The sequence below is a fragment of the Agelaius phoeniceus genome, chromosome 3 (genome assembly GCF_051311805.1).
Source record: "Agelaius phoeniceus isolate bAgePho1 chromosome 3, bAgePho1.hap1, whole genome shotgun sequence".
NCBI lineage: Eukaryota > Metazoa > Chordata > Aves > Passeriformes > Icteridae > Agelaius > Agelaius phoeniceus.
Window position 1 is genome coordinate 109325475 of NC_135267.1, and position 518956 is coordinate 109844430.

A 518956-nucleotide genomic window follows, 5' to 3' on the forward strand; every position below is an offset into this window, starting at 1 on the left:
AGTTTACCAGCCTGGGAACATGGTGGAGTCCAGAGGTAAGCTTTCTTACCACAAGGGACTGAAAACAAATCAAACAATGAAGCTTTCAAAGAGTTTTAAGAGCCAATTTTCCAAGTCTGCTTCACATAATGATTTTCAGATTCCTCCCATTGGATTTGCAGAAATTGAACTTCCTTGAGAACATTGTTTTCCTGTAGTCTGCCTTAGAAGTTTTCCAACAGATCTGGTCAAAATGATCAAGCATTTCAAATTAATTCTCAGGTCATCTATATCTCTGCTTAAATTGCAGTAATTATTTCTGGGTTTGCTGTCACAAGGTAAAATATTCCTTGCTCTGTTTCATAATCAAAGCAGAGAAAAGGGACTAAGCACCCAAGTTTTGCTCAATGAGAAATAGACTCTAAATTCCTTCTTGTACCTTTGAAAAATCTTCTCCACATGTGTGATTTGTCAAAAGATGCTGAATTCTGCACTGGCAACTGCTAAAGCTAAGAGCCATGCTGCACAGATAAAATAAATTTTAGTCACCATATCTTTAGTTATTCAGCCTGGAAAGCTGACAGATGCCAGCTTCAAATGCATGGCATTTCCTCCAGAATCACATGTCAAAGCCAAAATTAAGGTTCAGAAATGCATTTGGTTGCCCTGTGGAAATGTTGGCCATTCCTGGATAAATGGTTTTGAATAAGCAAATGGTAAGGTAAGAAAAGGAAAAAAAAAGAAAAAACTCAAACAACTGAAGCTTGTGTTTCACGCTTCAAGTGACCTGACCAAGTGTGGCTAAATTCCCTTTTAAAATCAAATGACCATGATGCATCTCCCATGGTGCTGCAGTATGAATGCTAAAAGGATTAAAACTGGTCAGGTCACAGAGCTTTATTTTTTACTCTTTTAAGGGCCATGTTATATCCGAAGCCTTATATGTCTTCTTTACATAGATATGAGTGCATGGCAGGAAATTACATAATTTCCTGTGCCATGTTCTGTTTTGGAGTCAAATACACAAAAACCCAGTCATTTTTTCAGTTCTTTTCTTGTGAATTCTTTTAAATTAAATCGTAATAACATTCAAAAATGCTAGAAATCAATACCATGACAATATAAATATTTAAGTGAAAACAGCTTTGTAGTAACTTCTTGACTAGGAGCAGTGTATCCACACACCCTTCTTTTTGAACATTGTAGCATTATTTGAAAACAAAAAAAAATTAGGGGGCTACTTTGGTATTTGTTACTGTGCAATTCTCAAAGGTGTAACAAGCTACTCAATCTAGACAGAAGGGGAATGGAATGAAGAGGATGAATAATAAATCACCACTAACAGTAACCAGCTCAATAGATTTTTAAAAATGAGTTAATGATTTGAAATTTTATTAACAGATCTAAAATCTTTTAAAATGCAGATCTAAATCATTTCAAATAATCTACAAGCCTTTAAGACCATTCTCTGAACATTCTCTGCATCAGCACTCTGAAGACTCTGAATAAAAGCTTCCTGCAAAATTTCAGTGCCATGCTTACAGCCTCTTTCTGTTTCAAAAGAATGAACATCAAGCATCAGGATGAGGGAGCATAGTCTGATCCAGATCATCATTTTCAAGATGGTTTTGTACCTCTTGAAACTTCCAGCTTCCAGACATGTTCTCCCTGTATGAGCCCAGCTCACCCAAAACCCAGACAAGCAGGCCTGGAGCTGTTGCTGGGCCCATTCAGAATTCTACCTCACCATCCTTTTGATCACAGCCCCAGTGTGCTCTTAACATCAGGGACAAAAGCCATGTGCAGGTAATTATTTTTGAAACTGAGTACATCAATCAGTACAATCTAGGTCCCATGGTGTAAAACCCACTGACATGCAATAGCCCCAGAGTCACTTCAGCAGCAGATGTTACAGATGGAAAACAACCAGGTGAGTAGTAGTTCAGCTCATTTTCCTGTTGTTGCAGGTATCTTTTTGCCAATCAGCAGATTTGTTTAGGCACTGCCCAAGCTAATTTTGAATAGCTCAGTGAGGACTAGCAGAAGCCTTTGGGCAGCTGCTCCTCCCTCTGATGTACCAGATCAGAGAAGTCTAAACTGTCAATTCTGTCTTGTCATCTGTGTGTGTGTGTGTTAACACTTAATTTTGCCTTCTACAACATTTCATTGGGGTTTGTAATTTTCTGTGCAAGTAACAGGCATTTTTAGAGTTTTCTTGCACTCCACTAAAAAATTACTGTTTTGCACAACAGCTCAGAAGTTGCTTTTTAGGTCTCGGTCATCTTGTCCTTTCATCTTTAGTTTTGGCCTGCAGAAAAAAAAAATATTTTCCAGCAAAGTCAGTAATGCAAATTATTCAACTTGCATTAACACATACTTCATAATCTTTCTGTCTTTACAACTTCTCCTGGCAATAGAAATAAATTACAGCTGCTAGAATATATTGTTCTTTCTCTATCTGAGTTGGGGAAAAGTGATTCATTTTCTCTCTTTCTTAGCAAAAGAGGACACTCTGTTCAGTGAAGCAAAACTTATTAGAGCTAAAATTAACTGGAGGAAATACAATCCATGATTAAGCCAGGTTACTTAGTGCCACAGATGCAGTATAAAGAGTATTCCAACAGTATTAGCATGACAGGAAAATGGGGACATCACAGGTTTTGGAATGCCAATTGCCACAAAAACTTGGCATAGAACCAGTAAAGGCTATGGGACAATGAATCTGCACAATAAGGCAGAAGAAACTTTAAAAAAAAAGCTGATCAACTTCTACACTATAAATACAGTTGTAAGGGAAAAGCAGCATTTTAACTAGGCTGATAAAGGGGCTCTGATTAGAAATTAAGTGATGCTCCTACAGAATTCAACCATTTCTCAGTAATTAGGGCATTCCTTAATGAAGTGGACTGTGGTGTAAAGCAAGCAATTCAGGGCTGTATGCTTATTTATCTGATTCAAGTGCATTAACTAAATGTCAGCGTTTTTGCCAGCAGCCTATGCTGCAGCCATCAGAGCCGTGACGAGTCCTGCTTCCCCAGCTAACAAACAAGGAACAGACTGGGGCAGTGGGGAGGAGACTGCTGAAGGCATAGAAAATGCTGTATTTAAACAGTTGTGTTTGCTTTTCTGTTAAAAAAAAAAAAATCTTGAAGATCTCCTTTCTGCCAGAACACAGGCACTTTGCAAACACTGCCAACACAAACCCCTGCGAGCCAGCCAGCTGACATCAGCTGACCAAGGACATGGGGGGACTTTGGACATTTTATCCATTCCTCCTCCTCAGACAGACTGCCTTTTGTCCTGGCTATCTGACCAAAACAAGCTCATGAGTAAAAGCAGAAGCTGCCTATGGAAGATGTGCTTATGTCAGTGCAATCAGGGATACACAGCACCAGGAGGGAAGGACCCAACAGGATGTGATGTCTCAGATATTTCCTTTGGAGATGGCCAGTTCAGTCTGGCCTGTACTGCTGATGAGGAAAAACAGTCTCATGTCCTTGCCTAGATTAAAGGAGCTGGATAATTTCTGTATAGCTCAAGCAGGTGATAGTTTGGAGCACAAAAGTTGCTACTGCAACTGGCTCCTTGGCAGGAGAGTGAACACTAAGGACTGAGGCTGAGGTTGCAGCATCTTTGGAATGAGATCTGTGCACTCAGAGCAACCACAATTCATCTCAGACATGGGACAGGAAGCTCTATTTCCCAGAGTCAGGTTAGCCAGAGCTCACAACACTGATCCAAAGTCCCTTTTATGACTTTGCACCCACTGGAAGGAGAAGGGAATGCATGAGAGGCAGGTAAGTCAGGTAATACCTGATTGAGCACAAAGCCTTTTGGCACAAAAATAACAAGGCAACAAATCCCAGCCATCAGAAAGATCAACACAGCTGCATTGAGTGGCTCTGCTGTTTTCAGTCTAGCCCTGGGAGACACCCAGATGTCTTGTGTTATCAGGCCTTACCTTCTGGAAAATTTTCCATGCCAGATACTTGCAGAGCAAGCTCAGGGCATAGGGAGCAAACTCCAGGGAGCTGTACTGGCCCACAGAAGTTGCCTTTCACATCACTCAAGCAAGGGCTGTTTTAATATGGGCCCAGCTGTAATACAAAAGGGTTATGTCCATGGCAATTGAAATCTGCAAAAGTTTAATATTCGGACCCTCAATACTTCAAGTACATTTCAAACATTCTTGTTTCCCAGGATAATAGCTACATAATTAGGGCAAGCCTTTCACACTTTCTCTTTGATCCCACTGGATTTATTTACCAAAAGTCATTGCACGGATGTGCCCAGCAAATGTCTTAGAGAAGTGCTTGCAACAAAATTAAAAGCTTAAATATAGAGATTCTCTCTCCACTAAGTACTGGCTTTTATTAGAACTGGGAGTTGCTCATACTTCACCCCTTGCAGCCTCTTTGAATCCTCTGTTTGACATTTCAAAAGTGCCATGCAGGCTCTAATACACATTACACAGAAGGAGCTATTATAAAATTCCTGACTTTTTCTTGTTTGCACGACAAAGGGGGAATGGCAAATCCTCCAATTGGACCAGATAATCACTCTCCTGTGAAAAGCCTCCAATATACATCCTCTGTTTTCTTCTTAGCTGAGCTTCAAGTGTGTTTGGTCAATAATTTTATTTTGGGTGTGAAGCCCATAAATCACCTTCCAATACACATTGGACAGTGGAGAGTCCTGGTGGATTTGGCATCAGCCACAGGAGAAATCACATCCTGATACAGGAAAGTTGGGTGCTGCTGGAGCAATCAGACATTTTCATTTCATGTTGTCATGGTCTTTTGAAGAACACTCACTGCAGAGTAGGACCACTCTCTGGGGCAAAGACTAATTGGATGGATAAATAATTATGGGATTGTGTCTTCTGACACGAGAGAGAGACCATTACAAATCCTTGGGCTGCAGTTTTATCCAGGTAACCATATAAACCTAACAAATTCCCTGCTGGAACTGAGCTGGCCAACATTTAGAGAGCCCATGTGCAGAAAGCTTTGTCAGCCATCTGAACATTGCCCAGGTGGTTTCCAGGCCTCTGACACAGCCCATTGTGTGACCAGCTCTCTTGCCCCAGCCTCTAGGAATCAGTAATGTGCCATTTGGCTGGAGAGACAGTCCTGAGGGAGGAGCTGGGTATATGGAGCTTTCCTAGAGGGATGAGGGAAATCACAAAGATTTCAGGAAAAACCTTCCCTTTTATTCGCAGGAGTGTTTGACATGAGCTGAACCTGAAGCAGACAAATGAAGTGGATATTTTTCACTGCTGTTTGTGTCTTGGGAATGGATGTATTTTGAAGTAATATACAAATGCATGTCTAAAATTCATCTCCGGAGAAAGATGCTACACAAAGTGCAGGATTAAAGAATGCACTGCCTTGGGCCATGCACAGGCTGTTACTTTGTAGTCTGTTCCATTTTCCTCTTAAAACTCAATTTAGCTAAATAAGGTGCCCTTTTAACATCTAACAGAGGCTTTATCATGCTTAAGAAGACAAGTTTCTTAAAAGGTTGTAAAGACAGAGTGAGCAGTAACAGAAGTGTTGAGTGGGGCTCTTTCAGACGGCTTTATTGCCTTCCCCCGAGTACAAAACAGGCAGCCTCCCTCAGCTGACACTTGTTTTAATGAGGCATGAGCCACAAAGGGGTGATTTTGTACAAGTTCATTACATCCATCCTCCAGCCAGACTGTCCTCAGGGCACACCATTCAGCCTGGGCACTGGGTGAAACTGGACCAATTTAAAATCATTTACAGAGGCATATAAAATCCAAAGGGCCTTTGATGCTGAAGACATTTGTCAGTAGGCTCAGGTATGTGGCTGCTGGAGAGGATGAGAGTCTGCCCCAGGTGCCATGCTCCTTCATGCTTTTATCAATCACATTTTATTTCTCCAATTCTATTCTCATCGGATTGGTGCCAAAAATAGATTTCCACACCTTATGCCAGCAAAGGCTAGGGAAGAAAAGAGTTTCCAGTTTAAATGTTACAAGGTAAACATCCAACCTCCTCACCCCAGCCTTCAGATCAGCTTCACTCTCCAGAGCCAGTGCTCTATGGTGGCTGTTAACAGCATTCAAAATACTGATATTCTTCATCCATGCTGGGGAACAGTGCAGTGGTTTCTCATGTTCACTGAGAAGTGATTTGCCTTTACATAAAGCCCTCTTCTTCTAGGCATGAGTATTATGAAACCCCCAGGAACCCATAAAGAGTGATGGGGAGTTTTTCTAACATGTCACACCCGTATATCTTCCACCTTCTGTGATTCAGAAGCAGCATAAAACCCATAAATCATTCAACTGCTGTGACTCACTGCCCTGATTCATACACTTGATACAAATATTCAGAGATCAAAGTGGAACCTAACCCCCCCCACCCCAAAGATTAAAATGATTTTTCAATGCTTGCCATAAAAATGGACTTCCAGCTGAAGCTAAAGCTTCTCCTGGTTGTTATTGGCAAGTTCTCTGCAGTAAAGATTGATGCTGCCTCCAGGAATCATATGGTGTAGCACATAAAGCAATGCATTCTGCAGTTGGGCTTTCTCCCCAGCAGGGCTGAGCAGGGGACACCCATTGCTCAGGGGGCTTCTGGGCAAATATTTACAGGGAATTAAAAAAGAAAAAAGGAAATTTCTTCCCCGTGATGGAATCTAGGAGCCCCCTAAACCCTCCTGTATTAACTTTGCAGTGGATGAAGGTGTTAAACTGGCATGTGTCTACCAACAGGGGAGTGATCCTTTTAAGTCCTTCGCTTCGTCCCCACTTGTGAAATTTGTTGTGCCAGTGGGACGAGGCTGGCTATAAAACCCCAGCACCGGGGACCTCCACCCAGCTCGGGCAGGCTGCCAGCACATCTCTGCCGAGAGCAGCCCCGGGGAGATCCCCCCCTTCATCTCTGCCGGGCGGGGAGCTGCTTCTCTGGGGGAGGAGGATGGACCTGAGGTGTGCCTGGATGCTCTGCGTGCTCTGCCTCGCCCTCACCGCCCGAGCCTTTACCCAGCAACGCTTCAAGGAGGCGGTGCTGAAGCAGCTGGGGCTGTCCGAGGTCCCTAAACTTCATTCGAGAGACTTGGCGGATGTGGTTATCCCAGAGCACGTCAAGAACAAGTACATGTCCATGCTGAAGCGGCAGAGGGTGAAGCGCCGAGCCCTGCCGAGCCTGGCTGGCATCCTCAGGGGCATCCCGGGACACACAGGTAAGGTTTCTGCTGCTGGCAACATCCCAAGCATCCCAAGCATCCTGCTGCTGCCAGGGGAATCTGCCAGGGCTGGCAGCAGCATGGGCAGAGGCAAATCCCCGAGGGGAAAGGGGAATGAGGGTCGGGTTTGGCTCCGGAGCTCAGCTGGGCAGAGGAGGAGCGTGCGACAGCATCGAAAAGATTAACAAAGCACCCTCTGCACCTGGAGAGGGAGTCCCGCAGTCCTTCCAAAGGACAGGATGCTGCTGGAGCTTGATAGAAGCCTTGGTACCCTGGGAACAGTCTGGGCAGGCAGGGGGGAGTAAAAAAGTGCAAGCCACGGGTTTGGGTGAAATCTACAGCAAGTCCTCTAATAGGAATCACACCTCCTGGAGAATGTTTCACTTCTGCTCATCTCTTTTTTGTTTAGGTTTTTTTTTTCAGGAAAAATTACCAAGGAGGAAAAATAGCCATACAGATACAATAATGGCTGTACAAGGGCACTTAGAGCTTATTGTGCTTTCAAACGACATACACAGCACCCTGGGCAGCAAATGAAAATACTTTTTCATTCCAAGTGGTGCAGTTTCCTGCTTTCATGCCCAGCACTGGCACAGAGGTGCACACTTTTTGAGGTCTGCTCAATTTGGGGTCATGTTATGCCAGAGATTTAGTTCTTCCAAGCTGCCGAGGCTCAGACATAGGAGAATAATTAGGGCATTTGCAAGACATTGATTCAAGTATGCATTAGAAAAGGTGTGTTTAGGGGCTGTCTCTGCAGACTGGGAGCATGGAAGGAGTGTTTGTGATGATAATTGTGCATGAAATTGTGCATGATGATAATTGTCACCCCCAGCAGGGTGACAGTGACAGGCCATCCTTCTTGTCCCCAACTGCACAGGTATGACAGGGGAAGTCCTCCACTCGGACACAACCACGCGCCAGAAGCTGATGTTCGACATGGAGGGCAGAATACCCCAAAACAGCGAAGTCACGATGGCTGAGCTGAAACTCTTCAAAAAGCCCGTGGACAGAGCCAGCCTGCCTGCCAGGCAGTCCCACAGGCCCGTCTCCAACGCCAGAGTCAGCGTGTACTGGGTGCAGCAGCAGCACGATGGCACCAACAGCACCTCCCTGATAGATTCCAGGTGAGAAAGGGGCCTCTGCTGGAGTTACAGAGTTTGGGTCCTCTGCGGTGCATTTGGGTATTGTGTGGTTGTGCCTCAGCTCAGTCTGATGGGGTCTACATCTGTACAACCATGTTACATGGCCTCTAAACCCACAATGAGCTTTTAAGAGCAGATATCATGCTGAGATGGCAATATATGATGATTCTTTGAAATAATCTATGAAATGATGTAATTTGCTGCCACATCTTTCTCTCTAAAATCCCCCACCTAGTTCAATTCTGTGCCACTAATTCAAGTGGGTTACTGGCTGCTGGTCTTCTTTCCACTGGCCATTTTATTAGCTGGCTTAAACAAGTAAATGATGCAAAAATCATCTGACTCTGTAGTGGTGAGCTCTGTGGAAGTTTTGTAACCCTTGAAGGCAGAACTAGACTGGACTGGAAACTTATGGCCCTAGTGCAGCTCAGACAGGAGCAGGTGGGAGCCTGGTGTTCACCAAGTGTTGTCACCAATACTGAGGCTCCACATGACCCTGCACCACCTAAATTTTTGTATGAGCATGTAGAGAGGGGTTTTTTTCCTGACCCTTCAGTGTCTGTTAGATCTGCATTTGTCTTTTTGAGGTGACAATTAACTGCTGTGGGTGCTTGCCCAGAGCAAAAATGATCGTGTACTTAAGGCATGTGACAACCTACGGGAAGTGAATTATCCTGCTGCAATAACAGCGCTGCGAGCCCGGGATTTATCTGATGGACTTTTCTAATGCCAAGCCCTTGTCATGCAGGCTGGTTCCTATTCGTGAGTCGGGCTGGAAGAGCTTTGATGTGACCCAGGCCGTGCATTACTGGCTGCGAAGCAAGGGGCGGGAGCCGATGCTCCTGGAGGTGCGGGTGGAAGGGGAGAGGCTGGGCAGCCACGCCTCGGAAATGGCCAAAGCCGTGCGCTTCACCTCGCAGGACCCCAGGGACAAAGCCCTGGGCAAGCCCGAGCTGGTGCTCTACACCCTCAACTTGGATGACTACGGGTATGTAGGAAACCTAAAGCTGTAGTGCCTGTGAAAAACGCCAATCACTTGGTTTTAAAATTTTTAAAGTTTAATAGTATTAAAATGGTTATAAAAAATAGTAATACAATTAGAGTAATAATAATTTGGACAAATTGAATTAGGACAATATGAGACAATAAAGACAAAGAGTTAGGGACAGTCCGGGTACCTCTTTCTGGGCAAAATAAACCCGAAAAAGGACCCATGTTAACAGAGGATTAACCCTTAAAAGCAACAACCTGTTGCATATTCACACACTTCATACATGATGCATAAATTCCATTCAAACACAGGATTCTGTCTGGTCAGTGTCAACTTCTTCCTCCAAATCCTAACAGCACCTTCGAGGTGAGAAGAAGTTGGTTTCTTCTGATAAGAGAGCAATAAATTCTCTTTCTCTGAAAGATTGAGGTGTCCTGAGGCTGCTATCTTGCTGCAAGTTCTTTCTTTAAAAAAAAAGTATCTTACATAGCATTGTTTCTATTTTAACATTTTTATAACGTAAAAGTATATTTAACAACTACTTAAGAGAATTAATACAGCATTACTTTCTAACACAACACATACAATATTCATTTTAATATTTGCGAAAAGCAAATCCTAAAATATGCATTTTTTCACACTGCCTCTGGTGTAATTTTGTCCTTGAATTATTGGGGGGGGGAGAGGGCAAACCCCAAATTACTGGGGCGGGGGGGAGGGTAGGCAGCTCTTACCCGTACCAGTGTCCACCAGCTGTGAATGGAGTAGTTAGAAAGCTGCTGCTGAATCTCACCTCTCCTCTTCCCCTATCTGCTGTCTGAATACTCAAACCAACCCTGAGCAGGTTCCATGTCTCAGAGCCCACCTATGCTGCCAGCAGCAAGGATGATTTCTCCCACTCCCCAGTTTCCAGCTGCAGCACCCATTCCTGTTTCTTCTTTGGTATCCAGGAGCTCCGGGGACTGCAGGGAGGAGGCGGTGCTGGGGAAATCCACCTGCTGCCGGCAGAAGCACTACATCAGCCTGCGGGATCTGCCCTGGGTGCTGGAGCCGGCGGGCTTCCAGGCGTTCCGCTGCTCCGGGGGCTGCCTGCAGCCGCCGCGCCGCCCCGGCTCCGGGCAGCGCTCCTGCGCCGTGGCCGCCAGCTCGGCGCTGCCCATCATCTACCTCGTCAAGAGGGGCAACCACACCGAGGTCGAGGCGGCCGAGTTCCCCAACATGATCGTGGAGAGGTGCAGCTGTGTGGCGGACGGTGTGGCGCTGGTGTGAGGAGTGACGGCGTGGCTTGGGGTGTCATCCATTGCCTGCAGCCACGCCAAGAGCCACCCCGGCCCCGAGCCGCCGATGGAGGTCCTGGGGGGTTCCTGCCTGCACTGGGGCTCTGGTTTCCTGCAGAGAGAGTGCACTTGTCAGTGTAGATAGGCTCAGAGGAGTGTGCATTTCACATATGTGAGGGATACCTTAGGAGCCTAGTGCTTCTCAGGGCCTCCTTGGTGCCAGCTAAACTTCACTGAATTTATTTCAGACCGCAAAAGAACAAAATTCCATTCCTTCACCATCACCAGGTGAAGAACAAATTCGTGGGCTCAGCTTTTCATTCTTAGGCTGCTGGGTTTGGTCCTTGTCTGCCCAAGCTGTGTTTTTGGTGAGCTGGGGAGCAGAAGCACTTACATGTATATAAACTGTACACACACATGCACACATGTACAGAGTGTATGAATAAATGTGTGTATTGTCTACATACTGGATAGCTACATATTGATTACTTACATATATCTATATGTACATAAAATATTGCCTAGAGCTCAAAGGAGCATATTTATGTGCATATGTATTGCATGTACATATACATACCTACATGTACATAAAATATTATCTGAAACTCAAAGGCTTATATTTTTGGTCCCTGTACCACGGGCTTCACACAGTTTTAGGCAGAATTTAGAGTCCTGGAATCAACAGGAACATTAGGACTTGCTTGTGTGAGTAACAGTTTGTTTTTCTGATTCTGTATTACAGTTATTTCAATTTAGGGATATTTTTCAAGTTGTGTGTGCTTTCAAAATCAAGGAAACAATAAAATACAAGCATTAAAGTCACCATGTGTGTGCTTATATTTATTCTTAGATCTAAAATGGAGGGGGAAAGGTCTATCATGTTTCTGTGAGTATCCAGCGCCCAGCTCCCATAAAGATGCCTACAGGAACAGCTCTTCTCAGCTACCTGTGTGATTTTATCTGCTCCCCCAGGGGCTGGGCTGAATCGGCAGGCAGAGCAGAGCAGAGCCTTACACTGCCAGCGCTTCATCCTGAGCTGCTGCGCAGTTTAAGCCAACACTTTCCTAAAGAGAAAACCCTGAATCTTTTCTGCCAGCAGGAGGGGATGCTCCCCTCGGGAGCCGCAGCGGTGACAGAACCTGCAGGGCTCAGCTGGAGCTGCAGTGCAGGGAGGGATGAGCTGCGTCCCATCCCCTTCCTGCCCGTGAGAAGCATTTTAACCCTGACCCTTCCTCTTGGATATACCCTGGAGAAACGCTATGATCGTTATGGTTTAATCCCTTTATGAACTGTTCTGAGCTGCTGGCCACGGTGTCACCCATGCTAATTATTTCCACCTTTGTGTCAGACTTCTCTCCTCGGTTCATAACCCACTGAGATGGCTCTGGGGATGAAGCATTTGCTGCTGACCATCTCTGTTGGATGGTGGGGTGTGGTCCCCGAGGCTCTGGTTGAACCTGCTGCTGGTGCAAGGACTCTGAAATGCGTTTGTCTGGCTAGACAGGGTGACCATGGATGAGGGGAAAAGAGGGACCTGTTTGACTCTGCAGTGGCTATGTGCAATCCATCAGGAAATGTGAGTGTTCCTGTTGCTCTGCAGGACTCCAGCTCTGAGGTCACCCAGGCATCTCTGCCATCACCTCATGGGCAGGCTGGCACCTCTCACTTGTGTAAACATCTGTGGCAAAAGAGCTTTAAGGGGAGGAACAAGGGCAAAAGCACAGACTCACCGTTCACCAGCGCTGGCCTACAGCACCATGAGGCACTGGAGTCAGAACTGGAAGAGCCAAGAACGATCTCTGGCATTCCCTTCTCATGACTATGTATCTACCTAATGGCATCGGCATTCAGCCCCAGCTCCTCTCCACCCAGCTGGGGCAGGGCGCAGCCTGAAGGGCAGGAGCTCGGCCATCACCAGGAGGAGCAGAGCCGATGCTCCAGCCACACAAAGTGTTGGAGCTGGGGAACAAAGTGTTCGAGCTGGTTGCTGCCTGAGAATGAAGAGCATTAACCCTGGCTTCCCTCCAACCTCCAGCACTTGGACTCCAGCCATCATTCATCCTCCATCCCAGGGGAAATTCCGTGCAGTGCAGTCTGGGCAGGCTGTTCAGGGAAATGGGGAGCAGAGCATCCCAGGAGCAGCGGCGTGGGCGAGGCTCCTCCCTCCCCCAGGATCCTGCGCTGTGTCCGGCGCCCCTTGCTTTGAGTCTGGCTGCTTTTGCTGGGTGTCCTGCGGACAGGAGGGACACAGAAGCGAGCGGTGGGTCTGTGAGAATGTCTGTGACACCTGGAGGGCGGGGAAGGGGAGGTGGTGGCCAAGGAGACCTGGTCTTACTGTGGGGAGTGTTAAAAATAGGTTAGAAACTGCTGTAAAATAGTTGCTAGATTGTTAAGCATGTACTGTTAGATTGGTTATTGTGTGAAAAATGTGTATTTTATAATTGGCTTTTCGCAAATATTAAAATGAGTATTGTATGTGTTATGTTAGAAAGTTATGCTGTGTTAATTTTCTTAAGTAGTGTGTTAAATATAGTTTTAGGTTAAAACAAAATGTTAAAATAGAAACTATGCTATGTAAGATACTTTTTTAAAAAAGGACTTGCACAGAGATAGCAGCCACAGGACACCTAAATCTTTCAGAAAAAAAGAATTTATTGCTCTCTTAGCGAGTTCTTCCTGCCTCGCTCAGCCCTGAAGACACAGTCAGGATTCAGAGGAAGAAGTTGACACTGACCAAACAGAATCCTGTGTTTGAATGGAATTTATGCATCATGGATGAGGTGTATGAATATGCAACAGGCTGCTGCTTTTAAGGGTTAATCCTCTGTTAACGTGGGTCCTTTTTCGGGCTTATTTTGCCCAGAAAGAGGTACCTGGACTGTCCATAACTCTTGTGATTGGTGTTTTTCATAGTGATTATTTTGTAAAAGGGGTTAAAAGGGTAGTTGTAAGAAATAGGGTACTCAACAGTACCGTAACACACCTCAGAAAAGTGCACCACCCCCTTAGTGAAACCAGCCAGCCTGCACAGAACTGCAATGGGCCAATCAAGCGCCTTAAACCTTCATGCAAATGAAGGATCCAAAAAGAAACCAATCCAAAGGGACAAAAAACAGGATAAAAAGGGGCTTCTGACCCACTGAATTGTGCTGCTCCATCTGGGCCATCGGGGCCATCGCTGCTGAGAAGCCCCAGTGCCGGTGCTGCAGCATCCTCGATGGCAGCGCTCCAGCTCGGCCCTCGGCCCCCTTGCTTTAGGCCTTTCTTTTCTTATAATAAATGCTGAAATCACTTTAGTACTGGCAGCCTGCTCTCGTTTTTACCAGGGAGAGCTGTGGGTATTGCAGGGTGCATATCCTTGAGAGATAGAGCCCTGCCTGCCCCGCTGCCTGCATGGACGCTTGGATTTACCGCTGGGGCAGCTGCACGGATGTCACAGCATCTCTGCTGGGGCTGCTTTAGAACTTACACTGGGATTGAACCTCCCCACTTTTGGGGAGACAGGACACTGAGGAAAACGAGAGCAGGCTCCTGGTATTAAAGTGATTTCAGCATTTATTATAAGAAAAAGAAAGGACTAAAGCAAGGGGGCTGAGGGCCAAGCTGGAGTGCTCCCATCGAGGATGCTGCAGCACCGGCACTGGGGCTGCTCAGCAGCGATGGCCCCGATGTCCCAGATGGAGTGGCACAATTCAGTGGGTCAGAAGCCCCTTTTTATCCTGTTTTTTGTCCCTTTGGATTTGTTTCTTTTTGGATCCTTCATTTGCATGAAGGTTTAAGGTGCTATGGTACTGTTGAGTACTGTATTTCTTACAACTACCCTTTTAACCCCATTTACAAAATAATAACCAAACTAACAGTACATGCTTAATGATCTAACAATTATTTTACAACAGTTTCCAACCTATTTTTAACAACACTACTCCTCTAAACTCCAGATGGCTTTGCCATGAAAATGTTGCAGACTTGGAGGCTGGGCTGATGTGGAGAAGGCTCCAGAGACTTCTACACTGCGAACTCCTGGGTAGAAGGCTGTGGATGAAATATTGCCACACCTGGGACTTCTTCAGACATCAGCCCATGCTACAGGTAATTGTCTCCCAGCCTGTCATCCTCAATCCAGGCTGCATTTGCTGTGACACCTTCTGTGTGCTACTTGCATGGGTACAACTTGTAATGCACACGAAGGCTGCCAAGCTGTCATGTTCTCCTTTCCATCTGAGCAGCAGCACAGTCTCTGAGGAGAGGCAGAACATCTCACATACCTGGCAGCAGCGTGCTTCAGCACTGCCATTGATGCTGTGCTGTAATACAACAAAAAGGAAGGGCAGTGCAGGGGAGTAATGAGCCCCATATAGCCAGAAATTATTTCAAAAAATTGAAAGGTTTTTGTAAGGCAAAGCCACTGTTAAACCATCAGGCATCCTTTGTGAAAAATGCCAATCACTTGGTTTTAAAATTTTAAAAGTTTAATAGTAGTAAAATGGTTATAAAAATAGTACTATAATTACAGTAATAAATATTTGGACAATTAGGATTGGGACAATACGAGATAATAGAAACAAAGAGTTATGGACAGTCTGGGTACCTCTTTCTGGGCAAAATAAGCCTGAAAAAGGACCCACAAAAAAGGACCCATGTTAACAGAGGATTAATCCTTAAAAGCAACAGCCTGTTGCATATTCATACACCTCATCCATGATGCATAAATTCCATTCAAACACAGGATTCTGTCTAGTCAGTGTCAGCTTCTTCCTCTGAATCTTGACTGCATCCTCAGGGCTGAGCGAGGTGGGAAGAACTCAATAAGAGAGCAATAAATTCTCTTTCTCTGAAAGGTTGAGGTGTTCTATGGCTGCTATCTCAGTGGCAGTACCTCATTCCTCTCTTTTAAAAAAGTATCTTACATACATAGCTTCTATTTTAACATTATGTTATAACCGAAACTATATTTAACGCATTACTTAAGAAACTTAACACAGCATAACTTTCTAACACAACACATACAATATTCATTGTAATATTTGCAAAAAGCCAATCATAAAATAGGCATTTTTCACACTCCTGCACTGCTGAAAGCACAGAGCACCCAGGTGCTGCTCAGGGAACAGGAGGTGTGTGCTCTTCACCTGGAGGACTTCAAGAGCCCTGTCAGTCCCACTCCAGGTTAGGCTCTTGTGTGAGTGTTCGTGTGGCAGCTAAATCTTATCAGAAGCACGAGCTTATCATGAGTGCCTGCTCTGGGTGGCCCTCGTGGCAGTGCTCACAGGGTGACCTTAAGGGCCTGCAGTGGTTAATGGAGCTGGACATGGGGTCTGGAGCTGGTCCTGTCAGTCTCAGGAAAGCTTTCCTTTAGAGAGAGGCTTGCCCATGCCAGCAGCACTTTCCCTCTCCCTTATCTCTACCCATTATCTCCATTCCAGGAGAGAGAACAAAAGTTTCAAGCCACATTAAATGCCACTGCTGGCTGGACTACATTGCCCTGTGTGATCTTTCCATGGTTCCATTTAAATCAAAGCTGCTTTCCCATTTCCTTTCAAAATCTGTGAGAAGTTGCAGCTTTTCCCAGCTGGTGAGGCCTTATTTCCTCTCTCTCTCTCTTGTTTTTTCCCTTTTGCACTTCACAGACTCCTACCAAGGGTGTCTGACACTTTGCCTTTCAGGGCAGCCTCCTAATTGCCTGTGTAAGCAGCAAGGGGTGCCCAATCCACATCCCAGCAAAGGTGATAATCAGGGAGCTCCTCTGGCTTTGGCTGGCAGCTGCTGGAGTCTGGGAAAGGGGAACCGAGGGCAAACAGGGCTGGGGAGGTGATGGGAGTGGCAGGGAGTACGGCAGAGATCCTGCAGGGCTTTGATGTTTTTAGAGGATTTGGGCTCCTCTGTCCGCTCATGGAGCAGGTGTAGGAGAGCAGCATGAGCAAGCAGCACATTTCAGAATAAAACAGAATAAAGAGCTCATCAGGACTGCTGCCTCTGGCCTCTGGACATGCTCAGGCACTCCAGAACTGCTGGGGTGCCTTGGTTTCCTGTGGTAAAACCAGCAGGTGCAGAATGGCCAAGAAAGAGTTTTTAAGCTTGGCAGGAGATAACAGGTTATCAGGAGATGTTGGGCACTGGAAAGTCGTGTAAACCACCCACAGCTCTCAGTATTCTATTTTTGATAATTGTTGAATCAGGGTGGGGTTTTGTTTGTTTGTTTGGGTCTTTTTCCAAGCTATTTATTAGTTTTGTTTTAAAGCTTATCCTAAAGTTTATTTACGGGTTTTCTGTTTACATTTTCCCCTCTGATTTTAGCTATTAAAAAAATCTGCCTCTTTGGAAGCCTGGGATGCCTGTACTCCCTTTGAAGGTCTGTTTTCTGTTCTGCTGAAAATGAATGCAACCAGTTCATGATCATTACTTCCCAGGTGACTGCCAACTTCCAGCCCAGGGGTCAGTGGCCCTGTCACCCCTGGGAGGTGCCAGGTACCTGCTGGATGCTGGGTACAGCATCACACTGGCCATAATGTGCCATCTGTAACCACCAGACCTCAGAGAACTGTTTAGGTTGGAAAAAACCTCCAGGGGGATCATAGAGTCCATTAACCCAACACTGCCAAGCCCACCACTAAACCATGGCCCACAGGTATCCACAGGGATGGTGACTCACTCACCTCCCTGGGCAGCCTGCTTGTGTTCTCACTGAGGTGTGTAATGCTCCCAGCAGATGTTTCACAAGCTGGCTGGCTCCTTATAAACACTCCTCTTCTCTCCATAGAGCCCAGACAGGTCTTTCAAGAGCTCCTTGCTCCTTTCTGCCCTGCAAGTTTTGTGCAAATTCCTGATTCCCTGTGCCAGGTTAGAGAAGCAGGCCAGGCAGCTCCTGCATTCAGGCCACTGGGACAATTTCCAAGTGTGAAAAATGCCAATCACTTGTTCTTTAAAATTTTAAAAGTCTAATGATAATAAAATGGTTATAAAAACAGTAATATAATTAGAGTAATAATAATTTGGACAATTTGGATTAGAACAGTACCAGACAATAAAAATAAGGAGTTATGGACAGTCAGGGTACCTCTTTCTGGGCAAAATAAGCCCAAAAAAGGACCCACGTTAACAGAGGATTAATCCTTAAAAACAACACCCTGTTGAATATTCATACATCTCACACATGATGCATAAATTCCATTCAAACACAGGATTCTGTCTGGTCAGTGCCAGCTTCTTCCTCTGAATCCTGACTGCATCTTCAGGGCTGAGTGAGGTGGGAAGAAGTTCTGTTCTCCTGATAATAGAGCAATAAATTCTCTTTCTCTGAAAGATTGAGGTGTCCTGTGGCTGCTATCTGGGTGCAAGTACCCCATTCCTTTCTTAAAAAAAATATCTCATACACATAGTTTCTATTTTAACATTTTGTTATAACCTAAACTATATTTAACACACTACTTAAAAAAATTAACACAGCATAACTTTCTAACATAACACATATAATATTCATTTCAATATTTGCAAAAGGCCAATATAAAATACACATTTCTCACACAAGCATGCACAGCTGCTGGCTCTAAACCCGGACTAACTATCCTGGTTTAGCCCAGCCTTTAGCAGAGCTGGAAAGCTGTGGTGCCTGTCCAGCCCCTCCTCTACAGCCGGGTGAGCTCAGAGTTGTCACCTCCCTCCCTTCAGGTGTCATTAGGCACGTTAATCTGCAAAGCCACCCTAAGTGCTCCGCTATAACAAAACCCAAACCAGCCGAGGTGGCGGTGCTAACAGGGGTGCAGGCATTACCATTTCCAGATAGATGTTTTGGAGAAAGCTTTAGGGTTTAAAAACAGCACCTGCCCGAGAACAGGCATCGCTATAAACCAACCTTTCAAATGCCAGCATTGTCCAGAAAGCAAAATGTTGGACAAGAATGAGCTGCAGGGGGATCAGAGGGATTGATTGTGGCTGTTTCAGGAACAGGCAGAATGGCGTAAAGGTGGGGAAAAATGTGTATTTTATGATTGGCTTTTTGCAAATATTAAAATGAATATTGTATGTGTTATGTTAGAAAGTTATGCTGTATTAATTTTTTTAAGTAGTGTGTTAAATATAGTTTAGGTTATAACATAATGTTAAAATAGAAACGATGCCATGTAAGATACTTTTTTTAAAGAAAGGACTCGCACTGAGATAGTAGCCACTGGACACCTCAATCTTTCAGAGAAAGAGAATTTATTGCTCCATTATCAGGAGACATGAACTTCTTCCCGCCTCACTCAGCTCTGAAGACGCCGTTAGGATTCAGAGGAAGAAGTTGACACTGACCAGACAGAATCCTGTGTTTGAATGGAATTTATGCATCATGGATGAGGTGTATGAATATGCAACAGGCTGTTGCTTTTAAGGGTTAATCCTCTGTTAACGTGGGTCCTTTTTTGGGCTTATTTTGCCCAGAAAGAGGTACCCAGACTGTCCATAACTCTTTGTTTTTATTGTCTCATATTGTCCTAATCCTAATTGTCCAAATATTTATTATTCTAATTATATTACTATTTTTATAACCATTTTACTACTATTAAACTTTTTAAATTTTAAACCCAAGTGACTGGCGTTTTTCACAAAGGTGTGACCCATGTCCCTGCTCCTCAGCAGCCCCCCCTCAGGTGCCCTGTGCGGAGGGACGGGGCTTTGGCAGCGCTGCTGGGATCGGACCCATCCTCCGTGTCAGCCCAGTGCCACCTACAGCAGCCAGAGCAGAAGCTGCAGCCCCGGCAAACCGATGGAAATAATTCCAGCACCTCCAGCAAAAGGCGTGTTCACATCACTGAGTGCCCTTTGAGGAACCAGAGCAGAAGCTGCAGCCCCGGCAAACCGATGGAGGCAATTCCAGCACCTCCAGCAAAAGGCGTGTTCACATTGATAGTAAAAGATTTTAAAATCATAGAAAATTCAGGGAGTTAGAGAGAAAGTTAGGCTTAGTAGGCACTGGGAATATGCTAGGCCTTGTATTTGCTAGATCATGTGAAACTGCACCTGTGTAGTCAGTATATGATAAATAATTGTTAGATGTGATTAGATGTAATTATTGTTTAAAGAATCATGAGAAACTCTAACACACTTTAACACGCTACTTAAGAAAATTAATACAGCATAACTTTCTAACATAACACATATAATATTCATTTTAATATTTGCAAAAAGCCACTCATAAAATACACATTTTTCACACAAGCACACATATTTGCTAGATCATGCGAAACTGCGCCTGTGTAGTCAGTATATGATAAAGGATGTAATTGTTAGATGGGATTAGATATAATTATTGTTTAAAAAATCATGAGAAATTATGTTAGGGGTTTGAGGGGGATCACGAGAAATCCATGCTTGGATGAATACAATAGAACAATGTGAGTTTATTAATTAATATGTAAGTTATATAATGAGAGAATATGAAACATGTTCAGCTCAAAACCACGTCAGGTCAGGTTTGGGTCTGTGCACGCCTGACACCCAGAGCTCTTCAATAAAAGCACCTGCATATAATCATTCTGTGATTATGAGTTCCTGAACACTAACAACATCACTGAGTGGCCTTTGAGGAACTTGTTAGCACCGTGCAGGTGAGGGCAATGGAATGGAACCTTTTAGCAGCTGTTATTGTGTCTGCTGGTGGTGGTATTGCTAAACCTCCAGTGGTTCCTTCCCTCTATGACCTGTCCTGTTCCCTGCTGTTTTGTGTATTAGATGCACTCATCTTTCTTTCCAGAGAAGAGATGGATCCCTGTGAAGTGAGGAAAAGCCCTCTCTCAGGCTTGTGCCAGTGTTTTCACTCATTACTTTTTTTCAGTCAGTAACTCTGAAATGCCAGTGAAACACGAGGCAGTGCTTAGGTCCTTGAAATAAATGCATTTAAAATGACACTTCAGAAGTGTGACATCTGTAAGTCACACCACTTGCTTTTTGGGGAAGTGATTCCATAGGAGAATTACTATTTTTTCTGGGAAGATATTCACAGTTTTGGTGCATTTACAACCAGAAACATCTTTGAAATCTAAAGTTACATAAATACTCAGGAAAAGACAGACACAGGCTGCAAACTGCATTATCCTCTTGCCCTGGACTAGAAAGATCACCTCTGTTCTGATGCCCTTCTCCTACAGAAATTGCCCATATAACACTGGAACTGGTTCAGTTTATTTTTTTTTCCAGCTGTTGACTTTCCTGTTCTTGTCCAAATTCTTAAAAAGCTTCAAGCCCTTCACCTACTTGTTTCTCTTCTGTTGAAAGATCAGTCTAAGTCCTGTTGTTACCCAGCTGTTTTCAAAAGGATGCCCTTTGAGCATGTGAAAGTCCTGAATTGCCAGTGGGCACCCCTCTGGCTCTGCAGACACAATAATGCTCTAGGCTAATCCTCTATGTGGGAAGATCCTAGAGCAAATGCTTGTTCCTTTTTTAACTCAGCAGGAGCTAAACAATTTCAAAATAAAATTGCCAAAGTGTGGAGCTGGTTCAAGGTACAGCTGTTGCCCTCTAAAATAGATGTAGGGCATTTCTTTTAATTCTGGCACTACTGAAGATGCAGTTGGTCAATAGTGGTTGGTGCTACTGGTGCTTTAAAATATCCTAACCAGTGTTTTTATGTAATCCTTCTGTTGTGCTGGCACAAATTTGCTAGAGCCACATCAGGGAACTCATTTGGTTTAATAAGGAACACACAACACTAAAGGCAAGTGTGTGACACACAGGGTAGGCTTGGAAGTGGCTGCATCAGTACAAACTGAAGCAAGAGAGAACTGCAGTGAGGGGAAATAACTTGGGTAGAGTTGCTGCCAAAACACACCACTAAAATGGTCAATTCACTTTTGTCTCACATTCCCCTTCCCATACTAAAAAGGAGCTCGAGTGTGCTCAAAGAGCTGGAGGCTCTTTTGTCCCACACATTGTCACTGCCTTTCAGAGAGCTGGTGACATCAAAGCTTTGCCACCTGGGCAGGGACTGCCAGATTTAACATCCCCACCCTCTGGATTTACACCAGCAAAACTTCAACAGGCCAAGGTGACCTCCCAAGCACCCTGCATCCCAGTTTCCTAATGAAACAGTCAGTAAACACACCCATTTCCCTTCCACACAGAGTCCACTTGTCCTGTCACAACCTCCATGAGATGTGATTTGCAGAGCCTCAGTGTTTCTCTTCTCCCTCCAATACCCTGTGGAACAGATTCCCAAGCACTGTGTCTATGATGATATCCTTCCCACCTGCCCATCCTTTCCAAAACTCCTTGGGAAGCTTGTGGATGTGAGTTCAGAAGCTGGGGATACTCAGTTGAAAGGATACCAAGAGCTTTTATTTAATGACATCAAATACACATGCAAAAAAAGGTAAATATTCCCAAATCTAACCAGAGGTTTTCCCTTTAGGGGGCTTTGCAAATAAGGATGGCTTGATCTGGTCTCTAGACAGACCTCTCACTGAAAAAAGCCTTGCTGCTCTTTCCTTCAAAGTGCCTCCACATTTCAGTCCCAAAGACATCAATCCCATCTTCAGTTTCTCCAAACCCAGGGCTTCCAGTTCAGCAGCAGAGTTGAAGGCCAGCAGATCTATTGGTTCTATCTCCTGAAAAGAGAAAAACAATTGAGAAAAACATTCAAGAAAAACAGGAGTTCAAGAAGACAATGGAGTTCATTTGGACAATGCTTTCAGGCACATGGTGTGATTCTTGGGGCTGTCCTGTGCAGGCCCAGGAGCTGGACTTTTGACTCTTGTGGGTCCCTTAGACCTCAGAAGATTCTATGATTATCCCAGGAAAGTTCAATACTCCCAAGAAAACTGAATGAAAAACATCAGTTTGCCATCTTGCCCAGCAGTTCAGTAGCTTAACCTTGGCTTCCAAAGGCACAGCAAAGCTGACAGCCCCTTTTTAGCCTGATGCAGAATATAACCAATACACCTCCAGCAGGAGCAGGAAGGAGGATTAAAGTTATTTCTAATGCAGTTATGCTGTAATTAAAGAAATTTATTAAGAAGCATCTCTTTTTAGTAAGATTAACCCCAAAAAAACAAGTTGTGAAGTTCACATCTCATCCTGCCACTAAAAGAAAATGTGGATTAAAATTTCATTTTCACAAGGAAATTGGTATATTTGCAAACTGACTGAAGGTAAAAAGGACCCCTACAGATAGTCTAGTCCAATCCAGAGCCTTGTCTACAAAAGACCATGGAATAGATGGGATAATTCAAATGCTGGAATTTACTAACACACTATAAAGGACACCAAAATCTAAGCCCATTTTGTTCAAAATTTAAATGGACATACTGCTCTTATAGTCTGTACCCAGAGCAAGGAATAACAGCAGTGGGAATGAGAGAACTCCCCTTATGCACTTGGCAAAAACAATTCTTGCCAGTAAAATCAGAACCTTTGTCCTGCTAAGCATACACAACCCCAACTGGTTACCTCATTATTCTCACCCTACTTCTAAAAAAAAAAAAAAAGGAAAATTCATCAAGGACTACTATAAAAATATTTCCACCTGCAATAACAATCTGCCACAGCATTGGTGGAGTTTCCTGTTCTAGGAATAGAAAGTCTCACAAATACTGAGCAAAAGGTAAACAGTGAAGAATGGTAAACATCCTGTTTAAAACTTGCCAGCTCTAATAGTACAGTAGATGACAAAGTCCTAATTGATCAGATTACATCCTTGGTCTTTTCCCCACTGACCTGTAATGAACTTTCACACATCAGAGTTCATTTGTGCTAGTGGCAGACTTTACACCCAAGGTGAAAAAAGGCAGAAAATCCCAGTAATAACTCCCTAGCCTGAAAAAAGGAGCTACACTTTTTTTTTTTATTGCTAGAGTAAGGCCAGATTCATTATCCCCACAAATCTTTAACAGTAATATTTTGGAAGGACCCATAAAGCAGAAGTATTGGAACCTTTTGCTGCCCAACATCAGTTGGGCTTTCATCAATCCAGTGGGAAAAGCCACATTGCTGGAGCTTTTTTGCTTCTTCAGCTCATTTTGTCCTACTTACTGTGCTCTGGGACTGGTTTGTTTCCTGTGCCTTAGCAGGAACATTTTCTTGTTCTTCTTTCTGAGCTTGAGTCACTCCATTCCTTCCTTGGGTGTCTTCCTTTGGGGCCTCTGTCATTTTGCTGTTTTCTCCAGACAGAATTTCAGCCTGCCCACCTGTGCACACCTCTCCTTGCAGATCTCCTCCAGGAGCTTCTGGCTGCTCCAGTGGTTTCTCACTTGCACTGGTAGATGGACTGTCCTCTGCTGAAGCCACAGAGCTGCTTGAACACTCAGCTGGATTTCCAACACTTCCATTAGCACTGCTGCCTGATGGACAACTTCTGTCAGATGTACAAGGGGAGTCATCCTTATTGTCATCCTCACAGCCTGAGCCTGTGGCCTCATCCAACCCTGGCCTGGCACAGGGAATATGTTACAAATTAACATGCATCTATCTTAACTTTTTGTCTTTTAAATATATTCTTTTAAATTGCCAGATTTCTCTTTCCAAAACCATCCTCAGAGAGATATAAGGAGCTACTCCAACAGCTATTTAGGTTAGTTTAGTTAATGGAAGAGCTATCAATATTGAAAAGGAGCTTCAAATGCCCAAAACAGGTATTACAGCATTCCCAATACAGAAATGACTGGAATTTTTGACTTCTCTTCCATGTTACATTAGATGAAAGATGCCAGGGGAGAAAACCAATCTTTTTAAGTTAATTGTAAATTATAATTAATTTATGAAGAAAAGGATAATAGGAAGTAGTAGAATATAATCACTTAGAAGGGGTGGGGGAAAAAAAGTGTCTATTTTTGCAAATGAAGTTTTTCTGCTCCATCTGGGACAGAATTATAGGAATGCAGAAATTTTTACTTTCAGTTCTTCGATTTAATCAGTTCAGTTTTCTTATTTCAAGTCTACATCTCAGACTAGACTCTGCTTACTTGCATGTATCTAACTTTACATCCTCTTTAAGGCTTAAGGCTGCAGTATAAAAACAAGGTATAACTCTTACCAAGGACATTTTCTTTTTTCAGGTTTTGTTTCGCTCTTCCCAGGCTCACCCGGGCGTTTCCGACTCTTGCCACTTTCTGATGACATTGCTTTGCTGGCAATAACCTGCAAGCCTTCAAAAGAAATTTGAAAGTGAACTTCATCAGGACACAACTAATGTTTGCTGTAAATGCTACTTGTCTTTTCACTTCAGATGCAATTTAAAACACTAGTGGAAAGAATCACTATTGGTGATATAGACTCAAAGCTTGAACATAAACTGAGTAGCAGCAAAACCTTTCCTACATGGATTTACTAAGAGTCAATTAAAATTGGATTCCTGAACTGAACTATCAGGTTCTTCATCCCATTCAGCCTCAAGTTTCACTATCTAGCTGACAGCAAGAGAACAATATAGGGATAAACAAAGTAACTACAAAGACCAGGAAGTGAAACAAGGTATTCTGCAGCTGGATCCAATATCTAGTTTTTAATGTACAACCCAAACCCTTTATAGTTTCACTGGGTAATTCTTACTCACAGAATCTGGCTCTTAATCCCAAAATTAATCTCAATCTTAAACTCAGAATCTGGCTAGGTGACCTAGCTAAGCAAGGTGAAGCATCACTTGTATAATGTCACACAGTTCAGTGTGTGAAAAATGCCTGCCAAATATTTCAATATTTGCAAAAATGGCTTTTTGCAAATATTGAAATTAATATTAATGTGTTATGTTAGAAAGTTATGCTGTATTAATTCTCTTAAGTAGTGTGTTAAATACAGTTTTAGGTTATAACATAATGTTAAAATAGAAACTATGCTATGTAAGATACTTTTTTTCTAAAGAGAGGACTGGCACTGAGATAGCAGCCACAGGACACCTCAATCTTTCAGAGAAAGGGAATTTATTGCTCCATTATCAGGAGAAATGAACTTCTTCCCACCTCACTCAGGTTTGAAGATGCAGTCAGGATTCAGAGGAAGAAGCTGACACTGACCAGACAGAATCCTGTGTTTGAATGGAATTTATGCATCATGTATGAGGTGTATGAATATGCAACAGGTTATTGTTTTTAAGGGTTAATCCTCTGTTAACGTGGGTCCTTTTTTGGGCTTATTTTGCCCAGAAAGAGGTACCTGGACTGTCCATAACTCTTTGTATTTATTGTCTCATATTGTCCTAATTCAAATTGTCCAAATTATTATTACTGTAATTTCATTACTATTTTATAACCATTTTATTCCTATTAAACTTTTAAAATTTTAAAGAACAAGTGATTGACGTTTTTCACAAGTGGAATTTAACAGACACTGCAGACAAAGAGGAAAAATTAAACAAATTTCAGCAAATTTCTCTGAAATTTAAGATCTCATTTAACTGAAAAAAAACGACCAATTCTTTTTTAAATTTTCCTACTGGGGTGAGGCTAGAGAGGCTCTCAGCGTGCAGTGTGCTGCCGTACCGATGCGCAGCGACTCCTCCTGGCGCTCGGCCATCTCTCGGTACTGCCGCTCGTACTCGGGGTCGGTGAACGTGTGCCGCGGCTCCGCCAGCTTCCGCTGCAGCCTCTCCAGCCGCCGCTGCTCCTTCTCCGCCTCCCGCTCCGCCTGCTTCTTCACCCACTCCGCCATCCTGCGGCGACACCAGCCCACATCAGCGCTCACAGCGGCAACAGCAGCTCCCTGCCCGGCACCGCAGAACGCTCCCACCCCGGCTAGGCTGGGAGGCAATGGGAAATGACAACACCACCCAGCAGAATGACTGAGGAAACCGACAGGGACTCTGCTACAGAGAGGAGAGCAGGGTTTATTCTGAAAGCCAGAAACAGCAGTTCACACATCCCCAAGACTGTGGTCCTGCAGCTTCAGAGAGAACTGTGAGAATTGCACATGAGGAATTGTGAATTGTGCACCAAGAGGTGCAGAACAGTCTCTCAGACTCAGGCTGCAGTAAAATCACATCTGTTTTTGCAATAACAGAATTACAGTCAGGAAAGCCCTGCTGGCTTCCAGTCCACCTGCACTTAAGATTTCACTTCTGCTCTTTTTAGTACTCAAAACACCATTTCATTGCTACAACAGGCAACCATTTGACCTCTTTTGTAAACTACAGGATGAGGTTGTTTTATAATTTCAGCCTCTGAGGAAATGCCTTACGCTTTCTCATGATTGACATCCCTCAGTCTCCTCCCACTGAGATCCCGACACGCCTCTCTGTTTGTGGTCTTCTCAATCTGAGCACCCAGGGCTCGCAGCATCGACCCAAACCCTTCCAGAGGAAAAAAGTGAACAGGAATTAGCTACACAGGAACATCTTGTCAATGTAAGGAGCCCAGCTTAGGTTGAATTCTGAGATCTTGGCATTTATATATATTTTTTTAAATAATAGAACATAAAGTCACTACTGAGATCTTGGCATTTATATTATGTTTTTTAAATAATAGAACATAAAGTCACTACTGAGATCTTGGCATTTATATATATACACATATTTAAATAATAGAAGATAAAGTCAACTAGGTCACATAACACACTCAAATCACAGACTATTTGTACCTGAAATATTTGTCCTAAGTGACCACTGAATGAAACTTGGCAGCCTAAGGTGACAGGTCCTTTTCAACACAATTTCAACTCTGAAGTCACTTTGGTGCATGCTACAGACTTCTACCAACAGAGATAAGCTGAAAAGGGATCTGAGGAAGATCTGGACTTCTTCAGCTTCCCTGGTCAATCCTCAGCTTTGCACAAACACTTGGGTTTTAGCTCAGAGACTTTGTATCAGTCATACACACAACAAGAGGTCTGCCAGTATCTGAGGACTCCTGCTATCAGTACAGACTATGGAACAGCAGCAGTTTTTTAACCTAAGAATCTAATCACTAAGAAGCAGAATCAACAACAAACCTCCTTTTCCAGCACAGAGCCTCGGCTCCAGGCTATAAACAACTCCACTCTGCAACTCATCTTCATCGCTGACCAGTCGCCCATTACACTTCACATACAAGCTTTCTTCTGGGATGTTCTAAAAACACAGCAAAATTGAGTCAGATCATTGAGCCAGAAAAAATGAAACATTCTGACAAAGAAAACCATTAAGCAGTTGTGTTTTCTTCCTTCCAGAGAGGAGCAAAAAAAATGAGACAATCTGAAAAGCACGAACACTCTCTAATGGTGCTTGTTTTAATTTCTGGTTACCAAAGGACTGAATACAGTCTAAATCAGCTTGCAAACATGAATGGGGAAAAACTGTACAATGGGAAAAATTCAGAAACAACCTGTGATGATCTGACCATAACCTTCATTCCCTGTCCTCCAGTGCCACTAGTGGGAAGGAGATAAGGGGAGAGAAAGAAAGAGTGAGGGGAGGAGGGAAGGCGTTTTTAGGATTTCTTTTACCTCTCATAATCCTACCCTGATTTTGACTGGTAACAAATGAAGTTCATTTCCCTAAGTCAAGTCTGTTTTGCCTGTGATGCTGACAGCTGAGAGATCACCCTGTCCTTATCTCGACCTTTGACCCCTTTTGTTACATTTTTCTCTCTCCTGTCCAGCTGAGAAGAGAAAGGAGAAAGCACCTGGAGTCCTGCCAGGGTCAACCCAACTGTTTATATATAAACACACACACATATGCATATACATATATGTGTATATATATATATGTACATATATACACATATATGTTTATATGTACACATATATATACACATATATATACATATATATAGATATATATATACACATATATATATACACACATATACACACACACACATATATATATATATATATAAAACACGCTGATAAGAGGCTACAGGACTCTCTTACAGCAAACCCTGCTGCTCAGCTAAGCGACAGCACCGACAGCAAGGTGCGCACAGATGCGGATCGCGACTGCCCTTCCGCGGGTGCGGGCGGGAGAGGCCGCGGGCGGCCTGCGCAGCGCCGCCGGCACCGGAAGCGCAGCGCCTCCCGAGGCCGGAGGGCCCCACACCGCTCCCCGCTGCCCCGGCACTCACCAGCTCCCGGGCGCGGTGGCGGCGGAGGCAGAGCACGGAGCCGCCCCCGGGGGGCAGCGGCAGCGGCCGCACCCGCGGCCCCAGCGGGTCCCGCACCCACAGCGAGCCCGGCCCCAGCGCCGCCATCGCTGCGGCCCCAGCGGTCACGTGACGCGGAGGTGGGCGGGGCGATGGGGCCGCGGCCGCTCCCCCTCAGCCCCGCCCGGCGCCTCCCGGCCCGTTTTTATCGCGTTTTATAATTCGCGGTTCCTTATGCGAACGGTTCAAGGCGAATCCGAGGAGCCTTGATCCCGTTCTAATCCGCGGGATTCCTGCAGCCCGGCGGGTTGTGCGGCCTTTCCCGAGCCCGTCACGGGCGGAGCCGCGCCGTGGCTCCCGCTGGCGGCGGCGGCGGCGGAGGGAGAGCGGGGAGGGAGCGCTCGCGCCCCCTCAGGGCCGGGCCCGGGGCGCCGCGGGGGCACCGCCAAGCACCGCCAGTGTCGCAAGTGTAGGAAATGCAGCCGAGACGGGCAACCCTGCATTGTCCGGGCAAATACGGTGCAAATTTCACGCGAGCATTTGCAGCGCGTCCCTGTGGATCCTTCGCCTTGTTTACTCCCACACGCGGTTTCGCGTAGGGATGGGAACAGGCCCAGAACTCCGGTATATGGGGGAGATGAGTCTGGATCGCATAACACACTCAAATCACAGGCTATTTGTACCTGAAATATTTGTCCTAAGTGACCACTGAATGAAACTTGGCAGCCTGAAGTGACAGGTCCTTTTCAACACAATTTCAACACTGAAGTCACTTTGGTGCGTGCTATAGACTCCAGGTGACTCCTGGGTGATCCCAGACATGAGGACAGACTGGGAGATAAATTCATTGGGAACTGCCCTGCAGAGAAGAATTGAGGATTCTTTTGGGTGAAAATCTGCACAGGAGCCAGCAGGGAGTAGTTCCAGTCCAGAAACCCAAACACATCCAGGGCTGCATCCAAAGAAGGACAGCTGGCATGTCAGGGGAGGCATTTTGCCCCCTTTCCCCTTGTGAGAGACAACTGCTCACTTTGAAAATTTAAAAAGGTTTATTAAACTGTACCAAAAGTACAACAATGGATTACATAAGGAAAAAGTTGCAGCGCTGGGAACTGCCCCTGGAAAAGCCTGGTGCTTAGGCAATCTGCATTCAAATATCCTCTGTGTGGATGGTTATGTTGAAGACATGGAGGAGATCTGAAACCACCAAAGAGCACAATGGTTGCAGTGCCTGGATCACCGTCACACCTCTGTACACATCCTTTCCTGAACAGGTAGAGGTGGGATTTTCTGGAAAGGATGTGTACAGAGGTTGCTCCCAGATGTCTCTGGTGGGAATTGTTTCAAACACCAGCTAAGATGTGGTTGGACCGCCCTGAGACCTGCAGTGTCATACACCTGTCACTTTATCTCCAAATAACAGCATTTCCTGCAGTGCCTTTTTGTTTCATAGCAGCATGGGCAAGGACTGTTGCTCACAGTGTCATCTGCCCACTTCAGGTGTGTCCCCAGCCGAGGTGGGAGCTTCCCTGCCAGGGTGACACCTGGAAAATCCCTGTTAGCAAGTGAGCTAGGCTCCTGTGCTGCAGCCTGCAGCTGAATCCAGCTCTTAAGTGTGGTGCTGGTTTAGAAAGATGGGGGTTGTGTCTGAGCTGCTGGGCTGTTCCCAAAAGTTAGGTGATATGGCTGTCCCACTTCATAATTGAATGATTTTTCTTTAAAGTTCACTCTCTAAAAACAAACAAGGCTCATTTTTCATGTATTGAACCTTTTTAATTTTTAAATTTGTTTTATTTTCTTTGCTTTTTTTTAAATTTTATTTTATTTGTTTCTTCAGCCTGCTGAAGAGCCCTGCTGCCTGGCCAGGCCTGTGCCAGCATGGGTAAGTGGTTCTCATGCCAGGCTGTCTTAAGCTGATGTGATAAAGAAGGAGGAAGCTGGGAAACAAAGAGGCAGAGGGATGACTTGAAGTGGAGACTTCAAAATGTAAACAAAGGAGTAATAACTTAATTAAGGGCAATCTCCCGATGGGTTTGTCTTGGCCAACTCACAAATCAAACATCACCCACCATTTCTTGCACTATAATTTTAGCTAAAATATTTTTGTAAAAGATTCTGACCCAGACAATCCCTACTGTCTCTATTTGCTACAACAGGTTGATATTTCTGAATGATGTGTCACATTGACACATTGGAGCCATTCAAACCCTATGTGTCTGTAGCCTGCAAAAGCTATGGTTATTTTTTGCTGCATCAGGCCCAAATCCAGTTGACATTGTATTTTAAGTCATGTGGTAGTGCTTGTTTCATGCCATGTGTGTGGCATGCCACCTGATGTTAAATTCCACCAAATTTGGGGTATTTTTATTTATTTGTGGTATCTAATTGAAATGTAATAGGTGAATCTGAGGTATGCATGTATACTTATGCATATGAATAAGTATTTTCTTCTGATCTGTGGGATTTCACTTGCATTCTGAGGGCATGAATCATTTCCTCCTCTGAAACTCCTGTTCTTGGCATGGAGGGTGTGGAGCTTGCCAGTACAGGCCAAAGAGGTGGAGTTGTACAGGAAAGGGTTGTGCCACAGAGCTGCCCTGTGGATGTTCTGGATCAGTGTAACCCACAGGTTGTTGGAGCTGTGTCTTCTCTGAATGTTTCAGTCTACTCTTTTATCTCTGGGGTTTTGTATCACCTCAGTGAAAAGTGGACCTAAGAAGAGGGTCCTGAGACCCCATCCTGAGAGATGTCCATCCATGACAGCAGCATGACAGCATCCTGACTGTGACACCCAGGTTCTGCCTGCAGGTTGGAGCTGGGATACCCTGAGAGCAGGAGAGCTGACAGCAGTGGGGGGGTGCTGACACAGATCAGGCCCTTTGCAGCTCCTACAGCACCCCCTTACAGCTGGTTTTGGGCTCCTCATGCCATTCCCTGTCCAGTGCTGGGCTTTGTGGTTGGCTGATTGTATCTGTGAGACCTGCCCAGATCCCTGCACACAGTCAGACTGCAAGCAAGCAGCATTTAACAAGCAGAGGAGTGGTTTTCTCCCAGCTCAGCCCTACAGCAGACCCTGCTCTCAGGATTTATGCAACACCATTTAGCTGGTTCATGTCAGTGGGCGAGTGTTCCTGTGTCTCTTGTTCTTCATTATGCTTCTATTCCTAGAACTCATCAAAAGTCTATTGCCTTGCTCCTCACAGAAAAGTCTAAATAAGTCAAAAGGGCTGTTATTATAATTTCTCATTTGAAATGTATTTTATGAGAAGTGTTATTCTCTTGGTAAAACAATGAACACTCTCTGATTCTGCAGTGGTGCTTTGGACTTAGTTAATAAATCATGCTTGCCACTTTTCATTTAGAAAGGATTTCACAGACATAATTAATTAAACCTGACAGTATCCTTGTGGGATAAGTAAGTACTCTGACTATTTCAGTGGTGACACTCAGGCAGACTGGTTATTCTGCCTTATCAAATCAGTCAAAGGATCAAGTCTAGAATTTAAAACTTTCTGCTATCTTGACATAATTTAGGAGATGAGACCACTCATCCTTTTTGTATTTCATCCTGATATCCATATGTGATGGAGATAGTGGGTGGGGTTCTGTGGCCTGGCTGTGATCTGCTTCAAATCCATTCCTTGATCTGACATGGAACACAGATTTTTCAGTCTGTCTGGAACCATCAGATGTGTTACTGTCATAACACTGCAATTCATTCACTTGTTCATTCATTCACCCTCATTGTTTCCTCCAGTGTGTTCCATGTCAATGGTGCTATCAATGCTTTCCTGTGTTTTTTAATGGTTTGTCAAGACCAGGATCACAGTATGGTACTTGCTGGCCCTTGTCTTCTCATCTGCACCTGAAAGATGCTTGTGGGAGTGAAGAACACAAAACCAGTTCTTCACTAGGGGCCCAGACCAGCAAGGATGGGTCAAGAGTTGTTCTGGTAAAAATTCAGTGTTCTTCACTTCTAAAAGTGCTCCTAGACACAGGTAAGAGAAAGGATGGAAGACTTCACTAAAAGTATGAAACAGATGTGTGTGTGTTCCTTTTAGAATATTCTAAGTGTGCAAAGGTGAATTTTGTCCACTGAGGTCACTTCCAAAATTTGAAAAGCTGTCCTTTAAAAGTGGGGGGTTTTGTCTGCTAGGAAGTCAGTCATGTACTATCATAAAGATATTGAACTGGATCATCTGGATATATTTTCTTTTACATTTTAATGGTATCCCAAAGGGTAAATTCCACATAATGTATTTGCAATTAAATGTGTTGCATGCTTTCATATTATTTTTAAATGGAGGATAAGGGATGAAAAGAAACATGTGTGTGTTCTTAGGACAATAACTGAGAGGCTGTATGACATGAGGGAACACTTTTTACTTCAGACAATATGATACTGTTTGACATATCATCCTGTTTGAGAAAAATGTAATTAACTGTAATGAGTCTAAGCTGATATTTGCAAGAGCAGTTTCCTGCCAAATGTCAATAGTCAGTTGCTTCAGTTTCTGTGTGGTCGGTGCAATGGGGAGAGACAGGGAGTCAAGATACCTGATCCTGGGATGGGAGCAGGTGGGGGAGAAATAGAAATGTTACTTATACACTGTATAAATGCAATAGCTAATGTTTAATATTCTTATTGTCTCACAGGGAATGCCTGCATTTCAATCTCTGTACAAATCTGGGGCCAGTAGCTGGATTTTTTTATTCTTACAGCCCATAGTCGTTACTAGTGCAGATACTTAGAGATAATCAAGATTTTAAGGCAACTCTAAACCCAGTTTTACCCTCACATTGTGCTTAACACCTTTGTCTCTATTCTGTGCAGGGATATGTAAACTTTGAGTTCTTTCAGGGGAGGAACATGCACTGCTCTACACCTACATATGTGAAGAACCTGAGAAACCAAGGTCCATCTTTCTTTGGCCATAAATATCATCAGCACAGTCAGCCTTGTTGGTGTTATTAATAGCAATTTGAAATTTGGCAGCAATAGTTTGAAATGAATTGATTAATTAGACACCCAGCTAACACTGTAGAAGGTAACACTTCAGGTTCTAAGAATTCCTTAACCTTGTGTTTTCTCTGCTTTGCAGGTCTGAATGCCTAGATTTGGTCTGTTGTGGTTAATTTTAACCAAATACAGCTGGAGAGTGCTGAATGGGTCACTTGTAGTGAACAGTGTATTTTATAGGAAAATAATACCAAAACCAGGTCTCTGCCTCTTTACTTTTGCTCTCCCTCTAATGAAGCTTTTAATTACAGCTTGCAGACACACTGCAGAGACACTGCTTAATTACTAAATCTCTGTGCAGGGACTGGATTCTGGTTTCCTAATTATCACCTGTGTGTTTGACAACTTCATAAAAATCCAAAGCTAAGAGTGAGCATAAGGTATGAAATGCGTATATTATATGCAAGGTGCATCTCTATTTTCTGTCAGACCCTTATACCTTAAAGTTTTTAAGAAACAGGAGAGAGAGAGTGAACATTTTATGGCTTTGCAATGTGGACTTTTCATCCCATCATGACACTGTCTGCAATAATTAGACCAAAGTTATACTCTTCTTGAAATGATCAGCTGAAGGGGAAAAAAAAATCAGATCAGGTATCCTCATTTGTTTTTCAACTGAGATGAAAATTGATTTGGAAATGTTCCCTGCTAGAACTGAAGTTGCATTTCCAGTAATTGGGAGGAGCTCCCAAATTATACTGCCCCACCCACGTCTGCTTTCAGTTTACCTGAAGAGACTACAAAGAAACAGAAAGAGGAAAAGAGGACAGCAACAAAAGGGAGAGCACACAGGACAGGTGTGCTCTGAAAAGACAGAAATTTCAAGCAGAGTGGCTAAGCCCTCATTTTGGGTTATGTTCAGCAGAGATAGCACGTGCTCAGCAGTCTGTGGCATGGTGATGTTCATAAATCCTGTTTAAAGCAGATGGTGACACTGATCATTTGACCTTTGATCAAGTGTTATGAGTCAGATCCTCAGCTAGTGTAAATTCTCAAAGGTCCTCTGGCTTGAGGGGGAGATGCCCCAAGTTCAGGATCCAGTCTGTAGTGGAGAGAGGCCTCATTCTTTGGGTGCTGAGTTTGACATGGCTGCCTATTGACTGGATCATACAAGCCCCACTTATACTCAGACAACATTCTTGTGGGAGTAGTATTTATCTTCTTGTGTAGAGAATGTTCTGCCAGCTTGCTGAGGACCTACAAATTAATAATAACACATTCATATTTGTTTCTCTTAGAAAAAAACATACAAATGTTGATTTAGTTTTTTTGTTGTTGTTCTATACCATAAGTTTGAGTTGGAGAATACTGACATTATAAGATTACAGATATGTGTAGCTTCTTGTTGATTTGATACTGGAATAATTTGCCATTTTGTTTACTTTTTGCACCCATGCAACTGAAATTAAATTGTTAGTGTGATGTTCAGGGAGTACCACTGGTTGGATTCCTCTCCAGTGTTTCTTCTAATCCTTTCCAAAACAGAGGTAATTATATGTCATCTATGAGGAATTTGTAATACAGCTCACTATGCCCCTTGAGGATCTTTCTTAAGTCATATGTATGTGAGGCCTGGAAAAATCATGTCCTCACATGGTTATATTTCAATATTAGAAACATGATGATGGTACAGTTGTGCCTTTGTTCCTTCGTGCTCCTGTCTGACTTGGGCTCTGGCCTAGAAGTGATGTTGGTGTCAGAGTATGCCAGATTGGTTGTTTCTCAGAGCAGGGCTATGAAGAAGTTCTTGCCAGTGTGTGAAAGTCACAGCTGGAAAATCTTGTTGATGATGGTTGTTTTGTTGTGGGTTTTTTTTTTTTCTCCCTCATGTTCTTTTGTATCAGGAAGTTACAGGAACAGTTTGTCAGGAGAAGACTTCATGCCAGTTGTACCCCCACATCTGCAGACTGGGCATGGCTCTGACCTGTGTTCACTCCTGCTTTGTGCAGGTGTCCCCTTGCCTGTGAAGGTTCTATGGGTGACCTTGTGCTTCTCAGAACCAAGAACCTGAAATATTGCAGATGTGGCAGGAGCAATCTTCTGGGCCCTCTGAGCCACATCCCGAAATTCAGGACTGCAGGCAGCCAGCTTGTGCTTCAGTGCACCACAGGAGACGGGTGCTGTGTGCTGTTAGCAGGGGGAAGTGACAGTGACTCCAGGAATGCTGGCTCTCCATTGGCCTGGGGAATATTGGTCAGGGCTAGGCCAAAGGGCATAACTTCAAGCTGGAATGAAGTGTGTAATGTCAACTTCAGTAGCATCTGATAAATGACTCCCTCTCACACTGGGGGTTTATCCTGCAGAAGCACAGCCCCTCTGCTGAATGCAGGACACAGTGCCAGCATGGAAAGTGTGCCTGGAAGCCTTGTAGCCCAAGGGAAGCAGGCTGGCAGCCATTCCTGTAGTTCTTTGCTGCTGAGGTTTCAAGTGGTGCTGCTTCTCTGTCTCTGCCCTGAGATTTGTGCCCTGCAGTCCATGTTTAATCCAACTGATGTTCTCCACTTTAGTTGCCCAGGCTGTATTTTAGCATCACTTGTACACTGTCAGTGGTAGTGCCAAGACTTAGCATGCAGGAATTGTAGTGAGTCCCCACAGAACGTCAGATTTGCCAGAATCATGCAATGTTAGCACATGCTAAATTTGTACATTCTCATTTACCTTCTGGTGCTTGTTTGTTTTGATGAGTTTGGAGATTTTAGAGGATCAAGCTTGTGCCTGCAAATACTACTGTCTGACACTTTCTTTAGATTTCAAAAACAAAAGATGAGATTTTTATGTTATCACCTGTCTGGCTTTTGGTAAAACTCCCCAGTCTCATTGCAAAACTTAAGAGGGAATTTTGTCAGAAACTGACTAAGACATACAAATCAAATATAATGAACTGGTGCTGCCTGACAAATCCTTCTCATCACCAGTGATCTCTGGACTCCTTTAGGGCAGCTGGGCCCCATGACAGCAGCTTTGTGGCACTCACAGAGCGAGTGAGGTTTGTCAGGCACTGTTTGATCAGAAGGAACCACTGTTGCCACATGGTTCCTGTGCACCCTCGCTTCCGGCCCCTTCTCTGACACAAGACATGTGCTCAGAGCCTGTTTGGGAGACAGGAACTTCTAATTCTGGCTCTGGCACTTTCTCCCTTGTGATGTGAAAGCAGCTCTATAGGCACTTTAAAGGAGTTTTTAAAAAATAGCTCTAATTAGGGTGCCCACACCTGGGTCTGTAGTCAGAGGCACACTAGGTCTCATTTTCAGAAGTGAATATCTGTGAATCCTCTTATTCTCAGCTGCAGTTGTGGATACTGGACATTGAGTAGTCAGGGCAAATTGTTCTTCAGTAGGTTTGTACATGAACTGTGTTGCAGAAGTTTCTGAGCATTAGGAAACTAATGAGAAGTGCTACTATAAAGTGCTACTCTCAACAGCAACTGCAGTTTCCATACTGTGATGCCTTGTGAGATGTGAATTTGAGAAGATGAGGAGGAGAAATGAAGAAAAATTACCTAAAAATATGGTACAGAAAAGTAGAGTCTGCAGAGTGTGTAACTTACAAAGAATGTTGGGAAAATAGGAAGCTTTCATTTCTTTAAAAACCCCCAAAGCTCTGTAGTCTCATAAGACTGAAAATAACTTCATGTTCTTTGCTGATGCTTTAAAATATAATGTCTGCTACTCCATCTTCCCTCTCCCTTTTCTGCTCTCAGGAGACCACTTTCTCCAGAAGTGGGTTTTGAGATTTGGGAATACTTGCTCAGAAAGATGGGACGTGTCAGAACACTTCTCAGCTGTCTTAGAGCCAGACCTCAGAACATTATTTTCATTTTTGAGACCCGTCCTCAGCTGAGGCTTGAGGAAGCATCACAAATGAGGCTTATGAAGCATCAATGCCATTTCAAGACAGTCTTATGTTTTTACAAGAAACAAGCAGATTTATTTTGAAAGCAACCAGCCTACAGAATATTGTTCCAAATAAATGAAGATATAGGGTGTCATAGCTGGTATTTTGGTCTACTGTTTGCTGTTGGAGCCTGAGTACTTTGGTCTGTGCTGTCTGAATTGTACTAAAGAGTAGCTGAGTTTCATTCTGCCTGCTATCCCCAGGGCCCTCATGAAGAAGAGATTCATATCTCATGAGATTACCCTACTGAGCAATGAAATGAAATAAATAATATTATCTTTGAGTTCTGTCAAGTATAGTAGCTCTCAGAGCCTTTCAAGGCAGTGTTAGCAGGGGCTGGAGCCTGCATCAGTGTGTGAAAAGGCATCCTTTACAAGAGCAATGCTGCAGAATGGAGCCAATGGGAGCCTAATGGGTGGTGGGAAAGAGTGATCCTTCTTTTCCCCTCCCTAATGCAAGCCTGCAGGGGTTTGTTTTCCAGCAGGTGAGAGCCTTGGGGCAAATCAGCCAGCTGGAATTCTCCTATAACAGGAGCTCCTAGGATATCAGTGTACTTGTAGTAGGGATCTTACTTGGGAACCAATTAGGGCTCGTGTTGGTTGTTTCTCCTTGGCAGTTTTAATGAACTCATCACACAGAAGTACTGGAAATAAAAGATTTTGCAGCAGTTTCTGTTAGAAAACCATGGGCTGCCCAATTCCTTCCACAGTAGAATACAATGCTTCAAAAGACAGCAAAGGTTGTTATCATAACTTAGTCATGTGTGAAGAGCCAGGAGAGCTAAAATCAGTTAAATAATTTTATTCTGCTGTAATGTTGGGAAGAAATACTCCCCAGAACAATTGTTCTTCCCTGTTCTGCAAAAAAATTCTGCAAAAACCCACTTGAAATGTGTCTGTCAATGCAAACTAACTCAGGCAGTTACAGTAAATTTCAGATTCTTGCATTATCATTACAGAGGAAAAACTCCCTTTTCTTTTTACTTGTCCACCAGTCCTTTCACTCAATGCCTTTAACATATTTCTATAATTAAATTTCACATCATATCTCTGAAATATGTTATCACATTTGATCATACTTCATCTGAAAAAATCACAGATACTCCTTGTCATACCATCCAATTTCCAGGCTTTGGCAGGGCTGTACAATAACCTCACCATTATCTGTCCTGCCCTATTCCCTATCGGGTGCTAGGACTTGGTTTCTGTTTCAGTTAACCCTTTAGTGCACTCCAAACTGGCAGTATCCAAGAATAAATCACAATACTGTCCTGAGAAATGGAGGAAGATTGGGCATAAGCTTAGAGAAGTCAATAAGAAACTGAAGTTCTACTGACAGGGGGTTTCTGTTTAGGATTTTTTATAGTGCCAGTGTAATAGGAATACAGCTTTTTTGGGCATGATATTGCAAGTCCTGTTTCCACCTTAAGGTACTGAACTGTTGCATGCCAGTCCTTCAGAGCTGATAAGAAGAAATGAAGACTGTGGTTACAGTTACAGTGCATTGTATGTACCTGGAACTCTTCTTAGCTCTGGATCAGGCAATTAAAGATATTTTTAACTTCCAGTCTTCAAAAGGTAATGGAGATTTTTTTTACTTTCTATTAGAAAGTGTACTAAAATATTAAGCATATGTAAAAGGCTTATTATGGACAAACAAATAAGCAAACTAGATAGGAATAGGAATGGAGTTTCAGGATGTCATTATAGGGTGCTCATACAGGATTTTTGTGACTCTTTCCACCAGAAGAAACTCACTAGACCACAGAAAACAAAGAATTAGCAGCATTCTATAGCAATGTTATTTTCTCTTTCGTGTTCTGGGGGACCTCATTAGAAGGATGAGTTCCAGCAGTGCATGTGTGTTAATAATGGGCCATACAAATGAGATTATAATAAGAAAATATTATGATCATACATAAGGAATTAGAGCCAGGAGTCCCTCTATAAAAGCAGGCATATACTCAGTGAAACTTGAGGAGCTTGGTAAGTCTTTATAGGAGAGGATCCTACAAGTCAAACTCACCAAGCCTCCTAAAAATTAATGGTAATCCAAAAAGAGAAGCAAAATCCAGAAATCCTGAATCTTATTCTCTGAACTATTGTAGGCTTATTTTCATTCTTTTAGAACTTTGTCCTTGAAATACCTTTTGGGAAAAACTTTTCATTGAAATAGTGTTAATTACCAAAAAAGGTTTGGAGAAAAAACCAGATTTACTGCTTTTGGGTTATGAGACATTAGAAAAATGTACTTTATCTCCAAAGTCAGTTGTCCTGAATCCCCTGGCCATATGTGATGCTCAAAGTGTGAAAAGAAGTACCTTTGGACTTTGGATGTCAGGACTGATGATTTTGCATTTTAAGGTAGCTGTTTCTTTTAAGCTTTCCTGAAGAACCCAGGAATCCCAATAAATTTTTTGTGTGGCACATGTATACTTGCATTGTTATTTAAACAGGGAGACTTTCCTTCAGGCTCAGTTTTCAGGGATCCACTTTTTTTCCAGGCATAAATTAAAAATTTTGTATCCTCCCCAGGAACCTGTGGAGCTTGAGAGTTGCTTAAAAGTAAACACTTGTGGAAGAGTTTTCTTTGAACAGAGGGGCCATAATGTCTGATATATGTGAAACATTTCAGAGAGCTGCAAAAGGCAAAAGACACTATTAAAAGACACGATAAAAGTGAGGAAAATGCTGTGTCTACTACTCCTGCTACTCCACAACCACTTCTTATCTGTGTTTCCAGTAGGTGCCAATCTCTAAAGATAGGTGTACTACACAGCTGCTAGTTCTGGCCAGTGTACTTTTGGTGTCTGTACTGGCAGAGAATATAAATATTCCAAAGGATAGGAAGGTGTCCTGTGTGATGGGCAACCCAGCATATCAAACAGCTCTGCAGTGCAATGGCTGCTGTTACTGTGCTGTGATTCTGTGCTCTACAAACCCATGACATAGAAACCTTCAAAACAAATCCTAATAGAAAGCTATTTACACAGAGGCAAGATGATTGTAACTCATTTTGAGGTTTTTAGGTGACTTGTACTTTCCTTAACAAGTGCCAATGATTGCCACCCCTAGTAACTTCCCAGGAAAAAACAGCAAATGTGTATTTTTGTCTTTTATGTAGATGATTATTTAGGAATATGTTTAAATCTGCACAAAATGTACTGTTAATGCAAAGTTAAGGCTACAAATATTTTAATTCTGTCAAAATGCATTTTAAGAGGAAGATAGTTTTAAAGCTTGTGAGCATTTTGTACTGACACTTAACTTTAATTTCCAGGAGAAATTGTAAGTGCATAGCAGGCCTGCCAGGACTGGAGTGAGGATGAAAAAACACAGTCCAGTGTTTTTTAAGGATGGGATTGAAATTGGCTAGGAAAGGCTGTCCAGCCTGGGAGCTGCAGAAGGGAACACAGCAGGTATGGCACTGGGGCTGGCTGAAAAACTAGGGGAAGGTAGGAATTGTTTGGCATCAGAATCAAGAGGATGAAAGACAGAGATAGAAAAAAAAAAACAAGCAGAAAGAAGAGAAAAATGCAACTGTCTGAGCAAATACATTGAGTCAAAGAGGTGTGTAGTGAGTATGAAATAAGGAAATGGGCACCAGGCTGGGAGCTGGAGCAGGAAATAGGGGAGAACTTGCAGATCTGGAGTGCAAAGGTTGGTTGGAGGTTCAATGAGTTAAAGAAGGGAGACTGAGAACAGGAAGGGAGAATTGGGTCTGGGAGGAGGTGAAAGAAAGTAGGAGTCAGGTGAAGGCTGTCGATAAATAAAGGTATTCTTTTATACTCCTTCCATCACCAAAATGTCTGAGTAGCTTTTAGATAAATATAATAACAACCCCAGTTTTCCCTGGGTGATAGTGAGGACCTTTATCTGTTGAGCTGGAACTAGACTAAGTCATTTGGATGTTTAGTTTGTGCTTTTGGGGGGATAGGAAAGAAATATTTCTTCTTTGATCAGAGACCCTTTGGAGTTTGGTGACAAACTGTGAATGTCTTTTGTAGTGGGAAGCCTTTCTCAAATGATTCTGAAAGATTACCTGCAGTGTTGCTTGAAAACAACCATACTCTGATCATACTCTGGACTCCCTTTTTTATTTTTTAGTCCAGTTAACCTCAAAAAAGGCAAACTTCATCTGCTCTGCTGTGTTTTGTTTGGCTTGTACTCTGTGCTTTTGCAAAGGGAAGCAGCTGCTGCAGTTTGTAGATGTTCCTGCAGTCTGTGATGCCACTGGAGTTGATCTGGTAGCTCTTCCTCCAACTGGTCCAGTGCATTGCACTGGAAGCTGACTAGGAGCTATTTGGAAAGGTCCAAAGCAACAATGTGTTAGTTTTGCTTGTTTTGTGTTTCATTTTGTTTGGTCTGGGTTTGGTTTTTTTTTTCCTAGTAACATTTTGAAACAGTGTTTTTAGCTTGATATAAAGGTTACAATTAATGCATCCTGATGGGAAAGGTGACTGCCTTTGCTCAGTCTCCCAGGCAAGAGGAGAGTTTCCCAACAAGGGAAAAGTGGAAGAGATTATTTTGAAAAACGTCTGCCACTTGGACAGCCCAAAGGAGTACAAGCAGTGGAAATCCACCTCTTTTTAGCTGAATGAGGGCTGTCTACTTTCTATGAAAGATGCTGAAAACAACTTCTGATTTGAGTGCTCCTCTTTTCTATTCATGATATTTGAATCTTCTTTGGCTCCAAGCTGCACCAGCTGTTTTCCACCCTAATCTTCTTTCGCGTAGCAATCTGGCCGCGTTTGCAGCAGCGGTGGTTCCGCCGGGTGAGGATGAAGTACTGCAGTTGTCCTTGGCGTGTTCTTGCCGGCTAAACCAGTGGAATCTCATTAGGGTAGATTCCTTCATGGCCGCTTATGGATGCCTTAGGGTGGAAGATGCCTGTGGTCTGCAGAGATAAAGGCCTTCGGAAAGGAGGAGCAGAGGCTTATCGGTGCTGCCAGTGAAAGATGAGCATCTGGAGTCTTTTTAGAGTTGGGCCGGCTCTTTCTGTGCTGTTCTGTAGGCACTCAAATAGCATTTGTGGCAAAGCTCAAAGGGCCGTACCTGTTCCTGCAGCTCTGGAAAAGCACGGCTTTAATGGCATTAATGGCATTAATCAGCGAAGGTGCAAAACCTGGTAATACTGGAATAGTTTTTCCTTCTCCGGGCAGACAATACGCTGTAGTGCTGCCTGCGGTGCTCCTCACGCATTTGAAACCAGCCGGAGCTGCCAGCGGCAGGGCGGGAGCAGCGCTGCGGCCCTCCGGGACACACGAGAGCTCCCGGAGGAAAACACGGGCTCGCCGGGGCCGGGACAGCCGCGCACCCCGCCCCGCCCCGCCTGGCGTCATGGAATTCCAGGGCGCTCCCGCCAATGGCGGCGGGGGCACGTCCGGTAGCACGGGGGGGGACCGGCCCCGCCGCTGACCTCGGGGCTCGGGCACGCCCGGCCAGGCAGGGCCGCAGCCGGGAGCGCGGAGGAGCAGCTCCGCCTGCGGGAGAAGGGAGCGGGAACCGCCGGACGGAGAGCCCTTCCTCCGCACCCCCGGGAGCGGGCAGAGCTAAAGCTGACAGGGACGGGCTATGGATTGTTAACCTCCGGGCAGCTTCCTGCGGCTGGGAACCGGGGCTGCCCCCTTCTAACTTTTCCATCATGGGATATGTGTGTTGTGTGGGGAATTGATGCCAATTTCGGTGCCTGGCTTTTAGAGTTTACTGAGCATTTGCAAATAGTCTGATTGTATAATACTGAACAGCTCAGAGTTCACTTTGGACTGTCCGGTAAGGTGCTGTTCTCTCATAAAATGCTATGAATAGATAAATCAATCCACCAGTACTTCTGTAAGTATAAATAAAGTCCTTTGTGGTTTCTCTTTCCTGACAGCCACCTCTCATAAACTCACCGTAGGGTCAGAGGTGTGTGTGTGTGTGTGTGTGGCATATCTGGTCATGTCTGTGTAGTGCAGCCCGTTGTTTTTATCTGAGCACTAATGCAGACTATCTCTATTTTAGCAGGGTGTTCTGCCCACGATAACACTCTCTTTCTTGTCAGGTTTGATTAGCCCCAAGTGAATGCTCACATGGCTAAACCACTTCTGCTGCTGGAGGTAGTTTGGATGTCTCCACGCAGAGCTGCATTACATCATCATCCGTAATAAAGATTTTGCAAATCAAATATGGCTCCTTCTAATGCCTAAATGACAGAGAAGATGGTGGCACCAGTTGTGTGAGCAGAGGCTCTGACTCTGTAGTTGAGATGCACTTACAGCAATTGCTAGTGGCTGTTCAGTTGTATTAGAGTGCAGGTTACTTTCCCCCAGGGCCTTTTGATCCTGACATTAATAGAAAATAAAGAGCAAATTTTCCCACTAAACATCATGGCAGCTGATACAACTGGTTGGGGTCTGCTGGTGGTGACAATGCTAAACTTACAGTTGCTTTTGCAATAGCTGCACCTCAAACCCCAAACCGTGGCCCAGCACTGATGCAGGAAATGAGGTTCCTCTTCCTTCCCCAACAGCAGATTTTCCTTGTGAACCATCGTGCCTGCAGTGTGTTTCTGAGACAGAAGTACCCCAGCAGCTCCCTTCTGACACTCAGGTCTCATTTTACACACCAAGCATGGCCCTCCCACAGCAGATCCTTGCTGGGTGGGCTCTTACAGGGAGAAATTTTGTTTTGCTTCTGTGTAAAGAAAAAAAGCCACAGAATCACAGAATCAATTATGTTGGAAAAGACCTCTAAGGTCATTGAGTCCAGCCTTTGTCCGAACACCACTTCCCAACTAGACCATGGCACTAAGTTCCATGTCCAGTGTTTCCTCAAACACATCCAGGGGACAGTAACTCCACCACCTCCCAGGGCATCCTGTTCCAATGTCCAGTCAGCCTTCCAGTGAAGAAATTCCTCCTAATGTCCAAGCCAAACCTCCCCTGGTGCAATTAGAGGCCATTTCGTCTCATCCTGTCACTGGTTGCCAGGGAGAAGAGCCCAATCCCCACCTAGCTACAACCTCTTTTCAGGGGCTTAAGGTCACTCCTGAGCCTCCTTTTCTCCCGGATAAACACCCCAGCTCCCTCAACAGTTCGTCGGAAGATGAATGCTCCAGACCCTTCCCCAGCTCCGTTGCCTTTCTCTGGACAAGCTCCACGTCCTTCCTGTAGTGAGGGGCCCAGAACTGGACGCATCACTCCATGTGTGACCCGGGGGGAAATTCACTCCCCTAGTCCTGCTGGCCACGGGGTGACCCCCAAACCCAAAGAACCCAGCCGGACGGGCAGCGGCGGCCGCGGCTGTGCCCGTCGGCGGGGCGGGGGTGGCGGCCGGGCCGTGAGGGGGACGCGGGGACAGGGAATCCCCGGGCGCGCGCGGCGTGCCTTTTGTGTTTGTACACACGGCCCGGGGGCGGGGCCGGGGGCGGGGCCGCGCCTTCCCTCCATTGTGCGCCATTGGCGGCCGCGCGGGGCCGGGGCGGGGCCGGCGCGCGGGAGGCGGGGCCGGCGCGCGGGGCCGGCCCTCGCCCGTCAGCCATCTTTCAATTGTGCTCCGAGCCGCCGCCAGCGCCAGCCGCAGCAGCTCCGGCTCCTCCTGCGCCCGCCCGCCTGCCCGCCCTCCATCCCTCCCTCCCGCACGGCAGCCGCGCTCGCCCAGCGGACGGGGTAAGTCTGGCGCCGCGCCCGCCGCCCCCCGCGCCCCGACACCCACCGCCGCTGCCCCCCGAGCCTCCCCACAAACTTTTGGGGCGCTCGGGAGGCGGCGGCGCCTCGCGTTCCCCTCGGCCGCGCCGCCTTCCCGGCGCAGCCGGAGCGGCTCCCTCCGCCGGCACCCCCGGCCCCGCTTGGCGCGGTCGTTGCCCCCCTCTGCTCCCCTCGCCCCCGCTCCAGACCCCCACCAGCGGCCTCCCCAGCCCCTCAGCTGCCTCCTCAGCCCGACATCCCCCGGATCGGGGCCGGGAAGCGGTCGCAAAGGGGAGCCGCTCGCCAGCCCAGGGTAACTCTCCTGCCTTCCTTCCCCTGCTCCCCACAGTTGTTGCTCAGCTTCACCATCTTGTCTCTTTTCTCTGGTCACCGACCATATTTTTTTTCCTATTGCATAAAAAACAATAAAAAGGGAAAGAAATTCGCCGAAGGAACGACCCAAACGCGACGCAATTTTTCGGTTTTCGAGTGCAAACTTTTCCGCTGCCTCCCCCTGCATCTGCACCCGCACGGTTTGGAGTTCCTGGCGATATTTTTGGCGTTATTTTTCGCAATTTATTTTTTCCTCCTTTGCAAAAGGACTAGGGCTGCGTTTCGTGATTGTTTCCATTTTGTTCTGGCTCTGGGAGCTGAGTTTGCCTGTGAGAGGCGCTTGGGAGCGAGGCAGCTCTTGGGGAAGCAGTTGCACAGAAAGAGAAAGACGGCACCCAAAAAACAACCCCCCGAAAACAAAGTTTGTTGCTTTCTCGCACTTTATCCGGCCCCTTTCCTTTTCGCACGATAAACGCCGGGCTGCCTGCGGTTGCCGGCGGCTCGGGGAGCGCGGGCGCCGGGCAGCCCGGGGAGGGCCGGCGGGGGCTGCCGCTCCTCCGGCCCCCGCTCCGCAGTTTCGGAGGAGGTTTTCCGGCGGGTGGGAGCGGCGGGTCGGTGCCAGCCCCCCGATGTTTGCCGGGCGGTATTTGCAAACACTTGGCAGGTGACGGGCGGCCGGCGGGGGGGAGGCGACAGCCGCCTCTCCGCGCCTGCTGCCGTGCGGCTCGCTCGGCTTCAGCCGCCGCCGCTTTGATATTGAATTCGTGGGCAAAAAAAAAGCTGTATTTTAATATTCCGCGATCGGCCGGCGTTTAATTTCTAATTTAATTTTTTCCTTTTTTGGTGTGGGTTTTTTTTTTTTTTTTTTTTAACTGGCCGTCGGAGGCGTTCGGCCGCCGCGGGCTCGGCGCTTGGGGCTGGCGGGGCAGGGACGCGTTGCGCGGGACGGGGGCCGCGCTGCCGCCCGCCCCGGGGGCAGGTGCCGCGGGGGGGCTCACGCCGAGCGGGGCGACCACCTTCCCCCTGCCCCGCCTGCCCACCTTCCTCCTGGCAGGTGTAAGGCAGCGACGTCGGCAGGAGCATGGCCCGTACCAAGCAGACCGCCCGCAAGTCCACCGGTGGCAAGGCGCCCCGCAAGCAGCTGGCCACCAAAGCCGCCCGCAAGAGCGCGCCCTCCACTGGCGGGGTGAAGAAGCCGCACCGCTACAGGTAACGCAGCGCCGCGCACAGGCGGCCGCGGGGCGCGACCGGGCAACCTCCCCCCCCGCCCCCCCCCAAAAAAATCCCTCCTTCTCCCCCCACCCCGCGGGACCGATAGGGCGGGGGGCGCTTCTCCCCGCCTCCTCCGCGCTCCGCTCTCCGAGCAGAATAACAAAAAAAAAAAATTAAGAAAAAAGAATAAAACCACCAAAAAGAAAACAAGCGCGAGTCCCCGCCAGCCGCAAAAATAGAAATTCCCAGGGCGGCACCGACCCCCGGCGTTTGTCATCAGCTCCTTTCCGGGCGTTCCGGTGCTGGTGACTAAAAATCGACACCCCGCCCCCCCGCGGCGGACGCGGCTCGGCGATTCTTTTAAATTTTTATAATTCTGTGCTCGCGGTTATCTGGAGGCCGCAGCAGGGCTGCGCCGCCGCCAAGTTTATTGTTACCGGCGCGGTCCGCGCTCCGCTCGCGGGGCCGGAGCCGGCGGCGGCGGCGCTGGGCGGGCGCGGGGCCCTGCAGGGCGCGGAGCCGCCGCCAGAGGGAGCCGCGCACCCGCGGATGCGGCGGGGATCCCGCAACCCCCGCGCCCGTCCCGGATCCCGGCCCTGGGATAGCGGAGCGGAACCGGCGACAGGGCTGTCACAGCCCCCCCGGTCCTGAGCTTCTCCAGGCCTGGCTCTGGGCAGAGCGGCAGCAGTCGTGGCTCAGCTTGCGGGATGGTTTTGGGCTAGGTGTAGGTGTTCCTTGGGGAAAATATGGATGGGGAAGAAGTGGGTTTTGAATAGGGGACTTAATGTAAAAGTCCAAGAGGGGATTTATTAATGCATCGAGGTGTCTGAAGAAGATGGAGCTGGGCTCTTCTCAGTGGTGCCAAGCAACAGGACAAGAGGCAATGGGCAGAAATGCACAGGAAATTCCACCTGAACATGAGGAAGAACTTTACTGTGAAGGTGACTGAGCATTGCAACAGATTGCCCAGAGTGGTTGTGGAGTTGTCTTCCTTGGAGATATCCAAAAGCCATCTGGACACAATCCTGAGAAACAATCTCTGGGATGATCCTGTTTGAGCAGGGAGGTTGGGCCAGGTGACCCACTGTGGTCCCTTCAAACCTGACCCACTCTGTGATTCTTGCTCTAGGTGTGAGGCAGAATTCATCAATTGGGAGAAAAGTAATAAAGCTGGATCAGGAAAAGACAAAGCTTCCACAGAAATAAATGTGGTATTGATTTCACAGATGGACATCATGTTTGCAAACATATGTTGCTATTCTGAATTTGTCATTCTGACACCAAAACTAACGTGGGGAAATACACTGGATAATTTTGACTGTCAATATAACAGAGAATATACATTTTGTTGGTTCTGTGAACGTTGACAGTGGAGAAGAAGAAGCAATTTCCCTTAAAGTCAGGGTTCCTGTCAGGCCCCTTGGGGGGTACCTTTGGCACAGCTGAACTCACGGCAGCTCTGTGGTTTGCCACATCTGCACTGAGCTGTGCTGCTGGTCACTTGGACAGCACATGTTGGCCAACTGTTCCCTTGGTGAAGTCAGTCCTTGGGAGTGTGCCTGGCCTGAGGGATCCCTGCTGAAGCCAGTGGGAGTTGGCAGAGATTGGTGGTGAGGATACAGGGACCCTTTGCCAGCAGAACTGATTCTGTGTTGTAAACGCTGGGACTCTCCTCGGGAAAACAGAAGTGTATAGTGCTTGGCTTAGTCTGGAGGGTGGACTCCTCTTTTTAAGGCAATGCAGAATATATTTTCAATACTAATTATCTTTATTTCCACTGTGTTTTAATTCTAACAGGCCGGGTACCGTGGCTCTGCGTGAAATCAGGCGCTATCAAAAGTCCACCGAACTTTTGATCCGCAAACTCCCCTTCCAGCGTCTGGTGCGTGAAATTGCTCAGGACTTCAAGACAGATCTGCGCTTCCAGAGCGCTGCCATCGGTGCTTTGCAGGTGAGCTTTGGGAGAGCCCCGGTCGGTCGGGATCCCCCCGGAGCCCCGCCCCACTCCCCCATTGGCCAGGCTGTTTCCAGGCTTCCTCTGAGTGCCCTCTGATTGGTGGGGCTGCTGTGGTGGGCGTGGCCCGCACAGCTGGGAGGGATGCTCACCTCAGCCTTGCCTTGCCCTGGGAGTGCCTGTGGGCACCATAGGATAAAACAGCACAGGGGCAGCTCAGCAGCTCCTTACAGAGCCTAAAAGTCTGGTTTTATAGGTGGTGCTTTGGGGTTTTTTTAAATAGCCCCTGGATTTGTTAGAGTAGTGCTTAAGATGCTCAAGGAAAACACATTTCCTCCACCTTTGAGCTCTGCAGTTGGAGAGGGAACAGTGTGTGAAGCAGATTCAAGGGTTTCCAAGTGGGGACGTCTTGGTGTCCTCAAATGCCCTCTAAAGAAAAACAGCCCAATAAGCCACATCTAAACACAGTTAGGGAAACAGCTGCTTTCCTAGGGTGTATTTGATGCACATTTAAAAATATATTAGTTATGTAATTTATTTAGATTATACAGAGAGAAAAATATTAATTACTCTTTCTGGCCCAAATTTTTGAACCTAAGTTAGGACCCCCCACAAGACTGAGTTCTTATCATGGGGACATCTCCCTCTTGTGATAATAGACACTCCTGATTGAAGATAGTTGTTGAAAGATTGTTCCAGAACATATCTGTAGTTGATGTCTGACATGCAGGCAAAATGGTCTCTTTCTAGTTAATGACTTCCACTTGATAAGGGGCCAAGACATTTGCCATGAGAGCCCATAAACTTGGGCATGTGTTCAGCTTCAAAAGGTGCCTGTGTGTGTTTGCAGAGTTGCTGCTTTTGCTTTTAGTTATGTGTGGTAGTTCTTAAATCTTGAGGTTTATCTGTGTGTCTCTTTATCTAGATCTGCCCATTAAAATTTAGTAGCTGTTACACTTTCAGAAAGCTCCTGGTTTGAATGTTCCTGGTTTTGCATTAAGGAGTTGTTGGTATGCAACCTGGTCACATACAATTCCTAGTGGGTTCTGCTTGCATATTTGAAAAAACAAGCAAACTCAAAAAAGTATTTTTTTAAATTAACCCCTTGGGTACCATGGTGTTTGTGCCAGCAAGGATATTTGGTGAAGTGTCTTAACTTTTCATGTAGTGATTTGACAAAACTGCATTAGGGATTCTCATATCCTCCTGCAAATTAAATGACTTAGTAATACCACAGTCCTCATGTGCTGTAGTAAATATTGGGTTTATTTCATATTGGATAATCTTATGTTTTTAAACAGCATCTTTGAACCTAATAAGTTGATTCCTGGAGTTCCTGGCAAGGAACTGGTTCACACAAGTTGTTCTCTTGTGTGTATTGTAGAAAGAGTGACCTCACCCTCCTTCTTATGATTGAGCCCCATCATTCCCCCCTTCTCAGCCCAGGTGTGGCTGTGTCCAGTACTGGCACACTAAGATGCTTCCTAGGAGATTGATAGGGTTAGAATTCCATGTGTTCCAAAAGTGTTTGAACAATTACCACTGCTGTGCTGGGCTTAGCAGCAGCTAACTTCAGGTGAGTCAGGGAAATATTTGGGTGCAGCTGAGCATCTGTGTAGCTCAGAGTCCTGCCTGCAGCTGTCCAGTGACAGGGAGAACCACTGTGCTCAGCTTTGTTCTTGTGCTGCCCCTGGCTCTCTCGGGTGTGAGCTGAGAGCTGTCTGTGGTGGTGGGGGCCAGTGCTGTGTCCCCAGATGGGCAGGAAGGAAGTACAGGAACAGGACAGTGTCTGATGGTAATTCCCTGACTGATGCCTGGTTTTGATGGTTCAGGGAGCTCCTGAACCTAAAGGAGTTCTCTCATTTCTGATAGTTCTCAGTAGATTTTTTTCCTGCTATTTTTTGACTTAAGCCACCTCTTCAGTGTCTGTGGAAGGAGCTGTATGCCTGAACTGTGTGTTGGGAAGGAATACATGTTCTTCTTTTCCCTGGCACCTGCCAGTTTCACCTGATGCTCAGTGACTCTTAACTCTGGAAGAGGCAACAAACAAGTCCCTCAAACAGTGTAACCCAGCCTTTGAAAAGAGAATTTCCTAAACAAACTAACCTGCTGATAATGTAACCCCTTCCTGTCTCATGAGAGTCCCATGGGAGTATTAGTTCCGCTGTGCTCTGGAGGATGTCCTTACCAAGTAGCAGTACACTACTTTAGACATGAAATATTATAAGAAGGTGGAGGTTTTTCATTTCTGAAAATCTAAAACTTTTGATATTTGTGAGTAATAAAGATCAAAACCTCAACTTAATGCCACGTTACCCTGTATTTTAATCCTCAACTACGAATCTTTCTTTTTCCTGATGCTCAGAGATTGAAAATGCTCTTCCCTCTTTTCTTCCACACTAGGAGGCAAGTGAAGCCTACTTGGTTGGGCTGTTTGAAGACACCAACCTGTGTGCTATCCATGCCAAACGTGTCACAATCATGCCAAAAGATATCCAGCTAGCACGCCGCATACGTGGGGAGCGTGCCTAAAGCCTCGCCACCATGGGTCTGTCATCCTCCAAGCAAAATCTTCTTCCTGTTATTGGTAGTAATGAACGTTAGATATTTTTTCCATGGGGTTAAAAGGTACCTTAAGTATATGGTTGCAAGTGGAAAAATAGGGGACAGAATTGGGTATTGGCAAGTTTTCTTTCCATTTTCATTTGTGTGTGGATTTTTAATATAAACAAGGGGGACATAAAAACAAACAATGCGGTCAAAAAAAATAAAAAATAAAAAATGTGAATCGTTGAAACTTGTTCACCAAAACAACTTTATAAAAAAAAAATTATAAATAAACATGTCAAATTTTTCTGGACAATGCCAGCATTTGGATTTTTTTAAACAAGTAAATTTCTTATCAATGGCAACTAAATGGTGTTTGTAGCATTTTTATCATACAGTAGATTCCATCCATTCACTATACTTTTCTAACTGAGTTGTCCTACATGCAAGTACATGTTTTTAATGTTGTCTGTCTTCTGTGCTGTTCCTGTAAGTTTGCTATTAAAATACATTAAATGATGCCTGGTTTTAGTCTTGATTTTTAAATATTACACATGGGTTATATTGATTCAAAAGTGATCAGCCTTTCCTCCCCTTTTGCTCTTCAATGCATGGCCTAATTCCTTGGGGCAGATCTAGGAAATACTGGGGGTGCTGCCTTGGCTGAAGTAGTTTATATATGAGGATCTTTTAAGAGTGAAAATTGGTCTGCTCCACATAAAAGTGAGTTTAGTGAGTATAGTACCAGGTGGAGTCTGGAACTGAGCTGAGCTCTCTAAGCTACAGTGCTGAGAAGCAGCAATTTGTTATTTAGATTCCTTTCTTACTTGATTTTGTGCTGAATTTGGAAGCATTTCTGATTTCATGTTTTTTTAGTATGGTGTAAGTGGTGGAATGTAGTGGTTTGGGTTTTTCTGTTTTAGGGTTTTATTTTTCTTGGGTGTTTTTTGTTTTGGTTTTTTTTTACCCTTTTTTCACTCCATTGGTTTCCTGGTTTGTAGGTGTTCCCTTTTTGGTTGACTACCTTTCTGTTTCCATCACACCCTCTGGCATTTTTGAGAGCTTAGTCCACATGTGATTAGTTTCAGCTTGTACACGCCAATCTAAAAGACACTTTTGTACCGTTTTTGTTACAATTCTTCACAGAAGCAGTACCTGGACAGGATCACACATTTCAAACCTACTGGGTTTTTAATTCTCCTACAATTGCTGATGGAAGTTCACATGAAGAAATTTACTGCTGAAATCCCATCCTGTGGAAACCTGGTTTTCATTTTTCCCCTTGAAATTTGCTGAAGGGTTCTGGCAGACCAGTCTGGAAACGAGTTATATGCTGTAGTTCTTGATAGCTCTTGCAGATAATGAAATGAGCTCCACAGAAAAAAAAACCGTGGGTGGTGAACAGATTTCACCTCCATGCTAAGGCTCCTGCAGAGCTTATTTGCTGCTAACTTCTTTTGAGAGGTTTTGAGTGAGCTCTAAACACAAGTGAATTTGTCTGAAGATTTCCAAAGAGGATTAATAGAGATATATTATCTGCTTTGGTATCTTGAACGGAGAGCCAAAAATTACAGAATAAATCACATTATTCATAACTTGCTCGGCTTTGGTAATGAATGCTATCTGCCAGGGTTGTGCAAAGTAAAGTCTATTTAATAAATGGAGTGGCTTGTCACAGGCAAGACTAATGCTAGACAAAATGTGATCACATCCTTTTGATGCCATGCAGTTCATAGCTATCAACTAAAAATTAAGGAAGACTTGTCTTGGAGCACCCAGAACAACAGAAATATTAAAGGTGAGCAATTGAGATTGAACTGATTTAAGGTGTCACTTCTGTCTATTGATAGCAAGCCTGTTAAACTTGCTATCAATGCATTTCAATATCATTAACTACTTGTTTTGTCCTGTACTTCAGAATTCTGTTTCACCTATCAGTCAGCAGTGCTGCAAGCACTTACACAAACAGGTAATTAGGCTGAGAGTTTTTTAGTAATTAATCTGGGACTGAAGTTAGATAAGGAATTTAGGGGTTTTTTCTTTCTTAGGAATGTTAGGAAACCAAATCTCAAAATTTTGGTACTCAAATGACATACTGAGTTCTCTCTCTTTGAGAGAATTGGGGTGAGGAATATCCCAGTTTAACTGACAGTGCAGTTAAATAGTTCAAGGCAGAGGAAATCCTAATAGAAGATGAGGGGATCAGGAATCTGAGCAGATAACATTTTACTGTTCAGTGCTTTGCCTCCAGCTTAGGGATAAACTTTGCCTTTTTGAAAGTTGTGGTCCTAGATGCAGGGGTATCCTTTTAGTGATTAGCTGTCTGTGCCTGAAGCAATGCCAAGAAACTTCAGTTTCCAAAATAGTTTAAGTCTTCCTCTCCTTCCCCTCCAATACCAATTTTTTTGTTTCCTGGGCAGTACAGCTACAGCTGAGATTTTGAACAGCAGAAACAAGTTCTGGTCCTGTGGATGTGCTTCTGTGGAGCAGTTTAACTGTTCTGAGTGGAGGGATGGGTGTGAAGTGGCTCCTTGTTAGTATCAGTCATATCCAGAAGTTGAACATCTCTTTAAGATGTTGTTTGATGTATGTCCAGTGCCCAATTTCTGAATTATTTTGGTGAAGTCCTTTATGATGTGTTTGTGATAAGTAGGGTTTTAGGTCTCTGTTTTACATTTGTATTTTAGCAGCTGTATTTGCTTGCTGTTTCCTCCAGAGCAAATACAAAACCTCATTTTAAGTTGGTTGCTTTGTATCAGCAACACAAAAAGTCAACTTGCTTACTAGAGCCAAAAGTTAACATAGTGGGAAATAATTTCAGACACAAGATCAATTTCAGACACAAGATCAGTCTCTCTTATGTGGCTTTATCAAATTCAATGAGCAGTTCTTGAGAGCTTGACTAAGAGGGAGCTTAAGCCCAGCATTTCAGATTTTATTTAGGAAAGTAACTTGCTGACTCTAAATTAACTAATATTGGTGTACCTATGTTTTAGTGTTGCCTCTCTGGGCTGTGTTCCTCCAGCCCTTTATCCCACCTGGCAGTAGCTGTTGGGTGATCCTAATCCAGGCACCAGATTCCACTTTTTTTTTAAGTGGAAGAAGTGTATCTCACATCCATACTCCCTGTGCCACCATTTTTGGTCTCTGCATATCCACTTGCTCTGAAGATCTGGAGCTTAACTTTAAGATTTAAGGTTTAATAAAGTACAGACAATGTTCTGGTCAAATATTTTGTTCACTGTGATTTTATTTCTTGCTCTGGCAAAAAAAAAAACCACATGACTTTTCTTGGCCTTCATAGGAGTAAGAACTTAATAACACTTTTCATAGAACTTGGTTTCAAAGGCTGTGGAATTAAGAGGAGGAATTCTAGTGTCAGGATAGTTGTTGGGTTCTTTTTTGCCCCTGGTCCAGATCAGGAGGATATTGAGGAGCTGTTTGCTCAGCTTTTACTTTGTGTAATGACTCATCCTCAGTGATGAGATGTTTTTGCACTAAGTGGATGTTGCAGACCTGTTTGTGACAGGTTGGCCTCTAAATATTTTGTTGAACAGAAAGCCACTGTTTGTGTATTCCTTTTTTTTTTAATCTGTGAGGAGGCTTAGATCTTTAGACCTTGGTAATACAATGTCAAAAAGATAGCTGGATGTGTAAAAAGCTTTACATCTGTAAATAATAGTGTTAAAAAGGGATTGTTAGGATTGCATGGGCTTACAGGATCTTAATGTAAGCTACCTTTTTGATTGCCTTCCTGGGAATATTACCTGTTACATGATCAAAACTAAATAAATATACAAGAAATTACTTATTTTAAACAAAGACACTTGCCTAATTTTGAGAAATGGCTGCAAAATGCTGAGGCTCAGGAATGCTCTCAACTGCAGCACATCTAGGCTGAAGCTTTCTGCTTTTTCCCTGGTGGTGATCCTTACTGTCCCTCTGCAGCAGAAACACCATGGAGCAGGACATGGGGGTAAAATCCCACAAAAAACAAGGTTGGGGTCAAAGGCAGGGGGCGTGTGCTCTCCAAGTCATCATAGTTGCTCTTCAGTGGGAAATAAGCCTGGATTTTCTGTCCATCTCTCTTGAGAACACATTTGTAGGCTTCTATGTGATTTGAGACGTGCTCTGCTGTTGTGTCCCCTGCCAGCAGCATCCCCCTCATCTCCTTCTGCAGGCAGGCTATTACACACAGCAGGGTCTCTAGCAGCAGGGGGGCTTTATCTTACTGAAAGCTCCTGTGATGTCAGAAAGATTTAAGATAAAAAAAAAAAAAATCCTGGAAATGAAAAAAAAAATCCCTACAGCTCTGGCAACCACTTGTGCCTCCCGATGGTGGCAGGGCTGAGGGTTCTCACCCTGCTCCCTTGAGAGGAGCTGCCTTCACCTCTTTGGGATCATGTGTGTGCTGTTCCATGGAGGCATCCCAAGCAAAACCCAGCTGGAAAATATCTGTGGAAAATGCCTCTAGACCCCAGAGTGAGTGAGAGCTTCTGTGATAAATGCTGACCCTTGGGTTTGCTCCTGAGCAGTTGCTCTCCCTTCCTGCCAACCTAGATTTGCAAGAAATTGTGTGATTGAGGAAAACTTCAGTTGATTTGGCGAGGGGTAAATTCTCCCTTCTGCCTTCATCTTGTGCCTGCTTTGAGGAGAGGCTGAGACAGCACCTCAGTCAGCAGCAGGTGAGGGATCTGAGACAGCACCTCAGTCAGCAGCAGGTGAAGGATGTTCCTTTATTTTCCTGGGACTGGAGGAGCAGGAGGCCTGGAGGAGCTGCCCAGCCTCCCTCTCCCAGAGCATCAGTGCCTGGCAGCTGAGCCCTGTCAGGAGGCCAGGCTGGGAGCGCTGCCAGGAGAACACATGGCCATGATGCTGCCTGAGGAGCCGGCCCTGGCAGGATGGGCACCGGCTCCCGCTGAGGGGCTGCGTGTCCTGGAGCCTGGAGCCGCTCCCAACCGCCCCAGAGCCGGCTCAGGAGGGGCTCGGGAGGGCTGCCAGGCTCGGGTCTGCACATCCAGGGACCTCGGGCTTGGGATCGGCCGGGGAGCAGGGAGGGACCGGCACAAGAGCCGTGTGCTGCTGTGCTGGATGGATGGATGGATGGATGGATACATGGATGGATGGATGGATGGATGATGGATGGATGGATGGATGGATGGATGGATGGATGGATGGATGGATGATGGATGGATGGATGGATGGATGGATGGATGGATGCGTGGATGGATGGATGGATGGATGAATGGATGGATGCATGGATGGATGGATGGATGGATGCATGGATGGATGAGTGGGTGGATGGATGGATGGATGGATGGATGGATGGATGGATGGATGGATGCATGGATGGATGCATGGATGGATGAGTGGGTGGATGGATGGATGGATGCATGGATGGATGGATGGATGGATGGATGGATGGATGGGTGGATGCATGGATGTTGGCTTTTCCTTTGTGCCTCCTGCCATCTCCGGCCCGCTGGGCTGAGGGTGGGGAAGGTGCTCAGAGGAGGGGAGGCTTCTCCAGCAGATCCTGGGGGTGTGGGTGGCATTTGGAGCATGGGTATGGAGGGGCTTGACAGCTGGCCTGCAAGCAAAGCTGAGGTAATAGAAGAAATAACAATTGATGATTTTCCAGTGTATCCATAGCAAAGAAGAAGACAAGACTGTCAGCATAGAAACAGACAGAAAATTTTTGTAAGCTACACTATGTGCATAAGTAGATGCGTATCCATGCCTTATTAAATTTCTGTAAAACTTTTGCCAATTATATTGACGTTAAATTGCTTTGCACCAATGAATATAACAAGTTATTGTGATGTAGTTAATGACCTAAGATCACGCTTTGTTAAGAATATACAAGCTAAAGACCACGCAGAATAAAAAACTTTTTTCTTCTTGGACCCTGATCACGTGTGTGTGTCACATCCAACCCAACAGTGACACAGGGGGGGCAGGCTGAGGGCAGCACTGCTCTGCCTGGGGGGCAGGGTGGGAGCTGGGCCTTCAGCAGGCAGATGTGAGCAGCAGGAGCAGCCCCAGGGGCTGGTTTGGGGGATCCTGCTGTGCATGGATGCACTGTTTTCCTGTTTTCCTTTTTTTTAAGCAGTCCCTTATGATGACTCTTAATGCTGATTTCTAATTCACAAAAGGGAGACCCTGTTTGCTGACACAGAAATTACATCTCTCAATTTAAGGACACAGTTTAGGTCAGAAAACCTCTCAGAATGGATCCTCCTCTTTCTCATTATACTGATTTAGCTAAATGGCAGTTTTGGAAATAGAGAGTGCCATGGCAGTAGTTTGCAGCGCTGGCTCTTGGAGCAGCCACAGGGGTGACACCAGGGAGCTGTGACTTGCTCCTGTCTGGGCTGGAACTGAGCTGGGTGGGGAGCTCAGGTGTTTCCTGAGAGAACACAGCACCAGCAAAGGGAAGAGTTACACAATCTGGGGACTTGCAGTAGCTGTGGGCTCCCTCCAGCCCCCTCCTTGGGTCTGTGTGTGCCAAAAATGAGCAGAAGCTTTTTCTTTGCATCGTTGAGGAAGAGGGACTCATTTAGTGCATCAGGGTTAGGGGCTTTTGTGGTGATGCCATCCCCACCCCCCCCAGGAGAAAGAAATCCTTCCTCCTTCCCCTTCCCTGGGACATGAAATGCTTTAACATTATGGTATTTGCCCTTGTTTTGAAGGGTGGAACTGGCTCTTTGATAAAAGCTCCAGCTCTGCTGTGCAGCTCACACACAGTGGAGTTGAGAGATGTTTTCTGCCTGGTGTCACCGTGGAGCCTCGCAGACACTGAATCCCTCTAGAGGAGGGCACATCTGCTCAGGAATCTGATCTCATTTCTGCCTTATAGGCTCTCCAGCTAAATGGACCATTTGCTCTCATGAAAGTAATTGCTTTGAATGCTGTGGAGAAGAGAAGCCAAAGCCTCAGACAGCATCTAACCTCGCTGGTGTTTATTCAATGAATTAATAAACACTAAGAGGGCAGTTCACAACAGCACACAGCCCGTTTTTAAGCCATCCTGGACACTGCTAGGAGAGCACAGAGTGCAGCAGCCCCTGCTCTGCCTTCCTGAGCCTCAGGAGATGCTGTGAAACGCTCCAGTGCCAACACTGAAGCAGCCCTGGCCCTCCTGCTGCCCAGGGAATGTGCTCCCAGCAGCAGGGACGGAACACAGCGAGCCTGGGAAGCCTGGGTCACCCAAACTCCGTGTCAGGGTGACTTGTGTGCTCTCCCTGCATGCCAGAGAGGCATAATTCCCTTCCTGCCATCAATCTTCTTCCTCTCTGCCCGGCCCCTCTCTGCACATCCACAGCTCTGCTCCCTGGAGCACAGGAGTGCCACAGCATCCCCCGTCTGAAAGGAGCAGAGGGTCCTGCCCTGCACAGGCTCCCTCTCCTGCCACTGCACCCACCCACAATGAAAACAGTGCTATATATACATAAATTTATTGTAAATATACTGTATGTAATTATATATGTGCATACTAAATATAGTAATAATATGTTATTATTAAAGTTATTAAAATAAAGTAAAATAAAATAAAATAAAATAAAAAATCTAAAATAAAATATATTATTATAAAAATAAAAACAGTGCTATATATACATAAATTTATTGTAAATATAGTGTATGTAATTATGTATGTGCATACTAAATATATAATAATAATATGTTATTATTAAAGTTAATAAAATAAAATAAAATAAAATTAAATTAAAAAAATAAAGAAAATAAAATATGTTATAAAAATAAAAACAGTGCCATATATACATATATTTATTGTAAATATATTGTATGTAATTATATATGTGCATACTAAATATATGATATTATGTTATTATTAAAGTTATTATAATAAAATAAAATAAAAATAAAATAAAATATATAAAATAAAATATATAAAATATGTTCTTATAAAAATAAAAACAGTGCTATATATACATATATTTATTGTAAATATATTGTATGTAATTATATATGTGCCTACTAAATATATAATAATAATATGTTATTATTAAAGTTATTATAATAAAATAAAATAAAATAAAAATAAAATATATAAAATATATAAAATAAAATATGTTGTTATGAAAATAAAAACAGTGCTATATGTACATAAATTTATTGTAAATATAGTGTATGTAGTTATATATGTGCATACTAAATATATCATAATAATATGTTATTCTTAAAGTTATTATAATAAAATAAAATAAAATAAAATAAAAAATATAAAATATGTTATTATAAAAATAAAAACAGTGCTTTATAAAGATATATTTATTGTAAATTTAGTGTATGTAATTATATATGTGCCTACTAAATATATATATTTTATATATATTTATATATATAATATAGATATAATATAGATAATATATATATTTATATATATTTTATATATATGTATTTATATATATTTTTATATATTTTATTTTATTTTATTTTATTTCATTTTATTATAATAACTTTAATAATAACATATTATTATTAAAGTTATTATAATAAAATAAAATAAAATATATAAAATAAAATATGTTCTTATAAAAATAAAAACAGTGCTATATATACATAAATTTATTGTAAATATAGTGTATGTAATTATACATGTACATACTAAATATATAATAATATGTTTTTAATAAAGTTATTATGTTAAAATAAAATAAAATAAAATATATAAAATAAAATATGTTCTTATAAAAATAAAAACAGTGCTATATATACATAAATTTATTGTAAAAATAGTGTATGTAATTATATATGTACATACTAAATATATAATAATAATATGTTTTTATTAAAGTTATTATATTAAAATAAAATAAAATAAAATAAATAAAATATATAAAATGAAATATGTTATTATAAAAATAAAAACAGTGTTATATATACATATATTTATTGTAAATATATTGTATGTAATTATATATGTGCATACTAAACATATAATAATAATATGTCATTATTAAAGCATGTGAGGTTAGACAGATGTTTTTTTAATGTTCAAATTATAATATATTTATGATAATTATATATTTAGGCATATTAAAAAATATTTCCTCAATCTCATTCCGATGTCACAATGGGAGAGGAATGGAATGTTATGATGGAAGGCTGCTGCTAGCTTTATATATATATATATATATATAAAACCTCTATACTTTTATTTTTCTATAGGGCTATTTTATTTCTCCATAGGGTTAAAGGTAGGTTGCCCTAGGTTTACTTGGTAATATTGCCTTCTCTGTATTTTTTTTTAAGTGGCAAAAATGATTGTGGATTCTTCAGAAAGAAGAAACATTTTTACTGATGTACAGTGTTTAAATGGCACCAACCAGAGTGTGGAGCTCACGTTCATCACCCAGGCCACAGCCACCAGGGGCCAGCCCAGGCTCTTTCTGTAGAGGCTGTGAAGGGCTGTGAAGGGGTTTGTGTCCCTCCTGCTCTGCCCTGCCCTCTCCTCCCCTCCTCTGAGAGCCGCCTTCACAGCCCTGAGACAGACCCAGCACATTTCTAATGATCTTTTCTTTCCTGGGTTTCTTTTACCAGATATAAGAAAATTAATTTTGTTTCTCCAGCAGTCTTCCATCCTGGTGGGATTCCATCAGGTGCTCTGCAGAGCAGCTCAGGCTCAGGGGGGTGTTTGCCTTTGCAGAGATGACCTGACTGGCACCACATGGAACTGCTTTTCTTCATTTATTTTATTTCTTTTATTATGCTGCTGCTGCTGTCCTCAGGATCACTCCTTCAGCTGGCCTAATCGTGGCGTGTTTGTTGGTGCTGATTTTGTCCCAGCACTGTGGGCATTCACAGAGCACCCATTGCCCCATCCCATGGGTGCAGGGAGCTGCTGGACCTGGGAGCCAAACCTCAGCCCCTGGGTGAAACCCGTGAGGAGCTGAGCTGTAGCTTTGGGGTGAAGGCAGCCAAAATAAAATTAACCCAGAAAATACCCACAGGTGTTTGTACAACGGCACAGCTGTGGCCAGGGCTCCACAAGCTGAGGAAGAGCACACTGGAAGTGTTTCCATATCAAATAAACTCGGGACCAAGCACAACAAACCACAGGGTGGAGCAAAAGTGTGCTGGAGACTCAAAGGAACAAAAAATGGGGACTGTGGGTGCAGTCAGCACTGGGAATAGACACCCAGCCCTCTCTGTGAGCCCAGGAGCAGGATTTCCCTTCCAGCCTTGCCCCAAGAATCACTCTCTCAACTCTTTTGGGCAAGTTACATCACTTGTGATTTTTTATTTTCTCTCCTAAACATGAGGTTGCTGCTTTTATGCCTTGGCAGCGTGGCTGGGACAATTTTAATTGTTGGCAACATGCTCCAAAGAGCCACCAGGTGAGATTTACCCAGGAGAGGAGGGATTCAGCTCCCAAAATGCACCCTCCTCCCATTACAGATCCTCTGGAAGCTGGAATTGATGCTCCAGTGTTGGCAGAGCAGGAATTCAGGCGGGACCTTAGAGGTCTCTCCTGGGGAGCTGGGAGAGGAGAGCATTCCTGCTGATGGAAATCAGCTTTCAGCAACGTTGCTGAGCTCCCTGCTGCTCAAAATGCTTGCCTAGATGTTAATAATGATGTTGTTCCATAGCTGAACAGATTCAAACAGTGGGAAATACACCCACCTTATTTAGAGGTGGCTAAATAAGCATATTTTATTTAATAAAATGTCTTAACACTCTTTTGGCATTAGGCCTGTTCTTGGTGTCCCCTGTGCTGGTTCCTGTGTCTCTGTTGGGTACAGGGCTGCCTGGTGCTGATATTGGCAGCCAAATAATTTTTTTTAATGAGGAACCAACATTTTTGACTGAGGATTTTGGCTCCACTTTGTGACTGCGATCAGCCAGTGACAGTTGAAGACTGTGACATTAAAAATATATTTTTTAACTACAGTTAATTGATCCTCATGGGAAATTAGCATGCAGTGGGCTGTTTGCTCTCTATTTATCACTCTGCTGTGCTGAGTGAGCTTGGCTGTGCTGTCTGCTCCTGTATTTCCACTGCCATCCATGAATCCCCCCGTGCCTTGGTGATGCCAGGCTTGGATTTCAGAAGGCAGAGCCTTAGCCCCAAGCTGGGACAGGCAGCACTCAGGTGCCCCTGGAGGATTGCTGGATGGTTTCAGACATTCTGTGGGTGCTCTGCTCCAGTTTCCATCCCCATTTTTTCCTTTCTGCTGCTTTCCTTCCCCTGCCCTGCCGTGGCTCCAGCTGGGAAGCCAGGGCCATGTGTGTGTCTCCAGGCTACACATGGAAACTCGGCTTTCTGGGGCTGACTGTGCCTCTGCCACAAACCAGGGGAGCCTGGCCCTGCCTGGCTGGCACATTCAGCAGAAGTTCAGTCTCCAGACCTCATTTCAGGCAGACAGAAATGAGAAGGGAGGGGATGATTTTCTCTCCTCCCCGAGAGCCAGGGATGCTCCCGCATTCGCAAAGCTGCAGCCCCGGTGCGGGCAGCTGTGCTGGACTGCAGGGATGCTCCCTCCCGGGATATCTGAGGCTGGCTCCAGCTGCAGAGATGCTGGAAGGATGCTTTAGAGGCACTGAAGAAATGCTGAGAGAATCTGCTGGAAGCTTGGGGGTAGTGGGGCTGTGCCACAGCCGAGCTGACCGCTTCAGCTCTCCTTCGAGCCACTCTATTTATTTCTTCCCAAAGCAGCTCAATTTTTCATAACTGCCCTGTGTGAAAGGCTTATTATTTTCTGCTGCTGTTGTTATTCTCCAAGGTTACACAGCAACTCTGAGGCAGAAATGCAGCCCTAGGAAGGAGCTGAGCCATCTTGGCTCCATTTTCCCACCCGTGCAGACACCTTTGCCCTCGGCAGTGATGGGGAGATGTCCCGTTGACAGAGGGATGTAATCAGGATTAGAAATGGAATAACTGGGCACAAAGAGCTAATTAATGTGTAGATGTGCTCTAGTTAATTGGGGAGACCATAAGCACCACTCTACACAGTTAAGGGGAGGTGGTTTGCTCCTTTCCATCTGACACATGAAGGGGAGAGCGGGAAGTTCGCAGCCTTGTGCTCCAGATAAGAGGTTCAGCTTTCCCATTTCCAGGTTAGCCACACTCTCCAACCCCCAGCTGTGCAACTGTTGTTAAAATGACTCCTTGTGTTCCCATTTAAGTTGGTTTAACTGCACAAATGACTTCTGTAGGTCAAAATTGTAGGATTCTGCTCCTCTGCTCTGGAGAGACCCCACCTGCAGGGCTGCATCCAGCCCTGGGAACACCAGAGCAGGAAGGACCTGGACTTGCTGCAGTGAGGAGAGCTGGTTGTCCAGCCTGGAGAAGAAAAGGTTCTGGGGAGACTTTGCAGCACCTTCCAGTACCTAAAGGAGACCTAAAAAAAAAACTGGAGAGGGTTTTGGTTTTTGCAAGAGCCTGTAGTGAAAGGACAGAGGGTGATGGCATTAGACTGACAGAGTTTTGGTTTTGGTTTTGGTTAGATATTGGGAAGAAATTCTTACTGTAAGGGTGGTGAGGCACTGGCACAGGTTGCCCAGAGAAGTTCTGGATGCCCCATCCCTGGAAGTGCTCAAAGTTACATTGGATGGGGCTTTGAGCAACCTTTTCTATTGGAAGGTGTCCCTGCCCATGGCAGGGGGGTTGGAACTGGATGAACTTTAGGGTCCCTTCCAACCCAAACCATTCTGTGATGATTCTGTGACAGATTACTTGTCTAAAGTAACTGAAAACTGCCCCTGCTCTTATGCACATATTCAGGGAGCAGTGGCTCTGAAGAATTCCTGGAGAATTCCTGGAGAGGGGTTGTTTGGTGTGCACGGGGACAGTTTGGGCAGTTTTCTTCCAGCAACAAGGCAAAAAGAAATGAGGGTTAAAGATTCACATGGAACAAAGTCTGCCTGGGGCTCAGAGTCAATTCAGAGATATCTTAGAGTGCAGGAAAAAAAGTGATTTAACAGAGCACAGGGCTCCACTCCCAACAGTGTGGGACACCTGGAGCCTAAGGAAAGGTTTTCCCAGGAACTTCTGTCTTTGGCAGGGCCTCCAGGGCAGAGGCCATCATCACCTGGCTGGGTGACACCAAAGGTCCCTGCAGCTCCCCCAGGGCACCAGCAATGGAGAAAACTGGGGCTGGAAAGGAGGAGGTGACAGGGCTGGGAGGTGGTTTTGGGTAGCAAGGGGGACAAACTGAGGGTGTTTGCTCAGCAGATGTGCAGAGGCTGCCTGGCACAGAGAAAGATGGATCCCTGCCTGCCTCTGAGCTGGCCTTATCACATCAAAACAAGGGCCCAGAGAATGAGCTTTATGGCTGGTGTGTCTGAAACAAATCAAAGGAAAGAATATTTGTCTTGCCTGAGCGTGGCAGGGAAGATGCCAAATATTTCACATGGGAGCCCAGGGGTCAGGGTGCTGCTGTGCTCTGTGTTGGAGTGGCACATCCTGGTGGGCAGGGACTGATGGCAACAGCAAGGAATGGGCCTAAAGTCACAGACAATGGACCAGAATTGAAATAAAAACTCCACAATTTATTGTACAGCTCAGAATTTGGAACAAAAATCTGGATGTCACCCCAGGGGACTGCAGCCTGCTTTAGGGACATCCAGCTGCACTGCACTGCTGATATCCTGCCTTCCCAGTCCCTTCCCAGTCCCTTTCCTGTCCCTTCCCTGTCCCCTCCCCACCCCACCTCCCTTCTGCAGCTGATGTTGGCTGTAGAAAAGGTCAGGATTTCAGAAACAAGACAAATAAAATGCTCCTTCATTTCCATCCACCTGTGTTTGCTCCCTCACTTGTCTCTCTGACTTCCTGAGCCAGAATTTAGCACTTCTCGCCTCCCCTTCCCACCCCTCCCGTAATTTTTGTGATTTGGGTTTTCCCTGGGCATTTCTCTACTCATTGGGATGCAAAATTTCCAGCTAGGGGCATCCTTTGAATATATACACATATATATATATATACATATGCATACATACATATATATAATATAATATAAAGGCTGACAGAGGGAGATGAGAGGCATGGAAGCCGTGTGAGGGCTTTGGTGTCTGTATAAGCCTTCCAGAAATGGCAGATCACTGACCTGGGGGTGGCAGGGGTGGCTCTGCAGCCTGAGCCCCCCTCACTGGGCCAGCTTTGGGATGGAGGTGCTGGAGGGAATCCCCTCTGCTTGGGCAAGGTGCTGGAGGAGCAGCAGAAACTCCTGGGCGAGCTGAGCCAGACAGGAAGAAACATGGTCGTGGCTATTTTAGGATTTTTATGCTGCTGCTCCTCAGCACCCTGTCCAAACCCCTCCCTTTAATGGATGCTGCCCCAGAGGAAGCACATGCATCCTCCTGGGAGAGGGTGCTGAGCCCAGAAGCTTTCCCCCAGCCTATAAATTGGTCCTATAAAAGATGTTACTCCTCCCTGCCTCTCCTCAGTAACCCTGTGCCATGGCCAGAGCAGCTTTGCTGCCAGCAAATTTGTCACCAGTCCCCCTCTCTCTGTTCCTCCTGGCTCCTGAGCAGCTCCCAGCAAAACCAGGCAGTTCAGCATCCCAGAGGGGGCTGGGGGATGCTCTGGGAGCTGGGGGGACACTGGGTGCTGGCAATGGGGCCATGGGGGAGTTTGGGAGCTGGCTGGGTGCACAGAGTGGGGTCCCTGCAGCTCTGCAGCCACCAGGGTAAATCCTCTGCTCTTCCAGGCTCAGCCTCCTGGGATGCTCCCTCTGAGGATCTCAGTGCCCTGTGGGGAGCCCAGCCCTGCAGTGGGGGCTGTGGGCTCAGCATTCCTGGCTGTGTGAGGAGCATCCCTGCTGCTCCCACCCGGGCTGATGGGTTGTGCTGCCCAGTCAGTGCCCAGCAGCACCAGGGTGGGGGTGAGATGGAGCAGGGAGGGTTCCCAGCTGGCTGCCCCATCCCCTGCCCATCCCTCAGCACAGTGCTGGGATCCCCAGGTGCCCCAGGTTGCAATGCAAGTTGTTCTCCATTCCCATCTGTAGGCAGATTACCTTTGTCAAGCGGGCAGCTTGCCTTATCTCTGCCTTTGAGTGCCCACATTCACTCCTCCCTGGGGAGGGGACATTGCTGATAACAGCTATGGGATGTCACTGCATGGCTGATAAGAGCTGTAACATCCCACTGGGAGATGCTCTGCCCAGGGGGAGGAGCCAAGCATTCCTACCTGGATATAATCCAGAGGTTTTGGAGACACCAGCACGGCTTCTCCATGGGATTCCCCAGAGGAACAGCAGCTGCCTCTCCTTCCCCTGGATCCTCAGAGGAAGACTCCACCCTTCTCTACAGGATCCCTGCTCCAGCAGAACCACACCTGACACTGCAGGAGGGCTGCAGCCACAATTCCAATGGCACTGCCACCAACACCCTGACCCACAGGGTGTCAGGTTGTGTTCTGACTCTGTCAGTGTTGTTTTGGTTTACTGCATTGTTTATTTTATCCTTTTATTTTCTTCCCTATTAAAGAACTGTTATTTCCTGCTCCCATATTTTTTGCCTGAGAGCCCCTTAATTTAAAATTTACAGCAATTTGGAGGGGTGGGGAGGGTTTCTATTTCCCATTTCAGGGGAGGCTCCTGCCTTCCTTAGCAGCCTCCTGTCTTTCCAAACTGAGACACCAGGGAGCACCAGAGACCCCCTCCCCCCGACCCTCCCACCTCTCAGAGGGGGAGACTTCCAGCTTTATTTAAAAACAGAAAATTCCCAATTCCCTTTACAAGTGACCAAGTGGGGAAGAGCCCATCTGCACCCAGTGCCACTGGGACCAGTAGCAAAGTCAGGTCCTGTCTGCATGCCTGGCACCCAAGTTTTGGCTGGTGGTGCCTTTTTGGGGCTGCTCCTCTTCCTTGCATGCTTGGGGAGTGTAGCAGAGTTAGTTTGTGTCTGGAAGTTCGTGTTTCTTTTCCCTGAGGATGTCAGAGCCCTTCACTGAACACCAAAAAGGTGATGTGGTGTCCTTCAAAAATAAATTCATTCCTTGGGTGCTCAGGGTGTAGCAGGGCGGCTGCTGGAAATCTGCACAAGCCCAGCATCAGGGAATTGTGTATTGAGACAATAAAGGTTTAAAATAAACCCTCTGAGGGTCCTCTGACAGCTGAAGCTTGTGGGAATCCCTGGGTCACTGGGTGAGGCCCTGGGGCAGCTCCAGGGTGGGGTTCCTGTGTCACTTTGTGTGCAGGGCTGGGTGCTGCAGGCATCCCCACGCCTGGGAGTCCCCACAGCTGCATCCTTCTGCACAGAAATGGGATTGAAGCAGGCTGGTCCTCCCTGCTGCTCACTGGGGGAAGGAGAAGGGAGCATCTCAGAGCCACCAGACCCTGCCCATCACATCTGGCACCTCCTGCCCAGCAGGCTGGGTGGCACCACGCAGCTGCCATGCCTTCTCTCTCACTTGTGCCCAGATTTTTTAAAAAAGAAGATCCCTTCCCTTGGCTCTTCATCCCCTCTCAGCTGGGCTGTGACTCTCCTGCTGCAAGTTTTTGCCAGGAGCAGCCCCCTTTGCTTTCTGCTCTCCCAACAAAGCATGGCCAAGTATGTGCACGAGGGCAGCTTTAATGAGCTGCTTTCCTGACAATGTAAATAATCTTGTCATCTTCCTGACAAATTAATGCTTAACCCCCCTCCCCCACCTCCTTCTAACTGGCTAAAGGGTTCCCCATTATTGCTTTGGGGCTTATTAATATTTTGGAGTACAGCAGTGACGCTGGGAGGATGCCAGGAGGTTGTGGTTGTATGAATTAATGCTCCTTTGCCTGTCAGGGTGTCTAAGCCTCAGGTTTGGGATGTGGGTGATTTAAATAATTCCCATGGATTCCTCAGCTCCCCTTGTCACATGCATGGGGACAGGAGAAATCACACGTACAGGCATGATTAACTAATGAGCTGTCTAATGAAGTGCCTCTGACTGCAGGCATTAACCAGCCACTGCCAAACAGATCAGGGAGGGGAAAAAAGGGGGAAAAAAAAAGCATAATCCCATGTCAGGGCTCCCTAATGTGTCACCCTGCCCGTGGTGACAGAGGCTGCTCCCACCCCACGTGTGAGGGATGCTCCCTTCTGATAGGGACAGGTTTCTTTAACCAGCCCCAATTAAATCCTCTCATTAAGCAGCCTTGAGCTGGGGGCTGCCAGCTACAAAACCCAGCAGGAACCCGAAATGAATAGCCCACAAAATGAGGAGAAATTTAATGAAAGCAAAAAAACCCCAGAATTTTTCATGTCTGATGTGTATAAAACACAGATTATCACACAGGTGCTCTGACCACACACCTTTCCAACAGGCAAAAGTCACTCCCTGCCTCTGGAGCTGGATTTGCCTGGGGCTGTAGGGCCAGGAAACAAATGCAGCTCTGCTTCCTAATGCAGCTAAATCCAAAACTTTCCATGGGAGCAGGAAAAGCCGTGTCTGCAGCTGGCTGAAAAGCGGTGCAGGGTCAGCAGTGCCTCTGGGGGATGGGGAATGTCACCTCTGGGATGCAGGGAACTGCACCAGGCTCCTCTCAGATTACTCCAAGGAATTAGAAGCCTCTCCTGGGGCTCCAGCCTTCCTGCCCCTTGGGTTGGGACTGGGTTTTTTATCCCAACATGGCATTGCTCAATCCCCAAGGAACCAGCCTGCCTCCCTGTTTTTCTCCTGGAGAAAAGGGTTGAAACAAGGGTGTCCCTCAGGCACACAGAGGATCAGAGGCACTGCTGGTGGTTTGCTGCTCCCTGGGCTGCTGGGAGGGGTTTTGTGCTGGGCTGGGATGTGGATGTGGATCCTGGAGTGTCGGAACTCAGCACATCCCTCCGGGTGTCCAGAGTCACCAAGGACCCTGCCGGGGGGCTCAGAGACCCTGTGGGTGTGACTGTGACCCCTGGAGCAAGATACCAGCTTTGTGTGAGGACCTGAAAGTCACACAAGTTTAAATAGTATAATAATAAAATGATCACAGGGTGAAAATGTAGATTTTAGGATTTTTGGTACGGGGGTTATGGGGACAAGATGGAGGAATCAGGGCGTGTCTAGTCCTTCTTCTTTCTTCTTCTTCTTCTTGTTCTCCATTTTCTGCAGCAATGTTGGCACTTTGGGATTGGTTTAGAGTAGAAGTGCACTGTCTAACACAGGTGATAGGTATCAGGAATTAAGGGTAAATATGATACACGTAGTTTGTAGTATAAAAGGACAACACCGCCTCGGGGGCGGTCACAGTGCCTGTGGCTGCCCTGCTGAGCAGATCTCCGCTGGGCAGAAAGAAAATTTTATAGATAAGAATTAATAAACCACCTCAAGACCGAAAAGTGAAGAGCTCTGACTCTTCCTTCAGATCTGGGCCGAAGCAGAGACACCCTGCACATCTCAGGGCAGCAATTTGGAACCATCTGCCCCAGCCTGGGCAGTTTGGCACACCTGTGCTCTGGGGTGAAGCACCATTCCCAAAGCCATGAGACATCCAAGGGGATTTTTGCTGTGGGTTCTTGGGGTCTCTCACTGCTCAGAGTGACTCTGAGAAATGTTAGAAAGTCTCTTTTCCCAGCCTGGTGCTTGAGGAAGGAGTCAGAGCTCTTCAGTTCTTGGTCTCAAGGTTGTTTATTGTTCCTTATCTATAAAATTCTTTCTCCTGTCCAGCTGAGATCTGCTCAGCAAGACAGTCTGGGGCACTCTGCCTGCTCTCGGGGTGGTGTTATCTTTTTATACTAAAAACCACATGGACAGTATTTACAATTGCTTTCCAATACCTATCACCTATGTTAGACAGTGAGCTTCTCCTCTAAACCAATCTAAAAGTGCCAACATCCCAGCAGAAGATGGAGGCCAAGAAGAAGAAGAAGGAGAAAGGCTGGACATGCCCAGATTCCTCCATCTTGCCCCCTGAACCCCCATTCTAAAAACTTCAAAAATCTATTTTTCACCCTGTGATAAATTCACTACTATTCTACTTAAACTGTTGTGGTTTGTAATTCTTCATATAAAGGTTGGTAATTGTTTTTTCCAAGGGCTAAATGAAAGGCACAGGTGTCCTGGGCTCTGAGCCAAGGTCTCTGAGCCCCTGGGCAGGGTCTGGAGCCCTCCAGGGCAGCCAGAGGAGTTTCCTGGGTTCTGGCAGTGGCTGTGGGCTGTGAGTTCCCCCCCATTCCCTGTGTTTAGCCCCTCTCCCCAGGGGCTGTGTGGGGCCCTGCTCAGCCTGGGCTGGGATCTCTCCGTGAGCGTTTCCTCAGGAAGCGCTTTTGGAGGGATGGTGCGGAAATTCTTTGTCTCCACTTCCTCCTTCCTTTCCTGCTCACCCCCCTCCTGCAGCCACGTGTGCTGCCTGCTGCAGCAGCCTTGGCCTTCCATGTCTGCTATTTAGTGCTGTCTAAAGGATGGCAAGGGCTGGAATTTGGTTACCACTTGGTTTGGTGTGGCTGTCCTGGTGCAGCACAGGGGCTTCTCCAGGCCGATCCATCCTTCCCAAAGGCTGGGGTGGCCCTTGCCCTGCTGAATGTCCTCCCAGTTCAGGTGCTGGGAGAGCAGAATGGGTTTGTGTGCAGCCTGAGAGCATCCCTCCTTCTTCTCATCCTGGATAAATGGCTTTATTCCCTCAAATAAACAGGATGTGGGAGCTGCCAAAAATCCCAGTGTTTTCTGGCAGCATTGTCAGCAGCTGTTCCTGGGTGCTCCTGTCCATGAAGGGACAGCAATTTGCCTGCTGGAAAGTGAATTTGTGCTACACAGAACGTGCCTGTGCAGGGAGGAGGCCAATGGTCATGCCTGCAGTTTGGATTTGTGGTCCTTGATCCAGAAGTTCCCACTGTGGCAGCAGAGATGCTGATGCTGCTGGGACGAGGGCCAGCCCAGCTCCTCTGCCTGAAACCTCCTCCAGCACCCCAGAGGCTCCTGAGCTTGCAAAAGGGATGGGTGGGATGGGATGGGATGGGATGGGGTGGGATGGGATGGGATGGGATGGGATGGGATGGGATGGGATGGGATGGGATGGCCCCATGGCGAAGAGGCCTCACTGTGGCTTGGAAAACCCTGGGCAAGCTCTGCCCCCTGTTCCATGGATGCGCTGGTTCCCCCAGGGATTGCTCAGCTTGGTGTTATTTTGGAGCTTCAAAGTCTTCAGCTGGATTATTTTTTTCCCCCCTAAGCATTTTTCCAGCACCTGCAGCCTCGACAATTCCGTGGTTTAGGCCAGGAGCTGCTGAGACTCTTTCTGGCAGCCAAAAGAGCCCATGGGCAGATTAGCACTGCCTTGGCCAGGTGTTCCTGTGATCCAGGATCATTTCCCATCTCTGTGATCTGTGTGCCACACCAGGGAAAACCAAGGGATGTTACAGGCTGTGAAAAACGCCAGGCACTTGGTTTTAAAATTTTAAAAGTTTAATAGTAATAAAATGGTTATAAAAATAGTAATATAATTAGAGTAATAATAATTTGGACAATTAGGATTTAGAATAATACGAGACAATAAAGACAAAGAGTTATGGACAGTCTGGGTACCTCTTTCTGGGCAGCAGGAGCCCGAGAAAGGACCCACGTTAACAGAGGATTAACCCTTAAAAGCAGCAGCCTGTTGCATATTCATACACCTCATCCATAATGCATAAATTCCATTCAAACACAGGATTCTGTCTGGTCAGTGTCAGCTTCTTCCTCTGAATCCTAACGGCGTCTTCATGGCTCAGTGAGGCAGGAAGAAGTTGATTTCTCCTGATAATGGAGCAATAAATTCCCTTTCTCTGAAAGATTGAGGTGTCCTGGGGCTGCTATCTGGTGTGAGTACCTCATTCCTTTCTTAAAAAAATATCTCACATACATGGTTTCTATTTTCACATTATGTTATAACCCTGAACTATATTTAACACACTACTTAAGAAAATTAACACAGCATAACTTTCTAACACAACACATACAATATTCATTTCAATATTTGCGAAAAGCCAATCATAAAACACGCATTTTTCACACAGGGGAACGGGGGTGGATAAGCTGCAATGCCAGGAGTGGGAATCCGCGGACTTCTCCCACCTGCAGCCCCCGTGGTGCTCCCATCCCTCTGCCATCCCACAGGTGCCCATCCCCTGGCTCAGAGCACGGCAGGGATGCTCAGGATTTCCTGCTGACCCCGGGCAGCTCCTGCTGGGAGTCTGAAACCCAAATCCCAATTCTGTAACCACAGCCCCATCTAATGGCCCAATCCCAGCAGCTCCCGGAGCATCCCAGAGTTTGGGGGATGCAAACCCCGCTCAGGAGCTGGGGGCAGGAGTGACCAGGGACACACAGAGCAGCGGCTGCCACCGCCCTGGGGACAGCACCGGCCCTGGCTGTGCCTGAACGGGGACGGTTCCACCCCTTTTTAATGTGTAAACAAAGCTTTGAGGAGCTGTGGGGCTCTGCAGCCAGGCCGGGCAGCATTCCCTGTCTGGGGAGCCCTGCAGGAGCAGCCATGGACAGACAGAGCAGCCATGGACAGACAGCCATGGACAGACAGAGCAGCCCAAGGAAGGACAGACAGAGCAGCCATGGAGAGACAGAGCAGCCAAGGACAGACAGACAGCCATGGACAGACAGAGCAGCCATGGACAGACAGAGCAGCCATGGACAGACAGACAACCATGGACAGACAGACAGCCAAGGACAGACAGAGCAGCCCAAGGACAGATAGACAGCCAAGGACAGACAGAGCAGCCCAAGGACAGACAGAGCAGCCCAAGGAAGGACAGACAGAGCAGCCCAAGGACAGACAGATAGCCCAAGGACAGACAGACAGCCATGGACAGACAGACAGCCATGGACAGACAGAGCAGCCAAAGGAAGGACAGACAGAGCAGCCATGGACAGAGAGACAGAGCAGCCCAAGGACAGACAGAGCAGCCCAAGGACAGACAGACAGCCAAGGACAGACAGAGCAGGCCAAGGAAGAACAGACAGACAGCCCAAGGACAGACAGACAGCCAAGGACAGACAGACAGCCAAGGACAGACAGAGCAGCCCAAGGACAGACAGAGCAGCCATGGACAGACAGACAGAGCAGCCCATGGACAGAGCAGCAGCCATGGACAGACAGACAGCCAAGGACAGACAGAGCCACCCCAGCCTGGCCACCTCTCTGGCTGCTGCAGGGGCTGGGGCACCCATGGAGTCCCAGGCTCAGCTGCCTCCCTGCCCTTTCCAGGCAGGAAAATGGGGACATTCCCAGCACACCCAGGGCTGGGCCAGGCACCCTCTGCTCCGGTGGAACCCGGCTCTGACACCCCAGTGGGCACAGAAAGGTGCCCTGGTGGTGGCTCCAGCTGGATTCCAGTGCTGTCAGAGGCTGGGATAGGAAAAGCCATGAGGAATCAGCCATGAGGAATCAGCCATGAGGAATCTGCAGCTGCTCCAGGGTGCTTTGGTTCTGGGTTTCTTTTCTAACAGCATTTCCACACACCTTCAAACATTGCTGCTGATTCCAACCCAACCCCCAGTGCCAGATGTGGCTGATCCTGTCCTCTGGAGCCAAACTGTGGTGTTGGGATGATCCAGCAGCAGGCTGGAGCTCCTGGATGCTCTGCTGTGTGCAGTGAGGGGGGCAAGCCCTCTGTGCTGCCCTGGGCAGGTTCCAGCCCCATGACCCACGTGTGCCAAGGTGGGACTTGGTGCTGCCAACAGCAGGGAAATGAGGAGGATGGAGGCTCAGCAGGAACCAGGCTGCAGCTCCTCACCTTGAAAACAACTTGGGGTTGAAGCCTGGACCAGGATTTTTCCAACCTGGCTGAGAAAAATGCTCCTGTGGCTGGACAAAGAAGCTCCTCTGTACATCCTGCACCCCTTCCAGTGCTGTAGGCATTTCCCTTCACCTCCCCATTCCTCCATGCTGGAGGCTGTGCCCTGGCCTCCCTGTGCCCTGGCCTCTCTGTGCCCTGGTCCTGAGAGCCTCCTGCTGGATGAGTCTGAGTGGGGATGGTGATTTGGGGCTTTTTGGGAGCCCTTGGGGACAGGAGGGCATTGACAACAAGGTGGCATCATCAGGAATTGTCCCTTTGGCTCTGGAGCAGGACCATGGTGGGAGCAAGCCCCAGCTCTCCCACAGCAACACTATCCCATGAAAGCCCAGAAATGCAGGAATCCAACAGCTGGAGCCTCAGGATATTTTTTTTCCCACTGTGTTCAGTCTTTGCCCTTCCCTTGGCACCAGGGCAGGGGATCCTCCAGCATGGCTGGGACTGGCCAGGCTGGCACCACCACTGGCCCTGCCAGTGCCTCCCTGCTCCTCCAGGGTTTTCCTTGGCTTTGTGGCCTCTGCAGGTCCCACCAGCCAGGCTGGAAGGGAAACCTGGCCCATCTCCCCCTGGGCTGGCTCCAGGGGAGCAGAAAGTGCCTCTTTGAGGGGTCCCTTTGGCTGGGAGAGGGAGCTCCCCCCCAGCCTCTGTTTATCCAGTACCCAAAGCCTACCTGTAAAAATTAATTTTGGCACAAGAACCCCAGGGAGGGCGTTTGCCAGGGAGAAATATTTTCAGCAGGCTTTAGGAAAGCAGGATTTACTCACCCAGGGGAAAATCACCCAGCCAGGCTGAGCTACCTGCTCAGACCTACTCAGCACAGCTTCGTCTGCAGTTCTATCTCAGATCCAGCTCTATCTCTATCATCTCTATCTCTATCTCTATCATCTCTATCTCTATCTATCTCTATCATCTCTATCTCTATCTCTATCTCTATCATCTCTATCTCTATCTCTATCTCTATCTCTATCTCTATCATCTCTATCTCTGTCTCTATCTCTATCTCTATCATCTCTATCTCTCTCTATCTCTATCTCTATCTCTATATCTCTATCTCTCTCTCTATCTCTATATCTCTATCTCTATCTATCTCTATCTCATCTCCATCTCTAACATCTCTATCTCCAGTTCTATCTCAGATCCAGCTCTATCTCATCTCCGTCTCTATCATCTCTATCTCTATCTCTATCATCTCTATCTCTATCTATCTCTATCTCTATCTCTATCTCTAATCTCCATCTCTATCATCTCTATCTCTATCTCCAGATTTATCTCAGATCTATCTCTATCTCACTCCATCACAGCTTTATCTGCAGAAGGTGCCTGCACAAGGATTGTGCTTCTCCTCAGTGCTGCCCCACCTGGGGTCACCCAGTTCACCCCACACTGGGTTCCTGCAGGCTTTTGGGTCCCCTCTGAGGGACACATCAGGACAAAGGGGACATTTGTGGGGTGTGGTGGTTGTTGTGCTGGGATGCTCCTGGGGCTCAGCCCTGGGGCACTGCCTGGGGGCAGCTGGTTCTGCCTCCTGCCTGGTTCTTCCCATCACCAGGCCTGCATGAAGCCACTTCCCCCTGGGCACGGAGCAATCCAAGCTTTAGTGTCACTTTCTTTTCTTTTAAACACCAAAAACCTCTGTTCTCATCAAGCCAGAGCCAAACTCAACAAGGATCAAGCAGAGCTCTGCCAGGTACTCTGAGCTCACTCTGTGACCCTGTTTGGCTGCCCTGACACGGGTTGCAAACAACTTCCCAAAGTTTTACACAGCTGAGAGATGGGATTTGAGAACTCTGGGGAGCAGTGCCCATCACCCAGCAGCTGCTTCCTTGAAACAAATCTGCACAAAAGCTGCACTCCAGCACTGGGGAAAACACCAAACTCCAGAGAAGTGGAGGCTGAAATGAGGAATTATTCCTCCAAATCTGAGCACCAGCAAGGCACTTGGCCCCCTGAACAAAAGGAGCAGGTTTCTCACCAGCTTCCTGATGGAGATGGCACAAGATACAAATAACAAGGGCTGGGAGAAGAAATTATTATAGAGAACCACTGTTGCCTTGTTTTTCCTCATTCCTTACAAGCTTCTTATTTTTTGGATACCAGATGATAACTTTTTATCTATATTGCATGGCCATATCTGTATCTCTACTAGTCCAAGCAGTTCAATGTGTTTCTTCAAGCCAGTCTGATGTTTCAGTAAAACTTCTGATGTCCAAGGGGCAGGCCTCAGAGGAGCAGTATTTGGGGACAGATTTGGGATGCCATTTCATGCCTTGCTTAATCCTCCAGCACATGGTGGTGGCTGTAGCTGTGGTGTGAGTCTCCAGGTTTTCTTTTTGAAAGCAATGGGCCCAAAAGCAGGCACAGCTGGCATTGGTGACCTGCCCTGTGAACCCAGCTGTGGATCACAGCAGAGCCCAAGGCAGGGGTGCTGCTGTCCCAGTGTTAGCACAGGGACTTGCACATCTCTGTGCCAAATAAAGCAGTGACCCAGCCCTTAAATTTGTCCCTTTGACAGCAGACCCATGACTTTGCTGACCCTGCCCACCACAGTGACCCCAAAGGCTGCATCCATCTGCTCCAAACCACAGCCTCTCATCTGTGACTGACACAGCACAAGGCAGAAAGTGCCCAAAGCCAAGGGGTGGGCAGGACAGCAAAGGGGACAAGCAAGGACAATGGCACAGGGCAGACAAGTGGCTTCATTAGGAAGTTGTTTTGAGCTCACTGCTTCTCCTTCTGGGAGAGCAGAGCCAAGGAAGACCCTGCCTTGCTGGCTCTTACCAAAGTGCCTCCAAGAACCTGTTCTAACACTGTTTTCTGCCTGGGATTAGCTTTTCTCAAAGGACCAGTGTATTCAGAGCTGAGCTGTGTCAAGCTGGTGATGCTGTGGCACCTGGTGCCACTGCCAGTGACTCTGCTCATCACACAAAGTGTTTGCAGAAACTCCTGTGCAAGGGAGCTGCCCAAAGAGAGCTGTGAGGAGCACAGTGCTTCCCTTCCAACTGGGGAAAGGGGAATTTATACATGCAGGACAGGTAAAATAGGCTCAGCTGGGGCAGGCTTGCTGCTGTAATTGCTTTGGTTTTCAACACGCTTGCACATTTTGTGTGAAATTAGCGTGCAGCATACCCAGACTGTGGCACACTGAACTTCTCAGCATCTTGCTTCTCATAGCACAGCACTTGCTTTGCTCTCTCTCTGAAGAGAATTCTGCTCCCCAGGTGAACAGGGACCAAATTAGGGCACATCCTGGCCTCAGCTCCAGGATAAGCTGCTCACCAGCAGCAGCAGCTAAGCAGTAAAAAGTGACTGACACAAACCTCAGCATAACTTGCCTTTTTGCCTCTAGCTCCTTGCTTTTCTTCTTGTTCACTCTAAACTGTGCATGGTCCTGTCCTGCCCTCCAGCTGAGGGACTGCAGGACTCTTTTGGAGGAGAGAGCTTACAGGTTTCAGCTGCCCACATCCAACCCCTTCTGCTACCCCTGAAAACCCAAAGAGACCCTGCAGCTCAGGCTGGGCTCTCCCAGTACTGACAGAGGGCCCCATGCAGGGAGCCAGAGACATTCCTGGGCAGAGCCTCTGACCACAGGGTGAGCAGGGTGCTGCACCTCTGGACATGGGAGAGATGATGACAAGCTTCTCTCAGCTCCAGAGCCATCCACAGCAATTCCAAGGTTTGCAAATTAATAAAAAGCCAACAGCATTACAGATAAATGTCTTTTAATTAGGATTAAATACTATCTCAAGGTATCTTGAAATCGCACTTGTACTGTACTATCAACAGCCAGAGGCAATAAAAAAAAAGTCTGAAAATGTAGAAGTTCTAGCATCCAACACATGACAGTAAGTGCTGCCATTTAAAGCAACAAACACCGCTCCCAAGAACAGATATTCTTAAAGGAAGAAGTTGTAACATTTTTGTATGGACAAAAAAAAAAAAAAAAAACAAAAAAAAAGTAATTTGAAGACCAGAAGAAATATATTAGTGCCTGCCTTTTTAAAAGGTTTTTTTTTTGTTGTTGTTTTTTTCTTTTTTTTTTTTTTTTACATTAAATACAGTTTTCTTTAAAAGCAAGGTACTTTCTAAATTCATGGTTTATATACTGTATGTACACAAGAGCAGAACATTGTACAGTGTTTTTGGATAAAGCAGCACTAACTAGCTGTAAGCTGGTAAGGTGTTGCTGACCCAAAAAGCAAGATGACAAGTGAAGCACTCTAGGAGAAGTCTCTCCGTGGTTGGTATGAGCAAAGGAAAGTATCATGTATGTACAAAGTGACCGTTCACACAAACCCTGCCAGCCCAGCATCATTTGCCATGGAACTGCTCATGCTGCAGCTGATCAGTGGGAGCCTGACTGCAAGAGCTGGTCTGAGACCCAAAGCAACCATTTCCCTCCAGTAACAAAGTGCATCACCCATGCAGAGAGCACTTGCACAAATTATTATTGCAACAGGCACCCCTGGGCTCTGGGGAGAGGATTCTTACTGCAGCCTCAAGCCAAGGGATACCTGCACTGCTTTTTCACTTTAGGAAATACCAAATGCCCCAACCAAACCAAGTGAAACTGAGGTTAAAGCTACCTTAAGGATCTGTATGTGCACCTGGCCTTTCTGCCCACAGCTACCAATTAAAGCAGAAAGTTTGCACCCCACTATCAGCAGTTCAGACGAAAAAGGAGTGGCAGTGATTTCCATCATTAGTGCAACGTTTACTCCTATACTCTGTCAAAGTGACTGACTGCTTTCCAGGTGCACAACATGTATTTTGTATTACAAAACTGCTTTCAAGTTGGTAGCCTTGTAGTTTTTTTAGTCTACCCCATTAAAAACCCCATTAAACTCAGGAGCAGTCTGTGTCCTGTTCAAAGTTAACTGCCTCAAAATATGACTTTTATTCTAGGGTTATCAGTGGGGCAGAGATGAAGGTTCTTCTTGTTACACATACTTTTGAACATCATTCAGCTTATGCCTTCAGAAGAGGTTGTTTGCTGTACTTTCAGGACGTTGTTCATCCTTGCCTTACACGCTACACTGCTTTAAGGAACTGAATGTTGCTTCTTTGATGAGGACAGAAGTGAGACAACTTGTTTCTAAACTGCATAAACTCAAAGTTTCAAGTTTTAATGGTGTAAAAAATCTGACATTCAATTACAGTTAAGAGAAACTTGCTACACAGCAAACTGCATCCAAATCTACCAGTTACTGATGGGACCTTTAAATTAACCATCAACGAGTTATTCAAGGCATCCAGACCTGGAAACATCAGATCACCCAGCCAGTGAGCCAGCACCTCCCTCCCCCTTTTTCATGAGGCTTTAACAAGTGCAATGGATGTGACCTCAGCACTGGAGCCAACGGCTCCAATCCCCAAAAAGGTTAGGGAGATCCTGTGTTAAGCCCAATGCAATATGCATTAGTGTCATGGAGCAGGAAGATCCCAGTGTCTACTTGTTAAAAGTTCACACAAACCATACAGATACAGACAGGATGAAACACAGACTCAAAAGGATCCATTATGCTTGAAGAAAATTCCAAATAAAATGACATCTTCTGCACAGCCCAGCCTCAGACACAGCCACACCTTTATCTAGTATAATAAACTCTGTAGTAAACTGTTTTTGACCTCCATAGAGAGTAGGAGTTGTCAAATTTAAGAAGATAAACTCCTCTCCCTGGGTACTGGTGGCTGCCAGCATACACTTCTTCGTGACAGTCTCGTCTGTACACAGGCACTATTTCATCTAGCTGAGGCTTGTTGGCATTCTTTTTGGCTTTTTCTTCACTGCTGGTATTTTCTGCAAGGGAAAAAAAAAAAGAGGTGTCAGTGAACATGGGTGGATGCTTTATGAAGGCAAGTCAGCCTAATCTCTAGGGGACAGAGCCCTCTTTGTCAGTTCAGGAATGAGAGGAGTCACAGGGATTCATACCAGGGCTGGGGCTGAAGCACCCAGAAGCAGGAGGAACAACAAGCATGGTCACTTTATCATGATTTTAGCAATTTGATATTAAAACTCCCCACACCCATCTCCCCAGCCCAGCCAGGTCAGTTTGTGGAGATGCCAAACTCCAGTTTTCAGTACCATAATCACCCCACCACTGATGTGCCATTACTTGGTAGTGACTCCCAAAAAGCCACTGCTTCCTAGGTCAGGGCAGCTCCTTCCAAGCAATCACATGCTCATTTCAAAACATTTTTGTGATGGTATGCTGGACTCCTCCACAGGCAAAGGCTGTGACCTGTGTCTCAGCCACTGGCAGGAGGCTGTTTTGCTGTTTTTCCTCAAGGAAACTTCCTCCCTAGAAACACCTCTTGAACAGCAGGACAGGATTGTTCCCAAGGTTTCAGAGTGCAGATCCACTGAGCTCTGTCACACCATGGCTTTCAGTTTACTGAGGAGCTGACTCAGGAAAAGGATTTCCCCAGCCTCAGCTGCTTTGGGTCTGTGACCCAAGGAGGGGACTGAAGTTACTGCAGAACTGCAGCTGCTGTTTAAAATTGAAATCATGACTGCAGCCAGATGGAAGCCAGGGAAAGCAGGAGATTCCACAAGACCATCACTGGGGGTTTCCCTCACAGCAAAGCCCGACAGTTTACAGACATTAGCACGCTTACCTTCCTCTTCCTCCTCATCATCACTGGACTCGCTGACATGCACACTGACTGCAGTATTAGGGGAGTCTGTCCATTCAAAATACACCCCAAAACCAATGTCATAATTGTCTGTAGCAAACTCCCAAAAGAGGTAGGACCCCTCCTCATGAGTTGGGACTCTGACTGTGACCACTTCTCCTCGGCCCACTGTGATCACAGAGTCTGCATCCTGACGGATTTTCTCCTTGAAGTCTTTGATCTGGGGTCGTGTCCACATGGATGGGGCAGCAATCACTGGGACAGAGTCTGGAGACAGGGCAGGAAATACTCCAGTTAGGCTTTGTTGCAGTTATTTATGCTGCATCCTTAAGTGTGTGCCTTGTTAGCACTTGAGGGCCCCAAGCATTAAAGTTGCTTCCAGGAGATTTTTTTCCAACAGAAGAAGGTAAGTTTCAGCTCTGAAAGGATGCATGAACCAGTGCAAACTAAATGCTACCAATTCACCCATCCAGCACATTTAAAGCCTATGCACAAAAGCCTCAGAAGGTAAAAGTACTGCTACAGGTGACAGGTTATACTGCACAGAATCCTTTACTAGAAGATCTTTAAACAGCTCTGACCCACTTCAAATGAAACAGCATATTTCTGCCCAGAACAGCTTTGTGCTAGAACTTTTATGCCCCTTTCCTTCAAGTCTAGAGTGACAGGAGGTTCTGGATCCCATCAACTTTGCTGAAATGCTTTTGCTGCCTCCTCTTTCCCACCCCTCCCAAAGCTGAGCTCTGCCTATGCAATATTATCCTCCCATCAGAGACAGCAGCCCCAGGAATCAAACCCAGCTTTTCCACAGGCAAATGAAGCCAAACAAAGAACCACAGTAACCCTACTTAAGACACCTGAACCCTAAGAAAGGCTTTTGCTATTTATTTTTAAGTAAGAAATTCAGCTAGTCCCACCTTTTGGTCCATTCTCCAGTGCTTCTTCCAAAACCTCTGGATCCAACTCCTTTTCAGGGCTGTCTGCATGTGCACTGGCCTGCCCATTGATGGATGGGGTGTCCCCTGGGGCAGGGCTGTTCACCTTTGATGCAGTAGTCAGGGGTGTCCCTGTTGCTGCCACCACTGCATCCTGCTGCTTCTGTAAAGCTGCCTAAAACAACAGGAATTTAAGTCAAGTACAACCAAACCCTCCCAAGATGCCAGTTTTATACCTTCCAGCAGAAGGTATAAAGACAATTTAACCCTTTGACCCAAAAGCAGCACACATTAACCAGTTACATCTGCTCAGTCCCAAGGGATGGGAAGTCACTTGGTTCTAGGCTGGTGGATACAACCTGAACAAAACAAAATTCAACTTTCAAATGAATTATGGTACACACAAACTCTTGCACTTAACTATGGATGTTTTTCACTTAACTATGGAAGCTTTTCATTGCTGTAACATTTCTATCAAAGTTGGAAGTGTGACTTGTTTGCTGGTTTTTTTGGTGTTTTTTTTTTTTGTTTTTTTTTTTTGTTTTGTTTTGTTTTGTTTTTTTTTTTTTGTTTTTTTTTTTTTGTTTTTGTTTTTGTTTTTTGTTGTTTGGTTTGGTTTTTTGCTGGCTGGAAGGGTTCCATCCAGCCTGAGCTCATCCAGGTCTAAAAAGAGATGACTATTGAAGGTCTATTAGCTACTTGCCAATTTATGAATCAAACAGAGAACTCTATTTGAGCAACTTCCCTGTCCCTTGTTACCTGCTCAGAGAGACAACACAGGCTTATTTTTTTTGGGACAGGGAAAAGATATAAGTGACCGTGCCACTTTAAAGGATAACCTAATCATGACAAGATTTTGATGAGCAAATGGAATATAGGTATCCTGCAGGAATATGAAGACAATATAGAAAAAATATCAGTTAAGATTTCAAATTTAAGCAATTGCACAGATGCTGTCCAGATTTCACTGTCTAGTACAGCAGTTTTGTGCACTGAGAGAAAGGTGGTGTGAACTTTTCTACATTGCTATTGCAGAGAGCCTTTCCAAGATTATTGCATCAGAAGCTGATGTGTAAGCAGAACAGCACTTCCTAACTGCACTAACAGATCCCAGTGCACCTGACTCACAGGCATCCAAATAAAGTATTCCTCAGAAGTGTTACAGAAGCTACATGAGGGAAGCCCAAAGAGTAATTATAACAGGGCAGAAAGTCTCTGACTGTCCTACACCACCTCAGCTCCATCCAGTCGTGGTTTGGCTTAGAAGGGAGTTATAAAGATCACCCAGTTCCACACCCCTGCCATGGGAATGGACACCTTCCACTAGCCCAGGATGCTCAAAGCTCCATCAGACCTGGCCATGAACCCTTCCTGGGATGAGGGGCATTGCTGAACTTCATGAGCTTCACACAGCTCCCTGCCATGGACATGTCTTTACTGAGAGCATCAGCCTCCACAAAATACAAACTACCTAAATCACTTACTGAACTGTAGGTCTTTAGCTCAAGTACAGAGCTCAGGCTGGCAGCTACAGCCTGTCCTCCCACCCAAATCATCAGCAGCTTTTTGCAGGCAAGCAACTTCAGCAGGAATTAGTGTGTGATGAAGTCAGGCAGGAGGAGCAGTAGGAGAGAGAAGTCAGCCGTGCTCAGGCTGGCAGGGAGAAGCAACCTCCAAGCCAGCAGTGATGCTACAGTGCTGCATAAGCACTGATCTTCAGGAGAGTCACCTGAAGAGGGCTGTTTGTGGTATTTATATTTTTTAAAAACTAATTTTTTGTTTAGGATTTTTCTCTTGGGAAGCTGAGAAGCTTTAGAGGAAAAAAACCCCAACAATTATTATCTCATTTGCTTCTTTTGTGTTGTGTTCATGTGTAAAATGTGTTTAGAAATTGTTTGTTTACAGGTAATTGTTTAATTAGTTGTAAGTGTGAGTTGTTTTAACTCATTAACTAAGTTATTAGTACTGTAAGTATTAACTGTAAGTTATTAGTTATTATTAGTTATTAACTGTTAGTAATTAGTACTAAGCTGTGTTAGGATTCTAAAAAGAGTTACAAGTTTTTATTATCTTTTTAGCATTCAGTAAGTATTTTTTTGTATTCTTTAGTATAGTATAGTATTCCTTTATAAAATATAGTATTATAAAGTAATAAATTAACTTCCTAAATACACAGAGTCAAATGCATCATTCCTGCCTTTGTTGGGGCATTCCTTGCAAATACAATATCTGTTCATGCTCAGAGGCACTGGTGTGTCATTAAATTACACACACACATCACCAACAGTGCAGCAGAGCAGCTCACATTTCATCTCTAATAATTATATTGAACCAAGTCATTAGTGAAGAATGCTTAGTGTTCTCTTAATTAACAGCTGCTTCAGAAAACTGCTCCAAAAGATGAAACAAATAAAGGGGCTTTGGTGTTTGACTCTGAAGCAGCATTAGTCACTAGCAGGGTAGCTCTCCCTGTGGCAATTATCTTTCCAAGGAGATAACAGCAGACAAGTTAATGTATCCCAGTGACAGCCTGGGACACAGAGCCCACAATTCCCAGTGACACAAAGCCCAGGTTCCCCAGTGACAGCCTGGGACACAGAGCCCAGATTCCCCAGTGACAGCCTGGGACACAGAGCCCACATTCCCCAGTGACACAGAGCCCAGGCTCTCCAGTGAAACAAAGCCCAGGTTCCCCAGTGACAGCCTGGGACACAGAGCCCAGGCTCCCCAGTGACAGAGCCCACCTTCCCCAGTGACACAGAGCCCAGATTTCCCAGTGACAGCCTGGGACACAGAGCCCACCTTCCCCAGTGACACAGAGCCCAGGTTCCCCAGTGACAGCCTGGGTGACAGAGCCCAGGTTCCCTTCCCCAGTGACACAAAGCCCAGATTCTCAGTGACAGCCTGGGAGACACAGAGCCCACGTTCCCCAGGGACACAGAGCCCAGGTTCCCAGGACACAGAGCCCACGCTCCCCAGGGACACAGAGCCCACACTCCCCAGGGACACAGAGCCCACGCTCCCCAGGGACACAGAGCCCACGCTCCCCAGGGACACATTTCCCAGGCTGCCCAGCCATACCTGCTGCTGTGCCAGCTGCACCTGGTAGAGCTGCTGCATGTACTGCTGGTAGTGCTGCTCCTGGAGCTGGCGGATGAGGAGCTGCTGCTGCTCGAAGTTGCCGGGGTACTGCTGTGCCGCGTACTGCTGGAACTGCACGGCCGTCTGCGAGTTCAGCGCTGCCATGATCTGCTGCCTGCACAGCACACACAGCACACACCTCAGCCACAGCCCAGGCACTGGGAAAGCCCTGCATGAGCTGCCTCTGAGGCCACTTACAGCTCTTCATGCCATCCTGCAAAACCCAATTAAAATGAATCTGCGTAATGGACCGGAACCCAGAGCGCTAAGGCAGACGTGTGAGCTTTGCCTAAAAATACACTGAGAACATTAAGAAGGAAGCAACGTTGTTTACCCATTGTTTGGAAACATCCAATGTTAAAACAACCATAATTTCAATCTGCAGTCTGATAAAGAGGTAGTGCTACACAAAAGCCTCATGACTAAATTTATCTAACAAGCCAGTTGGAAAAATCCACATATGCTTTTTGCAGAAACCATCCTTCCAGCAGACCTCCTAAAAATATTGGTAGGAACAAACCTGCTTCACCAATGCTTTTTGGTGAATCTAAGAAAAACACACCACATTGCTATCTTAGTTTTCCTGGTCAGTATGCAAACAAACACAAAAAACATGACTGACAGTGGATTAATTCAGGAAGAACATCAAAAAATGCTGCCAGATGGGGCATCTGCATCTCCAATAAACTCAACTGCTGAAACTTCAGGAGGAACACATGGGCTACATATACACAGGCTGGTTTTCTCCTCTCTCCAAAGAACTAACAGAAATCCTATGGCAAAATGACAAGACAGGTCAAAGGCCTGTCTGATGTTACATCCATCAGTGACCAGCTATCAGTGTTTCAGAGGAAGGAAGAAGCATCACACACCTGCAAGAAAAATTCTTTCCTTCTCACTCTTCTTCCATCCCCAAAAACCATGTTCTAAAGCACCAGTATTAGACTGGTCTAATATCCCAAGGAGCAGGATTTACTGCTTTTCAGCAAACTATGACCAGTTTAGATACACTTGGTACACACATTCATTTTCTGTCTAAACTCTTTATCTCTGTAACCTGCTATGACCACTTAATACACAACTCCCATTCATGTGAAAAACCCTCTCAACTTCAAGGCATACCACACTTGTTACTTAGCACTGTGCAACACTTTCTATTGTATATATAAATTTATGTCTGTCTCTTACACTCCTCTGGCTCTCACCACGTTAAACAAGCAGCAAAACTTGTGGTTGAATTATTTGCTCCCTTCTCAAACCCACTACACAGTGAGCATTGGATCTACTTCAGAGACACCCCCTGCAAAGACATTTTTATGGTGGAAAATAATTGCTGACTGATGTGGAACAGCTTTACCATTCTCTTAAATATTACATGTGCAAAGCCAGATCTGTGTTTCCAGCATCTGGATGTGATGGGAACAATGAAACATAATTAGAACTGTATATTCCAATTGTCTCAAATGCAAGGCAGCTATTTTCTTTTAAGTGTTGTTTGCAGTACTCACTTCTGCTGCTCCATCCGAAGCCGTTCCTCCTCTATTCTCCTCCTCTCCTCCTCTTCCCTCCTCAGTCTCTCCTCCTCTTCCCTCCTCCGTTTTTCTTCCTCCTTTTGTAACCGCTCCCGCTCCTCCTCCTCACGCCGCCTCCGCTCTTCCTCTTCTCTCCTGCAACAGCCACACTCAATGAGCCATTCCAGCACTCCCACAATCCTAGGATGAGTTATTTTCAACATGCTGTAACCTTCTGCCTGCCCACTTGAGGCTTTTTGTCTGGTACCATCTCCTCATACTTAAACTGGCCTGGAGAAGTGTCTTATTGGACACACACACACAAAAAATCAGATTATTGCAGTTTTATTGCTCTCAGCAGCATGACAAAGGTAAATCCTGTGCTACAATTTGATATTCATGCTAACCTGTTACTATGCCACCTGTATGGCAGAAAAAATTGCCTGGAAGCTTTAAACACATTTTTCAAGCATTCACACATGTTCAATAATTATGTGGATACTATGGTTTAATAGTAGCAATAATAAGGCAGCCTTTATCAAGCTGCTAACCCATATTAGAAGAGAAGTTTAAAACTGACAATTTAATATTCTCTGTATATTTAGTCCACAGACATATTGGGACATTTTGTGAAGCATTTCTTCTTAAGCAGATGACAGTATAAACAAAATTCTTAAAACTCCCAAAAAAAACACCCATTACTGGCAAAGTAAAAAGGCTTAAAGAGATCAAATGGTACCACAGCCACCTACATTTCAAGCATTTCCCTTCCCAAGACAACTCCAACCTCAGCTAGCTGTGATACTGTCTGCAGGCCAAGAGTTACACACTGCATAGCTGCCAATTCCAAAAGCACCCAAATGTTACCTTTTCTTTTCTTGCTCTTCTTTCTCTATCTTGTGGGAAGTGACATACGTTGAGAACAAGTGGCAGCACCTATGTAGGAGCTTGACAAATTCTGTCATAGCTTTTTGCTTTGACATGTTTCCAAGGGCAGCCCATTCCTTCCTGAGAGAGAGAATTCAGCTGAAATAACAGACTCAACTCTTTTTAAGCCAGTAGTGAGCACTGACAACCCAGCAAATAAAAAAAGTTGGAAGACCAGGAACCAAACATTATCATTTGCAATTTCAGAGAACCAACAACTTCTTCCCAAAGACAGTAAACTGTTCTCTTCTCCCTGCACAATGTTCTCTTTTCTTCTGTCTTTCAAATAGACATAACTCAGCTCTTACATGAAATTTCATACATCCCATCAACCCTACTTGAAATTCTGAGCTATGTCCAAAAACTTCCCAGCTACAAGTGAACCTGAAGTAGTTTTTCAATCTCCTTCCATTCTAGTTTGTAGAAAAAAAAAGTATGCATTTTCCTGAATGAACAAAGATGGTAACAACTATTGATTACAGCACTTCAGATAGTTGAAAGAAACAGCCTTGTTCTTTCCAAGAAAAGCTGCATCCTTTTGTGCAAAAGCAGTGCACTGGATCCACCTCAGAGAAGCCACTGCTGTCTTGCACATTGCCTCCACTCTAGAACACTCAAAAGAGCAACAATGAACACGAGCAGTGCAGCCTGAGCTGCAAGCAACACCAGACACACACCTGAGACTCCCCAGGTCTCATAAAAGATTTACTCAGGGTTTGAATGCACCAGGTTTTAATTTTCTGACGACAGAAATTAGCTTTGGTGTTAGGACAAGCTGTGATGAATGCTTCTACCGTTGGCAAAAGCCTTGGCATGCTGTAGCCACGGTGTGGAGTTTGGATGAAACATGGGCCTGCACATTAATGCATTATGAGAAACTGGAGTGTCAGCACAGCAGCTTCTAGTGTGGTTGGAAAAAAAAAAAATCCCAATAATCTTCTGTTAGTTCCTGTACTGAACTGTGACTCACACTTCTTACATGTATTTGAAGAGGCCACTTTCACTTTCCACTTGAGATAACATAACCCACATACTTGTAGAAATTGGATGATCTCCTCACAGGAAAAGCAGAGTTAAGACCAACAAAAGCACCAGCCCTTTTACCTTCTATCATTCCCCAGCACATCAAAGAATCCAACTTCAGGGCAAGTGTCAGGGTTGTAAGGTCCCAGCAGAACCTGCTTGTGCAGTGCCACCAGTTTGAGCTTTTCTTCATATGTTGGATGAAAGGCTTTGCCATCTTTTTCTGCAGGGAAAAAAAATAAAGAAATGTTCACTGCTGTGATTAATTAAACACAGAATATGAATGAATATGTTGCATAACCATTACCATGATTTCCATCATAAAAAAAGAGAAAAAAAAGTCGAGTCACAAAAGGGTAGGCAAATTAAGTCAGTTCTATTTAAAATATAGATCTGTCCAGAAGGAAACACATCTACTTCAGCTAATGAAAACTTCAGTGTGGAGTGCTTTGCATCCCACTATCTACAGTCAGTCATCACATAGATATTTACATTAATTTGTTGAACATCACACCATATGGATCTAGATCTCCAAAATATTTAAAAACCTCAACTGAATTCAAACGTGTCTGCCAAGTCTACTCTGGTGTGCATAGGAAGGATTTCCACAAAGAAAGACGTGATGTTAGCTTTATAAACTGCTCTCCTTTCATGCTCCTCACATTGATGAAAGCAGAACCACCAAGGCTGAAGGCAAGGAGAGCTGCAGAGAGGAAAAATTAAGAGTCAAGGAGAGTTTTCCTTGGCCAAGGCAGCTGGAACAGCCCCTCACAATGAAAAGCCTTGCAGCTGACTCCATCAGCTCCAACACATACAGTGAACTCTGACAATAAGAAGGCAACATAAGCCTGAAAATGTTCCAGTGGCACCACAGGAACATCCTCTGAAGCATTCCCAGTTGGATCCCACCATGCTTTTACTGGTAAGAAGATAGTTGCATTGATTTAAAATTATATGTGAATTAGTCAGCTAGGACTTACCTCAACACATTGAAATTGTCAAAACAAATCAAAGAAACAGGCATTGCTGTGTGTAACTACACTGCTCATTAAGAAAAAGACATTTTTCTCAAACAGGAAAACAAATAAATAAGCACCATCTCCTTTTGGAAGGAGCAATGAGGAAGCTGCTACCAGAGGTAAAAGACAGTCACTTCCCATGGCTGCACTGCTCTCCATGTAACTGGGGGCTGGGGACAAAGCTGCCACTCATTCCCAGCTCTCCTTCAGAGCAAGCCCCAAACTGAACAGTCCACACCTAAATTTCAGGCTGACACATACTGCAAAATTGCTTGGCTGGCACTTGTGAACAGTTATTAACAGGAAAAGAAGTGAATCTTAAGACTAGAGAGGAAGGAAAATACCCCTACTACAGCATTGAAAAACTCAGAGCAAACACTTCTGGAAATCAGAAACAATCCCAGTGGGAAAGTGCCTGCAGGTCACAGCAAGACATTCTATTTTTGACAGACAAAGTTCAGTACATTGCTGGACTCACTCAGCTGAAACATCAAAAGGAACTACTACATGCATGCCATTTATTTTGAAGCCACAATCAAATGATTAGGAAGGCAAATATTTAATTACTTATTATCCATTCCTAGAAGTCCACATCACTGTTGCAGAATTTCAAGTATTTGCTCTTGTCCCAGTGTCACACAGCCTTGCAGCAAATGTAACTGCCAGTTTCAGAAACAGAAGCATTTCTCCCCAGAAATATCTACTTCCAAAAATATCTGGTGGGGTAGAAAAGAGGGGGGGATGTAAAAACTGAAGCAGAGTTTAATCAGTGTATAAAATGAAAGGACAAGAGGCAAACTGAAGTATAAGAAATGCCACTTAAGCATTTTTATGGGGTTTTGTTTTGCTTGTTTGCTTGAAGTTGTTGGGGTTTCTTTAATGCTGTTGTTTTTTGTTTTTTAAACTGAAGAGTGCTCGAGCACTGGAACTGATGGCCTTGAGAAGTTTTTAAGCCTCCATGATTGAAGATGTTCAAAACTCAAGTGTCATGAAGCCTGAACTGAAAAGGAGGGCTAAATCTGACAATCCCCAGCAGTCCCTTCCCACCCCAAGTCTGTGATCCTTCAGGGATTCAAATCACCACATTCTGGTGAGCTTTCAACTCCTGCTCTCAGGCCTACCAAAGAGCCCTTTGGCTTTTCCTCAACTCTTCACACTTTACACTCAACTCAGAATTTGCTTATTAGGCAACCAGCACAACCATTAGCCCAAATAAACAGCACTACTTTGAAATAATACTTAATATCCTGGGGCATCCTGCTACAAAGCAAGTCAGTTGACAAAGGTACTGCACTGAAATTCTGCCAGGCTTCTGAGCAAAGCATGATTCTCAAGGGGGACCCTACAGCACAGTTCACTTTTCACAACCTGTGTGCCTACATCTGTCTGGCAAAACACACAGCTGTTTGCTGTACTAAACTGCTACCTAAGCCAGTTAACATCATCAGTATTTGAACTCACTCCTGAGGAGAGTTAGAGTGAAAAAACCTTCATTTCCCATGCAATGCACAGCACATCTGCATTTTCACAGAACAGAGAAGTCAGACCTCATGCCCTAATTACTGTGAGAAGACAAAATCCACATTTACAAAGAATGGTGACCCAAGGGAAGAACAACAAACAAGCTAAATAAGAGAGGGGGAAAAGACAGAGGAGAAAAATACAAGACAAGCTTTCAGTGACTTGTAGATAATGTACTCAGAAGCAAATTATCAGAAAAACACTTGCAGCCAGTCAGACAGTGAAGTTAAGTTTCATACTAACTATTTTGCAGTTGAACTCTACAGCACAAACCACACTGTATAACCACCCCAAAGATCAGGAATTGCTGGTGTTTAACTGAACCAGAGGACCTGAATTCATCTGCAGAGTCAAATATGCCAAAAAGAGCATTAGTGTGTCTAGACAAGCAGAAGTGCCAAATGTATCCAAGCATCCGTGAAGGCGCCATTAGAGCAGGCATTACCCACACACCTCACACAGCTGGGGGAAGTGGAAGAACATCAAAGAGCTCCAGGGAACACACTGAAAATTCCAAATGCACAGCAGTGATACAGCAGCTGCACACCCTTGCCTATGCCACTGGGATCCCTGACCCAGCAAGGCCAGGAAGATGCTCAGTGTTCAAGCACAACAGCAAGATGAAGCTGTTAATAGTAATGTGAGGGGTTTATGACACTGTGTGGCACTGTATTATTGACATGGATTGATAAAAGCCCACAAATTTAGACACAAAGGAGTTTAAGAAATATGCTTAAGAGATTGCATTGTGAAAGATACTGTTACTGCTCTGGAAGTTCAGATTTTTTTTTTCTGCATTAGAAACATGGCACACCATGCAGCACCTTCCACTCCACCTTCACCCACTCTAAATGCCTAATTCCACTGGGATAGCATTGAGTCATCCAGAAGCAGCTAGAAAACAATTTGTCAAGAGTGATTTTTCACCTCCCAGCTTTTAAAAGCAGAAGTTCCGTATGTTAATTCTATTCATTTGCAACGTTTTAATGAGCTAAGAGCAAAACTGAGAAGTGTGAGGACTGAACTGCTGCCTGCAGAGCCCAGTTCACTCTTACACTCCTAATCCTCCCCTCCTGAAAGTGTGTCCTGCCTCAACAGAAGAATTACTGACTGGCCCTTCCAATTAAACATGATCAAAGCACAACTTCACCAATGTAGATACATTATAGAGCTTTTCATATTCTTGACAACAAGGGCCTACTTAACTTACGAATTACAATCATACCATCAAATTAGTGCTCAAAAAAAAAGAGGTCAAACAATTAATTGAGAAAGATGTTCTGCTGAGGTTGAAGATGCATTCTTGTTAGGATAAGAGGAAATAACTTAGAGCAGTCAAAGAAAATTAGAGTACTTAACATTCCAGGAGAGCTTTTAGATACCAAAATGATATGGTTTGTGTACTGTCTGCTCAGATGTGCTGCACTGCAAATCACTTTAGACAGTGCATGAACACTTCAGGGACTGCCATATATTGAAGGTTGGGTGCAGTGGTATTTCAATGACAGGATGTGGAAAACAACAAAGCCAGGCTGATCCTGGGAGAGATTTGCTGGCAGAGCTATGCAAGCCAGCCTCTCCTGCTTCAGGAGAGAGCTTGAACAGGTTACCTTCACTGGCATAACTCGTACCAGCCCAGCAAGCAGAGGAAGCCATCAGAGACACTTCTGCTGTGCCAGATGCCCCAGGGCTCACAATTACAGGCAGTCCTAGGGACAAAGAAATGCACAATGACTGTAACAGGACTGTTCTCCACTGTACACTGGATCCAGCACAGTGGAGCTGCTTCTTAATGGCAGCCAAAATGCTGCTTGACCTGCACTAGGCTTAACAGAGCAGGAAGGGAAAGAAGGCTCTTGTTTCCCACAGAAAAATGGACTGGAACGCTGTTACCATCTATTTTCTCTGCCTCTGTTATTCTGAAAAGCTCTCTTCACAAGCCATTATGAATCTTAAAAAAAAAAAAAAAAAGAAAAAAGATAGTGCACATCTCCTGCACAGCCTAAGGCCTGACAGCTGAAGTGACCCAGGGTCAAGCATTTTAGATCTGCTTTAGATTTGTCTTTATCAGAGACAGAATAAAGTAGCTTTTGAGCCTCTTTAATATCCTAGCCTAGTTTCTGTTGTGTTCTGCTCATTGTTTATACACACTCTCACCCTGCCTTGTCTCAGCAACTCTGTTACCTGCAGTACGCCACCACTGGCAGTCACTGTAATAAGCAGTCACTGTAAAAAGCAAACTCAAAGTATTTTGATCAGATTCAACTTCTCTTGGACAAGGGTACCCCAAGAGTTACAGACAACTCAGGCTGAACACTGAAGCAGAAAAAAAAGCTGCTTAACAACCAGCATAGTTTTTATAAGAATGGTCAGGAACAAGATCTCAGCACTGACCTATTGAGATGGGCCACCCTTCAGACAGATCTGTTTTCTCTTGAAGCACAGGAGGAATCCCTGTTTGCTCCTTGGCATGCACAGGGCTGCTAACCAAGCGTGCCCACTCCCACAGTTGTTCTGAGAGCATGAAAATAATTTGGAAACGAGACCACTTATTTTTGGAGCTGTGCAGATATAGAACAAGCTGGCAGAATCAGTAACCCAAGTATTGCAAGCTCCTGTAGCTCCCCATCAGATCTATAAATAAAAATCTTTGTGTTATGTCACTTTAAGGAAAAAAAAAATCTACAGATGAAACGATGGGCAATGACTTTGTGTGAGTTACTCCAGCCACAAGAATAGAGAAACAAGATTTTCACTGGAAAGAATGACAACACAATTGAATGGGGAAAATTATCATCTCATGAGCACAACCATGAGTTACAAGAAATTGCAGAAGGTTAAAAAAGGAGCGAGAGTAAGCTGAAATAAGTTGGTATTAAGTTTTGATTAAAAAGAACAGCAACAACAACAAAAAAAATCATTGCTAAGAGAGCACAAGGGAAGGAACTGGAACCTACATACAAGTAACACCCCACAGACTTCATCATCAGAGAGGAGATAAAGCCAGAACATAAATTCTGTTAAAACGTGATATAATAGATAGAGGTTATTGCTACATAGCAACAATATAGATAAAGTCACTCACAACATGTAACTTTTGCACTGTAAACACAAGCTCACACTGTAAAAACAGGTTCCCATTGAATATTCAACCCAAGATAGAAAAAGACCACGGCTGACCAAGACAAGGAATTTGGTGCTGCAGAGACATTTCTTTCTGCATCATTAAACACAACCAGAACTCTTTTAAGCAACTTCTTTTACAGAAAGAAGACATTGAGTACAATGCTTCCACAACCTGATAAGCTCTGATACAGGAGGGAAAAAAAATATAAGATCTTATGATCCCTCATGTTTTTTTACAGCTTAAAAAAATAACACCCCTGTATATTAGCATGCTAACAAAATAACTACTTTGTGGAAGGGCATCAGAACAGAGTCAAAGGACCAGGGCTTAAGAAAACTGCTTAGAGCTTTACATGCTCCTAACAACTACCAGGTGCAGGATGTGCCAGTGTGAAGAAAGAGAGCTTTGTCCTTCCAGCAGTGTTTCCACCTGCCAGCAAGTGTTTGCCCTTAGAAGAGGCAGCTTCCCTGGGAGGTCATCTCACAACTGACTGCCACAAGACTGACCTTTCCAAGTGCACAGCTTGGCTTCCCTAGTGCAGGCGTGAGGCTGCACTCCCTGCTCCACCTGAAGCAGTGTCTGCCTGGAAGCCACAGGAGTGACACAGTGCTGAAATGTGCTCAGTGTAGTGAGCACAGCTCTTCCCCCAAAATGTGCTCAGTGTAGTGAGCACAGCTCTTCCCCCAAAATGTGCTCAGCGTAGTGAGCACAGCTCTTCCCCCAAAATGTGCTCAGCGTAGTGAGCACAGCTCTTCCCCCAAAATGTGCTCAGTGTAGTGAGCACAGCTCTTCCCTCAAAACCCCACAGTCCACCTGTCCCTCCACAGTAAAGGAGTGTGGCAAGGTAAGTCCATCTTCTCACAGAAGCAAACCTGGCTACAGGGGATCCCAGCAAAAGCACTCCAGGTCTACACCCTGGGTATTTCATAGCTGCCTGCTGGGCTCATGGTGGCACATAGAATCATAGAATCACTTAGGCTGGAAAAGACCTGTGGCACCATCGAGTCCAACTTCTGACTCGAACACCACTGTGCCAATCAGACCATGGCACTGAGTGCCACATCCACTCTTTCCTTAAACACCTCCACGGACGGTGACTCCACCACCTCCTGGGCAGCGCATTCCAATGTCCAATCGCCCTTTTTGAGCAGAAATTCTTCGTGGTATCCAACCTGAACCTCCCGTGGCACAGCTCAAGGCTGTGTCCTCTGGTCCTGGAGCAGCACAGCCAGCCCTGGAGCTGGCACGCTGAGGAGAGGGCACAGCACCTCCGGCCACGATCCGGGCAGGCAGCGGGCACGTCACCGCTCACGGAGAGCGCTCCTCGCCCACCTCCAAGAGCTTTCCCTTGCCGTGGCACCGGCCCGGAGCTCCATCGCTCCGGTTTCAGGCGGGCTGCCGCACACCCACCTCCGGCCGTGCCACACCGCGGCCCGGGGCAGCCTCTGCTCCCGCCCCGGCTCACGGCCGGAATCCGGCAGGGACACGCTGCTCGCCCCGGCACACCGAGCCCTCCTGCGGAGCCCCCCGCGGCTCTCGGGGCACCCGGGGCTCGGCCTGACCCCGCAGGGCGATGCCGCCCGGGACTCCCCGGTGCCGGTAGCTGCCCCGGTTCCGGGGGGGGGGGGCGGTGCGGGCCGGGCTCACCTTTGAAGAAGCGCAGCGCCAGCCCGTAGAGCTCCTCCAGCGCGAAGCCCCAGCGCCGCTCCAGGCTCAGCGCCGCCTCCTCCGCCGCCTCGCCGCCGGCCTCCGCCGCGCCCGTGGAGCCGGGGCCCGCTCGGCCCCGCCCCGCCGCCGGCTCGCCCGGCGCCGGCCGCGCTTCGCAGGGCGGCACCTCGGCGTTGGGGCTCAGCGTCAGCCCGTCCACCGAGACCTCGAGCCGGTCCGAGCTCAGCACCGCCGCCATCCTCCTCCGCCGCCGGCGCCTCCCACCCGCCCTCCGCCTCCTGCTCCGCTGCGGCGGCCACGTCCCGACTTCCCGTCCCCTCCGACCCGGATCTTCCGGGCCCGCCCGCGGCCCCGCCCCGGCCCGCCCCGCGGCAGCCGGGCCGCGGCAGGCACCGGGCTGGGGACGGGGCTGGCTCGTCCCCTTCCCTTCCCTTCCCTCCGCTCCCCTCAGGGGCACTGCCCGCTCCGGGGCTGGGCTGCCGCACCCCGGCAATCCCGGGGCCGTGAGTGTCTGGGGGAGCCGCCGCTGGGCGCCCTGTCCGCGCTCCTGGGATTGCGCTGCGTGTTTGATGATGGTTTGTCCACAGCCGTAGCTCCCTCCTGAGGAGAGGCTGCGGGAGATGGGCCTGCTGAGTCTGGAGGAGGCAAGACTGAGAGGGAATGTCATTAATGCATAAAAATATCTGAAAGCGCCGAGATTTTCGGTGGTGCCCGTGACAGGATGTGGAGCAATCGCTGTAAATTGTAACACAAGAAGTTCCATCTCAACCTTTTGCACTGAGGCTGGCAGAGCACTGGAACAGCTGCCCAGGGAGGTGATGGAGTCTCCCTCTCTGGAGACATTCAAACCCCACCTGCTCCAGGTGCTTTGGCAGGATGTTGGGCTGGTGATCTCCAAAGGTCCCTTCCGACCTTGACAATTCTATGATTCTGTAGAAGCCTTTTGGTCCAGCTGGAAGGTGCTGCAGGGTCTGCCGCTGACCTCTTGTCCTCCTCTCAGAAATCATGCTTCAGGCCTCACTCACCCAGGAGAGGAAAGAAATGAGCCAGAGAAGGGGAAAAAGAGCACAAGGCAATTACTTCTCCAAGAGCTGTGTCTGCAATTAGCTCACTCCCTTGTGACCGTGAAACACTGCTTACAATAATGCTATTATCCTGTTCTGTGCAAGGGTTGAGAGTCACTGCCATGCACGGCTGCAGAGGTTTATTCCCTGCTCACACAATCTTGCTTGCAGGATTTTGAGAGAGACTGTGTTAGCATGGAGTGCTTTTGGTCACATTTCTCAGCCAAAGCACGATTCAGGCTGCACGCCTGGGAAGTGGCACAGCCCTGCCTGGTGGTTCATGAAGGCAATGCTAAAGAAGACAACTGCACACCTCCTGAAACTCAGGGGGGTGGGAGTCTCACCCATCTCCCCAAAGCCTGTGCCCCCTTCTAGGGTTATCCCCTGAAGGTAGTCACACTGCCTAGTTTATCTGCTGTTCAAAGTGCCTTTGGATCCATCTGTTGATCTCTCAGGAATGTTGAAGAAATACTGTTTTCACACTTAGAAAGTGCTTAGAAGCCTCTGGGTGAAAGGGACAATGAAATACATTTCTTTACAAGAAATGTAAAGCTTTAAATTAAATTATTTCCTTTCCAGTTAGTATTTCTTGGGAGACAATGCCACTCAAGGCACTGTTTACTACACATGGGGCAGAATTTGGTTTGGATGATGAGTCACCTAAGGTTCAAAATAAATTTTACAACTAACTGGAAGTCCTTTGAAGGCTCTTCACTAGCATTTTGGTTTATTGAGGATCAAATGTAACACGGTGTAGTTTGTTTTTTCCTGCCAAAGGCTGCAAAATGAGGCTGCACCATCCCCTTTTGTGGGCTGGAGCTCTCCAGAGCACACAGTTCTCTGTACTGACTATTTGTTGCTACCTCACAGACCAGTCTAACAACAGAACAGATTATTTTATCTCCTCATACAAGCCTGCATCCTGCCTTACAGGTCTGTCACTTAAGCATCATAGCCAACTTCACTTTAACATTTAATAGTTAATTTATAAGTAATTTCTATTGAAATTTCCATTTTCAAAGTTTTGGTCTGACACGTTTCCTTCTTGGCTTGAGGGATATGCACTTCATAAATATCTTCTTCTGGGATCAATTCTGCACTTTAATCCATAGTTCCTGCTTTAAGAAACGGAATTCTTTACCCTTAAAATGCATCCTCAGAGTAAGAGAAGCTGAAGTTCTACTGGCACCAGCAGAGCAGCTTCCTCCACTCCACGAAGGGCACCATAAACTCCTGGAGAGGTCCCAGCTGCAGAGTCAGAGCAAGGTGTCTCTGATAGAGCTGTGTCTGACCCAAGTTCCACCAGGGGTAGGAAGGGGAGCAGCTGTGAGGTGGTATTTTAGGAAAAAATGGAACTTTAAATCTTGGGAGGAGTCAGGAAGTTCTGGTCTGGGATCACATAATGACAAATTATGAAAAACAGCTTTTTTTCTAGAAGAAAATTTTGAATTTGCAGCGATGGTTATTTGAGCTGACTGTTCCCTGGCATGCAAGCAGTGTGACTTGCAACACCCTCAGTGAATTGCTCATCAATCCTGTAAATGGAGACATATTTCCCACATGATTATGACAAAGAGTTCCCAATAATTTATGTGTTGGAGAAAACCCTTAGCTTAATTCACAGATAAGATGAAAATGCTAAGTTCAGCCAGTAAATTGTTCATTCATTTCTTGGAACAGCAGCTCCTGCATGGGAAAAGAAACACAAAAGAAATGCAAGTAATGCAAGTCCCAGAGAGGGAGTCTGGTCCTTTAAGTACAGTGCTCTCCAGTAAGGAATGTAAACCTAGAAATTTTATAGAGAATAAATCAATTATTTAATTCAAGCTGCTGAATGTTTGACAGTTAAAACTACCAACCTACTCACTGAAATTGTACAGTAAAGAATCAAAACACTCACAGGGCACTGGCCTCATGTAAACAAAGAGCTCTTCCACTCTTCCTGGTACCAGAGCACCAGCCCTTCTTTCCAGAGAGCCCTGGATGAAACCCATGTGCTTCCTGTGGCTTTGGCTGTCCTTTGGAGGAGCCCCACTCCTGTGGGGGTGTCTGACAGAGGAAGAGCCCCACTTTGAGAGATGTGGCCTAATGAGGTGTTTGCTGCAGCAGCAGCAGCTGCTAAATATTTGATTATCTCAAAGGAACATCTCTGAGCAGTTGGGTCTGGCACTGTGCTATGGGCTCAGAAATGCAAATCTCTCACTCAGGGAATATTTTATCAGTTTCTCAGGAATGGCTACATTCAATAAACTGGGTGGCACCATCACTCCCAGCCCTAGTGCTATGGTGGCAGCCCAGGGCTTCCATAGCTGGTAAGGAGTGCAGTCAGTGCCTGGTAGGTAAGGCTACGTGTATCTCTGGGAGGAAAAACAGATTAATAGATTAACTAAATTCCTCAAAGTTTGGAAATTGGGTTGCTTTTGTGAGTATTAACAGGATTGACCTTTTTCCATAATATGATAGTCCTATTCCTCTTCTTACCATCTTTGTTTTCTATTCATGCGAGTTGTACTGGATGAATAGAACCAGGACCAGAGGGAAGAAAGTGTTCAAGCTCTTTTGGTTTAATTAAAGGTTTTCTCTTTGTCTGCCTGCCTTTCCTTATAGGACAGAGATCAGCTGTTTGGTTAGGAGCTGGTCTGACACTTTCCACCCAGGGAGGCACTGTTACAGTGTAGTGGACTCCCAACTCTGCTAGAAACATGAAGAAAACCAAATTGTATTTGTGCTTTTGTCTGATACAATCCAGACTAAGAGTATATTTTTGTTTTCCCCTTATAGTTCTCTTGATCACTGTCATTTCATAGAAACTGACTTTGAAGGTTGGAAAACATCTTTTTCCAGGACTTAGAATGAATCATAGAGTCATCATTATCATCTGCCATTGTTGCCCATTTTGGTGACCACTCAACCTCATTTACCACCAAACTGCTCTTTTTTTGTCTACTTGTTGCTTTTCCTAAAGTTTAGGAGCTCATGGTGACCCTACTGTACGTGTGACAGACAGCAGATGTTCTCAGTAACTCTTTAGATGTTCAGGACATGTTGAACTCAAGGATCACACTCCAATGCCTTGCATTTCTGTGGTAATTTATGGTGACATTCACACCAGTTTCTCTAACCTACTGTATGAGGTGCAGAACAAGTTAATTAGATGTAGGATCTTGGCAGTGCCTTTTTAGCCATGTCAGCAAATCCTGCTGAAATCAGGTTTATTGGCAGCATGCTCGAGCAGCTCCTGAGGAAACATACATGTGCTAAGGTCCCTCTTCACTAAATATTCCCATTCTGAGAGACAACAAACATCCCATAGCATGGAGGCAGCTGTCCCAGCTCCAGTGACCATAAAGGGAGCAGTTCAGCCTCATAAATGAAGCGATACCGGTTCCATTATCTCATGCTGATATGATTGCATCTGCTGTGGTGTGGCTGTGTAAACAGGCACGCCCTGCACAGGCACAGGACCCAGGAGAAGCAGCACTGCACTTCTATCTATCTACAAGTCTTTGCCAAATGAGATATGGCCAGGAATTGGAGCACTTCCTGAATTTAACCAACTCCTCTAATGAAGTGATTTTACAGAAGAGAGAACAGGGAAATTGATGCAATTAGCAACTGCAATTTTGGCTATGTGCCCAGAAAAAACTGTGAACCAACAGCCAGATGAATAATTTCTATCCATGTAAATTCAGAACACCTATGGTTGCTCTTTTCAAACATGTCCAGAAAGTGAGTTGTACCTCTGTGGCAGGGTATGACCTCAACTAGTGTTCCCAAAGAGGACAGAGGTGGCACACAGCTGACCCTGAGCTCTGAAGCTCCAGACACATCCTTTTCTGTGCTGTGCTACATGCCAGCTTCTTCCCTCCTGTGTCCTTTTCCTTTTTGGCTTTATTTTCAAATTAACTGTAGCTACCTTTGAGACTCCAAGCTATCCAGTGGCACAGGAAATGCCAGGCAGAGAGGAGACTTCTCCACAGCTGCTTCCCCTGCTGCCTCTCTCTTGTGTGTGCAACACGTGGCACTATCCACGTCACTCCTATTCAGCAAACAGAAGGATAACACACCTTCCAAAAGCATGCAGTAAGCCTGTCCCCCTTCCTCTGATTATCAGATGCACTCTTTAGTGGAGAGCATGTGGCTGGTTCTCAGCTGCTCAGCTCTGGCTCATGTTTTTATGTTGTTGTTTGGCGTTATTTTTCCTGCTTTGAATTAAACTGAGAATGAGGTTTGATGAGATGTCTGCAGCCCTGGCCTGCTCCCAGCCCTACACCACACACTCCCATCAACATCCTGGTTGCCAGCTCTTAAGCTAGTTGGGCCTCTCAGCAATCCTCTTCACCTTTTTAAGCAGCTGGGTTAGTTCTCTACTGGCTTGGAGGGCAGGCCTGGTTCACCAAGGGGTTGGGAAACCACTGGCAGCAGCAAGAGCGTGCTGCCAGGAGCAGGGAAGTGAGGATGGGAGAGCTTTGGGCACAGCAGGTACAGCCATGAGCTAATGCCAAATAACAGTGGTTGCACTGCACTGCTGCTCCCAGCTGTGTTTCCTGCCCTTTCCCTTGCACTGGATCTACCAGTGGAGCAGCTTCAGGGCGAGTTGATCCAGCTGGCTGATATGGCTGAAAACTCCTCATTTTTATGGTGTGGTTGGTTTGCTCCTGTTGTCAGCCAGATGAACAGATTCTCCCTGTAGTTGCACAGCCACTAAATGCAACATAAGGAAAGCAGTGCAAGTGGGAAACAGAGGCAGAAACCAGCTTGTACATAGCCCAGCTGCAATACCAAACTGCAGCCTAAAGAGCAGCCACGCCTATCCAGCCATCCTGCTGCTCTGCCAGAGTCAGATCACTCGACAGTTTGCTTCCCTACCTGTGCTCTTCTGCTCTAATGAACATCTTTTCAGTACAGGAAGTGTATTTTTATCTCCCTCGTTCAGTATGAGTAGTACTGCACTCCAGCAGGCAATTCCAACCTCGGCTGATTTGTGGACTGCTAGTGGAGAGGCTGGCAGGACTAAATCTATTGACTTCCATTCCTTTGTGGCTTTTGTGGGCCTCGAAGTTACTCACAGTGGTAATAACTATAGAGTGAAATGTACAGCACAGCAGAACTGCTGAGAATCACACAGGACTCACCAGACTGGCAATAGTCTTTTCACACCTTTTTTCTCCTCTCATTTCTTTTTATTTCCTATTGAGAATAATAAAATCAGAGCAGATTATGGAGAGTGAGGCTAGTGAACAAAAATGGAAACTTTGAGCTAAAACCTTTTCAGTTCAGTTTCCTAATGGACAGCACAGAACAAACTACTGAGCCAGGACTTCCCATTCTCCCTGTGAGCAGGCTGTCTTTTTGGGAGATAAGCAGTACCATCCTTTCCCAGTAGTGCAAGAATCACAAAGCTAAGTTTGTGTAAGGGCTGCACTGGTTAACCATGCCTTCTCTTGGCTTACAGATGCTCCTTTTGGAAAAGCTGTGGCTCCTGTCCTCATCATTGCAGAAGGCTGTAGTTTGGTACAAGGGGGTTTCAGTGGCAATACTGGCTTGCAGTGAAATGCAGCTCCTTCCTTTTATACCTCTTCTCCCTCTCTCTCTCCTGGCTTTATTCCCAGATCTGATTCACAGCCCAGCCCCGTAAACTGAGTCAGTACAATTGTCAGGGTGAAAGGCTGCAAGGAGAGGAGTGGGAATGAGGGAGATGGCAAAGGAAACCGCAGGAAGGATCTGCTTAAGCTGCCAAGCCCTTACTTTTCACCATCCCAGACTTCAACACTGTCATGTTTGGTACATCCATAGTCTGGCCCAGCCCCTTCAGCTAAAATTGTCTGTAGTTTATTTGCACACCTTCTGGTCTCTATCTTGCTGATGACTGAGAGGAATTGCTGCTGAAGACATCACACATTTTTCTCTTAAGAACAGAGATACATGAATCATTTTCCTTTCACATGCTTTGCTAAAATATAATGAAACCTTTGAATGAAGAGGGGAACAACATATTAACATATAATTTAAAGTAATCATGAAGTCATTCACTGGGGACCTCATAATGTACCTTGTTAAGTGAGGTCTGGGATGGCTGGCATGTGTGGGAAAAACAGGGCAATAGTTCTCAAAGGAAAAGCTTAACCAAGGTCAGTCCATGTCACCAGCTAGATTCCTGAACAACATTCCCAGGGGAGAAGTACTTGAATGCCTGATTCAGGGGTGATGTGCTCCTACACACCAGTCCTAAAGCAGCAGAGGTTAACAACACTGAGAATGTCAGCACTGGCCCCTGAGATAAAACACTGTCATGATGAAAGGAGCAATTCTCTGGCGTCCTTCTGCCTGCAGAATCTATATGAGCTGGGCTGCACTCAAGGAGCCTTAGTGCAATCATGTGAGTTAAGAACTGGGTCTTTTGCTGATAAAAGCCCTCATTTAGGTGTAGCTACACACACATAGGCATGAGGAGTGTGTCTTTAACACCACTGAGATACAGCAAAAAAAACATATCTCTGGTATAGACAAGCCTTTAGGATCAAAATACATGAATATGTCATGGTGTTGATTTTATTACAGGCCTCCACAGAGTGCCCATCACTGCAATTCTTCACAAGCCTTTAAACAACAACAAAACAATGGTATTTTCCAGATAAAGAACAGGCTCTAATATTCAGAGCATCAACTGACATTTCTTTCTAGATCAAAACCTGGGGAAGGAAATTCCTTGCTGGATGGAGTTCCAGGCATCATTGGTAGTGTGCCCATGACAGACAGCTGGTTCTTGCTAATCCTCTCTGTCCAAAAAGAGGGCAGTAGCAATCTTTGAGGGTTGAACCTTATCACTGTGGTGTGAAATGCCACTTGCAGGTCAGTGACTACTTGTTCCAACTCACCTCATTACATTTTGGGTGCAAAAACGTAATTATCTCACTGTTGATTACTTTAAGAGAATAGTCCAGTTCCTTGGCTTAAGTGGTCATGTCAGGAAGGGGCTGATCCTGGTTAGGACTCCCAAATCCCACAGAAATAAGTAACAGTATCCAATATTATCTGATTTGATGAGAATAATGCTTACTTAGAGGCAAGTAATCCAATGCACAACAAAATATCTAACAATTTTCATCTTTCTAACTGTCATCTAAGAGACAGGAGAAAAATCCTTCAGAAGAGCTGGAAAGTCATGAAGATCCAAAGAAGAAAAATTGTTATAACCACATGTGAAAGAAACAAGATGTTAGCTTTGGGATCACATTCACTGCAAAGGGGTCCAAATTTTCACTTAATTTTATTTTTTGAAAGGACTTCTTTTCCTCAACTTGTAAAATATATTACAGGGAAAAAACATGTGTTTTGAAAGGAAGTAGGTTTTTTTTAATTCCCCAGTGATACAGCACAAGATGTTCCCTTCTAATGTGTTGCAGGAGTTGGTTTAATGATTCCTCCTGACACCTCAAAGATCCAAGACTACAAAGAAGAAGTGAAAGGATTAAATAAATCACTTGGTCACCGTGGAAAATCATAGCCAGGGAGTCAGAGCACCAGAAGCCCAAGGTTTCCATGGCTGTTGTATGAGACAGACAGTTTCATCTTGTCACCCATCTAGGATTGCAGGACTGGTTTTTCTCTTCTTTAATCAAATGGGCTCATGGACAACAATTCACCAGTCTCACTTCTAGAAGTGTGGAAGCCACTTGGTTGTCACAAATCCTCAGACAAAGATAAAGAAAAGCTTTGTGAAAAGTTTCAGCTGTCCCTATTTAGAATGGAGGCTGCCCAACATCTGAAGAACTGAGCTCTTAGTTGTCAAGGGATATAGTAAAATCTTAAATAATCTGCAGACTGTTAGAGGCACTGGCTGGGAAGTTATTCAATGTTCAAGGATTTCCAGTACCCTGTTTCCTAGGTGCTGTTAAAGAAAACACAACCTTTAATTCCACAGCAACTCCTCTCCCCCTGTGATGCCATTATGTGTACATGGCTGGACACGAAAAATGTGCCAGCTCTTACCTGACACCATATTGCTACACACTGTAGCATGTAAATGAGTCTCTGTGTGTTGGCACAAGTCACCTTTCTTCAGCATCACTTTATTTAAACAAGCATACTCTGTGTGTTTGCATGTTTATCTGTGGGTAGAAGAAACCACCTCCCCAGCCAGGTCCTTTTCCTGCTCACACCATGAACAGCCAGGAGCCCTGGCAAGGTGGGGAGCCCAAGGGGGTTTCCAGAGAGCTGTCAGGGAAGGATAGGCACTGGGGCTGCTCCCTGGCTCCCTCCCAAGCTTTCTGTCTGCCTGGAGACTGCTTGCTTTCATTTCTGGGTGCCTCTGATTCCCTCATGGATCAAACATCCCATCCTGGGAGCTGGCTGCAGCCAGTGCTCAGAGACCTGCCAAGCCCATCCCATGGTGTGCATGTTTCTATCCCAATGGCTTTGGCTGGTGCCAGACCATTGCTCACATTGCCTGACTGTCCTGTCACCTCTGGGAACAGCCTCCTGTCACCTCTGGGAACAGCCATGTCTGGCAGCCAAACATTTCCTCACACACTGGTGAGCTCAGGGCTGCTCCCAACCCCTGTCAGAGGAGCTGGCACATCCCTTGGAACAGCCTGCTGCCCACCCACATTACAAAGGCCTATCTGCACTACAAACCAAACCACCCTGCCTGCAACATTGCAGCCACTTTGCACTGTTTAGTCCTGTCAAGGATGCAGAGAGGAGCTGGAGGCTCTGCAAGGCAGGAGGGCGCTGTCCCCACTACGGGCCCTGCCAAGCCACAGCTCAGCCCGGCAGGACTTCAAGCAACCACTACAGCAAAATGGGCACTCAGGAGATTTTCTTCTGAAACTTTCCTTCTTTTTTATGTAGCTGTTGCTTCCTGGACTCATATTGTTTGAGCTGTCTCAATTGGTTTCAGACAATGGAATTGGATGTGCCACTGGTAATGTCAGCTCACCAGATGGCAGGCCAGCAGCTGGGGAAGGGGGAAAGCACAGCCAGGCTCACCTTTTTGCTCTGCCACTCACTGACTTGCACATCATTCTGGGCAGCTTGCTCAGCCCTTCCCATTTTCTAGTAAAGCAGACATATGCCTGGAAGACTTTTCAAAGTCCTCAACAGAAGCAAGTCCACAGAGTGAAATGCAGGGATCACTCCTGAATGTTTATTGCTCAGATTTAAAAACAAAGCCAAACCAAACCCAAAACACTTTACTACAACATCCAGCATTTCAAGGCTGTCCTTAACAGAGACCCAGCTAAAACCACCTCTCCAGTACTGTGAGGGTGTGCAGTGCTAGCATAATTCCACAGTCATTCACTTTTGTCTGTTCATCTAGATTAATAAAAAACATTTTGTTCAACTGTTTCCTTTCCTGCTTTTATGGGAAACTTTGGCCTGATCATATCTGTTTTTCTAAATATACATGACTAAATGCAGTTAAGGATGAAAATGCTCAGTTTGTATGTGTGAACAGCACCCAGCAGAGCTGTCCAAAGGAAGGTTTGCTGCTCTGTTGTCACTGTGTAAGGATCATTGACAGCACATAGTAAAGGGGAGGTAAAAGTCAATTTTGCAAATTCCCTTTCTGTTAACAAACTGTGCAAAATTACTCAGTTTGTCTAACCTTGAATTCCTCCTGGTTTCTGGGGAGATTATGTCCCAGATTCCTTGAACTATTTAATGATTGCTATTGTATTTTATTTTGGTTGTGTGAACATGAAGTAGGGCGGACTTGTAATACACCAGGGACTGTGTAGAGCAGCAGCTGTTACACTTTCAAAGAGCATTACTGAGCTTTTTATAGTTGGCTGCAGTTGACATCACGGCTAAATAGAGTCTTGTTCTAAAATATATTCCACCCAGCCTATGCAACCTGAAATCTAGGCATTGCTGGGAGGAGAGAGGGTCACAGGAAGCAATGCAATACCAGCACAGAAGTAAAAGCCTGGGGATGTGTTTGCTTGTTTTTTCTACATCCATTAGAAATGCCCTTGAATATTTTTTTTCCAGGAGGAGCAGAAACCTCTGGAGAAGAATGACAGAGTGAAACCTCTCCTCTCAGCATCAAATCTGGCCCAGGTCAGCAGTGACCAACAGCTGTAATAGCTCACTGTAGGTAGCTGTCTTAGTGCCTCATGGATGAGTGTCCAAACCAAAAGAGGCCAAATGCTTTTACACTGTTATCACTGGTGCCACCAGGATGCTGCTGGAACCTGGCTAAAAGCTACTGTGCAGTAAAAATCATTGGAGAAGAGCATCACACACCCAGCCACCTTTCTGAACTACACCAGCAGCTTCCAGAGCTTTTGGGAGAGAGCTCTGCACTGTACTCACTGTCAAGAAAATAAGAAAGCTGAGTTAGTTGAAACAAAGCTGAAGCTTGTCCAGGACTCAAGTCTAGCCCCCAAAATGGCTAAATCCATGCTGTCCCTGTGTGTGTCTGATTATCTCTACTAGTCTGTAGCTGGACACACTCCATGTGAATGGCCTGGGTTTCCTGGGGTACTTTCACAGCTTTATACACACTGCACCTCCTCTCTGAGTCTGTGACTGAGGACTCTTTGGTTTTCAGGTATGGTTTTTTCTGGGATCCTACATGACCTCATGGGCAAATGTCAATATCTTACTCTTTTTGCTTGACTTCTGTTTCATCTTACAGGGACCCATTGTCCTGGCCAGAAGTCCCTCTAAGGGGCCAAGCCAGGGATATCCAGCCTACCTTCACCAGCAAAGAGTGCAAAATATGAGGAGATGGTGCATCACCAGTCTGTGAGCCTTCCCTGGGTGTTGGTTAGATGGCCTGCCAAAAACATCACAGGTGAGATTTATTGATACAAGTCCTTTCACAGCTTGGCACTGTTTGCTGTTTGTGGGGTGTGATGGCACAATTCCTCCTGAGAACTGCACAGACACAAGCCTCCTCTCTGCTGCAAAATGCATTATCCTCAGAGCCATTGAATCAGCAGGTAACCCAGCACAGCAGCCAGGACTGACCAGCACTGCCTTCCCCTTCCAAAATGTCAAACAAATTTCTGCTTCAGCATAAGACACCAGCAGCCACACAAGTCTCCCAGCCAGCCTCAGGGTTGTTGCTGTCCTCTTTATGTTATGCTCCCCTTCCTGATCATATCAACATTCAACAATCAACTTCCCAAATGGCTTAAACTCTACCCAGAGAAAGAAAAATTTCCATTATCTAAACTATGGCTATTTTGCAAGTGCTCCAAAGAGCACTTCATCACTCCTTTTTTCACAATTCATGATTTTTACCTGCCTACATGGAGAAAACCAGCAACCTGGACCCACAGATCTGGAGAGGATTTCACAGGAGTGGCTCTCCTTTTGTTGTGGGGAAAAAAAAAAAGTGAATACGTCTTTACTTTTGTGTGATGTGGTCGATGGTTTCTCCAGCTGCTGAAAACATGGGCCAGAGTTTGAGAAGTGGCCCTGGGAAGTGTGGACAGGGAAAGAATTCACTCAGACCTGGAATGAATGATCTGGTCTTTTGCAGCTCTTTGTGCTGTGCACATTTTACATAGTCCTAAGTAAGATTCCCCCCTGAAAACAGCTTTTGCACGTTGGTTAGACAAAGGAACCTGGTGGAGCTTTTGCACTTTGATTAGACCAAGGAACCTGCACTGCTTCAAGATTACATAAAGGCCTGGAGAGCAGGAAGCAGGCACCAATCCAGCTCTGGAACAGGCACCTTCAAGGAACAGCCCTGTGTGTCTTGGCCAGTGTGCCACACACCTGCTCTTCAGCAATGGGGTCACAGGCAGTGACAGTGGCATTTGATGGGTGTGTTTGGACAGCCCAGACTTGGTCATACACTGTTAATGGCAGCTTGCTGCTGTGGAAATCTGAAATGCAAAAACTTGTTTGGAATAAAGGAGGTGAGGTCGCGTAGATGAGGAAAGAGTGCAACATGCAGGGGGGGGTTTGCTTGGTTGGACACTTGTGTGGCTCTTAGGAATTATCCTGGTCCCTAAAGCAGGAGTCTGCTCCATGCAGCCAGAGGGAAGATCACCATCTGGCTGAAGAGATGCAAAATCAAGCTCTGTGAGCAGGTAGGATCAGTCCTTGGTCTGTTAGGATTTTTAGTGGCAGCAGGTTCCCTGTTTATCCTGAACTGCTTTGTTTATGCCAGGACTCTTGCTGCAGTAGTTGGTAAAAATACAAAGCACAGAGGAAGGAGAGCTTAACCAAACGAGATTAATCAAAGAAAATTCATTATCTTCTCACTTCTGCCCTTATCCTGGCAAAATTTGAGAGAAACAAAGTGTTTTTGAAATGCCAGAAAACCATGAACACTGCTATGCTGGCACTGACCAGGACACACACGATGTAAAACACCCAGGTGATGCTGTGATAGATGTGATATCCTGCCCAGCTTTGCAATCTCCAGCCACTGTCATAAACATTTTATCTACAGCCACATTTCAGGCATTGTCAGTGAGTGACAAAAGAGGCCAGCAGCAGTGGAACTGCAAATAGAAACCTACACTGTGACACTGCTGCACCCTTTTTTGATCACTCAGACCTGCAGCAAACCCTCAGCATTCCTTTAAACCTTCTCTTACCTCAAAATACCTTAGGTAAGAGGTATCCCAGCTGCAAAGATGTGACTGCAAAAGAGGAAAAGCGTGGTCTTGTAAAGATGTGGGGCATGGCTAAGATGGCAGTAGAGATCTGCTGAGATCACCCCAGCCTGGAGTCACTCTCCACCTTGGATTGCAGTTGTCCCATCTGCAGCAATAAATGCATTTGCTCTTTGCCACGTGTCCAGCAGCACAGAGAGCCTTCCAGGGGCAGGGAAGAAAAGCTGTCAAGGAGAAAAGTCTTAAATCCTCCAAGTAACATGTAAAACAAGCTGGGTCATATGCAAAAGAGAGGGGTAAGAATCAAGGCGACTAAAAGATAATGGAGAAAGAGATAAAAGTACCAATAAAAGGAAGGAGAGAAAGACCTTTAGTCAACAAAGGAGGGGATCAGAATAAGGAGGTGACAAGGGTGTGGCCTTGGCAAACAGAGCCAGACTCAAATAGAAAAATAGCCCTGCCAGAAATAAAAGCAGAGGAGTTGAGCTTGAATAAAAGGGGAAAAACCAGCTGTCATGTAAAATGGGAGTGAGGGAATGAGCAGGGCAGCCCAGGGGGGCAGTGGTGCAGGCTGGAGGCAGGGACATGAGAGCGCCTTTGCCAGAGGAGTGATCCAACACACAGGACTCTGTTGGACAAATTATCTGGGATGGCTGAGGCAGGGGGACAGGATAGTGGGGGAGGAGGATGGAGATACTGATCTGTGCAAATTCATGGAGCTTCTCTGTGAGTCAGGCAGCAGAAAACTGCTGTGGGCTCACAAAAGTCAGGATAACCCACAGAAATAATGCCTACCAAGTGTGTTGTGTGGCACTTCTCTTTAATCTGACTCTAAATAGCAAAGAAATATGAATCAATTCATGCACTGAAGAGAATGACTTTATCAAATGGCATAGTAACCACTGCACTCCCCAGCTATGATCATGTGGTACTGCTGATTTCATGATCAACTGCAAAACCCCAGCTCAGGTGAAACTTCCCACGTTCCATCCACATGTTAAACCTGAAAATCTTCCAAACTTTACAGAGGCTTGAAAACCTTTGAAATTAAAGGGGCCAGGAAAAAATGCAAGAGCAAAACCAAAATGGTTTTGTTGTAAGTGTTATGATATGTGAGACTAAAAGTCCCCCATCTCCAAAACTGCTCAGAAAAGAGGGTGGAAAACATTTAGAATGAATGATTAGACTGAAGCCAGAGCACTGACCTTGGCACATGCCTGAGAAGCAGCAGGGAAGCACAGGGAAGCCAGATGAAGGATTTCACCAGGCAGTCCTACTCAGAGAGGGAAAACTTGGTTGATTTTAATAGCACCAGGGCAGCCAAGGGCAGAGAAAGACCATGGGTTTGTGTTCATATTGTAACAAGCATCCAACCATACCAGTTCTGGTTCTGTGCATCGTCTTCTGGTTTTGAACCATTGGAGCAAAACTTGCTTCACATTTGGATCCTTTTCTCAATAACCATGAGACACAAGCTGTAACAAACAAACAAACAAACAAACAAACATTTACATAAAAATCCATCCATTTCAGCAGCTGATGCTTTCAGATACCAAACATTGCAAGACAGAAACAGAGACTCTTGTGACTCATTTGTTAAGTTGGAGTAGAAGAACTTACCACATGCAGGGGATGATGATAAGGGTTTAAGAGCCTGCCAAGAAAAGGTAGAAAACAATGCCCTAACACTGCTTGCTAAGGCTAAGGAGCCTGAAAAGGGAAGAGAGGGGACTGTTTGGAGTTTTTCATGCTGTTATCCAGTGCTGTTGTGGAGAATGTGGCCTCTTTGCTATCCATCACCCTGCCTGCCCTACTCTGTGTGTATATTCTGGCTGCACCCTGGCAGGCTGCCTCTCCTAAGTAGGTGCTGAATAAAAAGGAGGAAAACATGGTCCTGTCTTTTTCCTTAGCTCTTCTGTTCTTATCTTCTTCCTTTTATTTTTTTTTTTTTTGTTCATCTGCAAATATACTCCTTTGCTTTCACAGTAAATTAATTAAACATTCTTGGGAGTTTGGATAATGCTGTTATTTTGTATACACAACCACCTGGACCAACAGTTCTCAGCAAATCTTCATTAAGGAAAATATCTCTAGAAGTTGGGAATGACCTTGTTCAGAGCATATGAGTAAGCAAAGCAATACAGTAAATTCTATTAAAGAGAAGCTTTAGGTTCTCTCACAATTTAAACATACATGTAAAATCAGAGAAGGCACACAGAAATTGCAACAAGGATTTATTTATGCCTAGGGTTTGCTGCCACAGCAAACTTGGTGGGACTGTCCCCTCACAGCAGAAGCATCAGTGAGGGTCAGGTACATGCACCCTGCCACTCTCAGGGTATCTCAAAGCCTAAAGTTAAGCTGAGGTTTAAGTATATTTAAATTCAACACTAAACGTCCCATGCTCTTTCAGCCAGGCCCTCCTATCTCCAGGTAGCTTCCACCCTATTGCCCTTTCCCTCTTCCCACCCCCACCATTTGCTCTTATCTCCCTTCCACTCCTAAATCCTGAATCTTCCTCTCACTCTGACGGTAGGGAGCCAGCTGCCAGCCATCAGACATACTCTGCTTTTGCCCTGTTGCTGTGTCTGGGTCCTCTCTGAACCTGGGCACCTTGCCCCAGATCTGTGGCTGCTGGGATTTAGCAAATACAGCCCCTTGATCTTTTCATATGCATTCTCTGGGTTTTTGCGCCTCCCCACCTCCACCAGCGCTTCCTCCAAGGCTCTCAGTGTGTCTGAGGCTCTTATCAACTCCTCGGAGCACAATACACGAACGGCACCAGCAGGTCTTGAAGTCATGTCTCACACCTCTCAGGAAATGGCTCACCCCACCAAGTCACATCCCCCTCCTAAGCACAGGGCTAAAGTCACAACACACTATTAGTTCCTCATGGCCAAAGCCAAGGGGACACAGCTGAATTTTCAAAGGAAAATAGATTGTCTATCTATTGGCATCTATTGGCTCAGGTCTGAGCCAAGCAAGGCAGGCATCTTTCAGAGAGAACATAACCTCTTGTCACATTGCATTTATTTTAACCCTCTGTCTGTGCACAGAGCTGCTGGGCAAGCCTGGTGATCTGAAATAACCTGTGCTGGGGATTGCTATCACCAGGCTCTGACATTGTTCTGGTTCTCCATCACACTGGGGATGTGCCCAATGTACCTTTTGTACCAGGACAGAAGTGCTGAACGGGGTTCAGCCCAGCCCCTTGGTCAAGGACACGCTCAGGACACGGACAGCATCACCTCCCTTTCACTCCCCAGTGCTCAGGCACCTGGACACCCACTGGGACAGCCTGGAGCATGGCCAAGCCCCATTTCTGACCTGGCTGTGTCCCCCTCACTGTGTCCCAGCTGGAGCTGAACACCCTCCCTGGGCTGAGCAGCAAGGCAAGCCCCCTCTTCCCTGCACAGGACTCTGGCAGGGACACAGCTGAATATCCACAATGGACAGGCAGCTTAGGCCTTCCAAGAATTTATTTCAAGGCATCTGCAAACCACACCAGAGTGAGGATTATACACAGCCCACCCTGCTCAAGCTCTTCCTCATTAAAGCTGTGAGGACTAGAAAAATGACAACTCTAAATTAAAAACATGACATCATTGTAAGATCTCAGAACTCTACCTAAAAGCTGGGATGGGCTTCAATATATAGATCTTGTGTCTGCACATTGGGAAGACCTGATAAACCCCTAAAAGCATTTTGAGGTTGTAAAGAGCTTTGTCACAATGACTAGAAGCAATCAAAGGGAAATTAAGTATTCATATAAAGATTTCCTCTTAGGCAGAATGAAAAAAACCTCAAAACCTAAGCCTAGCATGCATTAACAATTTTTGCTATCAGGGCCCTGCTAGAGAAGCTGGAAATTATATGGTATTTTCCTGCCAGCAGAAACTCTGGAGCAAATGTAGTTATATATGCAACCATAAAAATGTGTCTGGACTACAATTAATTTAATTTGTAGGATAATTATCCAGGGATTGCTTCTTCAGAGACAAGCTATCCAGGGATAGTTAACCTTAAGTCTTAGCAGCAAAAACATGGTTTTATTTTTTCTTAAAATTTCTCTAAATTAATGAAATCAGGTTTGTGTGACCACTGTCCTTATTTTTTGGTCAGTGTCCTAATACATGGAGAGGGACTTTTTGCAAGGGCATGTCATAACAGGAGAAGGGTGAATGGCTTCAAACTGAGATTTGAGGTTTAGATTAAGTATTAGGAAAAAATTCTTCACTGTGAGGGTGGTGAGGCCCTGGCACAGGTTGCCAAGAGAAGCTGTGGATGCCCCATCCTGGAAGTGCTCAAGGCCAGGTTGGATGGGGCTCTGATCAACCTGGTCTGGTGGAAGGTGTCCCTGCTCATGGGTGTGGCATTGGAACTAGATGATTTTTTAAGGTCCTTTCCAACCCAAACCTTTCTATGATTCTGTGATGAGATTTGAACTTTTTGGCCAATTTCAATTAAAACTGATGTAGAAATTAAGATCTCCAGGATACCAAATCTTTGCAAATTTACTCAGGTTGACAAGAGACTGCTAAATCTCCACTTCTAAAAACTTCAGTCTCAGGTTTAGTGACCAGAGAATTCATGCTGAAGACAGGCACCAAAAAGAAAAAAACAATAAACCTTGCTGGAATGACAAAAGACTGTGCACAAACTGTGTCCCTGCAGAGTCCCAGAAGGAATAAGGTGATGTGACATCTGACAAGCCAGAGGAGTTTGAACAGAGCCAAGGCTGCACAGCTGGTTACAAATCACTGCATGGCAAAACCCCAGGTGTCCCATTCCCTCCAGGACTGAGCAGCAGAACTGCTCACATGTTGGTTATTTCAAGGGGTGTGTTTGTCTTGTCAGCAAAGCCATGACTGCATGTCACACTGCATTCTGGGGTGCTTCCCAAGCTCCAGTTCCTCAAGCCACATACAGCAGCATCTTCAACTGCACATTTAAAAGATGACTTTGTAGCACCAAGAGCCTGAGAGAACATCCCCAGCCTGACATGCAAAAGGCTGAAGAGCAGCTAGCTGGAAAACTCACCACAGGGCCCATCTCCCCCTGCTGCTCCACAACCTTGAAGTTTCACAATCTGTCTTACCCTTGCTGGATGCTCAGAGCTGGCAGCAGTGATGTGAGACCATGTTCTCCAGCTGAAGCTTAGAACTGTTTTATTGCAGGCAGAGGCACATTTTGTGTTGTGAGTCCTCTTGGCACAGATGCCTCAGTGCTGGGACACTCCCAGCACAGACAAAAGCACCAGAAGTTTCTCTCCTGACAAACAGAGTGAAGATCAATGTAAACAGCTTCTGAAGCAGCCTGTAATTTTTCATATCAACACAAGGCAGTCTGCTTTTCCCTTAGAGATAGCTCTCTCAGTTTTTGCCATCTTAATTTCAAAAAGCAAGCCACTTCTGGACTTCTGTCACATCCTCTGCTTCTTGAGGGAAGACATAAAATCCTTCTTTTTACCTTGGTGGGACACAAATAAAAGCAAGTCTGAAAACAGGAAAGGACAAAACTGAATGTCTTCTAAATGCTTCCAGCCCTTACCTGGGTTTGACTCCCATGCTGATGTTGGCACCTACAAGGCATCAGAAACTTCTTTGTCAGCCTACAAGGGGCACAGCAGGATGGAAAACTACTTGTCAGAGAAGGGAAACTCCACTGAATCCAGACACAGCACATTTTCCTTGCTGCAGGAGGCACACTGCACTACCCCACAGCTTTTGGGACATCATGGGATGATTGTCTGTGGGAGCTGTGGAGAAGTATGCCAGCATTGGGAGGGGAGAGAACTGCCAGAAGGAAGCAAGGAGCTGTCTTTCATGTCATCCTGTTTGCCTGGGAGGAGGCAGAAGCCTCCTGTTCTGCTGTCCACCTAACAGCACACTCCTTTACAATCAGTACTACCCCCTTGCTTTTATTCAATCTTAGACCTGTTTCAAACCATGCCAATACAGAAGGGTGGCCACAAGGATTCCACTGACAAAAATTAGTGTGTGATGCTCTGAGCAGTAATATAATTCCTGGGCTCTGGTTTTGCTCCAGAATTGCTCTGCTTTTCCAAAAGCACATACCACTGGTAAGCAGAAAGGAACTCATCACCAAGATACAGGTGATATATTACATATACATTACATATATTACATGCTGGTAATAGCCAGCCAGCCCAGACAGGGAAACTGAGGCAGACTAGAAGTAAACAGAAGTCAGCACCTGCAGACAGGCAGCAGAGCCTGACCTGCTCAGAGCAGTCTCATCCACTCACAGGCACATCTGCTAGAAAATACAACTGTCTGCAGCCAGGTAATGAAGAGTCTGAGTGGGAACCCCACAGCCTGGGGCCTGTGTGTGCAATCCTGGGCTGCACCAAGGGTTTTGCCCACAATTCACTCACACAGAGGTTCCTATTCCACAGGGCCAGAGCCACGGGTCACACTGCATCCACGGACAACGTGGAATGCCACAAAATGTAGGGTGTGGAAGTTATTTTACTTTCATTGTAACAATGTAGACTTTTTTTAAAAGTCTATAATTGTTACATCTGCATCTCCCAATGAAAGTTTTCAGGCCTGGGAAGCCTTGCTGTTCTTTTCCTCACCAAGGGAAGTGTGTCAGCTGCTGTCACAAGACAGCTGTTGGAACACCTCTGGAACCATAAAGGGCAAGGCAACCGAGGAGGCTTTTGGTCTGAAGGATGTCACAGCAGCCAGAGATCAAAGAGTCAGCCCATTTCCAGATTATGAGTTGGGAACAGGTCTATTAGCTCCCAGTACTCACTCTTTCCTGAGTATCTGTTCAATATACATTGACAGTTGTCTCAGTGGGAAGTCTGACACTGAAAACCACCATGCTCCTGGGCAGTCTGTGTCAGTTTTGTTCTCTGCTAGCTCAGAATCAGATCCAGGTAGAAGCACCCCAGATGGGATCCCCTCATTTCCCTCCTGCTCCATCTAGCACTGTTCTCTCACTTGTACAGCCATCCTGGGGGCACTGGTAACTCAAAGGCAGGAATCCCAGATCTGGATTGAAAAACCCCAACTAACCAACCCCAGCTGTTGTTACTGTGCAGTTAATTTAACTTGGGTTAATTCCCTGAGCACACTGTGTGGACTGACACATGCTCAGCTAAAGGGAAGGCATCAGGACAGGAGTGAGCAGTGGGGGGCCTGTGGTGCCAGCAGCTCCTTAAGCCCTGGCTGCTGCTGAAAGAAAAACACATGTATGTGTGTGAAAAAACACATTCCCCCAAAAACCTGCTCTTTCTATCTGGCAGCCTTAATCAACCTTAACCAAATCATAGAAACTATATTCTTATAATGGTATAATTCCAAGCAGGATTAAATCCTTCAGAAAATAAACCTCTGCTATGTTTTACACATTATTTGATGTAAAATACAATAAAACATTAATCATGTAAATATAGCCTGGAATAATTCTCTTTTGCTGCCACCTGTGGCATCTTCTAAATCTGCAAGCAATCTGCAGAGTGATTCAATGAGTTTTTCACTAAAAACCTTAAATAATGCTGTCTGTGCTTTCTGGAGCCCCACTCACCTGTGCCCTTTCTCACCACTGTGCCCTCTCGTTACACTGCTAACTGAGAACATTGTTGAAGTCTCATGGGTCTGACTCCTGTCTGCAGGCTACAGCCCACGATTTTGGGAACAACCTAGAAACTTCAGTCATGAAAGCATCTGGACTGCTGCACACATAAAAGCACAAAGGTACAAATGTTTTAGGAACAAAACTTCCAAAAACAGCTTTTAACAATTTTAACATGATTTTCTGTACAAAGTAGTTTTTCTTGGGAGACAGTTGTAAAAAGTAATATAAGAACAAACCATTTTAAGTGCCTTGGTGTTGTTGGGGTGTGCAGGCAGCGTTCCAGCACAAGACCTCTCGTCTGGGAATCAGTTTTGGCAGAAGCACACGGGATGTGCCAGTGTGATGTGTAAAGGCATTAGCAAGTGGTGGAAAAGGTGATGACACCGATGTCTGCCTCTGCTATAGCTCTCCAGGTGCATTTAACTTGCATCTGAAAAAGAAGGAGATGTTTTTGCAGCAGCAGGAATCTGTACGCCACCCGCACAGCTGGCAGTGAAGCACTGCAAGCGGAGCAGTCGTGACCACGGGGAAGAGATAACTCCTGTTTGCTTTATGTCTCACACCCTGCACGATCCATTACTTGCCAAAGCAGTCAGCTGCTCGAGAGAACTACCTCCATAAGCGAATGAACTCTATAACCCGACCAGCCCAGACATTGTATTAGAAACAACCCAGCCGCTGTTCTGGTCCTCTCCGGGGTGCCAATCTCCCAACACCCAGCTGTTTTGCGTGCGGATGCAAAGCCCGCTCCCTTCTCCCTCCTGCTGTCTATGGTTCGGGCGGGGAGCCGAGGGCTGCCAGCCATCACCCACCCCCGTCAGGCACGCTTAGGGCATCACTGACTCCTCCGGGCTGGGCAAGGCAGGGGCCGCCCCAGCCGGGCACCCCACCGGCACCCTGGGGCACGGGGCCGGCGGGGAGCCCGGCGCTCACCTTCCCGCGGGGCCGGGCCGCCCCCTCGAACCCCCGCCCCTGCCGAGCCCCCTCCCCGGCTATAAAGCTCGGCCGGCCGTCCGGCGGCCTCCTCGCCGCTGCCATGGCCGCGCTGCGCTTCGGGGAGCCCCCGGCGGAGCCGCCCGCCTTCCCCGCGGGCAGGTGGGCGGGGGGCGGCGGGCCCGGCCCGGCCTCGCCCGCCCTCAGGGCGCTTCCCCCGGCCGAGCCGTCCGAGGGGGCGCCGGCGGCCTCGCAGCGTCGGAAGCGGACGAGCTTCACGGCGGCGCAGCTGGAGACGCTGGAGCTGGTTTTCCAGGACACCATGTACCCCGACATCTACCTGCGGGAGAAACTGGCCGACGCCACGCAGATCCCCGAGTCCCGCATCCAGGTGAGGGGCGCCGGCCGTGCCGCGCCCGATGCCGCCGGGGCCGCCCCGCCGCGCTCACCGCCGCCCTCTCTCCCCAGGTGTGGTTCCAGAACCGCCGCGCCAAGTCCCGCCGCCAGCGGGGCCCTCCCCGCCCCGGCCCCGCCGCGCCGCCGGGCTGCCCGCGGCCGCCCCGCTTCGCTGCCCTGCGCGCCCCGCAGCGGCCCCGCTGCGCCCTCTCCGCGGCCGCCCGCACGGAGGACGGCTCGGCCCCCTACGCGTGGCCGCCCGCCGCCGGCTTCCCCCCCGGCCCCGGCTTCGAGGGCTTCCCGCCCGGTGGGGCCGAGCCCGGCCCGTTCGCGGGGAGCGCCGCCGGCCCCTTCCCGCCGGCCCGCGCCTTCTGCGGGCAGTACTCGCCCGTGTCGGACGCCGAGGACACCAGCGGATACTCGGAGTCGGGCTCGGAGTGGGAGGAGAACGCGCTCGGCGCTTTCCGCGCCCTGTGAGCGCCGCCGCGGCGGGACCGGCCCCGAAGGGGGTAACCGGGCGGGTTGAGCCCTCCCGCCGGAGCCCGTCCCGCTGCTCGGGCGGGGAGCAGTCACACACCGCGCTACCTCACTGCTGCTCTGCCACTGTTGCACTTTATCTGCTAGTAACTGATTGTACCTATTTATTTAAGAATGATACGGGTCGGCTCCATCAGCTGAGGGCATCTTTTTACACTGTATTTAAAGCTTTCTTGTATCATGTTTAGTGTATCTATTTAACCGTCTTTTAACCAAAAAGCTAACCCAAATCCACTGTGTTTTGGGGATGGGGGCTTGTCGTAAAAAAATGTGGTCTGTCGGGGTTTTTTGACCAAGGAAAAGAAAATAAAGGTTTACATTTTTGATCTGCTTGTGTGTGTACCCGGTGCAGGGGCAAGGTTTCTTACCTTGGCTGATGGTGGGGGGTAGAGGAGTGGTAGAGATCCCAGCTGCAGGTTCTCCTCCCAGGTCCTGGAGAGCTACAGCTGCAGTTCAGATGTTGATAACAGACCTAAGGGGCCCAAAGGACAGGTTACAGAAACTGCCTTAAACTTTCTCTGTCAGTATTTGTCTTAAATCTGCCCTAAACAAACACCCCCATCCCTAAATGAAAATGGGAATGTCTGGCTTAAGTAATACAAAGCCCCAGATCTCAAGTGCTCAGACAAAAGCCTCCAGTCTGCCACTTAAGGCAAGGATAATGTTAAATTAAGAGAAATGGCAGTATTGTGTGGACACTGTATGCGTGCTTTAGCAGTAGGCAGGGACTACTCAGAAGCTGTTCACATGATCACTCATGGGCTGAATGGCTCTGCACTGAGAACAGCAAAAGCAGTAACAACAGAATCTCTCCTCTAATTCAATTTATTGAGAAAGGATACATTACTCTGTACGTATTTTGAACATAAGACAAATTCTTCCTGCTTACAAAACAGTACTTCAGAGCCTAGCAGAGTGAGTTATAAATTATGGAAAAGCACCCAAATTCCAGAAGCACAGGAAAAATGAAATACCCTGTACCAGGAATCATGCCCCACAGAATAAGGTTACCAGTGCACAAAATCCCTCAGTGCCACCCTGTAACATACCTGTGCTGTGAGATCTGGGACAGCTGAACGCTGCTTGGACTGCAAGGTGAAGTGGCATGGCAGGGTTGTTGATTAGTACTCTCCATCAAAAAAACCCCAGAGCTATCCTTGAAAAAAAACATGCACCAAAAACCAACCAACCTACCTGAGAGGCACCATCTGTCCCACATGGACTTGGGTGCTATGCTGGGGATCAGGCAAGCCCCAGGAGTGAAGCACTTGCAGGAAGAGACAGAAAATGAGCCCCCCATGGTTTCCTGGGGGCTCAGGGTAAATTCAAGTTTACTGATTATAATAAATCAAAGTAACTTGCTCTGCAGACTTCATGTATGGTTAGTTGCAGTGAGCTCTTGAGACTCCTGCTATGCTTGGGGCAGACTCAGTAAAAGCAGTTGGATTTGTTACTGTCACCAAGATTCAACATTAACTCTGACCCTACACATCAGTAAGCAAGGAGAAATGCAGCCTCTCAAAGAAAAGAAAAGATGTGTATATTCACATTGCCTACATGAGTGGGGTAAATGACATGTGAAGGTAAATGGCTAATCACAAATGACAGATCTTTCTATGATATACTACCCTCCAATAAATAAAAAACCTACAACAACAGAGAACATGCTGGAGAGCACATTTAAGTGTCCACATGTAAAAACCATCATACCCAAGGAATCAGAGATTGCAGTGTGGAGGTTATTCTGTGTCCAGTAGGATAAAGGTTTGCCATGAAAAGCAGGTTCCTAAATCCTCTGGTAGCTACAACTTGTCTCCCCCTCATTTGGGATGTTTGCCATCAACAGGGCCCAGGGACCCTCCTGGTGTTTCCTACTGGAAGTCCTGCTCCTCACAAGCAGCCAGTGCACATGCTGAGCTTGAGTCCCAACAGCAGGACAGGATCAGAGCAGAGGGAGCAGCAGACACCTGAGTTTAGGGGGGCCAGGGGATGGTTCCTTCTTCCTGAGTTAGCTGTAGAGCAGATTCCTTCCTGCCTGACTAAACTTATGGACCTTAAATTAGGCTTTGGCACCTTTCTCTGTTTACATGAAAAGGGTGGTGGCAGAGGACTCCTTTCTGTCTTCTTTATCAAACAGATGGTAACACCACAAAATAATGAGTGATATAATTACAAAAGCAACTGCAGGGACCACTGTGATGTTCTATTGCATTATGAGAGGTAGGTTTTCCTGGGTAACTCAGCTAAATTAGTGTTTATCATTATTTTATAGTATCCCTTGTAAATTTTTAAAATACCTTTTAAAACAGCTACTCACCACATCCTCATAATATTTCATTTTCAGCAATTAGCTTCTCTTAAAAAATGACCTGAGACCATCTGCAAAAAATTTTGCATTTTTGTGAAATATATCAACTCTCATAGGTCAATTTATTCAGTTACAAATTTCATTGAGAATAAAAGATTTATGCATTTCTCTTAATTAACAGAACAAATTTAGCTAAATATAAACTCTGCACTAAAGTTTTGCAGTGGCACAATACCAACACAGAATACAGAAGCGTCTTTAAACTATACAAAATTTTAAAATTGAAAATAATCCTGTTTACATATTCTTTATACATTAACATATAAAAGACCTTATTTAATGAGGCATCTAAAAGAATCAAAAACATCTCTACAGCTATCTCTGAAAATCCATATCTGGAAACAATTCATTACACAGAAGCTTTACAAGACTATTTAAACAAACCAATACACACTTTTTACAAGATTAACATTCCAAAAGGTATAGGCAGGCTATCACTTCTTATTTTTGCAGTTTACCTCACTGGTTATCTGTAATTATAAAAATCTTCATATTTATATATGGTGGGTATTGTTGAATAACCAGTAATCTAATTTAAAACTTGTGCAAAACAAACAAGAATTTGGAAAAACAGTAAGTTTAACCAGTCACTTATATAAAATACCACCTAAAACACTTCTTTTGTCCCGTGTGCAGGCAAAAAGCCATAACCAATCTCTTTCTGGAAAGTTAACAGTTCCATTTTTATATTCCTTCATTAGACTCCTTCTATAAGTTATGATAAATTAAGAGTTCCAACAAGACATTGACTGATCGACAGACCTGCCCAACATCCTCCAGTTTACAGCTTATGTTTGCTGGCTGTATCCTGCTGCTGCTTCCTTAGGCCAGGGCTTCCCAAGGGCTGAGCTGGCAGCTCTGAAGAGCTACACAGAGGTGGAGCTTTACACAACAAAGACCTGCCATGTGCCTACTAACTCCAGCCATTTCCTCTTCAGCACTTCTAACATACCAGGAGATCCAACAGCAAGAGGTGTGCAGAATTCATCTGAACTTTTAAAAACCAAGTTCAAATTATATGAAAGTATGCTTTCAAGTTTACTATAATCAATGCAATTACTAAGAGATTACCAGTTAGCAAAACTACTGCATGTGAATAACAAATGGAGAAATCTAATGTAACGCTGGTTTCCTTAAGAAGCAGATATAATATATTTAAAAGGGTCCTTTCTGAGAGGTTTTCTCTTCCCTTGTCTTCTGGCAGTTAGGGTATTTGGTGAAGCCTATAGAAAGGAAGAAGATTTTCCAGAACTACTTGCTGTACACTTGAAAGGAAGTTTTCAGTCTCTGTTGGTGTTATTGGCTGCAAAAGCATGTAAGTTTCCCATCTGGCTCAGACCACTCTGAATATGTGCAACGTGGATCTCAACGTTATTCTGAAAACAACTATGGGAAGAGAAAAAGAACAAAAGTAAGAAATGTTGAACCCCATATGTAGGAGTTATGTCTGAATATCTCTACAGTGAAAAATCAAGATGTGAGCCTAGCCACATCTAGGTGAATCAGAGAGCAGTACAGACAAATGCAACTTGACAGAGAAGTATGGGAAAACACAACTTGCACAAACAGCTGCCAGAAATCAAGAGTCACTGACTTAAACACTTAAAGTAAGGTTCTAGTATGACCAGAGTTAGTGAAATTAAAATATTATGAAGAGATGCTAAAATGGCCAAAATAAGTGAAATGGAACACATGTTCCCATGAAATGGAAACACCATCACTTTCTTTGCTGGGTACATCAACCTTTACTTGAATCAATTCCAATATGCAATTTGCAGGGTTGATTATAAAGAAGTTTCACTAATGTCTGAGGTTTGGTTTTGTTTTTCCTAATGAAAATTGCTATAAAACAGTAGTTCTCAATAACTATATTGAAATCATCCTACTATGTTTGGGAAAAAAATTTAAAAATTCATATGTACAGCCTCCCATTATTATGTAGCAATACAAGTAGTGAGGATATTAAAAAAAAACCCACTTAGCATTTAGATTTATTTTCTAAATGACATAATTTAACAGCATATAATGCTTGTCACAAATTGCTGGAGGCTGCAGGGTACTCCAGACAAGTATCACTACTCTCTTGCTACCACATTCTTGCTATTTTTATGATGCCTCCTCAGGCAGCTGCCTGTGACAACTGTTGAAAAATGGCCCATCTAGACTAGACTAGCCTTTGATCTGGCACAATATGGCTGCTCTTCTGTTTCTTAGCTTAAAATCTTGCCAATGGAAGCTGCTCAGAACCTCTAATTGTCTCATATGCCACCTTTTGATATTTACAGACAAGAGGTTGAGTATGCTAAAAAAATACTGAAATTGTACTGTTCTCTGGTTTAAAATACTTGTAGTACTAGTGAGATTTCAAAATCTGACAATGTTCTAAAATAAGTTTTTAGTTGTCATAAATGACTAAAGAACAAGAAAGTCTAGTTGTTGCTGCATCCATTTAGCCCTTTTTAACTTTTAACATGATAGGTTTTTTTTTACTTCACTGATAGGTTCAAACAGAAAACTGCTCATTTCACAATCACTTTAAGAAGCCCCCCTTTTAGATGGGACCCCTCCTATAACTAGAAGTTACCAGATTAAACCCCTTAATTATAATCAATGTTCACCTCTAAAATACAGTCAGAACTATCACAAAGCATGTAATTAAGAATTAAATATTCAAAAAGTAATACCTGATATTTGAGGAGTCTATTGAATTCTTAATGTCATTTAATGAATCTGTTAGTGATTTAAATTCAAAGGAATTCAGATCACCTCCTTCTGCTAGACACTGTAGAAGAAGAAAACAAAAATGTTCTCACAGTTCGGCACATAAGTATTGTACAGGAGAAGCTATTTTGTGCAAACTTTTTACCTTAATTTGCAGTAATATTGCTGTAAGTCTGGAGATAAGATCAGTTAAATTTTCACTCTCCACACAGAGCTGTCCTGTTGACAAGGTATTGGCTTGTCTGACGACCTCCTGAGCTTCCTCCTCACACCTGCGCCTCAGATCCGTGGGCTGGTCAGCCGGCTGGAGACCCTGGTCAGGAGCAAGCTGCAGATATGAAGGGGAGAAATTAACAATGAAGGTGTCCTTTGCATTTGGTGGATGTGTGAAATGAGATGATTTCAAAGACAGTTTGTGTGTGTACAGTACACAGTGTTGTTTTTTCTTTATGTACGTCTGTTGCCCTGAATCACATCGGGGTCACCAATTTTGTCATCTCATTGCAGGGGTTCCATACTGCTGCCTTCTGATCACAAAAGTTCCAGACCTCCTTGGTGTTTCTCGTGGGCAGCTCCTCAGAGCACTGACTCTTTCTTCTCACAAAGCAGCCAACTGACTCCAGTGCCCTTCTCACCCAGCCACCCCTCTCTTTTATAGCATCTTCTTCTCACTGCTTACAGCTGTGGCCTGGTAAAGTCAGGCCTGCTCCCAATCTTTGATCATTGGCCCAGCTGCAACTCCTTAGGGCTGAGATTACTTTCTACTCTATCTTTATTTTCTTCTATTCTATCCCCCTACATATGTCTACTTAAGAGCAGGCCACTGGTATCAGGAGAAGTGTTGCTCAAAGGCAGCTCAAATTCCAGAGAAGGAATCCAACACAGCTACCAAGAGTTTCATTTCAGTGTGACCCCCACCCACCTCCTATTCCCAGAAAATTCAGTTTTCTAATTAGGTTGAGCAAAACCACCAATTACACAGAGATTCCAGCAAAGTCTTACCTCATAGCAATACTGTTGAACTTTATGCAAAACTTTATTTAAGTCTTTGTTTAATTGTTCTAGATCCAGAACAATAGTTGCATATCTCCTCTGAAACTCAATGCCAATTGGCATGGAATAGGATTTCTGTGGAAAACACAAAGCATATCAAAGTTAATGCAATACTAGATTTTGAACTCATCAAAAGGAGCTTTTATTTGAAAATAATACTGAGATATTTGAAATCCTGGTGTGAAACAGAAAAATGTTAACATAGAAAATATTAAAATGCAGTATGACTATTTATAACTCCAGATGAAACTGTGTAGGTAACAACCATGCTTTTATTCCCTTCTGCAATAATCTATGGTGGTAAATGCTACAGAAGATGACTGTGGTCTGACCTGCTTATTCCTCCAGTAGCTGGGCATGGCTTCTCCCTGCTGGCTGAGCAGAAAACTATCCTGGCAGCAGAGGAACAGCACAGGACAATATGGCCTCAACCACCTCTGCTGCTGCAGGATGGGAGGCACATTTGGCTAGTAACTTATTGGTCACCTGAGGATGACTCAGTGCTACACACCTGCTGTTACAGCTAACAGTCCTGCCAAAAAAGAAAGTTACTAGAGCTTATATTTGGTAACAGTATTTTGTAAGCATGATTTTCCACAAAAAGAATAAATACCAAAATACAGTACCTTTTTTCTTATATTTTTTTTCAGAATACAGCTTGACATTGTCACCAATATATTGGGTGATATTTACAAAATTGAAACAAAACATACAATATATTATAAATTTTCCTCCCCAAATTGCCTCTTGCAAGAGATGCTAGAGGTAGTTCCAGCCATAGGACTGAGATACAGGTACCTCCTACAAGCAAAATTTGTAGCTATAGATTTCACACACAAGATAAAGCAAATTGCAAAGTCAAGAGCCTCCATAAGGATAATCCTGGTCAAAAACTCAAAAGGTTTCAATTATGAGTTCAGTTCCAAGTTCCCCATTAAACCTAATCACTGAGATGCTCTCCAGGGATTTACAAATCTGAATATCAACTTAACAGGGCTTTAAACTAACACCATAATTTCAGGATTCACTGGAAAGTGGCATAAATTTGGCATACTTTCTGCAGCTGTGGAACATAAAAAATCAAATCTTTCAGACCTTATCCAGTGACCAGTTCTCTTAGAGCAAACTGAACAGCTTCAGCTTAGCTGTGAAAGCTGCAGACAATTATGAATTCCTTATTGGAGAGGTAAGGCTAAGGGCATTCTGTGCTAGTGATGACAAAAGAAATATTTCTCAGCAGCAGCACTACTTCTGACCTGGGCACAGCCCAGGACCTGGAAACACTGATGAACAGCTACACTGACAAGAGATTGATGGCTTTCAGTAGAGGGAAGCAGGTAACACCTCTGTCACCAAGGATCCGGATGCTTCTCTGAGACAACCAGCATTACCTTCACCTTGTTTTTATTGCATCTCCTTTCAATTTATATTTGTTTATCCAAATGTTTGCTGGTTTATGTACACAGTAATTTGTTTATAGCCTGCAACCCACACTAGTACAGTGATGTCAAGAAAAATGAGACAAAAAATGTACAGTTGTATACATTAATAGCTCCTCTGAAGGCATCCCCTGACTTGTGTAAATTTATTATTATTGCCAGATAATAATGGTCCACATTCAGTACCATTTCTGATTTTGGTCAGTTCCATTTATTTCTATATTGAATCAGAGATTGAACAGAAGTATTCATAAAAGGATTACTTTAAACCAAACAGCAGTGGTACTCTAACAATTATCAAACAACAAATGTATGAATTATTACCAAAGTCTGACAATTAAGGTACACCTGAATGAACTCAAAGGATTCAATTTTATTCAAGTCCGGGTATGTTATTGATGTTAAAGTGAACTGGGGTCAGAAAAAGATTCTTGTTCAAAGAAAATATATTTTAAAGGAGAAGCAACACATACTCAGTGGCACAAACACAGATGGGATTGTCAAGGGACAAAGAGGATTAGAAGATGGGTTAAGAATATGGCCCAATAGGAAGGTATCACATCCTCTATTTTTATCAGGACAGTCTTGAGCAGTAATGGCAGTTGCTTTATGATTGCTGGTTTTCAAAGGAAAAAGAACAGGGAAGAATGTCAAAGTATCTCAAAGTCCTTAGCCAGGTTACAAGTGAGCTAAAATGTAGCAAATTTAGCATCTATTTCTATATTTCCTTCCCAGCTGCTTTTTTGCCCTTTCAATTCTGTGGGAAAAGGAGACCAAGAAAAGTAACAATACAAGTAATTTATGACTTATTAGCTGAGCTAACATTCAGGTACTTGGCTAGAGGAAGGATACTGTCATTCCTATGGATCTCCTTATCTATGCAAAAGTATGATAACGAATAATTACCAACTCTTCTTAAATTAATTTTTTTTCTGAGGTATTCAGAGTTGCAGGTTGCTTTAATCTTGTTTCTCTTTGCATCTAGTTTAGTAACTAACACACAAAATACAGGAAAAATAATGTAGTAACTGAAATGATAACAAGGTTTTGAAGAACACCACCATGGCACAGAAGAAGAAAATTACAGAGACACAGAGATGGGGCAGTAGGAAGCAGAGTAACAGAATGCAAACATGCACATGATCATTAAAGACACAAAGAGAAATCTCACCACAATAAATCACATCCTTCAACATTCAAATATTTTACATGGAAAAAAACCCCAACTGTTTTGTTTCAAGAAATAAAGCAATTGTTTTCCCTTGTTCTCCACAAACCTTTAGCCTTCTGTACACTGCAGAGACAACAGCCTGGATGGATGCTGGCACAAGGCTGAGACTGAGAGCTTTCTCAAGTTATTTTCTAGCCATGGGTGGTAGAAGAGTCACTCTTATAATTTTGATTTACTGACTTGCTGATTAGATAAAGCTAGCAAGAAAAACTATGCTGCTGCTGCTGCTAATTACTCTGTAGCTGCTGTGGTACTGTAACTTTAAAGGCCAGTCTAGGGCACTCAGAGCTTTACACAAAAATCTCTGAAATTAGTAATTGCTTTAACCATCTACCACCTGCAGAACAGTTTTTAGCATAAATGTCTTACCATATAAACATGTACTCCAAATTGTCAAGGTACACGGTATTTCCTTACTTTATGTGTTAACTGACATGTGCTATCCTGATGTTCACATTAATCAGTTTCCAAAGCACACTACTTTCAAGGGAGAATCATATTTGAAACAACTGATCTCTCTGACTTGTCTTTAAAAATAATAAAGACATTTCATGTCATAGAAAGAAACAAAATACAGATTTTATTTAGACTACACTCCTAATTCATTTTATTTAGAGTACACTCCTTATTTGCATTAGCTGTTAAAGCATATCCTGTTTTAATAACCAAAAAGAGAACATTCTCACCAGCTTTTCTGCTTCTGTGTTCATCTCTCTCAATTGTTTGATGTGTTCCTTCTTGATCATAAGGATTTTCGATAACCTGGTCTAAAACAAAGGAACTATTTTTAGAAAGAATAGGTCCTTAAGCACTTTTGAAATGCCATAGAAATTCAAGATAAAAAACCATACCTGTTTCCTTCATAATTTAAAATGTATTTCTCAGTTGCTGATCAAGTTAAAATTCAGAAATAAAAATTAATTAAAATTAAATGATGGAATTTCCTGAGATTTTTAAAGTGATTCCAAGGACCCTAAATTGATGAATGCTAAAATCCATTAGCTGAAATTCCCTATAGGAAGACTAACATGATTTATGGTCAGCTAGAGGCTGAAGAACCTTCATTTTTATAGGCTGAAGGAGAGTGAAGGGTGTTATGGTCATGATACTACAATTAGTATCACTCACCTTACTGCACCTTTTTTCCCCCCACAGTTCTCAGCTGTGCCCTCCACTGAGCACCAGCCCTTTGTGCAAACTCCTGCAGTAAACCCTGGTATAGAGACTGGATCTATTTCATACAGAACAACTCTTGGCTTTCCATTTCCCTCTTGTAATGGGAATACACTGTGTCTCCTGCCCTGGGGACCTAGCAGGCTGAAGTGGAAACCACTGGGAGCACCTTCAACATACTCATCACTCCCAAAACTATTCATACTCCAGGGCCCTGAGAGAAATTCTAGCTTCACTACAACTAGCAACACTTTTATTACTGGAGTAAACAGAGCAAAAATTTCAGGTTTTATAAATTCCAGAGGGGTTAACTGCATCCTAGCAGTGAAACATGTGACTGGGAGAAATAGGAACTCCTAGTTCAACACACATCTGATTTATATATAATCACTTTTGTGATTTTTAAGTTCAGTCTTAATGCAGCCAGGTTGCTTGCCCCCACAAATTGTAATTAGAAAATTGTTTCAGGATCTCTTGCAGCTAATAAGGAAGTCTGTGAATTTCCATGCTAAATGCATTCTTTTTCACTTCATAGCAATTTGTTTGAAATTGCCAAAGAGCCAAAGCTGGTTTTCAGCTAAATGTAGTGTTCCCTCCTTGTATTTATCCCTGTTTATTCAGAGACAATAAAAGCATCTCTTCTCCACTGTTCTTCCACCAGACTAAGCACAACCCAAGCCTTTTCAGACTCCACTCCCTTAAAGGGCTCTTCATCCCTTAAACTTTTGTGACCCTTTTTTTATCTTTTTCCATTCACTTCCATCTTTCCTGTGTGTGAGCACAGGTAGCTTGTAACAGTATTCTGAATGACACACCAGGAAACTAAACCTGTAAAATGGCATCAGTACTTCTCTCTTTCTACTGCAAATATTTTGCCAGATGCATCTTATGAATGGATGGTGAGCCATGGCCAGAGGCACAGAGGCAGCACTGCATGGGTTATCAGCCTCCCAATTCCAGCTGCTCATTTCTGTCCCTGTGCTGTCCCCCAGTGACAGCACTTGCATTTCTTTCTGCTCTTTGCATTTTGCATGGAGAACTCGATCACAGAAGAGATAATGACAAAAAAACAAATTCAGAAGGGGCAAGAAAGAAAAGGTTTAAAATTGTTACTTGTGAGCTGGACTGCCTCTCTGATCTAGTTTCTACCACACCACACAAGTGTTCATGCTGCCAATAAAACACCTGTGAGGAAGAAAAGCACTGTACACCATCTGCCACTGCTGCCAAAAAGTTCCTTTTCAAGCTCTGCTGTCATCACCATCCAGCAACTGCCTAACACATTCCTCTCCTTCATGAAATTGATGAGTCCTCAAATTAATGCAGAATATATAATTTGCTCCCCAAATTTGCAAGGCATTTGATTCTTAACTTCTACTTTGATGTGCAGACACATGTGAGGATGCACAGCACTAGTTCTCCATTGGATGAGCTTGGATTTTCTATTATATTCATCCTACTCCAAGATATATTCCAGTAATCAGGATAATCTGATTCTAAGGATTTTCACTGTATCTATCATGTCCACCAACTTTCTCTCATGGATGCATTTTATTACATAGACCTCCATTTTCATCTGCCAGTGAATGCTATAATTCAGTCTAGCCCTATTTGTCTTGAGAAATTCTTGCTTAACAACTCTATTTTCAGCATAACTCATCCTGTTTACTGTTGCAATTTATACTTCTCAATAAACTGGAAACAAGTTTTTAGTACAATGCTTTTCCACATTAAAATTAAGGAAGGTACAACCCAACCAGAATGTTTAGATTTTCACTTCTGATTTTGTTTGTTAGTCATAAAATATGAGTATTTCAAAATGCAGCGTGTGATAACTTACTATGCAATATTTTCAAAATTTTCCTAAGGAGAAAACAGCCAAAAATCGAGTGCCCATTTTCAGATTGTTCCTCGTGCATTTAATTTGGGAAGATCCCTCCTTTCCCCACCTGCAGGCCCCAGGTCACTGCAGTGCCCGTGCTGCATCACCACACTCCCTCTACCGGGCATGCACCGACCCTGCCAACACCTGCTTTGTCCTACACTGCTGCCTTCCAATGGAATTCTTTACCCCAAAACAAAAAGGGAAGCAGGGAGGAAGGAAAATTTAAAAAAAAGCTGTAGCTGAATACTTGGAAAAACATCCTCCAAATTTAAATAGTGTCTAGGAATGTACAAGTTCAATCTATCAATTCTGACCTGCCATACAGCATATGAAATATTTAAGGATACATCACATAATTAATAAAGCATGAAAGATTTAAAAAATACATTACTCATTTATTGCTGACTTTATTCTTAATATAATGTTAATTTTTGAGCCAGTCTTCTAATGCATCAGTCCACAGTCTCAGATGTCAAACTGTGACATGTAGTAATATGAAGATTTAGAAAAACTAAGACAGCATAGAACAATGATTAAAATAGTTGTTAAAAGTCCCAATGTTTGCTTACAACTTCAAGTTATAGGTAAAGAGAATATCCCTAACATTTATTTGTCATTGTATGCATGTGATTTTGGATTCACTTCCTCTTCTTCCAAATTAATTTCAGGTAAGGGAAATAAAGGGCTGCGTTGAAACCTTATGTGCTCTGTATTTTCTGTTTTGTCCAAAATTCTTCCCATAAAATTGTTTCTTTGTGGTCTTATTAATAACAGCCTGGCAATAGCTTTTGAGAAAGTTTTCTTGGAATCAAATTGGATTTGACCATTTACTTCCTGAATCAACATTTAATGAGAAGAAGGGATTTGACTTTTTTTAAGTACTGGTCTATCATAAAGGCTAAAAAACCATCCTGAGCAGCAACCCTTAACATAAAAATACATCTGGACTGGTGAATACAGCACAATCAATAATCAGCATTCACCAGTCTTATGTATTGCACAACATCAAATTTCAGTACCTCCTACAACTTCTAATTAAAAATTGATTCTTACAAACAATGCTTCAAGTCCTTCAATAAATGTTTAAGCCCTGTGATTCTTTTTGTTCAAAGCATTTTGAAAATCTTCAAGCAAAAATACATATTAACGTGGTATCTTTGTAAAATGCCACCATTTGCAAGAGGCCTATACTTGTAAAGCTCAGATTTCCTTATACTGAGTAGTAACATACAGCCACACGTGACTGACAAATCACACATTTTCATATTTCAAATGCAGAAACAATATCATAAACAGATCAATTTGATGTTCTAAGTAGATGTAAAGCTCAATACATCTTAGTTACCAAGTCTCACTGATCATACTCAGTGACTCAAACAGCTGCAGATAAAGTTTAGCTGCATAAAGACTGTATCTTTTGTGTATTTCAATTTTTCCATAATTAATCTTATGGAAAACTACATCTATTTTAAATTTTCTTAGCTAAGCTAGATGCCGTGCCACCTTTTTCAAAATCAGCTTCATACAAGTTTCCTCTAAAAAAGCTGAATAGATGATACTGTCAAACAAAATTCACTATGTTGAATGGCCCAAATGTTAGTGTGTCATGTGAGCTTCTGACACAAATTTATTCTTTTGACCAATTACACAGACTTTAAAATCTGAGAGGCATTTTATTTCTCAGTTCTTAGTATTTTAAACATGAATTATTCTAATCTCCTTTGGCATGTTCAAAACTGCTTTCCTTGTTAAAGACTTCAATCACTGATCTTAAGCTTAAGCCAACATGAGCAATTACATTCCTCCATCATCCTGGAAAATGCTTCAATGTGTTTTAATACTCAGTGAACCTCAGCTTCCTAACATTACTTGTCTGTGCTCCTCTGAACTAGTACACAAAAACCTGAGAAATTATTTCATAAAGGTGAAGAAAAAAGGATTTTCTATGTAGTGTTATCTATAAAATGAATGTTTGCTTGAATGGAAATGAGTGTTGTTTTTCTTCTCCAAGAGAGTAGAATATTATATAACATAAAATATATATGATAATGCATATAGGCAAATGTTCTTTCCACAATGTAACTATATTTTAAATAAAGAAGTCTTAAAGTTTGCACGTACAAATACTTTAAAAAAAAATAAAATGGTAGATCTGAGAAAATAAGACACTTTTGAGGACCTCTGTGGTCTGAAAAGCAGCATATTTCAAAGGTTATAAACAAGTGAGAAAATTAAGAAAAAACAAAATAAAAACAAATAACAAAAATGAACATCTCTTCAAAAGTTAATTTGACTATTACCATACTTGTCATAAATTAACAGAAGGTCATTGAACTGCAGAAGAATTGGAAGAATAAACACAAAAGGACAATAAACAACAAAATTAAGAGCTGCAGTTAATACTTACCACTTGAATGAGGAATTCTACTGGAAAGCCTCCTAGTGTTTCACTATCTGTGCCTGAAATTTTGTTTTTCCATGAAGACTGTCCTAATAAAGGATCACTGTCCTATAAAGGATAAAAATCTAAATGAATACCTTCTTTTCACAGGGTTTTGCTAAAATTTTGATCATACTAAATAACGTCAGAAAACTAATCTCAAAAACTTTTGAAGGTAACAGCTTCAAGTATCCAAAAACCACTTTGGTGATGAACAGCACTTGAAGACAGTAACTCACAGTGATTGGAGACTGGAGTGAAGGAGTGTAGGGCAATCGGGGAGGAGTCATGAAGAAGCGCGAAGGCCGCTGTTTCTGTCCGAAGGCAGCGATTGGCATGGTTTCATGGGGCTCATTGCTCTGCCACACAGGGACAGGGACAGGGAAAGGGAGGATATACTTCAGTGTCTGATTAATTTTTACCCTTTTGGAACATTAATATATTTCTGGGATCTGGACTAGCCATGCCTATCCACACCCCAACCCAACGGCAGGAAAAGATGAATGTTTTGCTGTTGGTCTAGGAGTTTTCAAAGTTTTATCACATCAAATAAAAGCTGCATGAACATTTCCAAAAATGCCATTGGCAGGCAAATCACAACAGGAACTCAGCAGAGGATCCAAACTCAGACCATGACAGCATCTCCCTGATTTTTTAAGATTTTTTAAGATTTTCTAAGCCTTCTGATGTTTACATTCTTGTAACAAACTTTCTCACACACTTTCTGTAAATAACTTATTGTTTTGCATTCCTTTATGGAGGAGGAGAAATTTGATGGACTGTTGGTTTGTCCAGTGTCATTGGAGAGGTGGCATTTTCATCCTCCAATCCACTGTCATTTTTGGAAATCTATAAATGTTGGAGTCAGAAAAGAAACTTCCCTTTTTTTGCCTTGAAATCAGCAGTGTGTGCGTGTCGTGTTATTTTGTGTCCTATAGTGACAATGACAGAGATTAGAAGAATTATGTAGACCAAACACCACAGTGAGGTCCTCCAGAAATCTTGCAGCCTAGGCTGGACTGCCTGGCAGGAACAAAGCCTAGGAGCTGGGAGATAATCTCCAATTGTTTGACCAAAATAACATCCTCCCAGGTAGCTTCATTAGCACAAGAAATTCCAAAATCAAGTTCAATCAACTCAAAATACTTGTTTGCAACTCCCACAGGCCTTTCCTGACTTCGGCAAATCACAAAGGCCCAGAGTTTTCTTGAACATTTTCTGCAAATCCTGGCAGGATCTCATTGCAGAATTCTCTTTGGGATCTTATACCACTCATTTCATTTCTTCATATTGAACTCAGGCTATTGTAACAGCCTAAAATAGCTGGTCTAGTAAATTATTCCACCCTGAGCCATTTTGCTTTAGTCACAGAGGGTTATCCTGTTCTGTAAAACCATAAACAGTAAAATTGTATTATCCTGGAATTTCCCATGCATCTGTTATGCCTGTTTCTACTTTATGACAATACCACCTGGGTGTAATTTCTTATTTTTGATTAAAGCATATCATCGTAGATTTTTAAAATTTCATTTTCTTATTACAGCTACTTTTAGAATGCATCATGAATACTTACAAGAACTTCATAATCTGGGACTGTGTGTGTTCCAAGACCTGCCCTGTCAAAAGTCACTCTGTAGGTGGCATTAAGAGTGTCTACAGCATCTATTTGTCCAGTGAACAGACCATCGTGGACACCTCGCAAACGGGCTGAAAAAAACAACAGGAGCACCAAGAAACCAAACATTACAATGCTATGATACAAATAACAAAACCAGATTTATTACATCTTTTGCAAGTAATTCTTTATATGTATACTTTAAGGCCATATATTAAATGGAAAAAAAAAACAACCCAGCAAACCCAGAAAAAAAGTATGTAATAGAAATATTACCAAATTTGTGAGAAAATTTAAGTTTGAAGGTTAAATATTTCCCAAATCTAATCCTTAGCACTACACTTATGTCTAAGAAACTCCCACTGTTTCATACCCTGTACCTTCTGACAGACAGATTTTGCAGGCAAAAGTCAATTTCCAGATGATTTTGCACAGCACTTCTCTCTGAATCCCTCCTCTGATGACTGCATATTTAGCAAAATAAAGTGTGGAAGGCAGGTCCTTCCACAGTGGAAGGATACAGGTCTAGGAGAGTGAGGACAGGCAGTGTGGTGCACATCTGCTCTTCAGAAAGAGCTAAAGGCAGTGGTGCTCAACACAAAAAATGCAATGAACAGTCATGGCTTGAATAGGAGATGCTGAAGTGAAAAGCACCTGGACCAAAATCAGACAGGAGGGAGGAATTCAAATTTTCATAAAACTAGGAAAAACCTGTGGAATGTTTTCAATAATATTCCTTCCTCAGTTATGTGGAAGGTTTTTTAGCAAGGCAATGTCATGTTCAGCATACACATCCAACTACACTGCAATACCAATTGTATATCTGTTTCAAAACAGGTAGTTTTCTATTTATGGAAAAATAAAGTTCCAGTTTATATTAGGTCAGATTTGAAACTCAGACAACACTCAGAATTTTAAAATTAAGCATCTCCCTCTCTCCAAAATGTGATACACTAGACATGTAAGAAATCCTACAATTTGAACAGCAGAAATAATAAGTCATACTAAGTTTGTACCTCAAAACCTTATCAGTGTTTTAAAAATACCACCTAATCTTCACAAGTACCTTCTCAGTGAACTAACAAAAACCATATAATTTTGATGTTTTACATTTATTATAATTATGTGCACTAAGTGGATTATGACTTACTAAAATCTTTACAAAATACACTTGGCTGCTTATTTTGTTTGTTTTTAAGAAATTACCTGTAACTTTTGTTCCTATTACAAGTGGTAATGGAATTTCTTCTGGAAGATCTTTGAACTGTGAAAGATCTGCAACTTTCCGCTGCTGCAAAAGTCTGATTTTCTGTCGTTTCTGTTTTAATGCTGACCTCTCTTCCTCAAAGAATGCAGAGGAACACCTGTAATTTCATTAGATAAAATATATGTTATACTTAAATTCATCACTCAAAACATATATGTGAAGGCACATCAAATAAATAGGCACAGTTTAAAAAATCACTGTGAGAAAATGAAAAAGCTTGGGATGATGTGTTCAAGAGAAAAAAAATCTTGTTTAATGCACTTAGACAAGCTTACTCCTCAGAATTCTCACCCTTAAAATAAGAGTCTATTTTAAAATAATACTCAGGAATAGTAGCTGTTGCAGTGGTATGCCTAAAGAGCACAACTTTTTAGGATTTTTTCTGCTTATAGGGATCCATCTAGGGTCACAACAAAGCTAAAGGTGGCCCCAGTCTGCTCTGGATGCCAGTTCAATGCACTGAGGAGGGTGTCCTGTGAGTGCCCTGGCTGCCAGCACTCACTGACACACAGGAGATCCCTTTCACATCTGCTCATTAGCTCAATTAAGATGAGTATGACAGGACACCAGACTCAGCACATAAAAGGGCCCTTCTCTGTCTCATCTCCTTGCACCTGTGCAAAGCACAGCTCAGCCCCAAAATCTCTGATGAACTGTTCTGAGATTGATCATAGTAAAAGTTTATTTGATCTTGGGTTACTGTGTAAAAATCAGATAATCTGTAGTAGTTCCCTTCCCCATTTTTGGGGTAGGGCTGTTCTTAAAATGCAATCTAAAAGATGGAAAGCTCATTCCTAAAGTGCTTACTTTGTATTAATTTTCATTTCTAACCTACTGAATAGGCAAGATTCATGAGGGAGATAAGCAAAAAGACATTAAGGACTCAATCCTATCTTTCATTCCTTACTAAAAAAAGTTTCTTCATTCTCATGTCAATGAAAGAAGTAATTTTAAAAAGGTGCACAAATGTTATTTTAAGTCTGCTTGATTGCAGAAAGTTATTTGATAAATAATTTGCCACCCTTGTTAATTGCTTTACTGCAGTCAAATGCAGATTAAACATTTTCTGTGGAACTTATACAGTTAAATATTGATTACTGATCAATAAATTCTATTTTATCAAGTTATTTTAGAAGACATTGTCAACTCTGCTGACGGCTCCCTCTACTACACTACAAATTATTTTCTGACTTAAATCCCTTCAAGATATTCCTCAGTCATCTCCAACTTCATACCACTAAGTCAGCTTCTTTTCCAAATCTGCTTCTACTACTCTCCTATTATATGCTGAAACAAACATTCTTAGGTTTTCTTCTGTACACTTGGAGAGTTCCACAAAGCCCTTTCACTCTTCTCCACGATTTCTCTTCCTGGCATTGTGCACAAGAAGACTGTGAGCACCAAGGTGCCAGGATGCTGAGACCATTTTGTTTCACACTGACCAGCACTTTCACACTCTATATGCACACATCACTTGCCTTTTATCTTATACATGTTTTCTAAGTTATATGGGGCATAGGCCACCTGTTTTCTCCCAGTGTTAGCACAATGAGATCCTAGTCCTAAGCAAGACATGGGAGAAAAACATAAGCAAGAATGAACTGCAGCTGTGAGGTACTTTTGTCATGTAATGCAGAAATGCACTGCACTGAAGGCTGCCATATGAGGCTTTCCAACCACTATCAGTACAAAAATCACCACTTTGTATAGTCCAGTTTTTGTATAGCCTAGAAATTCTGTTGTAGACTGAGGCTGTAGGTGTGTGTCCCACTCACCAGTTTAGCACTCAAGAGCAGAATGTGTTTACCTGGAATTATGTACTGTTCCAGTGGTCCTCTTAGGAAATTAAAATATCTGGAAAGGGATGTGGCAGACATAGAGAGGGATAGTGGTTGGGAAACTTAGGAAGAGTTTACTTGGATATTCTCATTTATTGATGCTATTGACTTCATATTTACTACTGTGGGGGGAACAGGTGTGAAATAATGCTTGCAGTGGGCTGTGGATATCAAGCTGCAAAATGCAGGTCAGAGCTTTTCAAGTCCATTGAGGAGAAGAATGGCTAACCACAGTGAGACAACAAAACAGGCAAAAAAAGAAAAAAAGCAATACAGACTTTGTATTAGTCCCTCTAATAATGTCCAGGGTCTTGCACTAGGAACAGCAAATATCACCTGATGTTTTCTGACTTGTGGTCTTAGAAATACAAATTCAAATGCTGATATACTAATCCCTGACCTTGGAAGGTCCCTACAACAGCAATACTGTTTTACTGATAGCTCAGATGGTCTTAAAAAGTCTCTGTCCCAAATTATGTAACTATGGATGTAGAAAGTATTTGCAATATATTTCTGGCTTCTGTTAAAGGAAACCTCCAACCCAGCATTCCCCAAATGCATTTAATAAAGGTTATCTTCATGCCATCCTATGAAAAAATAAAGATTAAAACTATGGTACAGACCAAAATTGCAAACTCATTAGTTTTCTGTAGAGACTTCTTAAGAGGTTGAACATTCTTCTCAGTTTTTACCTTGCTTGTGAGAATTTGAACTAACAGGAATCACCACCATCATGTAGTGGCAGGGCAAGCAGATCTAAGCTCAATTCATCTCCACTGCTGTTTTACAAGCCAAATTAAGTTTACACAGAGCACACAAAACTAACTATTACCTCTTCCTTTTCCTGGAGCATATCTTTCCCCACAGTCTACAGGAATCTTACAAGCTTTGCAGGCTCTCATGAAGAATACTGCTGTGCCAATCAAACACACTGTTGATGTGTGATAGGACATTTAAGGTAGCAGCAGACATAAGAAAATACTACAATATATTTACACAAAACAAAAAAAAAAGGTGACAACCATGTGCATAACCATCACAGAGACACTATTATCCCCTGCCATCAACACTGTGGCTGCAAAACGTCTTAATTATTTATTTTTAGTACCTTATGGGGAGATATCAGTGTTGACATGGTATACAGCTTGGCTCCATATGATGAGGACAGAGAAAAGAAATTTTTAACAGAATGGTAAAATAAAAAAATCTTTGCTCTAGATTAAAATCATCTTGAAAAAGCATTTAAATGATTTAGAATAATTCAAAGTATTTTAAAACTAAGGCCAAAGAACACTCTTGACATCTTGAAAGACAATACCATAATTAAAAAAAAATACTGGTACAGAAATAAAAAGCAAGCAGGAATGCTTATTTTATGTTGCTGTAAAGCAGTAACTCAAAGTTTGCATTAACAAACAATCAGACTCTTCATGCAGTCAAATGTTTCTACTTCAGAATTCAGATAAAACAATTTCCTACCTATTTAGACCTTTGGTTACTTTGGAATGAGTCTCTCTTTTTTAAAAAAATAACTCTATGATAGCTGAACAAAAAAAAACCCAAATCAAACCCAAAACCACTCTCCCCATGGCTTAAAAAAATAAAAGCAAAAAACCAACCCAAAGAACCCCTGAAAAACAAAAGGAAATTTGCAACCCACCAGGCTGGATGGGGTTTTGCAATCTGATGTAGACAAGGTTCCTGCCCAGGGCAGTCCCTGAGCCCAGCCCCTGCTGGAACCAGACAATCTTTAAGGTCCCTTCCAACCCAAACCATTCCAAGACTCTGAAGTTTTACCAATGGTCCACCAGACTACTGAATGAGGCAAGCTGAGCTTTTAGAGAGGTAACACTTTTGGCAAAAGTCAAATGAGAAATTGGTGACTTAACCTCCAAATACACCATTTCTCTCTCAGTAGGAAGCAGGACAACAAAGGAATGAAAAGCAAAGTTAAGCTCAAATTACAGGAACATCTTTCCTAGAGGAGCTATTTTCAAACTGGTTCTGCTGCCTTCCCTTGACTGGCAATTTTTACTTCTGTTGTTTGCAGGTACAGAAGATGAAATGGTTTCCATCATGCAAAACACAACCTGACTCAGTGATCTATGAAGAAATATATTCAGTGAATATATTCAGAAATATATTCCATATTTTCCATATGAAGAAATTGATTCAGTGCCTTAGTGTTTGCATTTACAGAAATAAAAGGCTGATTAATTTATGAAACACTACTTATACAATGATAGGATGGTCAAATTTGGAAAGACCTCTGGAGGTTATCTACTCCAAGCCCTCCAGCAGAATGACCTCCAGGAGGCTTCCCAGAACCACATCCAGAGGGCCTTGGAGTACATCTTAGGATGGAGATTCTACCACCTCACCTGTGCCTGTTCTCTCTTTTCCTGTCTCCAGATAATGCTGGAAGAAAACCCTGGCCCTGTCTTCTCTATACCTTCCCTTCAAATATTTATGTACAAAATGAGATCCTCCCTTTAGCCTTCTCTAGGCTAAATTGTGTAGGTTTTGTGAAAAGGCTGAGCTTAATCAGAGGGTTTAAGAATTAAAAATTCTAAAATAGAAAAAAAACCTATGTCCTTCATTAAATTCTAGCTTTTTCTCTACAATGGACAATACTTTATGGGTGACTTCATTTCTTCTCTGTCTTGACAGCCACTCTAAGAAAAGCTGAGGATCTATAAAATGGTTTAAAAAATAATAAAATAAATGAGGTGAAAATGTACACTCTTTTTCCCCAAGAAGAGCTGGTTATAGATAGAAGAAAAAACCTCAGTGAAAAATTGGCCAGCTCTTCCATGCCAGGAAGCACTGCAGTATAGTATATTGAAGCCACTGCAGTATATTGTATTGAAGATACAATAACAACTTTAACACATCAGTTAAAGCTTGGACATTTAATTATCTGGAGTGGGAAGAGAACATTTCAAGCACAGGCTCATGAAAACTACCTGGACATATGCATTTAAGGAATAGGGTGTGTGAGGGAGAGAGGTGCTCAAAGAACACCTCAATACAATGAGTTTTACTCCTCTGAAGATATTGTTTTGTTCTACTATTTGAATGCAAATTTTTTTAAAAGGAATAATTTCAGTAACATCAAAATTACATGTAAGTAATAGCTGAAAGAAAAGAAAGAAATATTACCTCCGTGGTTTTCCCATTAATCGCCTGATTTTCCCCCATTCTACTCTTGTCAATTTTCTGGTTTTCAAAGTTGGAAAAGATTCTTTCAGGCATATACAGAAATCATTATCTCCTTCAAATAGTGGCCTGTTGAAACATAATTGTAGTCCTGTGTTAACCACACTAAGTAAACTTTTGTCACAAGATTCCAAAAAACATCCATCATCAGAAACACATTAAAAATATTAATATAAATTAGTCACATGAACAAGACACTTCTATTCAAAGAACAATTTTAATTCAGAAAAAACAAAATCAGAAAGTTTCCAGGACTATTATTCTTTGACTTTTCTTACCACTGACATTTAAAAATGCTCCTTTCTTAGGTTCTACAGAGAAATACACATAATTCATCCTGCTCTATAATGGATAAAAAGGCACCAAATGAAACTTCAGCAGAGTCAGCTCAGTGTCATGAGGATACTGCAACACACTGAAGGAAACCAGAGAGTGAAATATTGAGAATAAAGGGAAGGACAATATGGTACTGAGAATCAGACAGACAGTATCTTTTTTCATCAATTCATTCAATTGTAACTCAGGTTCTTAACAGAAGTTTCCAAAATACAGGAAATTGAACCAACTCATCATTCTCTACAGCTGTACAGGTGAGACTTCTATTGTATCACCCCATGAGTGCATGGTGAAGCACAGGATCAGTGTGAGAGAAGTGACAGTTCAGAGAACAGACCTGCACAACTGAGGAATTTCTCTCTGATGCTATGACCCACCTCTATCTCTGTTTTATGACTGCCTTTTTTCTTTGTAGCACCACATCCTTCCTAGGCTGAGGAGACAAGGGAGCAGCAGCAGATATGCCCATCTAATAGAAGGTTAATCATAAAAGACTCTGTGCAACTGAAATAGATCCCTCCTGGCAAGAACAAAAGGAGAACTGCATCCTAGAGAAAGCTGCTTTTCTCCACTCTGTGCAGGGCACCGGGGTTTGGAGGGGAATGTACCCAGCACAGAACAAAGAGGACCTTGGAAGCAACACTGCTTTCAACTGAGTGTCTGGGGTGGCAGGAGAGAGGAAAGGTGCACAGATATAAGGAAACCCAGGCAAGAATAGAACAGAATAGTTTTGCAGTAGGAGGATCTGCAGCTGCAGCACAAAGTGAAAAGGAAAACAAAAAGAATGAGCAACGAGGCTCAGGAAACAGACACAGAAGGGTACACAACAGTATCATTTTATCCATATTTACTGTTGCTAACATAAGATATCTATATAAAGAATAACTATTTAGCTTGGGGTTTTGGTTTGGTTTTTTTTTTTTTTTGAGAAAGATAATCTATATTTGATTATTCTTACTAACTCTTGTCCTTAAGCAGGCAAACTCTAAGATTGGATTGGAAGCTCTGGAAAATGGTGGAAGCAAATCACAGGTGCATCTGCTTCTGAGGGCCTGTGATCACTGTGGTAGTAAGTAGCACTTCAGAAGTCTCTGGAGACCCAAAATCAATGGGACTTCACAGAAAACAGTCCACTGCAGTAGTATATAGAGAATTCAACTGAATCAGCTTCAATAATCTAATAACCACAGGTGACAGTTGTAGAAATAAAAATGTTTCAAAAACTTACAGCAGACATGGCATTTTATCTGATTATTTCAATTTTGGATGCAATAATTTGATTAAAATACCCAGAGATTTGTACAGTGAACCATATTTTGTCAGGTGACAGCTCTATGATTTAAACTTTTCTAAGCTTCTCATTAAGCCTGGATCATATCACTCCCAAAAAGATGTATCAAAGTTTTCCTTCCAAAGATATACAGTCTCTTAGTAAACTATGTTATAATATCTTAATATCCTATGAGCATTACAAGCTGTATTTGATTTGCAAGTAAAGGTTTTGGCAGAGGGGGGGTTTGGCAGAGGTAGCTTCTTTGAGAAGCTGCTGGAAGCTTCTCCCATATCCCACAGAACCAACACCAGCTGGTTCCAAGGCAGACCCAACCTTGGCCAAGGCTGAACCCACCAGTGATGGTGGTTGTGCCTATGAAATAATGCAGTTAGGAAGGGGAAAAAGCCCTGTGCCACTGCAGCAGGACAGAGCTGCAGGAGTATCTGAGAGAAACAGCTCTGCAGCCACCCAGCCAAGGTCAGGGAAGGAGGTACTCCAGGCATCAGAGCACAGATTGCTCTGCAGACCAGGGTGAAGCAGCTGTGTCCCTACAGCCCATGGAGGGCCCCATGTTGGAGCAGGTGGATGCCCAAAGGAGGGTGTGGCAGAAAAAATTTTCAGCAGAAAACTTATGTAAAAAGTAGAAAAGTAAGGAGAAATAGAACAATGGTCTGTGCATTAACACTTGTCTAGAATAACTCCCTAAGCTGCAGAAAAGTATGTCTAGCAAGATACTAGGAAGTTTTAAGCTTAATAATGGAGCTCTGTGCATTGTGTTTTAAGGGTTACAAGCAGGTATTGTATTCCAAATAAGCAAGCATTGTTTTAGCCAAAGCTATGTGTGCTTATAGTGGTTGGATAGAACTACTGTCAATGTGCTTTTGCTTTGTGTGATTGGTCAAAAAACTTATAAAGTGAGTTGTAACAATAAGTTCTTTGCTGCCTGGGATGTGAGCTGCTGGCATCTTCCCATTGTCATACCCATGTAATGAGACTGATGCTGGAAAATAAAACAGCTCAAGGCACGTTCCCAGCAGTCCCATCCTGTTTGTGATTTGTACAGAGCCCCTGGTTGGTGATATTATCCTACTTTGATTTGATTGGCAATAAACTAAACATATTTCCCAAAGTTGAGACTGTTTTGCCCATGACAGTAAGTGGTGTGGTCTCTCCCTGTGCTCATCTCATCCTTTGACCCTTTTGTCACATTTTCTCTCCTGTGTCCAACTGAGGAGTGACAGAGCAGCTTTGATGAGCACCTGGTCTAGCCAAGGAGAACCCACCACACCTGCACACATGGGTAACTATCAAAGAGGATTTCAGAATTACCTGCTAAACTCAAATTCTAGTCTGCTGATAGACCTACAGCTTCGTAGACAATTCTTTAAGAATAAACTAAAAGCTCTTGGTCTGTTGCAAAAATCATTATTAAAAATGTCACATATTAAAATTACTCCTAGAAATAAGCAGGGTTGGGGTTATTAATTTTTTTCATGTCATAGGGGAAGAAGCATGAAAAGACTAATTCTTTCAAAGGAATTAAATCCTAGAGATGATGAATGTAAAGCTAACAAAAATGGACATGAAATTTTTCCACATCTGATGAATATATGCCAAAATGTTTTTCTGTTGCTATGACTGCCTTCTCAGTTAAAGAAAAAAAAAGCTACAGCAATTGTGATCAAAATAGGAAGGAAAAACAGTAATTATTTTGTTTGTACATTCTGGAAAATAATGCTTAACTCTGAAGCCATTCTTTAGAATATTAAATACTTGTGTTGCATCTATTAGTCAAACAGTGTAGATTTTAATATTCCATTGATCAATAATGTTATTATCATTTTAGAAATGAAATTATTTATTTTAAACAATTCACACCATTTTGACAGTGGCATTAAGAGAACAAGTGCCAAAAACTCTGAGGCACAAACTGCAGAAACAGTCCAGGAAATACATTATGAGATCCAAGCAAGATGCTGATATCTGGACAAGAGTTGAACAATCACAGCCTGAAGTTCTGTTAGTGATCACAATAAAAACAGGATGATGGGGAAAAAATATTTAATACCAACATTTACACCTTTTAGGAAAGCAGCACTTTATGAAGAAGCAGTGTCCTTCCTATTTCCTCTGTATAGCACTGATGCAAGGGTTCAGAAAAGTCTAAGTGTTCTGATATCTTTGTGTTTCAGATGCTAAAAGCATTATGAATTTAATCTGGTATCTGGTAGAGGCAGAGGTGATAAAAAGAAAACTACACCCATGAAGGCAGGCTTTCTATAGAAGACTTTCTAAAGTTGGTAGTTGCAAAGAACCAAGAGCACATACATTGCTCATTAGAAAAAACACCCACCACCACCACCAAACCAAGTAGCTTTCCATAACTAGTAATTTAAGAAGAAATTGGAGTATCTAAGCAATATATGGAACTATGCAGCTGAATTTTAGAAAATTACATGTTTCTACACTAATAAGAGATAATGATATAAACCAAACATACTTATCTATATTTGAATAGAACCATTCATATATGCACCACTTGTGAGCTTTGGGCAGCTTGAGCAGGTTCCGAAGCCGTAAACCAATCTTCTGGGACACCTTCTTTTCTGGTGTGGACATTGTTGTACTAAACTTCTATGCAGTGGAAAAAAAAACACCAAACAGTTAAATAGAATCTAATATTTTTCAGTTCTCAAATAAACCAGATTTTCCTGATAAAAGTCTGCACATGTTGTTTCATAGAAATGTTCTTCTTACAGATCTATAACAACCCTTACTGCATTATATCAGCAATGCAATCAAACAGAACAGACAGCAAATTTTAACAGGATCAATACCATTATCTCCATACAAAGCTCTTCTAACAGGAACATTTTCCAGCACTGAAAACTACATTATTGGTAACAACAGCATGGCACCAAAATAGATTTGGACTTCAAAACCCTAATGCCTCACTGACTGTTTCAGGTGAGCATAACTGGTGTTGCAGCTCAGATGACAGCAACAGCACCTGCCTGATTTGCACTAGGACTTCTACTCTTGCTCACCCTTCTTTAAGCTGAGGATGAAGCTAGGACAGGAATGTAACACAGGCAAAGCCTTGAGCACAGTGTCTGCTTAGAAAACTGCAAGTGAAACGAGCAATCAAGTTTTAACTACATTTAAAAGCTATTTGATAAATCATGGAAAAGACACTGTCTTAGACTGCTTGCATAATAGAGAGACCCATGCTTAAACAAATCCACAAAAAAAAAAATCTGTAATTTTGTTCTAAGGATGGCTGTCTTACCTGAGAGAAAGAACAACTTTTCTGCAAAAAATAACAGCTTTTTGAGACTATAGGTTTAACAGGGTCCCCATGCCATTATCAATTGTTATCCTTCCCCAAACATTCAAAGTATTTTGGACTTTATAAATAGGCAATAATAATAGGATAGAACATAAGGTAGGCACCTTGTTGGCTGCTGCTGGCCTAGATACAAGCCCCTTTCTCCCACTGAAACTCCAGGAAACAAAGCCTGGTGGGACAGCAAGATCTGTGATCTGTGAACTGCAGTCCCTGCAGCAAATATTTATCTGGCAATCATTGGACCTCCAGAATCAGACATTTAAGGAAAAAACAACTGGGTTTAGAACATTACCAAGTCTTTCTACTCTTAAGAAATCATGGTAATGAAGAGAAATGTCATGGTTCTAACCTCTGGCAGAACAGACCCAGCTAAATTGTGAGTGCCAAGCTTTTCACATCAGACTGCACAGCTCAGAAGGCAAATCAGAGCAGAACTCAAACAGTACTTTTACAGTGAGGTAAATTCAGCCTCAGAAGGTGATGGCACAGAGAAGTGACAAAGGTACTACAGAGCCAACTCACTGAGACTAAGAGATGTTCCCCTTTCTATCATAACAAATAAAGGCTGACAAATGACAGCTACTTTTTTGTGCTATATCAAGGAGTGGACAAACAAGAGGATGGAAAAACAAGTCCTTTGAACTGAGAACTTTAGCATTACAGGATCAAGAAGGTAAAGCTGGCCATGAACACAGTTAGGTTACAAATCTAGAGCAAATCCCTAACTTGTTGGGATATGTTAAATTCTATAGCAGCCTTCTCAGTTACATAATCGGTGCAAAAAACTTAGGCAGTTTTAAACTGAATCTGAACAAATAAATTTATGCTGACTACAGGAGATGGTTGTTTGCAGGAACATGATGGGCACTGAGTCTGGAATCCTTTCTAGCTCTGTGTGTTCGTGTTCAAGATCACAAAGAACAGGTACTCCCATAAACAAAACCAGGGGTAAGAAAGAAAAATGTTAATCTGTTTTGAATTGTGGCTTACTTCTAACAATAGTTTTCCTCATAAGAAGATTCATAAACCGAAAATGCATCTTGAAAAACAAATATATTCAATTTTCAATTATAACAGATAGGCTTGTTCCCCTTTTTGGTAAAAATATCTCCATACATGTATGTAGGTACCTGTGGAACCATTGCAACCTTCTGATTTCTTTTGGGGGACCTTGTGTTTATTTGTCTATCATCTTCCTCACTGAAGAGTCGACTCCGTTTTGAATTTCTGAAGGGCTGTAGGGAACAAAATTAAGAATTACAAGCAAGAAATCTGATTTCTCTGTTCATGCAGAGAATTCACAGTGAGAGAAATGAAATACCTCTTGTCTTATCACCTGTTGGGTTTTCAGGCACACAGTACACAATAAATAGTGCCTCCTAGCACTCAGAAATCTAAGCACTGAGAGAAGAAGGAGCTCAAGATTCCAGGCTTTTCCAGTGCTAACTATAACCATTACTACACTGCTGGCCCAGTTTCACAGAAGTATTTAGAGCCTAACTCCCACTTGTTTCCATTAGAGTTAGGTGTCTAAACACTTGTGTATCTTAGCTTGCCTTGGTTATAAGTAGTACATCTGTTAAAATCTGTTTTGAATTTTGGATTAAAAAAAAGGTTTATTCAAACACTGTATTTGTTTTGTATGTTCTCAGCTACACAGAATTTTAGCAAGAATTTTCTAATAAAGTGACGTGTTTGCTGTTTTTTTAACTCATTGAAAGTATCTGCATAGCAAAATGCTAGGAAGATTGAGTCTGAAAGAACTACATCTTGAATAAATTATGTGATAATCTCAGAAAAAAGAATTTAGAATTCATGCTAAGTGAAATTTACTTGTGTACTGCTATAGCTCAGAAAGAATTAGAAGGCTGATTGAAAACAAGAAATGATTGTAATTGCAAATGTATCATGAAAAAAACTCATTTAGTTATTCCTCAGTATCTGACCCTATGACAAAAAACTCCTGATTTCACTGAGGACAAAAGAGCAACCTGTGACAGGCTGTTAGCACTGAGGGAAGCAGCTTTCCTTTTCCTGCCATGAAGGTTCTGTGGCCCAGAGACAAAATAAATCAACACAGTTAAATAAAACTTTATAAAGTGCAAATGCTTGTAAATTAAGACATTTAATGCATTTGTGAGTGGTTGACTGCTTGAAAAGAGATATTTTCTATTAAATTATTCAGTGGTAGCTAAAAATCTGTCTGTCCCATGCCATGTGAACATGGGGCTTTCCCAGGAAATGTGCCTCTCTTACTCTAAATTAGATGTATTTTATAAAAAGAACTACATAAGTGTATTTCAGTAACAGAAGTGCTCTGTATGTGATAAATACCTAACCACATGCAGCACACAGAAGAAAACATTAATTCCTGATAGACAGTACAAACCAGGAAAGACACACTGGACAGAAGAACTGTATATTGACAAGGCAACCAAATCATCATGAGCCAGACCAAGAAAACTGTTTACAACCCTCAACAGAAAGTGCCAAACTCTACTGCAAAGAACTACCTAAAATGAGAAGTGTGTTTCATCACTCTGGACTGTCTGTGCCTCACACCAGAGTGAAATAACAAGTGTTGCAAAGAGGTATCATCCACAGGGGCTAAATAGGTCAGGCATTTTTGGAAAGACTTTTCAGCCAACAGTAAAACATGCCTTCAAAACTTTCAGTATTCAATAAACTCAAACTATTCCATGACATCTTAGCCACAGGGGTCACTGCCACTGCTCTGATCTTCCCTGCAGCTTTCTACAGAACACTGAGCTACTCTCCAAGTTTGACTCTGTGTTTTTAGCACTCACAGCCACCATACCTAAAGACTGGCAAGGTTTTTATACAGATATTACAGTCAGTCTTTAGCACATGTGATCTTCTAAGTTCCCAGTAAAGCCTGTTTCTGTGAGATGATGGGCACTCCTGGGAAGCAGCTGAAAACTGTGAGGTGAACTGCAGGAACTAAGGGTCTTCACAAAATTCTGGTCTCTGTCTGGAACTGCATTTTGTAGACCTTATGTTCTCTAGCATAAACACATAGCAGCATGTGTGTATATATGCATCTGTATGAATCCTACCAAAATAAATACCAGGGACAAGATCACAGGACAAGGAACAAACAGTGAAGCAAAAACAAACCACAAGGCTGAAATGGCCAACCCAAACACCAGACATCCCCCTGGAAGCTGCAGGCTCATTTCATATCCCCACCCCAAGGTTGTTCTTTAATGTAAGGCCTCCTGTGAAAGTTCTCAGAATACACAAATTTCTCTGACAGTCCTTTACTTTTATTAACATCTGCCCCCCAGAAGGCACAATGATGGAAGTGCATTATGATATCTTCCCTTCCTTTATGCTTCAGTTCTCAGCCATAATTAGAAGTGAGATATTTCATGAGATACAAAAATAGTTGATCAGAATTGGTGATTCCTGAGCTCAAGCTGTTAGATACAGCACAAGTACTTCACACAGCACTTACTTTTCAAAAAAAACAGAGAGGAAATTATTTTGACCTATCTGAATGAGGTCACAATTTAATGTGTTCGATTATTCATTTTAAAAATATGTTTTCATCTCTTATGCAAACTGTGCAAAGTACTTATGAAGGATACAGTTTCACCTTTGGACATTACAAAACTATAAATCTCAGCCTTTTTTTGTGATCCTTACATTTGACTCCCTCTATGGTACTTGACTAATCCTGAAGTTTTTTACTGTTTCTTACCATTTCCACTGCAGAACCAGCATTCTTGCTTTTCCAAATGTGTGTTTTCTGCAAAGAATTGTATTTTTCATTCCAGGAACTGGATAAACTTCCCTCTGTTGTGAAGAAAGTACATCATTAATATATATACACATACATACATACATATATATATATATATATACACATATATATGTATGTATCAATGTGTATGTTTTAACATAACTACTGTCCAAAACCCAGTATAACATCATCAACTACTAAAATATTTACTTGCAACATCTTTGAATTCAGTAATAGACAGATTTTAGATTTCAGTATTTTTATTAAATAATCTTAACATTAATTTTAAAAAACTGAAGGAGATTTTCATTACAAGGAGGAACATAAATAAGTATTTTTTTATTTATGACAACATTTAGGTTTCTTGAAGCCTCCTTTGCTGGAATCAGTAACTTCCACTGTCAGGTTGACACAAATCAACAGTTGAACTGTAGCTGTAACTGAAACCTGGACAAAGCAAAGCTCTACAAGACACAGACACCTTCTAGTTCTAGAAAATTATTAAGTGAGTGTATGCCAACAAGTAAATAAAATTTTATTGCAACAGATCTGCATTAGTGACAACATATTCAACAGACCATGCCTCCTCCTTTGTGTAACAAAACCCTTGTAATACATAAAGAGGCTTTAATTATTGGGCAAACTAGAAGGATTCAAAAATTGTATGAATGTTCATGAAGATAATTTCAAAGAAAAAAATAAAAGCAGCAAGTTTTTGATTTAACACACAACTTGCTGACAGAGAACATCATAAAATTGTGAAATGCCTTCTGAATGTAAATTGTGTCACATGTACAGGTCCCACTAAGAATCCTCCCTGTATCTCCTGCTCAAGAGATGAAAGATTACCCCAATCTTCCCATCAAACTTGATGTCTAGGCAGTACTTTTGAAGAAAAAACACATTTCAGGAATTTCACGCAGAAGAGCAGTGTCTAAATACACCACAATATATGTAGTTTCAACTGCCAAGGATTATTATTATTCTATAGAACTACAAATACCTACAATAAACCCCACCATATTTCAACAAAAAAGCCTGTGATTTTCTTGAACTTTCTGAAGACAGAAACTAAATACACCTGAAAGTCAGATTGGGTACAAGTAAATAACATATTCATTTCTTACCTTTCAAGCTCACAAGTGCTTTTGCTGAAGAACCTGCAATATAGCAAAAAGTCCACATAAATCACAAGCTATTTCAAACTCTACAACCTATATAGAGTCTACTCATTCTTAATTAATTCTCAGGCAGAAAGTGGAGTTTAATATTAAAATCTTTCACAGCTGAATGAGCAAACCCAGCACACCTTCCATGGCACTAGGCATAGAATTATACATTTATTACCAATAAATCCTGAAAGCATATTCACATTTTGTTTTTTTCCTTTAGTTTCATGCCTACAAAACAACTTTAGATGTTAAATACTTGGGTTTAACACAGCAAATTCTCAACAGGCTTTATGTCCAAACTACATTCTCCAATGTGGCTGCTTGTTTGATGCAGTTGCAAATGTATTTTACAACTGATAAGAAAACTAAAGAACACTTCTAGTTTTTTTTTTTTTTTTTTAATGATTTCTACCAGTTCAAAATTCTTCAGTGCCCAAGATTTCCAGGAAAGGAGTGGTTCATGCTCAAAAGGAAGAAGATGGATAGCCAGTTGCCCCCTGGTGGTACCTCTTCGCTCAGAAAGGCAGCAGATTCAGATCTCAAATGCAGACAGGATTGTTACATTGCTCCAATTGTTCCAACAGTGTAAAAAACACATGAAAATTTCACTGCTCCCTTTCCACTGCATCTGTAGAACCTCTGCAATGCTCCTGGCCAGGAAAAACACAACTGGGCCTGACTACAGTGGGCCTTCATGCTCAGAAATGTTCCAATGTCCAAGAATGAGCTGTCTGAAGCAATTGCATTAGCACAGGGGAAGGTATTTCTGCATGACAATGCCTCCCCAGATTCAGCTTTTCTCTCAAATCAGTTTTATCTTTCCAGATATGTTCCTGTGTGACAATCACTTCTCCCCGTCACTTTCTCTGCTCTTTGCTACATCCTCTCTTCAAAACTGCTGCTCCAAGAACTTTCTGACTCCAAAGCTCCAGAAATTCCTTGCAGCTGCCATTTATCTAGCTCCTAACCTCACTAACCTCACAGATACTTGCCTCTAAAAGAATACATTCCATGGAGTATCACAGAGAATGCAGGTGCAGCAACAGCAAAAAAAAAAAACCCTTAACTCCTTATGTTTTCATTGTAGCATTTTGTTTGCTGCCATCTTACTATGCCATCTGTTAAAAAACAAAATTTCAATACAAAAAAAGAAAGGAAAAGGAAATAAAGTTTCTATTTCTTTTTCCCCAAAAGCTTAAAAAAAAGAGTTTAAGATATGAAACAGAACTAGCTTGGACTCACTGAGGGTTCAGAGAGCTTCCACCCCAGTATCCCCCAAGCTACTGAAATCTACAACAGCAACCACATCTGGGATTACATGTCAGAAGCACGGTGACGCAGCTGGGCTGCACTGTCACACCTCCTGCACATTTCTTTTCTGATGTGCCACCTTTGTTGGGTTGGAGCCCTATCAGTGACTGGTACAGGAACACAATTCTGTGATGATCTGAGTCACAGGGAGTTCAGCTTTTGAAACAAAGCTATATGTTCAAGGTATGACAATGCTATTTTTTTTACATTTTATGCTAAAAATCCAATACCACACACTGTGCTTTCATAAATCCATGGGTAGTCTGCTATCAACCAAGAATGAACAGGTAACATTAAACATGTGAAAGGCAACATTAGGATCAGTGAAGAATTACTGTGTCCCAAATTTACATGAGGGATGGTGGGAAATGTGTGTAAGGGTAAGTACACACAGCTAAAGACCACACCACTGGGGATGGGCACACAGGAGCAGGGTCATCAGGACTGGCACATGGAGGAGATGCTGACTTTGCAGAGCAGATCACTCCCCTGAGACAGCTCAGGCATTTCATCTAAACACACAAGCATTTTCTTTTTTTTTCTCACTATCTTGTTGATATGAATCAAGTTCAATGAATCCAGTCCAGAGTGAGTATGAACACTGTTAACATGGAACACAAAGACTCAGCAAGAGGCAGCAAAGCTTCATCTGGAGTGGTGCCAATCTCACAGCTCAAGTGCCTGAGATGCTTTGCTAACCATGGGATGCTTCACCTGTGAGGATGATGATGGGCCAGCAGAAGGTTACTGTGCTACTTCCTAGCTTTACAAGATTAGCACTCCAAAACAGCATTAGTTGCCAAGGAGTTTTCCACATGGGATAGTTAATCTCCCATAAATACATGTTAGAAGAGGGCTGCTCATTTGTTTTCACCTGACCTGTAATTAATGTATCCAGGGCACCTTTACTTAGGAATACAAGTGTCCAAATCAAATACTCCTGATCTATGGAAGTTCAAAAGTTAAAGGAAACTATTTTATTGTAACGAAGTACAGAAAATGAACATCAACACTTCTGTAGCTTAAAGCTTTAGAATACATGTAGGACACTAAAATAACAATGAAGATGTCCATAAGTTTCATTTTACCTCAAAGGTAAACAATATGACACAACATGGCTTTTCTTGTCAAGTTCTTCTATATTGATTTTAGGGCTACCTGCAACAGCACCAAACTCCAAGGAATATGGCACAATTCCCCACTTCCTCCTTTTAGTTGGGCAGTATTGTAAATACCACCAGGGCCACAAAACCAGAAACCAGGATGATGATCTAAGCAATATTGTGTTACAATCAAAACCAACCAACACTAAGTACAGAGAGAAGCATTTCAAGAGCAATAAAAACTGCCAAGTGATGCAGGATAGATTTAGTTTATTCAAACTATACAAAACTTAATTTACAATAATTATCAGATTTATAATATAGTACCCTCACACTAAATGCCAGTAATCTTGTATACTCCTGTTCTGAATAACAAATATATAATCACAGGCAGTCTTTTTAACCTGCATTTTAATTATAAACAGAGATTAAAGTAGAATACACACACACACACTCACTTGAATGTAAATATCTATTATGACAATGACACAGACTTCATTTCCAGAAACTCTTAAAAACAAATGGGTGGAAAGCAAGAAACAAGGACTGTGAATCATAAAGGTTATTACAACTAAAATCTACTTCCAGCTCCTCCAGGTTCAGAGGATCTCAAAGGTGACTTTCTTAATACTGAGAGTAAAAGAGCCCTTAACCTAGGGAGGCAACACAGGCAGCTCAGCACAGCAGTGGCACTGGCACACAGCCCCAGTGCAAACTGTAAATTACCTTAGCTTTGCCTTACTATCCTGCTGAGTACTGCTCTGCATATGCTGTTAGTAAATTAATTACCTGAACACAGCGTTCACCCTTGACTAAGTCTGTAAAATTAGGAAAAGATTCAGCAGAGATCTAGGAGATAAATTTCAAGATCTAAAGACATGTCTTATTGTGAGAAAGTTAAGACACTCCAATCTTGTTCTTCCCAAAGAAGGTCAAGATCTGCACTGATCAGAAGTATCTACAAAGGAAGATAATTCAGATGGGTAAATAGCTCTGCAGCCTTTTTTTTTTAATGGAAAGTCATAACTAGACCTATTTTGTGAAAGATTCCATTGGGTAATTTAGATGAGCAATGAATACAAAGTTGAACAGATTTTAGGTAACTATACCAAGAAAAGGCATGTTGATCTCTGTGTAACTCAAAATCTCAAACCAAGTTCAATACATTTTTAAAGAGAGAACTGTACCTAAAAAGGAAGCTTGAAACTGATGCACAGAAATTCCAAATACAAGTATACACAGCATGTTTAATGAAGAATCTAAGATGATTATAATGGCCTTTCCTGGCTCTGAAAAAAAACCAACCCAATGATTCTGTAAAATATGTGCACCACAGATGTGCAATAAAAATAACCCTGTTCTAGATTATGAGGTATTAAATAGTATCATAACAGGAAGCTCATCAGTAACTAAGTGTCAGGAATAAGTGTATTTATGTGTTTTGTAACACTCACAAGAAATGGTTTTCATCAAGTCCAGATAAAACCAAACTGATAAAAAGCCACCAAGGTTCAAACCAGGCCAGGTGTGCCAAGCCTGGCATGCCCAGGGCCCGGATGTTTTCATGTCTGGCTGGCTCAGAAATGCACAGGCTGCAGAGGCACATGGACAGCTCCTGCAGTCCTGAACTGCTGCTCCCTCTGAGCACACAGCAACCCTTCCTGCAGCCCCAGCAATCCCTCCTCCAGCCCCACAATCCCTCCTCCAGCCCCACAATCCCTCCTCCAGCCCCAGCAATCCCTCCTCCAGCCCCTCCTGCTCCCAGGGAGGGAGGACACCCAGAGCACTGCAATAAAGAGACCTTAAAAACCTCCTCTATCTGCTCCAGAGGCCGTATGAACACTCCAAAAAGTATTTCTGATGTGGAGATAGGCTTTGAGGAGTGAGAGAAAAGTACAAAAGGTTTCATCCTTTTCAAAAATAAAAGACAGGTTTAAGTTTAAAACCAAGCAGTTACTGCCTCCCCTGATTTGAAAACACTGTAACTGAACAAAAGAGGAGGAGTTTGACCACAATTCAATATGGGCAGCTGTGAATGCCCAGATGAACATCCTCAGTACTAAGATGGAGTAAAGCAGTTCAAACGTGGCTTCTCAACTGCTGATTTGAAAATCTAAATTTAAATCTATCCCTGTTTAGCATATTAGGCTTGTGAAAGTGTTTTCAATTTAATAATAAATTTATAACAGCTGATAATTTTGAAAATAAATGTTACAAGTAACCACAGGGATGTTCTATAGCTACTGATTTCACTAATGCGTGAGCACAAAGGGGCATATCTAAATCAATATAGAAAATTCTAGGATCCAGATCAGCAATTACATTATGCAAAGCCTTTCCTCTCCAGATTGTTAGACTATTTTGTCTAAATTTGCACAGGTGAGCAGTTATTTTAACACTGGTTGCATGACTACCTCAAAAACCTGTGTAATTAATCTGCATTGCCAGCACTAAAAACGGTGTGACAGAAGAAACTCCTGGAGAAGAAGAAAAACATGAGCCTTTATTACAGACTGAGTCATTAAACCTCCAAGAGATCGTTCATCTACACAAGCACAGCACCAGGTGCTTCAGTACAGGAAGCCTCTCAAACAATTGGCCACTGCAAGGAAAGCTTATCCAGGAAAACTCTGAAAGTAAAACACACACATAAGAGGGAAAAGCGGCTTCGGGGACTTTTTAAAGCTTGCCCCAAACTTTGGGCTCATTGAAGAAGCAAATAAATAAATAAATAAATAAATAAACAAACACTAAATTTTCACTTCAAGATGAGCCAGTATTTTCCTCATGTTATGAGCCCACTAATAAATTGACATATGTATATTTCCAAATCCTGCTTTAACTACTGGATGGAAGTAGATTTTCCAGCCATGTGAACCCTTCTACAGCACTTCTGTAGACAATAACCACAATAACAAAGCCCCTCTTTTTGAAACTGTGTTCTCATAATGGACAATACACTGATACCATGGTAACATACAATTTTAAAGTAGGCAGCACAAATAATCCCAAAAACTATTAGTTGTGAGTATACTGTATAGCAGCCACAAAGCTAACCTTGAGCCTTCTCCCCAATACTGCAATCTCACAGAGTTCTGCTGATTTTTTTTGTCTCAAACATCCAGGCCACAGCAGTGCTGGGCTCACAGCCCCTTGGAGCTGAAAAGTGGAAGTGCCAGAGGTGTGGCACAGCCTCCTGCAGCTGTCTAGGAAAGCAGCAGAGCAGAGAAGCCAGGAACCACAGCAAAAGGTTGTGCTGGGGGTAAAGACAGCAATTTCTGCTTGAAGTGCTGCCCTTATGCTGCAGCCTCCCCCCATGAGATAAAACCCCATCTTATCCTGCTTCCCTTCTGCCTGTCCTAAAACAAAAGCCCTTATGAACAGTACCAACCCATACATGGTATTTGGCAAATATGAGTTCAGAATTTGTACTGTAAAAGCTGAACCTGACAGCCATCACCCCTGGATGAGCAGGGTGCCTCTTTCTCTGATTCTCCTGCTGCTGCTTGGAGTCTGTGTGCAGGCAGCACAGGATTTGCTCCTGATCCCTGCTCAGCACCCTCCTGTCAGGAATGTCACCTCCCTCTCCCTCTCCCAGAGCAGGTCCCAGCACCCTCCTCCCAAAGGATGCACCAAGAGGTGGCTTTGCCCGTGCTGCCCTCGGCAGAGCTCAGCCTCCAGCAGGACCAGGACAATCTCTGGTCACATCTGCACGTGCTGCCTGTTTTAGCAGAGCCTCACCTCAGCAGAAAGTTCATTGCACATCAGAGCCTCCCCCAAGCTCTAGAACCAGGCAGCCCACAAATCAGATTGCTATTACCAGTGTAGCAGGAGACAGGGCAGCATTATGTATGCTCCAATACAATCCACTGATTCCCTCTTTTGAGACACAGAGAAAAAGCCATCTGGTCTGCAGCACCAAGGCTGCCCACCATTTACCTCCACTGCAAAGTTACCAGGAGATAAGAAGAAGGAAAAAAAAGGCATTGACTAAAATTAGTCACTCATTGGGCACCGACCCAACAGCCTGCAGAAACAATTTTTTTGTCTTCAAAATATAAATCAAATTATTAGTATCTGAAGTATTCCTGCAACTGGGACCTTTAATAGTCTGGACTTTTTCAGCTAGAGGATTTGCCACAGAGATTTGTTCTTTCTTCACCTGCATCCCAAATTACTGCATGGCTCTCCCCTGGCAGCACAGGAAAGGCCTCAAACTACAAGAAATGCATGTAAACTTACACACCATTTCAGGCTGTCAGCATGAAGCCTCCCACTGTTTTATATGGACAGAATAGCAGCTTTAGAGAAGAACAGAATAGTTCTTCAGCAGATAAAACAAATTCATATAATGAGAGACAATTGTGCATTACATTCTTCTCACTGCTGGGTTAAGGAACAGTCGTGGCCCAGCTGCATTACAGAACCTGCCAGAGGGCAAGCAGGTGCTATCAGAAAACTCCGGGACAAATTCCACTTCATAGGACATCCAAGCTGAAAGTAAAACTGTGTGGTTCTTACCATACAGCAAAATGTCAGCTTTCTTGCCACCAAGTATGCTGTGTTTACCTGTAATTGTTTTTATGTGAAAGCTCAGTTATGGTCTACTCCTTTACTCTAAACTATGTTGGAGAAAATTCACAGGGGTGATGCATAAATCTCAAAGTCTCTTAGTAATGAACTATTCTGACTTTTTTTTACACCATAAGAATATTCCAAAACCAATTTTGCAATGCTTACTGTTATTGTCCTTTATATATTAAGCTGCAGACTGAGAGCTGCATGAAGTCAGTGCTAAATTAGTCAGGACTAAGTTTACATCTTCATTTTAAGTACAGGACTGGAAATGAAGGAACTATGTGTGGCAGTAACTAGTGCAATTTGAAAACATCCAGATCACCAGAACTGGATAGAATAGGAATGGAAGCACAAGGCAGCCACTCCTTGAAACTTTCACAGTTCCAGCAGTTCAGCAACGCTACAGAAAACATGAAGCTCCTGTTTGATGGAAAACACCCCTGACTTGCACCAAACTCAGGTAAATACAAACCTTAAGGTCAGGGTCAGCAGAGCAGAAGTTTACTGCCTTTACAAACAGCCACACGGTGTCTGCCTCACCTGCCAGGGTGGCCAGCATAGCCCAATCCTAAGGGAAACTGAGTCACACACTCTACTATGGTATCTGCTACAGGTGAAGTGACAGACCTGTCAAACCTTCCCAATGTCACTGCAGGCAATACAAAAGTGACAGAGAAGAAAAAGTTATTTTTCATACTTCACATTAACTTCTTGAAACACACAGTGCTTTCTCTGGAAAATGGGCAAGGCAAATAGAGGAACAGTAACTTAAACACTGCCCTTTCTAGTGAACAGGGAAAGTTCATTTAATAAGCAATAAACCACAGCTAATTATTAATTACAGTCGTATCAGCTGGTCCATGACTTGTATTAATCAGTCTCTAAATGCAGCACAGCATCCATGACTGAGCTGCACCAAGTTGAGAGTGTCAGCTCCATCCATAATTTATGATGATCCTCCATAAATCTGTTCAGTTAACACAATGACACCGGCCATGTGGGCACATTAACCAATTTTTCTCCTGACAGCTGTTGGAGCTGTAACAAAGACCCACATGGAGCAGCCAGAAGCAAGATTCCACTCCGAGTCACCTCTCCCTGAGAATCTTTGGATATGGAAAGAGTTGGTTTCTTGATGAACTTGAGTGGTGCTGAACAAAACAGTGTCACCAAAAGATGTCTGCCCTGTTCTGTGCACATCTATTGAAACCAGTAAATGCCCTAGTTTTAGCTTGGCAGGAATTCACAGTTTGTAAGAGGACATACCAAAATGGCATCCAGACACATTCTACGTTGAATAATTTCCTCTTCTGTAACACTCAAGTACTTTGTGCATGAATCCACATATACAGCAACACATGTCTGTATTTTAGCTACACTAAGTTTTTATCAAATCCTTGTGTTCTTTGAAAACAACACCCACACAAATCCTATGGAGATCACAGAACCAATGAGGTTAAAAAAGACCTCTGAGACCATCGAGTCCAGCTTTTAACCAAACACCATCATGTCAACCAGACCACAGCACTAACTGGCACATCCAGTCTTTCCTTAAACAGCCTCCAGGGACAGTGACTCCACCACCTCCCTGGGCAGTCCGTTCCAATGTCCAGTCACCCTTTCAGTGAAGAAATTCCTCCTAACATTCAATCTAAACTTCCCCTGCTGAAGCTTGAGATTATGCCTTCTCATTTGTTGCCTGGGAGAAGAGGCCGATCCCCCCCCGGCTGCACTCTCCTCTCAGGAGTTGGAGAGGGTGATAAGGCCACTCCTGAGTCTCCTCCAGGCTAAACACCCACAGCCCCCTCAGCTGCTCCTCATCAGACTCATGCTCCAGCCCCATTCCCCTTCTCTGGACTCCCTCCAGCACCTCAATGTCCATCTAGCAGTGAGGGGCCCAGAACTGGACACAGCACTCGAGGTGCAGATACACAGAACTATATGCATGAAAACACATGTTTACACGCTGCCTCCCTGCACAGCCAGGTTTGTGCTGCTGACACACAGCACAAGGTACCTGAGCTCTTCCCTGCGCATTCACCAGTGCCCCGTAGACACAGCGTGTGCCCGCCCTGACCCCCAGCCCTGCGGAGCTGCTCGCACCGTGCACGGCACGGGCTACGAACACACCAGCCCTTCTTGCCCCCGCTGGCGCCAGCCGGCTCCGGAGCGCCGGGCAGCTCGCCCCTTCCCCGGGCCAGGACGCTCCTTCCCCCGCACTGCCCCGACCCCCGCGGGCAGGGCGGGCTGTCACCGCGCCCCGCCCGCCTCCCGCTTCCCGCCCCGCCCGCCCGGCAGGTGCCGCCCGGGCGGGGCGGGGGGCCCAGCCCCGGCACCCCCGAGGGCAGCGGGGGTCGCACCCTCAGGACGGAGCTCCCCGCCCGCCGCTCGGGTCGGGGCCTCGCCCGGGAGGGGCGGCGGCGACGGGGGTTGGGGGGGGGGGCCGGGCCGGCCCGGTTGCCAGGGAGGAGGCTCGGGCTCCGGCCCCGCACAGCGCCCGCGGCGGGAGGGAAGGAGCGAAGAAGGGAGGCGTGCGGGCGGCAGGGCGCGGCGCGGGTGTCCCGCCGGGACGAGGGGGCGGCGGGAGCGGGGGCACCGGTCCCTACTCACTCTCGTCAGGCAGCTGATCCAGCTCCGCCATCTTGAACGAGCCGCGCCGCTTTTTCAAAGGCTGCCTGGCGCGGGGCATTCTGGGGGAGGAGACGGGGCCGGGCGCGCGGCGGGCGCGCGCGCGGGGCGGGGCCTCCGTCAGGGGCCGGGCGGCGGGGCCCGCGCGCCGCTCCCGGGGCAGGAACGGGCTCGGCCGGGAGCAAAGGGAACGGCGCCGGCCGGAGCCCGGCGGGAACACGGGACCATCGTCAAGGAGTCAGAGTGGATCTTACACTACTTCCAGTCTAGTTCCAATTCCCTGCCACTGGCCAGGGCGCCTTCCACTAGAGCAGGCTGCTCAGAGCTCCTTCCAAACTGGCTTTGAAAGGCTCCAGGGCTGGGCTAGCCAGAGCTGCTCTGGGTAACCTGCTCCAGGGTCTCACCACGCTCCCAATAAAGATTTGGTTCCCAATATCTAACCTAATTTCCCCCTCTTTCAGTTTGTACCCATATCTCCTTGTCCTATCGCTACTAGAGTCCCTCTCCGGCCTCCTTAGAGCTCCCCTTCAGATACTGGAAGGTTGCCATGAGGTGTCCACACAAACTTCTCCAGGCCTGAAAAGCCCCAGCTTTCTCAGCCTGTTGTCATAGGGTAGGTGCTCCTGTCCTCTTATCACTGCCATGATAAGTCCTCTGGACTTGCTCCAACAGTTCCCTGTCATTCTTATGATGTGGGATGAGGGGAATGGGTGACTGGCAGCTCAGGATGAGGGGGAAAGGGGTGGAGGTATTGGCTGTCACAACGGGTCACCCCAAAGAAGCTGTGCTAGCTTTGAGTCTTTAAACAATCCCGTTACATTATATCCATCTTCCTTCACTGAATAATTACTTTTTGCTAAACTGTGCCTATTTTCCTTGTCACTTTTCATAAAGGACTGCAGAGGTGAGGCTCCAGGAGTAAGGGATCACAACAACAGGCAGCCCTGGCCCTGCTGTCACAGTCCGTGGCATTCCGCCCAAGAGGCGGCTGAAACGCTCACCCAGCCCAAGGCCTGAAGGTCAAGGTCTCACTTGCTCTCACCCAGTGCCAGGGAAAGCCAACAAACTCCACAAGTGGGTGGCTGTTGCCTAACAAGCTCCTTGTCTTGGCCTGCCCTCTACCATCTCACCCCTGAAAACTTTCTTCAAGCAGCAGCAGTGGGTTTTTTTTGTGTAGTTTTCTTAGATCTCTGCACCACAGTGAATTCTAAAGCTTCTGCAGCAAGAAACACAAGCATGGAAATACCACCATGACCCACAAGCACCTTAATTACTCATGGACCAGATTCTCTACATAGGTTTGGTTTTGAGTATCTACTGCTATCAACCAAAATTCCTTTTTTAAAGATATAAAAATAAATATGAAAATGCAAATTGTGCCTCAAAAATAAATAAACAGTATATCTTAGTCAAGGCTAAGAAGTCTGTCACATGTTAAACATATTGCCAAGAGCACAGTGGTGTAATCCAAAATGGATGCCATGCATGGTTGTATGCAGCTCTTTGAAAGCATCTAGGTGAAAGTAAAGATCCTACACAATACAGAAAATGTGCTTCTTGGGACATGGAATAGAATATAATTTGTGTTCTTAATTTGCTAATGAACTCAGATGACTAGGCCCTCTAGCAGGTTGAGAGGGGCAGGATATAGGTCATGTTATTAAACAATTTTAATGCATAAATAAATAAAATAAATGCTGCCCTTGTGCTCAAGGGGAAAAAAAGCCAGTTTTTAAGCAAAAAAACAAACTGAGTGAAATGCTTTAGAAATTCCCCCCAGGGCTTTCTATGTACATTGTAGCAGAGCTAAAAAAAGAAAAAATAAAAAAAAAAAGGAAAAAGAAAATACAAAGCCTAGCTTACATTTCTAAGCCGCCTTTTCAGGTCATTTTGAAAGGCTGTTTAAACAGCCTTCCTGTTCCTTAGCCCCAAAGGGCCAAAGACACTTCAGTCAGAGCTTTCCATACTGTTCAGCTCCAAAGAAAGCTGCTACAGTAGACAGCTGCAAAGCACTGTCTGCACAAAACTAAAGAAACTAGTAACAAAACACAACTAAATAATAATCTGTGGTATTCCAAACACCAACCCTCTCAAACATTAACTCCTGCACATTTTTTCCCATTTAATAAAACACTTCCACCACCCAAAGTGCCTGACATGGACCAGACATTCCAGGCTCAGTTAAACAAGGTGTTAGTGACACCAATATTTCTCTGTTTCTCAGCTGTGCCCCCCTTTGTTCCAGGGCTGTATGGCAATGCTCAGCCAAGACTGGAGACACTGAGACTCACACAGCTGACAGAAGACACCCATCACCAGCAAGGTTTTTACTGCTGGGCTCTGTAAACCTTGTCATCAGGTCTGGCTGTGCTGAAAGCAGCGTTGCCCAGAGCCACCCCAGTGCTACAGCTTTCCCTGAGCAAAGGCTTTGCAAGGGAGGGGTGAAAAGTGCTCTACAACACAGTCACATTTCACAACAGTCCTCAAGAGTGTGAATTTCCACAAGGGAAAAAGGAATCAAACTCGGTGCCTTTCAGGGAGTCTTTGTAGACTGCAACAAAACCAGATTAAAAAGGTGAGAGAGATTTTCCCCCTCCCCAAATGTCTCCTGCCAATCATCTCACAAATTAACAGGTGTGAAGGCAGAATTCTGCTCCCAACAGCACAATGATGATTATTCCTTCATTTCATTCCAACAGCTGCACTTGGAAAATATTTAACAGAAGCCATTACCATTGACTGTGTTGAAAGGGTAACAATCAACAGTGTATTATGGTTCCTGGATAAAGAACCTTTTACATCTTGGCCTTTAATGAGTGCTGCAGTATCTCCATGTTCTGGTTTTTCATTTGTCCTGTGCTCACTGTTTCCAAATCACACAAACACCACCCCATTTACAAAGCCCCAGCCAGGGCCACTCACCAGCGTGCACACAAACACACAACATTTTCAGTGCATCCTTTGGCAAATTTGCAGTTTGGGTGACGTGGAAATGACACCACTCTTCTGACAGGCAGGGTGACAGAAAACACAACCTGCCCGAGGTGCTGCTGACTCACCTGCTGGCACGGCTGCACCGCTGCCATTCGCTCTCGCCAGGGTCACGTTAGGCAACTGCTCCTAATGGTGTGTGCTGAAACGCTGCAGAGAGCACTGCCCTGCTGCTCAGCTGCTGCAGATGACAGTGAGACATGGGTTACACCACCTGCTGACCAATGCACTCAGTCCTGTCAGCACAGAGCAGGTAGTGCTGAGTCCAGGGGACAGCTACGCTGTCATTTCCTCATCTCCCCGAGGCACGGCCTGGCAGCAGAAAGAAAAGCACAGACAGCTGGCAGAAGTGAGTGCTCCTTAGTCACTGAAACACCTTCTTGTGAAGTCTGAGTCCTGCTGCATTAATCACATATGTTTTAACGAGGGGGTGGAGGAAGCAGTAGTTTCCCCTTTGGGCTGTTGGGAAGTCATCCTTCTTCTCACCTTGCCTGTCCCTGTGTATCTCACTTCTGTAGAAGTGATCTGCAAGGCCCACAACAGGCCCACACGCTACCTTCGCACCTGAACAATTTAAAATCATCACAGCAATTCATCTTAGCTGGGACCTACATTTGCATTTCTTCTTACAGGTGCCACTTCATCTCCAAAATGACCATTTTTGGAGAAGCAGCCTGGCATTAATTTTGAAGTGAAAGCACACACAAGCTCTTGTTTAAATGCATGTACTCCACAACAGTGGAAACTATTTTTATGGGCATAACAGGAGCGTGAGTATCATGGACTAAGTTAGGGGCCTCAACACATACATAAAAGCAATTCATGCAAACACTAAGTGGGATATAAATTGGCTGCAATAACATTCAGCAGACAATTATGTCATTATGTCCCCAGAATGCACAGAGTGAGGTCTGTAACAGTCTCCCAGAAAGCAAGCTGAAGCAGAGACTTCAGTAGTTACAAACACTTCAGGCCTCATTTAAGAACAGGAGTACAATTATTTATGGCATTGACAAAGTTTCATGTGTCCAGAGACCTTTTTCATATAGAAATTACTTATTTTGGGGTTTCCCCCCCCTTTCCTCTGATTAGAAACTGAAGGGGGGCAGGGGTAGAATGTCATTGTTTTATAGCTTAAGTACCAGGATGGGCGACTTGTGCTTTAATTTTATTTTTTTCTCAGACGTTTTTTTCCTGCATGAACTCAGGCAAGTCATAAAGAATTTACACTGACTGCCAATCAGTAAGCCTAGGCTGGCTTCCTTCAATTAACTGCAGGGACTATCTTAATGCCTGTGAGCTGTTGTACAACAGAGCCTGCAGCCATGCTAAATAAAGATAAAATGGTTAAATATTTATAAATTGCTGCTTTTGGTAGTTTAACATTTAGATCAGAAGCCATTCCTCAACATGTCTCCCCTGAAAAAAAAAAAAAGCCCAAGATGTCATGGGACCTGATGTCTTGAAAACTCATTCCTTTCAAGTGCTTTTGACAGAAATGGGACTGCCTGTTCATGCAGCTCTGCTCTGTGCTGGTAGTGCCACAGCAGGGCTTTCAGTGACTGTCACCACGCTGTCCCTGCCAGCCTGGCCCTGGGGACAGGCTGCTCATCCACTGGGTGTGGCGGATCTGCTCCGCGGATCTCCTCTGCTCCCACAGGCTGGCAGCAGCAGCAGCAGCAGCGCCTGGACTGACACCAGGTTTCACTGCAGGACGGTGACATGGCTCTCCTACAGTCCCCAAAGGACACCTGCTGCCTCTTCAGCAAGTCCTGTAGCTTTTCCTGCTGTGAACTTATTATTTGTGAACTTAGGGGACACCTTGGGATGTACTTCCTTGTGCTGCAATTATAACTGAGCACTAGGTACACAGCACAAAGCACTCCTTGTGCTGCTTGGGTTGGAACAACAGGGAACTTTCAGCTCTGAGGGAGCATCAAAAGCAGCTGCCTTTAACTCCTGGTCCCAAACTGAACTGTAAACTGCTTTTTAAGAGGGGAAAAATAATCTATCTTATAACTAAATTGAACAAGTTCTCATGTTCTCTTTCAGAGACTGACAAGATCCTACTTAAGTGACTTACAAAAAGGATTTTTTGGAAGCAAAACAATGATTAGCCACTGGTTAAGCTACTTAAGAGGAGAAGACAGGCTACTCTCTTCCTCTCAAAATCCATTATCACCAACCTCAATCAATTTTTTTTGTTGAGCAGTCCTCAAGCCATACAACTTACCCAGTCCTTCTGCATTTCCTTCTCTCCCTGAAAGCTGCTTTATTTTTCATCTATCACTCTTCATCCTCTTCTCATTCAGGGGTCCTGGGAAGACCTGCACCATTAGCACCCACTTTGGCTTTAACTCCTTTTACAAAAGGCCCTGGGACACAGCAACATTTTTGGAAATAGATCTGGTGTTTCCACACAGGTTACTAAAGACTGAAGCCACAACTGTCAGAATGAGCTTGAACTGTCCCTGTCTTGGGAATTAGCCATAACTTTCCCTAATGCCTCAGGGAAATCAGCAATTTTTGAAGAGAATGATCTGATGTTGCTCTATGGTTAAGTGCTCCCATATTGCCCAATGACTAAAAGTGAGAAGTAACAAACATCATGAAACACTGAAATTATCAGTTTGTATTGCTGTTTTGAGACAGGCATTTCAAGACTACCAACAGAGTAGTGACAGACCTCACTCCAGGCCTTGATGAATGAAGCTTGAGCCCAAACTCAACTTACAGCTTTGTTAGGATGTGAGTCTACAACAACCAACTTACATCAAGTTGAAGGTAGGTATTTAAAGGAGGTTTATTTGGGCTAATACTAAATTCAAACAGCCACAAGCTCATTTTCCATGTTTACCACACCAACTGTTGACAGATTAAGTCTCAGTGGAAAGTCCAAATTTTAATTTCACCATAATTTCCTGAAACATGACTACAGATTTCAATATTTGGCATTCGATCCTCGAGAGAGATACCATGTTTAAGAACATTCTACCAAATACATTTAAATTATGACTCAAAACCAAAACAATTTGGAAGTTTTGAAACATAAAACTGTTAGTATGAAATTAGCTTTTATTTTTTTACCTCAAAATAAATGCACATTTGTCATTTAGTCAAGTGAAAACTGAAAAAGAGTATCTTAAGAAGGGGGAACCTTAACAGAGCAAGTACCACAAACGTGCTCAAGTTCCTTCTCCTGTTCTTGCCCAGGTCTGTTTGACTAAGAACACCAGAATAATTTCCTTTTTTCTTTCTTGTCAGTTTGGTCAATTAAAAGAAACACTTAAAGCACCAGAATTAGAAGTGGTATAAAACAAAACCAGGTACTCGTTCTCATCAGAATTCAGGTCCGTGTATTGCCACACTTTTATATAAAACTTTCACTAAGTGTTGTACTAAATAGGATTTAGTAATTTCTTCTGCAGTTTAGCTCTTGATATCTTGGTAAGAGAAGTCAATGCATAAGCATGTCAGAAGTCAACGCTATAGTGTAACTACAGTATAACTCTAACAGGGCTTCTAAATACTGTTCACCAGAGTGATGTCTTATAGTTGAATTTCAGTTTCAACAGGTACTTCAGATTTACCTGAGCAACATCATAGACAATATATCTGGGAAGAAGGTTAAGGAATAATTACAGTAGTTGATATTAATGACACAGAAAAACCTCAAAACACAGTGAACTTCACCTTTCAACTTCAGTTATTATACAGATGCCTGTGTGATTAACCAATTCTAAGAGCTCAAACCACAAACCTTTAAATCTGACTTTTCCATGATTCTGAAAATGTTTTATACAATACTTAGGAACAAGCAGTTAAGTTCTGCGGAGAATAGTGCAGCAGGAATCCTGAGTGACAGGCAGGTGAACTGACTTAGATACAGGGCTGTGGCTCCTGAAAATTATGTTTTGTCAGAGTAACACACATGTCTCTTGATATCTAGGCAGAAGTCATATAGCTTAAATGAGAGCTATAGATTCAGATCCAGCATTTACAATTGTAATTGCAGTTCTATTGCTACCTTCCAGCACAGTCATTAATGCCTTCTTAATTTCCCACTAAAAAACCTAAACTGGAATCACAGACAAGAGCTCTACAATGATTGTCAGTGCTTGCACATTCTTGTTTTTCCAGAGACAGTCCCAGCTCATCTATCTGTTTCACAATGTTTTAGGCCTCAAACTTACCTCTAATCCCAAAGTGTAAAACAAAATAAATACACATCATGTTATCTCAACTAGCTAATATCAACTGTATTATAGCTCATCATCTGACAGAAGAAAACTCAAGATAAAACCAGTATTGCCATGAGTTGTGTTGCCCAGACTCCCTGGGGGAGGAAAACAGCTCACCAAGGCCAAAGGCAGTTCCTACAAACCCAGAGTTTGCATTACTGGGTTACCTGCTTCACTGGCAGTGAAGAGAGCCAGCTGGACCTTAGACATCACTTATTTGCATTCTTGTGGATTTAAAGCACTAATTGATTTGAAGGCACTTCTGCCTGGAAGAGACTTAATGGCTACATCTCTGCTGGGCATTTGGGGCATACCTCAACACTTGCAGAGGTCTGGGGAACTCAAAAGATGTGCTGAGAGAGTGCAAGAGCACAGAGCTAGCTCTCCCACCTCCTCCTGGCCAAGCTGGCATACCACAGCACCATGAGGGAGAAACCAGACTAGAGTGATGAGAAATCACAGGCTGCATTCCCCTCCCTCCCCTTGTTCTGGCACATCTCTGGGCAAGACACTACAGCAGTTTTGCCTGATCACTCCAATAACTTTTGTTCCTGTTGGGGAACAGCTATTGGAATGTGTATTGTTTCCTTTTTTTTTTGCAGAATGACAATTTAAGTGCACCAACTGTAAAAATCATCCCCCTTGCAGAAGAGATTGTCTGCAAATACTCCCCAAAGCAGATCTAAACCAAACCAAACCAAACACAGTGAGGCAAAACTCCTAACTGGCCTTAGTGAGGTCCTGAAAATGCAGTGACACTCAAACACCGTGTGCAGCCAAGGTAACAGCAAAGGATACTCATTATACAGAAGACAGGTATCATTAATTCCTGTGGAGATCCCATTCCCTAAGGGAACCTCTACACCACCAAGGGTGGTCGTGGCTGTGGGATCAGGAGCAGTTTTGCCCAAGCCTAGAAAGGAAAAACAACATTAGTTTCAAATCTAGGAGACAAATACAGACTTTGCACAAAAAGGAAATGATCCAGCCAGCCAAATACTACTTCACATATACTTTTAAATCAAGTGTAGAAGGATCTCCAACAGAACATGAAAAATACTATTTATTAAATTCAGCATCACCATATTTATGGCAGTTGTACCCTGTTACATGAAAAATTAGAATTTTAGACTTTCAACTGTTAATTGTCTAATCTGTATGATCAAAGCTAACCCAGAACAGATTTGTAGCTCTCATATCCTAACTCCATTAATGAAAACATGCACATTGCAGCATTTTCAGACAAGTACAACAAACCAATTCTTATTCTCTGAATTGAAATTTTCTATATAAATCTGATTTGACATCCATAAGAACATGAGTAGTATGTATAGAAAAAGATGCAAAACCACTTTTTATTCTCTTTTAGGCAACTTATTTTTTAAGCCTCTCAAAATGAATAGTTTAAGATAAGCCACTCATTACTGAAGATCCTTTTCTTCAATCTCCCATCTTAGTACAGAAGACAGTCATGATTACCATCTCTTTTGCTTGAGTTAGACAGCTAAGTCTTTTCTCTCATCTTCTTCTTCAATTTATGACACTTTTTGCAGATAGAAGTGTTATGAGAGCAGTTGTTCCATCTGAACTTTTATTCCTAGCTTTTCCCTTCTGTACCAGCTTCTAAGCCACTTTGAAAGCTAAACAATGACTCTTCTGATCTATTCATCTCACTTCTAAAATACACAGTATTGTAATGATGAAAGCAAGTAAGAAGATGGAGAATGTACTTTATATTTTCTCCAGTGTAACATCAAATAGAAGTTTCCTCCTGAACTTCAGCACCTTCAGCCTTAACACTCAGAGTGTATTAACTTGCATCTTAAAACACCCCATACACATCCTGATGCAACTAAAGGGCAACATTATGCAACTTCTTAAAGGAAGTACAGCTAAGAAGTGACTATAGCTCTCTTTGCTAAGCAACACAACCAAGTCTGCCATCAATTACAGATTACTTATGACAACTACTAATGCTTACCTTTGACACTGTGTTTTCCCTTGGGCAATTTTGTGATGTGGGAAGCATTCTTTAGTTCGTACCTGGACAGCACAAAGAACACACAATAGCACTTTACATTCATCTTAAAATATTTAATTAAAAAAAAAGAAATCACAGAATTTTCAGGTTTTAGTTTATGATGAGTTAATGTAGAGTTAATCTAAATTCCAGCCTTCTGGAACGCAAACTTTCTTTGTCTTGGTTACTAATTTTAACAATGTTAGCATTTTGTACCAGATTCTGCTAGACCTGAAACAATAGCTCTTATTTTGAGAAAAAACAGATCTTGTTTTTGAAGAAAAAACACGTGCTTCTTCTTCTTCACACTCAAGAGAAGGCTTGCAACCTTAGCATCACCTTCCATGAGGATGCATTAAGCACGTGTGGCAAATACTCTTGGCAAGTTACGTACATATTTCCAAGGGCGACTTCTCCCAGTAGTACTAAACCTATGGGATCGGCTTGAGATGTGTGACAGTAGTTTGCACTCTTGGACACCATGTCTGCAAAATAGATGCCTTTCCCAAACATGTAGCCGGTCTGCAAGAAGGAAATAAATAAAGAAATAAAATTGGGGTGATCAAATAACCCAAAAGCAGCACTGAGTCCACCTGGCTGGGCTCCCAGGAGAGCAACTCAAGCTCTTGTGGACACCAGTGTGCAACCCACTCGGGGGACACGATGTCGAAACGGTGGCAGATAACACAGGGCCCTCCCCACACAGCAATTCCCTTCTTTAGGCTGTCCCTGCCTGAGCACAGGGATGCAGGCAGCCAGAGAAGCTGTTTCACCCACCACAGGAGCTTCAGGTGGAGCTATCCGCAGGCCCTGCGAGAGGATGCCGGCGAAGTTGGTGGTGCGGGAGCCGTGCCACAGCAGCTGGCGGTTGTGGAGCTGCCTGAAGGGCTTGTAACGCTGGCTCTCCCCCTCACGCTCAATCCTGAAGATCTTCAGTTCACAAGAGGATAGGAGCAAAAGAAGAACCAAGAAAATACACCATTAACTTCATGCAACTCGTCAAGAGGGGAGAAGAAAAAAGAAAATCATCCTATCCGCAATGTACATTGATCTGCTAGGGAAATTGATCAGGGTGGGTTTTGGTGTTTGTAATTGGCTGTGTCAGGCTAGCATAAAAGAGGTAGCAGCAATCATGCAGTACTTGTTATTGATTACTTCTCCACCTTTTCTTCTGCATTTTCATGAGGCTCTATTTTTCTGAAAAAATCATTCAATGAAATAAGGTTCAATTTCAGATGATTAGTCCTCCACCTTCCCTTTGAGGCAAATTAAATTAAAATAAAAACACCAAAGCAAAAACACCTCATTAGATTAATCTCTGCCTAGAGTTTTGCTATTCTAATTAAAAGAAAGTGTTCTATCAAATCATCCCTGCAACAGAGGAAACTGGGTAAGCTACTCAAAAATATAAGGCAATTGCCAACAAGCAAGTCAACCTAGGAGAGTCCATCTTCCCAAAGATAAACCCCATCATTGCCCAGCTTACATCCACAACTTTGAGGTCATATGCATTGTGCGTAGCAGCATGAGTGTTCTTCACATATTGTTTGATAATCTTGGCTTCTTCTGAATCTTTGTCAACAACCTGCAAACAGGCAAATGAGAAGTTTCCTCAGCACACAAACTAGCAGCCATCTTATAACATGGCAACATCCACCCTATGCCTGCAACTGCACCCTTTAAACCTCCTCAACTATTTAAGTGGAAATACTTTCCTAGCTAGAGAAGATGCACAAATAGACAGACAGCCACAGAATGTCTGAGACAATGCTGGAAATTGAGATGATTTTCAATTCCACTCAAAGAAGGGTCAGCCAAGGACTGAATCCAGTCCAGCTTTCAACGCCTCCAAGAAGAGAGCCTCCACGGCCTCTCTGGGCAACCTTTTCCAGTGTTTGACTACTGTCAGAGCAAACAAATTAAAAAAACCAAAACATCATCAACAGAAGCTTTTTCTTTTGTTTAAACACAAATTGCTCTATTTCAGTTCGTGCCCGCTGCCTCTTGTCACTGGAAACCACTGAGGAAAGCCTGCCTCTCTCGTCTTTCCTTCTTTCTCCCATCACCTATACCTAGATATTGATACAATATCCCTTGAGCTTTCTTTTCTCCAGGTCAAAACAGCTCAGCTCTTTCTGCATCTCTATGAACACATGCTCCAGTTCCTTAACCCACCTCAGTTCCATAGACCTGTCCAGTTACAGTTTGGGTGATTTATTTTACTCCATACCAACAGGACATCAGTTGTATTCACAGCCACTCATTGCCTTTTATTTCCTTTACCTTAATATCTGTTTTAAGTTTTTCATAGTTGATGTCAATTGGGTCTTTATCTCCATCTTCATTTCCACCTCTGAGAAGGCTGTAAGCAACCTCAATATCAAGCAAGTTGTCCAACATCTGCACTTTAGCCTGAAGAATTGAAACAGGTAATGTTTTGTTACTTAGGCCTTTGACATGTTCAGAATAAGTCTGGGATATCCCAAATTAAAAACGTGTCTGACAATCACTGGCCACGTGGTGCCATCTAATAACAAAACAACACTGTCTTTAATATATATACACACCTAAACATAATAAAATATGTTAAATAACATCTCTATCTTCTAGTATCTTATGCATATACCTATTTACAGAGACACATGCACATAAACAAACAAGAAGATATCCTGAAGAAAAACAAGTTTAACCTCATGAAAGCATGAGGTCTTGTTTTTCTTCAGATTATCTTTTGGCTTGTGAGGTTTTAATGCTTACTTTAATCTCTGCTTTTATGAGGTTAAGTAAGTGTTAAACCTCACATATTCTCTGTGTTAGATGTCTGACATCAAGACCCATTTCCTGCAACCAACATTTGCAAAAAACGGTTTCTAGTCAATACCTGAATGTATTCCAAGTTATTTAGGAGAGGTGGCTTCTTCATCCCAAAGTCATGAGGAATCAGTGTATAGAAGCGGTTGGAGAGGTCCAAAATCTGGGATTCTGAACCACTGTCAGAAACTGCCTAGACAAGACAAAAGCACCAAAGAAAATTACTGAGTAAGACTAAGTCTCCATAGCAATAAAACACACAAGATACTTAGGGACTAACACAGGAGCAGCAATGCAAACAGTGCTTATGCTTTAGTCTCACAGGACTCAAAAGAACAATTCTATTTAAGTGTCTTGCATGCAGCAAGTCACAGTATTTGCACAGAAATACATGGAATTGTGTATGAGAAAAATCCAATGGGGATTATGTTTCCAGAGGGCAAAATAAAGTCTTCAGGACATTTAGGTAGTGCATATCCTTGTCAAGATTTTGGTCTATTCTAGCATCTGAAGAAATTCCTGTATCTATGCTTTGCCAAAGAGCCTGTGACACAAAGCCATGGGTTATGCTGGTACATTTCTGCAATCTGTAAAGGCAATACTGCATAGTGATTCTGGAATGGTTCAGATCACAATGTATAAATACAGCAACGTTATCAAACCAGACCCTTTCCTGTGTCAACCTTTATTCTCATCCTCTGACAGACTTCTCTGGGGTGGAAACACCAGCTCACTGCTAGATCAAGGCACCAGCTTCATTTGCTCAGCTGCCATTTATGTTTGGCATAAATGGCCTAAACTCAGCCTAAAGTTTATGCTACAAAACTGCTGAAGACACAAGTACAGCCCACACTGGTACAACAGTGAAGAGAACTAACTGGTTACCCATGGAAGCCACATCCTCTTCCCCAGAGAGAGAGAAAGCACAGCTCAGCATCCACCCCAGAGCCCAGAACAACTTCTGAATTCCCTTTTTGCTCTAACATCTCTTTTATGCTCACCTGCTGAACCTCATTCAGGATGGAGTATGCACTCTGGATCTGTCGCTTGCTCAGTTTTCCCAATGGCATCTTCTGCAAGTCAATCTGATAAAGATATAAGTATTAAACCCAACTTTCACTACATTTCAACCACTGCAGCATTCCCTCTCTGGTTTCTAGAGAACTAATTTCTCCATGCTAATAGGACTGACCAACAAAGCATAGAAACATTTTAGCCTCTGAGGATTGAGGAATTATGTCAGAAGGACACACCATTGAGACACACCATCCTATAACCAAAGGAATACTGCAATAGGAAGCTAAGCACGTATGCTAGGGCAACACAAAAGTAGGATATTAATTATCTGGCATGAAGTTTAATATTAACCTGGGGTCAGATGCATTTCTTAATCCATTAAGTAACAATATACCTAAGGCTGGCAAAGAAGCAAACTGAATTAAGTAATTCTTGTTCATGAGATCATCTGTGTCTAGGTACAATCCAGACACCCTCTTCCAACTTTACCCTACAATTATCAAGGGTCAAATGCAAAGATGCTAGGAGGTGCTTCATATTCATGAAAAATGAGCCAAAATCCCTCAACTAAGTTAAAAGCAATGTCTTGGTTGCCTGCATTTATCCACTGATTTAATTTAATGTTGGTTTTCTTTGTGTATTGATGGATCTTGGGAGAGTACTGGAATTTAATATAAAGTACTACAAAATGTTGGGCAAGCCATCTGAAAGCTTTCAGGTAAGCTGCAGAAAATGGTACAAAGCCTATTCTGAAAGGTAGGCACTCCAAATAATGATACAGAGGGCAAAGAACAGCTGCTTAAATGTCAAGTGTTAGGCAGGATAACTAAGCTGGCTGAAGAAAACTGAAATTTGTTATTTAGAATTAGTTCAAACGACTGCATTAAAACAAACAGCAGGATCTCTGCACACCAGTAAAACAGTACAAGGAGAGACATATCATGCTACCAAACCACTCTCTCTGAAAGCTTTCCAGAAGGATGGATCAAGAAGTATGGAGAAAAGAAGAATGGATGAAAATAAGAGTTTTATTAGAACAAATGAGAAATACAACCAAAACAATCCCAAGTCCACCCTGTGCAGAAGAGGATCTGGACTCTGACAGGACACTTCCATTAGTGTATGTACCAACTGGCAGCATTTCTCTAGTCTGAGGTGCTACCTAAAATCCATGGTACTCCAGCCTCCAAATATGGTTCCCTGCTTAGAAAACAAGGAGTGCCACCAGTGTCACCTGACCAGCACATTGGTTATCTGTGTTAATACTTTAAGAGCATTCAGCAAACAGCAGCCACTATGCAGATGTGACTGTGACACAAACAAACAAAACCATAGAATGATTACTGCTCCCAGGACAGGCAGACAATTCTCTCATAGACTTGTTAAATTGAAGACATTGATAGATAAAAAATGCACCTGTGTTTTAAGAGCTGCATGTATCACAACTAAGCTACAACTTCCAGGGCTTGGCAAATTCCAGTTGGCCTCTTGCCTTTATTTTAAGACAGATCTAAAACTCACACTTGGCTTTTGGGGAGTATGAAGCACTCTGGATTGCAAAGAACTTGCTTCTGTTTGTGCAAGCATGATGGTAGGTTAGGGAGAAACATGAATGTGTGTAGTCACCTCAAATTCCACCATTGCTTTCTTCATGCTCTCCACATCAAAGATCATCTTAATAAGATCCTGGATTGGCTTAGCGAGTTTTGATTTTGTCCCGGCACCTACTGTCAATTTCCTGACAGCTTCTTCATCCTGGAAGGTAAAAATAGTATCAGAATTAGCAAAATCACAAAGGATTAAAAAGTAACAGGCTGGCTGCCATGGCAACAACTCAAAACCAATTTAGTGTGTGCATACTATGACTAGCCTGAAGTTCATGGGGAGCGTGGGACACTGCTCTGACATTCTGGAACAAAATGGTCTTAAAAAAACACCTATTCAGTAATTTGGCAGATACTATTTCAAGAGATGGCACTGTAAAAAATAAGCAGAAAGTAGAATTAAGGGACTAGGAACTCTTTGCATTGCTGCTTCACTTCAAGCAAGTATTAATTACTTTTTCTGCAAGCTTTCTGCTGCATAGTGACTTTCACATGAAAAAATGAGTGTTTACTTTGCTGCTTTCATGACAAAATAGATGTAATAACTAGTTTCACCAAGTTTTTGTAATAAAAACTGCCACAGATGTGTACAGGAATCATTAATTAGCCATAATACCATCTTGATGCCTTCATGGAGAGAGCATTACACGAATAAATCATCAGCCAGGTGCTTTGAGTAACACTGTACATTATACTGAGACAGACACTTTGCCACTGCAATATTCAAATTTCCAGAATTAAAGCCAAACTTTGAGTGCTTTGCACTGAAAGATGACATCCATTAATTTGGCCATGGAAAAACACAATGTCTTGAAAATATGTGCTCTGGCAATTTTATAGCATTCAACTATTTAGTCTGAAAATAGTTCAGGTAACAGGAATGCCCTTAAATAAACACACAAACCACCACTGGAAAGAAGGAATAGAATTCTTATTTATCTTAGCTGTCTAAAAAGCCAAATCTTACTGGCAGTGAATAATTTCTTTTTAAGCCTGCTCAGCATGTGCACTAAGTGGAATACTGCATTGGAGTTGCTACAGCATTTAGGAGGATATTTGGAGGCAGCAGACAGATGAAAAGCATCTATTTTAAATTTTAAAAAACTGAGTTTTCAGACAGGATGTATGTGAACTAACTGCTGGATTAAGTGCAAACAAATATCCTTAAAAGTTCCAGAGTAAACAGGAACAAGCATTCAAGGGATCTGATAACAGAAAACTCTTTAGTTTCCCAACAGGTCTATTTTAATGGATGGTACTCCTTGACATACAGCTTTCCCCTGTAGCAGAGAGAAGATGCAACAGCTGCATTTTAATTCCCTTGGTTTGTTAAGTGCAAGAGATCCAAGGGCAAGCACAGAACAGAACAGTGCCACAGGGAATCTCAGCAATGCCCCACCTGGGACGGGGGCATTTCAGGGTTACCTGTCCATAATCTATTTCCAGCGGGTAGAACTTTTTGGGATATTTAGTGAAGTTCTTAGAATGCCAAGAATTGCCAGTTTTCTCTTCATACAGGTTCAGGAAGTGTTCAATTGCATCTTCTTTTGATGGCATCTGCTCCAGCTTGTTACTGCCAATTACGGTGCCCACACGGCCCCAGGATCGGAACACCCAGTACCTGGAGAAATGCAATGGGACACAAGAAGAGCCATCAGCCACTCCAGTGCTATCTGCATACCAGTAACTTTATGGAACACCCCCTCCATCACAGAAATTGTGAAAAGAATTTCTCTATTTTTTTCATTGAGAGGAATCACTGTATGTCCAAGAACTGGTGTAAAAAATGCCCAGGGTTAACATGCCAGAACCACAGCCCTGAGGATAAATGGGTGCACAGCAGGAAAAGAGAGGCTAACACCTCTTCAATCTTCATGTTTTGCAAATACAAATCTTCAGACTATTCAGGTCATATATTTGAAAAACAAAGACAAAGCATCTTTAAGCCCCAGGCCCCAGAGATCAGTATTTTAGAGAAACCAGAAGTAAATAAAATATTTGTTTGTACTGCTGACAGCACCTTGGGTGAGCTTCTGTAATATTTATGGGGATACAATCAATCAACCTTTCCAATATGTCAGGTATGAAATGCAGGCACTGAAATCCCTCTATGTACTCAATCCCAGACTTGATACAACCTCACACAAATGAGACAGGAACAAAAGCTTATTAAAAACATGGTAAAGTGCAATAAATCTGGAGCTGAACCACAGTTGTTGCTACCCTGGGTTTCTGTGTCACTTACGTGTTTGGCAGGGGCAGTTTTATTTTAAAGAACCTTCTCAATCTCTTCATCTAATCACCAATGCAACCACTGAACAGCTCTGCCATGCACCCAATGAGACTGGAGAGCTAAACACATGATCAGCTCCTATTGCATGAATATTTCATGCATTTTGTTATACTTCAGGGCACACAATTCAGGCTAACACTGTGGTAGAACAGCCAGAATCTGGTTTTGTTTCCCAACATGACAGCTCTGTGATTAGAACACAAAATGAAGTTAGAGAATATGGGGGAAAAAAACCCACCTTAGGTTTTGTCAACACCCACAAGGAATGTCTCCATGCAGAGCAGAAATTTCTCCATGGGTGGCTTGTTTGGTAGGTTTGGAGGAGTTATTTTAGTTTTGGTTTGTCTTTTTTTTCATTTGTGTTGTAGTGGTTTCTTCCTTCAAGTAACTACACCAATCTGTTATCTCCCCAAAGACATTTTACTCACACTTTACTTCTGGAGTGTCAAAAATCCAGTATTTATTAGAAAAAAAGTGAATGGAAGTATTTGAAGGGAAAACTAAACTCACCTGTTCTCTCTGTCATCCTCTAGCAGCTGCAGCTTGTAATAGGAATTTGTTCCTTTGACAATATCTACTAGTCCCAGGGTTGCACTGAAAATTTTCCCACCTTTTTCAAAGACATGAGCAGAATCCTCCAAACCTGCAGAGAAGAAAAAATTAGAACACAGAGGAGGAGGTTACTGTTTTAGCTCTCCTTCCTGCATTTGCACTCATCCAAATGTTTCCTGCAGCAGTGTGATTTAACAGAAATACTGCAAAAACAGTGACCACACAGCTCATTCAAAACTACTTGGAGCACAATGAATTAATTAATGAATTGTGAGCCTACACCTTTAGGTAAACTTTAGATAAATCCAGGATCAGAACACCCAGCATCTGGAGAAACTAGAGTTAGTATCTGGTTAGTATCCTAACTAGAGGAAAAAACCTGTAACCTTTGATAGAGGATGATCTAAAATCTAGGATCTAATACTGTGTGAGCAGCTGAAAGAATCCTCAGGAGAAATGCAGCTCTGCAGGTGTCACATTAGCAAATGGACTGAAAAGCAAAGGCTGGCTGTGGATGCAGTACAAATTGTCAGAGCATCCATGAACCACAGGTTTGGAGAGCAGCATCAGTACCTATTTATGCCAAACCTGTGTGCTCTGCTGGCTGGGCCTTTACTCACTCCACTGCCAGGAGATCCTAAAGCTGAACAAGGTGCACACCTTAATTTAAGAGGTCCTTCTGAAGAAAGCTGCGCTAGAAAATCCTGGAATATTCAGCCTTGGATGTCAATATGCTTCCTTTGATAGCAATGTTAAAGGTTTAAAATTTCATGCTCCTTTATGGAACCCTCATCCTTTCACAGAAAAACCCTTTTGTAAACCATCAGGCATTCTGAAGACTGTGGGTGGTGCAGGCACAGGCACTGTTATCACTCACCAGAATCAGGATCTACTGCTGCTCCACCCTTCACTGTTAACTTCATTTTCTTTTCAGACTTGCTAGGTCCTGCAGTGAAAGACAGTTAAGTTTTTTCTTAGGTGAGCAACACAGTCTCACTTGAATCAACCTTAAAATTCTCAATTTGCATAATTATCACCCTAAGGTGAAGCAGATTCCCAGTATGTGAGAACACTGACTTCAGTGGCTTTTTTTTAACCTAGCTCTAGCAGCCAAATCACAACTAAATGAGAAATGACATTTCCCCAGATTCTATCTAGATATTCTTTTTCTCCTGGCCCCAAGGGGTGGACCATGTCACTCTTTTACCTGCACTGAAGATAAACACAACCACAAATGTGGAAGTGGGATTGAAAAACCTCACAGGGCATGGGGAGCATTTGGATTCCCTGGGGATGCTACTGTGGTGAGACAGTCTGGCAATAGCACACCCAATTGCATGACAGAAACCTCCACTTGGAGGACACAAAGAACAGGCTCTGAAGAGAAGTGAGCAAATGTGATGGTTTTGTTCACCATCCAGGGTTAATACTGCAGGTTCTCTATGGCATTGGTGAGCAATGCCATCAATATTTTTATACTGCTACAAAAATATTATGTTAAATCAAGGAGCATAGAGACTCAGTGCTCTGGACCACAGTATTTTCTCACTTGCCAACACCCCCTGAGTAGTGTCTGTCATTTTGGTGTCCTAGGACCTCCTTAGAGCTACAACACTAACCCAAACTGGCAGTGAAGCTCATGTTTTATGAGGAAGAGACTGGTTTGATGGTAGGGAGCTTGGGCAGACTGAAGTAGGGGAAACAGCCAGCTCCTGAGACAGCTCAGGAGACAGTTTGATGTTTATTAAAGCCAGTCTTGCCCAGAGGTCCATTATATAAACTTATCATGAGAAAAAAACCCAGAAAATTCAAGGAAAGGGTAAGGACAGACCATACCCAGGTTTGCTTTGTGCATGAACAGCACTGAGCAGGCCTATGGAGAAACAACTGCTTTGTTCCTCACCTTGTTCTTCTTTGACCTTCCCAGCACTCTTTGTACTTGGGGGCTTGCTGTTCTTCCCATCCACAGCCATTTCCTCATGCTCCATTTTCACCTCTGCACCCCAGGGTGAAAGGGCATGGAGAGACACAAGCTCCTGGAAGTCCTTGCTGGAAGATTTCACATCCTGAAGAAATGCCTCCGAGACCACACGGACTTTGGCCTCCTTCACTTCTTCCATCTTCTTGCTCATTTTCTCCACATCCTCTGCAAAGGCAGGATAGGAAGGGGAGAAAAAAAATGCATCCATGAGGTTTTAGACCTCAGCCTCTCCCTCTGGCCATGATTCAGGGCTCTGTAACACTTTAAAAACACAATTACTACTACTACTACACTGAAAACACAATTCCACTATGTTTTGGATTCACCATGTTCTTTGAAGAGCCAAGTTCCTCCTTGGTTCAAAGATACAATTTGGGCTAGAGCAGGAACTCCTGTTCTACCTGGCTGGTCCAGTTCTCCCTTTCCCAGATCCCAGCTGGACTTTCTGATGGACGGGAGCAGATCTCCCACCTCAGCATCAGTTTGCACAGTTCCAAGACAGAGCAAGAGCAGACTCTAAGCTGCCAGCAGAGCAAACCAGTGCCCTCAGTCAGGAACCCACAGTCAGCTCTGGGGATTCTCCAAGGCTAGCATGGACACAGCCCTGAGCACCACTCATCCCAACAAAGGTGGCCTGCACACCACCATGGTCTGCACACAAACCCCAGCTGCCACTGACCCACGAGAGCCTTCAGGCACAGCCTGCCAGGTTAACTTGCTGGGTAAGCAAAACTCAAACAGCACACATCTGCCTACTTTTCCAAGCACACTCAGGCCATGTGTGCACACAAAACACTCCCCCTAATCCAAACACTGATCCCCAGACAGCTCTGAGGACAAGTGTCCTCTGTAATCTGCTCAGCTCTGTTAGCATGGCTGCTCACTCTGGGTGCTGATGCACAGCGTGGCCTTGTTAGCTGTTGTGGTCATCTTTCCTCCCAGCTCCTCCACGATGCTTTTCACCTCCTCCTTGTTCTTAGACAGCTTCCCAACAACCAGGATCTTCATGTTGGTCAGTGGTTTGTCTAAAGGTTTGGAAATGACACGTTAGCCACAGGCACAGAGTCCCTGGACAAACAGCAAGCACAAAGTGACAGCATCCCCCCCTCTCTGTACAATCAGCTCAGCTGGCAGGGACATGAGGGGCCAAGCAGGTCTGACCTGTGCTAAGCAGGCAGGAGGGAGCTCCCCTTCCCAGAGGAAAGGGAACAAAGCTCAGCAGCTGCCAACAAACAGAAGGGATGGAAGACAGGGAAATGGTATGTAGGCATATTTGCTCTTTTCTTGGTTTGTTTTGTTAAGTAAAAAGAATCAGTCTTCTTTCAGCACTGTGCTACTAGGGACTGTGCTCTGCTTCCCTTTTTTTTTGATGCCTGGATAGCATGGGAGAAATTCACTGTCACATGAAAGCTCCTGCCTTTTCAAAAGGAAATCTTTGTTTGAGGGGCTGCTGAGAGAATTCTCTCTCAAGCAACACTGTTCCAGTCCTGATCTTATAGACAGTAAAAGGTTCTACCATGGAGCAAACTGGTAACCGTTGTGCTAACATTGCAATTCAGGCTGGTCCAGGACATGGCAAGTGCCTAAGAGCATATTTGCACTGCTATAAGATAAATGCTATAAACTCTAATTGACCAGCTGAGAGTTGTGCTTCCTCTTCTGCCCTCAACTCAGATTAGTTTGGTTGTCAGCAAACAAAGCAACCTGGCTTTAAATCTGGTCAACCTTTTGAGTTTACCTTCAGGGGACACTGGGGCTGGAATCAATTTGCTGATCAGAAACAAGACCTGGGTTACTTTATCTTCATTGCTAAAATAATGTGATCTGGCTGAAGTTAACTGTGCAGAATTACTCCCACATTTTTAACCAAGTTACAATAATGCCCTGCACCCAAAATTATGGCCAGAACTAGAAAGGCTGAATAAGAAAGAAGTCAGTATAGTACTTAACAGACAGGCTTTATCACCAAGCATGCAATTCATTCCAGCAACCTACATAAGGTCCAACCTTTTGACAGCTGGAGACAGCACATCTATTTTGCACAAGGGGAGTCAGTGATCAGTAAAGTCAAATCTCAGTAGATGATTTAGAAACAAAACAAGCCCCTGAAAAACCCTCTTGCCCTCAAAACCTAAATTTATGTGGAATATCTGGCATTAAGGACATCCCTGGATGGTCCCCAAGAAACCAAGTGAGATGGCACTTTGAAGCAGGTCTCCCCTGAGACACAAAATGCAACATCAGCCTTTACACTTCTGATTTACTGCACACACATCACTTCCTCACAATCAACAAACACTCAAAATCATCTGTGAGTAAACAACAGAACCTCAAGCCCATGACCCCAGACAGCCCAGGGCCTGCCTGTGCTGGGAAGATGAAGCACATGAGACCCTTTTTTTATCAGGAGAGCTCTGCCTGCTTGAGAGCAGGAGAGCAGTGGGACTGTTCAGGGTGGCACATTTACCTGGCTGGGGATGCCAGCCTGAACATCATCCTGAGCTCCCCCAAGCCATGCCCAGCCAGACATTTACCTCTGGGTGCAGACACAGCCTCTGACAAAGGAGCAGATGCAGAGGGAGGAGGTGCTGAGTTCACAGTTGCACTGTCTGGAGGAAACACCCTGTCCTGCTTCTTACACTTAAATTTCTTCAGGTAAGGAATTTCCCGGAATTCCTGTGGGATGGAAGCATAAACAATTTAAAACCACAAATGTTATTATAAGATTTAAATTGAATGCTAGCCAGATGTTGGCATTTATTGCACATCTTGGAAATTATTTTGATTCACACCAAGGTGGATAAAACCCCACTTTACTGACTGAGAAAACAAAGCTGGAAGAGGGTAAATGATGAGTTTCAAATCAAATCAACAACATCACTTTCAATTTAATGTAACTGGAAAAAATATGAATTATTTATGCATTAGCTGCCTGCTTCTGGAGGGATGTGGCTGTGACAGAACTTGCCTGCTGTCACAGCTGCTCAGTGCTGCAGCACACTCTGAACAAGCAGCAGTCAGTGCAGGATGCCACAGAGCAATCAGCTCAGAAATGTGCTTCAGAACATCACATATGCAGCAAACACTCACCTTTGGGATCACCCAGTCCTTCCTGTTGGGAGTCTGTGTTTTAGCCACGCACTTGGTCCAGGCAGTGATGTCCCCAGAACAGTAATAAGCATCACTCTTGAACACAAACTGCCCCTTGCACTGCTCACAGGGCAGCAGAGCTCCAAAGGCCATCCCATCTGCTACTCTGTCCAAGATCTACAGCAACAAAGAACACAGAGCAGGTCATGGCAGGAGGAGGCTGGAAGCACACACACACACACTGTGTAACCCTGGGCTGCACAAGAACACAACTGCCAGGCTGCTGGCACAGCCATTTCCAGCACGTCCCACACACTCTGAACACAAACCAAGTCTCTCAGCTGCACTGATGGATGTATAATGCCTCAGAGGCATGGCACAGGGCTCCTCCTGCTCACACCCCTGTGGAGATACTCAGTTCAGTCAAAGAGAATTCTCCCAGGCTTCAGGCCTGGGAAACAGAGGAAGAATGCAAACAATGATCTCTCTGTTCAGGTTGTTTATAGGTATGTACCTTCAGAGTGGGCTATTCAGGGTTCACCAATAGTGTGAAAGATTTAACTTTGAGACCAATCAGGTTTCACCTCAGCAATCCTGGTTACAAAAGGATGCTATGTCTTAATAAAGTCTCTCTTTTTCGCCTTCTGAACCATGGAGTCATTTTGTCCATCCCTGACTCAACAGTGTCACACCCCTGGCTCAGCCTCTCCTCCCCAGGAAGAGGGAGGTGATTCTCCCCCTCTGCTCTGCTCTCAAGAGACCCCACTTGAAGAGCTGCATTCAGATCTGGGGCTCCCACCAGAGCAAGGACACAGACCTGCAGAAGTGAGGCCAAAGGAGGGCCACAAAATGACCTGAGGGTTTGAGCATCTCTCCTGTGAAGACAAGCTGAGACATGGGATTGTGCAGCCTGGAGAAAAGGTCTCAAGGTCTCCTTGTAAGACCTTCCAGAACCTAAATAGGATCTGCAAGAAAGCAGTGAGGCACTTTACAAGGCCATGTAGTATCAGGCTTTCAAGTGAAAGAAGGTATGTTTAGATTGGATATTAGGAATAAATCCCTCACTCCAAGGGTGGTGAGGCACTGGAACAGGTTGCCCAGAGGAACTGTGGATTCTCCATCCTTAGAAGTGTTCAAGACTGGGTTGGATGAGGCTTTGAGCAACCTGATCTAGGGGGATGGCATCCCTGCCCATGGCAAGGGGGTTGGAAAGAGATCTTCAGAGTCCCAGTGTCACCGTCATATTTTTGGAAAAATCCTCTTTGCCCAGGATTCTTTTCCTGGGAAGCTGAGAAGCCTCTGAGAAAAAAGGAAAACAATTCTTATCTCATTTGCTTCTCCCGTGTTTTGCTGCTTTGGAATGTGGCTGGAGATTGGTTATCCAAGATGTGAATTGTTTTGACTTAATGACCAATCACAGTCAGGCTGTGTCGGACTCTGCGAAGTCATTAATTTTTAATTATTATCTTGTAGCCTTCTGAAGCTATCCTTTCTCTATTTTTTAGTATAGTTTAGTATAGTATTCTTCAATATAATATAATATAATATAATATCATAAAATAATAAATTAGTCTTCTGAGAACATGGAGTCAGATTCATCTTTCCTCCCCACGATGGGGGACCCCGAAATTACAACATTCCTTCCAATCCAACCCATTTACAATCCTGTGGCTCAGGAGAACACACCTACCACACAGCACCTGACCAAGGCTGCCATGCCAGAACAGCCAGGGAGAAGACAAGCTACTGCATCTGAGCACATGAGGAGGTAGGTGGGAATGTAGGCTCAGACAAGTCCAGGTTTTCCTGCCTAAGAGTATTCCATGACCATTTTGAGTCTAGACACTTCCCACACACCAGCCCACAAAGAGTCTTGATAAATACAAATACTTAAAGCAGTATGTGGCTCTGAAAGAGAGCAGACTTTCACAAATTACATAGACCAAAACGGACTGTTTTTAGAAAAGAAACTGGGAAAGAATTTGTACAATTTTTGCTTCATTATGCATAATTTAACAGTTGAGGGAGGCCATGTGAAGTGCCTTAGCTAACCTGCTCATGAAGAGCCAGCATCAACAAAAAAAAAAAAATCCACAGACCACTTTGAGCATAGCAGAATAAAGGCACTACACCAGGACAAAGATGCTGAATTCAGCATCACTCACCACCACACCACCCTTCACAAGCAAGTGTAACAGCAACACCAGAGTCCTGGGACAGAAGGACTGGGCTTTGCACCAAATTTCTTTTTCAAGTGTTACATTAGGAACATTCTTCAGGCTTGTGGACCTTGCAGCAATATTGGGTCAGGTCGGCTTCAGCAATTCCAAGACCCCACACACAGAGCAACTCCAAGCAAACTCACAGCATTCTCCCCTGAGGGGACCTCCTGCTTGTTGGCAATCAGCAGCTCCTTCAGGTCATTGGTGGAGCAGACCTTCCTCAGCTCATCTTTGATGCCCCAGATCAGCTCTGTCTGCTCCTGTTGACAAAAGCCAGCAGCTTAGAAAGCAATCCACTGCAAGTGGCAAAGAACACTCCTCAAACTGCAGTATGGGCACAAGGTTTTAGCAAGTCCATGTCATCTTACACACAAATTAGGAAATTAAGAGCTCCAAGAACCAGTAACTTTACCAAAAGGGAGAGTCACATCTTCTACCAAACACCTAAAACAGATCCTTAAAGTCATATCCTTCAAGTGTCAATGCCCTTACTTACTCACTTGTAAAGGTCTCAACATTCTTTACAAATTTCACCTACCTAGCTGACACTGAGAACAGTGGGGATGTGGCAGCATTTGAGCCTTCCAGAAAAAAAAAAAATCACAAATGCTGATTGCCACTGTTCTTTTTTTTAAGGTAACTAAGCATTAGAGGAATTGCTACCAGATCAGATACCTGCAGCAGTGTGGAGAAGCATGCATATTCTTTTGGGTTTTTCTACAGAACTTGAAAGGGTTGGGAAGCATAGAAGCATCCTAAAATATCTCAAATACTTTCTGAATGTTATCCACTGGCTACAGTCAAAAATGTAGTCTGCCCTGGAAGAAGTGGTTTACTGGGTTAAGTGGTGTAATTTTCAGTGTTAATGATCATGCTTAATGAAATGTTGTTAAAAAAAAGTGAACCCAAACTTAACCCTGATCCACAAAGCGCCTCCATTTGTCCTAAAAATCTGCACTGAAGCAGCAAAACCTTAAAAATATCTTTTTTGAAAATTATGGTGCTGCCACACAACAAAAAAAAACTTTTGTACAAAGCCAGAGCCAGCGTTTTTCTACAGCTCCATTAAGATCTCAGTTGCAGCAAAGTCAAGATTGTTAGTTTTTTTCCTTGGGAACTTTTAATAAATAAAAAATTCCTGAAGCTCTATTGGGGATTCTTCCCACAATATTCTAAAAGTGACAGGTAGAAATCACAATTTGTACCCATGAACTGAACATATCTTGCCAGAGGGTGAAAAAGATTTGATTTTTCATTAATCTAGTTGCACACTTTATTGCTGTTTAATTTTTACAATGAGCTATTTATTGTTTTCCAAGCTTTTCTGCAACAGTGCTCGGGCTCCAAGCTCCAGCCAGCTGATACAGGAAGGAGCCCAGACCCAGCCTCTCAGAAAAAAGGCATTTAACCTAATCTCTTTCAATCCAATAAGCCCAAGTCCTAGAGAACATCCTTCCTGTCTTTGGAGAGAAAGGGGCAGGGTGAATTCCCTTCAGCAAAGCCTCAGTGCCAGGGCACAAGGATGGTCTGTGCTGCCACTGCTCTCTCTGGGTACAAGGTACTGCCTTCTCTAGAGGCTATTCTAGAGACTCTTCCAACCAAGCAGCTCTTAGGTTGTGAGCACCTAAAACTCACCTTCAGCTGTTTCTGCTGCTTTGATTCTTTCTCTTTTTCTTTTTTCTGCTTCTTTTTTGCAGTCGCGTTTCCATCTACCTCTTCTCCTTTTCTCTTTCTAACAGAGAAAAACAAAACAAAACCACACACACATGAAAGGAAGTTGTTGAAACGGCTGTCCAGCAGTTACCAGGGCTCAGATTACTGACTGCCAATATCTGCAGAGGCTTGAATATCCTCAGTTTTGGCAGGCAAATCCATTTTTCAAATTCCTCAGTGATAGATTAGAGACCTGCACTTGGCTCTGCAATGTGAGCTGCCTCAATCAGGTCAGGTACACTCAGAGGTTTTCCACAGGGTAACTGTGTGGTGTGGGAGAAGAGCACGTGAAAGACTGCAACATTCTCAGGCATATTCATCTATATTCATCTCATCTATTCATCTATACACCAAAGGCATACCTAAGGATCACTGAACAGCTCTCCAAATTTGGGGAGGTGTGGCAATGCAAGTTAAAAGACCACAGTGTCCTTCAGCTGAATCAACAGCTTGATCAGCTTAGGCAGTCTATACTGAAATAAAGGAGAGCAAACACAGTAACTTTAATGAGTTAACACACTAGGAAACTAGAGAGTATTTCCCTAGTTGGGTATTTCCCAACTCCCTAGGAGTATTTCCAATATTCCCTAGGAGTATTTCCCTAGGTGGGTATTTCCCACCTAGTTTCTCTTCAGACTGGAATTAGGTCAGGCCTCTGAAACCAAACAGGTGCAAGTTTGTGGAAAATTTCAGTGCAAGCATTGGAAAATGCTTCCAGGCTCACAGTGCTTTTGTGATGTACTGTTGGGAGTTGCATGTGTGGAAATTTATTGCTATTTGCTATTTAGAGCTGAAGGGAGAAGTTATAGAAAATACTGCTCAAGAAAGACTAGAAAAAGAAAGCCAAATGAAAACTGGGGGATTTTGGCAGACTTCAGAGTGACAAGGGACTTCAGAAGAAGATCATTTATGTTTCCAAAGTCATGTCATCTCCTTTGTTTGCCTGGAGTGTGCTCTCCTTGTGAGGATGCCAAGGGAAATTCTATCCCAGCTGAGACAGGACAGGCCTGCAATTCGAGGCAGAGCATGAACACAGCCTGGATCACACACTCCATTTTGAGAGATGCTTTCTGTTATGAAACATCAGCCAGTTCTCTTTTTAAGAAAGCCTCTCTCAACTTTGGAAGCTGTGGCTGAGGGTTAATGTCAATGAAGTTGACATTTCTGATTGCTCTCCTGCTTACAATTTTAAACAGTTCTCTTTCTAGGACCTTGCTCCCACTAAAAGTAAGAATGTCAGGAGGTGCTCTCCTCCCAGAGACTCCTGCATGACACCTGTAGTTCCAGTAACTTGCCTGGCCCTAAAATTGTGCTCACTTTACTTGCAGTGGCCACACCAGCCCACCATCAGCACCTGTGACCAAACCACAGCTCAGAGCACTTTGAGGGACTGGTTTGGCAGATGTCATCCTCCAGCTGTGCCCTGCCAGGTGCCATCAGTGAGCAGGGGTTGTGCTGCACATCTCCTGCCTCATGGTAGGGGGAAACACCCACACTGTGCTGCCAGCAACTGCTTCAGAAAAGCTTCACCCTGTGTTCTGAATCAGGCAAGCAGCAAACCAGTGTGGCAGGACTGGCTCCAGCACGCACACACACACAGCAGGGCCTCCAAAAGTCCCCAGGCCAAGCAAATTCTCTCTCCTCCTTGGCTGCAGCTCAAGCTGGGAGCAAGACCAGAGCATCCACTGAGCCCTATCAAGAGGACAATGACTTCTCTAAGTTATAACAGAGTCAGGGATACACAACAGAATCTGTGAAAAGCTTCCCAGCCTGAGTGCAAAGTGTTCTGCACCTTCCCAAACCAGGATTAATGATGTCAGTGCTCAGGAGGGGTGCCCAGCCCTGAGTATCTGCAGTGCCTGCTGACAGCCAGGCTGCCTCCAGCAAGCCAGCACTCACTCCCACACTGTAACTTGTTCCTAAAGGAGCCAATCCAGCACAGCAGCCCCTGGAAGGTGATCACTCTGCTGAGAGACCCTGTGACCCAGGGAATGCAGCCAAATTCCAGCAACAACTCTCTTTTGGCAGCTTCTCCTCACAGTCAAGGGGACAGCAGTGCTGTGCAGAGTGGTTACAGCACCTGCTCCAGCCATGGAACAAACCATGGAGTGGGAGGGATCATCCCAAGTGCAGGGAGGTATAAAGCTATGGGTCACCACCTTCTCCTTCGTGCCCAGCAAACACCAATCACTTTATACAGCCTGGAGAAGGGAATGGCAAAGCTGACTTCATCTGCAGCTTCCCAAAGCAGCACATTTTAGAACAATCTGTAAACTCCACCCTCACTGACACAAGAACACACACACACAAGGATCTTCCATCCTTGGGCCACAAGACCATGTGTTGCCCACAGCAGTGAGGTGCTGCTGTGTACACCCCTTCTCCTGCTGGGCAAGGGACAGCCCCTCACCTCTGACAGCTACAGCCCCACAGCTTGCCTGGAAGGACTGGCATTCCCCAGGCAATGCCAACCACTTCTCACCTTCAGGGAAGACACACAAGATTTATTCCAATTTCAGAGGAGATGAAGAGGGAAGTGAGCTGTCCCGCTGTGGCCTGGCCCTTCCTGACCATCTATTCTATTTTTCACATTCACCTCTTCCCCTCCCTACAATGAAAAGGTGGAAAGGACAGTCACAACAACTCTGGATAAAGCAAGCAGCCCAGCAGGGAGCAACAAGAAGTCCTTTTTTCACCTGCTCTCTGTACAGCACTGCCAGACTGTTGGTGACCTGAGCACTTAGCATTTGCCTCAGGTCACCTCTGCAGCTAATCCAGTGCTGCATGACATCTCCAGAGTGACACTTTACTCCTGACCTGGGCAGCAATTCCATCTAAACAAGTGAGGCAGAAAACACAGGAAGTATTACAGCTCAGAGCAGGAGGACAAAACACACACTGCCAAAGAAATGCTGTCAAAAGGAGCTCACAAGCTGCTACTGCATTTCCTACACCAGCATCCAGGCATTCTTTCCACAGAGAAGCTGCAGGCAAGGACACAAGATCCTCCTTTCCCAGCTCTGCAAAGTGTTAGTGCTTGGGCAGGACAGCCCATAGCCCAAGGGAGGGCTGCATGTCTCACCCAGAACTGGCTGAGAAAGGAGCCAGGATTCTTGCAGTAATCCTCCCATATTTGGTTTTCACAAAGAAAGGATTTTCCAACTTATTCTGGGTAGCCCTGCTCCACACCCCACCTCTCCCATCTGAAAAAGGCACACCTCAATGCCACTTTTACACAAAGGGCTGACAGGGCAGTCACCAAATCTGAGATTCTCCTCAAAGTATGGGCTGGACATGCAGCAGCAGCACCTGAATTTGGATGTGTCACATCTGAATTGCACAGGCTTCTGAGTCAAGATACAATTCTAATGCAGCATATTTAGAAATATCTTTAAAGATAATTTTGAGAATCTCACTTGCAACAGACACTTTAATATAATTTCTGCAAGAGGCTGTAATTTCTGCTGGTAATTTCTGTTATCTGATTGAATGCACAAGGTGAATTATACGAGGTAACTACATCTCATTCAGTTTTCTGGAGTGTTCTTCCTTTGTCTTCTCCATAATTCCTGTGCTTTCTTGGCAGCAAAACCACCAGCTAGTTAGCACACCACACTCCTCCACTCATGCTGTTTATTTACACTCTCACCCATTATTTTTGTTTGACAGGCAACGATTTTTCCAGCTGACCCTTACCACCCTTGGCTCAAGCACAGCCCAAAGAGCAGAAGGTAGTGGAGCACAGCAGCCAGCCAGCAACTTAAAGTGTCTGTTGCAAGGCTGAGGAGCTTGCTCAGGAGGTGCTTAGAAAGCAGGAAAGATGAGACATCCTGCTGCTTTTCTGGCATGAGGTCCTGGTTCACATTACCCTCCATCACCAGTGCAAGCTTTTTTCCACTGCAATTCTAGGCTTTTATTTACACAGTGACTTGGCAAACTGCTCTGTGGCCTTTCTTTACAAAGCCTTCATATTCTGCATAGCATCCCAGAAGTGGCCCAGAAAAGCAGAGTCAGGGCAGACAACAGAAGCACTTACACAGTCAAATCTCTAGAGCTTTGCTGAGGACATGGGAGAAAACTACAAATAACCCTATTAAACTCACTGTTCTAGGACAAAGCAGAACTCACATCTCAGCACAAAAAGCAAAGGACTACTTGAAAACCTGTAAGTGCATTAAAATACTGCACTTCTGCTTACACTAAGCAATGCACACAGAGGTAAAATCCCTGCATGGAAAGACAGCAGGCTGCCCAACAGATGCACACATCTCCTCTTGGCCTCTGCCAGTTCAGCTGAGAGAGGTGAACAGAACAGAACCTGACAGGGCTCTGGCCAAAGCCCTATCCTGGGGTGCTGCAGGACCCCCCACAGCACCCACAGCACTGCCAAATGCTTCTGGAGCAGTGGCTTGCCAAGGAACTGCACACCACACACATCAGCTGCATACCTGAAGGACCAATACTGACCAAGACTGCACAGCTGTGACACGGCCATAGCTTCTCAGAACAGACATCAGCCTCACTGGACATTTTCATGGTGAATCTTGGCAAAAGCAAAGTTGAATTCAGTCTAAAATGCACACAGAGAAGCCCAATGTTTTCCAATGACAAGATCTTCCTTATTTGTAGGATCCAGAAATACCTAATGTTCCTTCCTTCAAGGGGACAATACAACACTGGTTTGTGTTATGAAGCATGACTCCAGGCAAAGTCATTTCAAGAACAAGTAACAAAAGCCTTCATTAAAAAAAGAAAGATTCACAAAGCTAGCAAGTCACCTGGAAACACTTCTCTGTCAGTACAGGTCCTGTCAAGAGCCTCCACTGCAAATCTCAATGCAAGGCAATGAAATTTCAGACGTACTATAAAAGATTCAGCAAACAAAAGCATCCAAGTGAAAGCACTACATGGCAAATAAACACCATTATCAGATTCAGTGCCTGTCACAGTTCAGAAGCTCATAGATAAAAGATGTCAAATCAATTCTCTAACAAGTGGTTTGAGCAGAGAAACCACTGCTGATAACAGTATCACACAAGGAGACACAGAGTCCAGTATCCTTTTGTACTACACAAGCATTATTTTATGGTTGAAAGCCCTGAATCTGCCCTCCAAGTCACACCTGCAGCTCTCTGCATTTCCTCAAGGCAGTCACAGGGGAAAACTGGACTGCAGGTTCCCAGGGACAGGGAATGTCTGTTGTCATCTGCCTGAGGTCACAGGAAGGACCAAACCTTCCTGTGACAAATATTCCTCTAACAGAGACAACAACATCCCATAACACTTATCACAGATGTATTTAAAGGCAGTGCCTCCTCCAGACACCACAATTTCTTTCACTAACCACCTACCCTTCACTCTTGGTAGCTGGGAGCTGCTTCTTCAGAGTTTCTTTATCTTCAGCTTTCAGGATGCTGAAGCCCAGGAGCTGGGTGGCGCCGTAGGCAGGGAGGAAGCCCAGCTCTGCCCGGCGGCTCACGAAGCAGTCGGGGTGGTACCAGTTATCAATCATCCCCAGCTGAGGCTTCTCAGGATGCACCATCTTCTTGGAAATCCTGATCTGGCCCTGAGGGAAATCAAAGTAACACCAGAGCAATTGTTAGGCCATTCTGGAAGGAGCAGGATGTTAACAAGTTACCAACATGATGCTTCCTAAAAATCTGTAAAGCAGTAACAGGTCCTCCATCAAAGTCTGCAACTTTTGTTCAAACACTTTCACTACAGTTCCTCTATCATTTTCATGTACTCTTGCTAGGTTGAAAAAGTCACCTTTTAGGGCACTTTTCTGTTCAAAATCCACTCAAACTGGGTAATCCTGTTGTCTTTATTCCAACTTCCTGTAAACTTACCAAGTAAAACTCACATGAACAAGCTTCATAAAAGCCCGTCTCAAAATTAACTATGTCCCTATCACTCAAACACCAATGCTAATATGATCTTATCCTGTTTTACTGCAAATTACCTTTCAGATGTCCAACAAGAAGATGGTTTGCAGTGCAGCAACAAGCAGGAAAAGCTGCAGTTAGTGGTGGCTCTCTTGCCACCGAAATGTTGGTGAGCAGCATTCCCAGCCTGCTCTAAAACCCAAGTGAAAGGAGGGATCACCAGGCTTGAAGCTCAGGCCACCATGCCTGAGGGATGCCTTTACTGTCAGCTGTCCAGGACACAGCTGCTGCTCAGACACAGAAATGCAGCTCTGCAAGTGCTTTCCATATGCAGGACAGACAGGAAGCAATTATAAAAGCCACTGTTTGAATTAAAACTGGTGAGAGAAAAGATGAGATGGAGAACTTTTTTACCTTTTCTATTTTCTGCTCACAGCCTTTGCAAGTACTTCTGTTAGACTTGGCATATTCTGCAGCAAAGTCATTTAGGCTCTTCTCAGCCTTACCACCTCCTTCCTGTTCCCCTCCTTTTCCTGGAGAGCAAAGCAAATACAGAATTCAGCTTTAATATGCATTCCCTTATTTTCTTATTCTCTGTCCCAGATTGTGAGCAGTCTGCATTAATAAAACTCTTGGGTTCCAGCCACTCATTTCATTTGTCCAGAATTTGAACAGAGAGCAAGACAAGCAGTCCATGCTCAAAATCACCAAAGAGCCACCACAACCATGCACTGAACTGAAGGTACCACTAAGAAAACACAGTACAACAAACTAAATACACCAATCATGATAACATGAAATGTTTTTCAATATATCTGCCAAGTGACTTGGCTTTTTCTCCTCACTGATTTAACATGCTGGATGATGCTGTCAGCATCCTCACCCTGGAGGTGTGGAGACATCTCAGCAATTCCTCTGCGACATGGACATCAAATCACCATAACAACAGCACAACAAAAGAGAGCACAGCTCCAGATGACCCTCCAAACACCAGGAGGCTTCTGCCTACCTCCTCCAGGGCCTCCAGTTTCAATGGCTTTCTTGATTTTCTCCTGATCTTCCCAGCGAAGCTCGGGGAAGCCGTCAATGTCTGCGTGGGACACAAGTCGAGCCCGCTTCCAGAAGCAGCTGTAGTGGTGCCAGTGAGGGACTTTGCCATCAAACATGGGTGACTAGCAAGAAAAAGCACAACAGGCCAAGATGAAACAATTCAAGCAGGTTCAAGGGGAAAAACAAAACAAAGCCCAAAATAAAAAGGAGTATCTGGGTAAGTAGCTTCTGAACTGTGACAGGGTAAACGCACACAATTTCTTCTTTCATTTTTTCTTTAAATCAAGAGATGGATACTATTTAGGACAAAGTCCAAGAAGAAAATCTAATAAGACAGACAAGCTGCTAGAGAGATGTTCCCAAAGTGGAAAGACATGGAAGGAGCATTTAGCTAGCTTAACCAGTTCATCACCCTGCTGCTCAGACCATCTGTTTTACTGAAAGAAAAAAAAAAAAGTCACAACCTCAGCATGGCTCCACCAGCCCCTGTGCAGCACAAGAGGCTGCTGACCTCACTGCACAACCCCTTTGAGAGCCACTTCTCAAGTAAACAGTCTCTATACTGGAGAACCCTTGGCAGGCACAAGATAAGATGGGCAGCTCCAAGGATTGTGGCCTGAGGAAACTCCTGAGTGGCCTGCAAGAGGTAGAGACAAAATTCAATGGAAACACCAGAGCCCAATAAAAATTCTGCATCAGAGGTCGACAGCAGGCCACAAAGATGATCAGAGGGTTGAAGAACCTCTCCTGTGAAGACAGGCTGAGACAGTTTGGGGTGTTCAGCGTGCAGAAGGCTCCAGGGCTATCTTATAGCACTTCCTAATACCTGAAGTGGGCCTACAAAAAGCTGGAGAGGGAGTTTTCACAAGGGCTTGTAGTGACAGGGTGGTGAGGCACTGGAAAAGGTCACCCAGAGAAGCTGTGGCTGCCCCCTGAGAGTGTTCAAGGCCAGGCTGGATGGAGCTCTGAACAACCTGATCTAGTGGGGGGCATCCCTGCCCACTGCAGGGGTTGGAACTGGATGATCTTCAGGGCCCCTTTCAGACCAAACTATTCCATGACCCTGTGATCAGGACAGAAGCACCACCCAAATCTTCCCTGAAGTGCAGCTCCAGAGTGCCCTGTCCCACACCAAGTAGCTGTTTTGCAATTACACCATTTATTTAAAACTCAGACACAGTGGGTACCATCCTGGCATCATTCCAGTTACCCACCAGGCAAAATAACCTTACAGTGGTTTGGCTCCAAATAACTCACACAAACAGCTGCTGTACTAATAATACTCAGTGCTGTGTAATTATAATTGCTGATGATACAGAACTGACCTAGGAAAGCCTTCCATGTGTCACTCACTAACAGGAGGGAGATCTCCAAGCCAAAACCATCAGCAGAGCTTTGTGCATGAGCAGGAAGGAAAAGGAAAGGGCTTCAAAGACCACAGCATGGCACCAGGAGATCTGAGAGCCCAAACTACAGCCAACCATCCACCCAAACTGTACGAGGATGTGGGAATCTACAAAATTAGAGGGTTTTGGGAAAGCTGCAAAAGGCAGGCCACAGAGGCAGCAGAACTGTGATTAGAGCTGAGCAGCAGCCATGAGATAGGTAAGCAGAAAAATTATTTAAACTGTAGAAAAGCAAGGACAAATAGAACAATGGTCTGTGTATTAACGCTTGTCTAGAATAATTCTCTAAGCTACAGAAAAGTTTATCTAGCAAGATATTAGGAAGGTTGAAGCTTAATAATGGAGCTCTGTGCATTGTGTTTTAAGGGTTACAAGCAGGTATTGTATTTGAAATAAGCAAGCCTTGTTTTAACCAAAGCTACCTGTGCTTATAGTGGTTCGATAGAACTACTGTCAATATGTTTTGCTTTGTGTGATTGGTCAAAAAACTTATAAAGTGAGTTGTAACATTAAGTTCTTCATCTGCTGCCTGGGATGTGAGCTGCTGGCATCTTCCCATTGTCATACCCATGTAATGAGACTGATGCTGGAAAATAAAACAGCTCAAGGCACGTTCCCAGCAGCCCCATCCCGTTTGTGATTTGTACAGAGACCCCAGCCAGCATAAGAGGACATTTTTATTTCCAGATGGGCTCTTCCCACAAGCCAGGATTGCACACCCAGCTACCCTCACAGCAGCCACCCTGCAGCTGCTCTCAATGTGTCTGTAAGTCACATGCAATTTTGGCACTGCAACATGGACTCTGGGCTTGTGTCTAGAGCTGTGCAGGAGGACTCGAGGCTGGTCCCAACACAAAGGCTTTGAGGGCACAAGGCACTGGGGAGTACAAAAGAGAGCAGAGCTGGCTCAGTCTTTAAGACAACCATACAAGCAGTCAGTAATCTCCTCAACATGGAGTTTCAGACTCTTCTCTGTGTGGAAAATGAAACCTCTAGGCAAGCTGGGCCTTGTTTACTCAACTTCTCTCAGCTCACCTATCTCTAGACCATAGTTTCCTAAACAAACTAAGGAAAAAAAGAGACCAATTCACTTTCATTGTGCCCATTCAGATAACAGAAACCACTCAGTTCCAGCTGGAAGCAAAAGACAAAGCTGGACTGGTCCTGCAGGGCCCGGGTGCCTGCCCTGTGCCAAGCACCCAGAATCCCACTGCCATTCAGAGCCCTTCACTTGAGGAACCAAAACAAAAGGAAGGTTGCAGCAGACAACTACAGCCTTGGTGTGTATCTCCCTTTAATTTCTTCAGCACAGTTTGCAGAAGAGCTCGATGCACTGGCACAGAGGCTGCTCTGCAGGGCATTTCCCCAGGAAAAAGCAAGGGACCTGCTGCTCTGGTGAAATTCAGGCATTTACAGCGGGATGCTCAGCAGCACGGTGTGCTCTGCTGGAACAAAAACTGGCAGAGGGCACAGCAAGCAAATTCAAGAGGTGGCGGGGAAAATAAATAAAAACCACAAGTGTTTGGCGTAAGACCGCAGTTCTGGGGAGATGTCTGGACACGAAAGGCAGTGGCTCTGTGAGGAATGTCACGGTCCCCAGGAGCTCCCTCCATGAACCAAACCGTAGCGAGACAAAACACAACTCCTGCCCCCGGTACTGATGAAGGGCAACCCATCCACATCAGCCTCAGCTGCTGGGCAAGCCAGGAAGGGGAACAAACGTGAGAAGGGGGAACAAACGTGAGGAGGAAGCCGAGGAGCAGCAGCCGGAGCAGGGGAGGAGGAGGAGCAGCAGCTCAGGGCAGACAAAAGGAGAGGCAGCGGGAACACGTGCGAGCCAACGCCGCAGCTCGGCCCGCACCTTCCCCGGGGGAGGAGGCTCTGAGCACAAAGGCACGGGCAGGTATTTACCCTCCGGGACAGCAGCTTTGCCTGCAGCCCCGCCCGGCAGCCAGCAGGGCCCCGCAGCCCGGGCGAGGCCGGGGGGACCGGGCCCTTCCTCCCCGTCCCGCACAAGCGGAGCCCCCTCTCCCAGGGGCACAAGCGAGCTACAAATAACCCTATCTGGAGCTACGTCCTCCACACCCGGCTCCTCGGGACCCACAGCATCCATCCATCCATCCCCCCGCATCCATCCGCAGGGCTTTGCGCTGCCACGTCCTTGCTGCCTTCCAGAGACACACACACACGTAAGCCTTTGCTTACCTTCCACAGCAACACCCCCAAACTCAGCCCGCCCCCAGCACGCCGCAGGCGCCCCCTCCCCTCTGCCCTGTGCAGCCAGCGGAGACAGAGTCCCCCCCTCATCCCCGGCACAGTGGCGATTCCCTCCGCATCCTCCCGCAGCAGGCAGGGATGCCGGCTCCGTTCACAGCTCCCAGCTCTCCACACAGAACGGGGCTCTTCCCTTCCTTCCAAAAGTGAGCCGAGCAGTCTCTTCCCCAAAAGGCAAATAACAACACCACGAGGACGGCGGAGAGCACACCGTGCCTTCGCGGCCCGCTCGCCAATTGCGGTTCCGCTCCTCCAGCTGCCGTGTGCCAGCAGCTCAGCCAGACCACCCGGGCCCGGCCGCTCCTCTCCTCTCATCTCCTGCCATCCGGGGCTGCCCCAGCCCCTCACCGCTTGCGGGCCGCAGTTCCTCTGCCTCGCATGCAAAGCGCGCACCGAGCGGGGATTCCCCGGCTCGCCTCGCCCCCCGCACGGCACACAGCGCCTCTGTGCGCGCCCCGGCTCCGCACGGTGAACTTTGCACGGCTTGTGCTCCAGCCGCCCCTGCAGCCCGGGTGAGCGGGGCAAGCGGCTCCCCACGCCCGGGAGCGCTGTGGGCACGGCTGCCCCGGGCACCGGCGCTGCTGCGGACACGGCAGCGAGCGAAGCCGCCTCTGTTAAAAATAGGCTGCGCTCGCCCCCGCAGCAGCGAAAGGCGCGGCCGAGCGGCTCCGGAGCACCGCGGAGGAAGAGGAGCCGCGGGCTGGCCCCGCCGCCGGCGGTACCAGCGGAGCGGCCGGATCAGCCCGCCCCCCGCGGCCCCGCCACGCGGTACCTGCACCATGAGCGCCAGGCGCAGCGAGTCCTTGGCGATGCTCTCGCCGCACTTCTTGCAGGAGGCGCGGCCGCTCTTGGCATACTCGGCCCGGTACAGCTTCTCCGCCGGCTCCGCCATCGCCGCCGCTCCCGCGCCCGCCGCCGCCGCCCCGCCCCGCGCCGCGCGCCCGCCGCCGCCCCGCCCGCGGCAGCACCAGCCGAGCGCCGAGCACGCACCCTCGCCTCGCCGGCCGGGCGGATCCGCTGCTCGGGCATCGATTGCGTAAGCCTGGAGGTTCCTCCTGTGTATCAATGGGAGGCGGGCGGGGCGGCGCGGCTCGTGCTGCGCCCTGAGGGTCGCGGGTTCGAGTCCCGGTCCCGCGAGCATCCCCCGCATCCTGTCCCGCACCCCAGGGACACAGAGCGGGCTCCCGTGTCCTGGGAGAACCTGAGCTCAGCAGCTCTCCCGCACACAAATACTGGCCTCGTGATGCCACCTGCAGGCGAGCGTTCCGGTAGTGCTCCAGGACGAGGAGCGATGGCCGTAAACTGAACCACGAGAATTTCTAGAACATGAGAATTTCCGCCCCGACAAGAGGAAGCGCTGCTTCACATAAGGGTGGCAGAGCGCTGGGACAGCTGCGCAGGGAGGTCGTGGGGTCCCTCTCTGGCGACAGCCCAAACCTCTCCTATGTCACCTGCTCCAGGTGACCCTGCCTGGGCAGGAGTTGGAATGGTGATCTCCAAAGGTCCCTTCCAACCTCGACAATTCTGTCATTGTGTGCCCTCCAGCCCCTGGGGCTGCTGACAAAATCAAAGAAGAGCGATTAGATAAATTAAATCTGGATATTTTCTTTCCTGCTCACAGTAGACAATTATCCTCTGCTATCAGCAGAGGGCATTGGCTCTGCAGCTTCGCTGGGAAAAGGAAGAGGAGAGCACTGAAGTTACTTCAAGTATTTGTCATTAATTTTATAGAGATTCTGCAATTAGGGATCAACCAAGGCAGGATGTGCAGCCCCGGGTGGGCTGGAGGCAGCTCGCACTGTCACTCAGAGATGCACACCTGTCGCAGACATCTTTTCACCAAAAATCCTTTCTTTAGGATTTTTCCTTCTGAGAAGCTGAGAGGCCTCAGAGACAGAATGTAAACAATGCTGATCTGCTGCTGTGGAATGCAACAGCTCCACCTGTGACTGGCCCATCTTGGATGTTTATAATTAATGGCTAATCAAGGACCGAGCTATCTCGGACAGAGTCTGAGAGAGCTGCCTTTGTTACCATTTTTTCTTTTCTATTCTTAGCTTAGCTAGCTTCTGAGAAAACCCTGCCCTTCTTTTTCTTTTTAGTATAGTTATAATGTAATATATATATATAATAAAATAATAAATCAAGCCTTCTGATGATGGAGTCAACATTCTCGTCTCTGCCCTCGTCCAAGAACCCCTGTGACCATGGTCACACACCCAACCCGAGATGCTTTCATCCTTTGCTGCCCTTCTCCAGGCTGTCACAGGTGTGCTGGGCAGGCTTTGCCTTCACAGCCAGCCCCCCGCCAGCCTGGGAATACCGGCGTGCCCGGGAGGACAGGATGGATCCCCATCCCTGGAATTTGGGGAAGGGGGAAAAGAAATCTCTGCGAAGCACTAGATGGTGCTGCGAGCACACAGACACACAGAGGAATCTTCGCTCCTTCCAGGAGCTGCTGGCCCAGGCACCAGCGGCTCGGAGGCAGAGCAGCGCGTTTGGTCCCACCCTGGGGAAAAATGGCGAGAAAATCCCATTCTGTGGCATTCACATTCTCTGAACAGGGAGAGACATCATTCTCCCTCTCACAGGATTTTTCCTGGAGAAGCACAGAGCGAAGAAGAGAAAACAATTCTAACCTCTGTTCACTGCTCCTGTTGTTTGGCACCTGTGGAATGGGTTATGGAGTTTGTTTACCCAAAGCGGTTTGTTAACTGGGCACCGGTGAAAGTTGTTTTGAGTGATTAGCCAATCACTCGAAGCTGTGTCCTGCCTGTCCCAGACAGTCATGGGTTTTTCTTAAGTATGGAATCTCTTTAGTATTTAATTTAGTACAGTATTAGTGTAATATAACATAGCTTAAGAAAGCAGTTTTTCAGCCTTGTGAAATCATGGAGTCAGAGCACATTATTCCCAGTGCCTGCTTCTACCATACCATTCACTTGGGGAGTTCATCTGCATGACCTGGTGGGTGGCCCCTCACTCTGCCTGGCACATTTGCCCTGTTTGAAGGTGACCAGCAGGCAGGTGTGGAGTGGCATTCACCCCGTTCTGCAGAACTGCTGCCACCCTGCTCCATCCGAGGGCATCCAGGAGGAAAGAAAATAAACAATTAAGGGTTATAAATAATAAGGGTAAAGTAATAAATAATAAAAATAATAAATAATAAAGGCAATAAAAAATTAAGAGTTGACAGGGAAGATTTATCCCAAGTGAAGTCAAGGGACTGTTTAACCCTGATCCTGCCTCTGTGAGGAGCTGACATAAGAAAGGCCAAACAACCACTGCTTGATCTTCCAAATATTTCCCAGCCTCGTGAGATTTGTGGCTCAGGGATTTCCTGCGTGCCATTATCCTGGGGGGAATTTTTCTTCCAAGGATTTGTCCATTTTCTCTGAAGAAACTCTTTTGTTTATATGTTATTTATTTATAGTGTTAGAGCAAAAGAGCAATGACTGCTTGTTGGCATTTCCTCTGGCTGGGGCCACTTTCCCTCCTAAGAAAAGCAGCCCAAACACCCAAATGCTGCTCTGCATCTTGCAGCCTAGACACTTGCAGAGGATCTGTAAGATGTCATGGAGAGCTGTGCACAGACATCCACAGGCTTGCCAGCATGAAAACAAGCAAAGAAAGTGACTGTAACAAATGGCTGTTGTAAGCTTAACCTTTTTTTCCCCCAGTTATGAATGCATACTACATTAACACTAGCCCAAATGGGGTTTGGTGGATTTTCTTTTTGGAAAGGGGTAGGTGACTCTGCTCTAAAGGATCAGGCTCAGAGCTCTGGGCACTTAACCCTTTCAGCCTCATTTGAGAATCCCACTGGAGTTTGTCTGGCTACAACCAGTGTGTTGCTTTGAAACAGGAATGTCTAAATAGCAGGAATTACATTGTTATGGTTCTTCTTATTGCAGTGTAATCTCCTCTGTAGGCTGTCATCCTGATTTGTGGTGTCAAGAGTTGCCAAATCATGTTAGTTCCTTCCATAAATTTATTGATCTCAACAGAGCTGCCTTGCTCTCTGTCTTCCCAAGTGTGACACCACATGGATCACAGCACATCCCTCCCTCTGTCCCAGGGCAGTGGGGACCAGGGAGTCACTGCTAACACAAACAGAAACCAAGTTTTGCTACAAAACAGGCAGCAGCTGAGAGAAGGGGCATCTGCAAGGCCACTTTTCTGGGGAATCATCATCCCTTTCAGTAAATCCAGTTCTTCCAGAGCCCTCATATTTAGCTGCTGGGTTTTACCAGAGCCAGCATACAGCAAGAGCAAGGGCAGTTAAAGAGAGAAAGATCTTTGTGATCCCTCACTTCCCTATATTCTAACAATATTCCCATCTCAGTGGAGTGATGATTGCTGGGATCCTGTTGGATGACGAGTGCTGCACCAAGGTGTGAGACCAATGCTTTGTTTGTCCTCTCTGTTCCCCAAGCAGAACTCGTGGTTATCTATTGTATTTGCAGGGAATGCCCCAACAAAGCAAGAATGATGCTTCTGACTCCGTGTTCTCAGAAGGCTAACTTAGTATTTTATGATACTATATTAGATTAAAGAATACTATACTAAACTATACTAAAGCATACAGAAAGGATACTTACTAAATGCTTAAAGGATAATAATGTAAACTTGTGACTCTTTCCAGAGTCCCAACACAGCTTGGCCCCAATTGGCCAAAGAGTGAAAACAACTCACACCAGAATCCAATGAAACAACCACCTGTGGGTAAAACAATCTCCAAACACATTCCACATGAGCACAACACAGGAGAAGCAAATGAGCTAAGAATTGTTTTCCTTTTTCTCTGAGGCTTCTCAGCTTCCCAGGAGAAAAATCCTGGGCGAAGGGATTTTTTTGGAGAATGTGAATGCCATAGTTATCCTCAGAGGTGTTTTGATTATCCCCATATACTGACACTGAGATGCCAGACTGGCTGCTGGTGCTTACAGAGCAGCACTTCCCAGGAACTCCACCCCATACCTCACACATGCCCATGGGCTCCCACAGCTCACTGTGCTGAGGACAGGAGGGTAGGTGAGGAAAGGGGTGTAACCACAAGGTCAGCTTTGCAGGCTTCATCATAACTGTCAGGATATTTGGAATTTTCTTACAGCCTCTGTTTCTGCAATCTCACCTCTAGGATGCCCTCAGCAATCTCTGCTCTCCAGAGGCAAACTGCACAGAAATGGTAAAGCAGAAAAGAATGGCCCAAGAAACCCCAGCTCTGGCAGCTCTGAGTGTCTCAGACTGTGAAATTCAGTGCCAAGCATTCAGGTGCCTGGCTTGTGACTTCAGGGCACCACAAAGAATTACAATTTCTTTTCTGGGCCATTTTGCATTAGATTCCTCTGAAAGGCAGAGGGAAGTAGGTCAAACTCCTGGTACCAGGAAGACATAAGTTATCTCTTCAGTGTCACAGGACCAAATGCTTCCCCTCAGACTGTGCTGACAGAACCCTGAGCACTAAATCTTCCAGGCTGCCTTGCTTTGGGCTCCATTTCTGACACATGCTTGAGATGTCTCCCTGCAAGATTTCCACCCTGCTAAGTGTCTCACAAAGGGTGAGAAAATGTTGGACACACACAGGGAACACGATTGCTTACAGCCTGTGGGAGAGTCAGAACTGTTCTTGCTCAAGCCTGGATTTGTTGCTGCAGGAGACTTTATATTATCTGGTCTTTGATATCTGATAGCTCGAGAGTTTTGTAACAAAAACCCCTTCAGTGCTAGGTTCTCCTGTCTGTATTGATGGCCCACTTTTCAATGCCACAGCACATAATCAGTGTGGCTGGGATGACCCTGTTTGCATCCAGGCAGGAGGCTACAGGCAACCACTGCTGTGGCTCAGCTGTGCCTCCTTGCTTATGCAAGTGATCATCCCATGGGCATCCCTGAGACTACCCCAGCCTCAGGGAAAGGGATGTGGGATCCTGCACCCTCCATCTAACTGAGCATTCTACTGCCTTTTCTCTCCATGGAATAAATCAGAGGGCTCTCTGTCCTGTCTGGGGGTTCTAAAATATGTTTTGAAGAGCTTAATAACTTCCCCTGGTTCCTCTCCCCTGGATGATTCATTAACACATGCAATCTCTTTGGCTGAATTTGGAGTGTTCCTCCTGCAGGGCAGAGGGGCCCAGAGCTGGCCTCCTTCTCAGTCCCCCTAAATAATTTTGCATTGCAGACCAGCACAGAGGTCTGTGTGAAGCAGCTCTGATGGTTCCTCTCTTCTTTAGAAAGGTCCCTTAATTAAACCTGCTTTTTCAGCTTTCCAGATGCCCAGGAAAGTAGATGTAGGAAGAGGAGGGGTTGAGAGAGGAGAAACAGCATTTGAGATTGCCTGGGAATATGACTGAGTAGCTTTCTCTCAGTAAATCCAGTGGTGTGACTACATATCCTGAGTCTGGGGAAGATAATGTTCCAAACCATTGGCAGAGCCAAGTGCAGCCACAGTACTTGCCACAGTCAGTACCTGGGTGCTTGCCAGGCTTTGAGGTTATTCACCCTGACATTATCCCTGTTTTACTGTCCCCATGTGGCAGCTGAGACACAAATCACTATGCAATGAAATTAGAGAGTGGGAAATTAAAAAAGGGCAAAAGGAGATTTGTTCTCGTGGCAAGTTAATTAAACTAGAGCCTACAGCCAAAGGCAAATGTTGTGGCAAAGTAATGCTGAAAGGAATTGCTCAGAGTTCTCCTAATTGCAAATGTTAAAAGGGACATAAAACAGTGAGCTTTGGAGATAAAGTCCATACCTAATTTATGATGACAGTGAGGAGTTATAACCTGGGGAGATGATCCTCAGCCTCACCATGGCTCCTTCACTTGAAATGCTCAGCCCAGCCAGCTGGAGACAGAGGAGCACTTGCTGCATGGCCAGCTGTAGTCCATTCTTGATTTCTGCTACCTGCCAACAAGAATAAGAAATCACACCCAAGGAAAAAGCTGAGTCTCCAAAACCCTGAGCTAATCCCCCAGCCATTCAGTCAGCCTTTGGCAGAGCTTGTGAGAAATGATGGCAAACCCCCTCATGGGCTACCTGGCTGCCTTTTTTGTGTGGATGCTGCCCCTTAGCTTGTTCTCCCACCTGTGTTCCCAAGCACCATCCTTCCCCTTTGTGGTGCAGTTAATCCTCCTGCCTGTGTGCCTGCCACTTGTAAAAGGCTCTGCTGCCAAAGGAAGGAGGCACCAGCTGCAGCACTGAAAATGTTCAAGAGCAGAAACAAGGGGAGAGATTTGGAAAGTTCATGCTCAGAGATCTGTGTGTGCCAATGCCAAGCTGCAGCCTTATGGAGGAGTTTAATTAAGGATGGCAGCTTCCCCTGCTGAAGCTGTAATCCCAAACACATGTTGTCCCCACATGGGCTCAAAGCCAAGCTCTGACTCCTGACTAGAGCACCCCAGGGCAGATGGTCACACCCCTGGGGTGGCAGATCCCTGCCCTACCTGTGCCATCAGTCTGGGTATGCTCTGGCCCAGGAGAGCTGCCAAAATACATATTGGGCAGCACAAGATACCACCTGGAGGGTCTGTGTGTGGTTCCCAGTTTGGGTCCTAGAAAATGAATAAGGAAAAGCAAAACAGAAGAGCCAGAGGGCTAAAAGGGACAGAGTAGCCAATGAAACTCTCAGTAGCATTGTGCTATTGGGGTAAAGAAGAAAATGACATTTCTGCAGTCCTGTGGGTGCTCTGTGGTAGATTGAGGCTGCTCAGGCTCTTTGCAGAGACACCACAGCCTCTGAAACAAATCCACCTTTGAAATGGGGATTTCTGACAGCATTCTATTAAAGAGCAGTGAAACTGCACAGGGAACTGCAACATGTCCAATTAGTGACCCACCAGTCCCCATAATTTATCCAAAATCTAAATCCCATCTGATTTTGATGGAGACAGACAGCTGAGACTTGGCTTTCCCAGTGCAGCTGAAAACAGACTTGACTTTGCTTGTACCCACACTGGCTCCTTTTGTCAGGCAAAGGCCCTGAGGCATTTGTTTGGGTCCTCTGCAGCTCTGCCCAGGTGAGCTGCAGGATGTTTTTTCTGGTCTTTGAGCATCCATTATGTGACTGATTCCAGTCATTCATTCAGTGCAACAAATGAGTGGTGACAGTGGAGGCTGCACTACCCCATAATTCATCTCCCTTGCCTCTTGCTGAGGAGGTTTCCTGTTACACCAGGCAGGGCTGTCATCATCACTCTCCTTACAGGCTCTCTCTCATTCTCAGCTGCCTTCAGACACAAATGTGTTCCAGTCCCAGAAGCTGTGAATGCCCTCTTTCCTCAATTGCCAAAAAATCTGCATGGTACACCTTGCCTATAGACCCCTGGGTTTAGCCAAGAGCTCAGCAGTGGTTACAATATTTGGAAGTGCTAAATATTTCTACCTGAGTCATAACTTGCAAGAAAGTCAATCTAGTTCCTCTGTAACCCATTGCTTTTCAGAAAACTCTGAACTGCTTGTAAATGCCACAATAAGGAGCACTGACCACTTACCTAATAAAATTTGCTTTCTGAAGTGTTTCTCAGCTCTATCACAACCACCCAGCTTCATGACAAGAAGTATCTCTGAGTGTGGATTTAATATTGGTAATCTTCTTTTGAATTGTATATTCATGATGGGGAATCTCAGTTCTCCTTTGTGACTAATTACTGCTAGGGGATATCCTGATTAAATGATAATTGGTTTCTTTGTCCTAATGAAAATACACTTTCTAAGTGCATCTGATGCATTCACAAATATGCAAAATACTCAGTCCCCAGTCCAGGTAGCTCTCATTTATTCAGGTTTCTAATTCTGAAGACAAATGGATGGCACAGAGAGGGAAGGCTGGCAGCAGAGCCCAGGAGCCCTGAGTCTGCTCTCCTCATCCTGGAGAACAATGTCAACACTGAGGAACCATGCTCCAGTGTTGCTCTAATTAGAGCAAACAAGCTACAATCAGATGCACTTTATTTGCACTCTACAAATAAAACTATGCCTAAAACACACCACAGAGCAAAAGCACACAGGGCACTGGTAATAGATGGCATAAAATAAAGCAAGCAATGATAAAAGCTGCTTGATAAACACATCAGCCTGGCCAAAGGCAACACATTTCAGAGGAAGATGTTTGTTTTCAGTAAAGCTGCAGCAATCTCTCCAGCTACCAAGTGAACTTTACAGAGGATTAGCAGTGCTGGAAAACTGAGTCCTCTTTTCACCCAGAGAAAAGCTGCTGCACAAGGGCATTACAAGGCCAGAATTGCCACTGATAAATCTTATTTCTGGGCACACTGACCTCTTGGTGGGGGTAGGAGGGGATGCCCCTCTTTGCTGAGGTCCCAGGCAGGCAGAGCTGGGGCTGCTGAGAGGGGGAACGTCCCTGCCTGTGGGAGAGCTGAGACCAGGCACCCACCTGGGGAGGGCCTGGACACATTCAGCTGCTGGCAGCTGATTTTAGCTACAGTCAACTTTCAATTACCTACAGGGAGCTTAGATGTCCCTGACTTCCCCCAGCACTGCTGGCCATGGTCCAGTGCTGTGGAGGGTGATGCAGGGGATGAGCAGCTCTTGCCCTCCTTGATGTGCTGGCGGCTGCTGCTGCAGAGGAATCACCTTTGGCATTTCCCAAAGTTTGCTCAGCAGGTCTTGCCTACAGGTGCTGTCTCATCCCTGCCTTAGCTCTGCCTGGATATGGGAGCCATTCTCCCCTGCCCCAGGGTCAGCTTTGGCAGAGGCCTCGTTGCTATTCTCAGCCTCCTCTGCTGATGCCACGCTCTACAGTTACACTTGACAAGCTGCCTTTGGAAAGAGCTGCCCTCCTTTGCAGTGCCAGCTAACTGCAGGGACCAGCAATCATCAATTTCACTGAAGAACCAGCAAATCAATGGCCTCTGGGAGAGATCCTGGAGTCCTGGGGTCTTCCTTCTACCAAGGCTGCAAGTGCAGCTGCTAATTTGTTGTTCTGTGCATGCCCATCCCAGTGGCTGCTCATTAAGTGAGACCCACCATCGTTACTGCTGATGGCAAGAAATGCTCAGACCCCCCACTGAACTGAGAGTCTCTAGGAATAAATGGGATGGGAAAATTTTCATTATCTGCTTTTCAAACACCAAGAATTCAGTGACCAAAACCAGCAGGAAATGTGGATCAAGGAACTTGCATTTCCTAGCCAAGGGAAAGCATATCAAAATCAATTAACTGGGGCATGAAATAGTTGTGGCTCTCTCAAAGGAAAATACTGTTTAGCTTAATTGTTCTACAACTAGTGTTAATGAGTTATCATGACTCATATTTCTATTTACATCCCCAGGAATCAAAATGGGCCAGAGTGTGCTACTGTATGCTTCTCAGGACAAAGCAGAAAAAAGGAAAATAAATGTACAGGAGCACTTGGATTTCTACAAGCTTTCATGTGGCACAGCTTTCATACTGCTTCTCAATTTTTGGCCTCCTGACACCTCAGAGGTCAGAGCTTCTGAGGTGTCAGGAAAGCTCTGACTGAACTTTCAGCTGCTGAAACAGGCCCTAGTCCTGATGCAGCAATATTTCTGAGCTTGCTCAAGTGCACGAGTCAAACATACACTTAACAAGTCTGTTGGCTCCTTAAACCTGACACCCAGCACATATTTCCTTCCCAGCTGTGCATTACACACCATTTATCAAGGTAACTGCAGCACCCAAAAGTGTGAGCATCAGCAGGAGAACAGACTGGCTGCAGCTCTTCAGATACTTGAGAGTACAGTTCCCAAGAGACCCCTTACTCACAGCTCCTTAAGGTCTCCTGTTTCATGGACATCACTCTCATGATCCCACATTGCTGCCACTGCCATCAGGTGACCAAAGCAGGCAGCCAAATCCAGAGCTGCCCTTGAGATCTGAGCACAGTGACAGAATTGCAGCCTTTATTCTGGATTTGGCTTTGATTTATCACACCTGCCGGTCCTAAAGGGGATCTGCATTCCTCAGGGGATCAGCACTTAACATCACATATCAAATCCACCGGGAAGGACAAAGGGGCATCTCAGTCATGACCACCACAAAGTGTTGGGGCACTTACAGAGTTTTTCAAAAGGAATTTGGATAATTGATTTGGAAACCTGTCTGGAGAGCTTTCCTTTGGCTCCTCCCAGTGACAAACCTGCTCTGAATTCATTGTTCTGTGCAAAGCCGTGAGCCATGTTTGACTCTCAGATCAAACGTGATTTTTGTACATTTTTGATCCTCAGTGAACCAATGATCTGAGCCAGTAGCTCAGACTCACTCAGCTGGAGTCACAACATCTGAAGTCTCAGTCTGGATATGCATCCTGCAACTCTGCCCATCTTTTTTTCTTCATGTGGCACAAACTCTGTTAATGGGGAGTGTTTAGAGAAGATGGAGCCAGACCTTTTGGAGAAGTGTACAGCAGAAGGATGAACGATGATAGATTTGAAACAAAATAAGAGGTTGTTGTTTTGATAGGAGGAAAGAAAGGATTATCATGAGTTTGATGAAGCAATTGAACAGAGAGGCCATGGGATCTCCATCCTTGGAGATAATTCAAAATTCAGCTGAATGAGGCCCTAAGCATCCTGCTGCTGCTGGACCTGCTGGACTAGAATTGAGCAGAGGCCAACAGTGGTCCCTTTCCATTCAGCCCAGTCTGTGACTCTGTTATGAACCCTCTTAGCAGCACATGGAAAAAAATGTAATCATTTCCACTTCTTTTTTTTTTTTTTTTTTTAATGGAGCAACAGCAATTTTGTGTTCCTGGTGAAGAACTGAGGGGGCAATATGGCATTTGATATGCCACCAAGGAGAAGGAGACATAAACCATAATATAAGCCTAGAGATCAAATCCTATCAGTAGCTGAGCACATGCATCGAGCTTTATGGAATTTGAGGCTGTCATTTTATAATATCAGTTTTTAGGAAAGAGAGCCAACATGAGATCCTCTTCACACTAATGTGCATGGCAAAATGTCCAGCAGGCTCAGTGAATGCCAGCAGGGGTGGATGCCTCAATTTTCAAGCTCAGCACATGCAGTGTGGTGGAGTCTGACAAAGATGTGTGCAAAGTGCTTCACCCCATCCCTTTTTGTAGCTAAAACCAGAAAGCCCAAAGGTGCCCAAAGGTGGCATTTCCTGAAGGGAAGCTGAAATTGCATCCATTTCCCTTCACTTCCCTCCCTGGTGGCCTCAGCTGCTATGGGTGGCTTTCTGACTTCCAGTGACTTTTGCAGCAAAACCTATTTTCACTCTGGGCTTCAAAACCTGCTCAAACTTTTCTTCTTCATGGGGAAAGACACAAACACCAGCTTGTCTCTCTTCTGTCAAGGAACATGCAGTGCCAGACATGAAGCATCAGATTCTGTATTCTCAATTGAGGCTAATTAGTGTAATTAGAAAAGAAAATCCACTGGGTATTTGAAACAGAAATTGCCTGAACTGAGAATCAGAGCAGCATACCATGAAGGAACTGGACTGCCTGATACAATCCCAGAAGTTCCCAAATGCTTCTTTGGACATCTCCTCCTTGGGTGAGGAGGAGAGCCCATTGAAAGCAGCTTCTTTAGCTTGCTTTACAAGCAGCAGAACTCTGATCCTTTAAGAACTTCCAAAAAAACCCCCACACCTGCAGAAAGCATGGTTCTGCCCTTCTGAGCCTGACCCCTGCCCTGATGCTCTTGTGAAAAATGCCAATCACTTGTTTTAAAATTTTAAAAGTTTAACAGTAATGAAATGGTTATAAAAATAGTAATACAAATTAGAGCAATAAGAATTTGGACAATCAGAGTTGGGACAATAAAAAAGTAAAGAATGATGAACATTTGGATGCTTTTCTCTTGAAAGCATGGCTCACTAACAAAGGATTAACTCTTGAAAGCAATAGCCTGTTGCATATTCAAATATCTCATACATGATTCAAAAATCCTTCTCAAACAAAGGGTGTTTTCTGGTTATTGTCAGCTTCCCCCCCTTCATCTTGTAAATCATGGTCACACTCCATGGAGTCTGCAAGGAGACTGGGTCTTCCCAAGAAGGAGGCAATAATTCTTCTCTTTGAGATCTCAGTGTCTTGTTGCTGTTATCTCTGTGCAAAGAATTTCTTGATTATCTCATCTCTTTCTTGAGCTCGTTAAAAAGTATCTTACATAGCATAGTTTTATTTTAACATTATGCTATAACCTAAAACTATATTTAACACACTAAAGAGAATTAATACAGCATAACTTTCTAACATACCACATATAATATTAATTTTAATATTTGCAAAAAGCCAATCATATAATACACATTTTTCACGCTCTACCTGTGGATGCTGTGCTCTGTGGGTAATCAAAGCACCACTAATGCCTCAAAACAAGAGCTCCTACTTCTCCAGCTGGTGAATCTTGTCCACAAAACTGAGTTCCAGTGCAGCATTCCTCCTATGGTAGATGCAGTGCTTTTGGGAGTAAGAAATGATCACCTCTGGCTTTTAGAAGCAGGGGTTTTGGTGTTGGTCATATGAAGAGCAAGATGCTGCAGAGAAACAAAGCAGCAGATAAGGAAGAGGATAAATAGGAGGAGGGTGAAAAGGAACAGAAGAGAAACACAGAAAAAAGAGAAGCATGAAGGACCATGTAAGATCCAGAGCTCGGCTGCAGAGCAGCACTTCCCCACATCCTAGAAATAAATTTGAGTCTGGAGCTCAGGCTCTAGTACTTCCTTGAGTTCTGAGAAATCCTCAAGATCTGAGACCTACATCTATGGCTGGTGCCTGGTTTTACAGCAGGCCAAAACAAGCTCCACATCTCACTGCCACTTGACTGTGGAGAAAGATGCCTGTAAGACCAGTGTCCTGGATTGCCAAGCAAACTGTATTCTATTTGCCATCTTATTGAATGTCACTGCATGACTGGTAAGAACTACAGCATCCCATTGGGAGATGCTCCGCCCAGGGGGAGGAGCCAAGCATTCCTACCTGGATATAATCTGGAGATTCTGGAACACCAGCACAGCTTCTCCAATGGATTTCCAGAGGAACAGCTGCCTCTTCCACTGGATCCTCAGAGGAAGACTGTACCTTTCTACAGGATCCCTGCTCCAACAGAACCACACCTGACACTGCAGGAGGGCTGGAGTCACAATTCCAATGGGACTGCCACCAACACCCTGACCCACAGGGTGTCAGGTCATATTCTGACTCTGTCAGTGTTGCTTTGATTTACTGCATTGTTTAATTTTCTTTTTTTTTTTCTTCCCTAATAAAGAACTAGATCTTTGCCTGAGAGCCCCTTAATTTCAAATTTATAGCAATTCAGAGGGAGGGGGTTTACATTTTCCATTTCAGGGGAGGCTCCTGCCTTCCTTAGCAGACACCTGTCTTTCCAAACCAAGACACTCAGCCAGAAAGCTTTTGGCCTGGACACAATTCTTCTCATCTACTCTCAGATATTCTTTGTTTTTTGTGACATGAAGCTAAATTCCCTTGTTTAATGGTAAAGATCAAATGGATTTGTACTGAACAGAAGGGAGAGGTATTGCATAAGGACTTGTTCCTGTGTTCTTTGATTAGCCTGCCTATTAGCCTTTATCTCAGACTCTTGGAAACACCAGCTTTCTATCAAAAGGAAATGTCACTACTTTAACTAATATACATTTTTATTTCCTTTGCAAGAAGGTCTAATTAACTTTTCTTTTTTTTTCTCAGTTCAGCACAGCTTTAAAAAGAATATTTAATGTCAGGCATTAAAGTTTCCATATTGGCTTGCAAAGGAAATCTTGACTCACAGAGATTCTCATCAGGAGAAATAAAAGGCAGACTATGCCTCCCTTTCCTGCCCTGCAGAAGAAAGGATTTGAACCTATTCCACAGGTGATTTTATAACTGAAGGGGGCTTTTTCCATCCAATCCTTCCTGAAAAACTCCAAGTGATGGGAGAGCTGCCTCCAGCACCCACTACCTCCAGCATCCTCATGCTCTACTCAAAGAAATGCTGAATCTGCCAGGCCTGTGGCTCTCCCCTGTCCAAAGTCAGGAAAAGCTGCCAAATGCATGCAATCAATGTTTTACATTTTCCCCCAGCTAAATAATTCTCCAGCTTTACAGATCAAGCAAAAGGCATTAAAATTGCATTGCAGTACTGAATGCCAGGCCCTCTGAAACAGAGGGCTTAAAATTATAACAGATCTATTGAACACTTGTTTAATTTTGTGTCTCTGCTTAAACTCCTCGACTGCAGACTTCAAGTGTAAGCACATGCTTTGAGAAAAAGCAATTCCAGTATTTGCAGAATCAGGGCCATCTGAGGCACTGTTCCTATTCCATAACAGTCCATGTAATCTCCTGATCTGAGCCATCTCCTGCCACCCCATGGCAGCCTGATGGCTGATGCAAGACCTGTTTGAGAAACATTCTTCTTAACCACTATTAGGGTTATTATTAACATCACAATGCAGTTTATAGGAAGGCACAGACCGCCACATGCCAGGAAAGTCAAAAGGATTTTTTTGAGGACTACATTCAACAGCAAGAGTTTGCCAGATGGGAATAGATCCCACTCACCTACTGATTATCTTGTCCACCTCCACCTTATTGAGGGAAAGGTCTGAGGTTGTGAGCTGAAAGAAGCTATAGCAATGCAAAGCACTACCAGGAGCCAGGCAGCATAACTGAATAGTCAAGTTTTTCTCAGAATGGGGGCACACAAATGTTAACAGGAATCCCCAAGGTCATATCCCTTTCCCAACCCTGCCTCAGTGTGAACTGGTACTGTGAAGTGTGAAGATTTCCATCTGAGTTAACTTTTTTTTTTTTTTTTTTTTAACACAGCAAACACTGCTTTTATCTAGGGGAATATCTGGTAATCTACTAAACCATTTTACTGCCTGTGCAGATCGTGGAAGGAACATTTGAATACAGCTAATTGCTAAAAATAGCCCCATTTTCAGCAGCAGAGGAGCTGGCAGTTCTTTCAAGCCACATTAAAAATACTGCCTGAGTGTGACTTCAGCAGACATGCTGCTGCCAGAGTGAGTGGGACTGCCTTGTCCCTGCTTGGGATTTCCTCCAACACATCACACAGCTCGTGGGTCCCAGGGTGAGCTACCAGGTCTGAAAACATGACTGCAGTGGCAGCCATGTACCTCATCATGCCTGTGGCTTCCTCTGTGCAGATCTGTATGTTTCCCACTTTCAGGATGTGAAAAATGTGTATTTTATGATTGGCTTTTTGCAAATATTGAAATGAATATTATATGTGTTGTGTTGGAATCAGTGCCAGGCTGTGTTGGGACTCTGGAAGGGGTCACAAGTTTTCATTAGTATCTTGTTAAGCCTTCTGTCTGTATCCTTTCTCTATTCTTTAGTATAGTATAATATAATGTATATTATGTTATGTTATATATTGTATTATATTGTATTATATTGTATTATATTATATTATATTATATTGTATTATATTGTATTAATAAATTAGCCTTCTAAGAACACGGAGTCAGATTCATCATTCCTTCCTGTCCCAAAGAACCCTGGAAATACCACACCAGGGACCAAAGCCTCCCCTCTGACCCTGCACAAAGGATGAACTCCAGTGTTGTAGGCACATCACACCATGAAGATAAGCCTGGCCTAGCAGCAGTATTGCTTATTGAGATATTCTTGAAATATTCCTATTCCTTGCATTGTTCCCAGAAAATCCAATACAGCCTGCCTGATAAACTTTCTCACATTAGTTGAAATGACATATTGATCACTAATTAAACCTAATGATGGTTGTTGCTGCTGGCTGAATGCAGCAGCTGCCCAGCCTGGGTGCTGCAGGAGCACAGACAATCCCTGCTCCTGCCTCAAGGACTGCTTCTCCTGATTTAAAATGCAAAAATACCAGGATTCAAATATTAAAGCTCAGCAGATCAATTCAGTGGTGTTACACTGAGACTGTATAGCAGGTAAAAATCCCCTCTGCCTCCCCATTGTTGCACAGTGGCTGCTCACACTCTCTCCCTTCCATACTCTGGCAGGGCAGCAGCCTTTCCTTTTCTGGTCATATCCCAGACACATGGCAGTGGTGCCAGGAATGTGACATTCCCATTGCTGCCACATGGATGCAAAACGTTTTGTAAAGGGGTTTGGGCTGACCAACTCCCTTAGCCCCCTTGAGCCAAGAGTACAGGCACATCTGTAGTGTTTGGGAGTGAATAAAAGTGTCCCAACTCAGCTGGGGGCTGGCAGAGCTCAGGGGCACTGCCATGTGCTTCAGGGCACAGGCAGATGAGCTTTTTTCCCAAAATAACACACATGCATCATGCATGCATACATTGAGCAGCTCTCAGTGTTTCCCCTCAGCTGAGATTTGTTTTGTCCATGTTGCCAAAATTCCTTCTCCCTAAAAATACCCAACCCTTTCCAAGCCCATCCCACGAGCTGTCCCGGGCACCAGGGCAGCCTGGCAGGGTGCAGCACCAGCAGAGCTCTACTCCTGCCACTCCAGCATTGCCTCTCTGCACACATCTGGGGGCGTTGAGGGTCAGGGTTTGCTTGCTGAACTCCACACTGCACCCTCACAAAGCATTTTTTGTTAGTTCATGCAAAGAAATGTGACGATTAGAGAAGATTCCATTAATAAATTAACACATTCCGTCAAAGGATCCCAAAGCATTTCTGTCAACACACTCTTCACCCCCCCTCAGCTGAGCGAGGCAGAAACCAACAGGATCTCCTTTGCAAAGAGGAAAACTGGAGCCAAGAGCCCCCTGCATGCCAGGGACAGAAGTCAGGACCCTCCAAGCTTCTGTCCCTTGCTCCAGCTCCTGGGCTCAGCTTCCTCCTGGTGACAAATCAGCTGCACCCGTGCTATGGGAGATGACAAAGTTATATAAGTAGGAAGGAGCAGGATTCTGGGTGTGGGGGAGAAAGATCTCCTGGGGAGAGGGGACATTTTGCATCAATCACTCCCTCCCCCACAGCCACCCACCAGCTGCAGGGATTTTTCAAAGCACTAAAGATGATACTGTTTGGTACATTTTAATCAGTTTCTTACCTCATGGAATTATGGTAGAAACGTTGCTTAAAAAAATAAAAAATAAATAAATGCAGAGGCACAGCAATTAGGGGCTCTGTAACCTGCAAAGGGGCTTTGTAACCTGCAATGGAGCAACAATTGTGTGCAGCCTGGCCACTTCAGACACCTGGTGCTGCCTGATACCTCATCTCACTCTGCTGGACAATACCTGAGTCAAGCACTGGGGCTGCACTTGAAGAGTGCAAAGTAAATCAGAAAAGCCTGGGAAAGAGCCCTGGCAAGGAGAGATGTGGTGCTGAAATACACACTTTGCTAAAGGAAGGGAGGGAAACCAAACTCTGCCCAAGAAGGAAGAGAGCATGCTGGAAATGGGCAATAGGAATGGTGTTCTGATCCCAGTTTGACACTCTAGAAAAACCCTTGGTGCTAGAGGTCAATTTGTCTCCTTTAAAAGAACACTGGAGATCTTTTTCCCTGTCCTCATTTCCCTCTCAAACCTTCAAATATTTGTTGTGAGCCACAAACATGGAGAGAAGGGAAGGTGCTGAGGCAGCTCTCTGGGCCAGAAGGGAGCAGCACCAGGGACTGCTGTTGTCACAGTGGCCATGGTCAATTCTGCACAAAACAGCAGCTTTTGAGCTACTGCTCCTCTTTGTTTGTGTTAGAGTTGTGCCTGAAAAGCCCTGTCCCTAGAGGGGAGAACACCAAGGGAGTAGAAGAGAAGCTGAAATCACAGAGGGAAGTCTGGCCTGCTGCAGCAATCCCTTCTGGGCCATAAATCTATCATCTCTAATTTTAACAAAATGCCTGAATCTGACAGGCATGAAACACAATATCATCCAGGCTAGCTGTGGAGACACAAAAATGCATTTCATTTCTCTCATTCCTTGGACAACCATAAGAATAAAAGAAATACCCCAACAGGCATCCAGACCCTCCACCCTGTCTCAGATCACCTGAGCCTGGACACTTTTGCTGCAGCCTCCTCAACTCCCTGCTCAGTCCATCAGGATGCAGAGCTGCTGTTTAGGGATGCTAAACATCTAAAAAAAATCTGCAGAAGTTGTAAATCTGCAGAAGTTCACTCCTCACCGTCTGGAGAAGTGCACATTATTTCTCTATGAAATTCATCCCCTAAGCCAGGTGCCTTGTGAAGGGCACCTTAGCTACAGTGCTGTGCAATTTGGTGCTTATTTTACCCCCTTGTCTCCATGCTGGCCCACAGGAATGGTACAATGCCCAGGGAGAGCTCCTACAAGCTGGAGGACACACTCCTTAAAAAGCAGAGTGAACACTGTAGGCTCAGACAAACCTTGGGAACAAGGATGCTGTGGGGAGGGCAAACCAAGCATGTGCAGGGTGCTCACCATAAAAAACACTGCCAGGGAAAGGTGCCTTGGAAAACACTGCCAGGAGAAGGTGCCTTGGAAAACACTGCCAGGGAAAGGTGCCTTGGAAAATACATGCTTGGTGTAAGGGTCTCCATGGGGATTCATCCCATCCAAGACATCCAACTGAGGTATTTCAGGTGAAGACTGACATCACCAGGCTCCTCCTCTTGTCATTGAAATGTTCAACTTAGCCCTGAGAGCAATTTTGTCCATGTGTGTCACAGACATGTTTTATGAAAAATCCTTTCCTTAGGATTTTTTTCTCCTGAGAAGCTGAGAGGCCTCAAAAACAAAATGTAACCAATGGTTATCTGCTGCTGTGGAATGCAACAGGTGCATCTGTGATTGGTCTCATGTGGTTGTTTCTAATTAATGGCCAATCACAGTCCAGCTGTCCAGACTGTCTCAGCCACAAGCCTTTGTTATCATTCTTTCTTTTTCTATTCCTTGCTAGCCTTCTGATTAAATCCTTTCTTCTATTCTTTTAGAATAGTTTTAATATAATATATATAATAAAATAATAAATCAAGCCTTCTGAAACATGGAGTCAGATCCTCATCTCTTCCCTCATCCTGGGACCCCTGCAAACACTACCACTTTGTGGGACCACCTCAGGGTACCTCAAAGTTCTGCTTGCCCACCTGAGCTGCTGTAGCATGGCTGGTTGATGCCCATAACCCCTTGTGGGCAGTGGTGTGAGCAAGAGAGGAGGGATCTCACCCTGACCCTCACCTCTCTGGGAGCCAGAACCAGGTCTGTGTAACTCTGCAGGCTCTCATGCTGTGCCTGAGTGGGACCCATGGGGCTGAGCCCACCCTGCAGGCTCAGCTGGGCACCTGCAGCAAGCACCAACCTGATGCCAGGCTCTGGCCCCAACACAAGTCCAAGCTTCCAGCATCTCCTCCCCTTTGCCAAATATGCTGAGAGGGGAGGAAGCAGACTCAGCAACAGGCTCAGCCCATCTGCTCCTTGTGCTTTGGTGCTGCAAAATTAGGAAAACATCCTGCCAGCCCCTGCCAGCAGCACAGAGCAAAGGGGAGGCAGTGAGGGATGGAACGCGTGGGTGCCAGCCCTGCTAATGCAGAGGGGAGGCTTCCTGACCCGTGGAAGAGGGAAGGAGTCAGCCAGAAGGACACCAGAAAGTCTTCTCAGATTCCTCTGACAACACAAACACCACAGCAAGAGGCAGGCACAGACCTCATGATTGAAGCTCTGTGACAGAACTGGTGGCCTGAGAGCAGCAGCTGATGGGAGTGGGAGCTGCAAGGCAGGGGCTGGTCCCTGCCTCTTGTGCCAGGACACAGGAATGGAGAGGAGCTTCTCTTCCTGCAATTCCCAGACAGAAATGTGCCATTAATAGGTCAGGAAACCTCTCCCAAGGAGGCCTCAGCAGCAGCATGTACCTCTCCTCCTGGCACAGGCACCTCTTGGTCCCCCAGCCAGGTGTGGGGAGAGAAGCACAGGTCCAAGTGCCCTGTTCCTCTGAGAGGCAGCAAAGAGAACATAAAAACACTGCAGGAAAACCTCCCAGCCCGTGCTAAGGCAGAGTGAGGAGCCAGGGCAGCAAGGAGGGAGCAGAGCTGTGCAGGAGAGGGGCTCCTGGGGCAGCTCCCTGCTGTCATCCCTGGGGCTGGACACAGCACAGGACTGATCTCATCCTTCCCCAGTGGCTGCTGGGGTTTGCCAGTGTGGGAGCTGGACTGCTCTGCCCTCTCAGCCATCACAGAGCAGCACAGCACTCCTGCCAGCAGCTCAGCTCTTCTGCCTTTACCCCCACATCTGCTCTGCTCCCCCACCCTGCCAGGGACTGAGCTGTTATTAATGGACTTGAAAATCCGCCAAGAAAATCTCCCAGCCCAGATTTTGCCTGCCCTTTGCCCTTTTGCTGATTAACTCCAAAAAGCCTTCTGAGAAACCTGCAGCTGCTGAAATGCACATCTTGCACAGCAAGATGAAATCTGTCTTTCCTTTTTTACTTTTTTTTTTTTTAGCAGCAATTGCTTGCTTTTAGTAAATGGAAGAGTAATCTAGAAAATGCTTGACACTTAGGCCCACTCTTCTTTAGCATATCAGTTTACACTGCACAGAAAGCTGTTATTAACTGATAATAATTCAGTTAACATCAAGTGCCTGAGATCTTGCAGTACAGTTGCCAGCAAATGGGCAAAAGCAAGTCTAATTTATCCATCTGGTGTAGGGAGCATAAAAGGGAAAGTTGCCTTTGCTACAAGACAGAGGAGGCTGCAAGCCAGACAGAAAAAAAGAAAGAAAATATCCTGACGCTTCTGTCCAGCTGGAGAGACCTTTTGTGCTTGGGCTGCTTAGAAGATGGCTGAAAGGAACACATAACTTGGGACAGGATGCTTAAAGGTCAAATAAAACTTAAGCATGACCAGGCATAGCCTAAAAAAAATCTTGAACCTTAAATAAGATTCTGATTAGCACTGGCTGAAGGCTGACATGAAGCTCTAACATGGGGATTCTCAAATGCCCATGGCTCATCACCACTCCTGCACTAATCAATCTCTCCTTGATATGAAGCCAAGGCCAGGCCACTGGATATTTGGTATTCTGTTCCAAAGTATCCCCTGGATCAGAAGGAAGCCCTGGAGGCCCTTCAATTGCACTGCTAGTGCTGTGTGCTCTGTTTTATGGGCAGGCCTCACCTCCCTGCTCTGCCTGCACTTGGATTTTATTTCTTTTCCCCTTCCAGGCTTGTGGGACCACAGAGTTTATAACACAGAGCTGTTCTGCTCCTGGCCAAAGCCAGCAGCACAGAAGGCAGCTGTAGGCTGCTCTGTCTTTAGGCTGTATTGATTAAGCTACAATCTGTGTGGGAAGGGGAAGAATTTCATTTGGTGAAAGCACCTGAAGGGCTCCTGGAAGGCTCTGATGGGGTCAGAGCTCCAGCACTGCAGGGAAAAGCTGGAGCAGTCACTCTCTACAGAGCTAAGTTCAGCCTTTCAAGGGACAAGAGGAGGAGCCTGGTGATGTCAGTCTTCACCTGAAATACCTCAGTTGGATGTCTTGGATGGGATGGATCCCCATGGAGACCCTTACACCAAGCATGTGTTTTCCAAAGCACCTTTCCCTGGCAGTGTTTTCCAAGGCACCTTTCCCTGGCAGTGTTTTCCATGGTGAGCACCCTGCCCGTGCTTGGTTTGCCCTCCCCACAGCATCCTTGTTCCCAAGGTTTGTCTGAGCCTACAGTGTTCCCTCTGCCTGCTGCCCAAGGAGTGTGTCCCCTCAGCAGTGACATGTCAGCCTGGTGCCCAGATGATGAGCCCCCTCAGTAGGAGGCTGCTGGGGTAAAACAGGGGGGTCCTGGGTGAGGCAGTGGGGAAGACAGACAGACAGCAGCCAGCTCTCCCAGTCCTAGTCCTCATGTGTCCTGGATTGCAAGGCAACGTGTATTTTATTTGCCGTCTCTTAGAGGTGGGGCAGGTATCTTCTGTTAATTGGGCAGTTTTCCTTATCTCTTCCATAAACCAATCCTCCCTCCAGGGAGATATCTGCTGCTAAAGGGCCATTGAGTGTCCCTGCATGGCTGATAAAATTACATAATCTCATTGTGAGAATCTCCACCCAAGGGGAGGAGCCAAGCATTCCTACCTGAATATAATCTGGAGATTCTGGAACACCAGCACAGCTTCTCCACTGGATTTCCCAGAGGAACAGCAGCTGCCTCTTCTTCCACTGGATCCTCAGAGGAAGACTACAACCTTTTCTACAGGATCCCTGCTCCAGCAGAACCACCCCTGACACTCCAGGAGGGCTGCAGCCACAATTCCAATGGGACTGCCACCAACACCCTGACCCACTGGGTGTCAGGTTGTGTTCTGACTCTGTCAGTGTTATTGTTTGTTTGGTTTTTTTTTAATTTTCTTCCCTAATAAAGAACTGTGATTCCTGCTCCTAGATCTTTGCCTGAGAGCCCCTTAATTTCAAATTTATGACAATTCAGAGGGAGGGGGTTTACATTTTCCATTTCAGGGGAGGCTCCTGCCTTCCTTAGCTGACTTCTGTCTTTCCAAACCAAGACATCATGCTGTGAAGGTGCTCTTACAGGACAAATGTTTGCATTTGCTGCCTCTCTATGTCTCACTCGCTTTTTCTTTCAATTTCCAGCAACCCTGGCTATTGTTCTACCCCAGAATGACCCCCTTTACCCCCACCAGAGGACAAATTTAGTGCATATTTCTTAAAACAGGAGACCTCCACCAAGGGCTGTCTGCTCAGCCCTGGCTGGGCTGGCCCCATCCCCACCCCTCAGGCACCTCCAGTGCTTGCTCCCCAGCAGCTGAGGCACCTCCTCAAAGCCACCACTGCCACTTACCATGGCCCAAGTGCCACTCCATTGCCTCAGATCCACCCAGATATCCATCTACATTCTCTAGGAAGGAGTCCACGTGAAATTCATCAGAGATTTTGCCATTCAAAAATCAACAACAGACAAGCCCAAACCAACAAACAAAATCCTCAATCTCCCATTTGGCCTTTTTTAGGGTCCCTTGCAGTGCAGCATCAGGCTGGAACTTTGTCAGCCTGACTGTTTCCTTTCACTAGCTGACAAAATGCCCCAAACCTCCCCGTACCTGAAAAGACCTGCCCTTGTAAATGATTTCCCACCACTTGTCAATAGATAGTGACAAATCTTCCTTCCCCCAGGGCTTCTCTCACAGCTGCCAGCTGCTCTTTTTCCTGGCTGAACACTGAATTTACCCACTTAGGTACTGCTGTTCACAGGTGTGACAGGAATTCATCAAGTCCCGCCAGGGCTGAAGGAGCCTCTGGGAATTCAGCTCCTGTTTCTCACCTCTTCCCTCTCTCTCATCCCTGTTAAGGAAAGCTTTCTTTGGCAGTGGCATGGAGAACATAACATTAAATCTGAGCCCAAGGGGATGAGGTGGGCAAGAGGAAAATGGGGGCCAGAACTGCCTTTGCTGGGGCCTGAGGCTCAAAGGTGGCACCACTGGAGAACTGCTAATAGAAGGGTCTGGACACAGGGATTTTAGGCTAATGCTGCAATCAAGGGGATTTAATAATCCCCTTCATTATTAACATTTAATAATTTATCACAAGGGAAAGGAAAAGCCCTTTGAAGCTTCAGTTTCCGTCTCCTCCACCTTTGTGCTTCCCAGGAGAATCAGTATTTGTGGTTTTTTTGTTGCGCATTGCACTGGCCCTGTCTTCTTTTGCAGTGAGCTGGGAAGGTTTTCCTAGCTCCTTGCAGGTGGGAATGGTCATTTGTGGAGGGTGAAAAGATGTTTATAGTCTTTGATAAGGGATAAACCCCCTCCCCTAGACAGCAGTAACAGCACTCTCCTAATTGTCAAAGCAGCCATCTGATACCAGCTGGCTCTCCCAGGCACAAACCAGCCACCCTCTGCAAATGACTGAGCAAATAAAACAGTTTCATATGGCTGGTCCCCAGAGAGTGACAAATCTGCCCCTTTGTGCCATCACACAGCAGGAGGAGCTGGAAGCTCCAAACATGTAGGTGGTTTCCACCCATGCCAAGAGAGAAGGGGAAATGCCAGTCTGCCCCTGGAGTGATTAATCCTGCAAATGAACCAGCATTTGCTTCAAACAGGGATGAGTTTTCTTTAATTAACAATGATTTCCATTAAAGCTGATGGCTCAGATTAAATCTGAGAGCTCATTCACCAGCTCCCCTGTTTCTGTGGAAGGGACCAGGTGGAATGTTTGTGCCCCTCTGAAGGACTGAAGAGGCCTCAAAGGGCTGGCACATGGAATAAAGGCTGCATAAATAGTTTCTGCACAGATTTTTAGGTTCTTACCTGACTAAATCTTCCTGTGAACCACACAGCAACTACTAAAATCATCCCAGGCAGCTGAGGTTTGAGAATCACAAAGCTGTCAAGCCTTTCAGTCTGGATCCAGCTCAGTGTTCTTGCAGTGCCCTCTCACATCACTGATGCAGGTGTGACAAACCACATCTGGCTCAAGGGGAGTGCTGTCATCCAGCCTTCTTTGGTCCCAAATCCTGCAACTGCTATGGATCCCAGGGGCCACACCAGGAGTAGCCATAAAACACAGAAATGAATCAGAACTGATGGGAGATGCAGAGGAATTGAGGGGATGGAAGGAGGTGTGTATGCATGGGAGGGAAAAAAAGCAGTAGGAATTGCAATAGGTAAAGAAAGACCCACCTTTGATTAGCAGGCACACTCCCAGGGAAGGAATTGGGAATGAATCTGGGCCACATCTTCACCCTTGATCTTGCAAAAGAGAAGGAGAATGAAGTTTGAATTGAAAGAAAAAAAAACGCCACCACAAAAAACCCTACAGCGGCATTTGATCACACTTTGGATGCTTGGTGAAAATATTTCCTTCTGAATTATCAAATCAAGAGCACAGAGCAGCAAGAAAAAATCCCAAAATTAAATGAGACTGAAGATTAGAGTGGTGTCTCTGGGAGGCAACGTTCTCATCTGGCCAAGCCACTGTAGCCCAGCTCACAGTGACAGAGTTTAACCAAGAGAAAGCCCTGTCAGGGCAGAACATCTTGTTTTGATAGAAAATGTGGTCTTTACAAAATATGAGGAAAAGAAAGCACAAGATTTGATGGAGTTTCAGATGTCTCATCTCACAGAAGACTGGGACAGTGAACAGGCTCCATCTCTGCTCTAGCATGTGCTCATGGGGACAAATATCTGGGGCAGTAAATTGCTCTGATATCCTCCTGGATGTCTGTTTGTCACAGGCATCTTTTATGAAAAATCCTTTCTTTAGGATTTTTCCTCCTGAGAAGCTGAGAGGCCTCAGGAACAAAATGTAAACATTGATTATCTGCTGCTGTGGAATGCAACAGATGCATCTGTGATTGGCCCATGTTGGTTGTTTGTAATTAATGGCCAATCACAGCCCAGCTGGCTCGGACAGAGAGCTGAGCCACAAACCTTTGTTATCATTCTTTGCTATTCTATTCTTAGCTGGCCTTCTGATGAAACCTTTTCTTCTATTCTAGTTTTAATGTAATATATGATAAAATAATAAATCAAGCCTTCTGAAACATGGAGTCAGATCCTCTCTTCCCTCATCCTAAGACCCCTGTGAACACGGTCACATCTGTTTACTGCACCATGTCTAGCAAACCAATATCTGACTGAAAATCGTTGGATTCAACATAGAAGGAAATCAGCAGGAATTAATGGGAAAAAGTCTGTATTTCCTGCCAAATAACACACAGACACACCAAAAAAAAAAAGGACCAAACTTTACTTCAGCAGCCTGTTGCTGTGGTAGCTTTTCTGTCACTTTCTACTGACAAATTATATTCCAGTGTAAGACACAGAGTAGTAAAGTTCTTTCAAATGCTTCATGTAGCTAGGAGAGATGAGACAAAAGGAAGCTCTATTTTGATATCTGTCTCAGGCAACTGTCACCAATTAACTTAGTCCCTTCATGACTTAATTCCCTTATCCTCACAACTTCTCAGTGAGGGCAGACTGTGCTGCTCTCCATTCCATGGGCCCCCAAGGAGCCATGGCACAGAGAAACAAGGGGGGCTCTTGGCTTTTCCCATTCTAATTCTCACCAGGTTAAAGTCATGGCAAAGTAGTAGTCAGAACTCTAAAAAAAAAACACAAAAAAAACCCCTCAAAACCCCAAAAACCCCCCAAACAAACAAGCAAAAATCTCTTCATCCCTGTAAGGAAACAGGGTCCAGACTGCATTCTACTGTAATAGCTCAGTGCTGAACTCCCCTGCTCTCCAAGTCAGTGACTTTATGCTGGCTTGCTTGGTCCAAGGTCAGGGTCATGTGTGAACCCAAATACAGAATTTCAAGCCTGCTTTGGTTTCTTTGAACTGGCTGCTCTATTTCAGTGTTTCAGAAAAGAGCTGGCCCTCTCAGTTCTGGCAGGAAAGGAAATAGTTTCCAAAAGTTCCCTCCCTTGATGTAAATAAGCTGCAGCTGCAGCAGCTGATGGAAGCAGCATGATTGCAACTCTATTTAATTTCAGTACATGTAATACATGTCCCTGTTGGTTATTCAGAGTATACATAGTGCTCTATGCACCTGGCAGAGTAAGAGCAGGATCTATGATTATTAGTCCCCAGATATGTGCTTAGTACAGTCATTTCCCCAATTCTATTACCTGGGTAATTTGCTTGAATGAGGAGGTGAATGGCTTTGGCTTTGTTCATTCATTCTTCATTCACTTCTTGGTGTTCAAGCAAATTAAATCCTTGGTATATGCTTGCACAGGCACAGTATGTTTTAAATTAACTCATCCAAGTGAATCAGACCCAGGCCTAATACATTAATTTCATAATCAACAAAAATGGAGCAGAAGTGTTCAGTGTTCAGTGCTGGTGAGGCCACACCAGAATACTGGGCTCAGTTTTGGACCCTTCACTGCAAGAAAGCCATTGAGACACTGGAGCATGTCCAGGGAAGGGCAACAAAGCTGATGAAAGAGAACAAGTCTTAAAAGGAGTGTCTGAAGGAGTTGAGGATGTTTAGCCTGGAGAAAAGGGGGCTCAGGGAGCACCTTATCACTCTGCACAGCTGCCTGGAAGGAGGCTGCAACCAGGTGGGGTCAGTCTCTTCTCTCAGGAAACAAGAGACAGATGAGTGGACATGGCCTCAAATTGTGCCAGGGGAGGTTTAGATTGGATATTAAGAGAAAAATGTTCACAGGAAGCATTGAAAGAGGCTACCCAGAGAAGCAGTGGAGGTCACCATGTTCACCACCAAGCCATTTTCTCAAGTGCCATAGCCACTTCTTTAGAAGTGTTCAAAAAACATGTGGCTATGGCACTTGAGAAAATGGTTTGGTGGTGAACATGATGGTGGTGCTGGGTTAACAGTTGGGACTTGATGATCCTTGAGGTCTTTTCCAACCTTTACAATTCTGTGATTCTGCCCTTTGGCCACCATGTTCTGTTAATTCTGGCCCTCTGAAATTCAGAGCTGACAAATCACCTGGTGATCAAGAATCATGCTAGGAGAATATTCACACACATAATATATACAAATAATAAAGAAATGAATAAAATCAATCAATCAATCAATCATAGGCAGGAAGAAAAAGCTAGTCTTATGTAGAAGGTGAGATTTGCCTGAAGAAACCAATTGTATGATGACACCAAACTACATAAAGAAATCTTTCCTGATTTGTACAGCTTTTACCTCAACTTCCCAGAAGTTAATAACTCTTTCCAGAAATATGTGTTACCACTGCATTCAAGTGCAGTTTGCATTATTTATTTTAATTATATATCTAAATGAAAAAAAAAAAAAGTAAATGAATGCCTCATTTCACTTGCCCACAGAGCACCTATGAAGAGGGTGAACATTTCCATATTTATGTCTCCTTTTTCTCCAGTCAGCAAGAGAACTCAAGTCCCATTGGCAGTCACACATAACAGTTGCTTTAATTAGTTTCTCCCCTATTAGAATAATACCCCTTTCCCTAAGAATTGTCCAGCTCATCCAGAAAAGGCCATTTTGCTTGTGATAACCTCATGCAAACAATCTCAGCTTCCACAGCATCATTTCTCCCTCACTCCTGGGAAAAGGTCAGGGTAGGAAATATAACAGGGCAACTGTTCCCAGCACATTCCCACTGCTGGGCCTCTGAGTTTCATAGTCCCTGCTAAGTGACTTCTCCTGTGCTGAGTAATTGTTTGGAGATGTCACTGCAACCACGATCCACACTTAAGGCATGGCTTGCTGTAGACATGATTTATTCTTCCAGAATCACCTTGTTATTATTGCAATTAAATTGTTCCTTCCCCACAAGCACAGTGGTAGTTGAAGATTTTCTTTGAGCGTTTCTGCAGGCAATCTTAGCATGACAAAAGGACATTCATTCAAGAGCTGCATGTTTCCATCAGACTTTAATCTCCTGAAAACAAAATTTCAAAGCATATTTCCAGCAGAGCTCTCTTTAACCAGGGGGCTGCTAGGGGAAATAAAAGGCCTTCACAGGTAAGTCAGGAGTTACTCACAGGACCTGACATTCACTTCTGTTACAGCAAAGCGTTTGACTCTCTGAGTCACATAAAATATTTTTGATTAGAGAAAGAAATTAAGGGGGAAAAAAAAACCCAAAAAACCAACAAACTCCAAAAGCAAAATAAAGTAAAATCCAAAGAGAATCCCATGGGGAACTGAAATCACAGTCTCTCTCACTACTGGTCTCAGCTCAGAGCTAGCCTTGCTCCATTCCTTTTCCTGGCCTGTTGCCACTGCAAATCAGTGAAAATCTCTCCCTCCTCTTCCATGGTGCTGGTCTCTGCCAGCTCTGCTACCTGAACTCAATTTCTCTGTGGCCAAATAAATACCAGAGCCAGTAAAGCAAAGCCACAGAACCATGCAGGGGTTGAGGGGAGAACATTCCCTTCCCTGCCTGGCAGCTGTTGGATCATTGATGGGAAGCTGCACCCCAAAGTGCCCTCCACTTGTTCCCAACCTTCTCTCTCTCTCTCCAGGGCCCTACTCAACCACCTTAGCCAGGAACTGGGCTCAGCTGACTCCAAGCAGCTCCCCAGCTGGAAAAACCAGTTACCTGCAGAGGTCCTTAATGATGCTCCTCCAAGTCCATCTCCCTGTGTTCCTCACATGCTCACCCCTAATAATGAATTTATGCCCTTGTACCTCATGACACTTTCTCTTTTCTTTTTGTTAATATTAAAAGGCCACTTGTTCATGGACATTTCCTCACATGATGATGGGCATGTTCCAGTGTCTGAAAGAAATAATGCAGTGTTTCCACAGCAAGTTCTGCTGCAGGAGCAGCCAACACCCTGAGCTACCTGCCAGGCTCCTCACCCAGAGGCCAGGCACCCATCCCTTGTTCCAGGGACACCTTCACAGGCAGGGAACAGCCACAGCCTGCCAGGGGCTGCACTGCCTGGCTCCTCTCTGGAAACCCAGGGCACTGGGAATATTTCTCTGTCTGCTCTGGGGTGCCCTGACCCCCAGGGCAGCACTGACTTTGACCCTTGCTCATGGAGAAAGTTTCCCAGACTTCAAGATAGACTGGAATCCACAAAAGTGTGAAATAGATTCTAGAGAGTAGTGTAGGTGTATCACTTGGGTGAGGAATTTAGGTTTTGGGGTTTTTAGTATGTTGTGGATGGAAGCAAGATGGAGGGCACAGGGTGTCATCCTGGGTTTCCTCTTCATGCTTCTTCTTCATGGGTTTGGGTGGCATTTTGTAATTGGGCAGAAAAGTCCCCATTGGGGGCTTTCAGGGATCAGTTATTGGGTTAAAAGGGAAAATAATCGAGGTGTCAGTTCTTAATTGGACAGTTTAGTCTTAAAAGACCTTGTAACAAGAGATTGTTGGCCATTTTGTGCCTTGCTGCCGAACTCATGGTTGTGAGACTGTTTTACTGATAATAAATAATAAACACCTGAGTCAGAACATGAACTGCTGTCTCCAGTGCCTTCAATGCAGACCCAGAGAAACCCACAACTGGTACCCCCACACTGCTCCTTTTCTTGGGAAAGGAGAATTTCCCAGCAATGTCTCTTGGTTCTCTCTGATGGTTATGGGATGTAGCTGGAGTAAGAACAACACTTGTTGCAGAGCTGCTCTGATAGGGACCTTTCTATCTGATTTCCCTACTCGAGTAAATGCAGTAACAAAGGAGTCCTAACCTTTTCCAGCAGGACAAAGGGTCACCAATGCTCCAGGGTCACAGCCAGCTCCTTGCTGCTTTCTGAATGTGTGAGCTCTTCCTTGGAAGTCTGACACAGCCCTGTAAATAAGAGGAATTGGTGCTATACTATTGTATTTTCTGGGTTCCCCTTTGTTGGGAGGAAAGATGAATCTGACTCCATATTCTCAGAAGGCTAATTTATTATGTTACTATGTTATATTAAAGAATACTATACTAAACTATACTAAAGAATAGAGAAAGGATACTTAGAGAAGGCTTAACAAGATAATAATGAAAAACTCCTGACTCCTTTCAGAGTCCCAACACAGCCTGACTGTGATTGGTCATTAAGTTAGAACAACTCACATCTTGGATAAACAATCTCCAACCACATTCCAAAGCAGCAAAACACAGGAGAAGCAAATGAGATAATATTGTTTTCCCTTTTTCTCTGAGTTTCTCAATTTCCCAGGAGAAGAATCCTGGGCTGGGGGATTTTTTAGAAAATATGACAGTGACACTATACTTCCATAGCACAAGAGGATAACTAATCTTTATGAGGTGCTTTGAGACTAAACATGATAGATGTGTAAATGTTGTTATTTTAATAGACCTTCCTATAGTACTTCACATTGCTATTTACTGGCATTATTTTTCCTAGGCTATTTTCAGCATCATTTCCCATACATAACTTGAATTTATTCTCCCTTTGCCTATTTAAATTATTCCTACAGAAAAGGCTGAGAGCTTAATAAGAAATTCGAATGGTACCTGTGTATTTTATCTCAGGTGGCAGATCTGACACCTCTGAATTAGTGCAGTGCTTTGTATTACATTCTGCTAGTGAGGGCTGGGAGGTCTTGTCAGAGCTCATAAACCAAACAAGGTGGATCCTTGAATGGAAACCTCAGAAGAACACCCACATGCCACGTGAAGTCACATTTCACCTTCTGAATCATCAGTTTTGCCCCTGAGTCATTTCTACAGCAGGGGTTCAGCTAGGTGGCTGAGGTTCTTTGCTGAGGAGAATTATTATAGTTATATATTTTTTGTAGAGTTTTATTTTTTATCTTTTTTAGAGGTTTTTTTTTTAATATATTTTTTAAGAGTTATTATAGTTACTACCATTCAAAATGCATTCAGAGAGAGTCCTTACCATTTAAGAGCTCGGAATTATTACCCCCCAAAGAACAAAACTATGTATACAGGGATTTTTCACAGGTAGCAGTCAGTACTTCATCTTAGAACAACCTGCCAGCAATTTCACTTGGATTCAGTAATTTTGTCCTTTTGTCTGCCTGCAGCAATGCCAAACCCACAAGGTTTTATTTTTTTTCCAGGCACTTGGGAATAACCACTATTACAGGAGAACCAATTGCTGACCCATGCAGCATTCTCCTGGAATTTCTGGACACAGCCCTGACTCTGGCCCCACAGGAGTGTGAGCCCTGGAAGCAGCTGAGCCCTGCAGAACACTCTGAGCTCCTTCTGAGAGCAATTAAAGACCAGGAGAAGGAGCCTCCAGAAAGAAACCCACACTTGCACGCCCAAAGGGGTGCTGATGCATCCAGTGCTCAGGCTCTGCACACACTCCTGCCATTTCCAGGGTTTGATGACATGAAGGCTTTCTGAAAATGGGCTGACTCCCTGCTCTCAGCACAGACAAGTGCTTGAGCTGCCAAATTCCAGCATGTACAATTTCATGTCTGGGTCTCAAAAATGCCCACGTTTATATATATATTATATATATATATTTTTTATTATATTTATAGTATATTTATTAGCTTAAATCCTAGTTGTCTAGCCCTAGTTGCCTTTGTTGCTCTGCAAAATCAATGCAAAATTCAGCCACAAATATTGATTTTTTACTGCTTTAGAACAACAAATGACTGCCTTCTCCAAGTGTTTCTATAAGCCCTAAAAGACATGATCTCTCTGGTCCATTCAATGGGAAGAATTATATTTTCCTGTACAGAGCCATTCATAATTTATTTTTAATTTGTAAGTATGGCACAGTTTTGTCTAGAGATCTTGCTTCTGCAGCTCATGTAATTTAATATTTCAGGAAGATTAGGATAAAAAATGGCTTGTAGAAACTCTATGACAGCTTCATTACTTAGTTCTCTTTCTAACCATGAAAGTTAACCCAGGCTTTTTGTTTCCCTCCTATAGGCACAATGGCTTTTCTGTTTTGGTTTGGTTTTGATTCCATTAGGGATCTTCCCTTGTTGACTTGTGACTTCCCTCAGTGACAGCTACGTGACCTTTTTGACACATGAGAATGCATCAGCCTAGATGTAAAATGTAAAATATTTCTTCAGTAAAAATCGGTGATCAAAACCAAGCTGGGAACAGTGACTGCTTATTTATCACATTTCCCCTGAAGAGCCTCAAAGTGTTATCAGTGACAAGCCTGAGAAAGCTGTGTTGTCAAAAAACTTGTGAGACTGAGAAAACATAATTGCTTTGTTATGTAAGAGAGCTTTGTTGTAGCTCCTGTTGCCTTGCTGTCTAACAGAGACAATGCTCGTGGTTTCAGCTTCTCAGCTCAGCTTTGGCACTAGGGATTGTTCACCAAAACATTTTTATTTACTTTTGTACCCATCTGACTTGAATGGTGTTGTCAGATGAATGCTTGATATCACACTAAGGGGTTTAAAAGTAACAAGAGATCCCCACAGTAAACAGTGACCACCTGCATGCACACACAAACACGACAGAAAATGGGAACAACCCACTTCCAGCAGGTCAGGAGCACAAAAATCAGGAGTCTGTCATGAGCAGTTATTGCCAGAAGAAGCTGGGAGCAGGGGTAGCAGCTTTTCATCCACATGATCACACCCAAACAATGCCCCTTACAGCAAAACATGGGATTGGCATAAAGGAAATTTAGATATAACTTGTAGGTTTATGCCAAAATTAGATCCACACTGACCTGAACTGTTTGGGAACTCTTACTAGCCTGCATCAAGTCTTGTACTTAGCATGAGGCACCCAAATCTCAATGGTTCCCTAGAGATTAATAGGATAATAACAATGTTTTGACTTCTAAAGATGTGTTGGTCCCAAGCTGAGAACAAGAAGTTGCCAGCCCACATCTCTCCATGAGTCTGGAACAGAAAAATAACAAGGATGATGGCTCACCATCTGTTCAGCAGCTGATATGGAGAGGTTGCAGGATCTCAGCCCAGTTCTTAGCAGAGGTCCATGGGCAGCATCCCTGCCCACCGAGGGGGTGCTCACCCCTGTGCACTCAGCTGTGAGGAGAAGCAGCACAACACCAGCCCTGCCTACACATTGCTGCTGCACAGGCACATCCAAGATCCTCTCTGGAGTGGCAAATTCCATTTCAAGCTGCCTGAACCCCCCTGTCCTGCTGCCCCAAGGAAGAGCATGGCAGTGGTTTGGATCAAGCTGCACACAGCAGATTGCTCCAGGCTCCCACTGATGTGTGTCACACCCCTTCAATTATCCCCACGACAAGGCACCAACAGGGAAAGCTCTCTAATGTATTATTCCCATTCTAACAACCTATTAACACCACAGTTGAGAGTTTTTCTGCTGGATGCATTCTCTCACTGCAGTTACACGTTCCTTTGCTGCATCTGTAAGCTGTAACAAATTTTGAAACGTTTCAATTTCACTTTAGAAAGTGCACCTGCAAATCTCAGATCACACAGGGGTCTGCATTCAGAGCTTCACCCGTCTGCTGTCTACAGCAAATTGAAAAAAAGGCTGTTAATTTAAAACTGCACCACAGGATATGCCTTCCAGATGAGTTACTTCATATTTGAATGAGCACTTGCTTGTCTCACCTACAAGGTTTTGATTGTCACTAATCTTGCTGGATGTAGAGTCCTGGATCAAACTTCAGCACAGACTTTGTGCAGTCAAAAAGGCTTTACAGGAAAGCTGTGTGCTCACAAACACAGATACTTTTCCCTGGACTAATTTAATGGGCAGATGAAGCTCCCAGCTCCAGTCTTCCAGCCTTGCAGAGGTCCCTGGGGAATCTGCTCCTGTTCTTGCTGGAAAGACTGGGATGGGAGCTGGCTTTACCCTCCCTTGTCACATATTACAGCCAGCCCAGAGGTGTGTGCAGTGGGGAAATGGCTCATCTTGGCCTGATGAGAGAACAGGGGAGAGTCAAGGGATGGTGAGGGAAAAAATAGAAAAATGCTATATTAATCTATACTATATTACACTGGATCTAAACTGAAACTGAGCAAGAACTCAACAAAATCTCGTGACTGTCTCCTGACCCACCATCAGCACACAGCTGGCAGAGACTGGGCAAGAAAACAAAACACTCACACCAGAATGCAAGCACCAAACCCCTTCAGCTAAAACAATCTTCCACAATGCATTCCACTGGTACACAAACACAGGAGCAGCAAATGAGAGAAGAATTGGTTTGATCATTCTCTTCCCTGCTTCTCTCAGGTTCAGAGAATGTGAATCCCACAAGCCATCACCTTGCCAAGCAGGCAGTTCTGAGTCTGTTCTGAACTTGGGTAGCTGTCCTTGTGAGGTGCCTGTCATTCCTTACTGATTTCCTTTCAAAGCAATAATGAAGATGGAACTTTGGATGTTTTTCCTCAAGAAAAAGTAACTTAAAAAATCCACAAAAATCTTGCCAAAGTTGTCATCAAGATTGAAACTACCAGTGTTCAAGTGGCAGCTTTTTAATTGTACAGGACTAGTCTAGGAAAAAAAGGATCTACCAATATTGTTCAACCATTGCAGACATACTCCTCTGTGGTTTGATGCCCTCATGCAGTTCTCAGAGGAAGATAAACTCTCCACTTTCCTGTTTCTGAACAGAGACTGTTCATATCTGACCAGGAAACTGTGGAAAGAGATAAGATGGAGAATGAATGGGAACCACTGCTGTCCTTGAGTTACACAAACTGGCTGGGGAACACAAGCAGCTCCTCTTCTTTGAGCACCCCATGGGCATCACTACCAACAGACATCCTTTTGTAGACAGGATCTACAAAAATCTACCCTTTTCTTTCCCTCAGATACAAAATTGGATTCTGTTAGTCTTGGAAAATGCACTGAGCAAAGCTGGAAGTTCACTGGGAGCTCATGGCTGGAGACACATCCTGAAGAATCACTGTTGATTTTCTGTGCTCTCATGCTCACCCCCAGGCATCATTTCTTGGCCACTCCCCAGGGACAGGATGCTGAGCCAGATGGACCTTTACTCTGAGCAATGTGGCCTTTCTGATGTTCCCATGTGAAGTATGACAAACTGGTACTTACAAAAAGCAGTAATTTTTTAAATTTACTGCTGACAAAAACAGCAGTTTAATATCCATTATCTCCACCCTTGAAAGTCCTGGTACATGCTTCTTGTTTTGTAATGAAAACCATACTCAATAAAAGCAAAAATACTCAGGCTATTCACTAGCTCCTTCATCAGATGTTGCTTCTACATGTTCTGATTCTCTAAGTTTTGACATGAAAACCACAAGGAAAGGTAAACTGATATTGCAATGAAGAGCCACCAGAAGAACAATTCCTACAAACCTCTGAAAAATTTGGAGAACAGCCTGGTCTGTCGGGAAGGATGAAAGTTTGACAAGAAAGTCTCACAGATATGTATGCTTGGCAGAAAGACTTTTAAATGTAGAGTCTGATGAAGGAATAGAGATGGAAGCAAGTTTTGATATAGCAGAAAAGAACTGCTGAGCCAGTCTTACTGGATAACCAAGGAGGCAAAGGGTATGTTAGTTAGAAGGGGTTTTTATGGCTTAGAGGAAAGGATAAACCCACCTCAAACAAGAAGATGTTTTTACCAAGCAGAAAGAGAGCACAGGCAAACAAGCCAGCAAAGGTTGCAAGTAGAAAAAAGGTCTCAGAATTTTCCACTGCAAGAAAACTGAAAAACAACTTCTAGCTTAAACTGTAATGTCCTAACTTTTAGTGATTGGAGAACAGTAGCATGAATATGGTCATTATAGTGGTTATGATAGGCTATGGATAAAAGTTAAGGTATAGATTGGTTCCACTGTATTAAGATGCTCAACAAAGGAAAGTCTCTAATGCATTGTAACCTAAACTCAGGGTGTCCAGGCCTGCCTGCAGCTGGAGCTGACAGCTGTAGGCACAGGCTCTGTCACCCACCAGCCTGGGCTGCTGGAACCTCTTGGATGGAATAAACTGCATTTTGGAGAGCCCCTGGAGTCCCACATCCCTCATTCAGGCTCTTACACTGGTCAGCTGCTTTCCTTGCACATTTTACAATCGTATTGGGAACATAGAGAGTTTGTCTTCCTCTGAGAACTGCATGAGGGCATCAAACCACAGAGGAGTATGTCTGCAATGGTTGAACAATATTGGTAGATCCTTTTTTTCCTAGACTAGTCCTGTACAATTAAAAAGCTGCCACTTGAACACTGGTAGTTTCAATCTTAATGACAACTTTGGCAAGATCTTTGTGGATTTTTTAAGTTACCTTTTTTTTGAGGAAAAACATCCAAAGTTCCATCTTCATTATTGCTTTGAAAGGAAATCAGTAATGAATGACAGGCAGCTCACAAGGACAGCTACCCAAGTTCAGAACAGACTCAGAACTGCCTGCTTGGCAAGGTGATGGCTTGTGGGATTCACATTCTCTGAACCTGAGAGAAGCAGGGAAGAGAATGATCAAACCAATTCTTCTCTCATTTGCTGCTCCTGTGTTTGTGCACCAGTGGAATGCACTGTGGAAGATTGTTTTAGCTGAAGGGGTTTGGTGCTTGCATTCTGGTGTGAGTGTTTTGTTTTCTTGCCCAATCTCTGCCAGCTGTGTGCTGATGGTGGGTCAGGAGACAGTCACGAGATTTTGTTGAGTTCTTGCTCAGTTTCAGTTCAGATCCAGTGTAATATAGTAGAGAATAATATAGTATAATAAAGTAATTAATTAGCCTTCTGAATCAATGGAGTCAGATGCACCATTCTCCCCAGACACTGGGGTCACCTGCTTTTCCAATAATGGCTCACAGCACAGGATATACAGGGCAGACAGCAGCCTGTCCACTTTAAGGAACACTAAAATTGTGTCCTCCCTCTCATCTCTGGGTTCATGGATTTCAGAAGCAGGTGGGACAACATTAAATTATAGCTCCAGCACTGACACTTGCTAGAAGTGAGCACAAAGGCTGTGGGGCACTAAGCTCCCCACTGGTGGCTGTGACCAAATGGATCTTCTGTGGTGACACTGAGAGCAAGCCCAGAAGCAAGTTTGGTTTCTGAGTCACAGCAGTGATTATTGGGTGTCAAAACCTTGGGGCTGGCCCTCAGCTCCATGCAATGCACCAGTGCTCTGCCCTTTCAGCTGCAAATGCATCACTGAAATCACATTTCTTGCACTGAATGATTCAATAGCTGCTGGTCCCTTGGCCTCAGATCAGCTGGTGAGAAATCCAGGCTGGAGCTCCCTGAGTGAGCTCTTGGAGCTGTGTGTTGGGAGTGCTCAAAGAACACCTAATCTGAGGGATAAATTACTCATTTGTTTGTGTATATAGATCCTTCAAGGAGAACTGGTTGCATGACCTTTGATTGAAATGTCTCCTTACATTTGATGTTTTACAACTTGGGTGCTTTTCAGTGACATGGACCCATCCTTCCTATGTTGGCCAAGTCTGGATTAGTTTTGAAGGCTCATCCAAAATGGAAGGCTATTAAAATATATATATATTAAGCCCAAATTACTGGACCTTTCTTTTGCCTCTGAAAAGTTCTTGCACATGCCTGTGACCTCTTAAAAATAATACTGGATTTACTGCAGTAGGAGCAAACCCATCATTAGCTCCAAAGAGAATAACATTTCATTGTCCAAGTAACAGGTACTGTTTTATAATACTGCAGTTTTGTTTTCCTTAACAAAGATGCAGGTACTAAATTATTGAATTCAGCTCTACTTTTTTCACCTAAACACAGATACTCCTCAAGTATTCCCTCAGGACTGTGCAGTAGAGTTAATTCATGAAAAACAGAATGTAAAGCTTCTTACAGGGTTGCAACCTGGAGGAAGCTTTTGTAAAGATACTTTTAGAAAAACATTTGATTTTCTAACTCCAAAATATAAGCTAATAGTCATCATTTTAAAAATTAAAACCCAGTTGATAATGTTAAAAATTAACTATTGCCACGCTTTTCCAAAACAATTCTTGATAACATGAAAATGCCACAAGGCAGTTTTCATTTTGAAGCTGCTCAATTTCTTCTTTCTTCCTTGCCTTAAAAATACTGACTAATTTTTAAGTTTTATTCTGCTTCTGTGTAAGGTCCTCCCCACAGAAAGCCACATCATTTCCCAAGTTTACCCAGATGAAGTTTTAAGCAGAGCTTTTTTTTTTTTCCCCTTCCATTAGGAGAGCAAACCTGATCCTGCAAAAACAAGCATAATCCTCTCTGCATTACTACTAACTGCACTTTAGAGTCCTTGTAAAACCACTTTCTCCCAGCCAGGCAGTCCCATTAGAAACAGCTGTGGGTCATGCAAGTACTGCCAGAGAGATCAATTAATCTTCTCTTGTAAAATTTCTCAGAAGACAATCACAACCCCCAACTGAAAAATAAAAAAAAATTAGCACTTTTGGTTTTGGGGACTGAGCCAATTAATATTTAAAAAGCAGATGGGTCTCAGCTTGGTCCTTTTAATGTAAATTGGATGTACTCTGTTGAGCAAATGCCTAATTACTTTGGGGGTGTTTGCTTAGAAATGGCATTTAGTTTAAACACTGCTTCAGTATCTGTACTTTTAAGGGTCAAGTGGAGCTGCTGAATTTGAAAGAGAAGGAAATTCAAGTTCTTCAGTTGGTCATTTAGAAAAGGTGGAGCTCTGAGTAAGACCAGAGCAGTAAATAAAACTCAGGGACGTGGCAGAGACAGCACAGCTTGTGCACTGATGCAAACAAAGAGGCACCTGATGTGCCAAGGATTGCTCACATTTCTGAGTCATGTTAGAATGGGACCTGCTGGCTCCTGAGATGTCTGCAAGGACAAGGTGAAGAGCATTTCACAGAATCAGTAGGGTTGGAAAACTCTGAGACTGAGTCCAGCCTATGACCAAACACCCCCTGGTCAGCTGGAACATGGCCCTGAGTCCTTTTGTGAAAGGCTGCAGGGACAGTGGCTGCACCCCCTGTGCTGCTGAGGAAATCCTCTCCTGAACCCTGTGAAGTTCACTTGGTGCCATTAATTACTGAATGAATTCAGTAAATAATCAATCTGCCCTAGAGGAGGCTCCTGGATGGAGAGGTCACTCTCAGGTTCAGCCTTTAGGGGCCCATAGCCACAATCCAGAGTTCCAGCTCAATCTCAAACCTAGTTTAGATCACAGTGGGCAAAACCCTTCAATGTTTCAGAGCATCCAAGTGAGAAAACCAAACCCCTGAGAGTGAAGCAGAAGTGGTCAATACACAGAGGCCTTGCACACAGACCCTGGTGTTCCTTGCAGTGAGCCTCCTTTACACTGTCCAGGGATTTCTGGCTGAGTCCAGGTCTCAGAACACCACTTTATGTGAAAAGAAATGGGAGGATAATTTCCATCCTGATACCAATACCAGCTGCAAGTCAGTTTTCACCCTCCCTGAGACCAACCTCACTGAGAGATTCAGTGATGATGCTGCAGCTCCCCTTTGCTCATGACAAAGCTGTGGAAATCACTGGCCTCACCTTCTCCACACTGCCTGAGCAGTACAACAAACACAAAATGTTTTGACAGAATCTCCTCTGGACTCTGGAAACAGAGTTTGCTGGAAACACCTTAAAAAGCAAGTGGGAATTCTGAGTTTACAGAAGGGATTCTTACTCAGTTTATCTGTTCTAGGTGCTTTTGTAAATCTTATCTTTCCTAATGAAGCAGCCAGCACAGGGGAATGAGCTGGGTTTTGTCCTGTCTCTGGCACAGGTAGCAGAACTGTCAGCTCAGCACTGTCTGTAGATTTTCCCTTGCTTGGCTGATGTGAGAGACAGAACTTTACATTTCTCAGGCAGAGGATGAGTGTCTGGGTCAGATTCTCTGCTGCAATGCAGACTCAGGGATTTCAAAGCCAATGTTATGGCACAGCCATGCTTCAAAAGTAATGGTGAGCTTCTATAGTCTTCCTACTCAGTGTTTTTCAGACTAAGTCCTCAATTTTTCAATCTTAAAAGACAAATGCCAGGGCTATGGAGCCAAATTTCTCACTAATGTAGTTTGAAGCAGCATCAGTTTATGTATACTACAGAAGTTCAATCTTTTTTTTTAAAGAGTCCTGCTGATTTTTAGCTATTATTTTCTTTTAGGCTTCTTACAGAATTCTCTTTAGATAGCATTTAAACAGAATTTCCTGCTCTCTGGAGGAAACCCCAGCCTGACAAAAGGCTGTCAGGATCCTACCCAGCATCTTTCAGTCTGGGAATCAAGCTGGCTGCATTTTGGAAGTAGTTACTGATTTTATTAAAGAAGCTTATGGAGCCCTAGCAGGTCTGCCAGTTGACTACATGCTTTCAGACATTTTTGACAAATACAGTTTGATTTTTAGTTCCTTTACCAGATAGTTTCATTATCTCCCTTGAAACATCAGCTTCTCACCACTCACAGATCACTACTGATGACAGATGAGGAGCTTTTCTTTTGCAGGTTCATACCCAGACATCCCTTCTCTCCTTTCCAGTACATTCATTTTTGTTAATTTCTCCTTTAAACCCTGATGGGCAAATGGCACCAGCTCTGGTTTTGCTCTCTCTCTCTCTCTCTCACTGCCTGATTCACAGCACAGTCAGACATGGCAGCAGTGCAACACAGGACAATTTACATCCAATATTGGAACGGGAGATATTTTACAATATTTTACAGCCTAAAGAGAGCTGTAAAAGACCTCTCACCTGTAGGTATTACACAGATCAATTTACACAGGAACACATCCTGAAGCCAAGCACAGAACAGCCTAAATTAGAGATGCCAAGGGCCAGGTCCCAATTCAGTGCACCCTCAGTTCCATCCAGAATCAGAGGTAGCTGCAGATATGCTGTAGATGCATAAGTCTCCCTCAAGAGGAATCAGATGTGGAAGACAGTCTCTCAGGCTGCCAGCAATGAAGAATTTCCCCTTACAAAATAATACCAGTCGCCTTAAAAACTTACATTTTGGGGATATTTTGGAAGGAGAGTGGAGGCAGATGCACCTTCTGCAGTCATAAGTAAATGCCAACATGTTGAACAGGAGATCTGAGGTTTGTCATAGTGCTCAGAGCTGATTCTGGATCAGTTTTGAAGAGAATTCAGGGTCTGTGTTTGCAGAGAAGCTGAGGTTGAGCTATAACAGCCAGTACCAGGATAAACAGCTGAGACTACAACTCTGACTTTCAGTTCTGATTTTGCCTTATGGAATATTTTGCATGTCATCATTCCCTCTGCCATCAACAGCCACAAAGAGAGGGTTTACAGCAAAAGAGAGAATACTTTTTCCTTTTCTGTTTTATGTGTTAATGTGGCATTAAAAAAGAAAAAAAAACAACAAGGAAAGATGTAAAGGTAAGAAAGAAATAATACTGCCATTCTGAAGACACTTTAACTCAGCATCAACCTGTCAGCTATGAAAAATAGGGTCTCTGGAAGCTGCCATTATGCTGCCACCACCACCTGTAATGCTTCATAATGGATTTAACACAATGCCTCTCCAGGCATAAAGAAGCAAACTGCACCATTCCTGACCAAAAAAAAAAAAAAAAGTATTGATATTTTTTCAGAAGGTTAAGCAGAACATTGGTATTCATGTCCCATTCTCCTTTCTCCATCTCTCCCTTCCCATGATGACTTAGGGTATTTTATATACAGAAAGCCCACTGTTTACATTAAGGAAAAAAACACAGCCTACCTGCTAAGATAGCAAACACACCCCATATTTCAGAAGAGCAATAATGTGGGAAATGACTGATCGTGTGTGATTCAGTCTTGTGTTCCAATATGCATATTGGCATCACCACAGTCATCCCTGCAGTGAGCACAGCACAGAGGATCACAGATTTAGCTGCAAAACACAGTGTTCACACTGAACTCCTCAGGCCCAAGAAATACACTGGGACAGACCCTCAGAAAACAGCTCTGCAAGAGTTTATAATGAAAAGGGAAAATCTGAGTGGCAGATGCACCAAAGCTCAGCATCAGCCTGGGCTCTTGCAGTCTCCCGAGCTCTGGTGCAGCAGCAGGATGGGCTGGGAGGAGCTCCTGGGGTCACCCTGCTCTGCTGCAGGCACGTTCTGGGGGCAGGCAAAGGCAGCAGAGCTGTGAAAAGTGCATATCCTATGGCTCTACACAGATATGGACTCTATTTATTTTGTTGTATTGATTAGTAGCGCTGTATGAACATTTTAATAATATCATAAATGTAGTTTTGTAGTTAAAAGGTAACTTTTGTAGTCAAAATAGGAACTGTGTAAGTGGGATATTTTTAAAGAAAGCAATGAGGTACTCACACCAGATAGCAGCCACAGGACACCTCAATCTTTCAGAGAAAAGGAATTTATTGTTCTCTAATCAGAAGAAATGAACTTCTTCCTGCCTGGCTAAGGATTGAAGGTGCTTTAGGATTAGGAGGAAGAAGCTGACACTGACCAGACAGAATCCTGTATTTGAATGGAATTTATGCATCATGGATGAGGTGTATGAATGTGCAACAGGCTGTTGCTTTTAAGGGTTAATCCTCTGTTAACATGGGTCCTTTTTCGGGCTTATTTTGCCCAGAAAGAGGTAGCTGGACCATCTGTAACTCTTTGTTTTTATTGTCTCATATTGTCCTAAATCCAAATTGTCCGAATTTTTATTACTCTAATTATAGTGCTATTTTTATAACCATTTTATTACTATTAAACTTTAAAAATTTTAAAAACAAGTGACTGGCATTTTTCACAACAGGGAAGCCAGGCACGTTCTGGGGGCAGGCAAAGGCAGCAGAACTGCCCAGCTCAGCTGTCACTGTCACATTTTCTGAAAAATCCCTTTGCCAGGATTTTTCTCCTGGGAAGCTGAGAAGCCTCAGAGAAAATGAAAACAATAATTATCTTATTTGCTTCTCCTGTGTTTTGCTGCTTTGGAATGTGGTTTGGAGACTGTTTATCCAACATGTGAATTGTTTTTACTTAATGACCAAGCACGGCCAGCTGTGTTGGGACTCTGGAAGAGAGAGTCACAGGTTTTTAAGTAGTATCTTGTTAAGCTTTCTGTAAGTATCCTTTCTCTATTCCTTAGTGTAGTTTTAGTACAGCATTCTATAATATAATTCTAATAAAATATAATATAATTCGAATAAAATATAATATAATTAAAATATAACATGATAATTAAAATATAATAATGATATAATTAAAATATAATAAAATAATAAAATATATTAAAATATAATGAAATAAAATTAATAAAATAAAAAATTAAAAATAAAAGAAAAATGAAATAAAAATAAAATAAAATTTTAAAAAATGATAAAAATAAAAATTTAAAAATAACTTTAAAATAAAATAAAAATAATAAGAATTAAAAAATAAATAATTAAAGATAAATTAGTTTTTATTAATTAATTTCAATTAAAATTAATTTATTTTAATTAAATAAAATTTAATTTTAAAAATTAAAAATTAAAATTAAAAAATTAAATAACAAATTAAAATAAAATTTTAAAATAAAATAAAATTGTAAAGAAGAAAATAAAAATAAGAATAAAAAAGAAAAAATTAAATAGTAAAAATAAAATAAAATAAATAAAATATAACACAACACAGCACAATATAGCACAACACCATATAATATAATAAAATAATAAATTAGCCTTCTAAGAACATGGAGTCAGATTCTCAATTTCTCCTTGGTCCTGGGGCCCCAGCAAACACCACACTCAGCCATTCACTAATGCCACCTGCCCATGCCAAAAGCCCCCGTGGGGAGCATTAAGGGGAAGGGATAGGAATGAAGCCCAAGGCTGCACACACATGCTTTGGGAGACCCTGGGACACCTTTTCCCCACTGCCACCCCATTGCTGCTAAGAGAACAAGCTGCTCTCTGGTGGCTGGGTGCCAGGTGAGCTGCCTTTCACCATTTCTCCCCCAGGGTGATCCAGTTCATCTCTTACTTCCTCCCCTCCTTTCCCCATCCCCTGAAGTGCTGAAGTTCTGCTCTTCTCCTCTGCCAGAGGGGACTGCACACCCCCAACAAGCAGTGCCATACCCTGCTGGGCTTGCTGTTGCTAAGAGACTAAGTGAGAGAGATCCTACCCACTCAAATTCCCCTACAAATCCCAATATTCCTCCTGTTGCTACTCTCCAGCCCTACTGAGATACCATTGGTGCAACCTTGCTATCCAACAGACCCATATGGGTTTTATGGGATGTTCTCTGCCACTGACCACTGAGAAAGTCACAAAATGTGATACAACAGTAGATAACATGGAATTAACACAGATACAGATGAAATCTACTCTTGTGGAAAACCACCGAGGCCACAGGAGGTCAGAGATCTTGTCTGCATCTAAAAGATCAAGACAGGTTCACAAAAATATCCTTGGAAAGCCAAACTAAAGTGGGCCATTAGAGGTCACAGCACTGGGCTGCTCTACTGCATAAAGTCCCGCCAAATGCTACTAATTATGATTTTATTTCAGTGTTCAGATCGATTTTCCCCCTCCCCCTGAGAATGCAGGGGAGTTTACTCTGACAACACTTCTGGCAGGAGTCTCTCTCAAGCTTACAGAAAGGCTGGCAAACACCAAATAACAACAAATCTTATTGACAAGGGGAAAACATGGAGTAAGTTTTTAAAACTCTGTTGAAGTATTGTTGTGTTGCTAGGCTGACAGAATTATCAAATCCCTTCAGTCCCTGACAGCAGTGACAGACTTCTGCAGACCCACAACAGTTCACAATTTCAAGGGCTGTTTGCTGCCTGTGTCTGTCAGGCACACCACCTGCAACTTGAGGGATTCTTAATTCTCCTTTAAATTGGAGATACACTGATGAGTATGCATGGGAAGAGTTCAACCATCACACCAAAACCATGGAAATATGCCACTGGGTGATGTCATGATACCTTTGTACAGAAATCACTTAGGTTGGAAAGCTTCCCCAAATGAACAGGAGGCATAAGGACAACAGATTATGGAGACAGAGAGAAGACTATCTCAATACCTAAAAAAAAAAAAAAAAAAAAAAAAAAAAAAAAAAAAAAAAAAAATTCAAGGTTTGAACAGGCCAAAGAGCTCCAGATTAATTTTACAGAGAGAGTAGAGCTTCGGGTACAGCAGCAAACAACCTCAGAACTACCCATGGGAATGCTGTTAATTAATAAAAGGGGAGCAAAGAGATTTGGGACAGACAGACATCAAACAGGTCACCCTAAGAAATGTCTAGATAGCAAACTAGCCATCTGCTTGTGTCTTTGTCAACAGGGCTGAAAAGCCTTACCCACTCTCAGATCACCTCTCTTCGTACATGTATTTTCGCAAAGTGATCAAATCTTCTGCTGATCTTCCCATGGAGGAATGTTTTCCACACTGAAATAATTTGAAAGCAGTTTTAAGGATTTCTGGTATTAAATAAATTTGTTTTGGAAATAAAAAAAAACCTCAGAGTTTACATGAGGGTCTTAGTTGTTGGTTTCCCTGGGTCTGGATTGAAAGCACTTGAGACAGTAATTTGTGCTCAGACTCAAGTGTTTGTTATTTATTATCAGTAAAAGTCTCATTACTGTGAGTTTGGCAGCTTTTCATGAGAAGGCACAAAATGGCCAACAATCTCTTGTTACAAGGTCTTTTAAGACTAAACTGTCCAATTAAGAACTGACACCTGGATTATTTTCCTTTTTAACCCAATAACTGATCCTTGGAGGCCCACAATGAGGACTTTTCTGCCCAATTACAAAACATCACCCAAACCCATGAAGAAGAAGGAAGAAGAAGCATGAAGAGGAAACCCAGGATGACACCCTGTGCCCTCCATCTTGCTTCCATCCACAACATACTAAAAATCCCAAAACCTAAATTTCTCACCAAGGGACACACCTACACTACTCTCTAGAATCTATTTCACACTTTGGTGGATTCCAGTCTATCTTGAAGTCTGGGAAACTTTCTCCATGAGTGAGGGTCAAAGTCAGTGCTCCCCTGGGAGTCAGGGCACCCCAGAGCAGACAGAGAAATATTCCCTGTGGTGCCCTGGGTTTCCCCAGTTTACAATAACAAGTATTCCTTTTCTGTGTGCTGCAAGGCAGTTTGGGATCAAAATCCCATGCAGAAACCTCCAAAGAGAGACAAAAATCAGAAGTGTACAGGAAGATGATGGAGGCTGGCAAAGCAAAGTGGAGGCTGACAGAACTACTGCTCCCTCTGACAAGGGAGAATTACAGATGGCTGAGAACGTGGCATGTTTGAGGGCACAGCTTTTCTGCAGAGTAGAAAGGTAAATTATACACAGAAGAAGCAGACATGGACAAAACAAGTTTTCTGTGCAATGTTTATAAGGAATGGGGAATGTGGAGAAAATGCCAAGAACAGCCATACATTTTTGGGAAGAAAGCAGAAATAGTCAGAAATTGAGATAATGCCAGAAATAGTTATAAAATTTTTTAGAATGTCACAAGGCTGACAAAACATCAGGGCCAGATGGGATCTGTCTCAGAAAATCAAGCCATTAGCCAAAAAAAAAAAGAAAAAGGGGGGAAAAAACCAAACCAAAACTACAAAAAAACCACAGCAGCATAGGAATCAAAGGAGTGAGGTCCATCATGCTTCACCCCTGCCACTTTCACATGGGCAGCTGAGTGAAATAAGCCCTGCCTGAGCTCAGTAAAAGCTGTGCTGAATGTGCCACAGCAAGGCTGAAATCCAGAAGATACAGCATCTTACAGGGAAAAATTCCACAGAGTTGCAGCCCTTGGCAAGGTGTCCATCTCAAAAGACAGCAAACACCTTTGGGGAAAGCTGCTGTCCACAGCACTTGGTGTTGCTGCTGAGTACCAGGGATGTGGGCACTCTTTTTAGGGGTGAGAGTGTTAAAAAAACAACCAGAGAGACCAGAAGTGACCAGGACCTGGTGGGATGGGGAGGTGCTGGTGCATATTGAGGTCTGTGAGGGATCCAAAAACCAGGAAAAACCCCACAGCTTCACCTGGGGGTGGACACAGGACAGAGGTGTTCATTCAGGACACACAGGAACAACTCAGGAAATTATGACTTTACCAACATTCATGACTAAATGGAGAACCATACTTTAATCTGTTGAACATGGGTTTTCCAGTTTTGCTGGACATTTGAAATGCTCTCTTGGAAATCTAACAGAGAAGTCTGTTCAATGCAGAAGCTCACTGGGGCAAAGTTTCCCAAGCAACCAGAGCAAGGGTTTCCAAAGAGGAATGTGCCCTGGCCTTGCAGGTAAGGCACTAGACTGCCTAGGCTGGGATCATGTAATTGAATCTCTCAGTCTCTGACATGGCTGGACACTTCCCTACAGCCATATCAATAATAAGCATTCCAGCTGCCTCAGCCAGCATTCCTATAGAGCCCAGGAGAATCACACAGGGAAGTTTTTTTGCCCAGTGCAGGTTTCCTCAGCCAAGAGCCCTAGGCCTCCACTAGCACAGAAAATCACCACTGAAAACTGCAATCTCTCTGAAAGAAAGTGGTTCAGATTGAATTAGGCACTTTTATTCCAAGGTAGAAAACTGCAGGCTGTCCTCAAGCCTTTGAAAACCAAAAGCAGTCATGGTAGTCCTCCCCTGAGCTCACCACAGTCCTCTATCCAGCATCTATCTAGCTGCTATCCCTTTTTGCCTAAGAAATCCAGAAACAGAATAATTTCCACCATAACCACCCCTTCCAGGGTTTTGGGAATACTTCCTACCCAGTCTCCATTGCACTTGACTCATCTCTTTAAATCAATGTACCAGGTACAGGCTTCCTATGGGAGAGAATAACTCAAGGTCTGCAAATGCAACATTAATCCCATTCTAGATTAAAAGGAATTTAAGCAGGTGCTCTTCCACACCAAAAAGCAATTTAAAGTAATCTTCCACCTCTGGCAGGAGAAATAAAAAAGAAGTAGATGGACCACAGGAAGAAAATAAATATAGCTTAGCAGGCAGTGGTTTAGACTGATAGCACCAGAAGTCTTTTGCAGGTGGATGAATTGCTAAAACAAATGAGCCAGCCTTCCTTCCCACATGTCCTTCCTTGAGTCCACTTACAGCAGGACTTTCAGCCTCCATGCACACTGCCAATGTCAGCTCCCAGAGCAGCAGCTTCTGTCATCACTGCCTTCCTGGTTATGACAACCTTCACTTCTACACTCACAGCCCTTGCCAAAATCAGTTGGGTGCATTAAGCTTCAAGTGAAGACTTGCAATTTCTCCTTTTGCTGAACAAGCTTAAAAATACAATTTTTCTCCTATTTTAATTCCTAATAGCTACAGAACATTGCCACAATCTGTTGTATGTCAGTGCAGCATTTGCAAAACGAGTGAGCACAGTCTCAGAAAATTGTCCCCTACTTGCTCACAAGGAGGAGAAAGAATTGGCAGCAGAGAAAGTTCATGTTGCAGTGAATACTTGACAGTGCATATCTAAAACTTCTCCCTCTTGAATTTAACAAGAGGCCTCCCCTTTGGATCACTGGATGCCCTCTGAGTCCAATCCCCACTGGAAAGCTTGGAGTCCAGTGGGTGATACCATAAAACCCCCTGAAATTCTGACACATCACTGACCATCAGTGATCTCAAGAAAGCATTCCTCAGGTGTGGAAACCCAGGGCACTGGGAATATTTCTCTGTCTGCTCTGGGGTGCCCTGACTCCCAGGGCAGCACTGACTTTGACCCTCACTCATGGAGAAAGTTTCCCAGACTTCAAGATAGACTGGAATTCACAAAAATGTGAAATAGATTCTAGAGAGCAGTGTAGGTGTATCACTTGGTGAGAAATTTAGGTTTTGGGGTTTTTAGTATGTTGTGGATGGAAGCAAGATGGAGGGCACAGGGTGTCATCCTGGGTTTCTTCTTCATTATGTTTCTTCATGAGTTTGGGTGATGTTTTGTAATTGGGCAGAAAAGTCACATTGCTGGGTTCCAGGGATCAGTTATTGGGTTAAAAGGGAAAATAATCTAGGTGTCAGTTCTTAATTGGACAGTTCAGTCTTAAAAGACCTTGTAACAAGAGATTGTTGGCCATTTTGTGCCTTGCTACTGAAAAGCTACTGAACTCATGGTTGTGAGACTTTTGCTGATAAGAAATAATAAACACCTGAGTCAGAACATGAACTACCATCTCCAGTGCCTTCAATCCAGACCCAGAGAAACCAATTCTCAGGCAAAACCCTTTATCTGTTCTCAGCAAGTCTGCTTGAAACCATTAAACCTCTGCTGAGGGTATCTACACCTTGGAACAGGCCCAAGATCTACTGCTGTCCCACCAAGGGCTGGACAAAACCTCCAGCATGGAGCAGAGCCCAGGCAGCTGTGCTCAAGAGAACACAAAACATCTCCTATCCCATGTCTAACATTCCCCATCCTGCTGGAAACCCCTGGGCTATCCAGCAGTGCTTACAGCTCACACCTCATCTGATGTGACCTGTGGCACAAGAGCTGCTGATTTCCATCCAGCTGAGGCTGTAAAGTTGTGGGCAACTGCAGCAGAAAGACAAAGGCTGAATGAGTCACTCCTTGGATCTTTAACTAATTTTTATTATTGGTCCCTCCAGATAAGAGGCAGGACACTACAAGAGAACTCTTTTCCCACTGTTCCTGTCTTGGTAAATTTGATTCCTCACAGCTGTCAAATAGATGGGTACCTTTCCCCAGGATCAAAATTTATGTGTGCTGGTAAACCAGCCTCTGTCACCACCACGTTTCAAGCAAATCCCAAAAAAAGGGGAGCAGCATATGCTTTTCTATTTCTCAGCTTTCTGAAAGGGCTGCCTCACGATACATAACATTTATGAACCTGCCTGAACCAGCTTTTATTGAGAAGTAAAAAGTACTATGTAAGAGGCAAAGAATTTGATCTAAGGAGCAATTTCATTTAAGGCAGAGCATGACAGCTTTGCAGTAGTTCACCTGATAGACTGCTGTGCTTCCCAAGCCACAGAACATCATTTGCCTCCCTCAGACTTAATCTGAGAGAAACAGACTGTGTGCAAAAAGCTCCCATCTCATCTCACACTCCTACTAAAAAACATGTCCAAGAATGACCTTAAAGGGGGCCAATCCAAGTGTAAAATGAAGGGAATCTCATCTGTCCAAACACTGCTTTAAGTTGTAACTCAGACATCCTAGAGCCACTAAATCCACTCAGAAATCCATTCCCACTTTACCTTTCAGCATTGTTTAATCTTCCAGGCGCCTGAATTTAAAGGTGCTTCATTACACAGACAAATTATTTCCCTGTCACATAATTTCAGTTGCCTCCTGCTGCTCATTAGTGCTCCTCTATGAAAAGTGGTATTTCTCTATCACCTGCAGCTCTGCTGTGATTTACTTCAGGCTTTTGAATCCTTCCTATGTCCTTCAGAGTAGCCCTGAGCAGAGCACGATGGTAACAGCACTCAGCTTTTAAATTATAGTCCCTGGCAAAATACACTCACTCAGAAACCAAACACACAGATGCTTGGTTCTGCTTTGCACAAAGTGTTCTAAACCATTAGATGCTTGTCCTCCAAAGAGGGAAAAGCAGAAAGGATGCCAAAGGGATGAAGATACCTCATTTTCCCTACAGATTTCACCTAAACTTAACCGTAGAAACAAATGCTCAACTTAAGCAGACTTGATCTTCCTGGAAGATTGAAGAATCTGCCTCTCCACCAGCTGCAAGGCAGAACTTCCATAGCTGTGTAAGAAAATTGGATTTTTTTGGGTGAGGCTAAAAGTTCTTGAAGGAATAGGGTCTCCTCTTGGCCTTCAGCAGCAATTTGGCTGTGTTGGAATAAGGCTGGTACCAGAAGGACAAGGCTGAAAGGGAAAATGGATCAGCACGTGGAGACGCTGGGTTTGGCAAGGAGATTCCCCTCAGTAGAAAAGGAGTGGGGGAAAAAGGAGACTGTATTTTGTGAGGTGTAGGAATAAATGTGGAAAACACAAACCTCCTAAGCCAGAAAGCCTTGGGCATTTCCAAGCACTGTAACTGATCTACTGAGCCATGGTATGAGAGGACTGAATAATCCCAAGTACTAAATGTCACAAGAGCTGACACCTAGAAACTTTGTACCTCCCACACTTACAAAAAGCAAGTGTCCAGGAGCATCCCATAATGCCTGGGATCAATAATTAGTTCATGCTGGGGAGGATTGCTGTAATCAAAGAGCAGAATGGAAGTGCACAGAATGCTAAATCAGTACCAAAGTGTTATGCTATGTTGCAAAGTAGAAAGATTCACAGAGAAAGGTGCTGTACAAGGGGGTAATGAGGTTACACCGAGGAAAAGAAGAAAAGGGAACTTGTAAATAGTATAAGAGAGAGTCCATAAGGTCAAATGGGAATAGAGACATTATTAAAAAATAATCTGCAGCAAAACAAATAGCCAGTGCCACAAGATCAGCCCCTGTGACACTGCAGCCGGAGCTTACAGTGTTCCTGATGTGTTCATAGCCTTCCTCATGTTCTCCATTATTGTATTTGCTGGGACCCTCATGGCAGGGAGGAAAGATGAATCTGACTCCATGTTCTCAGAAGGTTAATTTATTATTTTATGATACTATATTATACTAAAGAATACTAAACTAAACTATACTAAAGACTACAGAGAGGATACTTACAGAAGGCTAAAAAGATAATAATGAAAACTCGTGACTCTTTCCAGAGTCCTGACACAGCTTGGCCCTGATTGGCCAATGAGTCAAAACAACTCACACCAGAATCCAATGAAACAATCACCTGTGGGTAAACAAACTCCAAACACATTCCACATGAGCACAACACAGGAGAAGCAAATGAGATAATTACTGTTTTCCTTTGAGGATTCTCAGTTTCCCAGGAGAAAAATCCTGGGCAAAGGGATTTTTTTCAGAAAATGTGAATGCCACACTCCGTAAGTATGTTTGCTCCAATGACAGAAGGGAAACAAAGGAAAAAATAGAGGTAGCATAGAATTAATAGAGCAAGGGCCTCCTTTTCTTTCTTATAGATTTTTGTGAGTGTTTGAAAATAAATTAAGATCTGCCTCTAAGTTTTGCAACTTTTGTCCATCCCCACCCAAAAGACTTAATGACAGGGAAGAACAGACAAAAGATTAAGACAAAGAACATTATTTCAGTGGCAGAAAATTATCAGGATTACAACAGGATACAATTCAGAGCAAAGGACTTCCATTGGACAAGCAGTTGGTGCCAGTGGACAAGCAGGGTACAAATTGATTCCAGTCAGGTTGCTTTCTTTATCTTACATGATGCAGCTGCCTGACACTATTGATGGTTTCAGTAAAGACTAACATCTTTGTTAACCTGTAACAGTCACAGGTAAATCCCAGAATAAATCTCTGAATCTCTAGAGATCATTCTAGAGGTGCTGCCAAATCATCTGCACAAATGAAGATTAAACATTAAACTTAAGTCATATGAGTTTAAACTGAACTGCAGGCAGATGCAAATCCAAAGCTGTGGTGCATCTATAATAAAGAGATTGAGCTCCAGATTTTCATTAATATCTCACATTTCCTGGAAAACTCTGAATGCAGGAAGACAAACCAGAGACTGGGGTGTCTGCTCTATTTTCAGGGCAAGCATGAATGGCTCAGAAGGGGGCAAGGAAATGTTTGTGCTTGCAGAACTGCTTTGGGCCTGTCCACAGTGTTTCTCTAGTGCCTCTAGTTCCTCTCTCCTCACCTCCCTTGTCATTGGTGTGATAAGTACAGATTTTCCAGACTATTTTCCCAGTTTCTCTGTTGGGAGAATTCACTTACTGGGGATTTTCTCTCTCTCTGAACACCACAGCTCACACTGGGTGAATTTAGGGGATGTTACAGAGCCTGGCACAGACACATGAGGCAACATGGAATAGTCCAAAGCTGTTTGGAGGAAGAGCAACTGCAGGAGCACTGAGCTGAGAAGAAAGAAAAGCAGCTACAGGCATTAAAACATGAAGACTTTTGTGATGAGATCCTTGTGTTTCCCAGAAATTACTGCAATTCATTTTGCACAGGCTGTAAGGATGAATGGATGCTTTAATTGAAGCTGGAAAGGAAGGCAGGAGCCAGGAGATTGGTCCTGGAGTCCTAAGCATTTCTTGGTGATTCTGGTACCATCACATGTTTTCAAGACATAGCAGGACACAGCTGTAAATGCCAATATTAAAAGTCTTAAGCTAATAGAAATTTATGGAAACTAAAAATTCCTGTTGTTTTGACTCCTATGGAACAGAAGTATAATTAATAAATATGAAGCTACTATTGTTCCCAGGGGAATCAACGCAGGATTTCCACCAGACTAGACACAAAGAACCCTTTTTTTTTAACTAGTGGGAAGTCTTTTGTGTGCAGGATATACTCATGTACTAGGTCAGCAACAAGTGTAGCTCTCATTTGCACCAGGAAAAGCTCACTGAGTCACAAACCCAGCCTCATGTGACTGTCTGACATTTGTCAGAGGAAAGCAATTTATGAGGTCTCAGGTTCATGACAGTCTCAAGACTCTGCTCTGACATGGGCCACAAGTGGCACTTGAGTAAGTGACTCCTCTGTTCAGAGCTGCATTTGTCTCTGTGAGGACACAGGGCTGTGCCAGCCCCAATTTCAGCTGCTGCAATGGATTTTCTAGTGGCAGACAACTCAAACCTCCTGCACTTGAATGAAATTAATTGATCCTTTCTGCTAGGAGGGTGCTGCACTCCTTGAGCCAAGCTCTGCTTTAAGTCACAGCCTGTGGAGCCATGCTGGATTTACTCTGGTGCTCTGGAGTGCAGACTGCAGGGCTCCTCCTGTCCCCCAGGGATTGTGAGTGAGCAGCAGCTCTGCTTGGCTCCTTCTTGTCTTTGTTAATAACACTTCTAATGATTTGTGTTTGCATCTATTTTTGTATCTCTCGACATACTTGTAAGGTACTCAAGGCTGCCTTGGAAAGAACCCAAGCTCAGGGTTGTGGGGTGTATTTAAAACAGATGAACCCCTGGTTGCTGTAGGTATGTCTTTGCTGTTCATTCAGCTTGCAGGAATGGTTTTTTCCTCCCTTTCCAAAGTCAGAGGCAGCCTGTGGTGTGCCCAGTTCTCAGAGCCCTGTGACAGAGAAGCACCATCCCTTCCTTTTGCAGAATCTCCAATTCTCCACAAGAGCACCAGGGCAAGCAGGGAAAGAAGAAAAGATCATTCTACAGCTGCAGGGTAAACTAAAACAACTATCTGATCCTAAGTTCCCTTTAGCCTGACAACACTGCCCCCATTGTTTAGTGTACAACTCAAAATGTCCCTACCTGCAAAATATTTGAGATGCAGCTTATTTAGACTCTGTGGGAAACAAAGGGAAAAACTCCCATCATAACATTTCCTGTGACAGCTCCTTGAAAATCAGCTAGTGACCATAACAAATCCCTTCTCCTGGGATATTACTCTCCTCTGACTGGGTGTTTGATGGCCATGAGCCACTCTGGAGCCCCTGAGGCCTGATGGGTGTGGAATTCTCAGGACACTGGCCAAAGCCCCAGCACCCACTGGCCACAGCAGCATCCCCACGCAGTGTAACTCAGCACAAAGCCTTGGCAGCCAGGCCACCACCATCCACCAGAAAGAGCAGCCCAAGCCTGCTCAGCACTGAGGCAAGGCTGAATCACACACAGCTTCTCTGTCCATGCCTACTTATCAAGGAACACACAACTACAAAACAACTACACCCTACTCTTTGCCACGCTGGAGGGAGTCAGAGGCCAGGCTCCTCTGGTTTTAAGGGCTACAAGAGTGTGGAAGGCCCAGCCATCTGCAGGATGGCCTTGCTGCCACCTGGGCCAGCACCACCTACTCTTCCACCAGACACCCAGGAGATTCAGCTGTCTCAGCTTCCTTTGGGACTGCCCTTGACACAGCAGCACTGCTTGTCTTCAGCTTTAGTGCATCCTGCAGCACTTCTCCAGAGAGAAATCTGGGGATTGTGTGCTCCCAACCCTGTGTGGCAGCATACTGGTGCTATCCTGGTGTGCCAGGGGAGTTCCATGGTCTGAAACACCACTTGGAATTCAGGTTGGGTCTGTTTTTCTCTTTTTTTTTTTAAACAATTTTTTGTCTCAACTGCAGAAAAATAATGTTATATATATATAAATTCATAGCAGTTCTGTGAGCTGTTTTCATGCTGAGAAGCAAAATGAACATTTTAAAAGATCAGATCTGAGGAAATCTGGGTATTCTTAGCATGCACAAATATCACCGCTTTTTATAAACTATAACCTTATTTTCATTTTAAAAATTTTTTAAAAATCAGCCCTGGGCCACATTTCCTTGCTCAGGTCCCAGCACACCTTTCCATGGGTTCCTGCCTTCCCTGGTTGAAGCTCTCCAGCACAGCCCTGTCTCCTGGGCCAGAGGGAAGCCCTAAATTGTAATAGCACACAGCTCCAGGGTGCTCAGCACAGGATGCTCAGCCTGGCTGCCACCCAGCGCCCAGGGAGCCTCAGCAGAATAATGCTGCCACCAACTCCCTTGTTTAGGAAAGCCTGGGAATGTCACAACTTGTTACACCCTTAAAACCCTCGGGAGGCAGTCATAACTTCTGCCTGAGGCACCCAAGAGCTTCCAGCAGTGCAAAATGAGCGCTGCAGCTCAGCCTGGGAGCGGTGGCATTTGAACAGTGGGGAGAGGAAGCCCCACATGCTGCCAGCCAGTCTTGGAAAAGTTAATGAACTAGCTCACATTTGTCACAGGCTCTGAGATATTCCAGGGAAATGTTCCATGAAAGCCAACTTCTGACAAAATATTGTTTTAATTAATCCCCATCTTTGATTTTCTGTTTGGGCTGCTCTCACAATGGCCCTTTGCTGGCTTTCACTGGAGGTTATGTGGGCTCACACCCACACACAATTCCTAGGATCTATGGAGAATTATGTCACTGCAAGTTATTGATTGTGTTCCAGCTTGGATTCTGCTGTGTACAGGCTCTAATTAATCCATATTCATACCATAAGGATTTCTCATCTGACTGTGGTTTGATCAACCAGCAGAGAAATACAGAGTCCATATCAGTTACATTGGATCTTTTCAAGAGAAAGTGCAGCTCTCCAATAGCTTTGTGTCTAGGCAATACAGAGTCTAGGCTGTCATGAACTTTTTAGATGGAAATAAATGTCACCATTAAAAAAAAAAATCAAACAAAATAAAAATCCAAAACAAAACACCCAAACCAACAAAAAAAAAAAAAAAACCAACAAACCCCCAAAAACCCTCCCAAAGAGCCAGATTAGTTAATGTATTTCAGAAACATGTCTAAACTTTGTGCTTAATCAAAAAAAAGTCAGAAGATTTTTTTTGGATGAAATGCACTCAGAAGACAAGCCAAAAGATAAGCAAAGAAAATAACGAGATAAGAAGATAAGCAGTGAAAACCTGTTGATAAAGATGAGAGAATTTACACAGCTTGTCTATGTTTTTGTGGTTTCAAGCCCAGTTAGTAGAAAAATAAAATGATGTAACTAGGAAGAAGAGTCTGCATTTCCCTCATGCAGTTTACCCAACCTTTTAGTTGTGCTAATTCGTACTTTAATCAATTAGATTGTTGAAAAAGGCATTTGTCAGATGGTATTCAAGTGGCATAAATAAAGTAGTTCAAGGTTTCTCTTGGAATATAATTCCATGCAGGAATTATTTTAAATTCCTTGCAGGAATTTTTTGGGCAAAACTACAGTAAGACACAGACTGTCCTCTGTCTCATGGAAAGACCCTGTGTATGTGTCACATTTACATCCCATATCAGGATTAATGCCTTTAATATTTCCCCCGTTTTCTCTGCTGAATCCCATCTACAGGGACAATTACTGTGGTTTTTGGGTTTTTATTAACCTAGACACGCTCAAGTTTTGCTCCCATTTCACCCACTCAATTCTGTGCTGCACAATAATCACCAGCCCTACAAAGCCGTGTTTCGTCTCTTGGCTCCGAGGAACGAAGCCACATTTCCACACCAAGCTGCCATTAGCTCTCCGGGGCCACAGTTTTTCTTTGCCTTCCAATTCCCGTGGCTCCCCTCCCTCTTCCTCCTCACCGCAGCGATTTTCAAACACTACACGCGTGTGGGTTTAATTTACACCTTTTCTTATACCTTCTCTTTTTAAGGGCGCACAGGGTACGATCTTCCACCGCTCCTGCGCTCCCTCGTATGGAGTTCTTTCCCTCGTTCCGGGGAAAGAACGGGACAGCGCCTCGCCCTCTCTGGCTGCCCAGGCGGGACGGGGCAGGGGGCGCACGGCTCCGAGCCGGGCTGGGGAAGCGCTCCGGGATGCAGGGCTACCCAGGGACTCGGGATAAACCGGGATCCAGGGCTGCCGAGGGGCAAGGGATAAACCGGGATGAGGGCGGAATGCAGGGAAGCACTACGGGCAGCGGCTGCCCAGGGGCTCGGGATAAATCGGGATCCAGGGAAGCGCTCCGGGCAGCGACTGGCCAGGGGCTCGGGATAAACCGGGATGCGGGCAGGATGCAGGGAAGCGCTCCGAGCTGCCCAGGGGCTCGGGATAAGGCGGGATGCAGGGAAGCGCTCCGGGCAGCGGCTACCGAGGGGCTCGGGATAAGGCGGAATGCAGGGAAGCGGCTGCCCAGGGGCTCGGGATAAAGCGGGATGCAGGGAAGCGGTTGCCGAGGGGCTCGGGATAAGGCGGGATGCAGGGAAGCGGTTGCCCAGGGGCTCGGGATAAGGCGGGATGCAGGGAAGCGCTCCGGGCAGCGGCGCGGCTGCCGAGGGGCTATGAGGAATAAACCGGGATAAGGCGGGATGCGAGCGGGATGCGGCGCCGCGAGGGGCGGGCGGAGGGCGGGGAGGGGTCGGCGCGGGGGGCGCGCCCGGCGGGGCCGCGCCTGGCGGCGGGAGCGCGCTCGGCGGCGGGAGCTGCGATCCCATCGGGGCACGGCCGCGCCGGCCATGGAGCCCTCGCCCAAGGACGGCGAGAGCGCGGCGGCCGCCGAGCCCGGCCGGGGCGGCACGGCCCCGTCCAGCGGCGTGGTGGTGCAGGTCCGGGAGAAGAAGGGCCCCCTGCGCGCCGCCATCCCCTACATGCCCTTCCCCGTGGCCGTCATCTGCCTCTTCCTCAACACCTTCGTGCCGGGGCTGGGTAAGGATGTGCGGGAGGCACCGAGGGAGGGCGGCCGGGCTCGGGGTCTCTCTCTGCCCACCTGCGGCTGCTTCGCCCCGGCGGGGCCGCTCGGGCTGCCAGAGATGCCCGCGGCCGCAACTTTCCCTTTTCCCGACGACACCGCGGGAGGGATGGAGGGACGGACGGACGGAGGGAGGGAGGCAGGAGCCCCTGCGCCAAGTTTCGCGTCGGGGGCCGGGGCAGCGCCCTGCGGGGTCGCCAGGGATCCCCAGCGGGCAAATCGCGTTTCCCTCGGGGCGAGTAGGGCTGGGGCAGCCCGGGGTCCCTGGCGGTCCCCGGCCCCGGGACAGACCGGACACATCCCCCGCTCCCGCCGGGCGGTGCCGAAGGGATGCAGCTGCTCGGGCTCTCGCGAATTGGGCTTGCGGTCGGAGGACCAAAGCTCACGGTGGCCACATCGCTCGCTAGCTAGAGATGAGCTTTCGGAGTCCCCCGTGCCGGGTTTTCTAAGGAGAGCCCTGGAAAATGTTAGAACCATTGTCCAGAGGAACTGGAGAGTCACAGCTCCTCAGCATAAAGTCTCTGGTGTGCTCAGGTCCCCAAGATGTGGCTGCATCCTTTCTGTATTTCCTTTTCCTACGCTCAAATTAGGAATTGCTTGTTGCAAGAGGAGCTTAGAGTTTAAACACTACAAAAGCCCCTAGAATACAAGGCTAAACACAAACATTTGAGCTGAAAGCAAAATAACCACGATAATAAAAAAAAAAAACCAAAACCAAACCAAATAATCCATGACTTATTAACCCATACCTCAGGTCTCTCATGGTCCATTTCTGGCTGCTCTTTCTGCTACTATGGCCACCACTAAAACCTTCCTTGTGATATGAGGGTATCCTCCACCTAGCCCTGCTTTTAAAGAGCTACTGCCTGCCTTTAATTGCTTCATGTGCTTCAGGTGGCTTCATTCTTTAACAAATCTGAAACTCCTAAAGTTCTGATTAAAGTACTACCCACGTGTGGGTGGGATAGTGTGTGCCACATGTAGGAGCCATTGCTACTCCAGCGTGCTTGCTCTGAAACCTGTGGATGTATTCCAGAGGAAAACTTGCATCTTCTGCAGCACCTCTGAGTTTTCCTGTGGAAGGACTTGTGGAAGGTGTGTGCACTTCCAGATGCAATCCACTGCACTCAGGTGTGTTGTTTGCACAGCCCTTGTGTGCAGCCACCTGAAGAACCTTGAGTGATGAATCAAAGACCATCTCTGGAGCTGAGTTCTCTCATGGGGCTTTAGGTTTCCTGGGGCTCAGTTTCCCACTTTGGAGAGAAAAGTTCAAAACCCGAGTTTTCAAAGCGAGTGCTGTTTTCAGCTGGGATTGAAGGCACCACATCTTCACTGTGGATGTACAGAAAAAAAAGCCTGACTTAACCATCCCTTTTTCCTTATCCAAATTATCTGACACTTCACAAAGCACACTAGAAAACCCTCTGCCCTTCATCCCAGAAGGACAGATCCCCATGAGACATCCTTATGTTGAAATTGGCTGGAAGTGTGGTTCTCTGCTGGAGTTCTCCTCTGGGTGCTGCTGGGGTAGCCAGAGTTGTGCCTTCCCTTGTGCAGGAGGTGTCTAGGAAGGAAGGGGAGCAGATAGCCCTCCCTTCCTGGAGGTGAGTGTTCAGGGCTCACAGTCCATGCTGGCTAAAAGCTTGGGAGTTGAATCTGGACTGTGCAGCTGTGTTGGTTATGTAACCACTGACAGGCTGGACCAGCACGAAATGGTTTTTAATTTTATTTTTAATTCTATTTGGTTTTTTAAAAAAAAACTCCTCCTTTTTGGTGGAGGTTTTTTAAAATTTGTTTGCCCTTTGCTGCAGTGATTTCGGCGGTAGGGTCTGGCCGGCTGTGCTGCTGTTTCTCCTGGTACTCTGTTGCAAAAGTAGCAAACCAAACAAGCTACAGATGAAAAGGAATCCTTCCCTGTGGCATCCCCACAGCCTGGTGAAATGCAGTGTTTTGGAGATGCATCCCAAGCTCAGTATGCAAAGCATGGCATTTCATTTGTACATAAATGAACCGTTCTGTTAATGAAGCTGCTAATACCATGTGCATTTTGACAGAAAACTTAGTCTGAGATGACACACCTGACTAGAATACAGCTATTTACAATCTCAGCCAAATCCTGTCATGTATCACATAGCCCACACAGGAGGGGAAACAGGAGGATCACGAATCTACTGGCAGGAATGTTCAAGGTAAAAAGAGATTTTCTGTCATTGTTGTGCTTCAGCCATCTCAATGAGCTGAGCAACGATTGTAAAACAGATAAGATTTGCAATGGTGTGAAGTGTTCACATCAAGGATGGCAGCCTGTTCCCTGCAAGGTAAATGGCAAAATTCCCATCAGTTCTTGTAGTCCAGATTTATAACATGTTAAAGTGATGTTTCACAGGCTCACCAAGTGTATTTCTGCCTGCTTAGCTGGAGAGTGTGACTGTGTTTAGGTGTTAATGGAAGTCCTCTATTTCTCAGTCCCTAAATTCATCTCTCATCTTATTGCATGTAGTTGTCATTTGAGTGTAGACTCTGCGGTGCAATTGCAAAGAAGGGTCAGAGACCACCAGAGTAGACAAAAAATGGGCAACATTGAATAAATCAACATTTCCACTGCTTGGAGACTGGTGCATTTGAGGTTTTCATTAGTGCCCCGTGCCTCAGAGTAGTGATATCCAAATAGAAATTGTACTCTGATGCAGGCTTCCAAATCTTTGGGCAGTCTCTCACCATCTGAAAGCCTCTTTTTTCTAAGTTAAATTATCTTTCCTCTGTTGTGGAAGTCACCTTTGAGGGTGACATCTGAAAATTTTAAATATCTGGTTTATTTTTCCTTTGTGCTATTTATGTTTTGCAGTACTACTCTATTTGGACAGTAGAAGTAACACTTTCTCTTTGTTTACAGTCAGTTTATTATCTTCACTTGGTTACTTTTCAGAGTTTTATGTAATGACCCAGAACTGCAGGTTTTAAGGTGCATTGTAAACTGGGTTTGAACTACTCATTCCACACATGCTACAAAAGATGTCGTTCACAGGAATTTTTTCATACATAGGGGATATGTTGATTTTTCTCTTGCTAAAAATTAAAATTCAGACCAAATACAGTGTAAAAAATCTTGATTAGCCCATCTACTTGTAATCCATCTTGCTGAATAGCCTTGAAATCACACATTCCTTCCAGTTGCTGTGATGTGCCACTTGGAAATGTTCTGGATCACTTTCCTATTGTATTTGTAGGGAAGCCCCAATGAAGGCAGGAATGATGAGGAGGACTCTATGTTCTCAGAAGGCTAATTTATTATTTTATGATACTATATTATATTAGAGAATACTATACTAAACTATACTAAAGAGTACAGAAAAGATACTTACTGAGTGCTAAAAAGATAATAATGGAAACTCGTGACTCTTTCCGGAGTCCTGACACAGCTTGGCCCCAATTGGCCAATGAGTCAAAACAACTCACACCAGAATCCAATGAAACAATCACCTGTGGGTAAACAATCTCCAAACACATTCCACATGTGAGCACAACACAGGAGAAGCCAATGAGCTAAGAATTGTTTTCCTTTTCTCTGAGGCTTCTCAGCTTCCCAGGAGAAAAATCCTGGGCAAAGGGATTTTTTTCAGAGAACGTGAATGCCACAGGGAACGTTCTGGATCAGTTTCCCATGGCCCATAGTGCAGTCTTTCTCACCTGTGCCTAACAGGGCAGTAGGGCTGAGCTGCAATGAAGGTGTCCCAAGCTCAGGCTCATAAAAAGAGTGGGTAGGGAGAAGAAGGAGGAGTCAGCAGGTGCTGTGGCAAAAGCCATCGTGCCTTGACTGCAGCCCTGCCACAGGCATGGCAACCTCTGCTCTGGTTTGGGTTTCTGGAACAGGCTCTGAGGCATCAAAGCATGCAGTGATGAGCTCTGGAGGATGGGAGGTGCAGCTGTCAGCAGAGCTGAGGGTGCCCAGTGGTGCCATTCCCACAGGATTGGGCGCTGTGTCCCTGCAGCCCGTCCGCGCCATGCCGCAGATGGGAGAAGGGCTGGCCGTGCCCTTTAGCTGGCAGACTGTGTTCTCCTGGAGCTGAGTGTGCCAGTCAGCGTGGGAGGAGATCTGGCTCCTTGTCATCATTCCCAGAGCTGATCCATGGGAATCTTGCCCTCCTTCCTCTCTGCTCTTCCTTCTCTCGACATCACGTGTGTGGGAGGGGGTAAACGAAGGGGGGGAACTTGAGGAAAATGTGAGAAGTGAGGGAAACGATCTGAAAGTCTGAGGTATTCTCCAAGATTAATCCCTCCTGTCAGGAAGGGGGTGGACTTTTGGATCCCAGCCTGTGTGATACGTGAATAACTATTTTTATGCAGGGAGTAATTGAAATACGCAGCATAAAATGATGTTGGTGCGGGATAGGAGAGCAGCCACCCATGTTCCATGAAGTAGCCCGTGGAAGAGTTCAGGGGTGCCAGCCTCTCACAGCAGCTACAGAAGGAAGGGGTGATTCCCAGCCCATTCAGCTTTTTGCTTCCAGGGCTCCACAGTGCAGCTCTCCTGTTCCTGGGTGTGTCAGCTCCATATCACGAGCCTTCTGCCATCTGTTTATTCGCTCCTGATAAAGTTCAAGCACTGCACCTTCAGCTGTGGGAATGTGGCTTTGCCATTGGATTCACAGAAGCCAAGCATCTTCTCATCAGAGACCGAGGCTCTCCTGAGCAGAATGAGCTCTCCAAAGAGCTGAATAGAAGTACAAAACACAACACTCGAGAAAGGTGATGGGATAAGTTCTGCATAAAATTACCGGTAGTCGTTTTATTTTTGTGGTTGGAATGGTAAATAGATGCCTCAAGCAAACATCCATTGCCTTCATTATTGAAAGAAAGAATTTCAAGGAAAAACGACATTTTCTTATCCATGGTAGAGCAAACAGTGCAATAAAGAAATTTGGGGCTTTCAGACATATAAAATCTCAAAGTCCCTTTGGTATTTATGATCCTTTTAATTTTCGTTTTCTTTTAAACATACAAACCAAAGTATCTGTGTGATTTACAAGCTCATTTGTGGAAAACAAAGGTTTTCTCGAGTGTTTGTGTGAATTTGTGTTTGTGAACTTTACTGCTGCAGTTTTTTAGCTAACATTGCCTTTCAGCCTGAGATGCTGGTAGTGTGCACAAGCAAGCTGTTTGTTCATGGGAGCATAATTAAACAAAGCAAACCTATTGCCAGTAGAATTCACTCTGTCGGGTTTTGTATTTTGCACCGAAATGGTCAAGAAGTTCTTTATGGTGATTTGTGCTTGTGCAAGGTGGGAAATGAGACCTGCAATAAAATGCGTGCACCCAGGTTTTACTGCTCCATTACTGGTACCAGTGGTATCAGCTGTAGATTATCCTCACAGCGAGGCAAAATTGGGCACAAGAACAGCTGAATCTGAGGTTTCTGCACCTGCAGGTCTTTGTTCTTTTCAGTATGTAGAAGGCCATTAAATTCCTCTTTTATTTTATTTTCTTTTATTTTTTACTACAGAGGTTTAAGTGAGAAATATAATTGTATCATATAACTTACCTGGCAGATGGTGTTGAACAGTCATTCCACAATCTTACCACCACTGGATAGTCTGGAATATTTTTGTTCCATGAAGTGTCTGGACCACCTAGAATGACAATCAATCCTGGAAACCTCAGAGAGGTTCACAGGTAATTAGTGATCTGAAGAAATGCCAAAGTGTTTCAACTTTGTAGCTGCTTGGTTGAGACAGCTCCACCTAGTGTAACTGATCAGAAAAAAAAAGGGAAAAAAAGGTATTTTATCAGCTGAAGGACCTGATGTGACCACTCAGTTTAATCCAGTGTTGAACAGCACACTTTGCTGTATTTTAAGCAGAAAGCTGCAGCGCCTTGTTCATGACCACAGCCTCAAGTCACACTCCAAATATTTAGAATTATTTCTGTCCTTTGGTTAGTTTTTGCTCTTCCCTTGCTACAGTTGGTAGAAGTCAGCTGTTGAGCTGCACTTGCATTTAAAATGACTTTTTGGTTCATTTTGCTGTCAAGCTGTGCACTCACCCAGTGCTGCAGCCTTGGAATTGCTGTCCGTGCCAGACCAGCTAAAATGCAAACAAGTTTCTCTGCCTCCCTCATGCCTTCTGTTTCCACCAAAATAGAAGACAAAAGAAATGGCCAGGGACGTTTTTGTTCAGTGGTTTTTGTTGAAGCAGCTCTGTGGAGATATTAATTTCTTAATGAACACATAAGGAAGGAGACAGGGTTTGCTCAGCATCTTGTAATCTTGTTTGTCATTTAATGCAGTTTGGACAGATGTACTTGAAGATTAAGAGTGAAGGTGGGAGCAGACAGCAGAGAAGAGCTGTTAAATGGCCAAGTAAAACAGCTGAATTTTAAGGTGGATTCAAGGCTGTTCCAAACAAAGGGTATGATGCAGAGAGAAACAGAGAATCAAGTGCAGAGGAGAAAAGTACATGTGCAGAGGTTCAGTGAAAAGGCAAAAGAACTGAAACTTCTTGCAGCAAGGGAGAAAATGAGTGAAAGGATTTGAAGATTAAAGTAACTTGGATGAGGAGAGTGCTTTTGATAGGTGAATTTTTCCCAGTCTGGGTAGCAGGAAGGAAGTGAATTTTCTCCTGCTCTGAAACAGTGGATGTTGGAGAGATTTACAAAGCCTGATAAAGCACCATTGCCTGCAGCAGCTCACTGCCATTCAATCTCTCCACCATGAAAAGAACTTTGGGAGCTTCTGAACTGTTCAGGATCACAAAGAGAGGAGCAGGAAGCAGAAACCAGGTTCCTCAGGCTCTTTCCTACCCATGAAACTGAGTGCAGGAGCCTGAACACAAATATACCTGCAGTGTCTGGCACAAAAGTGAATTTTAGAACTTTTGCCCAGTTTTGAATTTTCTGGAGAAACAAGTGATTGGATGGTAAAGGGATTCTAAGATTGTCCTAAGGTTTGTAATGAGATAAACTCAGTCTGACATATGACATCCCTTCTCCTGTCTTAGGACTTGTCTTCATTGTAGAGCTTTAAAGTGACACAGTGGCAGCCCCACAGTGGATGAGCACAAACTTGGTTGTGGCACTGTGCAAAGATGCTGCAAAGACAGCTGTGCAAAGACAAAACAGAATAGATTATTTCATTTGGGATGAAATAATCATCATTAATAATTGTTATTGATGTTATTAATAACAATTATCACCTTGTCCAGCTGCCTGCCCAGGTCAGGGCTGATTAACATTAACATCAATATTAATAGTAATATTAATATTATTAAGGCCATTGTCCAAATGGCTTTTAAACACTGACAGGCTTAGGGCCCAGCCTCACACAAAAAAGAAAAGTTTGTGTCATTGACCTTGCTTTAGAGACGACAGGAAGGTGAAACCTGAGTTTTCCTGGTTCTGCTGAAGATAAGGAGTTTTTTTCATTAAGGGAAGAAGTTAATCCCTATTCCACTTCCCAGGGATTTTGAGCATTTATGTTATCTAGTGAAGCCCAAAGTGAAAATACTGTAAGAACTTGAGAAAAAAATCACATGCCATTCTATCTAGTTATATTTCATTTGTTGATTTCTGATACTATAAATTTAGGTTTCATTCTGTGGAGAGTCATGGAAAAAATAAATGGAACTCAAATATTTGATTTAACTCATTTCCACAGTTTGTTCTCTCTCCATCTCACCACTTAGAAGCTGCTCTCAACCCTCTTTCCTTCAGCAATGCAGACCTTGTAATAAAGGCAGTTCAAACTCGGTGTTTCCATTCCAAAGGAGTTACAGACCAAACAATTTCTCTCTAACTACTTGACAGCTCCTCTAAAGGCCCAGCAATGCAACCCTGACTCACACAATGTTTGGTGTTTCCTTCGAACCTATTCCCCTGAGGCGCTTGATTAGATGAGAATCTTTGCTTTCAGGAAAAGAAAAAAATGTAATTCTTATGGCTGTGGAGCAGGATTTGAAGATAATGATCCTGTCTCAAAAGAAAAAAAAAAAAAAAAAGGAGATTGTGGGAAGAAAGAATGAATTGCCTTTTTTTTTTTTCCAATTCTCAGTTTTGGAGAATCTGAGTCATGATTTTTCAGCACTGGAAAATGGCAATATTACTGAGCTTTTAAATTTTAAAAAGAGGATACATTATTAACTAATTTACAGTTTTGCCATATTAGACAAAACCATGGACATCCATGTCTTTGAGCACAGCATCATGAAATATAAATCCTTAAATATAAATTAGGTAGCTGATGAAAACTGATGGGCAATAGACCAACTCAAATTAAAAATCCCAGTATAAACATGCCCAAAGGATATGCCTGGAGTGGATCATGGTCAAATCTTGTTAGAGGAAATGATGACTACAATCAATAGAGGAACTCTTGGAAGCATAATCACATTCTCTGCAGGGGTTCATCCTGTACTACATTTCCAACTTCAGAAATAATGCTTATAATATACGTGTAATGCTTGTACAAGGAATTGTGCAGGGGACCAAGGGCTTCTTTGGGAATGTGAATTTAAACATGACAGATCATTAGATCATTATCCAGCCTCTCACCAGGCTGTTGTTTGTCTGTGCTGAACTCTCAGCTGGCCACAAGCATTGGTGAATATCCACACAAAACTTAAAAATGCTTTGAAATTGGGGGTAATCATTTTGTTTCAGTTAAAACACAAACAAGTTTGTAAAGAATGCAAAAGGGCTAAATGGTCAAATTAATGTCATGATTGTGTTGGGGAAAAAATTCAATTGGACCAAATAAGACTGCTGCTTTAATAAAGTGTTTGTACATTTTTACTGTTTTGTAGACTAAGAAATAGATTATAATGTGCCACAAGTTCATTATGTTAAAAAATTCAGTAATTTCACAAAGTATGAATCATGATGTTTTTGTGAAAATATTTCACCTGAAATAAGCTAAATGATCACATTAGTAGGACACTGTCCATCAAAAATAGCTTTGCTGCTTTAAGTTTAAAATTTGTATTTATTTGCATGCATATCTATTACATATGCCACTATGGTGAAATGAGATCATGGCATTAAAGGAAAGTCTCCTGCAGGCAGAAACCCATTTGTTGTATCTCTTTAAGAGCATTCATAAAAGAATGGATTTTAGACTTCATAAATTGGTTTTGTTAATCTGCTATTTTTAAAATACTTGCAAGACCTCTTCTGTTGCCATGACAATTTGATTTCCATAAACATGATATTTTGGATGTGACTGTCCAACAGTGTGTTTGCTATGCTGTGTGGGGAAAGGAGATGGCAACTTGGCACCACAGAAATTACAATGCACAGAGGCCCACAGAGTCAGACCTCTCACTGAGAGTGGTCAGGACAAGTTCATTATAGTAAGAAAACATATCAAGTTATTAAAAAATATCAAAAATATCTTTACCAAGTTAAAATATCAAGGATCAAGTTATATGCATTTATATTCCCTGTAAATTAGAAATTTTTTTTCATATCTTCTTGTGAACACTTTTTTGGAGAGAGGGAACTTCAAGTTTCCACTGAAAATTGGTTCCAAGAATGTGAAGACTTAATTCTGGCTAAAAGTATAGCTGGACCTTTGTGGATCTACACACACAAAGCAGCTGTAAGGACACACAGCTCTCATTGCCCTGCAACACACTCTGGAATTGCTGTCTTAGTGGAAGGGGTTCCCAGAGGATTTAGGATGGTGAGAAAGGAGTGGTCATCATTTCAGACTTTTGTGAGGTGTAGGCAGAGGAAAATCCCTCCCTGGCTGAGGGATCAGCATGATTTCCCCATGTTCTCCTTCTGTCTTTTTGAAATTATTGCAACAAATCAGACCCCTTTCAAAACTCATTTGCAGCAGATGAGTTACTCAGTAATCCACTGAAAGACTTGGAATGTTTTTCCCAGTGTAGTTAGCCAATTGGATGAGTGTGGATTCTCTGGATTGGGCCATTAAATTACCTCTCTTGATCTATTTAATTGTCAAAGCATTGCCAAATCTTCCTGTCTGTAGTGCAAATCTGATAATGCTTTTTCTGCTGCATGTCTTTCTGCTTTGGCTCTGCATCCAACAAGCTGATCAATGCCAGGGAAGGCTTAGCGAGTTTTTTACAGAACAAGAACTAAACTTTCTTAAAAACAATATTTTAGACTCAGCATCACGGGATTTTTTTTCCCCTCCTACTGAAATTTCATTGTGGCTGCAGAAAGCTGGTGGGAAATTTCACTGTGGCTGCAGGGAGCATGGTTTTACATGAAAAAAGCTGGTTTCTTGTCTCATGTGAAAGAGCAAAAAGAGCACAGGGACTACAATCATAGTCAGTTGAGAGTGTAAAAACCATCTCTTGTTTTCTCTTTTACAAGTCAGAATGTAATCTTATACACTGACTTGCATCTGAGTACTCATTTTACTCAGTCCCCCACACATCCCACAGAAACAATGTGGAAGTGGAGTGTCCTGACAGCCCTTTGGAGCTGACTCCCTGAGGTGATCTAGCTTGGTTCTTGTTTTCTTGGTCAGAAAGAAAATGTGGGGAGCAGATTTGAGTGCCTGGAGAGCCGACCCCTTCCATGGCACATCCCACAGAGCATCCATGTGTCTTTCCGCCCCCACTGCAGAGCTGGGGACAGCTGCACACACCCAGGGCAGAGCTTGAACCAAGCCAAGGGTGTGGAGAGCAGCATGGGGGCACTCTGGGCTCAGCCAGCCCATCCCAACCCAAATAAATGACCAGCCCATCCCAACCCAAATAACACAACAATGAACGAGAGCTCATTTCCACCCAAGCTAAGCCTCAGCATTTCCACTCTGGATGGGAAATTCAAGGCAGTGCTGCTAAAAGTAGGATCTGTCTCCTTGTGCTGTGTGCAGCTGACACTTAGAAGAAGCCTGTGGTGGAGCTGGGGATGGATTTTAGACTGAGCATATGTTCCTGGGAACCACTCTTGCTCAGGAATTACACAGGGAGCCCTTCTTCTCCTGAGGCTGTGGTGATTAAATGATAATAGTCCACCCTTAGTTGTACCGACACAAAGAATAAAAGATTTCTGTTCTGTGTATTAACTAAACCATGGCATTTTTGCTGCAATACATGTGTGTCTGTGTTCTGGTCTCATATCAGTGCTTTCAATCCCCCAGATGTTCTTTCAGTGCTCATTTATTCATTTGGTGCCCAGGCAGAACTGCACAGGGAGGGTGTCCCCTCCCCAGGTGCTCTGTGGATTCCAGGTCACACTGCTTGGAACACCAGCCCACCACATGAACCAGTGCAGAACAGGTACAAAATGTTCCCACTGCAAGCTCAGCTCCTTTGTCAGAACTGAGAACCCACAACTTACAGAGCAACGTGGTGTTGAGCCTTAGAATTATTTTGTCTCACCCCTGCTCACCTCTTTGGCTCTAGTAACACTGAGCTAGAAGTTGCTCATGAGGTTGCTCCTGTGAATAAGTATTATTTACTGTAAAGAAGCATTGCAGAGCTGAGCTCTTTGCCCTTTCAGCCAGGGAAGACTCTTCCCAAGTTGCAGTACCAAGCTGGACACTCACTAAGAATTGTTATTTCCCAAATTAGCCAGCAGCCAAAGCTAAAAATCTGGTTCATGCTGCATCATAAAACTTAATGTGCTTTCTCCCTTACAAATGTGGGTTTGTTTTAAATATTTATGACAATCCATCACACACTAGTAAATGTTCTTCAGTACATTTTGTAAAAGGAATGATACCTAAATGATACCTAGCTTACTCCAGTGACTGTGATTTAAGTCTTTCCTGAGAAGTTCACAATTTACTGGTGTGAGAAGTGCCAAGCAGCTAGTCAAGCAGTTTTCACAAAATCATAGTATCATTTAGGCTGAAAAAGACCTTTAAGATCATCAAGTCCAATCATTAACCCATCACAGCCAGCCCTAAACAACATCCCCAAGTGCCACATACACACAGCATCATTATTTCAGCAGCACTGTGAGGTGCAGACTACACTCAAGCCCTATAATGATCCAGAAGGGAATGTTATGATATGAAGGAAAAGTGTATTTCATACACTTAATACTATCTGTAATCTGAGTGTTGAATTCAGGGCAAATATCCAGATTGTCCAGGAAATTGGTAGCAAAACTGCTGAGAGAATCTACACAGATTTCTTGCAATTCAGCACCTCAAGTAGTGCAGCCACACTTTAGTTCCATTAATCTCTTCCAGGAAAACTGTTATTAATGAACTACTTCCATCACTCTTGCACTTGGTGTTCATTGAGAAGAGGGGTGTGTTGTCTGTGACATGCAATAATGAAAGCACAGTGAAAAGGCAGGGTGGACAAAGCAGTTTTTAGTTTGGATGTGCTGGTTACTCCCTCCCATGTTTCTATGATCTGCTTTATGCCTGTGAGAGCCACAAACTCTCTTGCACACACATGAGGAGCTTCAGCCTGTTTTAGTCAGTATATGGCAAAAGAAAACCCACACCAAAATCCAAAGCCAGGCAAGCACAGATGAGCACAAGTGCTCTTGCAAGAGCACTGATTTATAATGTGCTTTGTAATTTAGTATTAACCAATATTTGCAGTAAGTAGGCTCTGTATTCCTTCCACAATTGTGCACAAAATGGGGCCTTACTGTGATCCTTTAAATGATACTATTTTGAAATATATTATTTATGCAACTATGTAGGTGAACCATGGCACTGTACAGACAATGGAAAAAGAAAAGGTCCTTTCCAGAAGACTGTGTGATAGGAATGTAACCTCAAGAGTCAGATCCAAGTTAAAAGAAGTCCTAATAAAAACACACAATACAGTGTAATGAAAAGAAAAACATTTTCTTGAGTTGTATGTTTAAAGACAGAGTTTTAAAGGCACAGTTGGGACTTGTTTCTTAGCAACAGGGCTCATCTGAGCCCTGCAAACACTGTCATGTTGGAAAAAGATACCCTCCAGAAGAAAAGCAATATGAAAAGAGCTAGAAACATCAAATTTAGATGTCTTCCTGCTGTTGCAAGAGCATTTCATCAGCATTGCAAAGCCTTCAGGCAGCAACAAGGTCATTTTGATAAACTGTAATGATCAGAACAAAGAGCTCCTCTTTACTTCTCTTCATCAACAGGGATGAGCAGTAAAAATATTATTTAAAAATAGGTGCATTGGTATTACCATAAAGCAGAGTTTAGGTTCTGCCATCCTCCTGTAGCCATAGTAACAGGGCTGTTTTCTGCACTGAGGGCACAGGAGTCCTGCAGAACAAACTCCTGGCCCTGTTGTGCCTCACTCTGTCAGCACCAGAAGTTTCAGAGGAAGATCTGTAGTGCACAGAGTAAAATCCTACTGGCCTGTAGGAAGAGCTCCTCCTAAAGGTGCTGATTAGCTGGCTGATACACCAGAGCAGGAGAATTTTTATTAGTAAAATTTAATCAAAACAGATTAATGGCAAAGGTATTTATTGGGCAGATGACATGGGGTTCATGTAACCTGTGCACCTGAGCTGGTTGCCTTGATAAAGTGAGAGGAGGAATGAGGCACTACCAGCATGTGACTCATCTCCTTAAACTAGGTTAAGTCAATCACACCCTCTGGGGGCCTCCATCTCTTTTTATTTATTTATTTATTTGCCTCCAGAGGGTAAGTGGCTCAGATCAAGACACCTCCCTTGCAGATATCAGAAGTTAGGTCAGATGAAAGCTACCCATTATCTGGTTTGCAAAATCAGGCATTTGCTTCAATAGTTTCAAAACACTTCAGGCATTGCCCACACATCTTTCTGGATCTCATCTCATCCTTACAAGAACTGAAGTAGTTCTGACCTCAATGCTGTCTCCTAATGCATACACATCTGCTGTGTCTCATGGAATTGGTGCATTTTTGAAACTCAGACTTTCTCTCTTTCTTATGAGCGCTCAACACAAACCCCTGCAATTTCTCTAATTTCCATCATGACAGAGTGCAGCTCGTTGGCAGCTCTTTCACCAAAGTGTGTCATATTGAGAGGGAGGGGGACACATCTGTGAGAACATCCCAGAGAGATGTGCTTGGAGAATCCATGCTGGAACAGGAACTCCTGGCAGGAATGGAGCTTGTGGAGAGCTCCTGCTGGGGCAGATTTCCCCCAAAGTTTGTGCTAGGGCACAATTTCCCCCAGTTGTGGAACAACTGGCTGAACCAGAACAGGGGGAAAGCATCAAAAGGAAAGAGTGGTTGAGAGGAACTTTTCCACAAATCCTCCCAGTTACTCCCCCACCCATCCTGCACTGTTCAGAGTGGGGCAGAGGAAGAGAAATCAGGAATGAAAGAGTGAAGTGAAAGGTGAAGAAGAACTCCACCTGGGAGTGGAGAGAAAATTAAGGGACAAGGGTCATGTTTTGTTTCTCACTATCCAAACTTTAATGGGCAATAAATTGGTTTTCCCCAAGTGCAGTCTGTTTCACCTTTGACAATAATTGCTGAGTGATACTGCTGTCCTTTATCTTGACCTACAAACTTTTTTAGTCTTATTTTCCCCCTCTGCCCTTTGGAAGGGAAGGGGAGTTAGAGAGTGGCTGGGTGGGTGTGTGGCAGCCAGCCATGGGCAGCTCACCACAGCACATCACCAGTTTCTGTCCTGCTCTGTCACCATCATATTTTCTGGAAAAATCCCTTCGCCAGGATTCTTCTCCTGGGAAGCTGAGAGGCCGCAGAGAAAAATGAAAACTAATTATCTGATTTGCTTCTCCTGGGTTTTGCTGCTTTGGAATGTGGTTTGGACATTGTTTACCAACAGGTGATTGTTTCATTGGTTTCTGCTGTGAATTGTTTTGACTTATTGGCCAATTGGGTCCAAGCTGTGTTAGACTCTGGAGAGAGTCTTGAGTTGCATTTAGTATCTTTTAGCCTTCTGCAAGTATCCTTTCTGTATTATTTAGTATAGTTTTAGTATAGCATTCTTTAATATAATATAGATCATAAAATAATAAATTAGCCTTCTGAGAACATGGAGTCAGATTCATCATTCTTTCCTTCCAATGATGGGGGTCTCAGAAAATACCACACTGCTCTCCTTGGCATCCCTCCTTAGCCCAGCCTGCAAATCCTGAGGGTTTTCCTGACCCTGGAACACCTTGAGCACGTGTTCTCTCAGCACTGCTCATGGTGATGTTTAGATCCCTTCCTTGGGGAATGTGCTGGGTGCTCACAGTGTTTCTTTCCTTCATGCATTATCTAAGGGATGGAAAACATGAGAGAGGTCCTTGCATGCTCTGTATCAGTAGCATTGAGAGCTGCTCAGTTTACCAGTGGGGCTCACAGGTGATCCCAGGGGACTCTTGAGAATTGCTACTGCCTCTCCTCACTTCAGCCCAGCCAGCCAGGATGGTGCCAGGCTCTAATCCCTGGGTGGGTTGACTGATGTAGAAACGTTTCCCTTCTCACTCTTCTGACTCCCAGGACACTGACATATCCATCAGATACTTGATTGTGGCAATTCTACAAACAGTGTTTTGTCCCTTGATCTTGGCTGGAGATGACAGCACCTCACATCAAGAAAAAGCAGAGAAAACCATCTACCAAAAACTCAGTGCAAAGCCAAGGTTAAAGCCAAGTTTAAGTTTAGGACAGCTCTGGAAGGACTTTGCACTGAACCTGCTGTGACACAGATAAGGGTTTCCTTCTGTTGACTCTGATACAGGTTTATTACCTATCCTAAGAAGAGACTGATTGCATGGCCACTGTTCCTCTTCAGCCTATGAAGTTCTAATAGAGCTGCACAGCATAAACACCTGACAGGACACTATTGGATCAGTTCTGCTCTCCTCAAGTCATAAAAATCCTCATGAGATGTCATTAGCATTGCTAAAGCACGAAGAAATATGACAGGATGGGAAAGATTTCAGATGAACATTCCTTAAGTCCTCTAACATTTATTTTCTGGTCCATACTTGTAATCCTAATCTATATATTTCACTATAGCCAAAACCCATGGAGGGCAGCAAGGCTTAACTAGGAAAGCAAGACTTTGATTGAGCAACCTGATGGCTCTTTCACTATGGCCTGAGGCATGATTTAGCCTGGAACTCCTTGATTTCAGTAGGAATTTGGTGCCAAAGTGTTTCCAAAGGTCCATGCTCTAGTTTCTCTGCCTTCCTTCTATCATTCTTCAACAGAAGGAAGGGAACATTGCCATGTGTAATTACACAGATATACACTGGGGTATCATTAATACTTATGAGATGGTAAAATAAAGGGAACTAGGTGAAGTGCTGCTCTTGGTCAGTATGGACATTATGAGAGAAGAGACAGTATGTTTAAAACAGAGTAAGTAGAAAAATAGATGCAGTTACTTGCATATGTTAAAAAACATTTTTGAAGGATTATAAATAGTTTAGGGCCAGACATTTGAGAAGGGTAAGAATTATGTTTGTGTTCTCTCCCTGCTGAACAGTTTGGCTCAGCTGTTAATTTCCACTAACAGGAAAATAAAAAGCACTTTTCTGATAGACTTGTATTGCCTTATTGCCAGATCCAGAAATGGGATGTTTCCCATGGATCCCATGGATGGTGCACACTGTACCTGCCTTGTATGATTTGTGACTTGTCTGGGAATGATGAGGCTGAACTTCCCCACAGCTCCACACAGGTTCTGCCTTGTGCAGCCAGCCAACATGTCAGCAAGTGCACCTGCACCTTCTCCAGGTACTCCTTTCTTCCTCGGGGTAGTCTAAGTTTCAGGGAATTATCGTGACTGCAGGGCCACAGACGAAAGCAGGAATGATGAGGAGCACTCCATGTTCTCAGAAGGCTAATTTATTATTTTATGATCTATATTATATTAAAGAATACTATACTAAAACTATACTAGAGAATACAGAAAGGATACTTACTAAATGCTAAAAAGAAAATTATGAAAGCTCGTGACTCTTTCCAGAGTCCCGACACAGCTTGGCTCCAGTTGGCCAAAGAGTCAAAACAACTCACACCAGAATCCAACACATGAAACAATCACCTGTGGGTAAACAATCTCCAAACACATTCCACATGAGCACAACACAGGAGAAGCAAATGAGATAAGAATTGTTTTCCTTTTCTCTGAGGCTTTTCAGCTTCCCAGGAGAAAAACCCTGGGCAAAGGAATTTTTTCAGAGAATGTGAATGCCACAGGGAATTTCCTACCCCACCAGTGGTACTTGCACCTCTGTATTGTTCTTTTCTTTGATCTTTCTTCTGTGTTTTTATCAATATTAGTTCAAAGAGTACCAAGGGGAATTAATCACAATTTTCACTCCATGCAGTCCTCTTCCCACCCTAAATCTGGCCGTGTTTTCTGTCAGATGCCATGGTTGAGAAGAGTACAGAGCAAATTGCAAAGGTGAATGCAAAGATTTCTAAAAAGAACAAAAAAGTTCTAGTTTCTTGCAGGGGAGCACAGGAGGAGTTTCCAGGGGAGCACAGCAGCCTTGAGCTCCCTGTGGTTTCATGAACAACACAGTTAGGCTGATCTGTTCCACCTACACCCCAGACCCACCCATGACCACAATTTTGCCCAGTCACAAGTGTTGCAGACATCTTTTATGGAAAATCCTTTCATTAGGATTTTTCCTCCTTAGAAGAGGAAAAATCCTAAGGAATCCTGAGAGGCCTCAGGAACAAAATGTAAACAATGGTTATCTGCTGCTGTGGAATGCAGCAGGTGGATCTTTGATTGGCCCATGTTGGTTGTTTCTAATTAATGGCCAATCACAGCCCAGCTTGCTCAGACAGAGAGCCGAGCCACAAACCTTTGTTATCATTCTTTCCTATTCTATTCTTAGCTGGCCTTCTGAGGAAACCTTTTCTTCTATTCTTTTAGTATAGTTTTAATGTAATATATATCATAAAATAATAAATCAAGCCTTCTGAAGCATGGAGTCAGATCCTCATCTCTTCCCTCATCCTCAGACCCCTGTGAACACCATCACACACAAGCACCCAGTGCTTTTACCATGTGCTGAAGTTCCTTTTCTACATGAGGAGCATTTTCTGAGTGAGAGCTAATGGGGTCTGCATAACCCTTAGCAACTTCTCATTCAGGAGCCTGATCTGTGCATTTTGAACTTCAGCTTCCCTTCTCCCCTGTGAACCAGCTTGTCACAGATTTCCCTACAAGGAGCAGTGGTTCCATTTGGAGTGCACAGTGTAAGGATCACTAAGGATGTCAGATCCTACAGTAAACCCTTCTGCTCAGAGTGTTGCAGTGTGTTAATCCCTTCCCTGTGTCTGAGATGGAGAGATGTGGTTTGCTGTGCATGACTGATGTCCCAGAGTGCTGCTGCTGCTGTTCCAATCCATCTCCAAGAAAAGGAGTAAGATGCAGCTGCTCTGTGATGTGGTCTGAGTGCATCAGTGTCTTTGGATTTTTCACGGGACAGACACTTTTCTCTGAAAAATACTAATTGTAAAATTTAAGATAATTTTTCATGAGTGCATCTGGTTAAACAAATGCTCCTTTGAATGACAATAACAGGCCTCTGCTATCAGTTTGTTCTGTGTAGCACAGCTAAAAATACATGCTTATTTTTTTTCAGTGCAGACAAGGCACAATAAAAGATGGCAGAATAGCTCTGATGTGTCAGATTGCTGCTTTTCTACAGTACTGTACTAGAAATCTCATTTTGTAAAATGTGAGAGAAGAAAAAGTGCTATGCTTTTAATCACTAAAATTAAAAGAAAAATGAATTATTTTAGCTAGAAATGTGGGGTAATTTAATGCTTAAGAGTAGGAAGTTATAATGACTGTAGAAATACACTTCAGACACCTGTAGGGATTAGCAGAGAAGAGTAAGGAATCCCTAAGTAGGAGGAGAACATCGAGGTGTGTAGCAGCACATCAGGGGTCTGTGCTTTCAGAGCACACAGGAGCCCATGCTTTGAGGAGTGGTGTGGGAAGGAGCACTAGGACTGAATTTTGGGCAGGAGAAAGTTTTGCTGCCTCTCTTTTTGGTGCTCAGAACTGCAGGTACCTACCTACACGTGCAAGAAAAGCATATATATAAAAATAAAAATAAAATGACACAGCAATGGTTTAACTGATGCAGCCTTTCTAGATTCCTAATACAGACTGGGACATGGGTTAACTACAGAAATAAATTGCCACAGCAAGTTACCTTGTGCCACACAGGACCTAGAACAAATCCCTAATTCAAGGTAGGGCATTTGTGTTGCAGGATGTCTGTAAATGAAAACAGTGACAGGTTTTCACCAGCTCTGAAAGCCAAGCTTTAGAGCAAAAAGCATTTGTTGTGGCATCTGAAAGGGAACTCAGGCTGGAGAGTAAGTGAATAGAAGGAAGGAAAAAAAGTAATCTTATGAGAGAGAGGAAAACGAAATAGAAGTTGGAGCAACCTGACTGCATGGGGAAAGGAGAAGGAGGAATTAAATACATAATTATTCTCCTTTTCTATTTCCTTGCAGGCCAGTCTGTTGAAAAGGTGGTTGGTGGTGTCACCAGTAAGAAACATTCACTGTGCAAAGAAATTGAGTTTGACTTTGCCATCTTCATTAAGAGGAGAGGATGTCCAAGCAGAGAGACTGTGGTGTTTGTGAGGGTGCCCAGGATGAGGTGAGAGATGAGAATCTGATTCCAAGTTCTCAGAAGGCTGATTTGTTATTTTATGATATTATATTAAAGAATACTATACTAAAACTATACTATAGAAAGAGAAAGGATACATCAGAAGGCTTCAAAAGAATGAATAATAAAAACCCATGACTGACTTCTCAGAGTCCAACACTGCTGATGGTGATTGGTCATTGATTAAAAACAATTCACATGGAACCAAACATGCACCTGTTGGTAAACAATGTCCAAGCCACATTTCAAAGCAGCCAAACACAGGAGCAGCAATCAGATAATTATTGTTCTCATTCCTCTCTGAGGCTTCTCAGCTTCCCAGGAGAAAATCCTGGGCAAAGAGGATTTTTCAGAAAATATCATGGTGACAAGAGACCACAAGGAGTGGGCAGGATATGGGAGAAGTGTCCTAAAGAAATGCAGGAGTTGAGTTACTGGAAAAGAAATGGAGGTGGCACACAAAGGCTTGTGTGCAGGTGAAGTTTAAAGAGGGCAGCATATGGAGGGAGCAGAGAATGGGGAAGAGAATTGCAGAGGCTGAGTCAGTGCCTCTGTGATATGGGAAGAGAAGGATGGCAGCAGAGAGTGAGAGATGCTGAGGACATGGTGGGAGACAGAAGGGAGGCAGAAGGCAAGATGCCAGAGAGCCCTGGTGCAGGCCAGAGCTAGGAACAGAAACGTGGAGCACAGGTCCTGACACTCCTCCACACTCTCTGCAGACCTTGGTGAGAACTGTTCCAGCAGAGGGGACAGAAACCTCAGTTGTGAGAGAAGGGAAATGTAGGAAATGTTGCAACATTTCCAAGATAAAGCAAGGGAAGAAGGAAGTTGGTTAGGGGAGCTGGAGTGACAAGTGAAGCTGCATGACTGACACAACTCTGCTGAGGTAGGAGACTTGTAAGAAACCTTTTCTACAGTGGGGTAGAGTGCAGACCTCCCCTTAGCTTCAGCTGTGCAGTGCCATAAACTGAACTCATGTTGTAGTGTGAATGCTGATACAGTGAGTCCAGCTGGGATAATGAGCTTAAACCACAGCTACCATTAAAGCTGGAGAGTCCCAGGAGCTGGATAATGAATCTCACAGCTGTACAGCTGCTGGGCACAAGGCAAGCTTAAAGAACCTGCCATGATCACCAGGAGCCAGCTGGGGAGCAAGGAGAGCAACACCATCTGCTGAGCAGAGCCTGCTCCTCACACAGCTCAACAGACTGGCTAAAAAGTTAGGAGAGAACATGTATGCACATAGAATCAATTTTTTACAATTTCTAATTCTGCTTTAGGAGGTATCCATGCTATCCATGTTTGAATTTATCAACCTCACACCAAGCAGCAGGTGGATGCTGTTTGCCATGGCCTGTGGCTATTATTTAAAAGTCCTGTCTTTCTGCAGTTTGCATTCAGAATTGCTGCCAAGATCAGGTTAGCCCTGGTGAGCCAAATTAATCCCTGGTGTAACTCTGACAGTCAGTGGATTTGTGTCAGGGATGAATCTGGGTCCAATACAGAAGTATTTTTTGGCAGAAGGAAAAGTAAAACAACAGAGAAATGAATAAAGCTTAGATGGATGGTCCCTCAGCTGTGCCTGGCCTTCTTGAAAGTGTTTTCTTTCTATACCCACTCCTTCTTTACAAGGAAATGCAATCCTCTCGTTCAGAGGCCTGAACTGGGGGAGCTATGCAAGGTGCAAAAGGCAGTCCTTGGTGAGTGGGAGGGGATGAAGATTTTTGAGCTGCTCCAGGAAGCCACAGTACCCAGTTCCCAAGAAAATATGGGAGGAGGAGCTTTGGGGATAGTCAGGAACTGCAGAAAGAGCTCTTTGGCCCAGGGAGAGTCCTGTGGGGTGCAAACACTGCTTACCACTTGAAGCCTGCCCCTGGCTGGCACTCAAGTGGCAAATGTGAATTCCCTTTCCTCAGCAGGACTGGTACTCCCCAAAAAATCAGCCTTGCTTAGGAAACACAATGGAAAGTTGACCCTGGTGAATTCCAGTTAGCCAAACTGGGGGATGTACAGAAGCAGAGAAACAGCATCTTTGTTCAGATTGAGAAGTCTTGCATTGCAATGTCAGTGTCAGGTGTTGTGGTTGGTCTGCTGCCCCCAGTGTGACTTCTGCAAAGGACATTTAAAGGTCTGAATCTCAGCTGCACCTTTTGACAGGCATAGGAGTGCTGAACCATGTTACCATTGTGCCCAACCTCATTGTAACCTGTTCCAGGTCAGAATTAAAAAAAAAAATAAATAAAAAAAAGAAGAGGTGGGATGTAGCCATGTTAATTTCAAGTTTCTCTGTATAACCCTTTTTCCTGGTACATCTCACTCCATATAAATCTTCTCTAGCCTCCAGCAAATGAGGTCCTCAAGTCATTGTACATAGAGGTATTACTTTTTGTATTTTACTCAAAATCATTCTGTGCTCTACTGTGATGTTGGGAGCTCAGTTCTTTGTGACATCTACAAAAAAATACACATTCATTTTTACCTACTGCTGACCAGCAGCTAGTTGGCAGATATTGGAAAGTATTTGGTAAAGGGAAAGTCAGTCCTTGGACACAAATAGGTGTAAATCAAGTGCTATTTGCTGCAAACTGGGAACACAAGACCTCCAAGTGATGGGAGGAACAGGGAATTCAAATTAAAAGACCACATATAAAAACCTCACAAGCACATTTACAGGGCTGTGCCTCTGCAGGCCTTGCTGGACACATCCAGATGGCCAAGAAGCATTAAGTGTTTGTGGATAACCTGGCATTTGAACACAAGTACTCATCTGAGTTTGTGACCTGCTCAGCTCAGCTCTGGCATTTCCTTTAGCTTTGCTCTCAGACAGAAGAGGACTAGTCCCTGCAGAAATGATGATTTTATCCAAGTAAATATTTCTTCTCAAGAAGGCCAGTACTTCTGCAGAAAGCAGTATTTGCATCTCCCCACAGAGGCTGCCTGAGCTGTTTGACAGGAGCATGCACAGCTTGAGGTTCACCTGTTTTGGTGTTATCAGCAACTCACAAGCAAGTTTTCTGATTGCTCTGAGAGTAATTGCACTTGACATTTTAGAACCAGAGCAGCTTTTCAAAAATAAATTGAGAAATCAAGAGGCCTGTGTTCAAGGGCTGTCAGACATGTGGTGGCAGGAGGACACAGCTCTGGGGGAAAAACCAGGGAGATCAGCCAAGCTTTGTGTGGAGTAGTTAAAGTTACTGAAATACCATGGAATAGCTGGGACTGGAAGAGGCTTCTGGGGGTCACTTAGTCCTTCCTCCAAGTGGGTTAGAGCAGAGCAGGTTGCTCAGGTTCTCCTCCACAGCATCACAGGACACCTGCTGCTGCTGCTGACACATGCACCACCCTCCATAATATCCACATTTTCTCCATCCTAATCAGAAATCTTCCTTTTAGAAAACTGTTCTGTCTGGGCTGGATTCTTTTGTCTTGGCTGGTGCTCATATCCACAGAATCTGTGGAGTCAGGGGTCACTCCAGCTTGCACTATTTATGGAGCCCAGGCTGGGGTGATGTCAGGCACAAGGTACCATAGCTCATTTCCATGCTGCCAGAAGAGATTTGCTTTTGTTGGCCTGCTTGGGGCTTTTCCAAGGGGAGCCAAAATGGCTGGGGGAGACTCCAGAGCTTGGTCCACAGGAGAATTACAGCACCCTCACCAAGGAGGCCGTGGGCTGCTGCAGCTCAGCTCTGAGTGGGTCCTTGTCCTCCTCACCCCACACTGCTCCTCTGCAGATCCCATCAGGTTCACTCAGAGATGATCATTGCCATCATGCTGGTCAGGGATGGTAATTCCAGTTAAAAGGGATGGAAAAGCTGCAGGTATTGTTGAAAATGCTCCCTAATGGTTTTGCTGAATAGGATAAAACATCTTGATATTCTCAGCCAAGTAAATGACCGTGAAATGAGATTTTTGTTTGTAAAGTGTCTGAATCATCTGAAGGTACCAAAGCCAAACTTAGAGTGTAAAGCACCATCTCCTAAATACATTGGATGCTATGTACATCAGCAAAACAGCAATGGCTTTAGTAGGCATAGTGCTTTACCTTTCATCTGAGAGTAGTGGTTTTATGAAAAGTACATCAGCAAAACAGCAATGGCTTCAGTAGGTAAAGTGCTTTACCTTTCATCTAAGAGTAGTGGTTTTATGAAAAATGTCCTTTAAAAGCAAGACTTGGTCACTATTTGACTAATGGCAGCACTGAACAGAACAACAAGGATATAGCCCCATCAGGCTAGACAGTGAATTTCCTGACAGACTCTCTAAATTAACACCTTAATAATGTTACTTTGGCATTATAAGAATCAAGTTATAGCATCAGAATTACTTAGCAAGCAGCTGTAAATCCAGGATGGAGTCCTGGTCTCACAAATCATATTCCAGACTCCTGGGTACAGCACCACACCACTTAGCTACAGAGTGCAATTCTCTTATGTCCTGTTTGTCCCTGCTTGAGACACTTTGGCTCATAAAATGTGTGCAGAGTTTTCTGGATTAAGAAAAAAAGATGAAGGGATGTTTTTGTTATCTCCTGTACACTTATCACTGCAAATCTCTGAACATTTATGTCAGTTTTGTTTTACATTCCTCTAGTCCTTAAAAGATAGCTTGTACTTTGAGGTGATTTTGGAGGCTGATGCAATTTATTACATTGCCATTTCAGCTGCCTTGTTCAGTAGAATAACCCCTAATTGCTCTGCATCCCCATCTAACTTTCTAAAAAGATTAATTCTGTCTTGTGTCATGCTAGTCCCTAATTAACATGATTTGTCTTCACAGTTAAGGGCTCCAGGGTATCACAGCAAGCTCAGAGCCACTGCTCAGTGAATCTTGCAAGTAGTTAATCCATCCTTCCACTAGCAGAGCAGATCCTCCTCAGGAGCTTCAAAGGGCTAAATTCATTTCAAGGCATTGATGAGAGAGACAGAGGAGGCAGAGCAGCTGCAGAGCTCACCTGGAGCTGTGGCTGCAGGGCTGGATCAGCCAGCAGGGCTGGGGGCAGAGAGCCTGCACTGCCCCTGGCCTGCTGCTGTCCTTGTGCTCCATGAGAGCTCCCTGAGATGGCTGCTGATGGCACTTGATGAACCTGAGGAGGGCAGGGGCAGGGAGAGGAGTGAGCCTTTGGTGTGGCTGCACCCAGCAGCCTTAAACTCCTGTGGGAGCTGCAGGATCCTGCCTGTCCTCCTCCTTCCTGCCCTCCTCCTGCTTTGTGCTTGACAAGAAAGAGCTTCCCGTGGCACAGACAATTAAGAATAAACTTCAGTTCATCACTGTATAATTGGCAAGAGCCTGTGTGAAAGCTCATAAGAATCCAGAGGCTTTTCCTCATTATGCTTCTGCTGTTACACAGTGTGGTATATTTGCTGGGTCCCCAGGATGAAGGAGGAGTTGAGAATCTGACTCCATGTTCTTAGAAGGCTAATTTATTATTTTATGGTATTACATTATATTAAAGAATGTTATACTAAAGGATACTAAACTATACTAAAGAATAGAGAAAGGATACAGACAGAAGGTTACAAAGAACAGTCATGAAAACTTGTGACTGCTTCCAGAGTTCCAACACAGCTGGACTGTGATTGGCCATTAAGTCAAAACAATTCACATGAAACCAATCAAACATGCACCTGTTGGAGAAACAATCTCCAAACCACATTCCAAAGCAGCAAAACACAGGAGAAGCAATCAGATAATTATTGGTTTCATTCTTCTCTGAGGCTTCTCAGCTCCCCAGGAGAAGAAATCCTGGCAAAGGGATTTTTCAGAAGATGTGACAGTGACAACACAGCTTTTACTTCCAGCATCCTTTAGAAACTGGAGGGATCAGAAAGCCAGAAAGCTTTTCTTGCAAGAAGTTTCATGACCTCTCTGAAATGAGGAGGGGCTCTCCCCAGACATTCTGCTGTTGAAGCTTCCAGGTTGGTCAAGTTTGGGTGAAAAGCCAGAATCAATTTTTTTCTGTATCAGCAGCACAAAACAGAATGGCTTGAGGTTTGTTTCTGGATGTACACCAAGGAAACAGAAAATTAATTTCTGTGAATAGGAGCAGAGACCTAAGGGGAGTCTTAAGAATAAGAGATGGTTTAGTGGATGATTATTTCTGGCTCCTTGGGTCCTCTCTCATGTAAGTCCCAGGCTCCTGCAGTGGGTGGGTGCAGAGCAGCCTTGGACTAGGAGAGCCATGGCAGAGCATCCACACTGCTGCTCCCAGCAGGAGAAGGGGACACAAGGTGGGATAAGTACCTGGTTTATTGTAGACAATATAAATACAGAAAGTTCTGCATGGCAGCAGACAGAGAGAAACCAGCAGCAGAGCTGATTCCATAAAAAAAAAAGAGCTTTTAAATTGCTGATAAAGTTACAGAGCAGCAGGAATGACTCCACTGGGGTCAGATGAGCTCTCCACAAACCTCCCTGTGCTGTAAACAGCAGTCGTGCCTTTTGTTCTCCTTTATGTTTGTTATAATTGGAAGCCAGTTGCATTATTTCTCTCAATGCTGGCATGCTTAATGAGGATGTAAATTAATTAAAAATCTTCCCTCCATTCCATTAGTAAAGAAAAAAAGCAAGCACTGAGCAGGAGCAAGGCTGCAGTGCCTCAGCTGTTTTCACAACGTGAAACCAGTGGCAGCTCCTTCAGCCTCCCTGGCTCTTCATTCCCTGTCTGACATGGAGATGGGCTGTCATCCACTTCTGAGGGACTTTGATGAGCTTATCTCCAGCAATTCATATTCCATAGCTGTAGGTGGTAGGCATTACTCTTTACAGCTTTCCCATTCCCTATGTCTATTTCCTGTCCATGTAGCAACACTCCCCCCCCACTTCTGGGACACCACATGTTCTCCACAGTGGCTCACACTGTTGTAAAGCATGATGCAAAATGCCATTGGTGGTTCTGGGACCACATCATTTATCCAGAAAGAGGAAAAAAAAATTAAAAATCTGAGAATCAAGCAGGTGCAACTTGCAAAGATAATTCAGCAAGTCCTGGTAGAATTCTGAAGTTTGCTCCACCATTCTAGATTATCTGGGGCGTTGCATTTGCTGTTCAGCAGAAATTCTCCAGTCTCAAATACAAGTCAACAGAATTAAACCATAGGACTGGACTGGAAAACTTCACCCAAGGATTGTGGAATGTCTGGCAGTGGAACAAGCTGTGCTTCAATCTCACTATTTATGGGTGGCTGCTTTTAAGTGTTCAAAACATTGCAGTGCTGCAGAGTAAAAATAATTTGGATCAGTCCATGTATAATTAAAGCTTTAGTAAGTCACTTCACCTTCATGCAGCCCCCCCCCCCACCATGTAATTTAAGATTTTGCTGTGTATTTTTAGACTTGGAAGTCTGTGAAAGCTTGTTGCAGTCAAGTTTTGAAGTTTCAGTTAAAAAACCCTTGCATTTTGGAAGAGTTAACTTTTTCTAGAGCATTAAATACGAGAAAAATCTCATTTTTGATGCAAAGGCACTGCTGTCTTACTTGCACGTGGGCTGCCTTCTGTAGAAGCTACACAAACACTGTCAAGTGTGCTCTGACCACATGACACAAAGCTCCTGATAACAGATGCAGAGCTCAGTGCTGGAGCTACACCCAGGTGCTGGGAAAGCTGGGATCAGCCATGGACACACGGTGCTTTGGGATGTGCTGGTCATTTTCTACATGTGTAGGGAAAGCAGAGAGCTCACCCCATACACAGCCTGCCTTCTGCAGGCTCAGGACTTGGAACAAACCCTGTGGACACAAGGATTGCCAGCTCTCCCTTGTCACTGTATATTTTTGTCCACAGTGAGGCCAAGAGGAATGGAGAGAGCCAAAAATTCCCTCTGGATGTCCTTCGGATATGGAAGGGGAAAATAAAAACAATGTGCTGGCAAAAGCTAAACAAAACATTTTTAATAGCAGGCCACGGAAGAAAAATTCATGAGCTGCTCTCCATGGCAACATCTAGGTTCTGTCACGTTTGCTGCCTCCACTCTCTGCTCCTTCCCTTTCTCCTCTCCCTCTCCTACCCTTGGGTTCCTGCTGTCCCTGCCCACACAGCTGTCCAGGGGACCTGGCATTTGCACCAAGGTGTCATCCATGTCCCCTCCTGGCAGATCGCAATCTGTGGGATTCAGATTGTTAATTTTGAGGGACCAAGTGTGGCATTCACATCTTCTGAAAAAATCCCATCACCCAGGATTTTTCTCCTGGGAAGCTGAGAAGCCTCAGAGATAAAGAAAAACAATTCTTAATTCATTTGCTTCTCCTGTGTTGTGCTCATGTAGAATGTGTTTGGAGATTGTTTACCCACAGGTGATTGTTTCATTGGATTCTGCTGTGGGTTGTTTTCACTCATTGGCCTATCAGGGCCAAGCTGTGTCAGGACTCTGGAAAGAATCACGAGTTTCCATTATTATTACCTCTTTAACATTCAGTAAGTATCTTTTCTGTATTCTTTAGTATAGTATAGTATTCTTTAATATAATATAGTATCATAAAGTAATAAATTAGCCTTCTGAGAACATGGAGTCAGATACATCATTCTCTCCCCTTGTTGGGGTTGCCTGCATCTACAATAAGCCTCCACTCCCAAAATTACTCTTTACACCTCTAACTAGAGTATAAAAACAAGTTCATGACACTGGGGGCCAAGGCTGCCTTGACTAATAGATACCATATTCAATTTATACCAAGGCAAGGAGTGCAGTCCTTATAACCATTCCTGTGCAGCTTCTTCTGACTCACACCAGTAAGAGCTTGCACATCTCATGAATTTTCAGCACATCCACAACATCTGCCTCACAAACCTGCCAGCACTGTTTAATGACAGCTAATAATCATTTTACTTAAGAAAACTGAAAGCCGCGCAGCAGACGTGTCCCCACACAGAGCGCTCCCCTGACACAATACAGGCACAGCTCATCCCCACAAAGCACACACTCATTAATTACATCTCCCTGTGATGATCCAACAGCCCTGCTCCCACAGACACCTCCAGTTCTGTTCCCATCTTTGCCTGTACTTGCCTCCAGCTGTGTGCTTCCTGCAGCTTTGCTCCAGCTCCTGAGTCGTGACGTGGCCCTGGTTTTTCTCTCTGGGAGCAGGAAAGGAGGCACCATAACACTGCCTTATTTACTCCCAGAACTACAGGGGAATGTCTTCAATGATTTTGAGGAAGAAATGCTCCCCACCCACTCCAGGCTTTTGTAGGGTAGGGAATCATCACCATCATCATCTCTACCTGCGGCCCCTGATTGCAGTAATTTGGGTTTCTGCTGTTCCTCCACCTGTACCAGCTCATCAGATGTGATTTCCTTGCATCAGAGATGCTTTCTTCTGGGAAATATCAGTACCTGGCAGTCAGTGGGAAACCCACTAAGCTGTCTGCATGCTCGAGTTACTTGCACTTCCACTGTGGTCATCAGTGTCCCATCTTCCTCTGGCTCCAACCAGGCTCCCACTTCTGATGTTCCTGAGAAGGTGCCATCACAGCTGGTCCTCCACATGAAATGTGCCAAGCTCTGTCTGACTAAAGCCCTTGCAGGAGTGCCCAGGATGGGCTTTCTTGTAAAAACAGGAGAGGAAAAACTCTTCTGCAGCTTAAGGCAGATTCCATAACACATTCCCTTCTGCACTCAGGGATAACACAGAGGAGGCTGCTCAGGACAGGCCATGGTCTTGACCTCATGCCTTCTCCACCCTGGATGAGTGACTCAAACAACAGGAAGCCAGGGGATCCATTTCCAGGGTGTGAGGTTTTGCTCTGAAAGAGAAGAGCCCAAGCTATCCCTCTCATACTATTTTTCTGTGGGCTGTGAGGCCAGGAACTAGCAGGTGATGCTCTTGGGAAGGCTGTGGCTGCCAAGATACCAGCAGACATCAGAGAGGGGACTTCATCCTGCATGACAATGGACCAGAAAGGAAAGAAAGGGCAAAACCCCCTCCTTTGCCCCTTCATTTAATTGTGTTGTTCTGCAGATAACACATCCCCCCTTTGTGTTCAATGGGTTAAACTGCTGGAAACAAGCAGCAGGCTGGTGTAGTCTAAAAATACCCCAATTGTGCTGACAGCCAAAGCGAGCAGAGGCTCCCAGAGGCTCTTTTTCTGTCCCAGCACCATGTGGGTCCCCCAGCTGGCTGACACTGCCCCAAGTGAGATGCGTTTGAAGAGCAGGATCAGTATCACAACCCCTCACAGCCTTGCTGCACAGGGTGCCTGCACCCTCTGCCTCCCAGCTGCTCCAGAAGAGCAATCCTCATCTCCCACCCAGCCCTCTGCCCCTGGTACTTGCTGCCTTCAGGTGTACAGTTCAGCCAGGTGACTGCAAGGGGCTGAACAAACAGACTCATTAAAAACAGTCCAGGACAACTCCATCACCTCCCCTGTGTCCACAAAGAGGCTGTATTAATTAATGATTTAGAATAATCCCAGATTTCATTGCAGTTTGGGTGTTTTTTTCCATTGGGAAGATGGAAGAAATGCTTGCTATCATTTATTTATCTTATACTGCATGGGTGTTCAGTTTATATCTACTCATGGAGTTACTGGTTTGTGATTGCTGGCTGCACTCACAACCTGAGACCTTTTTGGTCTGCTGATTTATTTGGCCAACATCACCCCAGCATCTGGCATTCCAGGTTTAGGATTTCCAGGCTGTAGGGATTCAAGTGTTTGAATGGTCAGGGAGGGAAATGGTTCAGTGCCCCAGCTCTGAGGCAGATACAGCTTGCTTGCCTTCCTCCTCCTCCTCTCCCTTTCCAGATGCAAATAATTCCATATCTGGCAGTGTGTAACCAGTAAGGAGAAAACATCTGCTTTGGAAAAAGCATTTAAGACTCTTACTCCTGCTTCACATTCTCAACCATGTGTGGAGTAGAGGGAAAATGCCTCCATCCTATGCCTGCTGGCACAGCCAAAGTCTTGTGTTCAAAAATGCCAGCAACCTCCCAAAGATTGGCTCATCATAAGTAATAAAGAAAATGGACTGACACTGGAAAAATGAATTGGCTCCTGTGAGTAGGAAAATGGCCTGAAGAGGAATCAGAAGTCAAGGTTCAGGAGATTTTAATCCCAGTTTCTGTATCTATTCCCAGTCCAGAGGAGAACACTTAAATGCTTTGTTAGCTTTATTCCTTTCTGAATGGGACTAGACTTTAGCTTAGTCACTGTGGTATTTAGGGCATTAATTGACTAATTCAGCACCTTGCTCTAAATATCTTAAAAGCTTCACTGGAAGGATTTGAAGCTGTAGTTTAAGAATTATTGCTCATTTTTGACCTTTCTTCGTAACACATGTTGGAAGAGTTAAAGGTTAGGCAAGAGGGGAAGATTTTCATTTTTAAAAGAGACAGGCATTTCCATTTGGCAAGATTTTGCATCCTGATGGGAAAACATAAACACCCAGCCTCTGATCTTGCCTCAATCCATATTTAATCTCAGAGAGTGCTGTGGTGTAATTTTGAAGACAACACTTGCAGGAAGCAGGAGGGAAATATTCCTGGCTTCCTTCTGCTTTGATAAACTATAAAGGAAAAAAACCAAAAAAAGGTGGGTGAAGCAGGGCAGAGATGTCACACAATCCCACACAGGGGACAAAAGAGACGTGGAAGACAATGCCACAGAGCAAGAGACAGCTACGGGGACACTCACACAACATCCTTTGGGACTATAATGACTTTCCCTTTCCTCTCTGCAGATCCTTTTGTTTCTGTGGATTTGGGGATGAAACCCTGCCCGAGGAAGCCCAGGGGTGGTTCTCATGCTGCCCTTGTCCCTGGCAGTGATGCTGTGCTGTAGGGCTGTGTTCCCCCTGCCCCAGCAGCATCCCTCAGTCCCCTCCATGCCCAGCTCTGGCAGAGGCCACGGGGAGGGGGTGAAATAAGAAATCGGATCCAGCCAGTGGCAGGAAGACAAGCAGGGTTTTAGGAGCTGGTGGAGTGTTAGGGAAACACTGGAATTGAAGCTTGCAGAGGGTGGCAGGATTAAAAATAGGCTGTAGCCAGCCTTCCCCAGCATTTTGGCATCTCAGCTGCCTGTTATCCTTGTGACCCACTAAGGAAGAGGCAGCAAAGAAAGAGATTCTCTCCTCCACCTCCCCGGCAGTGCAGGACAAAGTGGTATTTTGCTTCTAACCAGATGGTTCTGCTCTCTTGGTCTGATAAGATTTACTACAAGGGTGCAAACTGAGTGTTTTGTCCCTGTTTTCAGTCCACCCAAGGGCCTCCCACCTTCTCTGAGTTCAACAAGGCACTCGTGCACTGAAGATGTGCTCATTCATTCACATCCTACGGGCTGTTTGCAGGCTTCCATCCTTTAAGTGGGGGAAAAGGCACTTTTTGTAGAAACCATCATTTTAATTCAAGATACTGATGAAAGAAGGCACTTCACAGAACTGTGTTATCCAATACAATCAACATTGCACCTTGGTACTTACCTTAGCAATGCTGTATTTGTTTCAGAAAAACCCAAGGACAATTCATAACTCTAAGAGGTGTTGAAATCCATACTTTGAAAAGATGCCTGAACCCCCTGGCCAACAGCTCATATTTTAGAGGAGCCAGGAACTGCTTCTTCTGCTCCTTACCCATAGTGTGTATTTCTTCGTGTTGGTTGTGGGACAGACAAGGTTCTCCTGAGCTGTGAGTGTCAGCCAACCATGAGCACAACATAGCAGCTAAAAGTTAAAAATCTGCCTTGTCCAAGAGTAGAAATTTAGGAAGAATCTTTGTGAAAGGCTGATGAGGTGTAGGTTTTTGGTTTTTTTCTCCAGCTTTAATTTTCATACATCAACAAGATCCTTCATCTGAAACATTTTGGGAAGTTTGGAGTGTGGTTGCAAGGTTTGCAAGTTGGTCTCAAGCTGAGCCAAGGGCTGCCACACCAGGTGCCCTGGCTCCAGCACTTTAAGAAGTTTAGCTACTTCTGCTTGGTTAAAACATGCCCTCAGGTAGCAGCCTGTGACTGGGTGTGCAAAAATTGTGCAAAAATGCAGTGCCACTCCTTTTTTTTCTGTGTGTGTCTGCCGGAGCCAGACTGAGCAGGGCAGGGGGGTGAAGGGTTCCTTCTGCCCACATCTGTGACAGTGTTCACAGGGGTCTTAGGATGAGGGAAGAGATGCATCTGACTCCATGTTTCAGAAGGCCTGATTTATTATTTTATGATATATATTATATTAAAACTATACTAAATGAATAGAAGAAAGGATTTCATCAGAAGGCTAGCTAAGAATAGAAAAGCAAGAATGATAACAAAAGCTTGTGTCTCAGACAGAGAATCCAAGCCAGCTGGGCTGTGATTGGCCATTAATTAGAAACAACCACATGAGACCAATCACGGATCCACCTGTTGCATTCCACAGCAGCAGGTAACCATTGTTTACATTTTGTTCCTGAGGCCTCTCAGCTTCTCAGGAGAAAAAATCCTAAGGAAAGGATTTTTCAGAAAATATCATGGCTACAGACATCTCCTGTCTGGGTGGTTCTAGGGGTGAGAGGCTGGGGGAACACGTCTCTCCTCCCTGTGCCAGTGCAGGGTTGGAACCCCCCAGCAGCCCCTGGGGACAGCTTTCCCATTCCCACTCTCATTTGAGTCTGCATTTTGTTCACTCCCCTGCCCTTAAAAAAATACAAATTTGTTCTTTGTTATTGTGAAGTGCAAAAATGGAAAATTTAGAAAGCCCTGGGAAATGGGAGAAGTGGGCAGGGCCCTGCTATAGCATCAGCTGGTTTGATTTGTCTTTTGCTGTATTAATTTCAGTATTTGCTAAAAGCCAACTAAAAAATACCCATTTTTTACACAATACCTTGCAGTCAGACATCAATGATTTCTCTTTGTTGGGGGAGATGATGATTTTGCTACACCCAAGGAGTGTTTTTTCCACCCTGCTGTCCGAGCACGGAAAGCGAGGCGCTCCGAGGGGAGGGCGGCGATGTAAGGGCAGGAGGTGCAGCCTGGCTCTCTCTCAGGGGTTCTGCCTGGCTCTCAGGGGTGCTGCCTCTGCCTGGCTCTCTCTCAGGGCTGCTGTGCTGCTGTGTGTCCCCAGGCACGTTCGTGTCGGCCTTCACCGTGCTCTGCGGGGCCCGCACCGACCTCCCCGACCGGCACCGGTGCTGCGTCTTCTGGCTCAACATCGCCGCCGCCCTCATCCAGATCCTCACGGCCATCGTCATGGTGGGCTGGATCATGAGCATATTCTGGGGCATGGACATGGTCATCCTGGCAAGTAAGTGCAGTGGGCTCACCCTCCTGACCGCTCCTCTCCATGGCAATGGTGCTGTGTCCCAGACAATGGCCCCGTGAGCTGCTGGGCTGCACTGTAGGGAGGAAGAGCCACAGGATGGGCTCTGCAAGTCCATGAGAAATGCAGTTATCCTGGACTTTGCACGGCAGAGAAGTTGCTGGGAGGCAGTGGGAATGGGCCCCATAACATATGTGGGAGAGTCTCCCATCCCACCACATGGGTCGGGAAGTTCCCTGTATGAAATGAAATGTGCAGGAAGGGGGAGCACTGTGAACTCTGCTGTCTGGAGCCCCTTCTGCCCTGGTCACATCCATTTGAATAAGAAAGCTCTTTCTCCCTTGTGACTCTGGCTGCAAATCTGTGGTTAGTGAGACCTTCTTGCTAGGCCAGTTCTGCTCCCAGGGCTAGCTGTCCCCAGAAAAGCCCTGGAGATTCTCCTGGACCCTCCTCTTCCTCCCCAGGATACATTTACCCATTGTTTTGGAGTATTTTTTCATTCTTAGGCTGAGCCAGAAGTGTTTTGCTGCTCCTAGAATGACGTCCCATACACCCTTTGAGTTGACTAAAACATTAGTTTAAGGAAAGAAGAATCCTTTTTCAAATGTTCATAATTGAAGCCACCAGTTAGTAGACATTACCAATCCAGAACACGGGCTCTGTAACTTTCATTTGGTAGAGGCTTTCACTGGTGTAAAAGTTGAGTCATATTCCCTGTATCCTGGTGCAGAGGATGGAGGTGACAACCTCATCTCACCTCCAAAGCCAGAAGCAGCACAGAGCTCAGGGTGCTGGTGCCATCTGCAAGACCCCACTCCCTTTCCAGAGGCTGATGGGCAAGCCCTGAAACCAAACATGTCTGAGACCTTTCAGGCTGACAGGACAGGCAGCTCCCAAAGCAAGCCCTTCTCCCAGAGACCATTTTATAGGCAGCTTTTGCCTTTTGCTTTGAAGAGGCTTCACTTTGTCATCTCTGCTGATGACATCTGTGGCTGCATGACAGAGGGGGAGAGAGGATCTCAGGAAGTTGCCAGAAACCTTCCCAAAGACAAAATGGATGAAACTGGAATTAAAAAAAAAAAAAAAGGCAGGAAACCAGTGCACATTTTCAGTTGCCAAACCCAGGGGTTAAATCCTCTCACCAAACCACCTGTTAATTTCTGAGCCAGCTTCAGTTAAGGCAGTCTCCATGCAGAGCAAACGATAGATATTAAAAACCTGAACATGTGCAAAGCAAAAGCTTTCCTCAGGATGAAGGCAGTACTGCTCTTTGCTTTACCCTGCAAACCACCTGCCACATTTCCTCCCAGATGTACCTGCAGAGCAGGTCATTTCTGAGGCTAAATTGTGAATTGGTGTACGTGTGATGTGTCTTCAAGAACCTGCCAGATTTGTGTATAGTGCCATAAGTTTGCAACCATCAACTCTTGCGTTCTTCCTCTGTGGGGCAGCCCCCATGTGTGGGTTGCTGTCTGGCAGGACTCCACTCTGCAGGTGTGGGGAGAGCCAGGGAAACATCTGTTCTGACAAAGAACCACCACTGAATCTGTGTCTTGCTTTGCTCCAAAGCCCTGCTCTCCAGTTAGAGGGGTTGGTGCTTAGGAGGGTCTTCTCCAGTTTCGCTGTTGGGGGAAACCAAACAGCTTGGAAGTATCTCCCAAAACACTCCTTCCCACACCTGGCTGGATTCCACCAGTTTGGGAGGCAGAGGATGGATGAGCAGCATGTGGTGGCAATGCTCAGGTCAAGAGGTGCCCAAGCACAGCAGCAGTATTTCATCCCTCTGGTGGCAGTAGAGAATGGCAAGAGGAGTCAATATGTCTTATGTTTTACTAGCAGCAGCCCTTGGCAGTTTCTTGCCATCTCATTAAATAGCTGCTTTTAAGTTTACTTACCATGCAGAGAAAGTAGTGGCTAAATGCAGCAGCTCTGGGTTGATGGAGAAGAAAAGAAAAACCTTAATTGAAACAAAGAATGAAGTGACTGGTTGTTCTTACCTGTATCAAACAGCCCTGTCAGACCCAAAGTGGTTGATTCTTGTTATCATATTTGAAAGAAAAAATAATAACTTAAGAAGGAAACCATGTTTCTAATGCAAGGAATAAGACATTTCATTTAAGAACACTGCCAGTTTGCTTTGTTGGGTTTTGTTTGCATGCAAACCATTGGATGCACTGAACAGAAACCGTACACCACTGCAACTTTAATCTGGGTGCAGATGGGAAACAGTTAAAGTGTGAAACCACTGCCCACCTCAAGTCCCCTTGCCTTGAAATGACTGATCCCAGGTGTCCCTGTGAGGGTGCCAGGCTATTTGAATGGGCTAGAGGCAGGACACAGCAGGTGCTGTCTAAGCTGGTGAGGGCTAGCAGTGAGGAGGAGGGTGGGAAGCAGCTGAGGGCCAGGAACTCTGCTCAGGCTTTCCCTAAGGGATGGAGCCATTTCACCTGGCTCCCTGTCCCTGGGCCTGCCTCACTGTTAGCTGGTAGAGACTTGGGAGGAAGTTAGAACCACAGAATCATAAAATCACTGAGGTTGGAAAAAACCTCCAAAATCATTGAGTTCAAGTCTTAAGCCATCACCATCATGTCCACCACTGAGCCATGTTCTCCAAGTGCCACATCCACCTGCCTTTTGAACAGGAGACTCCTTCCAGCTTTTCATCTTCTAGTGCTATTTCCCAGGCATGGAAAGGGGGAGTCTGCTCTGAGGATAATGGCATACTGTCCTTAATGAGGGAAAAAGGAGAAGAATTACAGTCCAATCAGGTATGCTTCAGTTCCTGGAAGAAGTAATCAAGTAAGTGACTCGCACGCATTTAGAAAATAAAAACCACCCCCACAAAGTCACCGTGGGTCTGTCCAGAGTGAGCTGTGTCAGACTGGCTGGATTCCCTTGGATGGCAGAGGAATTAATTTTGTGTGAGGTGGCAGCAGCCAGCCATCCCTCCTTCAGATGCTGACCCCATCTCACACAGCATTCCTACCAGCGAGCCAGGGGGACGTGGCCGGCATGAAAATGCACTTGAGGACTTTCCTCTAAATGGATTTTCCTAACCTGGGAAGAGATAAAGAGAGATGGGTTGAAAGGTCCCTCCTGAATGCAGCTCTGCTCAGTATTTCCATTTGTGGCTTGAGGATGGGCTGGAGAAGAGGCTCCCCCAGCCACACACCTGGCAGGCACAGCGAGGGCAGTGCCCGGATCCAAAGAAATGGCCTGGAAACAGAAAGTGCTACTCAGTGGGGACAAGCCCAGGACTCTACAGAAGGACTAATCAACTGCATAAATACACACTAGGGAACAACTTGTTTTTCAGGGAAGGACGTGGTGGCTGCAGTGAGTCACAAGCAGCACAGGGGGAACATTGCTGCAGAGGGAATGAACACCACACAGGCAGGGGGGAGCAGGGCTTATAGGGCTTTCGTTGATCCCATCACCTTTCCCTGCATGCATAAAGCTGTGGTGAGGCTTGTGGCCAGCTTTGGAGGCTGTACTTCAAGTGGAAAATCTGGAGAGTCCAGAGAACTGTAAGACAGCAGGCATGCTGATGATCAAGGTGTTCAGTGGGCTAGTAAATGTGAGAGGGCAGCAGTTCAGCCTAAGACAGACTTGAATAACACCAGGAAGGACCTGTGTGGAAATTAGAGCACGTTTTTCCTCCAGTAGGGTCAAAATGCTGCAGAGGTGGCATGGCAGGATCTGCTCTCTCTGTCCCTGGAAGACTCCAAGAGTGGGTAGACCCATGTCTGTCAGGGACAACGTAGGACACAGCAAGAGACTGACTGACCTGGGGGTCCTGTCCAACCCTCATCTCCTCTAGGGTGCCCTTTATCAGGATAATATCCCAGAAGGAAGATAAATGGAATGCAGTTTTGCTGTCACACTTAATTACTTTTGGCAGCACCACAGCACAGGGCACTTTCTCTGCTAATTTAAAAGAACTGCCAGGTGGCCCCACTGGACACCAGAGATATCTTCTTTAAGCAGCCAGATAGCTTTGGGAACTGTCCTCTGCTGTACCTGCTCTCTGAAGGCAAAGGTAGAACTAGGGAGCACTAAATTCTTCTGCCAAAAAAGGGCTGGGCAGCCCTGCTGCAGTGTGCTCTCCTGGAGCCCCTCACCAGCTCTGCAGGGACAATGCACAGAGCTGAGGCAAACCACAGCTAATGAGCTGGCCAAAGCCAACTGCAAAACAAGCCTCCTAAGGCTTTCCAGGCACAGCTCCCTTGGCTACAGGCACACCTTGTCCCCAGCCCACACCTTCATCAGCCCACTGTGCAGAATGAACTTTCCAGGAAGTCCCTGCCTGCTCAGAACCGAGTATAAAAGGCTGCGTGGCATTTCTTCACAGAAACACTGGAGAAATAACATAGTAATGTCACACTGATGTGGCACAGGGGACACAAGTCAGGGACTGTTTGTCCAGGCATTGTTTTGCCTCTGCTGGATGCAGCCAAGAAGCCAAGGCTGGTTTCTGAAGGAAGCCCTGGTTTCTGAAGGAAGCCCTCCCTCAGCTCTCAGCTCTGAATGAACGATGTGCTTGGCTGCACCATCGCTTCAGGTTCACTGGATGGAGACTTCGGCTGACTCTCAGGGCTGATTGCCAGCCAGCAGTGAGAACTCACCTGTAATCATGCTATCCTCATCACTCCTTTGCTAATTACTCTGTTCAGACCCTGCCAGAAGCAGCAGCAGATGCTTGCACAGTCGCTGTATGCTCAGGCTCCAAGGGAAAGCATCACTGAGCCTCTCTGCTCTGCAGGGCCCCTGCTGGGGCAGGTAACACTGCTCTCCTGGCAAGGAAAGGGGAGCAGGAGGCATAAACCAACCAGTAACCCCTCATGAGATGAAGAAAATACAAGGACATGTTGCCTGCTCGGACTTCCCACACTTAAAAAAAAAAAAAATCTAAAAAGAGCTGTCCCCCAAACTAGGCCTGAGGGGAGTAGTTAAAATATCCCTTTTTTGCAGTTTCTTACCAAATGCAGAGGTGGGGGAAGTTCTTAAAACATTGTAGGAATGTTAAATAGCCCCAGTGTTTGCAGCACCCAGACAGGCTGAGGCATGCTGTGAGCTACCTGTGGGCACAAGCAAACTGAGCAGGGAAGCTGCCAAAAACTCTTCAGATGTAGTTTTCCCAACTCTGGGACTGTGAATGATATGGCATGAGCCCTTTGGTACACTGTGATGTCTTGTTTGATGCCTTCCTTCAGTGGCTCCCCTTCAGTCAAAGCCATGAAATGCCAATGGCACAGAGGAGAGAGTTTCTGGAGCATTGCTCAGAGGTGTTAGCCCATCCAGTCTGTTCTGCCTGCGGCTGGAAAAGCAGATGAGGATTCCCCAGTCTTCTTTAAACAAGAGTCCCAAATGAAATGATCTGCTTCAAGTACAAGGATTTAAAGAAATGTTTAGCCCTGGTGTGAATGTCTGAGGGTAGAGCAGCTGTTCTCTGTTTACTCTGCAGCCTCAGTTTGTTCATTCTCTTCTGGTTGTCCATGTGTTTCAGATATATCGTCTACAGTTACATTTCTCCCTCTCTCTTTCTTTCATGTTCCTTTGCCTCCTTTTGTTCACCATCAAAGTCTCACAAGGTAAGTTTGTTTCTGTTCTTCCTCCTCCTCATGCTCTGAGTCAGTTTCCCACGGAGAGCAGCGAGCCTTGGTCGGGGCAGGACACCTGGAATTCACTTTGGCCAGGGCTGCCCACTCCCAGCCCAAGTGCAGCCTTTACATATGTGTGTCCACTGTGTCTGTGTCTGTCCTGTGGCTGCACGGCCCCAGGGATGCTGGGAATCCTCACTCAGCATTGAACTGCCCCTGGGGATGGCCCAAGGGTGCCCTTGGAGCAGAGCAGGAGCCTGTTTCAGCATGGAGAGCATCCTGAAGCCACCCTCTGCATGAACCCAGTCCCAGAAGGACAGCCTGTGCACAGACTGTGTTCCTTTTGCCTCAATCTTATATGCAGTGCTTTACAGGAGAAGTGCAATTTCAAGTAAACTTGATTAAATCAGTGACTTTGTGCACAGGGCCACTTAATCCTGAACCCAGAGCTGTCTGTTCTACAGAATTGCACCTCAGTGGGATTGCAGGCATATTAATGTAAAGCTGCTTCATACAGAACAGCTAGTCCTATGCAAGAAATGCAATAACTATTTTCACATATAAACTGTTTGATAAGTTAAGGCTGAAGTATTGTAATAAACAAGTTTAGCATAGGACAGGTCTTTTTTGGCTTATGGTCATGTAAAGAGACAGGCTCGGCCACTGTCACTTCCTTCCACCCAGTTTCAACAGTGACAGCCAGACTGAAAGGATTTCCCAATCTTAATTTCCTTATATCTCAATAAAAAGCATGGCTGTACAAATAAGTTACTCTTACTTTAGCTAAAGATTTAAGGCAGGCCCCACCTTTCTGGTCCATAGGGTTGGTTGTTTGGGTTTTTTTAACTCCACTCCCTAAACAAATTAAACCAATGCCACAGACAAGCTAAAATTACAAATTTCCAGCCAGCTCACCTTGCCTTCAGAACTGACTCACACTTAAAACATAAATGCATGTGAAATCATCATTTTGCCCCCTAGAAAAAGCTGTTTGAAAGATATGAGAGTCTTTCTGTTCAGCTGCACACAATAGGCAGAAATTCAGTTAAGTGTCATTATTCTGTCCCTCGTGCTTGTTTAGCAGCAGGAGGTCCAGGCTGCCAAACCTGGGCAAATGTGTGGGTTTTTTCCAAAGTACAGCAAAGTTCATTCCCTGGAGTCAATTCTTAGTTCAGCAAAAAGTCCATTAAAGATAGGGGTTCTGGCACCTGCTGGTATTTTATGTTCAGTTTTTGTAAGGGACTTAAAAAAGCCTAACATAAGGGTTAGAAAGAATATTACAAAGCATAAATGGAAAAGTGTTTGAAAAGTTAAACATTCTTCTGAGATATCAAATTTCAGACTTCTTTGAAATTCAAAATATAGAAATGACAGGTTACTTAAGCTAAGAAAAAAAAAACCCATCCAGATTTAGAAAAGTTTTTTAGTTGAAAGATACTCACTGTGGCAGGCACTGCAAGTAAGGGCAGTTGGCTTCTTTAATCAGGAGATTTTTTTGCATTGATAAAGTCAGAATAACAAGCTTCTCTTGAAAGGGAAGTGGGGAAAGCTTCTGGTGCAGTCATTGCAACTGTTTAGGAAAGCATTAAAAAAATCCAGTATTTTTCTCATCATCCTATACCAGCACAGGAGCTGCAGGTGCTCTGCTATTGCCCTTCCCTGCCCTAGCCCTGCCAGGGGATGAAACTGTCCCCTCTGGGATTTGCAGCCTGCAAATGTGTGTGCACCACAGTGAATAATCTGGGACCCCAGGAGCCCAAGGAGCTGTGACAAGCAGCAGGACAGGCTGCTTGAGCCCTTGGAACATCCCTGTGGCTGCAAAACAAGGGCTTTGCTGTCTTGGTTGGGAAGTGCATCAAACCTCATGGCCACAGGAAGAGGAAAGGGTGTGAAGGAACAGGGATCCTGGCAGTTTCCTTGGTTTTGCTGCTGAAAAGATTGGTTTCCTCCAGGCCCACTGGATGGCTGCTGTGCCCTAACAAGACCACCTGTAATTCTGCTGGGCTGGAGCAAAGCAAGTGCAGAACTAAGCAGTGAGAATATCATTAGAGGCATCCCAAGATCTGTGTTTGACACTTCAGCCTGTGAGTCAAGGCATTCCCCTTCTCCTCCAAGAGGTGTTTGCTCACCTGTGCAAACTGCAGCACAAATTGGTTGCTGCTGGGGAGTGCTGTCAGCAAAAGCCAGCAGGGGAACACAAAGATGGATAGAGGAATGTTGGGAAGGATGAAAGTTTGACAAGAAAGTCTCACAGATATGTATGCTTAGCAGAAAGATTTTTAAATGTAGAATCTGATGAAGGAATGGAGATGGAAGCAAGTTTTGATATAGCAAAAAAGAACTGCTGAGCCAGTCTTACTGGATAACCAAGAAGGCAAAGGGTATGTTAGTTAGAAGGGGTTTTTATGACTTAGAGGAAAGGATAAACCCACCTCAAACAAGATGTTTTTACCAAGCAGAAAGAGAGCACAGGCAAACAAGGACAAAAGTTAAGGTATAGATTGGTTCTACTGTATGAAGATGCTCAACAAAGAAAAGTCTATAATGCACTGTAACCTAAACTCAGGGTCTCCAGGCCTGCCTGCAGCTGGAGCTGACAGCTGTAGGCACAGGCTCTGTCACCCACCACCCTGGGCTGCTGGAACCTCTTGGATGGAATAAACTGCATTTTGGAGAGCTCCTAAAGTCCCACATCCCTCATTTAGACTCTTACAGAGGAAACCAACCTCCTCCTGCCTGGCAGTGCTCTGGGAGGATGAGGCTCAAACTCAAGTAGATCCCAAGGAGAGATGAGTGTGGGATGCACAACCTACCAGGGCAGTGCTTGGGAGCAGCTGTGTCTCTGGAGCAGGATACAAGCACATCCATTTCCCCTGCACTACAGGAAAACACACTCCATAAAAACTTCAGGTTATTGTGCAGGAATTGTTGACCACTGGTACCTGCTGTGCTCTTACAATCCCTTTAAGCAGAGGTGCCAGAGCAGCAGGGCTGGCTGCCAGCACCCACATGGCTGTGCCCAGGAAGGAGCAGCACCAGGCAGCTCTTGGCTAAAGCAGGGCAGGGGGCTGCCCTGGGCAGCCTGGCCACGAGGGACAATGTGGCACCTCCCCTGTTCTCCCATGGGGTTTTTGCCACTCCCGGTAAACCAGGCTCATGACTTGCTTGAGCCTCACCAAAGGTCCTCATTTGGAATTAATTCTTGTTGTTATAGAGTGCAACATGGCACAAAGCACCAAGACTCCATCAGAAAGGTGTAAAAGAGAGATTCATTACAGCAACATGCTGCTTTTATAGTTTTTCAAGATATTTACATTTACTTAACATTCACTGCCCACTGGTCATAAGAAACAAAGTTCTCAGTAGGTGAACAAGGAGCCACGTCATTCTGTGGGCCAGCTAATGTCCATATCTTGTAACTTTCTCTCCTTCATCACATTGTCATGGGGATAGCCTTGGTGTCTTCCTCGAGAGAGATAGAGGGCTTTCCTTATCTTTAGGAAGCCTTCGCTGGCTCACAAGAACAGCACAAAATGCCTTTCCTACAAACTCTAATCATGTTCCCTTCCCCTCCCTCCTCACAGGCTACAAGGAGCAGGGGATCCCACAGCAGCTCTAGTGGCTGGGACAAGTGTGGTCAGAGAAACGCGGCGAGAGATTTCCTTTGGCAGCCGTGGGCCACGGACCTTTTCATTACCCTTTGTCTCTCTTCTTGTCCCTTTGTTTTGTCTCCCTGTGTCTGCCCGTGCCCGTCCAGCGGAGCGGAGATGCAGAGCAGCCGGCGCAGACTTGCACTGATGCCCCCGAGCAGCCGAGATGAGGCGAGCACGGCTTGGCTTGGACTGGTCCCAGCCCACCAGGAGGATGAGGGTGCCAGGACAAGGACACACCCTTGGCAAAGGTGGCACCTGGGTGGGCAGCTGAACCAAGGGAGGGAGAGATCCCTCTGCTCCCAGGGGGAGGTCGCTGAAGATGTTTTGCCTCCTTTTTGTGCTTGCTGGTTGTGAACATCAAATGCCAAGGAGCTGTTCATAGATACACGTACAGGATGTAAAAGCAAACCAGTGGTACTTCCTTCCTGCCCGAGAGTCCATCCGTGACTGCTGTGCAGCAGTGGAGGGTCCAACCCAGCCCCCTCTGCTGCCTGTGTATGTAAGATGTTCACTGAAGCTCTGTCCCTGCAGATGTCTTGAGAAACGTGCTTGCTGTAAATCCTATTGTACCGCTGACGTGACCGGGGCCATCCCCTGCTTCCACCCGCTGCCACCATGCAAGGATCAGAGCTGCCACCAGCCCAGGGGACACTTTTCCCAGCACAGGACTGGTGTCCTGCAGCACCTCGCCTCTAGGGCAGCAAGTACTGCCAGAAGCCTCTTGTACAAAACAATACTGGGGGAGCCAAAGAACCTTTCCTGCCCCTGGAAGGGACTTGCTGGCAGTGTCTCCATGCTTTGGAAATGGATCCCCTGAGAGCACGACGAGTGCTCCTGGCTGAAGGAGCATCCCAGCTCTGCTTGCCCAGGTAAGTATCCAAAACTCCAGGATCTCCACCTGCTACTAGACAGGTGCTTGGGAGTTGTTGTGGTTGGAAGGCCCATGGCCAAAAGGGGTAGGGCTGTGATTTCATGGTTTCATTTCTCAGCTGGAGAAAACCAACCAAGCAGGTCAGTGGTGAAAAGCCAAGAGCCATTTGGGATCTGAACTAAAGCCAGGGGATGAGCTCCTCAAGAGTAGCACTGCCACAGCGATGGCCAAAAGGATTTATGCTCACATTATTCAACAATTTCAAGTGTCTCTGTCCATTTCTACCAAAGGGACTGGTTCAGGGAGTGGCCTGTGCTGTGCACCTGCAGCTGTGCTGTGGCTTGCTGGGCTGTACAGGTGTTACAGAACTGAGCTTCAGCATCTCCTGTGAGACAGACCATCTCTGCTTCTCCATTTCCCACCTGGGAAAAAAAGGAGTAAATAGGATCCTAACCAGCAGCAAATGGGGAATCTGTAGCACATCTGGAAAACACCTTCACCAGCTTCTGCTGTCATCAGTGAGAACTCTTTTTTTGAGGTCTATAACTGGCCCTGAAGCCACCCAAACCACTTGCCTGCTCAGCTGCAGCATGTGCAGTGCCAAAGAGCAAAAAAGCAATGGTTACCCCTCACCTTTGCCAAACCAGAATGGCTGGGTCAAGTGCAAACACCAAACACCGCCTAAGCATCACGTTAGTTGTGCTGTGGTGTCAGGATGGGTGTGCAGGAGCCCCTGCAGACAGGGATAACAGGCCATGGATAAAAGGAACCAGGCAAAGCCTTTGGAATAGGAGCAGCAAGTGTGGCTTAAGAACAACGTCTTCTGGTGCCTGTGAAGTTGGGTTCACTTTCATAAGATGGATTTATATGTGTAGTGAACAGGCAGCACAAGAAGCCTCAGGCTGGGGAGGAATAAACAAGCTGATATTTTCACTGGCCCTAAAGTGCCAAAAGTCACATCTCCTGTGGCATCAGATGTCAGTCAGATCAGCAGCAGATGCCCCATCCCAGAGACCTAGCACCTGCACAAAAGGTCCCCTGGGAACAAAAAGGGACAGAACAAGCTCCTCATCAGCATCACCAGGGTTTTGCTGGCTTTCTGGGCCACACTTGGTGCTGTCTGTCTCTGCTCTAGTGAGGATGAGAGAATTGGATTGGCTGGAAAAGGATTGAATGGAAATGCTGCCCTCCCTGGGATGGCTGCAGGTCTCTGAGAGCATCACTTTGGTTAGCTCTGGGTGCTGCCTGCATTTATTGCATGAGGAGTCTGAGCAATGCACAGATGAGGTGTGGGATTTATATTTTACTTTCAGGCTTTGCTCTGTAAAATTTCTTCTTATCTTTCACCTTCTTACTGAATTGTTGAAGCCAAGAAAACACTCAGTGCACCACTTCAGAGGCTCTGAAATCTGCCAAATGTCACCCAGGACAAAAAGCCTTATTTTTGCCTATTGTGGTGATTTGCTTAATTGATTTTAATTAGAAGCAGACAGTTTCCCACTCTCAGCTTTAGGACAGGAGCCACTTTATAGATTGGCCTTGCTACCAGGCAGCAAACATCAAATCCATTTTCCCCAAGGCTGTCCCTGTGGTAGTAATAAAAATGATAAATCCCTCTGCTTTTTCCAATAGCCCTGAACAAAACTGGCACTGCCAAGCTCCCCCCAGCCCAGGTGTAAGCAGCAGCCTGCTCTCAGGCAATGGTGAATATTGTATTTGCAGGGAATGCCCCGACAAAGGCAGGAATGATGCATCTGACATGTTCTCAGAAGGTCAATTTATCACTTTATGATACTATATTATATTAAAGAATACTCTACTATACTAAAGAATACAGAAAAGACACTTATAGAAGGCTAAAAAGATAATAATGAAAACTCGTAACTCTTTCCAGAGTCCTGACACAGCTTGGCCCCAATTGGCCAAAGAGTCAAAACAACTCACACCAGAATCCAATGAAACAATCACCTGTGGGTAAACAATCTCCAAACACATTCCACATGAGCACAACACAGGAGAAGCAAATGAGATAATAATTGTTTTCCTTTTTTCTGAGGCTTTTCAGCTTCCCAGAGAAAAATCCTGGGCAAAGGGATTTTTTTCAGAGAACGTGAATGCCACAGGTGAGCTCCTCACCTTGGCTTCAGGTGTCCCCACCTTGGCTTCAGGTGTCCCCATGGCAAGCAGTGGGAGCTCAGAGACTGAGCCCAGGGCAGGGCTGTGCTCACCAGGGGGTTCTGCTTTTCCCATCTTTAGTACCACACTCTCCACTGTGACTTGGTTTTCCTCCTCTCACAAAAGGTCAGAGTTCTGTGGGCAGCTGGCAGCATCTGGAGAGGCCTGTCTGGTGCCCACTGACAAGAAGAGCCACACTGTGAAGACACAGCTACGAGTGAAAATCTGGAGCTTTCCCCTAACAACAATTACTTTTTTTTCTCTTTAGGGTAAAATTAACCACCCAGCGTTTTCACACCTCCTTCCAAAGCACTGCAGAGGGGACAATACCTCCACCTCCTGTGGGAGCTGTGACCAGCTGCAAACCAGCACAGCCCGAGGGCACAGCCAGAGCCCCTCCTCTGGTCCGAAGTGCATGGCCCCCAGCTACCCCAGCACCATCAGCTGCTTTGTAAATGTAGATGTTTGACATGCAAGTTTTACAGCTAAAGAGCGATCGTGGGTAATGAAGAATAAATGCAGTTGCTCCACCCCCATCTGCCAGCAACACGGAATTTTTCTGCTGCTCCTTTCTGATTGTGAAAAAAACAGGTTTCTCAAAAAAAAACAAAAAAAAAACCACAAAAAACCAACAACCAAAACAAAAAAAGGGCTTCAATGAAATAGCTTCTTGGTACTTGAACACAGCTGGGCTGAACAACTGATTTACTACTCATTGGAAAGCAGTTCCAGGCAGGAACCAATTTCCCCAAGTTCATTGGTGTTGCCAAATCCATATTTACCATGGAAAAGGTGCTTTGGCAGGTGACCCCCACCCTCCCAGCCTTTTGCCTGGTTGGCCATCCTTGCTGCAGGGGTTTGGGGTTGCTCACAGCTCTCAGCAGGGCCTTGTGCTGGGAGCAGCTCTGGCACACACAGCCATGGGGTCAGGAGAGTCAGATGGGAGAGGGGACTCCATCTGTGCCACACTCCTGCTGCCCAAGACACAAAGCTGCATGTCCCTCCCTGTGTGCATTGACTGGCACACATTTTATTAGAGACCTTCCAGAGGTGGTGGAAATTGCCCTTAAATCTTGCTGTGAGTGTTGTGCTGAGCTCTGTGGGCAAGAAGATGAAGCTCACAGTCCCAGTATTCTCCACAGGGCTGTTTTATTCCTTGCCTCCTGCTTGTTCTGGGCTGACCCTGCAGTTCACACACATGCATCCACTCCAGCCAGGATGCATTTTATTGCTACCCAGCCCAAACTGCATCCACTGCAAGACACCACCAAGAGTTCCTTGATATCTAAACCCCAGGTACAAGGAGACCCCGGCTAGATCTGACATTCCTGCCCAGGTAAAAGCAATGTCTTCTCCCACATGCTTGCCAACCACAGTGTGGCAACACAGCCCTGTAATTTCCAGCTGACTTTGCTGCATGCTCACACACACAATGCACTTTGAAGCAGTGCTGCAATTTATTTCCCAAACTGGCACTCAGCATTCCCATCCCCCTGTGGGAGCAGCATGGTGCAAAACCCCAGGTCACAGTGGCACCATCTGAAGCAGGGTTCATTACAGTGAATCCCACCAGAGCTCATGCTAACCACAACCTATCCTTCCCTCCTCTTGTCATCCATATAGATACCTAAGCCAGGCTAAAAGTCAAGTCCTGCTTCTCTTGCACCCACCCAAGTGGCCAGAGGGAAGCAACAACACCCTGTCCCCACTGCTGGAAGGGTGGAGCGGGAAGTGAAGGTTTTGTTCATTTTGTTCAGGCTCTAAGAATGGCAAAGGCCAGAGCAGCTCAATCCATCTTCCAGCTCTGAGAATGCTTTCAACAGGCAGGTGGAAGGGAATGGCACATTTTGGCTTGGGATCAAAACAGGGGCTCACCTGTGCCAGCACTGCTGGAGGTGATGGCAGTGCTCCCCCAGACACCCAGCAAGTGATCCCACCCCAGCCCACACCCCAGCACAGGCACTGCTCCCAAGGCTGGGAAGGGGATTGCTGGCTCAAGGCTGTGTGCTCTGTGGTTTTGGCCATGCATGGGTAGCTCAGATTTTCCACCTTAGGAAGGAGGGAGCAGGGGCCTGCCCACCTGTGCTGTTTGCACCTTGCTGGTGAGTGGTGAGCCCACCTTTCCTTTTGGTACTGGAGGCCAAACTGAGGGGTTGCAGAGGACCATTTGTATGCCTGTTTATATCACTGAGTATTGGATTGTGACTTCTTGTGTTTTGATACTGTGGATATTTTTTTTTAAAGTTAAATATATTCTATTGCTGGACAGCTGGAATGGAATGCAGAGTCTCTTTGTGTCACCTGGAGAAACCCCATCATCCCTGATTCCAAATGGGTTCTTGTTCTCCTCCCACCATGAGGTGATGGAGAGCATCCAGCAGACACCAGCCCATACCCACATCCCCTGAGGAGAGGAGGCAGGGGCAGGGCTTCCTTAAGGAATTCACAACCAGAACCTTCCAGAGGAGAAGAAGGCTGGTGAGGAGCCTCACCTGAACCTCTGGAACAGAGACAAGGGAGGGGGAAATGCCACCCTGTGCTGCCCTGTGCACATGCCTACCAGCAATCCCTCCTGACAGGGTTTTGTTCACAATTTGAACATTTTAATGTGACTCCAGGTGCATTATTCCTGCTCCTCATAAGAGAGGAGCCCACGTGCTGTCAGGGGCTTGGCCACAGACACCTGAGCAGAGCTGAGCAGGGGCAGAGCCTTCCCATGAGAGGCAGCTTCTTAGAACACCTGCACACTTCAGCCATCCATCCACACTCCATGCTCCTCCTGTGATATACAATTCCACAAAACACCACTGCTCTGCTCCCTCCCCAAAGCCACTGTGGGTAGGGAAACTCATGGGACATCCCAACTGGACCAGGGGGCCAAACTCAGTGCTGGTGCAAGACCAGCAAGAGGGGTCTTCTCACACCCCCTGGCTTTGAGGGCTCTGGGAGGTGAGGCAGAAGCTCCTTCCCCTTGCTGTGTGTTTCTATCCAGCCCTCTGCAGGGGAAGCACTTTGGGATGAACACTGACAAAGAGTAGTGTGATACTATTAATACACCCATGCAGACACGCCAGCACGTGGCAAACACACTGGAGAGAGCTGGTATGATTAGCTCAAAGAGATTTCTTTAGCACCCTGCTAATGGAACCATTTCAGAAGGGGAGGAGAAAGATCAGCAATAAACCACACAAAAGCAAAGTCAAAAACTGGAGCTTGGTGGAGACAGATGAGACACAGGGAAAACCCCCATGCCACATTCCTGGGCACCCAGCTCTTCCCAAGGGAGGCCCACAGCCAGCACACAGCTCACCCTGACTTCAGGGCCGAGCTGGCTCAGCCCCAACACAAGAGCAGAGCCAGCCCAGGTGCCCTCAGAGCACAGCACAGCCCTTGCTCTGTGCAGCACACAGTGCTGGCTCCAAGGAAAATCCCTTTCCAGCAACCACCACACAACAGGGGCAATTCCTTCCCTCTCCACTTGCAGCCTCCCCAGACCAGTTCACCTCCTTAGAACTGCCATACACCTCTGGGGTACATCCAGTCCTGCAGCAGCTCTTGCTGGGAGCCCCCCAGGGCTGCAGCCACAGCACCAACACCGCTCCCAGGGTGATGGGGAGCAGCTGTGACCTCCTGCAGGACCCAGAGCAATCAGTGTAAGCAGGTGGGCTTTGCATGAGGCCATCTGGGAGAGTCTGGGCTACTGGCAGCTGTTACACAGGAGGGCTGGGGTCAGTCCTGGCTTGCAGCTCAGCCCAAAAGGGAACCAGGGTCTGCTCACCAGCAGCTCTCACTGCTGGCCATGCAGAGACATGGAAATACACCACCTGGATATTGGATCATTTAGAGATACACATTTAGAAAAACATAATTTCAACTGTATTCTGCTCAAACTAACCTGAGCACCCTTAAAAAAAAAAAAGTCTGTGCAGAGGAGGGTAACTGCAAGGTATGCATGTACTATCTCTAAACCTCAAAGTCATGCAGTACAAATACACATTCAGATCCACATGCAGCTATGAGAAGGTAGCACCTGATCCTAGGAGGTAATATTATAATTACAGGCTATTTCAGAGCTTGTTTCCACAGGAAAACTGCAGCCCTGTGGAAGAGGATGTGAGCTGCAAGGCTGGCAGGAATGTATGCTCATGTCTGGGGCACACCAAGCATTGAACTGCCAGAGATGTGTAGGGAAGTTGTGGGCTTTTAACGGACAGGCCTTGGCTTCAAGCCAGCCAGATGAATGCCAAATCCCAGCCTTAAATTCTGCTTATTCCAAGGCTCACATGCTGCTGGGTGGGCAGCACAGGGCTTAGGAGCCACTGTCCCTGCAGAGACAGTGTGTGAGTGCCCTGGCACTCTCAGAATGCTGCAACCTGCCCTGCTGGAACCAGGCAGCCACTGCCACTGCCTGTCCCACCAAAAACACCCACTGCCACTGCCTGTCCCACGGGTGCCAAAGGATACAGTGGGTTCAAAGGGTAGGATGGCACCAATCTGCCCTGGGGATGCTCCCCGGGCAGCAGCACTGTGGGCTGCACCATGCTGGCTCACAAGTGCTCAAGAGACATCCTCTGATCCTTAATGATCCCCCTGTGTGAACAATGCCAATCACTTGTTTTTAATTTTTTTAACGTTTAATAGTAATAAAATGGTTATAAAAATAGTAATCTAATTAGAGTAATAAAAATTTGGACAATTTGAATTCAGACAATATGAGACAATAAAAACAAAGTTACGGACAGTCTGGGTACCTCTTTCTGGGCAAAATCAGCCCAAAAAAGGACCCACGTTAACAGAGGATTAACCCTTAAAAGCAACAGCCTGTTGCATATTCATACACCTCATACAGGATGCATAAATTCCATTCAAACAAAGGATTCAGCCAGGTCAGTGTCAACTTCTTCCTCCTAATCCTAAGGTGCCTTCAATCCTTAGCCAGGCATGAAGAAGTTCATTTCTTCTGATAAGAGAACAATAATTTTTTTTCTCTGAAAGATTGAGGTGTCCTGTGGCTGCCATCTGGTGTGAGTACCTCATTCCTTTCTTTAAAAAATATACCACTTACATAGTTCCTATTTTAACTACAAAAGTTACCTTTTAACTACAGGACTACATTTATCATATTATTAAAATGTTAATGCAGCACTACTAATCAATACAACAAAATCCATGCAGTAAATATCTGCATAGAGCCATATAATATGCACTTTTCACACCCTGTAACCCAGAGGGCCTGTGAGCCTTCCTGCAGAGCCATTTCCCATGGGAAAAGCAGCTGGGCACGTGCAGAATGTGGCAGTTGCATCAGGGCACAATTGCAGCACCTGCCTGGGGCTGGTGAATGGTGGGAGGGAGCACGTGGCACCCCTCAGAGCCCACCCACGGGCCCTGCCATCTCCCCTCGCTGTTCTGGAGGCATAAAAAGAGATGAAACATGAATTTAGCACCAGAAAAAGATACCACGCTGCCAGTGGGAAATGGTTTTTTTTAGCCACAGATCTTTTGCAAAGGGGGAAATATATCTGTAGCATCTCTATCTTGCTACTACAGACTCCTGCTGCTTATTCTTCTCACATTCCCTTCTCTGAGCCAACCCCACTGCTACAAGAGAGCAGATCTCTGTGTGTGTGTCCCTACAGAAGTCCTGGGGTTCCTGCCATGGAAAACAGCATGTAAACCACCTTGGAGCAAAAGCCCTTTCTGACACAGATTTCAGTCACTAGAAATTAAAGTATTTGATTTTGTTTCCTGGCTCAGGTCAGGTGTTTGAGTAAGTAATTTTGTGCCTCTATTTCTTTTCGTGCTCCTTTGTCGTGGTGGTTTCAAATCTTAGGTTTCTCCACTAGGGAAGGAGTGTTTGGACACCCTGGCACCAGGCAACGTGGACAGGGGGCATCTGGCCCAAGGTCTTGCATTGTTAATACACACCAAATGAATGGTAGGAGGCACAAAGTCGCAAAAAAACAGCCCCAAGCAGGCAGTGCAACAGTGCCAGAAGTGGGATGAGCTGCTGGGGTGCCAAAATTTCTCAGTTTCCTCCAGGGCTGTCCCAGATTGGAATCACTCAGCAGCCTCCTCCATGGGCTTTCTCTTCTGAGTGGCACCAGCAGCAGCTCTCCTATGCTCTCTGGCTGTTGAGGGTGGAAGCACAGTTGCATCCTGGAGAGCAGCAGGAACTGCTGAGACAGCTGGACAGAGAACACCTGACTGCATAAAAGCAACAACAGCCCCCAGAGCAGTAAGTCCCTTTGGAAACGTTCCTTCACACAGGGCATCAAATGTGGTGGTGTTCACAGGGGTCCCAAGACAAGGAAAGAGATGAGAATCTGACTCCATGTTTCAGAAGGCTGATTTATTATTTTATGATATATATTATGTTAAAACTATACTAAAAGAATAGAAGAAAGGATTTCATCAGAAGGCTAGCAAGGAAAAGAATGGAATGATAATAAAATCTTGTGACTAACCAGAGAGTCCGAGCCAGCTGGACTGTGATTGGCCATTAATTAAAAACAACCACATGGGACCAATCAAAGATGCACCTGTTGCATTCCACAGCAGCAGATAATTATTGTTTACATTACATTTCTGAGGCCTCTCAGCTTCTCAGGAGAAAAGATCCTAGCAAAAAGACTTTTCATAAAATACGTCCATGACAAATCCCCATATAAAGCCTTCCTTGCTGGAGGCATCACTCGTGGTGGGTCAGGCACTGGGGGTGCAGGACATGGCAGAGCTGTGTCCACAGCCCCACTCTGGGGGTGAAGTGTGGCCCTGGGCATAGTAGATCATGACTGGGGACCCCAGGACTGCAGGAGCACAGTGGGACCACTTCCATGGACTTCTAACTGCATGGCAAAAGACAAACCAAACCAGCTGACACTATAGCAGGGCCTTGCCCACCTCTCCCATTCCCCAGCGGTTTCTAAATTTTTTGTTCTTACACTTCACAATAACAAAGAACAAATTTGTAATTTTTTAAGGGCAGGGAAGTGAACAAAATGCAGACTCAAATGAGAGTGGGAAAGCTGTCCCCAGGGGCTGGGGCTGCTGGGGGGCTCCAACCCCGCACTGGCACAGGGAGGAGAGACGTGTTCCCCCAGCCTCTCACCCCTAGAACCACCCAGACAGGAGATGTGGGCACCAGGAACCCTTCACCCCCTGCCCTGCTCAGGCTGGCTCCAGGACAGAGCCTGTGAAAAATGTGTATTTCATGATTGGCTTTTTGCAAATATTAAAATGAATATTATATGTGTTATGCTAGAAAGTAATGCTGTATTAATTTTCTCAAATAGTGTGTTAAATATAGTTTTAGGGTTATAGCATAATGTTAAAATAGAAACTATGCTATGTAAGATACTCTTTTTAAAGGGAAGACTCTCACTGAGATAGCAGCCACAGGACACCTAAATCTTTCAGAGGAAAAGAATTATCAGAAGAATAATTCTCTCTTATCAGAAGAAACAAACCTCTTCCCATTAGGATTCAGAGGAAGAAGCTGACACTGACCAGACAGAATCCTGTGTTTGAATGGAACTTATGCATCCTGTATGAGGTGTATGAATATGCAACAGGCTGCTGCTTTTAAGGGTTAATCCCCTGTTAACGTGGGTCCTTTTTCAGGCTTATTTTGCCCAGAAAGAGGTACCCAGATTGTCCATAACTCTTTGTTTTTATTGTCTCATATTGTCCGAATTCAAATTGTCCAAATTTTTATTACTCTAATTAGATTACTATTTTTATAACCATTTTATTACTACTAAACTTTTAAAATTTTAAAAACAAGCGATGGGCGTTTTTCACACTCTCACCCCTAAAACCACCCACAAAGGAGATGCGGGCAACATGAACCCTTCACCCCCTGCCCTGCTCAGGCTGGCTCCGGGATGGAACCGCCGCTAGAAAGGGCAGCGTTTATTAATTTTAACCATCTCCCCAGCTCGTAGTGCGAAACCCAAACCCCAAAAGCGCCGGGGGTGGAGAAAAAGCCTCAAAGCAGCGGCGCTTGGAGCGCATCCCGTGAGGCGCGGGGCCCTTCCCGCCGTGAGGCGAGGCCTGCCCGTCGCCGAGGGCACAGCGCCGCCTCCCGGCCCGCGGGGGAAGCGCCATGAGGAGCCCGCGTCCACCCCACATTTGTTGTCTTATATATTACTATATATCAACAGTTCTTTTATCATTATGGTACAAGGGTTCTATATCCTCAGAGCTTCATACCTCCTCGATGTTTCCTGTAGGCAGATCCTCTGAGCACTGACTGTTCCCGGTCCTTGCAGCAGCCATCTAAGCCCAGTTCCCACCAATCCACTCTTTTATGCCACTAGTTCCTATTGGCTACAGGTGTTGCCTGTTATCATCTGGCCTGCTCCTAATCTTTAGTAATAGGGTCCAGCTGCAACTCTCTGGGGGATAAGATTACATTCTAGATGACCCATACTGTGTCCTCCTACAGGCAGGAGAACACGGGGGTCCTGGGGCTCTTGCCAGGCTTCAGGCTGGGGGCTGAAGGATTTTACCCTATGGTAGGGGTAAAATCCCTCCTGAGACCCCCAAAATCTTGGGAACAAGACTGAGCTTGTGTTGGGAACAAGACTGAGCACACTGTTTGATCCCTGTCAACCACCACACCAAGTCCTGCATTTTCTCAGGCTGAAATGCCCAGCTGCCCCCAGCACCCCTGGATTTATGGGAGGCTCATTCTGTCAAGTAGTGCCCCATCAGACAAGGCTGAAGGAAAGGAGCTGCCCCTCCCTACCTGCAGCCTGAACAGATGACCTTACAGCCCCTGGCACTGCTGAAGGTGCTCTGTTCTGGAAGGGTAGAGACCTCAGCAAGGTGTAAAGCTTTCTTTGTTGCACTAATGTAAATCCTGGCCCCTCTTCTCTATATTGGGTTTATGAATCAATTAGTTTATTGATGCATAAGGTGGCAGGGAGCTGTGGGCTTTGCTTCGGGGGTGCAGTAAAGCCAGGCAGGGAGGCCAAGCCAGGCTCTTGCTGTGCCATGTGCTGCTATGTGCCATGGCCCATCCCAATCCTCTGATAAACCCCAGGATCAGCAGCACTCAGCCACAAGGGCTTTCTTCTCCTGACTTACTCCCTTTTCCTCTTGAGAGGAATAGGATGAATGTGTCTTTACAGACCATGAAAATCTGCTTGTAGATAGGGCCAGAGACTTAAAGATAGGGGAGGAATGGGAGAAACTAGAAAATGTTGCCAATTGACACAGAATGCTGCTCAGCCAAGGCCATGTTAAATTCCTGAACTTAGAGAAGAAGAACAAAGACTGAACAGAATGATGAATGTTGTTTTGTTATAGATACAAAAAAGGAGGGATGTGCATATTAGAGGGGGACATGCAGTAGGGAAGTCTGTACCTTCCAAGTGCCTAAGCCAATTGGGAAAGGAAGAGGGTGTTGTGACCAGGAAATTAGGATAAAAAGGAGGCTGCATCCTCCAACAGTTTGATAGACACTAGGGGAAATGCCCCATGGTCATTCCCTTTACTCAAATAAAGTTACAGGACTCCTCTGTCTCCTTTCTGGACATAAGCCTCTGGCACTGTGAATTTTTCTGCACACTCTCCACCACAATGTCATGGTGTTTCCTCAACTCTCAAGAGAGGTTTTCACAGAACAGGGCCTTTACTCTCTGTTTTTGCATTTTAGGGTGCAGCTGGGTAAGTTTTGGAGGTTTTTGTTTTCCTCTGAAGCTAGGAAGAGGAGTCACAGACCAGAGAGACCCCAAAAACTGGACCTATAAGTAAATCATGAGCTGTCAGTTCTGCTGGAGTGAGCTCAGCAGCCAGACAGGAAACTCGTTTGCTTTCCCACAGCCCAGGAGAGACCGCTGGTGCACAGGCAGCAGCCTCACATCCAGTGTCCTGCCAGCCCTGCCTCAGACCAAGAGGTTTCTAGTCTCCAAATTCCACACTGCAGGGTTTCTCCTGCAGTTTCTTTTGGAGGATCCGTGGTGAGCCAGGTCTGGTCCCCAGGCTGGGCTGCTCCTGAGGGTCAGGGCACTAAATCTGGCTTTAGTCACATCTATGCTAGAACAGCTCCTGCTGTCCTGTGCTTGCACAACCAGCCAGGAAGGAATGGAGCTGCCTTCAGGCTCTACAGCCTGATTCCTTCTTCCCTGCAGAAACAACCTGGGGTTTTTTGTGGTCCAAACCCTCTGGCCCTGCCCACAGTGCAGCTGAGAGGGAGAGGAGCCGGGGGAGTGGTTGGCTGTGCCAAGCAGCTCTGATTCTCCTGGGTGCTTTGGGATTCTCCAGAGCAGGAATCACGGGGTGGCACTCAGAAACCACTCAGTGGGAGCCAAACACGTTCCAAAAAAAAACTGGAGCTGCCTTCAGTGGCCTTCCCTGCAGAAGGGGGATGGAGGAATTCAGGCCTCTCTGGGAAGCAGCTCCCACTGAGCCTGGGCCTCCCACAGCCCCAGTTCTGCTCTCCTCCTGCCCTGTTCCCTGCAGAGCCAGTTCCTGTTTGTCAGGATCTGTTCCCAGCACAGGGTCCTTCCCTACTCTTGCTTTTATGCAGCACTGCTGGAGCCTGATTCCCCCCCAGCCATGGACATGAAAGGCTGTTCCAAGGCTGCCACAAGCTGCACAGGGCAGACACTGACTGCACACCAGGGGAATGCTTCCCATATGCCTTTATTTGCAATGTTACAGGACTTTTTTACAGGCACTGTGCATTGGTGTTCCAGACCAGTTTGGAATTTTTTTTCTGTATTACCCAATGACCAAGAGGTGTGGTGGGAGCAGGGAAAATCCCTCACAGCAACCATTCCAGCCTCCAGGAAAGCATAAGACATCTGAGAGCAACAATCTGCTTCTTCTGAAGCCACAAAGCGAGGGATCTGGTTTATAAACAGGCTTAAAAAATAACGTACATATATAAGAGCAGCTCGAAGCTAAAGTACAGCAGTAAGTGGTACATAGCTACATAGCATATCTGTTCACACCCTTTCTCCAAAGTTGGAAAAGGCATGGCTTAAAAACTAAAAAAACACAGTTAAAAAAAAAATATTCCATGCATTACATTTTAGTGTTTTGTGCAATTAAAATGGGATGAAAATAAATATAACTTAAAAAAAAAAAAAACCAACCTTTTCCATGACACTAATGGAACAGAGGCAAAGTCTATAAGGCACTTCCACATGGGCTAGTCTAGAAAGCCTGGCAAGGAGCTAAAACAGTGCAACCATTTACAATGGCATCTGATAAGCACAAGACACCTGTCTGGTGAGCTATGAACTGAGAAAAACCTTAGGAAACTTCAGTCCTTGGGGAAGAGGCTTGGCTGCAGATGCCTTGGTGGCCAACTCCTCCTTATTGCTGCAAGGGAGGTCTCCTCCTTGGGTGCTGGACCCATCAAACTATGGCAGAGGGGCTCTGGAGCCCTGCTGCTGGGGAGTGAGAGGGGACAGTGGGTTTGGGGATGGATGGATGGAGCAGGTGAGGGATCCATGGCTGCCAAGCTCCTGCACCACCCCCTGTGCTGCAGGTTCCTCGAGGCGGGGGCTGCCGCAGCCTCCCCTCCCCGCCAGCCTCTCCAGGGATGACCTTTGGCGCAGCAGCCCTGCCACTGCTCACTTCAAATGTTCCAGGAAGTTAAAAAATAGCCTCCACCCTAAACAGGGAACTGGGTGTTTTCACAGGAGCAGGAGCACAGGGGCCCTCACATGGCCCCAGCAGCACAGCCACAGGCAGCTCTGTGGAAAGAGGGGGAGGCACAGGGATGTCTGATCCCAGCTTTGCTTTGCCAAAGGTGTCTAAGCTGGGTGCTGCCTTGCTGCTGTGAGCCTTCACCTGATGCAGATGGAAATTATGGACACGCTCCAGGCAGGAGGATCGCCCTGGGCTAGGTGTGAGCATTGGTGGCGCTACACGTGTGCTCAGCTGCTGACAAAAAAGACTGATCGACCTGGATGGCCACTTTAGGTCTCATAGTAGTCCTTTATGAGCTATTTTTCTCAGCTAGGGAGGATTGGAGACCCCAGCTAAGGCAGGCTGGAAGCAGTTCCTAGCGAGGGAGCTGAGGCTCTAGAGAGGAGCCCAAAGTTTTGCTCACCAGGGCACTCAGCATGGGGAATGTGGGTGGGAAGCACCTGGCCATGGCAAATACCTGTGCCTGACTACATGGCTCTGCAGCAGGAGGGAAGCCCTGGCCCTCCAGTGCCACTCAAAAATAACAGCAACCTCTACAAGATGTCTTGAACACAAATTAAACCCCAAATCTGCCCTTCTAGCAGCTCTCTGAAGGACTTGGCACAGCCAGCTCCCTGGGCTGAAAGGTGCTGGCAGAGACAACCAAAGGGCTCCCACTACAGTGTCCTTCACCATCTCCACACCTCGCTCACACTCTCTGACTGCCAGAGGGTCCCGGGCATGGTCACTGAGTGTTTTCAGGATGATCCCGGTGAAGGAAGAGGCTCCTTCCTCTGCCAGCCCTCTTAACATCAGGCTGAGCAAGAGACAAAAGCACGACAGGCGAAGCATGCCCTTGCCCCTGGCCACCTGCTCCCACTGACTCTGCAAAGCCAAGGTTTCAAGTTCAGCTTTTGTTCTGGCAGGTTAGCTCTCTATTTACAGGAGGTGGGGGGGGAAACAACCAAGACAACCTAAAAAAAAACACAACAAAAACACATTAAATAGGGAGAGTATAGCTTTCAAACAGGGAGGGCGAGGGCTGGAAAGTGTCTTGTAGTGCAGTTCAGAAGAGTCAGTCGGGGGCAGGCTGGGGGGTAGTGGCAGAGTTGGATGCGCAGCTTTAATGCAAGTCTTCGCTCTGGGACAACTCTGTCAGGATCTGAATGAGGTTGTCCAGCCCCCAGAGGTAGCCATCCTCTCTGTTCCCTTCCACCCAGGGCACGTTGTGCTGCAGAACTTGTCCCTCTGGCAGTGGGGTGGTTTTCCCAAAGTCAATCATCCAGACTTTGGCTTGTTCCTGCTTGTCGTGAATGAAGAGGAGAGAGCTCCCAATTACCTGTGGAGAGGTGAGACCAATTAGTGGTGCACCTGTTGTTCATTTTCAGCCCTCTTTGGGGCTTTTAGACACCTTGCCTCAGTCAGGCTGCATTTCCAAGAGATGCTGCTGCAATTTTGCATGAGGAAAAGCAAGCTCTGTGTGCCACCGGTTGTGTTTGCACATGCAAATGGGGCACTTGGACAAGCTGATTTACTCATACAAATCCCAGGTCTTGGCAGAAGGAGAGGATCAGAAAAACATGGGCATGAAAGATAAAGATGTCACTTTGGAAAATGGGCTAAGGTCCCTTAGCAAGGAATGAGATGAACTGTCTCAACCTTCAGATGGGGATTTTTTTCTTTGTGATCAGCCTGTGCTCTTCGCACTCACCAATCCTGCAGACACCCCTGCAGGGATGGGGACACTCCAAGTACAAGTAACTTGCAACCTGCTGTCTCCTGCTTCAAACACCATTGAATTACACCAGACTGCCCCTAGAATATCCTCCTGGCACTCACAGCACTCTGGGGATGCAAAGTATAGAGCTGCATGGATTTCCTTTTCTCTGAGTTCACTTGGCTGCCTCTGCTTTGAATGGCTCCTTCATATCCATCCTGAACAGCCTTGGGGGAAATCCTGCAGCAAGCAGTGGCCTGGGCAAGACCAGGGAAGCCAAGAGGTGTATTTGGGCTCTGACAGCAAAAGTCTCAAGGCCTGTTGCAGTGGGATGAGACCCCACAAGCCCAATGGTCACCACACACAAAGCAGAGAGATGCTCAGCAGCTCAGCATCCTGACCCACCCTGGCTCACAGTCCCAGCCAGGCTGACAGCCAGCAGCAGCTCTGCTGTGGCTTCCCAGTGCTTAGGAAATGTGTATTAGTATCAAGCCAGTCACCATCGTGCTCTTCTGCTTAATCTCTTCTTCCAGTCAGAAGATTTTAGCAGGGGCTTATACAGAAAAGCACCAATGGGTGGATTTCAGAGCTGTTCCAAATGAAAACTGCTTTCCAAATTCTGATATGAGTGAATTGGTGAAATACAGACTCACCTGCCCCTATGTCACAAATAGGGACCTTGGTGACCAGAGTGCAAGAGCTGTAGCAGAGGTGATGCAGAGCACTGAGAGCCACGAGTGCCCCTTACGGTGTGTAGGTACATGGAAGAGAACCCAGCTGGTGTCAGCCCTCCAGACCAGCAGCACTAGATGTTACTGGGGACTCCCACATCCCTGCTATCAGCAGGGCTTAGCCTGAGGTTTGCCTTTAGACAAGGGTTTTGAACAGGATGCACATAGTGTTTGCAAAAGCTGTTATGAATTTACATTTTTCAGGAGACTTTTTCCTCCAGTGTGTTGGGAAAGCGTCCAAGGTCCAGAGATGCGTATTATTTCCAAGAAATGCTTATCTTTAGCTCTCCTCCTGCTAACCTCTGTCTTGGCCAGGATAGAGCATTCTAAATTTAAGGAAAAGCCTTTTGCTGACATTCCTCATTTGTGTGTCCTGGACTGCTCAATTCCCTTGCAGCTCCTTGGAGGAGCCCTGCTCAGCAAGGGCCTCATGGAGGGACACAGAGCTTGGCAGACCTTCTGCTGTGCTTCATCTCAAAGTGGGATGGAAAGTCAAAGCTGCTGCTTTTTAATTTTGAAGGAGTGGAAACTCCTTTCAAACCCTCTTTGAAAGGCTGCTTTGTTTCTGTGTTTTCAAATGAAACCCTGGCACTCAGTTTCAGGGAGAATTTTGTTTCCTGTGTTGAACTGCCCTGAAACCCTCAGTTTTGACATTTCCCTTCCAACTGCCTTCCAGGCACTGCCACCAGGAGGCACAGCCCCATCTGCCTTTGGCCCCTGGCAGGACTCTCCGTGTCTGGCTGGGGCTGAGGTGCCTCTGGATGAGGGACAGTGGGCTCTTGGAGCTGTGGCTCCTGAGCCCTAGGACTCAAAGGTTCCTATGAGGCTCTTTATTCCTACACCACACATGACAAGGACACGTACTCTCGTGTTTTGTTAAGTAAATGTAACAGCAAAATTATTGCATTAAATTGTGGAGCATTTCAGTTCCTGAAATGGCCAAAAAAGATAGTGTTCCCTCCTTGTTTTCCCATCAGCACTGAGTCTTCACTATAGAAAATGTTGGTATCATGGGCACTCATTTCTGTATGAAATTCCTTTGAAAGGCAGAGTTCATACTGTGGTGCCCCAACCAGCTCAGGAAAGGCATTTTTGGGGTGTCTGCAATTTATGGCTGTGTTGAAGCCTTGTTTGATCATGTGGAGCAACTGTCAGCCAAATGATACCTGACATGCATTCAAATAGACATTTCTCCTGAGAAAACCCCTGTGATTTTACACTAGGGAATCTTCCCTGTCATAAACAGCCCGAGTTCCTCCTAGATCACTTTTAATCTGTTTGAACATTGGCTTTCAGTGGATTTGAGCCCATGTCAGATGCACAAACATTGTATGCTATCATCTGTATTTGCACTTAAGTATTACATACACACATGAAAATACAGATATAAGATTAAACCAGCCCCTGACTTTGACTTCTCTCCTTGGACAAGCTAGGATTAAACAGTTTGCCTCTCCAGGCAGATCTATATAAACAGCAGAATTACCTCATGGCACTTGAAGAACGGGGAAGTCTCCAGGGTAGCACGGATACCCTTCAACCGGTTAAGGTAACTGTTCTGGAATTACAAAAAAAAACCCAAATCCAAGGCATTAGTGTTGCAGGAAACCTACATAAAAAGCACTGCATTGGGGCAGACAGGAAAGTCACCCCCATGGCCAGCATCCTCCCACAGACCTTTCATTCTGGAGAGTTTTTTATGATCCACTTTTCCTTTTGGTTTCTACAGCACCCTGAGCTCCTGTGGCTTTCAAAACTTAGTGAAAGCATCTCTTTTGCTGAACTGGTGCTTTCTGCAGAGTGCCCCTGCTGCATCCATGGTGGGAACACTAGTTCAGCAGCTGCTACTTCTTCCTCTCCCCTGCACTCCCTTCATAGATCAACTCTTCACTTCATCTTTCTTTTTAGCACTCAGGCAGTCACACATCACGAGACCCTTCTGCAACTCTGTTATCAGCACTTTTGCAAAGCTGGTCCCGTGGGCAGAAGGGCTTTCACCATGGCCAGCACACGGGTCAAGAACCACAAGCCTGTTTGAGCATCCCTGCCAATTGCTGAAGGCACTAAACATTCTCAGGGGGCTCCACTGATTTTGGGGTTTATATAGCAGAATCAAGCACAGAAACACACACACAGCAAGTATCTGAGCACTGTAAAACACTTGCAAGGGGAAAGGTGGGATTGCTGTACAAAAATGCACTGGCCAAGGAACCCCACCCAGAGCCATGGCATGATGTGTGCTCCAAGTTCTTTGGGGTTAAAATGCAGCCAGGCAACTTCACCTTCAGATCCAGGAAAATCCCTGGGTAACTCTTGTGAAAGCAAGCATGCCAGTTTGAAGGAGACAGTGCCAAGGGCCACTCCAGCTGGAGCCTTGCACTTGGAAACTTTATACAGTGCAGCTTAAAATGGGAGTGCTTTGTCAAATAGGTTATTTGACACAGTTAGTGTAAATTGTTTACATTCTCCTGGCAACTTAGGGAAGCTTGGAAAACGCTGCCTGTGGCTTGCCCATGTGAAGTGTGCCTGGCACAGGATCACCCTGCTGCGAGAAGGGCACAGGCAGCCCCCCATGCAGGATGGGAGCCCCCAGTACACATACTGGGGTACAGAGAGGGCTTGGGGTGACCACCAGCCCAGGGGTGAGGGACAGAGCATGGCTGTGACTCCTCAGTGGGTTTTGGGAGCCAATCCTGGAGATCCTCAGCAGACTCAGACTCAGACTCAGACTCGGGTCAAGCAGCGCTGCTACAGCCAAGTCCCCTCCCAGCTCTCCACTGCACCAGGACAGTGTTTCTCTTCAACATTTCTCATGCTTTTTAAGAGACATTGCTTGGGCTTCAGCCCTGCAGGCCAGGGACCTGATGAGCTGAGGCCAAGCTCCATGGAAATGCCCTCTCCAGGCAGTGCCCCCAACATCCCCCACTCACCAAAACATTCCTGTTTCCTCTGGTGAACTCGCTGAAGGCCTCCATGACTTGTTCCTTTGTCCGTGTCTTCTTGAAGTCCCGGTTCACAGTGCCGTCCTCTTTCTTGAAAAGAAGGGACAGGGCTGAGTTGGGTGGGGAGGGAGTTGGGGCAGGAGCAGTGTCCCTGCAGCCATGCATGTTGCCAAGCAGGATGTGACCAGCGTTTTTGGCAGCTGAAGGGTCTGTCTGTGGAGCAGGGGTGAGCAGAGGCAGCAGGTCTCTGCTTGCACATCCCAAGTTATCCCACAGCCCCAGTGCATTCATCTCTAATGCAAACAGAACTCCCCATCATCAAACACTTGCCCAAGGTCACTGGCAATGTGGACAAACTCTCCTCACAGACTCACAAACTCTCCAGGTGCTTGCTGCTAACAGAGGCTGGAGACCACCTGTATCTGGTGTTTCTGTGCCCAAATGGCTTCCCATGGCTGCTGTGGCTGAGAATGGCACTGACACCAGCCCTGGACTGTCTCCCTGGCTTGGGGAGGACAGCAGAGCATGATCATAATGGGACAAAACTGAGCGTGGATGGGAAAGACATCTCAGGAGCAGGAGCAAAACTGCTCTGTGAGAAATCCTCCTTAAGGACCATTGCAGCAAGGAGCAAGCCCATGGCTATCTGGCCTCACTTGATAGTCCAGGGATCACAAACCCTTCAAGGCAGCAGCCTGGCACTGAGATGCAGTGAGCAGCCTTGTGCTCTCCTCTGCCTTTTCCCGAGGCACATCCATCCTTGGCCTGCCAAGGCATGGCTTGCCCACTGCAGGGACAACACTCAGCCCTGGCCCAGAGGCTCCTGTCTGAACCTCTGGGCAGCTTTGTAGGTCCCTCTCCATTTCCCTGGTCCTTCTGGGGCTCTGACTTTTACATCAACTCATTTCATTGTCCAGAGGGGCCCTGGGACAGGCAGGCAGATCTCACTTCCTGGATACAGGGGCTATTCTAAACCACACTTGCTCATGCTCACAGCTCCATTGCAGGGCTCCATCCCACTGCTCCAGACAGCTCATTTGCACACAATACAGCAAAGGGACAGAGGCCAAAAGACATCCTATGGGCTGGGGAAGATGAAGGATGAAGAAGCAGAGCAGAGTCTGGGGGAGGAAGAAGGCACAATGAAATCACCTGCCCTGGAGGTTTCAGACCCATCCAGGGAAGTGGCCCAGCACAGGGCAATGTACATCCTCCTGGAGAGGTGGCTTGCTGTGGGCATGGTGGCCAGTCCAACCTGGGGGAAGGTCAAGTGCCCAAGGCAAGCCTGCCACCAAACCAGCACCTGAAGTGCAGTTTGGGATGAATCACACAGCACACTTCAGCTTCCAGCTTGTGTTTTGTGTAAGCATTAACAAAGGTGGTAACAAAAGCAACATAGAAAAGAAAAACTCCAGGAAAAGCTTTGTTTGTACCAATTGCACTGACTGCACCCAGCTTCAAATCACCCTGGACTCAGCCTGACCATTGTGCTGCCACAGGGTCCAAAAGCAATGCTCAGGGCTGGCAGAGTGTGTATTGGCAGGGGTCAGGGACAACCTTTTCGCTGGAGACTGTGCTGCAGAGCTGGGATCTCTGCTCTCAGCTGTGACCTTGCTGAGGATGCTCTGGTGGCACATGTGTGGCGTTTGGGGGAAGGGCACTTTGCTGCTGTATGTCCCTCCTGTGAGCCCCTGACGTGGCAGCTCAGAAATGAACCCACCCTCTCCCAGGGGGATGATCAATATCAACCTGGAGAAGGGCCACAGCACTAATTCCACGTGTAAAGAGCACAACTTTCCACAAAGCATCCAAGAAAGGAGATGGACTTCTAAGTGCTCCTAAAAATAAACACAAATCACAGATGGCCTTTCCGATAAGGCAATCTCAGCTTCAGGAAGGCCAAGCAGCCTATCCCTAGTGCTGCTCCCGCCTCCTGCAGCTTCCTTGCCCAGCCAGAGGTTGCTGCCACCAGGCTTGACAGCTGCCATGACACTCACAGGTATCTGAGCCCCCAGGGGGCTGCCTTCCACGCAGGAGCAATGTGAGGGGGGCTGATAAAGGCTATCACTACCTCCGCCCCAGCAGCGATTCCAGCTCGCGCTGGCGTCACTGGGGCAGGGCTCAGGTCAGCCAAATCTCTGCACACTTAGGGGGAGGCTTTCCTGGCTGGTTTTGGGACCCTGCAAACATTCCAGCCCTGTGGAATGCCATCCCACAGTGGCCTTGCTGCAGGCAGTGGTGAGTAAGGCTCAGAGCAGGGCAGCAGCTCGGGAGTGTCACTTCTTTCAACTGGGCCACCAGGGATCACTTGTGATACTTTCAGTATGGAAATTTTATTAATAGCTACTGTTTCCAACAGGTTCAAGCTATTCCAGAAAGTCAGATGAAAGTCATTATCTCCTTTTGCAAAGGAAAATTTCCATTTTAAAGAGGAAGAACTGGATCTTCAAGGCCACCTGGGAAAGGGAGAGCTCACTCAAGAAAGGGTTGCTATCCTCATGGCAAGCCCTGAGCTGCCTGTTTGCCTTACCTGACTGTGCTATCCAAAAAGCTTCCACTGCTCCCCTCCTTCCTTCCTATAACCCCTTCCCACATGTCCAGGGTCAAATCCTGTCCTTCCCTTGCACTTCTCAGAGCTCTCCTCTGGCAGCCCCCATCCATGAGCGAGGGACAGGGCAGATTCACCACTGCTCTCCCCAGGGAAGCATCCACAGCAAGAAATAAAACAAGGGAAGACACCAATGGCACCTTCCCTGACACAGAAACTCAATCCCAGAAACAGGGATAACAGCAGGGATACAGCAGAGCATGACTAGCCCTGTTGGAAAAAAAAGCCAGCTGTGAAACAGCATGAACTGCTAATGCTTTAGCTTAGGGGAAAATAACCCAGAAGCTGAGGGATTTAAGGAGAATTACAGTAATTAGAGCCTTGATCAAATTAGTCAGCCCCCTAGCAGCAGCAGGAATACTGCTGGAAGCCAGAACTTCTCAACATTTTTCAATTAAAGGGCTGCTTCACCTCTTTGAAAAAAAAATCTACTGCTCAGATCAGGCAGCAACTTGTTTATGGTTGGCTAAACAGAGGTACAAATCTCATAACTCCTTTATGGCTTTTATTTCCCTTCACAGGGTTTTTTGGCCTCCCTGGGGATATGATTTGTTTGGGGTTTGTTTTGGGTTTTTTTTTTTTACATTTTTTAATTTCAAGTGCTTCATATATAGCCTGCCCCCTAAACATGCCCAGACTGGGAAGCACCACTGGAGGCCAAGGATATATCATGCTGGACTATAAATAGATATTTCTGCTTACACCAAGAAAGCAGGGGAAGAACCAGTGCATGGGAGCTTTAGTCCCAATTGGAAATGCTGCCAAGGAAGTCTAAAAAATCTGTTGTGAGGGCTTTATTGGGGACCAGCTTCACTTGTTTTAATTCTGTCATTTTGACACTGCTATCTTCAGGCAGGAGGTTTGGCTACAGAAACCCAGACAGGCACTCTGGGAGAATTCTGCCCAACTTGGAGAGGAGAAAAATAATCTGTGATCAAGAGACAGAAACTCCTCCAATCAAGACACATGCAGGTATGAGCCACTGTTTCCACTAAGAGCAAGTGGCTGCTCTGAGCTACTGCCTGGGCCCTCAGCAGCTACCCAAGCCTGAATTACTGCAAACACAACTTGACAGAGCTCCCCGTGGCTGCCAAGGCAACACCATGCCCAGGCATGCAATGAAACCCTTGGCTCAAGTGTGCTATTAGCTTTAATTCACACTGGCTGGCTAGCAAAAGGCATAGGCCACTGCTGGTGCTCATGCAAGCAGTATCACTAATACTCTATGCTTACAGACCTAACTGTTCAAGTGCCATCCCAACATCTTTCTCACCTCCCTGGAGAAAATCTCCTGGGCTGGCTCACCTGCTGGGGACACAGAAGCATCCCAGCTGGTGTCTCCAGAAGTGTGAGTGCTGCTCTGAGCAGGAGCAGACAGCAGCTTACATGTGCATGCAGGTGCTGGCAGAAAGTGCAGCTGTGTGTGCTTGTCCCATTTCATGGGGTTCAGCTGCTGAATCTTCCTTACAGGCTGGTAAACACACCCTCCTTACTGACTGTGGCTGAGCTCACAGCTCCAACCACAGATGGGCACACGTTCAAGCTGGGATTTGGATTAATGGCTCAGCCCAGTGGCAGAGCAGAATTGAAAGCAAACAACTAATTTGAGTCTTCGAGTTGGAGGATGGCACTTTGTATTTTGCAGGGAGGGAGAAATCAACCAAGCAGCTGATGTAATGAGATTATGTCTAAAACCATCCTCAGGATGATGCCCTGAGCTCAGCTGCATTCTCAGAAGAGCAGCAGTGCCCTGGGTGAGGTGCCTGTGAGGTGCTTTGGCTGCAGGGGCTGGGGATGTCCAGATGTGAGCTGCTCTCACATGTATGAGACTGCATGTATGTATGCATGATAAGACTGCATGTATGTAGAAAAAGACATCCCAGTGCCCTGAAACAACTTCCCTTCCTGCTCCCCTTGAAACTCTCCCTGAATTCTCTGCTACAGCTGTTTTCCTATTTCGATCAAACCTCAAATTTACCACTGTTTACCTTGTCCTTTTGGATCATTAAAAAGAGAAAGCACCTAAATTTCTTTATTTTTAATATATTTCTGGGTAATAGCTGTAAACTTTGCCACGATCCCAACTGAAGAGTTTTATCTTAGCCCAAATTCAAAGAGCAGTAGGAGCCTTGACCCAGATTCAGGAAAGCATGTGGTTAAGCACATCCTTACACTCAGGAAAGCACTTCATGATGGGAATAAAGGCAGCCAATGACTGATGCTCATCTACACCTTTCTTGAACCGATTTCTTTTAATTTATTAATTAATTTAATTTGCTCTGTGTGTGTACCTCTGTGAGTTTGGCTAGTGAGCTGTTCCCCTGCTCTGCACACTGGCCAGACTCACCTTGATGCCTTCGATCCTGAAGCCCAGCGTGGCGGTGGAGCTGATGGTCTCCCTCCACTGCATGTAGCGGGGCTTGGTCACGGCACGCAGCACGTTCTCCTCCTCAGTGGGGGCGTCAGGGTCCACCTCAATCATCTTCTGGTACATGTCCTTCCTCAGGCTCGGCTTCTTCCGGGCCTTTATCAGCTCCTCCTCCAGGTACGTTCTGCAGGGAGTGAGGGGGTGTGTGAGCAGGGCACCACATGAGGTGCCATACACCCACAGACAGCCCTCAGCCCAGAAATCAGGCTGATCCAGGAGAGCTGATCCCTAAGGAGTAGTGCAGCATAGGAAATGCTGGAGCAAGCCTCATTGTGGCTGAATTGATCCTGATTTAATTATCACTCCATCATCCAGACCTGATATCTCTTCAGTTCATCAAGGAACCACAACCAGTCTGGCAATAACAAGGGAAGTTATTTCTCTTGCTGCTGCCACCCCAGCAGCCTCCTCGTGCCATCCCTTGCCCTGAGCTTACCCCAAAGTTCAGGAAACCTGAGCTAAACATGACTTTCAAGATATGCCCAAACTGTGCACATGCTCTGGGAGCCAGCTGAATTGAAGACAAGAAGGACATTACTGTGTCCCATCCTTCAGCATCAGCTGCCGCTCCCTTTGAGGATCAGCCAAAGCTGCTCCTGTGCCTCTCCTGTGCTTTTGCCTTCCCTCACTCTGTGCACCACGAAGGCTCTGCCTCACCAGATGCTAAATTGGGTGTTTTTCTGGGGATATTTTGCCCAGTATAGGTCTGCTTCAAGTGGACTTCCTAGCAAAAGCTTTCTCTTCAAGATGAAGCACAGGAAGGGATGCAACCTTGGCCAGGTGCTTACCACCACCCCAGGTCCACAGGGTGCAGCCAGGATGGGGGAATGGGGGAAGGAAGATGCAAGGTGCAGAGGAGTGTGCCAAGACCTTGGTTTTATCCATACTTCAGAGAGGCACCCCTCTGTGCCAGAGCAGAGTGGCGGAAAAGTTCTGCACTCTGGCAGATGCATAAAACCATTATCTACAAAGTAATACTTCCTACAGCAATAATAAACCACCGTGGAATTCCTCTTGCAGCTCCCAAATCAACCCTGGCTCAGCCTGGAAAGTGTCCAGGCCCTCCTCAAACAGCCTACCAAGCTGGGTGAAATATCCCAGCAAAACAACACAGGAATGACCCTATCTGTCACTGTTCTACACCTTCCACTAGCCATGGCCAGCTCTGCAGAGGGACAGTGCCCTGTCCCCATGTCTCTTGTGCCAAAATCCCAGCACGGAGTGTGTGATTCACCTCCAGAACCAAGCAAAACAAGCTGGGAGGGTGCTGAGTGGATTATGTGGGACAGTGTTCCTGTGTCCCACAAGGCAAACTGGTGCCTTTGCTTAGGGCAGACATCCCCAGGCCATCAGCCCCCTTGAAAAATACTGCAGGTAAAAGCAATGAAAGTCCTTTCCTTGACTGAGACCACCAAATTCATGATGTTGGTGCAGACAGAATAAAACAGCAGAATAAAGCAGCAGCATGCTTAGAAGTGCTGCTCACACGGCTCAGAGGGCTAGAATGTCTTCTTTTGAGAATGACAGATCATCAATGTCTGTGGCCTGGTCCTCCCCATTGCCTCAGGCATGGGCCATCACCAAGGCTTAAGAAAGACAAAGTTTTGTTTAGGAGCGACTGGAATAGGCTGCCACATCCCAAAGCCAGGTTGGCATGAAAAAAACAAATCTTTATCTGCCTGGCAGCAAGCTGCTGGCTCAGAGGACAGGTTTAATACCCCTGAGGTTTAGATTATTTGCTCAGCCATGGGGATGCCCCATTCCACAGCATTAACTCCATTCATCCTCTATCACCAGCTCCTCCCATGGCACCATCTTATTTCAGGATAACGATGCCCAGCACATTTGCCCCCTTGCCTGAGCTCCCAAACCCCAGGTGCATAAATCACCTGACATGTGATCTGTGCATGGGAAGCTTTTTCCCTCCCAGAGACAGCCACAGGGGCACCTGGGCAGCACGTCCAGCAGCTCTTCTCCTGGTGGCTGCTGTCTGGGTCCAGAGTGAGCCCTGTTTCCTTCCCAGAGCAGCATGTGAGTGCCAGCCGGGGCCACATGGCTGTGCCGGGCCCTCTGCCCTTCCCTCCACCCCTCTGCTGGAAAGTATTCCCCGCCTCTTCCCTGCCGGCAGCCCGGCACGCCAGTTCGAGTTTCACATCGGGATTCAGGAGGGGAAAAAAAGATTCCTCCCTCCCACAGAAACCATCAGCTTTTCCAGCAGCGCGTCTCCACCATGTCTGGGCTGCGCCTTTGCCAGCGAGGGGGGTCTCAGCCCTTCCTGTCACCAGCCTGCAGCACACCCAGGGCTGAGGGGTGGCCTGAGGCTGTCCCAAAACTGGCAGCCACCTGGGGCCACCAGCCTGCTCCCATCTGCTCTGGGACACCCTCGTCAGCTGTGGCACGGCTCACTCAACAACTGCTGCTGGCCAAGTGGCTGTAGCCTGGGATCCTGGTGGATCTGGAGAGATGGTTCTCAAGGAGGACATGGGTAATGTTGCTCATCTGTTAGGAAATATTTCAAGGGCTTTGCGTGAAAGGCACTGAGCTACTCAGCACACGCATTTTATCCCTCCAGTGCGCATCAGAGCAAAGGCTGAGCAGAGGGAAAATTTCTCGCTCACTGAAATTGTGCCTTTCAAAGAGTCTTTACTTCATCCCTCTGGCACCCTGGGCAGGATCTCCTACACCCCATGCCTTGGCTGTGTCCTCATGTGGCAGAGAGAACCTTCCAACAGCTACTGTGCCATTCCTGTGTACCCAAACCAAGCAGAGTGCTGTCCCCTCCACCATACCAAACCTTTCCCAGCATGCAGGACAGTCAACAAGCAGAGAAGGAAGGAGCCTGGTGTATCCTTTCCATGCCCAGTTTTCCCCCTGGCTCTATCATGGTATTGGCTGAGCTTTACCTGAAGACAGGTGAGCCTGGTATTCTTAATTGTGTGTTTCAGGCAGTTTTACCTAGGAGATGCATTTACCTTTGAATATCCCATCTTAAAACTCAGAAAACCTCCCCCGTGCCACTCACCTGACCCCCATTTTGCAGTCCATAACACAGGGGGAGTCAAACTCAGCCAGCAGATCTTCCATCTGGTTGTATCTCTCCCCATCTTTGACCACATCTCCGTGGTAGGCAGGGACATAGGGCTTCAGGACATCGTTCATGAGGCGGTCAAGGCACCGCTGCTCCGATTCACAGTGCTTCTTCAGGATCCTGCCATTGGCCGCCGCCTTGAAACTACCTGAGGGGCACAAGGGACAATGTGGCACTTGCTTTGGGTGGCAGGGGGACAGGAAGGGCAGCCCAACACCTTGGGAGCAGCTCCATTTACACCTGCACCCAAGGAGTCCCTACAGGCAGGGACTGAAAAGCTCAGGTTGCCAGAGGTTTATGAGCAGCACTGTCACACGCCAAGAAGGCAGAGACCCCTCCTGCAGCACCCACCATGTTTGCTTCACATCTTCTGTGCACTTTCCTCCAGGCTCACATCTTTGTGTCTATGCTCATGTGTGGGGCACCTTTGTGCTGGGCAGCATCACCTGCTTGGCAATGGGTCAGGAGCTGGGCCTGGCTCTCACCCAAAGCACCCAGGAAAAAGCAGCAATAATTCCTGCTGGCCCTGGAGACTGAAAGCTCAGAGCACCTTCACACTACCCTCACTAGCATTTAGATTAAGTCACTCTCCTGGGCTAGAGACTGGGAGCTGCAAGCTGTGACACTCATGCAGCAGCCTGAAGCAATTGAGGCCAACAAAGCTCATTAAGCTGGGATAATGAAGGGCCCTGCCCCCACTCTGTGCCTCCCCATGCTCTGTACCTGCATGTCCCGCTAGCTGGATCCAAGGGTACTTCTTCTTGAAAGACATCACAAACGGGGACCAGTGCACCATATTCTTGATCTTCCTCCATGACTTGCTCTGAGGGGAAAAAAAATCATGAAGGTGAATGCAATGTTTTAAGCTTTTACTGTCTGTAAAGTCACTTCAGGCAGCACGCAGCTGTTCTGGACAGGGAAAGAGGCACGAGAGCCAGCGCAGGATGGAAGCAAACAGAAAATCTGCTCTTTTCCCATTGTGCTGTGCCAAGCCTCTGGGCCTCAACTCTACATTCAAAAATCACGAGTAACTTCACTGAAGTGGATGGTGTTACAGCGTTGTTCCAGTTGGCTGCTGCTGCTGCAGAGCGCCCAGCCATCCGCACTGCCTCGTCCCTGCTGCTCCCTGCATCCCTCTGTGGAGCAGCAGGGACATTAACCCATCCCTGGGCACTGCACCACAGGGACATTGACCCATCCCTGGGCACTGCAGGGACATTACCCCATCCCTGGGCACCGCATTAGATCGCAGCAGATGGAGAGGGAAGGCAACCCAGGACTGCCATCCAGCCACAAAACCGAGCTGCAGGTCCTGAGGGGAACAAGAGCACAGGCACACAGAGGCTCCCTGCCTGGCTTTTGTTCCCCCTGAAAGGCAGCTGCTGTGTCCATTAAGCTGGCAGCCCACGTGTGCTGATCCGCCCGCTCTGGCCCATCCGTAACTACAGTTCAGAGAACAATTCCCTGCTGACACGTTGTGTTTCTCACCAGATAGATTGCTCAAAACTATTTACATGGCTCTAACGAAGGCTGCACTGGACGGCACAAACGGCTCCTTCCTGCGAGTTTTTCCCTGGATTGTTCTAGGGAACACACCACCAGCAAAAGGCAGGGGATGACCTCTTATCTTGGCCCCAGAAGGTGACGGCACAAACAAATTATGTGAACGATATACAAGGGCAACAATGGAAAAATGCCTTCTTGCAGGAGCTGGGACAAACAGTGTAGTCCTTGGCTGCTCCAAGCTCCTGGGTTCAGCTGGAAGCCAGCAGATAAATTATCCTCATTTGCTCCGCTGTGAAGGCATGGGAGGGAGCCTTCCAGAAAGCCCAAGTAATCTCTTCCTCGTGTTTGGAGAACTGGCCCCTGTTCCAGTAATGCTTCACAGACAGGCAGGGAAGAGCCAGCAGCCCCAACTTGCAGTTTGGATGCTTGCTGGGGGTGAACTCACAGCACAGGAATCCGTGCTGGGAACTGCTGACATGTTTAAATGGCGAGCAGCAAGAAGCCAGACAGAGATGTTCGTGTCTAAAGCGTGGAAATTACACCAGGGTTATCCCTTGCACCAGCCCGCCGGGGAGCAGGGAGATGCAGGGTGGGCAGCACAGGAGTGGGAGAGGGGAAGAATCAAGGTCTTTCCCCACCTCGCAGCCTGGGAGGAGCAGGGCAGCCCTTCCCTGGAAGGCTGCCTGTGGCCGGGAGCGTCCCAGCACAGCCTGGCACTGGGACAGCCTTGCAGGAGTTTGGCAGCAGCTGCCCAAGCACGGGGTGACACCGGGCATCCCCTTCTCCAGGGCTCCTCCACGCCGAGGGCTTGCTTGCTTTGGCAGGGGGGTCGGGCAGTTCCCTACCTGACATGAGGATGAATGTTTTTATTTCCACACAGAGTGCCAGAACTTGTGTGTTTTAGCTGTTCTTTGTTCTCCTTCTGGCAGAGAGCGAAGGGGAAGCGGGGGGGTGTCCCCTCCTTTTGTTTTTAAAATAGTAACATCAAGTCCTGGCTGATGTCATGAAAAAAGGGGGAAGAGAAAGTCTCCGGGGGAGTTTGGACTCTAAAGGAGTGTGACCCACCTCCTCTAAAAGAAGGAGTCCTCCCCTCACTTGCAGCACAGCATCGTAAGTCACTCAGTCCCAGGAAACATGCCAAGGCAATGTGCCTTCCCAAGCCAAGATTTTGGTTGATGGTGGTTAGAGCTTTACAGTTAAAACCTTGAGGTACTTCAAGGTACAGGCAGAATGGAGGCAAACAGTCCCCAAAGCAGAGCAAGCCACTCTGGCTTCCCCCTGCCAGGGCTTTCCCAGCAGTGATGCTCTCCATTCCAGCACTGCTCCCAGGGTAGGATAATGACCCTGAGTCCCCTGGAGACACAAAACTCAACAAAAACAACCCTTCTGCTGATCTGAACGGGTCAGAGAGCCAGTCACTCAGCACAGCCACCCGAGGAACAGGTAGCACGTCCTCACCCCCTCTATGCCAGAGGGAAATGTTTTCACCCAGGCCTCACTTGGTTTCAGGCACACCTTTAGTCAGGTATTTCCAACCCAAGTTTTAAGGACATGTGTAACAACTTCTTTTATGGTGAAACTTGAGGCAAGCTTCATCCATTTCAAGCCACTCCCAGCCTGCTGGAAATCGACTGCAAGGTCAGTTGTCACTGCTGCAGGGGTGACCCACAATTCTGATTCACAGAGCCCCTTTCTCCCTGCTTCTCACAGGGGTAACCACTGGACCCTAATAGGGGAGAAGAGGGACTGTTGTCCCTCTGATTCCTTCAGGAGCCACTGGATTTTTGTTTAACAACTGAGCCCCCTCCCAATGAAGTAAGGAGAAGTTTGCTTCACCAAAAGAATGTTGCTGTGTTGTGGCAGTGCTCAAAAGGCTGAGTATTGCAAGGTGCAGGTCCCCTACTAAACCAGCAGCTGCATGACTCCATCTGATCTCTGGGACAGGCAGCAGAGGGGATCCCAGAGGAGCAACACTGGCCAATGCCCCCAGGGATCCTGCCACTCCCTTTGCCTGAAGATAGCAAAATTCTCCCTAGGTAGAGTGTTGCTCCAGAAAGTCAGCCTTTGTACTTTCCCTTGAGCCCCAAGAGAGATGGGAGGTGGCTTTTAACCATCTGCAGGGTGGTTCACCATATCCTTCTCCCTGGCAAGAGGTCTCTGTTTATTCAGACACTGATGTGCAATCAGAGATCTCAAAGCCCAGGGTTTGGGATCCTGGCCATGCCAACCCTCATGTCAGGCTCTGCAGCCAGCCATGGAAAACCAGAGCCACAAGGTTCACACCACTCCAGTCTCACTCCACAGCCACATGCAGGAAACAGCCCCTCCACTGCCTCCTGCCCTGCCTGGTGCTATTAATAGACAAATTGAGTATTAAGGCTATTTACAGTAAAGAAATCTTCTTTAACACTGTGTCAGCCTGTTGGGAACCATAAGGTAGTCACCTCCGGGCTCTGTAGTAGTCTGTAACTTTTGGTTTACATTCCAAGGAGTTATTTGCTCACACATCCAGGAGCACAGGCACAGCTGTAGGTGCATGGAGGTGTGGTAACTCCCTGGACTCAAAGGATTTTTCACCATACTGAAAGAAATAGCTCTGCAGGTGGCATTACCAAGTATGCAGCTGAAGGGCAGATCCGTGCTCTTCTCATTTGCCTGCAAGGAGCTGAACCTGCAGGTGGTCATTTCAAAAGGTGAGCACATTTCCAAGCCTTTTGCATGATCAAAGCCTGCACCTGATGTGGCACCCTGGCTTCCAGCTCTCCCCCAAACCCAGCCCTTTGCCTCCCAGAAAACTCAGGAAGCTGTGTGGACTGACTGCACTCTTGCACAGGCAGCAAGAGCATGGAACCTGTATAAGCAGGGAATGTGCACGAGGTGTCTGATGCAATTCAACACTTTTTATATAAAACCTGGTTCAGCATCAGCAAATGCCAACTGATTAGCTGTTAAGTAAATTATTTAGTGACTCTGGAAATATATTTAGCAAGGAATGGCACTGTTTTCCCTAATAGTCTGCCACATGGAAAAGAGACTCAGCAAGTGCAGAACCAACTCTAAAAAATAACTTCTCAGGGTTTCTGCAGCACTCTGCTTCTGCCTCTGCCCTCTTACAGCTTTTGTTTACCGCACAGAGCAGTATCCCAAGCCAGGAGTGGGATACAGGCCAGAGGAGTTAATCCCTCCCAGTGAGCACCCACAATTGGTCAGGGGGAGAGGAGTGCTGGCAAAACAATTTTATCGGCTGTATGTTTAACTTTACTTATCTGAAGCTTAAAGCAAACTCTAGGCTTTCCCCATCTGTCAATAGAGGTTCGTATGGAAAGAACAACACAGGAGAATTTAGTGCCAGTGCAGAAGGTCAGAGGATATATTGTGTTTAATTAGATTAAACAAAAAGTGACTGATGAGCTCAGTGCCTGCTGTACATTTTCTCTATTGCATATTTATTCCTTTAATGTCTGCTCAAAGGAGATGTGCCTTTCTCAGACTGCCTGTGGCCTCCCTTTCCCAGCATGGACACTGGTGGAATTTGACTGGTGTTATTCCCCATGCATGGAGCCAGCAGGGTGCTCTTCCCTTTCCATGCATTCAGCCAGAGAGATAGGCAGTAACTGATTTAATTTGCTGAAATTATGCTTTCCTATGGTTTTATGGGACCAAATGCTCCTGGAAATAGTAGGAGCTGGACCTGTATTTTAGTGCTTTTTATTAACATGGTTAGAGGCAAGATTACACAGCTGGGCCAGGGGATGGAAAAGAGTGGGAGCAGCATTAAATTAATGATTTTCCCAATTGTGAAAAGAGCTTCAGCTCCTTTCTCCCAGAAAAATAATGAAATATCCTAGGATCAGAAGAGATGCAGGACAACTATGAGGAGACAGTAGTGTCACCAATGCCCACTGCTTCCCCAAGTTTCACTAGGGTTGCTGCAGTCCAGGGACTTGAATAAGTGAGACCCTGGCTTCCAGATTTTCTAGGAAGTGACATGAAGCTGTGCTGTTGCAGGCTCCAAGATGTTTCATTCACAGCTAGGAGGGTCAGGTGGCCAGAGCCTTTCTGATTTAAAAAAGCAAGGCAGCAAGGGCTGAGAAGGGCAAACTTTGCTCCACAGAGCCCTCCTCTTTAATAACTAAATGAGTGGAGGGAACTTTTGCCTGCAAAGTTCCCTCCGTGCCAGCCCGCTCCACGGCCATGCACATCCAGCCAAGGAAAAAGAGGCCATTTAGTTTTCCATGTTTAAAAGAATGAATGTGTTTTCTTTTGCTCTTTAAAAAGTAGTTAAGGTTTCCCTAGTGATGATTGTTTCCCTTGACTGGGAAAAACCTTGTCACTGCAGCCTTGGTGGGGAGGCCAGCTTTGTTCATTGTGCTGGAGGCCGGGCGCGCAGGGCAGAGCTGGCAGGTACCATGGAATGAATGCCTCCTCCTCCTCCTCCTGCTGTGTCCTGCCTTGGGGGTGACCAAAATGCAGCATACACAGTGAAAAACCTGTGATGTGATGGTGCAGGGCAGGGTGTCTGCTTGGCTTTGCCATCTCTCAGCCCCTGGCTGCCTCTGTCCTTCAGGCTGTGACCACTGTCCCTGATGCTGGCAGCAATGACAGCCCATATTCTGAATTGTCTTCCTCCTACACAAACCCCTCTCATCCTTGCTGATGCTTCTGTACTGCACAGCAGATAAATAGCCTTGTTTTGGCCAGAGGAGCAGCTGGCAATGGAAGAGAGGGGCTTTGGATCAGTGGGCATTTCTTGATTTAGTCACAAAAGGTGTAACACAAAAGTTTCAGCAGCTCCCCAAAACCCGGCAGAAGCAATGCCAGTTCCACGTCCCACAGCTTCCACTGAGCAAAGATAAAGTGAGGCCCAACATCAGGCTTCACTGAACTTAATACAAGGAAATACCTTGTGATGACTGACAGGCATTTCTGGTTGCCTAGAAATTCTAGTGTAAAGCCCCAAGTCTTATTAGATAAAGTCTTATTTTGATGACTGTGGTATAGATGCTCCTGTTGGGGTGTAGTTACTTCTGTTGGGGTGTAGCAGCTTCTGCTACTCTCCAAGGTCTCCATTTCATTTAGAGTGAGAAAAAATCCTAACACATGCACTCTTTTACTTTCAACCATTTTGTTTTTCAGAATTGTCTTGTTTTAGCCAGGAATGATTTTGCCTTTCACAAGAGAGAAACCACTCCCCTCTGGTTTTGTGAGGAATGCCCTTTTCTCCAGTGGGATCAGGGAGTTGTCCCACCAAGACTAAAGATCTGGGGTAGAGGGTCACAGAGATAAAGCTACTGCTTCTCTGCTGTCTGCAGAGATCAGCATGTGTGATAGAGGAGCCTCAGTAAAAAAACACGTGAAAGCCAGGAACATCTGTTCAGATCATGGAAAAAATATTCCAGCGTATTGGAAAAAAACAGGAGCCTGTTGCAGGCTCCCTCTTCCTGCTTGTGATGGAGGCAAGGAGAATCAGAAAGAGCAGAGGCAGATGAGTGAGCAGCAGCCCTCCAGCCTGACCTCCCTGCTGACAATGGAAGGAAGCAGAGGGGCTGGGAGCCGGGAGCACAGCAGTCCCCCACTGCCTGGAAGGACATCTGGAACCTCCTCACCACCCACAAACCCTGAGCAGAGTGGAGCAGCAGCCACGTCAACACCACACTCGGGGGAAATGGCTACAGAGAGGACAGTGCTGTTAGACCTCTCTGGCCAGTTTGGCAAAGAAGGGAAGAAGACAAAAAAGCCTAAGTGAGAGTGAAAGAAAAGCCTGCATTGGAGCCTCAGAGCTACTGTTGTCTCCATGAGGCATTTCTTCTGGTGGAGAGCCTTCACTGAAGCAAAGCTGAACACCTAATGCAGATCAGCCACAAATGACCCTCCCATAAAGCCAGTGGAATTATTAATTGCCAGCATCAGATATGTTCAGCCTGCTTTCCTGAGTGGGAACTGATCCAGATCTCTGCAAATGTATTTGTTACTCATTATGTACACACCAGTAAGATTTGTTAAGCAATTTTCAGCTTGGAAAAGGTGAGTGATTCAGAAACAGCTAATCACATTTGGTGGACTGCTACTTAAGCTGTACAGTGCTTCCTCCCCAGAAAGCAGCAAGCCTTTAAAAGTCAGCAGACTATAAAAATCCTTGCTGGTAGCCAAAAGTGGGCCTTGGTGAACTGATTTGTGAGAAGAGCCCCAGAGCAGTGCAGCTCATTGGGGCACAGAGCTGCAGGCAGCCAGATCAGGTTTCCAGCTGAGAAACGGGATGTGCTGCCCAGAGATCTGACCCTGCACCCCTCTATCAGGGAACTTGTCATCAGCTTTGATGGAAACTGCTCTGTTTCCATCTGGAGACTTGTGTTTGATCCCTTTCCCAGTTCTAGGGTATTCACCACCATCTTTCTAGTTCCAAACATCGTCTCAGCTCCTCAGCTCCTGCAGCAGCACAGCACATGCTGGGGACATGGGCTCCTGTGCCTGTGCTGGCTCTAGCACTTCTCACTCTCAATGCTGCTGGCAGGGAAGGATGCCTGCAGCATTCCCAACCCTGCCACTGTGAATCCCAAACTGCTTCTAGCTGCCACATGCTGAGACCAGGAGCTGTGCCCTTCTTGACAGCAAACAACTGCACTGGACTCTGGTTACTTGATTTGAAGTCCAGCTCAGCTCCCTACAGACCAGAGCTGCAGTTTAGGATACAGAAGAGACTCAGGTCCTGAAAGTCACAACAGAGTGTCCCAGAGGGCAGTGGTTTGGTAAGGCACAGACCTCCTGCAATAAAAAACCTGAATACAAAACCTGTGCTTGTACATGTCAGGGATCTGGGATGGGAGCTATAGACTTTGCCGTATCCTCCCAAGGGATGAGCCAAACCCTGGAGTCCTTTGGAAAAGGGGGGGTGTCAGCACAGGGCATGTTGGGAACACAGGTAGTCAGGCCAGCAGGAGATCATAAAAGTGCCAGTTATCTCCAATCTGGCTGATTTAGATTGATAGAGTTAATCATAGGACAGAAGCTGCCAAACACTCTGAACTACCTTCAATTTGAAGGTAAGTTTTTAGAGATTTAAACCAGGATGACACATTTACAGCCTGCCTGGAGGCACCTGGGTCAGAGACACCAAACACAGGAGTAACCTCAATGACTGGAACAAAGAAACACTTTGTTCTTAATACCTGGGGGTTTTTTTGAGACTGATTTCTTTCTGTCAGCTTCAGGAATGACTGAAATGCCTAGAGCTCATGTCCCCAGAGAAGGGGGGGTGGACAGGGATCTCCTCCCCGCAGAAGGCTCAGAGCAGGCAGACGCTATGGTGTGATGATATCACATCACTCATCCTTTCATTCTGGCACTACCTAGCAGGGTGGACACGGGCCAGGCAGGGCTGCCACTGACTCCCAGTGCCACTGTAGCCATGTGAAGCATTTCCTCTGGCATAGCACAGAGGGCATTGATACGGATGCTGTACATGCAACACCCTGGCAGCATAATGCCCATAAGCACTGATGATAAACAAGCAAGGTTAGCCAAGCCAAGTCATGCCATGCCAGTGAAGCAATCTGCAGGAGAAGCTGGGTGAGAAAGGCCTGGCTTGCAGACTTGAGTTTTGCTGTTGCTGAAACCCCCAGACTGGTTCACACTGGTTTTGGACACAGAAAACGTTTCCATTGTTGGTCCCTGGCCCTGTCCACTCATGGAGTTAGATCCCTGCTCTTCTGCTGTTTCACCTTAACTGCACTTCACTTTGTGGAGTGTGTGCATGAGAAACACATCTCCCTTCTCTGAAGGGAAAAGTTCACATACTTTTGGAGTGCCTTCTGTGAAGTGAGAAGGCAGAGCTGGAAGGGAAGAAAAGAAAGGGCCAAGCTCTGGCTGTGGAAATTTGTTTAGAATAGAGAATTTTTAAAATTAGTCATTAGCGCTGAACATGCTCACATTTACTGGGTATAGGAAGTGTAAAAAGGTGATTTAGAAGAGCAGTTATAAGTTTCACAAACATGACTAAACTCTAAAGCTAAATGTTCAACAGGCGTGACCTTTTAATTCCCCTTTAAATCAGTTTAGCACTTTCATTTGTGTTTGGAGTCCCTCGTGTTTAGATAGCACTTTGGTGATTTAAAGTACTATTTAGGAGTGTTATTGTCTCTCCTGCTTTGGAGCTGGGACCATGAATCCCCTGCTAAGTGGCTGGAGGAGTTTCTGCTTGCACAGGAGCTGCTGGAAGCACCAGCCTGCCTTGGCCGTGGCTCCCCAGCACTCCCAACACATCACCATGTCATGGTCCCCTTCTCCTAGGCAGCTCCTAAACATAATCAGCAACCAGCAGAAGCTCCTCCAGGAATGGGAGTGCAGTTTGAGCCTCCTTGGTCTCAGATCCTTACAGAAGGAGCACGGTAGAAACACGATGGCTTTGGGAAACCTCTTTGCCCAGAGAGAGGCATTGCAAGCAGCCAGGAAGCCACAGGCACACGCCATGCAGCACCCTCCTCACAGCTGCAGACCTGCTGTGCATGCCCCACACAGTGCCCAAAGCATCTCCCCACAAGACTTAGCACAGCATCTCAGAGGGTTTGGTCTCTAAAGAGCACTAAGAGCTATTAAAAAAGTGGCCTAAACCTGAAGGCAAAGCGAAATTTGTTACAGGCACTGAGCACCCACAGAGCAGTCTCCCCATGTGCTGCAGGTAAGGGCAGCTCAGCTCAGCTTTTCAGCTCTGCATTACTCCTGGAGGAACCAGGGCTTGTGGGCATACATGAGACTTCTCTCCCTCAAAATGAGAGAGACACAAGCTCATTCACCATGGTGAACTCTGCTTCTGAGCCCACCCTGTGGGTGCCCTGAGACTTCCTCCCCCACCAGCTTTCCAGCCGCACTGCCCTGAATGGATATGGGAAGCACAAACCATGCACTTTAGGAGCAGCTGCTTGTGGGAACTCCTTCCTCACTGGACACATCAACCACAGGCTGTGCTGGAGCCAGAGGCTCCCAAGAGCATGGCAAGACCAAGCCAATTACAGGGCTTCAAACATGGACCATCTCATCAGCTGCTCATTCCCAATTCTCCACACAGCAGAGTCGGGCTGAGAACAGGGACTCTACCAAATTTACATCAGCTAGATTACCCTATTCCCTATCCACACAGATCCAGCCCCAGCTGCACTCATGCTCTGCCAGGCAGGGAGCTCCTCACTGCCACACCCAGGAGCAGGCTCACCCAGCCTGGCGGGGACAGAGGGTGGCACCGGCTCGGCAGAGCCAGGGCACCGGCTGTGAGCAGCCATGTGGGACCCTGGAGACCAGGATGGAGGGAGGAATTCTTATTAACAGCACATCTCAGCTGCCCCCCAGCCCACTGCAGCAGAAGGGCTGGCAGCGAGCAGACCTCACACAGAACCACCAGTCATTTTATCCTCGGCTTCATTTTCGGAGTCAGAGCCTTACACGCACCCCTTCACCATTTTAGTTATGAGTCATGGAAAAATGTCAGCTGCAGCTCCACAGCTCCACTCCTGCAGGGCCAGGTACCTACCTGTGCTCCCAAAGCCAACGTCCTGGCACGCCTGCCTGCTGGGAGGGCATCCGAGGGGCCGGCTGGGCAGCGCTGTGCCAGGGGAAGGCCGGCACGGCACTGGGGGAAGAAGCTGTCACAGCAGCAGGCAAGGAGGTTTCATCCTCCACCGCTCCTTCCACGCTGCCTCTGAGACTGGTGAGCAGAGCTGGTGAGCCCTGCTGCACCCAGGCACTCCCCTGAGCCCTTAGGGAAGGGAATGGGATCCTCAGACACACAGAGGGTTACCCAACCCTACATCCTGGTGCGGCACGCAGCGCTGGATCTTCCAACCCAACCCTGCGCTGACACGCAGGGGTGGGGCGGGGGAAGAAAAAGAGGATTTCAGCTGTTAACTTCTAAGAAACTGAGGAAAAGCTTATCACTCCTGTGTGACTGGCCTCAGTCTCCTCAGAGCTGGTACATGCCATGCTGCAGAGGTGTCAGCTGGGGGAACACCGAGTTTTGGTGGAAAGGGGACTGCAGGGGCCAGCAAAGAAATTTGCTGCTTTGGTGCATGTTCACAGCTTTACACAGGGTGCTGGGGAGGAAAAGGTTTCTCTAACTCAAAAGGGAAATGCTCATCTGAAACAGGAAAATGGAAGTTTCTTTTGAGCATTAATAGCAGAAAATCACCTCTGCAATGGCTGTGTGTTGAATCCCTGCAGCAGGGAGAGGATGCTTGGGGAAAAACACTCTGTCCCTGCCAAGTGAGCCTACTCAGGACCCCAGGAAAGCCCTGGGGGCTGCTGCTGGCCCAGGCACAAATGGGGACATGCTGAGGTTTTGGGGGGAAACACTGCTCAGTCAGGGTAATAGCAGAGTTGGTGAGTGCCCTGCGTGGGAGTCCCGGATGTGGGGAGAGAGGGTCTAAGTTCTACAGCAATGCTGACAACACACTGACCACAAACAGCATCGCCCAAGGATCACCCAGGCAATTCAGGTAGACAGATCCAGAGATCTGATTGCTTTTTTTGGGGAAAAAAAAAAGTGAAATTGCTTCTAAACTAAATATTTCTCTTGAAAGAGGCTACTTTAAGGCGGGTGGAATGTGACATCCTTTAAAGAAGTAGAGATCATGAGTTTCATATTAAAACTCAGATAGTCTTTCTTTGAACAGCATGTTATGGTTGAAGAGAATTGTAGTGAATTTTCTGGTCCAAAAAAGGAGACAAAGATGAAGGGTAGTTATCTCCAGCCCTAAAATAGTGAGGGCACTTGCAATACAATGAACAGAGGCAATACAATGAACACATTATAAACATGGGTGTAGCACAGGCAGAATTTAGCTCATTGTGTCCTGGAGTTTCTAAATATATTTTGGCTTGAGGGAAGAGCAAGGGAGAAGAGAAATGAACATAGGGAAGACGCCCAGTCTTCTGAACAACTGGGTTTTCCATCAAGGCACAAGCCCACGATCTCTGAGGCTGCATCTGTGGGTAGGAGCCGACTGCTGAACTCCTCCTGCTGCAGGCAAGTATGTTTAGCTTCTCTTAGAAGGTGAAGGAAGCAGAATAGGAAGAAAAAAACTTAGTCATCTTCTCCCCTCAGACATTTTGCTGTTCATTTACTTCAGCAGCACATGAAGCACTTAGTCACTCTGTCCCCGATGGGCTTTTTTTCTATTTTTATTTTTCCAAATCAAAACAAAAGGAGAAAAAGGAGGTTCCTTCCCAAAGAAGCAGCTAGTGGAGGAGGCTGGGGGTGTGAGCAGCGAGTGACCAGGACTTCACCCCACAGCTCAGTGGCTGCTGCAGACACCCAGGCGAGTGTTTGCATGCAGGAGGAGAGAGGGCAGGAGCTGCCACTTCCTCTTGCTCAGAGACAGCTCGATGAGCTGCTCCAGCAAGCCAAGGTGCCAAGCATCCTCTGGAGCTGAGATCTGCTTCGTGTACAGGCACTTGGCACCTGCCCTCACAGTAAAATCAGTGTTCTAACACAGCACTCATGCTCCAGGTGTTTTCCAGCAGCAAGGACTATCTTACAACCTAAGCCACACATCCAGCTTGGAAGTCCTCCATTCTCCAACTCAGAAATACAGTGTCAGAGCAGCACTTCCTTTGGGGTTGATTTTAGTAAGCCAGCCACCACAGCTCCTGCATTACTCCTTAAGGACAGAAACTTTTGTCAAAAATGGCTTTGTCCAACAGTGTTGTAGAACACTGGAAAACTGCTGCCCTTCCTGACACCTCTCATCCTCAGGAGAGCCCTTGACACTGTCCCTTCCCCCAGTGAGCCTTTTGACTGTGAAATGCAGGCACCAACACCAAGGTGCACACTGGTGCTGAGGTGCAGCCTCAGAAGGGAGAGCTTGAACAGGGAGAGCTGGAACAAAAAAAAGGGAGAGCAAGGAACAAAGTGTCTCTGAATGCAAGCACAATCTAGAGCTGGGCATTTGGTTTCTCTCCTGTGTACTGTATCCTGAAGGGTCTGAGGACAGGGAGGCAACCCCCAAAACTCCCATCATTTCTCCCCCATCAGAAGCAAACCCACTGGTGTGGCAGTGACCCAGTGCTTTACTACTGACTCAGGATGGGGTTTTTGGAGGGCTCAGAAGGCACCCAGATGGCTCACAGCTTCCTGTTGCTTCAGCTTTACAATAAAGCAACATAAATAGATCTTCATTCTTTGTTGACATTTGATGCTGTACAGCAAAACAGGCATTGTTAACCTAAAAATAGGAAACGCTGTGGCAGCTTTGAAGAAATTCAGCGTTTTTCCTGTACTGATGCAAAGGCGGTGGCCGAGTGCCAGATGCCTCTGTCCTGCTTTGAAGCACGACGAAATTCTTCGCGGCGCTCGTAAATCAGCGCTTTGTTAGCACCGGGCAAGCTCCAGTGACACCAGCAAACCCTGGTATTTCCTCCTTCTGCCTCGTAAGGGAGGGGGGGATGCTCGATGCTGCATTTCATCCCTGCTGGAGACGGACAGCCCCGCGCGCCTATTGCCGAGCGCGGCACAGGCGGACGTTGCCACGGCAGCCGCTGACGCACAGCCGGGCCCCACTTCTACATTTTTCCATTACACGGTGTTGAAGCTTGTAGAGCAGGAGGTAGTGAGTGAGCTACTTTCCTGAGTGAGGCACTGAGAGACCAGCGAGGTGGCAGGGCTCTGCAGGGCAAGCCCTGTGCTACTTACAGCGCGTTTAAAAGGAGGAGAGGGCGATGCGGCCAAAAGCTGCCCTGTTCGGAACAAATGAGTGCACGTTTTCAGAGCTGGCTTGAAAAAAGGGCACACCTAGCACTACACCTCTCAGAGGGTTGGTATAGAAAAGTCAAGGCTCCAAGCAGAGCGAGGTGCGGGTGGAGAACCAAAAATTCCTGGTGGCTTTCCTTGTGGAGCACAGGGGGAGGATGGGCTGACACAGTCCTCACTCCTGGGCGTGCTGGGACCAGGGCAGCGTGGCTGTACCAGCACAGGCACTGCTGCCAGTCCCTTCACTGGGTCCCACCCACAGGGGTGCCACTTTCACTGCTCTGCCATCATCCCCAGAGTGATTTAAGGGGGCTGAGCCAGCCCTGCTCACTCTTGGGAAGGGCCTCTGCCTTGCAGCACGGATGGGGAGCAGCAGCACAGCCTACCCAGCCACAAGAGCAGCTCTTGCCACACACACGGTGTCTCTCAGCTCCATGCTTTGGTGGCTCTCGGGGTCAGGTCTCTCCAGATGTTTCTCTTAGTTCATGGACTGATTTTTACCCTCCTCTCCCCCAGCTGGGTGCCAACAACCACAGGGATGGTCCTTTAATCAGCAGCTCGGGGCAGCAGGCTGCCCAGCTTCTGCACAAAGCCAGAGCTGCGTAACATCTCTGGTCACAGCTTATCTACCTCCCACGCAGCTGGAAGCTGCAGGCCACGCTTGTGAGGTATAAATGCCACCAAACACAACAACTTATGCAGTTTTTAACCACCTCAGAGCCTCAGAGATAGGCAACTGGTGAACATCAAGCCATTTTTGGGCATACCTATTTCAAGTACAACTCAAACGTTTTGGGGGATGGAGTACACTTGCTGGAAGTTCAGCTAACTGTTATGGTGCAATTTCATCATGACAATTCAGGATCAACACTCTAGGGTCACTCTTTCCTCTTTGGTTCAGTCATTCTCCTGTGTTCACAAATCTCTTTGTCCTTCCCTGGTGTGGGCAGAAGTAGCAATCTCTGCATTCCCTGCCCTACAGGGTTAATTCCCCCAACCACTCTGGGGCACTGTGCAGGTACTGGGAGGCTGCAGCTGCCTCACAAATCCACTTCTCTTAGCAGTGTGCTGGCTCACAGTGTGGCAATCCCACCTGTGGAGTCAGGGACAAGCAGAAATGTGTAAAACTAAAGTATTAGTTCAGTAGTACCGGCATGGGAAACATTCCCTGTCCAAAGGAAAAAAAAGAAGGGAAAAAACCCTGTGTATTTCCAAGCTCTTGAATAGTTCCTGATGTTGATTAGGGATAGAAGGAAGCTACAGACAGGCAGTCTCACCTACAGGGTGATCACTAGAAATTCCCCATATCTCCACTGCAGATTTTCTATATGAAAAACAAGTCCAGCTCTCTACAGAGAAGCACTGAGACCTTCACAGTCTCAGAACAAAGGGTGCCATGATCAACTCGAAATCAGAAGTTACCTTTTGGAGCTTGCTGCTGTTTGGAGCCACTGTTTGGCTTGTGGAGAACAAAACCTTATTTTTTACTGCTAAGTCACAACTCTGTGCAACAGCCTATAGCTGCCAGGCCCTCTCAGGGATGTAACTGGCCTTACAGGATCCCTGGCCTTACATGGAATGAGGAGGAGAGATTTGCAGAAAATGAGCTGTACTGCTTTGCAAATGTACTATTCCTGGCACATGGCAATCTCTTAATAAAAGCAGTATTTGCATTTTTTGCATAAAACCAATTTGGATTCACTGTTCCTTCACCTGCGCAGCACCAAGACTCCCTGCATGAAAAACAAGTCAGGAAGCTACTGATGAAAAAGTGTCATTTGAGGTGCTAGCACTTCAGGAACTACTGAAAATGTTTCATGTGCTCCCTCTCAGAGCAGACAAAGTGTTTCAAACCATGGCCACCACAAGACATTTGAGTCCCACTCGTCACTGGGGGAGGCTCACACCTCCCCACCACTGTACACTGGGGTACTGCATGCCTAGGGTGGCACAGCTACCTAGGGACATGTCCCAGGACACCACCAGGGAGAAGGATCCATTTCTCCTGAGCTGGCATCTGTGAAATGTCCAAGGAAACTGCTGCCAGCATTGCACATGGGCCCTGGGCCAAGGGCAGGACTGCCACCCTAGGGTTCGGTATCGACCCCGTGCCAGCATTGCACAGCTCTGCACAGGAGCTGTGCAAATGTTGTGGCTAAATCCTCTCCGTTCCTAATCACAAATGTAATTGTCTATGCAAAGCTGGTGCACCCAGGGAGTGACTGCCTGGGCCCCCTGCCTCAGCCTGCTCACCCCTGCACAGGGGCAAGGCAGGGACCCCCCAACACGCATGCTCCAGCTCATGAGGGTAGATGTAAAAATCTCACAAGACCTAAATCTGTCAGTGCTGCTGTCCAGGCAGCAGTGGATGCAGAAGAAGAATAAAAAAATCCATAAGTAAAAGTATTTAGTCTTGGCCAACACTTGCCTATGGAAGCAGCAGCACAGGTTTGTCCCTCTTATGTAGTCACCAGCACAAGCAGAGGGAAGGTGTCCCATTTTACTTAGATTATAAACAGCTGTAAGCTTTTTAGGGCATTACAGTTAGTGGTTCTGTAATGGAAAAGTTTATATGCTGGAAACAGTGTCTTGTTAATGAGCTAAGGTATTTATAGTATTTTTAATAGCCACAGGGTGTTTGAGATATTAACAAAAAACGTGTTAATGAGGTGACTATTTGTGACACCCACTGATGTGCCAGACAAGAACAAAGTATTCTCAAGTCAATGACTGGCACATCCCAGAGAGTGGCTAGATGAGAGGAGGGTAGAATAGAAGATTTTTGTTTTCTGTATAGAGAGGTAGTTAAAAAAAGGATCATTGAAGGCATTTGGAAAGTTTTAGCTGTGGCAAGCAACTAACAGAGACTCTTTTGGAAGATGCAGGTCCCATTAAGAAGTAGTTAATTTGAGTTTAAGCAGCTCCAAAGGAAAGGAGCAGAAACACTCACAGAACTGAGGATCTGGACAAAATCAGGAGGAGAGCTGCAGCTGTGTTTCAGCTGCACAGCAATGAGTGCTGGGATCTGGGACTGGCAGCAGAGCTCACTGTGAGGGCTCTTGGTTTCAGTGGAAAGTTTCAGATGCAGGGGGATGGGTAATGCTCATGTGGGGCACCATCCTTTGCCCCACAGCACCGCTGCTTCCTTGGATGAGAAAGGGGACAATATAAAAAATTACCCACTCCAAGAGTCTGGTCTCAAGAGCTGGATTTTGTGAGTCAGTCCCAGTCTTGTTGAGCCTCCCAGTCCCATTGGAAACTATGAAAAAAACCCACCCTCTCTCCAGACAAGCCTGTCCTTTGTGCACTGGAGATCCTGTTCCATGGGGCCCTTCACCACCCCTGTGCTGCTTTGGGCCACAATGGGAAGGCTGTGATTTGGGGGAACCACCCTGCCCTAGCTGGGCACAGGAGAGCAGCTCCTGAATTGAAGGCATGTGGTAAATTCACCCTGGATGAGTTTCCCTTTACAGAGCCTTGTTTGAGCAACTTTCTGGAGCCAACTTTTAAAGCCTGCAACTTTTTAAAGCACCCATGAGCATTGCCTGGCTGTAATTTAACCTTGTGATAATTTCAACCCATGCAAATGAAAGCCATAGGAGCAACTTGTGCCTTTCAGCCCTGTGAGAGAGCAGCCACACCAGCCAAGCATCCCATGTCAGCTGAGCATCCCATGTCAGCTGAGCATCCCATGTTCAGGAGCCATTAACACCCGAGTCAGGGCAAGGAGGACATAAAGAAATGGAATATAAAGCCTGAACTCAGGGCTGGAGCTTTGCTCCTTGGGTAGCTGCATGCTTTGAGAAAGCTGAGAGCTGTACACAGAGATCAAGTTGATATCAGAGCTGTGATTACTCAGATTAAGATGGCACTTCAAACCCATGCACCATGCACGATGCTGCATCATCTGGGCATATGCAGCCAAAGATATTTTCCTTCCTGACCCATTCCCATCCCACATACACAGTGCTTGCTTCTCCCCCTCCTCATTTTCTGCTGGACAGACAAAAGAAACTCAACCAGCACCTCACTGTGGCCATCTCTTGCCATGGAGAGAGCCAAGGAAGAGCCAGATGCTCCCAGAGCCCCATGCCCCAGGGCAGCCCTACACAGCCAGGGTGGGATGCTGATGCTGTGCTTGGCAGCCAGCTCCATCCCTGGCCCACCAGCAGCCAGAATTCACTGTACTATCACTTTGGCACACTCCCCCTTCCTTGGCAAGACAGGCCAGGACTAAACTTTTCCATTGAGACGGATAAACAAAGACTTTGCTTTTCCCCCTGTAACAAAGTTTAGCCCAGGAAGTCACATGAGTGCAGCTGCATCCAGCATGTATATCCAAAATGGCTCGAGCTGCTGGCAGAGTATGGATGTACAAAACCTGATACAGGACAAAGCTCTGCCCTGGAAATGCCCTTCCACCAATGTGTGGAATTGCAGCAGAAACATCCTGTCCTTCCGCACGAAGGCCAAATCTGACCCTTGGCCAGAGTGGATTCCCCTGCCTCACAGCATGTGTCAGAGAGGACACATTGTCACTGAGGCTGTCAGAGCCAGCTCTGTGTCCTGGCTCTCCCCCTAACTCCCCACAGCTCCCAAATCTCCCCCTGAACTGCTGTCATGCGTTGTCCCAGTGCACAAAAGGCACCCTTGGCAGGACACTGAAATGCAGGTACAGGAATTCTGCTGCTGGAGGAGCCTGGCTGCCCCAGCCAGCCTGGGGACAGAGGCTGGAAAACTACCCTGACAAATATCTGTGCTCTGGAGGATGGAGAAACTATGAACAGTTTGCCTTAGGGGTAGCAAAAACACAGGGATTTGCTGATGGTCATTTTCTGCTATTAGAGCAATAAATCCATTCAACTGTCAGCCAAAACGCCAGGGAAAAAGAATGTGAGCGTAGGGAAAACAGGCAAAAAAAAAGTGTTATTAGTTGAAAATATTTCATATTTTCCTGCAACTTTTAGAGACAGTTCTGAGCCCAGCACAAATCAGTCAGAAAACCTGCTACCCCTGAACCCATGCCAGGCCACCCCTGTGGCTATTGTGCTTCCCCTGGACTCCCTCACCCTGCACAGAGGTTCACAAACTCCAAAACACTGGGAATTTCATCTGAAGCCCCTGCAGAAGATAGCAAAAGCACACTGTGCCCTTTCCCCTTCCCAGGGAGGAAGGCAGGCTACGAGGTTCAAGGGCAGTGTTGACAGTCTTGAGGAATTGGAGTTGTCCCAAGCCTGCATTTTTCTTGCTGAAAAATCATTTCTATTGATGTCATTTTACTGCATCCCCCCCTTGTGCCCCTCCTCTTACCTCTCTTCCCTCTTTGGTGAGCTTTTCTGGATGTTTTCTGATGGAGGACATTGTCCTAGTAATGTCAAGCTGACTGGTGGGGAAAATGCAAGGCAAACAGGCCAGGTGAGCAGATGTGTGGTGGCTCAGCCTATCTTAAAGCTGAATCCCTGCTGCTGCCTCCAAAGGTGCCTTCAGCATGGGCTGCTGACTACAGACAGGATCCAACATCTCGTGATCCTTTTGCTGCTCAGCTGGACATTTCCAGCCCCTACACTGGGGCTGCCCATCTGCAGGCAAGAAGCTCGGCCCCGTCTTGTTCCCAGTAAAAGCACAGACACGGAGGTGTTTGGCTGGAAAACTGTTAGTAACCCCATTTCCCAGGAATCTGGGGGCTGTTGCCTCAGCTGGAATCCCCTGCCTCGTGTTGCAATATGCCATGGCTGCCTGGTGGGAGCCAGTGACAGCCAATTCCAGCATTCCCACTCAACGGCTTGATCCCCACGGAAATGAGCTGTCAGGCCTGCACAACTGGGATGACAGCTTCCAGTTGTGCTGTGGTCTCAGCTTGCAGCCCATTCCCAGTGGATGGGCAGGATCCTCAGCCCAGGTACTTTGCCCTGTTGTGTTCTGCTCCTTCCAGCTGATTTTGGCAGCTGTGAACGGAGCAGGTCGCTCAGTGGGTCAGTGCTTGCTCTCAGTGACCAGGAAAGATGGATCAGCACAGAGCAGGGCTATCCAACTGCTCCTTCATGCCAAGCACTCCCAGCTCATGTTCAGAGACACAGAGTTGCCACGCTGAAGCGCTGACAGACCAGCATAGTATCACCAGAAGGGCAGTGGCCCCTCTCCCTGTGGATGAGAGCCACTTTCCAGGACCGGCAGGATGTCCCTGACTGGGGATGAGCAGAAGCTCAGCTGCAGCAGTGAGGCTGAGAGGCAGGAGGAGGGCAGGAGCAGGGGCCTTGGAACTGGTGTCCAGAACATGGGGTTGCTGTGGGACAGACAGACCCACAGTAACAGGACAGTTCCTGGAGCACAGGGCTCACCCCAGGGCTCACCTTCAAGAAGATGATGCGGACCCAAATGTTTTGCAGGACAGATCCATGATGAGTTTCTTGGCATGGCACTGGGTTGGACTACCATGATTCATCACCACTTTCTGAATTGAAGGCCAGGCTGTGCTATCTGACCACATTCATACTGGGGCAGGGTGGAAACTGATGACCCAGCTGAGGGGGAAGGAGGAATCAGCTCGACGCGCTGCGATTTCCGCTCAGCCCTGTTGATTCCTGCACTCACTGAAGCGGCTCTGCTTGTTGATGTAACAGGGACTGACTCAGTGGGAATAAACCCCGAGGGAAAGGTCCTTCTGAAATATTTGTTCCTATTATTTATTCTGTGGCTTAATCAGACATCTCTACAGAGAAATCAGCAATAACCTCGCCTTGTAATTTACTGAAAATGAGGTCACTGGCCCTGATTCACTTACAAGGGGCTTCCTAAGAACAAAAATGCTACAACAGAAGGAAGTGAACCCACATCTTCCACATCCCAGCACTGCTAGCACCTAAAGCACGTGTTTTGAACACCTGAGTCTGAAAACACCTTTGTTTTCTTGTCCTGGGATACACCTTCCCCAGTTGTGTATGGCAAACAGGGAGATATGAGAACGTGCATTTTTGCTACAGCCGCATGAAAAACCAGGTGCTGATGAATTGCATATCCATGTTCTGTCAAACACAAAGCTCTGACAAGGAAATGACAAGATTTGGCTTCATCCTTCCACTTTGATGCAAAGCTTCATTTGAACTTCAAGCTTATCTTTGCAATGTTGAGCATGAACATCTGCAATTTCTATGGGATCTAGAGGAAATCTCACAAGAGAAATCTAGCAGACAGCCATTTAGCATAACCACATTTCTAAACTGCAGGGCGACCATATTAAATTAGGTTCCTTTCAACACACACAGAGAAGAAGAACAGGAAAGGCAGAGGCCCCAACAGCTTTAGTCTGAGACTCATGTTTCATGCAAGTGACATTATTCCAAAACATAAGCAGTAGATAAAAAGCCTACCCCTAGACTGATTCAACTCTACCACTACTTTAAAAAAGCAGTACAAAATAACCCACCCTCAAATTGGTCATGAGCCAGTAGAAGTCACTGGTTTGCTTGGAAAGTCCTTGTCTGGCACTCCCAGTGCCTCAGTGCCACCCAGCCAGTTACTGACTGCAGGCTTGTAGTGCCCAGGGTCTGGCAATAAAGAATGTTTTCAAGGAAAGTGGTTGGGATGGCAGCTGAGATACTAGCAGATAAATGCACAAAAAAGAAAGTTACAGCTTCCCAGAGGAGCAGCTCTTTCATGCCATTCCCACCTGATGAGTTTCCCCTATTACGCAGCTTCCTTGAGGTTTGTCTTAGATTTTTTTTGATAAGTGTGTATAACCTTTGATAAGTGTGTAAACTGGGAGTTTACATACTGAGGAATTGTCAGCCTCGAGAAGAGTAATACATGAGCATTAAAGACTTTGAATCAGCTTTTTCAGATGCACACAAGTACTTCTCTGCACAGTTCCTCGCACAAAGTGAGCAGCTTCACAAGTTTAGGCATCTACACAGTGCCTTCATGCTGCTACAATGGCACTGTGTACATTCCTAAACTCATTGAGGGTCCACAGCCTCACAAACAAGGCTGTGGGGACCTATAGGAACCCAAACCTCCTCCCCTGCCCCTAGGTGTAGGGAGGGGCACAGGGATAAGACTGTGAGCCTGCCACAAGTGCTGCAGCCCATGTGGAAGGAGGCAATCCTGATTTGCCAGGTGCCTGCTGATCCCTGCCACCTCCCTCTGCCCCATTTTGCCCTGGCAGGATTCCTTCAGAGCTGAGACAGCTGCTCCAGCTGGCACAGACACTCAGGACCTAAGGGGTGGAGATGTGCAGGGCCACTCATCCAACGAAACCCAGAGGTGGATTTTCCATCTGTGTTTCTGGGTGGTGCCCCACAAGAAACAGGGAAGATGTTGCAAAGTCATTTTAACCTGGTAAGCCTTGCCCCTACCTGATCTCATTAATCAATTCCTCTCAGACAGAGGCAGTAATTTCAATGGTATGCAGCCAAACTCCCTCCTCCCCCTCCACTCCTCGAGTGATCCAAAGGTGCTTTACATACCACAGCACCTGTGCCCGGATCAACAGGCAGAGCATCTGCCTTCTGCTCTCCACTCTCCTCCACCAGTAAATCCTGTATTTCACACCCTACACACTCACACTTGTAGGTCCAAGCAGCAAACTTTTCCATTTTAGCTTGATTCATCCTTTCTGCATCATTTCTCCCCAGACTTGCCCATTCAAGCTGAGGCCCCTTGTGCAACAGGACTCAGAGCTGCATCTCCAGCAGCAGCCCCTCCATTTCACAGGCTGTGGCAGCTGTCCCTGCCAGCAGGTTACTCTGTGTCTTCCAAGGAAATGTGGCAAGCACTTAATCCCTTTGTTTTCCTATTACTTCTGAAGATTGCACCAAGCATTTGTCACCCCCAGATCTCCCTGATGATGTGGGACATTCATTTCTTCACCCCCATGGGATGCAGTTCCACGGATTCTGGAGGGGTGGGCAGGGAGAACACAGCCCTTCCCAGACAGCAGCGGCATCAGCTTGTGAAACACATGCCAGGGTGTTTCTGATGGGCTGCCCTGCACAGCAGACACTGAGAGCTTGGGAACTGAGTGGTGACTGAGAGGAGGCAAATTCCCCTTGTCACTGCCAGGGCTTGTGGGGGTGGCCATGGCATGCCAAACAGGTACCAGGAAAGCACAAGCAACAAAGAGACTGTGTGAGGCTCTTTTCCCTGATCCCTCACAGAGTGGTGAGGGATGAGGGAAAAGGGTGGGATGTGAGGAAGAGGGAAGGCAGAGTAGCCCTTGCCTGCTGGGCTGCAGAGCTGAGCACTGCCCTGCTTCTTCCCCACCACTTAACCCCAAAAATCCTCGCACTGCCAAAACAGCTTCTTACAACACTGCTTCAGTCAATCTCAGCTGGCCTTGAGAACAAAAAATCTCTGCAGCTCAAGCCAGTAAAATCTAAGTTGTGGGGTGGTGGGGCTGTGGGACACCATTCTGAAGATGGAAGTGGGTGAGGCAAAAAGAACCCCAAATCTAAACTCTAATAGCATTTCATAGAGACACCACAGCTGGCATTCAGAGACTGCTCATATATTCCCTGTTGTGATGGAAGGCCTTTTATCATAAGTCAAATCAAGTAAATGACTTTTCCTCCTCATTCATTAAAACATTCCCTGCACCACCTATAGCCAGGGGCCTGACACAAAACACTGCACTGCCACAGGAATAAGCATTCTCAAGTCCCTCATTTCCAGAGACTGTAGGCACCAGACCTATGTCCTCCCCCATCACCCTGCTATGCAACCACTTCATCCACACCAACCTCCCCTGTTCCCATCTCTCTGCCACACAAAATCAAACTTTCCAAGCACCTGTCCCTCCTCCCTGTGTGCCCCCAGAGCCCTACCTGGGACAGGAATTCCCACAGCAGCCCATCATCGCCGGCTTGCCGCGGGCAGCCCTGCATGGCAATCCCACGGGAAAGGCTCCCCCACACACACTGAGAGCTCCAGGAGAGGAGTGCCCAAAGCACTAAGTGCTCTCCTGCCTCATGTTTCTCTCCTGAGGCTCTGACGACAGGTCTCTGCTGCACCCAGGAGCCTTTATAATTCCCACATGGTGATTCCTTGAGCTAGAGGCACTTTTCCCAGAGGTTTCCCGGATCTCCTGAGCAAGGCTGTTGCTATAAATCAGTTGGATTGCTTAGTCACCCCTGTTTGTCCAGCCGGTGCCAAGGCAGACCTGCTCTTTCACAGCATGTACTGTACTGCAAGGAGCCAGTTCCTGTAAATTAGATGCACCACTGCAAACTGAATCGCATATTGTTTTCTGCTGGCCTGGAAGAAACATACTTTACAGCCATAAATAAGAGAGAGAACAAAAAAGAGTCACAGAGTCATGTTAAAGGCTGCCTGACAGAGGGCCATGTGTGCCTGGGAGACTGTGGTGTGACTCCAAGGGCTGAGTGGTGGGAAAGGGGAGCTCTCAGAAGTGCTCTGTGCTTCAGCATGAGAGGAACGGCAGATTTGTCTTTACAAATAAGCTTTGGGTCTGCTGGTAGATGAAACCAGCACTGGGAGATAAAAGAAACAATGGGAAGGATTCCACTGATTGATGAATGGAAAAAGATATTTGCTTTTACAAATAAACTTTAGGTTTGCTGATAAATGAAATTAGACATTGAAAGATGAAAGAAACAATGGGGAAGAAAAAAACCCTAAATTCCATAAGAATTAAAAATTAAAAGGGAGGGTTATATATTAGAGGGAAATATCTTTGGTATCAGGTGTTCTGGGAAGTCTGTACCTCTCAAGGACCTCAGCCAATGGGGAAAGGGAGAAGGGAAATGTGGCCGGGAAATTGGGATAAAAAGGGAGGCTGTGTCCTCCAAAAATTTGAGAGACCCCAGGGGAATCCCCCATGGCCTCTCCCTTTATTCAAATAAAGTAAAAAAACTCCTCTGTCTCCTTTTTGGACATAAACCTCGGGTGTTTGTGGATTAATTTTCCTGACAAGCAGGCACTGGATGTGCTCACTGAAGCCAGAGTTTTTTCCCTGAGGGCCACTGAAGTGTGGAGGGCCAGGACCCTTCCTGCAGTGTTTATGAGCATGAAGCATTGTCTGAACCAAAAGCTGCACTTCAGGTTCAGCCTTGCCAGCCTCAAAATGGGCTACAAACCAGGGGTACCCAGGTAAGTGGGTGCTTAAGGCTGACCTCTCTGCCAGGCCTTCCTCATTTCTAAAACTGGGCACTCAGGGATGCCTGTGACATGATTATTCCCACCTAGATGTGAGCCCTGGAAGCAAGAGAACATTTGCTGTCCCCAGCCAGGGGGCTGCACCCCACAACTCCCAACAAAGAGCTCCCATGCCTGCCCCTGGCACAGCCACAAATGTGCTCACAAAACCAAGGGCAGAAAGCCTGGTGGGTGACATTTCAACTAAAGTACAGAGAGGCCCAAATCAGCTGGCAGAAGCTGCTGGAAAGCTCCACTTTCATTGCCCCTCACTCTGCTCCTCCACAGGGGCTCCCAAAAAGGAGGGGAGCTTCTCCAGTGCTTGCAGTCACTGTGGGGCCACACCCACTTCTTCACTTACCTGGACAAAAAAAACTGTGTCCAGCTCTTTTCTGTTGGAAAGGTTTGTATATCAATTTTATTGATTATAAAATCCAACTTTTGACTTGTGTGGTGTATTAAATACAAAAGATTTAAAAATCTGGAAAGGCTGTGGCAGAGGAGGAGATATAATCAGGAAAGCCTGTGTAGTAATGCTGAGATAATGCTTAAAGTAAACAGGAATCAGGGCCTATTTGTGGTACATCCTGTGCAATAAAAGAGATGAAAAGATGATGCACGTTACTACCAAGACCTTATAGTATAATGTGCAACTCCTAATAAAAACTTTCTGCATTTCAGAGGCAGATTGTCTAAATCCTGAGAGAGGCAAGTCACTGGTGATGGCTGCAGGCAGAAGTGACTGACAAAAGCAGCCAAATTGCTTCAACCAAAGGAGTTTCATAAAAAGGTTGCAGAGTCCTCAGGAGCCTGCCCAGAAAGTCAATGCTGCCAGTCTCCCTCTGGATTTGGTGCCTGGATTTAATGGCATTCATTTGCCAGGAAAATAGGGCAGTGAGAGTAATTAAGGAAAAACAGAGAAGGGAAAAGCACAACAAGAATTAGTACAATGCTCAGGGAAAAAAATCCAGCTCCAGGGAAGAAATGCTAGGTCCCTGGTACTAGCAACCACACTCAGCAGCCAAGACCCAGCACATTTGTCCCTGGGGCAATTTCTTTTTCTTTGGCATCCTGATGGAGTAGGGGCACTGGGAGGCTGGGATGCCCATCCCTCCTGGTGACAGGCCAGCAGGTGAAGCTGGGCCAGATCACATTCATGCTGTGGTTCTGCTTAGCAGAGCCCCAGCAGGGCCCAAAGGTCACAGCCAGGCTGCCACAGGACCAGGGAGAAGGCTATGGAAATTCAGACCTGCCATATCCTCCAAAGGATGAAGCTGTTCCCACCCCAGGCTGTTCCCACCTCAATGCACAGCACATTTGTAGACACCTGGCTTCTCCTACCCAGATGCTTGATGAAAACTTGATGAAAACCTCATCAGGTTGTAATGCCAGCTTTGGGAACAAAGTGTCCAGAAAACCCAGGCAGAGAGTTCTTGCTGATAACAGAGAAAGCCAAGGGCAGATGCTCACAGTGCAGGATGTCCCTTGCTAAGGGAGGTGCTGTAGGTCCAGCCTAGCAGCCTGAACTTCCCCAGAGAGATTCCTGCAACAGAGCATCCCTGAGGGCCCAGCATGCCATCCCTCCCCAGGCTGTGGTGGGACATGAAGCAGGAGTGGGCACTGTTCTGAAGTGAGGTGATAGTGCAGGACACACTGCCTCACTCCAGGGTTTGCAACAATCCAGATCTTCTCTGGATCTGGATTTTTCTTCCTGAGCATTGTACTAATTCTTGTTGTGCTTTTCCCTTTTCTGTTTTTCATTTAAGTACTGTCATTGCCCTATTTTCCTGGCAAATGAATGCCATTAAATCCAGGCACCAAATTCAGAGGGAGACTGGCAGCACTGACCTTCTGGGCAGGCCTCTGCTTGTGAGCAACCCTCTTAATGAGAAGGCTCTTTGGGACAGGTTTTATTAGTGAGAGTCACAGAGGGGCCTTGGTTTTAAAGATTCACCAGGTCTTTCTCATTCCCCACATAAACAGCATGTTTCTATTCTGACTTCTATTATTACAGCAACTAGGGATGTTTGTGATTTCTGTGAAACCTAAAGTAAAAGCTACCTTAATATTGGACAAAATCATGAAGGACTTCTTTATAACAGTCTTTTTATTGAAAAAAACTCAAATTTCACTGAGAGCATTGCTTTCCAGTAAGAATGGAGGCAAAATTGAAAGAAGTTTTGGAGTTGGTCCACAGGGTGTAAATACAACTGAGGCACTTGTCAGTGCATGGGTGGAAGCACTCACATCCCAGAGCAGGAGCAGAGAGGGAGGATGTCACTTCTGGTCAGTGAGATCCAAGAGCTCCTGTCCCCATCCACACCCTGCACCACAGCACAAGGACATGTAAACCCCTCCTCAAATTGTGTTCTTCTCCCCAGACAAAAAGCTCACATCTGTAGCTCTGAAGGTCCAAGCACTGGCAGTGACAGTGGCTACTCCATGTGCAGATGTGCTGCCTGTGGTGTGTGCATGTGTGCTGTGGCATCTGTGTTGGCAAGTTATTCCTGTCACCCCTGTGGCCAGAGCACACTGAGCAGGTGCATGGCAAAAGCAACACTATGCCAAGAAACACCACAACAGAACAGGAGGTCTCTGGGTGTGTATCCCTGGGTTCTGGGTGTGTATCCCTGAGTGTGCACACTCGTGCTCCTGCTCCTCCTCAAGCCACTCACAAGTACCCTCCCAAGGTCTCTTCCACCTGGCATGTCACTTACTGCACCTCAGGCCAGCTGAAAGGGTTTGCAAGAGAAGTGCAATCTGAAGAGGAAACCCATAAGGCCTCGTTTGAGGGTAGAAAAGAGAGATGTTTTTATCAGTGCTAACCTGCTCACCTTGGCAACCTGCCACCAGCAGAAGGAAACACACTGCTTCTCTCTTCTTTTAGGAGAGGTTAAGGGCTCCCCTCAGCATGAGGCTGTGTACATCTCTGTGGTCATGCACCCCTGTAGGATCTGCTTTTATGTCTGACCTCACCTGTCTAGCCCTTCAGCAGTTACTTTGGGAGGTGGCCTGTGAAAAAGACCCACACAAACCAAATTGTGGATTATTAACATTCAGAGAGCTAATCATTGAAAGGAGTTGTTGAAAGAAAGGGATGAAACTCCCACAGGATTAGATATGCTGCTGCTTTGCAGGGCAGAGCCTGGGGGTGCCCAACCCAGCAGCACACAGCCAGGCACTGCAGGCAATCTCTGTTGTCCTGTGCTGCCTGTGTGCCTGTCCTGTGGAGCCTGGCTGGCAGCTGGCAGAGCTCCCAGCTTGATGGCATGGTAAAAAGAGCCAGTCCCACCACTTGGAGGAGAAAAACCCAGTGCAGCAGGAGTGGGGAATTTCTGTGGGAATTCTGAAACTGCAAGGCTGTCAGCTGGCAGAGTCAGGGGGTCCACATGTAGGAAGATGTTTTGCTGGACCAAGGAAGAAAAAGACAACAACTTGCCTGAGCAGAGGAGAGGCAGAGAAGAGCTCAAGAACTGGAAGAGCATCCCTTCCCATGGGGCCATGCAGCCTAATGTCACACAACACATTGCAGCATCCAACAGAACTGCCTGGGCTACCCAGATCCACAAAACAAGGTAAGGAACAGCAGTGAGCACAGAGGAGGCAGGGGCTGCAGTCCCAGTAAAGCCTTCCCCTGGTAAATAATGATGCATGTTGGTCCCCCAGATGCCTTGGGACTGCAAGCTGGCTGCTCTCTCCAGCCCATCAGCTCCTTGTTGTGGTGCTGGTGCAGCACTTTCTCCCTTCAGTGTCTCATGCACCAATCACCCAGATGTGCCTGTAAATTCTGCTTTTTCCAGGCCCACCACACGAACCACACAGGCTGTGGATGGGAAGCTGGGGAACAACTCCGACATTTAAACTGCACAGCTCCTGTATGAGGGAATATGAAGGACCAGCTACTGCCTGAAAACCCTGCTGATGTGCCTCAAATCCCAAACAATATCCTTTTTCTCACTCCTGAGACCTTCCTGGCAGTCAGGTCCAGCTGAATTTCGTAAGGACACCCACCCAGCAATCCCTGGGTCTGCTGGTGATGCTCAAGCAGAGTTTCCCTCCTGGCACAGAGCAGGATTGAATTCCCTGTGCTGAAAGGACAAACACAGCCATACACAAACCCCTTGTGGGCCAGAGCTGCCCACTCTCTAAGCAGTGCTCATGTAGCATGCAGAAAGCTGGAGGAGCCCTATGGGCCTAAACACTTCACTCCTTGCTTAAACAAATATAACCTAAAACCACCTCCTGAAGAAAGGGAACCTTCTTCCCCTCCCTAGCTAAAAAATTCAGCAGCATGCCTTAACCCAAGTATCTTACTGCCTCCTTTTTCCACATTTCTCTTTATTTTCTGTTACAATAAGGCATCTCAAGCAGCACTACCCCTCAGACTAAAGCTGCAGGAAAAGGGTGGGGCTCTGTAACAGAGCTCAGACTGTGTGTAACCTTTTGAGGTGGCAGCCAGATCCTCAGCTGGTGTAAAAGTGAGAGCTGGGCTGAAGCTGAGGCACCTTGGAGACTTCACAGCAGGGGAAGATGTTGCCTACCAAGTCCATCAGTTCAAGATGCTCAGGGACACCCTGCTGATGTCACCCTCCCAGGAACAGCCAATTGGGATCACTGCAAGTTTTGCATGGCATATACTGGGAGTTCACACCAACTTTGGGGAAAAAAACACGCCCTTTTGCTCCTGAGGTGCCTGAGACTGACACTGGGTTAGTGCAATTCTCTCTGATGGACCTGGGGCTCATCATTTGTGATGTGAGGTCTAAGGAGCTACAAAACCTAAGGCTTTCACTGTCTCAGGTGCTGCATTTAATAGGAAACTGGGCAAATGCTGTCACTGAGAGTTCCAGCTATAAGGGCAGCAGAGCCTCCATGGCCCAGATCACAGCAAGTGCATTCCAGGTGTTTGCTCCCAGCTGTGCTCCTGTTTCACAGGAAGATGAACCCACTTGAGGAGCTGCCCTCTCATTCAGAGCACAGCCTTACACCACCTCAGAAAGCTGTGGGCCTTTGCCAAGGGCCAGGCAGTGCCTCTGCAGCCCCCTCTCCATCAAAGACAGCCCCACCCATGGAGGCTGCAGGGCAAAAATTCCATCTTGTTCCTTCCAGTGTCCAGCTCATGGTCCCTGTGCTGGAATCCCACATGTGGCTGCCCATCCAAAGCTGCAAGCAGGTGGCTGGGCTGCTCCCCAGCCCTTTCTCCCCTTGGCACAGGTGGGCTCAGAGCATCCCACAGCAGGGAGTTCCCCAGAGTGGCTCTGCATGGCACCCACTAATTTCTTCTCCAAGTTTGTGTGCACATCCTCACAATTCCATCTCACAAAGTGTATGTTGATTTACCAGGCAGGGTAGAGTAGGAAGCAATGAATGGAAGAGTTTTTGCAATGATCCTAAGATATTTCACTCGAAACTCATTAGTTTGCAGGCTAAATAATTCCATATATAAACTTTGTTGATCTCCTTACTCGGTTTTCTTCACCAAGACCTTTTCACTTTCAGCCTGAGGGGTGACAGAGGAAGGCAAGAAGCAATGTTTCACACAGGCTTCTAAACAAAATAATCTGGAAATTATTACAGTAATGTGAAACTGGCTTACTGGGTTTCTACTGATCCCCTCTGAACAGGTTTAAAGAATTACTGGGGTGAGACAACATGTTTCAACAGCTAACATGAATGTGGAAATAGAAATGTGCTGCTCCTCTGGGCATTACCAGCAAGTGACCTCAAGGCACACACCTACCCTTAGAAACCTTTGTGTTCTGAGACCCCAGGACACAAAAGAAAATGAAAGCATGGAGAAGGGGGGAGGGAGCTTTTACAAAATTAATTGCACAAAAATAAGACTTTCTAACCCACCTGCTGCCTAGGAGTGAACTCTGCACCTTGCTAGAATTGGTTCTAACAAATACGTGTCTTTTCTTGACTTGTAAGATTAAGAGCTTCCCTGGAAAACCACTCAAGGGGCATAAATATTGAGAATATGTGACCTGGGGATCCAAGCTGCTCTAAGTGCTTTTGCAGGCAGAGGAAATGCGCAGCATGAGAATGAGCAGCCTCCAGTAAAGGACTAAGGGAAACAGGAGCTCAATTACGACTAATCAGACCCAAGCACTAAAAGCATTTGCCCAACATCACCCTCATTAAATTAAAACTCTCTTCTCTTCCACAGTGGAGACTGTTAAATGAGCTCAGGCCATAGCAGAGACCCACAAACTCCATGAGCATGCTGCCACTTCTTGGTGCAGAGAGAGACATTCCCAACTTTTCCTACAAACAACCTTGAGCTACTCAGTCAAACTGTGCCATCCTCTTGTTGCCCATCCTTTGGGGACATTTTCTGCATGTTAATTGCACAGAGAGTTTGAAAGATGAGCCAGGGGACCTGCAGACCTAATTTTGGAGATGAGGACATGCACAGGGACTGGAACAAGGAAGGAGAGCAGGGCTCCAGGGAGCTGGCTGGGGCAGCCAGAGGATGCCTCCAACACAGACAGGCTCCAGATCCATCCCTGAGGGATCCCATTAAATGATTGCATCTGCCTGGGCTTCTCTTGGCACATCCCATGAGTGTTCACACAGAGATGTGGTTGTTCTTTTCCAGCCAGTCTTCTCACCAGGGGAAAGAAGTTGGTTTCCTTCAGAACAGCTGGCAAGGTGGCATGGGGCAAATGGCACCACTGGGGACGGGGACTGCTCTTCCCTGTCACACTGGTGTGAGTTAAAGCAAAGTAGCCCCCACAGCTGTGGCAGAGGCAGCCAGGAGAGCTGAGACACAACCAGGCAGTCCCACAGTGAAGCTGAGAGTGCTGGGGTCAGCAGCAGCACTCCCTGAAAATGCAGCACACATCTCGCTGCTCTTCCTTGAGGCTCTCAGGAACGATTTGCAATAAAAACTGCAGACACCTGAGGAACTACAGCCTGCTCCAGCATCACAGCTCCATTTGTCAGCATCTGAGGTGCAGAGGACTTCTGCACAGAAGATGTGACACACGAACATTGCAGCCAGGTTTGTGCTGGTGCCCACACGTGCACAAGCCCTGAAACTGGGCACACACCTCCTGCATGCACATGCATGGAGGAGACATGAAAGAACCCAGCTAGATACCATGAGATTGTTTGTACTCATTTACTGTAACATTTTGTCCTCTGGACTGAAATTCATCTCACCTATTTTTAGACATGTTCAATGTAGATGACTGCATCTATCCTAGTTAACTCCTTTTACAGTCACAGGGCAGCCCAGCCTCAGCTCCTCTCATGCTGTGCAGACAGGTCACATACACTGTGTTCTGCAGGGGCCTGTTTCTCCCCACAAAGGGAGGCTGGCTCAGATCTAGCTATCTGCCACAAATCCCATCCCAGCCATCCATCATTAAGTACTTTTAAAGACTTGTTATCCAAGCTCTCCTCTCTTCCCCCTGCCTTTCCATGCCAACCTTGCACAATGCTTGCATGCTTTCTTCCACTACTTTTTCACAATGCAACTTCTCACATTATTTTCCCCTCCACTTTGCTCCTCTTCCATCTCCTGATGAGATTGTGCACTCAGTTTCTCCCAAACTTCCCATTCTGCCTCCACCCCATAGCACCCTCCTCTCCTCCTGCTCTTTGCCCATCACCCAGCACTCGACACAGCCGGACACAGCTCCAAATAAAAGCGGCTCCATCAACCTCTGCCCTCATCCTCATGGGACACTGCTCCACAATAATCCATGCTCCATCATCACCTCCACCTAAAGGCAGCCCTCATCACCCCCAAAATTCAGTATTTTTTGCTGGGGCAAAGCAAGTAAGTCTATTTCAAGGTAACCTTAGTGTTGTTAAGAACAGCAACGAGAGGCAATAGGCAGGCAAGTCCCTGCAGAGCCGTGTCACCTCTGCCACCCCTGCACCCCACCTTGGAGCACCCACACAGTTCCCCTCGCCCCCACAGCCACCACCACACGTCCCCACGTGTCCCCACTCACCCCAGGGGCTCACCCCACACAGCTCCACGCCGCCATCCCAGCCGTGCCCAGCCTCGCTCTGCGCGCACTGCGACGCCCCAAGGACGCGTGGGATTTACACGTGCCTAGAGCAGATTCCCAGATGGCTTCACAGCTTCCCTTGTATTCTCTTTAGTCTTCCTGGCCCCCGTGGTCATTTCCCTTTTCCACCTGCCTTTCCCCTTCCTGCCTGCCTTATCTCTCTCTCTCCTGGCCCTGCTCTCCCACGCCGCACATTCCCGCCCCATCCCGCTGGGCACCCCTTGCTCCTGCACTCACGGCATGGTCTCCACTCTGCAGCTCGCCCCGGCCTCTGCCTGGCTGCCACGGGAGTGTTGCAAGAGGAGGACAGCTGAAAAGACAATCAGCGAAAAAGCAGGGAGGCTCTGAGGCTCAGCTTGACAGAATCCTGGAGAAAATAGTGTCAGAAAGGAATCGTGCTCTAGTTCCAGCTGGAGCATGTGACAGGACCGAAAACCCTTTGTATGCCTCTGTGAGATCAACTAAAGGCAAAAAAAAGTGATGGCAGAGGAGAGGTGAAATGTAGGACATCACAGGTGACCTGTGATGGCAGAGGAGAGGTGAAATGTAGGACTAAGGGAAGGAAAGAGAAAAAAGAAAAAAAGTAAACAGGAAAAAACAGGTAGATTCTTAGAGCCATTTCACATGTTTTTTTTTGAAAGTTGCACTTCCTTTGAATTATCTGTGCTGGAGATATTTTCAACCCAGCTCCACTTCCCTTGAAAGATTCATTTGGCATGCATTCAGTTCTCAGCTGAACTTGCAAAACATGAAAGAAGCTCCAAGTGTCATTAAAATGTAGGATCAGCCTCAATTCTGAGATTGACAATGGTACATCTTCCTCCTTGACTGCAAAATGTTGTCTCTTAACCTCTCCCTCACTCCTCACCTACTCTGACCTCTGCATGCCCAACTCCCAATAAATGCAAGTTTACTTTTCCTCCAAATAGCATGGTAGACATCTCAAAATTACGTAGGATCTTGATCAAATTATCTCCTAACTCATCTGGAATCTGATCCAAGGACACCAAGGGAAAGCTTTCTGCTTCACCCCTGGGTGCACATTATGTACATCATCAAAACAAAATGTTCTGTTTGCTTACAGAAAGAGCAGTAGTAACTTAAGTCCCCTTGGCATGAACAAGAGCCCTGACCTAGGAAGAGAAGCTGCAGTAATTTCAAAATTGTTGACTGCACTTTCACAGAGTGTACTCAAACCGCTTTTTCCATTGATCTGACTGACGACCCTGGTTACTCAAACAGCTCCTCAGCCTACTTCCTGTTCTGCTGGAGAGCTCAGCAGCCCTGCTAAGAAACAGAGGGAAAAAAACTCCAAAATCTAACTTTATTCTTAGGTCATCACAAATAGCTGTGGCGGATGGTTCCTATTTTTGCTCCAAAAATGTATTTATAACTTTACTGCCATCAGAGGGCACAGCAATGTGACCTCTCCTGCTCCCTGGGATGCCAGCTCAGCACAGTTGGTGAGCTGAGCCCATGCACCACTGCCAACAGGTCCACATCTCTGAGCACAGGGGAAACTCAGTCTTTGTGCCACATTTTGTTGCTGGTCTCCCCTTGCTGTGATTTCAGATGCCTTGAAGGAGCCAGATGGGAGGGGGATTTTGCAACGCAGGCAGCTCTCCATGGTCTAGCCATGAATACAAACAATACACTTAACCCAGCCATCTGTGGTTGGTGTTATTCTTACTCTGGGTCACATTTATCCATTGTGCAAGCCCACCAGACTCAATAGAGATACAATAGAATTGATTTGGCTCAATCTGATTCCAGTCTTGCAGCTAAACTGAAGTTCTAGAGTGCTGAACCTTCTCCATAAAGGTGACAGGGAAGTGTAGTTCAAATTTGCCGACCCTGGTTCCTGCAGTAGCAAAAGAAGACAGCAAGGGACCAGCAGACAGCAGCAAATAAACTCTTTCCAGTGAGATCAGCTGGAGCTGCCACTGCAAAATCTGCCACTGAACCTGCACCTGGAGCTTCCCGTGCTTTTCCAAAAACCACAGGGTATTTTTTTAGATTAGTGGTGAAATCTGTGGCTTATCATCACCCAATACGAAAATTAAAGTGTCTTAGGGGTTTTAAAGGGATTAGCATGTATTTTCTAAAGTATTCTGTCTTTGGAGAATTTATTCCCCAAAGTTCTTACACTCTCTGAGACATTAAGTGCCATCACATTGTTAGTGTTTCCCGTGCCAGAGCTGGTTTCTCAAATCCCCACTAGCTTCAATAAACACTGACACCAAGTAATAACATTCAGCATGTGTGTTGCAATGTGTGCTACGTTACAGCTGGCCAGGCTGTCTAAAACTGCAATTTCATTCCCAAGCAAGGAACTTCATTGCGCCAGTATATGGAAAATGTTGCTGTTATGCAAACCTCTGTTTTCTGACAATAGCCAGTAAAGCCACTTCCCTCCCTCAATTTTATATCCTGGAAATATTCTAATTCTGTTTGTTACGCCATCAGGAGTTCTAGCTAGCTTTCCAAAGGCATCTGCTCTCTAGAAGACCAGCTGCAGGTTGTAGGCAGCCTTCAGAACTGCCCTCCTGGTGTGATTTCCCTGCAGTGCTCCCTGCAGATGGAGCACCTGGGAACAGCCCACCAGCTGGAATGCCACACACACAACCATATTTCAGTTCGAATAAACAAACTGAAAGCTTTCCATAGGTGTCCTGGCCTTTGCTCTGAGGATTAATTCCCTTTAAACATGTAATAGCTCTAAGGGCATGCTAAAAAGAAGAGTATTCTTGCTTTCCTCCCCATGGAGGAGCAAGGACACATTCCTGTCAGCTGGAAGGGGGAAAAATGAACACTGCAGCATCTTAATTCAAGGGCAAACTGGGGAACATGTCAGCATATCTGATGAGAGTAAATTGAAATCCAAACACCACTAGAGCTGCTAGAGAATGCTTGGCATCACTCCACACAGCACCTCTGCACCATTCAATGACAAGGTGGTTTGGGATGGTTCAGCAACCCTGCCTGGTATTTTCTGGGACCTATCACAGCCTAAGATTCCTTGCTGAAGGATGTATACAACCTTCCACACACTGTCCAAATGCAGTTGCTCACTCCAGAAGTCGCTGCCTCCTCTAACATAATCGAAGCTGTACTCCCATCTCCTGGCAGCTGCTTGTGTCAAAAACCTGTGAATCACTTCTACAAGTAGAAAAAGTAATTAGCTCTCAAATTGTGTTTTATATGAACTATCAGCAGGGAAGGAGTGTGAGCCCTCTTGTGCAGTTTGTACAGTCCTTGCTCTTCAGTGACCGCCTGTATCTCTTCCTGCACCCCTGCCTCTGCATTCAGCTGGGAGAGAGAGGACTTTGGGTTTTAGTGGGGATGCAGGAGTCAAACACCACCTGCCCTCCCAGGCCTCACGACAGGCATACAAACAGGAAGGCAGATTTTGCTTTAGTTGTGTATGGGCTTTTTGTTTCAGCTGGGGCGGGGAGGGAGCGCTGGCATTCTCCGATTGTTCTAGGAAGGCAGAATCGGCTTACACGCTCTGCCCTCCTGGCCTTTCTTTCCATTCAGCCCCACTCTCAACCCAGAGAAGCAGCTCTTTCAACAGGCCCTTTGCCCACTCCTGCAGCTCTGACATGAGCTCTGCCTTGTTCTCACAGCCCCCAGCTCCTGCATCATCAGGTAGCTGAGACTCTTGAGTTTTCAGGTTTTTTTAAAAAGTACATTTCTCGGCTTCTGCCTCACAGAGAACAGATTGAAAAATTGTCCTGAGTGCGACTTAATAGGCATGGAAACCAGAAAAACAATCAAACAAGACCAGCACTTCAAAAAACCTTGAAACTTTTGGTAGTTTTTAAGGCAATCCTCATTGTTTTCTGGGAGAGCTTGAGTTGGCAGTGTTTGAACAGTAAATGCATGATCGAGGGAATTGCATCGCTGATGCACTCATTGGCCTTGACTCCTCATCCTGCTACAGGCACTGATCCCTGCCCTCTCCACTGTTGGGGGACCCTGAGCCACCACAGAAAGTATCAGAGCTATCCCAGCAGGGAGCACAGCCTGCTCTGATGCTCAGCCACTGCCAGCCCCTCTCCTCTATCACAAAAATATCCATATCCTGTCCACATTATGAGATCCATCTTCCAGTAACACTCATATTACAGCAGGGCAGAAAAATGCTTACAAATCTGCCCATTTCAGGTGAAACTCAGGATTTTCCCGTGAATGGAAAAGATCTTTCCTATAGCCCCTGCCCCAAAGGGGCTGATGTTAAGAAGTTTGCCATCCCACACTGTAGCATCTATGCTCTCCCTCTTTTGTGCCCAAACCCTCCCAAGGCACAGAGAGGAAGGGCTCAGGAGACAATGCAGGTAAATCTCAGGCAAGGAAGCTCCACTCAGTCACCAAGGGATGAGGAAATGGCACAATGTGTCTCAGCCAGGCAGAAAACACAGCAGGGAACAGTAAACTCAGCTATGGCTCATGGTACAGCAAACACGTGTGCTCCTTCCCCTCTGCCTGGGGAACTCTGTGGCACAGCACGTTTTGGCTACAGCAAAGTGATTACCAGCTATTTGCTCATTTTCCTTTAATGAATCACTTGAATGAGACCAGTGTGAGTGTCAGGGGAGTGAAAGTCTGTCATTCAGCTGTCTGCAAACTCTGGCTTCTCTGAAGATTTCTAGATCAGATCTCAGGGCCTCAGGAGTTTGGGTTATTTTTCTAAATGAGGTTCAACACTTCATCTTCTGGGGAAGATGCCAGTTATCTACAAAACCTACAGCTCTTATTAATTTGATACCACAGGTTTCAGTCTGAATCACAGCAATGTGTGGTTGACCTCAGAATAAACTAAAGTACTTGCTCCATGGCATTAGACTTAAGGATTGGCCAGTGTGGGAGCTGGATTTATTTTTTAACACCAGAGCTCAACCAAAAAACTAGGGGAGAGGAAATGTTCAGGTTGGGCTGGACACAGCTAAGATCATGGGGCTGCGAAAGGAAAACTCCACAATGTCTCATCTGGAGCCAAAGCAAAAGGAGGTGTTTCATTTTGGGTTATGAAAGTCCTAAAAAACCTTTTCTCTTCTCTTCTTTCAATGTGTTTTAGCGGTGAGGTCAACTTTTAAGTGAAAAATGCCCTTTTGAATCAAATCTACATTTCAAATACTTGCAAAACATAAACAAACCATCCCCAAAATGAAACAGTTCATTCTGAAAGTGTCAGAATGACATGCACTGCTATTTTTAACATCCCTCCTTCTTCCCCCACCTCTGTATTTTTTTTTCTAGGCCAGAACTATTCAGAAAATGTGTTTGAATTTGTGAATCATTTTGACTCCCCCTCTCCCCTGACATTTGCTGGAAAATCTATTCTCTGCCAAAAAACTGTTCTTCCAGATCCAGCCAGCTCCTACAATCTCCTGTCCTGCCAGGGTTTGTCTGGCTCTGAGGCTCTGACTGCCCTGGGGACACAGAAGAGGAAGAGGAGGCCAGGAGGGCAAACCCCAGCCTCTGTCCAGGCAGTGATGGACTCTGAAAAAGCTCTGAGCCACCCTCTCTTGAGGCAGAACAGGGAGCTGGGCTCCAACAGAGGCCACCACACAGAAGGAGTACCTCATCAAGCTGTGGCTTCCAGGTATGAGGAGAGTGCTTAGAGTTTTGGTTCTCTTGGAAAAATCTTGCATTCAAAGCCAGGCCCCTGAAGGTGAAGTGGATGTACCACAGAGGCTTGGAGCTGTCTCCTATCAAGGTGACAGAACATTTAGATTTGGATTCAGTCAAGACATGAAAGCTCTGAGGCTTGCAATGCAATGCAGAGGCTTGATTCTTTGTAGCCTGGCGATTCACAGAACAATTTATGCCTTTGCAGTGCAAGTGTAAATGTTACTGCTCCCATTTGTGCATGTTTTGCTACTACCCTGAAACTTTTAGTAAGTGGAAAACTTGGATCTCTTTCAGTCCTCACTCCAACCTATCTGTAGGTCTTGCAGATTTTTTTCAGGATAGCATCCCTAAAAGAGTCTTTCCAGCCTATCCACCCAAACAAAATTCACTTTTTGGGCTCATCACATCATATCCCCACTTCTCATCTCAACAGCCTTTGCTCTGCAAAGATCCATCAAACTCACTGCTGAAAAAGATTGCTTTTTTGAATCTGTCATTTGGCCCTTCTGTGGCTCTCAGCCTCCCTACCTTGATTCCTTCTCCTGAGGAGCATCTCTGAGCTCCTTGGCTTTTCTTTCAACACTGTGATTTATTCTATTCCCATCACTTCTTATTTCAGCACTGAAAGGTCAACTCCTGCATATGCTCAAGCATGAGATCAGCCTATATTAAACAGGCTCCTCTGAGCTTTCTCCCTTCTGGGAAGGGTTCCCATCCACAGGAACAAACCTGGAATCTGGAACTGCCTCCTGAGCTGCTCAAGTGCTCAAAAACCAAATACCAGAGTTGGTTGGGATGTATGACACGGGGAGGACAATAACAGACTAGGTGGCATCGTGCTACCTCTGCTTTTCCCTCCCATTACCAGCCCAGCCTCTGGTCAATGTTTTGGTCACTTGTGACCGCCTGGACTCCTCTGCTGCTTCCCTTGGCTCAGAAAAGCCAATCCAGCAACACAGGGCAACATGAGGAAACAGAGACCTGAGGAGAAAGGCCAAGTCTTTTCTCCTCAAGATGAGACATAGATGAGGGGCTGCTAATGGAGGAGCTGAGCTACAGTCCTGGCTTCAGACCATTTGTTTTAACCTGCTGAGCAAGGTGGCTTCCACAAGAGCCAGACAACACCAACTGCTCCCTCCTCTGAGAGCCTGGTTCAACTTGGAGCTGCTTTTCTAAAAGCTCATCTTGAATATGAACTTTACACAATTTTTTGTCGGTGACTGTACATCTTGCTCAAAAGCTGTGACACGCACTGTTTGTGTGTGAAAGTGGGAATGTGACATCCAGCTTCTGTTTGCTTTGCAAAAAGATCAAGGTTAGTTCCCACTCCACTAAAAGCACGGAAGGGAAACACAGGATTTGTCAAGCAGAGATAAACTGAATTGAGAACATTTTATACACAAATTCCTAGGAGAAGGTTAAAACAATGGAGCTGGGAGAGTACACTTGTCAAGGCTTTTTCAAACAATCCTTTTTCCCATATTCTTTTAAAATACAACAGTAATTCAGGTGGATAGAGATAAGCCACCGTTTTAAAATCTCTTTCCTTTGTTTCCTTTCTGGCAGCCCTGGTCTCCACCCCAGCAAGACATTCCTCCCAGGAACCCCAGGGTGGAGGGCTGTCAGCTCTAAGTAAATATGGCTCCAAGGAGAGATAATAACTTACACCCTCTTTCTGAAGCTGCTCTGGCAATTATAATTCCAAGTGCCTCCTACTCCTGTGACCACATGCCTTGCTTTCAAGGTCTCTCTATTACTGGCAGCCCAAGACTATTTACAGTTTGGGGGTCCCTGGCAAGGTGAGATGCTGGGACTGAAAGGTCAATGCAGGAATGCTCATCTCTTCTCCTCCCACTTGGAGGCACTGCCCATCCCTTCTTTGCACACTAGCTGTTATCCCACACTCCATCTGCAACAGCACCTGGGGTGGCTCATGGTCATTTAGCGTGGGTTCCCAGGGCAGTACAAGGTATGAGGTGATGCTGAACTGGCCTCAGTGCAGCTAAGATGATGCTGTACAGGCATGGATTTAAAAAAAAAAAAAAAAAAAGAATTTGGCTCCATTTCAGAGTTCAAAGAAATATTTGAGCCTATGGGCACTGATTCAGGCTCATCTCTAATTATGTCCCAAGTTCAGCCTTTAAAACCCATTCTTTAGTCCTCAGTAAGGGTCACTTAGCAGTTGTTATTACAGTTTCTTGCCAATCTGTTGTTGGATTTTCCACTTGACATTATTAAGGGATTAAGTTGTTTGTCTCATCATCTTTTATCTGTCCTGTTCAGTTTCCTAAAAACAGACTTTAGCCAGACCAGAAAAGATATGAGGAAAAAAAAAAAAAAGCCCAGCATTTTCAAGACATAACCATGGTTTTGGATTTGCCATTATTATTGTTTAAATTTATTACTTTGGATCTGTAAACTTTGCTGACTCCTTTAATCTGGAATGTATTAAAGAAAGCATTAGGCATTACAACAAGTCATTGGATTACACTGCACCGATTCAGCTACAGCTGGGGAAGAAATATATAACAGGAGATCCCGTGGAGTTATACATTTCAGACTGAGCTCATCAATTGCCATAGAGAAGACAAAAACAAATGTAGCTGAGCCTGGAAAGAATGTTGCTAAAATTGGAGAAGCTTTTAATGTGAGTAGCCTAGGGGTGCAATAACTTTGCCTGTAATTTAACAAAACCCACCCACATAAAACATACCAAGAGAGATTATAGATTGGACTCTCTCATCTGCAGTCTGCCAAGAAAGCAAACCTGACTTTTTTCCCCTTCCTGCAGATGCAGGTTTAAACGGTCCCTGCAGAGTGTTAAATATATATTACCCATAATAGCAACCATATTACATTTGGACACGTTGCTAATTCTCCAACTGGCTGCTCTGTACCTTGCCTGCAGTGGGAGGATACCCCTGGATAACTAATGGAGCTTGCAGCTGCCAGCAAAGCAAGTCCTATGGTCCACATGGTGAGAAGGAGGCTGCTCACCTCCTCCTTCCTCCCACCTCTTCTTGGAGCCCTGGTCTCCCCTCTTTTGAGAGGTACCCCTGGGCTTGTACTTAAGTCCCCCTTTAATGAAAATGTTTTGAACGCATTTAACTCAACGGGGTAAAAACTAATCCTACGCCTTCCTTCCCAAAATGCAGGTTTGCAACCAACAAGGCTCAGTGGTGAGCTGAAGGCCAGCCTTGGCTCCTACCCTTCTCCTGAGTGGCAGGGAGCAGAAATTGTTGAGCAAGAAATGAGAGAAAAGAACCCAACCCTGAAATGCAGCTTCCAAAAAGCCTCCCTGCAGAACTTTCCATTTACAAACCTCCTGTCTCCAAAGGCTCTGAGGCGCTGTACCTGTGAACCCTCCCCAGAGGGACTGCACCTCTGGTTCATTAATTCAGCTTAAGGTTGGATTTACCACAAGATGTAACTGGATACATGCAGGAGTGAGCACAGCAAAGAAAAACGATCAAGGGCCAAACCTGCAGCACGCTCCTGCTGGCTTCAGCGGAGCTACAACAGCTTTTATCAGCGTTTTATCTGACCCTAACAAAAGGAGCAAATTGTTTAGCAAAGGAAGAGGGTTCTTTGATTCTATCTTGCTGCAGATGAATTGCCCAAGCAAGGGCAAAGGGACAGGAAGCGAAGGGGGAGGAGAAGGAGCTGATGCTGAAGGTAGGTGCTGCCATTGCTTAGCCCTTGCTAAACAGCCCCTTCTGCAAATGCTGATGGGGTGGGAGGAAAGAGTTGTGTCATGTCCTTATCATAGCCATTCGACCAAAATGTTGTGCTGGTCACTCCTGGTGTAGATATACTGGTCCTCATTGTGGCTGCAGGGAGCTTTGTGACAGCAAAGACTGCACGCCCCGTGAGTCCTCCCTCTGCTTTGCACAGTACAGGAACCCTATTGTCCAAAATGCCAAGTACAAGATTTAAAGTCAAGGATGAAACCCTGGGAAAAACTCACAGCAGTTCAGCGAGGTCCACGCCACAGCAGCCCCAGGTGCCAACATCTCTGCAAATCAAGTGTGTGAAGCAAACAGTGAAGAGACAACCTGATTCTGTCCTTAGAATCTAACTCATTAAAATGTCTGCAGGCATGTCCCTCCTGAGCACATCTCTGTCTTTCACAGAGACGAGGGATGCTTTACTATTACTTAAAACCACAACAGTGCAGAATGCTAATGAAGTTCCTGTTGTGTAGCACTGATCAGATACTACACTGTACTGCTTACAAGAAGTAGTTGTAAGTGCTAAGCACTTGTTGTTTTACCCCCTAGTTTCTCCTTCCAAAAGCAATCCTTGTGTTTTGACCAGCAATAAATCTTACATCTAAAAGAAGAATTGAATTCCTTCTACTGGCTTGTCCCTTTTCCCATGTCATTAATGAAAAGAACTTTCTATACTACAAAAAAAAAAAAAAAAGAAAAATCACCTCTTTCTTTTCATGGCTGAAATGTATGAAAAGGCTGAAATAAATATTGAGAGAGGGAAGAGTCTAACATGGGTCTTAGTAGCCTGCAGCAGCTCCTGACTCCAGTATTACCCATCTCTGGGAAATTAAGGTCAGAAACCACTCTGTAAATGCATCCATGGCTGACAGCAGCAATGAGGATCTCCACAGGCACACAGCTGTGACAGCAGCTCTGGGCTGAGCTGTGCCTGGGAAAGAAGGAGCTGCAGCCTGCATTTTCCAAAGGCTTCCACCAATTCCCAGTGCATTCACAGTGCATGCACCCAGACTGAAACTCGCAGCTGGAGACCCCCAACTTCTGAATGTACCTGCACCAATTCATGCTGAAAGGCGCTGCTGGATGAGCATCCTGTTGCAGAGCAAGTTGAATTTTGCTGCCCAAACACTGATTTAAAAGCCAATCACAGGCACTTGCTTTTAAGGCTGGTAGACCTCATACTGAATCAGCTTTCTGAACTATTTGGAGCCGTTGTGCAGGCTATGCATGACCTGGGCTTTTATGTGTAGGAAAAAAAATGAAATTCCAATAAATTTTATAGAAGACATTCAGAAACAGATTCCTCTGTCTTAAAGCAAACTCTTGGGCTGGTTGTCAAAATCCCATTAGAGTGAGAGAGAGAAGAAAGCTACATTAGGAGAACCTTAGGATGCCTGAGGAGACACCCAGCAAGGCTAAGCAAGATGAATGCCATAAAAGGGCCATTTCAAGTGACACAGCAAGTGTGGGAGCCAGCAATTCCCAAAAAGTCCCATTTAAGAAAAGGGATTAGCTGCAAAGTTACTCAGTGATTTGAAAATGTTAACATTTAGTTTTCACTGTCTGTTAAATGTTAACATATCTTTCTTAGAAAGCTTGGCTGGGCTTCATTGGAAGAAAGCAGGTCAAATTTACTGCACAAATTTACCTACTGGTATAAACAAAATAATCTCCAACCATTACAGAAGACTAATCTTAGCTGAAGCAACATTTAGTGTCATCCATAGATGCCATTATTTCTGTAGTGAGCTAGAACAGAATTACATGTAAAGAAAACATTAGCTCAGCAGTGGCTTTCAGCCATCACATGGCACATGAGAACTCAGTGCTGCACTAATGTTTTCTTCACATGCAAATCTGTCCTAACACATTACAGAAATAATATGGAAAACATGAGACAGGTGCTGACTACAGTTTGGGTTTTGTCATTGCAAGCCTCTAAAAAGGTGAAGACAAAACTCTGAAGTTTCCACTGATCCATGAAATTCGCTCTGTGGACGTTCAGTTTTCCATCCAAAGGATCCAAACTGGCAAGCTCCTGACATCCTGCAATTCCCACCAGAAGAGGAGGAAATCTGGCTTTTTCCAGAGCTGGGAACCCTAAGGATGATGGGCCTAATGCTTGTGCTTCCTGCACCTCAGAAGTACGGGGGGAGGTTTATTTTGCTACTTTCATGGATGCTTTCAGCATGAAATTTTTTTTGAGAAACAAAATATGCAAGAGACAGCAGCTGTGCTAGCAAGTGAGTCCCTCTATGAAAAGGATCTGCTATGTGCCATGTAATTCCTGCCCTGTCAATCATGGAGAATATGCAAAGAGAAGAAACCCTTCCCAATGAGCTTAAAAGTGCTGATGAAAACAGACTTGAAGTAGCACCATATGTCTCTCATTGGGTTATGGCAGCATCTTCACTTGGCCTCCGTGGGTGGGAGCCCATAAAAAAGCTTCTTATTCCCCGAGAAGGTGACGTGAGTAGGTAGAGGATTAGCTATGGAGTAGGGAGTGGTGCTTTGTGAAGTCCCTGGAGTGCACAGCCTCCATCCACAAAGAGCCTGAAGCTCTGCCCAGCCCTGTGAGCACCGGGGTGTCCCCATCCCATCCTGGCAGGCAGAACACGCCGTGCTGCCAGGCCTGCTGAGCCTGCTGCTCTGAAAGGGGAAACACACAGGTGCCCACCTCATTCCCCTCTCCCCCTGGTCTTCCTGCAGCAAGGAGACTCCATCCTTTGGCAGCTTACCAGGTGTGCTAAGCATCTTCCCTGTCAATGATGTGCACTGCTAAAAGAACAGTCGCTCTTCTGAGTAAGCCAGCAGGGCCCTAACACACCAGGCATTATATTGATACTAAATCAGAGATACCACTCACTAGCTCATAAGCTTAGGAGCTTTTAAGACAAACACAGTGGGAGTAAGGAGTAAAACACATAAACACACTTGGCATAAAGATATATATTCACAGGGCTTGCATGTATCACCACAGCCATGTGGTCATGGTTTCTGTAACAGGGAGACTTCCTGATCACAGCGACAGCTTGGAAAGGGAATGAAAGCATATTTAATTTGATTGATTTTTATAGGAACAAATCAGGACTCCTGTTGTCAGCTTATGCCTTGGAACATCTCAAAGAGAAATAAGCAAAGGTCCCAGAGGCCCTTGGCTGACACTAGCCCTATCTAAACTTGGCTCCTTTCAGGACTGCATTAACAGCCATTGTGAGTCAAACAAATAAATCAATTAAAAGAATGCCTGTCATCAGCACTGCCGTTAGCTTTTTCCAAAAGTCTTTGCCATTTCGCACAGGTTAATGGAAGTCTCTTATTCTGAGAAATCTATTCAGCCGGCCGAAAGGAGCAGAAGTTTCACAGAGTACCAAGTCCCTTGATTACTATTCTGCTGTACATCCTTGTGTTTCCACAGCAGCTGTGGGAAAGCCAGGAAGAGGAACACTGCAGTGTCTTGCACTGTTTTTCCAGGAAGGGGTTCCTTTCCCCTCCAACATGTCATTTTTCTATAGTACGTGCTTACTTGCACAGTTCCTGCCTTTCCCCCCACTTGTCTGTTGCTTTGTCTCCAGTTTTGGAGAAGCTGACAAACTAGGGAATTTAGGTCAATGACAAGGACTTACTAATGACCAGCTTTGGAATATCTTTTGCTTAAGGGGCGCAGCCAGTTTCCAAGAGTGGGACAAGTCTCCTGCTGCAGAGTACATCCTGGTTATCAGCTCTTCCTTGGGAAGAGCCAACAGAGCCCCCAGAATGGCAAAGCTCATACTCTGCTATTTTTCCAGTCAAGAAGCCAGTGGGAGTCACAGCTAGAAGGTATCTTGTCTTAGGTGTGAAATCTCCTCAAGAGACTGGGCTGCCATTTCAGGCTACCTGCACCACTCAGAAGCTGGGACAAAGGAGCACCTTCTCCCTTCCCTACACACCCAACCTGTGTGATCAGCCAGGAGGGGAGAGATTCTCCCCATCAGCATGAGACAGCAAGGGAGGCAGGTGCCTTCCAGCAGTCTCTGCATCCTCCTGCCTCAGGCGGTTGGTGAGCAGAGGCCTCAGGTCATCTCCTTCCCCAAACTGCCCGTGCTGGTCACAGGGGGTGTGCACAGAGTGCTCCCCTGTGGCATTTCCAAACCACAGTGTCCCATCCCAAGGTGCTGCCCGGACAGCCCATCCCTCCCACACAGCCCCAGAAGTGCAATCGCTCGAGTGTCTCTGAAACCATCAACAAACAAGCGTGGGGTTTCTCCGGCAGCAGCCCACAGCCCGGGGAAAGCCACAGCTGCAGAAGCCCTTACGTGGAAGTTTACTCAGACCTTAAGTGGATTTGCAATTAAACAGCAAAACGTCACCGTGCTCTTACTGTCACTGCACTTCACACGTCTGCAACCACCGTGGCAGGGTCACTGTCCCCTGGTGCTATCCAGGGACAGGGACAGCACTGAGCAAACTGTTTCAACAAACAGACACAGAGCCCGTTTCACTCAACAGAGCTGCTCTGGGTCACAGCGTCCAAAACTGTGGCCACAATACCTCCTTCCCTTGCACTTGGCAACATGATTTTCTTACTGGCCAATTTTCAGGCCTGAACACAAACAAAGTTTCCTACCTGCAGGACAAATGGAGGACGAGTCCATGCCAGCCGGAGGGATGTGCCTGTTTCCCCGGGATGTCAGGAGGAACTACAATAGGCCGCCGGACATCCCTAACAGATTTGCTAAACCACACAGCCTCCAAAAAGGAAGGGCAGGAGCAGGCCTGCTGTTTATCAAATCTGTAAACATTCTATGTGAGATGTGCAGCACAGACCGTATCTGCAGCAGGAACTGCTTTCCTGCCGCTCCTCATTACCTCTCCTGCAGGTACAAGAGCCTCCCCTGTGCCAGCAGTGCCCAGTGCAGACAGGCAGGGCTCTCTGCCTGCCCTGCGTTCATCTACTCAACCCACAGGCACCCAGAGGCACCTTGGTTTCTCTGGGCTGAGATCTCCCAGGATTTGACTAAAAGCATGAGTTGTGGAGAGAGCTTCTCACACATTCTCCCTCATTACACAACTCATTTCCAGACTGTGTGCGTTGTTGAAAGGAAACAGTGAGTTCATGAAAACAAATGAGTGTGCAACCTGACACTGCTTCAGTAGCTGCCTTCTGCTGTCATTATGGATTTACAAGATACTGCCAACCAGTACACAAAGCTGGGTGTTATTTATACAAAATCAGTTTTGAATTACTGGGCATTTGCACATGATCCTGCTGAGAAGTTGACTATAACCTGCCAAAGTCAGTGATCAGCCCTGCATGGGACCCGTGGAGCCCAGTGGAAAGTATCATTGTAAATTAGCCTTGCTGCCCCTGCTGAGACTCCAGCACTGAAACACAAAATCAAGTGCACCTCCTTAGGCTGCCTGACACATTTTGGACCACATGTTCATCTCGTTTAGCCTGAGTAGTCCCATGGAGCCCAGCAGTTACTCTGATCTTAGACCTGATCTGAGCTCGCTCTCATCCAGAGCTTTTAGCAATACAAATGAGCCTTGCCTGTTCGCTGCTGAGCCACTGCCGGCCTGGCTGAGCTCACTGGAGGCCACGGGAGGTTGTGCAGAGTCAGCCTGAGGCTCCAGGAAGCTTTCCACAGGAGCATCAGGCATACTTCTGCCCATCAATGAACTGTTTTCAGCAGCAAATCAGTGGGATCTGGCACTAGGAACAGTCATTAGCGCAGAGAATGGAGCAGAGATTACTACAGCTCATGCACATAAAACCAGCAGAATTTAATCAGCAGAGGGATTGTAGCAGCTCCCAAAGGGAACAAGCTGATTCATCAGCTGAGAGCCCCAAAATACAAAACTGTCTGCAAACACGATGAACTACAGGCTCATAACTTTCTTAACTGCTTTTACTCAGCTGCTGCTCCATCTTGAGCAGAACCAAGCCTGGTTCTTGGAATAGGACAAAAGGAGTACAAAAGAAAAGATACTTATTTCAGCCTGCTGAGTGTTTCACAAACCACAGTCTCAGTTCTTCCAAGTTTGATGCCTTCACTTAGATGTTTCCCTGCACTAGTTTTCCTTGTGTCATTGCATTTAGCAGGAGTTTCACTACCATGTGTCTACAGGAAATTAAACATAGTGAAATACATCATTGAAAGTTCATGAGCCTTTGTTAAATTCTTTAAACTAAGGAGCCACTGTGTTGTCCAGTATGTTTCAAGGTTTGTCAGTGGGATGCTCCAGTGCTGGGCTCAAATCAATGGAATGTCTCAGAGCTGGATGAGCAGAGACCATGTGCTGGTTGGAGAACCTCGTGATGGGTGCCCTGCACTGGGTTAAAGTGGTTCAAAGCCCTCCAGACAACTGGTGTGACAGCTCAGAGCAAAGCAGGCTCTGTGTGATGCACTCACACATGCAATGAACTCCTCTAGTGACACAACAAACCCCATGACTGTCTCATGCCTTTGGAGAATGCCTCAGAGCTCTCCTCTCTGAGGAGACCTTTCTTCTCTAAGAGTAACACAAATCAACTAAGGCGATGATTTCTCTCACCTTAAGCCTCACAACCAGCTCCACAACAAAGATCCTGAAACAAAATGAACTTAATATAAATACCTAATAAAAATACGCTTACCTAAAATATAAGATACCCCACAACCAAGAAGTATTATTCAAAAAGGGGAATTACCAGAAATTCTAGAGCATTTTGCTTCTGTGTGAAAGACACAGAGACATTGTGGTGATGGGCATCACTGTAAACCTGAACAGACAGTTGGCCCACACAGTTTCAACTCCAGGGAGGAAACAAATTCTCCCTCAGGCTCATGTAAACCATGGGAAACCTCCAGCACCCAGGGAAGCTGTGCTGAGGAAAAACTGAGGCTCGTAACCACATGTCAGCAGAAGGCTGCAGTCCATGGATGTATTTTAAGCATGCTGGCAGGCAGCTTTGCAGCACCAGGGAAGCTCTGCAAGGACTGTGCACAATGAAACAGGTACCACTACTCTCTCTTGAGAGGATTTTCCGGCTAGGAACCCCTCTTCCAAGTCTGAAAGCTTTTCGTGTGAGGGAAAGCGAGCACCACTGAGCAAGTGTAAAGTTTCTCTGCAGAACTCTGCTGCAACAGACCTGTGCCCTGCTGCTGCAGCCATGCCTTGGAGCAGGGACGCCACCACCCTTCAGCCCACCTCCCCAGGGCTGCTGCAAGACTCACCACTCGGGGTTTCTGCTGGTCCAGGGTCTGCAGGAAGGCAGGGGTCTGGTCCAGGGTGCGCTCGGGGTCACTGGAGATGTCCTCCTCGGACTCCTCCCAGGACGAGGAGAAGCCAGTGGAGGACGCAGAGGACGATGAGAGCTTCCGGACGGGCAGGCTGCCAGGGGGCACGGCGCCCGCCTCCTCCTCCGGGCCCCCCAGGTCTGTGACAATGACGGCAGGGATGCTCCCACCGATGGCCGGGTGCTGGCCCTTCAGTCCTGTGGGAACCACCACCACCTCCTCCGGCCGTGCTGCAGGCCCGGACTGCTCCAGGGGGCTGCTGCTCTCTGCCAGCTCCACCGTCATCCCTGACCTCCTGGGGGGCTCTGCAGTGCTCAGACAAAGCTGCCCCCCACCAGCATCGGGGGCCTCGCTCTCTCCGAGGGCTCGGGGCCGGGGTCCAGTCCCGAGTGCCACCGCCGGTGCCGTGGGGCTGGCCGGACGGGGCCGGCCCAGCCGGGGGCTGCGGGGCGGCTGGGCAGCAGAGCTGTGCGCCTGGATGTGTGCCTCGAAGAGCCCCACTTTCTGGTTCACCTGCACGTTGTGCAGCTCCCGCTGGAGCTGCCGTGCCATGGGAGGCCCAGGCTGTCCCTCCTCGCCCCGGCTGCCCCGCCGTCCCACGGGGCTGCCCGGCTGCCTCAGGGGCTCCTCAGGCAGGGGGAAGAGGAAAGCGGGGCCACAGCGCGGGGAGCGGGGCGGCACCGGGGCCGGGCTGAAGACGGGGAGCGAGCGGCAGCTGCCGGGCGTCTCCGGACCCCTGGGCAGCACTTGTCCGGGAGGAGGCGGCGTCTTGCTCCCGCCGCTTGTCACCTCGCTGTTGCTATTCATCATCACCAAGCTATTGAGCGCATAGCAGTACACGGCCATAGTAGTCAGCCGGGGAGCACAGGGGGGCCGTCGCCACTGCCGCCTCGGCGCTCAGGCTCTGCGGGGCCGCCCGGGTTCTCTGCACGACGGGAGCAGCAGCATCGCCAGCAGGAGAACGGGGAGCTGGGCTGGCCCTGCTAGCCCGCAGCTCCATAAAACGGGACAGCTGAGGAGAGAGAAGCAGTGAGAGTAGTTCTGTGCCCTCCCTCAGCTCACCATGCAGCTGGGCACACAGCGTGCCAGACTCTTCCCTTCCTGCGCGCCCCTCCCACCTGCCCAGTGTGCCACCCGTGGGGACACAGGCCAGCCATCAGAAAGATCTGAGGGAAAGGGAAGTCAGGTTTGCGGCTGTTTCCCCTCTTCCCTGCCTTCCCTGCCCCCTCTCCAGGTTGCCTCTCGACACGGCTGCAGCAGCAGTGTCCGAGAGGACACACAGCCAGCAGCCATTCCCACAACAGAATAAGAGAATTACAGTGAACTGGTGTGAACTGAAAGTTGGCAGCTTTCAAGCGCTCACCCCAAAACCTGGCATTTTCTAAAGGAAGATAAAAAACTCCAAACAACTTATATTTGCCACCCTACAGTCTGTCATCTATAGCAAGACCAAGTCTCAGGAATGGATTTATGTTATGTGATACATGGGACGACTCCCTGCTTGCGCTGTTGCGTATGGTACAGGGTCACATCTCCAGTTAGTCCTTTAAGTTCCCATGTGCAACAACACGGCTTTGCACATCTTCAAGAATGTCCTGGCTAAATGTGCCTTCCCTGAGCACATCTGCTGTCCGGGACAATGCAGGCTGCAAATGCCTCCAAGTCACAGCCTGGAACCCCACATACAGAGATGTGCAGTGCCGTTTGTTGTGGCGAGTGTGTGACTGTGTACACACGTGAGAGAGGCTCTGCTTTCGGAGGTGGCTCTCTGTTCCCCTGTGCATGTCAGTGTGCTTTCCGTCATCTCCTGTTTGCTCCATGTGCCCTGGAGTTGCAGTCCCCATCCCATGCCGGGGCATGGGCGCTCCTGAGATCTGCACAAACACACTGCCCACATGAGAGTACAAACTTGTTTACACACAGTGCGCTAACTCTGGCTATGGGTGTACACGCCTCTGGAAGCACTCGTGTGCGATGCTATCAGCGGTATCCCTGTGAGGCTCCTGGCAGGTAAATGCCCTCAAGTCCAAGCGCAGTCCCAGCTGACGGTGTGACCAAAGGGCTTCCCATCCCTCCAGGCACTGCTTGCAGGCAGTGCGAGGCTCAGCAGAGCCCAGGCAGCGCGGACAGCCACTTTTTGCAGGAATCCCCGGCACAGCTCCCAGCACCCGGACTCGGCTGCCCAAGCGAGCACCGGCACAAGGTGCTCGGCCACAGTTCGGCTGTGGGACAGCCCAGGGCAGCACCCTGCCCCTCTGCGCGCCCCCAGCTCGCCCCTTCCTCCCCGCGGGGTCCGGCTGGCCCCCGCACCGCGCCCGCCGCTGCTGCCGGACATCCCCCGGCGGAGGGGCGGCCGTGACCCCCCTGCCTTTCCCCTTCGCCGCTGCTTACCTGGGCTCGGGATCCGCGCCCGCCCTCAGTGCGCGCCGCCCGGCAGCGCCCGCCGGCGGCCGCGGGGCGCTGCCGAAACCATCGCCGCGGGGCTGCCGGGACTCCCGCTCCCTCCGCGGCCCCGAGCGCCTCTCCTCGCCCCGGGGCGGGCCGGCCGCGCCGGGCTCTGCCCCTCCGCGCCGCGGCGGCCGAGGCTGCGCGGGCGGCTCCGCGCTCCGGGCGGCTCCGGGCAGCTCCGCGCCGCGGTCCCGGCGCCCGCTCCCGGTGCGGCTGGAAAGGCGGAGAGAGCAGGAGCAGGAGCAGCAGGAGGAGGAGGAGGAGGAGGAGAGGGAGAGGAGCGGCGAGGAGGAGGAGGAGAGCGGAGGGAGGGGGGTAGGAGAGCAGGAAGGAAGTTGTGAGTCTGTCTGGGGTTGAACTCAGCGGAACAAGTTTTTTTTTTTCTCTTGTCGCTCGGCTCAGGCTGGAGGGAAATACTGAAAAAAAAAAGTTTCCATTGTTAACTAAGAAAAAAAAAAAAAAACAAACAACACCGTCGCCGTGCTTTGGTGGCTGGGCTGTGGGTTCAAGGCACACGAGGCATTTTCCACCCGCGGCCGCGGCGTGCGGTGCGGGCTCGGCAGAGCCCCCGGCCAGCCCCGGCACCGCTCGGGGGGGGCATCCCCGGCTCGCCTCCGCATCCCGGCCCCAGCGCTGCCGGCCACCAGAGCCCTCCCCGGGCACAGCGGTCAAGGCAAAGGGTGGTGCCGGCAGCGCCAGCAGCGCGCAGCCCGAGGCCACCCACCTCCCCACGCAGCCGGCTCGAAGGCACGGACTGACACAGCCATTTCCCCCGGCATCCCCCTTCCCCAGGCAGCACGGCTCAGTCCTGCTGCTTCTCTGCGTGTTGGTCATCTCATTCACACGAGCCCGAGGCTGGCACAAAGCCCTCCCTCTGCCAGGTTGCGTGGCTGTGGGTGAGCACATCCCAAGGGAGGTAGGATGTCCCCACATCTCTCTAGAGAGACTTTGACTTGCTGTGATGTTGCCCCCGGTTTAGGCAGGGCTGCAGCGTCCTCGTTCAGGACACTGCCCATCCTTTTTGATTCACAGCACTTTCTCAGCTCCTGCAGCCCCCAGGCTTGGGTCCTGCTTGGCAGGAGCAGCAGGCTCTTGGCTGTGATACAGCCCGAGTTCTGTATCAAGATAACCCATTGGAAATAGTTGTCTGTACGTCAGCACTTTAGGAGAGAGAGCAGGCTCTCCGATTCACTCTCAAAGCGGTAGTCAAGGTCAAACCGAGATGGCAGTTTGGGGGTTGATCTGGACTGGCCAAAGGAAAAAAAAAATAAAAAAGAAAAATAAAAAAGAACAGCAATTTGCCTCTGCTAGGATTTCACAGCTAGGAATTTCCCCTAGAGAGGGAAATTGATGTCACAGCAGATCAGCTTTTCTGTAATTAAGACATAACCTCTAGAGCATAAACGGGGGCAGAGAGGTCTCCGAATTGGCAGAAGGTGTGGACTACCAATCCCACAGGCAGGCAGACAGAGACACCCAAAATGAGCTTATGTTTGTTTTTCCAGTAAGAGAAACGCTATTTTGAATTCAGGGCAGGAAAAGAAATTTATAGACTCTTTCCACTCCAGTTAGTTTCCTCACAGTCTGTGCTTAGTTGGGAACTAGTCTTTGTGAAATAAAGTATGAGATCAATCTCTCTGAGAAAAGTGACCCTGCTCAGTATAATGGCACTATCCATGGCATAAGCTTACCCCTGTGTGCAAATATCTGCAGATTCTGGTCATCTGTTGCTCATATTCCCTTGTGTCTGCATACACACATCAAAAAGTAGGAGCATTTGAAAGAAAGAATAAATCCAGGAATACAGGCCGGTAAACAGGTAAGTTCCTTTTTAAAACAGCTGCATTATGCTATACTGATAGCATCTCCAAATACTTGGAGGCATTACTGCACATCTGTGTGTGAGTGTTTTGACCATTCTTTGGGGTTGTTGAAGAATATTTACACCACTGTAACCACAACGTGTGTTTGAAGTCCCACCCTTTCTTTAAGTCCCACAAATTCAAACACCATCAAAAATTCATCCTCTCAGAAGGGACAAAGGAGTGGTGAATTCACTATGGCACGTTTACAGATACAAACTGTAAACTCTCTCAAGGGAGACCTGGCCTTAAAACGTGGCAGCAATTTTGTCAAGTAACAGAGCAAGAGCTGTTCTGTGGGCATTATATACAATGACACGTTCTGTTTATAAAGGAAGGGGCTAATAAAAGTGCAAAAAGGAAAAGAATGTCCAGGGATAAGTCTTTGAGTGTTCAGAACCAGTAGGTACATGAGGGAAATAATTGTTTCCAGACAGGAGCCAGGCAGCAGTCCACATTGTGTAGTGAAGAAAGAGCAGACAGCTTTCAGCACACTTGTTTCCAATCAAGGGGAAACCAACTGTTTGAGGTCAGCCTAAATGGAAAACACAACCCATACAGGTTGCTAGTCCAATCCAGGGACAAGGATGGAAGCAAGAGAAGAGAAAAGTTGCTTTCACAGACACAGACCCTGGGCACTAGTACTGCTGTAGTTACTTGATGTTGCTGAGGAGCCTCCTCTGTGGCTTTGGCAGCGCTGCCTTAGGTGCTGTACAAAGAGAACAAAAAGATCGTTCCACTCTGACTCTCTCAGTGCACATTCTTCAAGTAAAACTCCAGTGCTGGGTGTTAAAAGATCTTGCTTCTCCTTAAGATATGTTCTTAATTTAAATTTATGCTTCCTGCTTCCAAAGAAAATCATTACAGTGCTTAAGGATACTGAAACAGGCTGGGTTAGGGCAAAGAGTTGATCCAGCCAACTTTTGTCTTGTCCTCATTCAAGGGAGTGGAGCCATTAAAATGAACAGGATCTTCCACTTAGGAGGGGCACATATCCACTGCAGAATGTATTTAGCCTGAAATAAAGCAAGGACAGACACTTAGAGAAGGGCACGGAGCTGTCCTAACTGTGTAACATCTCCCACTGACACACTGGCTAAGAGGCATTTAGGGAAAGAAATACCACAGCTGTCAAAGTTAGTGGCCTCCAGCACCTCTGTGTACTCGAAGGGAGACACGTTAATTACCATGTTTCATGGAAAATTAGTTGTCCTCAATGTGCCCCATGAGCAGCATGGGTGGCTCAGCTGTGCTGGGGCTGCTGATCACTGCAGGGTGCTGGCTTTTTCTAGGAGTGATGGGGCAGCCCTGCCAAGGGGCATCCAGTGGGAGGAACAGGGGATCAGTACAGTGCTGGTGACCCTCTCAAGCACAGCTAGAGCTGCCATTTGCTATTTTATACACTCTCTTCCCATGGGGTTGAGGTCCTGGTCAGCATGTACTGAATTGAAGAAGAACCTCTTCCCCAGTCCAAACTAAAGTAACAGGCAAAAAAAAACAAATCCAAAACACCTACTGAAACAAGATCCTGTGCTGCAGAAATACCTCCTTCTGTGGAGAAGGAAAAATACTTGCATGGTCATTGTAATCACTTGAATCCTTGAAGACACATAATTAATATGGTGTAGGCTGCATTATAAAGCTAGATGGACCACAACCGATCCAGTTGTAAAAACAAAACAGAAAAAATCATAACGATTTAATAAAAAAACAACTCCAATCCTCAAGTACCCTCCTCAATCCATTCTTTCTTTATTATAAGATTCATTTTAAAAATTATTAATCCCTGTCATGTTTTGGACTGGTTGGGCAAGACAGCCTTCCCTGTGTTTCAAAGATGAGTTGTCTAGACTGTCACTGTTCATCCCATCCAGCATCAGGACCATCTGCAGTGGAAGTCAGTGTCTGACAGCATTTCCTCACCAGTGAGTTGAATATTGGGCTTATGCAAAATATAGAAATTAATGGATAAATGCAGGGTAATTCTACAGTCAACAGATTGACTTTGTGTTCAAGCCAGCATGACAGAGAATAAACCTGGCTAACATTTTACAAGAAAAAGACCCACAGAAGACACAAGTGAAAACAGGGCACTGAATTATGTTCTGAGAATTGTCTCTGTTCAAGTAGGTGGCTGTCACAGTCATGGCACACATCTACCCTGTCTGGGCTGGCAGAGGAAACAGTGAATGTCACTGAGAAAAGGCCTCTGGATGCTTATCTTGCACCCTTTGCCTTCCTTCAGTGGTAAAACAGGTCAGAGAGAAGCTGGTTTTCCCAGCTCTCAGTGCCCTCTGAGCTGGGTTATCCAGTCATCTCCTCCCTTCCCGCTATCCCACAAAAACACACACAATGGCAGAATTATCTGGTTAATATTCCCTGTGCCAGCTCCTGTTCAGGGAACAGGAACACAGGGCTCTGCAAAGACACCTGTGGCAAGTCACTGTGATTTAGGGCACTCTTTGTACTGCACCTACATCTGCCTGAGCTTGCACGTCCTCCCAGAGCACAAAGGAACCAGTTCTGTTCCCTGGGAGCCTCCTCCACGCATTCCTGGCTGAGCCTCGCCCTGTGCTGCATCAAGACTGAGACTACAGCTCAGCACAGCCAGGAAAGGCAGCCAAAGATCTCGGGGATCCGTTCCAGGCTCTGCCCCTGCTGTGCCCTGCAGCACAGGCAGGATGGACTGAGACATCCTGTGTCTTCTGGGGACTTGGTGTCTGTGACCTGCCTGAAGGCTAAAGCACATCTGGGGGCCTTGAGGGAAGGGATACGTACATACCACGTGTCCATGCCTGTGAAAAACGCGTATTTTATGATTGGCTTTTCACAAATATTGAAATGAATATTGTATGTGTTGTGTTAGAAAGTTATGCTGTATTAATTCTCTTAAGTGGTGTGTTAAATATAGTTAAGGGTTATAACATAATGTTAAAATAGAAATTATGCTATGTAAGATATTTTTTTTTTCTAAAGAAAGGATTTGCACTGAGATAGCAGCCACAGGACACCTCAATCTTTCAGAGAAAGAGAATTTATTGCTCCATTATCAGGAAAAACAAATTTCTTCCTGCCTTGCTCAGGCAGGACAATGCCATTAGGATTCAGAGGAAGAAGCTGATGACCAGACAGAATCCTGTATTTGAATGGAATTTATGCATCATGTATGAGGTGTATGAATATGCAACAGGCTATGGCTTTTAAGGGTTAATCCTCTGTTAACGTGGGTCCTTTTTCGGGCTTATGCTGCCCAGAAAGAGGCACCCGGACTGTCCTTAACTCTTTGTTTCTATTGTCTGGTATTGTTCTAATCCAAATTGTCCAAATTATTATTACTCTAATCGAATTACTATTTTTATAACCATTTTGTTACTATTAAACTTTTAAGATTTTAGAAACAAGTGATTGGTGTTTTTCACAATGCCCAGCACACGTATGCAGAGCTGTAGTGCTGAGCTAAGAACATCAGTTTGCCTCACAGGCTTCAGGATTTGCAGCTGGACTTTGGAGAACTGTTACACAGCTCAAGAGATTGAGATGTATGGATGGAAAATATTATGCATAGTGCATTAGTCTAACAAGGAGTTATGTACACACAGTATAGGCAAGAATGTTTAGGAGCTCTTGAACAAGCACAGGATATGACATTTCCTCTTGATGCAATGCACATATGGCTGTGGTACCTTTCCCTCAGCTGGTAAACTCCCCAGGGTGAGGATGTGAAGGTCTGATGTGAAAGTTTGGTTTTACGTCTGGGTATGGCCAGTAGTTTCAGTGCCACCCTTCCTGTTTTTTCTGGATTCCAGGGAAGAGCCCAGCTTTGCAGCTGGTGTGTGCCACAGCTGTGGTCCTCTGGGCTGCAGCAGGGCTCTGCATGGGCACTTTGGCTCACAGTTGCTATTTGCAGATAATAGGAGTATAAACATGTGCATGTTTGGGGGCTAACTCATGATTCGGCATCAATGTGTGAAAAATGCATGTATTTGATGATTGGCTTTTCGCAAATATTAAAATGAATATTATATGTGTTTTGTTAGAAAGTAATGCTGTATTAATTCTCTTAAGTACTGTGTTAAATATAGTTTTAGGTGATAAAAATTGTTAAAATAGAAACTATGCTATGTAAGATATTTTTTTTAAAGAAAGGACTCACAGCAAGATAGCAGCCACAGGACACCTCAATCTTTCAGAGAAGAAGAATTGATTGCCCTCTTTTCAGAAGAAACCAACTTCTTCCTGCCTCAAAGGCGCTGTTAGGATTCAGAGGAAGGAGTTGACAATGACCAGACAGAATCCTGTGTTTGAATAGAATTTTTGCATCATGGATGAAGTGTATGAATATGCAACAGGCTGCTGCTTTTAAGGGTTAATCCTCTGTTAACGTGGGTCCTTTTTCGGGCTCCTGCTGCCCAGAAAAAGGTACCCGGACTGTCCTCAACTCTTTGTTTCTATTGTCTGATATTGGCTTAATCCAATTTGTCCAAATTATTATTACTCTAATTGTATTACTATTTTTATAACCATTTTATTGCTATTAAACTTTTAAAATTTTAAAAACAAATGATTGTCTTTTTTCACACAAATGTTTTTTCTCTTTTTTTTTGCACAGACCCAACCACAGGCAGTAGAAGCACATCAAATAGGTATTGTTGAGTTTTACTGACATTCACTAAAACCATAAAGGAGAATCCTTCCCTGTTGGGGCTTGAGGCTACTAAAAGTTGTACCCAGGTCTGTTGCTGAGGGAATGAAACAATTAGAACTCAAATACCACTTTGTTATCTGAAGATAATTTTTCTATTCATGGGTCACAGTTATTCCACTAGACTGTGACCACACAGCCATAATTGTGCAGCTTTGCATTTATTTGAGATAGCTACAATCCCAGCAGGAAAAAGACAGGCTGTTTTCCAAGTGAGCAGTGTGTGTCACATAGACTTTTTTGGAATCAGTAGTATATGAAGGGGCTGTGAGATTCCACTGCACCTTTTAGGGATGAGATGAGCATGGAATCACAAGAAAAGCTGTCCAAGTTTCCACTCTGCAATGAGTGATAGCTGTGTTTTGAAGAACTAGGAGAGAGAAGGCACTGAAGAAGACATGATTAATAATTTTAAAGTTCATGCTGAGCTGTAGCCATTTAATTTTAAATAAAACAATTTGGTTTTCTCCAGGAATCTATTTTTTGCTTGCACTATAACTATTTTAAGGATTTACCATAATATTGCTATGATGGACAGATGCTTATCTTTGTTCCTATGCCTTTGAAAGGAAAAAAAGCTGAACTTTGAAGGAGTGCAGCACAGTTAAATAAACTAGCAGGTCTGGGTCGATTCTTCCTAACTTTAAATATCTAAAGCAATAGAGTTATGAAAATATTCCTAAACGATGTTGCCAGACAGAAGAGTATTATCTGTGCTGTTTTCTGTATGCAGCACTGTTCATTGCTATGCAACAAATCACAGAGGTCAGCAGACCCTGACTCTGCAAAGCAGCTGTGTTATAGCAGTCACTGGAAAACACCAGTCCTTGCACATAAAATTGCTTCAAGCAAGAACATCTTTCCCAGAAAGACTGAGATCTGCATGTGGGATCATGCTTTTCCTCTGAACAGCTGGAGGTAAGTAAAGCCCTTATGGAAAGCATATCCATGTCCACCTAGAATATCTTCAGAACTGTCACAAGTTCCTATGCATACATCCAGACACACAAATGTGCCCAGGAATGATAAGGGGGCACTTTAATAGCACCAAGAGCAGCTTCTCCAGCTGCAACTACAACCACTCCTGGAGCTGTGAGTGCTCTCTGAGCTGCCTCCCCAGCTCTGGATTTGAGCAGAGGATTGAGCAATGCAGCACAGTCTCCTTTGCTGTGCTCCCACCCCCTCTGGCTGCTCTGCCCAGGACAGACTCCCCCTTGTGCTGCCCTTCCTCCTCCCTCAGGTATTTCCAGGTTGCTCCGGGATTGGCAGAGTTATTTAGTGCTGAGAGGGCACTTGTCTGAGATTTTTAAGTCACCACTGCAGAGTTTCAGGTCATTGGCATTTCCCACTCCACTGCCATGAGCTCTCTAATACCAGGCAACACTACAGCTTGAGTTTTCACCTCTGTGTAACTAAACTGAAGAATTTAAACCCTCAGGCATGTTTAGATGCCTGAGTTTGAACACAGATGTCAGGAGGTGGGATATACCCTCACACCACCATGAAGTTTGCCACTCTTCACAACTCTCTGTGCTCCAAGGGAGGGGTTCCCAATCCTTCTTTTCCTTTGCAAAAGGTGAAAGATATTTCATGGTCTGGCTGCTTGAAATGAGGACACTAAAGACACACTACAGCTGGGGAAGATGAAGGACTGGCCCAGAGGGGAGATATTAACCATCCATTTCCTATCTTGCTGAATGGGGGCTGATGAGCTAGACCACAGCATTAATGGCTCCTAAATGTTATGTATTTTCTCCCCACTTCCTGCTGGATGGGGACTGATACCACAGAGCTCCAGCTGGCTGCTCTTTTCTTCCCAGGACAATTCATGCATTTGCCTAAGTAACCTAATGAGATGCAAAAGCAAGTGGAGAAGAGGAGAGATGTGGAGCCTGCAGGTCCTCAGCAGAAATGCTGTGTTTACTTCCCACTTGTTCTTCACTCCTTTTCCATCCTTTGCTCTCCTTTCTGGGCACACCTATAGGGACTGTAGCCCTTGGTGTCTGAACCAGACTCTCCCACAGTCCTTGACAGCAGCATTCCAGACTGGATTAGGTAGGACTCCAGGCAGGACTCTGAGCCAGGCAGAGCTGGCAGAAGATGGAGCTGCAGAGGAGCATGGCAGAGAGGCTCAACTCCTTCCTGGTGGGGAGCTCCCACAGCTCCCTCCAGCTGGGGCTGCACCCACACTCTGCCCACTCTGCCCATGGCTTCTGCTGGTGCAGAACAGCAGGACTTGTCTGCTGGGTGGGACAGAGACACCCTGCCTGGACAGAAAGAGCATGGACATGGGAGAACCAGGAGAGCTGGTGAGGCTCCGCTGGCTCCAGTGCCAGCTTTGCCCTCAGAGATGGTGGCTCCTTTGATGTCTCTTTGCCCTCTGTGGACACAGCCTGCACCCCCAGCTGGAGGCACTGGAAAAGCTGGCAGCTGTCGTGGTCTTCTCTCCACTGGGAACAGACTGAAACTGTTTTTCTTCATGGCTGTTTTATGAGGAGCGGGAAGAGAGCACCCGGACAGAGCACTGGGATTAACTTTACAAATGTGTCTCCCTTTGACAAAATGTTTGAGCTTTGCCAGTTCCTTTACGTTCTCTCCCACTGGCTGAGGGCAGCCTTGTCCTGAATAGGAAAAGGGGAACAGTGCAAGAGCACAGATGTCTGACATCTTCCTGTCTTCTGGCTCAGAGCGAGGGAGATTAATAAAAGCTGCCAGAGAAATGCCTTGGAATAACCCTTTCTGGTTGGAGACACAGTATCCTGGAAACACCCATCATTTGGCAGAGACACTCTCTTCATTCCTTAGCTACACAAGCAAATTTCTTTAACTCTTCTCAAGATCATTTCTGGACTGGATTGCAAGTGTTTTCTGTTAAAACAAAAACAAACAAACAAACAAAAATGCAACAGAAAAAACCCCAACCGGTTTGTTTCTTTCTGTTTTACATACGTGGCATTTCCTAAAAGGAACAAAATGTTGAAACAATGAAATATTTTTCTTTCTAACAGCCCTATCTTTCATTAAGAGACAGTTTGCCTAACATCTCTTCTTCCCTGTTCAGATGATAGATGGGGCTGAACAAGACTTACAGGATCCAGTGGGGTGCCATTTGCGTCACCAGCAACAGTGGTCATCAGGGAATGATCTACCATTTCAATTGCTTCAAGGAGAGATGGAGAGGAAAATGGAGCAGGCTAAGATTATTTATTACAGTGGATGGAACAGACTTTGAAGTCAGACAGATGGAAATTTGGATTATTTGCAGGAACAGATCCTATGTGAGGCTGTTGAGTTAGGCAAGGCTCCGGTTTTGGAGGAAACATCACATGAGCGTACTCAGAACTTGAAAGCTCCAAGAAGGACAGCTGGAGGCTGCCTTAGCAATCTAGAAAGTGGTGCATCAGTGAATCAGAGAATGGAGTTCATCACCACTGCCCTGCTCAACAAGCTCTCCCCTGGGTGTCATTCCACTATAGTTGCTGTGGGGACACTGAAAGGGACTTCAGAATAACAGGTGAAACTCTGGTCTTCTACAAACCAGCTTCCATTTTGCTGCAGCAAGCTTTCCTTTGCACACTCGAGACCACCAGAGAGGAGGAGATGAACTCTAACAACTAACAAAAAGCCAGCCATCAGATTTACTGCCTAAACAGTGATCTCACCTGCAGAGATTTTTACACTTCCCCACTCCTAACCTGAAAGCCCTGAAGTACCTGCACTGTCACATTTCTATTTTCCCCCAGGGAAATCAACCTGGATGGAAAGTGACAAGTATACACAAGTTCTGTGAACTCTTAGGAGCACTTCTGAAAGCTGAGCTAAGGAGAATGAGAGACAAAATGCCCATGCTACTGGAAGTGGTAAGTGCCCTAGGAAGCCTCCCTGAAATTCTTGACACAAACCAGCAACTCTTTCTCTGCTCATCCTCACTGAAACTTCCCAATTGTTGGTGTTTTAATGTTCCCTCCATGCCATTTTCTCATCTCCAGTCCATCAGGCTCATGGACAGTTCTGCTTATGGAGAAACCTGTAGTAATTCCATGGAAGCAAAAAGACTGAATCTGATAGGAGTGCAATCAGACCATGAGGATTCAGTTGCAAATTTTACAGGGAAAGAGAGAACTGGGGGTTGGGGCTGTTCTAAAATAAATTGTTTGACCAAACACTTGGTAAGTTCTTTCCTCCTCGTTCCTTTCTGAACACAGTTATTTGTCCCAGATTCACACTTTCATGTCCAAGCTAATTTCTTTCACAAGATTCATCAGCAGCTGGAGGCAGGTGATACCACAGACTTTGACATTAGATTGTCAACAAATATTACATTTCTCTCTCTTTTTTTTTAACTAAACAGCTGCAGTGATGGCTGTGCTGGCTGGTGGCCAGCTGAATCTCTTCACAGAAATGTAACACCCCTTGCCTCAGTTTTCCCATATTCCCAACTTGTTTCCTCTCTGATGGAAAACTTGGCTTCCGTGGCAAGACACTCAGTAGCACCTCCAGTTGCAATGCATCCAAAAAAATATACTGCAAGGACCAGGGGAATCCTTATAGCTCTGACAAAAGAAGGGTTTGTCCTTTTTCCTTTGGAGGAAAAATAGTGCTAGGGCAGTTTCTGTGTCCTAAGGTAATTGAACAAATAGATTTTCATTTCAATTGGAAGATGGATTGAAGGAGGTTGGAGTCCCTCAGATGCAAGCTGTCAATATGAACACACATTTCAATTGCATTTACAAGGAAATAAAATGTGTCTCAGCTTTTGGACATCCAGAAAAAGGATGGTGATCCTTGCAGGAAGAGTGCAGGACAATTTTCTGCTGATGAAATCTGCCTGGCAGTTGTTAAGAGATGTCCTCCACCAGGTTTACCAGAGATAGATGATGCCTGAAGTCAGTTCTGCACTTCATTCTCTGTTAAAAATCTGATTAATGACACTCATCTTTTTCTCCCTCCCAAAATATATAGATATACTCTTAATGCTTAAATGGTTCTCAGATTCTTTTTTCCTCAAGCTTGGGGTGAATGGTACCATTTGCCTGGTACAATAAGTTGTAAAAAGGGAAGATTGGGCCTTGAGTTACCTAAAAACTTCAGGGGCTTTGTCAAGTTCTGTCTCAAACAAAGTACTGGTTCAAAAAGCCCACACCTGGTCTAACCTGCCCTCAGTGATAAATTCTGTCTTTGGGAAGGTAGTCTTGGAAATAATTTTCATTTTCAAAGTGTGCATAACACACTTGTGAGCACAAATGTTGATGAGTTTTGGTTGATTTAGTTTAATAGAGACATTAGCTGTATTGCAGGTAAATGGACCTGGAATAGCTGCTAGAGCTCTCAGTTTTCCAAATCATTACAGAAGGATGAGATTACAGTCAAATATTTTATGTTAATATGCTTAAGTACTTAAAATTATGGAAGCTTTTTCATCAATAAGTGCAAAATTATTGCAGCAATTCTGAGCATCAGCAGGGTTTGAAAGCCTTTAATTAATTTTGCTTACATTTGAAATAATCAGAATTATTTCAGAATAGTAAACTAGATCAGTCCCTGGGAAGACTCACATAGAAGGGATTACATCCCACCTGAAATAAGTTTTGGCTCTGTCACTTAGATAATCCATTAAAAATCCCCAAAAGGCTAACAATTGTAACTGGAAACACAAATTATAGTCTGCATATGTTACTCTGTTATGTCCAAAGAAAAATACCTGCTGATTTGAATAGGCTACAGATCAGGGCTTATACTGTACACCTAAATTAGAAATTCATCTGTCTGTGGGACAGAAACTTATCAAGTTCTCTCTTCCAGAACTCAGTTCAAAATCCCTTCTGTTTCTGAGGAAGTAACGTTTTCCACATTTCCTATTTTCACTTGTACTATTCAAAGACCGAAAGCAAGGATTTACATACAAGATGCTAAATGATCTGCTGAATTCAAATCAGTTTCCACTGGGTAGATATAATTTTTTCCACCCACATTTAAGTTAAGCACACTGGACCAGCCTTTCTTTTAACATCTGATGCAGTGTAAACAGGATGAGTGAACAGGTAACTCCCTGCAGATGGAAGAGCTCTGAGCATTTGGCAGGGAGCATTTGGCACAAGTCAGAAAACAGAGGGCAACAGCAGTGGCAGTGATGTCCAGCACAGTGCAGGGAAGCAGCAGCAGAGAAAGCAGTAAGGCCAAGCCAGGACCACCCTGGGCCTGCACTGATGGCCTTGGCTCTTGTATTTAGAGAGGAGGACAGAGGTAAATAGCTAAAAATAGCTAAAGCCTTTTTCCTCATTCCTGTTTTCTCATGGTTACGTTTGCATGATGAACTTCAGTGAAGCCCACACACTGGGTAGGTTTCTTGTACTTGTCCTGTTCTTTGACACAGTTTCTGTCTGAGATCTTGCTGTAATAATTTATCTGCAGCTGCCTCAGCTCAGCTTGGCCCTGACAGTTTCTCAGCCTGCATGGAGAGCCTTTGTTGTCCATCATATCCTCTCCTCTAAGAGCCAAAATGAGAGATGTGGGACTCCAGGGGCTCTCCAAAAAGCAGTTTATTCCATCCAAGAGGTTCCAGCAGCCCAGGGTGGTGGGTGACAGAGCCTGTGCCTACAGCTGCCAGCTCCAGCTGCAGGCAGGCCTGGAGACCCTGAGTTTAGGTTACAATGCATTATAGACTTTTCTTTGTTGAGCATCTTCATACAGTAGAACCAATCTATACCTTAACTATTATCTATAGCCTATCATAACTACTGTAATTACCATATTCATGCTACTGTTCTCCAATCACTAAAAGTTAGGACATTACAGTTTAAGCTAGAAGTTGTTTTTCAGTTTTCTTGCAGTGGAAAATTCTGAGACCTTTTTTCTACTTGCAGCATTTGCTGACTTGTTTGCCTGTGCTCTCTTTCTGCTTGGTAAAAACATCTTCTTGTTTGAGGTGGGTTTATCCTTTCCTCTAAATCATAAAAACCCCCTCTAACTAACACACCCTTTGCCTTCTTGGTTATCCAGTAAGACTGGCTCAGCAGTTCTTTTCTGCTATATCAAAACTTGCTTCTATCTCTATTCCTTCTTCAGATTCTACATTTAAAAATCTTTCTGCCAAGCATACATATCTGTGAGACTTTCTTGTCAAACTTTCATCCTTCCCAACACTATCCCAGCAGGTGAACAGCAAAGCCCAGACAATTTGCTCTGTGTGTCTGTCTGGGCAGGCTTTCCATGGTGCTCAGGCAGCTCAAGGAGACCCTTCTCACTCTATCTAAACTTCCATTAGCCCCAGCTTCTATCAGCTGTGCCCATAATATCCCAGTACTTCTTGGGCTCACATTCATTGTTCTTACACTGCTGTCAGTGTTTCATAAAACTCATGGAGTCAGACCCAAATGCTGAAGGGAAGAGAATCACTGACTCCTACAGGCATTGAATCAAATTTTTCCTTTAAGGAAGACATGCAGTCTTGCAGAGAGGGTTGAATCTAAAAGCCCGGTGGAGCATCATTGGTTTTGCTGTTTGGGTTCCTGAAGGGTAAATATCAAATAAAAGCATATTAAAACCAACCCAAGAAAGGGCTGGAATGAGTAGCTCGTATCTATTTCATTTTGAAAACGTACCTAAGCAACCTTTTATGGCTATGGAGCAGCCACTGAGACACTGCTGAAAGTGAAGAGCATCACCTCAGTACCTGAAGCAGTGCTAATGAAACCACAGAGCTGGGTTATTCTGCAGAAGAAATGGAGAGACATAGAAAACAGATTTCTGTTTTCTTTTAGCATTTCTTTTAGCTGGAGAACTCACAGGTAAATAGAGGAGGCCAGGAGGTGTCACATGAAGGAGGGGAAGCCATGCCTAGAGGAGAAGCAGCCCCACAAGCACAGCAATGGGGCAGTGACTGCAGCCCCAGCCCTGCTGCTCAAAGCTCTGCCTGGACAGTGAAGCAGGAGCTTCACCTCAAGAACAACAAGTGTACAAACATTTCTGCATAGGTGAAAGGTGCCCAGCTGAAAAGATTCAAGTTTGGGGCACTGCTACTCCTAACACTTTCCCTCTTCCCCCTGGGAGACCAACTCCCAGAGGCAATTGGATGCAGCACTGACCTTTCAGGACTTATGAAATGCAAACACAGCTTTATTTACTTCCTGACCCTTGGCTCAAAAACATCTGCAGCTTTACAAATGAAAAGCAACCACTGTGATTTAGCAACTTCTTCTGCCTCTGCTTCATTTTGCCAAGAGACAGAGGCCATGCTGTGATAGGAGCACGGGTGTTGTGGTGACATTTGGGAACCATCAGCTGGGCTCCCCAGGCAGTTGGCACCACTGCTTTTCATTTTGCATCTTGTGTAGCAGGACAAAGCCTGGCTGCTCAGGTAAAGGGCCACAGCTGGAGATTTTAGTCAAATCAAGAAAATACATTGAAAATGAAGCCTTCTTCCTCAGAAACATCTCGAGTTTCTGTTCCAGACAAGACAGTTGAGTTAGCAGTCTGAGCTTCTCTTGTCCCTCCAATATGTGACAGAAAAGCTGCTGCTGCTGCTGCTTCTTTTACACCTCTACTAGAAGAAAAAGCTGATCAAGTTTTGCCAGATCAACCCTGAGCCATTGTTGAAAGCAATTGGTTCCAGTCAATTTGGTGGGGTGATGCTGGAAACTGCATAGTGGTTGCTGCAGGATTCCTCAAAAAGAAAGGACTTCAGCAAATATTTGAAACTGAGTCCATGCAAATTTCATTTGTCAATCTAATCTTCATGGATTCAGCAAAATGGAAAGGGATTCTCCAGTATCTGCCTCATGTGACAAACTTCAAGCACTAGCAGCAGCAGGCTGTACTTTTGGCAAGGTAAATCAGTTCCTTTGCACATGAAGGAACTCTCTGGATGCCTGGTATATACACATATACAGGTACAGATACAGTAAGCCTTCACAAGGTAGCAGTAGAGGATGGTAGGGAATGTCCTGATTTTGTTTCTCAGGATATTCTCAGCAAACCTTGACAGAGTATTTCTTAGCAGCAGAAATACTGAAAAAATAGGTTCTGATTACTTTAAACCCAGGAAGTGGAAAGATAATGTCATGATATTGTGCTTTTTTTGTACTTGATCCATATCTTACTGTACCAAAAATTTATATTTTCTTGTGGCATCTGCTGAATGCTGACTAGATAGATGTTAGCATCATGTTAGTACCTACAAATTCATTCCAAATTGAAGTGGCTGAAAACAACTAATATTTGGGTTTCTACATCAATTTTGATGCTTTGGGAAATTCTATACTTCTCTCAAATGACAGAAGCACAAAGAGGGTTATGACTTAACAGAACCGTGTTGTAACATTTTATTCAGCCTCAACTTTAGATTCAAAATGCCCCTATGAGGCCTTTTTGATCTCCACCTTTGTCTTTTTTGAAATCAAATTCTTAGTTATCATAGCTTTGTGTTTCTTGGTTTGGAAATGATGACAACTAACTTTTCTCCTCTGCATTTTTTGGTACTCTTCTATAATGTCCCCTATTTCAAGAGAGATGACATCACCTGTAAGTTGTGTAAAAAACAGCACCTGATGCACTCTCACCAGACCCAGGTTTGAAGGAAGGCTGTCTGAGGAGAAGTCCAGACATGCAGCCTGTGGTAGGAGCAGCTTCTGCAGAGGAGAATGTTCCCTCATCACCAGGAATCCACAGACAGACTCTGGTTGGTGTCCAGCTCCATCTGATACTTCACCACACCATAATGACTCTTTCCTAGTTGGCTTGTCCTGTCTCTGCACTCTCTGTACCCCAAGGGGCTGCTTTCAGGGAGATGAACTGGTTTGTCCCAGCCCAGGCAAGGAAGCCAAAGGCCCCAGGCAGAAGTGGTATGCTCAGCAAAACCCAGAAAAAGGGCAGCATGTGGCTAATGCAGAAGCTGCACCAGCAGCAAAGGCCATTCTCATAACACACATCACTTATATTTCCTGGTGAGTCAGCCCTCCTTCCTCCCCTCAGGTCAGACCAAGGGAGAGTGCAAGGAACAGGTTTGGGGTTTTCCTGTCCATCCTGCATTCTGTGGGGATGTAATGACAGCATTGCAGCTGGCAAAGCTCTCCTACAGGAGTCACACACCATCCTTCCTGTCCCCATGGTGAGTGGATATGCTTTTATGGCACACTGGAAATGACACAGTCAGTGCTCAGTGACTGCTGAATGCTCAACAGTGGCATCAGTCAGGGACTCTGGGATTTGCCAGAACAAGTGCTGCTCAGGAAGCAATTCCCTTTGCACTCCTTCCCTCCCTTTGTTCCCCTAAACCCTTCTTCTTGCTTTTCTCCCCACCTTTCCTTCTCTCCTCTCCCTCCTCTTTCTCTCCCTCCTTTTGGAGAACAGCTCATGCTATTGTTTATCACCACATAGCATTGCTGGCCATGAGGAAACTTTGGAAACCAAGGAAAACAGAGACCTTGTGACAAAACTCAAGGGAACAATGGCTTCAAGGGCACTCAGCTCTTGGCAGCACGAGCACCACGCTGAGCTCAGCATCTGGCAGGATGGACCCTGGATTAGGATGACAAGATAAAGCACAGAAGAGCATTAGGAAAGATGAAGAAAAATGCATTGCTTTCTGGAATGACATGGGCAATGCAACCCTGCAGGTATTTTGTTTAGAATTCTATGTTGCACCATGATCCATATGCAAAAGTTTGATGTGTTTTCTCAGAACATCTGGCATAAACTGCACTGCAGACTTCTGAAAAAGTCTGAGTTTTGAAGTCAGCAGAATTAAAAGTTTCTGTGTTGTTGATTCTTTGTCCCATCTGCTATTCTTTCTTTCTTTCTCTTTCTTTCTTTCTTTCTTTCTTTCTTTTTCTTTCTTTCTTTCTCTCTTTCTTTCTTTCTTTCTTTCTTTCTTTCTTTCTTTCTTTCTTTCTTTCTTTCTTTCTTTCTTTCTCTCTTCCTTTCTTTCTTTCTCTCTTCCTTTCTTTCTTTCTCCCTTCCTTCTTCTTTTCTTTTCTTTTCTTTTCTTTTCTTTTCTTTTCTTTTCTTTTCTTTTCTTTTCTTTTCTTTTCTTTTCTTTTCTTTTCTTTTCTTTTCTTTTCTTTTCTTTTCTTTTCTTTTCTTTTCTTTCTCTTCTCTTTCCCTTTTTAGCTCTTCACTCTCTGGCAGTGAGGATTGGTCAGCTCACACAGTGGTTAGTCAATTTGACATTTGCAGACACTAGAGGAGGTGTTTGTGTTCATTGCTGTGTATGTTTGAGTAGCTGTTCTTTATGATTCAATTTTTCTTCCATGAGTCAACTTATGCTTGTTTCAGACTTCACAAGAGCTATTTTACAGCAAAAAGCCTCCCATCACTCTAAGTCCTTCAATAAAGGTACACAGGAGGCTGCTATCATTTGCATGCTGTTTCCACTCTTTAGAGATTTCAATGGGAGAGTATATCCTATTTATAGAAATCAATTGAATAGTTCAAATAAACCACAAACAGTAATATGAGATGCTGACACCTGAGGCACATGTTTTGAGTGATTAGCTGTCCATCAGCTTTGCAGTATAGAGTAGCTGAACCAAAAATTATGTTGTTAACATAGAAAAGAACTATTCCAGCATGTCAGAAATGTATTGACTTTACAACATTAGACAGAGTTCCTCCCTTTGACTAAATCTGGTGGATGTAAAACAGCTTTGAGAAGATGCTTCTGTGAGAAATGAGAGATGTGGGTCGCATCCTTTCAGATGTGGGTTTTACACTGCCTACATGATGGCTTGTGTTTGCAGAAGAGGTGGCCACCACCATCAGATACTTTATAATGTTAACCTACTATTTAACTTTTCTTTTTTTTCACTGTAAGAAGGAAGTATTTCATTTTGGGTTGAGTAAAGTATGTTCCACAAACCAGAGAAACTTTTTACAGTTTTTCTTGCGAATGCAAGTACAACCCATATATCTCTGCTATGGATCAGTTCAAACCAATTTCAGTCCAACTGATTTATTTGGCTCAGCAACCCAACTCAAAATTTATTCAAATTAGCCTATGAGTCAGAACCTCATAAACATAAGTGAAAAGCATGTGTATATAACATGCAGGAATCTCTCTGCCCAAGAGTTTACTCTCCAAGTCAGGTGTCAGAAAGGTTCTTATCTCTATGAATATTTAGTAAGTCTGTGCAGGAATTGGGAAGCCAGCCTGGACTATGAGTATTCTAAATCAGGGCCCAAGCCAGAAGCTGTTCTTTCCTTGCTGCTCAAATTTCCAGCTTACACTTCCTTTCTACAGCTACCAAAGGTGCTCTGGTTCTGGTGGTTCAAGGCTCTCAGAAGGGCCAATTCCCTCAGTGTGCACAAGGTAATTTTTCAGAAGTCATGGGACATATTAGCTCAGCACTGGGGTTAGAGTCAAACAGAGGTTCTGTGTTCAGACAGAACCTCTACAGCAGGAACAATTCATCTTTTCAAGGTCTAGGAGCACTCCTCTGCCATCACCTACCGAGTGCCTCTGCTGTGGCACTGGCTGTTTTAACTGCAGCTTGGGATCTGAGGGCTAGACTTGATTCAGCACTCACAAGGAATCTTCCCTGAATAAGCAGAGTAGGTGTTGAGTTTATAAGAAGTGTCACAGTGGCTGTCTGAGACAAGAAATTTCTTTAAGAGGTGAAATGTTTTAACGGGTTTCTAATATAGCTGCGCTGGGCGGAAAAAGTAAATGAATGTGAAGTTGTTATGGAACCTCCTGTGTACATGTTGCAATAAACAGGGGTGTGAAAAGCTCTGAGAAAGACACAGGAGACAGAAATGCATATGAGGGAGGAAAGCAGAGGTGGGTGAGAAATGATCTAAGCGTTGGCATTGTGTGCAGTACAGTGGGCATTGCTCAGCTCCATGCACAGCACAGCACTTGGCTACCCCTTCCCTCCCTGCCTTGAGGGGCTGCCTCGGGGTACTCCTCACTGTGGGATTATCCTCTTTTCCATGCAGATGGGAAAACCAAGGCTGGGAAGGGTCAAGACCAACATTTTAAAAATTGATTTTCTGTGGCTTGATTTCTGCATGTCTAAAAGGAAACTAGTCTTGTTTCCTTAATGAAAGCCATGACTTTCATGAACCTCATGACCTTCATGAACCTCATGACTTGCACAAGTGTGGATTATTGTCTGCTCAGCACATATCAAAACAAGGTCCAAGGTGTCTCAGATTCAGCATTTGAGATGGTACATGGGACACGTTGGTCTCTTAAATGCTACTGTAGCTCATGCAGAAAGTTACCACAATTAATTTCCTTTTCTAATATAGTGAAGGAATCTTCTTTTTAAATAATATATCTGTTTTGGATGTAACTTACCACAGCTTTTGTATTCACATTGCAATACAAGCTGTCCTCAAATAACATGGAGGTATCTACGGACTTGCATTTGCTTTTTCCTGACATTTGTATGAGTAAACTCATCTGACTTCACAGGGTAGATGAGGAAACTGCATCTTCCCTGCATGCCACGAAGAACTGTAATTTTTTCTTTTTGGATGGGGGTATTGCAGCTCCCCTGACAGCACTACACCCACCCTCTGTCTTGCTGAGTTTGACACTGCCTTCAGTGACAGCACAGATGCTGGAGTTGAGCTGCTTGGTGACTGTCAGGCAACGTGGCCACAGACTGGTGGCATTCTTCTAGCAAGGATTTCCAGCGTGGAAAAGCTCCTGACTGAACAAAGAGGAAACCAAGTTGACTGCTTGACACAAGTCTAGATTTTCTCAGGGCAACTTTGCAGTTGGAAATGTCAGGGAATTCAGACTGCATCAGTGAGCACCAATCCAAATTCTGGAGCCACACCTCCCTTTGCTCAGGTGCTCACTTTGGCTCCACCACAGTGCATTCTCTTTTCTGCTATTTTCCCAGCTTCCATATATTAGGCCCACATTGTTTCTATCTGTGCAAGTATGCAGTTCCTCATATGGCTTTAGGACAAAAACAGTACCACAGACATTTTGGAAAACCTGTAGCTTGCATTCAAACGAATTTTTGTTATTTTTTTATTGATTTGCAATGTCCTCTCCTCTGTAACTATCCATTGAATAATGAATTTTGGACAGGCTAACTTCACCTTGACATTGTCAGATCTCTGTGATGTTCTTTCATTTCTCTCTCCTTGACTATTCTATGTAATTCTGTGAGCTGTTAAATGGCAGCTGTACATATACATACATATAATGATCTCCAGCTCTACACAGGCTTTAGGAGACAAACACAGACAGGAGCAGATAAAAGAGTTTATCCCACCCCAACAATCAGCTCTGGCTGTTTGTGAAAGCTGCAGCATGACTGTGTTTCATGAAGACAGTTTTTAACCAAGGATGAGTGCCTCCCATACTGCCTGCAAAGTTTTGTTGCCCTGGAAACAGGTATTATTGTTATGTGGAAACATCTGTGAGATGTATGGGAACACCAAGGTGATTTGGATGAAATATGGCAATGGAATGGCAATAAAGGTGTGCTTAACTGTGCTTACAAAAAGTTACAGATGAGAGGTATTGTTCATCAGCAAAGTACAGTACAGTGCAGAATTTTAAAACAATTCACTTCTGAAGTTCTTCTTTAAGCAAATTGATGCTTGTCAGATGTAGAAAAGAGGAGGGAAGTTATAAAGATGAGGAGGTAATAGTTACTGTTATTTCCTTAATTGGAGATCTATGCTTGAATGCCTTTGATATATAAAATAAATACTTTTTTCTTCAATTTACAGTTTCATTGTACAAGAAGGAAAAAAAATGCCTCAAGGTTTTGAAAAGCCACACTAGCTATACTGTGGTTTAGCTGTAGATTTACCTTTCACCTGCTTTATTTGATCACTAGAATATCCCTGTATAAATTCTCTTATTTAATTTATCTTAATATGTTAAAACCTCTTCAGTTACTGAATAACTGAGAATGAAACCTGCTTGATCCAGTTTAACTAGGCCCATTCAAAACCTAATTTAGGGCTTGATTAAATGGTGCTAATGTAAAGTTAAATAAACTAAGTGCCAGTAAAAGCTATTTTAGGAATTGCCACTCCTGCTGAAGGGTAAGGAGTTTAAAACAAACTCATTTAATTTACTTTAAAAGTTACTAAGATAAACTATACTAAGTGCTTCTGTGCAGAAAAACTTGCAGAGCTATGACAATGGACTCTGGAAAACTGCTGCTTAACACGAGTAATGAGTAAAGCACAGAAACAGAAAGCAACTACACCTTGCACCTTTTATCAACAAAAATCAAAACACAACACTTTCCCCCCTTCCCCTTAGGGCAGCCAGGGAAAAATACAATTCTGCCTGCATTTTCTCAGTTTTTCTTGCCATTGCTGCCACAGTTGTGCAGTGGGAACCCTGGTCATGGAACAGCTGTGCCAGCAGAAGCAAGCTGGGCTCAGACCGAGGTGGAATCCAGCAAATAACGCGGCTTCAAATCAATCCTTCTTGGAGCGTCAGGAGTTTCGCAGCACAGATACATTCTCCAGCGAGGGCTACGTGAGCAGAGAATGTATTTTATTACACTAAAAATTCCCTGAAAGGCTCATTTATCCCAGAGCGTCCCGGGGCTGGAGCTGCGGATGTCGGAGCTCACGGCGCTCCCGAGGAGAGGGATGTAGGCGGCAGAGCTGTGTCCCCTAGCGGGGACAGCGAGACGCTCCTTCCAGTGAAACAGGGAAGGATTTATTTGAGTTTGAATGTATAACTCACGTTCCTCACTCATGTCCCACTCATGACATGAGTGGGGAAAACGCCAATCAACGCTTGTCTTTAAAATTTTCGAAGTTTAATAGTAGTAAAAGGGTTATAAAAATAGTAATACAAACAGAGGAATAATAATTTGGACAAAATGGAATTAGGACAATCTGAGACAATAAAGACAAAGAGTTATGGACGTCCGGGTACCTTTTTCTGGGCAGCAGGAGCCCGAAAAAGGACCCACGTTAACAGAGGATTAACCCTTAGAACCAACAGCCTGTTGCATATTCATACACCTCATACACACTTTTCCTTTAATCAAGAAAGCATTTCTTATATTATGGACATAAAACTTCCCTGTCTTGTTGACCTGAAATTTCCCTGTGTGTTGTCCCAGTGGTCACAGACCCCTGGTTTAATTCATCTGAACTTTCACAAACACTGTCTGTGTGAGGAGCCTTGTACTCTGGTGCATTGGGACATTTGTCATCCAATTCCTCTGCTCAGGGAAAATGAGAGATGGGTGCACTCCCTCACCTGCATCCCTTTTGTCTCAGCTTGCATGGGCTTAGGGACCATGGCTGCCAGGGAGGGTCCAGGCTGGCCAGGAAGCTGCAGAAGCACAATGAATTCACAGCTGGCACAGCTGTGCTGCAGATGGAAAGCTGTGGATGCCCCATCCCTGAAAATGTTGAAGGCCAGCTGGGATGGGGCTGTGAGCAGCCTGATCTAGAGGAATTTGTCCCTGCCCATGGCAGGGGGGGTTTAACTAGATGAGGGGGTTTACGTAGGTGGTCCTTGAGGTCCTTTCCATACAAACCTCATTTCCACAGCTGAGCTGTGGTGCTTGGGGTGCCCACCTGCTCAGAAGCCTGCTTGGGGTACTCCAAGAGAGCAGGTGCTGCTGCTGTGCTGCCCACATGGTGTCCTGCAGTGGACACAGCTTGTGCTGGGCAGCCTCAGTCTCTGGGTAAAACTGCAGCTTGTGCCAGTGTCCCAGCACTGGCTCTTGGAGCTGAGAGCCTGTGCCCAGCCCATGCTGTGGCACCCTGAGTCTGGTAAAAACACAGCTGGGCAGGGCTTGGAAAGAGCACCTCTCATGGAAAGCAGGATACTGTGATTTACTGAGTAGGCTACTCATAGAAAGCTTTAAATTGAAATCGAAATTTTACATTTTCCTTCCGGAGTTCAAAGTTTCCATCCAGAGAAGTCCCCATTTCTTCTTTCTACCCACTGTGTCTGCTAGCTGCAGCAGTTGCCTCTTCACTGCAAGCTTGAGCTGAGCTTTGCATTTTCATCAACAGCAGCACTGGTGTGTGGTGACAGTGCTTTCTACTTCACATGCAGCAGGCTTGTGGCTCAGGGAGGGATTCAGCCCACAGAACTGGTGCTGGTTTCCTCAGTGCCTGAAATGCCAGGAAGGAGGAAGTTTCTGAAGCACCCCAGGCCTGCAAGGCTCTTAAGACAAGCTGATCTTCACCAGTCAGTGGTCAGATATCAGTGGGATCGTGGGACAAACTTGGGGGCAATTGCTTCATTTAGAAAAGCAGAATTGTTGGATTTTTCTAAACCTTTGTGTGTTCATGAGTGGTGTACAGTTTGTTTGTCAGACTGCCTTTGTATCTTCATTAAAAGAGATCCAAAGTCAATTTTATCTGTTGCCATTTATTGCAAAGGGCCAGCATGCTTTTGTTTCCCCACTCAGTTTGCCAAGACCTGGTCATGGTGCTTTTCCCCCCAGGTGGAGACACAGACCATGATTTTTCCAATTCTATAAGGGGAAAGCTCCATCTGTCTAGAAGTAAGTTTTGTACAGTCTAATGTTAAGCCTTTAATTGGATTTTGTTTACTTGTAATCATGCTTTAAACACATTTCTTGTCCTTTACCAAAACCAGTGTCTTCATTGATCTCTGTATTCATATTTTCAGTAAAGGAAATAGGTGTGATGGTTTGGCTTTCCATTGTAGGTGTCAGACCTGTCCTGTCAAGGGTCTGGGACTTTCTCAGTTCTCTGAACTTTCAAAGGAAGGCAAAGGAGTTTGAGATCAGAATGAATTGTGATCCAAATTTCTGTTTTGCTTTGCTCCTTTTCTCTAAGCAGTAGCTCAGAGGAAATGAGTTAATGCCAGAAAAGTGCCACTGCAAAAAAGAGCAAAGTAGAAGAATGTTTGGATGTCAATAAGCTGCATGTCTCCTATGAATCCTGAGATCCCACTGCTTTACACGTTTTCCTGTGTGATGCAAACAGAGAATAAGGAGTGGGACTATTTAATTACCATTAATTGATATGGATAGTTCTGTTCCTTGCTTTGTGCACACCTTGCACAAGCAGAAAGCAGTGAAAGCAGGGTGTGTGTGGGCAACATGAGAGAGTGTTGTGTACAAAGTGTATAGCTGTTCCAGAGACAAGCAGGTGAGAAGGAATTTCTTTCCAGGTGCCTTGGATCATTTGCCAGTGACACAAAACACATCCTCTGCAGGGTGTCTTGTCCCTTAAGAAGTGAGAAAGGCTGAGTTTCACCCTCTGCCTACCCCGTGGATAAAACAATAAGTGTAATGAAGGGATGAACACCGTTAGCCTTCTATCTCCAGCAGCTGCTTTTGGAAAGGTTCCAGTGCCACTTGTAGCCCTCTGGCAAGTCACAGAAAGGTCAGAAAAGCAGGTGTCCATCTCCTCACTTTGTCTCTCAATGCTACGGCTGCTCTGATCTATTTACTGATCATTTACTGGTAAAAGTGGAGACTGTTATCTGGTCTAACACAATTATGTTTAAGGGCTGCCTCTGTGACCAGTTAAAGCCACAGAAATTGATTTCAGCAACAGGTTTCTGTTTTTCAATTACTCAGGAACAGATGATCCTTTTCCACCTCGAAAACAGACAGTTCTGGACAGGGAATTGCCCTCTGGATGACTCTAGAGATGAAGCGTGTTTTTTATGGCCTGTTTTGTCTGGGATAGAAGGATCTAGGGACATAACCACCTTCTGCAGTAGAAATGATCATGGCTGTGCAAAAATTACCAGCCTACAAACAGTGGCAATAAAATCTGCTGTGGCAGATCATTCTTACTCTTGCTTCTGTTTCTCTGTAGCTTCTGTATATCTGCCTTGACTCCTCGTGTCTGAGCTGACAGCTTACTTTGGCTTTTGGGTATGATGGGGCTGGGAGAGTAGAACCCAGTGCTTTTTAGTGTTCATCCTGTGCCTGGCATGCAGAAGATTCAAATTTCTTTTTATACTGGTTGAATTTTGGGGATGTGATTTTACCTTTCTCTGCAGAAGACCAAGATCTTGTGCATTCCCAGGAATGACAGCCTCACAGTTAGATGGGGTCATGGAATAGAGGTCCCAAGATTCTGGGGTGAGCTGGTTGTTCAGCAAAGTGGATGTCCTAATGGATCAATGCTGCAAACCTCATTTTGCTGGGTCTTTTGCCTGAACTCAGCCAGAGCACAGAGGGAAGGCCCCCCTGCCATGCCTCCCTTTCTTGGCTAGAGACCCTTGTGGTGTTTGTGAGGTCCCTCGGATGAGGGAAGAGATGAATCTGACTCCATGTTCTCAGAAGGCTGATCTATTATTATATTATATTACATTACAATACATTACATTACATTACATCATGCTATACTAAAACTATACTAAAGAATAGAGAAGGATACAGACAGAAGGCTTAACAAGAATGATAAACTCGTGACTGACTCCTCAGAGTCCAACACAGCTGGACTGTGGTCATTAATTAAAAACAATTCACGTGAAACCAATCAAACATGCATCTGTTGGTAAACACTCTCCAGCCACATTCCAAAGCAGGAAAAGAGGGAGAAGCAAATGAGATAATTTTGTTTTTTTCTCTGAGGCTTCTCATCTTCCCAGGAGAAGAAATCCTGGCAAAAGGATTTTTCAGAAAATATGACAGTGACAGACCCTCTCTGTGGAAAGCCCACACATTTTGTTACTACACAAGATGCCAAACAGCCTTTCACATTCCTTGGCCAACTGAATTCTGGGGTCATCTACTGGGGAGTGCAAACCTGCTTTTACTTCAACTGCCTGCTGCCATTGTTTGTGTCCTACCACTTTGTTTGATGTGAAGAGAATTAAACAAAATCCCACACAACAAGCTGCAACCCAGAACTGAGTGGGAATTACAGAATTAAAGGCCTTGACAAGTGGCTTTGGAAAGGGTCTACATCCTAGACAGTGTGAAAGCCTCAGGCCTGGCCTGGCTGGGCTTAGGGCTGGCTGCCCTTGGGAAGGGAATGGAAGGGGATGGAGCTGGGCTGGGGTTTTGCAGCCATGGGAACGAGAGAAGCATGGGGAGCGTGTCACAAAGGGGCAGCCCAGGCTGGGCTGGTGCAGGCTGTGGCTGACACGGCCCCAGGGCAGCAGCCGCCTCTGGCTCTGCCTCTCTGTGCCGAGCGCTGGCGATTGGAGTCACCCTTAGGCCTTGTCTAAGGCTGGGCCCAAGCTCCCGGCGCTGCCTGCACTGAGCGTGTTCCAGATTCAAACCCTGACACTTCTGCCAGGCAGCAGCACGGCTTCAAACATGGATTTCACCAGAAAAGGAAAGACCACGGAAGGAAAAGGTGAACATAGAAAGGAGCAGAAATGCTGGAGCCAAATGGAAAAAAATCTCCCCAGACTGCAGGGAAAACTGGTCCATGGTGGTCAGCGCTGGCTCTGAGTCAGAGTAGGTGCTTGACAGCTACAGATGATCCTGCAAGGACACCCATGGCATCACAACACTGTCTCATTAGTTTTCACTGCTTTCTCCTTTTTGACGGTGGCCAAATGACTCCTTCTGTCAGCCAGGACAGGGACTGTGGCCACAGCTGACCCCAAACTGGACATGGTCATGAGATGCAAACCCTGTTGCTTTCTTTGCCTTCAATGCTGAGTCTCACTACAGACAAATTTCCCATTCTTCCTCTGCTTGCTGATTGGGTCCAACCCTGAGGATGGTATTATGGTGCTATAGAAACACCAATAAGGCCTGCCTGGTGGCTGAGAGGTCTTTGTGGTTTTCAGAAATAGCAGTCACAGCTGTGTGGGTATTTCCTGCAGATTCACACAAGGCCAGCCTCAAGAAGGAATCTTTTTTCTCCTCTCACCATTGGAGCCTTCCATCTTTCCCTTCAGACTTGCTAACTCAATACAGCTCAGAGGAATTAAACACAGCCTAGTTCCAGGAAAAATAAAACCAAAGAAATTGTCTCAAAAATTAAAAAAACCCTTGAGTGTCTCACCCATTAGATGTGTTGATGAAAAGGTGGGAGTTCCCCTAACTCACTTCTTGCCTTGTGAGCATGGCTCAGCCTCACACAGAGGTGAGGTGGGAGCTGGGCCGCTCTCTGGTGGGAGGAAGGCTCTTGTGGCAGCCCAGAGAGGCTGTGCACATTGGCAGGGAACAGCTGTGGCCTGCATGTGCCCATGCAAGGAGCTGTGCTGCTGCCAGTGCCCCTGGAGCTGCAGGGCTGCTGAGCTGTGGGGCAGGCAGAGGAGCAGGAGGGTGCCTGTGCAGCTGAGGCATTCCTGGAGAGCACAGGGCTCTGGGCTCCCTGCTGTCCCAGGGCAGCCCTGAGGCCAGGCTGTGCCTGTGGCAGCTCCATGGAAGTGGCTCAGGGTTTCCCCCTGGCCTGATTCAAGTTGCTGCCATTCAGAGCATGTTTCCCTGTGCAGCTGTTTAGAAGCTTCCAGGGAATCTGTCCCATGAAATACAGAACTTCAGGTGCTTTAGGTTTGCACTGCAGGCTCTGATACATTTTGTGTCCCCAATTTGCAGGCCTGACTGGCTCCCCTCTTGCCAAGAGGGTTTCCCTGGCAAGTCCCTCCATGCTCCTTCCTTCCAAGCCATTACCTCCCATCCAGAAGAGCTCTCTTGCAACCATGGCAAGCAAGATATTGAGCAGAGAGAGAGAGACTGGCAAAAACGTCACCAGGTATGATGAGGACAGTAGAAAAACCCAGGAGCAGAGTTCAGAGAGAAAAGGACGTAAGGTAAGGAGACCAAGCTAAGTCCAGTGTGGTGAATGTTCAGTTTATGTGCAATAGGAAGAGCTCTGAGACCTTTTCCTGTGCTGTGAGCCCAGGGACATCCTTCAGAATGACTCTGTGGGCACTTCAGAGATGGAGATCAGCACTGGCTGTGAGGTACTTCAGGGGCAGGGAGAGAACAGTGATCTAAACCCACTGCCATGCCATCCTAAAGGCCAGTGGAGGCACTGGCACCCCAGAACACCTTGATGTCAAAGATGTGGATGGCAGCTGGAAATGGAGCCACATTTCCAGGGAAGTGAGAAGGCAGGGAGTGCTTAGAAATGTGGGACATGGTCTCTCCCTCAGCACTTCCCTTTGCATTCCCCATCCTTTCCCAATCAGCTCCATCAGTTTGACTTGTTTATTCCTGCCAGGTGCCAGTTGAGGGCACATCTCAATGTCTTGAGGCATGAATGGGGGCAAGGCTGGATGCTTGATCTGAGCACTGGGTTTTATTCCTTCCTGACCTCCTTGCGTTCTTCCAGCGCTGGGGAAATGAAGAAGGGGTCATTTGGAAAATCTTGGATCCCCGTAATTTGAGCTCCAATCTGTAGAAATTTAACAAAAGAAGTTGGACATTCAGAGGATAAAAAGAGAAAAAAAATGCTTTGGAAGGATTTTTCCTTGCTAGTGAGTGAGTTTCTACCTTAAACCAATCCAAAAGTGCCACCATCCCAGCAGAAGATGGAGGCCAAGAAGAAGAAGGAGGAGAAAGGCTGGACATGCCCAGATTCCTCCATCTTGCCTCCTGAAGCCCCATGCTAAAAACTTCAACAATCTATTTTTCACCCCGTGATAAATTCACTATCATCCTACTTCAACTTTCATGGCTTGTCAATCCTCCTACAAGGTTGGTCATTTTTTCCATGGGTCAAGATCAAAGGCACAGGGGTCTTGGGCTCTGTGCCAAGGTCTCTGAGCCCCCTGGGCAGGGTCTGGAGCCCTCCAGGGCAGCCAGAGGAATTTCCTGGGTTCCCACAGGTGAGCCCCAGGCAGGGCTCAGCCCTTGGGCATGGTCAGCACAAAAGTGTTTCTGAAGATCACCATGGGCTGAGGGGAGCCTTGTGCTGCCAGCTCCTCTGTCCATGGGCAGGGTGGGAAGGGCGGGTTGGGCATGGCCAAGATTCAGTGACCGCCCACAGGAAAAATCTCAGCCTTGTTGCTCTCTGAATTTTCAGGAAGGAAAAAACCCTGCCTGTAGGTATGTAGGGGGATAGAATAGAAGAAAATAAAGAGTAATCTCAGCCCTAAGGAGTTGCAGCTGGGCCAATGATCAAAGATTGGGAGCAGGCCTGACTTTACCAGGCCACGGCTGTAAGCAGTGAGAAGAAGATGCTATAAAAGAGTGGCTGGGGTGGCTGGGTGAGAAGGGCATTGGAGTCAGTTGGCTGCTTTGTGAGAAGAAAGAGTCAGTGCTCTGAGGAGCTGCCCATGCACAACAGCAGGAAGGTCTGGAACTTTTGTGATAAGGAGACAGCAGTGTGGAACCCCTGCAGTGAGATAGGGGCACAGGTCAGCCTTGGCTTTGGAGCTCCTCCTGGGGCAACTCAGGGAATTACTCGGATGGATTCAGGTCCAGAGCAAGCAGGGTTGATGCCAGCTTGCCTATTGCTGCACTGTTTCATGGGCAGATGTTAAAAATGGCAATCACTTGTTTTTAAAATTTTTAAAAGTTTAAAAATAATCAAATGGTTGTAAAAATAGTAATACAATTAGAGTAATAATAATTTGGATAAATTGAATTAGGACAATCTGAGACAATAAAGACAAAGAGGGACAGTCCGGGTACCTTTTTCTGGGCAGCAGGAGCCCGAAAAAGGACCCACGTTAACAGAGGATTAACCCTTAAAAGCAGCAGCCTGTTGCATATTCATACACTTCATCCATGATGCAAAAATTCCATTCAAACACAGGCTTCTGTCTGGTCAGTGTCAGCTTCTTCCTCTGAATCCTAACAGCGCCTTCAAGGCAGGAAGAAGTTGGTTTCTTCTGATAAGAGGGCAATCAATTCTTCTTCTCTGAAAGATTGAGGTGTCCTGTGGCTGCTATCTTGCTGCAAGTCCTTTCTTTTTAAAAAAAGAATCCTACATGGCATCGTTTCTATTTTAACATTTATTATAACCTAAAACTATATTTAACAGAGTACTTAAGAGAATGAATACAGCATTACTTTCTAACACAACATATATACTCTTCCTTTTAATCTTTGCAAAAAGCCACTCATAAAATACATGCATTTTTCACAGCAGAGTAGGCAGCTAAGACGTCCTAAAAAGTAACAATTGGCCCAGCTGCCACCATCAGCGCTGAGAGCTTTGTCTGTCCTGCTCTCCCTGCCCCACTCGTGCTGTGTGGGCTCCTTGCTGCTCCTTCCCCCAGGCCCTGGGGAGGGAGGCACAGCTGAGGCTGCTGGCTGGCTCCCGTGTCCTTGCGGGTGTTTTTATTTTTTAATTTTTATTTTTCAAATTTTATTTTTATTTTTTCATTTGTGTATTTTATTTTTGGAATTATTGACGTTTCCTGAAGGGTTTTTAGGGTTTCTTTACCGGGGCTCTACGCCGATTGCGGAGGCTGAACGCCGTTTGCGCAGGCTCTACGCCGTTTGCGGAGGCTGTAAGCCAAATGCTCAGCCGCACGCCGACTGCGCAGGCGCGCGACGATCGCGCTGGCTCTACGCCAAGGGCTCAGCCGCACGCCGACTGCGCAGGCGCAAGCCGATTTCGCAGGCTGTACGCCAAATGCTCAGCCGCTCGCCGACTGCGCAGGCGCGCGCCGTTTGCGCAGGCTGTACGCCGTTTACGCAGGCTCTACGCCGATATCGTAGGCTCTACGGCAAATGCTCAGCCGGACGCCGACTGCGCAGGTGCAAGCCGATTGCGGAGGCTGTACGCCGACTGCGCAGGCTCTACGCCGATCGCGCTGGCTCTACGCCAAATGCTCAGCCGCGCCGACTGCGCAGGCGCACGCCGTTTGCGCAGCCTCTACGCCGTTTGCGCAGCCTCTACGCCGATTGCGCAGGCTGCACGCCGATTGCCAAGGCTCTATTCCAAATGCTCAGCCGCACGCCGACTGCGCAGGCTCTACGCCGTTTGCGCAGGCTCTACGCCGATTGCGCCGAACTTGGAACAATTTCCAGCACCTCAAGGGCTACAGAAGAGCTGCAGAGGGACTTTTTACAGGCACGTGCAATTGTAGGACAAGGGGGAATGACTTTAAACTGACAAAGGAATGTTTTCAATTGGATAGTAGGCAGAAATTCTTCACCGTGACGGTGCTGATGCTCTGGAACATCTTGCTCAGGGAAGTCTGACCTTGGTCCCTGGTGTTCTTGCCTTCTTCTAGCCATTCAGTGGTGGCTGGGAGCTGGGATTAACTTCTTAAAACAATGGGAAAAACTTGCATCTATGAATTTGATGCGTATTGAATATTGGCCTTTAAAGCCTGCTTCTTTTTTCTTTTTTTTTTTTTATCCTAATATGTAGAGCCTCTTTGTCTGGTATTGACTTCCATCCTTCCATTCCTGGGACATCCACGCCAGAGGAGGTGACCCTTTGTCAAACACCTGTCCTTTTAGGGTCAGGTGTTCTTAGGAGCTTAAGATTAGACTTAATTTACTGCAGACTGTTCAGACCTTGCTGGGAGGTGGCAAGAGATCAGCCAAGAGTATCAGAATGATCCCCTCTGGCCTATTTGTATTTCTGTACAAGCAGTGATGATCTTTCCTCTAAGCGCCTCTTGGCTTTAGGCGGGGCTTGAAAAAACAGAAATCTCCCAGACATCCAAGTGAATGAAATGAATAATGTATTGAAGAAGTAAAATTGCTTGGTATAGGGTCAAGTGAGACAGTCCTGGTGGCACGTCCTGCTGGATGGGAGGGAGGGAGGGAGGGAGGCAGTGGGGATGCTCTGACACTCCTGCCCAGGCAATGCCTGGCCACAAAAACTGCTCCGGTATTCCTGAAAGGCTCTGAAGTGTGTCCTGTCCACAGCTCGTGTCCTCCATGCCCAGTTAATCCCAAGGTCCAAGGTTGTGTGGGCATGAGCTACAGGTCTGAGTTGTGCCCGTTTCTGGTTTGTTTCTGTCAATGAAGTCCCTTTCGTTTTGTGCATGTCAGAGGAAGCAATTGAGGTGCAGCAGGTCTCTCTGGCAGGAGCCAGGGGATGGTTTTGGCTCTTGCAAAGATGAATCTGTTCCCTTTAGGTGCCAGTCCTTCCATCTCAACTGACGTGAGACTCCTCCACGCTTTTCTATTCCACCTCATTGCCCGGATCCATAACTCTGGTCAGGAAAAATTGCCTTCCAGCAGAGGGAAGAGATTCATTGTTGCTGTGAGCAGAGTCCATGCAGGTTTGCCATGAGGTTTTAGCAAGGCAGCAGGAATTACAGGGCACATCTGGAGCTGATGAGCCATTTGGTTATCAGGCTGTTTCATGGCACAGTGTCAATAATCTCTCAGCACTCCATGAAGGGAGAGGCTTTCAGGGCATGCAGCTCTTGTTGGTTCATGACTGCCTCCTAATCCTCATTTTCACCGTGTGCTGATTCGAGGTCTCCCAGTGCTTTTTGCAGAGCACAACTGCAGAGCACAAGGTGATGAGAACTTCATGCCCTGCCCTGCTCTGCACCTTTGAACAAGGCCAGCTCTTGCTGGGGTGTGATACTGGGGCTGTGAAGGTGACCCCCCCCGACAGCAATGCCAGGTGGATGCTCCTGAGCCCTGGGCTCTGCAGGCTTGCACAGGAAAATGCTCACTCCTGAGCCTGGCTCCTGGCTGAGAGGTTTCATGTGGGTATCTGTCAGTTCATTTCTGTGCTTCACCTATTGTAGTTCCTCAGATGAAGAAGTCAATCTTTTCTAAAGTTCTAATGTGAGAGCTAAAATCCCTCTTGTAGTGCAGAGGCAGCAGCAATTTGCCAGCCCAGCTCCATCCTGGGGCTGTGCCCATGTCCTGGCAGGGGGTTTGGTTGCTGCTGGCCCTGCTGGCACAGAGACCTTGTCCTTTGCTGGGGCATTGCAAGGAAAGGGAGGAAGAAGGGCTCAGAGTCCATCTTGGGTGATGCTGCTCTTCCCTGGCTGCCAAAAGGAAGGGAATCTGCTGGCTTCATCTGCAGAGCCCCAGGTTGCCAGAGATGGGAAGGGACGATGGTGATGCTGATGATGGCTGAAGGTGCAAAGCCTCTGTTTTCTGTGCTGTGAACCACAAGGCTGGTGCACAAAATGCTCATCAAATGCAGAAATGAAGCTCATTCAGGCAGTTGTCTTTCCAGGGTGTCAGTCTGTCAGAGAAAGCTGTACCCAAGCTGGCCTCTCCCAAGCAGTTCTGTATTTTGGCAGGGTTTACAAGCTCTGTTTCCATTGGGACATCAGTTCAGCCCAGCATGCCTGGAGCCTGCAATTCCTGATAGACAAACAGCTGTGCTCTGCTTGCCCCACTCTGGCCAGGTCTTGCTTCTCCCTCCCCAGACACTCCAGGGGGCCACAAAACCTGCATTTGTCTCGGTGAAAATGTGCTGAGGGTGGTGAGAAGTTGCACTCCAGGTTGTTTCCAGCACAGGATGCAGAAATGTCCTTTTGTGCTCTCCATAACCAGCAGCAGTTGGAGGCTGCAGGAGTGTTTGGAAGCAGCAGGGCTGTGTTTGCTGCAGTCTTCCTGATTTCCCTGAGGGATCTGCTTTTGGCTTTGCTAGAGGTTGGTGTTGGGGCTACAGGAATGTTCACGCAGCTTCAGCTCTTAAAGCCTTTGGAAAGGATCTGGTTTTGCTCCAGCTGTGAGCTCTCTATCCTTCCAGAGCAGCCTCTTAAACAAACTCCTGCTGGTCAGGGACAGAGCCAGTGCCTTGTTTGCTCACTTGTGAGGAAACAGCTCTGCAGAAATTCCCAAGTCTCTCTGTAAACAGCTCCTCACTGAGGTGCTGCCCTTCAGGCTCTGGTTGTGAAGGGTGTGAGGAAAGCAAGCAGCTCTGAAGCAGATGAGCCCCCTCTTGCCTGTTGGAGTGTTGGATAAAGCAAAGATGAACCTTCAAGGTCCCTTCCCACCCAAACCAGTCCATGGTTCTTTGGCCTGGAGGCAAGGGTGCACCTGTCACCTCATTTCTCTCCACAGAGAAAAGCAAGGCACAATTCTTCCCAAGAATATTTCTGGGATTCACATTCTCTGAACCTCGGAGGAAGGAAAAACCTTTCTTATCTCCTTTGCTGTGTTTGTGCCAAAGTTGAATGCTATATGGAGATGGTTTACCCACAGTGATGGTGTTTTGTGTCCTTGGCCTGACAGGGCCAGGGGGGTGTGTGTGTGTGGGGACTGTGGGGTGACAGTCCCAAGTTCTGTGCAGTGTGAGCAGGCTTGAGTGCTTGGCAGGTTCAGTTTAGGTGTAATGTAATATAGTATAATAAAGTCATTAATTAGCCTTCTGATAAGGCAGCATGCAGATTGGAAATATTTGCACATATGATACTAAAGCACACATGAGCCACCTTTCTGTGAGACAAAGACACAAGACTTGGCCCATCCCTAACTTAGGACACAGCTAAAAAATAATAGAGATTTTTTTTAACCTATTTTTGAAGAACTCTCTAAAACTAATGGCAGATGATCCAGTTATTTTTTCTGGCAAGCTTCCGTGCAAAATTTCCTGCAGATGCTGGCTCAGAGAGATGGAGATTTGAGAGGAGGGGGAAGAACAAAGTGCCATAGGGCTTTATTGGATGAGCCTTGCAAGGTTTCTGCAAGCTTCTCTTGCAAGGTTGATGAACCTTGTGCTTGTTCCCTTCAGTTTTGCTCAGTGTTTGAACCCTGCTTTATCTCCTGTGGTCCAGATGACAACATTTACACATCTTTAGAAAATTCAGTGGGATGCTCTTCAAACAACGGGTGACTTTGCAGCAGTGAGGGCAGCAAGTTGATGGTTTTACCTCAATCTATAGTTTTTCAATATTGCTCTAGAAAGTGCTTTTCTGTGAAATGTCCTCTTTGGTGAGATCATGCAAATTTAGTGCTGGCTGGTGCTTCCATAAGATGAAGAGTAAGAATAACTCAGGAATGCTTCATCATTTGCCTCTGCGCTGGTCAGAAATGGTAATTTGAGCTCCAACCTGTGGAAATTTAGCAAAAGGATTTGGACATTCAGAGGATAAAAATAGAAAAAATGCTATGGAAGGATTTTTCCTTGCTAGTGAGTGACTTTCGACCTGTAGGAGCGTCGGGGGGTAGCACGGTCGGGAGAGACGGAGCCGAGAGATCTCTGAAGCCAGGTCATGGAACTTGGGGTTTATTGGCAAGGGCCTGGGTGCAGGGGCCTTTGGGAACTTGGGGTTTATTGCCAAGGGCCTGGGTGCAGGGGCATGTGGGAACTTGGGCTTTTTATTGCCAAGGGCCTGGGTGCAGGGGCCTTTGGGAACTTGGGGTTTATTGCCAAGGGCCTGGGTGCAGGGGCCTTTTGGAACATGGGCTTTATTGCAGAGGGAACTTGGGCTTTATTGGCAAGGGCCTGGGTGCAGGGGCCTTTTGGAACTTGGGGTTTATTGCCAAGGGCCTGGGTGCAGGGGCCTTTGGGAACTTGGGGTTTATTGCCAAGGGCCTGGGTGCAGGGGCCTTTGGGAACTTGGGGTTTATTGCCAAGGGCCTGGGTGCAGGGGCCTTAGGAACGTGGGGTTTATTGCAGAGGGAACTTGGGGTTTATTGCCAAGGGGCATGGTGCAGGGGCTTTTTGGAACTTGGGGTTTATTGCCAAGGGCCTGGGTGCTGGGGCTCTTCATCAGCAAAGAGAAGCGCTGCTAATAAATTTCATCTGGTTAATAAACAGTCATAAGACAGCATGTAGCTCCTGATTTGTGCCTTCTGTAAAGCTGAGGCTCCAGGTTACTACGAAACTTCTGCTCCTTGCTGATGCTCCTGGGAGTGTTGTGTAAGAGCTGAGCTTTCTGACAGGCAGCCAGTGTGTGAGGTGAATCTGTGTCTGGCCCCTGGCAAACAAACACTGAGCAGGGAGAAACCTCCTTTGTGGCAGGTAGGGTGTGCTGGTGGGAGAGGGCAAATAGAGGCAGCAAGTGTGGAAGCTGTGCTGAAGGAAAAGCAAGTTTCTTTAGTGCTGCATTGTGCTGATCCCTGTGCCTGCAGCAGTGCCAGTGACTTGAACTGAAGGGATTGTCATGGCTGGGTGAGGGCAGGATAAATCTGCTGTTGGGAGGAGATGGAGCCTCCCTGCTCTGAAATCTGCTGAGTCCTCTTCAGACTTTCAGTCCTTTGCAGTGTGGTGGTCACTGTTTTCTTCCCCCCTGCTCTGCTTGTCCCCACAGCCTTGGGTGGTGCCTGGCTGTGCCCTCCTGAGCGCTCCCTTGGGCAGCGGCCATGACGGCGGCGTTCATGAACAATTCGGACAGCGAGGAGGAGCCCTGCAATGAGAGAACATCCCTGATGTCTGCAGAGAGCCCTCCTGTTCCCTCCTACCAGCATGGCCTGCCAGCCTCAGAGGCAGGGCAAGCACAGGCACACAGGGTAGGTGTGTGGTGACAGAAGCAGTCCTGCTCCCCCTCCATCCCTCCTGCCAGGCTGCATTCTAGCATTGGCTTTGGTGTTGTTTCACTGATGTCACACGCAGCCAGCAGCAGCACTGCCTGTTGCCACTTGCTCCACTCTGACTTTTCCCCATCGATATAGTGCTCCCTTTTCCTTCCTTTTGATCAAGATTCCAAATCAGGCTTTTCATCAGGACCTGATGCAGATAGGACTGTTGCAGGACATCCTTTTTAGCCTTCTTGTCTGCTCTGGTCAGATGCAGCTGATGTTAGAACAGAATCTAGTCCAGCCTGTTGGATATTCCTACACTTCATCCATGCTGCATAAATTCCGTTCAAACACAGGCTTCTGTCTGGTCAGTGTCAGCTTCTTCCTCTGAATCCTAACAGCGCCTTCGAGGCAGGAAGAAGTTGGTTTCTTCTGATAAGAGGGCAATCAATTCTTCTTCTCTGAAAGATTGAGGTGTCCTGTGGCTGCTATCTTGCTGCAAGTCCTTTCTTTTTAAAAGAAGAATCCTACATGGCATCGTTTCTATTTTAACATTTATTCTAACCTAAAACTATATTTAACACAGTACTTAAGAGAATGAATACAGCATTACTTTCTAACACAACATATATAGTATTCCTTTTAATCTTTGCAAAAAGCCACTCATAAAATACATGCATTTTTCACAGCAGAGTAGGCAGCTAAGACGTCCTAAAAAGTAACAATTGGCCCAGCTGCCACCATCAGAGCGCTGAGAGCTTTGGCTGTCCTGCTCTCCCTGCCCCACTCGTGCTGTGTGGGCTCCTTGCTGCTCCTTCCCCCAGGCCCTGGGGAGGGAGGGACAGCTGAGGCTGCTGGCTGGCTCCCGTGTCCTTGCGGGTGTTTTTATTTTTTTATTTTTATTTTTCAAATTTTATTTTTATTTTTTCATTTGTGTATTTTATTTTTGGAATTATTGACGTTTCCTGAAGGGTATTTAGGGTTTCTTTACCGGGGCTCTACGCCGATTGCGGAGGCTGAACGCCGTTTGCGCAGGCTCTACGCCGTTTGCGGAGGCTGTAAGCCAAATGCTCAGCCGCACGCCGACTGCGCAGGCGCGCGCCGTTTGCGCAGGCTTTACGCCGATTGCGCAGGATTTACGCCGATTGCGTAGGCTCTACGGCAAATGCTCAGCCGCACGCCGACTGCGCAGGCGCGCGCCGATCGCGCTGGCTCTACGCCAAGGGCTCAGCCGCACGCCGACTGCGCAGGCGCAAGCCGATTTCGCAGGCTGTACGCCAAATGCTCAGCCGCTCGCCGACTGCGCAGGCGCGCGCCGTTTGCGCAGGCTCTACGCCGTTTGCGCAGGCTTCACGCCGATATCGTAGGCTCTACGGCAAATGCTCAGCCGGACGCCGACTGCGCAGGCGCACGCCGATTGCGGAGGCTGTACGCCGATATCGTAGGCTCTACGGCAAATGCTCAGCCGGACGCCGACTGCGCAGGTGCACGCCGATTGCGGAGGCTGTACGCCGACTGCGCAGGCTGTACGCCGTTTGCGCAGGCTCTACGCCGATTGCGCCGAACTTGGAACAATTTCCAGCACCTCAAGGGCTACAGAAGAGCTGCAGAGGGACTTTTTACAGGCACGTGCAATTGTAGGACAAGGGGGAATGACTTTAAACTGACAAGGGAATGTTTTCAATTGGATAGTAGGCAGAAATTCTTCACCGTGAGGGTGCTGATGCTCTGGAACATCTTGCTCAGGGAAGTCTGACCTTGGTCCCTGGTGTTCTTGCCTTCTTCTAGCCATTCAGTGGTGGCTGGGAGCTGGGATTAACTTCTTAAAACAATGGAAAAAACTTGCATCTATGAATTTGATGCGTATTGAATATTGGCCTTTAAAGCCTGCTTCTTTTTTCTTTTTTTTTTTATACTAATATGTAGAGCCTCTTTGACACCTGTCCTTTTAGGGTCAGGTGTTCTTAGGAGCTTAAGATTAGACTTAATTTACTGCAGACTGTTCAGACCTTGCTGGGAGGTGGCAAGAGATCAGCCAAGAGTATCAGAATGATCCCCTCTGGCCTATTTGTATTTCTGTACAAGCAGTGATGATCTTTCCTCTAAGCGCCTCTTGGCTTTAGGCGGGGCTTGAAAAAACAGAAATCTCCCAGACATCCAAGTGAATGAAATGAATAATGTATTGAAGAAGTAAAATTGCTTGGTATAGGGTCAAGTGAGACAGTCCTGGTGGCACGTCCTGCTGGATGGGAGGGAGGGAGGGAGGCAGTGGGGGTGCTCTGACACTCCTGCCCAGGCAATGCCTGGCCACAAAAACTGCTCCGGTATTCCTGAAAGGCTCTGAAGTGTGTCCTGTCCACAGCTCGTGTCCTCCATGCCCAGTTAATCCCAAGGTCCAAGGTTGTGTGGGCATGAGCTACAGGTCTGAGTTGTGCCCATTTGTGTTTTGTTTCTGTCAATGAAGTCCCTTTCGTTTTGTGCATGTCAGAGGAAGCAATTGAGGTGCAGCAGGTCTCTCTGGCAGGAGCCAGGGGATGGTTTTGGCTCTTGCAAAGATGAATCTGTTCCCTTTAGGTGCCAGTCCTTCCATCTCAACTGACGTGAGACTCCTCCACGCTTTTCTATTCCACCTCATTGCCCGGATCCATAACTCTGGTCAGGAAAAATTGCCTTCCAGCAGAGGGAAGAGATTCATTGTTGCTGTGAGCAGAGTCCATGCAGGTTTGCCATGAGGTTTTAGCAAGGCAGCAGGAATTACAGGGCACATCTGGAGCTGATGAGCCATTTGGTTATCAGGCTGTTTCATGGCACAGTGTCAATAATCTCTCAGCACTCCATGAAGGGAGAGGCTTTCAGGGCATGCAGCTCTTGTTGGTTCATGACTGCCTCCTAATCCTCATTTTCACCGTGTGCTGATTCAAGGTCTCCCAGTGCTTTTTGCAGAGCACAACTGCAGAGCACAAGGTGATGAGAACTTCATGCCCTGCACTGCTCTGCACCTTTGAACAAGGCCAGCTCTTGCTGGGGTGTGATACTGGGGCTGTGAAGGTGACCCCCCCCCCCCCGACAGCAATGCCAGGTGGATGCTCCTGAGCCCTGGGCTCTGCAGGCTTGCACAGGAAAATGCTCACTCCTGAGCCTGGCTCCTGGCTGAGAGGTTTCATGTGGGTGTCTGTCAGTTCATTTCTGTGCTTCACCTATTGTAGTTCCTCAGATGAAGAAGTCAATCTTTTCTAAAGTTCTAATGTGAGAGCTAAAATCCCTCTTGTAGTGCAGAGCAGCAGCAATTTGCCAGCCCAGCTCCATCCTGGGGCTGTGCCCATGTCCTGGCAGGGGGTTTGGTTGCTGCTGGCCCTGCTGGCACAGAGACCTTGTCCTTTGCTGGGGCATTGCAAGGAAAGGGAGGAAGAAGGGCTCAGAGTCCATCTTGGGTGATGCTGCTCTTCCCTGGCTGCCAAAAGGAAGGGAATCTGCTGGCTTCATCTGCAGAGCCCCAGATTGCCAGAGGTGGGAAGGGACGATGGTGATGCTGATGATGGCTGAAGGTGCAAAGCCTCTGTTTTCTGTGCTGTGAACCACAAGGCTGGTGCACAAAATGCTCATCAAATGCAGAAATGAAGCTCATTCAGGCAGTTGTCTTTCCAGGGTGTCAGTCTGTCAGTGAAAGCTGTACCCAAGCTGGCCTCTCCCAAGCAGTTCTGCATTTTGGCAGGGTTTACAAGCTCTGTTTCCATTGGGCCATCAGTTCAGCCCAGCATGCCTGGAGCCTGCAATTCCTGATAGACAAACAGCTGTGCTCTGCTTCCCCCACTCTGGCCAGGTCTTGCTTCTCCCTCCCCAGACACTCCAGGGGGCCACAAAACCTGCATTTGTCTCGGTGAAAATGTGCTGAGGGTGGTGAGAAGTTGCACTCCGGGTTGTTTCCAGCACAGGATGCAGAAATGTCCTTTTGTGCTCTCCATAACCAGCAGCAGTTGGAGGCTGCAGGAGTGTTTGGAAGCAGCAGGGCTGTGTTTGCTGCAGTCTTCCTGATTTCCCTGAGGGATCTGCTTTTGGCTTTGCTAGAGGTTGGTGTTGGGGCTACAGGAATGTTCACGCAGCTTCAGCTCTTAAAGCCTTTGGAAAGGATCTGGTTTTGCTCCAGCTGTGAGCTCTCCATCCTTCCAGAGCAGCCTCTTAAACCAACTCCTGCCGGTCAGGGACAGAGCCAGTGCCTTGTTTGCTCACTTGTGAGGAAACAGCTCTGCAGAAATTCCCAAGTCTCTCTGTAAACAGCTCCTCACTGAGGTGCTGCCCTTCAGGCTTTGGTTGTGAAGGGTGTGAGGAAAGCAAGCAGCTCTGAAGCAGATGAGCCCCCTCTTGCCTGTTGGAGTGTTGGATAAAGCAAAGATGAACCTTCAAGGTCCCTTCCCAGCCAAACCAGTCCATGGTTCTTTGGCCTGGAGGCAAGGGTGCACCTGTCACCTCATTTCTCTGCACAGAGAAAAGCAAGGCACAATTCTTCCCAAGAATATTTCTGGGATTCACATTCTCTGAACCTCGGAGGAAGGAAAAACCATTCTTATCTCCTTTGCTGTGTTTGTGCCAAAGTTGAATGCAACATGGAGATTGTTTATCCACAGTGATGGTGTTTTGTGTCCTTGGCCTGTCAGGGCCAGGGGGGTGTGTGTGTGTGGGGACTGTTGGGTGACAGTCCCAAGTTCTGTGCAGTGTGAGCAGGGTTGAGTGCTTGGCAGGTTCAGTTTAGGTGTAATGTAATATAGTATAATAAAGTCATTAATTAGCCTTCTGATAAGGCAGCATGCAGATTGGAAATATTTGCACATATGATACTAAAGCACACATGAGCCACCTTTCTGAGAGACAAAGACACAAGACTTGGCCCATCCCTAACTTAGGACACAGCTAAAAACTAATAGAGATTTTTTTATCCAATTTTGAAGAACTCTCTAAAACTAATGGCAGATGATCCAGTTATTTTTTCTGGCAAGCTTCCGTGCAAAATTTCCTGCAGATGCTGGCTCAGAGAGATGGAGATTTGAGAGGAGGGGGAAGAACAAAGTGCCATAGGGCATTATTGGATGAGCCTTGCAAGGTTTCTGCAAGCTTCTCTTGCCAGGTTGATGAACCTTGTGCTTGTTCCCTTCAGTTTTGCTCAGTGTTTGAACCCTGCTTTATCTCCTGTGGTCCAGATGACAACATTTACCCATCTTTAGAAAATTCAGTGGGATGCTCTTCAAACAAGGGGTGACTTTGCAGCAGTGAGGGCAGCAAGTTGATGGTTTTACCTCAATCTATAGTTTTTCAATATTGCTAGAGAAAGTGCTTTTCTGTGAAATGTCCTCTTTGGTGAGATCATGCAAATTTAGTGCTGGCTGGTGCTTCCATAAGATGAAGAGTAAGAATAACTCAGGAATGTTTCATCATTTGTCTCTGCGCTGGTCAGAAATGGTAATTTGAGCTCCAATCTGTGGAAATGTAGCAAAAGGATTTGGACATTCAGAGGATAAAAATAGAAAAAAATGCTTTGGAAGGATTTTCCCTTGCTAGTGAGTGACTTTCGACCTGTAGGAGCGTCGGGGGGTAGCGCGGTCGGGAGAGACGGAGCCGAGAGATCTCTGAAGCCAGGTCATGGAACTTGGGGTTTATTGCCAAGGGCCTGGGTGCAGGGGCCTTTGGGAACTTGGGGTTTATTGCAGAGGGTACTTGGGGTTTATTGCCAAGGGCCCGGGTGCAGGGGCCTTTGGGAACTTGGGGTTTATTGCCAAGGGCCTGGGTGCAGGGGCCTTTGGGAACTTGGGGTTTATTGCCAAGGGCCCGGGTGCAGGGGCCTTTGGGAACTTGGGGTTTATTGCCAAGGGCCTGGGTGCAGGGGCCTTAGGAACGTGGGGTTTATTGCAGAGGGAACTTGGGGTTTATTGCCAGGGGCCATGGTGCAGGGGCTTTTTGGAACTTGGGGTTTATTGCCAAGGGCCTGGGTGCTGGGGCTCTTCATCAGCAATGAGAAGCGCTGCTAATAAATTTCATCTGGTTAATAAACAGTCATAAGACAGCATGTAGCTCCTGATTAGTGCCTTCTGTAAAGCTGAGGTTCCAGGTTCCTACGAAACTTCTGCTCCTTGCTGATGCTCCTGGGAGTGTTGTGTAAGAGCTGAGCTTTCTGTGTCTGGCCCCTGGCAAACAAACACTGAGCAGGGAGAAACCTCCTTTGTGGCAGGTAAGGTGTGCTGGTGGGAGAGGGCAAATAGAGGCAGCAAGTGTGGAAGCTGTGCTGAAGGAAAAGCAAGTTTCTTTAGTGCTGCATTGTGCTGATCCCTGTGCCTGCAGCAGTGCCAGTGACTTGAACTGAAGGGATTGTCATGGCTGGGTGAGGGCAGGATAAATCTGCTGTTAGGAGGAGATGGAGCTTCCCTGCTCTGAAATCTGCTGAGTCCTCTTCAGACTTTCAGTCCTTTGCAGTGTGGTGGTCACTGTTTTCTTCCCCCCTGCTCTGCTTGTCCCCACAGCCTTGGGTGGTGCCTGGCTGTGCCCTCCTGAGCGCTCCCTTGGGCAGCGGCCATGACGGCGTTCATGAACAATTCGGACAGCGAGGAGGAGCCCTGCAATGAGAGAACATCCCTGATGTCTGCAGAGAGCCCTCCTGTTCCCTCCTACCAGCATGGCCTGCCAGCCTCAGAGGCAGGGCAAGCACAGGCACACAGGGTAGGTGTGTGGTGACAGAAGCAGTCCTGCTCCCCCTCCATCCCTCCTGCCAGGCTGCATTCTAGCATTGGCTTTGGTGTTGTTTCACTGATGTCACACGCAGCCAGCAGCAGCACTGCCTGTTGCCACTTGCTCCACTCTGACTTTTCCCCATAGATATAGTGCTCCCTTTTCCTTCCTTTTGATCAAGATTCCAAATCAGGCTTTTCATCAGGACCTGATGCAGATAGGACTGTCGCAGGACATCCTTTTTAGCCTTCTTGTCTGCTCTGGTCAGATGCAGCTGATGTTAGAACAGAATCTAGTCCAGCCTGTTGCATATTCCTACACTTCATCCATGCTGCATAAATTCCATTCAAACACAGGCTTCTGTCTGGTCAGTGTCAGCTTCTTCCTCTGAATCCTAACAGCGCCTTCGAGGCAGGAAGAAGTTGGTTTCTTCTGATAAGAGGGCAATCAATTCTTCTTCTCTGAAAGATTGAGGTGTCCTGTGGCTGCTATCTTGCTGCAAGTCCTTTCTTTTTAAAAAAAGAATCCTACATGGCATCGTTTCTATTTTAACATTTATTCTAACCTAAAACTATATTTAACAGAGTACTTAAGAGAATGAATACAGCATTACTTTCTAACACAACATATATAGTATTCCTTTTAATCTTTGCAAAAAGCCACTCATAAAATACATGCATTTTTCACAGCAGAGTAGGCAGCTAAGACGTCCTAAAAAGTAACAATTGGCCCAGCTGCCACCATCAGCGCTGAGAGCTTTGGCTGTCCTGCTCTCCCTGCCCCACTCGTGCTGTGTGGGCTCCTTGCTGCTCCTTCCCCCAGGCCCTGGGGAGGGAGGCACAGCTGAGGCTGCTGGCTGGCTCCCGTGTCCTTGCGGGTGTTTTTATTTTTTAATTTTTATTTTTCAAATTTTATTTTTATTTTTTCATTTGTGTATTTTATTTTTGGAATTATTGACGTTTCCTGAAGGGTTTTTAGGGTTTCTTTGCCGGGGCTCTACGCCGATTGCGGAGGCTGAACGCCGTTTGCGCAGGCTCTACGCCGTTTGCGGAGGCTGTAAGCCAAATGCTCAGCCGCACGCCTACTGCGCAGGCGCGCGCCGTTTGCGCAGGCTTTACGCCGATTGCGCGGGATTTACGCCGATTGCGTAGGCTCTACGGCAAATGCTCAGCCGCTCGCCGACTGCGCAGGCGCGCGCCGATCGCGCTGGCTCTACGCCAAATGCTCAGCCGCACGCCGACTGCGCAGGCGCAAGCCGATTTCGCAGGCTGTACGCCAAATGCTCAGCCGCTCGCCGACTGCGCAGGCGCGCGCCGTTTGCGCAGGCTCTACGCCGATATCGTAGGCTCTACGGCAAATGCTCAGCCGGACGCCGACTGCGCAGGTGCACGCCGATTGCGGAGGCTGTACGCCGACTGCGCAGGCTCTACGCCGATCGCGCTGGCTCTACGCCAAATGCTGAGCCGCGCCGACTGCGCAGGCGCACGCCGTTTACGCAGCCTCTACGCCGTTTGCGCAGCCTCTACGCCGATCGCGCAGGCTGCACGCCGATTGCCAAGGCTCTATGCCAAATGCTCAGCCGCACGCCGACTGCGCAGGCTCTACGCCGTTTGCGCCGGCTCTACGCCGATTGCGCCGAACTTGGAACAATTTCCAGCACCTAAAGGGCTACAGAAGAGCTGCAGAGGGACTTTTTACAGGCACGTGCAATTGTAGGACAAGGGGGAATGACTTTAAACTGACAAAGGAATGTTTTCAATTGGATAGTAGGCAGAAATTCTTCACCGTGACGGTGCTGATGCTCTGGAACATCTTGCTCAGGGAAGTCTGACCTTGGTCCCTGGTGTTCTTGCCTTCTTCTAGCCATTCAGTGGTGGCTGGGAGCTGGGATTAACTTCTTAAAACAATGGAAAAAACTTGCATCTATGAATTTGATGCGTATTGAATATTGGCCTTTAAAGCCTGCTTCTTTTTTCTTTTTTTTTAATACTAATATGTAGAGCCTCTTTGTCTGGTATTGACTTCCATCCTTCCATTCCTGGGACATCCACGCCAGAGGAGGTGACCCTTTGTCAAACACCTGTCCTTTTAGGGTCCGGTGTTCTTAGGAGCTTAAGATTAGACTTAATTTACTGCAGACTGTTCAGACCTTGCTGGGAGGTGGCAAGAGATCAGCCAAGAGTATCAGAATGATCCCCTCTGGCCTATTTGTATTTCTGTACAAGCAGTGATGATCTTTCCTCTAAGCGCCTCTTGGCTTTAGGCGGGGCTTGAAAAAACAGAAATCTCCCAGACATCCAAGTGAATGAAATGAATAATGTATTGAAGAAGTAAAATTGCTTGACATAGGGTCAAGTGAGACAGTCCTGGTGGCACATCCTGCTGGATGGGAGGGAGGGAGGCAGTGGGGGTGCTCTGACACTCCTGCCCAGGCAATGCCTGGCCACAAAAACTGCTCCGGTATTCCTGAAAGGCTCTGAAGTGTGTCCTGTCCACAGCTCATGTCCTCCATGCCCAGTTAATCCCAAGGTCCAAGGTTGTGTGGGCATGAGCTACAGGTCTGAGTTGTGCCCATTTGTGTTTTGTTTCTGTCAATGAAGTCCCTTTCGTTTTGTGCATGTCAGAGGAAGCAATTGAGGTGCAGCAGGTCTCTCTGGCAGGAGCCAGGGGATGGTTTTGGCTCTTGCAAAGATGAATCTGTTCCCTTTAGGTGCCAGTCCTTCCATCTCAACTGACGTGAGACTCCTCCACGCTTTTCTATTCCACCTCATTGCCCGGATCCATAACTCTGGTCAGGAAAAATTGCCTTCCAGCAGAGGGAAGAGATTCATTGTTGCTGTGAGCAGAGTCCATGCAGGTTTGCCATGAGGTTTTAGCAAGGCAGCAGGAATTAAAGGGCACATCTGGAGCTGATGAGCCATTTGGTTATCAGGCTCTTTCATGGCACAGTGTCAATAATCTCTCAGCACTCCATGAAGGGAGAGGCTTTCAGGGCATGCAGCTCTTGTTGGTTCATGACTGCCTCCTAATCCTCATTTTCACCGTGTGCTGATTCAAGGTCTCCCAGTGCTTTTTGCAGAGCACAACTGCAGAGCACAAGGTGATGAGAACTTCATGCCCTGCACTGCTCTGCACCTTTGAACAAGGCCAGCTCTTGCTGGGGTGTGATACTGGGGCTGTGAAGGTGACCCCCCCCGACAGCAATGCCAGGTGGATGCTCCTGAGCCCTGGGCTCTGCAGGCTTGCACAGGAAAATGCTCACTCCTGAGCCTGGCTCCTGGCTGAGAGGTTTCATTTGGGTGTCTGTCAGTTCATTTCTGTGCCTCACCTATTGTAGTTCCTCAGATGAAGAAGTCAATCTTTTCTAAAGTTGTAATGTGAGAGCTAAAATCCCTCTTGTAGTGCAGAGGCAGCAGCAATTTGCCAGCCCAGCTCCATCCTGGGGCTGTGCCCATGTCCTGCCAGGGGGTTTGGTTGCTGCTGGCCCTGCTGGCACAGAGACCTTGTCCTTTGCTGGGGCATTGCAAGGAAAGGGAGGAAGAAGGGCTCAGAGTCCATCTTGGGTGATGCTGCTCTTCCATGGCTGCCAAAAGGAAGGGAATCTGCTGGCTTCATCTGCAGAGCCCCAGGTTGCCAGAGGTGGGAAGGGACGATGGTGATGCTGATGATGGCTGAAGGTGCAAAGCCTCTGTTTTCTGTGCTGTGAACCACAAGGCTGGTGCACAAAATGCTCATCAAATGCAGAAATGAAGCTCATTCTGGCAGTTGTCTTTCCAGGGTGTCAGTCTGTCAGTGAAAGCTGTACCCAAGCTGGCCTCTCCCAAGCAGTTCTGTATTTTGGCAGGGTTTACAAGCTCTGTTTCCATTGGGACATCAGTTCAGCCCAGCATGCCTGGAGCCTGCAATTCCTGATAGACAAACAGCTGTGCTCTGCTTCCCCCACTCTGGCCAGGTCTTGCTTCTCCCTCCCCAGACACTCCAGGGGGCCACAAAACCTGCATTTGTCTCGGTGAAAATGTGCTGAGGGTGGTGAGAAGTTGCACTCCAGGTTGTTTCCAGCACAGGATGCAGAAATGTCCTTTTGTGCTCTCCATAACCAGCAGCAGTTGGAGGCTGCAGGAGTGTTTGGAAGCAGCAGGGCTGTGTTTGCTCCAGTCTTCCTGATTTCCCTGAGGGATCTGCTTTTGGCTTTGCTAGAGGTTGGTGTTGGGGCTACAGGAATGTTCAAGCAGCTTCAGCTCTTAAAGCCTTTGGAAAGGATCTGGTTTTGCTCCAGCTGTGAGCTCTCCATCCTTCCAGAGCAGCCTCTTAAACCAACTCCTGCTGGTCAGGGACAGAGCCAGTGCCTTGTTTGCTCACTTGTGAGGAAACAGCTCTGCAGAAATTCCCAAGTCTCTCTGTAAACAGCTCCTCACTGAGGTGCTGCCCTTCAGGCTTTGGTTGTGAAGGGTGTGAGGAAAGCAAGCATCTCTGAAGCAGATGAGCCCCCTCTTGCCTGTTGGAGTGTTGGATAAAGCAAAGATGAACCTTCAAGGTCCCTTCCCAGCCAAACCAGTCCATGGTTCTTTGGCCTGGAGGCAAGGGTGCACCTGTCACCTCATTTCTCTGCACAGAGAAAAGCAAGGCACAATTCTTCCCAAGAATATTTCTGGGATTCACATTCTCTGAACCTCGGAGGAAGGAAAAACCATTCTTATCTCCTTTGCTGTGTTTGTGCCAAAGTTGAATGCAACATGGAGATGGTTTACCCACAGTGATAGTGTTTTGTGTCCTTGGCCTGTCAGGGCCAGGGGGGTGTGTGTGTGAGGGGACTGTTGGGTGACAGTCCCAAGTTCTGTGCAGTGTGAGCAGGGTTGAGTGCTTGGCCGATTCAGTTTAGATGTAATGTAATATAGTATAATAAAGTCATTAATTAGCCTTCTGATAAGGCAGCATGAAGATTGGAAATATTTGCACATATGATACTAAAGCACACATGAGCCACCTTTCTGAGAGACAAAGACACAAGACTTGGCCCATCCCTCACTTAGGACACAGCTAAAAACTAATAGAGATTTTTTTAACCTATTTTGAAGAACTCTCTAAAACTAATGGCAGATGATCCAGTACTTTTTTTCTGGCAAGCTTCCGTGCAAAATTTCCTGCAGATGCTGGCTCAGAGAGATGGAGATTTGAGAGGAGGGGGAAGAACAAAGTGCCATAGGGCTTTATTGGATGAGCCTTGCAAGGTTTCTGCAAGCTTCTCTTGCAAGGTTGATGAACCTTGTGCTTGTTCCCTTCAGTTTTGCTCAGTGTTTGAACCCTGCTTTATCTCCTGTGGTCCAGATGACAACATTTACACATCTTTAGAAAATTCAGTGGGATGCTCTTCAAACAACGGGTGACTTTGCAGCAGTGAGGGCAGCAAGTTGATGGTTTTACCTCAATCTATAGTTTTTCAATATTGCTCGAGAAAGTGCTTTTCTGTGAAATGTCCTCTGTGGTGAGATCATGCAAATTTCGTGCTGGCTGGTGCTTCCATAAGATGAAGAGTAAGAATAACTCAGGAATGTTTCATCATTTGCCTCTGCGCTGGTCAGAAATGGTAATTTGAGCTCCAATCTGTGGAAATGTAGCAAAAGGATTTGGACATGCAGAGGATAAAAATAGAAAAAAATGCTTTGGAAGGATTTTCCCTTGCTAGTGAGTGACTTTCGACCTGCAGGAGCGTCGGGGGGTAGCACGGTCGGGAGAGACGGAGCCGAGAGATCTCTGAAGCCAGGTCATGGAACTTGGGGTTTATTGACAAGGGCTTGGGTGCAGGGGCCTTTGGGAACTTGGGGTTTTTTTTGCCAAGTGCCTGGGTGCAGGGGCCTTTTGGAATTAGGGGTTTATTGCCAAGGGCCTGAGTGCAGGGGCCTCTGGGAACTTTGGGTTTATTGTCAAGGGCCGGGGTGCAGGGGCCTTTGGGAACTTGGGGTTTATTGCAGAGGGAACTTGGGGTTTATTGCCAAGGGCCTGGGTGCAGGGGCCTTTGGGAACTTGGGGTTTATTTCAGAGGGAACATGGGGTTTATTGCCAAGGGCCTGGGTGCAGGGGCCTTTGGGAACTTTGGGTTTTTATTGCCAAGGGCCTGGGTGCAGGGGCATTTGGGAACTTGGGGTTTATTGCCAAGGGCCTGGCTGCAGGGGCCTTTGGGAACTTGGGATTTATTGCCAAGGGCCTGGGTGCAGGGGCCTTTTGGAACTTGGGGTTTATTGCCAAGGGCCTGGGTGCAGGGGCCTTTGGGAACTTGGGGTTTATTGCAGAGGGAACTTGGGGTTTATTTCCAAGGGCTTGGTGCAGGGGCCTTTGGGAACTTGGGGTTTTTATTGCCAAGTGCCTGGTTGCAAGGGCCTTTGGGAACTTGGAGTTTATTGCCAAGGGCCTGGTTTCAGGGGCCTTTGGGAACTTGGGGTTTATTGCCAAGGGCCTGGGTGCAGGGGCCTTTGGGAACTTGGGATTTATTGCCAAGGGCCTGGGTGCAGGGGCCTTTTGGAACTTGGGGTTTATTGCCAAGGGCCTGGGTGCAGGGGCCTTTGGGAACTTGGGGTTTATTGCAGAGGGAACTTGGGATTTATTGCCAAGGGCCATGGTGCAGGGGCCTTTGGGAACTTGGGGTTTATTGCCAAGGGCCTGGGTGCAGGGACCTTTGGGAACTTGGGATTTATTGCCAAGGGCCTGGGTGCTGGGGCTCTTCATCAGCAAAGAGAAGCGCTGCTAATAAATTTCATCTGGTTAATAAACAGTCATAAGACAGCATGTAGCTCCTGATTTGTGCCTTCTGTAAAGCTGAGGCTCCAGGTTCCTAAGAAACTTCTGCTCCTTGCTGATGCTCCTGGGAGTGTTGTGTAAGAGCTGAGCTTCCTGACAGGCAGCCAGTGTGTGAGGTGAATCTGTGTCTGGCCCCTGGCAAACAAACACTGAGCAGGGAGAAACCTCCTTTGTGGCAGGGAAGGAGTGCTGGTGGGAGAGGGCAAATAGAGGCAGCAAGTGTGGAAGCTGTGCTGAAGGAAAAGCAAGTTTCTTTAGTGCTGCATTGTGCTGATAGCTGTGCCTGCAGCAGTGCCAGTGACTTGAACTGAAGGGATTGTCATGGCTGGGTGAGGGCAGGATAAATCTGCTGTTGGGAGGAGATGGAGCCTCCCTGCTCTGAAATCTGCTGAGTCCTCTTCAGACTTTCAGTCCTTTGCAGTGTGGTGTTCACTGTTTTCTTCCCCCCTGCTCTGCTTGTCCCCACGGCCTTGGGTGGTGCCTGGCTGTGCCCTCCTGAGCGCTCCCTTGGGCAGCGGCCATGACGGCGGCGTTCATGAACAATTCGGACAGCGAGGAGGAGCCCTGCAATGAGAGAACATCCCTGATGTCTGCAGAGAGCCCTCCTGTTCCCTCCTACCAGCATGGCCTGCCAGCCTCAGAGGCAGGGCAAGCACAGGCACACAGGGTAGGTGTGTGGTGACAGAAGCAGTCCTGCTCCCCCTCCATCCCTCCTGCCAGGCTGCATTCTAGGATTGGCTTTGGTGTTGTTTCACTGATGTCACACGCAGCCAGCAGCAGCACTGCCTGTTGCCACTTGCTCCACTCTGACTTTTCCCCATAGATATAGTGCTCCCTTTTCCTTCCTTTTGATCAAGATTCCAAATCAGGCTTTTCATCAGGACCTGATGCAGATAGGACTGTCGCAGGACATCCTTTTTAGCCTTCTTGTCTGCTCTGGTCAGATGCAGCTGATGTTAGAACAGAATCTAGTCCAGCCTGTTGCATATTCCTACACTTCATCCATGCTGCATAAATTCCATTCAAACACAGGCTTCTGTCTGGTCAGTGTCAGCTTCTTCCTCTGAATCCTAACAGCGCCTTCGAGGCAGGAAGAAGTTGGTTTCTTCTGATAAGAGGGCAATCAGTTCTTCTTCTCTGAAAGATTGAGGTGTCCTGTGGCTGCTATCTTGCTGCAAGTCCTTTCTTTTTAAAAAAAGAATCCTACATGGCATCGTTTCTATTTTAACATTTATTCTAACCTAAAACTATATTTAACACAGTACTTAAGAGAATGAATACAGCATTACTTTCTAACACAACATATATACTATTCCTTTTAATCTTTGCAAAAAGCCACTCATAAAATACATGCATTTTTCACAGCAGAGTAGGCAGCTAAGACATCCTAAAAAGTAACAATTGGCCCAGCTGCCAGCATCAGCGCTGAGAGCTTTGGCTGTCCTGCTCTCCCTGCCCCATTCGTGCTGTGTGGGCTCCTTGCTGCTCCTTCCCCCAGGCCCTGGGGAGGGAGGCACAGCTGAGGCTGCTGGCTGGCTCCCGTGTCCTTGCGGGTGTTTTTATTTTTTTATTTTTATTTTTCAAATTTTATTTTTATTTTTTCATTTCTGTATTTTATTTTTGGAATTATTGACGTTTCCTGAAGGGTTTTTAGGGTTTCTTTAGCGGGGCTCTACGCCGATTGCGGAGGCTGAACGCCGTTTGCGCAGGCTCTACGCCGTTTGCGGAGGCTGTAAGCCAAATCCTGAGCCGCACGCCTACTGCGCAGGCGCGCGCCGTTTGCGCAGGCTTTACGCCGATTGCGCAGGATTTACGCCGATTTCGCAGGCTCTACGGCAAATGCTCAGCCGCACGCCGACTGCTCAGGCGCGCGCCGATCGCGCTGGCTCTACGCCAAAGGCTCAGCCGCACGCCGACTGCGCAGGCGCAAGCCGATTTCGCAGGCTGTACGCCAAATGCTCAGCCGCTCGCCGACTGCGCAGGCGCGCGCCGTTTGCGCAGCCTCTACGCCGTTTACGCAGGCTCTACGCCGATATCGTAGGCTCTACGGCAAATGCTCAGCCGGACGCCGACTGCGCAGGCGCACGCCGATTGCGGAGGCTGTACGCCGACTGCGCAGGCTCTACGCCGATCGCGCTGGCTCTACGCCAAATGCTCAGCCGCGCGCCGACTGCGCAGGCGCACGCCGTTTGCGCAGCCTCTACGCCGTTTGCGCAGCCTCTACGCCGATTGCGCAGGCTGCACGCCGATTGCCAAGGCTCTATTCCAAATGCTCAGCCGCACGCCGACTGCGCAGGCTGTACGCCGTTTGCGCAGGCTCTACGCCGATTGCGCCGAACTTGGAACAATTCCCAGCACCTCAAGGGCTACAGAAGAGCTGCAGAGGGACTTTTTACAGGCACGTGCAATTGTAGGACAAGGGGGAATGACTTTAAACTGACAAAGGAATGTTTTCAATTGGATAGTAGGCAGAAATTCTTCACCGTGAGGGTGCTGATGCTCTGGAACATCTTGCTCAGGGAAGTCTGACCTTGGTCCCTGGTGTTCTTGCCTTCTTCTAGCCATTCAGTGGTGGCTGGGAGCTGGGATTAACTTCTTAAAACAATGGGAAAAACTTGCATCTATGAATTTGATGCGTATTGAAGATTGGCCTTTAAAGCCTGCTTCTTTTTTCTTTTTTTTTTTTTTTTAATAATAATATGTAGAGCCTCTTTGTCTGGTATTGACTTCCATCCTTCCATTCCTGGGACATCCACGCCAGAGGAGGGGACCCTTTGTCAAACACCTGTCCTTTTAGGGTCAGGTGTTCTTAGGAGCTTAAGATTAGACTTAATTTACTGCAGACTGTTCAGACCTTGCTGGGAGGTGGCAAGAGATCAGCCAAGAGTATCAGAATGATCCCCTCTGGCCTATTTGTATTTCTGTACAAGCAGTGATGATCTTTCCTCTAAGCGCCTCTTGGCTTTAGGGGGGGCTTGAAAAAACAGAAATCTCCCAGACATCCAAGTGAATGAAATGAATAATGTATTGAAGAAGTAAAATTGCTTGACATAGGGTCAAGTGAGACAGTCCTGGTGGCACATCCTGCTGGATGGGAGGGAGGGAGGGAGGGAGGGAGGGAGGGAGGGAGGCAGTGGGGGTGCTCTGACACTCCTGCCCAGGCAATGCCTGGCCACAAAAACTGCTCTGGTATTCCTGAAAGGCTCTGAAGTGTGTCCTGTCCACAGCTCATGTCCTCCATGCCCAGTTAATCACAAGGTCCAAGGTTGTGTGGGCATGAGCTACAGGTCTGAGTTGTGCCCATTTGTGTTTTGTTTCTGTCAATGAAGTCCCTTTCGTTTTGTGCATGTCAGAGGAAGCAATTGAGGTGCAGCAGGTCTCTCTGGCAGGAGCCAGGGGATGGTTTTGGCTCTTGCAAAGATGAATCTGTTCCCTTTAGGTGCCAGTCCTTCCATCTCAACTGACGTGAGACTCCTCCACGCTTTTCTATTCCACCTCATTGCCCGGATCCATAACTCTGGTCAGGAAAAATTGCCTTCCAGCAGAGGGAAGAGATTCATTTTTGCTGTGAGCAGAGTCCATGCAGGTTTGCCATGAGGTTTTAGCAAGGCAGCAGGAATTACAGGGCACATCTGGAGCTGATGAGCCATTTGGTTATCAGGCTCTTTCATGGCACAGTGTCAATAATCTCTCAGCACTCCATGAAGGGAGAGGCTTTCAGGGCATGCAGCTCTTGTTGGTTCATGACTGCCTCCTAATCCTCATTTTCACCGTGTGCTGATTCAAGGTCTCCCAGTGCTTTTTGCAGAGCGCAACTGCAGAGCACAAGGTGATGAGAACTTCATGCCCTGCCCTGCTCTGCACCTTTGAACAAGGCCAGCTCTTGCTGGGGTGTGATACTGGGGCTGTGAAGGTGACCCCCCCCGACAGCAATGCCAGGTGGATGCTCCTGAGCCCTGGGCTCTGCAGGCTTGCACAGGAAAATGCTCACTCCTGAGCCTGGCTCCTGGCTGAGAGGTTTCATGTGGGTGTCTGTCAGTTCATTTCTGTGCTTCACCTATTGTAATTCCTCAGATGAAGAAGTCAATCTTTTCTAAAGTTCTAATGTGAGAGCTAAAATCCCTCTTGTAGTGCAGAGGCAGCAGCAATTTGCCAGCCCAGCTCCATCCTGGGGCTGTGCCCATGTCCTGGCAGGGGGTTTGGTTGCTGCTGGCCCTGCTGGCACAGAGACCTTGTCCTTTGCTGGGGCATTGCAAGGAAAGGGAGGAAGAAGGGCTCAGAGTCCATCTTGGGTGATGCTGCTCTTCCATGGCTGCCAAAAGGAAGGGAATCTGCTGGCTTCATCTGCAGAGCCCCAGATTGCCAGAGGTGGGAAGGGACGATGGTGATGCTGATGATGGCTGAAGGTGCAAAGCCTCTGTTTTCTGTGCTGTGAACCACAAGGCTGGTGCACAAAATGCTCATCAAATGCAGAAATGAAGCTCACTCAGGCAGTTGTCTTTCCAGGGTGTCAGTCTGTCAGTGAAAGCTGTACCCAAGCTGGCCTCTCCCAAGCAGTTCTGCATTTTGGCAGGGTTTACAAGCTCTGTTTCCATTGGGCCATCAGTTCAGCCCAGCATGCCTGGAGCCTGCAATTCCTGATAGACAAACAGCTGTGCTCTGCTTCCCCCACTCTGGCCAGGTCTTGCTTCTCCCTCCCCAGACACTCCAGGGGGCCACAAAACCTGCATTTGTCTCGGTGAAAATGTGCTGAGGGTGGTGAGAAGTTGCACTCCAGGTTGTTTCCAGCACAGGATGCAGAAATGTCCTTTTGTGCTCTCCATAACCAGCAGCAGTTGGAGGCTGCAGGAGTGTTTGGAAGCAGCAGGGCTGTGTTTGCTCCAGTCTTCCTGATTTCCCTGAGGGATCTGCTTTTGGCTTTGCTAGAGGTTGGTGTTGGGGCTACAGGAATGTTCAAGCAGCTTCAGCTCTTAAAGCCTTTGGAAAGGATCTGGTTTTGCTCCAGCTGTGAGCTCTCCATCCTTCCAGAGCAGCCTCTTAAACCAACTCCTGCCGGTCAGGGACAGAGCCAGTGCCTTGTTTGCTCACTTGTGAGGAAACAGCTCTGCAGAAATTCCCAAGTCTCTCTGTAAACAGCTCCTCACTGAGGCGCTGCCCTTCAGGCTTTGGTTGTGAAGGGTGTGAGGAAAGCAAGCAGCTCTGAAGCAGATGAGCCCCCTCTTGCCTGTTGGAGTGTTGGATAAAGCAAAGATGAACCTTCAAGGTCCCTTCCCAGCCAAACCAGTCCATGGTTCTTTGGCCTGGAGGCAAGGGTGCACCTGTCAGCTCATTTCTCTGCACAGAGAAAAGCAAGGCACAATTCTTCCCAAGAATATTTCTGGGATTCACATTCTCTGAACCTCGGAGGAAGGAAAAACCATTCTTATCTCCTTTGCTGTGTTTGTGCCAAAGTTGAATGCAACATGGAGATGGTTTACCCACAGTGATGGTGTTTTGTGTCCTTGGCCTGTCAGGGCCAGGGGTGTGTGTGTGTGTGGGGACTGTTGGGTGACAGTCCCAAGTTCTGTGCAGTGTGAGCAGGGTTGAGTGCTTGGCAGGTTCAGTTTAGATGTAATGTAATATAGTATAATAAAGTCATTAATTAGCCTTCTGATAAGGCAGCATGAAGATTGGAAATATTTGCACATATGATACTAAAGCACACATGAGCCACCTTTCTGTGAGACAAAGACACAAGACTTGGCCCATCCCTAACTTAGGACACAGCTAAAAAATAATAGAGATTTTTTTAACCTATTTTGAAGAACTCTCTAAAACTAATGGCAGATGATCCAGTACTTTTTTCTGGCAAGCTTCCGTGCAAAATTTCCTGCTGATGCTGGCTCAGAGAGATGGAGATTTGAGAGGAGGGGGAAGAACAAAGTGCCATAGGGCTTTATTGGATGAGCCTTGCAAGGTTTCTGCAAGCTTCTCTTGCAAGGTTGATGAACCTTGTGCTTGTTCCCTTCAGTTTTGCTCAGTGTTTGAACCCTGCTTTATCTCCTGTGGTCCAGATGACAACATTTACACATCTTTAGAAAATTCAGTGGGATGCTCTTCAAACAAGGGGTGACTTTGCAGCAGTGAGGGCAGCAAGTTGATGCCTTTACCTCAATCTATAGTTTTTCAATATTGCTATAGAAAGTGCTTTTCTGTGAAATGTCCTCTTTGGTTAGATCATGCAAATTTAGTGCTGGCTGGTGCTTCCATAAGATGAAGAGTAAGAATAACTCAGGAATGTTTCATCATTTGCCTCTGCGCTGGTCAGAAATGGTAATTTGAGCTCCAAACTGTGGAAATTTAGCAAAAGGATTTGGACATTCAGTGGATAAAAATAGAAAAAAATGCTTTGGAAGGATTTTCCCTTGCTAGTGAGTGACTTTCTACCTGTAGGAGCGTCGGGGGGTAGCACGGTCGGGAGAGAAGGAGCCGAGAGATCTCTGAAGCCAGGTCATGGAACTTGGGGTTTATTGGCAAGGGCCTGGGTGCAGGGGCCTTTGGGAACTTGGGCTTTTTATTGCCAAGGGCCTGGGTGCAGGGGTCTTTAGGAACTTGGGGTTTATTGCCAAGGGCCCGGGTGCAGGGGCCTTTGAAAACTTGGGGTTTATATCCAAGGGCCTGGGTGCAGGGGCCTTTTGGAACTTGGGGTTTATTGCCAAGGGCCTGGGTGCAGGGGCCTTTTGGAACTTGGGGTTTATTGCAGAGGGAACTTGGCGTTTATTGCCAAGGGCCTGGGTGCAGGGGCCTTTGGGAACTTGGGGTTTATTGCCAAGGGCCTGGGTGCAGGGGCCTTTGGGAACTTGGGGTTTATTGCCAAGGGCCTGCGTGCTGGGGCTCTTCATCAGCAAAGAGAAGCGCTGCTAATAAATTTCATCTGGTTAATAAACACTCATAAGACAGCATGTAGCTCCTGATTAGTGCCTTCTGTAAAGCTGAGGCTCCAGGTTCCTAAGAAACTTCTGCTCCTTGCTGATGCTCCTGGGAGTGTTGTGTAAGAGCTGAGCTTTCTGTGTCTGGCCCCTGGCAAACAAACACTGAGCAGGGAGAAACCTCCTTTGTGGCAGGGAAGGTGTGCTGGTGGGAGAGGGCAAATAGAGGCAGCAAGTGTGGAAGCTGTGCTGAAGGAAAAGCAAGTTTCTTTAGTGCTGCATTGTGCTGATAGCTGTGCCTGCAGCAGTGCCAGTGACTTGAACTGAAGGGATTGTCATGGCTGGCTGAGGGCAGGATAAATCTGCTGTTGGGAGGAGATGGAGCCTCCCTGCTCTGAAATCTGCTGAGTCCTCTTCAGACTTTCAGTCCTTTGCAGTGTGGTGGTCACTGTTTTCTTCCCCCCTGCTCTGCTTGTCCCCACAGCCTTGGGTGGTGCCTGGCTGTGCCCTCCTGAGCGCTCCCTTGGGCAGCGGCCATGAGGGCGTTCATGAACAATTCGGACAGCGAGGAGGAGCCCTGCAATGAGAGAACATCCCTGATGTCTGCAGAGAGCCCTCCTGTTCCCTCCTACCAGCATGGCCTGCCAGCCTCAGAGGCAGGGCAAGCACAGGCACACAGGGTAGGTGTGTGGTGACAGAAGCAGTCCTGCTCCCCCTCCATCCCTCCTGCCAGGCTGCATTCTAGCATTGGCTTTGGTGTTGTTTCACTGATGTCACACGCAGCCAGCAGCAGCACTGCCTGTTGCCACTTGCTCCACTCTGACTTTTCCCCATCGATATAGTGCTCCCTTTTCCTTCCTTTTGATCAAGATTCCAAATCAGGCTTTTCATCAGGACCTGATGCAGATAGGACTGTCGCAGGACATCCTTTTTAGCCTTCTTGTCTGCTCTGGTCAGATGCAGCTGATGTTAGAACAGAATCTAGTCCAGCCTGTTGCATATTCCTACACTTCATCCATGCTGCATAAATTCCATTCAAACACAGGCTTCTGTCTGGTCAGTGTCAGCTTCTTCCTCTGAATCCTAACAGCGCCTTCGAGGCAGGAAGAAGTTGGTTTCTTCTGATAAGAGGGCAATCAATTCTTCTTCTCTGAAAGATTGAGGTGTCCTGTGGCTGCTATCTTGCTGCAAGTCCTTTCTTTTTAAAAAAAGAATCCTACATGGCATCGTTTCTATTTTAACATTTATTCTAACCTAAAACTATATTTAACAGAGTACTTAAGAGAATGAATACAGCATTACTTTCTAACACAACATATATACTCTTCCTTTTAATCTTTGCAAAAAGCCACTCATAAAATACATGCATTTTTCACAGCAGAGTAGGCAGCTAAGACATCCTAAAAAGTAACAATTGGCCCAGCTGCCACCATCAGCGCTGAGAGCTTTGGCTGTCCTGCTCTCCCTGCCCCACTCGTGCTGTGTGGGCTCCTTGCTGCTCCTTCCCCCAGGCCCTGGGGAGGGAGGCACAGCTGAGGCTGCTGGCTGGCTCCCGTGTCCTTGCGGGTGTTTTTATTTTTTAATTTTTATTTTTCAAATTTTATTTTTATTTTTTCATTTGTGTATTTTATTTTTGGAATTATTGACGTTTCCTGAAGGGTTTTTAGGGTTTCTTTGCCGGGGCTCTACGCCGATTGCGGAGGCTGAACGCCGTTTGCGCAGGCTCTACGCCGTTTGCGGAGGCTGTAAGCCAAATGCTCAGCCGCACGCCTAGTGCGCAGGCGCGCGCCGTTTGCGCAGGCTTTACGCCGATTGCGCAGGATTTACGCCGATTGCGTAGGCTGTACGCCAAATGCTCAGCCGCACGCCGACTGCGCAGGCGCGCGCCGATCGCGCTGGCTCTACGCCAAAGGCTCAGCCGCACGCCGACTGCGCAGGCGCACGCCGACTGCGGAGGCTGTACGCCGACTGCGCAGGCTCTACGCCGATCGCGCTGGCTCTACGCCAAATGCTCAGCCGCGCGACGACTGCGCAGGCGCACGCCGTTTGCGCAGCCTCTACGCCGTTTGCGCAGCCTCTACGCCGATTGCGCAGGCTGCACGCCGGTTGCCAAGGCTCTATTCCAAATGCTCAGCCGCACGCCGATTGCGGAGGCCCTACGCCGTTTGCGCAGGCTCTACGCCGATTGCGCCGAACTTGGAACAATTTCCAGCACCTAAAGGGCTACAGAAGAGCTGCAGAGGGACTTTTTACAGGCACGTGCAATTGTAGGACAAGGGGGAATGACTTTAAACTGACAAAGGAATGTTTTTCAATTGGATAGTAGGCAGAAATTCTTCACCGTGAGGGTGCTGATGCTCTGGAACATCTTGCTCAGGGAAGTCTGACCTTGGTCCCTGGTGTTCTTGCCTTCTTCTAGCCATTCAGTGGTGGCTGGGAGCTGGGATTAACTTCTTAAAACAATGGGAAAAACTTGCATCTATGAATTTGATGCGTATTGAATATTGGCCTTTAAAGCCTGCTTCCTTTTTCTTTTTTTTTTAATAATAATACGTAGAGCCTCTTTGTCTGGTATTGACTTCCATCCTTCCATTCCTGGGACATCCACGCCAGAGGAGGTGACCCTTTGTCAAACACCTGTCCTTTTAGGGTCAGGTGTTCTTAGGAGCTTAAGATTAGACTTAATTTACTGCAGACTGTTCAGACCTTGCTGGGAGGTGGCAAGAGATCAGCCAAGAGTATCAGAATGATCCCCTCTGGCCTATTTGTATTTCTGTACAAGCAGTGATGATCTTTCCTCTAAGCGCCTCTTAGCTTTAGGTGGGGCTTGAAAAAACAGAAATCTCCCAGACATCCAAGTGAATGAAATGAATAATGTATTGAAGAAGTAAAATTGCTTGACATAGGGTCAAGTGAGACAGTCCTGGTGGCACATCCTGCTGGATGGGAGGGAGGGAGGGAGGGAGGCAGTGGGGGTGCTCTGACACTCCTGCCCAGGCAATGCCTGGCCACAAAAACTGCTCCGGTATTCCTGAAAGGCTCTGAAGTGTGTCCTGTCCACAGCTCGTGTCCTCGATGCCCAGTTAATCCCAAGGTCCAAGGTTGTGTGGGCATGAGCTACAGGTCTGAGTTGTGCCCATTTGTGTTTTGTTTCTGTCAATGAAGTCCCTTTCGTTTTGTGCATGTCAGAGGAAGCAATTGAGGTGCAGCAGGTCTCTCTGGCAGGAGCCAGGGGATGGTTTTGGCTCTTGCAAAGATGAATCTGTTCCCTTTAGGTGCCAGTCCTTCCATCTCAACTGACGTGAGACTCCTCCACGCTTTTCTATTCCACCTCATTGCCCGGATCCATAACTCTGGTCAGGAAAAATTGCCTTCCAGCAGAGGGAAGAGATTCATTTTTGCTGTGAGCAGAGTCCATGCAGGTTTGCCATGAGGTTTTAGCAAGGCAGCAGGAATTACAGGGCACATCTGGAGCTGATGAGCCATTTGGTTATCAGGCTCTTTCATGGCACAGTGTCAATAATCTCTCAGCACTCCATGAAGGGAGAGGCTTTCAGGGCATGCAGCTCTTGTTGGTTCATGACTGCCTCCTAATCCTCATTTTCACCGTGTGCTGATTCAAGGTCTCCCAGTGCTTTTTGCAGAGCACAACTGCAGAGCACAAGGTGATGAGAACTTCATGCCCTGCACTGCTCTGCACCTTTGAACAAGGCCAGCTCTTGCTGGGGTGTGATACTGGGGCTGTGAAGGTGACCCCCCCCGACAGCAATGCCAGGTGGATGCTCCTGAGCCCTGGGCTCTGCAGGCTTGCACAGGAAAATGCTCACTCCTGAGCCTGGCTCCTGGCTGAGAGGTTTCATGTGGGTGTCTGTCAGTTCATTTCTGTGCTTCACCTATTGTAGTTCCTCAGATGAAGAAGTCAATCTTTTCTAAAGTTCTAATGTGAGAGCTAAAATCCCTCTTGTAGTGCAGAGGCAGCAGCAATTTGCCAGCCCAGCTCCATCCTGGGGCTGTGCCCATGTCCTGCCAGGGGGTTTGGTTGCTGCTGGCCCTGCTGGCACAGAGACCTTGTCCTTTGCTGGGGCATTGCAAGGAAAGGGAGGAAGAAGGGCTCAGAGTCCATCTTGGGTGATGCTGCTCTTCCATGGCTGCCAAAAGGAAGGGAATCTGCTGGCTTCATCTGCAGAGCCCCAGGTTGCCAGAGGTGGGAAGGGACGATGGTGATGCTGATGATGGCTGAAGGTGCAAAGCCTCTGTTTTCTGTGCTGTGAACCACAAGGCTGGTGCACAAAATGCTCATCAAATGCAGAAATGAAGCTCATTCAGGCAGTTGTCTTTCCAGGGTGTCAGTCTGTCAGTGAAAGCTGTACCCAAGCTGGCCTCTCCCAAGCAGTTCTGCATTTTGGCAGGGTTTACAAGCTCTGTTTCCATTGGGACATCAGTTCAGCCCAGCATGCCTGGAGCCTGCAATTCCTGATAGACAAACAGCTGTGCTCTGCTTCCCCCACTCTGGCCAGGTCTTGCTTCTCCCTCCCCAGACACTCCAGGGGGCCACAAAACCTGCATTTGTCTCGGTGAAAATGTGCTGAGGGTGGTGAGAAGTTGCACTCCAGGTTGTTTCCAGCACAGGATGCAGAAATGTCCTTTTGTGCTCTCCATAACCAGCAGCAGTTGGAGGCTGCAGGAGTGTTTGGAAGCAGCAGGGCTGTGTTTGCTCCAGTCTTCCTGATTTCCCTGAGGGATCTGCTTTTGGCTTTGCTAGAGGTTGGTGTTGGGGCTACAGGAATGTTCCAGCAGCTTCAGCTCTTAAAGCCTTTTGGAAAGGATCTCCAGCTGTGAGCTCTCCATCCTTCCAGAGCAGCCTCTTAAACCAACTCCTGCTGGTCAGGGACAGAGCCAGTGCCTTGTTTGCTCACTTGTGAGGAAACAGCTCTGCAGAAATTCCCAAGTCTCTCTGTAAACAGCTCCTCACTGAGGTGCTGCCCTTCAGGCTTTGGTTGTGAAGGGTGTGAGGAAAGCAAGCAGCTCTGAAGCAGATGAGCCCCCTCTTGCCTGTTGGAGTGTTGGATAAAGCAAAGATGAACCTTCAAGGTCCCTTCCCAGCCAAACCAGTCCATGGTTCTTTGGCCTGGAGGCAAGGGTGCACCTGTCACCTCATTTCTCTGCACAGAGAAAAGCAAGGCACAATTCTTCCCAAGAATATTTCTGGGATTCACATTCTCTGAACCTCGGAGGAAGGAAAAACCATTCTTATCTCCTTTGCTGTGTTTGTGCCAAAGTTGAATGCAACATGGAGATGGTTTACCCACAGTGATGGTGTTTTGTGTCCTTGGCCTGTCAGGGCCAGGGGTGTGTGTGTGTGTGGGGACTGTGGGGTGACAGTCACAAGTTCTGTGCAGTGTGAGCAGGGTTGAGTGCTTGGCAGATTCAGTTTAGGTGTAATGTAATATAGTATAATAAAGTCATTAATTAGCCTTCTGATAAGGCAGCATGCAGATTGGAAATATTTGCACATATGATACTAAAGCACACATGAGCCACCTTTCTGTGAGACAAAGACACAAGACTTGGCCCATCCCTAACTTAGGACACAGCTAAAAAATAATAGAGATTTTTTTAACCTATTTTTGAAGAACTCTCTAAAACTAATGGCAGATGATCCAGTTATTTTTTCTGGCAAGCTTCCGTGCAAAATTTCCTGCAGATGCTGGCTCAGAGAGATGGAGATTTGAGAGGAGGGGGAAGAACAAAGTGCCATAGGGCTTTATTGGATGAGCCTTGCAAGGTTTCTGCAAGCTTCTCTTGCAAGGTTGATGAACCTTGTGCTTGTTCCCTTCAGTTTTGCTCAGTGCTGGCTCAGAGAGATGGAGATTTGAGAGGAGGGGGAAGAACAAAGTGCCATAGGGCTTTATTGGATGAGCCTTGCAAGGTTTCTGCAAGCTTCTCTTGCAAGGTTGATGAACCTTGTGCTTGTTCCCTTCAGTTTTGCTCAGTGTTTTAACCCTGCTTTATCTCCTGTAGTCCAGATGACAACATTTACACATCTTTAGAAAATTCAGTGGGATGCTCTTCAAACAAGGGGTGACTTTGCAGCAGTGAGGGCAGCAAGTTGATGGTTTTACCTCAATCTATAGTTTTTCAATATTGCTCTAGAAAGTGCTTTTCTGTGAAATGTCCTCTTTGGTGAGATCATGCAAATTTAGTGCTGGCTGGTGCTTCCATAAGATGAAGAGTAAGAATAACTCAGGAATGTTTCATCATTTGTCTCTGCGCTGGTCAGAAATGGTAATTTGAGCTCCAATCTGTGGAAATTTAGCAAAAGGATTTGGACATGCAGAGGATAAAAATAGAAAAAAATGCTTTGGAAGGATTTTCCCTTGCTAGTGAGTGACTTTCTACCTGTAGGAGCGTCGGGGGGTAGCGCGGTCGGGAGAGACGGAGCCGAGAGATCTCTGAAGCCAGGTCATGGAACTTGGGGTTTATTGGCAAGGGCCTCGGTGCAGGGGCCTTTGGGAACTTGGGGTTTATTGCAGAGGGTACTTGGGGTTTATTGCCAAGGGCCCGGGTGCAGGGACCTTTAAAAACTTGGGGTTTATTGCCAAGGGCCCGGGTGCAGGGGCCTTTTGGATCTTGGGGTTTATTGCCAAGGGTCAGGGTGCTGGGGCCTTTTGGAACTTGGGCTTTATTGCAGAGGGAACATGGGGTTTATTGCCAGGGGCCTGGGTGCAGGGGCCTTTGGGAACTTGGGGTTTTTATTGCCAAGTGCCTGGATGCAGGGGCCTTTTAGAACTTGGGGTTTATTGCCAAGGGCCTGGGTGTAGGGGCCTTTGGGAACTTGGGGTTTATTTCCAAGGGCCTGGGTGCAGGGGCCTTTGGGAACTTGGGGTTTATTGCAGAGGGAACTTGGGGTTTATTGCCAAGGGCCCGGGTGCAGGGGCCTTTGGGAACTTGGGGTTTATTGCCAAGGGCCTGGGTGCAGGGGCCTTTGGGAACTTGGGGTTTATTGCAGAGGGAACTTGGGGTTTATTGCCAAGGGGCATGGTGCAGGGGCTTTTTGGAACTTGGGGTTTATTGCCAAGGGCCTGGGTGCTGGGGCTCTTCATCAGCAAAGAGAAGCGCTGCTAATAAATTTCATCTGGTTAATAAACAGTCATAAGACAGCATGTAGCTCCTGATTAGTGCCTTCTGTAAAGCTGAGGCTCCAGGTTCCTAAGAAACTTCTGCTCCTTGCTGATGCTCCTGGGAGTGTTGTGTAAGAGCTGAGCTTTCTGACAGGCAGCCAGTGTGTGAGGTGAATCTGTGTCTGGCCCCTGGCAAACAAACACTGAGCAGGGAGAAACCTCCTTTGTGGCAGGGAAGGTGTGCTGGTGGGAGAGGGGAAATAGAGGCAGCAAGTGTGGAAGCTGTGCTGAAGGAAAAGCAAGTTTCTTTAGTGCTGCATTGTGCTGATAGCTGTGCCTGCAGCAGTGCCAGTGACTTGAACTGAAGGGATTGTCATGGCTGGCTGAGGGCAGGATAAATCTGCTGTTGGGAGGAGATGGAGCCTCCCTGCTCTGAAATCTGCTGAGTCCTCTTCAGACTTTCAGTCCTTTGCAGTGTGGTGGTCACTGTTTTCTTCCCCCCTGCTCTGCTTGTCCCCACAGCCTTGGGTGGTGCCTGGCTGTGCCCTCCTGAGCGCTCCCTTGGGCAGCGGCCATGACGGCGTTCATGAACAATTCGGACAGCGAGGAGGAGCCCTGCAATGAGAGAACATCCCTGATGTCTGCAGAGAGCCCTCCTGTTCCCTCCTACCAGCATGGCCTGCCAGCCTCAGAGGCAGGGCAAGCACAGGCACACAGGGTAGGTGTGTGGTGACAGAAGCAGTCCTGCTACCCCTCCATCCCTCCTGCCAGGCTGCATTCTAGGATTGGCTTTGGTGTTGTTTCACTGATGTCACACGCAGCCAGCAGCAGCACTGCCTGTTGCCACTTGCTCCACTCTGACTTTTCCCCATCGATATAGTGCTCCCTTTTCCTTCCTTTTGATCAAGATTCCAAATCAGGCTTTTCATCAGGACCTGATGCTGATAGGACTGTCGCAGGACATCCTTTTTAGCCTTCTTGTCTGCTCTGGTCAGATGCAGCTGATGTTAGAACAGAATCTAGTCCAGCCTGTTGCATATTCCTACACTTCATCCATGCTGCATAAATTCCATTCAAACACAGGATTCTGTCTGGTCAGTGTCAGCTTCTTCCTCTGAATCCTAACAGCGCCTTCGAGGCAGGAAGAAGTTGGTTTCTTCTGATAAGAGGGCAATCAATTCTTCTTCTCTGAAAGATTGAGGTGTCCTGTGGCTGCTATCTTGCTGCAAGTCCTTTCTTTTTAAAAAAAGAATCCTACATGGCATCGTTTCTATTTTAACATTTATTCTAACCTAAAACTATATTTAACAGAGTACTTAAGAGAATGAATACAGCATTACTTTCTAACACAACATATATACTATTCCTTTTAATCTTTGCAAAAAGCCACTCATAAAATACATGCATTTTTCACAGCAGAGTAGGCAGCTAAGACGTCCTAAAAAGTAACAATTGGCCCAGCTGCCACCATCAGCGCTGAGAGCTTTGGCTGTCCTGCTCTCCCTGCCCCACTCGTGCTGTGTGGGCTCCTTGCTGCTCCTTCCCCCAGGCCCTGGGGAGGGAGGGACAGCTGAGGCTGCTGGCTGGCTCCCGTGTTCTTGCGGGTGTTTTTATTTTTTAATTTTTATTTTTCAAATTTGATTTTTATTTTTTCATTTGTGTATTTTATTTTTGGAATTATTGACGTTTCCTGAAGGGTTTTTAGGGTTTCTTTAGCGGGGCTCTACGCCGATTGCGGAGGCTGAACGCCGTTTGCGCAGGCTCTACGCCGTTTGCGGAGGCTGTAAGCCAAATGCTCAGCCGCACGCCTACTGCGCAGGCGCGCGCCGTTTGCGCAGGCTTTACGCCGATTGCGCAGGATTTACGCCGATTGCGTAGGCTGTACGCCAAATGCTCAGCCGCACGCCGACTGCGCAGGCGCGCGCCGATCGCGCTGGCTCTACGCCAAATGCTCAGCCGCACGCCGACTGCGCAGGCGCAAGCCGATTTCGCAGGCTGTACGCCAAATGCTCAGCCGCTCGCCGACTGCGCAGGCGCGCGCCGTTTGCGCAGCCTCTACGCCGTTTGCGCAGGCTTCACGCCGATTGCGTAGGCTCCACGGTAAATGCTTAGCCGCTCGCCGACTGCGCAGGCGCGCGCCGTTTGCGCAGGCTCTACGCCGATATCGTAGGCTCTACGGCAAATGCTCAGCCGGACGCCGACTGCGCAGGCGCACGCCGACTGCGGAGGCTGTACGCCGACTGCGCAGGCTCTACGCCGATCGCGCTGGCTCTACGCCAAATGCTCAGCCGCGCGACGACTGCGCAGGCGCACGCCGTTTGCGCAGCCTCTACGCCGATTGCGCAGGCTGCACGCCGGTTGCCAAGGCTCTATTCCAAATGCTCAGCCGCACGCCGATTGCGGAGGCTCTACGCCGTTTGCGCAGGCTCTACGCCGATTGCGCCGAACTTGGAACAATTTCCAGCACCTAAAGGGCTACAGAAGAGCTGCAGAGGGACTTTTTACAGGCACGTGCAATTGTAGGACAAGGGGGAATGACTTTAAACTGACAAAGGAATGTTTTTCAATTGGATAGTAGGCAGAAATTCTTCACCGTGAGGGTGCTGATGCTCTGGAACATCTTGCTCAGGGAAGTCTGACCTTGGTCCCTGGTGTTCTTGCCTTCTTCTAGCCATTCAGTGGTGGCTGGGAGCTGGGATTAACTTCTTAAAACAATGGGAAAAACTTGCATCTATGAATTTGATGCGTATTGAATATTGGCCTTTAAAGCCTGCTTCCTTTTTCTTTTTTTTTTAATAATAATACGTAGAGCCTCTTTGTCTGGTATTGACTTCCATCCTTCCATTCCTGGGACATCCACGCCAGAGGAGGTGACCCTTTGACAAACACCTGTCCTTTTAGGGTCAGGTGTTCTTAGGAGCTTAAGATTAGACTTAATTTACTGCAGACTGTTCAGACCTTGCTGGGAGGTGGCAAGAGATCAGCCAAGAGTATCAGAATGATCCCCTCTGGCCTATTTGTATTTCTGTACAAGCAGTGATGATCTTTCCTCTAAGCGCCCCTTGGCTTTAGGCGGGGCTTGAAAAAACAGAAATCTCCCAGACATCCAAGTGAATGAAATGAATAATGTATTGAAGAAGTAAAATTGCTTGGCATAGGGTCAAGTGAGACAGTCCTGGTGGCACGTCCTGCTGGATGGGAGGGAGGGAGGGAGGGAGGGAGGGAGGGAGGCAGTGGGGGTGCTCTGACACTCCTGCCCAGGCAATGCCTGGCCACAAAAACTGCTCCGGTACTCCTGAAAGGCTCTGAAGTGTGTCCTGTCCACAGCTCGTGTCCTCCATGCCCAGTTAATCCCAAAGTCCAAGGTTGTGTGGGCATGAGCTACAGGTCTGAGTTGTGCCCATTTGTGTTTTGTTTCTGTCAATGAAGTCCCTTTCGTTTTGTGCGTGTCAGAGGAAGCAATTGAGGTGCAGCAGGTCTCTCTGGCAGGAGCCAGGAGATGGTTTTGGCTCTTGCAAAGATGAATCTGTTCCCTTTAGGTGCCAGTCCTTCCATCTCAACTGACGTGAGACTCCTCCACGCTTTTCTATTCCACCTCATTGCCCGGATCCATAACTCTGGTCAGGAAAAATTGCCTTCCAGCAGAGGGAAGAGATTCATTGTTGCTGTGAGCAGAGTCCATGCAGGTTTGCCATGAGGTTTTAGCAAGGCAGCAGGAATTACAGGGCACATCTGGAGCTGATGAGCCATTTGGTTATCAGGCTCTTTCATGGCACAGTGTCAATAATCTCTCAGCACTCCATGAAGGGAGAGGCTTTCAGGGCATGCAGCTCTTGTTGGTTCATGACTGCCTCCTAATCCTCATTTTCACCGTGTGCTGATTCAAGGTCTCCCAGTGCTTTTTGCAGAGCACAACTGCAGAGCACAAGGTGATGAGAACTTCATGCCCTGCCCTGCTCTGCACCTTTGAACAAGGCCAGCTCTTGCTGGGGTGTGATACTGGGGCTGTGAAGGTGACCCCCCCCCGACAGCAATGCCAGGTGGATGCTCCTGAGCCCTGGGCTCTGCAGGCTTGCACAGGAAAATGCTCACTCCTGAGCCTGGCTCCTGGCTGAGAGGTTTCATGTGGGTGTCTGTCAGTTCATTTCTGTGCTTCACCTATTGTAGTTCCTCAGATGAAGAAGTCAATCTTTTCTAAAGTTCTAATGTGAGAGCTAAAATCCCTCTTGTAGTGCAGAGGCAGCAGCAATTTGCCAGCCCAGCTCCATCCTGGGGCTGTGCCCATGTCCTGCCAGGGGGTTTGGTTGCTGCTGGCCCTGCTGGCACAGAGACCTTGTCCTTTGCTGGGGCATTGCAAGGAAAGGGAGGAAGAAGGGCTCAGAGTCCATCTTGGGTGATGCTGCTCTTCCATGGCTGCCAAAAGGAAGGGAATCTGCTGGCTTCATCTGCAGAGCCCCAGGTTGCCAGAGGTGGGAAGGGACGATGGTGATGCTGATGATGGCTGAAGGTGCAAAGCCTCTGTTTTCTGTGCTGTGAACCACAAGGCTGGTGCACAAAATGCTCATCAAATGCAGAAATGAAGCTCATTCAGGCAGTTGTCTTTCCAGGGTGTCAGTCTGTCAGTGAAAGCTGTACCCAAGCTGGCCTCTCCCAAGCAGTTCTGCATTTTGGCAGGGTTTACAAGCTCTGTTTCCATTGGGACATCAGTTCAGCCCAGCATGCCTGGAGCCTGCAATTCCTGATAGACAAACAGCTGTGCTCTGCTTCCCCCACTCTGGCCAGGTCTTGCTTCTCCCTCCCCAGACACTCCAGGGGGCCACAAAACCTGCATTTGTCTCGGTGAAAATGTGCTGAGGGTGGTGAGAAGTTGCACTCCAGGTTGTTTCCAGCACAGGATGCAGAAATGTCCTTTTGTGCTCTCCATAACCAGCAGCAGTTGGAGGCTGCAGGAGTGTTTGGAAGCAGCAGGGCTGTGTTTGCTGCAGTCTTCCTGATTTCCCTGAGGGATCTGCTTTTGGCTTGGCTAGAGGTTGGTGTTGGGGCTACAGGAATGTTCCAGCAGCTTCAGCTCTTAAAGCCTTTTGGAAAGGATCTCCAGCTGTGAGCTCTCCATCCTTCCAGAGCAGCCTCTTAAACCAACTCCTGCTGGTCAGGGACAGAGCCAGTGCCTTGTTTGCTCACTTGTGAGGAAACAGCTCTGCAGAAATTCCCAAGTCTCTCTGTAAACAGCTCCTCACTGAGGTGCTGCCCTTCAGGCTTTGGTTGTGAAGGGTGTGAGGAAAGCAAGCAGCTCTGAAGCAGATGAGCCCCCTCTTGCCTGTTGGAGTGTTGGATAAAGCAAAGATGAACCTTCAAGGTCCCTTCCCACCCAAACCAGTCCATGGTTCTTTGGCCTGGAGGCAAGGGTGCACCTGTCACCTCATTTCTCTGCACAGAGAAAAGCAAGGCACAATTCTTCCCAAGAATATTTCTGGGATTCACATTCTCTGAACCTCGGAGGAAGGAAAAACCATTCTTATCTCCTTTGCTGTGTTTGTGCCAAAGTTGAATGCAACATGGAGATGGTTTACCCACAGTGATGGTGTTTTGTGTCCTTGGCCTGTCAGGGCCAGGGGTGTGTGTGTGTGTGGGGACTGTGGGGTGACAGTCACAAGTTCTGTGCAGTGTGAGCAGGGTTGAGTGCTTGGCAGATTCAGTTTAGGTGTAATGTAGTATAGTATAATAAAGTCATTAATTAGCCTTCTGATAAGGCAGCATGCAGATTGGAAATATTTGCACATATGATACTAAAGCACACATGAGCCACCTTTCTGTGAGACAAAGACACAAGACTTGGCCCATCCCTAACTTAGGACACAGCTAAAAAATAATAGAGATTTTTTTAACCTATTTTTGAAGAACTCTCTAAAACTAATGGCAGATGATCCAGTTATTTTTTCTGGCAAGCTTCCGTGCAAAATTTCCTGCTGATGCTGGCTGAGAGAGATGGAGATTTGAGAGGAGGGGGAAGAACAAAGTGCCATAGGGCTTTATTGGATGAGCCTTGCAAGGTTTCTGCAAGCTTCTCTTGCAAGGTTGATGAACCTTGTGCTTGTTCCCTTCAGTTTTGCTCAGTGCTGGCTCAGAGAGATGGAGATTTGAGAGGAGGGGGAAGAACAAAGTGCCATAGGGCTTTATTGGATGAGCCTTGCAAGGTTTCTGCAAGCTTCTCTTGCAAGGTTGATGAACCTTGTGCTTGTTCCCTTCAGTTTTGCTCAGTGTTTTAACCCTGCTTTATCTCCTGTAGTCCAGATGACAACATTTACACATCTTTAGAAAATTCAGTGGGATGCTCTTCAAACAAGGGGTGACTTTGCAGCAGTGAGGGCAGCAAGTTGATGGTTTTACCTCAATCTATAGTTTTTCAATATTGCTCTAGAAAGTGCTTTTCTGTGAAATGTCCTCTTTGGTGAGATCATGCAAATTTAGTGCTGGCTGGTGCTTCCATAAGATGAAGAGTAAGAATAACTCAGGAATGTTTCATCATTTGTCTCTGCGCTGGTCAGAAATGGTAATTTGAGCTCCAATCTGTGGAAATTTAGCAAAAGGATTTGGACATGCAGAGGATAAAAATAGAAAAAAATGCTTTGGAAGGATTTTCCCTTGCTAGTGAGTGACTTTCTACCTGTAGGAGCGTCGGGGGGTAGCGCGGTCGGGAGAGACGGAGCCGAGAGATCTCTGAAGCCAGGTCATGGAACTTGGGGTTTATTGGCAAGGGCCTCGGTGCAGGGGCCTTTGGGAACTTGGGGTTTATTGCAGAGGGTACTTGGGGTTTATTGCCAAGGGCCCGGGTGCAGGGACCTTTAAAAACTTGGGGTTTATTGCCAAGGGCCCGGGTGCAGGGGCCTTTTGGATCTTGGGGTTTATTGCCAAGGGTCAGGGTGCTGGGGCCTTTTGGAACTTGGGCTTTATTGCAGAGGGAACATGGGGTTTATTGCCAGGGGCCTGGGTGCAGGGGCCTTTGGGAACTTGGGGTTTTTATTGCCAAGTGCCTGGATGCAGGGGCCTTTTAGAACTTGGGGTTTATTGCCAAGGGCCTGGGTGTAGGGGCCTTTGGGAACTTGGGGTTTATTTCCAAGGGCCTGGGTGCAGGGGCCTTTGGGAACTTGGGGTTTATTGCAGAGGGAACTTGGGGTTTATTGCCAAGGGCCCGGGTGCAGGGGCCTTTGGGAACTTGGGGTTTATTGCCAAGGGCCTGGGTGCAGGGGCCTTTGGGAACTTGGGGTTTATTGCAGAGGGAACTTGGGGTTTATTGCCAAGGGGCATGGTGCAGGGGCTTTTTGGAACTTGGGGTTTATTGCCAAGGGCCTGGGTGCTGGGGCTCTTCATCAGCAAAGAGAAGCGCTGCTAATAAATTTCATCTGGTTAATAAACAGTCATAAGACAGCATGTAGCTCCTGATTAGTGCCTTCTGTAAAGCTGAGGCTCCAGGTTCCTAAGAAACTTCTGCTCCTTGCTGATGCTCCTGGGAGTGTTGTGTAAGAGCTGAGCTTTCTGACAGGCAGCCAGTGTGTGAGGTGAATCTGTGTCTGGCCCCTGGCAAACAAACACTGAGCAGGGAGAAACCTCCTTTGTGGCAGGGAAGGTGTGCTGGTGGGAGAGGGGAAATAGAGGCAGCAAGTGTGGAAGCTGTGCTGAAGGAAAAGCAAGTTTCTTTAGTGCTGCATTGTGCTGATAGCTGTGCCTGCAGCAGTGCCAGTGACTTGAACTGAAGGGATTGTCATGGCTGGCTGAGGGCAGGATAAATCTGCTGTTAGGAGGAGATGGAGCCTCCCTGCTCTGAAATCTGCTGAGTCCTCTTCAGACTTTCAGTCCTTTGCAGTGTGGTGGTCACTGTTTTCTTCCCCCCTGCTCTGCTTGTCCCCACAGCCTTGGGTGGTGCCTGGCTGTGCCCTCCTGAGCGCTCCCTTGGGCAGCGGCCATGACGGCGTTCATGAACAATTCGGACAGCGAGGAGGAGCCCTGCAATGAGAGAACATCCCTGATGTCTGCAGAGAGCCCTCCTGTTCCCTCCTACCAGCATGGCCTGCCAGCCTCAGAGGCAGGGCAAGCACAGGCACACAGGGTAGGTGTGTGGTGACAGAAGCAGTCCTGCTACCCCTCCATCCCTCCTGCCAGGCTGCATTCTAGGATTGGCTTTGGTGTTGTTTCACTGATGTCACACGCAGCCAGCAGCAGCACTGCCTGTTGCCACTTGCTCCACTCTGACTTTTCCCCATCGATATAGTGCTCCCTTTTCCTTCCTTTTGATCAAGATTCCAAATCAGGCTTTTCATCAGGACCTGATGCTGATAGGACTGTCGCAGGACATCCTTTTTAGCCTTCTTGTCTGCTCTGGTCAGATGCAGCTGATGTTAGAACAGAATCTAGTCCAGCCTGTTGCATATTCCTACACTTCATCCATGCTGCATAAATTCCATTCAAACACAGGATTCTGTCTGGTCAGTGTCAGCTTCTTCCTCTGAATCCTAACAGCGCCTTCGAGGCAGGAAGAAGTTGGTTTCTTCTGATAAGAGGGCAATCAATTCTTCTTCTCTGAAAGATTGAGGTGTCCTGTGGCTGCTATCTTGCTGCAAGTCCTTTCTTTTTAAAAAAAGAATCCTACATGGCATCGTTTCTATTTTAACATTTATTCTAACCTAAAACTATATTTAACAGAGTACTTAAGAGAATGAATACAGCATTACTTTCTAACACAACATATATACTATTCCTTTTAATCTTTGCAAAAAGCCACTCATAAAATACATGCATTTTTCACAGCAGAGTAGGCAGCTAAGACGTCCTAAAAAGTAACAATTGGCCCAGCTGCCACCATCAGCGCTGAGAGCTTTGGCTGTCCTGCTCTCCCTGCCCCACTCGTGCTGTGTGGGCTCCTTGCTGCTCCTTCCCCCAGGCCCTGGGGAGGGAGGGACAGCTGAGGCTGCTGGCTGGCTCCCGTGTTCTTGCGGGTGTTTTTATTTTTTAATTTTTATTTTTCAAATTTGATTTTTATTTTTTCATTTGTGTATTTTATTTTTGGAATTATTGACGTTTCCTGAAGGGTTTTTAGGGTTTCTTTAGCGGGGCTCTACGCCGATTGCGGAGGCTGAACGCCGTTTGCGCAGGCTCTACGCCGTTTGCGGAGGCTGTAAGCCAAATGCTCAGCCGCACGCCTACTGCGCAGGCGCGCGCCGTTTGCGCAGGCTTTACGCCGATTGCGCAGGATTTACGCCGATTGCGTAGGCTGTACGCCAAATGCTCAGCCGCACGCCGACTGCGCAGGCGCGCGCCGATCGCGCTGGCTCTACGCCAAATGCTCAGCCGCACGCCGACTGCGCAGGCGCAAGCCGATTTCGCAGGCTGTACGCCAAATGCTCAGCCGCTCGCCGACTGCGCAGGCGCGCGCCGTTTGCGCAGCCTCTACGCCGTTTGCGCAGGCTTCACGCCGATTGCGTAGGCTCCACGGTAAATGCTTAGCCGCTCGCCGACTGCGCAGGCGCGCGCCGTTTGCGCAGGCTCTACGCCGATATCGTAGGCTCTACGGCAAATGCTCAGCCGGACGCCGACTGCGCAGGCGCACGCCGACTGCGGAGGCTGTACGCCGACTGCGCAGGCTCTACGCCGATCGCGCTGGCTCTACGCCAAATGCTCAGCCGCGCGACGACTGCGCAGGCGCACGCCGTTTGCGCAGCCTCTACGCCGATTGCGCAGGCTGCACGCCGGTTGCCAAGGCTCTATTCCAAATGCTCAGCCGCACGCCGATTGCGGAGGCTCTACGCCGTTTGCGCAGGCTCTACGCCGATTGCGCCGAACTTGGAACAATTTCCAGCACCTAAAGGGCTACAGAAGAGCTGCAGAGGGACTTTTTACAGGCACGTGCAATTGTAGGACAAGGGGGAATGACTTTAAACTGACAAAGGAATGTTTTTCAATTGGATAGTAGGCAGAAATTCTTCACCGTGAGGGTGCTGATGCTCTGGAACATCTTGCTCAGGGAAGTCTGACCTTGGTCCCTGGTGTTCTTGCCTTCTTCTAGCCATTCAGTGGTGGCTGGGAGCTGGGATTAACTTCTTAAAACAATGGGAAAAACTTGCATCTATGAATTTGATGCGTATTGAATATTGGCCTTTAAAGCCTGCTTCCTTTTTCTTTTTTTTTTAATAATAATACGTAGAGCCTCTTTGTCTGGTATTGACTTCCATCCTTCCGTTCCTGGGACATCCACGCCAGAGGAGGTGACCCTTTGACAAACACCTGTCCTTTTAGGGTCAGGTGTTCTTAGGAGCTTAAGATTAGACTTAATTTACTGCAGACTGTTCAGACCTTGCTGGGAGGTGGCAAGAGATCAGCCAAGAGTATCAGAATGATCCCCTCTGGCCTATTTGTATTTCTGTACAAGCAGTGATGATCTTTCCTCTAAGCGCCCCTTGGCTTTAGGCGGGGCTTGAAAAAACAGAAATCTCCCAGACATCCAAGTGAATGAAATGAATAATGTATTGAAGAAGTAAAATTGCTTGGCATAGGGTCAAGTGAGACAGTCCTGGTGGCACATCCTGCTGGATGGGAGGGAGGGAGGGAGGGAGGGAGGGAGGGAGGGAGGCAGTGGGGGTGCTCTGACACTCCTGCCCAGGCAATGCCTGGCCACAAAAACTGCTCCGGTACTCCTGAAAGGCTCTGAAGTGTGTCCTGTCCACAGCTCGTGTCCTCCATGCCCAGTTAATCCCAAAGTCCAAGGTTGTGTGGGCATGAGCTACAGGTCTGAGTTGTGCCCATTTGTGTTTTGTTTCTGTCAATGAAGTCCCTTTCGTTTTGTGCGTGTCAGAGGAAGCAATTGAGGTGCAGCAGGTCTCTCTGGCAGGAGCCAGGGGATGGTTTTGGCTCTTGCAAAGATGAATCTGTTCCCTTTAGGTGCCAGTCCTTCCATCTCAACTGACGTGAGACTCCTCCACGCTTTTCTATTCCACCTCATTGCCCGGATCCATAACTCTGGTCAGGAAAAATTGCCTTCCAGCAGAGGGAAGAGATTCATTGTTGCTGTGAGCAGAGTCCATGCAGGTTTGCCATGAGGTTTTAGCAAGGCAGCAGGAATTACAGGGCACATCTGGAGCTGATGAGCCATTTGGTTATCAGGCTCTTTCATGGCACAGTGTCAATAATCTCTCAGCACTCCATGAAGGGAGAGGCTTTCAGGGCATGCAGCTCTTGTTGGTTCATGACTGCCTCCTAATCCTCATTTTCACCGTGTGCTGATTCAAGGTCTCCCAGTGCTTTTTGCAGAGCACAACTGCAGAGCACAAGGTGATGAGAACTTCATGCCCTGCCCTGCTCTGCACCTTTGAACAAGGCCAGCTCTTGCTGGGGTGTGATACTGGGGCTGTGAAGGTGACCCCCCCCCGACAGCAATGCCAGGTGGATGCTCCTGAGCCCTGGACTCTGCAGGCTTGCACAGGAAAATGCTCACTCCTGAGCCTGGCTCCTGGCTGAGAGGTTTCATGTGGGTGTCTGTCAGTTCATTTCTGTGCTTCACCTATTGTAATTCCTCAGATGAAGAAGTCAATCTTTTCTAAAGTTCTAATGTGAGAGCTAAAATCCCTCTTGTAGTGCAGAGGCAGCAGCAATTTGCCAGCCCAGCTCCATCCTGGGGCTGTGCCCATGTCCTGGCAGGGGGTTTGGTTGCTGCTGGCCCTGCTGGCACAGAGACCTTGTCCTTTGCTGGGGCATTGCAAGGAAAGGGAGGAAGAAGGGCTCAGAGTCCATCTTGGGTGATGCTGCTCTTCCATGGCTGCCAAAAGGAAGGGAATCTGCTGGCTTCATCTGCAGAGCCCCAGATTGCCAGAGGTGGGAAGGGACGATGGTGATGCTGATGATGGCTGAAGGTGCAAAGCCTCTGTTTTCTGTGCTGTGAACCACAAGGCTGGTGCACAAAATGCTCATCAAATGCAGAAATGAAGCTCACTCAGGCAGTTGTCTTTCCAGGGTGTCAGTCTGTCAGTGAAAGCTGTACCCAAGCTGGCCTCTCCCAAGCAGTTCTGCATTTTGGCAGGGTTTACAAGCTCTGTTTCCATTGGGCCATCAGTTCAGCCCAGCATGCCTGGAGCCTGCAATTCCTGATAGACAAACAGCTGTGCTCTGCTTCCCCCACTCTGGCCAGGTCTTGCTTCTCCCTCCCCAGACACTCCAGGGGGCCACAAAACCTGCATTTGTCTCTGAGAAAATGTGCTGAGGGTGGTGAGAAGTTGCACTCCAGGTTGTTTCCAGCACAGGATGCAGAAATGTCCTTTTGTGCTCTCCATAACCAGCAGCAGTTGGAGGCTGCAGGAGTGTTTGGAAGCAGCAGGGCTGTGTTTGCTGCAGTCTTCCTGATTTCCCTGAGGGATCTGCTTTTGGCTTTGCTAGAGGTTGGTGTTGGGGCTACAGGAATGTTCACGCAGCTTCAGCTCTTAAAGCCTTTTGGAAAGGATCTGGTTTTGCTCCAGCTGTGAGCTCTCCATCCTTCCAGAGCAGCCTCTTAAACCAACTCCTGCTGGTCAGGGACAGAGCCAGTGCCTTGTTTGCTCACTTGTGAGGAAACAGCTCTGCAGAAATTCCCAAGTCTCTCTGTAAACAGCTCCTCACTGAGGTGCTGCCCTTCAGGCTTTGGTTGTGAAGGGTGTGAGGAAAGCAAGCAGCTCTGAAGCAGATGAGCCCCCTCTTGCCTGTTGGAGTGTTGGATAAAGCAAAGATGAACCTTCAAGGTCCCTTCCCACCCAAACCAGTCCATGGTTCTTTGGCCTGGAGGCAAGGGTGCACCTGTCACCTCATTTCTCTGCACAGAGAAAAGCAAGGCACAATTCTTCCCAAGAATATTTCTGGGATTCACATTCTCTGAACCTCGGAGGAAGGAAAAACCTTTCTTATCTCCTTTGCTGTGTTTGTGCCAAAGTTGAATGCAATATGGAGATGGTTTACCCACAGTGATGGTGTTTTGTGTCCTTGGCCTGTCAGGGCCAGGGGTGTGTGTGTGTGTGGGGACTGTTGGGTGACAGTCCCAAGTTCTGTGCAGTGTGAGCAGGGTTGAGTGCTTGGCAGGTTCAGTTTAGGTGTAATGTAATATAGTATAATAAAGTCATTAATTAGCCTTCTGATAAGGCAGCATGAAGATTGGAAATATTTGCACATATGATACTAAAGCACACATGAGCCACCTTTCTGTGAGACAAAGACACAAGACTTGGCCCATCCCTAACTTAGGACACAGCTAAAAAATAATAGAGATTTTTTTAACCTATTTTTGAAGAACTCTCTAAAACTAATGGCAGATGATCCAGTACTTTTTTCTGGCAAGCTTCCGTGCAAAATTTCCTGCTGATGCTGGCTCAGAGAGATGGAGATTTGAGAGGAGGGGGAAGAACAAAGTGCCATAGGGCTTTATTGGATGAGCCTTGCAAGGTTTCTGCAAGCTTCTCTTGCAAGGTTGATGAACCTTGTGCTTGTTCCCTTCAGTTTTGCTCAGTGTTTGAACCCTGCTTTATCTCCTGTGGTCCAGATGACAACATTTACACATCTTTAGAAAATTCAGTGGGATGCTCTTCAAACAAGGGGTGACTTTGCAGCAGTGAGGGCAGCAAGTTGATGCCTTTACCTCAATCTATAGTTTTTCAATATTGCTATAGAAAGTGCTTTTCTGTGAAATGTCCTCTTTGGTTAGATCATGCAAATTTCGTGCTGGCTGGTGCTTCCATAAGATGAAGAGTAAGAATAACTCAGGAATGTTTCATCATTTGCCTCTGTGCTGGTCAGAAATGGTAATTTGAGCTCCAAACTGTGGAAATTTAGCAAAAGGATTTGGACATTCAGTGGATAAAAATAGAAAAAAATGCTTTGGAAGGATTTTCCCTTGCTAGTGAGTGACTTTCTACCTGTAGGAGCGTCGGGGGGTAGCACGGTCGGGAGAGAAGGAGCCGAGAGATCTCTGAAGCCAGGTCATGGAACTTGGGCTTTATTGGCAAGGGCCTGGGTGCAGGGGCCTTTGGGAACTTGGGCTTTTTATTGCCAAGGGCCTGGGTGCAGGGGTCTTTAGGAACTTGGGGTTTATTGCCAAGGGCCCGGGTGCAGGGGCCTTTGAAAACTTGGGGTTTATATCCAAGGGCCTGGGTGCAGGGGCCTTTTGGAACTTGGGGTTTATTGCCAAGGGCCTGGGTGTAGGGGCCTTTTGGAACTTGGGGTTTATTGCAGAGGGAACTTGGGGTTTATTGCCAAGGGCCTGGGTGCAGGGGCCTTTGGGAACTTGGGGTTTATTGCCAAGGGCCTGGGTGCAGGGGCCTTTGGGAACTTGGGGTTTATTGCCAAGGGCCTGGGTGCTGGGGCTCTTCATCAGCAAAGAGAAGCGCTGCTAATAAATTTCATCTGGTTAATAAACACTCATAAGACAGCATGTAGCTCCTGATTAGTGCCTTCTGTAAAGCTGAGGCTCCAGGTTCCTAAGAAACTTCTGCTCCTTGCTGATGCTCCTGGGAGTGTTGTGTAAGAGCTGAGCTTTCTGTGTCTGGCCCCTGGCAAACAAACACTGAGCAGGGAGAAACCTCCTTTGTGGCAGGGAAGGTGTGCTGGTGGGAGAGGGCAAATAGAGGCAGCAAGTGTGGAAGCTGTGGTGAAGGAAAAGCAAGTTTCTTTAGTGCTGCATTGTGCTGATCCCTGTGCCTGCAGCAGTGCCAGTGACTTGAACTGAAGGGATTGTCATGGCTGGCTGAGGGCAGGATAAATCTGCTGTTGGGAGGAGATGGAGCCTCCCTGCTCTGAAATCTGCTGAGTCCTCTTCAGACTTTCAGTCCTTTGCAGTGTGGTGGTCACTGTTTTCTTCCCCCCCTGCTCTGCTTGTCCCCACAGCCTTGGGTGGTGCCTGGCTGTGCCCTCCTGAGCGCTCCCTTGGGCAGCGGCCATGACGGCGTTCATGAACAATTCGGACAGCGAGGAGGAGCCCTGCAATGAGAGAACATCCCTGATGTCTGCAGAGAGCCCTCCTGTTCCCTCCTACCAGCATGGCCTGCCAGCCTCAGAGGCAGGGCAAGCACAGGCACACAGGGTAGGTGTGTGGTGACAGAAGCAGTCCTGCTCCCCCTCCATCCCTCCTGCCAGGCTGCATTCTAGGATTGGCTTTGGTGTTGTTTCACTGATGTCACACGCAGCCAGCAGCAGCACTGCCTGTTGCCAGTTGCTCCACTCTGACTTTTCCCCATCGATATAGTGCTCCCTTTTCCTTCCTTTTGATCAAGATTCCAAATCAGGCTTTTCATCAGGACCTGATGCCGATAGGACTGTCGCAGGACATCCTTTTTAGCCTTCTTGTCTGCTCTGGTCAGATGCAGCTGATGTTAGAACAGAATCTAGTCCAGCCTGTTGCATATTCCTACACTTCATCCATGCTGCATAAATTCCGTTCAAACACAGGATTCTGTCTGGTCAGTGTCAGCTTCTTCCTCTGAATCCTAACAGCGCCTTCGAGGCAGGAAGAAGTTGGTTTCTTCTGATAAGAGGGCAATCAATTCTTCTTCTCTGAAAGATTGAGGTGTCCTGTGGCTGCTATCTTGCTGCAAGTCCTTTCTTTTTAAAAAAAGAATCCTACATGGCATCGTTTCTATTTTAACATTTATTCTAACCTAAAACTATATTTAACAGAGTACTTAAGAGAATGAATACAGCATTACTTTCTAACACAACATATATACTATTCCTTTTAATCTTTGCAAAAAGCCACTCATAAAATACATGCATTTTTCACAGCAGAGTAGGCAGCTAAGACGTCCTAAAAAGTAACAATTGGCCCAGCTGCCACCATCAGCGCTGAGAGCTTTGGCTGTCCTGCTCTCCCTGCCCCACTCGTGCTGTGTGGGCTCCTTGCTGCTCCTTCCCCCAGGCCCTGGGGAGGGTGGCACAGCTGAGGCTGCTGGCTGGCTCCCGTGTCCTTGCGGGTGTTTTTATTTTTTAATTTTTATTTTTCAAATTTTATTTTTATTTTTTCATTTGTGTATTTTATTTTTGGAATTATTGACGTTTCCTGAAGGGTTTTTAGGGTTTCTTTAGCGGGGCTCTACGCCGATTGCGGAGGCTGAACGCCGTTTGCGCAGGCTCTACGCCGTTTGCGGAGGCTGTAAGCCAAATGCTCAGCCGCACGCCTACTGCGCAGGCGCGCGCCGTTTGCGCAGGCTTTACGCCGATTGCGCAGGATTTACGCCGATTGCGCAGGCTGTACGCCAAATGCTCAGCCGCACGCCGACTGCGCAGGCGCGCGCCGATCGCGCTGGCTCTACGCCAAAGGCTCAGCCGCACGCCGACTGCGCAGGCGCAAGCCGATTTCGCAGGCTGTACGCCAAATGCGCAGGCGCGCGCCGTTTGCGCAGGCTGTACGCCGTTTACGCAGGCTCTACGCCGATATCGTAGGCTCTAGGGCAAATGCTCAGCCGGACGCCGACTGCGCAGGCGCACGCCGATTGCGGAGGCTGTACGCCGACTGCGCAGGCTCTACGCCGATCGCGCTGGCTCTACGCCAAATGCTCAGCCGCGCCGACTGCGCAGGCGCACGCCGTTTGCGCAGCCTCTACGCCGATTGCGCAGGCTGCACGCCGATTGCGCAGGCTGCACGCCGATTGCCAAGGCTCTATTCCAAATGCTCAGCTGCACGCCGATTGCGGAGGCTGTACGCCGTTTGCGCAGGCTCTACGCCGATTGCGCCGAACTTGGAACAATTTCCAGCACCTCAAGGGCTACAGAAGAGCTGCAGAGGGACTTTTTACAGGCACGTGCAATTGTAGGACAAGGGGGAATGACTTTAAACTGACAAAGGAATGTTTTCAATTGGATAGTAGGCAGAAATTCTTCACCGTGAGGGTGCTGATGCTCTGGAACATCTTGCTCAGGGAAGTCTGACCTTGGTCCCTGGTGTTCTTGCCTTCTTCTAGCCATTCAGTGGTGGCTGGGAGCTGGGATTAACTTCTTAAAACAATGGGAAAAACTTGCATCTATGAATTTGATGCGTATTGAAGATTGGCCTTTAAAGCCTGCTTCTTTTTTGTTTTGTTTTTTTTTTAAATAATAATATGTAGAGCCTCTTTGTCTGGTATTGACTTCCATCCTTCCATTCCTGGGACATCCACGCCAGAGGAGGGGACCCTTTGTCAAACACCTGTCCTTTTAGGGTCAGGTGTTCTTAGGAGCTTAAGATTAGACTTAATTTACTGCAGACTGTTCAGACCTTGCTGGGAGGTGGCAAGAGATCAGCCAAGAGTATCAGAATGATCCCCTCTGGCCTATTTGTATTTCTGTACAAGCAGTGATGATCTTTCCTCTAAGCGCCTCTTGGCTTTAGGCGGGGCTTGAAAAAACAGAAATCTCCCAGACATCCAAGTGAATGAAATGAATAATGTATTGAAGAAGTAAAATTGCTTGGTATAGGGTCAAGTGAGACAGTCCTGGTGGCACATCCTGCTGGATGGGAGGGAGGGAGGGAGGGAGGGAGGCAGTGGGGGTGCTCTGACACTCCTGCCCAGGCAATGCCTGGCCACAAAAACTGCTCCGGTATTCCTGAAAGGCTCTGAAGTGTGTCCTGTCCACAGCTCGTGTCCTCCATGCCCAGTTAATCACAAGGTCCAAGGTTGTGTGGGCATGAGCTACAGGTCTGAGTTGTGCCCATTTGTGGTTTGTTTCTGTCAATGAAATCCCTTTCGTTTTGTGCATGTCAGAGGAAGCAATTGAGGTGCAGCAGGTCTCTCTGGCAGGAGCCAGGGGATGGTTTTGGCTCTTGCAAAGATGAATCTGTTCCCTTTAGGTGCCAGTCCTTCCATCTCAACTGACGTGAGACTCCTCCACGCTTTTCTATTCCACCTCATTGCCCGGATCCATAACTCTGGTCAGGAAAAATTGCCTTCCAGCAGAGGGAAGAGATTCATTTTTGCTGTGAGCAGAGTCCATGCAGGTTTGCCATGAGGTTTTTGCAAGGCAGCAGGAATTAAAGGGCACATCTGGAGCTGATGAGCCATTTGGTTATCAGGCTCTTTCATGGCACAGTGTCAATAATCTCTCAGCACTCCATGAAGGGAGAGGCTTTCAGGGCATGCAGCTCTTGTTGGTTCATGACTGCCTCCTAATCCTCATTTTCACCGTGTGCTGATTCAAGGTCTCCCAGTGCTTTTTGCAGAGCACAACTGCAGAGCACAAGGTGATGAGAACTTCATGCCCTGCCCTGCTCTGCACCTTTGAACAAGGCCAGCTCTTGCTGGGGTGTGATACTGGGGCTGTGAAGGTGACCCCCCCCGACAGCAATGCCAGGTGGATGCTCCTGAGCCCTGGCCTCTGCAGGCTTGCACAGGAAAATGCTCACTCCTGAGCCTGGCTCCTGGCTGAGAGGTTTCATGTGGGTGTCTGTCAGTTCATTTCTGTGCTTCACCTATTGTAGTTCCTCAGATGAAGAAGTCAATCTTTCCTGAAGTTCTAATGTGAGAGCTAAAATCCCTCTTGTAGTGCAGAGGCAGCAGCAATTTGCCAGCCCAGCTCCATCCTGGGGCTGTGCCCATGTCCTGCCAGGGGGTTTGGTTGCTGCTGGCCCTGCTGGCACAGAGACCTTGTCCTTTGCTGGGGCATTGCAAGGAAAGGGAGGAAGAAGGGCTCAGAGTCCATCTTGGGTGATGCTGCTCTTCCATGGCTGCCAAAAGGAAGGGAATCTGCTGGCTTCATCTGCAGAGCCCCAGATTGCCAGAGATGGGAAGGGACGATGGTGATGCTGATGATGGCTGAAGGTGCAAAGCCTCTGTTTTCTGTGCTGTGAACCACAAGGCTGGTGCACAAAATGCTCATCAAATGCAGAAATGAAGCTCATTCAGGCAGTTGTCTTTCCAGGGTGTCAGTCTGTCAGAGAAAGCTGTACCCAAGCTGGCCTCTCCCAAGCAGTTCTGTATTTTGGCAGGGTTTACAAGCTCTGTTTCCATTGGGCCATCAGTTCAGCCCAGCATGCCTGGAGCCTGCAATTCCTGATAGACAAACAGCTGTGCTCTGCTTCCTCCACTCTGGCCAGGTCTTGCTTCTCCCTCCCCAGACACTCCAGGGGGACACAAAACCTGCATTTGTCTCTGAGAAAATGTGCTGAGGGTGGTGAGAAGTTGCACTCCAGGTTGTTTCCAGCACAGGATGCAGAAATGTCCTTTTGTGCTCTCCATAACCAGCAGCAGTTGGAGGCTGCAGGAGTGTTTGGAAGCAGCAGGGCTGTGTTTGCTGCAGTCTTCCTGATTTCCCTGAGGGATCTGCTTTTGGCTTTGCTAGAGGTTGGTGTTGGGGCTACAGGAATGTTCAAGCAGCTTCAGCTCTTAAAGCCTTTGGAAAGGATCTGGTTTTGCTCCAGCTGTGAGCTCTCCATCCTTCCAGAGCAGCCTCTTAAACAAACTCCTGCTGGTCAGGGACAGAGCCAGTGCCTTGTTTGCTCACTTGTGAGGAAACAGCTCTGCAGAAATTCCCAAGTCTCTCTGTAAACAGCTCCTCACTGAGGTGCTGCCCTTCAGGCTTTGGTTGTGAAGGGTGTGAGGAAAGCAAGCAGCTCTGAAGCAGATGAGCCCCCTCTTGCCTGTTGGAGTGTTGGATAAAGCAAAGATGAACCTTCAAGGTCCCTTCCCACCCAAACCAGTCCATGGTTCTTTGGCCTGGAGGCAAGGGTGCACCTGTCACCTCATTTCTCTGCACAGAGAAAAGCAAGGCACAATTCTTCCCAAGAATATTTCAGGGATTCACATTCTCTGAACCTCGGAGGAAGGAAAAACCATTCTTATCTCCTTTGCTGTGTTTGTGCCAAAGTTGAATGCAATATGGAGATGGTTTACCCACAGTGATGGTGTTTTGTGTCCTTGGCCTGTCAGGGCCAGGGGTGTGTGTGTGTGGGGACTGTTGGGTGACAGTCCCAAGTTCTGTGCCGTGTGAGCAGGGTTGAGTGCTTGGCAGGTTCAGTTTAGGTGTAATGTAATATAGTATAATAAAGTCATTAATTAGCCTTCTGATAAGGCAGCATGCAGATTGGAAATATTTGCAGATATGATACTAAAGCACACATGAGCCACCTTTCTGTGAGACAAAGACACAAGACTTGGCCCATCCCTCACTTAGGACACAGCTAAAAACTAATAGAGATTTTTTTATCCAATTTTGAAGAACTCTCTAAAACTAATGGCAGATGATCCAGTTATTTTTTCTGGCAAGCTTCCGTGCAAAATTTCCTGCAGATGCTGGCTCAGAGAGATGGAGATTTGAGAGGAGGGGGAAGAACAAAGTGCCATAGGGCTTTATTGGATGAGCCTTGCAAGGTTTCTGCAAGCTTCTCTTGCAAGGTTGATGAACCTTGTGCTTGTTCCCTTCAGTTTTGCTCAGTGTTTTAACCCTGCTTTATCTCCTGTAGTCCAGATGACAACATTGACCCATCTTTAGAAAATTCAGTGGGATGCTCTTCAAACAAGGGGTGACTTTGCAGCAGTGAGGGCAGCAAGTTGATGGTTTTACCTCAATCTATAGTTTTGCAATATTGCTAGAGAAAGTGCTTTTCTGTGAAATGTCCTCTTTGGTTAGATCATGCAAATTTAGTGCTGGCTGGTGCTTCCATAAGATGAAGAGTAAGAATAACTCAGGAATGTTTCATCATTTGTCTCTGCGCTGGTCAGAAATGGTAATTTGAGCTCCAATCTGTGGAAATGTAGCAAAAGGATTTGGACATTCAGAGGATAAAAATAGAAAAAAATGCTTTGAAAGGATTTTCCCTTGCTAGTGAGTGACTTTCGACCTGTAGGAGCGTCGGGGGGTAGCGCGGTCGGGAGAGACGGAGCCGAGAGATCTCTGAAGCCAGGTCATGGAACTTGGGGTTTATTGCCAAGGGCCTGGGTGCAGGGGCCTTTGGGAACTTGGGGTTTATTGCAGAGGGTACTTGGGGTTTATTGCCAAGGGCCCGGGTGCAGGGGCCTTTGGGAACTTGGGGTTCATTGCCAAGGGCCTGGGTGCAGGGGCCTTTGGGAACTTGGGGTTTATTGCCAAGGGCCTGGGTGCAGGGGCCTTTGGGAACTTGGGCTTTATTGCAGAGGGAACATGGGGTTTATTGCCAAGGGCCTGGGTGCTGGGGCCTTTTGGAACTTGGGGTTTATTGCAGAGGGAACTTGGGGTTTATATCCAAGGGCCTGGGTGCAGGGGCCTTTGGGAACTTGGGGTTTATTTCCAAGGGCCTGGGTGCAGGGGCCTTTGGGAACTTGGGGTTTATTGCCAAGGGCCTGGGTGCAGGGGCCTTAGGAACGTGGGGTTTATTGCAGAGGGAACTTGGGGTTTATTGCCAAGGGCCTGGGTGCAGGGGCCTTTGGGAACTTGGGGTTTATTGCCAAGGGCCTGGGTGCTGGGGGTCTTCATCAGCAAAGAGAAGCGCTGCTAATAAATTTCATCTGGTTAATAAACAGTCATAAGACAGCATGTAGCTCCTGATTAGTGCCTTCTGTAAAGCTGAGGCTCCAGGTTCCTACGAAACTTCTGCTCCTTGCTGATGCTCCTGGGAGTGTTGTGTAAGAGCTGAGCTTTCTGACAGGCAGCCAGTGTGTGAGGTGAATCTGTGTCTGGCCCCTGGCAAACAAACACTGAGCAGGGAGAAACCTCCTTTGTGGCAGGTAAGGTGTGCTGGTGGGAGAGGGCAAATAGAGGCAGCAAGTGTGGAAGCTGTGCTGAAGGAAAAGCAAGTTTCTTTAGTGCTGCACTGTGCTGATAGCTGTGCCTGCAGCAGTGCCAGTGACTTGAACTGAAGGGATTGTCATGGCTGGGTGAGGGCAGGATAAATCTGCTGTTGGGAGGAGATGGAGCCTCCCTGCTCTGAAATCTGCTGAGTCCTCTTCAGACTTTCAGTCCTTTGCAGTGTGGTGGTCACTGTTTTCTTCCCCCCTGCTCTGCTTGTCCCCACAGGCTTGGGTGGTGCCTGGCTGTGCCCTCCTGAGCGCTCCCTTGGGCAGCGGCCATGACGGCGGCGTTCATGAACAATTCGGACAGCGAGGAGGAGCCCTGCAATGAGAGAACATCCCTGATGTCTGCAGAGAGCCCTCCTGTTCCCTCCTACCAGCATGGCCTGCCAGCCTCAGAGGCAGGGCAAGCACAGGCACACAGGGTAGGTGTGTGGTGACAGAAGCAGTCCTGCTCCCCCTCCATCCCTCCTGCCAGGCTGCATTCTAGGATTGGCTTTGGTGTTGTTTCACTGATGTCACACGCAGCCAGCAGCAGCACTGCCTGTTGCCACTTGCTCCACTCTGACTTTTCCCCATAGATATAGTGCTCCCTTTTCCTTCCTTTTGATCAAGATTCCAAATCAGGCTTTTCATCAGGACCTGATGCAGATAGGACTGTCGCAGGACATCCTTTTTAGCCTTCTTGTCTGCTCTGGTCAGATGCAGCTGATGTTAGAACAGAATCTAGTCCAGCCTGTTGCATATTCCTACACTTCATCCATGCTGCATAAATTCCATTCAAACACAGGATTCTGTCTGGTCAGTGTCAGCTTCTTCCTCTGAATCCTAACAGCGCCTTCGAGGCAGGAAGAAGTTGGTTTCTTCTGATAAGAGGGCAATCAATTCTTCTTCTCTGAAAGATTGAGGTGTCCTGTGGCTGCTATCTTTCTGCAAGTCCTTTCTTTTTAAAAAAGAATCCTACATGGCATCGTTTCTATTTTAACATTTATTCTAACCTAAAACTATATTTAACAGAGTACTTAAGAGAATGAATACAGCATTACTTTCTAACACAACATATATACTCTTCCTTTTAATCTTTGCAAAAAGCCACTCATAAAATAGATGCATTTTTCACAGCAGAGTAGGCAGCTAAGACGTCCTAAAAAGTAACAATTGGCCCAGCTGCCACCATCAGAGCGCTGAGAGCTTTGGCTGTCCTGCTCTCCCTGCCCCACTCGTGCTGTGTGGGCTCCTTGCTGCTCCTTCCCCCAGGCCCTGGGGAGGGAGGGACAGCTGAGGCTGCTAGCTGGCTCCCGTGTCCTTGCGAGTGTTTTTATTTTTTTATTTTTATTTTTCAAATTTTATTTTTATTTTTTCATTTGTGTATTTTATTTTTGGAATTATTGACGTTTCCTGAAGGGTTTTTAGGGTTTCTTTACCGGGGCTCTACGCCGATTGCGGAGGCTGAATGCCGTTTGCGCAGGCTTTACGCCGATTGCGCAGGATTTACGCCGATTTCGCAGGCTGTACGCCAAATGCTCAGCCGCTCGCCGACTGCGCAGGCGCAAGCCGATCGCGCTGGCTCTACGCCAAATGCTCAGCCGCACGCCGACTGCGCAGGCGCAAGCCGATTGCGGAGGCTTTACGCCGATATCGTAGGCTCTACGGCAAATGCTCAGCCGGACGCCGACTGCGCAGGCGCGCGCCGATTGCGGAGGCTGTAAGCCAAATGCTCAGCCGGACGCCGACTGCGCAGGCGCGCGCCGTTTGCGCAGGCTTTACGCCGATTGCGCAGGATTTACGCCGATATCGTAGGCTCTACGGCAAATGCTCAGCCGGACGCCGACTGCACAGGCGCGCGGCGTTTGTTCAGGCTCTACGCCGATATCGTAGGCTCGGCAGCAAATGCTCAGCCGGACGCCGACTGCGCAGGTGCAAGCCGATTGCGGAGGCTGTACGCCGACTGCGCAGGCTCTACGCCGATCGCGCTGGCTCTACGCCAAATGCTCAGCCGCGCCGACTGCGCAGGCGCACGCCGTTTGCGCAGCCTCTACGCCGATTGCGCAGGCTGCACGCCGATTGCCAAGGCTCTATTCCAAATGCTCAGCCGCACGCCGACTGCGCAGGCTCTACGCCGTTTGCGCAGGCTCTACGCCGATTGCGCCGAACTTGGAACAATTTCCAGCACCTCAAGGGCTACAGAAGAGCTGCAGAGGGACTTTTTACAGGCACGTGCAATTGTAGGACAAGGGGGAATGACTTTAAACTGACAAAGGAATGTTTTCAATTGGATAGTAGGCAGAAATTCTTCACCGTGAGGGTGCTGATGCTCTGGAACATCTTGCTCAGGGAAGTCTGACCTTGGTCCCTGGTGTTCTTGCCTTCTTCTAGCCATTCAGTGGTGGCTGGGAGCTGGGATTAACTTCTTAAAACAATGGAAAAAACTTGCATCTATGAATTTGATGCGTATTGAAGATTGGCCTTTAAAGCCTGCTTCTTTTTTCTTTTTTTTTTTTATACTAATATGTAGAGCCTCTTTGTCTGGTATTGACTTCCATCCTTCCATTCCTGGGACATCCACGCCAGAGGAGGTGACCCTTTGTCAAACACCTGTCCTTTTAGGGTCAGGTGTTCTTAGGAGCTTAAGATTAGACTTAATTTACTGCAGACTGTTCAGACCTTGCTGGGAGGTGGCAAGAGATCAGCCAAGAGTATCAGAATGATCCCCTCTGGCCTATTTGTATTTCTGTACAAGCAGTGATGATCTTTCCTCTAAGCGCCTCTTGGCTTTAGGCGGGGCTTGAAAAAACAGAAATCTCCCAGACATCCAAGTGAATGAAATGAATAATGTATTGAAGAAGTAAAATTGCTTGACATAGGGTCAAGTGAGACAGTCCTGGTGGCACGTCCTGCTGGATGGGAGGGAGGGAGGGAGGGAGGCAGTGGGGGTGCTCTGACACTCCTGCCCAGGCAATGCCTGGCCACAAAAACTGCTCCGGTACTCCTGAAAGGCTCTGAAGTGTGTCCTGTCTACAGCTCGTGTCCTCCATGCCCAGTTAATCCCAAGTCCAAGGTTGTGTGGGCATGAGCTACAGGTCTGAGTTGTGCCCATTTGTGTTTTGTTTCTGTCAATGAAGTCCCTTTCGTTTTGTGCATGTCAGAGGAAGCAATTGAGGTGCAGCAGGTCTCTCTGGCAGGAGCCAGGGGATGGTTTTGGCTCTTGCAAAGATGAATCTGTTCCCTTTAGGTGCCAGTCCTTCCATCTCAACTGACGTGAGACTCCTCCACGCTTTTCTATTCCACCTCGTTGCCCGGATCCATAACTCTGGTCAGGAAAAATTGCCTTCCAGCAGAGGCAAGAGATTCATTTTTGCTGTGAGCAGAGTCCATGCAGGTTTGCCATGAGGTTTTTGCAAGGCAGCAGGAATTAAAGGGCACATCTGGAGCTGATGAGCCATTTGGTTATCAGGCTGTTTCATGGCACAGTGTCAATAATCACTCAGCACTCCATTAAGGGAGGGCTTTCAGGGCATGCAGCTCTTGTTGGTTCATGACTGCCTCCTAATCCTCATTTTCACCGTGTGCTGATTCAAGGTCTCCCAGTGCTTTTTGCAGAGCACAACTGCAGAGCACGAGGTGATGAGAACTTCATGCCCTGCCCTGCTCTGCACCTTTGAACAAGGCCAGCTCTTGCTGGGGTGTGATACTGGGGCTGTGAAGGTGACCCCCCCCGACAGCAATGCCAGGTGGATGCTCCTGAGCCCTGGCCTCTGCAGGCTTGCACAGGAAAATGCTCACTCCTGAGCCTGGCTCCTGGCTGAGAGGTTTCATGTGGGTGTCTGTCAGTTCATTTCTGTGCTTCACCTATTGTAGTTCCTCAGATGAAGAAGTCAATCTTTTCTAAAGTTCTAATGTGAGAGCTAAAATCCCTCTTGTAGTGCAGAGGCAGCAGCAATTTGCCAGCCCAGCTCCATCCTGGGGCTGTGCCCATGTCCTGCCAGGGGGTTTGGTTGCTGCTGGCCCTGCTGGCACAGAGACCTTGTCCTTTGCTGGGGCATTGCAAGGAAAGGGAGGAAGAAGGGCTCAGAGTCCATCTTGGGTGATGCTGCTCTTCCATGGCTGCCAAAAGGAAGGGAATCTGCTGGCTTCATCTGCAGAGCCCCAGGTTGCCAGAGATGGGAAGGGACGATGGTGATGCTGATGATGGCTGAAGGTGCAAAGCCTCTGTTTTCTGTGCTGTGAACCACAAGGCTGGTGCACAAAATGCTCATCAAATGCAGAAATGAAGCTCATTCAGGCAGTTGTCTTTCCAGGGTGTCAGTCTGTCAGTGAAAGCTGTACCCAAGCTGGCCTCTCCCAAGCAGTTCTGCATTTTGGCAGGGTTTACAAGCTCTGTTTCCATTGGGCCATCAGTTCAGCCCAGCATGCCTGGAGACTGCAATTCCTGGTAGACAAACAGCTGTGCTCTGCTTCCCCCACTCTGGCCAGGTCTTGCTTCTCCCTCCCCAGACACTCCAGGGGGCCACAAAACCTGCATTTGTCTCTGAGAAAATGTGCTGAGGGTGGTGAGAAGTTGTACTCCAGGTTGTTTCCAGCACAGGATGCAGAAATGTCCTTTTGTGCTCTCCATAACCAGCAGCAGTTGGAGGCTGCAGGAGTGTTTGGAAGCAGCAGGGCTGTGTTTGCTGCAGTCTTCCTGATTTCCCTGAGGGATCTGCTTTTGGCTTGGCTAGAGGTTGGTGTTGGGGCTACAGGAATGTTCCAGCAGCTTCAGCTCTTAAAGCCTTTTGGAAAGGATCTCCAGCTGTGAGCTCTCCATCCTTCCAGAGCAGCCTCTTAAACCAACTCCTGCTGGTCAGGGACAGAGCCAGTGCCTTGTTTGCTCACTTGTGAGGAAACAGCTCTGCAGAAATTCCCAAGTCTCTCTGTAAACAGCTCCTCACTGAGGTGCTGCCCTTCAGGCTTTGGTTGTGAAGGGTGTGAGGAAAGCAAGCAGCTCTGAAGCAGATGAGCCCCCTCTTGCCTGTTGGAGTGTTGGATAAAGCAAAGATGAACCTTCAAGGTCCCTTCCCAGCCAAACCAGTCCATGGTTCTTTGGCCTGGAGGCAAGGGTGCACCTGTCAGCTCATTTCTCTCCACAGAGAAAAGCAAGGCACAATTCTTCCCAAGAATATTTCTGGGATTCACATTCTCTGAACCTCGGAGGAAGGAAAAACCATTCTTATCTCCTTTGCTGTGTTTGTGCCAAAGTTGAATGCAATATGGAGATGGTTTACCCACAGTGATGGTGTTTTGTGTCCTTGGCCTGTCAGGGCCAGGGGTGTGTGTGTGTGTGGGGACTGTTGGGTGACAGTCCCAAGTTCTGTGCAGTGTGAGCAGGGTTGAGTGCTTGGCAGGTTCAGTTTAGATGTAATGTAATATAGTATAATAAAGTCATTAATTAGCCTTCTGATAAGGCAGCATGAAGATTGGAAATATTTGCACATATGATACTAAAGCACACATGAGCCACCTTTCTGTGAGACAAAGACACAAGACTTGGCCCATCCCTAACTTAGGACACAGCTAAAAAATAATAGAGATTTTTTTAACCTATTTTGAAGAACTCTCTAAAACTAATGGCAGATGATCCAGTACTTTTTTCTGGCAAGCTTCCGTGCAAAATTTCCTGCAGATGCTGGCTGAGAGAGATGGAGATTTGAGAGGAGGGGGAAGAACAAAGTGCCATAGGGCTTTATTGGATGAGCCTTGCAAGGTTTCTGCAAGCTTCTCTTGCAAGGTTGATGAACCTTGTGCTTGTTCCCTTCAGTTTTGCTCAGTGTTTGAACCCTGCTTTATCTCCTGTGGTCCAGATGACAACATTGACACATCTTTAGAAAATTCAGTGGGATGCTCTTCAAACAAGGGGTGACTTTGCAGCAGTGAGGGCAGCAAGTTGATGGTTTTACCTCAATCTATAGTTTTTCAATATTGCTATAGAAAGTGCTTTTCTGTGAAATGTCCTCTTTGGTTAGATCATGCAAATTTAGTGCTGGCTGGTGCTTCCATAAGATGAAGAGTAAGAATAACTCAGGAATGTTTCATCATTTGTCTCTGCGCTGGTCAGAAATGGTAAACTTGGGGTTTATTGCCAAGGGCAATTCCTTTGGGAATTTGGGTTTTTTTTTACCAAGGGCCTTGGTGCAGGGACCTTTGGGAACTTGGGGTTTATTGCCAAGGGCCTGGGTGCAGGGGCCTTTTGGAACTTGGGGTTTATTGCAGAGGGAACTTGGGGTTTATTGCCATGGACCTGGGTGCAGGGGCCTTTGAAAACTTGGGGTTTATTGGCAAGGGCCTGGGTGCAGGGGCCTTTGGGAACTTGGGGTTTATTGCAGAGGGAACTTGGGGTTTATTGCCAAGGGCCTGGGTGCAGGGGCCTTTGGGAACTTGGGGTTTATTGCCAAGGGCCTGGGTGCTGGGGCCTTTGGGAACTTGGGGTTTATTGCAGAGGGAACTTGGGGTTTATTGCTAAAGGCCTGGGTGCCTGGGCCTTTTGGGACTTGGGGTTTATTGCAGAGGGAACATGGGGTTTATTGCCAAGGGCCTGGGTGCAGGGGCATTTGGGAACTTGGGGTTTTTATTGCCAAGGGCCTGGGTGCAGGGGCCTTTGGCAACTTGGGGTTGATTTTCAAGGGCCTGGGTGCAGGGGCCTTTGGGAACTTGGGGTTGATTTTCAAGGGCCTGGGTGCAGGGGCGTTTGGGAACTTGGGGTTTATTGCAGAGGGAACTTGGGGTTTATTGCCAAAGGCCTGGGTGCCTGGGCCTTTTGGAACTTGGGGTTTATTGCAGAGGGAACTTGGGGTTTATTGCCAAGGGCCTGGGTGCAGGGGCCTTTGGGAACTTGGGGTTTATTGCCAAGGGCCTGGGTGCTGGGGCGTTTGGGAACTTGGGATTTATTGTAGAGGGCCTGGGTTCAGGGGCGTTTGGGAATTTGGGTTTTTTTTTTACCAAGGGCCTTGGTGCAGGGACCTTTGGGAACTTGGGGTTTATTGCCAAGGGCCTGGGTGCAGGGGCCTTTGGGAACTTGGGGTTTATTGCAGAGGGAACTTGGTTTATTGCCAAGGGCCTGGGTGCTGGGGCCTTTGGGAACTTGGGGTTTATTGCCAAGGGCCTGGGTGCAGGGATCTTTGGGAACTTGGGGTTTATTCAGAGGGAACTTGGGGTTTATTGCCAAGGGCCTGGGTGCAGGACCCTTTGGGAACTTGGGGTTTATTGCCGAGGGAACTTGGGGTTTTTTGCCAAGGGCCTGGGTGCAGGGGCCTTTGGGAACTTGGGGTTTATTGCAGAGGGCCTGGGTGCAGGGGCGTTTGGGAATTTGGGTTTTTTTTTTCCAAGGGTCTGGGTGCAGGGGTCTTTGGGACCTTGGGGTTTTTTTTGCCAACGGCCTGGGTGCAGGGGGCTTTTGGAATTAGGGGTTTATTGCCAAGGGCCTGGGTGCAGGGGCCTCTGGGAACTTGGAGTTTATTTCCAAGGGCCTGGGTGCACGGGCCTTTGGGAACTTGGGGTTTATTGCCAAGGGCCTGGGTGCAGGGCCTTTTGGGAATTTAGGTTTTTTTTTACCAAGGGCCTTGGTGCAGGGACCTTTGGGAACTTGGGGTTTATTGCCAAGGGCCTGGGTGCAGGGGCCTTTTGGAACTTGGGGTTTATTGCAGAGGGAACTTGGGGTTTATTGCCATGGACCTGGGTGCAGGGGCCTTTGAAAACTTGGGGTTTATTGGCAAGGGCCTGGGTGCAGGGGCCTTTGGGAACTTGGGGTTTATTGCAGAGGGAACTTGGGGTTTATTGCCAAGGGCCTGGGTGCAGGGGCCTTTGGGAACTTGGGGTTTATTGCCAAGGGCCTGGGTGCCGGGCCCTTCTGGGAGCTGCCAGGCACACCTGAGAGCAGGCCTGTGAGAAGAGAGGGGTAGAGAGGATGAGAGGGTGAGAGCATAAAAGGGTAAGAGAGCCAAGGCATAAGAGAGTAAAAAGGGGTAAGAGGGTAAAAGGCAAGAGAGCAAAGTTCCCGTTACAATACAATAAATCTTCTTCTGTATTGAATATTCTGATTCTCAGTAACCAATGTAATACAGTATACAAATCCTATAGCATTTACATACAGCCTATAGGAATCACTACAATACCATGCTGTCTTGCATTTTAAACCCTAAAAGCTCCTCTTTGGACCCCTTCTGCTGAGCTAGTAGGGTCTGCTCTGACCCTTGGACCTGTCTGCAAGCAGAGGGAATTTTTTCATCAAAAGGGGATTACCTCCCGATGGCCACACCATTGTTTCCCTTCAGTAACTAAGGGATCTCAAAGCTTGCTTTCATTTCAATCTCGCTTATAGTTTCTATATTCTCAAAATCTTTTGCCAGGCAATCATATTTATAAGGCTTTCCTGTTTCATCTTCCCCAATATTTCTCCTGTTCTGATGAACAACTAAGGTATTAGACTGTCTTCCTCATAATCGTTTGCACACACTGAAGTATACAGGGTACTGCTACTAACACTGCCATTGTTACTATTAGAATAATCAAGCCTATTTTACAGAGTTCCTTTAGGCAAGGTGCAAAGCTCCAACCATCAAACAAACTGTCTAGCCAAGATGGGTCACCTATTATAATTTGGTTAGCTAAATCCTTTAGGTTCTGTAGCTGTTTATGAATGGAAACAGAATGATCAGATAAGTTCATACAGCACAATCCTTCAAAATCTTCACAACCATGCCCATGTGCTAGTAAAAGAAAATCAATGGCAGCTCTGTTTTGTAGAGTGGCATGTCTGACCGCTTCTTCATCTGTCAACAAGTCACTGATTGCAGTAGAGGTGGCATTTACTTCTTTGCTGAGCCAACACCCTAACTTGTTTAATTGTGTCAATGCAGCTGAGGAACCCCACCGAGGTAGGAAAATGCTTGCAACAATTGATTTTTCCAGAGTTCCAAGGGTGAAAATCACTATCACAGTTGCTTTCATATTGATGTCCCCAGGAGGACCTAATCTTTCTGCTTTTCTTTTTGACTACCTCTTTGACACTGGGAGCAATCATTGTAAGTTGTGCCAAGGCACAAGGGCCACCATCTGTTTTTGAGGGTATACCTTGCCAGGCCCTGTCTGCCCAGATGAGCCAGATTCCTCTAGGGAATTGAACAGGAAGTTTGTTAAAGCGACATGTGTGAGGTTTGTCACATGGAAGAAGCTTAGTTTGATTATGCCAAGAAGTCATACTGCTATAAGCTGGGTGATATGGGGTAACGTTTAAATGAGGGCTGTCTTCTCCTAGGAAATGAAAGAAGTAACAGGTTTCCATAGTTAATGAGCCTAGGATTTCTAGCTCTTGAAGGTCAGATTTATCAGCTTTAGAATTATCAATATAAGTTTGGTGTTTCTGGCTGGGAGTTGGTGAAATGTGATGATCATCATATGGCCAATATTTATCAAGAGTAACATTATCAAAACCTTTTGGAAAAGGTACTCCAACTAGACAGGTTGAAAAAGGTTTGTCAGGGCTTGTGTCAGATAGACAGATGGTATTGGAGCCTGCAGACTTGGCTAAAGCAACCCAGACATTTGTCTTTGGTTGATTTACAGGTAAAGCTTCTGCTTGTGCTGCCTGTGCAGCTGCTTGTGCTGTTTGAGCTGTAAGAGCCCTGTCAATTTTTTCTCCTAGAGTTTTTCCAAGTTCATTTGCCTGGATAGTTGCCACTTGCTGTGGCCTCCCAATTTTGTTACAGGCATCAATTGTTTCAGGCCCTGTGGGTTTTTCTTTTCCTAGGGCTTTGATAACTCTTTTACATTCTGCATTGGCATTATTTTCAATAATGTCCCGTATCATTATTGGGTGAGCTATATCATCGCCGCATTGTCTTTCTGCTGCTTGGATTACCAGGTCCACAGATGTGGTAAATGGTTCAGACAAGTCTTGGCTACTCAGATTATAGGCTTTTCCAAAACTTCCTGCAGGCTGAATTTGCAAAAAGGCTCTGGGAGCCATCTTTTTAATGTCATCTAAGGCTGTTTTGGGTAAATTCACTTGATTATCATTCTGATCATCAGGAGGGTCACCAGTCAGCTTAGACATGGCAAGGGTACGACGGTCTGCATCAGTACTTTGTCTAGAAGTGGCCAGTACCCCTGTAAGCAGTCTTTTCCATTTGAGTTCCCATAGCCTATAGTGTGAGTCTGTGAGAATTACACTAGCAAGATTTTTACAGTCATTTGGTGTGAGTGTATGTCCTTCCAGGGTACTTTTCAGCAGTTGCTTAAAATATGGGGAGCAGACAGCACTGTCCCTTATTGCTTTTTGCAATTCTTTTATCTCATGAGGTGGGATAGCCACCCATGTTCTAGGACACCAGCTTGCTGGCTGAATAGCACAGGCATAGCTAGAGGATTTAGACTTTCTTCTTTGCCAATCTGGGGTCTGACTTCATGCCAGTCTGTTAGTTGATAATTATCAAATGATTTTTTGTAAGCTTTTTAATTTTGGGATTAATGCTGACGAATTTACAGGGTTTAATGTCTCGTTTTGGGTCGAGAAATCTGTCCCAAACACTGGGGGGACTCTGGAGCTGTTTGGGAAGAGTTCTTTTTCAAATTTTTTTTGTGTTGGGATCAAAGGGTTGGTATTTGCAGGGGGCAAAATAATTCTCTGTCTGTCCTGTATTTATTAAAGCAGCTGTCATCTTCCACTCTCCCCCTCCTCGTTGCACGGTTTGTGTGCATGGCTGCGGCTGTGCGGGCGAATCGTGACACAAAGTAGTCCCGCTCAGTGCTAGGAGTGTGGAAGGCGAAAACGCGGTTGGATGATCGGGGAGGTGCGGACGCGATCCGGTGCGGCTTGGGTCAGCTGCGGGATGCGGCGGCGAGGGCAGGGAAGCGGGGCAGGGGGTGGGTACAGGATGTGGCAGCGGAGGCACATTAGGCATTGGTTGTGCAGGGTTGCGTGCTGCGGAGGGATCTGTCGGTGAAGTGTCTGTGCTTTGCTCCTCAAGGTCCGGCAGAGAGACGCGGAGGGATACAAGCAAGACGCTGCGGTATTCTGCCGCCTGCTCTGGTGCCGTGTATAGACACGGTGGCGGCAGAAGTGGCGTGGCAGGGCACAGGGATGCCGGCTGTGGCTGGACAGCGGCATACAGCGGCTCGGAACCGGGAGGCTGTGCCAAAGCTGCGGCGAAAGCCGTGCCGGGGGAGGGGGGGGGCGGAGAGAGAACTGCTGCGTGCGGCTGATCCCGGAAGCAGCGCTGCGATTGGATGACTCGGCGCGGAGTGATGTTGCTGGTGCGGGGGTTGTAGCAACCGCGCATGCATGGGTTGCGTCCCTTGGTCACCGTGGGGAGCTGTGACGGGTGGGTTGGGGAGTGCGGGAGGTGGCAGAGCTGCGGAAACGGGAGACGGGGCTGCGGCTGCAGTCGTGGAAGGGAACGACGGGATGTCCGTGGCTGCAGGAGGCGGTGGAGCCACGCCATCCAGCAGCTCGGAAGTGGGAGGCTGCGGTGGGGAAGGCGCGGCTCGGCCCGAGGCCGCGGTGGCGAGTGGCGGCGGCAGGAGCGGGAAGGCGACCACGGGCAGCGGCGGGGCGGCCGCGTCAGCAGGAGCTGATGCCGGGGTGGCGGGAGGGCAGGAGGGGCGGCGTGGAGGCGGTGGGAGGCTGCTGCGGGGGGGCCATGGCGAGCGGTGGGCTGGTCGGCGGCTGGACCGCGGCGTGGCGCCGCTGGGAGCTCGTAAGCCGGGCTGGGGTGGCTGCCGCCCTGGCGGGCAGGGACGGGAGAGGCTGCAAGCACCGGTGTAGATGCCGCGGCGCCGGCACGGGGTGGCTCGGGGGGCCGGGGCGGCCCGGTCCCAGCGCAAGCGGTGCGGTGCTGGGACGGAGGGATGGCGCTGAAACACCAGCAGGGACGGGGTTAGCCACGGGCGTCCGCACTGCCGCGGAGCCCGTGGGCAGCTCGGGCTGTGCCGCATGTGCTTGAACGCCGGGGGCGGGGGGGCAAGGTTCCCGCGGCAGCGGGCACAAGGGGCGCCGGGGACACCAGCGCGGCCGTGCCAGGCGTGCTCGGCACCGCAGATCCGGGAGCGGCGGGGGACTGCAAAGATGCGGCAGCGACGGACGCGAGTGGGACTTCGGCCACCATGGGCGCTGTGTCGGCGGGGGCGAGGGGGACTTGGGGGGCGGGAGGAGCTGCCACACTCGCTGGGGGCGGGGAGGACCGGCAGGGGCAGGAGGGGGCGGGGCCGCGGTTAAGCTGGTGGGCGGGCTTGGGGAGGCGGGATTAGGGGGCGGGGCCGGGAGAAAGGCGAAACCGGGGGTGGGAACTGCGGCAGCCGGGACAGCAGGGGCCAACGGGATGGCAAAGGCAGGGATGGCGGGAGCGGTGGGAGGGGCCATGGGGTCGGGTGGGGCGGCTGGGGCAGGGTGGCAGCGGTGAGCAGGACTGTGCTACCGGAGCCGTGGGGTCCGACGTGGAGGTGGGGGGCGTGTCCTGTTGTGGACTCGCGGCGGCAAGGAGACGGGGGACTCGCAGCAAGGGCGGAGCTGGGCGGGGCGATGGCTGCTGGCACTGCCCTTGCAGCAAACAGCTCAAGCAGCGCCCTGCAAGCTGGGACCAGCACCGCAGTAGCCATAGCCTGGAATAAGATACTATTAAAGTGCTTTATTCAAACTATGTACCAAAAGACAGCCGCGCTTTATGGCATTTTTACGACATTCGCGCTTTACGGCACCTTTTACGACAGTTTTGCGACAGTCGCGCTTTACGGCACCTTTTACGACAGTTCTGCTTTACGGCACCTTTTACGACAGTCGCGCTTTACGGCAGTTTTGCGACAGTCGCGCTTTACGGCAGTTTTACGACAGTCGCGCTTTACGGCACCTTTTACGACAGTTTTGCGACAGTCGCGCTTTACGGCACCTTTTACGACAGTCCTGCTTTACGGCACCTTTTACGACAGTCGCGCTTTACGGCAGTTTTGCGACAGTCGCGCTTTACGGCACCTTTTACGACAGTCGCGCTTTACGGCACCTTTTACGACAGTTCTGCTTTACGGCACCTTTTACGACAGTCGCGCTTTACGGCAGTTTTTGCGACAGTCGCGCTTTACGGCACCTTTTACGACAGTTCTGCTTTACGGCACCTTTTACGACAGTCGCGCTTTACGGCAGTTTTTGCGACAGTCGCGCTTTACGGCACCTTTTACGACAGTCGCGCTTTACGACAGTTTTGCGACAGTAGCGCTTTACGGCACCTTTTACGACAGTCGCGCTTTACGGCACCTTTTACGACAGTCGCGCTTTACGGCAGTTTTGCGACAGTCGCGCTTTACGGCAGTTTTACGACAGTCGCGCTTTACGGCACCTTTTACGACAGTTTTGCGACAGTCGCGCTTTACGGCACCTTTTACGACAGTTCTGCTTTACGGCACCTTTTACGACAGTCTTGCGACAGTCGCGCTTTACGGCACCTTTTACGACAGTCGCGCTTTACGGCACCTTTTACGACAGTCGCGCTTTACGGCACCTTTTACGACAGTCGCGCTTTACGGCAGTTTTGCGACAGTCGCGCTTTACGGCACCTTTTACGACAGTTCTGCTTTACGGCACCTTTTACGACAGTCGCGCTTTACGGCAGTTTTGCGACAGTCGCGCTTTACGGCACCTTTTACGGCAGTTTTGCGACAGTCGCGCTTTACGGCACCTTTTACGACAGTCGCGCTTTACGGCACCTTTTACGACAGTCGCGCTTTACGACAGTTTTGCGACAGTAGCGCTTTACGGCACCTTTTACGACAGTCGCGCTTTACGGCACCTTTTACGACAGTCGCGCTTTACGGCAGTTTTGCGACAGTAGCGCTTTACGGCAGTTTTACGACAATCGCGCTTTACGGCACCTTTTACGACAGTCGCGCTTTACGGCAGTTTTGCGACAGTCGCGCTTTACGGCACCTTTTACGACAGTCGCGCTTTACGGCAGTTTTACGATAGTCGCGCTTTACGGCACCTTTTACGACAGTCGCGCTTTACGGCACTCCTGTTTATTATAGTTGCGCTTCATGGCACTATATGGGGTTTTTTTTCTTATTCATTTATTTTAAATAATTTATGTTTTAAATTTTAACTTTTTTTTTAATTTTTTTTTTTATTTTTCTCTTTTAAAAAATTTTTCTTTTATTTTATTTGGTGCTGCCCAGCCCAGTTCAATCCAGTGATTGTGGTGGTGTTTGAGGGTCCCCAGGACGAGGGAAGAGATGAGAATCTTAACTGCACCTTTCAGAAGGCTGAGCTATTATTTTATGATATCTATTATATTAAAGGAAATTTCGATATTAGAACTATACTAAAAAAAGAGCAAGGAGACATCAGAAAGCTGGAAAGGAATGAATAATAAAAACCTGGGACTGCTCACAGCCTTGACACAGCTGGACCATGATTGGTCATCAAGTAGAAACAAAGCACAGGAGACCAATCCAAGATGCCCCTGTTGCTAAACCATCTCCACAGCCAGCAGAGAGTTATTGTTTCCATTTCTGTTCTGAGGCTTCTCAGGAGAAAAATCAGTGCCAGGTGATGGCACAGGCAGCATGGGCTGGCCGAGGTCACTGTGTCATCCCTGCCAGCCCAGGTGTCACAGCAAGGAGGAGAGAGCTCACCCTGTGCTCACATAGCCCTGCCAAGGGACTGGCTGCCAAAACAGAGCCTTGCCATGGATGCCAGTGTCTGCATGGCAGAGAGAGGACATGAAAAGCCACTGAGGAAGCTGCCACCTCCTCCCTGAGCTCTGCCCCGCAGGCCGGGCCATGGGCAGCCACTTTGGGAAGGCTGCATTTGCTGCCCATCAGCTGCTCTGTGTCTGACAGGAATTTCAACAGCCCAGGTTTGGGTTGGTGCTGAGCAGAGGGCAGGGAGGAGAAAGGGAGAAGGCTCTGCTGCATGGCAGGTGGATCCAGGCAGGGCCAATCTGGGGAGCAGCCTTGTCTAACAGCATTTCATTTTCCAGTTCTACCACATTTCATTTCATTCTTCACTTCTGCTAGAACTGCACATCCACAGGTTTCAAATATCCTCCTCAGTCACAGCAGCCTGCTTGAAGGTGCTGTGTCTTTATCAGACCCTTGATGGTCCTTCTGAAATGTGAGTCTCACTGGCTGCATCCAAACCTTGTGCTTGGAGAGCATTCCTAACTAAAGCAATTTGGGCCTTTGGGGAAGAAGGGGCTGCAAAGCATTTCCTAAAGCATTTTCTATTCCAATTTCATTGTGAGGAAAAGCACCTGAAGGATGATGCAGGGATTAGGATTGAGACAAATCTGAGTTTGGTGGGTCAATTTTACTTTGAGAGGTTGAGAAACACAGGAAGCCCAAGTGATGATCCCAGAGGGTTGAACACAGAGGTTTCATCCTCCCAGACATACAAGGGCCTTAACCTTAAAACCACTGCTCTCAGCACGGAGCTGTCTCAACGCTGCATTCCTGTTTTCTCCTCTTTGTGCATGTGTAGAATTGCAATCCCTCCTGGGGAGGAAGCTTATTCCAAGTAAATTCCTAAACAATCAGCTGAGAAAAAACCTGAAAAGTTCTTTCATTTGATTTTCTACTCCCTGCCAAATGCATGTACATGCCAGGTCTTGAGCCTGGTACTGGAGCTGAACCTTGAAGGAGGAATTGTCTACACAAGGCTTCTCCTTCACTTCTGGGATCCAGTGCTGATTTCAACCAGGTCTGATGAGAGAAGTGATCATAAATACACCACGTTTCTGTGTGGCTCATGAAAAATGAAGAGCAGGTTTGGCCCAAGGCAGGTGTTGTGGTCAGATCCTGTCTGCTCTGCGTGGAGTTTTTGGTCTCTGGGGACCTCTTGTGTGGGGCAGGAGTTCATGTTGCCAGCATCTCCTGCTGGGCTTCACTCCCACATCCTCCACTAATGATTTTTGAGGGTTATCTGGCTGCACTGGCCAAAGATGCTCTGCTAAGACTCCTTCTCCTTCAATTCTTCCAGGTCTCATCAGCTTTCACAGCTTTGTATATTTTTAAATCCTTTGATATTTGAAACACTGTTCCCCTGCAAGGCCTTCTCCTACATCCCAGCTTCTCAGAAGGCCCAAGGGGACAGGGTTGGCCAAGGGTGGAGCTGTTCTGGGTTTGTTGGTGGTGCCTTGTAATGAAAAGTGTGTTCAGAGCTGCTCTGCTGCTTCTGCCCATCACTTTGACAGGGAAGGAGTGTACTGGGATATGATAAATCACTAATTGTCGCTTCTAAATGCTGCTTGCAATGAAAACATTGTGTATAAACCCTCCTGAATGGTGTTAAATTTGTCTGCTATATTTCTTCCCTCCCACCCCACCACTGCTGCTCTAAGTATGATCCCTTAGTAGCTCAGTCTTTCTTTGTGTTTTGTTTGACATTTATGCCCACTTTCCCCAAATCTCTGGGGGTTCTTTCTAAAATGTGATATTGATTTTTTTTCTTGGTTTAAAAAAAACCCCTGAAATACACAGACACACACACACACAAAAGAAGCAGTTCTCCATGGGCTCAGCCCTGAGTGGTAAAGGAAGAGCAACAGGAAGGATGGTTTGTAGTGCTGGAGAAAGTCTCTGCAAGGCTTAAAGGAGCATCCCATTTCCACAGATAGCTTTTCTTTTTTTTTTTTTAATGTGTTATGGTGCTGGGAAGATCTGGAAAGAGAGCAAGTCCCTCATTCCAGTTTGGATGTTTTGTTCTTAGAAGTGTTCTTTCAGCTCTTGGAGAGCATAGTTTTGGATTCATCCTCACATCCTCCAGTCTTGGTGGCTCTGTTGTTTTTTTTATTTCCCTTTCTCTGCCCTTTTCCCTGCCCTCATTCCCCTGATGGCTGCAGGGGATGTGACTCAGGCACTCATCACTGCTCTGTAGCTTCTTTACAGAGCTAAAACTGACTGGGTCTTTTACCCTCCTCTCATAGCAGTGGTGCAGAGTGAGGGACATGGCAGGGCAGGGGTTTTATCTGTTGGTTTATCTTCTGGTTTGATGTTTAACACATGATCACCATGTCAGGCTAGGCTGCAGGGGAGCACATTGACAGCAACGCAGTGGCTGCACGACAGCCACAATCTGATAGAAAAAGGGTCTGAGGCTTCTAACAGTGCCATGGTGACTGAACTGAGCCCAGCCTGGGTCTAGCTTAATCCCTGATCTGTGCAGAGCCCTCTCCTGTGCTTTCCTGAGGCTGGGGCAGCTGGAGAGGTTGCTCTCCATGAGCACAGGATGGCAGCTGTGGGCTAAAACTCGCTGAGCTGCCTCCCCAGTACGTGATGGGGTCGTGAGGGATTTAAAAGAAAAAACATTACAATGTCTTTGTCAGTCTTCCATGCTCACTTAAGCTGGCTGTTGGTAATTTGTAGTATTTTTTTTAAATAAAAACCAAATGCTTTCACTTTATAAGTAAATATGCTTTGAAGAGGGCTTCAAAGGAAAGATTAGTTACTATCCACCTGTTGCTAAATTCATCGGTGGATGGTCCATATACTGCATTTTTAATGTCATTGATACCTGATACAGACCATTCCCAAGCTGTTTGGTAATTATTTATCAGCCATCTGCATCAGCATCATCTGCATGACCAGTGATGGCCAAAAAGCAGGAAGGAGAGAAAGGGGTTAAGCTGTAGACAGGAAAGGGAAGGCAGAAACCAAGCAGCAAACAATTGGCACCTGGGCTCTATTGAAGACTAAAAGTGGGGGAAAATGGCTTAATTGAAAAATCTGCCTATTGTATGTGTAATCTCCAAGGGGAAAAAAACAAACCCATTCAAAGGAAGGGGGAAAAAAAAAGGGCAAAGAATTAAAAAATCCTTGTGCTGTTGTGCAGAACTAGGGGGTTTATCTCTTCCCAGTCTCAGGCAGAAATACTTTTATAACCAAACCATCTCCCTTTTTAAAGCATTTAGTTGGATTGAGTAATTTCTTAAGTCCTCCATCATCAGGACCAGTTTGGGTTTGGCAACTCAAACACCAAAGCTCTTGACAAGGCCAGGACAAGTTCAGTGGTTCTCCCTGTCCTGAAAGAGAGGAGAAAAGGGAAGTTAAGCTCACTGCAGAATCAAAGACTCCTGCATTTCATCTTTTGGCTTGGATTGCTCACCATGGAGTTTTAGCCATAAAAAAATGGGAGGTGGCACCAAATCACATGAAAAAGGGCCCTTTCCCAGTGTTTTTATTCCAGACATTCAAAGGAAGCTCATTCTTCTTCTAGCATTCTTTCCCTAATTTTAGCAGAACCATTCTCATCCCAGACCCCACTCATCAGTTGTTCAATCCTTTGGCACTGGATCTGGACAAAGGAAGGGACACATCTGGATCACAGGAAAGCACAGAGGGAAACCCTCTGAAACTGGACAGAGAAAAATGAAATGCAGGAAGGCAGAGCCCTTCTTTGCATGACTGCATTCCTCTTCTAAAGACTCCTCTGCAGCTGGATGCTCTTTGGCTTCCTTTAAAGGAATGGATTTGCTGCTAAACACATCTCAGGCCAAGATGTGACCAGGAGAAGGTGGGATGGAGATGAGGAGTCAGACAGGGAATGGCCAGGGAGATGCAGGCCCTGGGAACATCAAGGATGGAAAAGAGAAGGAACAGGGATTGTTCTCCTTGTTTGGATCCATCAGTGCTGGGAGGTTTGGGAAGCACATGAGGGTACCAGAGGGATGCTGGGCAGGAGCAGGATAACTCCAGGATAAGGGCAAACTGCTCCCACTCCAGGGCTGGGCCAGGGAAGGAGGGGAATTTTTTTCTCTCCCCTTTCCAGTGGGATGCAGGTGCCACCCCCTGCAGAGGCAGGAAAATTTCCTTGCAATCGAGTACAAAACCTGCCTGGCAAGCCTAGGATGCCAGCAGCCAATCCATTTTTCTCCTGGATTTCCTGCTTACAGGCATTTTAAGCTTGGCTTTGTCTCAAAGGCACCTTTTTTGCCAAGGGCATTCCCATTTCTTTTGGATCCTGCACAGAGGTTTGGAAAGCTGACTTTCATGAGTGAACTACTTCCTATTTTGATCCGTGTTAACTTGGAGTTTCCCTTGGCACTAAAATCAGGGGGTGAGCCCAACCCTTGAAGGGCCATAAGATCCTAACTATCCAATCCCCAATCCCCTCAGCATTGGCTTGCAGAACCTTCTCAGGGTTAATTTAGCAAACTTAAGGGTTTGGCAATTTCAAAACAACCAAAAAATTCATGAAAAAGAAACTGAACTGAAGCTGGCTAAAAGCAGTTCCTGCTGATGACTCATTACAACAATTCAGTGAAAAGGAGGCAGGATTGATCCTGTGAAAAACGCTAATCACTTGTTTTTAAAAATTTAAAAGTTTAATAGTAATAAAATGGTTATAAAAATAGTAATACAATTAGAGTAATAATAATCTGGACAAATTGAATTAGGACAATCTGAGACAATAGAGACAAAGAGTTAGGGACAGTCCGGGTACCTTTTTCAGGGCAGCAGGAGCCCGAAAAAGGAGCCACGTTAACAGAGGATTAACTCTTAAAAGCAGCAGCCTGTTGCATATTCCTACACTTCATCCATGATGCATAAATTCCATTCAAACACAGGATTCTGTCTGGTCAGTGTCAGCTTCTTCCTCTGAATCCTGAGGGTGCCTTTGAGGCAGGAAGAAGTTGGTTTCTTCTGAAAAGAGGGCAATAAATTCTTTTTCTCTGAAAGATTGAGGTGTCCTGTGGCTGCTATCTCGCTGCGAGTCCTTTCTTTGAAAGAAGTATCCTACATAGCATCGTTTCTATTTTAATATTTATTATAACCTAAAACTATATTTAACACAGTACTTAAGAGAATTGATACAGCATTACTTTCTAACACAACACATATAATATTCATTTTAATATTTGCAAAAAGCCAATCATAAAATACATGCATTTTTCATGTGAGTGAGGAATGTCCCAACCTCCTCACCAACAGGCCCAAGTCAATTATACAGTTCATCTGAGTAGTTATGGGGAACTTAATTAGAAACTTTTATTCTCTTTTTAGTTCTTTTTGTTTTCTTTTCCATGTGCATTTTGAAAATATATTAGACATTTGCTTCCCTTTTTCCCAGGACAGAGCTCATTTCAGTTCAAGTCATTGTCTTCAAAGAGAGCAGAGCAGTGTGAACTCACAGTTTTCCAAGCCACATGAAGAGGTTTGCTGATTGCTCGGAGCCTGGGGATTGCCTGAAGGATTTGTCCCAAGATCTGAAAAGCCAAAGAGACACCAACAATCTTAAAGGTAAAATGCTGCTAGTCAGACTGGTGCATTTGTCTCCCAAATTTAATCCTTTAGCAAAGCTGTAAAAAGAACTTGCACATAAAGAGGCAGGAGAAGCTGTCTGAGAAAGACATTGATCCAGAGGACACCATGGCAGCAGGAGCTGTGCTCCCAGGAAGGCACAGGGCACTCCCACTGGGCTCCTGCTTGATGGGACCTGTGTCTAAAAGCAAGATTTTGGTTGCATTCCATTGACTTGGGCGCATCTCTGACTGCTTTGTGACTGCACACTACCAGATTTAACTCCTGTTCCCTTCCCACCACTTTGTCCCTGTCTGTTTTGAGAGAATCTCATATTTAGCTCAATATCCTTCAGAAAGAAGCCATCTACACAGCTCCTGTGATGCTGTAGACCTGGAAGGAATGGACCACGAGGTGAATCTCAGGTCTGTGCAACAGCTTGGGGGATCTGCACTGAGTGAACATTCATGACACATCTTATGCTATCCCCTTAGCACAAAGCTGAGCTTCCAAGGCTCAGACCTACAGACAGCCTACAGTCTAGGGGACTTTGGATCTGTGCTTAGCTCTGTTTTAGATAGAAGGATACACCACACTCTGAACTGTCTGCTTACATCAGAGGCATCAGGGATACACCAGTGTGGGAACACTCTTTAAAACCCACAGAGGAGAGTGATGCCAATACATGATTCCTGCCCGCAGGTGGCACTCAGTCATGAGCCCTGGCTGCTTGCTAAGCCTTCTCATGAATGAGATCTCCTTCAGTTACGAGAAAAATGTTAGCTTTGGTACTCAGCAATGACCTTTCCTTGAGGGACTAAAGATCTGTGGAGTGGAATAAACTGAGCAAGACTCCTGGAAAGTACTGTCTATTCCAGAACAAAACTCTGGTGTGCTGGGCCTGACCCTATTCATATCTTCTGTGCAAGCACAAGAGGTTTAAATGTTATTTTGACAGATGGTGTCATGTCTGTTTCCATTCAAAAGCCAAGGAAGCATCTCTGTTTGGATTTGTGTCAGTAGTCCTGTTTCCGGGTATTATTTACATCTCCTGAAATAAAACAGTCACAATTCCTTGGATATATTTGAAGGACTGCAACAGTTTATGACCAAAACCTCCCTGAGATTCTCCTACCATAAACATCTCAGTACCAAAATGGAACACATTAGGGCAATCCCAAAGAATGTCCCCCTGTACTTCAGAACAACCTCCCAAGTCATGAAGCTGTGATGCAGCTGGGCCTGTGATTTCCCTGGCAATGAGCACAAATCTGCATTATCTGGGAGAGATCCTTTCAGGAAATGACTGCACAGATCTGTTAAAAAAAAAAAAAGAAAAGAAAAGAAAAAAGCAGAAATATTTTTGATGTCCATAACATACAGAACAAGGCTTTGCTCAAAGAGCCTGTTAACTTGCTCCCAGGTCAGATGCTTTTCATGTGATGCAGCTAGGAAAAACCATGTGAAAAGGCATTCTGACTGAAAGCAGCATGGAAATAACACTCATGGATGGAGAGGCCAAAATAATTTGTCTTCCTATTACCCACTTTAGGCTACAGAAGAGGAGCACTGAGCTAAGATAGATTTTTGCCTCATGCTACAAAGGAGGCAGGCAGGATATGCATTCTGAGAATGACAGCTGGGTTTTACATCCCCATGTTCTTGTGCTTCCAGGAACGTTGAAGTACATGATTTTTTTTCATAAAACCCTTTGCTAGGTTGCACAAGACCTACACCTCTTTGCATTTGTCCATCGGGGTGAGAGTAAAAAGGGGGGATTTAATGAGAATGTGGAAAGAAGCAAAGAATTTGTTTGTCTCTAAATTTTAGTCCAGACTAGGCACCTATGAGCCCTTCAGACAGCAGAGCAGCACTTTTGAGATACAAAAAGCTGCAAGTTTAGCTTCTAAAGCTGCTGATAAAGGGCAACTGGGCTTGTAAAACCAGTTCCCATCCCTTCAGCCCCTAGAAGAAGGAGCCTAAGAACAATTTCCCTGTGTTCTGCACAGATCTATGGCAGGCACAGCTGCACTGACAGCTGCCAGTGAGGTGAAGAGCAGCACAGTTCAGACTGTCAACACTTTGGCTTTGAAATTGTAAAATGTTTTAAAACAGATAAATATTTTTACTATTGTCCCAAATTTGCGTCAGATAATTTTGCTCCGTGTAAAAGTAAAGGGGAGTAAAATCATTGTCAGTTGTGGAAAATCTGAGTGCAGCCAAAATTATTCCTTCCCCTAATGTTAAACTTAACAAAGCAGCATCCTTCACATGTGTGAAGGATTCAATCCATCAGAAAGATTCCCATTTAAAAAATCTTCAGCTGGATCAAGTGTCCAGTGAAAAGGAACTCAAGAGTTCAGCACAAAGACCAAAGGTAGACACAACCTTTGAGGGAAACCTGTTAGAAAGAGCTCTGATAGTGAAGAGCTCTTGGCTAGTGAAGAACACAGCCAAACACAGAATTTATCAATTTTCCCAGACTGACTTTACCTTGGCAAAGGTAAAAAAATTAATAGGCAACTCTCTGGGGCTCTGAAGAATTTTCCATGCAACTCAGTTCTGTGTGCAATGTTCAAAATAAGAATTATGGATACAAGGATGTCACTGATGTTGAGCAGGGACTTTGGGGAAAAGAATGTGATGGCCAACTTAAGATTTGGGATCTGCAAAAGATTCCATTTTATCCAGTGATTTATAGTGGGGTAGTTCATGTGTTTGTACCTCATCTCTCCTTCATTACCATCTTACTCTTCATTCCCTCTGTATACAGAATCATCTTGGGTGGCATGGAGCAAAGAGGAGTGTGAATTTCCCTGTGTCTGTGCCTGAGGTTCTTCCTGAAATGACAACAGCAGCAGAGGGAAATTGCCATGACTCCAGCTCATGTCTCTGCCCCCACAGATGATGAGCAAGTGCTACAGAGCTGCCAGAATCTTAATTTCACTTGGCTGCTGCTTGATGAAGCAATAGGAACAGAGGCAGGAGTGGTTTTCTTCTGACTGAAGAAGCAATTTCATCTATCTACTGGATCATCTTGCTCACTATCATGCCTTTTTTTCTTCTTTTAATTTTTAATTTTAAACAAAAACGCTTACAGTCTGAAAATACAAGCTTCCCACACCCATTGCAAACAGGACGAAATTGTAATTTTCCTTATTCACCCCTCTGATCTCTATACTGAGCAGGGTCAGACAATTCCAGCAGAACTATTCTTTGGCCATTTCCTCTGGTTTCTCTGTTTACTCCTCCACATTTCTCTCTTATTATTTATTACTCCTTTTATTTCCATCAGGATCTGTATGCTTGCATATCATTTTATTTACTGAAGGGATAAGTTGGTGTGCATTTAAGCCTTCCAATATTTGAAAGGGGTCTACAAGAACGACAGAAATTGACTTTTACAAAGGGATTTAGTGACAAGACAAGGGGGGATGGATTCAGACTGGAAGAGAGTAGGTTTCGATAATAAACTAGATTTTAGGAGGAAGTTCTGTACTCTGAGGATGGTGAGGCGCTGGCACAGGCTGCCCAGAGCAGCTGTGGATGCCCCATCCTTGGGAGTGTTTAGGGACATCTCGGACAGGGCCTTGAGTAACATGGCTTGGTTGGAGGCTCCAAGCCATGCAAGGGCTTGGCACTGGATGACCGCCCCTTCCAACGCCAGCCATTCCCGGACTCCGCCAGCCCCGAGGCTGGGGCACGGCCCGCGCCCGCCCCGCCATGGTGGCGCCGCCGCCTCACAGGCTGCGACCGAGCACCGGGCGGGCGGCGACAGCCGCCTTCCTATTGGCCGAGCCTCTTCCCGTTCTTCTCTCCTATTGGAGAAGAGCGGCTCGTAGGCGGGGATAGCTGCTGAGCGACGGCTGCGGCGACGAATGGGCGGGCGCGGCCGTCCCTCCCGGCCGGCGCTGGGGCGGGAGCCAATGGGAGCGGCGGGGGGCGCGTGCGGTGCCGGGAGCAGGTAAACAGCGGGGCCGGCTGGGGCGCGGGACTGGGACCGGGATCGGGATGGGAATGGGAATCGGAATGGGAATCGGGATGGGAATCGGGATGCTGCGGGCTATGGATGGGATGGGATGGGACGGGACGGGACGGGCCCGGCGTTCCTGCGGGGTCTCGGGTTCGCCCCGCTCCCGGAGCTGCCTGTGTCTCTGTGTGTGTGTATATACGTATAAATGCATGTTGACCTATAGGTGCATATTATATATAAAAAACTACATATTTCCACTTGAGTTAGTGTATGTACGTGTGTTAAGATACCTGTACACCTATTTCTCCTGGGCGGTGGCGGCGTATCCCGGCTTTCATTTGGAAGCGCCCGGAGGCAGAGGGAGGCAGAGAACTCCGGGCAGAGTTCTTTAAGCGTTCGGAAGGGCAGCCGGGCAGCGAGAACATTGCATGGGAGCAGGAGCTCCTCTGGCCTCCTGCAAAGCCTCTGCCTGCTGGGCTGGGGCTTCTCTTGGGGCTTGCTTGTTTTTTGTTTTTGTTTCTTTTCAATTTTCTTTAATGTTGTCGGTGTCGCTGGCCGTGCACCTTGGATGCGCAGGGAAGCAGCCCAGCCCCGCTGTGTCCCTTTGTGGGCGCAGGGAAAAGCAGCCCCTGGGCCAGGACACAGGAACTCAGCCCGACACAGGTGTCCTTGTGTGTCCCCGAAGTGTCACCTCCAGCCCCTGTGCTGGCTCTGATGCCCTCGGCAATAGTGGGACTGATGCGAGTTGCTGCTCCCGCATGAGAAGTGTGAGCTTTGAGGTTTTACTTGTGTGGGGCTCTGGTGCCTTTGTGCTGTGACAAGGAGCGTTTGGGCTCAGTGCTGGCAGAATAATCCTGACCCTCCTGGGCAGGGTCTGATTTCAGCTCTGCCGGCAGAATCGCCCTTTGGGGCTGCATCTTGTGCCTTTCTTGTGGGACAAGAGAAAGCAGTGCTGGTTCAGCCACAATGTAGAAAGAAAACTACAGATCTTTACTGCTTCCCATAGCATCTTGTGCTTTGTTAGTTTTGTGTTCTGGGGTAGAAAGTGAATGGTGTTTGCACTCTGAGATGGTTTGTTCCAAGTCCCCTGGCATTTTAGCAGCACGCCCATTCTGGCTATTTATTAGCAAGAGGATGGAAATCTTTCCTCCTAATTTTGGCCCCACCATTTCTGATTTCTTAAGTTTATTTCCTTCTCCTCATAATTATCAACAGCAGTGGTTGCTGCAGCCAAAACTTAGGAGAACATCAGGCTGTCAGTATCATCTCAAAGCTTTCTCTTGATCTAAATATAGCAAAGAAAATACATTTTTCTTAATCTAATTGCAATCAAAGAGAACAATATGGATAAGAAGGAATTTTAACTCTCAAGTGGATAATTAAGTATTCTGCCAGGCTATAGCAGCCATTCTGTGCTGTATATTGTAGAGGTGTTCTTTGTGATGGATGAAATGCAAAGCAAAGGATTTAGATTGTTTGCAGCATGAAAATAAAAGGCAAACTGAGGCTAGATCTTAATGTTAGTGAACTGGCCCAGTTTAATCAAAATCCAGGAAGCTGTTTTTTTGCAGTTGAGGAAAGAGGTCTCTTGCATGAAGGACATCTGGAAAGAGAATTGGTGGCTCCTGTTTCCCTTCAGGATTCACAGGACTGCTGTAAAGCAGGAGTAATTGTATTCCCACCTCAGGTCTTGTAAGAAGCACTTACTACTGGCCTACTTTTTGTCCTCTTTCATTTTTTCCATAGAGTTTTGAGAGTTGGGTCATTTTGCTCTTATGCATTGTATGATTTTTTTGAATGAGACCTGATGGTTTGAGAGGCAGAGAGGAGAACCTTGCCTGATAGAACTTAGTGCTTCACTTTGATAATGGCCTGGAATTTTGTTTAATGTATTTGGTAGATCATGCTCTCAAGCTTTCTGTGAATACAGATACAGCTTCTATTTATCTCCAAGTTTTCCATTCCTGAGCTGTCCCTCTGCCTTTTTCAGCTCAGCCTAGAAAAACAGTCAATATGCACAGGCATATTTGCTGTTATGAGCATGAGTAGGAAAGAAGCTGCCTTGCTTTCCATTGTGGTGTATGCAGCACCCTTTTGGCAGGCAGAAATCGTTTCCACAAGGCCCTTTTCCTTAGTTTTAGTAGTGAAGTGAGACCAGAAAACAGTGTGGCTTTGTAACACCCCTGTCTTAGCTGCCTGGTGCTCTCTGGCTCCTGTTTGTTTGTCAGGCAAGTCCCTGGCTTTCTGTTCTTTCCCTCTGCTCAGCCCAAAGGGTGCTGTCGTGTGTGAGGGTGACCAGGCAGGTCCTTCCTCCCCTGGAGGACACATTGCTCAAACCACAGCTCTCTCAGGCAGCCCCCACAGCCTTGGTGCCAGTCCCAAGGGCAGCTGTGATCAATAAATGGTGCCATTAGACAAAATCCCTGCTGGGTCTGTGCTGGGGCACACGGGGAGAGCCAATGTTCCTGCCCCTGTAAATTCAACTGTCCTGCTTAGGTCAGAGCCACAAAGCCACACTGCCAAGGGTTCTGCAGGGCTGAGGTGAGGATGGGCTGCCTGTCACCTTCAGGCTCACTCCTGCTGGAAGGGGGATGCACAGTGCTCTGTGTTTGCTCCCACAGCCACTGTCAGGGCCTGTCCTGCTGGCTTCTGGCTCTGTGACAGCAAAGGGAATCTGGTGCCTCCCTGGCTTTCCAAAAGCAGGACACAGCTGATGAGCACCTGGTGCTGATGAGAGTTGGAGGGTGGTGAGACGAGCCTTTGGCAGGACAGTTCAGATCAATGTCAGGCAGCTGTGACTTTGGTGTCAGCCACAGGAGCTCCTCTAAAGTCTTGGATCCCTTGGGGTGTGTTTGTGTCAGCCCTCACTGGAGCCATGGCTGTGTAAACAAGGCACAGGGAAGCTGTGTTCAGCTCTGGATCTGCTTGCTGAGCAGGAGTATCACGGCACCTCTGCATGTCCATATCCTTGTTGGGGGAGCCTGGGAGGGCAGTGATTGGCACAGAGCTTTTGCTGCTGGTTTAACTCCTCCAGTGGGTGTAAGTAGGGTATTGAAAGTAGGCTGACTGGCTGTCCCTTCCAAGTCCTCTGCAGAATTGCCCTCTTTATGTAGCAAAAATGATTTCTTAAATAATGTGAGAAAAAGTTCTTCGGTATTTTGATAGGGTTGTTGAAACCTAAATATTGGTCGCAAACTATCAGTGAATAAAGCTTTATTTATTTCCTCCCTGGTGTCTGGCATGAGCAGAAGGCTTTGAGAGTTATTTAAATCCTGTAGGTCACAGATCCTGTGGCATGAATAACTTATCCTGTTCCTCATCCAGAAGTATGTCATGATTGAATGACTGTGGATCTGACTTCTTTAAAGACCTAAATCCTAGAACTGGAGCAGAGTCTGGTGTCCCAGCTGTAAATTGTGAGCCCTCAGGTGCTCAGTCAAAAGAGTGAGCAAATTATTTATAAATAACAAATTAATTCAATAATTATTAAATAATATAATAATAGAAATATTTAGATATAATTTATTAATATAATAAACATTTAAAGATAAAATAATTAAATAAAGTGTGTTAAGCATCCAGAGAGGAGATCTTGGTCTCTGTAAGAAATAAGCACACAAGTGTTAAGCAGCTCACTCAGTAGAACAGGATTACTATGAAGCTGACAGGCCTGGTGTGAGGGTTAGCCCTGCTTCTGTTTCCCATAATGTACCACTTTTATCAGCAAAGGAGGAACAAAATGATATGAAAAAGCAAGAGAAGCCAGGGGAGGAGCAGATGTCTGAAAAATGTTTCACTTGGGTGGATTGAGTTGATGTTCTAAAATTTCTTGAAGGTGCAGATGTGTTGAGGAGGCAGTGAAAGAAAGGAGGGGTCTCCTACACCTCCCTCTTTCCTTCCTGCAAAGTGAATTTCAGTTCCTTTAGTGAGAAGCAAGAATATCTCACAGATCTTCAAAGCAAATACTCTGATGTCAGGGTGTGCTGGTTGGGCTGTGAATGTATGATTCAGATTTAAGTGACTGTGTCCAAATCACGTGGCTTCTTCAGCTTCCTCTTCTATTTCCTGAGACACAGGAACTTGGGTAAGGTTCTGTAGAGGAGAGTTCTGGTAGATATAACTGCTGACAATGCATTAGAGGTATGGTTTTGCTTGTGGACAAGTGGCTGGGTATCAGAAAAGTGATTAATTACTTGCTTTGTTGAGCTGACTTAATCAATGCTAAAAGGAATTTTCCTGTTAGTTGCATGTATAACTTCCTGAAATCCTGATTTTAAGGCTGTTCTGCCATATTTAGGGCAGTGGACCTTCTCCCTCTGGTGTCTAGAAAGAAGAGCTGTTCCTTTCCTTTCTGCACTCTGTCACTGCTTTGCCTGCTTTTCTGCATAGCAGTAGGTGAAAAGAGGCCAAGCATTTCTAGCCCCCACATTTATTCTCTGTGTTTTTGCCCATTCAAGTAATTTTGCTTTTAATCACAAGACAACATAAGGAAAAACCCACAAGTGGCTCTCCTAAAAGGAGACAGGTGTTTCCCTTGCTATGCAAACCTCTTCATCAGCAAAGGGAAGCACTGCTAATAAATTTCATCTGGTTAATAAACAGTCATAAGACAGCATGTAGCTCCTGATTAGTGCCTTCTGTAAAGCTGAGGCTCCAGGTTCCTAAGAAACTTCTGCTCCTTGCTGATGCTCCTGGGAGCGTTGTGTAAGAGCTGAGCTTTCTGACAGGCAGCCAGTGTGTGAGGTGAATCTGTGTCTGGCCCCTGGCAAACAAACACTGAGCAGGGAGAAACCTCCTTTGTGGCAGGGAAGGTGTGCTGGTGGGAGAGGGGAAATAGAGGCAGCAAGTGTGGAAGCTGTGCTGAAGGAAAAGCAAGTTTCTTTAGTGCTGCATTGTGCTGATAGCTGTGCCTGCAGCAGTGCCAGTGACTTGAACTGAAGGGATTGTCATGGCTGGGTGAGGGCAGGATAAATCTGCTGTTGGGAGGAGATGGAGCCTCCCTGCTCTGAAATCTGCTGAATCTTCTTCAGACTTTCAGTCCTTTGCAATGTGGTGTTCACTGTTTTCTTCCCCCCTGCTCTGCTTGTCCCCACAGGCTTGGGTGGTGCCTGGCTGTGCCCTCCTGAGCGCTCCCTTGGGCAGCGGCCATGACGGCGTTCATGAACAATTCGGACAGCGAGGAGGAGCCCTGCAATGAGAGAACATCCCTGATGTCTGCAGAGAGCCCTCCTGTTCCCTCCTACCAGCATGGCCTGCCAGCCTCAGAGGCAGGGCAAGCACAGGCACACAGGGTAGGTGTGTGGTGACAGAAGCAGTCCTGCTACCCCTCCATCCCTCCTGCCAGGCTGGATTCTAGGATTGGCTTTGGTGTTGTTTCACTGATGTCACACGCAGCCAGCAGCAGCCCTGCCTGTTGCCACTTGCTCCACTCTGACTTTTCCCCATAGATATAGTCCTCCCTTTTCCTTCCTTTTGATCAAGATTCCAAATCAGGCTTTTCATCAGGACCTGATGCAGCTAGGACTGTCGCAGGACATCCTTTTTAGCCTTCCTGTCTGCTCTGGTCAGATGCAGCTGATGTTAGAACAGAATCTAGTCCAGCTGCCAGCAAAGCAGCAGGATAAAGCAAGCACAGCATTGCTGAGAGAGGAGGAACATGTCAAGCTTTTGTCACCTCAGGTGACATTTTTTTCTGTCTGGTTCTGGGCATCTTGCCCTTCACGTCCACATGTCTGTCTAGATATGTGTATTTGAAGAGTGTGGTGGTGTTCACAGGGGTCCCAGGATGAGGGAAGAGACGAGGATCTGACCAGAGAGTCTGAGACAGCTGGACTGTGATTGGCCATTAATTAAAAACAACCACATGAGACCAATCACAGATGCACCTGTTGCATTCCACAGCAGCAGTTAATTATTGTTTAAATTTCGCTTTTGAGGCCTCTCAGCTTCTCAGGAGAGAAGATCCTAACAAAAGGATTTTTCATAAAATATGTCTGTGACAGAAGAGGTCCTTAGATATTCATGGAAATGGTTTTAAAACTATTGCAACCTGTTTGCAATGGAATTGAATGGAATTTGTAATTGTGTTGTTCAGTTGGTACCTTTCTATTAGGACTCAGCTGGGATGCTGTGGTGGCCTACAGCAGCCTGGTGAGATATGATGGAATCAAGCTTTGAACACAAAGAAAAGAAGCATCTTACACATTTACAAATATTTCTTTTCAGAAGAGGCGAGCGGGCAGCAGCCGTGGCCCAACCAATATTGCCAGTGGAGAAACGTCGGGCTCGGGTGTTGCAGTGAGAGAAAGTATCCTGGAAAATGAAGAGGAGGAGCTGACTCTGAAATATGGAGCAAAGCATGTGATCATGCTCTTTGTGCCTGTCACCCTTTGTATGATTGTTGTTGTCGCCACCATCAAGTCAGTGCGCTTCTATACGGAGAAAAACGGGCAGCTGTAAGTGGGCTCTGATACAGCCTCAGCATGTGGGACCCCCTGCCCCACACACACGCTCTGTGCATGCAGAGTGCTTCCCTGGCAGGCTGGGAGAACCTTGGCACAGCTACAGGTGGCTGTAGGAACATACACAGAGCTCACTGAAGTATGCTGTGCTCACCTGTGTTAAGTTTTCCCCATAGCTGCATGGTACTGATGCCTTAGCAGAGTCATTTGGGCTGCCCTGAACAAGGCCTGTGAGCTGCATAATCATGAAGCTGCTTCATTCTGCAGCAGAAGAGGCCCAGGCTGAGCTCCTCGACTGTTCACTCACTAGCTGGCAGCAATGAGGGAATAGCATGTTCATTTGGATGAGTGTCTCATTTCCTGGTGATATTTCTGGTTCCTAAAGACTCGTGGTGTGGATACGTAATTCCATCCAGCTCCTGCTGACAGTGCCTGGCTGCTGGGGCTGTAACTGCTTCACCTATGGGATGGAGAAAGGGGGACTGTGGTCCCTTGAGCTTAATCAAAGGAAACAAAATAAGATGGTGAGAAGGGATAAAAGAGTCCAAGAGTCTCCTACCAAGTGTGGAAAGAAAGGGTGTCCCCCATTTCAGAACAGCACCTGGGAACCCAGCTCCTCTGGAAGAACGTGCTTTTGACAGAGACCACTAATCTTTAGTTGATAATTAACTTGAGCCCAGCCTACATCTCATGTTTGCTGTCCTTGGCAGTTCTACCTCCCTTTCTTTCCCACACGCAGAGAGGTCTGGTTTTATCTGGGACAGATAGTTAGAAGAGAATATCTATACTTTATATGCCTTTTGCTTTATCCTGCAGGATCTACACTCCTTTCAGCGAGGACACCCCATCTGTGGGCCAGCGTCTCTTGAACTCGGTGCTGAACACCATTGTAATGATCAGTGTCATCATTGTCATGACTGTGTTCCTGGTGCTGCTCTATAAATATCGCTGCTACAAGGTACAGCATCTGTGCCAGAGCCTTTTCCATCTCTGTGCTGTGAGCCTGGGATCAAATGGGCCTTGCATGGCAGTGAGAGACACAGGCACAGCAGGAATCACACTGTGCAGAAGTCTTTGTCAGTGGTGATGGAACTGTGGCTCTGAGTAGGCTTTGCTATTATTTTGTCACTTATGGTAGGCCCTTAAAAACAAGGTCTGATACTTTGTGTGAGTCAGGTCTGAGTCTTCTGCATCTGATCCAAATGTTTTGCCATTTGTACTTGTACCACTTACTGTGGATGCTTCTATTAAGACATTTCACACAAGCTTTGTGGGAACTGGTATTATTTCTGCCTTCTGGAAGCTCTGGTAGAAGAGCACAAGGCTTGGAGAGAAAGGCACATTCAGGTTCTATGGTGCTCAGGGAGTTCTTATGTGTGGTACCAACCCAGCATTTGAGCTCTCTCTATTCCTGCTTTTTAAACTTGTCCCAAAGACAGAGTTTATTTTACAGCCTTGGGCAAACCCTTCCTCCTTCCTAGCAAACAGAAAGAATGTGCTCACCTGTATGAGCTAGCAGCCAGTATGAATACCCATGAAAATACTTTGGCCAGAGACTGAAATAAACCCAAACCAGCTGAAATGCTAAGGGACAGAATACAAAATGAAAGTGGGAGAACTGGGAGGGACTGTCTGTCCCTCCTCCTTCACTGAGTGCAGAAGGAGACTATTGGGCTGCAGTTCTGTCACCTGTGCAGGGGTAACAGCCCCTACAATCACTGTCTCTTCTTGCCCTTGGCAGTTCATCCATGGCTGGCTGATTCTGTCCTCCCTGATGCTGCTCTTCCTCTTTACCTACATTTACCTCGGGTAAGTGGGAATGGTGCAGGTAACCTGGCAGTTCAGGGCTCCTTCACCTCTTTGCTGAGAATTCCCGCTTTGAACAAGAAAAGCAATGTCTTCCCTTCTCCAAATGCATATTTAAGTGTTGTTAGAAGAAGATAGCTGTCTTCTTTAAAAACTGGAAAAGGAGATCTTTAATAGTCAATGCTCAATTTTACAGAAATCGCTGAGAAGTGATACTGTGAGCATGAAATGAACAGGCTGAATCTTGTGGTACAGAGGCCCTGAATTATACATTGAGAAGCATGTGGAAAGGCACTTCATGTGCCAAGTTACTTTCCTGATTTGTCTTTTTTCTTAGACAACATTGTTTCAAGCTCATTCCCTTAGCTCCCAGCTCAGGTGAAAGGAAACTTTTAACTTGTGGATGAGACATTTGTTGAGACATTTTCATTTTTAACTGTGAGCATATTGCACCTGGTGGTGGGATGACACTGACAGGATTTCTTTGCTGTAGAAAGTCATGTAGCCACAGGCCTGTGCTCATTTAAGACTTGAAATCCTGCCTGCTCAAACCCTTGGAATTGCTGTTGAACTGAGGACTAAGGCAGTGGGGTGCTGGTCTGTAACACAGCACATCCATCTCAGGCAGGAGGAACAGGGCTCAGGGCAGCGAGTAGCCAAAGGGCAGGTTCCCCTTTCATGGTGAGAGTTGCTCTATTCTGCTTCCTCCTGGTGTAGCTGGGGGCTTTTTTGTTTAGCTACAGCCTTACCTTTTGTTTAACTTTGCATGTCACTTGCTTTTACTGCTTAGCTAAATTTTCTTGTGGTATTCCAGGGAAGTATTGAAGACTTACAACGTGGCCATGGATTATCCCACTTTGTTCATAGTCATCTGGAATTTCGGAGCTGTTGGAATGATTTGCATCCACTGGAAAGGTCCCTTGCAGCTCCAGCAAGCTTATCTCATTATGATCAGTGCTCTAATGGCATTGGTGTTCATTAAATATCTACCTGAGTGGTCAGCATGGGTGATTCTAGGTGCAATCTCCATCTATGGTAAGTCTGGGTTGTGACTCTCAAGGCGTGGCTCCTGGAGAGGTTACTCTGTGGCAGTCTCAGGACTCTGTATGTCCTTCCAAAAAACAACTTTATGGTGCTAAAAGCTTTAGAAAGTGCCAGATGGGCAATTAATTTGACTCCCTGTCCTGTCTCTTGCTAATTGTTCGTGTAGGTAGTGTACCTCAGCCAGGTCTTTCAAAGTGGATCACCAAGTCAGGGAAGGACTGAACCTCACCTCACTGCATGGTAGGGGTGGCTGGATTTTTATCAGTAGCAGACCTGACAGTCTTGCAGGTTTTGTTTATTGTTGTCAAGAGATCATGGATTTTGGTGTGAGTTCTAAATTTCAAGAGAACCTGCAGAACAAGAGGGAGGAGATGTGATGGAGGAGAGAGGGTAGGCAAAGAGGTACTGGCCTGAAGGCCTTCCTGCATGTGAAACCAGAGCCAGGGTATGAAGTGATGGAGTGTGGAATGTGAACAAAGCACCCCCACTCCTCCTCTAATTAAATTTAACATCTCAGTGAAATGCTGCCATCAGCTTTCAAAGAGCTCATGTGGTATTCTCAAGGGGCTTTTTATAGGATTAACACAGTGAAAACTCTTATTATTACATTAAGGCTTGGAGGTGGTATTTTAAGTGAACAACACTTTCAGGGACTTAAAACAGCTAAAGTTATGCAAAGTGGTGGAAAGTGCCATTCAGGAAATCATCTGGTTTATATGGATAGATGTAAATGTAAGGGGAGAACATCTTAAAGAACATAAAATATGCATGACAGTTCAAGATGAGATTGGTCCTTTTCTTCCTGCAGATCTGATGGCTGTTCTGTGTCCCAAGGGGCCACTGAGAATGTTGGTAGAAACTGCACAGGAGAGAAATGAGCCCATTTTCCCTGCATTAATCTATTCCTGTGAGTAAGATTAAAATGTTAATGTTTTTAGCCTGATGAAAATCTTTGTCTGTGTCAAAGCAAAGAGCACTGGCTTAGGTATTTTCTTGCCTTAAGAATGGTGCCCAATTATGTTCTGGATTTTGTAGAAGGCCTTGTTTACCACTTACAATGTTGCTAACTCTAATTAGCCAAAGGGAGCCCACATTTACCTTGTGAAGCTGTATGTTCAGAAACAGACTGATCCTTTCATGAATACAGTGCAGAATATGCTTCTTTTTTTCCTGCACACAAAACCCTGTGTGAGGTGGTCAGCAGTGTTTGCCAAGTTCTGTGATGAGGTGATGCTCACTCAATGCATTTATTCATCGTGTTTGTGCTTTACAGACACACTTTAAACATGTGATGAGGCTCCATGCTTCCTGCAGCCCCCTCTGTACTGTACAGATGCCAGTGCTTAGAAATTTGCTTTGTTGTTCATTGTTTGGCTCCTCACTTTGCAAAGGGCTGCATTCAAGTATTGCTCTGCAAACAGAGTCAGTCATCTCTGCCCTGGTTTACTTGGGTTCTTTAACTACCACAGTGGCTGGTGCCCTTGTCAGAGGTATCCACATGCCTAAGATAAGATTGTTGGAAGGCAGAAGACTCAACACTCGTGGGACCTGAACCTGAGTGTGCTTCATGGACCTCAGTGACTTTTTCATTACATCACTTGGAAGATGAAGGGTTATTCCCAAATGTTTGGTGCTAAGATGAGGATGCCTACAACCTGACTGATTTTTTTTTTCCTTCAAGCATTTAATGTTACATAAATGCTTTTATGTGTTCCAAGCAGAGTCTCAGCTCACCTCAGCTGCCTTCCCTTTTACAGGAGATTCTGTTACCCTGACCTGAGACAATCCTACATGAAGTCTTTCCCATGCTTTAGTTAACAAACAAGAGCTTCCCTAAAGGAGAATGCAGTTCAGCAAATAATAAATACTGAACAAAAAGTTCTTGTGCAGAATGTCAGTGTCTCCATTGCAAGCTACATTCTGTGGCTCCCTCTAGATGCAAAAACATCACCTTGGCTGAGCTCATCATGGAAAAGCAGGCACTGGCTTTGCCTTGGCTTATTTTGTTTACTTTAGCTTCTATAAAATCAGGGAGACTGATGCACACTTAAATAAAAAGCTGATCTGAGGTCCCTTCTGCTGATTTTGGAAGGGTTTGTATTCCTTTTCAGTTTAAGGATCCCAAGAATAAACCCCCAACCATCAGTTGCTATTGGAACCCAAACAGAAATATGCAATATTTTGACAGGATGGAACCACAACAGGCAGAGAGAAAACTTGCATTCTGACAGCTCCTGTAATCTCTCACTTGTGTGCTGTACCTTTAGCAGAACATGAGCAAGCTGTGTTGCTTAACCTCTGGTTACCTTTTGTATTACCATCATTCCCTGGTAAATTGTTTCCTTTGAAGAGAAGAGACAGAAATCAGGAAGAAACCAAAGGATTTGCAGACCCTAGTTCTGGAATTTTGCTTTCTATAATCCACAGAGAACATTATATTGACTCTTAGCTACTTGTGCCCTGGAGCTTTCTTAAAAACTGAATGGATGCATTGCCTTGGCTTTCTCCCACCTTGCTGTCTCAGTTCCTAGGGAAACCAGCTGAGTGTTTTAGAAGCATTTACAGGGGCAAGGGTTTGTATTTTTAGGGACAGCTAAATACTTCTTTCCTCTGAGCTATAGTGGCCAATATTTTATGCAGCTGATTACTTTCTTTCTTCCAGCTGCTATGATGTGGACAGTTGGAATGGCAAAGCCAGACACAGCAGCAAGAGGAGCAAGTCAGCAGACATGGGATGCAGGTTTGTTTGCATGTTCCTCTCCCATACAGAGCACTGTCCTACAGAAATAATGAATATGTTTGAGACTGAAAGCCCCCAAATCCTGATGGATGAATTTTTTTTTCAGCATTGTTACCTGCAGAACTCAGTGATGTTCATAAACCTGCTGTTAGGACTGGCAATAAAGATGAGCAGACAGTGTAGGAAGGTCCAGTATTCAGGCCACTTTTATTTTAAAAAACCCCAAACAAACAACAAATCAAGCAGAAGTGTTGCTCAACTCACATCTTCAGTGTACTGAAGTCAAAGCTGAAAGGGAGCTAGTGGGGAGTTACATTTTTCCGTGCTGGGGATGGTAAATTACAACATAGGCTCCTAAATATAATACTGATGGGCTGGTGAAATTCAGTGTTGCATTCAGACCAGTGCCATGGTGTACCTCTCTGTAAGTGTTCTAAGGCTCACCCAGCTAAAGAAAATAAATATCTTTACCCTTGGGTAAAGCCAAAGTTAAAGACAGTTACCACCAGTAGCTTTTGTGATTCAAGTTTACATTGTAGCTGGTTCTGCAGTAATTTGGGTGCCTTTGCTTTTATCTTCTTGAGATGCAAATTAAGCTGCATTAAACTCAGTTTTAAAGTGACTGAATCAAATCTTACGTGTAGTTTTGAGGGGATTTGCCATCTAGTCCTGTTGCACTTCAGAGATGACAGTACTTTAGAATGTAAAAGCAATAAATGTGTGCAAGGGTTTGATAACTGAACATGCTGCTTATTTCAGGATGAAGCAGGTGACATACCAAGGAATGGCAGGGACACAATCCTGCTGGGAAGTGGGGCACAGAGCAGGCACAGACTACATGCTGAGGGGTACAGAATGCTCTGTAGAAGCTTTTGTCCCAGATCTGCTTGCACCTGCAGCAGCAGCAACCTGTCAAACTGTCATGGACTGAAGTGTTTGTAGGAGCTTCTGAAAAATAGGAGTTGTCAGATAAAGTCATATATCACAGACTGGCTGCTTCTAAAAGTACTGCCAAAGGCTCTGTCAGATGTGCTTTAACAGAGGGGGGGAAAAGTGTGAAATTTGTGGACAATGAAATGTGTCTTGCTTTCTACATGTGAGCAGTCAGCTCCGAGAATGTCAGTGCGACTCAGGACTTCTGTCACAAATGGCAGTCCTCTTAGTCATCTATTTTGGGTGTATGACTGGTTAGGGAATACCTGAGCACCTCCAGCCCAGAGCTATAACACCGTGGGAATACACATTAACTTTGCTGGGTTTGCCTTGTCACTGTGGCCTGTGCAGAGCAATGTTATGTCTGTGTACCTGCTCCCTTGTTAAAGCCATTGAGCTCCTGGGTGGCTGCCAGAGAAGCTGGGAACACCCACCCTTCCAGCTGTTCCAAACAATAACACACATGTGTCCCTCAAAGCCACTAAATGTCTCTGCTCCAGCTGGTCCTGATGGTCACATCTCCAGGAGACAGAGGGATCACCCACTGCAGGGCAGCTTCACAGGAGTGTGGATTTCATGGGCTAAAACATGTTATAAATGTAGCTCTCTCTTGTGTTTTTTTTTTTTTGTTTTTTTTTTTTGGGTTTTTTTTTTTTTTTGGTTTTTTTTTTTTGTTTGTTTTTTTTTTTTTTTTGTTTTTGTTTTTGTTTTTTTTTTTTTTTGGTAATCCACTCTTGGCCTGTTTTTGTGGAACCAAGCTGAGGATGGCAGAAAACAGCTCAGGAGCCCTTCTCATGCAGAGTCTCAGATGTCAGAGACGACGAGCCCTGTTCCAACCCGCCCCGTCACTTCTTCAGAGGAGCTCGAGGAGGAGGAAAGTAAGGGAAGCTTTATACCTTGTTTTCAGTGTAATTAGAGCCTGACATTTTTAGTCTTTGTGCTTAACACTCTGTTCCCTAGTTTGGTCTAATCACAGTTAATCTGAATAGCTGTGCTTGCTGAGCAATGAAGATCTTGAGTCTGACTGTGTATTACCTCTTGCTGCTGCAGAATCTGTTCTGGGATTGTGGTTCCAGTGACATCTGTTGGCTACATGTACAATTTAGAACAGTTCCTTCTTCCCCCTGACTCCTGTCCCTCTCTGTCCTTGTGCTTCCTCAGCTGGTTCAGGGGAGCACCTCAGAGAATGAGGGAGAACAAAGCAGTTAGTGGGAAGAGGGGGTGGAAGTCTCAGCCTCCTCAGGAATGTGTGGGTCCAGGTTGGTAGCCAGGACTAGGAACCTTTACCTGCTTCCCAGGGGACAAGAATTTGTTCAGTAGGGAAGCAAAACAGGAGGCTGAGAATTAACACTTATTTTGTTTTTCCACTTCTTTTAGGGGGTGTGAAGCTGGGCCTTGGAGACTTCATATTTTACAGTGTGCTTGTTGGGAAAGCAGCTGCCACAGCAAGTGGGGACTGGAATACCACACTGGCCTGCTTTGTAGCCATTCTCATAGTAAGTGAGCAGCTTTTAAAAGCTCTGTCACAGCCTGTTCAGCACAGAATTGTTGCCAGAAGTACCAGCAGCTGAGCACTGCTGAATCAGTCCAGGTAACCTGCTAGGTATTTAGGAATACTCTGTCTCTAGATAGGCACTGCAGCAGAATGATCCAGACTAATCAGAGCAGAGCCAAGTGTGGATGTGGTGGGGGTGAAACAGCCCCAGGGAACTGCTGGTGTGTTTGCTTCAGCCACAAGAGTCAATATTTGGAACTCCACACTGATTAGCAAGTGTAGTTGAAAAGGTAAGCTCTGTTATGCTAGGGGGAGCTGATAGATAAGAGGGTAAGGACCTATCTTATTCTACTATTTGAACTGGGAAAAAATGAGAAGGAAGGAGACTTAGATCCATGGAAATTATCAGTAAGGGCAGGTGACTAACATACTGTAGCTGCTAAAGAGTTGGTCCTGCCAGGTCTAATGAAGACACACTGTTAAGCTTCCACCTGAGTGGAAAATAATTACTATGCACTTGCTGTTTACCTCAACATCCTCATGGAAATTAACCAGAAGGACAACAGCAGGATTTTTAGAATGTAAAAGAAAATTGATTACTGTGTCCTTCTTGGGCCTCTCTTTTCCTACATAGATCCCAAGGACAGTTCCAGTTACTGTCACTTGTGAAGATTGTGCATCAAAAAGCATGCAAACTAGAAATGAGCTGCCTTCACTGGAGTCTGTTCAGTGTAGCTTTCTGACCCCACAGCTCAGAGAAACCCATGGGATCACCAAACTCCCTTTGCTGCAGTCCAGCATGGAGGGGTCCCTTTGCTGGGGGAAATACTCTTGGTCATCCATCTTGTGAGGCCAAATGCCCCATTTTGTGTCTTTTATGGTACTTTTAAAACTTGTTCCATCTCCTTTTGCAGTTTCATAATCTTGCTGCTACGTGGCTTTCTGGTTCCCAAAAATGTCCTCCCAGTTTCCCAGCAGTAAGCACATCTCAAAAGGGAGATGAAATTTAAAGAGCAGGTATAGGCCAGATATGGTCCATGAGAGAGTAAGAACAGAACTACAGGCCCAGGTAGATTGTGAACAAGTTTGCAGTCTAGAAACACTGATTAAAAAGGAAAAGAATTTAAAAAATCCTGTCTGCTGATCTTTAGCTAGTGGATATTTTTGGAGCCCAGTGTCTTTGAAGTTTTTTCATCATGGAAGAATTAAAAAGGGCTCTGATGAGAGAAGGAATCTAGAGGTACTTAGCCACAGGATCTACTCAGAATATACAGCAGCTTCCTCACATGCTCCAAAAAGCAGATCTTGGCCTGCTATTCAGGTAAAACCAGAATTCACCCATTGTAATAAGCAATCCAGCCAAAAGAACAGCAGTGGATTTTTGATTTCGTTTTGGGTTTGGGTTTTTTTTTATTTTTCTTTCTTTTTTACCCTAAGGGACTTTGTAAACTGGGAATGTGTTATAAGTATTAGAAACCTTCAGTGGAACTCCTATCTGTGCAGTTCACCAGGATTTAAGTGCTTTTGTCTGCTGGATCACTACTTCATTCATAATGGCACAGAACAAGGAATAAAATAATGTGTAAAGAAGTTAACCCCTTGGGGTCAGCTGTACCTCTGCATTTGCTGTTCATACCACTTTCTCAGCAGAGATTTCTGTGCTCAAGATTGCTGAGGAAAAACCTGGCCAGCTTGTGTGAAAGATGAAGCTGTGGGCACATCCATATTCTGCTGCTGGTAGCTCAGGCAGTCTGCAGTGCTCTACAGTGCATTTAGATAATTATCTGTATGTTGGCTTGTTGGTGACAGATGAATTTCTGGCTGTTGTACTATTACCTCCTTGTGATTCTTATTCTGTTCTCTCTGACAGGGTTTATGCCTAACACTTTTACTACTGGCTGTTTTTAAGAAAGCACTGCCTGCTCTCCCCATCTCCATCACCTTTGGCTTGATCTTCTACTTCTCGACAGACAACCTCGTGCGACCGTTCATGGACACCCTGGCCTCCCACCAGCTGTATATTTAGAAGTGAGAGTTAGAGGATTCTTTTTCAAGCTTTGCTGTGAAGTATGGTTACAATGTTTGGAATAGGTCATAAAAGTTTTTACACTTAGTGCCATATATTTGTAAGGAAAACACTAATTCCTTGATATGCCGTGTACTAAAAATCGAATAGTTACATGTTGAACTGAGATTTTTCACAGGACTCTTGGTGAAAAGCCTGGCTCCTTGCTAATGTCAGAGTGTTACTTTTATTTTATTTGAGGTGCACAGTGGCTGTTGTGAGCACAGAAACCTGTATGTGGCATGGAACACTGGAGAGGTGAGGGGTCTGATCTTCCAGGAGCTAAGCAAGGTGTTTTAGCCCTGGAACTCCAGTCATCTTTTACCATAATCTAGAATTTCTAACTTTTCACTTAGAACTTCTAAGTCTACACTTCTGAAGTGTTGTGCAAACACGAGGTGCAAGTGATTGGAAAAGCCCAGCTGGGAGCATGCACAGAGCAGTGTGTGAGCCGTTCAAGAAGTGAGGCTGAACTCTGCTGTGCACACAGCATCTGTTGAAATGCCCTAAAGGCCCATTCATCCTGACCTCAGTTAGACATGGTGAGCCAGGAGGGATTGAGACAGGATGTCAGTGCTGGGATGGTGGAACATCAGGCTCTGAGCACATCCACCAGTGCAGCAAGCAGCTGATGGAGGCAGGGCTGCCCCTTGCAGCACATCAGATCCTCAGCGTGCAGAAACAGATACTGCTCTCTCCTCCCAACGTTTTATTTTTTAGGAAATATTTTTCTGGGTCATTACTACAATCCTGAAGTGACCCTAAGGTGGAAATGACTAAACAACTCCAGTAAATCAGACCTGTAACTTACTTCCTGTGTTTCTGGTCTCATTTCTGTGCATTGTTGTAACTACTCCAAAGGAGGATTTACCTTCCCTTTATTAAGAGGTCCTCTCTTACACTGACTGAGACTTGGTTTACCTAGGTTTTTGTACTGTTTAAAGATTATTTTTTTAATTAAAAATTTTAAAATAGCTATTTAGTGTCAAAGGAACTCTTTTGGAAATATCCAGTCATAGTTTGTATCAAAATATTGGGGTGCAAACTTCAATCTGTTGTTACATTACTTTTAGGAATAGCTATACACCCTCAAGTGAGTTCATTAAGAAAATCACAGTGCTTGATGTCAGTAAAAAATACTTAGGACAGACTGAACCTTCATGTTTTGTCCACCTTTGAAAATAATTTTATTTCTACTCTTTGAGTCAGTTTTTCAATAGCTGCCAAAGTTCTGTGATTTTATTTTTTTTACCTGTGTCTGTTACTCAAACAAGCTCAGTTTTCTTTGACAGCTGATCAGTGTCAGTAAATGTAACATTATGTGAGAATTCATGAATAATGCAATGTCTTTGAGAGACACAGAATTTAATTTCTGGAAATACTTCTTAGCAAAGGCTTTGAATTACACAATTTTATGTAGTGCTTTTTCCAGTAGACCTGTTCAAGCTCATCTGCTTTGATAATTAACAAGGATATCACACAGGTGATTCAGACTAATTTTTAAAAAGTGCATAAGTGTTTTTACAAGGGGTGTGTGTGTGTGTGTGTCTCAGTCTGGACAAGTCAGTAACTCTTGCTCTTTGTTAGTTTTCCATCCTCATTTCTCACATTTGCAATGTTTGGACTTAACAACTGCAGAGTCAACTATTACTAAAAGGTATTTCCTTTGGAAATGTAAATCAGTAGAGCTTTGTTTGCTGATTTTTAAGGTTTATGTGAGAGTTGCTTTTTCTATTTGTTTGTTAGTGTTTGTTCTTTTTAATGAAAACAGTTATGGGGCCAAATCAGACTAGAATCACTGGGAAACGTGATTGTACTTTTTGCATTGCATGGTGTAGAGAGGATATTAATTATTTGTATATACTGAAAGAAAAATCCTGCTTGGTTTATCAGGGTTGTATTTCTATGAAAGCAGAGTTAATACTTGGAGGAAACTGGAAGGGGACCCTTCACATATTGAAGGATCACCACCGGTTTTCTGCAGATACCTGATTGCCAAAGACTGGCCTTCCACTGACCAATTCTGCAGAACTTACAAGAATTTTAATTTAAAAGGTAACTGAGCAAGAGATTCTGGCAGTGCAACAGAATGTATAGTCCTGGTGAGTGAAAGGAGTATATCATGGATATACTGGAGTGGTTATAAATGTACAAAAGTTCATATGTATTTACTACAAATATATATTTGTGTTTGTGTGTCCATATACACACAGACATGCAAATTTTAAAATTATGTGGAGTGATTTCTCATCTCTTTGGTCGTTTTCACCTGTGCATAAAGTGAAGTTTTGTTTGTGATGTTAACATTGTGCAGCATGGCCTAAGATGTGAAATGCAGAGAGCAGGATTTACCCTACTCACAGCTGGCTGCTACATGAGATACTGACTCAGTGACCTGGCACCTTGAATCAGCAAAGCATTTGTCTGCCTAATGTCTTCATTCACTGGTGTCAGCTTGCTGCATGCTCTGAACCAGCACAGCTGCCAGCTACACTGAGGTGACACCTTCCTTGGTGCTGGTGTCACTCAACACCTGAAGTCCTTTAGGAGGTGCCGTGTGTTGGGATTTTCCTGCGTGATCCTGCTCCCACTCACCCCTTCTCTCCAGTCTGAAATGAGTGTTTCATTGCTTCTACTCTCAAATGTACCTTGGGCATACATCAGTCTTGAAGATCTAAGACTGAAGCCAAGTCCACGAACAAAAATGTAGTGGTGAGCCTGCCTCATGCAACCCCCCAGTGAAACTTCTGGTGGGAGGTGTGGGGTTGTTTTGCTGAAGTGTCTGCTGTATGTCAAAGACTGGAGATGAGCCCTGTCCTCAGAGGATGCACAAGAAGCATCATAGTCATAATGAAAAAATCAGAAACAGGATAGTCCTTGCAGAAGCACACAGTTTTCATTTGATACTCACGGTCTGATTCATCAAACCTGACTTCAAGCTCTTTGTTCTTGCCCTCAGAGGTACTTCCAGCTAATCCCATGGTGTATGCTTTCCTCTTCCTTGTAACTCAGACTGTGGTTTGTTTAAATTGAATATAGAGTTATTTTTCTTTATTGTTTCCCTCAGTCCCCGATCTCAGTTTCTGCTTTAGAGATGCTCCTTGGCAGCCACGGGAGGGCAGTAGGTCCATGTGGAGAAGCACCAGCCATTTCAGAGTATTCTGCCCTGTGCCCCTTGTTTTTCAGAGAGGCTGAAGGCCCTGCAGTCTCCCTCGTGGGAGGAAAAAAGAGAAAGGCAGGCACCCCACGCCCCAGCACAGCTGTAGTTTTGGTCCAGCATGGGAGAGGCTTTCAGTGAGAACAAGCTCAAGCTGAACCAGAATTCATTTAAAGCCAGCTGCTTTCAGTGTGATGCCATGTTCAGCACTGCAGTCCTGGGTGAGATGCTGCTGTTACACTCCATTTTGTTTGGGTTCTTTTCCTCAAAGCCCCAAGCATAAGTCAGGGGCTCCCCTAGGCATTGCTAAATTCAATTTATTACATAAAGATCTCTTCTGGGCATCTTCAAGAAGGAAAGGAATAATTATAATTACTGATTTGTGATTCTTCCTCTTCCAGTCTCCTATCGCAGTAGGTCTTGCTAATATGGGAGGAAAAAAGAACACACAGCTTGTCCTTCCAGAGAAATCTAGGGACAAGCTAGATAATGTTGGATGGGCTTTGAGCAACGTGGTCTAATGGAAAGTGTCCCTGCCCATGGCAGGGGGGTTGGTACTGGATGGTTTTTAAGGCCCCTTCCAACCCAAACCATTCTATGATTCTCTGTTGTTTGTGCCTCAGGAGGACCAGGGGGTATCTTTATTTTCTTGAACCTGGTTTTGTAAGAAAGCAGTCTGGAGTGTTGTGGTATCTTTGCCAGAAATTCTCCTACAACACTATTTGTATGCCCCCAACACACATTGTATTCCTCATTGAATTTATCCTTTCTTCCTCAGTCAGGTAAAGTGATGTGAGCTGTTCTCATTCTACAAGTGGGAAACAAAGCAAGACAGTAAATCATGGAATCATAGAATGGTTTGGGGTGGGACCTTAAAATCATCTAGTTCCAACCCCCTCATATGGATAGGGACACCTTCTACTAGATCAGGTTTCTTCATCCAGCCTGGCCTTGAACACTGCCAGGGATGGGCAGCCACAACTTCTCTGGGAGACCTGTGCCAGTGTCTCAGCACTATCACAGTAAAGAATTTTAATAATCTAATAACTAATCTAAACCTACTGTCTTTCAGTTTGAAGCAATTCCCCCTTGTCCTATCACTACAAGCCCTTGTAAAAAGAGGGGGGGAGCACTCTCCCTCTTTCTTTTGGGCTCCCCTTGGGTACTGGAAGGCCACATGACCATGCTGGGTTTGAGTTTGGATACATAAGGAAGATCTGTCCACATCAGATCATGGCATCAAACACCATCACACAAATAAATTACTGTTACTTCTTTTTTACATATTGCTTTGCTGCAGGTTTGCTATTACCCACCTTTTGCCACTCTTAAATCCAAGATGTTTTCCCTGAGCACTGAAGGAGTTAAGCAAACATGAACTGTTATCTTCTTTGTGCAACACGTTTCACAGGTGCCCAAGAGCACAATTTGGGAGGTGTCAGTGCTCAGCACTATTTGTGGCTCACTATTAAAAAGATCTAAATTAACAGAGACTTTGAAGTGGAACTAGCTAAACTCCTTGATACAGAAACCTGAGACAGGTACAGGGCCAAGTGGATGGAGTGGAAGTTTTCCAAAACTGGGAACTGTTTGAGCCCTATCAAATGCAGCCTGAGGTAAGTGACTGCTCCCACAGCCAACTCTGGATTAGATCTGTGCTGAAATAAATGCCAGGAAGCCTGGCACTCCTGAACCTGCCTTGCAGAAGGGGGTGGAGTAGGAAAAGCATTAGGCCTGTTTTCCCCTGGATCACTGGTTTCTATGATTTCAAGGAGACCTTGCTCACCCTGGTATAAAATATGAGTAACTCCACAGCTAACTTGCATTCAAGCAGATCAGGAACAATGCATAAAGTGAAAGTGTGGAAAACTGATCCAGCCTATTTAACTTATGCCATGCCATCTTCAACCTTTACAAAGCTTAAGCTACAAGCATTTAAAATTCTCCCTGACTTCACTGAGCTGCATTTGTGTATAAAAGAATATGAACCTTCCTTCAAAACTGGTGTAAGACAAGCAAGATCCCTGGAGCTGAAGGTAGGATTCAGGATTATTTTAAAATCTACCTATCCTAACTGTGTACCAAGAGTTAGTAGCAATAAAATGCCAGTAGCATTAACAGAACTGTTCTAAACAGGAATGTCATCCCTCCATCAAGCCAGAAAAGACATGCCCTCTCTTTAAGCCCCTACTAAATACAGTCTTTGTGATATTCTGGGAAGTTCAGATTTGAGCTATTTTTGTTCTCCAGCTATTGTGCTAATAGTTCTCTTCTCGAGTGTTCTGTGAGTTTCAAGGGGCATGACAACTGTTTAACTTTCTTCTTTAATATGGAAAAGAATTGCCCTGATTTCTGTCTGTGTGATTTGGGTGGGCAAGCAAGAATCAAATGGCAAGAGGGCTTAAATAGGATGGGGAAATGAGGGCATTTAGCATGTAAAGGGTTAAGAGACCTTCTCTGCTACTCTTGTGTGCACATGCTATGTACCACTGTCATGAAATAGGAGTGCTGCTGCAGAACAGTGAGAACATCTGTATTTCAGGAAAGGAGTAACAGTTCCTATGCTGGGAAAGCAGAGCAGCAGCTAAACTGCAGCCAAAGCTGCTGCAGTGCACTGAGTGGATGGTGCAGGGTGTAGTCACTGTCCAGGCTGCCTCCTCAGATGCTGTGTTTGGTGGGACTGCTGAAGGAAAGGGACATCTTTGTGCTCACATCTTTGTGCTCACACCTTGGGCTCCTGCAGGCTAGGAATCTCACAAGTGTCTGCAGAGAGTGAACCTGCAGTGCTGGTTCTCAGCACTGCTGTGCCTGAAGGCAAACCCTTTTCCCTGCACACAGCAGGTTGAAATTCCTCCTGCTGTGCTTCCACTGAGGCTTTCCAAACACTTCTTTAGGCATTAGGAGCACGACAGGGCAGAAGAATGCCATTAACCCTATTTTACAGATAGGAGTTGGATAATTTGCTCAGGGTCAAATGAAGGGCTTAACCTGGATGTCTGGAGCATCTCTCAATCAGTCACTCCTAGCAGAGGCTTGTTAATTGCTGGTGTCTCCCTCTTAGTTGCACTCTGGTACGTGTCAGTCAGGATGTTCTGCCCCCAGCTGGTCTCCCTGTGTCCAGGTATGCAGACACAGATGTAGATAGCAGAGGTTAGGTTATGCAGTCCTGCTCAGTTGGCCTCTGGAATTGGATTGATAGCCACAGCAAAGCAGGAAAAGGGTCAGTCAGCATCCTAAGGTAGCAACAATCCTGCTTTCCCATACTGGTTTTGGCTTTTGGTTTTTGAAGCCACAACATCCCTGCAGACTGGCTGCTAGAAGTAAATTGTCATGACTATCTGTGAATCATCTGGCAAGTGGATGGAGGTTGTGAGTTTGTCCATTTGCCACACAGGCAGTCAGAAACACCCTGCAGCTTTCCAGTCTCCATCCCACACCTTGCTGTGTTTGGAACAGCGAGGCAGGAAGCCAGGAAGCCAAAACAAGTACTGGCTTTCAGGGCAATGAAAGAAAACAAGGTGTCTTGGGGATGATTCCAGGCTAGGGCAAGGTGGCTCAGTGCTCTCCAGCTCTGTGAGACATGGCAATGCTGTGCCAAAAGCTGGGGCAGTGGCTGAGATTGGCAGCACACTTTGCCATTAACCAGCAGAACTATGATGACTAGTGTTAATTCTTAGTTCCAGTAAAGTGTTCAGAAATAACTCTGTTTCTCCCATGTTCTCTGGCTCCAGCCTGTCCTCCCATTTAGAACAACTCTGCCCAAATTGTTCAGATAACCCTTCTGTCCTTGGCAAAAGGCTTTTCAGAGTGGCTAAATGCAGGCAAAGAACTTGTTCCTGTTTGCCTGGCTTTAAAATTAATTTGCCATGTTTGCCCAGGGGGTGAATGGCTTTGCCAGTTATCATCTCTAAAGTGAATCCTGGCTGGAAGCTACAAAGAACTGAGCCTTCCCACCTTGTCCATGCAGGATGGGTTCAGGTACCTGTAAACAATCAGGTGCCAAGGGGAGAGAGCAAAACACCAAACTATGCAAGCAAATGCAATTTACAACGAGCAGAAACAACTGATCTGTCCAGTCCAGACAAAGAAGAATTACAGACTGAGTAATGTTTAACTGAGTCCAGCAGAGAAACAGAAATGCCACGTTCTTGAGGCACACAGCTGCAAATCAGGCTACTGCACTCTTCATCTCATTCAAAATGGCTTTGCTCAACACCCATAAAAAGCACTGTTGTGCAACAGGATTTGAACTGGCAAGGATAACATTGTGAATGTTTTACTGTGTAAATTGCTAAGGTGGCAGGGTGCCTGTCCTTGCCCTGCACTGTCCCACACACTAACCTAAAAACAAGGACAGGTATCCCTTTCTTTCACTTAGTGCTTGCATCTGCACCTCTTCCCCTGGCACTGTCCTTCTCTTAATGTACTCCACTCCCATGGGCTTGTGTCCAATTTCCAAAGCCCCCAGGAGCCACTTGGCACCCCCATGAAGTCTGGAGGAGAGCTGGGTGGCTGGGGCACAGCCATGCCTGCTGTGCTGGTGTTCCCATGGTGCTGCACAGCCCTTGCTGGCAGCCTCCTGGCACTGAGGGACACAGCGTGGCTCGGGCTTGTCGTGGCTTGTCACCACCTCACCCTGACAGCAGCACCTAGATTGGTTTTCTTTCATCATCCTCCCTCCCTCCCTTCCCCAAAGCAGCTCCTTTCTGGGTGATATGGAAAGGAGGGAGGTGTGAGCAGGGGCACAGAGAGGCAAGGCAAAACACAGGGGGCAAAGGGAAGGGTTTTGTGTCTTCTTCACCTTCCCTTTTTTCAATTAGGGGACAAGACAGCCCTTCAGCAATCCCCTCTCCTCCACAGAACCTGGCAGGCACCTCTGCTCACCTCCTGCCAGCCCCACTGGCATTCCCTGCCCTCTCCAGCTGTGCAGAGCAAGGCTGCTCACTGAAAGCTCCAGAAGGAAAACAGGGATGGGAATGATGAAATTTCTCTGTGGTGACCAGTGACATGACCCGAGGGAATGGCATAAAGCCATGTCAGGGGGAGTTTAGGTTGGATATTAGGAAAAGGTTCTTTAGGCAGAGGGTGGCTGGGGACTGGAACAAGCTCCCCAGGGAAGGGGTCACAGCATCAAGCCTGACATAATCCAAGAGGTGTTATCAATACAGTCAGGCATATGGTATCAATCTTGTGGTGTCCTGTGCAGGCCCGGAAGTTGGAGTTAATGATCCTTGTGGGTCTCTTCCAACGCAGCATATTCTGTGATTCTAGGAAATATCTGTCCTGCTCCCTGCACTATCTCTTCCTCTTGGACAGAAAATATTCATCTTGAGAACTGCCACACCACCCCCTTTGGACAGCACTAAATCATCTTAAAATTAAAGTGCTAACTGAAATGGCACCTTGTCTCTGTCCCTTTGCAGTGAGTGGAGAGAGAAAAAGGAAGGGCAAGTGCAATGAATGCCAGAATGCTTTGGGAGGAAAATACACAGCTCAAAAACCAGAGTAGTACTAAGCTTAACAAAAATAGCTCATCATTTGGATCCTGTGATGATACTGGATGTGCATCTACCATTGACTGAGTCAGTGAGATGCCATTTCTCTGAGAGCTCTTGCTCTCATTCTTGGCCATAAAAAAAAAGCCATATAAATAACATATGGTACAAACAGCATCACTGACACCAAAGTTTTGAAATACCTCCAAGCTAACTACTAAAACCAAGCCACCTGTCCAGTGACTTCCACTTGAGCTGTTCCACTTCATCATCCCTGTATTATTATGTTGATGGGACGCCATAAATCTACAGAGTCAGAGAAGACATTCCATCTGCCCTGGAAAAATTACCCTCTAGAGAAGATGAGTGAACTCAAGGCAAAACCCCTCAAGAGGTAGCTCATCTTAGCCTCAGAAGTTGCTTGGAGAAGGAGGACTGAGGGAAACACTTCCAGAGCAGCTTTTGCTTTGTGGTTAGCTGTGTGAGCACGAGAGAAGGATGGTGATGTATATTAGAGATTCTTAGAATCATTAAGGTTGGAAAAAACCTCCAAGTTCATTGAGTCCAACCATACATATTGTGGTTGGAGAAACAGCTTGGTCCTGTCCTTTGCAAGAGAATTTCTGAGTGTTCTCTGAACAGCCTGGACACTTGTCAACCTAATTACATGACCGACTGCTGCTTAATTGAGGCTCCATTACCTTTTTTTTCTGCAGGTCAGTAGTCTGCCTAGTAATTTTCTGTTGCAATGGAGGCCTTCTTACTGCAGGGCTCAAAGATCCGTCCAGGCTCTGGTTCTCTAACTTCTTCTGTTTGTGGAAGTTTAGCCCTTCTGGCTCATTCCTCTCTGTGTTCCTCTCTGGGAACGTGTCCCACTTGGTACAAGGCTTTGAGGAAGTCAGCTTTCCCCAGACGCTTCAGTCAGCACTGGCAAAAGTTTATTTGGGTGTTCTCTGGCACCCAGTAAATGGTGAGCTGATCTCTGGTGAGCAAAGAGACTCCTCTCAGAACTAACAGTGAACAGGGGCAGGAAGAAGATCCCACCCAAGGGACCCTGCTGGAAGTGACAGCCAGGGAGCCTTGGGCTTGCCCTTCCCAGTGCCCTTCTTGCTGCTCCCACCCCAGGCCTGCAGCAGAGCTGTTCATGCACCCCATGCAGCCCTTCATTCCAGAAAGATCCACAAGCAATATGGGGTGGGGATAGGGTGGCACAGCTGAAGCATCTGCTGTGGAGTCAGGACTTCCAGCTGCTACATGAGGCTTTCCTACTGACCTGCAAAATGAGGATATTTTGAGAATTAGATGATCCTGAACACATCATTTTAACCTTAGTAGGGAGAAGTCTCTGGGGGAGTGTGACTCCGACATAGTTAAATTGTAACTATTAGTTATAATTTAAGTTTATTATAATTTTGATTTTATTTATATCTATCATGAGGATAGATAGATCATTGTAGTATTTATATTATATATATATATATATAATATTATATATATTTATAATAATTAATATTACTATAATGGAACTCATAATGTTTTTATTATAATTTAATAAAAGACTGATTTATATACTCCTCATAGTTGTAAGTTTCTTGCTAGAAATGCTCACAGAAATGTTTCTAGATAAGGCAATATGTTGAAATTTGACTGAATAGAAAACTACCAAGCAAGCTACATGAAGAAAATGACAGCTGTATTGCAAAAAATGTGTTTTAGCTGATTTATTAATAATGTTCACTTCTTATATCTAATCAAGAGACTCCTCAAAGTCTGGGAACTTGCTTTTTCACAGGACTGCTTTGGCTTGCTCTGCAAATTCATCTCTGCACTGCACACACCTCCAAAAGAGTGCAGGTGTACAGCACAAAAATTACATTGGATTTAGACACTGATGCAAAACCTTTTAATCTGCAACAACCTCATTGTGCTGTCACATGGATGTCAATGTTTAGGTATTTACAAAGAAGGTTCATAGAATCATAGAATGGTTTGGGTTGGAAGGGACCTTAAAAGTTTGACTAGTCCAACCCTCTGCCATGGGCAGGGACACCTTGCACTGGCCCAGGTTGCTCAGAGCCCCATCCAACCTAGCCCTGAACACTTCCAAGGATGGGGCAGCCACAGCTTCTCTGGGCAACCTGTGCCAGGGCCTCACCACTCTCATAGGAAAGAATTTCTTTTTAATATCTATCCTAAGTCTGCTCTCTTTTAGTTTGAATCCATTCTTCCTTGTCCTATGTCCCTACAGGACAAGGAGGAAAAAAGGACCTCCCTATAGGGACTAGATTTCTTCCCTCTACCCTGCTTGGAAGAACTTTATGAGTTAATGTTTGCCCTGCACATTCAGCAGATCAGCTTCTACACAAACCCTGCCCAGATTCAGGGCCTGCATGAAGCTGCTGTTTCACCTACACTGCTTTGGTGGAGGGCACAGAACCAGAATGGGGCAGCCTGGGCTGATCCCCACAGGGTTCCTGTCCATGTCTCCTGCCCCTGGACAAGGCACAGTTTGCACAAGGCCTGACTGCAGATTTGTCTGGGATTTGGATGGGGTTGGAGGATTGCTCCATCCTCATTTCCTCTTGCTGAACTTTCCCATTAAATAATATGAGTAAGGCTGAAGAGAGAAGACAAGAGTATGCATAATGATTAGGGTCTCAGTGTGTGGGGTGCTGTTAAGTCTTCACAAGCAGAGAAGGGAACCTGAATTTGAATACCCCAAACAGCCAACAAGGCTTTACATAAACCACTGACACCCTTCCTGAAGAAAAGGATGACTCCCTGGTCTATTTCCCATGTACAACACTTCCTTTTTTCAGGATCAAAGGCTGTCAATCTCACAATTGGTAGCACTAAACCAATCCCAAATACTGACAATATTATTTCTCTGTTACCATTTTTCCTCAGTTCACAGGGAGATCTGCCATGGAACAGCTCTCCCAGCACTTCATATATATCATGTTCAACGTTTTATTCAGGATTGTGGACAAAGTAGGCAAAATTAACCTCTGGATTCTGGATTGAGTCCTGGGG

General features: G+C 46.2%; 10 protein-coding genes and 5 long non-coding RNA genes across 24 annotated transcripts; 8 read left to right on the top strand and 7 right to left on the bottom strand.

Annotated features, from left to right (window-relative positions):
- The first annotated feature begins 6926 nt into the window (after positions 1-6926).
- On the top strand, positions 6927-11423 carry LEFTY1 (left-right determination factor 1). Its single transcript, XM_054630053.2, has 4 exons — positions 6927-7191; positions 8075-8321; positions 9088-9327; positions 10281-11423. The coding sequence occupies exons 1-4, from the start codon at positions 6927-6929 to the stop codon at positions 10597-10599; spliced, it is 1071 nt and encodes a 356-aa protein (XP_054486028.2). The 3' UTR covers positions 10600-11423.
- A 1150-nt stretch (positions 11424-12573) lies between these two features.
- Positions 12574-20114, top strand: LOC143693640 (uncharacterized). Its single transcript, XR_013181560.1, has 2 exons — positions 12574-12867; positions 19224-20114. It is a non-coding gene; the product is annotated as an uncharacterized LOC143693640 (long non-coding RNA).
- A 1781-nt stretch (positions 20115-21895) lies between these two features.
- On the bottom strand, positions 21896-28779 carry SDE2 (spliceosome associated SDE2). Of its 2 annotated transcripts, XM_054628994.2 has the most exons (7): positions 28607-28779; positions 27495-27612; positions 26745-26856; positions 26051-26220; positions 24610-24721; positions 23610-24006; positions 21896-22186 (listed from the first exon to the last, which is right to left on the bottom strand). In XM_054628994.2, exons 1-7 carry the CDS (start codon positions 28730-28732, stop codon positions 21968-21970), a joined length of 1254 nt encoding a protein of 417 aa, XP_054484969.2. In that variant the 5' UTR covers positions 28733-28779; the 3' UTR covers positions 21896-21967. The 2 variants fall into 2 exon arrangements, with proteins under 2 accessions (XP_054484969.2, XP_054484970.2); XM_054628995.2 differs by lacking the exons at positions 27495-27612; positions 28607-28779 and adding an exon at positions 27144-27462.
- Positions 28780-38984: 10205 nt separating this feature from the next.
- LOC129118948 (uncharacterized) lies at positions 38985-43703 on the top strand. 2 transcript variants are annotated; one of them, XR_008534035.2, is made up of 3 exons: positions 38985-39115; positions 40818-40956; positions 42020-43703. It is a non-coding gene; the product is annotated as an uncharacterized LOC129118948 (long non-coding RNA). The 2 variants fall into 2 exon arrangements; XR_008534036.2 differs by having other exon boundaries at positions 42275-43703.
- A 1331-nt stretch (positions 43704-45034) lies between these two features.
- H3-3A (H3.3 histone A) lies at positions 45035-51770 on the top strand. The gene is made up of 4 exons (XM_054630589.2): positions 45035-45186; positions 46592-46746; positions 48547-48700; positions 51107-51770. Exons 2-4 carry the CDS (start codon positions 46619-46621, stop codon positions 51233-51235), a joined length of 411 nt encoding a protein of 136 aa, XP_054486564.1. The 5' UTR covers positions 45035-45186; positions 46592-46618; the 3' UTR covers positions 51236-51770.
- Positions 51771-77662: 25892 nt separating this feature from the next.
- Positions 77663-95734, bottom strand: ACBD3 (acyl-CoA binding domain containing 3). The gene is made up of 8 exons (XM_054629843.2): positions 95445-95734; positions 88212-88353; positions 87048-87188; positions 86178-86336; positions 84610-84784; positions 81511-81703; positions 80576-80860; positions 77663-79757 (listed from the first exon to the last, which is right to left on the bottom strand). The coding sequence occupies exons 1-8, from the start codon at positions 95701-95703 to the stop codon at positions 79546-79548; spliced, it is 1566 nt and encodes a 521-aa protein (XP_054485818.1). The 5' UTR covers positions 95704-95734; the 3' UTR covers positions 77663-79545.
- A 9921-nt stretch (positions 95735-105655) lies between these two features.
- Positions 105656-109086, bottom strand: LOC143693641 (uncharacterized). Its single transcript, XR_013181561.1, has 2 exons — positions 107235-109086; positions 105656-106848 (listed from the first exon to the last, which is right to left on the bottom strand). It is a non-coding gene; the product is annotated as an uncharacterized LOC143693641 (long non-coding RNA).
- An 8547-nt stretch (positions 109087-117633) lies between these two features.
- On the top strand, positions 117634-118913 carry MIXL1 (Mix paired-like homeobox). The gene is made up of 2 exons (XM_054630482.2): positions 117634-118045; positions 118123-118913. The coding sequence occupies exons 1-2, from the start codon at positions 117758-117760 to the stop codon at positions 118525-118527; spliced, it is 693 nt and encodes a 230-aa protein (XP_054486457.1). The 5' UTR covers positions 117634-117757; the 3' UTR covers positions 118528-118913.
- A 988-nt stretch (positions 118914-119901) lies between these two features.
- Positions 119902-165334, bottom strand: LIN9 (lin-9 DREAM MuvB core complex component). Of its 2 annotated transcripts, none has more exons than XM_077176130.1 (15): positions 163412-165334; positions 150688-150720; positions 149519-149613; positions 146925-147029; positions 144946-145079; positions 140780-140905; positions 135719-135876; positions 134471-134604; positions 133137-133256; positions 132865-132966; positions 128086-128166; positions 124679-124804; positions 123822-124004; positions 123640-123737; positions 119902-122341 (listed from the first exon to the last, which is right to left on the bottom strand). In XM_077176130.1, exons 3-15 carry the CDS (start codon positions 149519-149521, stop codon positions 122236-122238), a joined length of 1476 nt encoding a protein of 491 aa, XP_077032245.1. In that variant the 5' UTR covers positions 149522-149613; positions 150688-150720; positions 163412-165334; the 3' UTR covers positions 119902-122235. The 2 variants fall into 2 exon arrangements, with proteins under 2 accessions (XP_077032245.1, XP_054485534.1); XM_054629559.2 differs by lacking the exon at positions 163412-165334 and adding an exon at positions 160335-160429.
- Positions 165335-166121: 787 nt separating this feature from the next.
- Positions 166122-198433, bottom strand: PARP1 (poly(ADP-ribose) polymerase 1). The gene is made up of 23 exons (XM_054629291.2): positions 198275-198433; positions 193782-193944; positions 193187-193305; positions 192239-192453; positions 186810-186906; positions 185318-185434; positions 182953-183129; positions 182397-182538; positions 180747-180887; positions 179785-180027; positions 178759-178827; positions 177840-177972; positions 176462-176657; positions 175059-175187; positions 173417-173500; positions 172486-172608; positions 171888-172016; positions 171091-171189; positions 170382-170534; positions 169999-170126; positions 169566-169627; positions 168383-168497; positions 166122-166958 (listed from the first exon to the last, which is right to left on the bottom strand). The coding sequence occupies exons 1-23, from the start codon at positions 198392-198394 to the stop codon at positions 166877-166879; spliced, it is 3036 nt and encodes a 1011-aa protein (XP_054485266.2). The 5' UTR covers positions 198395-198433; the 3' UTR covers positions 166122-166876.
- A 1250-nt stretch (positions 198434-199683) lies between these two features.
- On the bottom strand, positions 199684-257664 carry LOC143693642 (uncharacterized). 2 transcript variants are annotated; one of them, XR_013181565.1, is made up of 6 exons: positions 257530-257661; positions 228501-228601; positions 223036-223104; positions 210776-210987; positions 204257-204408; positions 199684-200011 (listed from the first exon to the last, which is right to left on the bottom strand). It is a non-coding gene; the product is annotated as an uncharacterized LOC143693642 (long non-coding RNA). The 2 variants fall into 2 exon arrangements; XR_013181564.1 differs by lacking the exon at positions 228501-228601 and having other exon boundaries at positions 257530-257664.
- On the top strand, positions 256449-305100 carry STUM (stum, mechanosensory transduction mediator homolog). Of its 4 annotated transcripts, none has more exons than XR_013181562.1 (4): positions 256449-256737; positions 290305-290511; positions 299884-300648; positions 303094-305100. XR_013181562.1 is itself a non-coding variant. In XM_077176132.1 (3 exons), the coding sequence occupies exons 1-3, from the start codon at positions 256548-256550 to the stop codon at positions 299743-299745; spliced, it is 432 nt and encodes a 143-aa protein (XP_077032247.1). In that variant the 5' UTR covers positions 256449-256547; the 3' UTR covers positions 299746-299877. The 4 variants fall into 4 exon arrangements, 2 of the variants coding, with proteins under 2 accessions (XP_077032247.1, XP_054485777.1); XR_013181563.1 differs by having other exon boundaries at positions 256450-256737; positions 290332-290511; XM_077176132.1 differs by lacking the exons at positions 299884-300648; positions 303094-305100 and adding an exon at positions 299711-299877.
- Positions 305101-313462: 8362 nt separating this feature from the next.
- On the bottom strand, positions 313463-381008 carry ITPKB (inositol-trisphosphate 3-kinase B). Its single transcript, XM_077176133.1, has 8 exons — positions 380421-381008; positions 377967-379041; positions 328712-328811; positions 327923-328136; positions 324820-325024; positions 319853-319954; positions 318409-318480; positions 313463-315813 (listed from the first exon to the last, which is right to left on the bottom strand). The coding sequence occupies exons 2-8, from the start codon at positions 378873-378875 to the stop codon at positions 315598-315600; spliced, it is 1818 nt and encodes a 605-aa protein (XP_077032248.1). The 5' UTR covers positions 378876-379041; positions 380421-381008; the 3' UTR covers positions 313463-315597.
- A 57131-nt stretch (positions 381009-438139) lies between these two features.
- Positions 438140-459909, top strand: LOC143693643 (uncharacterized). Its single transcript, XR_013181566.1, has 4 exons — positions 438140-438332; positions 445296-445491; positions 452682-452877; positions 459660-459909. It is a non-coding gene; the product is annotated as an uncharacterized LOC143693643 (long non-coding RNA).
- Positions 459910-486584: 26675 nt separating this feature from the next.
- On the top strand, positions 486585-509504 carry PSEN2 (presenilin 2). 3 transcript variants are annotated; one of them, XM_077176134.1, is made up of 11 exons: positions 486585-486754; positions 495823-496018; positions 496953-497182; positions 498005-498146; positions 498930-498997; positions 499809-500029; positions 500847-500945; positions 502701-502778; positions 504470-504589; positions 505089-505207; positions 507077-509504. In XM_077176134.1, exons 2-11 carry the CDS (start codon positions 495875-495877, stop codon positions 507230-507232), a joined length of 1377 nt encoding a protein of 458 aa, XP_077032249.1. In that variant the 5' UTR covers positions 486585-486754; positions 495823-495874; the 3' UTR covers positions 507233-509504. The 3 variants fall into 3 exon arrangements, with proteins under 3 accessions (XP_077032249.1, XP_054486174.2, XP_077032250.1); XM_054630199.2 differs by lacking the exon at positions 486585-486754 and adding an exon at positions 490645-490718; XM_077176135.1 differs by lacking the exon at positions 486585-486754 and adding an exon at positions 490645-490718 and having other exon boundaries at positions 496956-497182.
- Positions 509505-518956: the final 9452 nt, after the last annotated feature.

Bases quoted from the DNA above. Each gene is read 5' to 3' on its own strand.
- ACBD3 (XM_054629843.2), bottom strand. From the start codon at position 95,703: ATGGCGGCGGTGCTGAGCTCGGACCGGCTCGAGGTCTCGGTGGACGGG. The intron at 87,189-88,211 runs GTAAAAGGGCTG...TCTCTCTCTCAG, and splicing joins GTGCTGGGGAATGATAGAAG to GAAGGAATGGGCTGCCCTTG. The intron at 79,758-80,575 runs GTAAGCGTGCTA...TTTCCCTTGCAG, and splicing joins TGATGAGGAGGAAGAGGAAG to AAAATACCAGCAGTGAAGAA.
- ITPKB (XM_077176133.1), bottom strand. From the start codon at position 378,875: ATGGCCGTGTACTGCTATGCGCTCAATAGCTTGGTGATGATGAATAGC. The intron at 319,955-324,819 runs GTGAGTCTGGCC...CTTCTTTTCAAG, and splicing joins TCAGGATCGAAGGCATCAAG to AAAGAGGACGGCACTGTGAA. The intron at 315,814-318,408 runs GTAATTCTGCTG...ACCTCTCCACAG, and splicing joins CGTTCTTCAAGTGCCATGAG to GTAATTGGGAGCTCTCTCCT.
- SDE2 (XM_054628994.2), bottom strand. From the start codon at position 28,732: ATGGCGGCGCTGGGGCCGGGCTCGCTGTGGGTGCGGGACCCGCTGGGG. The intron at 27,613-28,606 runs GTGAGTGCCGGG...CTGTGTTTTTAG, and splicing joins GCCACCGCGCCCGGGAGCTG to AACATCCCAGAAGAAAGCTT. The intron at 26,857-27,494 runs GTTTGTTGTTGA...TTCCTCTGGAAG, and splicing joins GCTCTGTGCTGGAAAAGGAG to GGTTTGGGTCGATGCTGCGA.
- H3-3A (XM_054630589.2), top strand. From the start codon at position 46,619: ATGGCCCGTACCAAGCAGACCGCCCGCAAGTCCACCGGTGGCAAGGCG. The intron at 46,747-48,546 runs GTAACGCAGCGC...TAATTCTAACAG, and splicing joins AAGAAGCCGCACCGCTACAG to GCCGGGTACCGTGGCTCTGC. The intron at 48,701-51,106 runs GTGAGCTTTGGG...CTTCCACACTAG, and splicing joins CTGCCATCGGTGCTTTGCAG to GAGGCAAGTGAAGCCTACTT.
- STUM (XM_077176132.1), top strand. From the start codon at position 256,548: ATGGAGCCCTCGCCCAAGGACGGCGAGAGCGCGGCGGCCGCCGAGCCC. The intron at 256,738-290,304 runs GTAAGGATGTGC...GCTCTCTCTCAG, and splicing joins CACCTTCGTGCCGGGGCTGG to GGCTGCTGTGCTGCTGTGTG. The intron at 290,512-299,710 runs GTAAGTGCAGTG...CCCTCCTCACAG, and splicing joins GGACATGGTCATCCTGGCAA to GCTACAAGGAGCAGGGGATC.
- PSEN2 (XM_077176134.1), top strand. From the start codon at position 495,875: ATGACGGCGTTCATGAACAATTCGGACAGCGAGGAGGAGCCCTGCAAT. The intron at 504,590-505,088 runs GTAAGGGAAGCT...CACTTCTTTTAG, and splicing joins GGAGCTCGAGGAGGAGGAAA to GGGGTGTGAAGCTGGGCCTT. The intron at 505,208-507,076 runs GTAAGTGAGCAG...TCTCTCTGACAG, and splicing joins GCTTTGTAGCCATTCTCATA to GGTTTATGCCTAACACTTTT.
- MIXL1 (XM_054630482.2), top strand. From the start codon at position 117,758: ATGGCCGCGCTGCGCTTCGGGGAGCCCCCGGCGGAGCCGCCCGCCTTC. The intron at 118,046-118,122 runs GTGAGGGGCGCC...CTCTCTCCCCAG, and splicing joins TCCCCGAGTCCCGCATCCAG to GTGTGGTTCCAGAACCGCCG.
- PARP1 (XM_054629291.2), bottom strand. From the start codon at position 198,394: ATGGCGGAGCCGGCGGAGAAGCTGTACCGGGCCGAGTATGCCAAGAGC. The intron at 173,501-175,058 runs GTGACTACACAC...TATCTTTATCAG, and splicing joins AAGCAATGGTGGAATTTGAG to ATTGACTTGCAGAAGATGCC. The intron at 172,017-172,485 runs GTATTGACTAGA...TCAATTCTTCAG, and splicing joins ATAACTTGGAATACATTCAG to GCTAAAGTGCAGATGTTGGA.
- LEFTY1 (XM_054630053.2), top strand. From the start codon at position 6,927: ATGGACCTGAGGTGTGCCTGGATGCTCTGCGTGCTCTGCCTCGCCCTC. The intron at 7,192-8,074 runs GTAAGGTTTCTG...CCAACTGCACAG, and splicing joins GGGCATCCCGGGACACACAG to GTATGACAGGGGAAGTCCTC. The intron at 8,322-9,087 runs GTGAGAAAGGGG...CTTGTCATGCAG, and splicing joins ACCTCCCTGATAGATTCCAG to GCTGGTTCCTATTCGTGAGT.
- LIN9 (XM_054629559.2), bottom strand. From the start codon at position 160,413: ATGCCCCGCGCCAGGCAGCCTTTGAAAAAGCGGCGCGGCTCGTTCAAG. The intron at 145,080-146,924 runs GTACCTACATAC...TCCACTGCATAG, and splicing joins AGGTTGCAATGGTTCCACAG to AAGTTTAGTACAACAATGTC. The intron at 123,738-123,821 runs GTAAAAAGTTTG...CTTCTTCTACAG, and splicing joins CAATATTACTGCAAATTAAG to TGTCTAGCAGAAGGAGGTGA.